Source organism: Oncorhynchus mykiss, chromosome 13 (genome assembly GCF_057628025.1).
Source record: "Oncorhynchus mykiss isolate SJ-2025 chromosome 13, ASM5762802v1, whole genome shotgun sequence".
NCBI lineage: Eukaryota > Metazoa > Chordata > Actinopteri > Salmoniformes > Salmonidae > Oncorhynchus > Oncorhynchus mykiss.
The window spans coordinates 40,090,940-40,618,592 of record NC_143034.1 but is presented as its reverse complement, the minus strand read 5'-3'; the positions used below and the strand labels follow the sequence as shown (position 1 = coordinate 40,618,592).

Here is a 527,653-nt window from a genome sequence, read left to right as displayed (position 1 = left end):
GAGCGTTGGACTAGTAACCGGAAGGTTGCGAGTTCAAACCCCCGAGCTGACAAGGTCCAAATCTGTCATTCTGCCCCTGAACAGGCAGTTAACCCACTGTTCCCAGGCCGTCATTGAAAATAAGAATTTGTTCTTAACTGACTTGCCTGGTTAAATAAAGGTAAAATAAAATAAAAATAATTCCAAAAAGTGATCAAATTCAACATATACTCACAGACTCCAGCCTTGACTTTCTCTGCCTCTCAGAGACATGGCTCCATAAACACTCTCCATATGCTGCTTTGATTGTGCCTGGCTACAATGTTTTCAGGAGAGACAGGATGGAAGGAAGAGGAGGGGGTGTGATGATGTACATTAAAGAACATATCCGATGTAAACAAATTGAGTGGTCATGTGATAATGAACTAGAATGTATCGGCCTGAACGTTACACTGTCTCCCCAAATGTATTTTACCCTCATTGGAATGTATAGGCCACCTTCCACCAAAAGTGTGTTTTTTGATCAGTTTAATACCATGCTTAGGGAATGTGATTTTGGGAAAGAGGTCATCTTAATAGGAGATTTTAACATTAATTATGAAGACAAGTGTTGTAGGAAAACCCTCAAACGGATCACTAATACCTTTGACCTTACACAGCTAGTTAAAGGGCCAACCAGGGTGACTTGTTGCTCTAAAACACAGATTGATTTGGTGTTCAGTAATAAACCAGAGAGAGTGACTAAATCATTCAATATGGTTACTGGGCTGTCTGATCATAATCTGACACTTATAGCCAGAAAGCTGTCTAAGAGCAGGTTTAACCTCTCTACTGTTAGAAAGCCGGATCAACTCAGAATACCTAAGAGTGAATTCAATTATTTTGAAAAAGCAATTAAGGGAATAAACTGGAATGATCTCTTGTCCTATACAGACGTGGAAGCTGATAGTCAGGTTTTTCTATCCACAATCCAGACTACAATAAATGGCTTCCTAAAGAAAATCAAATCCAAACCTGGCCAAAAGAGCACTCTTCCTTGGCTAAATGGAGAAATCTGGAAATTGATGAAAGAACGAGATTAATAGCCCTAAAATCTAAATTAGAGCATGACAGAGGTAGGTTTACCATGTTGAGAAATAAGGTGATGAAAGAAATCAGACAGGCCAAGGCAAACTTTTTTATTAACATAATTGGTGAAGCAAAGGGAAATTCTAAATTGATATGGGAGAATCTAAAAAAGTTAACAGGGAAAGACCATAGTAACACTGCAAAAAGACTAGAAATCATGGTGAATAACAATCTAACACAGGAAGCAGTCGAAATAGCAATATCCTTCAATTCCTACTTTGACTCTGTCAGGGTACTGACACAGAACCCCTCCACTTGTTTCTTGGGCTCAGTGCTAGTGAATGACACTCAACCTGTCTTCATCATAAGGGAGGTTTCTGAGTCAAAGGTGAACAAGGTGATTAGCTCACTAAAGAACTCTAAAGCCAAAGATGTGTTTGGGATGGACTCTACCTTTCTTAAAAACTACAAAGAGTCACTCATTGGCCCCATTACTAAGGTCACCAACACATCTATTGGTCTCAGTGTGTTTCCAAGGGTATGGAAGTCGGCCATAATAACGGCCATCTTTAAATCAGGCGACCCTGCTGACGTGAGTAACTACAGGCCCATTAGTATACTACCTGTGGTGTCAAAGGTTGTTGAAAAGTGTGTAGCAGAACAACTGATTGCCCACCTCAACAACAGCCCCTTCACATTACACTCCATGCAGTTTGGCTTCAGAGCGAAACACTCCACAGAAACGGCCAACTGCTTTTTTCTGGAAAATGTGAAGTCCAAGATGGACAAAGGGGGTGCTGTTGGGGCTGTGTTTCTGGACCTAAGGAAGGCTTTTGATACTGTTAACCATGAGATTCTCATCACAAAATTGTCCAAGTTCAACTTTTCCCCTGATGCCTTGAGATGGATGAAATCATACCTTGAAGGCAGAACTCAGTGTGTCAGAGTGAGCAATGAGCTGTCGCCCACTCGTAGCTATGATGTGGGCGTGCCCCAAGGGTCAATACTGGGGCCCCTCCTGTTCAGCCTGTACATTAATGATCTGCCTTCTGTCTGTACTGGGTCTGAAGTTCAAATGTATGCAGATGATACAGTGATATATGTGCATGCAAAGAGCAAACAACAAGCTGCACAAGAACTCACTACTGTAATGGTCCAGGTTACAAAGTGGCTCAGTGACTCGTGTTTGCATCTCAATGTGAAAAAAACTGTTTGCATGTTCTTCACAAAGAGGGCAACAGATGCTACTGAGCCAGATGTCTATGTGTCAGGGGAGAAGTTCCAGGTGGTATCCGATTTTAAGTACCTTGGCATCATACTTGATTCCAACCTCTCTTTTAAAAAGCATGTGAAAAAGGTCATTCAAATAACCAAATTCAACCTAGCTAATTTCCGATTTATACGAAATTGTTTGACTACAGAGGTAGCAAAACTGTACTTCAAATCTATGATACTCCCCCACTTAACATACTGCTTGACTAGTTGGACCCAAGCTTGCTGTACAACATTAAAACCTATTCAGTCTGTCTACAAACAGGCTCTCAAAGTGCTTGATAGGAAGCCCAATAGCCATCATCATTGTCACATCCTTAGAAAGCATGAGCTCTTGAGTTGGGAAAATCTTGTGCAATACACCGACACATGTCTTGTATTCAAGATCCTTAATGGCCTGGCTCCCCCTCCACTCAATATTTTTGTTAAACAGAAAACCCAGACATATGGCAGCAGATCCACAAGGTCTGCCATGAGAGGTGACTGTATAGTTCCCCTAAGGAAAAGCACCTTTAGTAAATCTGCATTCTCTGTGAGAGCTTCCCATGTCTGGAATACACTGCCATCAGACACATAACTGCACCACATATCACAATTTCATAAAATGCTTGAAGACATGGCTAAAGGTAAATCAGATTTGTGAACATGGTCCCTAGCTGTGTGTTGCCGCTTTCCATGTTGTCTGTTGTCTGTAGCTTGTGAGGTGTGGAAACACTTTGTTACTTTTATGAATTTTGTCTTGCTGCTTTTTGTTTTATGTTGCTCTGTCTGTATGCTATGTCTTGCTTGTCCTATGTTGCTATGTCTTGCTTGTTCTATGTTGCTATTGTCTATATTGTAATTGTTTTTAATAACCTGCCCAGGGACTGCGGTTGAAAATTAGCCGGCTGGCTAAAACCGGCACTTTTACTGAAACGTTGATTAATGTGCACTGTCCCTGTAAAAATAAAAATAAACTCAAACTCAACTCATACATCTTATACACACTCTACAGACACAGTCTACTTTACAATAGTTCTTTCTTGTTTGTTCTTAGTCCTTCCTCTACTTCTGATGTCCATCCAGTTTGATTTCTATTTGTAACTATGCTATTTCACAAAGCTCCGAACCTATATACATTCTACAGATCCCGTATGCCCTACATTGTTATTAGTCCCACCCTTCAGCTCCACTCACCCCCTCCCATCCTTCTCTCAACATCATCCATTTCGGATTTCTACTTGCCATATATTTTTCAACTGTGCTGTGATGCTTCACAAAATAATTGAACCTTCCTATTCTCATAGCTTCTACAGATTGTAAATAAAAAATAAACATTTTTGCTAAAATAATTATTATATTATTGATTGATTGACTATGGCTTTTCAAATTACCCAGTATTGCTATCTGTAGTGTTAGTTCTAGGCAAATGTTGCAATTCTTCAGCCATTCCTGGACCTGTGACCAAAAATGAGCTACATATGGACAATACCAAAATAAATGATCTAATGACTGCCTCCTCACAGCAGAATCTGCAGAGCTGGGAAGATTGTATCCCTCATATATATGACATTCTATTAGTTGCAAGAATTTTGTATAGTAATTTATATTGAAAAATTCGAAGTTTTGAATCCGGTGTTGTTTTGCGTATCAATTTATAAACCATGTGCCATTGAATGGGTACATCGAAAATCTCTTCCCAACTATTTTGCAATTTATATGGCACAGCTGTCAGTTTTTTGGTCCTTAAATGAAATTGGTATATGTTTTTATTTATCACACTTTTCTTTAACCATTTATGTTCTTTAATAAAGGGCCGACATACAAGTTCCTTACTTTTTCCCCCTTCTACTTGCCTCTTCCATTTTTGTGGTAATGCTGCAATTAATTGGTTGTAATTTTGGGTAGAGCAGACATTTCCATATGTCTGTGTTAGCTGCATGTGTGACATAACTCCACCAGTCCTATTTATGATATCATTCACTAAATGTATACCTTTTTTTAATAATTTCTTTGATAAATACCGTTTTTTTTTAATCAATTAGTATATTTGAATTTAACCGCAATATTTGTCGTACTATTTGTTCCGTCCTTTCAGGTGGATTAAACTGAACTTGCAACCAACCTTCTAAGGCTTGTTTAAAAAATACAGATATTTTGGAGATTATTTCCTTTTCAAACAAAAGAAAGTGAGCAGGTGTAATCTGAATAAAAGGGAAAAGGCCCTTCCTGAATATAGGATGAGACATTCGTATCAATTGACTAGAGAACCAGTTTGGATTTAAGTATAACTTTTGTATGACTGATGCCTTTAGTGAGAGGTCTAATGCTTTAATATTTAATAATTTCTGCCCACCGAATTCATATTCATTATATAAATATGCCCTTTTAATTTTATCTGGTTTTCCATTCCAAATAAAATTGAATATTTTTTGTTCATATAATTTAAAAAGCAGGTCACTAGGTGTAAGCAAAACCATACGCAAATAGGTAAACTGTGATATGACTAAAGAGTTAATCAGGGTGATTTTTTCCACAAATAGACAGGTATTTTCCTTTCCATGGTAGCAAGATCTTATCTATTTTTGCTAACTTTCTATAAAAATGTATTGGAGTGAGATCATTTCTTTCCTTTGGGATTTGTATACCGAGTATGTCTACATCTCCGTCAGACCATTTAATTGGTAAACTACATGGTAATGTAAAATGTGAATTTTTTTAGTGATCCAATACGTAATATGGTACATTTATCATAATTTGGTTTTAATCCAGAGAGGATAGCAAAAGTATCTAGATCTTCTAAGAGGCCGTGGAGAGACTCCAATTGTGGTTTTAAAAGAAAACATGAATCATCAGCGTACAATGACACCTTCGTTTTAAGGCCACGAATTTCTAATCCCTTAATATTATCGTTTGATCTAATCTTTGCAGCTAACATTTCGATGGCAATAATAAATAGATATGCCGATAGTGGACAACCTTGTTTTACTCCTCTAGATATTTTAAAACTTTCTGAGATGTAGCCATTATTTACTATTTTACACCTAGGGTTACTATACATAACTTTAACCCATTTTATAAGAGATTCCCCAAAATTGAAATATTCTAGGCATTTATATATAAACTCCAGTCGTACTGTATCAAAAGCCTTTTGAAAAGCTATGAAAACCAGGCCTGGTGTCCCCGATATTTCATAGTGTTCTATTGTTTCCAGTACTTGTCTTATATTATCTCCAATGTATCGTCCATGTAAAAACCCTGTCTGATTAGGATGAATAATATCTGACAATACTTTTTTGATTCTATGTGCCAAGCATTTTGCTAGGATTTTTGCATCACAACACTGAAGAGGTCTCCAATTTTTTAAATGGACTGGATCTTTATATATACCACTTGGGTCCTGTTTCAGTAATAATGATATCAGACCTTCTTGTTGCGTGTCTGATAATCTACCTTTTATATAGGAGTGGTTAAAAAAAGCCAACAATGGTCCTTTGAGTATACCAAAAGAAGTTTTGTATACTTCCACTGGTATGCCATCCAGCCCTGGAGTTTTCCCATCCTTAAAGGCCCCAATTGCCTCAAGCAGTTCCTCCTCTGTAATTTGGCCTTCACATTAGTCTTTCTGTACAGATATTAATTTTACATTATTATTAGGAAAAAAATCGATACAATTAGTTTCAGTTAGTGGAGATGGAGGAGACTGAAATGAGAACATATTCTTAAAGTACTTTACTTCCTCTTTCAAAATATCATTTGGTGAATCATGCGTGACTCCATCATTTGTAACAAGTTTTAATACATTTGTTTTGGTAGCATTTCTATATTGAAGATTGAAAACGAATTTGGTGCATTTTTCCTCATATTCCATCCAGTTCGCTTTATTTTTATAATATATTACACTAGATCTTTCTTGAATAAGTTCCTCCATTTCTTTTTGTTTCTCCTCTAACTTATTCTGTGCCTCTATAGTACCGTTTTTATTGCTATCTAACTGTACTGTTAGTCCTTCAATTCCCTTTGTTAATATGGACTCTTTTGATCTAAATTGCTTTTGTTTTATAGATGAGTACTGAATTGCATTGCCTCTAAAGGCACATTTAAAAGTGTCCCATACAGTAAGGGGATCTGCTGTACCTATGTTATGTCTGAAAAAGTCAGTTATAAATTATTCTATCCTAGTTCTAAACAATTTATAATCTAGTAGGCTTTGATTAAATTTCCAATATCCTCTCCCACGTGGAAATTCCGTAAGAGTAATATATATGCCAATTATGTGATGATCCGACCGCATTCTGTCCCCTATCAACACTTTTAAACTTTTGGTGACAGAGAGAATGGTATAAGAAAGTAGTCAAGGTGACTAGCTTGATTAAGCCTCCGCCATGTATATCTCACTAGGTCAGGGTATTGAAGTCTCCATATATCCACTAATTCCACTATATCCATGACATTCATGATTTCCTTAAATGCCTGAGGGTGATAGTTTGTAGTGTGATTTCCTTTCCGGTCCATAGAGGTATTTAAGACCGTATTAAAATCTCCCACCATAATAATAGAGTCTAGTGTTGCTTGTAGAGTTGATAGATTCTTATATACAGTGCCTTGCGAAAGTATTCGGCCCTCTTGAACTTTGCGACCTTTTGCCACATTTCAGGCTTCAAACATAAAGATATAAAACTGTATTTTTCTGTGAAGAATCAACAACAAGTGGGACACAATCATGAAGTTGAACGACATTTATTGGATATTAACTTTTTTAACAAATCAAAAACTGAAAAATTGGGCGTGCAAAATTAACTCTTTTGTGGTTATTATGAGAAGGACAACATCTAATGTTAGCTTCAACTTGGCTTTCCATACAAATCCTTTGATTAAAAAAGGAAGCTGGTTTTAAGTCACTTTCTCATTATAAAAACAGCAATGGTGAGATGAATGTTACAACTAGCATTATTATGTGTGCCGGCGTCGGCCACAGAGACTACAGAAAAAAACAGCACGTAGAAATCCAAACTGTACAAAAATGCAACATTTTCAAAGATTTTACTGAGTTACAGTTCTTATAAGGAAATCAGTCAATTGAAATGAATGAATTAGGACCTAATCCATGGATTTCACATGACTGGGAATATTTTAGTCAGGCAAGGTGTCGCTTATTTCCCCCAGTGTATTTATCCCTGTGTTTCCTGTCTCTCTGTGCCAGTTCGTCTGGTATGTTTCACGAAAAGAGAAGGAAAAAACACAATGAGAGTGAATTGTGGGAACAGCAATCAGGTAAACTTGTGTTCTCTCCTCTCCAAGTTTTATGTCAGCAAATAACAGTAACGTTAAGTTGATGTGCTAGCTTGCAGTGCTCTCTCTCTAGTCTGTCTTGTCTTGCTAACCTAGCTGGGCAGTGCATCTCTTGGTCTGTCTGTGTCTTGCTTGCTTGCCAGCCACTTCCATGGCTGTGTTCTGTGACTTTCTGCCTGACAAAAGTGAGAGTGAAATACAACTATTTATTACGTTTGATAAACGCCAAAGGGCAAACTGTGTTTATAAACTGCAGCTCGGAAAAGATGACCGCGTCGCGCGTGAACATGCGTTCATGTGTGCATGCACGAAATGAAACTCATGCTTTCCAGCAGCAACCTCTGTGGAGACCAATCCAGACCATATATGGGCGTGATAGCATTCCTCATAGGCACACATAATTTAAAACAAGACAATGATTATCTAGTCTCTCGGTCAATGATCTAGTCTCTCAGAAGTGAAATGGGGAAGTGAAATGATCAATTTCCCTACCTCCAACATGGACAACCCAGCTCCGCACTCTACTGCAGAACTTAAAATCCAGCTCCAGAGAAAGATACTACTTTGTTCCTGCATGTCTCCACGCTTAGTGAGTATTGGCGCATCAAGCGCATTCCTAGAGTACTGAGAATACAGAAGGAGCCTACAATAGGGAAAAACTACAAAACTTTCGTTCAGAAATGGGGTTAAATCCAAAACAAATGTTATTTAGATGTAATACTATTAATTGTTGAACATGTGTCGAAGGAAGTAAAAGAAGTTGAAGTTAAGATCAGTGAACATGAGGTTATAATGGAGATTCTAGGCCCAAATTTCACAGCCATAGATGACTCAATCAATCAGTCAAATACAGAGACTTCCTACAAGCAACAAAGATCAAGAAATATCAACGAGACACAGAGGACGACCAGCTCAACCAGGTGTACGCATGGGAAGGCCCAAGGACTGGAGCACCGAGAGTCCGGGGGACGCAGATACAGCAGCTGGAGGACATGGAAACCTACACACAGAGACATCCACTGAGAGCTATTTCCCAACAGACAGCAACGCCAGCTACCATCGCAGACAGACAGTTTTTTTTGTCCGAAAGCAGCACAACAAGGCTCTACGAAAGAAAATAAAAGAGACAAGCGGTCAAAGAGGGGACCAGGAACACAGGCCGTGGACACGGAGCTACAGTAGGAAGTGGTATTTCATGAACCTCTCCAAAAAAGAGCTCACTGACGTGCAAGTCTCAGTCTTATCTAAGGGCCTCTCCTTTGTACCAACATGTACAGACAAACTATTTGATACTATTGCAAGATTAAATATGAGCACGTGTTTTCTCAAACACTGTTTGGGGCCTAGAAACCCAACAAAGAACTGGTACCCATTTTAAGTCCAAAAGCAAATTATGTCCTATAGTTAACATCTCCTCGATTAATACCTATTGTAGGTTAGTCGAACAAGAAGCCATGCCAGTATATACAAGAAAAACAAATCACATTCAGAAGAACCTCACTAGGACAGAACAAAAGGCACTTAATGAACTAATGAAAGATTCATCTTTGGTTGTCAAACCTGCAGACAAGGGGGGTGCTGTGGTTGAGTTTAGACTATGAAAATTACAAAGAGGAGACTTAGAGACAACTCAGAAATGAACATTTCTATAGAAAACTGAGTGTTGATCCCACACATGTGTTCCAAAGAGATATAGGGAAACAGAAACTATATATATCTCAAAATATGAATATGAATACCTTTGCTGCAAATGTGCCAAAAGTCCTAATACTAACTAATACCCACCAAAAAACTTTATCCTAGAGTCGGCTGAATATGTTTGGACGTTTGATGATGAATACTACTAACATGGAACATCGATGGGCTCCACGTTCGCTCCGAGCTATGCTAACCTTTAGGTGGGTCTTTTTGAAGTACGTTTTGTTAATAATGAAAACGAAAATCAATTTTCGAATAAAGTTCTGAAGTGGTATCGATATGACGGTTTTATTTTTTGCATATCGGGAGAAACGTGAAAAGAGCTGACAGATTTAATGGCATTACTCAATGACATTTAACCCTAATCTCAAATGCACTATTACATGTGACGCTAAACGTGTTCATTATCTCTATGTGGATTGAGAAATCAAATGGAACCCTGTTTTCAACTCTGTATAGAAAAGAAACGGGCAGAAACATTATACTACAGGGGGCCAGCTTCCACCCTGTGCCGTTAAGTTAAAAAGAGGATTTCTAAGAAGCCAGTTTTTCAGACTGCGCCGTATATGCTCCTCCACAGAGGGCTATCTGTAAAAAGCAGCTGAGATGGACAATAGGTTTCTAAAAAAGAGGCTAATCTCCACAATGCACGGATGGCACTCTTAATTTGGCATTGGGGAAAACACGAGATGAACTACAACAAAAAAAAGACCCACTCAGAGCTAAAGAACACTCTGTAACGTTCACCACCACATACGGTATACTTTGAACTCGTGAAAAGTGTGAGATGCTGTCAAGAAACACTGGCATGTTTTATCATCGGACCCAGCTTTGCTAGCTGAATTTAAGAATCCACCACTTATGTATTGTGTATATAGGAGAGGTCGCAATTTACGCGATAAATTGATCCATGCCAAATGCCAGCCACAAAATAAAATCCACCAGGCTATTTTACGCCCTCTTCCGAATGGTAGCTGTAAATGCAGAGTTTACGCACAGTGCAACAATATGAAGTGTGAATATTTCTTCCACCCACATATAGGAAAACGGCTCCAAATTAATGACATTATTACGTGCTCCACCACCCATGTTATCTATATTATTAAATGCCCATGTGGGCTGTGCTAAAACCTCTTGTTCTCTTGTTCTCTCAAACAGAATCAGTGAACACAAAAGTTCAACTAGGAGAAACGACAGGGATTATCCAGTCGCAGTACATTTTAATGACCTACAACATTACATTTCTACTTTTTTAGATTTTGTGGCATAGAGAAAGTTAATATATCAGACAGTGGAGGTGATGTAAATAACTCTGAGCAAAAGAGAATGTTTATGGATTTTCATCCTCCAGACATTATTTCTTGAAGGTCTTAATGATGAAATGCCTATGTGTATTATGTTGTAAATGTGAATTTAAATTATGCCCCTGTTTCAGATTACTCTGACATTTTTCTTGCGGTGTACCCAATGATGAATGAAAAATTGCTTGGTAGGTCGACGTCCCCCATTGTGGTTTTACAGACCTGTTTAATATGTTTATGTACACACTTTATTCGAATATTTATGAAATGCATATTGTTATATTTGGTAACATTTATTTGTTTTTCTTCGACTCCAACCCCATTCGATGCGTGGAATGGATGTGGGTGGGACTATGCCTACATAACGGTGCTCATTTAAAACACTGAAGAAAGCCGTGAGGCCGATACGTAGTAAAGTTTATTAAAGGTCAGTGATACTATCAAGAGCAGTGTGCTGGTTTCTTATTTTTTCTCACTTCCCCTGTGAGAACCATGAGCAGGGGCTGATTTGGCTATACCTTACTATATATTTTACAGGAATTTTTTTACAATGTGGGAGAAGTCCAATCAGTGAATGCTCAACTAGACTGAAACAGTTTATGTGGGCTTCCATAGCCAACCTTACACAGATGTAGGATCTTAATTTGAGCCAGTTTGCTACAGCAGGAAAATAATCCTGGAGCAACAGGAAATGTGAATTATTATGTATAGTTAGTTAACTTTTTTGTTGGGGTTGATACATTTTCCATAAGGTAAAATCAAGTCTGAAATTTCTAAGTGGAAATTGCAAACTTCAGAAGCCTTTTTAAACCTCAAATACAGTACATGTTTTACATGTACATGTAGCAAACTGGCATTACAGGAAAGTTCTTCTGCAACAGGGTGATCAAATTAAAATCCTACAACGCCTTTTAGCCTCAGTGTCTGTAAGTGGCTAGGTTCAGGCTGGATTAAATGAATTTAATAGGACCCACAATCTGTCCCTGGATTCCACTGCTATTGTACAGACAACAAGGGCTCCGGTTGCATTATATCTCTTATTAGCATTATGAGTGAAATGGGAAGACTGACTCTGGACCAGGTGTTATGGTTAGACTCACGCATAGGTTGTCTTGCTATCTCAAAATGCATCAACATTGATGTGGGCAAAGTTCATTTTAATTCATATTCCACTATGGGGTAAAAAAAATAACATAGATATTACGCACCTACACCCTCTGTACCTCTGCTCTATACAAACTGGAACAGACTGTGTATGGCAACAAAAAAAAGAAAATAACTCACACGCATACACCACATCTGCTATTCAACCCCACTCAACCCAGTGTCCACCCTCTGTCCCATACACACACATGCACACACGCAAATGTCTAAGAAAGCTCCAGAGTTATTGTGACGGTAAAAGGAAGTATACCAATGTGCTGCCTGTCAGATAAACTTTGCTCTGTGTGGTTCGGTGAAGGACACTGCAGTGATTGGGGTAATAACCACAACCATAAACAACACAAAGGACCAACACAGTACATGTTTCTCTAGCTTTGTTCCTGCATCTCTACCTTTCTCATACTCTTTAACTGACCTGATGCACACCATACGGCAGACACACGCACACATGTCATGTGCACGCGCACACACACACACAGGGAATGAAGAGGTTCTTACCAATCAAGCGAGACGACATGGTGTGGAAGGCCTGCTCCCCTATCTTAGCAAGGGTGCTGAAGTAAGCCTCACTGGTTACAGAGAGGGCTAAACACACACACACACACACACAGAAACAAGCAGGCAATTGAATTGCATATCCAGCTGATATGATTCACTTAGCTGACAATCCCAGAGTTAGACTCATGCCAGTAAAAGCACAACGAACACATTCATCTGAAAGCAGACAATTTGCAGAAAGGTTGTTTAATATGCATCAACAGATTAATCTATAATTCATTCAAATAGCTGGGTCCATCACATATACATGTTCCATATCTCATTGCTTTGGAGTGGAAAATGACTGGTGCAGACAGAACAATAAATGGACAGACATATTTACATTCAGCAGCTCAACCAATAGAAACATGTGTAGGTTATATTATGGCCTACAGGTCCATGGTAATAAATATTCCCAGGTGATATGGCAGCACTTTACGAGGGAAACCTTATGAACTCTGACAAAATGAAAATAAATTTGCATTTATTTCCAGGAGGGGCACGGCCAAGGATCTCTCATTGATGGGATTTAATAGAAACGATGTGGAAGCATCGTATAGATCTGAGAAGGACCTCTAGTAGAAATCAGAGTCATATACTGTATGACTCTGCTGAGAATGACTCTTTTGTCACATTTACTCTATTTTATTGGAACACTTCATCGTATTCAAATGCATGCCACAAAGGTCATCTGTTTCACTTCCTTTCTTTCTCATGCTCACCTTGGAAAGCCTGCATGTAGCTGTTTCCCAAAGACACTAGCTTCTGTAGACTTGGGTTGAACTGATCCATCAGGCTCTGTTAACACGCACACGCACACGCACACGCACACACACACACACACACACACACACAGTGAGACATTGAAAGGCGTGGTGCTTATCTTGGACAGTTAGCTGTATAGATACACCCTGTTCATAAGTCATATTGTATTTATTCATAGAATACAGTACTGCTCACAAGTATAGTGCACCAAATTGAACAGTATATACATACAAACAACAAATGTGCATTGCAAGTTAGGCCTTCAGTTGAAGTTTATATCTAGGGCCATGCTAAAATTGCCAAGAGTTCAAACCAATCTCACTCACCACATATATGCCCAAAGTAGAGCGATGCAACTGGTCGATGTTTTGTCCAGACATTCGGACGCTCAAAGTATTCCCACTTGCTGAAATGTTTAATCTATTTATTTATACGTTATGAAACATAAGGCGACAGTCCCGAAAGTCCGATCTGTATCAGCGTGGATGTTCTAATTCACAGGAAACTGGGCGAGGAGCACAACAGATCGTGTGAGGAATTGACACTGGAGCTCAGAGGACTATTGTAAATTATTAATCAAGTCAAAGCTATAAACAACTCAACAACATAGAACGCGCAGCGACTAGTGACCTGGCGGGAAAAATACATCTAATTAAGCTTTACAAAGATAGTAGTGTAGATAGTAGTAGAAGATAGTAGTGTAAGTAAGGACCTTAAAAGGCCATTTTCATTGTCTCCAGCACAATACCAGTGTCTACATGAAAATGGTGCATTTCTACATTTTGTAGAAAAATATATAAAGTTCTACCCGATGACATCATCAAAAGTTAAACAGTTTAAAGATAGTCATTGTCAAACACTATGGGTTTCGGGTGATGTGGGGAGCAAGAAAATACCCGTCCCTCTGGCTAGATACTAGTTGCAGGTTTAGAAAATACGTTTTTCCTACTTTTAATCCTACCCTGTGATGTCACAGAGAAGCATTTCTTTACCTTTTTAACCACAGATTATAGAAACACGCCATTTTCAAATATGTAGACACTGGTATGATGCTAGTCACAAGTATGGTCACTAATGAATATTAGGTTAAAAAATAAAAATAATGATAATAAAATCACAACATAGGTTTCTTTGAATCAGAGCGAAAATAATTAGCAACAAAAAAAGAAAAAACAGTTAAAGGTTAACTGCAGTGTTCCTCACCTGGCTTACTGTAAAACATCACTGCAGTGTTTCTCACCTGGCTTACTGTAAAAAGCAAAACAAAAGAGATTGTACTGTACTTCTAGATTTCCCTCAACTCTGTCTTGTGGATTTGGCCGCAGGTTCTCATCCACATCACAATGGATGTTTTCATTAGCCAAACATCCTGGGAAGAATTTTCGGGCGAACCCAGGCCTGACACTGGTCTGCCGTGATGTCATTGCATGTGTCATCCATGGCATGGAGAAGGGTGGCTTGTTCGTGAGGGCGCCTATCATATACCTTCCACCTCCATGTGGAGAAAAATCCCTCAATCGGGTTAAGGAAAGGAGAGTTTGGGGGTAAGTACAGGGTGTTAAATTGTGGATGGGCCTGAAACCATGCTTGCACCATTTGAGCATGGTGGAACCTGACATTATCCCACACAATGACATAGGTCATGCCATCAGCTCTACAGACCTGATTTAGCTCATCAAGAAAGGTTACATTCGAACAGCGAATCATGTGGCTGCCTGCAACTCAATATACAGTGTATATAGAGTAGAGAGCTTTAGATGTTGTTTGACCAAACATTAGAATGGGCAAGATGTGTAATCTAAGCAACTTTGACCGTGGTATGATTGTTGATGCCACACATGGTGATCCCAGCATCTCAGAAACAGCTGCCCTCCTGGGATTTTTACGCACTACAGTCTCTAGAGTTTACAGAGAATGGTGCAATAAACAAAACACATTCAGTGAGAGGCAGTTCTGTGGGCAAAAACACCTTGTTAATGAAAGAGGTCAGAGGAGAATGTCCAGACTCATTCAAGCTAAAAGAAAGGCCACAAATGCTCAAATAACAGCTGTTTAAAACAGTGGTGTGCAGAAGGGCATTTCTTAACGTACAACACCGTGAATAATTCAGGCTGTTGTGGAGACAAAAGGGGGTCCTACCCAGTACTAGATAGGTGTACCTAATAAAGTGTGTACAGAGTGTACAGTAATGTCAAATCTGAAAACATGGTCTGGAAAAGTAGTACATGGGACCATAGAGACAGTGATAAAGAATGATGATGAAATATTACATCCATAGATAATGTAGTCCAATTGGTTCATGTTCCACTGTAATTGGTGTCAATGGATCTCGTTATCCTGAAACTTTCATGATCTGAAAATGGAATATTGTTCATCAGTTTCCACAAAACTATGCATTAAGAGTAATGCAACAGTTACTTATCATTTTGAGCAGTTGTATCAATTGATAGTTAGATCATTGTAATGAAATGAGTAGACAGTCATTTAAGATGTAATCTGTGAATTGCATTTTGAAATGGTAATACTTTGATATTATGTTGCGTCATTTTGAACAGGTGATTTTAGTTCAGTGAACAAATTACAGTGCCTTGCGAAAGTATTCGGCCCCCTTGAACTTTGCGACCTTTTGCCACATTTCAGGCCTCAAACATAAAGATATAAAACTGTATTTTTTTGTGAAGAATCAACAACAAGTGGGACACAATCATGAAGTGGAACGATATTTATTGGATATTTCAAACTTTTTTAACAAATCAAAAACTGAAAAATTGGGCGTGCAAAATGATTCAGCCCCTTTACTTTCAGTGCAGCAAACTCTCTCCAGAAGTTCAGTGAGGATCTCTGAATGATCCAATGTTGACCTAAATGACTAATGATGATAAATACAATCCACCTGTGTGTAATCAAGTCTCCGTATAAATGCACCTGCACTGTGATAGTCTCAGAGGTCCGTTAAAAGCGCAGAGAGCATCATGAAGAACAAGGAACACACCAGGCAGGTCCGAGATACTGTTGTGAAGAAGTTTAAAGCTGGATTTGGATACAAAAAGATTTCCCAAGCTTTAAACATCCCAAGGAGCACTGTGCAAGCGATAATATTGAAATGGAAGGAGTATCAGACCACTGCAAATCTACCAAGACCTGGCCGTCCCTCTAAACTTTCAGCTCATACAAGGAGAAGACTGATCAGAGATGCAGCCAAGAGGCCCATTGTCACGAGTCCGACCGAGGGTGTTTCCCTTTCCCGGGCAGGTGGCGCTCGGCGGTCGTCGTCACCGGCCTATTAGCTGCCACTGATTGTTTTTCCTTCCCCTCCTTGTATGTTGAGTGGTAGCACCTGTGGATGTTTAATTAGTTTGTCTTTATTAGACAGCCGGCCCGCCTGGTTGTTGTGCGGGATTATTTCTATGTAACTTTCGGCTCTGTGGTATAGGCACGTGTTAGTGTCCGGTCGGGATTGTTTCCCATTTGTACATTTTGATTCCCTGTGTTTTGGGAACGTAACTTTTTTGTGAGCACCCTGTGGTGCGTTGGTGCGATTAAAAGACACGCAGCATTGAACTCTCTGTCTCCTGCATATGACTCCACACCCACGACACCCGGAGCATTACACCCATGATCACTCTGGATGAACTGCAGAGATCTACAGCTGAGGTGGGAGACTCTGTCCATAGGACAACAATCAGTCGTATATTGCACAAATCTGGCCTTTATGGAAGAGTGACAAGAAGAAAGCCATTTCTTAAAGATATCCATAAAAAGTGTTGTTTAAAGTTTGCCACAAGCCACCTGGGAGACACACCAAACATGTGGAAGAAGGTGCTCTGGTCAGATGAAACCAAAATTGAACTTTTTGGCAACAATTTGTCAAGATTTGTCTTCCAACAAGACAAGGATCCAAAACAGAAAGCAAAATCTACAATGGAATGGTTCAAAAATAAACATATCCAGGTGTTAGAATGGCCAAGTCAAAGTCCAGACCTGAATCCGATCGAGAATCTGTGGAAAGAACTGAAAACTGCTGTTCACAAATGCTCTCCATCCAACCTCACTGAGCTCAAGCTGTTTTGCAAGGAGGAATGGGAAAAAATTTGTCTCTCGATGTGCAAAACTGATAGACATACCCCAAGCGACTTACAGCTGTAATCGCAGCAAAAGGTGGCGCTACAAAGTATTAACTTAAGGGGGCTGAATAATTTTGCACGCCCAATTTTTCAGTTTTTGATTTGTTAAAAAAGTTTGAAATATCCAATAAATGTCGTTCCACTTCATGATTGTGTCCCACTTGTTGTTGATTCTTCACAAAAAAATACAGTTTTATATCTTTATGTTTGAAGCCTGAAATGTGGCAAAAGGTCGCAAAGTTCAAGGGGGCCGAATACTTTCGCAAGGCACTGTATCTTAGCTTTATGTGTATTGTATCCAAGCAATTGGAAAAAAGTGTTAGAGTTTTGAAAAATTTGCATTTTGATCATTGGTTGTGAGTTTTGTGTCTAGAGTTTTGAAAAATTACATCAAGGTTCCGAAATTAGTGCCAAAGTGATTGTAAAAAACTGTAATCAAATGCCAAAGTTAACCGGAATGATTCAATTAGTGATTTTTATAACATTCATAATCTGATGAGCATGAGCTCATGTTCACACCCAGTATAGTGTGTGTGCGCATCGGTGTGTGTGTGTGTGTGCGCGCGTGTGTGAGCTATCCCAGCATGAGGGTTCAGATGTATTACTGGGGGAACTATAGGGGCCTTGACCCAATCAAAGAGAGAGACCAAAAGAGAACAATTTAGCAGATGTTCCTGTGACCTCAAACACATACAACTCTCAGGTATGTGAGCTGAAGCAGTGAACTAGTCAATAATAAATAACCTTCCCATCTCCCCACAGACTACTATTAATAACCTTTCTGTTCACGTACAATAGATTCATACCGAGGCGCGGGATAGTAGCTAGAACTATAGTTCCCAATTTCCAACTATGAATAGGATTCATGATTACAATATGTTTGAAGAATCATTGTAGTTCCTATTTATATACAGGTAACTGCCAAAATGTATTGTAAACGTGATGATAGTCTCGTCTATATAGGTATTGGTTGAAGCTCACTGTTAAATTCAAACCTCCCAATCATCATATCTAAGCCAATATGACACCAATCTCAAATCAACTCGTTCTGGTCCGTCCATCCGTTACCTAGAACCACATGGCAGATTTTTTTTTTTAAGTGTCATTAGCAATTGAGTTTTAAGAGTATTTTCTTGTGGCTACCTACCTCAATCTAGAAGTCGGATTAAACGAGACAAACAGGTCGCCTTTATCAGCCAGGCAGCCAGCCATGATAAGAAGTGGCTGAGGACAAACCTAGGCTACTATAGATAGCTAGCTATATGTTGGTATTCAATTTGAGGTTAATCAATAAATGCATGCAGATAATTGTCCAACATGAAAAATGGGTTGGTTGTTATTAGTGAGCTGAATGTGGTTTTGTTTTGATTAGCTAATGTTAGGTAGGTAGCTAGCCAGCAGCTGTAACTTTAGCTAACTAGCTAATGTAACTTTATACCACAGAATAAGTTACCAGTCAGATGAGAACTAATGTTGGCTAGCTAGCTAACCAACAAGAGAGGAAAGCTACCTAGATATATTTTGACAGGGAAGTTTTTTTTTTACATACAGTTGATGTCGGAAGTTTACATACACCATAGCCAAATACATTTAAACTCAGTTTTTCACAATATCCGACATTTAATCATAGTGCAAATTCCCTGTCTTAGATCAGTTAGGATCAGCACTTTATTTTAAGAATGTGAAATGTCAGAATAATAGTAGAGAGAATTATTTATTTCAGCTTTTATTTCTTTCATCACGTGGGTCAGAAGTTTACATACACTCAATTAGTATTTGGTAGCATTGCCTTTAAATTGTTTAACTTGGGTCAAACTTTTTGGGTAGCATTCCTCAAGCTTCCCACAATAAGTTGGGTGAATTTTGTCCCATTCCTCCTGACAGAGCTGGTGTAATTGAGTCAGGTTTGTAGGCCTCCTTGCTCGCACACGCTTTTTCAGTTCTGCCCACAAATTGTCTATAGGATTGATGGCCACTCCAATACCTTGACTTTGTTGTCCTTAAGCCATTTTGCCACAACTTTGGAAGCATGTTTGGAGTCATTGTCCATTTGGAAGACCCATTTGTGACCAAACTTGAACTTCCTGACTGATGTCTTGAGATGTTGCTTCAATATATATATATATTGCTTCAATAATATATATAATATTACATGTCCACCAGATTTCAACTTATTACATAACAGCTGCTAGCTAGCTTGCTCATTTAACGTTAGCTAACGTTAGACCTTTGCACTGATTCAGTACGCTCCCTCTTCTCAATGCAATTGTATTCCTGTCATTGTAATCCAAATTTACACTGACTGATCAATACTTTTCAGTGTGTTCCCAAAAAGGCGACCTTGCCACACATGCACCCAGTTAAAACTGGCTAGTGTAACCGAATCTGAACGCAGTTAAAAGAAAATGCCATGCTTGCTAACTTGGTATATTACCTAACTGAAATTATTCAGTTTTCAACACATCAACTGTTTTAAACTATTTATTTCTAAGCAAGCAAGATAAATACATGTTCAATCAGTACTGAGTGAATGAACAACAAAAACATTGTGCAGGAAAGCTTCCAGGCCGGATGAGGGAAACGACCTCTTTCTTCCTTGAGAGTCTGAGAGCTAGTCTCTTCTCCGTTCTAGCAAGACGGACGCAGTAGTACATATCACCCCACTCACTGCCACTTGCCTGCCACTCCACGAACCCAAAGACTCTTTTAAGAGCCACCTAATAAATGCAAATAAACACTGTGTGTCAAACTTATACACTAAAGAGAATGGTCAAACTGTGTCCTCCGAGAGGAGGACCCAGAATCTTCAGTTCAGTAACCATTACACCAGGAACCTTGTTATAAACACATCAGCTTGACACTCTATTTATATGGACAGTCTGGCCTATTTAACTAGACATTCTGATGATGACAGGAGTTATCAATATTGCTCTTGATGATCCACAGCATTATGCAGGCTTTTCTGATCAAGATCAGTGCTACCACATCTGATTCTACTACTCATCTGTTCATCAAGACCTCAGCTGTTCATCGAGACCGTGAATAGTAGAATCAGGTGTGGTAGAACTGGGCTTGACCAAAAAAGCCTACATAAACCTGTAGCTTGTCAAGAGACATTGTGGCCATCCCTGAAATGTATTTACAAAGTTGACTATATCTGAAGCATCTACATTTGGTGGTAAATTTGATATTTAGTTATAACTCACTTTTGTTTACAGGCAGTTTACTACTAGGCCTTTCTTCAGTAAACTATTATGTACATTTTCATGTAAATAGTTCATGGGTACTGAGGTTGATCGATTGTCTTAAAATCTAAGTAACATGATAAAAAAATCCCCATCAAAATCTGTTAGTTTAATGTAAAGTCCATTATCCCTCTGAAGAGTATGAAATAGTCTGTTTGAGAAGGTTTGAATCCATCGCAACCTGCCTACATATACAGTAGTTTTAAGTACAATACCAATATAGCTACTGTAGTAGGTCATAGCTGTGTCCTGGAAAACCTTGGTAGAGCATGGGTGGAATAGGTATTATGGTGCTCATGTAAACTTCCTTTATTTTTTGGCTTCAGACCAATGCCTATTCTCACTTAAATCATAGTTGTTTTGTTTTTAATATATAGGTAACTGCCAGAAACACTTGACTAAATGAGGGATACAAAGTATATTGAAAGAAGGTGCTTCCACACAGGTGTGGTTCCTGAGTTAATGAAGCAATTAACATCCCATCATGCTTAGGGTCATATAAAAATGCCCAATTGGGTGTGGGGGGGCTAGATAAGGGGGAGGACAGAAAGAAAGATGTTGGTGGGAAAGGGGGAGAGAGAGAATGATGCAGAAAAATTAATCCATGCTTTTGTCACTTTTAGGCTAGACTACTGCAATGCTCTACTTTCCGGCTACCCGGATAAAGCACTAGATAAACTTCAGTTAGTGCTAAATACGGCTGCTAGAATCCTGACTAGAACCCAAAAATGTGATCATATTACTCCAGTGCTAGCCTCCCTACACTTGCTTCCTGTAAAGGCCAGGGGTGATTTCAAGGTTCTACTGCTAACCTACAAAGCATTACATGGGCTTGCTCCTACCTATCTTTCCGATTTGGTCCTGCCGTACATACCTACACGTACGCTACGGTCACAAGACGCAGGCCTCCTAATTGTTCCTAGAATTTCTAAGCAAACAGCTGAAGCAGTGTTTTCTCCTATAGAGCTCCATTTTTATGGAATGGTCTGCCTACCCATGTGAGAGACTCAACTTTTAAGTCTTTACTGAAGACTCATCTCTTCAGTAGGTCCTATGATTGAGTGTAGTCTGGCCATGGAATGTGAAGGTGAACGGAAAGGCTCTGGAGCAATGAACAGCCCTTGCTGTCTCTGCCTGGCCGGTTCCCCTCTCTCCACTGGGATTCTCTGCCTCTAACCCTATTACAGGGGCTGAGTCACTGGCTTACTGGTGCTCTTCCATGCCGTCCCTAGGAGGGGTGTGTCACTTGAGTGGGTTGAGTCACTGACGTGGTCTTCCTGTCTGGGTTGGCGCCCCCCTTGGGTTGTGCCGTGGCGGAGATCTTTGTGGGCTATACTCAGCCTTGTCTCAGGATGGTAAGTTGGTGGTTGAAGATATCCCTCTAGTGGTGTGGGGGCTGTGCTTTGGCAAAGTTGGTGGGGTTATATCCTGTCTGTTTGGCCCTGTCCGGGGGTATCATCGGATGGTGCCACAGTGTCTCCTGGCCCCTCCTGTCTCAGCCTCCAGTATTTATGCTGCAGTAGTTTAAGTGTCGGGGGGCTAGGGTCAGTCTGTTTTATCTGGAGTATTTCTCCTGTCTTATCCGGTGTCCTGTGTGAATTTAAATATGGTCTCTCTAATTCTCTTTCTCTCTTTATTTCTTTCTTTCTTTCTTTCTCTCTCTCTCTAAGGACCTGAGCTCTAGGACCATGCCTCAGGACTACCTGGCATGATGACTCCTTGCTGTCCCCAGTCCACCTGGCTGTACTGCTGCTCCAGTTTCAACTGTTCTGCCTTCGGCTATGGAACCCTGACCTGTTCACCATACGTGCTACCTGTCCCAGACCTGCTGTTTTCAACTCTCTAGAGACAGCAGGAGCGGTAGAGATACTCTCAATGATCGGCTATGAAAAGCCAACTGACATTTACTCCTGAGATGCTGACCTGTTGCACCCTCGACAACTACTGTGATTATTATTATTTGACCATGCTGGTCATTTATGAAAATTTGAACATCTTGTCCATGTTCTGTTATAATCTCCACCCGGCACAGCCAGAAGAGGACTAGCCACCATGCTTCTACACCTGCATTGCTTGCTGTTTGGTGTTTTAGGCTGGGTTTCTGTACAGGACTTTGAGATATCAGCTTATGTATATATACTGGCTATATAAATACATTTGATTGATTGATGAGAGAAAGAGAGCTGGAGAGAGTGAAAGAAACAAAAGAAGGGAAAGAGAACAAGAAAGAGAGGGAGAGAGCTGAGACATAGAGAGAACAGAAAACGGGGGAGAAAGAGAAAGTGAGAGGTGAGATAGAGAAGGCCCTTGAGCTCTCATGAAACTAGTGGTGCAGTAATCATGGTCTGTCTGTCTAATGGCTATTTGTACACTAGGTGGCACCATAAAACCACCATGACTGGAATTTTAAACAGCTGCACTCTCCATAGAGATACAGTGCCTTGCGAAAGTATTCGGCCCCCTTGAACTTTGCGACCTTTTGCCACATTTCAGGCTTCAAACATAAAGATATAAAACTGTATTTTTTTGTGAAGAATCAACAACAAGTGAGACACAATCATGAAGTGGGACGACATTTATTGGATATTTCAAACTTTTTTAACAAATCAAAAACTGAAAAATTGGGCGTGCAAAATTATTCAGCCCCCTTAAGTTAATACTTTGTAGCGCCACCTTTTGCTGCGATTACAGCTGTAAGTCGCTTGGGGTATGTCTCTATCAGTTTTGCACATCGAGAGACTGAATTTTTTTCCCATTCCTCCTTGCAAAACAGCTCGAGCTCAGTGAGGTTGGATGGAGAGCATTTGTGAACAGCAGTTTTCAGTTCTTTCCACAGATTCTCGATTGGTTTCAGGTCTGGACTTTGACTTGGCCATTCTAACACCTGGATATTTATTATTGAACCATATTTATTTTTGAACCATTCCATTGTAGATTTTGCTTTATGTTTTGGATCATTGTCTTGTTGGAAGACAAATCTCCGTCCCAGTCTCAGGTCTTTTGCAGACTCCATCAGGTTTTCTTTCAGAATGGTCCTGTATTTGGCTCCATCCATCTTCCCATCAATTTTAACCATCTTCGCTGTCCCTGCTGAAGAAAAGCAGGCCCAAACCATGATGCTGCCACCACCATGTTTGACAGTGGGGATGGTGTGTTCAGCTGTGTTGCTTTTACGCCAAACATAACGTTTTGCATTGTTGCCAAAAAGTTCAATTTTGGTTTCATCTGACCAGAGCACCTTCTTCCACATGTTTGGTGTGTCTCCCAGGTGGCTTGTGGCAAACTTTAAACAACACTTTTTATGGATATCTTTAAGAAATGGCTTTCTTCTTGCCACTCTTCCATAAAGGCCAGATTTGTGCAATATACGACTGATTGTTGTCCTATGGACAGAGTCTCCCACCTCAGCTGTAGATCTCTGCAGTTCATCCAGAGTGATCATGGGCCTCTTGGCTGCATCTCTAATCAGCCTTCTCCTTGTATGAGCTGAAAGTTTAGAGGGACGTCCAGGTCTTGGTAGATTTGCAGTGGTCTGATACTCCTTCCATTTAAATATTATCGCTTGCACAGTGCTCCTTGGGATGTTTAAAGCTTGGGAAATCTTTTTGTATCCAAATCCGGCTTTAAACTTCTTCACAACAGTATCCCGGACCTTCCTGGTGTGTTCCTTGTTCTTCATGATGCTCTCTGCGCTTTTAACGGCCCTCTGAGACTATCACAGTGCAGGTGCATTTATACGGAGACTTGATTACACACAGGTGGATTGTATTTATCATCATTAGTCATTTAGGTCAACATTGGATCATTCAGAGATCCTCACTGAACTTCTGGAGAGAGTTTGCTGCACTGAAAGTAAAGGGGCTGAATAATTTTGCACGCCCAATTTTTCAGTTTTTGATTTGTTAAAAAAGTTTGAAATATCCAATAAATGTCGTTCCACTTCATGATTGTGTCCCACTTGTTGTTGATTCTTCACAAAAAAATACAGTTTTATATCTTTATGTTTGAAGCCTGAAATGTGGCAAAAGGTCGCAAAGTTCAAGGGGGCCGAATAAATTCGCAAGGCACTGTACATCATTGACTTTCACATTCAGCAGCAGCGGTGTAGCATACCCTATACTAAAACCCTTTACAGTTTGAATGGAACCCTGAAGGCTGCCTACAGATGTAGGCCTATACAACAATTATGCATGTAATCACTTATGGAAAAAACACATGTGAACACGTGATCTCGTGTGAAGCAACATGTGATAACATGAAACTACACAAGACAACATGATCTCATGTTAAAGAAATGTGACAACTTGGGGATGCAACACTTCAACATGTGATACCATTGAACTGAAATCATATGTTTTTGGAAAACTTCACGTGATATTTCACGTATTTTTTTTGAAACATTTCACATGTGCCATTTTACATGTGAAATCAGGTGAATTGGGGTTTTTGGAATAATTTACATTTGTGAAATTTAAAATGTATTTATTTGTATTTTTAAGTGTTATATTTTCACACCAGATGGGTGCAGTGAAATGTGTTGTTTTAGGGTCAGTCATAGTTGTATAGCAACCCTGGAGCAAATTAGGATGGAGTGCCTTGCTCAAGGACACATCAACCGATGTTTCACCTTTTCCATTTGGGTGTTCAAACCAGCGACCTTTCAGTTATCAGCCCAACGATCTAACCGCTAGGAAATTTCACATGTGAAATCATGTGCAAGCAGGGGTTTTTGGAACACTTCACGTGAGATATTGAGGGGATTTGATTATCTGGCACGGGTTGCCCCGGTGGAAGGAGTTTGTACCAAGTAATTGTATTAGTTTTAGAACCGGGATGCCTCCCGGGGGAGAGACAGGTGCCCCGTTCCCTACACATTACCTATAATACCACTCTGCACTTTGCAAAATAGTGCCATCTGCACTCCTATTTTAGTCATCAGTTAATCTGACTATTCTCTCATCATTGATTTAATGTACCTATTTTAGCCATTTTAGTTTTTTCTGGGATTACTGTCAAATGTTGGTAGGGCATTTTCATCTATTTCAAATGTTACTCCTGAATCACTAGGATAAATATAATAATTTTTCTTGAGCGTATTTTTAACAAAGCTGAGATTTATTTTGAAGGCCAAAGTATAGGAATACAGGTGAAATCAGTCATTGACAGAGACATGGTGGCATAGCAGGAAGTTCGTAATGGCGAGTTCAAAACCCTGGTGAGGACATATTGAATAATAATAATTCTTGCACAAATAAACATACACAATGTAGTTGTTTGTTTTATAAGCAGTGGTAGAAAAAGTACCCAATTGTCATATTTGAGTAAAAGTAAAGATACCTTCAAAGAAAATGACTCAAGTAAAAGTGAAAGTCACCCAGTAAAACACTACTTGAGTAAAAGTCTAAAAGTATTTGGTTGTAAATATACTTAAGTATCACAAGTAAACGTAATTGCTAAATATATACTTAAGTATCAAAAGTAAAAGTACAACTGTGAATAATTTCAAATTCTTGATATTAAGCAAACCAGACGGACACATTTTCTAGTTTTTTATTTATTTACGGATAGCCAGGGGCACGCTCCAACTCTCAAACATAATTTACAAACTAAGCATGTGTTTAGTAAGTCTGCCAGATCAGAGGCAGTAGGGATAACCAGGGATGTTCTCTTGAAAAGTGAATTATACCATTTTCCTCTCCTGCTAAGCATTCAAAATGTAACGAGTACTTTTGGGTGTCAAGGAAAATGTATGGTGTAAAAAGTAGATTATTTTCTTTAGGAATTAAGTAAAAGTAAAAGTCATCAAAAATATTAATAGTAAAGTACAAATACCCCATAAAACGACTGAAGTAGTACTTTAAAGTATTTTTACTTAAGTACTTTACATCACTGACTAAATGTAAGTTGAAAACACTATGTGAAAAGCACTGTGTGTATCATAACGACACATTTTTGTCACGTGAAGTGTTCCAAAAACACATGAATTCACATGTGAAATGTCGCATGTGAAGTGTTCCAAAAGTACGTTTTCACATTCAAAATGTGACACATGAAGTGTTCCAAATACAAAATTTCACATGACTTTACATGTGAAATCAGGTGAATTTCAGTAAGGGATTGCATGCAGATTTATCCAAATCTAAATGGTGATGTGGTTTAATAAGTACTGCAATGTGATGCCACAGTTGTAGTCCTGTATTGTCATTACATGTATAACCTGTGGTGATCCAATGAACCCTATGAACTCTCCTGGACTGGATTCAGGCACGCTATGTAGTTGTTTTATGGATAAAACTGTAACCTAAAATACTTCATATTTGAGCTCTATTAATGGAAATTATTAATTGGAAAAGATACATGCCCTGTTACTGTTGGGTTGTCATCCATTGAATTTATCTCCCTTTCTGTCTCTTTTTATTATGAATTCCCCTTCAACCTTGGTCTCTGAGAGAGTGCCAACACAAGTCTATTGTACTATTCTTCTATTAAGCGAACCCAGAGCCTAGTGTTGGCACACTTCGAGTCTAGGCATTTTTCCTCTCTCTAAAACATATGTTAGAGCATATACCCTATTCCCTTGCCTCGCAGAGGAAAAGCTTTCCATAAACATACCTAGGCTGTCTACTCTTCTTTCACTCCAATCTCCTTTTGCAGTCATTTATGTGTGAGCAGCCAGTGAGAGAGAGTGTGCACACACAAACACACCACTCTGCACGTATGTGCTGTGTTTAGATGAGATTACCTTTGCTAACATGACCCGGTCGTGCTAGGAATGATCTCATGGTTATCCGGGTACGCTAATCGTATCTTGCCGGGACGGCATGGGGCGCCGCACAAAAAATAAATAAAATGCTAAATAAATAAATACAAAAAAATAAAAAACAGTACTAGTGCAATTAGTTGTGTAATTTATTTTGTGTGTTTCTTGTTTTGAAGTGCAATAGTGTAATAATCAGGCTCTCTTCTTTATAAGTGTGTTATTTATTCTATGGCTGTATTTGTGTGATACAGGATGTGCAATGTAGTTTTATTTGTGTGTTTTTTGTTAGCAATAGTGTAATAATTTGATTATCTTTTTTATTTGTATTTATATACTACAATTTGGTTCTATTTGTCTTTGTTACTTCTTTTTTTATGAGTCTTATTTTTGTATAAATATTTATATAGTTTTAAATTATATGATTATTTATTTGTGTTGCTCCAAATGTCTGAATAAAAATGACTGCTATAGTGCAGAATGGCGCTTTTTGGGTGGGTGGATGGGGGGGGGGGGGGGGGTCGCCCAGGGAGCCATACAAACTAGAACCGCCACTGCTTACAACACTTCCACCATCAGTATTCCTGTCTCCCGGGAACGTTGGATTTGACTAATGTGGGCGCGCACTAGAATATGTGCTATGTGCCCGCGCATCATCCCTGATGAGAACCCGCTGTACGAGCTTTATGATACCCTAGGCTACTACAGTTCCACGAGTTGGACTGTTTTGTTATTTAGGTTATGCATTCATCGACATAAATACATAACATCAAGCGATAACAGCATATGAAAAGCATCTCGATCTAAATGTGATGCGAGACACCGTCTCATATTATTCGCACCATCTCCCGTTCCCGCCTCTTGATATTGACTTGCATACTGTTTCGCGCTCTCTCTCTCTCTCTGGTTGTCCTGGTGATAACGAGATAGAGGAGCCTTACAACACTGAATCCAAGAGACAGAGGGATGAGATAGAAACGGTTGGAGCGTGTATCTGCATTCATTATAGCCTAATTATTAAATTATGTGGGACATATCCTATATATTGACTAAAAGCCTAGCAAAGCCATAAAATGTGTATTTCATGATATGTTCATGGATTGTTTGACCTGCCAAAAAAATGTTTTACTCAGGCTGCGCTATTTCAGTGTTGTTGAACTAGATAGACACGTTTTTTTCTCATAATTATTGATTTCTTACGCCGCCAACCTGAAGTTCATCGTTATCATCTTGGCCGCCGGGATGGTGGCCTTCGTCGGAGCAGTCATCTGCATCATCGCCGCGGTCCATACCGGCACCGCTGCCGAATCTACCCAGCAGCCTGTGGCAGACAACCAGTCGCAATCTCCATACGCTGGAGTGCAGCAGACTTTACCCGGGGGCTCGGTGGCGCGAGCGGGTCGCCTGGGCGCTATCCATGGTTCTGAAAGGCAGAACGGAGAAGCGCCCACCTTCTTCCACGTCGCCAGCGGCTTTGATGCCGTCGGTGGAACTAGGCAGGTTAGTCAACTTATCTGCACCCCAGTCCCCGCCGGAGAATGCAACCCCAAAAACTTTCAGCAACAAGCCGAAGACCCGTCGCTGTACGCCGGAGAAGACTGGGGATACCTCCGCACCACGGCAGAGGAACTACAACAGACAGTGCTCAAACAGAAGGACCAGATTATCACCGACCAGCGGACCATTAGGGATCTGTCAGGCAAGCTTTCGGAGTGTGAGAGCGGAATAGTGGGGCGTAGAGGCGCGGGGCTCTGGGGAGGTAAAAGGGTAGATGAGGTCCGGCTCGTGGTCCGGGACCGTGCTCTGTCGTCGACTGTGGCACAGCTGCTCACCGCTCAGGCTGTGGACGAGCTGGAACAGGCTATCGTTCAGATGAAAGACCGCATAGAGAAACTGGAGGTAAGGAGAATGGGAGAAACGTGTGTCATGTCTGTTGGTGTTGAATTCCACTATCACATATCTTTATTTTAAACGAACTTGTTATTGTATCGTTAAATAAATAGGCTAATTCTGCCGCTCTTGTATTCACTCAATCTGAATTTCTACTCACGTCTCTGACCGCAGTGTGTCGGTGTGGGTGTGGCTGCGTGGTTTTACTGTTTAATTGAGACCATTTCCAGTTGATAGAAATCAGGGACAGTATTAGATTAGGTGAGATGACCGCCTACAAGTAACTGCCAAAATAAAGGAAACACCCACATCAAGCCACCACAAGCTGCCAGAACAGCGAGTCTTGGCATAGATTCTACAAGTGACTGGAACTCTATTGGGCGGATGTGACACCATGCTTCCACAATAAATTCTATAATTTGGTGTTTTGTTGATGGAAAACACTGTCACAGGCGTTGCTCCAGAATCTCCCATAAGTGTTCCAATGGGTTGAGATCTGGTGACACACACACACACGCACACACACTTGCACACACTTGCACACACACACTTGCACACACACACACACACACACACACACACACTTTAAACATCCTATGCTCCTTTGAGACCCCATCTTTCAAAGTCACTGAGATCTATTTTTGTAGCCATGGTTAAAATAAAGGTTATTGCTATCTGGGATCCTTGGGACATCCCTACCCTAAACCCTAACCTTAATCCCTATCCTTACCGTAAACCCTAACTTTAACCATAACCCTTACCTAACCCTGTATTTAACCCTGACCAAAACCATTTTGAATGTCAACTTCAATGTGTTAAAGTCGAAGTCCCAAGGACCCCGGATAGCAAGGACTCCCAAATAATGGGCAACTGTGAATTTTTATACATGACCCTAAGCATGGGATGTTAATTGCTTCATTAACTCAGGAACCACACCTGCATTCAATGTACTTTATATCCCTCGTTTACTCGAGTGTTTCCTTTATTTTGGCAGTTACCTGTATATCAACATCTGACTTATTGTCCATGAAAATTGATTAGCTGCATTATATTGAAATTGATTAGATACATTATATTCGACTTGGCTATAGCTTATTAGAGTTCAACTCAATTTTGAGGAACCAATCAGTTACTTCACCAAAATCTATTTACATATTTTGGTATCACTTGTTGCTGTTGCATCATTACAATGTCTTCTCAACACTGCTTCACAACTCAAGTTACATTTAGCCAATTTGATGAATGGAAACCCCAAAACTAGAATGTTGTAGGATAATTGGTTAGGCCTAGTCTACAGATACATGAGGATTTGTTATTCCAGGCACCTCTGCTTCCCAACATAACTTGCCCAGGGGGGGAGAAGAGGGGGGATGGAGGAGGGAGGGGAGAGTAGAGTAACACAAAGCGGCTTTATAGCTGCCTGCCAAGCAACATGTGATGTACAACCCCATTTCTTCTGGAGAAAATATAATAAATTATTCATCCGACCAGTTACCTATATTTGTTGAGAGCAGAGACCATCATATTCTTTTTTCAGCTTCTGCCTAGCACACTACTATTATACTATATCAGTGGTGTACCTCTGTATCTGTGGTCCTACCGTCTTTGGTCACTGAACCCCCAGTCATGGTGCAACTGATCATTAGGCCTATAGTCTTAACAAATGTACCCCATGTGGAAAGGTGAGGTACCCCTAAGGGTACTAGTACCTCATGTTGAGAACCACTGCTCTATATGTAACAGCATGAGCCTCACTGTAAATAATATGTTGCGTTGTCTGTGTGTCTATTTGACTGCACTTCGCTTTGCTGCAGTTGTAGTGTTTTTCCTTGGCTGACTATTGACTGAGAGGGCCTTCAATTACTTGTTTTCCTGGCACTATTTCTGCATTTCTCTGCACATAATTGATTGTCCATAATAAAAAATAATAACAAATCCGGAGATTAGAGTGCTTATCTAACACAAAGGCCCCCATTAATCACAGCACATTAAAAAGTGTGAGTGCAGCTCTAAAAATTGAACTGGCTTCCAGTGTTGCATTCGAGACCACTTAATTAAAAGCGAGACCGATTCAAGACCAAGACCGGAGCAAATCAGGTCAGAGTCAAAACCAAGATCGGAGGGGGGGTGAGACCAAGTCAAGACTGAGACCGGGAGGGAGACAAGGGGTCAGAGACCGAGTCAAGACCGAGACCAGAAAAATTAGAGTCCAACTCAAGACCATGATTGTAATTAAAAAATTGCCACCATAATAAGAGTTCAAATGTCCAGTATTTCTGTGTTCATATTTCAGAAGAACATACAGTATGGATTTCTTAGACATTCAGAATGGTGAGAAAAACATGCATACGGAGGGCAAATAGAGCCACTCTACAAATGATTACTAACCCAAACACAGTGGGGAACAATGAGGGCCTTCTACACCTTCAGAGAAGGGCAAAGGATTTATAAAATAATAATAACAATAATAATTACAATTATATTACTCTTTTCAATTATGTTCTGATTTATAATCGCTTCAGTTTTTGTTGGAAAGGAAAGGGTTAACACAAATCCAATCAGGATTTTTCTTTGGTCATTTCTGGGGCTAGCTAAGTCAGCCATTGGCTAGGCCAACATAAGCTAGATAGAAGGCATCTGCCATTCAACTGTGTTAGAGAAACATTTTGGAGTGACAGTGGAATCAACCAATCACATTTTGAATTGTAATCGGTGGGATCATTTGAACAAAAAGCATTCTCTTCTTCTCAAAGGCCAATGGGTCACTGCGCAATAGCAAGCAATAGTTTTCACATGGTCTAGCTAGCTATCCTTTGTTGTAGACTAATTTGCATCAGCTGCAGCAGGTGTTATCAAAGAGGACGTAGTTGCAAATTTGTTAGCTTCTCCCTTTTCAAGAATAACTTTCAACAAGAAGTTAACCTTTTACTGCAGTGGGCTCAATCGGGGTCACATAGAGTGATTCTTGGTACTTGAACAAATCTACTTTGAAACAAAAACAACACACATGGTTATGGGATTAAAAAAAGACACCTGTACCATGTCAGATATAGAGTTAAAATGTATAAAAATATATGTGCAATACCCACTGGAAAAAAAGTGGGTATACGGTGTATACCTGCATATAGTGTCACACCCTGATCTGTTTCACCTATCCTTGTGATTGTCTCCACCCCCTCCAAGTGTCGCTTATTGTATTTATCCCTGTGTTTCCTGTCTCTCTGTGCCAGTTTGTCTTGTAGGTTTCCAAGTCAACCAGCGGTTTTCCTGTTCCCCTGCTTTTTGCATTCTCCTTTTTATAGTCCTCCTGGTTTTGACCCTTGCCTGTTTCTGGACTTTGTACCCACCTGCCTGACGATTCTGCCTGCCTTGACCACAAGCCTGTCTGCCACTCTGTACCTGCTGGACTCTGACCTGGTTTTGACCTTTTTTGCCTGTCCACTACCATTCTCTTGCCTACCCCTTTGGATTAAAAAACATTGTAGGACTCCAACCATCTGACCCCTGTGTCTGCATTTGGGTCTCGCCATGTGCCTTGATATATAGTTTCCACCTCACCACTGGCCCTTTGTGTTTTACAAAAAGTGCGCTCTCGTACATGAGTGCGCTGGTATTTCCGTTGCTGTCCTTTCAGAATCATAAACCTGTCACACACTGAAGGCCAAGGTCCAATAGGTTCGCCACTGCCCAAACATGTCTATAATAGATATAAAGACTGTTCAGGTTTGAATGTTTCAAGACAGGAGTGTATATATTTGGCCTGGCTAAGCGGTTTTATGTACCTATTGAATGGAAACTTATAATTCCACGTTTTTTACTCCGCTGGTCTCGGGAAGAAATTACGAGTCCTCACTGTCCTCACCGAGACCAGACAGAGACACTCAAAATGTACTACACCACTGCTGGCTTCCTTTGTCTTTGTATTTCAGTGTCTGCTCTTCCCTCCCTCCCACACTCCCTCCCATGAAGTCAGATATCGGACCGCTGGCGTTCCCTCACAACCACACAGATGCAGCAACTGCGATGACTTCAAGAGGTGGTGGTGGTGGGCTCTCTGAGGCCCCTGATGGTTGGGGTGAGGCAGGGCCAGGGGGACAAGCAGGGGATGGACCAAAGCAGTGGCCACGGGTGGAGGATCTGGAAGGAGAGCTTGAGAGGAAGCTGGAACTCCTGGAGAAGGAGAGGAAGGCCCTGCGAAAGGAATCCCAAAGACACAGGCAGGAGATCGACCAGGAGATGAACTCCCTACACCACCGCATCGCTGGCCTGGAGGAGGGTGAGAGGAGGGGCAGAGGGTTAGGTGTAAGAGAAGATCAATGGTTATGAGTGATAGTCATACCTGAATGATATTCATTTATATGGTGGGGGAGGTTAAGAGTCGGGGACATGAAACCATAACTGATGTACCAGAAAGGTAACTTATTATCAATCTATGAAAACGACATCAACACATTATGATACAGAATAAGAAAAAAGTACATAACAAGAAAGAAAATCCAAGTGGATATATCACAGAAGAGAGATGAGATATCCTGGGGGCAGGAAATAAGTCAAATGTGTAATGTAGCCATTGTATAAACCCCCAAATACACTACAAAGTCCTAATAAGACAAGTCTATTCAACATCCCTACCTACCAAATTACTTCATTACTCAAACACTCTCTCTATCCCTCTCTATTTCTCCACCCATACCTCCTTACCCCAGGACTTTCAGAGTATACTTATCCCGAGGGCTACAAGCTGTCCTTCCCAGCGCGTACCAACTATATGTACGCAGTGGTGCAGCACCCCATCCCTGAGCTGCGTGCCTTTACCGTGTGCCTCTGGCTGAGACCCACCGAGGGGGGCATCGGCACCCCCTTCTCCTATGCTGTAGTGGAGCAGCCAAACGAGCTAGTTCTGCTGCAGGGCATGCACACCCCTGTGGAGCTGCTCATTAACGACAAGGTAATGGAGGAAACAGAGCAGAAATAGTTTAGGGCACACTGAGTTAGACACAGCACAATTTAAGATGGAGCTATAACAGTACCTGAGAGTTTACTGTCGTATGATTTCTGCGACCAAAATGGCACCCTATTCCCTATGTACTGCACTACCTTTGACCAGAGCCCTGGTCAAAACTAGTGTGCTACATAGGGAATAGGATGCCATTTGGGACAAAAACAAAGCATCGTTTAGGCTAGAGCTGGGAGTGTAGTGTAGATCAGCATGAGGCCATTATGGTAATACATTGCCTGGAAGGCATAGAGAGCTACCTAGCTGGCTGTGCCCTTGAGGAAGGGCAGTCCGTGCCTTTGAAAAAGTAATACTGCAGTCCTCAAATGTTACTGTAATAAAAGAGCTGGATTAATATATTCCAGGGGGAAATTTGTTTAATGTCTCCATACAGTGTGTTAAGCAGCAAGATATCAACACTTAAAAAGTACAATATTTTATTTCATATAATATTGAGTTTTAGTGTAGGATATTCTTTACAACACATGGTTTAGGGTCAGTACTGAGAACCACTTCGTCGTATGATTGATTGTCCATTGAATTGTTTGCTATTGCCATCTTTTTTTTTGTTCTTTTTTTAAAAATGTTACCCCTTTTTCTCCCCAATTTCGTGGTATCCAATTGTTGTAGTAGCTACTATCTTGTCTCATTGCTACAACTCCCGTACGGGCTCGGGAGAGACGAAGGCTGAATGTCATGCGTCCTCCGATACACAACCCAACCAGCCGTACTGCTTCTTAACACAGCGCGCATCCAACCCGGAAGCCAGCCGCACCAATGTGTCGGAGGCTACACCGTGCACCTGGCAACCTTGGCTAGCGCGCACTGCGCCCGGCCCGCCATAGGAGTCGCTGGTGCGCGATGAGACAAGGAGATCCCTACCGACCAATCCCTCCCTAACCCGGACGACGCTAGGCCAATTGTGTGTCGCCCCACGGACCTCCCGGTCGCGGCCGGTTACGACAGATCCTGGGCGCGAACCCAGGGCCTCTGATGGCACAGCTGGCGCTGCAGTACAGCGCCCTTAACCACTGCGCCACCCGGGAGGCCTGTTGCCATCTTAAATACTCAATTTGCAGTCTAATATAGTCTGCAGTATCACATTACCTGTTCTAAAGCACTAACACTCACACTAACCCAAACTGTTGTCCTCCCACCCCTAGGTGGCGCAGTTACCTCTAAATCTGTCTCGGGGCAGCTGGCACCACATCTGTGTAAGCTGGAGCCAGAGAGGTGGTGCGTGGCAGGCCTACCAGGGGGGCAAGCTGAGAGGAGAGGGGCAGGGCCTGGCAGCCTGGCACCACATCAGGCCTGGGGGAGTCCTCATCCTGGGGCAGGAACAGGTAAGACCTGGAGGGGTTGGTATTTTGGTGAGGAGTGGCAGGTTGAAGAGACCGCAACGGCATAGACCTATAGGGGGTTGTTGTTTTTAAAGGAGAGCATATTTTATTGTTCATTGAGATATAGACACAGGGATGAAATGAGAAGGGGCAGGTGAGAGGAACATGCAAAGTTGAAGTGGGGGACTTGAGCATCAAACCCCAGTCTCTCAGGGCAATGCCAAGTCCGGAGTTACCACTAGACCAAACTCTGACACATCCCTTCCTCTTTTCACCCCTTTCACTCCTCCACCTCCTTCTGCCTGTAGGACACTCTGGGCGGGCGTTTTGACTCGTCCCAGGCCATGGTGGGGGAGTTATCCCAGTGGAACATATGGGAGCAGGTCCTGACCCCCAGCGAGGTGTCCAGCCTGGCCCACTGCAGCCAGCACAGCCCCCAGCCAAAGGGTAATGTGGCCCCCTGGACCAACCGGGAAGTAGAGGTGTTCGGAGGAGCCACCAAGGTGCCCATGGAGCCCTGCGCTGCCAAACGCACCAACACCCCACTGTGAGGGGAAGGGTGATATAGGATCCAGGGACCTTATTTACAAAGCGTCTCAGAGTAGGACAAGTGATTGGGGAAAAATCAATACAGTTACATATCGCAATATTCTTTTGAACAATATTACAGTGATACTTTTTGTTGTTGTTGCTAGGTAGTGTTAGCTAGCAGTAGTCAGCTATGCCTGCGCCAGAAGGCTGGTATTTTGTTGCTCTTCATTTTCTTTTAAAATAGTGAGCCAACATGTTTTCAATCCTTTTATTTCCATGACTGATCTTAACTCATTTTCTCATGCTCTCTCGTCTCTCTTCAACAGACATATAGAGAGCAATCTCTTTGGAACATCAAATTGCAATAAAATCGCAGTATCGAATCGCAATACATAAAGAATTGTGAGAATCAGTATTGTCACCTACCTGTAAGTATCATGATAATATTCGTGAGATCCCTGGCAATTTCCCAGCCGTACTGTACGTGTCATATTATACAGCTGTGTTGAAGTAGGGCAAAACATTGTGGAGGTAACATATTTCTATCTGAACAACTAGTTTGTAGAACAGCAGGAATGCCTAACTGACAGTAGATTAAGGAATCATGTCAGCTCTATTCATCACATTTCTATCTGCAATGTTCGGTATATTGTACATTGTGAATTTGTGAAGTGAATTTATGGGTGAAGCTTGGGTGAAAGGGAGTAAGGGAATGGGGAAATGAGGCGCGTGTTTAGAAGTGGGAGTGACACTGGTTTTGTAACTACTCATAAAGACTTTATTTATCCCTCAAGGGTTAATTTTGTTTTGTTTTGCATGTTTTATTTTTCTATGTTTTACATCTATTGTTGATTAGGTTTATTTAGAGCTACAGGACACAGAGTGGGTCGGCTAGGCATACATACTTTTGCATTTCAACTGCTGCTTTGGACTTGGTCTATGGCCAAGCACTAGGTCCGAGGAGCCAATGTTGTTTTCTCAATAGGAGCAAACAATTGGGTATCTATAGCTTTCTCTATCATCTGACTTGTGTCTAACCGAAGGGGATAACTCAAGTGTAAATTATGATTTTATATAACATTTTATATGCAGACATTAAGAACACACAATCGTGTCTGTCCAGCGTTGATTTTTTAAATAACTTTTTGTATCAACTTGTTTGAAAACAGCATTCTTACTGTATCTCTTTTCATATTCCTTCTCGTTAACATTTTTATAAATAGTCTATCTTAGTAATACAGCATGTCTAATCATTCCCTATGACTAATAAGAACTACAGAAACAGAGGTATGAACTAATCTCTTTGGCACTAATTCAAATTCAGTAACTGTATCCAGTAATGTCAATGTACGGCTTGAATTGATCCAGAAAATGTGTCTTAGACTTGGGCAGTGCTGTTACCCAAGCTCATTGAATAACTGTGTTGCACAATATGGTATAGCACAAAGTTTGATACTTGCTAGAACACCAGAATAAGTATTGGTACCAAGTTGTACTGTCATGTATAAACTGTGTTATATAATGCTTTTATATTCAATGTAAACAGTGATATGAATAACAATGGGTTTAAATGCATGTCATTATACTGCAGACGTGTATTCATTTTACATATCAATGCACATTCATATATAATTCAATGTATGAAAGCCCTCTTCATCTTCTACACTTTGCCATCCAGTGACGTGAGGTCTGAGGCCGGGTAGGCATATTCTATTGAGGCTCATAAAGCTACGGTGTTACGTGTTTATCGGTATGACGCGATCACAAAGATAACCATCAAACAGCAGCAACCATTAGACTCGCATTCACAGGCCGTAATTGCTTGTGCCTCACTCAGACGACTTTCAGCACCACAGACAGCGACCCAAATGCAAGTGAGTCGGTCTACTTGTAAACAGCGCTACACACACAACATCAAATCAAATGTTATTTGTCACATGCGCCGAATACAACAGGTGAGTGATATGCTTACTTACAAGCCCTTAATCCACAATGCAGTTTTAAGAAAAAATAAGTGTTAAGTAAAAATAGATAAATAAAAGTAACAAATAATTAGAACAGCAATAAAATAACAATAGCGAGAGTATGTACAGGGGGTACCGGTGGTTCTCAATCAGAGGCAGGTGTTTAGCGTTGTCTCTGATTGGGAACCATATTTAGGCAGCCATATTCTTTGAGTGTTTGGTGGGTGATTCTGTAACGGTTCTCTTGTGGTGAAGGCGAGTCGGACCAAAATGCAGCATGTAGATTGCGATCCATGTTTATTCAACAAACGAAACACGAATCTAAATACAAACACTACAAAACAATAAACGTAACGAAAACCGAAACAGCCTATACTAGTGTAAACTAACACAGAATAAGGACATCAAGACACTAAGGACAATCACCCACCAAACACTCAAAGAATATGGCTGCCTAAATATGGTTCCCAATCAGAGACAACGCTAAACACCTGCCTCTGATTGAGAACCACTCCAGACAGCCATAGACTTTGCTAGATACCCCACTAAGCTACAATCCCAATACCAACACCAAAACCCCAAGACAAAACACACCACAATACAAAAACCCCATGCCACACCCTGGCCTGACCCAATACATGAAGATAAACACAAAATACTTCGACCAGGGCGTGACACTCTCATTCTGAACGTTATTGACTTTGTAAATCTGCACGTACCCTAACTTAAGTGATGAATCAGCGATATACAAATTGGCTTTATTATTTATTTACTAACTAACTAAACAATCACACGGAAATACATAAACACACACACACAGTATAGGTTATTGATTACTAACATAATGCAATGACAACAGTCCATATTTTTATCTTATTTTTATTTCACCTTTATTTAACCCTTGTAGGCCAGTTGAGAACAAGTTCTCATTTACAACTGCGACCTGGCCAAGATAAAGCGAAGCAGTGCGACAAAAAACAACAACACAGTCAATAACACAATATAAAAATCTATATACAGTGATTATATAGTCCCTAGTGGACTAACCTGATATGACGGATTGATAAACAATGGAAAGGGGGGTTGTGTAAGGAGAGGGAGAGACAAATTCTCATACATACATTTGGAAACTACGCTCACCGTAGTCAGAATATTTAGCACCCTAACAACCGCTCATTCGGATTAGAAATGCAACATATCTTTACACGTTGATGTCTTTCTCTGTCGTCTCTCTGTAGTTTGATGTAAGTCTCTGGTTGTCCACCATAGGTCACAATGTCCTTAGCTGTATGCTTCTTTGTTCTGGAGTGTTATTAGAATGGATCCTTCAGGTGTACCACGCGGTGGTGAAAGGGATCTATTCCTCCCTCCCGTCTTTGGTCAATTGCCCTAGACTACTTCACATACCAGCTGCAGACTGTGAATGTTTGGTCTGGTCTTCACCTTCTTCACTCTTCGAGAGTTTCAGAGGGTCTTACCATTTTCTGGTCTTGTAGTTTCAACCATTTCAACGTGTGGACCACGTCCTCACGTTCTCTGGTCTGTATTTAAATTCTCAGCGAGTCCTTTTAAGCACTCTGGCCTTGGAGGGTGTTCCGTCCTGTTGACACAATATATGTGCTCACGTGGACGGGGTTACTGACTGGGCTCAAGTTTATATGAAAGTCAATATCTCATTCAGAAGGCTAAAATCAAATTTCTATCTTCACAAAAGTATTTTATACTTAAAAAGTATTCTTATATCTAATAATGTATTGTATGCAACATTTAGATGCAAACCTGATAACTAGGACATATACACGTTCAGAGTTACAGTTATCTTGTTATACCATCCTTAATGACATCACAAAATAATAAATTATATGACATGATTACTGTTTGGATCCCCACCAACAATTCCAAACGTTTCGATTTCAAAACAAATGTTCCAATGTCCAATCTTTTGCTGTTAGAATTTTTAGCCAAGAGTCTCTCTACCCACAGCACATTCCTTTTTTCAGTACTGCAGGGCAAGAGAGAGAAAGTTTACGACCGGCGTTAAGTCATAAAACCGGCCCAACTCCCCTTCCTCTCTGGTGGGAGAGGGGTCTGGCTATCTGTCAACCCTGTGCCGAGCTGATCTGGCAGCTTTGAGCCTCACCAAGGACAGAGAGTCATGACAATAGGCAGGGGCGAGCTCTGACTATCCTCTTGCAAAGCTCTCTACCTGCCTTCATCCGTTAGCTGGCAGTATAAGGTAGAAACACGAATGTGCAAGTCATGTCAATTCCTTTCATTGAGTTTGAATTTGAAGGGCGGGAGAAAGGTACATGGCGAGGCTGCCTTTCCCCTCGCCTCCTTGTGCAATTTGTACCAGATCACTGCAAATTTGGGAAGTAGTAGTACTAGTTCAGACATCTATTTTATCATGCAGAAAAAAATGAAGTTGACAATGAATGTTGATAAAAAAGTATATTATTTATTTTTCATTAGTTATTTTATCATAGATTTTCACACTGCCTACCCTTCCTACCCTAACCGCACGTCACTGTCGCTTTCCCTGGTTATGACTAAGTGGCAAGTTCCTGTCTGGGTATCTTTACCCATATTAAAGAAATGTCCATTTATTTCTCTACTGTAGTTATTATTCCAACATCATTCTGCAGTGTGATCAGTGTTTTGCCTGCCTCTGGTCTGTTCGGCTCATGTCTGCACTTCTATGGTCTCTGTGATATTGTGGCAAACTGTACAGCTTAGAAAATGAATAAACAAGATATTTTCTCTATTAACCAAACAATGTCTTATAGTCGATGTTGGGAAAATTACTCTTTGTATTACCTGTATTTTTTTAACAGGTTTTTACTGTATGTTTAGGCAAATTTGGCATCTCTATCTTTTTCCTCTTCTTTCCTGTCAGAGTTGGTATACTCTGTGTGTTCATGTCCTTGTCTTCACTGGTTTTGAAATGCACAGCCCGAAAAGCTCAAATGGCCAAAAGGTTAAGTCTGTTTCAAATGTGAGTTATGTGTATTTCCTTCCTTTTCCTTTTTGTGTCAATGAATAACCTACTACATCTCGCTTTCAAAATGATTGATTCTAATATCAGCCTTAGATGGTGGCTATAACATATGAATAGGAAATTATATTAATTGATGTTCACTGTGCATGTTCTACATGTGATTGCATATATTTGGACTTTGCGTGTTGATGTGTTTGTGTGTTGCATAGGTAGAGCTTTAGGTATTACTGTAGCAGTAGAGCTCATACATACTTGCTTGCACAGGCTAGATACGTGTGGTTTAAGCATATCTAGTAAGTAGACTTTTACTGTATGGTGAGAGAGGTGCTTGGGCGTGCATGCTTTTGCACACCTGTGAGCAAATAAATTGGCAGGATTAAGTGTGTGTAAGTGAGAGCGAGAAAGAAATAAAGCTCATGGCTATTTGGACAAACAATGGGATTATACATACTGTGCAGATTAACAGTGTGTGTGGGACAAGGACGGTTCCTGCTAGGCTACTTAGTGACCACCCTGTTACTCACTGACACACAAACCCTCGCGGTCACATCCTGTGCTGTCCAGGACACACGCCACAGGTTCAATTTAAAACCCCACTGCTCCAAACACACTGAATTGTAAACACACACACCACACACACACACACAGACACGCAAACACACACACACACACACATTCAGCATCAGTGTGAAGCCTTTTGTTCAAGCCCCAGGTGCTTGAATAGGGCAGGGTCAATGGAAACCTGCGTACTGGATATGGAAAAACACAACACAGGATTATAGAAAGATATATAGCTTTTACTATAAAGAATCAATGTATACATTTATGAATATGGATGTAGTCTGGTAAATGCAATAAGTACCAGGCAGGACCAAAATACAACCGTGTAAACACTAAATAGTCTCCAAGTCCAAACAGCCACTAGACAAAAGTTGTACTGAGAATACTTACAAATGCTATTTCACAAACAACGAGACTGGAGAAATGATAATCGTTGTGACATTGGAAATGTTGATTGAGACTAGTTGCTCGGGGGGACTCTGGCAGGCAGAAAGAAATGCATCACCATTCTTCTTTGTGTGGTTTTCCGGCAGATTAGAGGCTGTGTTGCGTATTCGTGCCTTTCGCAGGTCGGAATGCGGATTGCACATTTTGGTCACCCCCCCCCCCCCCCCCCCCCCCCCCCCCCAAAAAAAAGGAAAAAGGGAAAGGGACAACTTAAATTGCACCACCCTCTAGCTCTGCACCTATACACTATACCAAAAACCCACCACCCCATTCCACTACTTTGGCAGTTGGCCTGGGAGGATGGAACCCCTTCTCTCAAAACTTCCTGTAGATCTTCTGCACTCATCTCTCACACCCAAATGTTTCTCTGCTGCTGCAACTAAGACATCTATCTTCTGTGATTTCCGCTTCATCAGTGCAGTGCAGTTGATCACCATGGCTATAAATGCAAGAAATCCAACCCTACTATAATTCATCCTCTCTGGCTCTCTCTCTTCAGGCCTACTCACTCAGGGGCTACCAGTCATCTCACTCGCCCTTGGGCTATCCTCTACTCTCTTCACTGCCTCAGCATAGGAAACTTTCTGCCCCACTCAAGCTCTAACAATCTCAACCTGTCTCTCTCTCACAGGGCACTTCGGATCCATATCTGCATGGGGACCCCCACAGTTGACACGCAGTGCTTTCTCTATCCCAACTGTATACTCCCTCCCTGAATATGTTCTCCTGCCCATTTCTCACATCGTCGGATCTCCACGCTGCTGCAACATGTCCGAATCCTTGGCACCTAAAGCACTATAGCGGGTTCGGAACATAGGCCCTCACAGAATAGCAAATATAACCTAACCTGACCTTATCAGATAGAAACTCTCATAGCTCAAAAAGACAGACAGGGTATTCTTAGTCTCACCATTGTCACTGGGTCTAAATCTCACTAAATGGCAGGTGTCACAAACACTAGGAATATTCCTTTTCATTTGATCCACCTCAACACTCAAGGCTACCACACTGATCACCTCTTTTAGCAGCCCCCTGCTCCGGAGTCCAAAGCAGGCCACAGGTTGAGCCCCTAGCTGTGTGACTCAAAGCGCCGCTTCCTCTGGGAGGCGGATACACAAAAAATCGAAACATTCACAGATGTAGCCATTTCCAGTTTGTCCTTTACCCAGCACGACACAACATATGGTTTGGCCAAAAAGCAGGAAACGGAATCCACTCATTCCAAAAGTCTCACTCCTACTTGCCCAAAATCATCTCTGGTAAGATTCTCAGGGCAAACATTGGAAGTCTCTACCACACCTGTTGCTGCGGGTAGACCCACTACATCCTGAACTGGTTCAACTTCAGAGCGCTCACCACTGCCGACTGACTCCATTTCGAGATCATCAAGGTTCTCAAGAGACCCTGAAGACCTGTCATACCACTAGCCACCTAGCAATTTTATGAAGATGGCTTTAGCTAGCCCAGATAGGTTCCCAATCTCCCAACCTCATAACTAGCTACCAAGAAAACATTTTTAGGCTATCAATCAAGTTAGAGTAGCTTGCTTGTCTAACTATCTTAGCTGGCATGCCTCATGCCTGCTAACAAGGTTAGTAGACTTTAGAGAAGTAAGCAATCACTTAATCTACTGAATAAGACATTTCTTTCAATATTTTACCAATATTTTGACAGAGATGCAGGAAAGCATATTTTGTTTCTTGAAATAAATAACCACCAGTCAGGAGGATACAGACACCTCAAAAGGTATGCTCAAAAAAAAAAAAAAAAAGAGTTTGATGTTTTGGACATTTTTTTAAGTCTATTGAAAAAGTTTGGTTACTAGATAGCTAGCTACCTTTGGAGTTTGGATCTCGCCACGCTGTTGGCCTCAGTTGCTGGGACAGCTACTATCTGTCCAGTTATCCTGCTGACCAAGGCCAGGTCTGAGGAGCTGCTTGGTGTAGCAGCTAGCCTAGTTGCTAGCTAGTTGCCGATCAAGCTAGCTGGTTTTTCTAGAGGGCTTGAACGCAGCCCGCAACGCAGTTAGCCATTGTGGCTAGAAGCGTGGTTTATCCCGCGCTTATGGCTGTCTTGATCCCTGCTGTTTGTTGTTGTTGTTTCCAATCTTCCCTGTGACCTGCCCTGTCTGGAACTGCGAGGAGTAACAGCGTAACCTAAAATAAGGTTATTTTAAACAAACAAAAATAGCTTCATGTGCTGTGTCCAAATACTGGTGGAGTCAACTAATAAAAGAATGGACGACCTGACCAGAGAGGTTCAGGACCTGAAGAACAGTTTGCAGTTCTCCTAGGGACAGTTCGATGAGTTTAAACAGGAGAACGGCAAGATGACAGCAAAGTCATTGAGAGAGAGGACATCAGTTCTATATGTGAATCCATGATAACAATGACGGAGAAATCTGATTATCTCGAGAGACAATCATCAAGGCGGAACAACATGGTTGTGGATGGAATTGCAGAATCTCCACATGAAACCTGGACGGAGTCTGAGGATAAAGTGAGGAAAATGATATCGGAAAAACTGAAGATGGAAAACAGGAAGGTTGAGGTGGAGTGCACCCACAGGACTGGAATCCCCACCACAGGCCCAGGTGACATACCCATGCCAATAGTGGTCAAGTTCCTGAGGTTCAAGGACAAGGTATCTGTTATGTAAAGTGCCAAGAACTTGAGAGGAACATAAATCTTCACCAACAAGGACTTTCACCAACAAGGACTATCCTGAAGCTGTGTGCCAGAAGAGGAATGAACCTGCCTGCCTGTCCAACATCACTACTCTGGACGGCTCTGACTTAGAATATGTGGACAACTACAAATACCTTTGGGGTCTGGTTAGACTGTAAACTCTCATTCCAGGCTCACATCAAACATCTCCAATCCAAAGTTAAATCTAGAATTGGCTTCCTATTTCGCAACAAAGCATCCTTCACTCATGCTGCCAAACATACCCTTGTAAAACTGACCATCCTACCAATCCTCGACTTCGGCCATGTCATTTACAAAATAGCCTCCAATAACCTACTCAATAAATTGGATGCAGTCTATCACAGTGCCATCCGTTTTGTCACCAAAGCCCCATATACTACCCACCACTGCGACCTGTACGCTCTCGTTGGCTGGCCCTCGCTTCATACTCGTCGCCAAACGCACTGGCTCCAGGTCATCTACAAGACCCTGCTAGATAAAGTCCCCACTTATCTCAGCTCGCTGGTCACCATAGCAGCACCTACCTGTAGCACGCGCTCCAGCAGGTATATCTCTCTGGTCACCCCCAAAACCAATTCTTACTTTGGCCGCCTCTCCTTCCAGTTCTCTGCTGCCAATGACTGGAACGAACTACAAAAATCTCTGAAACTGGAAACACTTATCTCTCCTAGATACTGGAGACTGAGACAGGTGTTGGTTCGGTGGACACTGTGGCCCTGTCTGATGATACCCCCGGACAGGGCCAACCAGGCAGGATATAACCCCACCCACTTTGCCAAAGCACAGCCCCCACACCACTAGAGGGATACCAACAGACCACCAACTTACTACCCTGTGACAAGGCTGACTATAGCCCACGAAGATCTCCTCCTCCGCACGAGCCCGAGGGGGTGCAAAACTGGACAGGAAGTTCATGTCTGTGACTCAACCCACTCAAGTGACGCACCCCTCCTAAAGACGGCATGGAAGAGCACTAATAAGCCAGTGACTCATCCCCTGTAATAGGGTCAGAGGCAGAGAATCCCAGTAGAGAGAGGGGAGCTGGCCAGGCAGAGACAGAAGGGCGGTTCGTCGCTCCAGTGCCTTGTCGTTCACCTTCACACCCCTGGGCCAGACTACACTCAATCATAGGACCTACTGAAGGGATGAGTCTTCAGTCATTTCTTAAAGGTCGAGACCGAGTCTGCGTCTCTCACATGGATAAGCAGGCCATTCCATAAAAATGGAGCTCTATAGGAGAAAGCCTCCAGTTGTTTGCTTAGAAATTCTAGGGACAATAAGGAGGCTTGCGTCTTGTGACCGTAGCGTATGTGTAGGTATGTACGGCAAGACCAAATCGGAGAGATAGGTAGGAGCAAGCCCATGTAATGCCTGTAGGTTAGCAGTAAAACCTTGACATCGTCCCTAGCCTTAACAGGAAGCCAATGTGGAGAGGCTAGCACTGGAGTAATATCATCACATTTTTTTTTTAGCATGGATAAGCTTGTCTGCATCATTTTTGGATAAAAGGTTTCTGATTTTTGCAATGTTACGAAGACGGAATGACAGGCTCATTATCCCCCCTCCCTCCCAAAGCCTGGAAGGGATGAGCAAGCCAAGCCTATGGGTTCGTAGCTTCAACCCCACAGAACACGCACACATACTTACACACATCAACTGATTAATAGATTGCTGAATGGTTTTTTTTTTCTCTTGACAAGTGCTAAATAATATGTATGAAATGCCTGATAGTGTATGTGATGTAAACAGAGAGGTCTATTTTCTTGGAGACCTGAACATTGACTGGTTTTCATCAAGCTGTCCGCTCAAGAGGAAGCTTCTCACTGTAACCAGTCGCCATTGGCGTCGGCTAATGACGTGGATGTTGATTAACAGGAGTTGGGTTAATTAAATGCGGAAGACACATTTCAGTTGAACACATTCAGCTGTACAACTGACTAGGTATCCCCCTTTCCCTTTCCCTAATGGTGATCCTAATAAATAAATAAAATAAATAATGATTATTGCTCTAGATTGCAGAAAAAGCTGTTTCAGGTGTTGGAGAAAAAAAAAACTCTGGACCATCCCTCAGCCATACTCACATACTCGTGCCCCCTCAGACGTTTGGCTGCCATAGAAGAGAGGCACATCCACCCTGTTACAGTAGGACTGTACAAGACCAATAAAATGTTTTGGACATTAACTAGTGTTTTCAATGTTGGCTAGAGACTACAGCGAATACATTTAGTTATGGATTTCATGGATTCGATCACTTTTGATTTCCGGAAGACATACCCTCACGTGCTCGTTCCTCTATGGAATGAAAGAGAAACACTGGGCAAGTTTGATTGGTAAGGTGAAAGCAACCGACTGTAGACGAAAGTCGAGGAGTGAAGTCGGGGGAGGTTCATCTGCAACAGCTGATAGTCGGATACTGATGTGGTTTTCCAACAGCAAAGCTCAGTGCAACAAGTTAATGTGCCATTGTTTATAATAACCATTTCTCCAACCCCCATATCACAAACTGAAAATATATAGACTACCGTTTCTAAGTTTGGGGTCACTTAGAAATGTCCTTGTTTTTGAAAAAAAAGCTATTTTTTTGTCCATTAAAATAATGTCAAATTGATCAGAAATAAAGTGTAGACATGGTTAATGTTGTAAATGACTATTGTAGCTGGAAATGACAGATTTTTTTATGAAATATCTATGGTTACCCGTTATCAGCAACCATCACTCCTGTTTTCCAATGGCACGTTGTGTTAGCTGATCCAAGTTTATAATTTTAAAAGACTAATTGATCATTAGAAAACCCTTTTGCAATTATTTTAGCACAGCTTCAAACTGTTGTTCTGATTAAAGAAGAAATAAAACTGGCCTTCTATAGACTAGTATCTGGAGCATCAGCATTTGTGGATTCAATTACAGGGCTCAAAATGGCCAGAAACAAATTACTTTCTTCTCAAACTCATTCTATTCTTGTTCTGAGAAATGAAGGCTATTCCATGAAAGAAATTGCCAAGAAACTGAAGATCTCGTACAACGCTGTGTACCACTCCCTTCACAGGACAGCGCAAACTGTCTCTAACCAGATTAGAAAGAGGAGTGGGAGGCCCCGGTGAACAACTGAGCAAGAGGACAAGTACATTAGAGTGTCTAGTTTGAGAAACAGACACCTCACAAGTCCTCAACTGGCAGCTTCATTAAATAGTACCTGGAAAACACCAGTCTCAACGTCAACGGTGAGGAGGCGACTCCGGGATGCTGGCCTTCTAGGCAGTTCCTCTGTCTAGTGTCTGTGTTATTTTGCCCATCTTAATCTTTTCTTTTTTATTGCAACTCTGCCTAGAAGGCCAGCATCAAAAATGTGCACATTGTACTGTTTCTGATGACAGAAACCCAAATATCACATTCATTTGTACATAATCCACTGCATACATGAATTGTGGCAAAGTTGGTTTCTGTTTCAGTCACATCTTTGGTCACGTTCGTGTGGGTCAAACAAAAACACCCTAATGATTGGTTGACAATAGAGCCTCCCACAATGCAGATGAAGGCTGCAGGATGAAGTTGCTGTTGATGAAGTGATTTTTGTAAAGTTCATGCAATCGACATGTAGGTGCAAGTCGGAAAACTATTATAACCCCATAATGCAACGATGGTCACCGACTTGACAAGCGTGGTCTGCTCAAACACAACCACTTTTTCCACGCCATTTCAATACAGCTACGACCGGAAGTGACTTTTTCATAGCAGGTTAGGAGAATTTATGCAGCAGGTCAGGATAATTTATTTAACAGAGTAGGGTAATTAGGTTAAGGTTAGGAAAAGGGTTAGGGTTAGCGAAAATGTTCTCCTAACCTGCTACGAAAATCACTTTTAGTCATAGCTGTCTTGAAGTGTCGTAGGTGTACATGGGGAATGAAAGGGGGAATTAAAGGAGGGTTGGGGTTCTGTTGACAAGGCTGAGGTTAGGCCATTGTTAGTGGGTCAACACACAGATGGCAAATGCGAGTTGTGGGGAGGTAGAGACTGTGAAGCATGTCCTGTTGCAGGCGGTATGCTGAGGTTAGGATCACATCACAACTCACATATATATATATATGTGAGTTGGGTTTAAATGAGAGGCAGAGCAAAAATATCAAGGAAGCTGTCGTTTCTCTATTCCATCGGCCTGCTACGGGTGTGAGGCTATTAAATATTTAAATGTGTAATTCGCACTCCGACCTGAGTAAGGTAGCAATAGGCAAGACAGAGTCTCGTCTGCCAGAAACGCACAAGAAGAAGAAGGAGAGTCTGGCACGAAAGAAGCGGTTGCTATGGCCGACATGTTTCCATATCAACAATAAATGGACCTAGCTTGTCGTGGTAAACTAGCCAGAGGTAAGTAGCCAGCTATTTAGCCAACTTGCTATCCATAACCAAGTAGAATTCAAAGAAGAAAGTCTCATAACGGCGTGCAATGTTTGCAACTCTTTTCATTAACTTGCAGCGTTGGTTGCATTGCAACTAAGAGAACGTTAGTGAGGAGGCAAGGCAACAACCTACACAAGCCACAAGACAACTAGCTACAGTACAGTAACTAGCTAATGTTACTGTAGGCAGATGCCTAGTTAGGTAGCAGCTACCTGTCAAAGTCATACCTAACGTTACACGTATACAGACTAACGTTACTAGCTAGCTAACGTTAGCTAGTCAACTCTGTGGGTAACCTTTCACCCATTTTTGATAATTGCCTAAATATGCATGACAATGTCATTCATGCATGTCACTTTCCTGGCCATAGTGACCAACCCTGCAGTCACTACATTCATTGCTTGTTTTGTCATGGGTAGAAGTAAACTAATACGAAGTGAGCAGGACTAGGAGGGTCTCTTTAGTTCAGCCTCCTTTGCTCATGCCTACTGTAGTACTTGACAAACATTGTGGCAACATGTAGCTAACATTTTAACCTGCCAAATAAATACTAAGGCCATCCTTCCATTCAAATGTGAGTGAGTTTTCTCTCCAGAAGGAGAAGGGAATGGCAGAGACAACAGAGAGCAAGAAGGAGGAGGCCGATTACAAGAGGCTGCACAGCTTCCCACTCATCAGGGTGAGACAGATCGTTTCGCTGCTGTGACACATATGTGGTTCACAAGTAGAGGCTGTGTGACCGTCGGTTTCGTGGAGTAAATGGTGAGTGTTGTAATGTATTGTTCTGATTTCTTCACAGCACACAGACATGCCAGAAGAGATGAGAGTGGAAACGATGGAACTGTGTGTCACAGCCTGTGAGAAGTTTGCCACCAATAATGAGGTCTGTCCGTCTGTCTATACACTGTGCGAAGTGCAGCTTGATTAGTACAGCACACTCACTATTGCTTTAATCCAAACAGTCACTTTTTAAAACCAGGCCTGTATGTAATCCACCCTCTCAGCCAGTCTGGCATTGTGTCAGCCTGCCTCACCACTCATTCCAGCAAACCTGTGTGTCCATCTGGACTAGAACACTGGTTCTCTCTCTCTTCCTCCGTCTCTCTCTCCTTCTTTCCCTCTCTCCTCCTCCCCTCTGTATTTTACCCCCTCCATCACTTCCTCTCCTCTCTCAAAGGCCCAATTCCAAATGGATCCCTCATCCCTATCAATGGATAAGTATTCAGTTTCAGCCATATTGCTGACTTCTATCCTTTACTCTCAAATCCACAAGGTGGTGTTGACAAGGGCTTATGGATAGGAGCCAGGGATTTGGTTTGGTTTCTGTATCTTCTCTAACCTCTCTCTCTTTCCATTTCAGAATGCTGCGAAGATGATCAAAGAGTCGATGGATAAAAAGTTTGGCAGCTCGTGGCACGTGGTGATTGGTGAGGGCTTTGGCTTCGAGGTGACACACGAGGTCAAGAACCTGCTCTACATGTTCTTTGGAGGCAGCCTGGCCGTGTGTGTGTGGAAGTGTGCTTAGCACACACACACAAACACACAGGCACACACACACCCCTCCCACCCAGTCTGTCTCTACCTAACGAGTGTGTATATATTTATATACACATCCTGGATGATTGGTGAATCTCTGAGCTTTGCAGTATTTTTCTTTGTTATTTACTGATTGTGTGTGTGTGTGTGTGTGTGTGTGTGCACCTGCCTGCCTGCCTGTGATGTCTCATACATCATTGATTGATTAGGCTGAGTCATAATTGATATATTGTATTCAATATCAGCATGTCACACTCTTGCCTTGTGTGTGCCCGAACATTATGAAAATGACCAAGTTTTATCTGTATACAAATGTGATCATTTCTACAGAGCAGTGAGTTCACTGCATGAAGGAGTCTGCTGTCTCCTACTATCCTACTGATGGAATTCAGTGGGGCTGAAACACTTGCACTCTCTTTCCCTATTACTTTCTGCTCTACTTCTTTAACTCGAGGCGGTGTGTGTGTGTTCTCATCAACATCTCCTCATGCTCACCTTTTGAAAAAAATGCATCCAGCTCTGTCTTTCCTCCATTCCGCTTGTACGTTGGCACACTGTCGTCGCGGTGGGCTGCCATGCCATCTGCTGAAAAACATCCTTACACACAGAAACACACACTCTCTCAGTCTCTCTCATTGCTCTCAATTCACACGGTCTCTGTTTCTCCAATCCTCTCTATAGAGGATTTTTTTATCTCCTTCTATAGTAGTATACCTTTAGTCTTCACCTTTCAGACATGAGTCCCATAAGTCACCCTTGTCTGTGTCTCTACTCCTCCTATAACTGATAAGATATCACAGGGACTTTTATATCCTCTCAATGTACATTAAATACTTGAATTTGAATGTGAAGATGGAATCTGATTTTGTAAATGATCATCATGGGCTTTTTATGAAAGAGCTTATTGTTGAAATAATAGTTATTTTCTGTCACGCCAATGTTATAAGATAGTCATGGATAGGTGTCGTTGTTGTTCTGAATTTGTATCACAACTGATGATATTACATGAGCTCTTCTGACTCCCTAGGCCTAGGCCTTGCATTTCAATGGATATCAACTAGGCATACCATCTCAATGCCACATAGAATCCTTTATGTTGTCAACTGTGGATGCAACCAGGTACCATAACACCGATGCATTGTATTGCTGTTTTCACTTCAACACTGTGTGTTTGCATACATTCATAAATTCATTGCACATGAAATTATTTCTGAAAGTGATAAAAATGTTTTAGTTTTTTCAAATCTTCCGATTGTGGGTGTTGTTTGTTGAAAGTATGTGGACCGGGGATTTATATATACAGGATGTCCCTAGTGTCTATTCACTATGAAGCAAACGGGATGAAATGGGGAGGGACCTACCTGAATTTGTCCAGTAAGAAACGCTTATTTTGGTTTTTCCGTTGCAAAACATTTGGCTATGGAGGTGTTGGAAAGACCAAAACCCTTCAGAGTTCCCTTTTAATTAGCCACCATGCTAACACTATAACCAAGGGCAACCCGCCCTTTAAAACGCGGCAACCAACAGAGCAACCACCTGCCCTTTGATGTAATAGTTTCAGATTAGAGAAGGCAATTTACTGCTAGGCCCTTGGTGGTCCTTCTTATCTATAGGCCAAGTTCTGAAGTAAATAGTTATATATAGCAAGGCACTTAACCCTTATTGCTCATGTAAGTCCTTCTGGATAAGAGCATCTGCTAAATGACTAAAATGTAAATATAAAGTGCAGGTTGTGTGTGAGCACAGCACTGACCCTGAAATTTGAGTTTCTATGGATGTGAGTGAACCTACGTGCGTCCTATCACCTAGACTAGAGAACAAATGACATACTGCTCCATATTCCGTCTCACACTGTTATTGGGTGCAAGCAGTAAGAGTGGTTTTAAATCTTAGTTCTCTTTTCCTCTTCTAAATCATCCTAGATTCCCAGAACCCTCTAGTCTCTCTCGCTCTCTCTCCCCGAGTCATCTGTTTCCCTCATGTCTTCCTTTTTATTTGTTGCTCTCTCTGCCTTCGTCTCATTTCTCCCTCTGTCTTGTCTATTCAGCTGGACCAAAATTATATTGTTTTTCTTTCTCTCTTTCCCGTTCAGGTCTTCATTCTGCCTCTGCTTTCTCTAATTTGCTCCCTTGCCTCTCTCCATCTCTAACCCCCCACATGAAAAAATACTATAGTATACTATGGTATAAATATTACAGTATTCACTGTAGTGTTTTTGCAAACATTACTGTAGTATTTACTACATAGTTTTTTTTTCTTGAGATAATACTGTTGTGTTTACTATAGTATTCTCTAGTTTACTACAAAATTCTATAGTAAGTACTACACATCGAGGGATAATATTGTTTTTAATATATTATTTTAAAGTATATTACAATTTACTACACTGAACAAAAATATATTAACTCAACATGTAAAGTGTTGGTCCCATGTTTCACTAGCTGAAATAAAAAATCCCAGACATTTTCCATATGCACAAATTTCTCTCAAATTTGGTGCACAAATTTGTTTATATCCCTATTCGTGAAAATGTCTCCTTTGCCAAGATAATCCATCCATCTGACAGGTGGCATATCAAGAAGCTGATTAAACAGCATGCTCATTACACAGCTGCACCTTGTGCTGGGGACAATAAAAGGCCACTCTAAAATGTGCAGTTTTGTCACACAACACAATGCCACAGATGTCTCAAGTTTTACAGTTGGCACGTTGACCGCAGGAATGTCCACCAGAGCTGTCGCCGTTTTAGAGAATTTGGCAGTACGTCCAACCGGCCTATCACGTGTAACCACACCTATCCAGGACCTGAGGAGTATTTCTGTCTGTAATAAAGCCCTTTTGTGAGGAAAAACTCACTCTGATTGGTTGGGCCTGAATCCCCGGTGGGTGCACTACTGCCCAGTCATTTGACGGCCTAATGAATTTATTTCAATTGACTGATTTTCTTATATGAACTGTAACTCGGTAAAATATTTGAATTTGTTGCATGTTGCATTCATATTTTTGTTCAGTATATATAATTCTATAGTAAGTACTGTAGTATTCTATAAAAAACTAGTATTTTTTATTGTGGGGGCCTCCCCCTCCTATTTTCCCTCTACTTCCTCCATCCTCTCTCACCAACACTCACAGTCAGACACACTGACTTACACACACTCTCTCTTCCTCTATAGCCAGTGACAGATTGTCCCAGTGGGAGACAGGGAGGATTAGCACTAGCCCACAAGCTGATGCCTTGGAACAGGGAGAGGGGATGGATTGATGGAGAAAAAGAGTTAGGGAGTTAAAGAAAAAAGGCATTATGAGAATGGGATAAGGATAAGGATGACAGTCCTTTTGGAATGCCGGGATGCAAGATTACACAGGGATTATTTAACTGTGTGTGTGGCTATGTGTGTGGAATCTCTGGATCAGTCTTAACATGACACATTAACACATGTTACCAGCACTATGTTTTGGTATTCCACGTGTCCCCTCTTGCTGTTCATTTCCCATGCATGATATTTCCCCTCACTCCATCTCTTTTTTTCTTACGTTCTCTTAATTTCTCCCTCTCCTCCCACTCTTTTTCTTCTCACTCTCTCTCTCTCTCTCTCTCTCTCTCTCTCTCTCTCTCGAAATGAAATATTAATTGGTAGCCAGGGAGTAACTGAACCACCAGCGCAACCCACAGTGACTCTGCCATCAAAGAGCTCTACCCTCATCTCTCAGGATTTGATTTGATTTGATTTGATCTCTCTGCTGGCCACGCCATCACTTCACCCACCATCTGTAACAAGAAACACTCTCCCTCTCGTCCTCTCTCTGTCTCAACACTGTATAAGTAAGTCTGCCACGGCAGTGAGGTGCAACACATTAGTCGACTGGGTCAACGTTGTTCTTGTACCTTTCTTTTTTTTTGGTTTGAAGTAACAGACAATTATGGTGAGAATTCTGGGTAGTTTCCAAGCAACCTACATTAACTGCTTTGAGGGAAACAGGACGGACTTTGAAGCTTTGGTCTGTCTGTCTGAGGAATAAACTGTCCCCATCAGGAAATAATCAGGGAAGGAATTAAAGGGATAGAGGTAGATGAGGAATGCATTTATCAGCAGGTAAGAGAGCTGGAGGGAGGGTAAAAGGAAAGGGGGAGCATGGGAATTGAGGAGAGATAGATGAAGCTGAGAGAAGAGAGGAGGAGGATAGAAGGAGTACAAATATTTGATCTGGTCTGTGCTCATGGGTGCTTTGTGAAGTAATACTACTACAGTATGTTACTACAACACTCTACAAACATGTGAAGCTGAGTGTGTGTGTGCGTGCGTGTGTGTGTGCTCGCATCTGTGTGGGTGTGCGTGCGTGTGTCTGTTTCTGGAGGAAGGGCCCTGGTGGTCAAAAGTAGTGCACTATATAAGGAATAGGGTGCCATTTGGCATGCAAGCTCAGTAGACGGAGGGCTGGGGCTGTAGACTAATGAGGCTGAAAATAGAGAATGAGAACCAGTCAATAGAGAATGAGAGCCAGTGGGTGACGACCCGTCAAGAGTGTGTGTGTCTGTATCGGTGTGTGTGTGCCTTGTGTAATAAATCCCATCTACAATTCAATCCAATTACGCATTACAATATGTATTTCTATTGAAAGTATCTGGTGTTCTAAAAAACGAATCCTAAAATAAAGGGGTAATATGAATGTCCCCTCCTCACTGTAACGTCCATCCCGGTCACTCTAACCTGGCTCCTACCTCTGTTCTGTTTGAACTAGCGTGACCACACAGATAACAGAATCACTATCAGCTGTCTGTCAGGGAGAGAAAGGGAGAAAAAAATTGACAAAATGAAAATGTACTACAAGTGTATTTTTGCCCTGTCACATTTATTGAGGATCCAGAGAGAGTGAGGGGAAGAGAGAGTCTCACAACTTCTTGGCACATTGTGAAAAAACAAAGTAAGTAATGCATTAGCCATCCTACTGCTGCTTCATACTGGGAATGTTGGAGCGGTGGGCCTTCAATAATATATTGATTCTCTTTAGCGGTGCTTGATTCTCAGGGTAGCTAACTGGAATCACATTGTGTCTGTGCTTTGATGAGGAGAGGAGATAGATTTGTGTTAAGGAATACTGGCTGGCTGTTTCTGGCTGGCTGTCTGGTGGCTGGCTGTCTTTTCTGTCTGTCTGTCCGCCTGCTTGCCCGGTTATGACTCTGTCACATTTCCCTTTGTTTCCTTTATGCCTGTTAATCTGTTGTGACTCTTGACTCAACAACTGCCTTCTTCAGAGTTTTGAATATTATAAAGCAGATTATATTTGGAGGTAATGTGAATTGAAGTTTTCACTCTCTCCCAGCATGGCGAGGCAGGGCGTGGGTCGTCTCTCTCATTCCGTCTGTTTGGTATTGACATGTCTGTCCCTGGCTCTCCACCTCATCCTGGCCCTCTTCTGTCTCTCCGTCCTCCAAACATCCTGCGTTATCCCCCCCCCCTCCTCCTGTTCCTCCTCTTTGTCTTTTCCTGGAACTGTTCCCCATGGAAAACAGGGGAGATCTCCCTCCCTTTCCTCACAAAGCAGCTCACACAAATTACCAGTAAGTCGCATGAATGGAGACTTTACCAAAATGGCCGCCCACATAGACCACAACGTGGAGGCCTCATTCAACATTGTCAATGAGAAGGAGAAGGACAAAAAGCTGATTCAAACCAAAATGGCCACCAAAGTGAGCCAATGGATCAGCAGTCGCTCCAAGCTGGAGGCCCTCTTCAGCCACCCGCTGTACAACCTGCCACGCAAACATCTGCTGGAAGACGATTGGCTGCTGAAGTTGAAGCCAAAGAACAAGGGAGGGGACAGTGAGGAGGAAGATGAGGAGGAGGACAGTGACAAAAGCAGTGAAGATAGTGAGTGGTGAGTGAGAGAAAGAGGAGTGGAAGACCACTGATAACAACAAAGTCGAAAAATTAAAGAGGAAAGAAAATGCTTTCTAGATAACAACAAAGTATATCATTCTGTCATAGCATATTACTTTTCTCATACATTTGTGATACCCATTGCTTAATTGGCCTGTTTCCCCTACCATCTTCCCCTGCTCTTTCCATATAGGCAGAGTGACAGCGAGGAGGATGGCTATGACCGAGCTAATTGGACTAGAAGTGCGGACACCCACCCTGCCTGGCTGAGGTACCACCTTGGGATCTCTCGCTGGGAGCTGTATGACAGGAATGACCCTAGCGTTGCCGAGGTGACTCAACAGATGGCCACACAACGCATCCTCAGCGCAGGTGAGAGGGTTGAGCTGGGGTATGGACATGTAGCTAAGATTAGGAATAAGACTACGGTTAGGGTTGAGCCAGGGTGTGGACATGGTGAAGCTAAGGTTAAGGTTAGGGTTTGGGTTTTGGCTAGGGTTAATGTTGAGCTGGGGAGTGGACAGGAAGCTAGGGTTAGGGTTGTGGTGGTTGAGGCTAGCGTTAGCGCAATGACTGGAAGGATACTAGCAGGCTAGTTAGCATTAGCTCACAAAATTACCTAGAACTTCCTTCATATTGGACATAGAGATTTAAAAATGGTATACAGGAGTTCACTTGACTCTGAGGAAGTACATAAAGGATTGTGTATTCATTACCAAAATCCCTTTAATTTATACAGCTTTTTTGAGTAAACTAAGCCACAAATATTGTAATTCAAACATGACTGTCTGCAGTACAACAGCCTGTGGCACCACTGTAGCTTGTTTTTAAACAAACTAAAGTACTGTAGCTATTCCAAGTCAGTTGGGCTAAATGCATGAGCCTTAAAATGGGGATGGTACTGTATTATCTTTCAACCCCAAGGGGAAGCCCAAACTCCACAAACAAGATGATGACTGTCTTACTAAGTGGAGTTGAGATCAACTCTGTATCAATCAGCATGAACTGGACATGGAGTAAACTACACTGAACAAAAATATAAACGCAACAATTTCAAAGATTTTACTGAGTTACAGTTCTAATAAGGAAATCAGTCAATTTAAATAAATACATTTGGCCCTAATCTATGGATATCACATGACTGAGGCGTGGATCAGAAAACCAGTCAGTATCAAATCAAATCAAATGTTATTTGTCACATGCGCCGATTACAACAGGTGTTCACCTTACAGTGAACCGGTTAGTCGAGGTAATTGAGGTAATATGTACATGTAGGTAGAGTTAAAGTGACTATGCATAGATAATAAACAGAGAGTAGCAGCAGCGTAAAAGAAGGGTCTGAGTAGCCCTTTGATTAGTATCTGGTGTGACCACCCTTTGCCACATGCAGCGTGACACATCTCCTTCGGATAGAGTTAATCGGTATCTTGATTGTGGCTTGTGAAATGTTGTCCAACTCCTCTTCAATGGCTGTGCGAAATTGCTGGATATTGGCAGGAACTGGAATACACTGTCGTACACTTCGATCCAAAGCATCCCAAACATGCTTAATTGTGAGAATACAGTCCATGGAAGAACTGTGACATTTTCAGCTACCAGGAATTGTGTACAGATCCTTCCGACATGGGGCCGTACATTATCATGCTGACCCATGAGGTGATGGCAGCGGATGAATGGCACGACAATGGACCTCAGGATCTCGTCACGGTATCTCGTGCATTCGAATTGCTATCAATAAAATGCAATTGTTCTTGTTGTCCATAGCTTATGCCTGCTGATACCATAACCCCACCGTCACCACAGGGCACTCTGTTCACAACGTTGACATCAGCAAACCGCTCACCCACACGACGCCATATACGCTGCCATCTGCCCGGTACAGTTGAAACCAGGATTCCTCTGAAGTACACACTTCTCCAGCGTGCCAGTGGCCATCAAAGGTCAGCATTTGCCCAATTAAGTTGGTTACGAATTCGAACTGCGGTCAGGTCAAGACCCTGGTGAGGCCGACAAGCACGCTTTCCTGAGACGGTTTCTGACCATTTGTGCAGAAATTCTTCAGTTGTGCACAGTTTCTTCAGATGTCCGGGTGGTCCCAGACGATTCTGAAGGTGAAGAAGCCAGATGTGGAGGTCCTGGGCTGGTGTGGTTACACATGGTCTGCGGTTGTGAGGCCAGTTGAACGTACTGCCAAATTCTCTAAAACGACATTGGAGTTGGCTTATGGTAGAGAAATTAACATAAAATGATCTAGCAACAGCTCTGTTGGACATTCCTGCAGTCAGCATGCCAATTGCATGCTTCCTCAAAACTTGAGACAACTGTGGCATTGTGTTGTGTGACAAAACTGCACATTTTAGAGTGGCCATTTATTGTCCCCAGCACAAGGTGCAGCTGTGTAATGATCATGCTGTTTAATCAGCTTCTTGATATGCCACACCTTTTAGGTGGATGGATTATCTTGGAAAAGGAGAAATGCTCACTTGTGCATAACATTTGAGAGAATAAGCATTTTGTGCATATGGAACATTTCTGGGATCTTTTATTTCAGCTCATGAAACATGGGACCAACACTTTACATGTTGCGTTTATATTTTTGTTCAATATATGCTATTCCTGAATTATACAGACCACTAGCCATAACCCTAACCATAGCTTCATGTCCACACCCCGGCTCAACTCTAAGCCTAGCCATAACCCCAATCCTAACCCTAGCTTTGTGTCCACGGGCCCATTCAACCCACACATACACACGAGACACAAAAGAGTTGGCATTACAGTGAATGAAGAGATTACCCTGGGAGGCTGTAAAACATTGTCTGATGGCCCTCAAATCCTGTCTGTTGTGGGACTGTTCAGAAGCCTTGGTTGGGATCCATTTGTTTATCTATCACATGCAAACAGGGAAGTAGCAGTACTCTAAAAAATACTTGGTTGTTTGGTTGACCATGCTGGGTTGCAAGCGTTGGGTCACTTAGGTTGTTTTCTTTAAAAAGAAACGCTGGATTATTGGTGCCGGGTGATGGGTTATTGGTGCTGGGTTATCGAAATATGACTCAGTGGGTGAGCTCAGAAGACTAGAGGACTGGCTTAGCAGGGGCGTGGCTTTTAGATAGTTATTTTTAGCCACCCGTGAAAGTAAATGTCATTCCGGTTCATCTGCTTTGTTGTTATTTCATGTTAAGGTTGAACACTGCCACATTAATCAATGTTTCCCAAGACCCTATGGATATTTCAATGTTGGGATATGTAGATAATAATGTTATGAGTTTTATGTTATAATATATCATGTGCAAAAAAAAGAAATTTGCAGTGTACAAACATGATGAACAGGAAATACATTTGCTATTACAGGTGGCCAAAAATAATTGTCTGAAACCCATGTCTCTAATAGGCCATGCCTCCTGAAAATAACAAATGGAGCTGTTAATTCATCCCAACTAATGGTTAAAAAAACTGATGGTAAAATAAACCCATGTTTGTATAATCCATATTAACGCGACCCAACTGGCTGGGTCAAACTAACCCAGTGTGTGTTCTGTCCAATATTTACCCAGCGCTGGTTTTCCAAAGAAGCCAAATAGGGTTGTTTTTAACCCAGTATTTTTTTGTGTGCCAAGCTACTGTGTATGGGTTTGAGCGTGTGGGGAAGGGGAAGGGGGAGTGGGAGTTTTGTGTGTGTGAGTGAGTGAGTATCATAATTAAACACACAATCTAAAGAAACAAACAAAAAGAAACAAACAAAAGCCAAAAGCAATTCTTAAACACTAACCAATCAACCATAGTGTCACACCCTGACCATAGTTTGCTTTGTATATTTCTATGTTTTGGTTGGTCAGGGTGTGATCTGAGTGGGCATTCTATGTTGGATGTCTTGTTTGTCTATTTCTATGTCTGGCCTGATATGGTTCTCAATCAGAGGCAGGTGTTAGTCATTGTCTCTGATTGGGAACCATATTTAGGTAGCCTGGGTTTCACTGTGTGTTTGTGGGTGATTGTTCCTGTCTCTGTGTTTGCACCAGATAGGACTGTTTAGGTTTTCACATTCCATTGTTTTGTAGTTTATTCATGTAGAGTTTTCTTCATTAAACAAACATGAATCATCACCACGCTGCGTTTTGGTCCGCCTCTACTTCACCTGAAGAAAACCGTTACGCATAGACTGTGAGGATAAAATCTAAAACCACTGAAAGCAATTATAAGTCTTTAAACTGCAAAATACACAAAGTGATTACACCAAACTAGAACATCAGCAAATGGATGACAGTAAAGAAACAGTCAGAGTAGAAACGTGAAAGCCAGATAATCGAAATCTCCAGCTCCTCTGATCTTTTGTTCTGAGGTCAGTCAATATAATCCTGCACTGATCATAAAAAAATCCCACTCACACATCCATGCATATAAACACACACAAACATATGCTCACACACAAACACACGCATACACACACTCTCAACACTGTACTGTGTTGAGCATAAAAGATTACGCAATAATCAGCTTGTGTGTGGGCTGGCCCATAGCCACGTTTCATATACTCCTCCTCATCTTCCTCTTCTTCTCACTCCTCCTCTCTAAAGTCCCTAGATTCTAGAACCACCACTAAATGATACCAGACAGTTTTTGATGTTCAGCCACATTCTGTACTTTATGTAATGAGGACGCCCTGTGGAGAACAGGGGTAACTGCATTTATGTCAAATCCACTAGAAATACTGTACTATTACCAAAAGAACACCATCAGTGCAGTCAATGACAGGTACCTACCTAATGGTGTATTTCCTTTGAATGTTGTGGAGACCCTGTGACTTTCATGTGTTTTAATGTACGGTAAGTGATATGTCTCTGTGTTCTGAGGGTCTGCATGCTGGTGTGTGATTATCATGGTGACGTTGTAGCGTTGTCTGTTATGTGTGTTTCAGTACAGAAGAGTGGGGGTACCCAGCTCAAGCTGATCATGTCATTCCCCAACTATGGACAGGCCCTCCTCAAACCCATGAGGTGAGAATCCACGATACGACGTATGATCTTTATTTACTTGACCTTTATTTGACCAGGTTAGTCTCATTGAGATTAAACATCTATTTAGCAAAAGAGGCCTGGCCGAAAAAAAGCAGCACACAAATTGTCAACATTTACAACGTAAAACACAAAGCACTACAGTTTAAAAACATCAGCTAATACATTTAACAGGCACATTGGAGTGTTTGAACCTAGGGGTCAAAATATTGACCGCCCCTTCAAATAATTTTCCACCATCGTTTTTACCCTAGCTTTAAAATAATTGAAGGAGAGGAACTCCTGTAGTTTCAAGTCATTTTGTAGCTCATTCCAAGTAGAGAGGGCAGAGTATTGGAACACTTTTTTTTACCTAGCTCTCCTCTCACCTAGCTGTCCTGTGAGCATAGGCGATAATTTTCATTAATCTGATGGACAATGTAGGTACACAGGTAAACTGGGAGCAGTCTTAGCATGGCCTTATAAATAAAAACGTACCAATGACTTCGCCTCTGAAGAGCTAAGGAAGGCCAGCCCACTCTCATATAGAGGGTACAGTCCGTGTAGCTCAGTTGGTAGAGCATGGTGCTTGCAACGCCAGGATTGTGGGTTTGATTCCCACGGCGGACTAGTTTGACAATGTATGCGCTCACTACTGAATGTTGCTCTGGATAAGATACAACTAAAACATTTGCAGGGACGAGGGAAGGCTTTGGAGTTTGTAACAAACCTCAGCAGTGCACAGTGTCCAGCATATGTAATGATGCCACAGGGGCAAACATGTACAAGTTATCACCATAGTCGATTACAGGCAAGAAAGACAAGACAAGTATTTTTTTCTCACTTTTTAAAGAAAAACACGACTTATTTTGAAAATAAAACTCCAATTTGAGCCTGAGCTTTTTCACAAGACCCTAGATGTGGGGTTTAGATGTGAACCACTCATCTAACAAGAAACTCAAGTAAGTTGATACCCTTTTCTATTTGCTCGTCCTGCATAGTGACTATGCATGGAAGAGTCTAAAAGGCTCTGCATGGTCAATCCGACATCTGCAGTGGCCATACAGCATTTACTGCGACACGGCCTCTGCAGAAGTCAGGGTATTTCTACTTCTTGCGCTTCGTTAAGCAGAGCAGAGCTCTTGTCAAGGAAGTAAGTTTGTGTTTATACTGGACCTTCCCGCCCCACCTACCGTCAACCAATCATGTCAATGCAGAGTAATATATAGCCCTCCGCATTGTTCAAATTTGGGCACCATGCGGCGATGCAGTACAGAGCTCAATTTGACCTCGGCATGCCTCTGGAGGGTCCGCAATTGCGGAACCTCCGACCACATTTTCAGATCAAGCATAAATTAGCTTTAATGGTTTCATCTTAGATTTCTTGAAAACCATGAACTTTGTCTTATCAGCATTTAAGAGCAACCTCAGCTGACAGAGCTGAGCCTAGACAATAGTAAAAGGCACATTGCAGTTCATCAAAGAACAAAATGATATACAATACGGCTTACAATACGATATACTACCTTATGATATACAATGTGATATGATACTATACAATACAACACAACAATACAACTTTATTGTATCAGTCACATAACACTCTTACTCTTTCACAGTAATCTTATTTTGGAGGTGAGAAAAATCACATTGTTCTGTGTGTGTTTTATGCAGGCAGGAGAGAGATGCAGAGACAGACTTCAACCTGTTCTACTTCTCTGACTTTGAGAGACACAATGCAGAGATTGCTGCCTTCCACCTAGACAGGTGAAAACAATAAAAAATGGACCTCCCATCTGAGATTAATCTGTGTGTCAAAAGAAAGAGGAGAAAATAACGTCTAAATCACTACCACTGATTTATATCTCTCTTTATCTGTGTGTGTGTGTCGTCTCTCAGGGTGCTAGGTTTCTGTAGAATCCCTCCAGTGGTAGGTAGACTCATCAACATAACCACAGAGATCAGAGCTATCACCACAGACCACAAACTATCCAGAACCTTCTTCACCTCTCCTGGTGTGTGGCGGTTGGTCCAATCAGCTTTCATAATCAAATCTAACTCTCCTGGTGTGTCCAATCAGCACAGATAGCAACCAAATGTCCCTCCTTCTCTGTTATTAAGCTTGTGTGTGTATAGTGGCTTGCACTATGTGCTAGTCCAGAGTTTCCCAAACGGTTGGTTGGGTTGCACTGGTGGGCTACAGTTTACTTTTCTGTGTCGTTCTGGGTTTATGACTGGTCACAAGAAAAAGTTCTAAATGCTTTTAGATGGGTTATGACCCCAAATGTTTGGCAACAACTGTCCACTGTAGGCCTACTACTTGCATTTAGTCAGTTAACTGTACTATTCACCCAACCCATTGTGTCTCTCTCTCTCCTTCCGCCTCCCCCAGTGGGTAATTTGTGTTTCCACGGTCAGTGTGAATACTACTGCTCCACAGAGAACCCAGTGTGTGGTCGACCCCAGGTCTTGGAGGTGTCCCTGGCCTCCATGCTGCCTGACCTCTCCCTGGCCCCCAGACGCTCCTGGAGGTCCCCTTGGAGGCGCTCCTACAGCCGCACCAAACTGGCACCGTGGGTAGTGGGTACCGAAATGGGCCCCTTGCCTGGGGGTCTCTAACTATGGGAGGGGTTGTGAAGAAACCAAGTGAAGTGTATATCTGTATTAGTGGTTATATACTGTACAGTAGATGGCAAACTGATGGGTTGGAGGTATAATTCAACGTTTGGATTGCATTGATAGAATTCAACTGATCAATGCAATGTAATAATGTGTAGTAGTATCATATTGTCCCCCACTGGCAATAAACCCGTGCATTTGACTAAAGCATACACGTGTTCGAGTCCATACCTCACATGCAGCTGCTACTGTTTCAGATGGGAGAAGAACCCAGATTACTGTGACACGGTGAAACAGACTCCTCCATACAACCAAGGCACCAGACTAGTGGATCTAATTGACATGGTCATTCTGGACTTCCTCATGAGTCAGTAAGCACACTGAACGACACAGATTCTACTACTATTACTACTTCAGTAATTCCAATATTCTTGAAATCAGTAACAATTCAACACACTACCTTGATTTTTCTCTTCTTTTGTTTTTTATCGAGTCACTGAAGCAATACATTCCATGTATTGCTCCATAAGAATGACTAAATGTTCTGAACATTTCCCCACACGACCATATTAGGAATGTGCCAAGGTTTAAGTCCACTGATAATGTGGAACAGATTTTGAATAGACAGAAAGCAATAAACTATTGTTTTGCTTTAATTCCTACTAAGGCAATATGGACAGACATCACTACGAGACTTTTGAGAAGTTTGGGAATGACACTTTCCTGCTGCACCTAGACAACGGGAGGGCGTGAGTACCATACCTTCCATCAATACCTTATAATGTGATACATACTGTATGTTCAGTGGCGATTTTAACTTTAAAATATTGGATGTATCAAAAAAGCTAATATGCATCGAAACCACTACAGACACAAACGTTCAGTTATGATCAGTTTACTTCCCATAGTCAAATTCAGCATGGGTCTACAATATTACATTATTAAAGTATTGGAACGCAGCCAAAACACCATTCTGAGTGTGTCTGCCTGCCTTTTACCAAGACGCTCCCTTTTAGAATAAAGCAACAAGTTACTCCCTCACTTCATCCATTGCATAGTTACAGTTCCATGAGTATAACAGTGGCATCAAACATTAACAAGCCGCGTCGTAGAGCTACCTCAAAACAGATGTTAGCCACTGCTTCTATTCACCACCAACCACAGTTGAATCTTCTTTTCCAGCTTGCTTTCTTTTTAACGGGTGGGCTTATTTCAAAGTTTAGTGGCTGATGAGCACCGAAATGTTTTATCTCTACATTTTCTACATAGCTTGAAAATGATTTGCTAGGAGATAGTCAACATGATAACTTTTCAGCTGGCTAGAAGATAAACAATGAAGTTGACACACATCAGTCCAATCACTGGAGAAAAGATGTAGACTTATCTGTGACAAATGACCTTGAGACTTCTTGGACAGGCACTGCCAATTGAACTCTATGGCAGCACCCAATGGGAAGAAGCTGCCTGGTCGTCAGTGAGCTCTCCCAGTAGGTGCTGGGGTGTTGTAAGTGACATCACCCTGAGCCAATCACGCGCAACCAGAGAAGATCAACAACGCCTACGCTCTGTGCCCCTCCGCCACAGAAGGCACATGAGCAAGGCTGAAACAGCTGCATTCTGGATCTGCCTTACTCAAAGAATATTGACCAAAACAATGATATGACATGGAGGAGTCGAGTATGCTGTAATATTAACTCAAGCAGTTATTTTGTTTACATTGTTTGCTAACTGATACGATATAATGTTGTCACACAAATTAATGCCAGAATTACATACAAAACAGGGCCATCTGCTGGACAGTGGTTGGGCTGTGCCTCACTTGCCATGAATGATGCGTCACCAGTGCAAATTTTGTTTTGCACTGGCAAGTTTATACATACCGATATAACAGTTGTGTAATATTGTGGAAACTATGTTATTTTTAGGTTTGGGCGTCATTCTGTTGATGAACCCTCCATATTGGTGCCCTTACGACAGTGTTGCAGGTAAAACTATCAGCTTGTATAAAGATCAGGTGCAAGTGCAGCAGAAAAAAAGTGCAAGAGGAGACTCATCTCTCCCCCTCTCTTCCTTCTCATTCTCTCTCTCACTTTCCTCCTCCTCTCTCTCTCTCTCCTTGTCTTCCTTCTCTCTCTCTTTCTCTCCTCTCTCTCTCCCCTTGTCCTCCTCTCTGTCTTTTTCTTCTCTCTCTCCCAAATCTCTTTCTCTGTCTCAGAATCCGTCGCTCAACTCTCATGCGTCTGCGTCTCCTGTCCCTCCCGGGCTTCCGTCTGAGTGATGTCATGAGGGAGTCTCTGTCCCAGGATCCCCTGGAGAGTGTGGCCCCCCTCCTCTCTGTACAACACCTCTCAGTGCTGGACCGTCGTCTGAAAACCATCCTGAAGGCTGTACACACCTGTCTGGAGCACCATGATGACGTTATCCATGATGACCTACAGGGATATGATGTTAACTTATACCGGCACTAGACAATAATTAAGACTGAACATCCATTTACAAAACCATCAATGCAATATGTCTATCATTGGATTCAGCTGTGGTTGATGATGAGATTATTCTATTATCAATCAATAAGTTAATTATGTGTATACATTCATGGCACATTTTAACTGTGTGTGTTGCCTAATGAAAACAAAAATTATAAAGTGTTTTAGCATTACACGGGTGGAGTAGTGTTACTGGAGTTTTCAGACAGCAAGGCCATTTGATCACAACAATGCCAGCACTCAGTAGAAAGAGAATGCAGTATATCAGGAAGTTATGGTGACAGAACTCACAACTTTTCGGAGTAGTCAGCCTGTAAGCTGGGACAGGAGGAAGCAGTTGCTTCACTGAGGCTGTACTAGTGGGACGTGTCCTCCTATTGTACAGATCCGTTTATCGGTTTACGTTCCCCAGGGGAGCTGGTCACTTGATCTCATGTCTGGTGGCGGCTCGTTTACAGACATCACAGAACCCAAACTTCAGTGGAGGGATGGCGTCTCTGTCTTCAGAACTGCTCCTTCTAAAAGACTGAGGAGGCGGGACCTGGTCGATCTCTATGTCTGCTGTCACCTTGAGGAGACTGGCGAGGTTAATCTCTTTGAATAATAGTAGTGGTTAGCACAGTAGAGAACGCTATAGCCACGGGGTTGAGATGAGCCTATCTGAACATCCTGCTTATTACTACCAGATACTAATTTCAGAATCTCCTAAAAGAGCCAGAAGATAGCGCTTTAATGTTTCCTTACAACAAAATCCTACTTTCTGTGAACAATTTGAAACTGAATTGAATTCATTTATAATGATCATCAAAAAATTATGTTGATGATCCTTGCATTTGAGGTTTTATTAAAAAACAATGCAACTGCATTTTCATCTGGGGAGAATAAATCACAATTAAAGAAGGTATCAGAGTTGTTAAACAGGTTCATGTAAATAATCAACTATGTTGGCTTAGGCTTACAGCACTTCCAAGGATGTTTCATGATGATTTTTACCATTGTGTCAATCATGTTATATACCTAAGCTATTGTAACAAGGATTATTCCATAGGACTACTAGGATTTCATGGCAACGGCTGTTAGAGCTCACTTTGCAACGTATGAGCCCTGGTTAGAGTCCCTGCTGCAGCTTTCACATGTCTAATTATGTGATCTAGTGGTGCGAAGCATTCTGTTTTTCAACATTGTGTTGGGTGTAATTACATTGATATATCTAGTGAACAATGGATATGCAACAATGGGTGTGACGGATAGAAGTCATCACTATAGGTGTGATGAAGCCTTTACATCAAAGTTACCTGAAGCTGGATGGAAAATGCTAAGCCCTGACCAGTTATTCAGAAGAAATTCAAAACAAACACATTCTACACATGTACAAACTACCTGTTTAAAGTGTTATTACAACCATGGTGTTCTTTTGTTACTGAAGCTTATATATCAAATATCCTGACAATGATCCACATCATATTTGTAGACAAGTAATGTTAGTGTGTTATGCAGCAAAACACAACTATCCTTTTTTTAGGATGCAAACCAGTAATATGAATCACTGTTGATCCATCCTGTTCTGATCTAATGAGATGGATGTAGGATTTCCTAGGGCCTAGAATCAAGGCATTTCCCAGTCAAGAAGGACGAAGCCAGGCCCAACTTCGTTCTCATTGGCGAAGACTGAACTCAAGTTAGGGGTTATACAGTACCAGTCAAAAGTTTGGACACACCTACTCATTCAAGGGTTTTTCTTTATTTTTACTATTTTCTACATTGTATAATAATAGTGAGGACATCAAAACTATGAAATAACACAAATGGAATCATGTAGTAACCAAAAAAGTGTTAAACAAATCAAAATAAATTGTACATTTGAGATTCTTCAAAGTAGCCACGCTTTGCCTTGATGACAGCTTTGCACATTCTTGGCATTCTCTCCACCAGCGTCATGGGATTATCACCTGGAATGCATTTCAATTAACAGTTGTGCCTTGTTAAAAGTTAATGTGGATTTTCTTTCCTTCTTAATGCATTTGAGCATTAAGTCCATATTATGCTAAGAGAATCAACAGTACATCATTACTTTAAGACATGGTCAGTCAATATGGAAAAATTTCAAGAACTTCGAAAGTTTCTTCAAGTGCAGTCGCAAATATCATCAGGCACTATGATGAAACTGGCTCTTATGAGGATCGCCACAGGAAAGGAAGAGCCAGAGTTACCTCTGCTGCAGAGGATACATTCATTAGATTTACCAGCCTCAGAAATTACAGCCCAAATAAATGCTTCACAGAGTTCCAGTAACAGACACATCTCAACATCAACTGCTCAGAGGAGACTGCGTGACTCAGGCCTTCATGCTCAAATTGCTGCAAAGGACACCAATAACACGAAGAGACTTGCTTGGGCCAAGAAACACAAGCAAGGAACATTAGACGGGTGGAAATCTGTCCTTTGGTCTGATGAGTCCAAATTTGAGAAACAGAGTAGGTGAAAGGATGATCTCCGCATGTGTGGTTCCCACCATGGTGCATGGCGGAGGAGGTGTGATGGTGTGGGGGTGCTTTAATGGTGACACTGTCATTGATTTATTTATAATTCAAGGCACACTTAACCAGACCTTGAACAGCATTCTGCAGCAATACGCCATCCCATCTGGTTTGTGCTTAGTGGGACTATCATTTGTTTTTCAACAGGACAATGACCCAGATCACACCTCCAGGCTGTGTAAGGCTATTTGACCAAGAAGGAGAGTGATGGAGTACTGCATCAGATTACCTGGCCTCCACAATCACCTGATTGAGATGGTTTGGGATGAGTTGGACTGCAGAGTGAAGGAACAGTGCTCAGCATATGTGGGAACTCCTTCAAGACTGTTGGAAAAGCATTCCAGGTGAAGCTGTTTGAGAGAATGCCAAGAGTGTGCAAAGCTGTCATCAAGGCAAAGTGTGGCTACTTTGGAGAATCTGAAACACTTTCTACTACATGATCCCATATGTGTTATTTCATAGTTCTGATGTCTTCAATCCAGTAAAAATAAAGAAATCCCTTTAATGAGTATGTGTCCAGACTTTTAACTGGTACTGTATATATAATATATATATGTACATATTTCCTTTATCAAATTTGTGTAACTGTTTTTTATTTAAATTTAATTTTTTGCTTTATTTTGGGCTCCCCACAGGCCTGGGCCCAGGGGCATCAGTCCCGGTAAGACCCTGCATTTGTCCAGCCCTGAGCATCAAATCCAGAGGTTATAAATTCTAATCCCAGGTGAGGTCATATTTTAGCTGAACATTGTACCACTTACTTTAAAGCCCCCATAACTTTTCATTACTTTACTTATAATGGTTGGGCATGGTTTGATCTGATGTGAAGTTAATGTGATAAAATGTAAAGCAACATGTTATTACATGAAACTACACGTGTGAAAATGTGATTACATGTGAAGTATTCAACAAACAAAAAAACGTTTCCACATGTGCAATTCTACGGTAACTGAATTACATTATTGACTCCGTGTTTTAAACTTTACATTGTATGCCAAACAAAAAACATTGATTTAAATGTTTAACAAATCATACAAGTCTATTCACAAATATTACATTAAAACATTTAGTGGAAGAACAGTGCAGATGCTAACTTTGGTAACAGAATTATGGTAAAATCTCCCTCAGGTTTTTATGCGACCACGTTTATGCGACCAGAGTTCCTCTGTTCAGTGTCTGTGTTATTTTGCCATCTTAATCTTTTCTTTCATCGGCCAGTCTAAGATATGGCTTTTTCTTTGCAACTCTGCCTAGAAGGCCAGCATCCCGGAGTCATCTCTTCACTGTTGACGTTGAGGCTGGCGTTTTGCAGGTACCTGTTTCTCAAACTAGACACTCTAATGTACTTGTCCTCTTGCTCAGTTGTTCACCGGGGCCTCCCACTCCTCTTTCTATTCTGGTTAGGGCCAGTTTGCGCTGTTCTGTGAAGGGAGTAGTACACAGCTTTGTACGAGATTTTCAGTTTCTTGGCAATTTCTCGCATGGTATAGCCTTAATTTCTCAGAACAAGAATAGACTGACGAGTTTCAGAAGAAAGTACTTTGTTTCTGGCCATTTTGAGCCTGTAATCGAACACACAAATGCTGATGCTCCAGATACTCAACTAGTCTAAAGCAGGCCAGTTTTATTGCTTCTTTAATCAGAACAACAGTTTACAGCTGTGCTAACATAATTGCAAAAGGGTTTTCTAATGATCAATTAGCCTTTAAAAATTATAAACTTGGATTAGCTAACACAACGTGCCATTGGAACACAGGAGTGATGGTTGCTGATAATGGGCCTCTGTAAGGCTATGTAGATATTCCATAAAAATCTGCCATTTCCAGCTACAATAGTCATTTACAACAATAACAATGTCTACACTGTATTTCTCATCAATTTGACATTATTTTAATGGACAGAAAATGTGCTTTTCTTTCAAAAACAAGGACATTTCTAAGTGACCCCAAAATTTGAACGGTAGTGTTAATAGTTTTAAATGTTAGGATTATGTATTTGTGTTGTTCCAAATGTCTGAATAAAAAATACAGTAAGTGCAGAATAGTGATTTGGGGAGGGGGGGGGGCTGAAGGGGGGTTCACCCAGGCAGCTATACAAGCTAGAACCTGTCTCGGCTGTTGAAGGATGAGGACCAAGGTGCAGCGTGGTGAGCGTGTGACTGGTCAGGCCCCGTGTTATGGGGTGATGTGCACTGTGTCTCGGCCGAGCATTCACAGGCTGGTGTGCTCGGTGCCAGCGTACCGCATTTCCCGGGTGGAAGTGGGCATCCAGCCAGAATGGGTGGTGCCAGCACTGTGCTCGAGACCGCCAGTGCGCCTCCACGGCCCAGTGTATCCGGTGCCTCGGTCAAGGAAGAGGCCTCTTGTATGTCTCCCCAGCCTGGTGAGTCCTGTGCATGCTCCCAGAGCCAGGTCTCCTGTGTGTCTCTCCAGCCTGGTGAGTCCTGTGCCTGCACCCAGCCCGGAGCCTCCAGAGACGGCCTCCAGCCCGGAGCCATCAGAGACGGCCTCCAGCCCGGAGCGAGGGTTCCCAGTCCGGGGCCCGCAGCGAGGGTGCCCAGTCCAGGGTCGGCGGCGAGGGTCCCCGCACCAGAGGTGCCACCAAAGTGGGGTGAGCCAGCGGTGGAGCGGGGTCTGCGTTCCGCATTTTCTATTTCCATGTGTTGGCCGGGTATGGTTCTCAATCAGGGACAGCTGTCTATCGCTGTCTCTGATTGGGAACCATACTTAGGTACTCTTTTTCCCACCTGTGTTTGTGGGAAGTTGACTTTGTTTAGGGCACATAGCCTTTGAGCTTCACGGTTTGTTTTGTATTGTTTATTGTTTTGTCGGCTAATTTTTAAATAAAGTAAAATGTACACTCATCACGCTGCACCTTGGTCCTCATCCTTCAACAGCCATGACAGAACCGCCACTGACTGCAAGCATTGCAAAACAATCACTAGCCAGCTATTCAGTGGAGTGGTTGTGTGGTCCCAAATCTGGGATTAAGGGTCTCTTTTTCAAGTTTAAAGGAATAAACATTCAACATTGGCCATGCTGTCAATCAAGCAAGATTTGTGCCGCACTCAAAACAACTGGAAACTCGGAGCTGGGAAATCTCAGACTTCAGTGTGTTCAAGACGACTGGGACATTTCCTGTCACAACTTGCAGACGACTGGGACATTTCCTTTCACAACTTGCAGACTTGTTTTCGAGTTGCTGTGCGTTTTGTTGCCAACCTATTTTGCTACCTGACAACTTTACTTTTTAATTACCGTTTATATTTTTGTTTTTTTTCCTCAACTTTTTTACTCCGGACGCTTTATCTGGACACGGTTCGTCAGGACCTCCAACAGCCGAAGCTAAGTAGTAACATTAACATGATGCCTTCTAATTGCAGTCGCTGTACTCATAATATACAGGAGAACGATCGCCTTACGGAGAGGATAGCTGTGCTACAAGCCCAGCTACAGACGCAATCGTTAGGCAAGGGTAATTTCAGTGTAGGAAAGGATGAAACAGCGTCTGTGCCACCAGTAAGTACAGATAGTAGTATAAATCCCCTGGCACAGTCCCCGCAGCCGGACAACTTTCACACGGTTTCTGGAAGGAAATGCTGTAGGAACGCTCAACCGGTGTCGCTCATTCAGCCGACAGAAACTTTCAACCGGTTTTCTCCATTAAGCAGCGAGTCGGAGTCAGAGGCCGAGTCTTCTCTGGTCTCTACTCCTCCCGTTACGGGGTCTGAGACGCCGAAGCTTCTCACCATTAGCTCTGACAAATTGAAAACTCTAGTCATTGGCGACTCCATTACCCGCAGTATTAGACTTAAAACGAATCATCCAGCGATCATACACTGTTTACTAGGGGGCAGGGCTACCGACGTTAAGGCTAATCTGAAGATGGTGCTGGCTAAAGCTAAAACTGGCGAGTGTAGAGAGTATAGAGATATTGTTATCCACGTCGGCACCAACGATGTTAGGATGAAACAGTCAGAGATCACCAAGCACAACATAGCTTCTGCGTGTAAATCAGCTAGAAAGATGTGTCGGCATCGAGTAATTGTCTCTGGCCCACTCCCAGTTAGGGGGAGTGATGAGCTCTACAGCAGAGTCTCACAACTCAATCGCTGGTTGAAAACTGTTTTTTGCCCCTCCCAAAAGATAGAATTTGTAGATAATTGGCCCTCTTTCTGGGACTCACCCACAAACAGGACCAAGCCTGACCTGCTGAGGAGTGACGGACTCCATCCTAGCTGGAGGGGTGCTCTCATCTTATCTACCAACATAGACAGGGCTCTAACTCCTCTAGCTCCACAATGAAATAGGGTGCAGGCCAGGCAGCCTGCCAGCATAGTGGAGTCTGCCACTAGCACAGTCAGTGTAGTCAGCTCAGCTATCACCATTGAGACCGTGTCTGTGCCTCGACCTAGGTTGGGCAAAACTAAACATGGTGGTGTTCGCCTTAGCAATCTCACTAGGATAAAGACCACCTCCATTCCTGTCATTATTGAAAGAGATTGTGATATCTCACATCTCAAAATAGGGCTACTTAATGTTAGATCCCTTACTTCAAAGGCAATTATAGTCAATGAACTAATCACTGATCATAATCTTGATGTGATTGGCCTGACTGAAACATGGCTTAAGCCTGATGAATTTACTGTGTTAAATGAGGCCTCACCTCCTGGCTACACTAGTGACCATATCCCCCGTGCATCCCGCAAAGGCGGAGGTGTTGCTAACATTTACGATAGCAAATTTCAATTTACAAAAAAAAGAATATGGAATAAATGTTGTGGATCTTAATGTTTTTCCTCATAATCCTGGACTATCGGACCACCATTTTATTACGTTTGTAATTGCAACAAATAATCTGCTCAGACCCCAACCAAGGACCATCAAAAGTCGTGCTATAAATTCACAGACAACACAAAGATTCCTTGATGCCCTTCCAGATTCCCTCTGTCTACCCAAGGACGCCAGAGGACATAAATCAGTTAACCACTTAACTGAGGAACTCAATTTAACCTTGCGCAATACCCTAGATGCAGTTGCACCCCTAAAAACATTTCTCATAAGAAACTAGCTCCCTGGTACACAGAAAATACCCGAGCTCTGAAGCAAGCTTCCAGAAAATTGGAACGGAAGTGGCGCCACACCAAACTGGAAGTCTTCCGACTAGCTTGGAAAGACAGTACCGTGCAGTACCGAAGAGCCCTTACTGCTGCTCGATCATCCTATTTTTCTAACTTAATTGAGGAAAATAAGAACAATCCGAAATTCCTTTTTGATACTGTCGCAAAGCTAACTAAAAAGCAGCATTCCCCAAGAGAGGATGACTTTCACTTTAGCAGTGATAAATTCATGAACCTCTTTGAGGAAAATATTATGATTGTTAGAAAGCAAATTACGGACTCCTCTTTAAATCTGCGTATTCCTTCAAAGCTCGGTTGTCCTGAGTCTGCACAACTCTGCCAGGACCTAGGCTCAAGAGAGACGCTCAAGTGTTTTAGTACTATATCTCTTGACACAATGAAAATAATCATGGCCTCTAAACCTTCAAGCTGCATACTGGACCCTATTCCAACTAAACTACTGAAAGAGCTGCTTCCTGTGCTTGGCCCTCCTATGTTGAACATAATAAACTGCTCTCTATCCACCGGATGTGTACCAAACTCACTAAAAGTGGCAGTAATAAAGCCTCTCTGAACCTTGACCCAGAAAATATTAAAAACTATCGGCCTATATCGAATCTTCCATTCCTCTCAAAAATTTTAGAAAAGGCTGTTGCGCAGCAACTCACTGCCTTCCTGAAGACAAACAATGCATACGAAATGCTTCAGTCTGGTTTTAGACCCCATCATAGCACTGAGACGGCACTTGTGAAGGTGGTAAATTACATTTTAATGGCATCGGACCGAGGCTCTGCATCTGTCCTCGTGCTCCTAGACCTTAGTGCTGCTTTTGATACCATCGATCACCACATTCTTTTGGAGAGATTGGAAACCCAAATAGGTCTACACAGACAAGTTCTGGCCTGGTTTAGATCTTATCTGTCGGAAAGATATCAGTTTGTCTCTGTGAATGGTTTGTCCTCTGACAAATCAACTGTAAATTTCGGTGTTCCTCAAGGTTCCGTTTTAGGACCATTATTGTTTTCACTATATATTTTACCTCTTGGGGATGTTATTCGAAAACATAATGTTAACTTTCACTGCTATGCGGATGACACACAGCTGTACATTTCAATGAAACATGGTGAAGCCCCAAAATTGCCCTTGCTAGAAGCATGTGTTTCAGACATAAGGAAGTGGATGGCTGCAAACTTTCTACTTTTAAACTCGGACAAAACAGAGATGCTTGTTCTAGGTCCCAAGAAACAAAGAGATCTTCTGTTGAATCTGACAATTAATCTTAATGGTTTTACAGTCGTCTCAAATAAAACTGTGAAGGACCTCGGCGTTACTCTGGACCCTGATCTCTTTTTTGAAGAACATATCAAGACCATTTCAAGGACAGCTTTTTTCCATCTACGTAACATTGCAAAAATCAGAAACTTTCTGTCCAAAAATGATGCAGAAAAATGTATCCATGCTTTTGTCACTTCTAGGCTAGACTACTGCAATGCTCTACTTTCCGGCTACCCGGATAAAGCACTAAATAAACTTCAGTTAGTGCTAAATACGGCTGCTAGAATCCTGACTAGAACCAAAAAATTTGATCATATTACTCCAGTGCTAGCCTCCCTACACTGGCTTCTTGTCAAAGCAAGGGCTGATTTCAAGGTTTTACTGCTAACCTACAAAGCATTACATGGGCTTGCTCCTACCTATCTCTCTGATTTGGTCCTGCCGTACATACCTACACGTACACTACGGTCACAAGACGCAGGCCTCCTAATTGTCCCTAGAATTTCTAAGCAAACAGCTGGAGGCAGGGCTTTCCCCTATAGAGCTCCATTTTTATGGAACGGTCTGCCTACCCATGTCAGAGACGCAAACTCGGTCTCAACCTTTAAGTCTTTACTGAAGACTCATCTCTTCAGTGGGTCATATGATTGAGTGTAGTCTGGCCCAGGAGTGGGAAGGTGAACGGAAAGGCTCTGGAGCAACGAACCGCTCTTGTTGTCTCTGCCTGGCCGGTTCCCCTCTTTCCACTGGGATTCTCTGCCTCTAACCCTATTACAGGGGCTGAGTCACTGGCTTACTGGGGCTCTCTCATGCCGTCCCTGGAAGGGGTGCATCACCTGAGTGGGTTGATTCACTGATGTGGTCATCCTGTCTGGGTTGGCGCCCCCCCTTGGGTTGTGCCATGGCAGAGATCTTTGTGGGCTATACTCAGCCTTTTCTCAGGATGGTAAGTTGATGGTTGAAGATATCCCTCTAGTGGTGTGGGGGCTGTGCTTTGGCAAAGTGGGTGCGGTTACATCCTTCCTGTTTGGCCCTGTCCGGGGGTGTCCTCGGATGGGGCCACAGTGTCTCCTGACCCCTCCTTTCTCAGCCTCCAGTATTTATGCTGCAGTAGTTTGTCGGGGGGCTGGGGTCAGTTTGTTATGTCTGGAGTACTTCTCCTGTCCTAATCGGTGTCCTGTGTGAATCTAAGTGTGCATTCTCTAATTCTCTCCTTCTCTCTTTCTTTCTCTCTCTCGGAGGACCTGAGCCCTAGGACCACGCCCCAGGACTACCTGACATGATGACTCCTTGCTGTCCCGTCCACCTGACCGTGCTGCTGCTCCAGTTTCAACTGTTCTGCCTTATTATTATTCGACCATGCTGGTAATTTATGAACATTTGAACATCTTGGCCATGTTCTGTTATAATCTCCACCCGGCACAGCCAGAAGAGGACTGGCCACCCCACATAGCCTGGTTCCTCTCGAGGTTTCTTCCTAGGTTTTGGCTTTGCTAGGGAGTTTTTCCTAGCCAACGTGCTTCTACACCTGCATTGCTTGCTGTTTGGGGTTTTAGGCTGGGTTTCTGTACAGCACTTTGAGATATCAGCTGATGTACGAAGGGCTATATAAATAAATTTGATTTGATTTGATTTGATATTGGGGACTTGTAAAAAAATGAGCTCAGACTGGGAAAATTGTTTTGAACAGTCATCCAACTGGGAATTCCATGTTGGGAACTCGGGAGTTCCCAGTTGTTTTGAAAGCACCATAAATCCAGAGAATGATAGATTTTGATTAAAAGTTTGATGGCAAAATTTGCCCACAAGGAGGACCGCCGCACCACTTTCAAGTGAGCACAGCACAACAACTGTGAGTCCAAAAATATGTATTGTATTCTGCTACATAAATGACTTAATACGCCAGGAAGAAATGTATACTGTAGCTAAGAAAGTAATACTAAGTGTATGTTGTGTACTAACAAATAGTTACAGTATATCAACTACTCGGTCTTAAACAAAATTATGGTTTGTCTCTTATCTGCAAATCATTCAATTATGTAATAGTTTGTACATCTCAATTGTTATATTGCTTACGGTATATAGGTCTCTGTTAGAGGAATTTAACTCCTATATGTTCATTAACCAATTCAATTAAAACACTGTCCGTTTCTAAGAATTTGTAAGATACTTATTTGCATAAAATGGACAGAGGCCAGTCTCAAAATTAATCAGCGTTTATTTCCCGAGAGCTCTGGTCATAATATCATGTACATTTTTTTGTATACCTCACATTTCATCATAAATTTCGTCCAAAACGTTCAGTAATAGACCCAAGTGATTCCAGTTGAAATTGTGAGGGTTGTCTTGTTTGTGCAATGCGCTGCTTGTGTGTTGGTATATTGTCATCAAAAGTGGATTCTCGTGATTGTATTTTCCTTCCTTTTTAGACCACATACAGTGAATTCGGAAATTATTCAGAGCCTTCACTTTTTACACATTTTGTTACGTTACAGCCTTATTCTAAAATGTATTAAATAAAACATGTTGCTCATCAATCTACAGACAGTGCCCCATAATGACAAAGTGAAAACATCTTTTTAGATATACCGTATTTACATAAGAATTCAGACCCTTTTCTATGAGACTCAAAATTTAGCTCAAGTGCATTCTGTTTCCATTGATACTTTTTTAGATTCTTCTACAACTTGATTGGACATGATTTGGAAAGGCACACACCTGTCTATATAAGGTCCCACAGTTGACAGTGCATGTCAGAGCAAAAACTAAGCCATGAGGTCGAAGGAATTGTCCGTATAGCTTCGAGACAGGATTGTTTCGAGGCACAGATCTGGGGAAGGGTATCAAAACATTTCTGCAGCTTTGAAGCTCCCCAAGAACACATTGTCCTTCATCATTCTTAAATAGAATAATTTTGGAACCATCAAGAGTTTTCCTAGAGCTGGCCGCCTGGCCAAACTGAGCAATTGGGGGAGAATTGCCTTGGTTAGGGAGGTGACCAAGAACGAGATGGTCACTCTGACAGAGCTCCAGAGCTCCTCCGTGGAGATGTGAGAACCTTCCAGAAGGACAACCATCTCTGCAGCACTCCACCAATCAGGCCTTTATGGTAGAGTGGCCAGACGGAAGCCACATGACAGTCCACTTGGAGTTTGCCAAAAGGCACCTAAAGGACTCTCAGGCCATGAGAAACAAGATTTTCTGGTGTAATGAAACCATGATTGAACACTTTGTTCTGAATGCCAAGCATCACGTCTGGAGGAAAGCAGGCACCACTCATCACCTGGCCAATACAGCCCTACGGTGAAGCATGGTGGTGGCAGCATCATGCTGTGGGGATGATTTTCAAGGGCAGGAACTGGGAGATTAGTCAGGATCAAGAGAAAGATGAACAGAGCACAGTACAGAGAGATCCTTGAAGAAAACCTGCTCCAGAGCGCTCAGGACTTCAGACTGAGGCAAAGGTTCACCTTCCAACAGGAAAACAACCCTCAGCACACAGCCAAGACCACACAGGAGTGGCTTCGGGACAAGTCTCTGAATGTCCTTGAGTGGCCCAGCCAGAGCTTGGACTTGAACCAGATCTACAACAACCAACTTGACAAAGCTTGTACAATCTAGATGTGCAAATATCTTAGAGACTTACCCAGAAAGACTCACAGCTGTAATCGCTGCCAAAGGTGACTCTAACATGTATTGAGTCAGGGGTGTGAATACTTATGTAAATGAGATATTTCTGTATTTAATTTACAATCATTTTGCAAACATAAAAAAAAAAACATGTATTCACTTTGTCATTGTGTGTTGATGGGTGAGAAAGGTGGAATAAGGGGTAGGATTACTTTTTGAAGCCAATGTATACTTTAACTGTCTGTTACTGTACATGCAATATGCTTTGTGAACTTCGCTGGACAGAGTTTGCTATCTGGTTTTGTAATAAAACAAATGTGTGGTTGAATTCACTGGCTTCCCTGGTGATTTTACCCACGCACTGCTACTGCTAAAACTAAACTGAAACTAAATAACATAAATTGAAATAGTAATGTTTTTATCAAACAGAACATTTATAGAAACTCTAAAAGCAAACTGAAACTTAACTGAATTTCAAAGAAAAATAAAAAAAATGAATAGAATTAAAAACTAATAACTAACATAACCTTGGAAAAGAGAGAAAGAGAGGCAGAGACAGGAGGAGAGGAAGAAAGGGGAGAAGAGGATAAGGGGACAATAGGAAGAAAGATGAGGAGAGGAAGAGAGACAAAGAGAAGAAGAGGAAGAGAGAGGAGGAGAGGAAGGGAGGGGTGCAGGAATAGACATGAAGAGCTTATATGATATCTCAGCATTTATATACACTCCACTTTTACTAAGCTCTTTTCTGTTTGTCATGCTTATCTAATGCCCATTCACCAATAATTCAACATTCACTATTATTTCACCTACTTCTTCTTTCACCTACTTCCTACTTCTTCTTTAATTCAGGATGTCTCCCCACAGAGGAGCAACGTCTTTGGTTAAATTAAATTACTTTATTATACCACACCATGAAGATGATTGCCTCTACAGCAGGGAACAAAAGAAATGTATACACTTCCATGCTATGTAACATGAAATAGAAACTTATACACCCTTTCATGGAAGTGTATGAGTTTCTTGTATAGCCTGTGTTCTATAGGCAAACAACTTCAAGCCCATGATGGGAAGTTATGCTAATACAGAAGGAACTAAATGTCGCTCAAGTTATTCAAGTAAACAGACAATACAGCAACCACAATGGGGAGAGTTCAAAGTCTAATGAGTGGCAGACACACACCTATTATGCATGACAGTCCCAAGTAAATGATTATCTGGAAGTCCCAGGTAGAGTATAAACTTTACATAAGGCTCATCAACACACCACTGACCAGCCGTATCACCTCTTACTGTACTACAAACAGCCTTCTCTCCTCTGTGAAAGATGTCCAGCTCTGTAACAACCACCACTAACGGGGTGGTGGTCATCACCCATGTACACCCCATTGGCAACGGGATGGGGGTCGCTTCTGCCCCTCACTGTTTGGGACAGACGGTTTCCTCAGTGCTGGGAAGTTTCCGGGCAGGGCAACCAAAAGCGCTGGGGGTAAGAATTTCTGTTGTACATCATTTGAAAATTAATTTGAAGTTTAAAAAAAAAGACAATTTTAGTTGAAGGTACTGGAAGAAAATAAAAATTAATTTCCTGCTTTGTACTTTGTTTTTCTCTCACAGACCATACAGATCATGGTTGGTTTGATGATGCTGTTGACAGGAATCGTGATGGCTACAGGACCACAAGTAGACAATATTGGAGTAATCAGCGGAATATTTGTCTGGGGATCTATCATTGTGAGTGAGCTGTTCTGTCTAACAATCCTACCTTACATTTCCTGTCTCTCTTGATGCAAACAAAACATCCTAATAATTGAATAATGTCACAATTTGAAAATAAATGCATTAAAAACAAATGTCAAAATATTTTTAAAAAAATGTATGGTAATGCTTTATAACGAATTACTTAACTAATGACTTTTATCGCTGTATATGTATTTGGCTAGGCCTATGCCATTTATACACTCCGTTTGTATTGACTTCTATGGAAGTAATTAAACTTGAATTTGAACTTTGGTCATACTGTACACTACTTTTGTAGTGTACTGTGTAGAGAATAGGGTGCCATTTGGGACGCACCCTTGTATAACAACTTCCTTGTTCCTTCTCAGTATGTCATTGCAGGCTCTCTAACTGTTGCTGCTGACAACAATTTGAACACATGTCTGGTCAGTATCAACAATTTTTTTCCCTCAATAAAGTTCAGGCTTTTGATTTATAAAGTTCCACTCTATTTCAAAACAGAATCTACTTTATATATAGGCCCTCATTTTTCCGTTCAACCTGCTTGTTTTCCTCCCACAAACACAAGCAGTGGGGTGGGCACTGGCGATTCAACAACTGCAGATTGCACCTTTAATAGACATGTAATAATGATTGTCAACACACTGTATTCTATATTGTATTTCATTCTTCACAACCAATCATTCATCCCCATGTCCTCTTTCTGCTCTCTGTCCCTTAGGTAAAAGGCTCCCTTGGAATGAATGTTGTCGCCACGGTTATTGCTCTTACTGGCACCATTCTGCATTCTTTGGACAGTGCTGGGATCTTCTTTTACAACTACTACTGTGACTATCCAGACTATCCTTCATACTACCCTCCATCCTTTGTCTGCCAACAATATTGGGTATATACCAAATGCTTATTCCTTTGGTCAGGAGATATTTGTAAATCGGTAAAGGGGGATTTATCATCTATAATTGTATTGCTAGACATACTGTTGAATGTTTTTTATTTGTTTAAATTATACACCATCTGTAGCATTTGTGACATCTCCAACATGCAAGCAATAGTGAATTAGATGCTATTGAGTTAATTTATACTTCTTGTTAGCCCACGCTGAAACAGGAGTCAAAGTTTAATTGTACATAATTGCTCCAAAATGGCAGGGTAGTCTAGTCATCTGCTGTTTCCTGTTCCTCTCTGTCTATAGATCAGGTCACAGGGAATTTCAGGTGTTTTGCTTGTTTTCTCCATGCTGGAGTTCATAGTGTCCATCTGTGTCTCGTCATTCGCCTGCAGAGCTGTCTGCCAGTGCTGCCGTTCCAACCCTGAGGTGAGTCTATGGACATAGATTTCTGTCAAAATGCGGTACAAGATTTAAACCGAAATCTAGCTCCGAATACAGTTGTGGTCCCGAAATTATCGACACCCTTGATAAAAAAAGGGGCAAAAATGACTGTATAAAATAAATCATTCAATACTGAGCTACATTGTATGCAACCAAAATGTATACTAATACAATTGCTTAGAGAAAGAGATTTTGCTTAACAAGTGGGGTTTTTTTTCAAAAGGTATGGGTCAAAATGAATGACACCCCTGTTTTCAATACCTCACTGTGCAAGGATAACAGCACTTACACTATTTCTAAAATGTTTTATGATTTGGAGACCACACTATGAGGGATCTTAGACCATTCCTCTGTACAGAATCCTTCCAGATCATTGATATCCTTTGTCTGCGCTTATGGTATGGGGTTCTCTAAATAGCTCTATGTTCATGTCATCTGACCAAATCACAGTGTCCAATCCAAGTGCCAATGTTGTTTAGTAAACTCCAGGCATTGGTTGGGTGACATGAAAATAGCTTTGGCCACGCACACCAGTCTGGCACCGAAATGAGAATGCACAGAAAATAACCCCATATCTACCATAAAATATGGTGGTGGGTCTTTGATGTTATGGGGTTAATGTTCTTTCACTGGTCCTGGGCCCCTTGTTAAGGTCAATGGCATCATGAACTTTAGCCAGTGTAGGAGCCAATTTGGGTGCATCTTATATTATGGTATTATTTGGGCAATTACACTCCCGACCACTAGGGGACAATAGAACCAATGGTGTGTATAACCCCTGGTTGACTGACAGGGGGCACTGTATTGAAGCCACCGAGCACAGCCATCTTGGCAGTGTGCGGACGTGGGAGAGCTCACGGTTCTCACTTTTGTTATGACCATTTGCTGCCAACACAGCGGCCGTGAGCTCAAACCTAGGAAGGATTTCTGATTCATGGGAGCAACTCTCTCTTTTCCCAGCATGAATGAAAGATGTACAGTACCAGTTTGAGATGTTTTTCAGAATCATTGAAGAGAAAAGTATGGTCCATCCCATTGAGTATTTCACCACAACCTCACATGCCATGTCTTTAAATATGCATATAGATGGATTAAAAGTAAACTTACATTGTAAAACTTCTGGCTACCAACTTTCTAACTCCATCTATAATTTTTGGACTTTATAGCACTCCCAGAAGACATGAATTATTGAGTCATTGCTAGTTGTACACTTAAGTCCTGAACAGTCATTCTTAAAATTACTTTTTATCTCATGGTAACTGCCAGGAAGTTTGAAAATACAGGCTGAGTGAGAGGGAGCTTATATTCTTGAGCTCGCCTTGACTGACAGCTCTTTGAAACTCCTATGTCAAGTAAATTGGATTCAGTGAGCAGTTTTGCAGTAAAATAATCTCAAGCAAAGCAACTCAAAGCAACTCAAACAACATTGAAATTGCATCAAAGATAACATTGTTTTTATGCGTCTTCCGTTTAGCATGTCTCTTGTGATGCGGTTTACAGCAGCATTGGTGGATGTGTTGATTAGTTATGTTCCAACACTCCCTTCGTCTTGTGTCAATATCAGTTCATCTTAAATCTTCATCTAAAAGTTGTATATTTTTATTACCTATCATACATGTGAATCCTTTTCTGAGTCAAATAAGATTCCCTCAACATTTCTTTGATGTCCAAAAGATTTCAGATAGAAATTTAGTGTATTGAACTTTTCAATTGCATGTATTTGAAAACGTCTACATTAGTCAGTCTAAAATTGCTTTTTAATTCTGTAATGGAAATCATTTTATTTCCTATGCCTTTAGTTTTCCATGGGGCCAATTTATCAGTGAACTCTGAAAAGCTATCCAAGGATTGTTCCATAGGGTTGTGTTTTTAGGGAGTGATATTGGTTCTTTTAGTATGCATTTCATTTTCTTCAATATTGTTAGTGTTCTTAACTATAAAATTGTTAATGTTCTTCTTTATCCTTCGAAAATAGACTTGTGAAAAGATTCTGATGATTAGCATGCACAACTTCAATATGTGCCCATTGTTCTTCTTTAGTGCACTTAACAATATGTTGCAAGTAAAAGCCTTGTGTGGCGAGTTGATACAATTCCAAGTCTGGAAGGTTAAAACAACCCTCAGACTTTGGAAGATGTCAAACTTTCCTTTTTATTCTATGAGTTTTATTTACCCATAAATTCTGTCATGGTAAGTATACTTTTTTAAAGAATGTCTTCGGTGGGGTAATTGGTATTACCGAGAATAAATATAAAAACAAAGAAATTGTTATTTGGCCACAAACTCAACATTTTGCAATGTCTATCTCAGTCTCCGGGATTTAAAATCCATTGAAAACATGTGGGTTGAATTGAATAGGGCAGTCCATAAATGCAGACTAAGGATCTCGAAGGATCTGGAAGGATTCTGTTTGAAGGAGTTGTCTTTGTGAGATAATGTCTAGATGCTTTTTATAGTGGAGATCAAGTTTATAAATTGCTTGGCTGGGCTGATGAGACAGTGGATTGCACAGTCAGATGGAACAGAGTAAATAGGCATTTTAACAGCATAGATTTAGCCAGTGGTAACTTGTGGAATAGACAAGTTGGAATGCAATTTTAACCAATCACCATTCAAGATTAGACCCACCCGTTGTATAATTCACAATAGCAGCACTTACAGTTGACCAGGGCAGAAATTTGACTAACTGACTTCTTGGTTCTTGGAAAGGTGGCATCCTGACCGTGCCACGTTGAAAGTCACTGAGCTCTTCAGTAAGGCCAGTCTACTGCCAATGTTTGTTTATGGAGATTGCATGACCGTGTGCTCGATTTTATACACCTGTCAGCAACAGGTGTGTCTGAAATAGCTGAATCAACTCATTTGAATGGGTGTCCACATACTTGTGTCTATATAGTGTTTATTCTGCAACTGTAAGAGCGCTGAGCAGTCATGACACCTGTATATTTGATCAGCAATTTATATAAACGGACTTCAAATGTACATGTCTGTCTTTTAGCAAGTGTTCGTCATTGGGAATCAAATACCGGTACCTCATGGCTGCATGACTCCAAGCAACGCACCTTTCCCTCCTCAGAACAACTACGAGGTAAGACATATTTGGAGGTTGATTTGCAGGGTTCCATATAAAATAGGCTGCTCATTATCTTATAATTAAAATTTAGAATATCTCAACAGTGTCCTAGTTACTCTGGAGTAATTAAAAAAAACTTCTACTGCAAAAACTTCAATTCAAAATGTGCAATCAAAACATTGGTCACTGTATAAAATTCTGTGGGGCTGTACATGCGAACATTCAAAAAATGTTAGTTTAAGCATCGGCCAAATAAAATCATTGACGTAGTTGCACGTGATCAAAGGCTACATGTGAGCTGTTCCCGTCACATAACCTGGTACATTTAGCTCTATGCTAAACTCACCAGGTGGTCGTGATTATATCCAGTTGAAATTCCATATAAGCTAATTAAAATCGTTGACGTAGTTAGAAGCGATAGAACCAATGGTGTGTTTAACCCCCGTATTCAATCCACCGGGCAAAGCCATCTTGACACTCCTGCTCCAATGTAAAAAATTATTTTGGAAGCTAAAGAAATGCATTTATTAATGTCAACATTCGTTTTTGACACGTTTATTATATTAGACACCTTAATGCATACTTTCAAATATTATATTATGTGAGCTAAAAATAAACATTTGTAAATATATAAAAATTTTCATTAAAGTATTTTTTTAGAGTAATGTTACTGTCCCCCCTACAACAACATGTGTAATTTTGTCCTTGAAACATTTAATTGAAATACTGTATAATTCCATTCATTCGTATTGAGGACTGCTCCTAATGGAGAGTGCCAATACCGCTGATCGGTGGTGTGAAAGCTCTGTGGCCAATACAATGCACCAGCAATCCAAGGTTTATATACATCATTGTATAGAACACTTTTCCAACACCTTAACAGTCAAATGGCACCATCTGCTAATCAAAGCTACTAAAAAGCACACATTTTCAACTGAACGATTAATCCTGGGGATTTTTGTCATTTGCGACTTTATCATTTTTACCTAACCTTAGCTCATGAGAATCCAAGCCCATACAGCCATAGGTTTCTAATTTGAACAATTGACCACAGCATGGCCAACAGGTTAAACTTTCCAGATACCCTGTCTAACCGTTAATAATCACTAGCATGCAATACGGTTTTGGAAACCTCTGAAATTCTATTTTCATATCACCCCAAAATTATTTTACAAATACAAAAGACACACTTACTCTGCGCCGCTTTAACACAGATTCCTACTGAGGTGTTGCACTTCCTGCGCTAATGGAAACTCAGAAGGAAACAAAGAAACGCGTTGGTTCAAAGCTTCAGGGTAAACTCCAAGGCATTTTTTACTCAAATATTTATAGTAAGTTGAACTCAAAAGTCATTATTCATTAAAGTCATTAAAGTCATTATTATTAAAATATTGATGTGGTACTGACTTAAAACTAAATGAGAAGTAATACCAACTCAATTTTTTAAGTTATAACTTTTTCCCCAGCATGCTCCACTGCAGGTAGATTTTTGGGGAATTGTGTTAAATAGCAGTTTTTTTCTTCTAATTTATCTAGGCAAGTCAGTTAAGAACCAATTCTTATTTACAATGACTGCCTAGGAACAGGGGTTAACTGCCTTGTTCAGGGGTAGAACGACAGATTGTTTAAGCTGTCAACTCAGGGATTCGATCTAATAACGTTTGTGTTACTGGCCCAACGCTCTAACCACTAGGCTACCTGCCGCACCAATGCATGTACATTTAGTGATTAATTGATTCAACTTATGATACACAAAGATAAATAACATACATTTTTCGAAACTAATCGAATCATTTAGTTAGATTTTTTTGCTCCCATTACTGAAATGGTTGTTCTAGTTTATTAAATGGCTTAGGTTGACTCCTCACACTGTTCCTAACCCTGGTAGTCATTATGAATTCAGGTTGGGGGTGAATCAAACGTTAAGCTGCTGGATAGCATAACTCTGGCTGGATTCTATTAAGAATTACACAGTCAGTCAGCATAATGTGACTAGCAGGTAGGGTTGCAAAATGTCCCAGTTTTTCCAGAAATCTCGGTTGTAAGATTCCTGGAAATCCTTCAACCAGGATCTGGGAATTTTGTTAAAGTTACTGTAATTTTTCAACCTTACTTGCAGGCCTGATGTGGCCTTTAAGCCATTTGTTTCAGGACACTGAAATAGGGTAAAGCTTGGCCTCAAAATAAGGCCTTATGAGATTTATAATGTGTTTTCATTCAGTTTAATTATAATGATAACATTTGCGTAGGAACTCACTTGGTGAAGGGTTACCAGGACACATACTCAGAGCATGCGCTGACCGGCTGGCAAGTGTCTTGAATGACATTTTCAAACTCTCCCTGACCCAGTATGTAATACATACATGTTCCAAGCAGACCACCATAGTCCCTGTGCCCAAGAAGGCCACGCTAACCTGTCTAAATTACATTCATATATGTAGCCATGAAATGCATTGAAAGGCTGGTCAAGGCTCACATCAACACCATTATCCCAGACACCCTGGACCCACTTCAATTCGCATACCGCCCCAACATATACCCAGATGACGTAATCTCTTTTGGACTCCACACTGCCCTCTCCCACCTGGACAAGAGGAACACCTATAGTACCAGTCAAAGGTTTGGACACACCTACTCATTCAAGGATTTTTCATAATTTTTACTATTTTCTACATAGTGAAGACATCAAACTATGAAATAGCACACATGGAATCATGTAGTAACCAAAAAAGTGTTTAAAAAATCCAAATACATTTCAGATTCTTTGAATTAGCCACCCCTTGCCTTGTTGACAGCTTTGCACACTCTTGGCATTCTCTCAGCCAGCTTCACCTGGAAAGCTTTTCCAACAGTCTTGAAGGACTTCCCAGATATTCTAAGCACTTGTTGGCTGCTTTTCTTTCCCTCTGCGGTACAACTCATCCCAAATCATCTCAATTGGGTTGAGGTCGGGTGGTCTAGATGCCAGGTCATCTGATGCAGCACTCCATCACTCTCCTTCTTGGTTAAATAGCCCTTACACAGCTGTGTGTTTTGGGTCCATTGTCCTGTTGAAAAACAAATGATAGTCCCACTAAGCACAAACCAGATGGAATGGCGTATCGCTGCACAATGCTGTGTTAGCCATCCTTTTTAAGTGTGCCTTGAATTACAAATAAATCACAGGCCGTGTAACCAGCAAAGCACCCCCACACCATCCCACCTTCTCCTCTATGCTTCATGGTGGGAACCGCACATGCGGAATTCATCCATTCATCTACTCTGTGTTTCATAAAGACGAGAACCAAAAATCTCAAAAGTCTAATGTCCATTGCTCTTATTTCTTGGCCCAAGCAAGTCCCTTATTATAATTGATGTCCTTTAGTAGGGGTTTCTTTGCAGCAATTCAACCATAAAGACCTGATTCACGCAGTCTCCTCTGAACAGTTGATGTTGAGATGTGTCAGTTACTTGAACTCTGTGAAGCATTTATTTGGGCTGCAATTTCTCCTTGGGAAATGTCAGAATAATAGCAGAGAATGATTTATTTCTGCTTTTATTTATTTCATCATTCCCAGTTGGTCAGAAGTTTACATACACTCCATTAGTATTTGGTAGCATTGCCTTTAAATTTACTTGGGTCAAACGTTTTGGGTAGCCTTCCACAAGCTTCCCACAATAAGTTGGGTGAATTTAGGCCCATTCCTCCTGACAGAGCTGGTGTAACTGAGTCAGGTTTGTAGGCCTCTAGCTCGCACACGCTTTTTCAGTTCTGCCCACAGATTTTCTATGGGATTGAGGTCAGGGCTTTGTGATGGCCACTCCAAAACCTTGGCTTTGTTGTCCTTAAGCCATTTTGCCACAACTTTGGGGTCATTGTCCATTTGGAAGACCCATTTGCGACCAAACTGATGTCTTGAGATGTTGCTTCAATATATCCACATCATTTTCCTTCCTCATGATGACACCTATTTTGTGAAGTGCACCAGTCCCACTTGCAGCAAAGCACCCCACAACATGATGCTGCCCCCCCCGTGCATCACGGTTGGGATGGTGTTCTTCAGCTTGCAAGCTTCCCCCATTTTCCTCCAAACTTAACGATGGTCATTATAGCCAAACAGTTCTATTTTTGTTTCATCAGACCAGAGGACATTTCTCCAAAAAGTACGATCTTTGTCCGAATGTGCAGTTGCAAACCGTAGTCTGGCTTTTTTATGACGGTTTTGGAGCTGTTTAAAGGCACAGTCAACTTAGTGTATGTAAACTTCTGACCCACTGGAATTGTGATACAGTTAATTAATTATAAGTGAAATAATCTGTTTAAACAATTGTTGGAAAAATTACTTGTGTCATGCACAAAGTAGATGTGCTAACCAACTTGCCAAAACTATAGTTTGTTAACAAGAAATTTGTGGAGTGTTTGAAAAACGGGTTTTAATGACTCCAACCTAAGTGTATGTAAACTTCCAACTTCAACTGTACATACCTCTCCACATTGATCTGTTACTGGTACTCCCTGTATTTAGCTCCATTATTGTGTATTTGTTGTATTTTTTATGTAATTTTTAAACTCTGCACTATTGGGAGGGGCTCGTAAGCAAGCATTTCAAGGGGTACAGTTGTATTCCGTGCATATGTCGTGGAGAATCGTTTAAAAATACACTGCTCAAAAAAATAAAGGGAACACTAAAATAACACATCCTAGTTCTGAATGAATGATATATTCTTATTAAATACTTTCTTCTTTACATAGTTGAATGTGCTGACAACAAAATTACACAAAATGTATCAATGGAAATCAAATTTATCAACCCATGGAGGTCTGGATTTGGAGTCACACTCAAAATTAAAGTGGAAAACCACACTACAGGCTAATCCAACTTTGATGTCCTTAAAACAAGTCAAAATGAGGCTCAGTAGTGTGTGGCCTCCACGTGCCTGTATGACCTCCCTACAACGCCTGGGCATGCTCCTGATGAGGTGGCGGATGGTCTCCTGAGGGATCTCCTCCCAGACCTGGACTAAAGCATCCGCCAACTCCTGGACAGTCTGTGGTGCAACGTGGCATTGGTGGATGGAGCGAGACATGATGTCCCAGATGTGCTCAATTGGATTCAGGTCTGGGGAACGGGCGGGCCAGTCCATAGCATCAATGCCTTCCTCTTGCAGGAACTGCTGACACCCTCCAGCCACATGAGGTCTAGCATTGTCTTGCATTAGGAGGAACCCAGGGCCAATCGCACCAGCATATGGTCTCACAAGGGGTCTGAGGATCTCATCTCGGTACCTAATGGCAGTCAGGCTACCTCTGGCGAGCACATGGAGGGCTGTGCGGCCCCCCAAAGAAATGCCACCCCACACCATGACTGACAACATCCGCCAAACTGGAGGATGTTGCAGGGAGCAAAACGTTCTCCATGGCGTCTCCAGACTCTGTCACGTCTGTCACATGTGCTCAGTGTGAACCTGCTTTCATCTGTGAAGAGCACAGGGCGCCAGTGGCGAATTTGCCAATCTTGTTGTTCTCTGGCAAATGCCAAACGTCCTGCACGGTGTTGGGCTGTAAGCACAACCCCCACCTGTGGACGTCTGGCCCTCATACCACCCTCATGGAGTCTGTTTCTGACCGTTTGAGCAGACACATGCACATTTGTGGCCTGCTGGAGGTCATTTTGCAGGGCTCTGGCAGTGCTCCTCCTGCTCCTCCTTGCACAAAGGCGGAGGTAGCTGTCCTGCTGCTGCGTTTTTGCCCTCCTACGGCCTCCTCCACGTCTCCTGATGTACTGGCCTGTCTCCTGGTTACGCCTCCATGCTCTGGACACTACGCTGACAGACACAGCAAACCTTCTTGCCACAGCTCGCATTGATGTGCCATCCTGGATGAGCTGCACTACCTGAGCCACTTGTGTGGGTAGTAGACTGCGTCTCAGGCTACCACTAGAGTGAAAGCACCACCAGCATTCAAAAGTGACCAAAACATCAGCCAGGAAGCATAGGAACTGAGAAGTGGTCTGTGGTTACCACCTGCAGAACCACTCCTTTATTGGGGGTGTCTTGCTAATTGCCTATAATTTTCACCTGTTGTCTATTCCATTTGCACAACAGCATGTGAAATGTATTGTCAATCAGTGTTGCTTCCTAAGTGGACAGTTTGATTTCACAGAAGTGTGATTGACTTGGAGTTACATTGTGTTGTTTAAGTATTCCCTTTATTTTTTGGAGCAGTGTATAAACTTACAAGAACTTGTGAATTCAATACAGGCTTTTAATACAAACATATCAGAAGCCTAGATGGTCCGCGGAACACATACTTTCCCAGAGCACTGGCTCTGTATTTATACACACACAGCATATGAGTCCATTCCACATGTTAATGAAGTTACTTCCCTCAGGTCATCTGCCACCATTATCTCTCAGTCCAGGCTTCCTGCTTGTTCATGCCCAATAACACCTGTATCCACTCTTGATTAGATTACAATGGTGGCAGGACCCTCTCGTGTCCTAAAATTAATCATGTCTATCTTACCCTAAGCACTTATGGACTTTACCCTAAGCACTGATGTCCTTTACCCTAAGCACTTATGTTTGTTCCTCTCTATCTAATCTGTATAATGGTATCCTGCTCTTTTCATAATATATCATGTATTTAAGTGTCACCTCCTCCTCCTTGCCCTAAGCCCTTATGCACTTTAAGGCACGTACGGCTTCGGTTATTACACTTACAGTGCCTTGCGAAAGTATTCGGCCCCCTTGAACTTTGCGACCTTTTGCCACATTTCAGGCTTCAAACATAAAGATATAAAACTGTATTTTTTTGTGAAGAATCAACAACAAGTGGGACATAATCATGAAGTGGAACGACATTTATTGGATATTTCAAACTTTTTTAACAAATCAAAAACTGAAAAATTGGGCGTGCAAAATTATTCCGCCCCTTTACTTTCAGTGCAGCAAACTCTCTCTAGAAGTTCAGTGAGGATCTCTGAATGATCCAATGTTGACCTAAATGACTAATGATGATAAATACAATCCACCTGTGTGTAATCAAGTCTCTGTATAAATGCACCTGCACTGTGATAGTCTCAGAGGTCCGTTAAAAGCGCAGAGAGAATCATGAAGAACAAGGAACACACCAGGCAGGTCCAAGATACTGTTGTGAAGAAGTTTAAAGCCGAATTTGGATACAAAAAGATTTCCCAAGCTTTAAACATCCCAAGGAGCACTGTGCAAGCGATAATATTGAAATGGAAGGAGTATCAGACCACTGCAAATCTACCAAGACCTGGCCGTCCCTCTAAACTTTCAGCTCATACAAGGAGAAGACTGATCAGAGATGCAGCCAAGAGGCCCATGATCACTCTGGATGAACTGCAGAGATCTACAGCTGAGGTGGGAGACTCTGTCCATAGGACAACAATCAGTCGTATATTGCACAAATCTGGCCTTTATGGAAGAGTGGCAAGAAGAAAGCCATTTCTTAAAGATATCCATAAAAAGTGTTGTTTAAAGTTTGCCACAAGCCACCTGGGAGACACACCAAACATGTGGAAGAAGGTGCTCTGGTCAGATGAAACCAAAATGGAACTTTTTGGCAACAATGCAAAACGTTATGTTTGGCGTAAAAGCAACACAGCTCATCACACTGAACACACCATCCCCACTGTCAAACATGGTGGTGGCAGCATCATGGTTTGGGCCTGCTTTTCTTCAGCAGGGACAGGGAAGATGGTTAAAATTGATGGGAAGATGGATGGAGCCATATACAGGACCATTCTGGAAGAAAACCTGATGGAGTCTGCAAAAGACCTGAGACTGGGACGGAGATTTGTCTTCCAACAAGACAATGATCCAAAACATAAAGCAAAATCTACAATGGAATGGTTCAAAAATAAACATATCCAGGTGTTAGAATGGCCAAGTCAAAGTCCAGACCTGAATCCGATCGAGAATCTGTGGAAAGAACTGAAAACTGCTGTTCACAAATGCTCTCCATCCAACCTCACTGAGCTCGAGCTGTTTTGCAAGGAGGAATGGGAAAAAATGTCAGTCTCTCGATGTGCAAAACTGATAGAGACATACCCCAAGCGACTTACAGCTGTAATCGCAGCAAAAGGTGGCGCTACAAAGTATTAACTTAAGGGGGCTGAATAATTTTGCACGCCCAATTTTTCAGTTTTTGATTTGTTAAAAAAGTTTGAAATATCCAATAAATGTCGTTCCACTTCATGATTGTGTCCCACTTGTTGTTGATTCTTCACAAAAAAATATAGTTTTATATCTTTATGTTTGAAGCCTGAAATGTGGCAAAAGGTCGCAAAGTTCAAGGGGGCCGAATACTTTCGCAAGGCACTGTATGTCTGTTTAATCTTTGGTTTCCTGTCCACTTTCTGTTTGTGGTCTAATGTACACCTTTGCTCTACAGTGTTATGTTTGTCCCTATATGTACCGTTTGCTCCCACAAATGTGACAAATAAAGCGTTCAACACCATAGTGCACTCCAAGCTCATTACTAAGCTCAGGTCCCTGGGACTGAACACCACCCAGGTGGTAAGGGTAGGGAACAACACATCCGCCATGCTTACACTCAACACGGGGGCCCCTCAGGGGTGTGTGCTTTGTCCCCTCCTGTACTCACTTTTCACCCATAACTGCATGGCCACGCATGACTCCAATACCATCATCAAGTTTGCTGACGACACAGCGGTGGAAGGCCTGATCACCGACAACAATGAAACAGCCTATAAGAAGAAGGTCAGTGACCTGGCAGTCACCTCTATACCAGGCGCTGCTAGAAGAAGTCCCTAAACATAATCCAGACTGCATCCCAAGTCATAAACTGTTTTCTCTGTAACTGCACGGCAAGTGGTTTGAATGCACCAAGTCTGGAACCAACAGGACCTTGAAGGGCATCAACTCCCAAGCCATAAGACTGCTAAATAGTTAGGCCAGTTAGCTTTTTGGTTATCTGCATTTTGCACAAACTCTTTTGACTCATCACATACGCTGCTGATATTGATTATTATCTATCGTGTTGCCAAGTCACTTCACCCCTACCTATATGCACATATCTACCTCAATTACCTCATAACCCTGCACATCAACTCTGTACTGGTACCCCTCACATTTAGCCATGTTATCGTTACTCATTGTGTATTTATTCCTAATTTTATAATTTTTCTCTCTGCATTGTTGGGAATGCCCCGTAAATAAGCATTTCACTGTTAGTCTACACTTAAAGGAAGCATGTAACAAAACAAATTTGATTTGATTCTGTCCCCCTAACTATAAAAATACAAATAAATAATATATAACTATATATATAACTATATATATATATATATATATATATATATATATATATAAAATATATCACTTAAACTAAATAAAAACAAACAATAAAGGTCTGAAAACGAACTGAAGCTGAACTGAATTAAAAATAAACATTAAAAAACTGATATAACTTAAAAACTATTTAATAACAAGGATGTGATTATCATGCAATATTGACACTACAGGCTCAACCTAGTAAGTAAATACTGAGCATGTGTGCTGTAGCTTTTTTGTTAACATCTCTCTATTGTAGAATTTCTATCATAGGTTGCAACCCAAATGGCATCTTAATCCCTATATAGTGCACTACTTTAGGGTGCAGGCTTTGGTCAAAGGTAGAGCACTAAGTATAGGGAATAGGGTGCTATTTGGGACATATCTGTCCTATTATGTACTGTGTTGTTTCTACAGACTGTGATCTACCCAAAGGGTCCCGAGGGAGACGATATGGGAACAGGGTTTCAACAGAAACCCCTGCCTCCACAAAACACTGCTTTCATCCCTTGAGAATTGGGCTTCTGTGAATACATTCCTCTTTTTCTTGTTAAAATTGTGTTTTCTAGGGCTATTTTTCTGATCCAAGCCAGGCAATGGTTGGCACCACATCACTGATCTGAATCATTTGACAGTTCAATATTGATATTGAAGTATAATGTTTAGGTTACTATATATATGGTTTATTTTTTTTAATTTTTTTTTACTTCTTGTTTTTGTAATTTATCTTTTTATTGATATAAGTTAATTAGAATGTATTATATAAAAGTATAGTACATTTATCAACTAACATCAGCCACTGCTACATTACATTATATGATATTGAGGCATCACTTTCTTTTAATAACATGCAAATACATATTTAACTTAATGTCTTCAAACAAGTCTTGACTTAAACATTAAAAAACTGACAGAAGAAAATGTGAGTTGGGAGTCACTTTTATCTTTCATACTACGTAATTAATGACATTCATATTTTGGGTCTGAAAACATCCTGATAAGGAGGGAGTGGTGCTTGGGTGTTTACATTGGGCATTGGCCTATATCCTTTCTATCTTGAGTATGTGCAACATTAAACATCATGAACAGTCAAAATCATGTGTTTTGTTAAATTTGATGATTTTTTTTAGAAAGAAACCCTATCAAAGTATGATGACCAAATGATTGTTGCTTCTACAGTGCCACATTTGTGGGTTTTAAAGCATGAACTGTTTGTTTCAAATCCTGCCACAACATCTCAATTGGGATTAGGTCTGGATTTTGACTAGGCCATTCCAAAACTTAAAATGTGTTGCTTTTTAACCATTTTCATGTACTTGATTGTGTGTTTAGGATCATTGTCTTGCTGCATGACCCAGCTGCGCTTCAGCTTCAGCTCACAGACAGATGGCCTGACATTCTCCTGTAGAACTCTCTGATACAGAGCAAAATTCATGGTTCTTTCTATTAAGGAAAGTTGTCCAGGTCCTGAGGCAGCAAAGCATCCTCAAGAAGAGCTTTTGGGAATGTTTTGTTCTTTTGTCATATAATCCTCCTTTTAGAATATGTATACTTACCTGGAGTGACGTTTTATTACACGCATACTTACCCAGAGTGGCCTTTAAACATGCATAGTTACCTAATTACTTACCTGAAAAACTTACCTGATATCCAAACCGATGTGTAGACGGTATGTTGCTGTTCGTGAGAGGACCTTTGTGTAATCCTCTCTGCCGCTCCTGTTGAACAAAGTAAACACCATCAACATCAACAATAACCACAGCCATTCATCCCAAACAACATCAGCAATAACCACAACCATTCATCCCACCGCTCAAAAATCACAAACCACCACTCCCCCCATAGTATTCTGAAGAACAAGTTTTCATTCCCTACTTTCTATTTTGAATAATGTTTTTTACCCCTAACCCAAGACCCCTTAGCCTAAACTAGATCCGTATCCTATTTCCAACACTTCCCTTTAAACTAGCGTTTCTCAAAGTCGGTCCTCGGTACCCCAAGGCATGCAAGTTTAGTTTTTTTGCCCTAACACTACACAGCTGATTCAAATGATCAAAGCTTGATGATTACTTGATTATTTGGGGTCCAGAGGACCGAGTTTGGGAACCCTGCCTTAAACCTAAACCCTTACCCTAAACTGGGTTTGTATGCTTTACCCAATCCCTCCTCCACTATTTTATATTTTTTTATTTACTTCTTTACATGTTTAATTCATTAAAAAGTTTGTTTTAATAAAATCAAGCTGAGAAAGAAAAAAATGTAACATCTTTCCTTTTGTACCTTGCCAAACCTGACTTTCACCTGACAGATACATGGAGAAGAGATATCCCTACCAGTCCCAAAGTTCGTTAGCGCACCACAAGAGGGATGCCAAATGGGAGATGTGTATATAAAAAATATATATCTTTGCTGCAATTTCAGTGTTGTTTGAGATGATTTCACTGCGATGCTGCTCACTGAATCAAGTCAAGTTGCTTGACATAGGCGTTTCAAAGAGTTGTCACTCAGCCTGCCTTTTCGGACCTTTGCTTTTTGGTTGAACCATTTGTGGTTTAGAAAGTGGGTGGGTTAGAAAGGAGTTGCGTGCAGTTGAATCAGTGAAGGTAACCTGCAGTGGACTTGTGATATTTGTGTGTGTTACTTCTGGCCAGAGGGAGAAGGCACTTTGTGTCACGCAACTTGGGTCAATATCTGTTTCTTGTTTTGCTCTTAGGAATAAGGCACCATTGAAAGGAGTGATTTCTGGGGTAGCGTTAAGTGTGAAGGTGGAACAATTTAAGTTCAAATTCCTGGTCTTTGTGATGCATCCCGTTTGGTGCGACGCAGACCAGGTGGGGAGCGTGGTGAAAAAGTCATTGTCAGTCCTTTTGAGTTTTGAGTCTCAAAGTCATGTTAGGATATATTAGTGATCCTGTTAGAGCTGTTGTGCAGAATCCACTGCACTGTTTCAGATGCAACAATTCTGTTCATGCTGCAGAAGTGTGTAAGTGGGAGATTGCGAGATGTGGGAAGTGTGCTGGAGGGCATGCGACAGAGGATTGTGTAGTTTCGGTGGATAAAGTTGTGTGTGTCAATTGTAGGGGTGCTCGTGATGCTGGGGATCGGAGGTGTCTGGTGCGAGAGAGGCAGATTAGTGCGGAGGATGGGTCAAGGGTGCTGGATCCTGAGAGGATCCCAGTGAATAGTAGATTTGTGCCAGTACAAAGGAATAGGGTAATGAGTGAGCTTCAGTAAGGTTGGCTTCTTAGCGTTCATAGCAAGGGTTATCAACTGTACCGCAGAAATGGAAAGTTAATCACAGAAAATGGATGTTGTGGTGGCAGCTGCAGAGAAGTATTTGGGCATATGAGATTTGACTTCAGAAAAGTTACAGGGTTTGCTGAGGGGTGGTGTCTCATCCTCCTAGGCTGTTGGCATAGGCAGAAACAGATATGGTCAAAGTAGTAGAATGGGGTAGTGGGTTTTTAATGAGTGTAGGTGACCATTGCAGAGAAGTACTTGGGTGTAGGGCTGTGGCGGTCACAATTTCGTCAGCTGGTGATTGTCAAGCAAATAACTGCAGGTCTCACAGCAATTGACCGTTAATTAACATAAACACATTTAGCATCTCCGAGCTTCCAGACATAGCCTACAAGCCACTGATGCAAACCTTCGGAACATCTACATTTTAAAAAGTCTAATCAATCCATGTAATGTAGCCTACAGCATCACAATATTTATTTTAGACAGCATCTGAGACAAAGAAAATGTAGTCTATTTCAAAAGAACGGAATAGCAAACTCTGAGTTGTCAGCATGATAGGTCCTGATCTGGCTATGCCATATGGCTGTGGGCTACACTAGTTCATTTAGCAGACAAGATTTGCTTAGAATTCCGCAAGATTATTTGATATTATTATATAGTATGAAGAACACAATTTAACAAAGCTGAATAAAATAGAAAATAAATTTTCTGCAAATTATTATAGGGAGTGAGCACATGCAGCTATTCTGTGTTGATAGGTTAACAAAGAAACAGGTACTCTTATTTGCTTCATTCAGAGTTATTTATGTAACTTTAGTTGTGATACAAACATTGGGTGATATATTTTTAATACATTCTAAGGCTGCATGATGCGACTCTAATGATGATTTGCATGAAAAAGTTGCATGAAAGGCATGAACTCTGCTTTATTTGCGCCATAGAGAGGCTTTTATTCTCTATTTTGGTTAGGCCAGGGTGTGACTAGGGTGGGCATTCTAGTTTCTTTTTTCTATGTTTTTCTGTTTCTATATTTTGGCCGGGTATGGTTCTCAATCAGGGACAGCTGTCTATCGTTGTCTCTGATTGGGAATCATACTTAGGTAGCCTTTTTCCCCTTTTGTTATTGTGGGTAGTTGACTTTGTTCGTGGCATTGTTGCCCAAGTCAAGCTTCACGGTCGTTTCCTTGTAAAAAAAAAAGAAAGGTACGCTCATCACGCTGCGCTTTGGTCCGGTCATTTCCACCCTGACGACAGCCGTGACAGAGTCTCTCATTCACAATTTGACAAGCACTTGATAATGCCTAAAATGTCACACCGGCATCCCCTTTGTGTGGTCGCACTGCCCCCTAAAAAAAAACATGCCTTTTGCAGCCAGTGGCCGTTGTGCCTATAGGCTGAATATAATAACTATAATTCCCTTCTTCCAGATGCATGCTGAATGCTCCGAAGCACCTCTCTCGGGTCTCACAGGCTACAAGTGAAAACAGGCACATCCGTGACCCTTGTGTTCTTTTCCGAAGATATTGTAAGAACTGTCCACATTTACTTTTCGTCAGCCAATAAGATGAGTAGGCCTAATGAACCTCAAATGCACTAGCCTATGTCAATCTACTATCCCCCATAATACAAAAGTTTACTTATTCTATTCTGTGCGAGGAAGAAATATTCCAAACATGGTCTGCTACAGTCGTGGGATGTGCTAGATCCCAAATTAATACAACCACTAGCATAAAAAAAATGTTTTTATGCAATGAGGCTTGACACAACAGATTAGCTTATAATGTTGATAAACTATTAGGCTATTTCTTTACATTATAAGGCAACAAAAGTGACCGCAAATTTGATTAATGCTTTTATTATGAAGGAGCATTTTATGGTGAAAATATCTTCCCCAGTGGCGATTTAAGCTCTTAAATCTTGGTGGGGCAAACACCAAAACTTTTCTTTAGATGCATGCCAGCAAAGCCACTACACAACACAACACTAAACAATACATTAATTGCATTGTAACGGTTACAAACGGTGCCCACAAATTGTTAGGGCCTACATAAAGCTGTCCCAACAGCATAACTTTCTTTTCAGCGCAATGGAGTGAATCTTTATGTCAGGGGTTCACCTAGGGGTCATGATAGGGGATGTACCAAATGTTTGATGTATTATAATAATTGATTATGCTTATGTTGTATTAATAGAACCCTCCCTCCTTACATTATAGGGTCCTAGACTACAGATTAACAATATATATATTAATTATAGAGGTTTACTATTATTCCACAGTTGTTTTCTAGTTTCTCTGCCTCTTTTAAAGAAATGGTCTGAGAAATGTGTGATTGAGACAGAACTGCAGGGGAGTGAAAGAGATAAGAGACTAGTCAGACATTCCACAATAAATCAACTTGGGGAGTGGACATTTACTGCTTAGCCCTTAGAAAACACTGGAACTATTGTATCTCTCTTGCAAGTTTGTATACACATGGGCTTTGTCTGATGAGTAGAAGGTAATAACGTATGCAGTGACATCACTAGGGCTGAACTTTGGGTTTAATAAAATAACTTGGGACCTTTTCTATTTTGCAGAACTTACTAGGAAACATGCGTGCTATGTTCCTGTTGTCATCTTCTGTCTGCAATTGCATTAATAAAGGTTTTTGAATGATTTAATTAAAGATATTGTCAAAATGCTAATTTCACCAATGATTAACAAGGAACAAACCCCAACACTTACCACTGCTACACCTGGCTATCAGCGGAGCCTTGTCTGGCAGCGAAACATTTCATTCAGCCTCATTTACTGCCTTTAAAAAACAAAGCTGATATGGCAGACTTGCTTAGATAAATGTGGTTTCAACTGACAATTGAGATGTACAAACTATGGCATAATGGGACAACGTCTGGATAAGAGGCCATCTGTAATTTCGTTTAAGACATTAATGAGCGAGCTAGGATGGATGTAGTCATTTGTTCAGCACTTTTGAAATGTACAGCTACAGAATTCAGAACATGGGCTGTTCTTACAGTGTTCGCCCTTCACACCAAGTCAGAACCGTGGATAAATAAAGGGTACATATAAGCAGACAATGAAGCTCTTACAATCTTCGATCATGTGTAAAACAGGCTACAGGCTATTTGCACCACCAAGTCAGAACAGTAGGAGGGGGAAAGGGACCAAATTATTAGGGTGAGGCACATGGGCAACTAACAGCTTAGTACACAAAATACACTTAGCATTACTTTCTTAGCTACAGTATACATATCTCCCTGGCATATTACATCATTTATGCAGCATCATACAAGACATTTTTGGACTCACGTTGTTGTACTGTGCTCACTTGAACATGAAGGGGGTGCCAAAGTTTAGCATCAAAGTTTAGCATCAAACTTTGTAGTCAAACTCTGGCCTTTTCTGGAGTTGTGGTGCTTTCAAGACAACTGGGAACTCAGAAAAAAACCAGATTCAATCATGATATCAATGATCTTCAGGTCGGAGCTCTAGAAAGAGGCCCGAGTTCCCGACTTGGAATTCCGAGTTGGATGACCTTTCAAAACATATTTTCCCAGTCGGAGCTCATTTGTTTCTGAGATCCCAGTTACCTTGAACACAGCAGAAGTCATGCTAGATTGACAGCATGGCTACTGTATTGAACCTTTTCTGGCCCATCATGTTGTCATGACATTGCCCTCTTTGAGTACAGCGAGCACCATCCCCCGCTCTCTGCTTCTACAACCAGACTGCTGTGGTCAGAGGTCGTAAATTCCTGAGAAGACCTCATGGACACACAGTTATAGAGAGTAGTTTTTCATGTAGACAAATGAAATCTTTCCACCTCACAGAACTTGAGGTACGAACAAATTTTATGTTCCAGAGAAAGTGTGAAAGATCGGTGAAGAATCCAGCTACGAACTGGTCCGTTTGGCACAACTTGGGAAGCTCAAGAGAGACGGTGTGGCCACATTATCATAACGCTGTTTATATAATAGCCTCAGATATAAGGTTTACATCTAATTGTTGTATAAGATGAATGAGTGAGTATGATACTGTTTGTATAATTGTGTAATATGATTTTGGACTGTTGAATGAAGAAAAATACAATTCTCTTTTGATTTGAACTAAATCAGAGGACCGCCACTGAGCCCAGTTAGGGTCAGACATCCTGAGACAGCCTTTTCTGCCATTCCGAATAAAACCCAACTTTGAGAAATTATCACCAGACCAGATGTTTTTCTCCATTAGAGGAGGACAAAGGTTGTAGACCATTGCTGAATCTTTTAACCATACCACGTGGTTAAACTCTTAGACTATTGATACCGACAGAATAAGAACAAGTCTTTGATATTGATTACTAGTCTGCAGCTAGGAATTCGGTATCATTGAACGCGAAGAACGACAACTGCCGAAACATCCATTCTATAACGAATGTCACTTTGAACTATCCCCTCTAACCAAGACAGAGAGAGAGAGGGAGAGAGACGGACAATTCTACAAAAGAAATACTTTTTACCAGCAATCAAGACGACACACTGAGCGTAAGTATATATATTGATTGCCATTGTTCCTGAATGAGTGAGCGTTCATGTGTAAGGTATTAGCATTTTAATTATTATAATTAACTCTGTAGGGACATCTTAGTCGACCCCCCATTGCCCCTTTGTCTAACAAGCCGCCATGCCGATTCAGCCCACTAGGGCACATTCTATCATTTCATGTAACCATATTTACTGTTTGTTTATGCATTTCTGTGAATTACTTAGTTAGTAATGAATAAATGATTTAAGACAATTGATGTATGGATGACTCATAGTGAAGACTGGATTCGTGCAGATAACCAACAATTTACGACATTTGGAATGAGACTAACGTGAGGTAAAATAAATAAACCATTAATCAGAAGACTATTGATCAGATATGAAAATATCTGAAAAGATATATCGGGAAATTATAACTTTGTAATCTGAATACTTTCCTTGGTGCCCCAACTTCCTAGTTAATTACAGTTACATGATTATTCAGTTTAATCAAGTAACTAATTACAGAGAATCTTTGATAAAAACGAAGTCTTCAGCTTGGCAAAGAGACCCTTAAACCCAGACTTGGACCACACACCCACTCCACTGAATAGCAGGCTAGTGATTGCTAACCACTGATTCCTTCCAAACCACTCATTGTTGAGTTTGCGATTTCCAAGTTGTTGTGTAATGTTTATGTCCAATGGACGATGATACGTTTTATCACTAATTTCTCTTCATAATTTGTCTTCATACGACAAGGAATGAGGGTGCGCTCTTTGTTATTTTCCTTTTCTATGGAACACCGTTCTTTCCGTCTGAAATATTATCGTTTATTTACATATTAGGGTACCTGAGGATTGATTAGAAACATTGTTTGACTTGATTGGATGAAGTTTACTGGTAGCTTTTTGAATTCCTTTGTATGCATGTTGAAGGAGTGGATTACTGAAATCAATGGCGCCAACTAAACAGACTTTTTGGATATAAAGGACTTTATCGAACAAAACGAACATTCCTTGTGTAGCTGGGACCCTTGGGATTTCAAACAGAGGAAGATCTTCAAAGGTAAGTGATTTATTTTATCGCCAATTGTGATTTTTGTGAAGCCTATGCTGGTTGAAAAAGTATTTTTATGTGGGGCGCTGTCCTCAGATAATCGCATGGTATGCTTGCACCATAAAACCTTTTTGAAATCTGACAAAGTGTTTGGATCAACAAGAAGTGAAGCTTTTAAATGATGTAAGACACTTGTATGTTCATGAATGTTTAATATTACGATTTTGTCATTTGAATTTGGCGCACTCCAATTTAAGCGGATGTTGTCGAATTTGATCCCGCTAGCGGGATCCGATCCCTAAGAGGATTTCCATAACAGACATGTGGGCTATAGGAAATGTGCTTAATGTTAGGAAAGTTGAGAAATATATATAGTATGCCTAGCCTAAGAAATCTGATGGGATCCTCCTCTTTTTAATAGAGGCCATAACTATGTTTTCTCATGCAATTGCATAACCTATTGAAATGCTGCGCAACATGAGCTCATGGGCTCTCATGAAGTGTTTGATTACATTTTTGATTACATTTGCATTGATGTCAGATGAGAGAGACAATAGAGTGCTGAGTACCAGGCAGTTAGCAAGGTTGGTAGACTACACATCAGCAGCATCAGAGCTTGGAGAAGACTAGTTACCGTGACTAAATGGTCATGTGGAATTTGACTGTCTTCATGACTTGTGACCACCGGTGTGGCGGTAATACGGTCACCATAACATCCCTACCTGGGTGTATGAGATTTTATTGCAGAAGAGTTAATGGCGTGGTGATTTATATTTTTATGAAATAGTGGTACTGTATATAGGTGTAGGGTTAGTTGGTGGTGCAATTTACTTCTATTTTTTTAGGAACAGGAATAATGAAGAGAATTTAATGTCGGTAGGCCATGACTGGCCTCACACTTTAGTACAGTAGGGGGTGGTGTATGCACCGATCCGCCATCCCAATCCCAAAGAAAAAGAAGAAGCCTGTCTTTTCAAACTTCCTGGTAGTTAGCCATGAGATAAAAAGTACTTTTCAGAATGACTGTTCAGGACCTTTAAGCCTGGAGCCGAGGCTAGTGCGATATTATAAAATAGTAGCATCAGCACCCCGCCCTGCCCCAGTGTGCGCTCCTTACTGCCCTGGCTTGGGACACACTCTTTTCACGCCACTTCGATACTGCTACGACCAGAAATGATTTTCTTAACTTCTTATGTCTGGGTGCAGTATTGAGTAGCTTGGTGCCCAGAGTAAACGGCCTGCTACTCAGTCCCAGTTGCTAATATATGCATATTATTAGCATACTCTGAAGTTTCTAAAACTGTTTGAATGATGTCTGTGAGTATAACAGAACTCATATGGCAGGCAAAAAGTTGAGAAAAAAATCCAACCAGGAAGTGGGAAATCTGAGGTTGGTCGATTTTCAACTCAGCCCCTATTGAAGATACAGTGGGATATTGGTCATGTTGCACTTCCTAGGGCTTCCACTAGATGTCAACAGTTTTTAGAAACTTGTTTGAGGCTTCTACTGTAAAGGAGGGACTCATAAGGTCTGTATGAGTCAGTGGTCTGGCAGAGTACCATGGGCTCGGGTTGCTCGTTCACGTAAGAGGTATCTCCTGTTCCATTGCATTTCTGAAGACAAAGGAATTCTCCAGTTGGAACATTATTGAAGATTTATGTTAAAAACATCCTAAAGATTGATTCTATACATCGTTTGACATGTTTCTACGGACTGTAACGGAACTTTTTGACATTTCGTCTGCTCCTAGTGAACGCGCTTTGACTTTGGATTTGTTTACAAAACGCGCTATCAAAAGTAGCTATTTGGACATAAATGATGGACATTTATTGTGGAACTGGGATTCCTGGGAGTGCATTCTGATGAAGATCATCAAAGGTAAGTTAATATTTATCATGTTATTTTTGACTTGTATTGACTGCACAATATGGCAGATATATTTTTGGCTGGTTTGGGCTCTGAGCGCCGTACTCAGATTATTGCATGATTTGCTTTTTCCGTAAAGCTGACACAGCGGTTGCATTAAGGAGAAGTTTATCTAAAATTCCATGTATAAAACTTGTATCTTTGATCAACGTTTATTATGAGTATTTCTGGAAATTGATGTGGCTCTCTGCAAAATCACCAGATGTTTTTGTAACTACTGAACATAACGCGTCAATGTATACTGAGATTTTTTTTATGTAAATATGAACTTTGCATAACAAAACATACATGTATTGTGTAACATGAAGTCCTATGAGTGTCATCTGATGAAGATCATCAAAGATTAGTGATTAATTTTATCTCTATTTCTGCTTTTTGTGACTCCTGTCTTTGGCTGGAAAAATGGTTGTGTTTTTCTGTGACTTTGCGGTGACCTAAACTTAGCGGTGACCTAAACTTAGCGGTGACATATATTCTCATAACCTGTCACGAAAAAGTCACTTAGGTATCTTGCCTTAGAAAGAGTGTTTTACTTTTTCAACACAATCTCACACTCAATTTGTGCAAATTTGTACTAAAGTATTTTAGCAGATTTTGTGCTTGTAGTGGAAATGTCCTGTATTTACCAAATCATGAGAGAATATCAGAATACTATTGTGTTACTGTATATGTATGAATTTTCTTTCTTGATCCTAGTACTGAATGTAATGTGTGTAAATATAATCAAGAATTAGAACAATGACTGTCTGTTCCTTGGTAGAAATTAATGAACTATATCTTCAGACTGGCTAGAATGCTTATCTACACAGGAAGACCTTGGCTCAGTCATAAATTATATTAAATTGGTAGGGAGACGATGTGGGAAGGCTTGAGATACTGCCTTTGTACCAGGGTGGGAGAAGAGACGGGACAGTTCGAAAACTAATGACATAATTTTCAGTTTATAACCTGTGGTAAACTGTAGCATGTTCAGTACTCTCGTGAATAAAATCTGCTGTTTGATTTTAAGACTGGGCTCTGTCCATTACTATAAAATAAGGGTCTTATAAATCCTTATCAATTGACAGTGTTTAATTTTAATTGGGTGTTAAAACAGAGTTTTAATACAGAGTTATTTAATTCCTGGCGGATCCTGGCTGAATGGCGGATCCTGGCTGAATGGCGGCTCTGGGGGATCCTGGCTGAATGGCGGCTCTGGCAGATCCTGGCTGAATGGTGGCTCTGGCGGATCCTGGCTGAATGGCGGCTCTGGAGGATCCTGGCTGAATGGCGGCTCTGGCGGATCCTGGCTGAATGGCGGCTCTGGCGGATCCTGGCTGAATGGCGGCTCTGGCAGATCCTGGCTGACTGGCGGCTCTTGCGGATCCTGGCTGACTGGCGGCACTGGTGGCTCCTGGCTGACTGGCGGCACTGGCGGCTCCTTGCAGACTGGCGGCACTGGCGGCTCCTTGCAGACTGGCGGCACTGGCGGCTCCTTGCAGACTGGCGGATCTGATGGCGCTGGGCAGACGGGTAGCTCAGGCGGCGCTGGGCAGACTGGAGACTCCGGCAGCGCTGGAGAGGAGGAAAGCTCTGGCAGCGCTGGATGGAGGAGCTCTGGCGCCTCTGGACTGAGGGGCGGAAGCTCTGGCAGTGCCGGACAGGCAGGAACACCTGTAGGGAGGAGACAGAGAGACAGCCTGGTGCGTGGGGCTGCCACCGGACCCACCAGGCTGGGGAGACCTCCAGGAGGCTTGGTGTTAGGAGGAGGCACCTGAAGGACCGGGCTGTGGGAGCACTGGAGCTCTGGTGCGCAGCCTTGGCACCACTCCCCCAGGCTGGATCACTGCTCTAGCCCGGACCCTCCAGAGTGCAGGCACAGGTTGAACCTGTGGGTAAGCACGGGAGATCTAGTGCCTACTACGCGCACCTCTCCCTTAGGCTCCATTCCCACATTTGCCCGGCACGAGCACCCTCCAACGCCCCGGAGACACAGTACGCAGACCCGGCGCAGGATACCCTGGACCAAAACTGCATACCGGCGACCAGACATGCTGAGCAGGCACCATACGCCTTGGCTCGATGCCCACACTCGCATGACACTTTCGGGGGGCTGCCCTATAGCGCACCGGGCTATGGGCACGTACTGGCGACACCTTGCGCTTAACCGCATAACACGGTGCCTGACCATTAACGCGCTGCTTATAATAAGCACGAGGAGTGAGCTCAGGTCTGCTACCTGGCTTAGCCCCACACCTCGTGTGCCCCGCCCAGCCTGTGCCCAGGGTCCCTCTCCGTTCAATATCTCCTCCCATGTCCAGGAGTCCTGTGATGCTGGCCGCTGTTGTTGCTGCTGCTGCTGTCGTCGCTGTCTTTTATCACGCCGCTTGGTCCTTGGTTGGTGGGTGATTCTGTCACGGGCGTCCTCCTCTTCATCTGAAGAGGAGAAGCGAGAAGGATCAGAGGACCAAAATGCGGCATGGTATGTGTTCATGATGAAATTTAATAAAGAAAACACTGAACACTGAAACACACTATATAAAACAATAAACAAATAACGACCTTGAAGCTAAATGAAAACTGTGATGACACAAGCAATCAACATAGACAATCACCCACCAACAAACAGTCAAACCCAGACTACCTAAGTATGATTCTCAATCAGAGACAACTAATGACACCTGCCTCTGATTGAGAACCATACTAGGCCGAAACATACAAATCCCCAAATCATAGAAAAACAAACATAGACTGCCCACCCCAACTCACGCCCTGACCATACTAAATAAATACAAAACAAAGGAAATAAAGGTCAGAACGTGACATGACCCCATGACAGAGAACAGATAACTGCAAATGGCCACCACTATAGTACTACAAGATACATTCTGATGAGAAGTAACTCACAAGCATATAATGAAAATAAAACATATTATCTATGTTACCCAACTATTCTGATTATTCCCCAACATGCTTTTCAATCTTTTTAAAGTTATTGGAGCAATGGTGTTCTTCACTGCCCTTTTGTGTCCCACATTTATTTATATCAGTAAACAAACGTGTTAACAACCCAATATTGTTAATCAACCAGTTTGTCTTCTAAATACTTATATTAGTTACCTTACATTTTGTTATTTTTTTTATTAATGCCAATGCTGTTTCTATGCATGTTTTCGCTTAATACTTTGGGATACTGGTGCTATGTCGGATTTTATGGGGGTTGCCATAATATTGGAATAAATAGCTGTGTTTGTCAGTATCATGGTATTGTTGTATCGATGAAGGCATTTGATTGGGGTATGGGGATACATTTTCATGATGGAAAATGAATCAGTAAATGTGGGGAAACAGAAGACTTGCAAAACAAATCTGTTTGGTTTAAATTCTCCTAGTGTAACTGCATGGTATTTACAACTATAATGAGTTTGGACTATGATCAATTAAGCCATACCAATTCAGTTAAACGGGTTAATGTCGAATAATTAATTATGTTGGCTTACACTTATGGCACTTCCAAGGATGTTTCATGATGATTATTACCGTTGTGTCAATCATGTTATATACTTATTAAGCTATTGTAACAAGCCTTATTCCAGCATTGTAGGTCTACTGCCTCTGCTCAGAGGCCTACTAGGATTTCATGGCAACGGCCGTTAGAGCTCACTTTGCCATGTATGAGCCCTGGTTAGAGTCCCTGTTGCAGCTTTCACTTTCTTCCACTACATTGGTGGCAGCATTGAGATCACATCCAGCTCACATATAGTTATGTGATCTAGTGGTGGGAAGCATTCGATTTTTCAACATTGTGTTGGGTGTAATTACATTGACATATATAGTGAACAATTGATAAGCAACAATGGGTGTGACGGATAGTAGTAATCACTACAGGTGTGATCAAGCCTTACATGAATCTGAATCTGAATGGAAATTGCTATGTATGCCCTGACCAGTTATTCAGAAGAAATTCCTCTGTGACTAGACATTTTCTAAGTTAACTTACCAGTGTAGACCCAAAACAAACACATTCTACACATGTACAAATGACCTGTTTAAAGTGTTATTACAACCATGGTGTTCTTTTGTTACTGAAGCGTATTTAAGTGATAATGGAGAGGTGATTGAAGTAATAATGCCAGTCGAGGGCCGGCAAACCATGCATATATATCCTCCAAACACCGGCTTTCGAGGGCATTATCACTTTTATACAACGGGTTTGTCAAGGCTCAGGAGAAGACCCAGATGCAGACAGTTTCAAAGTAACAAAGGTTTATTACAAAAACAGGGGGGAGGCAAACGTCAGGTCAAGGGCAGGCAGAAGTCAGTAATCCAGAGCAGAGTCCGAAAAGTACTGAATGGCAGGCGGGCTCAGGGCAGGCAGAGGTCAGTAATCCAGGTTGGAGTGACAAGGTACAGAACGGCAGGCAAGCTCAGAGTCATGGCAGTCAGAATGGTCAAAACTGGGAAAACAGGAACTAGAGAAAGACAGGAGCACGGGAAAAACGCTGGTAGGCTTGACAAAATAAAACGAACTGGCAACAGACAAAAAGAAAACACAGGTATAAATACCCTGGGGATAATGGGGAAGATGGGCGACACCTGGAGGGAGGTGGAGACAAGCACAAAGACAGGTGAAACAGATCAGGATGTGACAGGGTTACCAACATATTTAAATAATGATTGACATATTTTCATTAAAAAAGTTATTTTGATACATTTATTCGTACTATTTCATCCTTCCACAAGATATAGTCCCAACACAAATCTAGGGTTGCTACCCAAGCCGGCTGGTCGTCCGTTCTATCGGTTTGGTTGCCAGACCCAGTCCTTCAGTCTTTTTGTTCTGTATCTATGGACGCAACCCAGTCGTTCGTTCTAAATGGTTCATTGCTGTACTGGCTTGCAACTTTCTTATCCCTTGCTTGCTAGCTAGCCAACTACAGCTAACTTACAGTCACATGCAGCTAGAATTAGCAAAGTAGCTGCATTTGCATTTGTTTAAGCTGTTTTCTAGTGACATTTATTTGGATGCATCCATAACAATGAGCTAATGAGGCGTGATTTCGCATAGCATAGAAAATGGCATAGGACACTTGTTCAGAGGAGCTAGCCAACAACACAATCACTTCAAACTGAAGCTGGAAAGACTGCAAACTAGCTGCACTTCATTTCGTTTTTTTACCTTTTTTCAATTGACGTTTAATTTCTTTGTATATATCCATAAAAATTATGCCAGCTGATTCATGATTTTCACTGGCTGAGAAACGCTGCCTGTCTGTCTCGTCTCGACTCCCAACACGTTAATTACTATGGGACAGCTGGAGATTGAATTTGAATATTGAAACAATGTTGCAAATGTCGGAGAGACTGACAGAAATGTTTACACAAATCTCAGCTTTTGAAAACGAAATGTTAGTCTAAAGGAAATGTGAGAAAGTCTAGATGCTTTTATAGTGGAGATCAAGTGTATAAGTTGCTTGGCTGGGCTAATGAGAAGCGTGGATTGTGCAGTCAGATGGAACAGAGTAAATGGTCATTTCAACATCATAGATTTAGCCGGTGTTAACTTGTGGAATAGACACCGGCTGGAATACGGTTTTAACCAATCAGCATTCAGGATTAGACCCACCCATGGTATAAATATCAAATAACCTGACAATGATCCACATCATATGGGTAGACAAATAATGTTAGTGTGTTATGCAGAAAAACACAACTATCCTTTTTTAGGATGCAAACCAGTAATATGAATCACTGTTAATCCATCCTCTTCTGATTTGATCTAATGAGATCAGAATTGAGGCCTTTCCCTGTCATGAAGGACGAAGCTAGGCCCCTCTTGGATCTCTTTGGTGATGACTGAACTCAAGTTAGGGGTTATAGGTCAGACTCTCTTATACCCCTTTGCCCAACATGTTATACCCCTTTTAAATCTGAAATAACTTGCATCATTATTATAGGGCTGTGAAACCCATAGCCCAATGGCTTCAGACTGAACATTTCTCACTGGAATTTGCTGCTGACATTGAACATAGCTTAGGGTTAGGGTATTTACTTAATTTCAGACTCTCCTATGCCAATATTTCCAACATCTTATACCCCCACATGTTGTAAATAAACACTTTTTAAGGGGATATAACTTGTGTCATTATTATAGGGCTATGAAACCCACAGCCGAATGGCTTCAGACTGAGCATTTCTCACAATTTGTTTCCGGAGAGCAATTTCCAAATTATAACAGCTAGTGTCCATTTATTTACAGTAGTGTGTTGATTAATTATTGCTTTCTTCAGTGGAAATACATGTATAAAAATGCAAAATATAAGCATGTTAATCATTACTGAAACATGCAAACTACAAACATTTAACCAGTTAAAGATAATGAATACATGACCACAAGATACAAATATTTCATAAAAAAACAATTCATACAAAAGTCAAGAGTTGGCTATAACATGAGTACTAACAAAGTGTGTTTATATGTGTGTAAGTGTTTGTGTGCGGGTGTGTGTATAATAATTTCCCATCATAAAAATGGATCCCCATTCCCCAATAAAATACCTTCATCGATACCACAAAAACAATGACCTTTCTGTCTACAAGCGCACCAGTATCACAAAGTATTAAGCGAAAACAGGCATAGAAAACGGTACTGGGTGTAATAAAATAAAAAACATTGTAAGGCTACTATTATATTATAATTATTTCTGTGACAACCTGGTTGATTAACAATATTGGGTTGTTAATAACACGTTTTTATATAAATAATGTGGGACACACAAAAAAGGCAGTCTAGAACACCATTGCTCTAATAACTTTCATAAGATTGTTCTGAAGTTTGCCCCCCAAAAATGTATTTTCCTCGGAATGAAGTCGGGCAAAAAAATTATTTTCACACGAATTAAGCCACACAAAAAAACAAATAAAAATGCACCAAATCTGCTGAAATACTTTTAAAAACATATTTGCACGAATTGAGTGTGCGATTGTATTGCTCTGTTTGTGGGAGGGACGTCTGAAACCTGCCGACCCGCTCATTAGGTCTATGGCGGCAGATTGACAAGGGCGGCATTTTTTTTAAAGCTAAACTGACCAAGTTGTACCTCCAACAACACATAAAACCTTTACATAATTCTGCCCAAAAACAATGACAATTTCTCTCGACCAGTGGCATATGGGCTTTTCAGGTGAGCGCTGATGCCGCCCTGTGACAAGCAATGTTCACTTTGTCAAAGGCAGGGATGCAAAATATTTATCTTATCCATTCCCAGCCTGCATCTCCAGGGTGCTGATGGAGACGCAAAAAACGAATTTAACATAAATTGTGTAGCAGATATATGGTAGAATGAGTATGTGTCCTTTTCTGTAGTGTATGAAACTGCAATGAGATGGAAACTTTTTACATTAGGTTTCTTCGATCAAATAGCCTAACCAAAATGGCGCCCAATCAAATAAAAAATGCGCTGACATGTTAAAAAACAACATGTCCTAAAAACAGGACAGGTAAAAGTAAAATTGACCATATGGAATGGACCGTCAGGCTACTCACAACTGCTGTCCATTAGTTTCATCCCATGGGCTAAATTGTCATGCTCAGTGGTTTCAAGTTTGTATCCATATATTTTTTTCATTGAAAAAGGAAATACTTCTGCATTTCCCGCAGTGTCAACACATTGCAAATAGGCTCAGGATTAGTTGGGTAGCTGATATTCAGAGTTTAAATATCGCTTTCGACTAATAAAGCCAATGCAAAGGCCTGCTTTACAAACTGTGGGTCTACCATATCAATGGGCATTCATAAAATTCCATTGCTTGTGGACATGGTAGGCTACACCCCAGTGAGCACGGGCCAACGTCTTCTTGACGTCTTTTTTTGTTGTTTTTGTCCGGACCTGCAGTCTTTTTTGTGTGTGTTTTACAAATGATGAGCCTACCACATAGATGAGCATTCCTAAAATTCAATTTCAGGTGACACTATACCTCAGTAAGCACTGACCGACACTGATGCCTTTTGGATTACTTTTTTTGGTCTTGTCCAGTTGTCTTTTTTGGTGCCATCTGGACCAGCCTTGATTTGGCTCAAACGTAGACATATAAAAAATGATGTATTTTCAACTTTCATTCAGAACCCGAAAATGAACCACTAATGAAATGGCTATGGCCATGGCTACCAGGAATATGCATTGTGTCGTCCCCCTGCCAACCCCTCTTTTATGCTGCTGCTACTCTCTGTTGATCATCTATGCATAGTCACTTTAACTAATCCTACATGTACATATTACCTCAAATAGCCCGACTAACCAGTGCACCCTCACATTGACTCTGTACCGGTACCACCTGTATATAGCCTCGCTACTGTTCTTTTTTTTCTTTCTTTACTTATCTATTGTTTACCCGAATACCTATTTTTTACTTAAAAACTGCACTGTTGGTTAAGGGCTTGTAAGTAAGCAGTTATGCAGTATGGTCTGTCTTCGGCGCACGTGATAAATACATTTTGATTTGAACCTGATTTCAACATCTGGAAAATGCGTATTTTCACCTTTCATTGAGAACCTACAATGAACCTAACTTCGACATCTTGAAAATACGTATTGTAGACGTCTTTTTAACGTAATTTTGCTTACTGGGACTATTCTGATAAGGGGCGGCAATTTTGTGGTCTCGCCTATGGCGGCCGGGATCGGCCGGTCACATGAGCGTTTTCACTTTCCAAACGCCATTTGAAGTGGGTTTCAGTGCAGGCGGGAGATCTATTTTATCTTCGAAAATAACAATAGCAACATGCTGTAGGCCTACAACTGAAAACTTTTTGGATTACGTCCATCGTCCAAACTGGAATGTAGCCTATTTTCGTCTCGATTGCTTTTGCGCGTCTATCGTCTGAATGAATCATTTCACCCTGGGCCTGAAATTGAAACGTAAATAGCCTACAATCATACTTTCATTTATGAATCTATACGTGCAACCCAATTTTAACCTGTTCATTAATTATTAAACTGTTAATATATTCAGTGACCTGGTAAATATTGGATTTTTTTCAACAAAGAAAACTGAATTGAAGAGTTGAACTACAGTTGCGATCGGCGCCAATGGACCCGTTGGCTTTTCTGACAGATAAGCAGTTACTGCAGTTTTTACGCTGTAGTAGGACAGAGATGTCGTGCATGGTGCAACCACACACATTTCTTAACCAGCTTCGTGACCACCACCTCATTCCGGAGAACATGTACAAGGTGAGAGCAGTAGAGACCGCCAAATTTCGATAGACATAACTACAAAGGCTCAATTTAATCCCATCGGTCACAATACCGAAACAAACTTTTGTAGGTCCTACTTTACAGGCTTGAAATAAATTAAAACTGTACTTAACAAATAAGTCATATATTATACATTATTAAGGAAGTATGAAGTATGATTCAGAGAAGTTTCATTTAGATTTCTCAAAATGGTCACAAGACAAGGATAAATCTCCAAGGTTTAGACCTACTTTTACACCAGAAGTCTGTATTCAACAGTTTAAAAAAACAACTACATTGTTGAAATGTTTTCATATTTAGTTTCATGTTTAAAGGGTCTAGTTTACATTAACTCCCTAGTGGTTCAGAGGTCTAAAGGCATCACTACAGACACCCTGGTTCGATTCCAGGCTATATCACAACCGGCCGTGTTTGGGAGTCCCATAGGGCGGCACAATTGGCTCAGCCTCGTCCGGGTTTGGCCTGTGTAGGCAGTCATTGTAAATAAGAATGTGTTCTTAACTGACTTGCCTAGTTAGCCTATTTAAAAATAATAATAATTATGTGCCTTAATTTACTTTGAAGGGGTCATCATGAATTTGACAATAAATTATATACAGCTCGGTGGCAAGTAAAATGTTGTATTTAATATTAAAGTACACCTACTGTAATATAAATACAGTATCATAGCAAGTACTGTGTAATGACACAGTACAATACTGTAAAATGTACTGTATTAGGCCTATACTGTAAATGCTACCATCATCGAAAGGAATTAATGATTGGATGAATGAATTACATTTATTGAGGTGAGGGTTTGAATTTCATAGTATTTTACTGTAATTACAAGGGATTGGTGAAAGATTTTACCAAATACTTAGGAAGAGGTCATCATCTGATGGTGTCTGTGAAGGAAGAAAGTGGTAAGCAAGTTATTTCCAAAAAACAGATTTTCACCAAGTCAAATACATTTATTGTGTTAGAGGTATCATGATGCTTTTATCTGAACCAAAGTAGATCATTATAAGAGTGTTCTGTACATCAGTTGGAGTCTCTATAAGCTTCAATATGAGATCCTAAACCTAGCATAAAAGTGCATCCTTGTAGCTGTGTGGGCAATAGTCAAAATGTTTCCCATCGGGTAAGTTGAGCCAATGGCAAGTTGAGCAAATTGAAGTGTTTCTTCCCAGGTGTAATGCAAGGCATTATTGCTGGCATATGAGGCAACAATAGGGCCTAGCCTATGCTAAAAGTGTTTTAAAAAAAAGTGTTTGTTAGGTGTTAAACCTGTGTTAAAAGGTGATTCAAATTATTAAAAGACAAAAAGTGATTGCGAATTGTGTTTGGGAAATAAAGATTGACATGGTTTTAAAAAGGTAGTGGCAATATTTCATTCAGTAGATATTTTTAGGAGGCTTAATTTACCCTGTTCCGCAGCTCACCTCACCTCGTAAATTGTGCCAAGAGACCACTTTTTTGTGACTAGCTATGTTTTCAAAATTGTAATGATTTCCTGAATTCTGATTATTTCCCGGGGATACACAACATCCTGAAATATATGTAGATATCTTTGTTAGAAAGAACACTATATTTCCCTTGACGGAGTGGTGCTGAATGTAAAAAAATACTCAACTTACCCCACTCTCCCCTAAAGCATATGAATTAATATTTGGTGTTTTATAGTGTTACGTTTGATACCGGAGCTCCGAGGCATGTGCCGAAATCGCTAAGCAGCTACTTCGAAGTTGTGTGCTGATGTGTGTATCACTTTTTCACGGGTGCGTCATCAATGACGTCCGAAGCTTCATCTCGTCACATGCTTTTTCAGACCGCGTGTTACAAAAAATGAAATCCCACTGATTTCTCTGTGGTTCTGGTACCGTCTTTGATTCCAAGCTGCTTTCAAACATCGACCTGTACTAGACACGTACTTTCAAATATAGTTAGGATTTTGTACAAAAAGTTTCAGCTGCCTGGCAGCTTACCTGTTAGAGTAGAGAACATTCAGGGTTGTGAGGAATCCTATCATTCAGAGATGGAATCCTATTTTGAAAATGGTTTTATGTGAAACACTTTCTGCACTGTTCAAATATTGGTATTTATTTAGTATAGTATACGTTTCTGTCTTAAGCATCTTAAATAATGCCATAGATTCCGTTTTTGAAAAACAGTAAAGATGCGAAGCTGGTATTCCAACTGATAGGCTACTGAAGCCACAATTTACCGCCACGCCACAGAGTTCAGATGATAGCAGTGGATTAAAACAACGTCTCTCTGATAATCATACGCTGCTGTTTATTGTTAACCAGCAGATGTCACTAATGTGCATTGTGAACTGATAATGAAGATCCGTTTTTCGGCACATTTTGGTGAAAGCGCCAAAGCCTTCAGAAAGCATCGGTTTCCCATCACTAGTGTTTTATATCACTTGCAGTCCAAATTGGCAGCAACTTCAGGGCAAAGCAGACCAAAAGGACATGGCAAATGCCTTTTGCTCAACCATTTAAGGTTTAAGACTAGCTGCCACTCCAATCTGTCCCCTATACATAAATTGATGGGACACTATAACCACATACGAGTTAAATTGGTACAGCATTGTCAATCACGGATGCAATAAATATAGCCTCTTACAAGGTGCGCCTCAAAATATGTTGCATCCAGTGTTGCATCCATGATGCTCCCTGTAGTTATGGATATACTTGATTAAGATTATTTTACAGATGATTTTACCATTATCCATTAGCCTTTACATTTGTTTAAAGCAGTGATTTTGACTGTAAAATATTGGCCATGTATAGACCCATACACTGAATGAATGTAATAACTTATCAAATATGTATTGTCAATAGGTTTGTTTAGTGTAATTTACACAATGGTAGACCTTACGTAGGTATTGCTGAATAGTCACAAGTGTACCTCGTTTATCAGAGTATTGAACCTGGTTCATATGGGTATTTGTGCTGAGATATGTAGGTGTAGATCCAGTTTATATTAGTATTGGGACTAGTGTATAGACCCGGTTTGTAGGAGTACTGGAGCTGATGTGAAGGGCCGTAGCCAGGATCTGAGTTTTAGACATAAAAAAAAAAGGTTGAAGCTCATTTACTGCATTTCTATACAATTTAAAAACTCTAAAATTCTATTTGGAGAACAAGGTCTATACCCGTTGTATTCGGCGCATGTGACTAATACAATTTGGTTTGATTTGATTTGAAAACGATTGTAATCATTTCCCGGTTTGACCGCTAGAGGTTCCTTGAGGTTCTCCAGGGTTCATCGGTTCAACACTAATTCTAAGAGTGTACTATGTACACTAAGACCATTCACTCTCCTATTACTAGCTGGGTACAAAAAATATAAATAACACGTTATTGTGAATGTTATTGTAAAAGTGGACATTGGAGTTGATGATCACTGATTAGTAATATGTCCATGAATTCCTGTCTGTCACATGAACTGATTGGGATGGTAGTTGCTTCTAGAGAATCAAGTCTATCACTCTACTCCAGCCAAAATTTGTTAACCCCCACAAATTGGACCATGGTTTTGTATTTGACCCCTCCTGCAGAAGCTGATTTTGATTAGGAGTAAGGAGCTGAGGGAGAAGGGTGTGTACCGGGTGTTGGACTGGGTGGAGGCAGAGAGGCCCGACAGCATCAAGGTGTTCTGGAACTGTGTGTTCAGGGATCACCTCCTGCAGCAGTACCCCACGTTACGCCTGCTACGAAACCGCCTGCTGGACGGTCAGTTCTGGAGCCTTCACTCTTATTACTCTCTTATTATGGCCTTATTATGGCATTTGTATGGATAGGCTAATATCTATATATAATTCTAACTCCTAGTATAATATAAATGTAGTCTCAATGGTGGATACTTTGAAGTTGAGGTTCAAAGCCCTGTCTAATTTGTATTTCTAATAATTATTTATTTGGTTTACATGAATTAGGTTGCATGGTTTGCTCAATGTTGCCACCAATCCCTTGTAGGGTCATTCACATTCTATGAGAAACTGCCAGAGAAGGTGGAGAATGAAGAGGAGGAGGATAAGAAGAAGAAGAAGGCTTCAGCGGAAGGAGGAGAGGAGGAGGAGGAGGAGAAGACAGGAAGGAAAAAGAGGAAACAGAAAAAGAGAAGTGCGAGTGCGGAGGAGGAGCAGCCCAGCACATCCACCCAGTCCACCCCCAGTCAGAAGAGGAAAGTCCAGAGGCTCAAATACTGTGAGTCCCCGGCTTATGTTCCCTTGGGGAAAAGAGGAGGCCTTGAGTAGGAAAGTCTAAAGTACCTCTAACTTCAAACAGACATTTTCTTGAGTAAATATTGACTCTTGAATTCATAGGGTAGGAAGTAGGTTTATTGTTTTGGCGGGGTGAAATATATACATTTTTTTATTTCAAGTCAAATCTTAATGACTGTCCCCAATGTGTTCCCATGCAGGCTCACCTTTCAGGAAGGGGGAGAAAGCTGACATCTGGACCTGGCCAATCTACAAGAGCCATCTCCCAGTCACCTGTGGGGACAAAGAAGGCATGCTCAACAGGGACAAGCTGGCCAAAGGTAGGTCATAACAAGGACTTTATATGATGTGTTTGTGTGTAATGATGGATGTGGTTTGGCTGAATAACCTTGCCTGAGACCTTACAAGTGGCAATCTGCGGTTGCTACATACATTTTTGGACTTACACATTTATGATATGTGCCCATTGATTCTTGAAGAATACCCTCAAAACATGGTTAAAGCTATATTGTTAATAGCATGGATGGTCAGTCCTTGCCTGTTAACTCTATAGGTAACACAGTTAGAGCGTTGGACTAGTAACCAAAAGGTTGCAAGTTCAAATCCCCGAGCTGACAAGGTACAAATCTGTTGTTCTGCCCCTGAACAGGAAGTTAACCCACTGTTCCTAGGCTGTCATTGAAAATAAGAATTTGTTCTTAACTGACTTGCCTAGTTAAATAAAGGTAAAATAAAAATAAAAACCATGGTGAATGTGACTGTAGCCTACATCAAATGTTGCAATGGTAAAAAGTTGGATATCACATTGCCTACCACAGGAGGTTGGTGGCATCTTAATTGGGGAGAACGGGCTCATGGTAATGGCTGGAGTGGAATGATTGGAATGGTATTAAAAACATCAAACACATGGTTTCCATCTGTTTGATGCCATTCCATTCGCGCCGTTCAGCCATTATTATGAGCCGTCCTCCCCTCAACAGCATCCACTGTTGCCTACTCTAATATGTTGGCATGCATATTTTTTTTGAACCAATTCTGATGGTTGTTTAAAGCATGATTTTGACAATATTACCGTTATATCAACACACTCGTCACTCCCATTTAACAACTCTGAATCGCTTTGGCACACAAGGCATCAAGTCACTTGCAGATAATGTTGCATACAACGTTGTAAACAATGTTTGAAAGGTCTATCATTTTCATCGAACACAATCAAATTTAACATAAGCCGTAGATGCCATCAATTGCCCAATTTATAGGCATGCCCAATTTAAACAGATTTTTTTAACAAAGTGATGTTGGATAACTTAAAATTGACATGATGTGAATAAATAAATAATCAAAAGAAAAACTTGTTTATTTATTAGCCTAGTGTTTATAAGTATTTAGGCATATACTTGTGGAATTGGCCTCATGTGAAATCATTGTCAAATGCTCAAGAGATACTGTTACATGTACAGTAGGTCTAGATCATTTATGGATTGATCATATACAGCAGAAATATCAAAACATTATTTTAACAACTCCAAAGTAATTGCATGTGGCGCAGGAACCACTGATTCGCTGCATTTTTCTATTATCAAGACACCTGCTGGTAACTCTTAACTTGTTAGGACAGGTGTCCTAAAAATCTGTTGATTAGGTGTGACTTTTATGATTAAGGATAGCTTTTATTTTTTACCCTTCAGCACTTACAATAAATGTTCCACTCTGAGACCCTTTGTGAATACGGGCCCAGATCTAGTGCATAGCCTTTAGTGGGTTAACACAGTATTGTGATGTGCAGGAGACCCAGGTTTCAATCACTGTCAGGCACATGTGTACCACAGTCTATTTGACTTTGCATGGTTTTAATTTGTGGTGGTGTGTATGATGTCTGACTTCCTCATTGGATTGTCTCAGGGGAGAGGTGCATTGTGGTTCAGGGTTGCTGGTTGATGTCTGACTTCCTTATTGGTTTGGCTCAGGGGAGAAGTGCATTGTGGCCCAGGGTCGCTGGTTCACCCCAAGTGGCTTTGAGGAGTTTGGGGGGAAGAAGAGCCGCAAGAACTGGAAGTACAGTATCCGCTGTAGAGACACCACTCTGGAAAAACTGATCCAGGTACAGCATATATTTTGATCTAATTTATTTGACCATTTAAAAACACAATTCAACCAGACGTGATAACACAGGAAAGTTGAACAGCGTGGTCACTTTTCATACTCTAATCAGGCCTATGTCATTTGGACAATGTTGCCATACACTACACTCTGGGATATATATAGGTCTGTATCATATAGTCTGTATCATATACAATATCATATAGGGGAGACTGGGGTTGGTTGTCACACTTTTTACTCTTGTGTGTATTTCTCAGCACCAGTATATCTTACAAAACTATTTTCAATATTAGGAGAAACACAGAGGTCTTGGGTTGAAATGTGGACTGACCCTTTTTATCTTCATATCTAATTCCAACATGGAGTCACTGTAAGACCTTTAAACAGGTTAACATTCCCAAGGCCACAGGGTGCGTACTCAGAGCTTGCACTGACCAGCTGGCAAGTGTGTTCACTGACATTTTCAACCTCTCCCTGACCCAGTCTGTAATACCTACGTATCTTCAATCAGACCATCATAGTCCCTGTGCCCAAGAACGCCAAGGTAACCTGTCTAAATGACTATCGCCCAGTAGAACTCACATCTGTAGCCATGAAATGCTTTGAAAGGCTGGTCATGGATCACATCAACACCATCATCCCAGACACCCTGGACCCACTTCAATTCGCATACCGCCTCAACAGATCCACAGATGACGCAGTCTCAATCGCACTCCACACTGCCCTTTCCCACTTGGACAAAAGGAACACCTACTTGAGAATGCTGTTCATTGACTACAGCTCAGAGTTCGACACCATAGTACCCTCGAAGCTCATCACTAAGCTAGGTACCCTGGGACAGAACACCTCCCTCTGCAACTGGATCTTGGACTTCCTGATGGACGCGCCCAGGTGGTAAGGGTAGGCAACAACACATCTGCAACGCTGACCCTAAAGACCAGGGCACCTCAGGGGAGTGTGCTTAATCCCCTCCTGTACTCCCTGTTCACCTACGACTGCGTGACCAAGCACGACTCCAACACCGTCATTAAGTTTGCCGACAGCACAACGGTAGTAGGCCTGATCACCAACGTCGTTGAGATCAGAGACCTTGCAGTGTAGTGCTAGAACAACAATCTCTCCTTCAACGTCAGCAAGACAAAGGACACTCATCGTGGACTACTATAAATGGAAGGCCAAGCACACCCCCATTCACATCGACAGGGCTGTAGTGGAGCCGGTTCTGAGCTTCAAGTTCCTCGGTGTCCACACCACTAAGGATCTATCATGGTCCAAACACACCAACACAGTCATGAAGAGTGCACGACAATGCCTCTTCCCCCTGAGGAGGCTGAAAAATGTGGCATGTGCCCTCAGACTACCTGCATTGACCCTTTTTTTTGCAATACCACTCTTGCACTAATTCTATGCACACAACCTGGACCCACACATTCACACATACTTACACTGACTCCTTGACACACACATACAAACAACTTTTAATTGATTTTATCACATTTTTTCTCCCCAATTTCGTGATATCCAATTGGTAATTACAGTTTTGTCCCATCGCTGCAACTCCCGTACGGTCTCGGGAGAGGCAAAGGTCGAGAGCCACGCGTCCTCCGAAACACGACCCGCCAAGCCATACTGCTTCTTGACACACTGCTCGCTTAACCCGGAAGCCAGTCGCACCAATGTGTCGGAGGAAACACCGTACAGCTGGTGACCTGAAGTAAGCGTGCATGCGCCTGGCCACCACAGTCGCTAGAGCGCGATGGGACAAGGACATCCCAGCTGGCCAAACCTTCCCCTATCCCAGACGACGCTGGGCTAATTGTGTGTCGTCTCATGGGTCTCCTGGTTGAGGCTGGCTACAACACAGCCCAGGATTCAAACCCGGATCTGTAGTGACGCCTTCATAGAATGGTCTTTGATCGCCAATGACATTGTTGTGAATTGCAAAGCAGGCCGTTCATAAATTCTGAGCGTTATCATGTTCCTCAATTAATTCACGACACAGAGTGCACTCAGGACGCACAGAGCACATCCCGACCATAGCGTCGTCAAATCATACAAATGGCAGTCAAATGACCATCGTTGCTAAGCTTGCTAGATAACCTAATAATAAACGAATGTCAGAATATTTTGGCTAAGTCTTGTTGATGATTCGTTGATGACCAGATCAGCTCATGGATAACTATTTTGAAGAGTGCAAATAGTTTAAATATCAAGGTATCTTAATATCCATATCTACTCTCATATCATTTGTTGATCACACATTCTCTACCGAAGTTCTCATATGGGCAGTAAGTATGAGACAGCGCAGAGAAGAGGGGGACATGTTATAACGGTATTTTGACATGCTTAAGCGAGAGACGTGCTTTCAGAATGCAACCTATGTGTCACCAAATTAAGTTAAGAATTTTTCATGCGTGACAGGAGTCAGGATTTGGGGTTTCAGTGGGATAGGGACTGGATAGGAAAATAGCCTAGGCTTTAGGACAGGAGAAGATAACAATTCAGAGGCATGAGGGAAAAGGCTAACAGACTTCATGTCTGTGAATAGAGACGCATATGTAGTGAATTGTGCATAGACCTATCAAATTTATGACTTTCTGAAGAGTCACAATGACAGCTCAAGAGGCACACTTTCTTTTATAGGCTATACTGTAGGGGTTTCCTGTAGGGTTTATTAACTGCATTCGGGTCGCATGTGCAGACCGGCAGTGTCAATTATGCGTGTGCTCTGAATTCATGCCGACTTTGTGTGAAGTAAATACGCTAGGCTAAAGGCTGGCCTCAGCCGGATCGTCAGGCTTCCATGCCTCAGCCGGCTCACCAGGCTCTCACGCTCCTGCCGGTTCGTTGGGCTTCCACACCCCACCCGGCTTGCCCAGCGCCCATGTCTCGGCCGGTTCTCCCGGGTGGGGGGGGGGGGTACTGTAACGTCTGCTCCTGCTCTCCCCCCCTAGCGCTTGAGGGCGCCAGGCTACCCAACATCACGCGCTCCTATCATCCATTACGCACACCTGCCTTCCCTCGTCACGCGCATCAGCGATATTGAACTCACCTGGAGTCACTCATCACTTGTTATTACCTCTCCTATATTTGTCAGTTCCCCAGCTCTGGCTTCTGCATTGATTGTTTTTTGTCTTTGTTTTCTTTTATGCTGACGCTGTTCCTGTCTCATTCCATGTCCGTTATTTCTTAAATGTTTGACTCCCCTTACCTGCTTTGTCTCTCCAGCGTCATCCATGTGACAGAGAGGTTCAATGCTTTAATATTTAATCATTTCAGCCCCCAAATTCATATTCATTATATAAATAGGCATGTTTAATTTTGCCTTGCTTACCATTCCAAATAAAGTGGAATATTTTTTTGTTCATAGATTTTATTTGTAAAATCGTTCGGTGTAGGCAGGGCCATAAGTAAATCGATAAACTGGGATAACGACTAAATCATTTAAGATGCTAGTTCACGTAGCTTGACCTAGAGACTCAGAAATAGGTTTGAAATATAGCTCTCCCTTTCCTGTTTTCAACAAATGTACCTGTTCATGGATACTCCCATAATTAAAACATTTACGAAGAAATATCACACTTTTTTCCCCCTTGTACCTATACGAAACATAAATTCCCCTCACCTCAATGTTTTGTCATGCTGACATGAATTGGCCAGGTGAATGAGTTCTGTCGAAGAATTCACACATTTTAACTTAAACATTACACAGCGCCATTTAGATTGGTAGTAATTAGCACGGTGACAACCAACCCGTGAGACAACCACCCCCGGTCTCCCCTAATCTTACCACAGCATATCGGTTTATCATTACATATACCAGAAAATTGGGCCAGACGGAGCAACAAACTATAGCTATACATTATATCCTTTTTGTTTTTCTGTAAAGAAACTAACTACAGATATTTCACTGATATGTCATTCAACACTAAAAAGCAATGTCTGTCTCCCTTTCTCTACTCCCCCCCCCCATCACCATCCTACCCACCTCAGGAAGGCCATTTAACTTCACCAGACTTTAAAAGAAGAAAGAGTGCACAGGTATGAGACCAATCTTTCAATATACCACATCATCTGGATCAACAAATTTAATCAGACTATTTAGTTGTGCAAATGCCCTCAAATGCTTACTACATCCACATCATACTGTATATCTATATAACAGTTCACCCACATCATTCTATGTAAAAAAATGACTTTATAATAACTGAATAAAAAAATCGATCCTTGCCTTTATAAACCAAATATAATCCAGGTCCTCACAAATTAATAGAACGGTAACACATCATGGTAATTCGGTTTTTGTAAGTAGAGGCTTATACCATACTGGGCATGGAAAGATGTGGGACCATTGAAAATGCAAAGATAGTGCTGCGTCGTCATAGCATCTGAATGAATACATGTTGTTTATGAATGCAAGTCACCTTACCATATTAGATAAAGAAGAGTCTATTATGTGACTGAAATATGTACAACTGGTCTGTCTATTTTCTCCTTTCTAGGCCAAGAGAGCACTGTTTCCCTCCAACCAATCAGCAGGCTCAATAACAGGTATGTACACCAATCACAACTCAATGGAATCTTTCTGAATCCTTTAAACATGACTATCTGGTAAAGGGGATGATGTTTCTCTAACCATGTGTTTTTGTTGTGTCACAAACCGGCTCGAAGCCCGTAACAAAAAGGGAGACAACGTGGAGATAAAGAATAACAAAATATATTTATTAACTGAAGTAAAGTAAATACAATTAACAATGGTTTGTGTTTAGTCAGTAGTGTAAGTGAGTGGTCGCGTGTGTACATGTGATAATTAGGGGTGTTGAACGGTGCCAATGCAAACAAACCAAATCTGTCTGTGTCTGCATGGAGAGAGTCTCCCCAATGAATGTGGAAGAAGTCTATTTATCCTGGGACACACCCGGGCCCAGGTGTTTCCCATGTAGCTGACGACCCTCCCAACTCCGCCCACCGGCATCCTAATAAGGAAACAAGAACAAAGAGAGAATACGGCAGACAGAGTGGGAGGGTCGTCACAGTTGCTATAAGGTTTTTGACCCTAAACGTCTTTGTTTATCTTTACTTCAGGATCTGAGGAGGATGATGGTGAGGAGGAAGAAGAAGAAGCTGAGCAGGAAAGAGAGGAAGGAGAGAGAGGAGAGCAGGCAAATACTGCTGTAGGAGAGAGCAGTACAGGAGTCAGCCATGGTGTTGTGAAAAAGTGTGTCTTCAAAGTCACCTGTGGAGCCATCAATGGAATGCTACATAAGGATCGGTTTGCATCAGGTACATATTTTATTCTCTCAAGGTTTAATAAACATAAGAAAATCCTATAGCTATTGCCATGTCTCCAAACCTATTGGAGGTACTGGAGACACTTTTACATGTTGGCAACCCTCTTTCTCTGGCTGCACCTCAAATACCGCCCCCACTTAGTGCTTTTATCAAGCAGAAAACCCATTTCAGCTGATCCACAAGGCCATGAGAGGTGAGTGTGTAGTTCCCTTAAGGAAAAGCACATTCAGTCAAACGGCTTTCACTGTGAGAGCTTCCCATGTCTGGAACTCACTGCTTTCAGACACACAGAACTGTGCAACACACAACCTGTCTGTAGTTTGTGAGGTGTGTAGATATTGTTTGTTCATTTTCTGTCTTTTGTTTGGTTGCTTTTTGTGTCATTGCTCTGTCTGTCTGCGTTCTTAGTGTTAGTTGTCATATGTTGCTCTCTGCTCTGTATGTGCTCATTGTCTGTCTGTACTGCCCAATGACTACGGTTGAACATTTGCTGTCTAAAACTGGCACTTTTAATGAAAATGTCCCTGTAAAAATAAATGTAAATTACCAATTTTCGCTATTGTCGGTAATACACTACAGGTTCTTTTTCCATAGCCCTATGTCACTCTAGTCAGTTGTAGTGACCCATATTGGATTTATACTAGGGTTATAATAGGGTTTCATTTGAGTTTTTCCTTTTGTCCTTATCTTTTCTGTTGCCCCAGGGTCGTGTGGAAAGAGCATCCGTACGGAGCAGTGCTGGATGACCCCGATAAAGTTTGTGACGGAGGGGTCAGCTCTGGAAGATCCCTCCTGGAAGAAAGACATCCAGTGTGACGGGAAACCACTCAGCGTCCTCATCGAGGTACAGAGGGAAAGAGAACAGAGAGTGAGGAAGAGATATGAGAGAGAGAAGTGTGTTTGGCACTTACCAACCTACTGTACTAGGAATGGCTTAAGATAGTCTGGCAGGTCTTTAAGGACCTGTGATGAAAAGGTTTCCCTTCAAAAACATTTTTAGTACTACTACTGTCTTTGTTTGTTTCTAATTTTCAGAGTAAGCTCTTGCACATCCACTCTCTCCTGTGTAAGTGCAAGCTGTGCAGCTCCACGGTCAAAGACCGGGTAAGTTTCCCCCTCCACCCTCAGGAATATGGTGGCACCCACTTACCAATCACATTGGTTAAACAAATGCTTCAGTTGTAAAAATGAAATTCCAAGATGTTTCTTAACATTACTGTATAAGGAATGAATTAATGACATTTTCGTGTGAAATCATCAGTTGGCAACCCATCCCTTACAGGATTTATTTGACACATAACAAACATTTCAATGATTCAGTGATAATTCAGTGATAATTATTCTGGTGTTCTGCGAAGTGCACACCACATAAATAATGAAAAAATAAATCAGTACATAATAGTAGATAAGGTTATGCAAGCAATAATAATAACCCTCAATCAGTAAAAATGATAAAAACTAAAGAGAAATTCAACAAGGTATTTAAACCTGGTCTCGCACAAAGAAGATTCAAGTGTGAGACAGGCCTACAGACACACACGTGCACTTTGCTATATTGTCACAGCTCTCATCGTAATGAGGAGCTGACCAAAGACTCAGCATGGTAAGTGTTCATGATTCTTTATTAACCAAAACACTTGAACAAAGTGAAAAAAACGAAACAGTTCTGTAAGGTGCATAAACTATACAGAAAACAACTACCCACAAAACACAGGTGGGGAAAAAAGGCTGCCTAAGTATGATTCCCAATCAGAGACAACGATAGACAGCTGTCCCTGATTGTGAACGATACCCGGCCAAAACATAGAAATAAAGAAACTAGAATGCCCACCCTAGTCACACCCTGGCCTAACCAAAATAGAGAATAAAAGCCTCTATGGCCAGGGTGTGAGATTTATTTATTTATTATTTTATTCCAGTCTTTATAAAAAAAATTAACAAACAGAAATACACAATGGACAAAACATTTTAAGTTTCTCCTCATCGCTCAGCCACATATTTAAGGAAAGTGTAAATATCGTGGTACAAAGTGCAATAGATTTTTGTACAAATGTTTTCAGTCAGACTGCTGGAAAAGGTCTGACATTTCGGTTGCCCAGGCTCCTCCTGTGAAAAGATCCCATTGAAAAAATGTTCTGGCAATTGGCATATCCAACAGTCTATTCCAAAGTCTCACCATACATGCCTTCCATCTCACCTCATAGGGTTCCCAGCCAATGTCCCCAATTATTGCCAGTATAGGCACAAACTTGTGGACACTTAAAAAATATGTTCTGCTTTGAGATACCTCTTAGCAACTCACACTCTTGCTGAATAGTCCAGAACAGGACACACATGTCTGATAAAGTTTGGAATATGTGGCATAACCAATATCTTTGAGTGTTTTTGTTTTTCTTAAAGCTCTACATGCTGAGTCAGCCAGGGCAGATGTGCCGTATTGAAAGGTGGTCATACAGTATGTTCATCAAAATAAAGACCCAAATATTTATAATTTCTAGTAAACTCACCGCCACAACTGAAAAACGTATCTTAGTACTTGGATTTCTAAAATGCATTAAAAAAATCTAACAAATTAAAATCAGGATTCTCCATCTTTTGCACCAATTGACTGCACATAATAACATTTTCCGCAAGTCTTGTTCAGTTTCTGCCATCAAAATAATATAATCCGCATTTCAACATATCTTACTCCAGTATTTAACTATTTCATTTATTTGGCCAAATCATTAATAAACATAGCAAACAGAATCGGTGATAAGGAGTCTCCTTGTTTTACACACAAGGGTGTGGAAAACCAATCTGTACGAAATTCGTTAACACACAAACATGAAGTTGGTGCTTGATTGTTAACCAATCTCTTCTGTCTTGGCAGCACGATCAAGATAATGATGACGACTGCTTCATCTGTAGAAGCCAGGGCAGCTTGATATGCTGTGATAAGTGTCCTCGCTCCTTCCATCAGAGATGTCATCTTCCTAATGTGGATGACGCTATGCTGGGGTGAGAAGAGTAGTTGAGAGTTGATGAGAGAGAGAGTAGGAGAAATACATTTGATACAAGAGAGGTCTGTTCTGTGTAGGTAAACTTAGCTGTCAGCTAATTTGTGCACTATTGAAATGTGTGTTATCACAGGGATAATCGTACGTGGATGTGTACATTCTGTGTTCTGGGGGCCAGTCAGTTGTGGCGCTACCCCAAACAAATGACCTACCAGGAAGCCTTGACTTGCCGAATCTCTGACCACCTACTGGTGAGGAGCCTGTATTAATGACTGCTACAATTGGGCCAATTGCCTCCAACTTCCTTCAATCAATCAATTACTCAACCTATCTGTCTGTCCATTATAGGCATCACTATATACTTGACATGAAATAATTATTCAGAATGAAATGTAAACCATCTCTGACCAGTCACGTTTACTCTGACAGGAATGTCAGTACCTCCTGCTGTGTCTGTACAAAGCGGACGAGGACAACATCTTTGTGACAGATCCTTGCATCAATGTAAGTTTGCTTGGTTCTCTCTCTGTGTGTGTGCTTATCAAAGTTCACATATCTCCGTCTGTGTTTCATTGCCAGGTAAGAAACTACACCAGTGTGATAAAGACTCCGATGTGGCTGGGCAGGGTTGTGGAGAAGCTGCAGCAGAATCTCTACAAAACAATGCAACACTTTGTGTCTGACGTGATGTTTATCTTCACCAACTGTGCCACATTTAACAGGGTAAGACAGCATTACTGCAGTATCCAATGTGAAGACTCAGGGCTAACATTTTGAAAGAAAGTCTTGGAATTATGCTAGTCAACTTTACTTGTGCTAATGCATGAATAACACTTTAACAATGTGCCTTTGCTTAATCCATAACAAAGCTGCATTAGGCTAAATGATTTGTATTTATTGTATTTCTAGTTTGTTTATTATGTTTTCTATCCAAATGTGTCTTTTTTTTCTGAAGGATAATGCAGAGTTCCGTGAAATGGGCGAAAGATTGAAGGATCTATTTGAGAGAGAGTTCAAGAGTACATTCAGCATCCAACTTCAGCATCCAGCTGCATCCAACAGCCAGTAGAGCCTTCATCAAGTCTGTACTGTTATCTCTCTATGAGACAACAGGGAATATTCACCATGCCCTGGTCCTTCTATACAGCCTTCATACAGACTTGTACACCAAGTTGTACAGATCTTATTTTCCATGCATGTACATTATTTTCCATCTAGTCCTTTCTACCGTTCTACCAGTCAAAAATGGGTGAGATAATAATTGAAATAGAATGATGGTGATAACATTGCATTTCATACAGTAAATGTTGCTTTGCTAACTTTTCATGCAAAGCCTTACTTCCTTACCTTCCAGGTTTCATACTTCTGGTTAAGCCATACTAGATTTATGTCCAGGGATTCTGTCAAAAATAAACTAATGAATTTATAAAACATTGTACAACGTACTGTAGGTATACTTGTTTGACTTTGTGTAGCCTACCAGAATGTGGTTCTGTTGAGGAGAATATCAGACGGAGCAGCAGCGCTCTCTTCAGGGCAGTTTGGGCAGCACCACAATTGCCAGCAGCGAATCCCCTGCGCAGCAGCGTTGCGCAGACATGCTTGGTAAACGATGCAGACATTTCTCTTCGGGTTGTTGTAAAGCCACAGCTTCGAGAATGCGAATACTACAATAGTAGCTTATGTTGGGTTTGTAGGAACATTTCTTTATCTCTAATTGAAAGACAAAAACAGCCACATAGGCAGCCTATTTAGACATTGTTGAGCAATCCAATAGCCAATTAAGTGCGTAATGTCGTTGAATATCACTGAAACGTGAAGACTCGAGTCCTTTGACGAAGAAGACGAATCATCTCCGCTGCTTTCAGGCAAGGCGGGAGAAGGAAGACCATGCAGGCTATTCAACACAGCATGGGCGGCTGGCAACTAAAACGACCAGCAAACCCATTGTACTGTGTAAGTTGTTGGTACTGTATAATCAGTCAGACGTGGCATATTTTTCAGTCTTGTCTCACAGGAACTTTAACTTTAAAACTACTAGATAACTATTAGATAATAGGCAGAATCTACCGCAAACCCGGAGCAGAGTTGCTAGTCAAGGTGTTGGAGGCAAAAGGCAAAACTGGAAAAACATTCAAAAGTATTTGCACACTTTAGAAATGGTTAGAGTTGCGTCAATTCGAATGTCTATCACAGTAGAGACTGGGCGTGGTTTAAACTTGCTCAGCCTATTGCAGGCGCTCAGGCGGGTCCCCGCCTCTTGGCGCTTCTGTTGATAGATGTAAGTGTTGCTGTGAAGAACATCCAGGCTCTCATGCTCCATACCGTTATCTCGCACCTGGCTCCTGTTATCTATCAAAAGACCGCTTGTTCTGCAACCCCACGCTCTGAATGTGCCCTGTCTTCTGTATTTTTCCATCATGAGAAAGTCCCCTGGCCCTGACACTTTTAACAATGTTTCAAGTCAGCTATGTTGCATAACACATACATGCATCCACACAAGCCAACAGCAGATAATATTCAATCATATATATGGTAATGGGCTATAGTGCATAACACAGAAACCTCATAAAATACTATTATGATCTATAATGAAAGATAATAATTGTATTGAAATTATGAGCTATCACAAAATAAAATGCATCTTCCAGGCAAGGATCATAGGATTATTAAAACTATATTTTAGTCTGCACAATAAGCCCTTGTCTCGCAAATACATTGTGACAGTTGTTAGCTAGTTGGTTAGCTAGCTAGTGAATTTGAACCACATTGTCATAGTCAAAACACCTCATTACAAGACCCATTTATCTCAACATTCTCTTGCTCTCTCCATCTGTCTGTCTCATAAGATGATGGATGGCATGCTTGGTGAAACCATGGCACTGAAACCACCAGCAACCTACCCTAGTAACCAGCATGCAGAAACCCCTCCTTCCCCATGACAACCCCATCACCACCTGCATTATGAAGCTCACCCCAGTTCCCTCCTACCTCCCACTAAATTAGATTTAAAAAATAAATAAAAAATATTTAAAAAAAACACGTAATGGAACAGGGGACTGTGAAGCAACACAGACATTTGCACAGACACATGCATGCATGCACACACACACACACACACACACACACAAACATACACATGGATTTAGTACTGTAGATATGTAGAAGTGGTGGAGTGTAGGGGCCTGAGGGCACACAGTGTGTTGTGAAATCTGTGAATGTATTATTGTAATGTTTTAAAAATGGCATAAACTGCCTTAATTTTGCTGGACCCCAGGAAGAGTAATGGGGATCAATAATAAATACAAATACCCCACGCCAATTCCCTCCCCCCTCCCGCTCTACACCTTTGTCAGATCCCTCCCCCCACCCTGTCCGCTCCCCTCTCTCCACCCCCTTGGACACGCCCTCCTCCAGGATAGCCAATAACACAGACCCTCTACAGTTTAACCCTGCTCCGGTCGCACTGCCTCCCGTGACACCCACCATCGCTTCTCCTGCCTCACCTCCCAGGGCTCCTCCATTACCAACTTCCTAGACCAGCAGCAGAGGAGAGCACATCCGTGCTCCAGGATTTCCTGAGGAGACCGGGGGAGCAGGTGTGTCGTGGCTGGGCAGCGGCCCAGTAGTGGTGGCACTTGTCCCGAAAGTTGGGCACTAATGTGGTTTTCCAACAGCAAGGCTCAGATCACCATGGCAGTGCCATTGTTTAGAAAAAATATATATTTATATACTAAACAAAAATATAAACTATTTTACTGAGTTACAGTTCATATAATGAAATCAGCCAATTGAAATAAATAATGCCCTAATCTATGGATTTCACATGACTGGGAATACAGATATGCATCTTTTGGTCACAGATATCTTAAGAAAATATAGGGGTGTGTTTTTTGAAAACCAGTCAGTATCTGGTGTAACCACCATTTGCCTCATGCAGCGTGACAGTTGATCCGGCTGTTGATTGTTGTCCCAATGGCTGTGCAAAGTTGCTGGATATTGGAGCGAACTGGAACACGCTGTCGATCCAGAGCATCCCAAATATGCTCAATGGTTGACTAGTCTGGTGAGTATGCAGGCCGTGGAAGAACTGGGACATTTTCAAATTCCAGGAATTGTGTACAGATCCTTGCGAGATAGTGCCATGCATTATCTTGATGAAACAAGAAGTGATGGCAGCAGATGAATGGCACGACAATGGGCCAGGATCTCGTTACGGTACCTCTGTGATTCAAACTGCCATTGATAAAATGCAAATGTGTTCGTTGTCCCTAGCTTATGACTTTGCGTACCATAACTCCACCGCCACTATTGAGGTACTGTTCACAACGTTGACATCAGCAAACCGCTCGCCCACACGACGCCATACACGCTGTCTGCCATCTGTTTGGTACAGTTGAAACCGGGATTCATCCGTGAAGAGCACACTTCTCCAGCGTGCCAGTAGCCATCGAAGGTGAGCATTTGCCCACTGAAGTCAGTTACGACGCCGAAATGCAGTCAGGTCAAGGTTTTCAACAGTTTGCAGAAATTCTTTGGTTGTGCAAACCCACAGTTTCATCAGCTGTCCGGGTGGCTTGTATCAGACCATCCTGCGGGTGAAGAAGGGTCCTTGGCTGGCGTGGTTACACATGGTCTGTGGTTGTGAGGCCGGTTGGACGTACTACCAAATTCTCTAAAACGTCATTGGAGGCGGTTTATGGTAGAGAAATGAACATTCAATTCTCTGGCAACAGCTCTGGTGGACATTCCGGCAGTCAGCATGATGATTGCACGCTCCCTCAACTTGAGACATCTGTGGCATTGTGTTGTGTGACAAAATTGCACATGTTAAAGTGGCCTTTTTATTGTCCACAGCACAATTTGTTAAAGGTCTTTTAAATTTAACTAGGCAAGTCAGTTAAGAACAAATTCTTACTTACAATGACGGCCTACTCCGGACAACGCTGGGCCAATTGTGCGCCGTCCTATGGGACTTCCAATCACGGCTGGATGTGGATTCGAACCAGGTACTATAATGACTCCTCTTGCACTGAGATGCTGTGCCACTCTGGAGCCCAAAGTCCACCTGTGTAATAATCATGCTGTTTAATCAGCTTCTTGATATGCCACACCTTTCAGGTGGATGGATTATCTTGGCAAAGGACAAATGCTCACTAACAGGGATGTAAGCAAATTTGTGAACAAAATTTGAGAGAAATAAGCCTTTTGTGCATATGGAACATTTCTGGGATTTCTGCTCACGAAACATGGAGCCAACACTTTATATGTTGCGTTTATATTTTTGTTCAGTATATTATCACACACTCACAAACTGAAATCATATGTGTGTAGGTCTACATTGTACAATCAATCAGTGACAGAGAGCCTCAAATATCACATTCATGTCTTTGGTCTCAAAGACATGATCAAACAAAAACAACTTAATGATTGGTTGAAAATAGATCCTCCCACAATGCAGGCGATGGCTTTAGGATGAAGTTGGTCAAATGCAACTGCAGAAACTTGCAGTCAAAAATTCATGACCTTAGATCACATTTTGTAAAGTTCATGCAGGCGACATGTCTGGTTTTTACCCCAAGTCTGTTTTTTACCCCATAATGCAACACACTGAACGGTGATGACCAACGATGGTCACCGACTTCACAAAAATGATCTGCTCAAACTCGCACACTGACTGTACAGTTTAGGCCATTCAATAAAAAAGTATTGTTAATGAAAAGAAGCAATGGAAGAGGACACGGAGAGAGACTGATCGAAAACACAAGGAGGACATAGGAGGGGGACGTCAGAGGGCATTTGTAAGGGCCTTACTGGGAGCTTTTTCTCTCTCTCCTAAAGCATGGACAGCACTGGGATTGGAAGACAGAGGAGAAGGGGAGTCCAGTGGAAGCAGAGTCACTGCCAACAACAAGCTGTTCTTGACATAATATGGACCGGGTCTTTTACCAAATAGGTCAGTCTTCTGTATACCACCCCTACCTTGTCATAACACAACTCTTTGGCTCAAACACATTAAGGAAATACATTCCTGAAAGGAACTTTTAACAAGGCACACCTGTTAATTGAAATGCACTCTAGGTGACTACCTCATGAAGCTGGTTGAGAGAATGCCAAGAGTGTGCAATGCTGTCATCAAGGCAAATGGTGGCTTCTTTGAAGGAATCTAAAATATATTTTGATTTGTTTAACACTTGTTTTGGTTACTACATGATTCCATATGTGTTATTTCATAGTTTTGATGTCTTCACTATTATTCTACAATGTAGAAAATAGTAAAAATAAAGAAAACCCTTGAATGAATAGGTGTGTCCAAACTTTTGACTGGTACTATATATATATCCATTGATTCTTGAAAAATAAAACTTGTAAATGTCTCATGAGCTTAGTTCAAATGTACACTACCGTTCAAAAGTTTGAGGTCATTTAGAAATGTCCTTGTTTTTGAAAGAAAAGCACATTTTTTGTCCATTAAAATAACATCAAATTGATCAGAAATACAGTGTAGACATTGTTAATGTTGTAAATGACTATTGTAGCTGGAAACGGCTGATTTTTAATGGAATATCTACATAGGCGTAAAGAGGCCCGTTATCAGCAACCATCACTCCTGTGTTCCAATGGCACGTTGTTAGCTAATCCAAGTTTATAATTTTAAACAAAGACTTTTATTTTGAAACTTGTCAGTCTATGCTTGTTCTCAAAAATGAAGGCTATTCCATGTGAGAAATTGCCAAGAAACTGACGCTAATACCAAATTCAAATTAAAAATACTATAAATATTTAACTTTCATGAAATCACAAGTGCAATACATCAAAATAAAGCTTAACTTGTTGTTAATCCAGCCGCCGTGTCAGATTTCAAAAAGGCTTTACACCGAAAGCAAACCATGCTATTATCTGAGGACAGCGCTCAGCACACAAAACATTACAAACAGTTAGCAGCCAAGTAGATTAGTCACAAAAGTCAGAAATAGCAATACAATGAATCACTTACCTTTGATGATCTTCATATGGTTACACTCACAAGACTCTCAGTTACACAATAAATGTTTGTTTTGTTCAATAAAGTCCCTCTTTATATCCATAAACCTCAATTTTGTTGGCGCGTTTTGTTCAGCAATCCAATGGCTCAAATGTGGTCTCAAGAGGCAGATGAAAATTCCAAATAGTATCTGTAAAGTTTGTAGAAACATGTGAAACGATGTTTATAATCAATCCTCAGGTTGTTTTTAGCCTAAGAAATCGATAATATTTCAATTGGACAATAGTGTTGTCAATATAAAAGAAAACAACGAAAGGCGCGCTATCGGGATTGGGGACTTTCCACTGGCCTCTCATTGAAACTGCTCATTCTCCCTAATTTTTCAGAATAAAGGCCTGAAACAATGTCTAAAGACTGTTCACAGCTAGTGGAAGCCATAGGGAACAGAATTTGGGTCATATCCCTTTAAATGGTGGATAGGCTTTCAATGGAAAAACACCCATTTCAAAATAATAGCACTTCCTGGATGGATTTTCCTCAGGTTTTTGCCTGCCATTTCAGTTCTGTTATACTCACATACATTATTTTAACAATTTTGGAAACTTTAGAGTGTTTTCTATCCAAATCAATTATATGCATATCCTAGCTTCTGGGCCTGAGTAGCAGGCAGTTTACTTTGGGCACACTTTTCATCCAAAATTCCAAATGCTGCCCCCATCCCAAAAAAGTTCATAATTGTTTCATTATTTCTTACCACAACCGGGTAGAGCTTGGCGATATGGCCAAAATATTATATAATGGTATTTTAAAAAATAATTGGAACGATATGACAGTATTTGACGGTATTTTTAGTTTTTGAATAATAAAAGTTCTACATTTGCTTTATGAGTAGTGAGTGATCCTAGGGTGGCAACACATACATTCCAAGAGATTTTAATGAGTATTTTTCCATTCTGATTGTTTTATACTGTTCAATTCAAATTCAACCAAAATAAGTTTCAGCACTTTAATTATTTTTGCATTTCCTGCACTCAATTGCAGTGGTGGGAAAAGTACCCAATTGTCATACTTGAGTAAAAGTAAAGATACGTTAATAGAAAATGACTCAAGTAAAAGTGAAAGTAACCCAGTAAAATACTACTTGAGTAAAAGTCTAAAAGTATTTAGTTTTAAATATACTTAAGTATCAAAAGTAAATGTAATTGATCAAATGTACATAAATATCAAAAGTAAAAGTATAAATAATTCATTTTATTAAGCAAACCAGATGGCACCACTTTATTTAAACTCTCTCAAACATAATTTACAAACAAAGCATTTGTGTTGAGTGAGTCTTCCACATCAAAGGCAGTAGATGACCAGGAATGTTATCTTGTGTGTGAAGTGTGTGAATTGGACCATTTTCCTGTCCTGCCAAACATTCCACATGTAACAAGTACTTTTAGGTGAAGTAAAAAAGTACAGTATTTTCTTTAGGAATGTAGTGATGTAAAAGTTGTCCAAAAAATATAGTAAATTACAGATACCAAAAAAACAACTTAAGTAGTATTTGAAATTATTTTTACTTAAGTAGTACTTGAAAGTATTTTTACTTAAGTACTTTACACCACTGCTCAATTGAGATAATCCACGTAGGGCTGCACAATATGGGCAATTAATCTAGGACTTAATTTTAACCAAATGTTGCAGTTGCGATTTGACTTGCGAATTAGAGCAAAACTGTTGGAATCATGGAAATAGAATGACTATTCTAATGATTTAGTTAGAATATAATAGTGGGCACTTTGAATACAGTGTTGTTTGAGATGACAACAAATTAAAATGCCAGGGAGGAGTTATTGTGACAAGGTAGGAACTAAAGTGTTGATAAGTGTTTCCTATGGGACCCTATAAGCTTTGGCTACATTGCATATTTTCTCTTAGGTACTTCATGTAGCTAACACATTCTTCCTTTGCATATTCCTCTTTGATTTAGAAGATACTGTTGAACAAACAACATGCTGATTTAGCTAGCTACGTTTGCTCTTACTCAGTAAATTTATTAGCTAGCTAGCTATTTGCATTTGCGGCTAACAGTTAATGTTTCACAAGATTTAGGGCAACTTGCTAAGAAAAGACAAACTAGCTGTTTGCTGATGTAAGAAACACAAACTAATAGTGTCATTACAGAACTCTAGTGGATTCATATTAAGAAGAAAGGTGAAAACAACATTGTTGTCATCAACATTGTTGCATGTGCTGTATTGACCATGCAGACTGATCGCAAGTGGCGAAGTAAACTATAAAAATTGACATTACACATGGCGTATCACATTTAACAAACCAAACATTCAAAAACCGGTATAGAAGGTAAAGTAAAATCCCAAACCGGTCCCTGCATCAATACATGTAATGTCAATATATCATAAAATACGGTATACTGCCCAGCCCTACAATCGTGTTGCATTGACCTATGTTTTCAGTAACTGTTTCTGGAGCCTCCACCTAGTCAAAATACAAAAGTCAGTTGTTTAACTTGCTCATCAGCTCAGTGTTCCACATAATGTAAACAGGTTAAGGGTTTAGATGACCTTACCCTCAACTTGTTAAAAGAAAACAACCTTCAATCAATACTCATCATCCGTATCTACAGGGGGAAATGTAAGCTCCTCCTGAGTTGGCATCTAACTGTTTCACCATCAGGAGGAGTAGAAAACATGATAGCTGCTGAAATCTTTTCAGCCAGAGAGGCACAGATCGCCTTACAACATGTAAATAACATTTCAAAGGGAAGAGAGTGAGAACACGTTATAACAGTTTCACACTAACCTTGCTAAGAATGAGATTGGGGCAGGTTAGTCCAAGCTACAATCTAGTGTCTCTCCTCACATTTTTAGGGCACAGCTCTGCCTCTAGAAGCCTTGACTTTCCATATCATAATTATAATTATTGATATATTACCCAACCCAAATTTAGAATGACAGTTCTTAGTGCTTCACATTGGTTCAATCACTTTAATTAAAGACCCTCACTTTTCTCATCCCTTGTGGTAAGGACATATTGGTATCTCAATGCATTCTTAGTCTAAATTACTATACATTTTACAGTGTGCAGACCTCCACAATCAACCTGATACCCCAAATAATCAATTTTGGATAAGCTTAAATCAATTATGGGCACGGTTGACCACCCCCTTCACTGCACTCATTCTTCTTTTCCTGGCATTTCATGTTCTTCTTCAGATAGTGTTTCAGTTTGTCCTTTTAATGGCAGATGTTTAAAGTGAATGGCCCTTGATAATGTCTCTCATCTGTCCTTTACAGTAATTATGTCTTTATATATTTTCAGTACACCAACAGCATTTTTTATTTTTTTATTTCACCTTTATTTAACCAGGTAGGCAAGTTGAGAACAAGTTCTCGTTTATAATGGCGACCTGGCCAAGATAAAGCAAAGCAGTTCGACACATACAACGACACAGAGTTACACATGGAGTAAAACAAACATACAGTCAATAATACAGTATAAACAAGTCTATATACGATGTGAGCAAATGAGGTGAGATAAGGGAGGTAAAGGCAAAAAAAGACCATGGTGGCAAAGTAAATACAATATAGCAACTAAAACATTGGAATGGTAGATTTGCAGTGGAAGAATGTGCAAAGTAGAAATAAAAATAATGGGGTGCAAAGGAGCAAAATAAATAAATGATAAAATAAATACAGTAGGGAAAGAGGTAGTTGTTTGGGATAAATTATAGGTGGGCTATGTACAGGTGCAGTAATCTGTGAGCTGCTCTGACAGTTGGTGCTTAAAGCTAGAGAGGGAGATAAGTGTTTCCAGTTTCAGAGATTTTTGTAGATCGTTCCAGTCATTGGCAGCAGAGAACTGTAAGGAGAGGCGGCCAAAGAAAGAATTGGTTTTGGGGGTGACCAGAGAGATATACCTGCTGGAGCGCGTGCTACAGGTGGGTGATGCTATGGTGACCAGCGAGCTGAGATAAGGGGGGACTTTACCTAGCAGGGTCTTGTAGATGACATGGAGCCAGTGGGTTTGGCAATGAGTAGAAAGCGAGGGCCAGCCCACGAGAGCGTACAGGTCGCAATGGTGGGTAGTATATGGGGCTTTGGTGACAAAATGGATTGCACTGTGATAGACCGCATCCAATTTGTTGAGTAGGGTATTAGAGGCTATTTTGTAAATTACATCGCCGAAGTCGAGGATTGGTAGGATGGTCAGTTTTACAAGGGTGTGTTTGGCAGCATGAGTGAAGGATGCTTTGTTGCGAAATAGGAAGCCAATTCTAGATTTAACTTTGGATTGGAGATGTTTGATGTGGGTCTGGAAGGAGAGTTTACAGTCTAACCAGACACCTAGGTATTGTTGTCCATGTATTCTAAGTCAGAGCCGTCCAGAGTAGTGATGTTGGACAGGCAGGCAGGTGCAGGCAGCGATCGGTTGAAGAGCATGCATTTAGTTTTACTTGTACTTAAGAGCAATTGGAGGCCACGGAAGGAGAGTTGAATGGCATTGAAGCTTGCCTGGAGGGTTGTTAACACAGTGTCCAAAGAAGAGCATGAGAGAAGTTTGGACTGGATCTCTCTCCATGCATCTCCACACGCACTCTTGAGAGAAAAAGCATGAGAGAACAGGCAGTTGATAGCTTCGACTGCTGTGTACAGGTTGCTGGTTCAGACTCAGGTTTCACTGTAGAAGTGGTGAAGGACCATACTGAATGCTATTCTCTGCATCTTCAGCCAGTTAGAGGGGGTGATAAGGTTCACACTGTTCATCGGCCAAATTACCTTCCATGCATCTAAATACCAGCTTCAACAGGCCAGAACAACAGTTCAGTTTAGAATAACAACACACAGTTGAAACCATCCCCCCCAAAGTTGGCTTATACTCCCCTATCATCTTGGCGATCTCACTGTGGCGTTACAGGTCAGGGAGTCAGAGGGCTAATCCTTAGGGAGAAATCCCAATCTGGTGAGATTTGTTATTGAAGCAGGACAAAAACATAGAAACAAAACAAAACAGCAATACTATCACCTGAGGTGGGAAAAACTTTTAAATTAATTAACAATTAATTTGAAGTAACTGTCATCCATTACCTAAATCAATTTTTTCCTTTTTATGTGAAGAAAATGAATTTTGCATATTTTCCAAAGGGCCCCAGGGGGCAGGTAATTCCCCCTTTGGACACACATGAAGTGAAAAGTCAGGTCAGAGGTCAGTCAGCCCTATTAAGTGAGTGTTTGTTTTCCTGTACCTCAGACATTATTTAAAGATATTTCAAACATGTTGTGTATCAGGTTTCCATTGTGTTTTTCCAGTACATATCTTCTAATCAAGAGAATGTACATGTGTGAAACCAAAACTCTACAAACTATACATTTGTGTATATCATCACTTGAAACCTGTAGGTATACAGACTTGGCCAGGGACAGGTTGAAAATGTCAGTGAAGACACTTGGCATTTGGTCAGCACACGTCCTGGTAATCCATCTGACCCAGTGGCCTTGTGAATGTTGGCTTGTTTAACTGTCTTACTCACATCGGCTACGACGAGCGTGATCACACAGTCGTCCGGAACCGCTGGTGCTCTCATGCATGCTTCAATGTTGCTTGCCTCGAAGCGCGCATACAAGTCTTTGAGCTTGTCCGGTAGACTTGTGTCACTGGGGAGCTCGCTGCTGGGCTTCTCTTTGTAGTCCATAATAGAAGCCCTGCCATATCCAACGAGCATCAGAGCCGGTGTAGTAGGATTCAATCTTAGTCCTGTATTTATGCTTTGCCTGTTTGGTGGTTCGTTTGAGGGAAATAGCGGGATTTCTTATAAGCGTCCGGGTTAGAATCCCGCTCCTTGAAATCGGCAGCTCTACCCTTTAGCTCTGGGAGTTCCCTGTAATCCATGGCTTCTGGTTGGGGTATGTACGTATGGTCACTGTGGGGACCATGTCGTCGATGCACTTATTGATAATGATGGTGACTGATGTGGTATACTCCATCAGATGATTCCCGGAACATATTCCAAGTCTGTGCTAGCAAAACAATCCTGTAGCTTAGCATCTGTGTCATCTGACCACTTCCGTATTGAGCGAGTCACAGGTACTTCATGCTTTAGGTTTTGCTTGTAAGCAGGAATCAGGAGGATAGATTTATGGTCAAATTTGCCAAATGGAGGGCGAGGGAGAGCTTTGTACGTGTGTGGTGTGTGTGGAGTAAAGGTGGTCTAGAGTTTTTTTTCCCTCTTGTTGCACATGTAACATGTTGGTAGAAATTTGGTAAAACGGATGTAAATTTCCCTGCATTAATCCCCGGCCGCTAGGTGTGCCGCATCTGGATTAGCATTTTATTGTTTGCTTATGGCTTCATGCAGCTCGTTGACTGCGGTTTTAGTGCCAGCATCGGTTTGTGGTGGTATTTAGACAGCTACGAAAATAGAGATGCAAACTCTCTTGGTAAATAGTGTGGTCTACTGCTTATCATGACATACTCTACCTCGAGACTTCCTTAAAATTAGATTTTGCGCACCAGCTGTTATTGACAAATAGACACAGACCACCCTTGTCTTACCGGAGGCAGCTGTTCTGTCTTGCCGATGCACGGAAAGACCAGCCAACTGTATATTATCCAAGTCGTTGTTCAGCAACAACTCGGTGAAACATAAGATATTATATAGTTACAGTTTGAGCAAGTAACTTGATTTGATGGATGGTTATAGTGGATGGTTGAATAAATTAAGATTGAATACATAGATGGCTCAATTAAAGCAAGAATCCTTATTATATTAGAGGTCGACCGATTAATCGGAATGGCCGATTAATCAGGGCCAATTTCAAGTTTTCATAACAATCGGAAATCGTTATTTTTAGGCGCCAATTTTTTTATACCTTTTATTTAACTAGGCAAATCAATAAAGAACACATTCGTATTTTCAATGACGGCCTAGGAACGGTGGGTTAACTGCCTTGTTCAGATTTTCACCTTGTTGTCTTTAACGTTCTTATAAGTAGTCTTACTATCTTTTATTTCAATGCATCATAAGCCTAGATTCATTTGTTGATTTATCTATCATTGTTTGTATTTAAAGGGCAGCTGTTACGTGCTCCGATTGTCACTTTCTTTTGTAATGTCTTTGTTTTAAGTATGGTCAGGGGGCGTGAGTTGGGTGGGTTGTCTATGTTCTTTTTTCTATGATTTGGAATTTCTGTGTTTGGCCTGGTATGGTTCTCAATCAGAGGCAGCTGTCAATCGTTGTCCCTGATTGAGAACCATACTTAGGTAGCCTGGTTTCACTTTTGAGTTGTGGGTGCTTATTTCCTGTTTAGTGTTTTTGTATTTCACCTTCGGGATTGTTTGTTTGTTATTTATTGTTTTGTTCAGTGTTCTAGTACGTCATTAAAAGCTATGAACACTTACCACGCTGCGCATTGGTTCGATCTCTCCTACTCCTCCTCAGAGGAAGAAGACGAGCGTTACAGAATCACCCACCACCAAAGGACCAAGTAGCGTGGTAACGGGCAGCAGCAGCGATCTCAGGACTCCTGGACATGGGAGGAGATGCTGGACGGCAAGGGACCCTGGGCACAGGCTGGAGAGTATCGCCGCCCCAAGGCAGAGCTGGAGGCAGCGAAAGCCAAAAGGCGGTGGTATGAGGAGGCAGCACGGCAGCGCGGTTGGAAGCCCGAGAGGCAGCCCCAAAAATGTCTTGGGGGCGGCACACGGGGACTGTGGCGAAGTCAGGTAGGAGACCTGCGCCAACTCCCCGTGCTTACCGTGGAGAGAGAGGGACCGGGCAGGCACACAGTGAGGCGCACGGTGTCCCCGGTGCGCAGGCATAGCCCGGTGCGGTACATAGCAGCGCCTCGTATCGGCCGGGCTAGAGTGGGCATCGAGCCAGGTGCCATGAAGCCGGCTCAGCGCATCTGGTCTCCAGTGCGTCTCCTCGGGCCGGATGGCAACAGCCCTACGCATGGTGTCCCCGGTTCGCCAGCACAGCCCAGTGCGGGCTATTCCACCTCGTCGCACTGGCCTGGCTACGGGGAGCATTCAGCCAGGTAGGGTTGGGCAGGCTCGGTGCTCGAGACCTCCAGTGCGCCTTCACGGTCCGGTCTATCCAGTGCCACCTCCACGCACCAGCCCTCCGGTGGCAGCCCCCCGCACCAGGGTGTCTCTCCGTCTCCTCCCTACAGGTGCTCCCGCCTGTCCAGTGCTGCCAGAGTCTTCCTCCTGCCCAGCGCTGCCAGAGTCTCCCGTCTGTCCTGAGCTGCCAGAGTCTCCCGTCTGTCCTGAGCTGCCAGAGTCTCCCGTCTGTCCTGAGCTGCCAGAGTCTCCCGTCTGTCCTGAGCTGCCAGAGTCTCCCGTCTGTCCTGAGCCGCCGGAGTCTCACGTCTGTCCTGAGCCTCCGGGGCCGCCAGTCTGCCAGGAGCTGCCAGAGCCGCCAGTCTGCCAGGAGCCGCCAGTCTGCCAGGAGTCGTCAGCCAGCCAGGAGCCGCCGGTGCCGTCAGCCAGCCAGGAGCCGCCGGTGCCGTCAGCCAGCCAGGAGCCGCCGGAGCCGTCAGCCAGCCAGGAGCCGCCGGAGCCGTCAGTCAGCCAGGAGCCGCCAGAGCCGTCAGCCAGCCAGGAGCTGCCAGAGCCGTCAGTCAGCCAGGCGATGCCAGAATCGCCCTTCACTCCGGAGCTGCCGGAGTCTCACGCCTGTCCGGCGCTGCCCTAGCCTCCCGCTGCCCTAGCCTCCCGCTTGTCCGGCGCGGCCGGAGTCTCCCGTCCATTCGGGACCCGTGGCGTGGGTCCCCAGTCCAAGGTCGGCGGTGAGGGTCGCCGCTCTAAAGAGGCCACGGAGGCGGGCTAAGAGGCGCAAAAAAACTATGGTGGAGTGGGGTCCGCGTCCAGACACCCACCCAGACCCTCCCGTATAGGTTCAGGTTTTGCAGCCGGAGTCCGCACCTTTGGGGGGGGGGGGGGGGGGGGGGGGGGGGGGGGGTACTGTCACGTTTTGACCATAGTTCTGTTATTTTGGGTGGGCAGTCTATGTTTATTTTTCTATGTTGGTTTTTGTGGTCGACCTAGTATGGTTCTCAATCAGAGGCAGGTGTCGTTAGTTGTCTCAGATTGAGAATCATACTTAGGTAGCCTGGGTTTCACTTTTGGTTTGTGGGTGTTTGTTTCCGTGTGAGTGTTTTGGCCACACGGTACTGTTTCGGTTTTGTAAATTCACGTTGTTATTTTCTGCTTAGTGTTCTGAGTTGAACACTTACCACGCTGCGCTTTGGTCCTCACCTTCCACCGACGACAACCCTTACACACCAAGACTCTTCATAGAGCTGGTCGTTCGGCCAAACTGAACAATCAGGGGAGATGGGCCTTTGTCAGGGAGGTGACCAAGAACCCAATGGTCACTCTGACATAGTGGTGAAGCATGGTGGTGGCAGCATCATGCTGTGGGGATGTTTTTCAGCGGCAGGGACTGGGAGACTAGTCAGGATCGAGGGAAAGATGAACAGAGCAAAGTACAGATATCCTTGATGAAAACCTACTCCAGAGTACTTAAGGACCTCAGACTGGTGCAAAGGATCACCTTCCAACAGGACAACAACCCTAAGCACACAGCCAAGACAATGCAGGAGTGACTTCGGGACAAGTCTCTGAATGTCCTTGAGTGGCCCAGCCAATGCAAGGCTTGAACCTGATCGAACATCTCTAGAGAGTCCTGAAAATAGCTGTACAGCGACGGTCTCCATCGAAGAGGGGCAGCTCTCTGGGAACTGTGGGGGGCGGGGGGGATCTTGGATGGTTGGTGGCCTGGAGGTTGGGAGCTTGGGCCGGTGGCCAATTGGTCGCTGGTTTGGGCCCCCGATTTGACTTGGTGGAAGATCTGTCGACATGTCCTTGGGCGGGGCGCTTGACTCTGATTGCTCCTGTGGGTCACTCTGGATGGGAGTCTGCTAGATGACTGAATGTAATGTAAATGTTGAGCGGCTTCACTGCAGGTACAGTGCCTTGCGAAAGTATTCGGCCCCCTTGAACTTTGCGACCTTTTGCCACATTTCAGGCTTCAAACATAAAGATATAAAACTGTATTTTTTTGTGAAGAATCAACAACAAGTGGGACACAATCATGAAGTGGAACGACATTTATTGGATATTTCAAACTTTTTGAACAAATCAAAAACTGAAAAATTGGGCGTGCACAATTATTCAGCCCCCTTAAGTTAATACTTTGTAGCGCCACCTTTTGCTGCGATTACAGCTGTAAGTCGCTTGGGGTATGTCTCTATCAGTTTTGCACATCGAGAGACTGAAATGTTTTCCCATTCCTCCTTGCAAAACAGCTCGAGCTCAGTGAGGTTGGATGGAGAGCATTTGTGAACAGCAGTTTTCAGTTCTTTCCACAGATTCTCGATTGGATTCAGGTCTGGACTTTGACTTGGCCATTCTAACACCTGGATATGTTTATTTTTGAACCATTCCATTGTAGATTTTGCTTTATGTTTTGGATCATTGTCTTGTTGGAAGACAAATCTCCGTCCCAGTCTCAGGTCTTTTGCAGACTCCATCAGGTTTTCTTCCAGAATGGTCCTGTATTTGGCTCCATCCATCTTCCCATCAATTTTAACCATCTTCCCTGTCCCTGCTGAAGAAAAGCAGGCCCAAACCATGATGCTGCCACCACCATGTTTGACAGTGGGGATGGTGTGTTCAGGGTGATGAGCTGTGTTGCTTTTACGCCAAACATAACGTTTTGCATTGTTGCCAAAAAGTTCCATTTTGGTTTCATCTGACCAGAGCACCTTCTTCCACATGTTTGGTGTGTCTCCCAGGTGGCTTGTGGCAAACTTTAAACGACACTTTTTATGGATATCTTTAAGAAATGGCTTTCTTCTTTCTTGCCACTCTTCCATAAAGGCCAGATTTGTGCAATATACGACTGATTGTTGTCCTATGGACAGAGTCTCCCACTTCAGCTGTAGATCTCTGCAGTTCATCCAGAGTGATCATGGGCCTCTTGGCTGCATCTCTGATCAGTCTTTTCCTTGTATGAGCTGAAAGTTTAGAGGGACGGCCAGGTCTTGGTAGATTTGCAGTGGTCTGAAACTCCTTCCATTTCAATATTATCGCTTGCACAGTGCTCCTTGGGATGTTTAAAGCTTGGGAAATCTTTTTGTATCCAAATCCGGCTTTAAACTTCTTCACAACAGTATCTCGGACCTGCCTGGTGTGTTCCTTGTTCTTCATGATGCTCTCTGCGCTTTTGATGGACCTCTGAGACTATCACAGTGCAGGTGCATTTATACGGAGACTTGATTACACACAGGTGGATTGTATTTATCATCATTAGTCATTTAGGTCAACATTGGATCATTCAGAGATCCTCACTGAACTTCTGGAGAGAGTTTGCTGCACTGAAAGTAAAGGGGCTGAATAATTTTGCACGCCCAATTTTTCAGTTTTTGATTTGTTAAAAAAGTTTGAAATATCCAATAAATGTCGTTCCACTTCATGATTGTGTCCCACTTGTTGTTGATTCTTCACAAAAAAATACAGTTTTATATCTTTATGTTTGAAGCCTGGAATGTGTCAAAAGGTCGCAAAGTTCAAGGGGGCCGAATACTTTCGCAAGGCACTGTATGTATGATTGTATGTTTTAATATTTAAAAATTTATATATTATAAAAGATTAAAAATGTGTATTCCAATGTCTCACCATGCACGTCTTCCATCTCACCTCACAGGGTTCCCAGCCCGTGTTCCCAGTTATTGCCAGTATAGTTGCAAACTTGTGTTCACCTAAAAAATAACAGACTGCTGTGAGATACCTCTTAGCAACCCACACCCCTGCTGAATAGTCCAGAACAAAACACACATGTCTGATACAGTTGGGAATACATGGCATACTCAATATCTTTGAGTGTTATTGTTTTTTATAACTCCCCCAAGAGCTGTACTTGCTGAGTCGTCCAGGGCAGATGTGCCGTAATGAAAGGTAATATGTTCATCAAATTAATTATCCAAATATTTATAATTGCTAGTAAACTCAATCATTTCTTCACCAAAACAAAACTGAAAAACTCTTCTCTTAGTACTTGGTTTTCTAAAATGCATTCTTTGTGTTTTTTTCTGATTGATCAGGAGTCTCCATCTTTTGCACGACTGCATTTAATATCATGTTCTGCAGGTCTTGTTCAGTTTCTGCCATCAAAATAATATCATCACCATATAAGAGAGTACTTAGCATTTCTTCATCATATCTCACTCCAATATTAAAATGTTGAATTTATTTTGCCAAAGCATTAATAAACATAGCAAACACAGTTGGTGTTAAGGTGTCTCCTTGTTTTACACTCGAGGGTGTGGGAAACAAATCTGTACAATATTCGTTAACAAACAAACAGGCAGTTGTTGCTTGATTGTTAACCAATTCCTTCTCACCTTCCTCTCTTCTCTGTCTTGGCAGCACAATCAGGATGATGAGCCAGGGTAGCTTGATATGCTGTGATAAGTGTCCTCGCTCCTTCCATCCATCCTAATGTGGATGATTCTATGCTGGGGTGAGAAGGGTTGATAGAGAGAGTGAGAGAAAGAGATTGATAGAAGAGAGGTCTGTTTGTTCTGTGTAGGTACACTTAGCTGTCAGCTTAGTGTGTGTGTGTGTGTGTGTGTGTGTGTGTGTGTGTAATCACAGTGATAATCTTATGTGGATGTGTACATTCTTTGTACTGAGGGCCAGTCAGTCGTGGCGTTACCCCAGTCAAAAGACTTACCAGGTGGGTCTGATCTGCCGAATCTCTGACTACCTACTGGTGAGGAGCCCTGATGAATGAATGCTATCATTGGGCCAATTGCCTGCCGAACAATCAATCAATTCATCAACCAGTCTATCTATCTGTCCGTCCGTCCGTCTGATCGTACGTCCGTGTCTGTCTGTGTGTCCGTCCGTGTGTGTATCTGTGTGTGTGTCACATCTGTCTGTATGTTTCATTGCCGGTGAGAAACTACACCAGTGTGATTAAGGCCCCTACATGGCTGGACAGGGTTGTGGAGAAGCTGCAGCAGAATCTCTACCAAACAGTGCAACACTTTGTGTCTGACGTGTTGCTTATCTTCACCAACTGTGCCACATTTAACAGGGTAAGACTGCACTACTGCAATATCCAATGTGAAACCTCTGGGCTAAAATTTTGAAAAAAAAATGTTGGACATGCTAATCAACTTTACTTGTGCTAATGCATGAATAACACTAACACAGCTGCACAGGCTAAATGAGTTGTGTTAATTGCATTTCTAGCTTGTTTATTATGTCTTCTATACAACGGTGTCTCTTTTTTTTCTGAAGGATAATGCAGAGTTCCGTGAAATGGGCGAAGGATTGAAGGATCTAGTTGAGAGAGAGTTCAAGAGTACATTCAGCATCCAACGACATCCAATAGCCAGTAGAGCCTTCATCAAGTCTGTACTGTTATCTCACTATGAGACAACAGGGAATATTCACCATGCCCTGGTCTTTCTATACAGCATTCATACAGACGTGTACACCAAGTTGTACCCATCTTATTTTCCATGCATGTACATTATTCACTGTCATCTATCTAGTCATTTTATTCATTCCTTTCATTCATTCTAGCAGCCAAAATTGATGTGTGATAACCATTAAAATAGAATGATGGTGATAACATTGCATTTCATACAGTGAATGTCACTCTCCAAACTTATCATGTAAGTTGTTACCTTCCAGGCCTCTAGACGTCTTACTTCTGGTTAAGCCTTACTGGATTTATGTCCAGGGATTCTCCACAGAGTTGGATTCTCTGAGACCTCAGCTGTCCAGTGATGCTGAACCTCGGAGTTACCGCTGTCCACTCAGACTAGAGAGATTATGTTAACAAATTGTAAAAGAAAAATATATTTAAAAAAATGATGCTTAAACCCAGAAGTGTTCATATGATATTGCAGTGTCAAAAAAAAGCATTGTATTTGAATATATTTATTATATGAAATATTCTATCTATTTTTTTTTTTAAGACAAAACACATAGGATGTCACCAAAGATTTTCTAAAACATTGCACAACGTACTGTATGTAGGTCTACTTGTTTGACTGTGCATAGCCTACCAGAATGCTTATTGTGAAGAGAATATCATCAGACAGAGCAGCACCGCCCTCTTCAGGGCAGCCTGGGCATCGTCTGCGTTGCGTCTCTGCACTGTGCAGAGCCTGCGCACGCTAGTACACGTCACCATAATTGCCAGCAGCGAATCCCTGCCCAGAGCTGCGTAGCAGAGTTGCGCAGACCTGGCGAAAACTACGCAGCCATGGTGAAAACTACGCAGCCATTTCACTTCATCTTGTTGTAAAGCCACAGGTCCGAGAATGCAAATACTGCAATAGTGGCTGATGTTGGGTCTTCTTTATATCTAATTGAGAGACTAAAACGTTTTCCTTCGAATAAGCATTGAGAGAAACAACCAATATGTAGCATATTTAGACGGGGTCGAGCGATTCCATACTATAGCCAAGAAAGTGCGCTTGGTAGACGCGGTAATGTCTTTGAATATCACTGTGAAAAGTGAAGACTCCGAGTCCTTTGACGAAGAAGACGAATCATCTCCGCTGCTTTCAGGCAAAAGAGGCTCCGAGTCTGCAGCTCGTCACGATATTTCTCCGGGAGAAGGCGGTCCAATAGAAGACCATGCAGGGTATTCAACACAGCATGGGCGGCTGGCAATTAAAACGACCAGCAAACCCATAGTACTGTGTAAGTTGTTGGTACTGTATAATCAGACAGACGTGGCATATTTTTCTTGTCTCACAGGATATTTTACTTTAGAACTACTATTAGATAATAGGCGGAATCTACCGCACACCCGGAGCTGAATAGTGAACGTTCTGGACGCAAAATGCAAACCTGGAGAAACAGGAAAAAGTCTGCACACTTCAGAAACATTAGTGCAATCTATAATGAAATATCAGAATTGTATTGACATTATGAGCTATCGCAAACATATTTGCTCTTTGGCTGTTTTGCATGTGGCATCTGCGTCTTTCTTTCTGTACACTAGATCCTGTGAGTGCTGACTGTTTCTTTTCCTCTAACGTCACTTCTGCAGATGGTAAAACCATCTTAAAGATAGCTCCAGGTGAGTCCTATTTTCCCAATTAAAGATAGAGGGGAGTAAAATAAAGAGGGATCCTAAAATGAATCTAACTACCCCTTCCTATATTTCCTGGTCTAAGCACCTACTGTAGATGTACCATTTATCTGCAGCACCCAGAACCAAATATCTTGTGCATGCTGGCTAGCTGGTTGATAACATTAGTATGGTTAACTCTGTCATGAGAGGATTTACATTTTGGTAATTTAGCAGATCCTCTGGACTTACAGTACTTATTAAACATCCCTCCTTTCCTCCTCAGCCCCAGTCATGACCCTCCCGACCTCCTCCCCAGAGTTCTCCTCCCAGGCCATCGTGTACCTGATCGAAGCAGTGGGGTGCCGCTGGAGCCTGTACGGAACCCGGGAGCGTTCGCAGCTCTTCCAGAGCGTGCAGAAGGAGTTGGAGGAGCAGGGTCACTGTCTCCCTGTTGAGAAGATCCGCCGCAAGTGGAACAACTTGATTGTCAACTATAAGAGGGTCAAATACAGAGGCAGGGAGACCGGCCAGGCCAGAACCTCCTGGGAGTACTTTGAGGTACTTGTTTGTTTTATAATAATAGACTTGTGGTGTTTAGCAAGAACCAATGCTTGTGGCTCTATTGAAACTGTATTTAGTCTCCAAATGTTTATTGAAAACATGCATGCATTTGCACAGTAAGCACTTTTTATCTCTCAAATACATTGTGAAGAGAATATCATCAGACAGTGCTGCTAGCTAGCAAATTTGAGACATATTATCATAGACGTGGTATAAGTCAAAACGCCTTCAAACAAGAAATGCTATCAAGAACAAGATACAATTAACTGAAACAAGCCACCTATGATTCCCCACATGGCAGTTTCTTGTCATTGTTGCTAGCTGTCTGGCTGTTCAGGATCACAGCAACGCACAGCCTTCTACTCCTGCGTTGTTCACGCATCATTTTCATGACGTTCTCAGGCAGCCGTCTATTCATTTGGTTAAATGTTGTTATTGTGGTCATAGTGGTCTACTGGTGAATGCTCAACAATTCTAGTGACATTGTGGGTGTACTATGAAGGTAAGAAACAAGATTGTTATAAGCTGCCCAAGGGTGCTGACAAGACCCTCTTATCTCAACATTCCATCTCTCTTTGTGTGTCTCTCGCTCTCATAAGATGATGGATGCCATGCTTGGTGACACCATCGGTGCCGAGACCACTAGCAGCCCTACCCTAGTAACCAGCATCCCTAAGGTGAACGTCGCCACGGAAACCACCAAAACCGAGCAGAAGCCCCTTCTCCTTCCCCATGGCAACCTCATCACTGCCTGCACTCGGACACTCACCCTTGTCCCCTCCTCCCTCCCACTCCATACACCAGTTCCCTCCACCCTCCCTCTCTACACCTTTGTCAGATCCCCCCCCACCCCTGTCTGCTCCTCCCTCCCTCTACCCAACCCTTTGGACACACCCTCCCCCAGAATAGCTAATAACACAGACCCTGTACAGCCAAACCCCTCCCCTGCTCCGGTCGCACAGCCCCCTGCCTCCTGTCACTTCCCCTCCAACCTCAGCCGCGTGCACCTCCGCAGAAAGAAGCGTGGTTGCTTCTCCAGCTCTACCTCCAAGGGCTCCTCCATTACCTCCCCTCTGGTCCAGCAGCAGAAGCGAGGAGAAGGCACCTCCCTGCTGCAGGAGTTCCTGAGGAGGCAGGAAGGGCATGCTGAGGAGGAGCAGGTCTGTCGCAGCAGGGCAGAGGCCCAGGGGAGGAGGTATGAGAGGAGGGAGGTGTGCATGGCAGAGTCCCTGGGAAGGATGGCCACAGCTCTGGAGCTGCTCTCCTCCAAACAGGACACAGTCATTGCCCTGCTGCAGAGACTGGCCGAGAGGGACGGGAAGTGACAGTCATCGCCCTGCTGCAGGGTTGTCTCTAACTTCTATAGCGATAATTATGGATAAACCCTGCCTATTTTTGACTTTATCTTCTTAAAATTGGATTTTAAACCTAACATTAACCATACTACTAATATTATGCCTAACCTTAAATTAAGGACAAAAAGCTTATTTTTGTTTTCATTAATGTTTACTTTGTGGCTATATAATCTAGTGGAAACCCTTCTGCAGAGACTAGCTGACGTGACACTGTAATCGGCATACTGCATGACTGGCCGAGAGAGACTGGGAGGCTGACTCGGCATGCGACCGAAGTGGCAGTGTTTTTCGTTATATATTGCGCTACTTAGCAGTAAAACCCACCTGGTGTCCCAGGTCAAAATCGATCCCTGATTAGAGGGGAAGAATGAAAATTAGCAGTGGAACTTGGTTTCAGGTCCATATTTGAATTTGCCTAATGTAAGCAAAAGGGTTCGGATGCAGACTCGGATAATGTTAATTAAAATATATATGTGTGTGTGTGTGTATATATATATATTCACCTTCATTTAACCAGGTAGGCTAGTTGAGAACAAGTTCTCATTTGCAACTGCGGCCTGTCCAAGATGAAGCAAAGCAGTTCGACACATACAACAACACAGAGTTACACATGGAATAAACAAACATAGTCAATAATAAAGTAGGAAAATCATATACAGCATGTGCAAATGAGGTAGGATAAGAGCGGTAAAGGCAATAAATAGGCCATGGTGGCAAAGTAATTACAATATAGCAATTAAACACTGGAATGGTATGATGTGCAGATGATGAATGTGCAAGTTGAGACACGGGTGCAAAGGAGCAAGATAAATAAATACAGTATGGGGTTGAGGTAGATTGGATGCGCTATTTACAGATGAGCTATGTACAGGTGCGGTGATCTGTGAGCTGCTCTGACAGCTGGTGCTTAAAGCTAGTGAGGGAGGTAAGATTGATTGTTGTAGAATTTACAATGGAATAACAATTTTGATTAAATGGTTTATTAATTAATGATTGATCATGATAATCAAAGTAATTTACAATAACAGCATTTGGTTGCAGCATTTACTGTTGGAGAAACCGGTGTGGCGAGTGGAAACCACCATTTAAGGCCTACACAGATGGATAAGGATGGTGAAATAGTAGGTGAAACTTATACTCACTAGTCTGGCATCTAGTCCAACCAGTAACTCCCAAAACAGACACGGTCATCTCAACTGTTTGATTGTCAGGCAGCATGTTATGAGGCCGATTCAGACCGAGGCAGATGCAGACACTCTGATGGCAGGCTAACAACCTTAGAGAACAGCGCCTGTAGCAACAGTAAAGTGAATTGTTTGACAAAGAATATCTTAAATGAGAGCAATGTTTACTAAATGTGTGTTTGTAGTTTTCCCAGCTTGTAAAAATAATTTAGAAAACACATACTGTAAAGCCAAGGTGCATAAATCAAATAATTGAGAATGACACAAAAATATTGACTTATTTCCATTGTGGTTCTCTGACCTATAGATGCAACCAGTACCCCAGTGATGGAGAGGGATCTCCTTAGAAGAGGCACCTTCAGTGGTCCACATGAGACAGACTGAAGAAACTGATCCACGAATGAGGGGGTGGGATATCAGATAACCAGATACTGGTTTCACCTTTCGCTAAGAAAAACAGGAGGAGGGGGAAAGATGCTGGAGCATCATGGGATGTCTGAGGGCGTTTGTAGGGGCCTTATTGGTAGTGGTGGGTCTGGCCGCTCTCTTTCTCTCGCTGCAGAAAGCACATTTTGTAGTGAACTTTAATATTTAAAAACACAAAACAATATACCCTTTTCTGGAAAGGATCACATTTTAGAAGTTTAGAATTCAGAACACAGACAGATGTAGCAGCTAGCCTGGAGAATGAACAAGACTATGAAAACATGGTTTCCACTAGATAGCACAGTCACAATGTCAAAATTGGCTTTCATTAAAAAAAAATATGAAAACCTAAATGTGCTTTTTGGTCTTAATTCAAGGTTAGGGTTAGCCATAAAGTTAAGTGTTAGGCTTCCCGAGTGGCGCAGTGGTATAAGGCATTGCATCACAATGCTAGAGGCGTTACTACAGACCCTGGATCGATCCCGGGCTGTATCACAACTGGCCATGATCGGGAATCCCATAGGGCAACATAGAATTGGTCCAGGGGAGGGTTTGGCTGGGGTAGGCCATCATTGTAAATAAGCATTTGTTCTTAACTGACTTCCCTAGTTAAATACATTTTTTATAAACAAATAAAAAGTGTTATGTTTAAAATCACATTTTAAGAATCTTTATTTTAGAAATAGGCGAAGTTTATGACTGGTGTGGTAACTGTGACGACCGAAAAACATTGTGGGAGAAGCACCAAGCCAAAGATTTTAGAGAAAAGTAACTCCAAACCACAGGAGATTGGTGGCTGGTAGCGGAATTAATGGAATATGAATTGAGTGGTATCAAACACGTGGTTGCACGTGTTTGATGCCATTACATTTGCTCCATTACAGACATGAGCCTTCCTCCCCTCGTCAGCCTAGAATAACTAACACATTGTTCTATCTGCAGTACCGTTTCTTTGGACAGGCCTGAGATGCGTTCAGTTCCCTTGAACGTTTTCTACGTTGCGGAACGGTTTGTACTGAACGACACGTTTACCCACAACGTTCTTGAGCAGACTTTGAGGTACGTTTGGTGGGTGTGGCTTGAATTATTGAGTGTTTTTAAAGGACAGTGCGGACGGCGTTCCCCAACCAAATACAGTACAGTATGACACAAACCCATCCGCGTTCTTCACCTGATCATTCAGTCCAGCACCGTTTCCGTTCAATTGAGCGTTCCAGAACTTAAAACCATACTGAACGCAAACCTGCTGTTTCATTTGTTTGAATGACAAAAGGAAAAGCCAATCAAATGAACAAGCGGAATCACCTATTGCCCAATCACCTTATTGGGAAAGGGGACTCTATCTACCATTGGCTATACGAACGACCTGGATGTAAAACGAGCGAGAAGCGCATTCTGGGTTAACGTCTATGAGAAGCAATCACAAGAGTTCAGCTGCGTTGTTGTTTTCTGGAATGAACTGGGGGGAAAAAAAACTATATCTATTCCCTAACTATTGTGCATAGTGGACTGCAAGCAGAACTGTCAAGTTTACATTTGTATCTACCGCAATCAAAATGAGCACTGAAGCCTTTCGATTTGCTGAAGTTTTCTCGTACGAAAGCTTGGTGCATGCAATGGCAGGAGCAGCGGTAAGTAACTTTGTTCATGTGCATTGCCTTTTTTTAACAGTAGGTTATTGAAATACATGAAAACAAGGGGCAGTATTTTTTTTCTTTACATTGCTATCTGACAGGCCATTACTGCCAAACCGGCATCCCCTATAAATAAGGTTAGCCTGATATCAGCAAATGTTCACATTTGAAGACCCTACATTTGACAGTATAGGATTATATGTTTTTAGGGGAGTGTGACGGCAATGACCGTTTTCTTCCCACTTGACACTGCAAGACTACGGCTGCAAGGTAAGGCTAGCTACCTCTATATCTTTACGCCTTTGTGCAAAACTGAATAGAGGACATAAGATATCTCTGTGCAAGTCTCATGTCTATTCTTCTCTCTGTTCCTCCTTTTCTATAGTGGATGAGAAGAGGAAAGCAAGGTCCACTCCTGCCATTCTGTCAGAGATTGTCAAGGAAGAAGGGTTGTGAGTAAACAAGAGCTCTGTCTTTCCCTCGCTCTGCTTTCTCTCTGCTCTTTTAGCAGTTTTTATTTATTTGAACAGAATCACCCGAGGTTGTGTCTGTCCCCCTGCCTGTCCTCTGCAGGCTGGCGCCCTACAGGGGCTGGCTCCCAGTGATCTGCAGTCTCTGCTGTTCCAACTTCGTCTACTTCTACTGCTTCCACAGCCTGAGAGCCAGCTGGCTCCGGGGACACAAGTCAACTCCAAGCAGAGACCTGCTAATGGGCATTGCTGCAGGTAGGCCTACATAAGACCCAGACGCTGATATTAGCTAACTTACCAAGTTACCCCTTTACTCCACACACAGAGATGCATACAAAGCTCTTCCCCTGCCCTCCATTTAGCAAATCTGACAAATTATATTCTCCTGATTCCCACTTACAAGCAAAAACTAAAGCAGGAAGTACCAGTGACTCGCTCAATACGGAGATGGTCAGATGATGCGGATGCTACGCTACAGGACTGTTTTCCTAACACAGACTGGACTATGTTCCAGGATTCATCTAATGGCATTGATGAGTTTACCACCTCAGCCATCGGCTTCATCAATAAGTGCATCGACGACGTCGTCTCCACAGTGACCATACATACATATCCCAACCAGAAGCCATGGATTACAGGCAACAACTGCATCGAGCTAAAGGCTAGAGCTGCCGCTTTCAAGGAGCGAGACACTAATCCGGACGCATATAAGAAATCCCGCTATGCCCTCAGGCTAACCATCAAACAAGCAAAGCGTCAATACAGGATTAAGATTGAATCCTACTACTCTGACGCTCGTCGGATGTGGCATTGCTTGAAAACTATTACGGACTACAAAGGGAAAGCCAAACGCGAGCTGCCCAGTGACGTGAGCCTACCAAGCAAGCTAAATCCCTTTTATGCTCGTTTTGAGGCAAGCAACACTGAAGCATGCATGAGAGCACCAGCTGTTCTGGACGACTGTGTGATAATGCTCCCGGTAGCCGATGTGTGCAAGGCCTTTTAAACAGGTCAACATTCACAAAGTCCGTCTGGCCCGCGGCTACCAGGACATTTACTCAAAGCATACGTGGGCCTACTGGCAAGTGTCTTCACTGACATTTTCAACCTCTCCTCGACCGAGTCTGTAATATCTACATATTTCAAGCAGATCACCATAGAGTTCTTCGGCACAGGGACTATGGTGGTCTGATTGAAGATACGTAGGTTTTACAGACTGGGTCAGGGAGAGGTTGAAAATGTCAGTGAAGACACTTGCCAGCTGGTCAATGCATGCTCGGAGTACGCACCCTGTGGCCTTGGGAATGTTAACCCGTTTAAAGTGCTACGGGGCAGTAATCATTTAGGCATGTTAACTTCACTTCCTTTGGCACAGGGACTAAGGTAACCTGTCTAAATGACTATCGCCCCGTAGAACTCACATATGTAGCCATGAAGTGCTTTGAAATGCTGGTCATAGCTCACATCAACAATATCCTCCCGGATACCCTAGACCCACTCCAATTCGCATACCGCCCCTACAGATCCACAGATGACGCAGTCTCAATCGCACTCCACACGGCCCTTTCCAACCTGGACAAAAGAAACACCTATGTGAGAATGCTGTTCATTGACTACAGCTCAGTGTTCAACACCATAGTGCCCACAAAGCTTATCACTAAGCTAAGGACCCTGGGACTGAACACCTCCCTCTGCAACTGGATCCTGGACTTCCTGATGGGCCGTCCCCAGGTGGTAAGGGTAGGCAACAACACGTCTGCCACGCTGATCCGCAACACTGGGGCCCCTCAGGGGTGTGTACTTAGTGCCCTCCTGGTACCTGTTCACCCATGACTGCATGGCCAAACATGACTCCAACACCGTCATTAAGTTTGCTGACGACACAACAGTGGTAGACCTATTCACCGACAACGATGAGACAGCCTATAGGGAGGTGGTCAGAGACACTGCCAGGACAACAACCTCTCCCTCAATGTGAGCAAGACAAAGGAGCTGATCATGGGCTACAGGAAAAGGTGGGCCAAACAGGCCCCCACTAACATTGACGGGGCTGTAGTGGAGTGTCCACCAACAAATTATCATGGTCCAAATACAACAAGACAGTTGTGAAGAGGGCACGACAACACCTTTTCCCCCTCAGGAGACTGAAAAGATTTTCCATGGGTCCCGGATGATCAAAAAGTGATCCAACTGCACCATCGAGAGCATCCTGACCGGTTGCATCACCACCTGGTATGGCAACTGCTCGTCATCTGACCGCAAGGCGCTACAGAGGGTAGTGTACGGCCCAGTACATCACTGGGGCCAAGCTTCCTGCCATCCAGGACCTATATACTAGGTGTGTCAGAGCCCCAAAAATTGTCAGACTCCAGTCACCCAAGTCATAGACTGTTTTCTCTGCTACCGCACGGCAAGCAGTACCAGGGCGCCAAGTCTAGGGCCAAAAGGATCCTTAACAGCTTCTTCCCCCAAGCCATAAGACTGCTGAACAATTAATCAAATGGCCACCAGACTCTTTACATTGACACTGCTGCTAGAGTAACCTGTACCCCTGCACATTGACTCGGTACCGGTACCCCCTGTATATAGCCTTGTTATTGTTATTTTGTGTTACTTTTTATTTTTTACTTTAGTTTATTTGGTAAATATTATTCTTAACTTTTTTTTTTGAACTGCACCGTTGGTAAGTAAGCATTTCACTGTAAGGTCTACAATTGTTGTATTCGGCGCATGTGACAAAGTTTGATTTGATTAACACTTAGTGTCAATGAATGAGTCCAAGCTCTCTCTCGGTTTCTCTGTTTCTCTCTCTGTGTGTGCAGGTGTAGTGAACGTGCTTGTGACCACTCCGTTGTGGGTGGTCAACACACGACTCAAGCTTCAAGGAGCAAAGTTTCGCAATGCAGACATCCGTCCCACTAACTACTCAGGCATCATGGGTAAAGGCAGCAGCAGTATGCGTGTTGGAAACAGATAAAGTTGTAGATGTCATTCTTTCTTTCACTGAAGTATCGCGCACATACACATTCCCTCTGTCTTTCTTTCTCTTTTTATTTGAGACACACACATGAAAACACACATTGTACTACTGTTTTCCTAGTCTGGTTTCTTTGTCACTATGTCAGATTGTCTCTAGGTTAAACAGTATCCCTCTCTTCTCCTCTCAGATGCCTTTGTGCAGATCATTGAGGACGAAGGGGTGGGGGCCCTGTGGAACGGGACATTCCCCTCTCTCCTGCTGGTGCTCAACCCGGCTGTCCAGTTCATGATCTATGAGGGCCTGAAGAGGCAGCTGAGAAGCTTGGTTCACAGAGAGGTAATGGGAGGGGGGGATGTACTTCAGACTGGGCAGAATTATCAATTAGATTTAATTCTCATTGATGGGAAAAAGCCCTGTAGTCCTCCCTCACTAACAAAAAATGGTATAACTGAAAAGCAAAGTGGAATCATTAGTTTTATTTTTCTACCGGTACTTTTTATTACATTTTTTTTATTTAACCTTTATTTAACTAGGCAAGTCAGTTAAGAACACATTTTTATTTACAATGACGGCCTACCAGAAGGCAAAAGGCCTCCTGCGGGACAGAGGCAGGGATTCAAAATAAAATACAAATTTAGGACAAAACACACATCACGACAAGAGGGACACCACAACACTACATAAAGAGAGACCTAAGACAACAACATAGCATGGTAGCAACATAACAACAACATGGAAGCAACACAACATGGCAGCAGCACAACATGGTAGCAGGACAAAACATGTTACAAACATTGGGCACAGACAACAGCACAAAGGGCAAGAAGGCAGAGACAACAATACATCACGCGAAGCAGCCACAACTGTCAGTGAGTGTCCATGATTGAGTCTTTGAATGAAGAGATGGAGATAAAACGGTCCAGTTTGAGTGTTTTTTGCAGCTTGTTCCAGTCGCTAGCTGCAGCGAACTGAAAAGAGGAGCAACCCAGGGATGTGTATTTTGGGGTCCTTTTAACAGAATGTGACTGGCAGAACAGGTGTTGTATGTGGAGGATGAGGGCTGCAGTATCTCAGATAGCAGGGAGTGAGGCCTAAGAGGGTTTAATAAATAAGCATCAGTACACACTTTGATTGAAAATATTGATTTTAAAAAGTACAAATATTGACATTTATTAACAAACGTTTCCATTGTATTGGAAGTCATACCTCCAATATAAAAAAATACCCTGGTATTCTGTATTATCATATACCTGCCCAACCCTATTAAACTGGAACTAACTGATCCTGATACTGTTGTCTGTCCATTTTTCTAGCTGTTGTCTCTGGAGATATTTCTGATTGGTGCTGTAGCCAAAGCAGTGGCCACCACATTCACATATCCACTACAGACTGTACAGTCCATCCTGAGGGTAAGAACAGTATGTATGTGGGTGGGTGTGCGTGCGTGCGTGTGATTGTGAGAATGTTCCTCATGAAAAAGTATTACTGAGTCACTACTACCCAAGCTCTACACAAGCCTACTGGGTTTTACTAATTGAGATGTGTAGTAAACCAGTAGTGATGTAAGTAGTAATGAGTGATAAATTGTGACGTTTCAAGACTTGTGAACACTATATATTTTCTAGTTACTGTGCAACTACTGAGCTTTTGGGTATCTACTACTTAAAACCTACACATTCTACCACAATTCCTACAAGTTCACTATTTTAGTACATAATGCCTACACATTCAGTGTGTAGTGTTGTGTCAGTAATGATTTGCTCTTGATACCTTTTCATTTCCTACATTAAACCCTTTTGAATGACTATTGAAAACTGACACATTTACTACTGTTTGCCTATTCAAAATCACTAATGACATCTCCTTGTTTCACTCTGTGTCACTACTACACTAGTGCGCATGTTATTTCCTTGAGTTTAACTGTAGTTAATATCATAACAAGAAATAATACATTTATACAAATGTAATAGAAAAATTATTATATATTTACACTTTTAATCCTTTTAAAGCCTTATCTGTATTTAGAGTATAAAGACAAGTACAAGAAACAAACAATTATAAGCCATTATCAATCCACTGCTAACAGAAGTCACATAAGACAAACAAATAAATATTTGATAAGCAATATTAACCTTACCAACAATGGCCTCCAGTCTTCTGTCGAGGGCCTCCTTGGCAACAGGTCAAAGGAGGTAAGTATACCAATATGAACTTACTGTACATTTGCATACGAACACCTACTTATTAACTAGCATAACAAAAACGGGCTACATTTCAACGGTGCTAGCAAACACCTCAGCTACCAACATCAAGTAGTAAAAATCTCTACCTGATTACCACTAGAAACACTGTTTTCCTACTGACCACTACAAAACCATACTTGTGTATCTTGAGTAGTGTGTAAACTACACAATCCCTTCAAGTCTCTACATTGCCACTAATGCACAAATAGGTTTTGTGTAGTAATTCTGTAGTACTTTTTCATGAGGGTTGTCTGTCTATAATGTGATTGTGTATATGTTTGCCTGCCAGTGTGGATGTTGCGTTTTAGTGCTCTGCTCTGAACATTGGGTTATCCCAATGTTTAGTGTTAATTCCAGTGGAATAAGCTCTGGGTGCTAATTTCACTGCTCGTTGTCTGCATCTCGTTCTCAGTTTGGTCAACACAAGCAGCACACAGACAGATCACCATTGCTGAACAGCCTGAGAAGTGTGCTGTATCTGCTGATCAATAGAGTGAGGTTGGTCCACACACGCACACACCTGCCTACCTTATTTCAAAAGCACCATGACTGGTACCACACCCAGACTTAAAGTCAGTGGTTGTGTTCCAGATTGTCTTTATTGCCATCGTGCTGTGCATCTCCGAGGATTGCTATACCATATTAATGTGTTTCTTGAGATGTCAAACACTTCTCCAGGAGTTGTGAGAGCTGATCATCTATGCAGCACCATTGCAATTAAGACTACCTGGATCGCAGCCAATGCTTTCATCTCCTACATACAGTGGTGTAAAGTACTTAAGTAAAAATACTTTAAAGTTTTTTGGGGTATCTGTATTTTACTATTTTATATTTTTGGCAACTTTTACTTTACTACATTCCTAAAGAAAATAATGTACTTTTTACTCCATACATTTTCCCTGACACCCAAAGTACTCGTTACATTTTGACAAGAGAACATCCCTGGTCATCCCTACTGCCTCTGATCTGGCGAACTCACTAAACACATGCTTCATTTGTAAATTGTTGGGAGTTTGCCCCTGGCTATCTGTCAATAAAAATAAAAGTTGTGCTGTCTGGTTTGCTTAATATAAGGAAGTTTAAATGATTTATACTGTTACTTTAGACACTTGAGTACATTTTAGCAATTCTATTTACTTTTGATACTTAAGTATATTTAAAACCAAATACTTTTACTCAAGTAGTATTTTACTGGGTGACTTGAGTCATTTTCTATTAAGGTATGACTACTGAGTACTTTTTCTACCACTGCCTACATATTATATTTTTTGATGCTTTCCCCCACCCATAGGAAGTATGGCATGCTGGGCCTGTTCAAAGGCCTGGAAGCTAAACTCCTGCAGACCGTCCTGACCGCTGCCCTCATGTTCCTGCTCTACGAGAAGATAGCTAGCAGCACCTTCAGTGTCATGGGAGTGAAGAGGCCTGCTTCCAGCCACTAGCCTGTCTGTGACATCAGACATCTGATCCCATATTGTTGCCATATGTCTCCCCTTGGCCATAACCCCTCAATGTTGGCATGTATCTTTATCTTTTGGGTCGGTATAAGCAGTGTAGCTAGGGGTAAATCTTCCACCATATTTCTTCCACCTTACAGACATGCAAGCGTGAAATGGTTAGGGGCAAAGGGAGGGGAAGGAATCGAACTGAGACCAGCTGAGACTGTACCAGAGATATTAGAGAAAGGATGAAATGGGAGTCCCATTGGGCAATGAATGTAGGAATGTATAACGCTTCACCCAGTAGACTCACACGGTGCATTCTGGGCGATTCTGGGACAAGGAGAGCTCTCCTTCAAGGAGTGAATGGCAGTCAATTGGGCGCTAGCTCAATACCACAAAATGCACATGAATAACCCTTTTCATAACCTTAGCCTAATTATCCTAACCTGCTACGTAAATTCTCCTAACCTGCTATGAAAAACCAAATCTCACGTTAATTTTACAAAAGCTTGATCCCTTCTAGCCATGGCTCCTTGTCCCAGTTTTTTTGTCTATTTATTTTTCTAGAACTGCCAATTTTGTGGAAGTAGACACCACTTGTTCCTCAGACTCCTGTGGATCTCATTATTTTGTACTTTTCAATGTTCTAAGATTAATTTGTGGATTTAGTTAAGCAGCTATTTTGTGATGCATTGTTGCTCTTGTCAAATCACTGGGAAATGTTTTCATTCTGTCATTAATTGGCTCTGACAAACGTGTTGAATAATTAAGGGATGTATTTTAAATGAATTTTTGTCCAATATGATGGATGGATAATTCACCAACATTTCAGATTCTCAGAAAGGTTGATAAAAATAAAATCTTGCTGCTCAAATAAGTACATTTTAGCTTTTTTGACCATATGCTTTCATCTCCTTCAGCCATCTCTCTCTGAGAGAGAAGAGAGCCTGGGACCAGGTTAAATATGCATCAACAATTGTCGTTTCAAGATTGTCATTTAAAAAATATTTTTTTCCTCTGATTTGCGTACTTTTACTGATGTGGAGTGTTGTTTTAAAAAAAAGTTTTTTTTACAGTAAAATAATTTTGGACCAGTAGATGGGGTCACAGCCATATGTTATATGTTTAATCCCCCCCCCCCAAAAAAATCGAGTTAACGTCTATTTTTATCCACATGTATGCTATTGTAATCTGTTTTACGTCATACATATGCGTCGGCCGGAAGTTGAATTTCCATTGCCTCTTGTTTTTGTTCCCGGTTAGATACTGTTCAGCAGCTGGGTTAGGTAAGCTTTTTGTGTTCGAAATTGGCGAGATATTTGGTTAGTTTAAACAACTTTAATATCAATTCAAACGGTGTTTGGACAATTAACGCAGAGCCATGTCTAAACGCGCTTCTTTTCACACACAACTGTCCTCCATCATGGAAATACTGTCTAGAACCGCAATGGCTCATGTGTGTAAACTGGTTGACGACGAATACACTGGAATATCTTTAGAAAATGAGTCTCTCACTGAGAAATTGCATAATCTGGAAAGTGAACTGACAATTGTGAAAAGCACAGCTCCCAAGCTGGCTGGAAACTATCGCTCTGTTGGTGTTCAAACTGGTGAAACTATCACCAGAGTAGACAGAGGTATGTTGTGATCCTCTTATAATGCATCCGTGACGAGGGTGCATGCAGAATGGGGATATTATAGTCTTCATTCCTTTCCCTTTTAGTCTATACAGTGTCTTTACCCTATAGGGGACAATGTGTTTATGACACAATATGCCCAAGTGTCAATTCAGTTCTGCCTTCTCTTCCAGGGCTAAACGGATCCCCCACTATCGAAGGAATATTTGGGAAGGAATGGTGTCTTGATCTATGGAACCATGGGGATCCCAACAGCACAGAGAACAGTCCACAACACACTGCCAAAGTGAGTGAGGAGACAGGAGTTTTCCTTGCCTCGTCTGCTGTCCTTCATCTACACTGATATGAGAAAGCACTAGGCAGGATTGTGGAAACCAACAGAGGACTCAGGCTTACCAGAGGACATGCTGTCAGATGCCCAGCTCTTTGAAATGAGTGAATCCGAGGCTACCCTACATTATGGACACTTACTCTTACTGTCATATTTAGAAGTCTTTTTCCTTCAATGCATTTTATTATTTAGTGTCTGCATTTTTCAAGTGGCTCTAAAAATATTTATCTTATTCTCGTAGTCAACAGGGGTGCCTTCAGGCCAAGCTGATGTTAAAGAGGAGGATTTTGAGGTGGAAATCATAAACAGAGACCCACAGGAAAGACCAACAATAATTTTAGATGGTAAGTTGTTAGAGGTTTTAATCTGAGATTTTTGATTTGCCTGGCTGGTGTAGTGCTAAATCATATAGGTTTAACTCTATGCGTTTAAGCCAATGTGACTCTTATTTGGTCATCATGGAGGTTGGACATTGCTTTTCATGAATAGGTGGACAGGCAATCGAAACCACAACTCTTATTTGTATTACTTTTGTATTTTATCTGTTGCTTCAGGAGATGACGACTTAGTGGACAATGGAAGAGAAGGGCCCTCCAACGTGTATCCATCCTTTGATTCCTTCCGGCAGGACAGGCCAGAGAGACGGGATAAACAGGTACTGGAGATGTCTACTACGGATGTCTCCACAGGACACACTTTACGTTTCATATCCATTGACGGATTGGAGGAGGAATATGGCGAACATGTCTTTCCCATTGAGGACGATGAGACAAATGAGTTCCTACCAGACGATACCGAGCTGTTGCCCAATGAAGGACAAGATGAACACATCACAAAGCCAACGTATGCAAAGAAGTCTTTAGCAAAGTCAAAAAGCAAAGCTGGGAAGACTTTCAGTTACTTTAACAGGTTTAACTTGCACTCCCATAGTAAATCCGACACAAACAAGTTAAGTTGTGTGATTTGTAAGAAGACTTTCTTGCGGCAGAACCATCTGACGATGCATATGAAATCTCACAAGTCACTGTACTGCAGTGTGTGTAAGAACTATTATCCTGGGAAAACTCAGCTCAAAAAACACAAATGTGTTGCTCCCGATTATCTGGCCTCGAACACCTCAAAGTACTTTTGTCATTACTGCGGCAAGTCTTTCAGCTGTCCGTCAAGCCTGAGGATACACCACCTGGTGCACACTGGGGAGAGACCCCACACGTGCACTGTCTGCGGGAGAGGATTCACACAGAAGGGCAATCTGAAATGTCACATGCGCCTTCACACTGGTGAGAAACCGTTCAAATGCCTCACATGTGAAATTGGTTTTACCCAGAAAGTATACCTCACTCAGCACTTGGCCAAAGCTCACGGTCAAAAGGAAGAAAATAAGAAAAAGAAGACGCAAGTGCACAAATGTTCTAAGTGTCAGTTGTCTTTCGTCAATCAGCAACTGCTCCAAACACACATGGCTGTTCATAAAAATAAATGAAGTATTTTTGGTTGATTGCAATACTCTTGACTTAAAAGGACAATCTACAGTTGCTTCATCCATTTTTGAATCCATAACTTATTTATGCCTCCCTCATGAGCTTAGTTGAACTGTTGTACACCATCAGAACCCAAAATAAGCTTGTAAATAAACACTTTACATTTTAGTCATTTAGCAGACGCTCTTATCCAGAGCGACTAACAGGAGCAATTAGGGTTAAGTTCCTTGCTCAAGGGCACATCGACAGCTTTTTCATCTTATCAGCTCTGCGATTTGATCCAGTGACCTTTTGGTTACTGGCCCAACGCTCTCAGCCACTAGGCTACATGCCACTCTAAATAGCCTCAAAACATGGTTAAAACTATAATTTTGGTATGGATGGTCAGTCCTTGCATCCATAGCTCTATGAATGAGTGGTTAGCCTACATTTCTCAAGGCCCAGCACTCAGCTTTTTACTGAAACGGGTGGGGAGGCCTCTATCTGAACTGCTGATTACCCCTTTAAAGGATTGTGTGTCTGTTTAAACTGGAGAACCAAATACTGTCTAATGTACGTCATACTTCACAATATTGGCGCGACCTTAACCCAACGACCTTGTCAAGGGGTTCGGATCTGGATGCTGGACCTGGGAGTCCCCCCCCAAATACGCTACAATATGTTGTAGCCTTTAAGTGTATTTTTTATTACACTTAATTTGTCTGAATTAGCTAAAACACTAACAGGATGTTTTAGGCGATCTGGTATGATTTACCTACAAAAGATAAATTATGAAGTTTTATTTTACGTGGTGCATGAGTATTGCACTATTCATAAGTACTGTAATGTTCACTTACCACTGTTCTATATTTTAGGCTCAAGGATTGAACCTGCCAATGTTTGGTGCAAGATGGCAGTTGGTACTGTATCTGCATTGTCCTCTGTATACATTGGTACAATTGACATAAGATCTCATGAAATGTATGTTTTCAATTTCTGTTCCCAGCAGTGCATTTTGTACATAATGCTTCCATGATTGTGTCAGTTGTTTTTCTGGAATATTTATCTGCTGTAAACTTTCATAATTAAAGCAGCATTAAGGGTATAACTTCATCTTTGCCATGTTTACATTTTTATATGTAATGTGAACAAATAAGTAAATGTATTACTTTAATTTCATAATTCATGACAGAATTATTTGGCACACGTTTACATGATCGGTCTACCACACTGGCATTCTTCACAGTAGCACAAACTGGTATCAGGACAACCACTGTTCAAAAATGTCACTCAAATCTCATCTAACAGTGGGGCATAGTCTCTTGCCAATTGTGTGACAAGAAGGCAGTGTGTGTGCAATCCTACAGACGGCGCAGAGGGAAAACTTGAATGGAACAGTTCTCTGCCATGTAGTGAAGAGTAACAGCTGGGTAATGTTCATTAGGGCACACAGTAGCGCAACAGTTTAAAAACAAACTTGACCTACTGCAAACCACCATGATTACAATAAGGTTAAAGATGTTTCGGTTGCCAGTTTTCAAAACAAGGTTGAAATGTAAATTAAAAACAAATTGACTACTCCCTAATCCCTTAATTGAAACATTGGTGTGTGTTAAAACCGTGTTTATAGGTGTAGCTCTTCCCACAGTCGACACAGCTATAAGGCTTCTCCCCAGTGTGACTCCGGAGGTGGACGTTCAACGAACTCTTCTGAGAGAAACTCTTCCCACATTCTGTGCAACTGTAGGGTTTCTCTCCAGAGTGTGTACGCTGATGCAACTTCAGGTACGTCTTCTGAGCGAAGCGCTTCCCGCAAACTGTGCAGCCAAACGGTTTCTCTCCAGAGTGGCGTCTGATGTGGACTTTCAAGTAGCTTAAATAACCAAAGCTCTTCCCACAAAACAAACAGTCAAACTGCTGCTTCAGGTCTTTTCCAGTTCCCTGCTGGAGGCTTGGCCGGTTTCTTGGTGCGTATGTGTTGTGGGGAGGATAGTCCATGTACATTCCATCGGCTGTGTCAGGACCAGGCTCTGGTGTGTTGTCAACCAGACCAGCCAGAGTGGGGTCTTCCATGAGGCTCTCAACGGATGTGGGCTGCTCTGTGTCAGGCTGTACCTGATGGCTGCCTGCAGGGTATGTGTTCAAGTCCCCCTGGTATAGGTGAAGTTGACTGGCAACTGTTCTCTCTACTGCTGGAGCATCCTCCACTGCTACACTCCCTGTACAGTACAAATTAAAACAATCTCAACACCGGCATCACAGCTGTGAAACAATTCAATAAGTGAGTCACGACGGCAGTAAAATTCTATGTGACAGTCGAGTCATGGTAATCTCCTTAGTAGTACCCAACTCGCTAATTCATCAGGTCGCTAACGGCCTGGTACTCAGGGCACTACTTCACCTCCAACCACAGACAATGCAAACGCAATCAAAAAAATCACATCAAAACAGTATGTGCTTTTAAAACTGAGATTAATCAATTTGAAGAAAGAAGTTCAACAATAGGTTGAAACATTAGAAAACATGTTACTATCCTTGTTCCTGAACAGATTTCACTTGGTTTCCCAAATTAAGCACTGGGTAGCTGCAGGAACAGGGTTGGAGAGCCCTTGGCATAAAGAGTACGGGGGGGGGGGGTATCATCTGTGGCGCAGTGAAATTACTGGAGTAGCCTACCCAACATGAGTGAAAAACATACAGACGGTAAAGTTTCCTCCACTTTTCCAGTGCATATGGATGACATGTCTTTTTTTTTTTTATCTTGCCCATTTGATAAATGAGGATTTATAAATCTAAACTGATTTCCATAGCCGTAAAGACAAGATTAAATTGAGAAAAGTCTGATGGGTGAAAATATGATCACTTGATGAGAGAACAGCATGTGCAACCTGAGGCAAGAGCACAAGCAGCCCATATGTCTTAATTTCTAAGGCTTGTAATCGTTCACGACTAAAGTTGCCAAATAACTCTAAATCTAGCGTATATGACCTGTTTCAAATGATACATTTTACGCTCAACATAGCCACTTCATATGAGCAACATCCATTCTATTTTATTCAGGTAAATTCTATTTTATTCAGGTAAGTTCAATTATATTCTTCTTACTTTAAAATAATTTAAAATACTGGCACGCATCTTATAAGCATATCTTGTCTGCTAAATAAACAAGCCTATGGCGTGGTGCATAGCCAGATAACATACAGTAAGTAGTCCAACTCATTCTGTTCCTCTGAAATACATTTTCTTCATTTCATAATGTTTCTTTAGCTCTGCCTAAAAGAATGAATTTGTGATTTGTAGTCAATTGATTTATTCATTTTTTTTTTTAAATGGAGACTTTCCATAGGCACGCATCAGTGGCTTGTATGAGTGGAGCCTGGCGATTAACAGTCAATTACCGTGAGACCAGCAGTCGTTTGCATGACAATAACAGGCTGACAAAATGTAATGACCGCCACAGCCCTATTTCCTTAAAGTAGTCATAGTAGCATACCATGCTGACTTACAATTGCAACTTGCCCCCATCCGTCATGAAAGGATGTTGTTTATTTTACATATGAATGAGCTGTCAGAATTTCTCAATGATCACGACACACATACTTTTTCTGTTGCTTGCATGTCCCCTCTGCTGGTCCACTGGCTGATCCTCAAACAGCTCTTCTTTGATAAACACCAACTCGGGCTCATTGTCCACCAAGTCTATTGCCTACACAAGACAGGTGAGTGACCGTTATTAGACAACACATGGTTCTTTTTTTATTCCGACTGTAACAGAAGAACCTTTGGAACCTTTGTTGTGATCCAAGAGTATAACCCTTCCCAGTCCCAATTCGCTCCTTAACCCTTGGATCTGAATAGGTATAAACACCAGTGGGGGTGTGTGGCGCTCCCACCATATTGCTTGGTCTGTCACCTTACAGATCTGCAAACATTGTAGGACTAAGGTCAGGGGAAGGGAACAAAGTAGGACAGCCTGGCTAGCAGAGATGCACTATTCAAGGATATTAATACATCTGACCTGAGTGACGTCATCATCGCCCAAAATGACCGATCCAATTGTCTCTTTATCCTGAGGGATAGAGCCTCCATTTCTCCATAGGTCCATGCACCAGTCCTTACCAAAGACACCCTCTATGGCGGGGGCAGACTGCTTTTCTGAAAATGGAAACGTCTATCATGAATATAATGACCGTGGCTGAACCGGCATCAATTCATCTTCCCATTAAACAGCTCTGCAAGCGTTATAATGTCCAAATATGCAGGCAACTATCGTCATTTACTGCTGTTACGCCCGGTATGTACTTCCAAAAAAGGTTTAAATAAAAATTGACAAGCAACTGAAAAAAATAATGAAATATTGTTTTTTACCAGAAGAGGTACCTTTTGGTAGCTCTTCCAGTCAAAAACAATACATTGAAAACAATTCTGGTTGCTTATACATTTCTATTTAGACCTTTTTTGGATGGTCATATATGCTTGCAGATTTGTCTAATGGGAAGATGAATGGAAGCATTGTGGGCATAGAGAGGACATCTGTCATATCAAATCAAAATGTATTTGTCACTTGCTTCGTAAACAACAGGTGTAGACTAACAGTGAAATGCTTGCTTACGGTTCCTTGCCCAACAATGTCGTTAAATAAAAAATACATGTTTTAATAATAATAAAAACAGTGACATACGGAATAAATAAATACACAGTGAATAACTTGTCAAAATAACATGGCTATATACAGCGAATACCCGTACTGAGACAATGTGCAGGGGTACGAGGTAATTAAGGTAGCTATGTACATATAGGTAGGGGTAAAGTGACTAGGCAATGGGATAGATAAGACAGTGGCAGCGTATGTGGCGAGTGTGAAAGTGTGTGGGCTTATGTAGTGTGTGTATATTGGGGTGTCAGTGTGGGTATAGAGTCAGTACAAAAAAAGGGTCAATGTAGGTAGTCCGGGTAGCCATTTGATTTGCTATTTAGAAGTCTTGTTTAGTAGTCTTATGTCTTGGGGGTAGAAGCTGTTCAGGGTCCTGTTGGTTCCAGACTTGTGCACTGGAACTACTTGCCGTGCGGTAGCAGAAAACAGCCCATATTGCTTGGGGGGGGCTGGAGTCTGCAAATTTTTGGGTTCTTCCTCTGACACTGCGTAGAGGTCCTCGATGGCAGGGAGCTCGGCCTCGGTGATATACTGGGCCTTACGCGCCACCCTCTGTAGCGCTTTGCGGTCAGGTGCCTTGCAGTTGCCATTCCAATGCATTGATGCAGCCAGTCAAGATCCTCTTAATGGTGCAGCTGTAGAACTTTGAGGATCTGAGGGCCCATGACAAATCTTTTCAGCCTCCTGAGGGGGAAGAGGTGCTGTCATGCCCTCTTCCCAAATGTGTGGACCATGTTAATTCCTTAGTGATGTGGACACCAAGAAATTTGAAGCTCTCGACCCTCTACACTATTGCCCCATCGATGTGGATGGGGGCATACTCGCCCCTCTGTTCCTGTAGTCCACGATCAGCTCCTTTCTCTTGCTGGCGTTGAGGGAGAGGTTGTTGCTCTGGCACCACATTGCCAGGTCTCTGACTAAGCACACAACCCTGAGGGGCCCCGGGTTGATGGTCAGTGTGGCAGATGTGTTGTTGCCTACCCTCACCGCCTGGAGGGGGACAGCCCGTCAGGAAGTCCAAGATCCAGTTGATGAGGGAGGTGATCAGTCCCAGGGTCCTGAGCTTGGTGATGAACTTGGAGGGGACTATGATGTTGAATGCTGAGCTCTAGTCAATGAACAGCATTCTTACATAGGTATTCCATTTATCCAAATGGCTGAGGGCAGTGTGGAGTGCAATAGAGATTGCGTCATCTGTTTGAGCAATGGCCAGCCTTTCAAAGCATTTATATACATGCAACTGTTACAGAGTGATAGTAATTTAGGCAGGTTACGTTGGAATTCTTGGTCAAGGGGACTATGGTGGTCTGCTTGAAGCAAGTTAGTATTACAGACCAGGTCAGAGATGGGTTGAAAATGTCAGTGAAGACACTTGCCAGCTGCTCAGCACATGCTTTGAGTACACGTCCTGGTAATCCGTCTGGACTTTAAAGTCTCCCCTGGTTTAGATCTAACTAGTACATTAGTAGATGTAACTACTAATTAGTACATATTGATAATCAGATCGTCTGGCGTGGGAAGTTTGTTAAGACACCCACACTCATTATGAACGTTATAATGCATCGCTTGCGGTATGATTTTGGAAACATAAGGAACGCATCTTTCATATCGGCGAGAAATAATTTTCAAAAATCAAAAGGTTAAATTACTACACACCTTCACATTGTTAGGGTTCTGACAGTGCCAAATGTCCATGTTTACATCGCTTGATTACGGAAAACAGCTGGAAGACGTCTCCGAACACCTTGGTGTAAACGGAAGATGGACGCAACAAACATGTTGTCACCGAAAAATACTGTCGGCTGCAACGGTGTTAAAACAGTGCAGTAACGTTAACTGTACAATTTGAATTTGTTTCATGTTTTTGATGTGATATGAAAGTAGAGAGCTTTATGTTTCTAGAACTGTACCCGAAATTGAGAATTGAGTTTAGATGGAGTACGTGGCTGTTCGGCCGATGTCACATAAAAAGTTAACAAAAACCAACATAATGTACTGATTACATTACCCAAAGAATAGCCCGCAATTACACAGAACAATGTGTGCAGCTATTGCGGGCTATTCTTTGGGTGCTGAAATCACTAGGTGTATCTTTAAAGCCCGCCCACACTTGTCTAAATCGTAAATCATGGAATGTATTTTAATCGGTTACAGTTGCTAGCTAGCAACCTATCGTGGATTAAAGCTATCTAACGTTACAGTCTAAAAATGCTCACCTCGGTTCTCAGTTGCTTGATGCGTAAATATTTGTCCCGAGACCTGAACTCCATTCTGACAACGGCTGGCAATGACCCTTTTACGTTCGTGCAGTTTTACCGTCTTTAATTCAATCTCTAGCAGGTAACATTTCTTCTTTAATGCCTCGTTCTCGTTCATGTGTTGTTGGGATATTTCAGAACGGAGAACCGCCGAGCACTCATCGACAAGTTTACCGATTTCAACCACAGCAGCTTTGCTTAGCATTTCCATAATGGAAACTAACTGGGTCTGAAAACTTCCCCGATTTATCATCGTATTCATGGTTTTGTTTTTAAAAAGAAACTAAGTCCAACGCGTATGATAGGCTGGCTATATTAATAAAACTGAATAATAATAGACATTGATTGGGTGGCTAGCTAGCTCAAACAGACCAGAGATAATAGATACATTAGGAGATAGGAATCCCATTAGAAAAATAATGGATAACCTATAAAACGCATCACCAGCAGACTCTCGACCAATCGCGTTCAAGTTGTCACGCAGTTGCTAAACTAATCGTCACACAATCCCTTCTCAAAGTCGGGGTATGCCTATTTTCCTCGACAGTACGTAATGTCACGATGCAAAAGCTATACGATATTACAGAGAACACGTTAAATATCTTACATCTTGGAAAATATTTGTAATGTTGTACTTCTTGTTGACGAATATTGGGGTTTTGCGCTAGCGCCCAATTGACTCCCATTCACTAATTGAAAGAAAATATTATACTATATATATATATATATATATATATATATATATATATATAAACTATTATAATATATATATATATATATATATACACTCCTTGTCCCAGAATCACCCAGAATACACCGCGCGGCTCATTGACGACGCGCGAGCAACGTAGATAATGGACGTTAATAAGAATGCAATGGAGTTTCCTATCTTCTCAAAAGTATCTCTGAATAGACCTCTCGCTCATTAATCGAAACATTACCGCATTGAATTGTGGGATACTTTACCGTAAACCATTAAGTAAAGGTCACGATGACTTTTTTTTCACGGACACACTTCTGTTGAGCTTTATTTCATGGTTTACTGTCAAATATCCCATAATTCAATGCAGTAATGTTTAGAGCCAATTTAAAAAACTAGACACCTTGGCAGTTGGCTGTTACTTTCAGGTCTATATTTCAGCTCCAAACCCATTTGAAATGAGGAAAAATATGACAGACAGCAAAATAGAGACCTAGCAAATGTTGAAAAAGGGACACCTTTATTTTTCTGAAAAGCAAAAACTTCTATTCTATGAGGAAAACTTTTAATGACTGAAGTCCATCAAATCCACTGCAGAGGCTGGTTGGTTGGTACTAGTACTGATGGTCTATTTTACCATCTGTCCTCTTGAAAACTGGACTCACTGTAAACATGCATGCTGAACTCTGTATGTACACCCATGTGTTTCTTAAGGTTACAGTTTTTAGTAAATCCCTTCCCACATTTCACACAAACATAAGGTTTTTCTCCAGTGTGGGTGCGCTGGTGCATATCGAGAGTGCATTTTTGAATGAAGCTCTTGCCACAGTCGAGGCAGCGATATGGTTTTTCTCCAGTATGGGTGCGTTGGTGGGTATAAAGATGCCCTTTCTGTGCGTATCTCTTTCCACACAGCGTGCATCGGTACGGTTTCTCTCCAGTGTGACTTCGCTGGTGTATTTCCAGCTGACTGTAACACCTGAAGTTCTTGCCACATTGCATGCAGCCAAATCTTTTAGCTCCTGACGTTCTCAGGCTGTGGATCTTCATGTTTGACTTTGCCACACTGAAACTCTGAAAGGGCACATTTGTTATACCACCAGAGCTGTTTCCAGTTATGGAGTTTCTCTGTGCAGCAGGTGTGATCTGCTGTGCATCCTGGCTCTGTGAACATGCAGGCGGCATCCAATGTGTGTCCAGGTCCTCCAATTGCACTCTGGATGAGGGCGGAGTGCTGTGGTTCACTTGGCTCTCAGTAAGCATAGCGTGTTTGTCTGAGCCGTCTGGACAATGCACATCAAGACACCCAACATCTGTATCAAGTGATGTTGCTGCTCCTGTTTGACACAGGAAGGCATGTATACGTATATATTTTAGAACAGAATTAAACAGTTCAATCTTTATTCAGTTACACAAGACAAGCCAATGCTTCTGCATTTTGCCTATTGTAATTATTGCACTAGATTACCCAACCGTCTAGGTTACCCAACTGTTCAGCAATGCCAACACATGTCATTGTCCTCCCTGACAGTGTACTATTTGGCACCCAGGCCCTCGTGATTTAACCCATCAACACTCACCCTTTTCATTTATGAGTTCAGTCTTTGGCCCACTACCCCATATGTCCACCTCTGAAGGTTCCTCCTTGATCACAATCAATTTAGGCTGGTCTCTCACCGCTGTGGTAGGCTTTAGGGTAAATAACAATAGCTCAGCAAAAAATGGTAACTAGAAGGACATTACAGTAAGGCTACTTGACAGAAGGAATGACAGTTCATAACTTACCACTGTTTCCAAAACAAGAGCACTATCTTCAACCGGATGGATGACGTGCATCTCTTGGGGAGGACAAATGTTTTCCCAGGAACTCTCACTAAGCATACAAGAAAACAAATATATTAAATTCTGACAGATAAAAAGGGTTGGGTTCAATCAATAAATAAAGTATTTGATACAATTATTTTTACATCAGCATTTATCAAGAACTACTTTACAGTTACCCAGCCTAAACCCAAAGAGCAAGCAGAAGCCACAGGATTCAAGCAGCACAGGGTTTCATGCAGAATCATTCTAATATCTGTGATTTGTGGCCAGTATAATCCAGACCTGGGTTAAAAACTATAGCAAATTAGGCATGTGCACTTTGGGGACTAAACACAGCACACGTATTTGACCCAGATATATTCACATTCACACACAATTACATTACCTGCCCATAGAATATTGAATAAGAGTCAACTTTGCAAACCTTTTTTTGATTGCAGGTGTTTTGGGCTCAGACTGAGGTATTTCACAATAATCGTTCATTGAACCGTCTCTCACTCTTGTTGGTGTTTTCGTGCGTGTATCTGCGGTTGCGTGCTGCCTGTGCCCGCGGTCGATCCAAAGCAAATTCTCCATCAACTGCAGTTTCTCTGTAAGTGCTGCTATTTCATTCTGACCACGCGTTATTTCTAATTTTAAAACCTTTGATTCGATGTCGACCAGTTTGCTTATTTCTGAAACAGCTGTTTTTGATAACGCGTCCATGACCGAAACGAGCTGTGCTTGAAAACAAAAAGCTGTCGACATTTTGGCAAAAGTATATATACAACTAAAATATGCTGATAACTGTATATATTACTTTCAACGAGCTGTCAAATATTTAGTTTGTTAAATATAACAATGTGTGCCTCGAGTTCTTTGTACAAACATGCACACAACAAAGACACATGGTTCCATCTACAGGATCGGAGGGGAAATCGCAGCAAAGAGAAGTGGCAACTTTGTATCTAAAAATCATTTGGGAGAATAATTTTAGAACATTTTAATTTAACAACTACCATAACTATATCGAGTAAAGGGAGGTTAAATTATTATAAGTAGTTCATAAACTGTTAATTATCAGTTGGTTGATTTCCATCTAATATTGTATACGATCCAGATAATCAAAGACGATTATTAGTGTAGTAAAGACAGTTTTTAGGCTTAAATCCATATGCAGTGCACATAACACACATAGGATTTGAGGTAATCACATTTACTACAATTACCAGAATGCAACATAACAGGGCGGTTCTGGATATTTGATTGGCTAGTGGATGAATAGATCCAGGAAGTGCTGCGAGTGGCAAAATGTTCGCCGACCCCCAAAAAAATATAGTAATTCCACAAGATTAACTTTGAGTAAAATGTTGCTTTTCCACACGCTTTATTATGGCTAATAGTATGAATTTGATACCTGTCTGGAACTGGTGAGCTTCACCTACTCTCCAGATTGAGATGCAAGCTGTCAATGGCACTGCAAAGCTCTTTTACATGCGCCATAGTGGACACTATTACAACGTGCATCGGTGAGATTCTGCTAATAAATCAGACTGTTATACCAGTTTCTGGTTACACAGCCTGAAACTAAGCACTGCAAAAATGTGGAAAGTTTCTGTACAAGCCAGAATGTTTAATACAATTACATTTTAACTTAGGCTGATGTACAGGCAATGGAAAGCGTAGTCACATTCTGACTACAGTGAGATGTGAAGTTCCCCCGAAGAGTACTCACCACCATCATCATCATTATTATTATAGACCAGTCCAGTCTTGCCTTTTTTTTCTATATTTATTGGTAGCTGGCCCTCTTCTCTGGAATTGGGGAAATTCTGCAATATCATGGTGTATTTTAAAACAATGATGTGGATTGACAGTGACACTTCCTCCTTGCTGGTATAGTAAGTGCATCACTGATTATAAAATAAAATGTTTTCCGTTACCTCAACCTTCTTTGTTTTCCCTCTTCTATTCCAGTCAGGATGTCAGGCAGAAGAGTAGTGGTGTTCTCTTCAGCAGCAGAGCTTGGTCCAGCTCTGGCTCACATGGTAGCATCTCGGGCTGACAAGGTGTCCATGCTCAGCAAGGAGCTGCCTGCCCTGCCAGACCTGGACTGCAGCCACTGGCTAGTAGGTTTCTGTGATGACAGGCTTGTTCCCTTTGACGATGGAGAGAATACCTATGGACTGCACAAGGTAACAGAATCTCATAGTTTACTGGTCCTTGCCTCGGCAGCTGCATATATTAAAATCACAGAGTTTACTGTAAACCTGATATGTAGAAAATATAACAATTAATATACACTGAATGTACAAAATATTAGGAACATCTGCTCTTTCCATGATAGACTGACCAGGTGAAGGCTATGATCCCCAATTGATGTCAGTTGTTAAATCCACTTCAATCAGAGTAGATGAAGGGGAGGAGACAGGTTGAAAAAGGACAATTGAGACATGGATTGTGTGCAGTATGTGTGCCGTTCAGAGGGTGAATGGGCAAGACAAAATATTTAAGTGCTGTTGAACGGGGTATGGTACTAGATGCCAGGCGCACCAGTTCAAATGTGTGTCAAGAACTGCATGGTTTGTCACCCTCAACAGTTTCCTGTGTGTATCAAAAATGGTCCACCACCCAAAGGACATTCAGCCAACTTGACACATTTGAGTCAACATGGGCCAGCATCCCTGTGGAATGCTTTCTAAACCTTGTAGAGTCCATGCCCTGACAAATTGGGGCTGTTCTGAGGGAAAAGGGAGGTGTAAACTCAATGTTAGGAAGATGTTCCTAATATTTTGTACAGTTAATGCATGTGCATATTCTTATCTACAGCCTGATGTCTGTATTTTTCTGCGAGCACACATATTTAATTCAGGGGCAGGGCATTTACCTTTTTCTAGTTCTCATTCAAACTTAAGTAAGGAAAGTTCTTCTGCATCGATCAGGTTAAATAACTATTTATATTCAATCATGTTTTGTTTTTGTCAACAGAATCAGTTGTTCTCCAAAATCAACATCCCAGACAGTGGGGTCCTGGCGATTGACCCCTCTTTATCTGTACAGGATTATGCCCGCAAACTGAAGGAGGTACATATACACACACACAGTTCATTTATCACTTGTATGGTTATGAAACAAAGAAAAGTTATGACATGAACCATTGAGATATTATAATCTATTTTGGTATTAAAGGTAGACTCAGCGATATGACGTAGATGCAGAAAGTAAACAGCATAGTGGGTCAATGTCCGCAACAACTAAGAGTGTTGAATCGCAAGACTCAACTTCTCTGCTGATTTGGTGCCCTGTCTACCACGCTGTGAACAGTGTGAAGGGAACCCGTGTAGATACTTTGTGCGACTGTGTGAGAGCAAAGTGTTGCATCTCGTTCATCTCAATATCTCCAGTGCTGCTTGTGGCCTGAAGGAGGATATCTCTGTGTTTGATCTGTTGCTGCTGGACATGGGGCCTGATGGACACACCTGTTCCCTCTTCCCAGACCATCCCCCGCTGTAGGTGAGCACAGTCTACAGCCCAGTTTCAGGTCGTCTTTATTGCACTGTAGCCATGTTGACTCCCAGGTTGTCTTTTTTTGCAGTCGCGTTGCACTGTTTATCAAATCTCACAATGCCTGGAGAAGAGTTTAGCATTTTATATGATAAAGAAATCTTCTCAGACGACCTGGAACGCCACCTGTATCACTCATTAGGTTGTAATTCTGGTATCAAAGGAGCTAAAACGGATAACTATTTACACCAATGTTACTAATACGTCTTCTTTTTTTTATCCATATGGTCTTGTGAAGATCAGATCATGACATTACATCTGTTCTCAATGGGGGTTAAAAAATGTTAAAAAGGCGTTGCTTGGTCTGGGTGTAATTAAAGCTGTTAGGTACTATTCTCATCAGATAGTCTTTCATGAAGGAAGAACTGTCTTCTGTTATGGGAGATCAGAAAACCCTCAGCATACATGTCCCAAGCAGCTGCCCTCTCCCAGTTTCATGTTATCTGAACTGGAAATGAGCCATAACCACTCTACAGTTAGTTGAATACAAATAGTTATGTTTAGCACATGTAAGGGAAGACGTTCATGTCGACACAAACATAATGTATTGTAGTGCAAAGCCATGAATGCATGATTGCAAATGACTGTCATACTGACATATGGGGCTTTTAACCATGTTAGAAAATCTCACACCACTTCAAACACCCGTTGTTATAAATCCCCCTGGGAACCCACCCTTCAGTCTATCATAATTAGAACATATTTTAAAGACACTTATAGATAATATGCAGTAGGTTAAAATATGGATTCAGAGGTTTCGGGCTATAAATGAATGTATAGCCAGTATTTTGTGACATCTCAGTGTAAGGTTTTAAAAAATCTACTGGTTCTGACCAGTAGAGTGTTTATTTAATGTGTTTCGTCACACACATGGATACACCTGTCCTGCCATGCATGTGTTGTTTTAGTCACTCCACTGGCTATGTATGGACCGTTCTTGTATTTTGGGTTTACTCCTCTTTTAGGAAACCTAGAAAATTGTGGCCCCAATCTGTGACTCGCCCAAGCCCCCACCACAACGTGTGAGCATGACATTTCCCATGGTGAACTTAGCCCATTGTGTGGTCTTTGTGTCAACAGGGGGCAGCAAAGCACCAGTGCTAAAGGTACTGTATCCTATCCTCCATACATACTGGCATCCTCTCTGACTCAATAATATCTAACCCTGATCCTAACCTATTAAGCATCAAGAAATGTCACTATGAAGACTTGATTCAGGTTATTTGTATTTATGTTTACCTGTAATTTACTGTTAAAAAAAATATATATATCCCAAAAATAGATCTCACTGTAAAACAGTAATGGATTGAGAGCATTTCTGTGGTTGTTGATAACCCTACTACAAGTGAGCTTTTCCTTTCAAGTGCTGGAGGGTGGTGAAGGCCCGGCCCTACCTGCAGCCAGAGTGGTCCCGAGCAACAGTGAGCTGTTCTGGCTCACAGATGAACCAGCCACTGCTTCCTTGACACTCCAAATGGAGAGACCAGGCTCTGCAGCAAAACTCTAAAGACCAAAGAGAAGGACAAAAAGGAGCTCAGAAACTCAACACCCACAGAGAAAAATGTACAGGATATCACTGAACATTCCTGTTTCTATTTGACAGTGTTATGATTTAGGCATGAGATTAAACCCTTACCTACCAGGAAAATGGGATTTAAGTGAATTCATGAATGATTAAGAAAAACATTGGATTGTTTACACATCAGTTGTAGAACAGTGCTGAATGTATGTATAATGATGGGGAAACCATTTGAAGTAGTTGCTGGATGATTAATTTCAGAGGAAACGGTGTAATGTCATAATAATACAAATAGATTTACTGTTAAAGTTTCAGGGTTCTTTAGTGTGTACTATCTCATGGAATTGTATGGGATTCCAACAAGCTGCTTGAATGGTAGCCTCAGCCAGAAAGTGTTTACTTTGTTACTTTGTTACTAATCTGTTGACCGCAGTACTTTGAAGTCCGACTTTGCATTGGACTATCAGTGGGCGATAAAATGGATGACATGCACTTCTGTCTAGCCAAAACATTTATGATTTTGATGATAAACTGAAATGGCACATGCCCTTCTTGGCTAAAGGTTACAGTGATGAAAATAAGTGAATATTTGTACAGAATTATTATCAATATTAACATTACAAATCGATTAATAAAGGTTAAAAAAAATGAATTTGTTCAATTCCCAATAGTTTCCACATGTAAAAAGGATTATTCAACCTGTCATAAACTTGCTGTTACATTGTAACAACCACCGTTTAATTTAGGCCCATCCCCTTTAAACATTGAACGACATTCCCTTTAATCCTCTGGTTGAGTAGAGCCTGAGACTATTTGCAGCGTTGTCACTGAGGTGTTGCGTTTTTGTCGGTAGTGACATATTTTCCTGAAAGGGCTTCAAGTCAGTGAAATATTTGCTCTTTCTGCATAGTGTGCGTCTTTGTTAGTGTATAACTTGCTTTTTCTCCATTTGCTGTGCTTTGCGATGCACCGGTACATCTTCCTTCTGTCCATCGCCCTGACGTTACTGTTTTCCGGACCAGCTCAAGGATACTTCCCCGAAGAACGCTGGAGCCCCGAATCACCACTTCTTGCCCCTCGGGTCCTCATTGCCCTTGTCTGCCGCAACTCTGAACATTCTCTGCCTTATTTCCTTGGAACTATCGAACGTCTGAATTATCCCAAGGACCGCGTGGCAGTTTGGTAAGTTTCTCAGTTTAAATGTGAGGTATGGTCTCTGTTTTATGATGGTATTGCTGTGGCTAGCATGTTCGATAGCTAATGTTACTGTAATTTACAAGGGCAGGGTGTCATATTCCTCGTTACTGGTCAATTTAATTATTTTTTAGATGACAGTCAAAAGCAACTTTCCTAGCTCCAACCACATTGTACATATGCAACATCAGAATTACAGCTATCATCACAAAGGTTCCGGAAAGATGAATCCAGTCGAGGTGGGCGCGACTTTCATTGAGTCTTGCACTGCCTGGGAAAGTATTTAGGGGGAAAACGAGGTAGTCATTTTCCTGCAACGTCACCATATTCTCGAATTAATTACGTTGAGTGCCCTGCATGGTGCATAGTGTTCAATTGAATTGGTCATGTTTCGCATTTCTGTTGAGGTAGTAGCAGCTACTACTGTCCAGTGCCTACGTGGTAATAATTCACCCATTGGAAACACAGAAAGGATAGAGCCCCCTCCTTGTAACTAGCTGAGACCTGTCTATCCGTCTTCTACTGTATTTCTCCTCACCTTTGCCAAGTAGAGCATATACCCCCAGTCTGCAGACTATTCACTAGTCAGATTTATGAATGTGTCGCCCTAAGGGATAGGCAAGATACTGATCAGATAGTTAAGCTATTAAACTGAGATGATGACTACAGGAAATATAGCCACAGAAAATCTCTTGATTGTCCCCCATGATGAAAGCGGCGAGGGGACTGTGGATCTTTATATTTTAGCAGTCTAAATGAGTGGGTGGTGGGATGGAGGTCAATTGGAGTATTTCTTGGTATTAACCTCCGGGGTCAGATAAAATACTGTGTAGCCTATTGCTAAAAAGTGTATTGATGATGTTTTGAGGTAAATAAAATAAACACTAACTTGGAACCTCTACTATGGTTAGGCTACTACTGATATAGATATATTGTTAGTGAATGAGTTGTGTACAGGCCAATGTACCTGGACTGACTAGGGCGTGGGTGATGTTGATTTTCGCGACTGGTCGAGCACCCTCCATGTGGGTGGAGGGAGATGCGGTGCTGGACCACTTTGAGGAGTTCACCCGTCGTTTCCGGGCAGTCTTCGACCACCCGCCCGAGGGTAGAGCGGCAGGTGAACGTCTTTTCCACCTGCGTCAGGGTACGAGGAGCGCACAGGAGTTCGCTTTGGACTTTCGGACCCTGGCTGCCGGAGCGGGATGGAATGACAGGGCCCTGATTGACCAGTATCGTTGCAGTTTGCGCGAGGACGTCCATCTAGAGTTGGCCTGCAGGGACACCTCCCTCCCCTTCGACCAGCTGGTGGACCTGTCCATTCAGCTGGATAACCGGCTGGCTACCCGTGGACGTCCAGAGCGGGTCTGTCCGTTCCATCCCCCAGCAACACTGCTCCAATGCCCAAGGAGTTGGGAGGTGCTGCGCTCAGGGAGACCGGAGGAAGTTCCGTCTCGTGCACCATCTGTGGCCGCAAAGGTCACACTGCCGGTCGGTGCCGGGTTGGTTCCTCTGGTGGTCGAGGCAGCAGGCAGGGCATTCTGGCATCACCCCAGGTGAGAAGGCACGATTCTCACCCAGAGCCCTCTGTTGCACACATGTTTGTGTTTGTTACTTTTCCTGAGTTTTCCTCACATTCCCAGCATAAGGCGCTCGTCGATTCAGGCGCAGCTGGGAATTTTATAGCCAGATCATTTGCACATAGTTTATGGATCCCCATCGTTCCTGTGGCTATGCCCTTCTCAGTTCACGCTTTAGACAGTCGACCATTAGGGTCAGGGTTAATTAGGGAGGCCACCACTCCTCTGGGCATGGTGACACAGGGGGGGTCACACAGAGAGAATCAGTCTCTTTCTCATTGACTCTCCTGTGATTCCCGTGGTGCTAGGCCTACCCTGGTTAGCTTGTCATGACCCCACTGTTTCACGGCACCAGAGGGCTCTCACAGGGTGGTCGCGAGAGTGCTCGGGGAGGTGTTTAGGGGTTTCCGTAGGTGCTACTGTGGAAAGTCCAGACCAGGTCTCCACCGTGCGCATTCCCCCTGACTATGCCGATTTGGCTCTCGCCTTCTCCAAAAAGAAGGCGACTCAATTACCATCCCATAGACAGGGGGATTGTGCACTAAATCTCCTGGTAGACGCCGCACTTCCCAGGAGTCACGTGTTTCCCCTGTCGTCACAGGCGGAGACGGCGGCTATGGAAACATATGTCTCCGAATCCCTGTGTCGAGTACATTCGGTCCTCCACTTCACCCGCCTCCTCAAGTTTCTTTTTTGTGAAGAAGAAGGAGGGAGGTCTGCGCCCGTGTATTAACTACCGAGACCTAAATCAGATCACGGTGGGGTACCGTGGTGTCTACCTCTTATCGCCACGGTGATTGAGTCAATGCACGGGGCGCGCTTCTTCACCAAACTGGATCTCAGGAGTGCTTACAACCTGGTGCATATCCGGGAAGGAGACGAGTGGAAGACGGCGTTCAGTACGACCTCAGGGCATTATGAGTACCTCGTCATGCCGTACGGGTTGATGAATGCTCCATCAGTCTTCCAAGCCTTTGTAGACGAGATTTTCAGGGACCTGCACGGGCAGGGTGTATTGGTGTATATTGATGACATTCTGATTTACTCCGCTACACGCGTGTGTCCCTGGTGTGCAGGGTGCTTGGTCGACTGTTGGAGCATGACCTGTACGCCAAGGCTGAGAAATGCCTGTTCTTCCAACAGTCTGTCTCCTTCCTAGGGTACCGCATTTCCACCTCGGGTGGAGATGGAGAGTAACCGCATCTCAGCCGTGCGTAATTGGCCGACCCACCACGGTAAAGGAGGAGCAGTGGTTTCTAGGGTTTGCCAATTACTATCGGAGGTTTATCCGGGATTTTGGTCAGGCAGCGCGGCTCCCGGTACGTTTGCAGTGGTCGGCTGAGGTAGCCAGGGCTTTTGGTCACCTGAGGGCTCTGTTTACCTCGGCTCCCGTGCTGGCCCATCCGGATCCCTCTTTGGCGTTCATAGTGGAGGTGGATAGGAGCCGTGAGCTCTCAGCGCTCGGGTACGCCGCCGAGCAAAACTATGACGTGGGGGACCGGGAGCTGTTGGCTGTCGTCAAGGCTTGAAGGTGTGGAGACATTGGTTTGAGGGGGATAAACACCCTTTTCTCATCTGGACTGACCACCGCAATCTGGAGTACATCCGGGCGGCGGGGAGACTGAACCCTCGCCAGGCAAGGTGGGACATGTTTTTCACCCGTTTTGTGTTCACCCTTTCTTACAGACCAGGTTCCCAGAACGTGAAGGCAGACGCACTGTCCCGGCTGTATGACACAGAGGAGCAGCATTTTCACTTCTGGATGAATAGCGTGCCCAGAGTAAACTGCCTCCTACTCAGTCCCAGATGCTAATATATTAATATTTTTATTGGATAGAAAACACTCTGAAGTTTCTAAAACTGTTTGAATGATGTCTGTGAGTATAACAGAACTCATATGGCAGAAAAAACCTGAGAAAAAATCCAAACAGGAAGTGGGTAAATCGGGTTCAAAAACTACAAACCTCAATCGAATTCACATATGGGTTATGTTGCACTTCCTAAGGCTTCCACTAGATGTCAACCGTCTTTAGAACGTTGTTTCAGGCTTCGCCTGTGAAGGGGGGCCGGATGGGAGCTGTTTGACTAATGGGTCTGCCAGCAGCCTCGTTCTCAGTCACGCGCATTTCACATGAGAGATATCTCTCGTTCCATTGCTTTTCTACAGACAATGGAATTCTCCGGTTTGAACATTATTGAACATTTATGATAAAAACATCCTAAAGATTGATTCTATACTTAGTTTGACAAGTTTCTTTGACCTGGTATATAACTTTTTGAACTTTTCGTCCGACTGGACCTGAATGCGCTTTTGGATTTGTTTACCAAACGCCCTAACAAAATAAGCTATTTGGACATAAATGGACAAATTATGGACATTATCAAACAAAACAAACATTTATTGTGGAGCTGCGATTCCTGGGAGTGCATTCTGGTGAAGATCATCAAAGGTAAGTGAATATTTATAATGCTATTTATGACTAATGTTGACTGCGCAACATGGCAGATATTTATTTTGGCTGATTTGGGCTCTAAGCGCCATACTCAGATTATGCTTTTTACGTAAAGATTTTTTGAAATCTGACAGCGGTTGCATTAACCTCTTACAGCTCCCCCCCTACTTTGTGCAATTTCCGCCTGAAGACATACCCAAATCTAACAGCCTGTAGCTCAGGCACAGAAGCAAGGATATGCATATTCTTGGTACCATTTGAAAGAAAACATATTTACCTGGAATGTGTCGTCGAAAATGGAATGAGACGGAATTCACGACATAAGCGGTTCACAAAATGTTTCATGTTAGGCTATAAAAATTGATTTTATCAAACAAAAGATAATTCATTGTGTAACAATGAGCATTCGAATTGCAAACAGACAAAGATCATCAAAGGTAAACAATTTATTTTAATGCAGTTTGATTGTTACGCCTGTGCTGGTTAAAAAACATTTTTTTATGGGGCTCTATGCTCAGATAATCGCATCATATTCTTTCGCAGTAAATCCTTTTTAAATCTGACAACGCAGTTGGATTAGCAAGATTCTAGGCTTTCGATACATGTGAGACACTTGTATTTTCATGAATGTTTAATATGACTATTTATGTAGCGATCACCGTATGTTGTGGAATTTCAGCCCGCTTAGCGGGTTCCGTGCGCAGAGAGGTTAAGGAGAAGTGTATCTAAAGTTCCATGCATAAACACTTTAATTTTCATCAACATTTATAATGAGTATTTCTGTGAATTCATGTGGCTCTCTGCAATATGACTGCATGTTTTGGAACTACTGAACATAACACGCCAATGTAAAATAAGATTTTTGGATATGAATATGAACTTTACAGAACAAAACATACATGTATGGTGTAACATGAAGTCCTATGAGTGTCATCTGATGAAGATCATCAAAGGTTAGTGATTAATCTTATCTCTATTTGTGCTTTTTGTGACTCCTCTCTTTGGCTGGAAAAATGGCTGCGTTTTTCTGTGAGTTGGTGGTGACCTAACATAATCGTTTGTGGAGCTTTCGCTGTAAAGCATTTTTGAAATCAGACACTGTGGCTGGATTAATGAGAATTTTATCTTTTAAAATGGTGCCTTATACGTTTGAGAAATTTGATTTATGAGATTTCTGTTGATTTTGTATTTGGCGCCCTGCAATTTCATTGGCTGTTAGCGGAACCCCAGTCCTAGACAGGTTAACCAGGATGTGGGTAGGTTTCTGATGTCTTATTGCCAGGACCAGCCGGGGGAGTGGGCGGTGTTCGTGCCCCTGGTAGAGATGGCCCAGAACTCGCTCCGCCACTCCTCCACTAACCTCTTCCCCTTCAAGTGCGTACTGTGGTATCAGCCGGTTCTGGCTCCTTGGCATCAGAGTCAGACCGAGGCTACTGCGGTGGACGACTGGTTCCGGGTCGCGAGGAGGAGACATGGAACGCCGCCCATGTTCACCTTCAGCACGCCGTGCTGCGCCAGAAATCCAGCGCAGACCGTCACTGCAGTGAGGCCCCGGTGTTTGCACCGGGGTACCGGGCCTGGCTCTCGACCCAAAACCTGCTCCTCTGCCTGCCCTGCTGTAAGCTGGGTCCGCGGTTTGTGGGGCCATTTAAAGTCCTGAGGAGACTGAACGAGTTACAGGTTACAGCTTCTCACCGATTTACCGTATTAACCCCTCGTTTCATGTGTCTCTCCTCAGGCCGGTGGTGGCTGGCCAACTCCAGGAGTCTGAGGTGCGGGAGGTTCCTCCGCCCCGTCTGGACATCAAGGGGCCATTGACAGAAGTTTACATACACTAAGTTGACTATGCCTTTAAACAGCTTGGAAAATTCCAGAAAATTATGTCACAGCTTTAGAAGCTTCTGATAGGCTAATTGACATCATTTGAGTCAATTGGAGGTGTACCTGTGGATATATTTCAAGACCTACCTTCAAACTCAGTGCCTCTTTGCTTGACATCATAGAAAAAAACAAAAGAAAACAGCCAAGACCTCAGAAAAACAATTGTAGACCTCCACAAGTCTGGTTCATCCTTGGGAGCAATTTCCAAACGCCTGAAGGTAACACGTTCATCTGTACAAACAATAGCGCGCAAGTATTAACACCATGGGACCACGCAGCTGTCATCCGCTCAGGAAGGAGACGCATTTTGTCTCCTAGAGATGAACGTACTTTGGTGCGAAAAGTGCAAATCAATCCCAGAACAACAGCAAAGGACCTTGTGAAGATGCTGGAGGAAACGGATACAAAAGTATCTATATCCACAGTAAAACAATTCCTATATAACGACATAACCTGAAAGGCCACTCGGCAAGGAAAAAGCCACTGCTCCAAAATCGCCATAAAATAGCCAGACTATGGTTTGCAACAGCACATGGGGACAAAGATTGTACTTTTTGGAGAAATGTCCTCTGGTCTGATCAAACACAAATAGAACTGTTTGACCATAATGACCATTGTTATATTTGGGGGGGAAAGGGTGAGGCTTGCAAGCTGAAGAACACCATCCCAACCGTGAAGCACGGGGGTGGCAGCATCATGTTGTGGGAGTGCTTTGCTGCAGGAGGGACTGGTGCACTTCACAAAATAGATGGCTTCATGAGGCAGGAAAATTATGTGGATATATTGAAGCAACATCTCATGACATCAGTCAAGTTAAAGCTTGGTCGCAAATGGGTCTTCCAAATGGACAATGACCCCAAGCATACTTCCAAAGTTGTGGCAAAATGGCTTAAGGGCAACAAAGTCAAGGTATTGGAGTGGCCATCACACAGCCCTGACCTCAACCCTATAGAAAATTTGTGGGCAGAACTGAAAGGCGTGTGCAAGGAAGAAGGCTGACAAACCTGACTCTGTAACACCAGCTCTGTCAGTAGGAATGGGCCAAAATTCACCCAACTTACTGTGGGAAGCTTGTGAAAGGCTACCTGAAACATTTGACCCAAGTTAAACAATTTAAAAGCAATGCTACCAAATACTAATTGAGTGTATGTAAACTTCTGACCCACTGGGAATGAGATGAAAGAAATTAAAGCTGAAATAAATAATTCTCTCTATTATTCTGACATTTCACATTCTTAAAGTGGTGATACTAACTGACCTAACTGACTTTCCTAGTTAAAGGTAAAAATATATATATACAAAGAACTGGAAATTTTACTAGGATTAAATGTCAGGAATTGTGAAAAACTGAGTTTAAATGTATATGGCTAAGGGGTATGTAAACTTCCGACTTCAACTATATATGCCTCAGCTCCAATATGAAAGGCATAGGCCTATCTGGATCTACACAACCAATGACAGAATTACATTTTGTTGGCTACCCATGCATATGGTTTCTGGAGAGCAGAGGAGGAGCGGATTTCGACTGTACACGACTTGGAGAGGTCTTGGTTTGTGTAATCGGGAGTTTGTTGAGTATGTAAGTAAATCTTGGACAGCTAGAGTGAGGATACAGGAGTGAACAAACTTAGCAAGGACCTGCAGTGTTTTCACAGACCAGTGTGACATCAGCAATCCACTTAACACTGAGAAGATAGAACCTGCTTTGGCTGCCTGCTATTAGGACTGGAGAATTATAAGCTGTGCTGTCGGTGGCACTGTTGTGCCTAGAGGTTTAGGCTAGACCAGCACTCTGACTCTGTTGCCTGTTTGGAAACAACCCCTAGGCACTATTCTGCATGATTTGGAAAGGTTAATATGGGAAGTAGCTCCTCCCTTGGGCCCCATCTAGAAGCAGCCCCTAGCACCTAACCCCTAGGCACTGATCTGGAAGAATTTGACAGGAAGGCCTGCAGATTACACATGACGATAGTTAGCTCCTCGTTGCCCTATGCTTACAGAGTAGCCTACCTAGCCAATCCTCTCAGATCTACATGCCCAAAGGAGGTAGGGGATAGGGGTTGTCTCTTGACGGGGCCTAGGGCTCAGGAGCAGTGATAGGTGTTGTAACTAGAGAACGACCGATATTGTCACACTCTGATCTGGTTCACCTGTCCTTGTGATTGTCTCCAACTACTCCAGGTTTCACTTATTTTCTCTGGTGTATTTATCCCTGTCTCTCTGAGCCAGTTCGTCTTGTATGTTTTCAAGTCAACCAGCGTGTTTTCCGTACTCCTTTTCTATTCTCTTTTTGCGAGTCCTCACAGTTTTGACCCTTGCCAGTTTTCTGGACTCTATTCCCGCCTGCCTGCCCTGACCTGGAGCCTCTCTGCCCTTCGGGACCTCCTAGACTCTGAACTGGTTTTGACCTTTTGCCTTTACACAACCATTATTTTGCCTACTACTTTTTGGATTTAATAAACTTCAAAGACTCTTACCATCTGCCTCCTGTGTATGCATCTGGGTCTCGCCTTGTGCCCTTATAGATATGGATTTTTTTTACGGCCAATAACAATTTTTGGGGGTCAAGGAGTCCGATGGGCGATTATTTTAGGCTGATATTCAATATCATTACATTTGAACATTTTGATGACAAAATGACAGCAGTGTAAGACAGCAGTGTGTATTTGTTAATACATACATTTTAAAATCACACAATACATTTGACTTTGGTAAAAATAATCTAACTACATAATATTATTTTACTTGAATGGTAAATCTCTTGATAAACTTGGTAAATTAAGATGGCATAGACATACTCACAATGCAGGTGAATGCATATTCAATATGAGTGTCTGCATGCATTGACTTATTGAGCTTGTTTTGGCTTATCAGTGGAGTGTAGCTATGGTGCTACAGGTAACAAAATCCATTTGTCTTCCATTTGGGACTTATATTTAGCCTACAACTGATCCAAAATGGGCAGTATTTCTGTTGCATGTATTTGAAATACGTATTTTAAGTACTTTGGAATTGGAATTACACTGGGCTGAACTACACTCCAATGTATTTTCAAAATACAAAATAGTTTTCTATTAAAAATGTTTATAGTGGTTCACTATGTATGTATCAGAAGGCTGATACACTATGGTGTGATAACAGCGTCTGCTAAATTAACTAAATGTATATGTTTAAATGTTTGATGAGGGAAAAAGTACTTCATACAATTGTGATATGTTGTTGTCTCACCTGCATTCGGAAAGTATTGAGACCCCTTGACTTTGTCTTCTTACGTTACAGCGTTATTCTAAAATGGATTCAATACATTTTTTTCATCATCAATCTTCAAACAATACCCCATAATGACAAAACAAAAAAAGGTTTTTAAAAATGTATTTTTTTTTTTATTTTTTTTATTTTTTTTTATACATATGTCAGTACTTAAGTATTCAGACCCTTTGTTAAGACACGGAACTTCACTTGACTTTATGCAAACTGGAAACCATATATCCTGAGGCAGTATTTATTGTAGAGGGGCATTTTAACAAAGCAAATTTGAGGAAAAAGCTTCCTAAATTCAATCAGCATATCGACTGTAGCACTTGCGCTGGAAAAACACTCGACCATTGCTACTCCAACTTTCGGGATGCATACTAGGCCCTCCCCCGCCCTCCTTTCGGCAAATCTGACCACAACTCTATTTTGCTCCTCCCTTCCTATAGGCAGAAACTCAAACAGGAAGTACCCATGCTAAGGGACTATTCAACGCTGGTCTGACCAATCGGAATCCACGCTTCAAGATTGTTTTGATCACGCAGACTGGGATATATTCCGGGTAGCTTCGGAGAATAATATTGACGTGTACACCGAAACGGTTACTGATTTTATCAAGAAGTGTATAGGAGATGTTGTACCCACTGTGAATATTAAAACCTACACTAACCAGAAACCGTGGATAGATGGCAGCATTTGCCCTAAACTGAAGGGCAACTGAACCACCGCATTTAACCATGGCAAGGTGACTGGGAATATGGCAGAATACAAACAGAGTGGCCATTCCCTCCATAAGGCAATCAAACCATCAGTACAGAGAAAGTGGAGTCGCAATTCAACGGCTCAGACACGAGACGTATGTGGCAGGGTCTACAGACAATCACGGACTACAAAAGGAAAACCAGCTACGTCGCAGACACCGACGCCTTGCTCCCAGCTACCAAGGACTGTGGGCTCTCCTCCTCCGTGGCCGACATAAGACATTTAAGACGTGTTAACACTCGCAAGGCTCCCGGCCCAGACGGCATCCCTAGCCACATCCTCAGAGCATGTGCAAACCAGCTGGCTGGTGTGTTTACTGACATATTCAATCTCTCCCTTTCCCAGTCTGCTGTCCCCACATGCTTCAAGATGGCCACCATTGTCCCTGTACCCAAGAATGTAAAGGTAACAGAACTAAATGACTATCGCCTGGTAGCACTCACTTCTGTCATCATTGAGAGACTAGTCAAGGATCATATCACCTCCACCTTACCTGTCACCCTAGACCCACTCCAATTTGCTTTACTGCCCCAATAGGTCCATAGACGATGCAATCGGCATCACACTGCACACTGCCCTATCCCATCTGGACAAGAGGAATACCTATGTAAGAATGCTGTTAATTGACTATAGCTCAGCATTCAACACCATATTACCCTCCAAGCTCGAGGCCCTGGGTCTGAACCCTACCCTGTGCAATTGGGTCCTGGACTTCCTGACAGGCCGCCCCCAGGTAGTGAAGGTAGGAAACAACACCTCCACTTCGCAGATCCTCAACACTGGAGCTCCACAAGGGTGCATGCTCAGCCCCCTTCCTGTACTCCCTGTTCACCCATGACTGCGTGGCCATGCACGCCTCCAACACAATCATCAAGTTTGCAGATGACACAACAGTAGTAGGCTTTATTACCATCAACGTTGAGGGCCCTGGTAGTGTGGTGTCAGGAAAATAACCTCACTCAACGTCAACAAAACAAAGGAAATGATCGTGAACTTCAGGAAACAGCAGCGGGAGCACCCCCCAATCCACATCGACAGGACAGCAGTGGAGAAAGTGGAAAGTTAAGTTCCTCGGCGTACACATCACAGACAAACTGAAATGGTCCACTCACACAGAGAGCGTGGTGAAGAAGGCACAACAGCGCCTCTTCAATCTCAGGAGGCTGAAGAATTTTGGCTTGTCACATAAAACCCTCACAAGCTTTTATAGATGCATAATCGAGAGCATCCTGTCTGGCTGTGTCACAGTCTGGTATGGCAACTGCACCGATCACAACCCCAGGGCTCTCCAGAGGGTGGTGCGGTCTGCACAACTCATCCCCGGGGGCATACTACCTGTCCTCCAGGACACCTACAGCACCCGATGTCACAGGAAGGCCAAAAAGATCATCAAGGACAACAACCACCCAGGCCACTGCCTGTTCACCCAGTTATCATCCACAAGGCAAGGTAAGTACAGGTGCATCAAAGCTGGGACCAAGAGACAGAAGCTATTTTTCAATCTCAAGGCCATCAGACTGTTAAATAGTCATCACTAGCACAGAGATGCTGCAGCCTGCAAAAAGAGTTGAAATCATTGGCCACTTTAATAAATGGAACACTAATCACTATAAATAATGTAACTTTAATCATGTTTATATCTTGCATTACTCATCTCATATGTATATACTGTATTCTATACTATCTACTGTATCTTAGTCTATCCCGCTCAGACACTGCCCGTCCATATATTTTATATATTTTGAATTCCTTTACTTAGATTTGTCTGTATTAGGTATTTGTTGTGAAATTGTTAGATATTACTTGTTAGATATTGCTGCACTTTCGGAACTATAAGCACAAGCATTTCGCTACACTCGCAATAACATCTGCAAATTTGATTTGATTTATTTTAATGAGCTCTGCCCTGAAACAAGGCCAATAATAATACCTAGTGTGCTTTGCAGTTCATTTTGGCATGTTCTGTTGACATATACATTTTGGTAATTTAGCAGACACTCTTATCCAGACTGACTTGCTCAACTGATGTAGATGAACAACAACATATGATAGTCATAGCAAGAAAAACGTTTTTGTAACCGTTACTGAGAATGTTGTTGCTGTTCGGGCCAGCTACTTGCAAATGTATTTTTGTATTTAAATAAACAAAAATAATGTATTTTAATTCAATACATTATAAAATGCACTTTTTGTAGTTTATTTTGATACATTGATCTTTATGGTATTTTGTATCTTGTATGTTGTAATTGTATTTTGTATCCCTGCTACTGATCAACGTTTGCATAGAAGTATCACTCCAGCATGTCACACCTATATAGAAGGACATCATTATAGGCACTGCTCTTAGTTTGAGAATATAAAATAACATCTGTTCATTGCAAATGGGTCCATCGTAACATTATGATTTGTGATCACGGATGCTTATGAAACTAGTTTTCTTTTGTCATTTTCCATGACCGGGAATACTTTTTTTTTCAGCTGTCAGGAGCATCTCTAAACAACTCAGCTGGCAGGACAAAATTCCAAACAACTCAATCTGCTATTTCAGCTATGTGTTAACCTCTAGTGACACCCCATCCCGGATCCGGGAGCGTAATCATCGACTGACACTAATTAGCATGACGCAACAGACATAAATATTACTAGAAAATATTTCTATTCATGAAAACACAAGTGAAATATATTGAGACACAGCTTAGCCTTTTGTTAATCACCCTGTCATCTCAGATTTTCAAAATATGCTTTACAGCCAAAGCAAGACAAGCATTTGTGTAAGTTTATCGATAGCCTAACATAGCATTATGTCCAGCTAGCAGCAGGTAACTTGGTCATGAAAATCAGAAAAGCAATCAAATTAAATTGTTTTCCTTTGATGAGCTTCGGATGTTTTCACTCACGAGACTCCCAGTTAGATAGCCAATGTTCCTTTTTTCCAAAAATATTATTTTTGTAGGCGAAATAGCTCCATTTGTTCTTCACGTTTGGCTGAGAAATCGACTGGAAATTTCAGTCACGACAACGCCGAAAAATATTCCAAATTAGCTCCGTAATATCGACAGAAACATGGCAAACGTTGTTTATAATCAATCCTCAAGTTGTTTTTCAAATATCTATTCAATATATATATATTTGGTTTTTCAGTAGGACCGATTGGAAAAATGGCTACCTCTGTATTTTACATGAGAATCACTCGGAGAGCCATCAGGTGACCACTTACACAATGTTGCCGCTTACGGGTATTCTTCAACATAAAGGCGTAAAACTACGTCACAATGCTGTAGACACCTTGGGGAATACGTAGAAAAAGTAATCTGGTTGATAGCCCATTCACTGCTCAATAGGAACGCTTTGGAACACAGAGCTTTCAAAACATGAGGCACTTCCGGATTTCACCTGCAATATCAGTTCTGTTATAATCACAGACAATATTTTTACAGTTTTGGAAACTTTAGAGTGTTTTCTATCCTAAGCTGTCAATTATATGCATATTCTAGCATCTTGTCCAGACAAAATATCCCGTTTACTTTGGGAACGTTATTTTTCCAAAAATGAAAATACTGCCCCCTTAAGAAATAGGTGGGTTGTAACTTGATCCTACTGCTACGATTGGATAGAGCGAGGCTGTAACTCCGCTCCCTTTCACATCTTCTCATATCTCTCTCCATCGCTCATACTCTAGAATGGGGACACCCCTTAAAATTTGTGTATTCAGCGATTTCAGCCACACCCTTTGCTAACAGGTGTATAAAATTGAGCACACAGCTTTGCAATCTCCATAGGAAAACATTGGCATTAGAATGGCCCATACTGAGGAGCTCACTGACTTTCAATGTGGCATCATAGGATGCCACCTTTCCATCAAGTCAGTTCGACAAATTTCTGCCCTGCTAGAGATGCCCCACTCAACTGTAAGTGCTGTTATTGTGAAGTGTAAACGTCTAGGAGCAACAACAGCTCAGCCCGCGAAGTGGTAGCTCACAGAACAGGACCACCGAGTGCTGAAGCATGTAAAAATCAGTCCTCAGTTGTAATACTCACTACCGAGTTCCAAACTGCCTCTGGAAGCAATGTCAGTCAGCACAATAATTGTTCGTCGGGAGTTTCATGAAATGGATTTCCATGGCCGAGCAGCAGCACACAAGCCTAAGGTCACCATTCGCAGTGCCAAGCGTCTGCTGGACTGGTGTAAAGCTCGCCGCCATTGGACTCTGGAGCAGTGGAAACGGGTTCTCTGGAGTGATGAATCACACTTCACCATCTGGCAGTCCGACGGAGGAATCTGGATTTGGCCGGTGCCAAAAAAACGCTACCTGCCCGAATGCATAGTGCCAACTGTAAAGTTAGGTGGAAGAGGAATAATGGTCTGGGGCTGTTTTTCATGGTTCGGGCTAGGCCCCTTAGTTCCAGTGAAAGGAAATCGTAATGCTACAGCATACAATGACATTCTAGACGATTCTGTGCTTACAACTTTGTGGCAACAGTTTGGGGAAGGCCCTTTCCAGTTTCAGCATGACAATGCCACCGTGCACAAATCGAGGTCCATACAGACATGGTTTGTCGAGATCGGTGTGGAAGAACTTGACTGGCCTGCACAGAACCCTGACCTCAACCCCATCTAATACCTTTGGGATGAATTGGAACGCCGACTGTGAGCCAGGCCTAATCGCCCAACATCAGTGTCTGACGTCACTAATGCTCTTATAGCTTCCTGCTATAGCAGAAAAGGTGGGACCAACTCCATAATAATGCCCATGATTTTGGAATGAGATGTTCGACGAGCAGCTGTCCACATACTCGTGGTCATGTAGTGTATCACTTGGTGCTGTTTACTGCTACAACGAGAACTAGCTCAATGGCGATGACATTTGCTACCAAGCCATAAATGTGCATAATATCTTACAAGGAGAGCGAAGTTTTTCCTACCTATGAAACGATGATGCATGTCAATATACGGATACGATTGCGGCTGGTCAGATCAGCAAACCAGATGGCTCGTTGCCGAAAATGGTGCATGTAGCTAGCTAGCCACATTTTCTATTAGCTCCTATCTGATATCTTAGCACCATGTTTATCTAGCCAGCTAGAGAGCAATAGTAAAGACATATTTTTGTAGGCACTAACTCCGCCTTAGTTCATTGGACAAAGGGTATGAGAAAATAGCCGATAGACTAGAAAAGGCCTGCCTCCCAAATGGCGCAGAGGTCTAAGGCACTGCATCGCAGTGTTAGAGGCGTCACTACTGGAGGTCGACCGATTTAGGATTTTTCAATGCCGATACCGATTATTGGCGGACCAAAAAAAGCAGATACCGATTAAATCGGACAATTAAAAAATATATATATATTTGTAATAATGACAATTACAAAAAAATAAAAATAATGAAAGAAACACTTTTATTTTAACTTAATATAATACATCAATAAAATTAATTTAGCTCAAATAAATAATGAATCATGTTCAATTTGGTTTAAATAATGAAAAAAAAAAGTGTTGGAGAAGAAAGTAAAAGTGCAATATGTGCCATGTAAGAAAGCTAACGTTTAAGTTCCTTGCTCAGAACATGAGAACATATGAAAGCTGGTGGTTCCTTTTAACATGAGTCTTCAATATTCCCGGGTAAGAAGTTTTAGGTTGTAGTTATTATAGGAATTCTAGGACTATTTCTCTCTATACCATTTGCATTTAATTTACCTTTGACTATTGGATGATCTTATAGGCACTTTAGTATTGCCAGTGTAACAGTATAGCTTCCGTCCCTCTCCCCGCCCTTATCTGGGCTCGAACCAGGGACAGATCGACTACAGCCACCCTCGAAGCATCGTTACCCATCACTCCAAAGCCGCAGCTACAACTACTTCAACGTCTCAGAGCGAGTGATGTCACCGATTGAAACGCTATTAGCACGCACCCGCTAACTAGCTAGCCATTTCACATCGGTTACAGCAGCCTAATCTCGGGAGTTGAAAGGCTTGAAGTCATAAACAGCTCAATGCTTGAAGCACAGCAAAGAGCTCCTGGCAATTGCAGAAAAGTGCTGTTTGAATGAATGCTTACGAGCCTGCTGCTGCCTACCACCGCTCAATTAAATATCAAATCATAGACTTAATTATAACATAATAACACACAGAAATACGAGCCTTAGGTCATTAATATGGTCAAATCTTTTCAATGAAATACGGAACCGTTCTGTATTTCATCTAACGGGTGGCATTCCTATGTCTAAATATTGCTGTTACATTGCACAACCTTCAATGTTATGTCACAATTCTGGCAAATTAACTACGGTCTTTGTTAGGAAGAAATGGTCTTCACACTGTTCGCAACGAGATAGGCGACCCAAACTGCTGCATATACCCTGACTCTGCTTGCACGGAACGCAAGAGAAGTGACACAATTTCCCTAGTTAAAAGAAATTCATGTTAGCAGGCAATATTAACTAAATATGCAGGTTTAAAAATATATACTTGTGTATTGATTTTAAAGAAAGGCATTGATGTTTATGGTTAAGTACACATTGGTGTAATGACAGTGCTTTTTTTGCGAATGCGTTTCTTAAATCATCACCCGTCTGGCGAAGTAGGCTGTGATTCGATGAGAAATTAACAGGCACTGCATCAATTACATGCAACGCAGGACAAGCTAGATAAACTAGTAATATCATCAACCATGTGTAGTTAACTAGTGATTATGTTAAGATTGATTGTTTTTTATAAGTTAAGTTTATTGCTAGCTAGCAACTTACCTTGGCTTCTTGCTGCACTCGCGTAACAGGTAGTCAGCCTGCCACGCAGTCTCCTCGTGGAGTGCAATGTAATCGGCCACAATCGGTGTCCAAAAATGCCGTTTACCGATTTGTTATGAAAACTTGAAATCGGCCCTAATTATTCGCCCATTCCGATTAATCGGTTGACCTCTAGTCATCCTGGGCTGTGTCGCAGCCGGCCATGACTGGGAGACTCATGAGGCGGCACACAATTGGCCCAGTGTCGCCCGGTTTAGGGGAGGGTTTGGCTGGCTGGGATGTCCTTGTCAAATCGCGCTCTAGCGACTCCTTGTGGCGGCCGGGCGCATGCACGCTGACTTCGGTCGCCAGCTGTACAGTGTTTCCTCCGACACATTGGTGCGACTGGCTTCCGGGTTAAGCGAGCAGTGTGTCAAGAAGCAGTGCGGCTTGTCAGGGTCGTGTTTCAGAGGACGCATGGCTCTCGACCTTCGACTCTCCGAAGTCCATACGGGAGTTGCAGCGATGGGACAAGACTGTAACTGTCAATTGGATATCACAAAATTGGGGTGAAAAGTACAAAATAAAAACTGGAAAAGGCCAATATCGGCGGGTATATATCAGCTCGGCTGATTTATCAGTCGTTCTCTAGTTGTAACAGGATTCCCAGTTCCTATTCACATAGACCGAAAGATGTGGTTTTAGTTGGAACCTCAGCAGAATGGAATCAGGCACGCAAACTGTCAGTCTGGCACAAGAAGTCTCTCAAACACACACACAGTCCTTTTCAGTAGCTAATAACCATGACGTTTCACTTCTCCAGCATTTTTGCTTATTTAGTATATTTTCAGTTTTTTAGTAAACCGGCAAGGATGGGTGGTGGATATTAGAGCTGCTTTGGTATGGGTGTACGACATGCTTGTATGGCATTCAATGCTGGAGTCAGTATCCCACGGCTCCTGACAATAGGCCACAATGAAGTGAACACTGAAGTACTGTCACCTGAGCCCTGATATGATCTTTCACAGTCACTGTCTGTACTTTACTCAGATCTACTTCCAATGCCACTGCTCCTATAAACGTCTGTGTGTCTGTGTGCTTATGACCCCTTACACTGTTGACCAGAAAAGGAACAAATTAATCGTGCCTGTAATAATAATGTGCCTCTGTCTCTGTGTTGTGCAGGGTAGCGACGGACCACAATGTGGACAACACTACAGCCATCCTGCGTGACTGGCTCGTCAAGGTCCAAAAACTCTACCACTATGTGGAGTGGAGGCCGCAGGAGGAGCCCACGTGAGTTCCTCTCATGTTCACTTTATAAACTGTGTGTGTGAGAGGGAACACTTTACATTACATTTATAAATAATTTCTAGATGGTTAATATGTGATTTATAAACTACTAATTGACTGTCTACAAAATACGTATAAACACTTAGCATCCTCCTTCACAGACACCTTAATGTAAAGTGTTACGGAGAGGCACCTTAATGTAAAGTGTTACGGAGAGGCACCTTAATGTATTGTGTTACGGAGAGGCACCTTTTTAAAGTGCTACGGAGAGGCACCTTTTTAAAGTGTTACGGAGAGGCACCTTTTTAAAGTGTTACGGAGAGGCACCTTTTTAAAGTGTTACGGAGAGGCACCTTTTTAAAGTGTTACGGAGAGGCACCTTAATGTAAAGTGTTACGGAGAGGCACCTTAATGTAAAGTGTTACGGAGAGGCACCTTAATGTAAAGTGTTACGGAGAGGCACCTTGCTGTAAATTGTTCCCAGAGAGGATGTACTGAATGTCCTGTTTGTTTACGTTTGTCACTCAGAGAGTACCAGGATGCAGACAGCCCGAAGCAGTGGACCAACCTCCGCTACGCACACGTGATGAAGTTGCGGCAGGCAGCACTGGACTCCGCAAGAGAAATGTGGGCAGACTACTTCATGGTACTTCTTTCTCCAGTCTCCATGACGACCTCACCCTCTTTTACAGATAAACAGTGGGCATCCCAAACAGCACCCTATTCCCTACATAGTGTGTAGGGAATAGGGTACCATTTTGGACTCAGATTGGCCCTGGTCAAAAGCCGTACACTATGTAGGGAATAGGGTGCAATTTGGGATACAGTCAAGTCTTTCTCCATGACTACCCGCCCTGTTTTACAGAGACGCAGACTTCTCCTTACAATAACGCAATAAGAGAACTGCGAGAGTCATGCTTTCCTATCTCACGTCTGGTTTAGAGTAAACCAATTCATCTGGCTTGGTGTTACGATTTAACATTCTGGAACAAACCTTCCAGAATCTGAAATATGACAGCTTTGAGTTCTATTCTTGCACCCCTAAGCATGAACACATTGTCCAGGACTCGCAGGGGTGTACTTTTTATGATAGAGTGAAAACACAGATGAGGTCGTTTTGTTTTTGAAATGTGCCTTTTGTCTTCAGTAATGTTGTGCAATTAGAACTGGGTTAAAATAGAGCAGCTAAAGTTTATGAATGAAAACTAATACTATTTGAACCCAAGGCTGTGGCCTATGCTGCCTCATTCTAACACTGATTCTGGTGGCTGGACTTAGGCTGCCGCTACAATGACATCCATTGTTCAAAGTGTCACTAGAGAGGGTTGATGTTGCAGAGTGATTTTTAAAGCTTGAAGTGGTTAAAGTGTCTCCCTGTTCCCGCTCCCCCTTCCATCACACACACACACACACACACACACACACACACACACACACACACACACACTTCCACTCTCTCTTGTCTAGGTGGTGGACTGTGATAACCTATTGACCAATCCTAATGTACTGTGGAAGCTCATCAAGGAGAACAAGACCATCGTAGCTCCCATGTTAGAGTCCCGTGCAGCCTACTCCAACTTCTGGTGTGGCATGACCTCCCAGGTACGCTACTGTGTGTGTGTGTGTGTGTGTGTGTGTGTGTGTGTGTGTGTGTGTGTGTGTGTGTGTGTGTGTGTGTGTGTTTGCGCGTGCGGTCATGTCCTCCCAGATACTTTGCGTGCAATCATGCACTAAAGTGTTAGCACAATAACCTTGATTGAAACAGAAGTACTCATCGTATCCTCTACCTCCTCCAGGGTTATTATAAGCGCACCCCGGCCTACATCCCTATGAGAAAGCAGGTGCGTAAAGGATGCTTCGCAGTTCCCATGGTGCACTCCACCTTCCTGATTGACTTGAGGAAGGAGGCGTCACGCCAGTTGGCCTTCCACCCCCCTCACCCAGACTACAGCTGGGCCTTCGATGACATCATTGTCTTCGCCTTCTCCGCTCACATGGCAGGTACTGTTAATGTGTTCTCCCGCTTTTATCCTGTTTAGTAGCTTTCACATACAGCATGATAATGATTTGGTACACTTCATTGTGTCTGCCCTCTACGCTCTCATGGCAGGTAGGCCTACTGCTGTTATTCTGTTTTACATGGCAGGTACGCCTACTGCTGTTATTCTGTTCACATGGCAGCTAGGCCTACTGTTGTTATTTTGATCACATGTCAGGTAGGCCTACTGTTGTTATTTTGTTCACATGGCAGGTATGTCTAATGTGGTTATTCTGTTATCATGGCAGGTAGGCCTACTGTTATTCTGTTATCATGGCAGGTAGGCCTACTGTTATTTTGTTTACATGGCAGGTATGTCTAATGTGGTTATTCAGGATTGCTGCCTTTTTTAGATCTGAGTTTTCCACAACGGTAATGAATAAGATTATATGGACAGGGAGGACCTGATTCTAGATCAGCTCTCCGGGTCTCGAGGTGCTTTGTGAATAGGCTGAGGCTACGACTACATAGTTTTCATCCCTGCCCCACCCCTCAGGAAACGTATTTCTCAAATCTAAGGGGCGAATCACTGCGCATGTTTTTTTTGCAAAATTCCTGGGGGTTTAACAGACAGTGGTTAGTTCCCAGAGTCTGTTTTTTTCTAATTCCATTCGTGGACATAGGGTATGCTTTATGTAAGATATCTTAATACACTTTTGCATAAATAAGTGTCTAATTTTGAAGGTTGATATTTTGAGGTGTGACTCAAAGAACCTAATCTATAGTGAGACTTGCAGTGTGAATAGGCATAGAAACGTGTAAATGTTTGTAGTAACCTTGTCATTAATAACAAACTTCTCTTCTCCCTCTACACTCTCCGTCTTCCTCAGATGTGCAGATGTTCCTATGTAACAGAGAGACGTATGGGTATTTCCCCGTGCCACTGCGAGCCCACAACTCCCTGACAGATGAAGCAGACAGCTTCCTGCATTCCTTGTTGGAGGTCAATGGTGAGTCTTATGTCATATTGTCACAGGTCAAAAGGCTTTAATGTCCATACTAGCATCCGAATGGGCAAAACTGGTTAACATTACGTATTTTTGACATCTCACTGGGTTACCACTTAGGATGGATGCTCAATACATTGCTTCATTCTAAGTAGTAGGCCAGTGTGGATATCGGAACACAGCTGGAAGTTGGAGCTTTTCGTTTTTCTCTAACTAATGTTACTGGTTGGCATGTGAGTTCTTTATCATTCCTATCATTTTTCTCCTTTCTCACGTCAGTGCGGAACCCTCATGTGCTGCCTTCGGAGTACATCCCGGCCCCCGTAAAGATACAAGATAAGCTGGGCTTTGATGAGGTGGGATATGAGCCAGCTCAGAATATGTTTGCTGTTCCTTATTGACCCTGAGCCCCTATGCCCACAATGTCAAACTCTTTCTATGGAGGCTGAGTGTCTGCAGGTTTTCACTCCTCCCTTCTACTTGATTGCTCAATTAAGGTCACTGATTAGTTAGGAAATCCCCTCATGTCGTTGTCTAGGTCTTAATTGGACACAATTGAAATAAAAATACAAAAAACAGCAGACACTCTATGAGATGAGTTTGTCAGCCCTGCCCTAGGCACTCCTGAAGATGTGTAAGGATCTAATGGGTTTAAGCAATAAGGCAATTGCTTCACCATGTCTTCTGGTAGGCTCAGTTGAATTGTCACCACATTTCATACACCTATCCAATTGTTTCCACGTGTCTAAGGGTAGCTGTCGTTTTGGAATTTATCACTAGAATTCAAAATGTCTCTTGTACCCTTCAGCTCTAAATGTCTCCCTCTGTGGGTGTCATGTGGTATTGCATGTATTCTCACTACCGTACAGTAAGGCCAATGTATTGCGTGTGTGCAGGTGTTCATGATCAACTTAAAGAAACGGACCGACCGGCGGGATCGCATGCTGAGGACTCTGTACGAGCAAGAGATTGCCTGCAAGGTCATTCAAGCGGTAGACGGCAAGTAAGTTGACCTTTTTGAAGGCACTCTTCTCTCTGCCCGTCATATACTTCTTGTACCGATAAAGGTAGACTCAGTGATGGTACATCATCACACACAGCAGAAGTTGCCCCACTGTTTATGATGTCATATCGCTAAGTCTTCAAGCGCTCAAAATGACCGCGTTATCTCTCTCTCCATCTCTATTGTGTGTGTCTCTTTGTCTCTTTCTCCCTCACCCCCCTCTCTCCTGCCCCTCCCTCTCTCCTCCTCAGAGCAATGAACATCAGTGAGATCAATGCCCTGGGGATCCACATGCTACCAGGCTACAGTGACCCGTACCACGGTAGGCCCCTCACCAAGGGAGAGCTGGGCTGCTTCCTCTCACACTACAACATCTGGAAAGAGGTGAGCCCTGCAGCTGCAGGCCCGGGTAGAGTTCAGTAGGGAGAACATTTTTAGAAACTGTGTGAAACAGGGGGGGTAGTATCTGAACTTGTCCAATAAGAACACCGATTTTAATTATTTGTTTTAAATTTGGCTACAGTGTTCTCTCCGAATGAATACATTAGGGTTGGGCTCAATTCATCATACTATTGAGAATGCTCCAAATCAATTCTTGAACTGAATTTTTATTGAATTTGAATTGAAGTAGTAAACTGGATATAAAATTGCAATTCAAATTTGAATGAAAGGAAATAGAATTTAATTCAATGAAATTCAAATGCCTCTTCTATTCTACAGTACATCTTCCACATAAAACATCAAACATGCGGGATAAACTCTTAAAATTAATGGTCAAGGAAGTCAAAACCTGTATGCGAATAACATTGAAAAATAACATTGACCTGTATGTGAATAACCTATATTTCATGAATCACTGAAACTTTGTTCAATTTGGGGAAAATACAATATTTCACAAAGTATTAGTTTAACCATCATGTTGACCCTGAGGCTTTCAAAAAGAAGCCAAAGAAATAAAATGGTTTGTGGAAATATAATTGGCTATTCTAGTGATGTAGTCTTTGGTATCTGGAAGTGTGACCTGTCGGAATCAGTGAAACTCATGTTCTATGACTGACTGGTATTTCTTTGAATTAAATTATACTTCACTCAAATTCAACATCCTGTGGGGTGTGGCCTATTCAATTCAAATTTCAACTCATGAGTTGACTGGGAGCCAATTCTGAATTGAGCCCAACCCTGGAACACACCTCTGGCTGTCACTAAGGTATAGATGGTGTACAGAAGTTTATTTTTGCGTCCTCTGAATGTGAGGGTCACTGTTTTATCTCTGTGTGTGTGTACAGATCTCAGAGCGGGGTCTAAAGAGTTCCCTGGTGATCGAGGACGATCTGCGTTTCGAGGTCTTCTTCAAGCGACGCCTGATGAACCTGATGAGTGAAGTGGAGAGCCAGGGTCTAGACTGGGACCTGATGTAAGTGTTCCATAGACTGTACATCATCCACTATACACACGGGATATCCTCTATTCTAGGTCAGTGATTTTCAACCTCTGGTCCGTGGACAGGCATTGGTCCCTGGGATGTCGCTGGCCGATCTCTGACATATGATACAGTATTTGGTTAGTTCTTAAGTGTTAATTGTAATGTTAGCTGTCCTTTTTAAGAATTAAGCACCCCGTTCTAGCTTGCTGACTCTGCACTTACTGTCTACCCTTCCCATGTGGTGTAAACTTCAACTTTCTCTTCCCCAACTGTTCCTCCTCCCAGTTATATCGGCAGAAAGAGGATGCAGGTGGACCGCCCTGAGAAGTCCGTACCCGATATACACAACCTGGTGGAGGCCGACTACTCCTATTGGACGCTGGGCTATATGATGTCATTACAAGGAGCCCAGAAGCTGCTGAGGGCAGAGCCGTTGAAGAGGATATTACCCGTGGATGAGTTCCTCCCTGTCATGTTCAATAAACACCCTGTGTAAGTTTACCTCTTTCTGTTGCACCCTTTCTCTCTTTGTCTTTCTGTCGCCTGTCTCTCCGGGTAAATCTCAAAAGTATTTTCCTGGATTCCTTGAATCCTCTCTTCTCGCGTCCTTTTCAAAGTGTCTGCAGGAAACTAAGGGAGCATGAGAGGAGAAAGATATTCTCTTCTCGAAGCTCCTCTTCACAGTTTAAGGAGGCAGCGAGGAGAGAAGACAAAGGGAATCAAGGAAAAGACTTGAGATTCACCCATTCCTCTTTTCAATGTATCCCGTGACATCTTTATCTCCTCTCTCTTACCTCTCTCTCCAGCTTGGACTACATGGAGCACTTTGAGGAGCGGGACCTGAAGGCCTTCTCGGCCGAGCCCCTGCTAGTGTTCCCCACTCACTACACAGGAGACGCGGGCTACATCAGCGACACAGAGACCTCCGTGGTGTGGGACAACGAGAAGGTGCGTACGGACTGGGACCGGGCCCGCTCGGGGAAGACCCAGGAGCAGGCGGAGATCAGCAGCGAGGCCCAGAACTCTGACGTACTCCAGTCACCTCTGGACAGCACAGCCACACGGGATGAACTATGAGAGGAGAACGGGTGGAGAGGAAGGGGATTGGATTGGCGATGGAGAGAGATGCTGAAGACTAAGAACCATCATAAGTGATGGTTCTTAGGGGTTTTTTCCCCCGTTTCTTTGCATCATTGCAGCAACATGACATATAGTATACGTAGGCGCCTGTTTTTGTTTCCTTTTTTAACCAAAGATTACAAGTTAAAGGGATTAGTTGCATTATTTTTTTACTTTTTCATTTCAGAAATATGTTGGACTCACCTTTTTTTTTCTGCATTTACAAGACCCAAATACAGGGTGGGATCTGTATGTCAACAGTGATCTGGTTGGACTGTCTATTATATTTCAGTGATGTGATTGGCCTGTGAACTGGAACTTTGTTTCTGATTGGTCCCATTCCTCAAGTGCCTTATAGCCTAGTTCATCATGCCAAATCTCACAACTGACCCGAGACCTTGTCACCTCTAGAATGAATAATTCATTTATTAATTGTTAATCAATTAACGTGTGTGCATGTACTATAACAGTGAACTGTAGCAGTCTTTCTGAAAGGACTGGAAAAGACAAGCATCTGCATGCTTTTTGGAGATAGCTTTAAGAGGACCTTTTTCCATTTGTAAAACTATAGCTAGAACTAACATCTATTGCATCAATTAGAGATTTATGCTTGAAAGTTGTGTGTGCTGCTTCGCAAACAAGTCCCATAGTTTTACGAAAACCTCACCACGGAGCTCAAAGTCCTATCATATGACAAATGAGATTAATACCAAAACAGTAGTAATTAAAAAGCAACATCTCCCAAAAGGAATGACATGGCTACCCGCCCTCCCTATCAGACCCTAACCATTGAGCTACAGTAGTGCTCTTTATAGCTTTGGAGTACATCTCATTAAAAAACAACAGCTCCCAATGTTTATAACTATGGGTAGAATCCTAACTTCCACTTAAGTCAAATCTTCTTTATCTGTTAATTGACATCAATGCATCACTATAAGTAAAAAATGTATTTAAGTGGACGTTAGGATTCACCCCTATCCGCCTTCCCTGTCAGTCCATGGCCATTGAGTTACAGTAGAGCTGTTTATAGCAGTGGATTACTCCTTTCCCCCACTTGCCACCTCTGGTCTGTTTCCAGGCTACTGGCTTGTCGCCTTCACACAGAGGGTCACAGGCGGGAGAGACCGCAGTAGATGCCTCACACTTTTGTGGTCGAGGAGGAGCCATGTGATTCCTCCCAGCCACATCCAAACTTGGTCGGTCGGCCTGCGTCACCACCTCGCTCTCCTCGGAATTAAGGTGGAAAGCAGAAACACTTTGGACCGTGTAGTGTAGCAGTTAAATAGAAGCCTGTGTTTAACAGATAAGAGACAAAGCTTCAATGGATCGTCATGCTTTTCATATTTTAGTTATTTATTGCTGGCCTGTCGGAAGAAGTGTCCATCTAGAGCAGGGGTGGGCAACTCCAGTCCTCCGGGGCCTAATCGTTGTCACACTTTTTCCCCTTCCCAGCAAACACAGCTGATTAATCAAATTGCATTCTAAACTGTTTATTGGAGTCAGGTGTGTTAGCTGGGGGCAAACTGTGACACCAATCAGGACCTCGAGGACTGGAATTGCCTAGGGTATGGTTTCCAAAACTTGGCTCTGCCCCCGCCCGCCCCCCTAGGGTTTTTCCCTAGCACTAAACAGCACATTCAAATAATCAAAGCTTGATGATGAGTTGATTATTTGAATCAGCTGCAAAAAAACAAAACGTGCACCCACGGGGGTCCCCAGGACCGAGTTTGGAAAACCCTGGTCTAGGGCACATGTCAAATTCATTCCACGGAGGACCGAGTGTCTGTGGGTTTTCGCTCTTCCATTGTACTCGGTTGATGAATTAAGGTCCCTGATTAGTAAGGAACTCCCCTCACCTGGTTGTCTAGGTATTAATTGAAAGGATAAAAAAAAGAGCTTGACACTCCTGGTCTGGGGACCTCCCAAGGTGTTGGTTCTAGCTGTAGCCCTGCCTTCCAAGGCATTGGTTCTAGGAAAATACTTTTGAGATTTACCCGGGAGATATTAAGATTCAGTTGAGATTAACTCATAGTAGTCTAAGAGATTACATTGTCTGTCATAACAGTGTTTTTGTAACTTCTTACCAAATAATAAAATATTTTGTTAAAAAATATATAATTATGGTCTCATTTCCTCCAGATTGTCAAATTAGAGATTTCTAATTTGATATTGATATGTCATGACCAAATTGGCTAGATGTTGCACCACTGAAACCTTATCAAAGTTACTGTCTGTGATTATAGGGTTGTTGGGTGTCAAATTGCCATCCCCCTCATATTCTGTGCAATAATTTCAGAGTTCCTTTTTACATGTGCCATAACTCCTCAGTGAACAAACTAACAGAATTCAAAATAACTATGGGATCTCCATGCTTTCTACTTACCAACAAGTTACTAAAAATGGAATCCTACAGTCAGGGAACTCTAAATATTTTTTTTTTAAATCACTGCCTGCAAAATGGGAATAAGACATATCCGGCTAGGCCTACTCTGTTTCGTGTGTGCTCTTTAAACCTGCTATTTTGCTCCCAGTGTGATGGCCCTCGAAAATTTTACCTTGATAGGCATTGTGCCCCAAAGCTGTAATTTTCAAGTGGTTTATGAATCAAACATTCAAAAAAATGCCCTTGCGTGACGGTCACGCCGCCTGCTGTTATTTATATCCCTCAGAAAAATAATTAAAAACAGGGTTGAGTTGACGCCAATAATGTTGCGACATAGGAATGCGGTCGGACAAGATGCTTAGCGGAACAAGACTGTATGTAGGGACGGAAAACCCTAGTTGATAGACCTGAAAAGATTGTTCTATGACACAGTTTTACTTCTCAAAGGGATTGAGGAAATCAGTCGGCGGATATGAGACAACCGATAACGGCTGAGTGGACTCTGGGCCAGGCTATAGTGATGCTCAAAGGACACTGCCAATTCAAACGGACAATTACACACCTCTGTGGGAAATGGATAGATAAAAAAATAAATAATAATTGTTCTACATTGCATTAAATGTATAGCCTACCACATTTTGTGCTAGGCTATTGAATGCCTGATTGTTTTGTGTTGCGTGCCTACATGGAATCAGACAGCTAGAAATGTATTTGTTGGAGTTGAATATACACCTGCGCCAGCGGCGTGGGGTAAAACATACGCCTACTGAACAGGGAGAGAATGATTCTCATTTACCGGGAATGAACACCACATTTATCCCGTGTCAAAACGGTAGTGGTGTTCTTAGAATTAAATACTACGATGCTACATGGACAGTGTCAAGACTCCGCACAGTGGCGGAATGTCTGAGACAACTACGGCTGCTTTTTGAGGACTGTTGCGGTAAGTCAATGGAACATATTTACGACTTTCACACCTGTTTTGATTTTGTAGGTCTAATGATTTACAGACAAGACGAATAGGCCTATGACTATGCAGTTCTGTCATGTTATCTGAAGATTTTCGCGTTTGCCAAGGCATACCACACATAGCCAAATTCATTCTTGGACAAACAAAAGGACCAACCTTTGTTCATGTTCTAGTCGTAACTAGGAAACTCGGAAATGTCAGACTTGCTAACTTGTTGTAATTATACACATCCCGCGTTCAAAAAGCAAGTCCGAAATGTCAGTTTCCTTGTCCCAACTAGCACCTGAACGCGGCATAATGCACCGTTGGCTACACATCGTGACGTGTTTCATTACGCCGTACGTCATCTTCACGCAGTCTTGCCCAATGATCTGTGGATTGCTAATAGGCAAGATGACGTACGGCGTAATGAAACACGTCACGATGTGTAGCCAACGGTGCATTTAGGGCAATTCAGAAAGCGGATTGAGGACCTTATTACTGAAGAATGTGTTGTTTTTTTTATGGCTGTTTTTCTTTCTGCTTGCATTTTGTATTTATATTGATGTGTATTTTCAGTGATTTATGTAAATCAGGGCTCATCTGTAAAAGAGACCTTGACTCCCTGATAAAATAAAAGTGAAAAGGCCTATCCTTTTATTTCCCGCCAACTGACCTAGTCATGATTGCGGTAAAGTTCTGCCTATGGCTTCATTGTCTACATCAGATAGCGCTTTGGATTCCGCCTGCGAAGGGTAATGGGATAGATCTAAAGTAGTCAGTGGTGGAAAAAGTACCCAATTGTCATACTTGAGTAAAAGTCAAGATACCATAACAGAAAATGACTCAAGTGAAAGTCACCCAGTAAAATACTACTTGAGTAAAAGTCTAAAAGTATTTGGTTTTAAATATACTTAAGTATCAAAAGTACAATTTCAAATTGAGTTGAAAAAGTTGTCAACTATAAATAGTAAAGTACAGATACCGTAAAAAACGACTTAAGTAGTACTTTAAAGTATTTTTACTTAAGTACTTTACACCACTGAAAGTAGTCTGGCTACTTTTGCAATCAGTTGATGGGAGGACGGCTCATAGCCTAATAATGGCTGGAATTGAATTGTATCAAAGCTGTTTGATACCATTCCATTTACTCTCTTCCAGTGAATTATGAGCCGTCCTCCCCTCCACAGCCTCCACTGGCTGCTATAACATTAAAAAATATTACTTATGTGACATCGTCTGGTCAACCCCATTTCTGCCTCAAACCTGTCTGAATTAAGCCGTGAAGAACAGGGGTGGCAGCATCATGTTGTGGGGGTGCTTTGCTGCAGGAGGGACTGGTGCACTTCACAAAATAGGTTGCTTCATAAGGAAGGAAAATTATGTTATATTGAAAATTAAATTAAATTGAAGCAACATCTCATGACATCAGTCAGAAAGTTAAAGCTAGGTGGCAATGGGTCTTCCAAATGGACAATGACCCCAAGCATACTTCCAAAGTTGTGGCAAAATGGCTTAAGGACAACAAAGGACATCATCCTCTCTACTATTATTCTGACATTTTACATTCTTAAAATAAAGTGGTGATCCTAACTGACCTTAAACAGGGAATTTTTACTAGGATTAAGTGTCAGGAATTGTGAAAAACAGAGTTTAAATGTATTTGGCTAAGGTGTATGTAAACTTCCGACTTCAACTGTATATGGAGCCCTCCGCATTGGTAAAAAAATGTGGGTGGTGCACGGTGATGCAGTACAGAGCTCAATTTGGCCTCTGTATATCTCCGGAGGCTCCGCAAATGCGTCACACCATCATTGCACCTTCAACCACATTTTTGGATCAAGCATAAATTGGCTCTTAGTTTAGCAACCATACGACGCAGCATCACAACGTGAACACGATTGGTTGACAGTCTGCTGAGTCAGGTATCATACGTTCCTCCTTTGCAGTGCCCACTACATGCTATGCCCACTACGCGTCACTTACTATATGCCGTGGCCACTCTTGATGGGCATCAAATCAAATTTATTAGTCACATACACGTGTTTAGCAGATGTTATTGCCGGTGTATCGAAATGCTTGTGCTTCTAGTTCCGACAGTGCAGCAATATCTAAGAAGTAATATCTAACAATTTCACAACATATATCCTATACACACAAATCTAAGTAGAGGAATGGAATTAATAATATATAAATATATGGATGAGCAATGTCAGAGCGGCATAGACTAAGATACAGTTGAATAGTATAGAATACACTTGTTAAGGGAATTTTTATCAATGATGACTAATTATGTATACATTTCAATCAGGACTGACTAATCAAAATACTATTATGTTACTGTATATGTATGAATTTTCTTTTTAATCCTAGTACTGAATATAATGTGTGTAAATATAATCAAGAATTAGAACAATGACTGTCTGTACCATGGTAGAAATGAATGAACTTATAGCCAGACTGGCTAAAGACTTATCTACACAAGCTGGCCTTGGCTCGGTCATATATTATCTTAATAGGGAGAGACGATGTGAGAACCACACAGCCATTGTACTGGAGCGGAGATGACACGGGCTAGTACTAAAAGTGAATAAACGCTGCTGATTGACTTTAAGACTGGGCTCTGTCCATTTTATACAAATAGGAGTCATACAAATTCTTATGAATTGACAGAGTGTTTAATTTGAATTGGGTATTAAAACAGAGGAATTTAATTCCTGCAACAACATTTGAGATGAGTAATGCAAGATATGTAAACATTATTAAAGTGACTAGTGTTCCATTTATTAAAGTGGCCAATGAATGGCCTTGAGAAATAAGCTGTTTTTCAGTCTCTCGGCCCCAGCTTTGATGCACCTGTACTGACCTCGCCTTCTGGATGATAGCAAGTGAACAGTGGCTCGGGTGGTTGTTGTCCTTGATTATCTTTTTGGCATTTCTGTGACATCGGGTGCTGTAGGTGTCCTGGAGGGCAGGTAGTTTGCTCCCGGTGATGCATTATGCACCCCCCCCCCCCCCCCCCTCTGGAGAGCCCTGCGGGTGTGGGTGATGCAGTTTCCGTACCAAGTAGTGATACAGTCCAACGGGATGCTCTCCATTGTGCATCTGTAAAAGTTTGTGAGGGTTTTAGGTAACAAGCCACATTTATTTAGCCTCCTTCAATGTTTTTTTTTTGTCAGTTGGCATCCAACATTGCACCGCCACCTACTGTGCAGAAATGTGGGCCAAATATATAGTAGGTCAATGGCAGTGGGTGTGGCATGTAGTGGGCGCAGGATGTAGTGGGTGTGGCATGTAGTAACCACAGTCTGCATATTATGGAACGCCTTTACACTATTTGATGTATCAAATAACACTATTTGAGCTTCTACTTTTAAAAACCCACCTCTCCAGAAACAAGTCTCTTGCCGCTTGCTATAGATCACCTTCTGCCCCCAGTTGTGCCCTGGACACCATATGCGAATTGATTGCCCCCATCTTTCTTCAGAGCTCGTGCTGCTAGGTGACGTAAACTGGGACATGCTTAATTAACACCCCAGCCATCCTACAATCTAAGCTTGATGCTCTCACAAATGATCAATGAACCCACCAGGTACAACCCCAAATCTGTAAACACGGGCACCCTCATAGATATCATCCTAACCAACCTGCCCTCCAAATACACCTCTGCTGTCTTCAACCAGGATCTCAGCGATCACTGCCTCATTGCCTGCGTCCGTAATGGGTCTGCGGTCAAGCAACCACCCCTCATCACTGTCAAACTCTCCCTAAAACATTTCAGCGAGCAGGCCTTTCTAATAGACCTGGCCCGGGTATCCTGGAAAGATATTGACATCATTCCATCAGTAGAGGATGCCTGGTTGTTCTTTAAAAGTGCTTCCCTCCCCATATTAAATAAGCATGCTATATTCCAAAAATGTTGAACCAGGAACTGATATTGGACTTGGTTCACTCCAGACGTGACTGCCCTTGACCAGCACAAAAACATCCTGTGGCGTACTGCATTAGCATCGAATAGCCCCCGCAATGTGCAACTTTTCAGGGAAGTTAGGAACCAATATACAGAGGGAGTTAGGAAAGATAAGGCTAGCTTTTTCAAACATAAATTTGCATCCTGTAACACTAACTCCAAAAAGTTCTGGGACACTGTAAAGTCCATGGAGAATAAGAGCACCTCCTCCCAGCTGACCACTGCACTGAGGCTAGGAAACACTGTCACCACCGATAAATCTGCGATAATTGAGAATTTCAATAAGCATTTTTCTATGGCTGGCCATGCTTTCGACCTGGCTACCCCGACCCCGGTCAACAGCCCTGCACCCTTCACTGCAAATTGCCCGAGCCTCCCCCATTTCTCCTTCACCCAAATCCAGATAGCTGATATTCTGAAAGAGCTGCAAAATCTGGCCCCCTCCTCCTAAAATTATCTGCCGAAATTGTTGCAACCCCTATTACTAGCTTGTTCAATCTCTCTTTTCATATCGTGTGAGATCCCCAAAGATTGGCAAGCTGCCGCGGTCATCTCCCTCTTCAAAATGGAGACACTCTAGACACAAACTGCTACAGACCTATATCTATCCTACCCTGCCTTTCTAAGGTCTTCGAAAGCCACGTTTTAACAAACGGATCACCGACCATTTCGAATCCCACCGTACCTTCTCCGCTATGCAATCTGGTTTCCGAGCTGGTCACGGCTGCACCTCAGCCACGCTCAAGGTCCTTAACGACATCATAACCGCCATCGATAAGAGACAATACTGTGCAGCTGTATTCATCGACCTGGCCAAGGCTTTCGATTCTGTCAATCACCATATTCTTATCGGCAGACTAAACAGCCTTGGTTTCTCAAATGACTGCCTAGCCTGGTTCACCAACTATTTCTCTGACATAGTTCAGTGTGTCAAATCGGTGGGCCTGTAGTCCGGACCTCTGGCAGTCTCTATGGGGGTGCCACAAGGTTCAATCCTCAGGCCGACACTTTTCTCTGTATACACCAATGATGACGCTTTTGCTGCTGGTGATTCTCTGATCCACCTCTACGCAGACGACACCATTCTGTATACTTCTGGCCCTTCTTTGGACACTGTGTTAACTAACCTCCAGACAAGCTTCAATGCCATACAACTCTCCTTCCGTGGCCTCCAACTGCTCTTAAATGCAAGCAAAACTAAATGCATGCTCTTCAAGCGATCGCTGCCCACACCTACCCACCCGTCCAGCATCACTACTCTGGATGGTTCTGACTTAGAATATGTGGACAACTACAAATACCTAGGTGTCTGGTTAGACTGTAAACTCTCCTTCCAGACTCACATTAAGCATCTCCAATCCAAAATTAAATCTAGAATCGGCTTCCTATTTCGCAAGAAAGCATCCTTCACTCATGCTGCCAAACATACCCTAGTAAAACTGACTATCCTACCGATCCTCGACTTTGGCAATGTCATTTACAAAATAGCCTCCAATACCCTACTCAATAAATTGGATGTAGTCTATCACAATGCCATCGTTTTGTCACCAAAGCCCCATATACTACCCACCACTGTGACCTGTATGCTCTCGTTGGCTGGCCCTCGCTTCATATCCGTCGCCAAACCCACTGGCTCCAGGTCATCTATAAGTCGTTGCTAGGTAAAGCCCCGCCTTATCTCAGCTCACTGATCACCATAGCAGCACCCACCCGCAGCACACGCTCCAGCAGGTACAGTGCCTTGCGAAAGTATTCGGCCCCCTTGAACTTTGCGACCTTTTGCCACATTTCAGGCTTCAAACATAAAGATATAAAACTGTATTTTTTTGTGAAGAATCAACAACAAGTGGGACACAATCATGAAGTGGAACGACATTTATTGGATATTTCAAACTTTTTTAACAATTCAAAAACTGAAAAATTGTGCGTGCAAAATTATTCAGCCCCTTTACTTTCAGTGCAGCAAACTCTCTACAGAAGTTCAGTGAGGATCTCTGAATGATCCAATGTTGACCTAAATGACTAATGATGATAAATACAATCCACCTGTGTGTAATCAAGTCTCCGTATAAATGCACCTGCACTGTGATAGTCTCAGAGGTCCGTTAAAAGCGCAGAGAGCATCATGAAGAACAAGGAACACACCAGGCAGGTCCGAGATACTGTTGTGAAGAAGTTTAAAGCCAGATTTGGATACAAAAACATTTCCCAAGCTTTAAACATCCCAATGAGCACTGTGCCAGCGATAATATTGAAATGGAAGGAGTATCAGACCACTGCAAATCTACCAAGACCTGGCCGTCCCTCTAAACTTTCAGCTCATACAAGGAGAAGACTGATCAGAGATGCAGCCAAGAGGCCCATGATCACTCTGGATGAACTGCAGAGATCTACAGCTGAGGTGGGAGACTCTGTCCATAGGACAACAATCAGTCGTATATTGCACAAATCTGGCCTTTATGGAAGAGTGGCAAGAAGAAAGCCATTTCTTAAGATATCCATAAAAAGTGTTGTTTAAAGTTTGCCACAAGCCACCTGGGAGACACACCAAACATGTGGAAGAAGGTGCTCTGGTCAGATGAAACCAAAATTGAACTTTTTGGCAACAATGCAAAACGTTATGTTTGGCGTAAAAGCAACACAGCTGAACACACCATCCCCACTGTCAAACATGGTGGTGGCAGCATCATGGTTTGGGCCTGCTTTTCTTCAGCAGGGACAGGGAAGATGGTTAAAATTGATGGGAAGATGGATGGAGCCAAATACAAGACCATTCTGGAAGAAACCTGATGGAGTCTGCAAAAGACCTGAGACTGGGACGGAGATTTGTCTTCCAACAAGACAATGATCCAAAACATAAAGCAAAATCTACAATGTAATGGTTCAAAAATAAACATATCCAGGTGTTAGAATGGCCAAGTCAAAGTCCAGACCTGAATCCAATCGAGAATCTGTGGAAAGAACTGAAAACTGCTGTTCACAAATGCTCTCCATCCAACCTCACTGAGCTCGAGCTGTTTTGCAAGGAGGAATGGGAAAACATTTCAGTCTCTCTATGTGCAAAACTGATAGAGACATACCCCAAGCGACTTACAGCTGTAATCGCAGCAAAAGGTGGCGCTACAAAGTATTAACTTAAGGGGGCTGAATAATTTTGCACGCCAAATTTTTACGTTTTTGATTTGTTAAAAAAGTTTGAAATATCCAATAAATGTCGTTCCACTTCATGATTGTGTCCCACTTGTTGTTGATTCTTCACAAAAAATACAGTTTTATATCTTTATGTTTGAAGCCTGAAATGTGGCAAAAGGTCGCAAACTTCAAGGGGGCCGAATACTTTCGCAAGGCACTGTATATTTCACTGGTCACCCCCAAAGCCAATTCCTCCTTCGGCCACCTTTCCTTCCAGTTCTCTGCTGCCAATGACTGGAACAAACTGCAAAAATCACTGAAGCTGGAGACTCATATCTCCCTCACTAGCTTTAAGCACCAGCTGACAGAGCAGCTTACAGATCAATGCACCTGTACATAGCCAATCTGTAAATAGCCCATCCAACTACCTCAACACCATATTGTCATTTATTTTGCTCCTTTGCACCCCAGTACCGCTACTTGCACTCATCTTCTGCACATCCATCACCACAGTGTTTAATTTGCCATACTGTAATAATTTCGCTGCTATGACCTATTTATTGCCTCACCCCCCTTATCCTACCTCATTTGCACACACTGTATATAGACTTTCTCTATTGTATTATTGACTGTATGTTTGTTTATTCCATGTGTAACTCTGTGTTGTTGAATGTGTCGAACTGCTTTGCTTTATCTTGGCCAGGTCGCAGCTGTAAATGAGAACTTGTTCTCAACTAGCCTACCTGGATAAATAATGGTGAAATAAAATAAATAAATACAATTTGACACGTTAAATAAGCTTTTCATTTGACACGTCAAATAACACAGTTCTATTATAGAATGTTGTGTGTTCTGAATTTGCCCGTGCAAGCCAAGCGCCACCACTACTATCAGTAGCACTGTCAAAGCTGTACAAAAATGTCTGCAAACACCGGCCACGAACAATGTGTTTACAATACCGCGTTCGTAATAAAGCATCATTGGTTTGATCGCAACTTCTGGGGTAGCTAGCTTTAGCTTGGTAGCTAGCTAGCACCAATACAATCAGCCTGAAAACAACAACCAGTAGAAACTGCAGTCAAGTGTTCTTTCTATAGGATTGAAGTCAGGGCTTTGTGATGGCCACTCCAATACCTTGACTTTGTTGTCCTTAAGCCACTTTGCCACAACTTTGGAAGTATGCTTGGAGTCATTGTCCATTTGGAGACCCATTTGCAACCAAGCTTTAACATCCTGACTGATGTTGCTTCAATATATCCACATAATTTTCCTTCCTCATGATGCCATCTATTTTGTGAAGAGCACCAGTCCCTCCTGCAGCAAAGCACCTCCACAACATGATGCTGCCACCCCCGTGCTTCACTGTTGGGATGGTGTTCTTCGGCTTGCAAGCTTCCCCCTTTTTCCTCCAAACATAATGATAGTCGTTATGGCCAACAGTTCTGTTTCATCAGACCAGAGGACATTTTTCTAAAAAGTACGATATTTGTCCCCATCTGCAGTTGCAAACCATTGTCTGTTTTTTGCTGCTGTTCTGGGATTGATTTGTGCTTTTCGCACCAAATTATGTTCATCTCTAGGAGACAGAATGCACCTCCTTCCTGAGCGGTATGACGGCTGTGTGGTCCCATGGTGTTTATACTTGCCAACTATTGTTTGTACAGATGAAAGTGGTACCTTCAGGCATTTGGAAATTGCTCCCAATGATGAACCACACTTGTGGAGGTCTACAATTTTTTTTTTAGGTCTTGGCTGATTTCTTTTGTTTTTCCCATGATGCTTTGCTTGAGCAAAGATGCACTGAGTTTGAAGGTAGGTCTCGAAATATATCCACAGGTACACCTCCATTTGACTCAAATTATGTCAATTAGCCTCTCAGAAGCTTCTAAAGCCATGACAAAATATTCTGGAATTTTCCAAGCTGTTTAAAGGAACAGTCAACTTAGTGTATTGTTACTTCTGACCTACTGGAATTGTGCTACAGTGAAATAATCTGTCTGTAAACAATTTTTTGAAAAATGACTTGTGTCATGCACAAAGTAGTTTGCCAAAACTATAGTTTGCTAACAAGAAATTTGTGGAGTGGTTGACAACGAGTTTTAATGACTCCAACCTAAGTGTATGTTAACTTCCGACTTCAACGGTATATCTTCCAATGGTGCGACTGCTGTTGGCATTCAAAGATTATCCAACTTGAATAAACGCTTCGAGGTAAGGATGACAGTAGTGGTGTAATCTACGGCGATACAGATATCACTTATTATTGATATCTACATAGAGCATGGATGTGAATCACACTGCTGCTCTCTCATTTATCTTTTTGCACCTTACGGATTGTTGTTGTGGATGGCTGTTCACATATCTAAATGTGTATTTGAACCAAATAATGCTTGAATTCAAGAAGTTTAAGCTGCCTACCAATCATTTCAGGCTCCCTAGTCATGCGGCTGTCTAAGGCACTGCATCGCAGTGCTAGAGGCTTCACTACAGTCCCTGGTTCGATTCCAGGCTGTATCTTAACTGACCCTGATTGGAAGTCCCATAGGGCGGCGCACAATTGGCCCAGCGTCGTTAGGGTTTGGCCGGGGTAGGCCGTCATTATAAATAATACTTTTTCTTAAATGACTTGCCTAGTTAAATAAAGGTTAAAAAACATATTTTTGAAACCGGTGGACATGCATAGTGCAGATCCAAGCCTATGGAATAAAAGTGGGGCTTTCTCATTCATGCCGATATTAAAAAAAAAAAAATATCCATAGGCCTAATGGACACATGCTCAAACTTGCAAACTTTTGATTGACTTAAAGGGGCAATCTGTAGTTAAGACATCCCATTTTTGGACTCATAAATTATATATACAGTATCAGTCAAAAGTTTGGACCCACCTACTCATTCAAGGGTTTTTCTTTATTTTTTACTATTTTCTACATTGTAATATAATAGTGAAGACATAAAAACTATGAAATAATACATATGGAATCATGTACTAACCAAAAAAGTGTTTTAGATTCTTCAAATATTGCACTGAGATCCCATTCGGGAGCCTTCAATACACATAGTGGTATAATACACAATGCGTAACTGGTACAATAAATGTGGCTCAATTCTCACCGGTTTCAGAGTCCCGCAATAAGAGCTACAACACTAATGTTCTCTGCGTATCCCTGAGTAGACTGATACCCAATGTCATTGATCCACAATCCATAGGTACAGTGAAATAAGTATGCCCCCAATGCAATTCTGAAGTCTAATACATAGTGCGATTTCAGCAGATTTGTCAAATTAACAAATTATTGTATTTTGTTGAATTTATATAACATCATTAGAACTTCGTTTAGCATGATCTATTCAATTATGGCATAATTCCACTATTTGTATTCATTTGCATCACTGTCAATGACAGACTTTTATTTTGAAGGCTAATTGCAAATTACACTATTGTGGCTATTCCTTATTGTGGATATTTTCATACAGATGGGTTCGACCACCATAAATCAAATGATAACTTTCTTATAAATTAGGGTTATTTTAGATGACACTAGCTAACTATATCTACTGAAACAGAGGATGAAGTTTTGCTATGTTTTTGGGGAATAACATTGTTTGCAGTCATCAGCTAGCTAGCTTTTTTTTAATGACCAGCACTGTCCAGACAGAGCTAGTGGAGAGCAGAGGCTCTGGACAAAACTTTACCAGCATCCTAGAATATGCATCAATGAATCGTTGTGACATATGAAATACGAGTGATAGTGTAATCAATGCGTAATAAGTACGTAAAAAATGTGTTAAATTATTAAATTGTGTGCAGTCATATTCAGGTCCTGATTAATCAACAAGCATATTTAACACAAGGAATACCTATTTAAGAATGCTGTTCATTGACTACAGCTCAGCATTCAACACCGTAGTACCCTCCAAGCTCATCATCAAGCTGGAGGCCCTGGGCCTCAACCCCGCCCTGTACAATTGGGTCCTGGCCTTTCTTGATGGGCCACCTCAAGTGGTGAAGGTAGGAAACAACATCTCCACCTCACTGACCCTCAACACTGGGGCCCCACAAGGGTGCATGCTCAGCCCCCTCCTGTACTCCCTGTTCACCCATGCACACCTCCAACTCAATCATCAAGTTAGCAGACGACACAACAGTAGTGGGCTTGATTAGCAACAACGACGAGACAACCTACAGCAGAGCTGCCCAAACCTGTTCCTGGAGAGCTACCTTCCTGAAGGTTTTCGCTCCAACCCCAGTAGTAACTAACCTGATTCAGTTTATCAACCAGCTAATTATTCGAATCAGGTGCGCTAGATTAGAGTTGGAGCGAAAACCTTCAGGATGGTAGCTCTCCAGGAACAGGGTTGGCCAGGCCTGGCCTACAGGGAGGAGGTGAGGGCGCTTGGAGTGTGGTGTCAGGAAAACAACCTTTCACTCAACGTCAACAAAAAAAGGAGATGATCGTGGACTTCAGGAAACAGCAGAGGGAGCATCCCCTTATCCACATCGAAGGGACAGCAGTGGAGAAAGTGGAAAGTTTTAAGTTCCTCGCCGTACACCTCAACAACAAACTGAAATGTTTCACCCACACAGACAGTGTGGTGAAGAAGGCGCAACAGCACCTCTTCAACCTCAGCAGGCTGATTCAATGTAGCTTGTCACCCAAATCTCTGACTAACATTTACAGATCCACAATCGAGAGCATCCTGTCGGGCTGTGTCACAGTCTGGTACGGCAACTGCTCCGCCCTCAACCGAAAGGCTCTCCAGAGGGTGATGCAGTTTGCACAACGCATCACCGGGGGCAAACTACCTGCCCTCCAGAACACCTACAGCACCTGATGTCACAGGAAGGCAAAAAAAGATCATCAACCACCCGAGCCACTGCCTGTTCACCCCGCTATCATCCAGAAGGCGAGGTCAGTACAGGTGCATCAAAGCTGGGACCGAGAGGCTGAAAAACAGCTTCTATCTCAAGGCCATCAGACTGCTAAACAGCCATCACTAACTCAGAGAGGCTGCTGCCTACATGGAGACCCAATTACTGGACACTAATAAATGGATCACTAGTCACTTTAAATAAGGCCACTTGAATAATGTTTACATATCTTACATTACTCATATCATATGTATACTATTTGACATGTTAAATAGTGTTATTCATGTGACTACCGACCATGCCTCAAGGGGTCGCCATCCTACTTCCGATTCCAATGCAAGTTGCAGGGCATGCAGGCATACTGTCTGATATGCCAATTCAGTGGCGATTTTAGCATGTAAATCTTGTAAATCACTAAACCAACACTAAACCAATGGCAACACCTGCATTTTGGAGCTGCCTTACTCAACAAAGCAAAAAAGAGATCATGTTTGTATGCAGCTTTATTAACGCAATGATTTTATATATTTTTTTACATTGTTTGCAAACTGATATGGGACACATATTAATGCCAAAATAGCATGCAAAACAGACAAGAACAACAACAAATATATATATATATATAAACAATACAGTGCCTTCAGAAAGTATTCAGACACCTTTACTTTTTTTTGTTACGTTACAGACTTATTCTAAAATTGATTAAATAAAAACAAATCCTCAGAAATCTACACTCAATACCCCATAATGACAAAGCGAAAACAGTTTTTAGATTTTTTTGCAAATGTATTAAAAATAAATAAAAAACAGAAATACTTACATAAGTATTCAGACCCTTTTTTATGAGACGCAAAATTGAGCTCTGGTGCATCCTGTTTCCATTGATCTTCCTTGAAGTTTCTACAACTTGAATGGAGTCCATTTGTGGTAAATTCAATTGATTGAACATGATTTGGAAAGGCACACACCTGTCTATATAAGGTCCCACAGTTAACAGTCTATGTCTGAGCAAAAACCAAGCCATGAAGTTGAGGTAATTGTCCGTAGAGATCCGAGACAGGATTTTGTCAAGGCACAGATCTTGGGAAGGGAACCAAAACACTTCTGCAGCATTGAAGGTCCCCAAGAACACAGTGGCCTCCATCATTCTTAAATAGAATAAGTTTAGAATCACCAAGATTATTCCTAGAGCTGGCTGCCCGGTCAAACTGAGCAATTGGGGGGAGAAGGACCTTGGTCAGGGAGGTGACCAGAAACCCGATGGTCACTTTGAAAGAGCTCAATAGTTCCTCTGTGGAGATGGGAGAACCTTCCAGAAGACAACCATCTATGCAGCACTCCACTAATCAGGCCTTTATGGAATGGACGGAAGCCACTCCTCAGTGAAATGCACATGACAACCCACTTGGAGTTTGCCAAAAGGCACCTAAAGACTCTGACCATGAGAAACAAGATTCTCTGGTTTGGTGAAACTAAGATTGAACTCTTGGCTCTGAATGCCAAGTGTCACAGCTGGAGGAAACCTGGCACCATCCTTATGGTGAAGCATGGTGGTGACAGCATCATGTTTTGGTGGTGTTTTTCAGCGGCAGGGACTGGGAGACTAGTTACAATCGAGGCAGAGATGAATGGAGCAAAGTACAGAGAGATCCTTGATGACAACCTGCTTCAGAGCACTCAGGACCTCAGCCTGGGGCGAAGGTTCACCTTCCAACAAGACAACAACCCTAAGCACCCAGCCGAGACAACACAGGAGTGGCTTCAGGACAAGTCTCTGAATGTCCCTGAGTGGCCCAGCCAGAGCCCAGACTTGAACCCGATCGAACATCTCTGGAGAGACCTGAAAATAGCTGTGCAGCGACGCACCCCATCCAACCTGAGAGGATCTGCAGAGAAAAATGGGAGAAACTCCCCAAATACAGGTGTGCCAGGCTTGTAGCGTCATACCCAAGAAGACTCGAGGCTGTAATTGCTGCTCTGCCCCAAAGGCCCTGAATGACGGGTCACCACTGTGCCAATTGACTATAGAAACGTATATAGTGTTTTAGTTTACAAATTACCACACAAACACACACACAGACAATTTTAGTAAACATTTTTTTACATTTTACAGTGCGTAATCTCTCAATCTAAATATTTTATCTTTCTCTCTTTCCCTCCCACCTTCCCTCCCAGAGCTGGGTGGTCCTAACCAGCTACATGTGTCCATGGGGCTCCAGGCCCTACAGCAGTCTCTCCAGCCCCTGGCGGAATGCTACCCATCCATGGGTCGACCTCCAGTCAGCCACGCCCTCACCATGCTGCGTCGCTCCATCACAGGTCAGTCAGTCTCAGCACCCTAGAATCCATCTCCTGGACATTTTAATCTCACTATCATGGGTTGTGTAAGGTCACACTGTAGCAAAACGTTTGCCACAGAAAAAGGAAACCTTTGTTGTTATTGGGCATAGTTACAGTTAGTAAAGGTACAATTAGTATTCCCATTTCACTCAGTTTCAAAATGTTTACTGCCTACTATGACACTGGTGAGGACTATGATATTGCAATTTCAAGAGGTTGCCGTTGAGTTTGAATTGCAGAGATGTGCATAATATCATTCATCTTTCAACACCCATGAGAGAGATCATTTTAGAGGTCAAAGTTTGACCTCTGAACATCTGCACAACACAAACAGTATAACACAGAGGCAAGTGCACTAATACTTTCTGCAAACGCAGAATCACTTTTTCTCTCTTTTTCCTCCTGCACACTCTATGTTCAGTGTGACAATGTAGGTGTGACCTAGATTGTACAGAATCACACTTCCTCTTATCATGATGGTGAAACCGTATTGGCCAACCTCTCTCTGCACTAGAGGAAGATAACTCTGAGAGAGCAAGAAGAGAAGGGTCAAACCCTTGCACTTTACCAGACAGCAGCAGTGTTCTAGTCAAATGTTAGTGGGATTGAGTGCATCTAGAGGAAATCGAGCTCATTTCCTGCTCTGTAGCTGCTGTTTGTCTTGTGAACGAGTAGGCATTGCTAACGTTGATGGAATTGATAGATTGATTGATAGAAGGTTGATGGAACGTTGCTGGTGGTGCGAGGAACATTGATGGGGTTGCTGTGCTATATGGTAGTTTGGGGCTAGGTGCACTTTTGATATTTAGTCTGAAATAGAGATGGACAGGGAAGAAGAACCCCAAGTTAAAGAGAAGGAGCACTCCAAAACCCCAGGTGAGTAACAACAAGAGAAAACAGAAGATTGTTATCATGTGGGCCAGTTTCCAGTGCTCAGATTAAGCCTACTCCTGGACTAAAGCATGCTCAATGGAGAATAGTCTCCTTCTGGGTCTGGGAAACCATCCATTTAGGTAGAAAAGGAGGTGAGAAAATGTTTCAGGGAAGGTGTGTGTATGTGTTTGTTTTTGGTTTTGCTGTCCTTGTGGGGACCAGAAGTTCTCACAAGGATACTTCGGACAAGTTTCGCCGGTCTTCACAAGGAAAAAGACTATTTTAGGCTTGGGGGTTAGGGTTAGGTTAGGGGTTAGGGAAAATAGGATTTTGAATGGGGATCAATTGTTTGGTCCCCACAAGGATAATAAAACAAACGTGTGTGTGTGTGAGCGTGCATGTGTGGTTGCATGCTACATCCTCCCAGTCAGTGCAGGATCAGTGAACCTCCTGAACTCATCCTCCATTTTGCATATTGGTGTGTGCCATTCGTGAAACTTAAAAAAAAAAAACCATTAAAACCATTAAGTCAGGGACATCAGCCCTCATGATTTAAGAGAAAATGGTTGAAGGAAAACAAATGCTATTTGAACCCACTCTTCGAGCTCCCTCTAGAACTCTGACATGCACAGTAGGCTATAGGGCCCTGCTTTTTGTTAGACTAAGGGCTTGATTCAATCCATATCACAAAGTTCAGCACTATAGCTCGCTTAACATTTGAAGTTAATTTCTGATTGAGCTGACATATGCAGCGTTTACTGTGAATGCAGTCTCATTGGACACGCAGGAACATTGCTTTTACATTTAATTTGCGCTTTGGCAGAGCTTGGTTGTGTACAGTTCTACTATCTCGTACCTGTCTTCGACTGAACAGAACTCTGCTAAGGTGAAAAACAAGGACTTTGTGTCTTCTGAGCAAAACATGACACACATCACAAGCAGGATGTGGTTGACCTAAATGGAGACAGAGAGCGAAAGAGAGGGAGGAGAGATGTAGATTTTTTTTCATCTGTTAACACTGGGAGTTGAGTATTTTTGCATATTAACTGCCCTTAAAGTGATACACAGTCAGCTTCAACTGTAACAGATTCCTATAGGTTTTTAGCCTCATATGCAGTCTCAGCACATGATGCTAGCCCACAAACGTATGTTGAGAGAGACTACAGCATTAGGTTGTAGTTCACTCAGGGTTAATGTACCATCATTCAGTTTTGGGTGTCATCAACCTGTATTTTCCCCAGCCTATACTGTAAACTGTATACTGTAAATGCATAGCCTGGTTAAACCAGACTGAATACTGCACTCAGTACTGAGCACAGCATTCAGTCTGGCCTAACCAGGCTAGGAAATGAATAGAACCCCTTTTGTTGGAGTTGCATTTCTCTTTTTCTCAGATTAGTTGCAGTCCTTCCCATATTAGATGTTATATAAAAAGGAAATGTTCTTATCTGTCATTCACACAAAGGTTTTTATAACCATTCTGAGCCATCTCAGCAGTACTCAGTGTGTTATAATGGGTGACCAACAGTGGTATATGTTTTTCACCAGAGGCTGGAGAATTGAAAGACAACAGTGTTACAACAAATGCCTTTTACACAAACATACAATCACACATCTGAGGCCTCAATAACCACCACCACCACCACCAACCTTCAAATCCACAAACTTCTTTATTTCCTCACACATTGTTTTATGACTGGGTGTTTGTTGGCTGTTGGTTTACCCCTTTATTTGTTATTTCTAAAAATAGAAGATATTTTGTAAGCTTTTTTTTTTTTTACAGATAACTTTTTGGGGAGCTGCAAAAAAGCAATTTCAACTTGTGTGTTTTGTGTGTAATGTTTATTTTATGAAAAGAAAAGAGTGATAATTTGGCCTCTCTTGCTCATATGTTTGTCATCCATCTTTTACCCCAGAGGTGAAGGTCCCCAACAAATCAGAGACTAAGCGCTACAGTGAGATCTTCCGGGACTTCGATAATTTTGAACTCTCTTTGGTCAACTCGTAAGTCTTGACTTTTATATTCACTCATCATGTACACGTATTACCATTGTCACCCTCCACATTATAATCAGTCCATCATTCAGAACACCTTGACATGTTTTACATTTGAGTTATTTAGCTACATATTTAGTTACATATTTTTTATTTGTTGGGGGTGGGTTGTCTGCTACTAGTTGCCAGAGAGGAAGTGTACACCTACGTGGGATTGTAAACCGAGTATATTCTTCCGCTTACATCTGTGTACATGCAGTACCAGTCAAAATTATGGACCCACCTACTCATTTTTTTTATATATATATATATATATATATATATATATATATATATATATATTTATATATATAATATATATATATTTGACTATTTTCTACATTGTAGAATAATAGTGAAGACATCAAAACTATGAAATAACACATATTGAATCATGTAGTAACCAAAAAAGTGTTAAACAAATCAAAACATATTTTATATTTTAGATTCTTCAAAATAGCCACCCTTTGCCAGCTTAGCACACTTCTTGGAATTCTCTCAACCAGCTTCATGAGGTACTCACCTGGAATGCATTTCAGTTAACAGGTGTGCCTTGTTAGAAGTTAATTTGTGGAATTTCTTTCCTTCTCAATGCGTTTGAGCCAGTCAGCTGTGTTGTGACAAGGTAGGGGTGGTATACAGAAGGTAGCCCTATTTGGTAAAAGACCAAGTCCATATTGTGGCAAGAACAGCTCAAATAAGCAAAGAGAAATGACAGTCCATCACTATTTTAAGACATAAAGGTCAGTCAATGCGGAACATTTAAAGAACTTTGAAAGTTTCTTCAAGTGCAGTCGCAAAAACCATCAAGCGCTATGATGAAACTGGCTCTCATGAGGACCGGCACAGGAAAGGAAGACCCAGAGTTACCTCTGCTGCAGAGGATAAGTTCATTAGAGTTACCAGCCTCAGAAATTGCAGCCTATATAAATGCTTCACAGAGATCAAGTAACAGATACATCTCAGCATAAACTATTCAGAGGAGACTGAGTGAATCAGGCCTTCATGGTCGAATTTCTGCAAAGAAACCACGACTAAAGGACACCAATAAGAAGAGACTTGCTTGGGCCAAGAAACACAAGCAATGGACATTAGACCGGTGGAAAACTGTCCTTTGGTCTGATGAGTCCAGATTTTTTGAGACACAGAGTAGGTGAACAGATGATCTCCACAAGTGTGGTTCCCATCGTGAAGCATGGAGGTGTGGGGGTTCTTTGCTGGTGACACTGTCAGTGATTTGTTTAGAATTCAAGGCACACTTAACCAGCATGGCTACCACAGCATTCTGCAGTGATACACCATCCCATCTGGTTTGTGCTTAGTGGGGCTATCATTTGTCTTTCAACAGGAAAATGACCCAACACACATCCAGGCTGTGTAAGGTCTATTTGATCAAGAAGGAGAGTGATGGAGTGCTGCATCACATGACCTGGCCTCCACAATCACCTAACCTCAACCCAATTGAGATGGTTTGGGATGAGTTGGACCGCGGAGGGAAGGAAAAGCAGCCAACAAGTGCTCAGCATATGTTGAAACTCCTTCAAGACTGTTGGGAAAACATTCCAGGTGAAGCTGGTTGAGAGAATGACAAGTGTGCAAAACTGTCATCAATGCAAAGGGTGGCTACTTTGAAGAATATCAAATATCAAATATATTTTGATTTGTACAGCTACAAACTAATTATAAAGGCAGACTAACTAAACGGAGCACAGCGATATATACACACAAAATCTTTCCCTCAGTGTGCCCTTCTTACATCAGCTGATATCTCGAAGTACTGTACAGAAACCCAGCCTAAAACCCCAAACAGCAAGCAATGCAGGTGTAGAAGCACAGTGGCTAGGAAAAACTCCCTAGAAAGACCAAAACTTAGGAAGAAACCTAGAGAGGAACCAGGCTATGAGGGGTGGCCAGTTCTCTTCTGGCTGTGCCGGGTGGAGATTATAACAGAACATGGCCAAGATGTTAAAGTGTTCATAAATGACCAGCATGGTCAAATAATAATAATTACAGTAGTTGTCGAGGGTTTTTCATAGCCGATCATTGAGAGTATCTCTACCGCTCCTGTCGTCTCTAGAGAGTTGAAAACAGCAAGTCTGGGACAGGTAGCACGTCCGGTGAACAGGTCAGGGTTCCATAGAGCGAAAGAAAGAAAGAGAGAAAGAGAGAGAGAATTAGAGAGAGCATACTTAAATTCAGATTAGGGCCAAATTAATGTATTTAAATTGACTGATTTCTTTATATGCAACTCAGTAAAATTGTTGAAATTGTGGCATGCTGCATTTATATTTTTGTTAAGTATAGTAAGAATTTGCACATAAATAATAAGTGAAGCATCTAGGCATTACGAAGGCTTCACAAAGCCATTATAACATGTATCGGCCCTCTGATCCATCAGCACTGTAGAGGAAATGTTTCCAGACCCTGACTCCCAGTCGATTGCTGAGACCGTCTCTACGGAAACCACAGACAACACTGAGCTGGATCATCTGACGGTAGGGGAGCAGTACTATCAGTCAATCAAGCAACTAATCTAAATTATTTTGGAAAGCCATTTTTTACACCAGCAGTTGTCACAAAGTGCTTTACAGATACCCAGCCTAAAAACAAACGATCAATCAATCGTTACTATGTTCTCTCTGTCAGTCAATCACATTTTTTCTAGTCTGGTGCTCCATTGTGTTGATACCTTTGGTACCGTTTGTACTAGCCAACAGGGGAATCATTTGAACTTGGGTTCTGCTCATATTCTACTGATATGAAGTACAGTGTGTATCGTCTTGTCTCCAAATCCATTTCTCTGTGTAATGGTCTGTATTCTGCCCTGCAGTGTGAGGATGTCTACCCCCCAGATGGTGATGACAAAGATGGAGGTCTATCAGGTATGTTTGTAATGAAATCAAATTCATTTAAAAAGGCTTTTTTTTACATCAGCAGATGTCACAGTGTGCTTATACAGAACGTGGTGTGTTGTATGCATGTGTGTTTTTCATTTTTTTTAGTTAAATTCAAATCAGTTGTATTGGACTGACTCGAATTGACCCCAACCCTGGTGTGAGTAACAGAGGTGGTTTGTTGGTTCAGTGTGATGAGTAACTTTGCCAGAGACATGAATACTTGCTTTAGCTCCCACAGCTAAATCTTACTTAGGCTATAGCTCAGTGGGCTAAGAGCAGGGCTGGGCGATAAATCAATATCAGGAATTATCAACGTAATTACTTCCCTCAATAACGATAGAAAAACGTTTAGGCAATGTTTATTTCAAACAGACCTTTATTTGCCACTTGTTTGCAGGTATACCCATTTTATGTGTAATCAGTGGGTAATTCAGAGGGTTGGGGGGGTGTGGTTAAACCATGGGGGCATTTCAAATTAGGGATGTGTTAAACAATGGAAGTGTTAATGAATTTCCCTGTAAATAATCAGAGAACCATTCACACAGACCCGATACCTGTATTTTGGTTACAGGGTCTGTGAAAATGCAGGAATCATGGCTAGGTCTTTAGGTGGCTTTTATTTTTCCATGTTTTCTACCCCTATGCTTTTCAGATAAACAAAAAAGCTGGTATAAAAATGCAGGCATGGTAAATTAGTGGGGTTTTGGTCTTTATGTGAAAGGGATGCAAGAGTCCAAGCCATTCTCTTCTGGAAACACTGCCCGGTGACTGACACTAACAGACAGCCAATCCAGGTGGGATGTGATGAGTGGTGTGGGCGGGACTAGTGGGGTGACAGCCAGTCACGGTGGTTCATCTCCAACTATTCAACCTCTCTTGTTGAGGTGGCGCTAATTGCCTCTGTGTTAACGAGATTGGGAGACGACTGGAGAGGGTGGGGGGAGAGAGAGGATTAGAGCTGCAGACAGATGCTCGCTAGTTTACCCCTCAGACATATCCATCAAACAGGAGAGAGAGGGAGAGAGGAAGGGAGAAATGTGGGTGAGGGGGGAAAAACAGAGGGATATGAGAGGGATGGTAAAAAGAGAGGGGGAGAGATCCCTTATGGAAAAACGACATTAATTTCACGTGATCTTATGTGAAGTTAATATGACAACATGCGACAACATGTTAAAGAAACATGTGACAACACGTAAAAACATTTAAGCACAAGTGAGAACGTGAAATAAATGTGACAACATGGGGATGCCATGAAAATACACATGACAACATTTTAACGTTTTTTCACGTGATAGTGCAAATTAGATTTTTACTCACTCATTTCACGCATTCCACGTGAGAGTTAGGTTTTCACATGTGAAACTGCATATTCCACATGTGAGGTGAGAACACATTTTCTTCCTCACATGAACAGGTGGTGAATACATGTGAACATGTAGTTTCACGTGTGAACAACTGACTTCATGTGTCTTTTTTGGTTTTCACGTGAAAATGTCAGCTCAACATGTGAAAACAGTTAAGGGAAATAATGAAATGGTATAGGGGTTTTAAGTTATCTGACACGCTGATCAGCTAAAATAGTATAGTTAAAAAATAATTACGATAATATGATTACATTTGACATCAAATCAAATTTACGTACACATATTTAGCAGATGTTATTGCGGGTGTAACTTAATGCTTGTGTTCCTAGCGCCAACAGTGCAGTTGTATCTACCAATTCACAACAATACACACAAATCTAAAAGTCAAAGAATGGAATTAAGAAATATATAAGTATTAGGACAAGCAATGTCACTTAGTACTGACTTTTCAATATGACACCACCTGGGGTTTGAAGTACGCTTTCTGCTGCGCCACAAAACCTGTAGCATTCTCAGAAGTTCCATACACATGAATTAATTACCTATAATACGTCTCTGCACTTAAAAGACTGCCATCTGCACTGCTTTTGTTATATCCGTTAATCTGACTGTTCTCCCATCATTGATTTTATTTACTTAATTCTGCAATTTGAGGGTTTTCTGTATAGTTGTCTAATGTTGGTGAAGTGTATTATTCTGTTTCAATGTTACTCCTGAATCACTATGATAAATATATTTGTTTTTATTGGGTGTATTATACAAAGCTGAGATTTACTTTGAAGTCCAAAGTATAAGAATACAGGTGAAATCTGTCAATGACACAGACATGGTGGCGTAGCAGGAAGATTGGAATGCTGTGAACCAAGAGGTTCTGAGTTCAAATCGCACGTGAGGACATGTTGAATAATAATTACTGTATAAATAAACGTACACAATGTAATCATGTATGTCAAAGTGTGTAAGTTGAAAACACTGCAGCTAATTTTGTGATGTTCCGGCGACATCCTTACAACTCATTTTTGTCTGCAGGGCATCATGTGAAAATGTTAATCCACATGTGAAAGGTTATGTGATCATGTGAAATATCATCACATGTGAAGTGTTCCAAAACCACATGGTTTTAGATGTGACACTTCACATGTGACATTTTATTTTACATGTGCAAAACATCATGTGATTTTACACATGTGAAATCATGTGGTTTTTCCATAAAGGGATGGGAAGGGAAAGAGAGAAACAGACCGAAGGGAAGAGTGAGCACAGAGTGAGGATTGAAAACAGCATTGTTCAGCCTGAGAGACCAAAAAAACTACAAAGGAGACAGAAAGGAAGACTAGTGAGATAATGGGGAAATTAAACTACCATTGTAATTGTGCAAACATTGATGTCAGACATGCACCTACCCCAATACTCTGCTGCTGATGACTGGGATGAATACAGGAGCAGATTTCAGGAGCAGGACAAGACACCCTCTTTTGACTGATGACTGATATAATTTAGCAATAAGGCAGGAGAGGGTGTGGTATAAAGCCAAAATACCACGATTAGGGGCTGTTCTTCCCATGCTTTTTCAATGAACCATGAACAATTAATGAACATGCACCTGTTGGAACGGTCGTTAAGACACTAACAGCTTACAGACGGTAGGCAATTAAGGTCACAGTTATGAAAACTTAGGACACTAAAGAGGCCTTTCTACTGACTCTGAAAAATACCAAAAGAAAGATGCCCAGGGTCCCTGCTCAACTGTGTGAACATGCCTTAGGCATGCTGCAAGGAGGCATGAAGACTGCAGATGTGGCCAGGGAAATAAAGACGCCTAAGACCGCTACAGGGAGACAGGACGGACAGCTGATTGTCCTCGCAGTGGCAGACCACGTGTAACAACACCTGCATAGGATTTGTACATCCAAACATCACACCTGCGGGACAGGTACAGGATGGCAACAACAACTGCCTGAGTTACACCAGGAACGCACAATCCCTCCATCAGTGCTGACTGTCCGCAATAGGCTGAGAGAGGCTGGACTGAGGGCTTGTAGGCCTGTTGTAAGGCAAGTCCTCGCCAGACATCACCGGTAACAACGTCGCCTATGGGCACAAACCCACCGTCGCTGGACCAGACAGGAATGGCAAAAAGTGCTCTTCACTGACGAGTCGCGGTTTTGTCTCACCAGGGGTGATGGTCGGATTCACATTTATCGTTGATGGAATGAGCCAAGGCCTGTACTCTGGAGCGGGATCGATTTGGAGGTGGAAGCTCAGTCATCGGACTGAGCTTTTTGTCATTGCAGGCAATCTCAACGCTGTGCGTTACAGGGAAGACATCATCCTCCCTCATGTGGTACTGCAGGCTCATCCTGACATGACCCTCCAGCATGACAATGCCACCAGCCATACTGCTCGTTCTGTGTGTGATTTCCTGCAAGACATGAATGTCAGTGTTCTGCCATGGCCAGCGAAGAGCCCGGATCTCAATCCCATTGAGCACGCCTGGGACCTGTTGGATCGGAGGATGAGGGCTAAGGCCATTCCCCCCCCCCCCCCCCAGAAATGTCCGGGAACTTGCAGGTGTCTTGGTGGAAGAGTGGGGTAACATCTCACAGCAAGAACTGGCAAATCTGGGGCAGTCCATGAGGAGGAGATGCACTGCCATACTTAATGCAGCTGGTTACCACATCATATACTGACTGTTACTTTTGATTTTGACCCCCCCCCCCCCCCCTTGTTCAGGAACACATTATTCCATTCTGTTAGTCACATGTCTGTGGAACTTGTTCAGTTTGTCTTAGTTGTTAAATCTTGTTCATACAAATATTTACACATGGTAACTTTTCTGAAAATAAACACAGTTGGCAGTGGGATGTAGTTTCTTTTTTTGCTGAGTTTATATCTTCCCTATCATATGAACATCCTTTTCTGACTCAAATAAGATTCCCTAAAGGTTGCTCTGATGTCCAAAAGATGTGAAATCGTAATAGGTAACTTTTAAGTTGCATGTATTTGAAACTATCAAATACTATATTTTGGTCAGTTTGACATTTTCCCCACAAATGATTAAGGCTAGGATTGGGGGAGGGGAAGCTGATCCTAGATCTGCAGCTTGGAGAAACTTCACCCCGGAGCACCTCTTATTTATCATGTTACTAAGCATATAGCTAGCTATACCTTCCCTCTGAGTGCCCTCCTCCTCTCTCTTCATTCAGTTACATCTAATGCAGTTTTCTGCCCTCACCCTAACCCAATCCATTCTTCCCAATCCCAAATTCTCTCAGCTACCCCCCCCACCAGTTTGGAGATTATCTGTAATAAGCCAAATGGAGGGGCGAGGGGTGGGGCTGTGGATAGGAGCGAGCGGTGGGGGGTAGGGTGGTAGGGCTGATGAGTTGAGTGGACCATGGCGTGGCCTGCTTTCTGTAATGCCTGTTGTCAGTCCCGTCGGGTTGACATTGATTGATCCTTGCACTGTATATGTGCGCGTGTCAACTGTGTTGTTTAACTGTCTTAATAGGTGTCAAGGGCAAATAACAGCATGGACCAAGTTCTGAGCTTTTGTAACTAACTAGTTTTGGCACTTGTGTAACACAAGTTGACATTCTGACAGTCATATCAATATTCCTGAGAAACTGTAACTCCACTAACCTACAGCTGTGACGTTCTCTCAACTGAGACAGAGAGACAAAGGGAGAGGGAGAGATTGGGAGAGGGTGAGAAAGAGAGAGATGGGGAGGAAAGATCAAGTACAGGAAAAAACGCTGTAAGAAGGAGCACCAATAAACAGTTTGTACTGAGCTCTAACCAGTTCCTCACCCCATCCACCCTCTTAGTCCTCCTGACAGAGTCTGTCAGACACACACACACACACACACACACACACACACACACACACACACACACACACACACACACACACACACACCAGGAGGTAAAACCTGTTTGTGATCTAAAGCCTGTCACTCCACAATCTGGACCTGCCCTCTCTGGATAATCCATAGTCCCAGAAGCCAGCACAGGCAGAGCGAAGGGAAGGGGGACGGGCGCGCACACACACACACACAGGTGGCACTGGGACACTTATTGCTGAAGTGTGAAGGTGTGCCCACGAGAACGAGACGGGGAGCAAGAGAGAGAGCGAGATCAAGCCGAACAACACTCGCTCCAGAGTCTTAACCGTTTTTGTGGATTTTTTCTCAGACATGGAGTTACTTGTTTCAAGAGAGAAGCCTGTTCTATGCTCTGTAGGAGCATATTTTCTCTGCTCTCACTTTTGGAACTGAGAGGGACGTCTGACAACACACAGAGAGGACTTGGGCTCAGAATTGGAGAGTAGGACTACACATCTGTGTTGGAGAAGAAGTGAAACAGGAATTCGACTTGTCAGAAGACTGCAGTATTGCTAGATTTCTTTGCATGCAGCTCGACTGTGGACATGTGAAAGGACAGCGGTGCTGATAGTGAGGTTGCAAGAGAACTAGGGAGGGGAAGAAGAGGACCGAGACCGGGGGAAAGAGAGATTAGAAAGGAGAGGGAGGGAGGGAGGAAGGGAGCACATGACATGCATTGCAGGATTGTTGCACATCGCCATCCGCTCTCACTGTGTGTGTGTGTGTGTGTGAGAGAGAGAGAGAGAGAGAGAGAGAGAGAGAGAGAGAGAGAGAGAGAGAGAGAGAGAGAGAGAGAGAGAGAGAGAGAGAGAGAGAGAGAGAGAGAGAGAGAGAGAGAGAGAGAGAGAGAGAGAGAGAGAGAGAGAGAGAGAGCAGCTGACTGACTTCAGACTGCTGTCAGTCACACCAACACCCTGACTCCATAACAACCACAACACACCTGCTATGATGTTGCCACGGTAATCTTCTCAGACCGTCACATTTTCTCTCTCTCTCTGACTGAGGAGGGGAGCGGTAAAGAACAGGCGCTGGAGCGAGGGGGAGAGGAGAGAGGTAGAGCGGGGAGAGGAGTTATACCTAAAAAGACTGTTTGGAACACTCAGGCAAACCTTTTCTCTCTCTTTTCCTTTCTGTACTTCTGACTGCTGAAGCACTGTCTGTTCAGCTGCTTCCAGGCCTAATCTAGACTGGACAGGAGAATTTCCTTCTGACATTTAGATTTCCCACGTGATGACCTCTTGCTATGCATGCTTTGAGATTACCAGACCTCCACCGGTGTTGGTGTAGTAGTGACCACTTGTGCTGAGACAGAGACCCTGTGGACAACGGCAGCACTTGGACCTTGCGGACTCTGAGGACTAGCCCTGATGACCAGTCGTTTTCAGTCTCTCTTCTCCATAGAGTTTGTTTGGCTAAACCACAAACCTGCTGTGGAAACAGCTATGTTTCTGATGAACTTACGTATTTGAGAAATAGGAGAGACCCTTTTTTTGTCTCTTCTCTTTTATTCCTTTGTGGTCGTTTCTTGGATGACAAATTATTCGGATTACACAAAGCATACCTGTGAGCCCAGCTTTTTCCTTGGGAGTCAGGGGGGAGAGGGGTCTTGGATGCCCCGTGGGGGTCCAGACTGGCCAGTTGTGTGTGTTTTGGGGTTAGAAACCTCCTGACTGTGGGCTATCAGGGTGAGGTAGAGAAGATATGCAGTGATGCTGATGTACTCACTCTCAGCCCAGGAAGCAGACCTGGCCCTGTGTCGCTGTGAGGGAGGCGTGGAGCTGGCCCTGCAGTATGCCAAGATGTGGTGCCGCTACGCCAAGGACCTGCTGGCCTGGATGGAAAAGAGAATCAGCCTGGGTGAGTGGAGACGTGGGTGTTTCTGTGTCTGTCTGCCTGTCTGTCTGCCTGCTAGTCAGTCTGTCTGTCTGTCTCCTCATTCCTATTTGCAAATCTTACATTGACATAAACACATGATTTAATTAAAGCTAAGTGCACCTATCTCAAATGAGGGCATGGCCCATAGTGTGTCACTGCAATGTGGTACAGACTCATTCAACTACAACTACTATAACATATTCACAAACACATATATTTGTAAATATGGTCTTGTATGTTAACTATTTGCTTTACGTGTAAACAAATGAAATAGTTCACATACCAAATGTGAAGTACATACCATGTTTCTGGCATTCATAGACAGGTAGCCTTCTCAAGACGTAAGATAAACAAGAATAATTTTAGGACAACATGAAAGGCTCTGTTATAACTCTGTAACAAAAGTTGTTTTGCTGGTATGGAACTGCAGTAACTACAGCAACCAAAGCTCTTCTCCTAAGAAAGACTAGGAGTCAGTCACTCTATTCCTGGAAAAGACAGCCGAGTCTAAAGTAATAGGATAATAGACCTTGTGGTTGAACCCTGTGTGAAAGGATGAACAGTATCCTCCACAGTACCCTCTGGTGGTAGAACTTAGGTATTACAAGGACTGTTATAGGAACCGTTTGCATTTTGGGTGAGCAAAACTGGTTGAAAAGATATCAGAGAAAATAATTGTCAGTTAACCATTGCAGGGACAGTAAGATATCACGGACTGGTTCCATGAACCCTTAGGCTGAGAAACACTGTTAGGGTATTACGGAGCGGTATAACCTACCCCGAGAAACACTGTTAGGGTATTACGGAGCGGTATAACCTACCCCGAGAAACACTGTTAGGGTATTACGGCGCGGTAAACCTACCCTGAGAAACACTGTTAGGGTATTACGGAGCGGTGTAACCTACCCTGAGAAACACTGTTAGGGTATTACGGAGCGGTAAACCTACCCTGAAAAACACTGTAGGGTATTACGGAGCGGTGTAACTTACCCTGAGAAACACTGTTAGGGCATTACGGAGCGGTGAAACCTACCCTGAGAAACACTGTTAGGGTATTACGGAGCGGTGTAACCTACCCTGAGAAACACTGATAGGGTATTACGGAGCGGTATAACCTACCCTGAGGAACACTGTTAGGGTATTACGGAGCGGTAAACCTACCCTGAGAAACACTGTTAGGGTATTACGGAGCGGTATAACCTACCCCGAGAAACACTGTTAGGGTATTACGGAGCGGTATAACATACCCCGAGAAACACTGTTAGGGTATTACGGAGCGGTATAACCTACCCCGGGGAACACTGTTAGGATATTACGGAGAGGTATAACCTACCCTGAGAAACAATGTTAGGGTATTACGGAGCGGTATAACAGACCCTGAGAAACACTGTTAGGGTATTACGGAGCGGTGTAACCTGCCCTGAGAAACACATTTAGGGTATAAAGGAGCGGTATAACCTACCCTGAGAAACACTTAGGGTATTACAGAGCGGTATAACAGACCCTGAGAAACACTGTTAGGGTATTACGGAGCGGTAAACCTACCCTGAAAAACACTGTTAGGGTATTACGGAGCGGTATAACAGACCCTGAGAAACACTTTTAGGGTATTATGGAGCGGTATAACCTACCCTGAGAAACACTGTTAGGGTATTACGGAGCGGTAAACCTACCCTGAGAAACACTGTTAGGGTATTACGGAGCGGTATAACCTACCCCGAGAAACACTGTTAGGGTATTACGGAGCGGTATAACATACCCCGAGAAACACTGTTAGGGTATTACGGAGCGGTATAACCTACCCCGGGGAACACTGTTAGGATATTACGGAGAGGTATAACCTACCCTGAGAAACAATGTTAGGGTATTACGGAGCGGTATAACAGACCCTGAGAAACACTGTTAGGGTATTACGGAGCGGTGTAACCTGCCCTGAGAAACACATTTAGGGTATTACGGAGCGGTATAACCTACCCTGAGAAACACTTAGGGTATTACAGAGCGGTATAACAGACCCTGAGAAACACTGTTAGGGTATTACAGAGCGGTAAACCTACCCTGAAAAACACTGTTAGGGTATTACGGAGCGGTATAACAGACCCTGAGAAACACTTTTAGGGTATTATGGAGCGGTACAACCTACCCTGAGAAACACTGTTAGGGTATTACGGAGCGGTGTAACCTACCATGAGAAACACTGTTCGGGTATTACGGAGCGGTATAACCTACCCCGAGAAACACTGTTAGGGTATTACGGAGCGGTATAACATACCCCGAGAAACACTGTTAGGGTATTACGGAGCGGTATAACCTACCCCGGGGAACACTGTTAGGATATTACGGAGAGGTATAACCTACCCTGAGAAACAATGTTAGGGTATTACGGAGCGGTATAACAGACCCTGAGAAACACTGTTAGGGTATTACGGAGCGGTGTAACCTGCCCTGAGAAACACATTTAGGGTATAAAGGAGCGGTATAACCTACCCTGAGAAACACTTAGGGTATTACAGAGCGGTATAACAGACCCTGAGAAACACTGTTAGGGTATTACAGAGCGGTAAACCTACCCTGAAAAACACTGTTAGGGTATTACGGAGCGGTATAACAGACCCTGAGAAACACTTTTAGGGTATTATGGAGCGGTACAACCTACCCTGAGAAACACTGTTAGGGTATTACGGAGCGGTGTAACCTACCATGAGAAACACTGTTCGGGTATTACGGAGCGGTATAACAGACCCTGAGAAACACTGTTCGGGTATTACGGAGCGGTAAACCTACCCTGAGAAACACTGTTAGGGTATTACGGAGCGGTATAACAGACCCTGAGAAACACTGTTAGGGTATTACGGAGCGGTATAACCTACCCTGAGAAACACTGTTAGGGTATTACGGAGCGGTATAACCTAGCCTGAGAAACACTGTTAGGGTATTACGGAGCGGTATAACCTACCCTGAGAAAACACTGTTAGGGTATTACGGAGCGGTAAACCTACCCCGAGAAACACTGTTAGGGTATTACAGAGCGGTTTAACCTACCCCGGGAAACACTGTTAGGGTATTACGGAGCGGTATAACCTACCCTGAGAAACACTGTTAGGGTATTACGGAGCGGTATAACAGACCCTGAGAAACACTGTTAGGGTATTACGGAGCGGTATAACCTACCCTAAAAAACACTGTTAGGGTATAACGGAGCGGTATAACCTACCCCGAGAAACACTGTTAGGGTATTACGGAGCGGTATAACCTACCCCGGGGAACACTGTTAGGATATTACGGAGAGGTATAACCTACCCTGAGAAACAATGTTAGGGTATTACGGAGCGGTATAACAGACCCTGAGAAACACTGTTAGGGTATTACGGAGCGGTGTAACCTGCCCTGAGAAACACATTTAGGGTATAAAGGAGCGGTATAACCTACCCTGAGAAACACTTAGGGTATTACAGAGCGGTATAACAGACCCTGAGAAACACTGTTAGGGTATTACGGAGCGGTAAACCTACCCTGAAAAACACTGTTAGGGTATTACGGAGCGGTATAACAGACCCTGAGAAACACTTTTAGGGTATTATGGAGCGGTATAACCTACCCTGAGAAACACTGTTAGGGTATTACGGAGCGGTAAACCTACCCTGAGAAACACTGTTAGGGTATTACGGAGCGGTATAACCTACCCCGAGAAACACTGTTAGGGTATTACGGAGCGGTATAACATACCCCGAGAAACACTGTTAGGGTATTACGGAGCGGTATAACCTACCCCGGGGAACACTGTTAGGATATTACGGAGAGGTATAACCTACCCTGAGAAACAATGTTAGGGTATTACGGAGCGGTATAACAGACCCTGAGAAACACTGTTAGGGTATTACGGAGCGGTGTAACCTGCCCTGAGAAACACATTTAGGGTATTACGGAGCGGTATAACCTACCCTGAGAAACACTTAGGGTATTACAGAGCGGTATAACAGACCCTGAGAAACACTGTTAGGGTATTACAGAGCGGTAAACCTACCCTGAAAAACACTGTTAGGGTATTACGGAGCGGTATAACAGACCCTGAGAAACACTTTTAGGGTATTATGGAGCGGTACAACCTACCCTGAGAAACACTGTTAGGGTATTACGGAGCGGTGTAACCTACCATGAGAAACACTGTTCGGGTATTACGGAGCGGTATAACCTACCCCGAGAAACACTGTTAGGGTATTACGGAGCGGTATAACATACCCCGAGAAACACTGTTAGGGTATTATGGAGCGGTATAACCTACCCCGGGAAACACTGTTAGGATATTACGGAGAGGTATAACCTACCCTGAGAAACAATGTTAGGGTATTACGGAGCGGTATAACAGACCCTGAGAAACACTGTTAGGGTATTACGGAGCGGTGTAACCTGCCCTGAGAAACACATTTAGGGTATAAAGGAGCGGTATAACCTACCCTGAGAAACACTTAGGGTATTACAGAGCGGTATAACAGACCCTGAGAAACACTGTTAGGGTATTACAGAGCGGTAAACCTACCCTGAAAAACACTGTTAGGGTATTACGGAGCGGTATAACAGACCCTGAGAAACACTTTTAGGGTATTATGGAGCGGTACAACCTACCCTGAGAAACACTGTTAGGGTATTACGGAGCGGTGTAACCTACCATGAGAAACACTGTTCGGGTATTACGGAGCGGTATAACAGACCCTGAGAAACACTGTTCGGGTATTACGGAGCGGTAAACCTACCCTGAGAAACACTGTTAGGGTATTACGGAGCGGTATAACAGACCCTGAGAAACACTGTTAGGGTATTACGGAGCGGTATAACCTACCCTGAGAAACACTGTTAGGGTATTACGGAGCGGTATAACCTAGCCTGAGAAACACTGTTAGGGTATTACGGAGCGGTATAACCTACCCTGAGAAACACTGTTAGGGTATTACGGAGCGGTAAACCTACCCCGAGAAACACTGTTAGGTTATTACAGAGCGGTTTAACCTACCCCGGGAAACACTGTTAGGGTATTACGGAGCGGTATAACCTACCCTGAGAAACACTGTTAGGGTATTACGGAGCGGTATAACAGACCCTGAGAAACACTGTTAGGGTATTACGGAGCGGTATAACCTACCCTAAAAAACACTGTTAGGGTATAACGGAGCGGTATAACCTACCCTGAGAAACACTGTTAGGGTATTACAGAGCGGTATAACAGACCCTGAGAAACACTGTTAGGGTACTACGGAGCGGTATAACCTACCCTGAGAAACACTGTTAGGGTATTACGGAGCGGTATAACCTACCCTGAGAAACACTTTTAGGGTATTATGGAGCGGTACAACCTACCCTGAGAAACACTGTTAGGGTATTACGGAGCGGTGTAACCTACCATGAGAAACACTGTTCGGGTATTACGGAGCGGTATAACAGACCCTGAGAAACACTGTTCGGGTATTACGGAGCGGTAAACCTACCCTGAGAAACACTGTTAGGGTATTACGGAGCGGTATAACCTACCCTAAAAAACACTGTTAGGGTATAACGGAGCGGTATAACCTACCCCGAGAAACACTGTTAGGGTATTACGGAGCGGTATAACCTACCCCGGGGAACACTGTTAGGATATTACGGAGAGGTATAACCTACCCTGAGAAACAATGTTAGGGTATTACGGAGCGGTATAACAGACCCTGAGAAACACTGTTAGGGTATTACGGAGCGGTGTAACCTGCCCTGAGAAACACATTTAGGGTATAAAGGAGCGGTATAACCTACCCTGAGAAACACTTAGGGTATTACAGAGCGGTATAACAGACCCTGAGAAACACTGTTAGGGTATTACGGAGCGGTAAACCTACCCTGAAAAACACTGTTAGGGTATTACGGAGCGGTATAACAGACCCTGAGAAACACTTTTAGGGTATTATGGAGCGGTATAACCTACCCTGAGAAACACTGTTAGGGTATTACGGAGCGGTAAACCTACCCTGAGAAACACTGTTAGGGTATTACGGAGCGGTATAACCTACCCCGAGAAACACTGTTAGGGTATTACGGAGCGGTATAACATACCCCGAGAAACACTGTTAGGGTATTACGGAGCGGTATAACCTACCCCGGGGAACACTGTTAGGATATTACGGAGAGGTATAACCTACCCTGAGAAACAATGTTAGGGTATTATGGAGCGGTATAACAGACCCTGAGAAACACTGTTAGGGTATTACGGAGCGGTGTAACCTGCCCTGAGAAACACATTTAGGGTATTACGGAGCGGTATAACCTACCCTGAGAAACACTTAGGGTATTACAGAGCGGTATAACAGACCCTGAGAAACACTGTTAGGGTATTACAGAGCGGTAAACCTACCCTGAAAAACACTGTTAGGGTATTACGGAGCGGTATAACAGACCCTGAGAAACACTTTTAGGGTATTATGGAGCGGTACAACCTACCCTGAGAAACACTGTTAGGGTATTACGGAGCGGTGTAACCTACCATGAGAAACACTGTTCGGGTATTACGGAGCGGTATAACCTACCCCGAGAAACACTGTTAGGGTATTACGGAGCGGTATAACATACCCCGAGAAACACTGTTAGGGTATTACGGAGCGGTATAACCTACCCCGGGGAACACTGTTAGGATATTACGGAGAGGTATAACCTACCCTGAGAAACAATGTTAGGGTATTACGGAGCGGTATAACAGACCCTGAGAAACACTGTTAGGGTATTACGGAGCGGTGTAACCTGCCCTGAGAAACACATTTAGGGTATAAAGGAGCGGTATAACCTACCCTGAGAAACACTTAGGGTATTACAGAGCGGTATAACAGACCCTGAGAAACACTGTTAGGGTATTACAGAGCGGTAAACCTACCCTGAAAAACACTGTTAGGGTATTACGGAGCGGTATAACAGACCCTGAGAAACACTTTTAGGGTATTATGGAGCGGTACAACCTACCCTGAGAAACACTGTTAGGGTATTACGGAGCGGTGTAACCTACCATGAGAAACACTGTTCGGGTATTACGGAGCGGTATAACAGACCCTGAGAAACACTGTTCGGGTATTACGGAGCGGTAAACCTACCCTGAGAAACACTGTTAGGGTATTACGGAGCGGTATAACAGACCCTGAGAAACACTGTTAGGGTATTACGGAGCGGTATAACCTACCCTGAGAAACACTGTTAGGGTATTACGGAGCGGTATAACCTAGCCTGAGAAACACTGTTAGGGTATTACGGAGCGGTATAACCTACCCTGAGAAACACTGTTAGGGTATTACGGAGCGGTAAACCTACCCCGAGAAACACTGTTAGGGTATTACAGAGCGGTTTAACCTACCCCGGGAAACACTGTTAGGGTATTACGGAGCGGTATAACCTACCCTGAGAAACACTGTTAGGGTATTACGGAGCGGTATAACAGACCCTGAGAAACACTGTTAGGGTATTACGGAGCGGTATAACCTACCCTAAAAAACACTGTTAGGGTATAACGGAGCGGTATAACCTACCCTGAGAAACACTGTTAGGGTATTACAGAGCGGTATAACAGACCCTGAGAAACACTGTTAGGGTACTACGGAGCGGTATAACCTACCCTGAGAAACACTGTTAGGGTATTACGGAGCGGTATAACCTACCCTGAGAAACACTGTTCGGGTATTACGGAGCGGTAAACCTACCCTGAGAAACACTGTTAGGGTATTACGGAGCGGTAAACCTACTCAGAGATGATCGCAATAACAACAACAAAGTAGATCTATAGGGTTTTTAGCCAATGAGGATAACATGGAGTGGGCTAGCCACTCCTGTCATGGGAACCCCACAGAGACTACAGGGCAGATTAACCGGGCCACTGCAGGAGGATGGACAGCCTACTGTTCTGCTCTGTACTGTAGCCTTCTTTACAGTAATGTACTCTGCTATACCGTACTGTAAAATACAATACTGTAATATATGGTTACTGCACTGTTCTGTACTGTAGGAGGGCAAAGGGATCAGCTCACCAAGGTGCTGCCAAGCAGACCTGCGTTTGGATAGCTGTGTATAGGAAATGGGTAGAGGTCAGAGTGACAATGGAGGGGTAGTGGTCACCATAAAGGGAAAGGTCTGAGCCACTGTGGACACTTGAATGCAGTGGAGGCTGGTGGAAGGAAGGGCTCATTGGGCTGGAATGGGATAAATGGGCAGGTATCACACGCCAAACCTATAGAAACCACATGTTCCGTTCCATTTATTCCATTCCAGCCATTACAACGAGCTAATCCTCCTATAGCTCCTTCCACCAGCCTCCACTGGTTGAATGGTTGCAATGCTGACACCACAGCATCAATATTAATCTGCAGATTAGTGTACTTGAAGTAGGGCAGCACTTAGGCAGCCAAAGCAGAGCATTGATTTTGATATTTGGTGATGTAAGCTAACAATCTGAATAGACCTCTCCTCTCTATGAGGTCTGATTGCCTGATATGAGATCTAATATGTTACATTTTGGTTGTTATATCACCATTGAAAGACCTCAATTGAACATGCAACAGCTCCAAAAGTCATACTGATATTTGTCTGGATAAAAGCTTTTGATAAGACTGCCTGACAATATTGTAATGCTAATAAATCTTTTTTTACTAAAATCAATCACATAATCCATCATACTGACTTATTCTGGTCTGTTTACAGAGCAAGAGTTTGCCAAGAACATCATAAAGGCAGCAGAAACGGCTAAGTCCTGTGTGGCTCAGCAGGTATGGATGCTTTTGTTGTCTCGCGTGTGTATGGGGCTGTATAGGTTGTACATGTGATGATGTGTACAATATTGCATAGAAACGTATTAAATCCCTATCAGATTACTCTTCAGGTTTATTATTAGCTACCTTAGTGGAATACACTGAAAGTCGCTGTGCATAAAAGCATCTGCTAAATTACCAATAGAAAATGTTTTGCAGTGCCTTGACTTTTTGCACATTTTTTGTTACAGCATGAATTTAGAATTGATTAAATGTCTCTGGCCTACACACTATATCCCATAATGTCAAAGTGGAATTATGTTTTTAGAAATAATTCATTTAAAATGAAAAGCTGAAATATTTGAGTCAAGCCTAAAAACGTTCAGGAGTAAAAATGTGCTTAACAAGTCATATAATAAGTTGCATGGATTCACTCTGTGTGCAATAATAGTGTTTAACATGATTTTTGAATGACTACCTCATCTCTGTACCCCACACAATTATCTGTAAGGTCCCTCATTTGAGCAGTGAATTTCAACCAAGATTCAACCAGAAAGACCAGGGAGGTTTTCCAATGCCTCGCAAAGAAAGGCATCTATTGGTAGATGGGTAAAAAAAAACAGACATTGAATATCCCTTTGAGCACGGTGAAGTCATTAATTACACTTTGGATGGTGTAGCAATACACCCAGTCACTACAAAGATACAGTTGCCGGAGAGGAAGGAAACCACTCCGGGATTTCACCACTAAAACAGTTACAGAGTGTAATGGCTGTTATAGGACAAAACTGAGGATGGATCAACAACATTGTAGTTACTCAACAATTCTAACCTAATTGACAGAGTGAAAAAAAGGAAGCTTGTACAGAATACAAATATTACAAGACATGCATCCTGTATGCAACTAGGCACTAAAGTAATACTGCAAAAAAAGTGGCAAAGCAATTCACTTTATGTACTGAATACAAAGTGTTATGTTTGGGGCAAATCCAATACAACACATTACTGAGTACCACTCTCCATATTTTCGAGCAAAATGGAAGCTGCATTATATTATGGGTATGCTTATAATCGTTAAGGACTGGGGAGTTATTCAGGATAAAAAAGAAACAGAATGGAGCTAAGCACAGGCAAAATCCTAGAGGAAAACCTGGTTCAGTCTGCTTTCCACCAGACACTGGAAGATGAATTTACCTTTCAGCAGGACAATAACCTAAAACACAAGGCCAAATTTACACTGGAGTTGCTTACCAAGACAGTAAATGTTCCTGATATCTAATATCTCTAATATATCTGAAATATATCTATAAATAACGTATTGAAATTATATCTATGACCTGGTTCTTACTGTGCTGTTGTTACAGGACATGATGCCTCTGCAGTACATCTACACCATGGCCCTGGAGCACGATGTGAAGACCAGCCAATCTACTAAACAGACATCAGAACTGCTGCAGCAACGCTGCTACCAGGTACGGCAGGCAGGCAGGCAGGTACGGCAGGCAGGTACGGCAGGCAGGTACGGCAGGCAGGCGGGTACGGCAGGCAGGCAGGCAGGTACGGCAGGCAGGTACGGCAGGCAGGCAGGTACGGCAGGCAGGCAGGCAGGTACGGCAGGTAGGCAGGCAGGTACGGCAGGCAGGCAGGCAGGTACGGCAGGCAGGCAGGCAGGCACTCTGGCAGGCAGGCAGGCACTCTGGCTGGCAGGCAGGCAGGCAGGCGCAATGAGCAAGCCCAATGTGTCAAACATTCCTGTATGCAGAAAGAAGAAAGAAGAAGAAAATGTGGAATAATATGTTAAGTGATTTAGTATGATGTGGTTAATCCTACATCTTAATTCTGAAGGCCCTGGCATCCAAGAAGAATGAGATTGATAAGTGGCGCAGGGAGTTCAAGGAGCAGTGGTCCAGAGAACAGAGGAAGATGGTAAGTGCTGTTTTAGATGCTACTGTGTATGTGCACTCACGTGCCTGTGTGTTTTAACAGCTTATCCCATTGATCAGAACATTGCGTTAACTAACAACTTCTCTCATCGGTCAGAATGAGGCGGTGGCGGCTCTGAAAAAGGCTCGTCAGCAGTACCTGCAGCGCAGTGAGGACCTGGAGAAGACCAAGGCTGTGACGGCCAAGGCCGGGGACGAGCTCACAGCGGGACACAAGACCCTGGACAAGAGGAGGAAGTCACGTGACGACGCACAGTCAAAGGTGTGGTACAGCGGGTCCAACCGCCACATGGGGTTCACAGAAACATATCCCACTTTTTAGGTTTACATTTTTTTTTATGGGAAAATTATAATTGTTATTTTTTGTCATCATGTGACTCACTGTGCATATATCCCTCTTTCTCTCTCTCCCTCTCTCATTCATCCCCTACAACCAGGTGATGGAGGCAGAGATGCAGTACAGACAGTGTGTGTGTGAGGCCCAGGACCACCAGGACAAGCTGGAGAGCTTGAAGGAGAAAATCATAGTTCACACCCGCAAACTCATCTGCCAGGGGGACACTGTGCTCAAGGAGGTGGGTGTCCAAGCCTATTGGAGATCGAGATATCCCCTGTGCTGGATGCAACAAGTGGAGTGCATAATAGGGATAGTGATAGCATAAGAGTGGGCATAAGAGTAAATAGACTCAAGGCAAGCAGCCAGTAGCCGTTTCAAATAGTCTTTTAAGACTGCCAATCGCCCATACAACAACAACAAAAATATATTAAAATATGGCCCAGGTCTCCTTTTCTAAATAATATATTAATATATCTCATATAGCAGACCATTTTATCCAAAGCAACTTAGTCATGCGTGCATACATTTTACATACAGGTGGTAATTGGGATTTAACCGAATATGCTGCCGTTGCCATGCTCTACCAACTGAGCTACAGAGGTGTCTTGAGCTCAATGGGATTAATCATTTTCAAATAATCCCTCTTATCATGTACCTCTACCACCCCTAGGCCACAGTGAACATGTTCTACTTCCAGCGTCAGCAGACAGAGCCGGTTCCCCTGGGCTACCACAACCTGGAGTTGACCTGCAGGCCGTGTGAACCCGGGGAGCCCTACCTGCTCTACATCTTTAGGAAGAGAAGCCAAGAACAGCCCCTACAAACCTTCACCTTCCAGGAGTTTGTCCCTCAGAACAAAAGGTACGGACAGATGGTTGATTTGTCCTGTTCTTTATAGGCTACGACTCTAATGGATGATACTGTTTGTCCCATTAGTGCCTATTGTCTTGTATTTAGAGTTGCTGTCAAGATTTTATTTGTAAATGTTAATTGTGTGTCTGCTTGCCTGCGTGTGTGTGTCCGAATCTGTGTGTTGCTCCTCCAAGTGGCCGTCGTAAGACCAGCAACCCTAGCTCTCTACAGGACTCCTCCCTGCCTGAAGAAAGTCTGGTTAAACGTAAGGGCTACAGTGACAGTGAGAGCATCGGAGGCAGTCTGGAGTCTCTGTCCAGCCCAGGTAAGCCTGTGTGCTTCATTTTGCAGATTTCATTTAATCATGCTCAGAAGATTGACCAATCATCAAACATCAATGTCATATTTGGTAGTGGAGAGAAATAATGTATTCGCTACGAAGCTTACGGGAAACTCACCTTGTCCTGTTTGACTGGTCTCTCCTCCTTCTCTGTGTGTCTTACCCACATTGAACCCTGAACCCTGTAGCCCATGGCAACAGGAGGCTTCCTAAAGCCCCCTCCACAGGGACAATGTCATCAGACGACCTGGATGAGAGGGACATAGGCACCGTCCTGGAAGGAGGTGAATGTCAGCGTCATCACCTAACTCCCACAACAGACACCAACTAATGGCTCTCTATAAGTAAATTCTCCTGCTGAATTCTGAATCTACTCCTAACCCAGTGTTTCCCAAACTCGGTCCTCGGCACCCCCAAGGGTGCATATTTTGTTTTTTTGCCCTAGAACTACACAGCTGATTCAGATAACCAACCAACTCATCATCAAGCTTTGATTATTTTAATCAGCTATGTAGTGCTAGGACATCAAAAGAACGTGCACACCTTGGGGTCCCCAGGACCGAGTTTGGGAAACGCTGCCCTAACCCCTACACCCTAGCCACTCCTGTAGATCTGAGAGGATTAGATAATCATTGTGGCAATTGCTTCTTGTCTACTGATTGGCTAGGTGGAAATGTTTCCATATTCTTCCACAATCCTCTCAGGTCTACAGGAGTTGCTAGGGAGTAGGGTTTGTTTGGAACTAGGGGTAAATTTGGTGGGTAGTGTTTCCCACCATGACTGAGTCCTGTCCTGTGGTTCCTCGTAGATTGTGTGGACTCCACTCCAGAAGGGAACGGTACGGCGGGAAAGGTACGGACTACGTCCCGAGCCGCACTGACACACCGACTCAGGAAGATGAAGAGCAAGATGGTGAAGTGCAAACAGTGTGACAATTACATCGTTGTCAACGGCATCGAGTGTGAGGAGGTGAGAAAGAGGAGAAATAGAAGGAGAGAGGAATAACTGACAGACATTTAAGTGGCAGCCTCTTTAATGACAAATGTATAACATTATTGCCTGATTCACAGTCACACCATAGAGCCTGACCGATGCCAAGCTGAACTGAGCTGTACGCTATCCTCCATAGTGGCGCCAGCACAGTATGGTTCAGGTTGAACCAGGTATACAGTGGGGCAAAAAAAGTATTTAGTCAGCCACCAATTGTGCAAGTTCTCCCACTTAAAAAGATGAGAGGCCTGTAATTTTCATCATAGGTACACTCCACGCAAGATCTCACCCCGTGGGGTCAAAATTATCACAAGAACGGTGGGCAAAAATCCCAGAACCACATAGGGGGACCTAGTGAATGACCTGCAGAGAGCTGGGACCAAAGTAACAAAGCCTACCATCAGTAACACACTACGCTGCCAGGGACTCAAACCCTGCAGTGCCAGACGTGTCCCCCTGCTTAAGCCAGTACATGTCCAGGCCGTCTGAAGTTTGCTAGAGAGCATTTGGATGATCCAGAAGAAGATTGGGAGAATGTCCTCTGGTCAGATGAAACCAAAATATAACTTTTTGGTAAAAACTCAATTCGTCGTGTTTGGAGGACAAAGAATGCCGAGTTGCATCCAAAGAACACCATACCTTACTGTGAAGCATGGGGGTGGAATCATCATGCTTTGGGGCTGTTTTTCTGCAAAGGGACCAGGACGACAGATCTGGGGAAAGGAAAGAATGAATGGGGCCATGTATCGTGAGATTTTGAGTGAAAACCTTCTTCCATCAGCAAGGGCATTGAAGATGAAACGTGGCTGGGTCTTTCAGCATGACAATGATCCCAAACACACTGCCCGGGCAACGAAGGAGTGGCTTCGTAAGAAGCATTTCAAGGTCCTGGAGTGGCCTAGCCAGTCTCCAGATCTCAACCCCATAGAAAATCTTTGGAGGGAGTTGAAAGTCTGTGTTGCCCAGCAACAGCCCCAAAACATCACTGCTCTAGAGGAGATCTGCATGGAGGAATGGGCCAAAATACCAGCAACAGTGTGTGAAAACCTTGTGAAGACTTACAGAAAACGTTTGACCTCTGTCATTGCCAACAAAGGGTATATAACAAAGTATTGAGATAAACTTTTGTTATTGACCAAATACTTATTTTCCACCATAATTTGCAAGTAAATTCATTAAAAATCCTACAATGTGATTTTCTGGATTTTTTTTCTTCTCATTTTGTCTGTCATAGTTGAAGTGTACCTATGATGAAAATTACAGGCCTCTCTCATCTTTTTAAGTGGGTAGAACTTGCACAATTGGTGGCTGACTAAATACTTTTTTGCCCCACTGTATAGGGTGTGATTTGAGCTCCACCCTGTGGTTTGCTAATCCATGTCCTCTGTCCCGCCTGCCGTCTCTGTAGTGTGGCATGGCGGTTCACAGGAAGTGTCTGGAGGTGTTACAGCATGAGTGTGAGAACAGGAAGGGTGTTCTATTTGGGGTGGGTTTCTCCCTGTTGCCCCGGGACCGGCCTGACGAAGTGCCCTTCGTGGTCCAGCGCTGCACGGCCGAGATAGAGAGCAGGGCCCTCACTCTACAGGTACTGTATTAACCTGGATGTAATATGGCTTAGAATAAGTACTGAAGCAAACAGTAAAACTGTTTTGCAGAAGCGATAGTACAGTGCCCTTATCTCAATCCTTCTTATTTTCTCTTTCCCTCCCTCCCCCCATCCATCCATCCCTCCCACCCAGGGGGTGTATCGTATCAGTGGGTCGAAGCCTCGCATCCAGAAGCTGTGTCAGGTCTTCGAGACCCAAAAGGACCAGGTCGACCTCTCTGACCTTTCACCTCATGACATCACCTCAGTCCTCAAACACTTCTTCAAGGAGGTACTTCACTGTTTCCCAGACAACAAAGAACACTGATATTACAGACAATATACTGTAGAGCCAACGATACAGTTAATACAGACAATATACTGTAGAGCCAACAATATAGTTAATACAGACAATATACTGTAGAGCCAAAGATACAGTTAATACAGACAATATACTGTAGAGCCAACGATACAGTTAATACAGACAACATACTGTAGAGCCAACAATATAGTTAATACAGACAATATACTGTTGAGCCAACAATATAGTTAATACAGACAGTATACTGTAGAGCCAATGATATAGTTAATACAGACAGTATACTGTAGAGCCAACGATACAGTTAATACAGACAATATACTGTAGAGCCAACGATATAGTTAATACAGACAGTATACTGTAGCGCCAATGATACAGTTAATACAGACAGTATACTGTAGAGCCAATGGTATAGTTAATACAGACAGTATACTGTAGCGCCAATGATACAGTTAATACAGACAGTATACTGTAGAGCCAATGATACAGTTAATACAGACAATATAGTTCATACAGACAGTATACTGTAGAGCCAATGATACAGTTAATACAGACCGTATACTGTAGAGCCAATTATACAGTTAATACAGACAATATAGTTAATACAGACAGTATACTGTAGAGCCAATGATACAGTTAATACAGACAATATACTGTAGAGCCAATGATACAGTTAATACAGACAATATAGTTAATACAGACAGTATACTGTAGAGCCAATGATACAGTTAATACAGACAATATACTGTAGAGCCAATGATACAGTTAATACAGACAATATAGTTAATACAGACAGTATACTATAGAGCCAATGATATAGTTAATACAGACAGTATACTGTAGAGCCAATGATACAGTTAATACAGACAATATAGTTAATACAGACAGTATACTGTAGAGCCAATGATACAGTTAATACAGACAGTATACTGTAGCGCCAATGATACAGTTAATACAGACAGTATACTGTAGAGCCAATGGTATAGTTAATACAGACAGTATACTGTAGAGCCAATGATACAGTTAATACAGACAGTATACTGTAGAGCCAATGATACAGTTAATACAGACAATATAGTTAATACAGACAGTATACTGTAGAGCCAATGATACAGTTAATACAGACAGTATACTGTAGAGCCAATGATACAGTTAATACAGACAGTATACTGTAGAGCCAATGGTATAGTTAATACAGACAGTATACTGTAGAGCCAATGATACAGTTAATACAGACAGTATACTGTAGAGCCAATGATACAGTTAATACAGACAATATAGTTAATACAGACAGTATACTGTAGAGCCAATGATACAGTTAATACAGACAGTATACTGTAGAGCCAATGATACAGTTAATACAGACAGTATACTGTAGAGCCAATGGTATAGTTAATACAGACAGTATACTGTAGAGCCAATGATACAGTTAATACAGACAGTATACTGTAGAGCCAATGATACAGTTAATACAGACAATATAGTTAATACAGACAGTATACTGTAGAGCCAATGATACAGTTAATACAGACCGTATACTGTAGAGCCAATTATACAGTTAATACAGGCAATATAGTTAATACAGACAGTATACTGTAGAGCCAATGATACAGTTAATACAGACAGTATACTGTAGAGCCAATGATACAGTTAATACAGACAATATACTGTAGAGCCAATGATACAGTTAATACAGACAATATAGTTAATACAGACAGTATACTATAGAGCCAATGACATAGTTAATACAGACAGTATACTGTAGAGCCAATGATACAGTTAATACAGACAATATAGTTAATACAGACAGTATACTGTAGAGCCAATGATACAGTTAATACAGACAGTATACTGTAGAGCCAATTATACAGTTAATACAGACAATATAGTTAATACAGACAGTATACTGTAGAGCCAATGATACAGTTAATACAGACAATATACTGTAGAGCCAATGATACAGTTAATACAGACAATATAGTTAATACAGACAATATACTGTAGAGCCAACGACACAGTTAATAAAGACAATTAAGTGTCGAATGGACATACACTGTTATTTAAACTCTCACACAAAGCTCCCCTTCATGATTATGCCAGCCTATAAGTAAAATGGACATATCTTATCTCAGGATTTCCCTATTAGTGAACATCATGTGGTACAATTGTCAGTCGATGCATCAAAGCATTTATTATTATTATGTGTGAATAACAATCTATTGTCATTATTTATTAGAAATAAAACCATCTTCATCCTCAGCTTCCAGAGCCGCTGTTGACCTTTGACCTGTACAATGACTTCATCTGGGTGGGCAAGGAGATCCAGCGTCTCAGTGAGAGGGAGGCGACAGCAGAGACTCCTGGGATAGTGGAGGACCTCACATATAGCCTGAGAGACCTGCTGGGGAGACTGCCCCCATACCGCTACTACACGCTGCAGCATATGATGCGTCACCTCCACAGGTACTGTACTACGCTACTACACACTGCAGCATATGATGCGTCACCTCCACAGGTACTGTACTACGCTACTACACACTGCAGCATATGATGCGTCACCTCCACAGGTACTACGCTACTACACAGTGCAGCATATGATGCGTCACCTCCACAGGTACTACGCTACTACACACTGCAGCATATGATGCGTCACCTCCACAGGTACTACGCTACTACACACTGCAGCATATGCTGCGTCACCTCCACAGGTACTACGCTACTACACACTGCAGCATATGATGCGTCACCTCCACAGGTACTACGCTACTACACAGTGGTCCATGCTCCCACCCATTCAAGACATCTACTCAAAATGGTGCCTGAGGAATGCCTGCAGCATCATCAAGGACCCCACACACCACAGCCACGAGCCGTTCACTCCCTTACCGACAGGCAGACGGTATCGGAGCATGAGGTCTGATACCAACAGGTTCAGAGACAGTTTCTATCCACAAGCAATCAAACTACTGAACAGGACTGACCACCTGTTCTGACTCTCCACACCTTAGCACACATACACGCCCACGCAGACATACACACAAGCACACACACACGCACACAGTACATTCATGCTACACACGCAGACTCTTATCATGATGTGTCACCTACACAGATACTACTGCACACTGCAGCACATGATGCGTCACCTACACAGATACTACTGCACACTGCAGCACATGATGCGTCACCTACACAGATACTACTGCACACTGCAGCACATGATGTGTCACCTACACAGATACTACTGCACACTGCAGCACATGATGCGTCACCTACACAGATACTACTGCACACTGCAGCACATGATGCATCACCTACACAGATACTACTGCACACTGCAGCACAAGATGTGTCACCTACACAGATACTACTACGCACTGCAGCACATGATGTGTCACCTACACAGATACTACTGCACACTGCAGCACATGATGCGTCACCTACACAGATACTACTGCACACTGCAGCACATGATGTGTCACCTACACAGATACTACTGCACACTGCAGCACATGATGTGTCACCTACACAGATACTACTGCACACTGCAGCACATGATGTGTCACCTACACAGATACTACTGCACACTGCAGCACATGATGTGTCACCTACACAGATACTACTGCACACTGCAGCACATGATGTGTCACCTACACAGATACTACTGCACACTGCAGCACATGATGCATCACCTACACAGATACTACTGCACACTGCAGCACATGATGCATCACCTACACAGATACTACTGCACACTGCAGCACATGATGCGTCACCTACACAGATACTACTGCACACTGCAGCACATGATGTGTCACCTACACAGATACTACTGCACACTGCAGCACATGATGTGTCACCTACACAGATACTACTGCACACTGCAGCACATGATGCGTCACCTACACAGATACTACTGCACACTGCAGCACATGATGCATCACCTACACAGATACTACTGCACACTGCAGCACATGATGTGTCACCTACACAGATACTACTGCACATGTCACCTACACAGATACTACTACGCACTGCAGCACATGATGCGTCACCTACACAGATACTACTACGCACTGCAGCACATGATGCGTCACCTACACACTGCAGCAGATGTCACCTACACAGATACTACTGCACACTGCAGCACATGATGCATCACCTACACAGATACTACTGCACACTGCAGCACATGATGCGTCACCTACACAGATACTACTGCACACTGCAGCACATGATGCATCACCTACACAGATACTACTGCACACTGCAGCACATGATGCGTCACCTACACAGATACTACTGCACACTGCAGCACATGATGCGTCACCTACACAGATACTACTACGCACTGCAGCACATGATGCGTCACCTACACACTGCAGCAGATGTCACCTACACAGATACTACTACACACTGCAGCACATGTGTCACCTACACAGATACTACTGCACACTGCAGCACATGATGCGTCACCTACACAATTAGCAAACCTGGTTGTTGTGGAGATGGCTCAGTGAACCATGCTCATAGTGTTAGCTCCCCAAAGTTATTCCTCTGCTTCAGCTCACTGGGAAAACAGATTATTGTTGCGTGCAGCAGAACACATGGTCACATGGTCATAAGAGGGGTGCTGAGCCCTCCTCCAGATGGTATTTTTTGGACCATACTCTATCCTCTCACATTCTCTCTCTCTCTCTCTCTCTCCACAGAGTATCAGAGAACTACGAGGAGAACAAGATGTCTCCCAGTAACCTGGGCATCGTGTTTGGTCCGACCTTGCTGCGCCCGCTGGTGTCTGTAGACGTGTCCATGGTGGCCCTACTGGAGACCACCTACCAGTCCCTACTGGTGGAGTTCCTCATCACACACCACCAACACATCTTCGACGCTCCACCTCCTGCCCCCACCACCCCCCTCCCTGACACCCCTCCCCGGGCGACGTGTTCAGGCGGGGCCCAGAAGACTGTTGCAGGGGCTGACCCTGGCTCTCAGGACCCCCCCGCTGGAGGAGCCTTGTCCAGAGAACGCCCCCGCTCTCTAGAGGTAAGGGACACACTGAGGGTGGATACCATTGTGTCAGACAAGCTCAATCAGGTGCAGCTTAAGTATTTTTAATTCAAACATAACATTTGAACCCAGGTCTGGTTAACAGATGGGTTAACCCTGGGCTGATAGACAAATATATACTTTTAAAATACTTTTCATAGACCCCCTATACTGAAGTTCATTTAAATACTGATTTTCTCCAATGTTCTTCAAGGTTTTGAATAGGAGGGCAATGTTAACCTCAATCAAACACTTAATTTTGAATCTGAGGCCTCTTGATCACATGTCTGGCAGCTGTAGGTTTGTCAGCCAGTGATTGGTCCTCTAAGTCTAAGTAACATTGGGACGGCTCCTGATGCCCTACAGTCAGACCTGGGTTCAGATACTATTAGAAATGATTTCAAATACTTTCGCCAGGCTTCATTGACCTTGCCTGCCGCAATAGTACCAATATAATAGTCACAGCCCATCTGCCCACCCAGCCCATCTGACACTCCAGGAAGGAGTGCTCAAAGTATTTGACAGATTTCAAATAGTATTTGAACCCAAGTCTGCCTCTCAGCCAGGGTTCATGGAGTTCAGCCTCAGCCTGCTGCCTTGAGCTGCTTTCCTTCCTTTTGCTTCTGTTACCTGTCGTTGTCTCAAAGAGGTAATCTGGGATTCAAACAACAAGAAAGCGGTCACTCCAGTCACTTTTTTTGGTAAACAGCTGAGGGATGGGGCTGAAGAAATGTAACTAATAAGGCATGGCTATATAATTTATTCAAAGTCCCAAAACAGATGTACCAATCCCAGATTGCCAATTTAATGCTCCTGGCTCGCCATGCTGTGACTCTGCTGTTGCCAATCCGGAAGGGATTCCATGCTTTTTTTGTGAAGCTTAACACAGTGCAACATTGGTGTGTGTGTGTGTGTGTGTGTGTGTGTGTGTGTGTGTGTGTGTGTGTGTGTGTGTGTGTGTGTGTGTGTGTGTGCGTGTGTGCGTGTGCGTGTGTGCGTGTGCGTGTGTGCGCGCGCGCTACCTCTGACTGGACCAGATCTATCCTGGCTGGATTTCAATACTGGTCAATGGCTTCCTCTGTGAAATATAATTGATTGTCAAATTCTACCTGTTCTTCCTCCTCTATTGTACAATTACTTTGTTTCCTTTCTCCTCTCCTTCATTACCACTGATAGACCAAAGGACTGGATACTGTGGAAACTGTAGGTTTCATGGGTAGGAAAGAACATGAGAAGAGGAAGCAAGTTAAAGCTATTGAGACACAGCCCTAGCATTGGTGTTCTTGGCCACTAAATACACAACACTGACCACTGGTAAATACTGGGAGGTGTGGGGGTGGAAGAGAAGGTTAGTGCCCTGCCCTCTACATGATAATTTAGAGTTGTTTAGGGACACAAGGAATTTATCAAATGTTTTGCCTGAAAAATAGAACTAGGAGAACCAGTGACCAGGCAACTTGATTTTATTCAATAAGAATAAAAATCCCTGTTTAATGAATAGGCTACTCAACATCCACAATTTACCTGCCAATATCTCTTTAATCCACTGGGGTTCACTTTCTAGACCTAGAGCTATAGCATGTATCTCGCTACAGCATTCCATTCCCAACACTTCCTACCCTAAATATCTGGTATCTATTCCTCAAAACTTAGAGTTTGTGTCATTTCAACAGACTCGCACAATCAAGAGAGACTTGAGTGAGGGTTATATATCTGACAAGTCGTCGTCCAATGAGGCAGTGGACCAGCTCAGCCCTGAAGCCAATGAGAGAGCAGGTAGGTAGGATGTACTTTAGTATCAGAGGAATGATTGGATTAATGGGCATTGTTGGTAAACAAGTGGGCTAGAGGACTTTGCTGTTCTTACCTGATCTGTCATTTCTTTACATAACCTTTCTCTGCTACCATCAGATATTTTGTCTGCTCGCTGCTCACTGTTTTTGTCATGTTATAGCGCCCTCTGCTGGCTTGACTGTAGGCATTTTCTGCTTTCTTTTGCCAAAATTCAACAGCCTCTCAAAAGCAAGGCTATACTCACACATGTTATGATAGAAAGAGACAGAGTATTTACTTTGCCAAGCTAAAAGTGAAATACAGTGGTTAATCTGTGTTTCTCTGGTTTGCCTTATTGTCGCCTCTCCTCCCCTCTCTCCTCCCCTTTGCTTCCCCAGTCGTGGCTGTGAGGGGGGCATCAGCAGAGGCTGCTGCTCTGGGTGATCTGGTGTGGAGTCCAGAACCAGGGGACTCTCCCTCTGTGGGGACCCAGCCACAGAGCCACTTCAGTAGGCCGCCTGTCAAATACCAGCGCCAGCCCACCCCGGGTCTCCGCCGCTCCGCGGGTACTACCAGGGCTGGGCTGCTCGGGGAAGAGGAGGATGAAGAAGAGGAGGATGAAGAGGAGGAGAGGAGGAGAAACCAGTCGAGGAGCGAAGACAGCAGTCGTAGCCCCTCCCCTGACCCTGGTAGCCAGAGAAGGAGAAGCCTTCGATTGGAGCTCCACCCCGAGACCACTGCCTACCACCTGCTCAGCCAGGCTGGAGGCCACGCACCAGAGAACCAGACAGAAAGAGAGAAGACACGCCCATATGAGGTTCCACAGGGCAGACTGCGGGCGGCGACAGTGGTAGTAGAACCCTCAATAGTTGCAACAGCAGTAGCGACACCGAGCACCGGTGCTCAGGAGGCGTGGCTTAGGAGTCGGTTAGCCACATTGTCTCAGCTGAACGTGAACCAGTCCAATAACAGTCAGGGGTGGTTGGGTGAGAGGCGGAGACAGGGCGGAGAGGAGGGTCTGAGTGGCCCGGGCCAGAGGATCCTGTCAGGACTGAAGCTCAGACGCAGCCCCTCAGGACTGCAGCAACACTTTGTCTGAGGAAGGATGAAACTTTAAACCATAGAATTGGAACCACATTCGAGAATGGACATTCCTCATTCAAATCAACGTTTCGTGACTGGCAGGATTCTATTTCTATGGTTAAACCCCTAGAAGGGATGAATTGTACTGTGTAACTTCAAATGTTTTTTTACAAATACAGTGAAAATTTACATCCGCTCATGATTACTCCAGAATACTCATAAATACAGAACATACATGATTACTCCAGAATACTCATAAATACAGAACAGTACCAGTCAAAAGTTTGGACACACCTACTCATTCAAGGGTTTTTCTTTATTTTTTACTATTTTTTACATTGTAGAATAATAGTGAAGACATCAAAACTATGAAATAACACATATGGAATCATGTAGTAACCCAAAAAAGTGTTGAACAAAATATATTTTATATTTTTCAAAGTAGCCACCCTTTGCCTTGATGACAGCTTTGCACACGCTTGGCATTCTCTCAACCAGCTTCATGAGGTCACCTGGAATGCATTTCAATTAACAGGTGTGCCTTGTTAAAAGTTAATTTGTGGAATTTCTTTCCTTCTTATTGCGTTTGAGCCAATCGTGTTGTGACAAGGTAGTGGTGGTATGCAGAAGATAGGCCTATTTGGTAAAAGACAAAGTCCATATTATTACACCTCAAATAAGCAAAAATAAACAACAGTCCATCATTACTTTAAGACAGGAAGGTCAGTCAACCCGGAAATTTTCAAGAATTTTTTATGTTCCTTCAAGTGCAGTCACATAAACAATGTGGACCGACACAGGAAAGGAAGACCCAGAGTTACCTCTGCTGCAGAGGATAAGTTCATTAGAGTTAACTGCACCTCTGTTTGCAGCCCAAATAAATGTTTCACAGAGTTCAAGTAACAGACACATCCCAACATCAACTGTTCAGAAGAGACTGCGTGAATCAGGCCTTCATGGTCGAATTGCTGCAAAGAAACCACTACTAAAGGACACCAATAATAAGAAGAGACTCGCTTGGGCCAAGAAACACAAGTAATGGACATTAGACAGGTGGAAATCTGTCCTTTGGTCTGATGAGTCCAAATTTTAGATTTTTTTGTTCCAACCACAGTGTCTTTGTAAGAAGCAGAGTAGGTGAACAGATGTTCTCTGCATGTGTGGTTCCCACCATGAAGCATGGAGGAGGAGGTGTGATGGTGCTTTGCTGGTGACACTGTCAGTGATTTATTTAAAAATCAAGGCACACTTTTCTTTTACCCCATTTTCTCCCTAATTTTGTGGTATCCAATTGGTAGTCTTGTTTTGGTAGTCTTGTTTCATCGCTGCAACTCCCGTACGGACTCGGGAGAGACGACGATAGAGAGCCGTGCATCCTCCGAAACACAACTCAACCAAGCCGCACTGCTTCTTGACACAATGCCCACTTAACCCGGAAGCTAGCCGCACCAATATGTCGGAGGAAACACTGTGCACCTGGCGACCATGTCAGCGTGCCCGCCACAGGAGTCGCTACTGCACGATGGGACAAGGACATCACTGCCGGCCAAACCCTCCCCTAAGCCGGACGACGCTGGCCCAATTGTGCGCCGCCCCATGGGTCTCCCGGTTCGCGGAATTCAAGGCACACTTTTTTTTTTAAAACACATAAGCAGCATGGCTACCACAGCATTCTGCAGCGATACGCCATCCCATCTGGTTTGCGCTTACTGGTACTATTATTTTTTGGGGGGGTTTGGTTGAGTTGGACCATAGAATGAAGGAAAAGCAGACAACAAGTGCTCAGCATATGTGGGAACTCCTTCGACTGTTGGAAAAGCATTCCTCATGAAGCTGGTTGAGAGAATACCAAGAGTGTGCAAAGCTGTCATCAAGGCAAAGGGTGGCTACTTTGAAGATTCTCAGATATAAAATATATTTAGATTTGTTTAACACTTTTTTGGTTACTACATGATTCCATATGTGTAATTTCATAGTTTTGATGACTTCACTATTATTCTACAAAATGAAGAAAAACCCTTGAATGAGTAGGTGTGTCCACACTTTTGACTGGTACTGTAACTCATCACAGTGATGCACATAAATGAAAAGCTCATCAAAGGGCCTACTCGCACACTGTCCATACGCACTGTTTATATACAGGGCCAAATCTTGACTTTACATAATTAAGGCCTATACTGTCTGTATAATTTGCATCAAAACATGTACTGTAATGATAATCAACAGAACGACTTCCGTGAAAATTCCAGTCGTGCACACTGTCTTCAACAGAAACCAAACTGAACCAAGCGGGGCGGGACCTACCTGAATATATCCAATAGAAACTCTGGTAGCACTTCATAATAACTCCACGTAATAAAGAATTTGTAATGGATTAGTAAATAGATTATTCATAATTTATTCATAATTACTCCATTCATAAGAGGTTTAATATAGGTCATTTAAACCATTTAATAATCATTAGTTACGTCTTTTTGCATGGCCTCGTCTAAAGTGTGTGCTATTTACACTTTATAGGTACTTTAGAAATGTTTTGAGTGACCCGTGTAACTTTTCACAAGAAGACGGACATGCCATTGGTAGACAGTCCAGCTGTACCTGATGCTCCTTAAGGTCTGAAAATAGCCTAGAATATATGGTAAAAGAACAAGGACACAACACAGGATGTTTAAAGGTGCAATGCAGACGTTTTTATCTCAATGTCAAATAATTTCTGGGTAACCTTAAAATGGTCAAAAAGAAACAAAAAATTGCTTCTTAGCAAAGGGAAATTTCTCAATAAATAATTTTGCTAGGACTGTCTAGGAGTGGTCTGGGTGGGAGGGGAAACCTAAAAAACGACAGTAGCTGTTATTGACAGAGAGGTTTAGAACTCTTTCTTAATGGTCTATAAACTCATTTACCGCCAGGCAGGCCAAAACTTCGTCCCACCAAAACAGGCAAAAAAAAATTAAGTAGAATGGCATTATCATAATTTTCACATTATTATTTCAACCTCATATTGTGGAAATATATATGAAACACAGGAAATTCTAGTGTTTGACTGCGCTGGGCCAGTTGCACTTAGCCATCCCGGATCCGGGATCGTGAATACAGCCTCAAGCTCATTACCATAACGCAACGTTAACTATTCATGAAAATCGCAAATGAAATGAAATAAATATGCTAGCTCTCAAGCTTAGCCTTTTGTTAACAACACTGTCATCTCAGATTTTCAAAATATGCTTCTCAACCATAGGAAAACAATCATTTGTGTAACAGTAGCTAGCTAGCGTAGCATTTAGCGTTAGCATTAGCGTTAGCATTCAGCAGGCAACATTTTTCACAAAAAACAGAAAAGCATTCAAATAAAATCATTTACCTTTGAAGAACTTCAGATGTTTTCAATGAGGAGACTCTGTTAGATAGCAAATGTTCAGTTTTTCCTGAAAGATTATTTGTTTAGGAGAAATCGCTCCGTTTGGTGCGTCACGTTTGGCTACCAAAAAAAAACAAAATTCCAGTCATCAAAACGCCAAACTTTTTTCCAAATTAACTCCATAATATCGACTGAAACAGGGCAAACGTTGTTTAGAACCAATCCTCAAGGTGTTTTTCACATATCTCTTCGATTATATATCGTTCGTGGAAGTGTGCTTTCTGTCCTGAATCCCAGAAAATGCCCACAACTGAAGATTACGCACCAATTTAGACAAAGGACACCGGGCGGACCCCTGGAAAATGTAGTCTCTTATGGCCAATCTTCCAATGATATGCCTACAAATACGTCACAATGCTGCAGACATCTTGAAGAAACGACAGAAAGCGCAGGCTCGTTCCTGGTGCATTCACAGCCATATAAGGAGACATTGGAAAACAGAGCTTCAGAAATTCTGCTCATTTCCTGTTTGAAGTTTCATCTTGGTTTCGCCTGTAGCATGAGTTCTGTGGCACTCACAGATAATATCTTTGCAGTTTTGGAAACGTTAGACTGTTTTCTTTCCAAAGCTGTCAATTATCTGCATAGTCGAGCATCTTTTCGTGACAAAATATTGCGCTTAAAACGGGCACGTTTTTTTATCTAATAATGAAATAGCGTCCCCATAGATTTTAAGGAAATATATCAATATATTCACGAAAACTGTTGTAAAACAACTGTTGCAAGAACATGAGGAAGAGTTGTAATGTAGAGGTCTGCACCAGACTGATTTATTCATCCCGCTCCTGCCTGCACCCCACCCTCACCCGCAGCTTTCCACTGCTGGCTTTCTCTCTGACTCCCACCCGCTACTGCAAGAACTGATCCCGAACCCAACTGCAGTCCCGCAATGTTCTTTTAGGCTTATGTGAAGCAGCTCACGCCACCCTGTCTCCCACGGGAATGCAGCCCTCTATTGTAATGTGAATGTTTTGCTAATGTTGTCAACCTTGGTTGTTCTCTCTATTCCTCCATTACTACCGATAGGCCTATGTGATTGAGGTAGATATGTTCCATGTATGATTTGCAGATATAAATGCTACATCTATAACTTTAAAATGCTTCCAGTGCTTCAGTCCTTTAACCACAGACTATTTTCACACGGCTTCGTTTGGCGGCACTTTTACTGGCCTTTAAAGGTAGTAACTCTTTAAACATAATGGGATAATTCAGCGAAGTTATGAATTCAGATACTTGTTTCCCTACCTCGCACGCAGTCTATAGACTGCTCTAAGACGTGACTGCAATCCACACTTTGGTTTTGGTAGAAATATCACTGCCAAGAAATGCTAACGTTCGCATTTTCAGACAATTAAAAAAAAAAAATACTCAGCATAGAGTGAGTCTGAAGTCACACATCACACTATTACAACAGTGTGACTGTTTTGGAATAAAATGTTCAAGATATTTAAACATTGTCTGTATTGTGTGCTTATTGTTTAACCGTTGGTATGTTCTAGGGAACTTTTTGAAACCTTCAGTCCTAGGAGGTACTTCTAGAATGTCTACCGATGAATGACATGTCCATCTTTTTGTGAGAAATTACACTGGTCACTCAAAGCATTTATAAAGTATAAATAGCCCACACTTTAGATCAGGCCTTGCAAAAATACTTAACTAATGATTAGAAAATGGTTTATACAGACCTAAAAAAACGGCCTCTCACTGTCAACTGCGTTTATTTTCAGCAAACTTCAGCAAATGTGTAAATATTTGTATGAACGTAACAAGATTCAACATAAACTGAACAAGTTCCACAGCCATGTGACTAACAGAAATTGAATAATGTGTCCCTGAACAAAGGGGGGGTCAAAATCAAAAGCAACAGTCAGTATATGGTGTGGCCACCAGCTGCATTAAGTACTGCAGTGAATCTCCTCATGGACTGCACCAGATTTGACCGTTCTTGCTTTGAGATGTTACCTCACTCTTCTACCAAGGCACCTGCAAGTTCCCGGACATTTCTGGGGGGAATGGCCTTAGCTCTCACCCTCCGATCAAACAGGTCCCAGACGTACTCAATGGGATTGAGATCCGGGCTCTTCGCTGGACATGGCAGAACAATGACATTCCTGTCTTGCAGGAAATCACTCACAGAAGGAGCAGTATGGCTGGTGGCATTGTCATGCTGGAGGGTCATGTCAGGATGAGCCTGCAGGAAGGATACTACATGAGGGAGGACGATGTCTCGTTTGATTGCCTGCAATGACAACAAGCTCAGTCCGATGATGCTGTGACACACCGCCCCAGACCATGACGGACCCTCCACCTCCAACTCGATCCCACTCCAGAGTACAGGCTTCGGTGTAAGGCTCATTCCTTCAACGATAAACGTGAATGCGACCATCACCCCTGGTGAGACAAAACCGCGACTCGTCAGTGAAGAGCACTTATTGCCAGTCCTGTCTGGTCCAGCGACGATGGGTTTGTGCCCATAGGCGACGTTGTTGCCGGTGATGTCTGGTGAGGACCTGCCTTACAACAGGCCTACAAGCCCTCAGTCCAGCCTCTCTCAGCCTATTGCGGACAGTCTGAGCACTGATGGAGAGATTGTGCGTCCCTGGTGTAACTCGGGCAGTTGTTGTTGTCATCCTGTACCTGTCCCGCAGGTGTGATGTTCGGATGTACCGAATGTACTGTGCAGGTGTTGTTACACGTGGTCTGCCACTGCGAGGACGATCAGCTGTCCGTCTTGTCTCCCTGTAGTGCTGTCTTTTTTCTTTTGGTGCTTTTCAGAGTCCGTAGAAAGGCCTTTTTAGTGTCCTAAGTTTTCATAACTGTGACCTTAATTGCCTACCGTCTGTAAACTGTTAGTGTCTTAACAACCGTTCCACAGGTACATGTTCATTAATTGTTTATGGTTCATTGAACAAGCATGGGAAACAGTTGTTTAAACCCTTTACAATGAAGATCTATGAAGTTATTTGGATTTTTATGAATTATCTTTGAAAGACAGGGTCCTGAAAAAGGGGCGTTTATTTTTCTGCTGAGTTTATATTAAACATTTTATGAATGAGTAATGATGAATAAACTATTTACTGATACATTATAAATGCTTTATTACATGGAGTTATTATAAAGTGATACCGAAACTTGTTTTCATTGTGAAACGATTTGCTATGGTGTGCACTAATGAATACACACTGTATCTCTAACAAGCCAAGATTGGGCTGGCAACCAACAGCCAGCTCTGGTGAAGAAGTGACTCCAGAACCTAAATATAGCAGGAGAATCACTGTAATAACCCCTTTAAAGAGAAGTCCATGTGCCTCCGCCCCAAATGGCACTCTATCCCCAATAGTACATTACTGTTGACCAGCGCCCTATGTAAGGATTCGGAATAGGGTTCCATTTGGGACACAGATACATCCTTATAATGAGGAAGCACTCTCTCTTTCTGGAGTCCAACCCTGGCATAGTTACAGACTGCAGACAGACTACTCTCTCAAGGTTTTTATTTTTTTTTGGGGGGGGGGGGGGGGTTGTTTTCAGTCTCTCTCTCTCCAGTTAAACTTGGACCAGACAAATATGTGATTTTTTTAGTTAGTTAGTTTTTAGTTAGTTAAGTTAATCTGGACTGCTCTGAAATATTTGTAACTCGGGACTGCTAAGGAAAATATTTCGATAGAGTTTGAGAGTTGTGCATAGCACACACAAATATATAGGCTTAGATAGTCTGTCCTCTTACGGTCATAGGGCTGGTCAATAAATCTCTGTCTATACCCTCATCCTCTTTATGAATTCTGAAAAAAGTTGATCCCCCTCCTGCTCTGACACGTGTTTCGTGCACTGTTTGTTATTCCCTTAAAAACGTGAATGCCAGGCTTCTACTGTAAACAAACGGTTGATACATGTGGGATTTTTCTGTGTTTTATAGGCAGCTCATTGGAATGCTGTAAGATTTCTATTAATAAACAAATATAAAGATGCACTTTTACATTGAGCTTCCCTTTTATAATATATTCCATATTAACTTCTAACTACAACTATTTCCAACATTTGGATCAATTTTATATGAATTCCAGTCAGATGAATTCCTGTATGGACTTCGTACAAAAGCATTCCATAGAATTCCTGCTGTGATTCACTTTATCATCATGTAAGAAGAGTAGGATGCCACACGGTGGCAGTAGAATTCACTGCATGAAAAGTTATATATATATATATATATATATATATATATATATATATATATATTTTATTTTTTATTTTATTTTTTATTTTTATTTTTATTTTACAAAAGGGGCCAAACGTTAAATCAACCACTTATTGTTTCTAGCAAGTAGGAAAACATTTGTTTCTAATTGTTTAGTTAGGTGTATGTTTTGTCTCATCAAACCCTTTCTCTTTACACATGTAGGTTGGTCATACCACGTATAGGGCCTAGTCCAGCGTTTCCCAAACTCGGTCCTCGGGACCCCAAGGGCACGTTTAATTTTTTTCCTTAACACTACACAGCTGATTCAAATTATCAAAGCTTGAAGATTAGCTGATTATTTGAATTAGCTGTGTAGTGCTAGGGGCAAAAACCAAAACGTGCGCCACTTTTGATTGAACCTTTATAGCCCTAACAATCCAAATATTTCGATGTCATCTCAACAGTTGAGAATATGGGTATAGCCAAGCGTAGGATACGTTGTGAAATAACAAAATCTCATAAAAGTAATTCGCTGTAATAGTTCCTATAATGCAGCAGCACTATTTCAAAAGAGTATGTATGAACTACGCATTGATGGTCAATGGATAATTTTTTTCTACAGTGAATTTTATTGAAAGTAATTTTATTGTCATTGTTAATGCATGATGGTTTTGTTAAAACAATGCAATTATCCAAAAAAAGAACAGCATTGATCACCGGATGGTGATTCCATATTATCCATTTTACCATTACAGCACGTTATCACTACGTCAATACACCCCCCTCACCTTAAGAACCGTCGCCGTTTCTCCTGCTCCTCCTCCTCTCAGTCGTTTTATGCCCACCGAACTCCGGGCGCAGAGTCCGCTTTAGAGCGACGGGGAGAAAAGAGAGCACAATAGAATAGTTTGCCTTAACATAACATGCTATTTTGCTGCTATTCGCCTTCTGGAGTTTGAAATAGGACTATACGACGCGTGCACATTCACGGAACGAATAGTCTTATGATATTTTAATGCTACCGATAGAGGTTTCGGAAGGAGTGTGTTTCACCTCAAGGTATGTGCGTCTGCCGCCAACATCCAGAACGCGTCGACAGGTTGTCGGTGCATTGCCAACCTCAAATCGCAGATATGTTGCAAATATGTGTTTGGCATTTTTCAGCACATTTAACCAGGCCACCCCCTTTTCTTCCTTGGAAATAGGAGCGATCCTACATCGGTTTCTCGATGTTATTATTTCAGAGGCTGATGGGAATCAGGTTTGACTTTTATCCAAGTGTAGGCTATGTATTGCATATTGCCTGGAACCTAATCTGCTATTTGACTAGCCTAGTTCATTTCATATGTGTAGGCCTATCCACTTTAACATAGCATACTTTTAAATACCCAAATAGTTTGTAATATTTGACTTTAATATTTTGTTGAATAATAAGGTTGTCGAGATACATGTTCTGTCTTATTATAGGCTTGAGGTCCATAATGGTAAACCTTTAGTCCTTATCGATATTTTGAAATTATTATAGCCTATCTCCGGGGTTTTCAGAGCTCTCATCAGGAACCCCGAGACCCCAGCCAGTTCCAAAATGTAAACTATACAAAGTTTTGGAACGGGCTGGTGTCTCGGGGTTCCCGATGAGAGCTCTGAGCTAGCACACCTGATTCACCTGACCTCCAGACGTTGTGGAACGTTGATGGGTATGAAAAGTACTGGCCTATCTCATTTCTACCTGTATGATATTGATGATGATGGAGTCTCGCTCTTCATCGAGTTTGATACAGAGTATATAATTTGATAATAGCCACAACCTCGGTTGTAAGCCAATAGTCATAGACTGTTTTCTCTGCTACCGCACGGCAAGCGGTACCGGAGCGCCAAGTCTAGGACCAAAAGGCTCCTTTAACAGCTTCTACACCCCAAGCCATGAGACTGCTGAACAATTAATCAAATGGCCACCGGACTATTACATTGACCCCCCCCCCATTTGTTTTGTACACTGCTGCTACTCGCTGTGTATTATCTATGCATAGTCACTTCACCCCTACCTACATGTACAAATTAACTCAACTAACCTGCACTGTTGGTTAAGGGCTTGTAAGTAAGCATTTCACGGTAAGGTCTACACTTGGAATTCGGCGCATGTGACAAATAAAGTTAGATTTTATTTGATTTGAAAAGTCAATGTATGCATGTCTTTCCAATGAGTTGTAGAAATGTGGGGTGGTATTAGCCCATAAAGAAATAGACTATTTATCCAGTAGTAGCCTACACGTTTATAAACAGTAGCCTACACGTTTATATCAACATGTTGTGGATAATATAGGCTACAGGGTGACACAAATTGAAAAAGGCAGTGGTAGCCTAGTTATGTGAATATAATGGGGGAAATATAAGGGAAAATATGAAATCAAATGTAGATTAGCCTTATTGTGAACGTGTGATGATGATGCAGTAATAACATAGCTCAAAGAAAGTTGACGGCATTACCAGCAAATGCGGTGCATATAGGTGATCTTTCATTGTTAGTGCTATCTGCGATCCATGGGACATCCCTACCCTAAACCCTAATCTTAAACCCAACCCTTACCCTAACCTTAACCATAACCCTTACCTGACCCTAACCTTAACCTACAACTTCCGAGCACATTCCCCAGACTTTGGTGTTCACAGAACATATTGTTCTTCACCTATAAAGTTTCTCAATGTTAACCAATGTGTAAAGCTTTGATATCCCTATCACCACACAGGGCCTAAAGATGTATATAGGCCTGTGCTTTTTATTTAGAGGGGGGACGACTAAACCAGGTGCCCCTTCAGTTTTGTCCTGTATATTATCGGTATAACATAAAGCTTACATGATAGTAGTTTAAGGATATACAGTTCTGGTCAACAGTATTTGTCTGCATTACACAGCTATGAATAATAGACATGAAATTGCAATCAGTTATGTGCTCTTAGAAATAGGCGAATAGAGACGCGCGCTCTTTGGCAAGCAAGGCAACAACAAGGCTCAAATTCTATGATAATACAGTGTCCATTATAGCAGTTAGTCGAAAACAAGAATATTCCATATTTGTTTTTCAAGTGATTTTATTGGTTTATGTGGTTTTCTAATAGTATGTTATAGCCTATCTTGTAATCACTGTTGTGATCATTTGGAATAATAATACATTGAAATACATATTTTTGAAGTTAGTGGATACAGTTCTGTAGTCTATGCACATTAATAGGCCTAAATTATTTGATTTAGTAGGCTATTTTATACAAGGCCTAATAATTATTTCGATTTGTAATGACGGTGTAAATGAAATTTTAGCCTATGTATTCATATAGCCTAAATCAATAATGATTCACATTTCTTGATGATTTTTCAGGTTTTATTTTTTTAAATTACTTTTATTTTTATTCGAAGCAGTGACACCCTAATTCCTCCAATGAGAGCAAAGGTATCTTGAAAGTCTTCATCAGTTCAGTTCATAAACATGTAAGCTTCATATTCGACTAAGAATTGTTATATTTTAACCCAATAATTGAGAATGTATAATTTAAAGCCTAGATCAATTTAAAAACCAAATAATGTATTTAAATTAAATCGTTCATTCAGAACAATTAGTTCCTTTCGAAATGTAGGGTATCGGCTGGAATTAGATTTAGGCGTTCTTAATTATAAATATTCATTAAAAAAAACAAATTTAAAGTCACTTTGATTTAGAATACTGTCAAATAATAGATAAACATGTTCACGCTATGTTGCAATAGGCCTATTGAACATAGTGCATTATTGAAATGTCACGATTTATGTAGATTAAGTTTGTGTTCATGGAATAGGTCTGAGAAGTCCATTACTAAGTGTCGGGTTTGAGAAATTCTATAGCCTACCACACCATTAACACCGTTAGTAATTATATTATCATATTATTATTATTATTCTATTAACAGTTATTAGCGTATTATTATTCATATTGGTATTATTATTCAAAGTATATTAATAAATCCCCATGCTTTAGTTGGAATTTTGAATTCATAAATTTCTATGAATCGTATTCGACAAAATTATCTTTATTTATTTTAAATATCCGGTATTGCATTTTCCCTCTCCAACAACGGACTGGGATGGATTTGGGCCGTTTCTGGGTTTGTGTAGCGGTGTGGCGTCAGCAGGTCACGGGGTTTAATCCCGACCTGTTTTGGTCAATATTAGGGCAAAACCAGATATCCGGTTCGACCCCCAATCTGACTTCGGGTATCATATATGCAAATAAATAAACATGAATAGGACCACACATCACCTTCGGCTCCAACGTTAAATCTCAGTGTGTCAGGTGTTTAAAACTCTGTTGAGTAGACCGAATTGAGTAACCTATTAAGCCTAGCACATTTATTTTTATTTCCTATGCATTTATCCATTCCGAGGCAATACTTGTATACGATTTTATTCCTGTTGCAAAATGTGCGCATTGCAGGTCGACTGTTTATGTAATTAATTCATACATTTGAATATTAAATATGTTTTCAAGAGGACACCGAAATATAATATCCACGATCATGTTTAGGCCTTAGCCTACGTGTCTTTCATTGACTTTTGATGCGTTTTATTTTCCCCTTACAGTATATCCTCTTTCTCCCTTTTCGGCGACGACAATCTGCCCTCAATTTTTTCCTTCTACACACTTGTTGACTGTAGGCTTGTATTTAGAGGGTAACTGTCATTTTTTCTCTCTTCTCCTTCTCGTCCAGCGAACACGACGAAGGAAGGAGGGACGGGATGAAAACAGAGGAGACCCAATCATGTCTTCAGCAGCCTCCAGCCTCCACGCCATTCGGTGAGGAGTGAAATGGGACTGACATCTTGGGCCTGACTGGCACATAATTATTTTAACATTATAGTCCAAAAATGAAATGAATATCCATTGAAATGTCAAAGGTTATAGTGACAGAACGTTTTAAATTCTGAACTTTATGTTATAAATGTGATAAATATATGAGAAATATGTAATATATTTGATATGTGATACATTTGTATTGCTATTTTTGTCATCAAATAATTATGGACCTTGCCGGGAAGTAATATCGAATTAACCAAAAAAAATCAAGTTCTGCTTGACATTTACAGATTTGACCACACACACACACACACACACACACACACACACACTATACCCTCCAATGACGTGGACTTCGATTAAGGCAGCCTCCGTATCTCTCTGATTCAGATGGTTAGGGTTCAATGCGGGAGACATATTTAGGTTGAATGCATTCAGTTGTGCAACTGACTAGGTATCCCCTTTGCCCTGTGTCCCCCTCTCCCCTCAGGTTCAGAACATATGGGCGGAGGGGGCGAGGTGTGCGCGGGGTGTGAGTCGCCCATTGCGGATCGCTTCCTACTGCGTGTCAACGAGCGCTCGTGGCACGAGACCTGCGTCAAGTGTGCGGTGTGTCTGAGCGCGCTTAGTGGGACATGCTACTGCAGAGACCGTCTGCTGTACTGCAAGCATGACTACGAAAAGTAAGAGAACGTCAATACTACTAAAATCCCAAAAGACACACAAACGTTAGAGTTTGCGTTGTCTTAATCAATGTATTTTGTCACCTAGTCCTTGTGCCACCCTGAATCAGGTGTGCTGGTTTCGGGATAGAGCAAACTTGTGAAATGGCTCAGGGGCTTATAGGAACTGGTATATATGGAATATATGACAGAACATATGGAAAACGTGTCAAACTCATTCCATGGAGGGCCCAGTGTCTGCGAATTTCTATTTCTATTAAAAAAATAAAACCTGCAGACACTAGTACCTGAATGTTTTAGTGGGTATATACATGACACGCTTGATTGCTATTAGTGTGGCAGTAAGCTAGCTCCACTTTCCTCTCTGATAAATGTGACTTGGTGTGGAGTTTCGATCAGTCTGGGGGGTCTGTTGGTCAGTCTATGTGTGGGTGTGTGTGCATGCATGTGTTCAACGTGTGTGTATGCATGTGTGTGGTCGTGGGTGTGTTTGTTTGTTGGTGGTGTGTGTGAGATCCCCAGGGATGGATGGCTGAAGGACGTAGCAAGCAGGTCGTTATCATTCTTGTGAAAAGTGTCAGACGACGTCCAGGCGCACAGACTCTCCCACTGTAGCAGACATCTGGATGAGAGAGGGGGCGTTGGAGGAAAGGAGAGAGAAGGGAGGGAGGGAGGGAGAGACAGACAGAGGGATAGGTGAAGGGGGATATATATAGTGGAGAGGGTAGTAGAGAAGTTTTCAGTTACTGCTTATTTGTAAATGCTTAGCATGTAAATAATAGACAACTAAGATTAGTGTGTTTCGTTCCGGGGTAATTTGGGTGAGGTGTTAGTAGGGGGGATTGGAGTGCGACAGATATTAAATGGTATTGAGGTAATGAGTTCACTGTCTCAGTCCCTCTAAAAGTGTCTGCTACTACAGTGCCTTCAGTAAGTAATCATACTCCATTACTTTTCCCACATTTTGTTGTGTTACAAGGTGGGATTAAAATGGATTTAATTGTCAACGATCTACACAAAATACTCTGTAATGTCAAAGCGGAAGAACAATTTATAATATTTGTAAAACATTAATGAAAAAAAAACACTAATATATCTTGATTACATAAGTATTCAACCCCCTGAGTCAATACATGTTAGAATCACCTTTGGTGGTGATTACAGCTATGAGTCTTTCTGGGTAAGTCTCTTTGCACACCTGTATTGTACAATACTTGCACATTATTATTTTTGAAATTCTTCAAGCTCTATCAAATTGGTTGTTGATCATTGCTGGACAGCCAAGTGTTGTCATAGATTTTCAAGACAATTTTAAGTAAAAATTGTAACTATGCTACTCTGGAGCATTCAATGTCTTCTTTGTAAGCAACTCCAGTGTATATTTGGCATTGTGTTTTAGGTTATTGTCATGTTGAAAGGTGCATTTATATCGTGGTGTCTGTTGGAAAGCAGAGTGAACCAGGTTTTCCTCTAAGACTTAGCCTCTGCTTAGCTCTATTCCGTTTCTTTTTATCTTAAAAAACTCCCTAATCCTTGCCGATGACGAGCATACCCATAACATGATGCAGCCACCACCATGCTTGAAAACGTGAAGAGTGGTACTCAGTGATGTGTTGTGTTGTATTTTCCCCAAACATAACGCTTTGTATTCAGGACATAAGACACATTTCTTTCCACATTTTTTGTAGTATTACTTTAGTGTTCTGTTGCAAACAGGATGCATGTTTTAGAATATTTTTTATTCTTCCTTCTTTTGACTCTGTCAATTAGGTTAGTATTGTGGAGTAACTACAACATTGTTGATCCGTCCTCAGTTTTCACCTGTCACAGCCATTATACTCTGTTTTAAAGTTACCATTAGCCTCATGGTGAAATCCTTCAGCGGTTTCCTTTCTCTCCGGCAACTGAGTTATGAAGGACGCCTGTATCTTTGTAGTGACTGGGTGTATACTATCCAAAGTGTAGTTAATAACTTCACAATGCTCAAAGGGATATTCAATGTCTGCTTTAAAAAAAAATCACCTACCAATAGGTGCCCTTCTTTGTGTGGCATTGGAAAACCTCACTGGTCTTTGTGGTTGAATCTGTGTTTGAAATTCAATGCTTGGCTGATGAACTTTACAGATAATTATGTGTGTGGTACAGAGATGAGGTAGTCATCCAAAAATCATGTTAAACACTATTATTGCACACAGAGTGAGTCCATGCAACTTATTTTGTGACTTGTTCAGCACAAAGGGGTTGAATACTTAGACTAAAGACAGTTCAGCTTTACATTTTTTATTAATTTGTAGAAATGGATAAAAACATAATTCCCTTTGACATTATGGAGTATTGTGTGTAGACCAAGGACACAAAATCTCAATTTAATACATTTTAAATTCAGACTGTAACACAACAAAATGTCAAGGGGTGTGAATACTTTGACATATACAGTTTAGCTGTTACCCATGAGTTCAGGTGTCTAAGAAAATCTTGCTTATCGCATTCGATATTGGTACATACATATAATTATTGAAAGTATAGAATGGGTGACCATGTTGTATTGTCTAACCTAGATCAAAGACTTAACCTATACAGAGTAGACTTGCTCCCATGTTGTAAGTAGGCTATAGAATGAGTGCCCCATCTTGAGTCTCTCATATAGAGATAGATTTGAGTCTCTGCTCAAAAAAATAAAGGGAACACTAAAATAACACATCCTAGATCTGAATGAATTAAATATTCTTATTAAATACTTTTTTCTTTACATAGTTGAATGTGCTGACAACAAAATCACACAAAAATGATCAATGGAAATCAAATTTATCAACCCATGGAGTTCTGGATTTGGAGTCACACTCAAAATTAAAGTGGAAAACCACACTACAGGCTGATCTTTGATGTAATGTCCTTAAAACAAGTGAACATGAGGCTCAGTAGTGTGTGTGGCCTCCACGTGCCTGTATGACCTCCCTACAACGCCTGGGCATGCTCCTGATGAGGTGGCGGATGGTCTCCTGAGGGATCTTCTCCCAGACCTGGACTAAAGCATCCGCCAACTCCTGGACAGTCTGTGGTGCAACGTGGCGTTGGTGGATGGAGCGAGACATGATGTCCCAGATGTGCTCAATTGGATTCAGGTCTGGGGAACGGGCAGAACTGCCTTCCTCTTGCAGGAACTGCTGACACACTCCAGCCACATGAGGTCTAGCATTGTCTTGCATTAGGAGGAACCCAGGGCCAACCGCACCAGCATAGGGTCTCACAAGGGGTCTGAGGATCTCATCTTGGTACCTAATGGCAGTCAGGCTACCTCTGGCGAGCACATGGGGGGCTGTGCGGCCCCCCAAAGAAATGCCACCCCACACCATGACTGACCCACTGCCAAACCGGTCATGCTGGAGGATGTTGCAGGCAGCAGAACGTTCTCCACGGCGTCTCCAGACTCTCTCACGTCTGTCACATGTGCTCAGTGTGAACCTGCTTTCATCTGTGAAGAGCACAGGGCGCCAGTGGCGAATTTGCCAATCTTGGTGTTCTCTGGCAAATGCCAAACGTCCTGCACGGTGTTGGGCTGTAAGCACAACCCCCACCTGTGGACGTCGGGCCATCATACCACCCTCATGGAGTCTGTTTCTGACCGTTTGAGCAGACACATGCACATTTGTGGCCTGCTGGAGGTCATTTTGCAGGGCTCTGGCAGTGCTCCTCCTGCTCCTCCTTGCACAAAGGCGGAGGTAGCGGTTCTGCTGCTGGGTTGTTGCCCTCCTACGGCCTCCTCCACGTCTCCTGATGTACTGGCCTGTCTCCTGGTAGCGCCTCCATGCTCTTGACACTACGCTGACAGGCACAGCAATCCTTCTTGCCACAGCTCGCATTGATGTGCCATCCTGGATGAGCTGCACTACCTGAGCCACTTGTGTGGGTTGTAGACTCTGTCTCATGCTACCACTAGAGTGAAAGCACCGCCAGCATTCAAAAGTGACCAAAACATCAGCCAGGAAGCATAGGAACTGAGAAGTGGTCTGTGGTCCCCACCTGCAGAACCACTCCTTTATTCGGGGTGTCTTGCTAATTGCCTATAATTTCCACCTGTTGTCTATTCCATTTGCACAACAGCATGTGAAATTTATTGTCAATCAGTGTTGCTTCCTAAGTGGACAGTTTGATTTCACAGAAGTGTGATTGACTTGGAGTTACATTGTGTTGTTCCCTTTATTTTTTTGAGCAGTGTGTGTGTGTGTGTGTGTGTGTGTGTGTGTGTGTGTGTGTGTGTGTATACAGTGGGAAGACCAAGTATTTGATACACTGCCGATTTTGCAGGTTTTCCTACTTACAAAGCATGTAAAGGTCTGTAATTTGTATCATAGGTACATTTCAACTGTGAGAGACGGAATCGAAACAGAAATCCTGAAAATCACATTGTATGGTTTTTAATTAATTAATTAGAATTTTATTGCATGACATAAGTATTTGATACATCAGAAAAGCAGAACTTAATATTTGGTACAGAAACCTTTGTTTGCAATTACAGAGATCATACGTTTCCTGTAGTTCTGTAGGTTTGCACACACTGCAGCAGGGATTTTGGCCCACTCCTCCATACAGACCTTCTCCAGATCCTTCAGGTTTCGGGGCTGTCGCTGGGCAATACGGACTTTCAGCTCCCTCCAAAGATTTTCTATTGGGTTCAGGTCTGGAGACTGGCTAGGCCACTCCAGGACCTTGAGATGCTTCTTACGGAGCCACTCCTTAGTTGCCCTGGCTGTGTGTTTTGGGTCGTTGTCATGCTGGAAGACCCAGCCACGACCCATCTTCAATGCTCTTACTGAGGGAAGGAGGTTGTTGACCAAGATCTCGTGATACATGGCCCCATCCATCCTCCCCTCAATACGGTGCAGTCGTCCTGTCCCCTTTGCAGAAAAGTATCCCCAAAAAATGTTTCCACCTCCATGCTTCATGGTTGGGATGGTGTTCTTGGGGTTGTACTCATCCTTCTTCTTCCTTCAAACACAGCGAGTGGAGTTTAGACCAAAAAGCTCTATTTTTGTCTCATCAGACCACATGACCTTCTCCCATTCCTCCTCTGGATCATCCAGATGGTCATTGGCAAACTTCAGATGGGCCTGGACATGCGCTGGCTTGAGCAGGGGGACCTTGCGTGCGCTGCAGTATTTTAATCCATGACGGCGTAGTGTGTTACTAATGGTTTTCTTTGAGACTGTGGTCCCAGCTCTCTTCAGGTCATTGACCAGGTCCTGCCGTGTAGTTCTGGGCTGATCCCTCACCTTCCTCATGATCATTGATGCCCCACGAGGTGAGATCTTGCATGGAGCCCCAGACCGAGGGTGATTGACCGTCATCTTGAACTTCTTCCATTTTCTAATAATTGCGGCAACAGTTGTTGACTTCTCACCAAGCTGCTTGCCTATTGTCCTGTAGCTCATCGCAGCCTTGTGCAGGTCTAAAATGTTATCCCTGAGGTCCTTACACAGCTCTCTAGTCTTGGCCATTGTGGAGAGGTTGGAGTCTGTTTGATTGAGTGTGTGGACAGGTGTCTTTTATACAGGTAACGAGTTCAAACAGGTGCAGTTAATACAGGTAATGAGTGGAGAAAAGGAAGGCTTCTTAAAGAAAAACTTACAGGTCTGTGTGAGCCGGAATTCTTACTGGTTGGTAGGTGATCAAATACTTATGTTGTGCAATAAAATGCTAATTAATTACTTATAAATCATGCAATGTGATTTTCTGGATTTTTGTTTTAGATTCCGTCTCTCACAGTTGAAGTGTACCTATGATAAAAATTACAGACCTCTACATGCTTTGTAAGTAGGAAAACCTGCAAAATCGGCAGTGTATCAAATACGTGTTCTCCCCACTGTATGTGTTGAGTCTCTCTCTATATAGTGTGCACAGTTGAAGTCAGAAGTTTACATACACCTTACCCAAATACATTTAAACTCAGTTTTTCACAATTCCTGACATTTAATCCTGGTAAAAATTCCCTGTCTTAGGTCAGTTAGGATTTTGGCCCATTCCTCCTGACAGAGCTGGTGTAACTGAGTCAGGTTAGTAGGCCTCCTTGCTCGCAAATGCTTTTTCAGTTCTGCCCACACATTTTCTATAGGGTTGAGGTCAGGGCTTTGTGATGGCCACTCCAATACCTTGACTTTGTTGTCCTTAAGCCATTTTGCCACAACTTTGGGGTCATTGTCCATTTGGAAGACCCATTTGCGACCAAGCTTTAACTTCCTGACTGATCTCTTGAGATGCTGCTTCAATACATCCACATAATTTTCCTGCCTCATGATGTCATCTATTTTGTGATGTGCACCAGTCCCTTCTGCAGCAAAGCACCCCCACAACATGATGCTGCCACCCCCGTGCTTCACGGTTGGGATAGTGTTCTTCGGCTTGCAAGCCTCCCCATTTTCCCTCTAAACATAACAATGGTCATTATGGCCAAACAGTTCCATTTTTGTTTCATCGGACCAGAGGACATTTCTCCAAGAAGTACGATCTTTGTCCCCATCTGCAGTTGCAAACCATAGTCTGGCTTTTTTATGGCAGTTTTGGAGAAGTGGCTTCTTCTATTTAGTCAGCCACCAATTGTGCAAGTTCTCCCACTTAAAAAGATGAGGCCTGTAATTTTCATCATAGGTACACTTCAACTATGACAGACAAAATGAGAAAAAAAAAAATCCAGAAAACCACATTGTAGGATTTTTTATGAATGTATTTGCAAATTATGGTGGAAAATAAGTATATGGTCACCTACAAACAAGCAAGATTTCTGGCTCTCACAGACCTGTAACTTCTTCTTTAAGAGGCTCCTCTGTCCTCCACTCGTTACCTGTATTAATGGCACCTGTTTGAACTTGTTATCAGTATAAAAGACACCTGTCCACAACCTCAAACAGTCACACTCCAAACTCCACTATGGCCAAGACCAAAGAGCTGTCAAAGGACACCAGAAACAAAATTGTAGACCTGCACCAGGCTGGGAAGACTGAATCTGCAATAGGTAAGCAGCAAGATCTCACCCCGTGGGGTCAAAATGATCACAAGAACGGTGAGCAAAAATCCCAGAACCACACGGGGGGGCCTAGTGAATGACCTGCAGAGAGCTGCGACCAAAGTAACAAAGCCTACCATCAGTAACACACTACGCCTCCAGGGACTCAAATCCTGCAGTGCCAGACGTGTCCCCCTGCTTAAGCCAGTACATGTCCAGGCCCATCTGAAGTTTGCTAGAGAGCATTTGGATGATCCAGAAGAAGATTGGGAGAATGTCATATGGTCAGATGAAACCAAAATATAACTTTTTGGTAAAAACTCAACTCGTCATGTTTGAAGGACAAAGAATGCTGAGTTGCATCCAAAGAACACCATACCCATACCTACTGTGAAGCATGGGGGTGGAAACATCATGCTTTGGGGCTGTTTTTCTGCAAAGGGACCAGGTTGACTGATCCGTGTAAAGGAAAGAATGAATGGGGCCATGTATCGTGAGATTTTGAGTGAAAACCTCCTTCCATCAGCAAGGGCATTGAAGATGAAACGTGGCTGGGTCTTTCAGCATGACAATGATCCCAAACACACCGCCCGGGCAACGAAGGAGTGGCTTCGTAAGAAGCATTTCAAGGTCCTGGAGTGGCCTAGCCAGTCTCCAGATCTCAACCCCATAGAAAATCTTTGGAGGGAGTTGAAAGTCCGTGTTGCCCAGCAACAGCCCCAAAACATCACTGCTCTAGAGGAGATCTGCATGGAGAAATGGGCCAAAATACCAGCAACAGTGTGTGAAAACCTTGTGAAAACTTACAGAAAACGTTTGACCTCTGTCATTGCCAACAAAGGGTATATAACAAAGTATTGAGAAACTTTTGTTATTGACCAAATACTTATTTTCCACCATAATTTGCAAATAAATTCATTAAAAATCCTACAATGTGATTTTCAGATTTTTTTTCCCTTCATTTTGTCTGTCATAGTTGAAGTGTACATATGATGAAAATTACAGGCCTCTCTCATCTTTTTAAGTTGGAGAATTTGCACAATTGGTGGCTGACTAAATACTTTTTTGCCCCACTGTATATAGTGTACATATTATGAGTCTCTCTCTTTCTATATAGTGTGTGTACTGTGTATGTCTGTCTCTGTGAGAGACTTGGCACACGTCTTTACTTATGACCTTCAGAAGATCAGTAACAATGTTTCCTTGTGTTCCCTGCAGTCATTCCATCAGCACCACACACACACACACACACTGTATGATAATTTGAAGTGAGTGAGTGTCTGTGTTTAAGAATTTACTAGAAATAGTGGAAAGCTTAATATTGGAGGGAGGTATCTTTTTTTGCTGTAACCCTTTGCGGTCTGGAGTTGTGTGTGTGTGTGTGCTTAGGTGTAGATTCAACCAGTTTATACAAATGTGACTGGGTGCATCCAATGGCAATGTCCGCGATAGGTATAACACGGGGAGCCGCTTGCTGATTTGACAATTCCAACGCAGTTCCACCTCCGACATCGTCTAAATAAAACAATAATTATGCTATGCAGTTGTCGGTTATCGCGGGCTAAAGTGGATCTGATTGAATCGAGTACTTACTGTATCATTCCCAAAGCACTCTCATAGTGACCTTGTAATGGCCGACTGGTTCTCTTGAACCCAGATCTCCCAGTGTTAGTCCTAAGACTGTGTTAGCCCACTGAGCTAAGCCTAGGTATTAGCTTGTGGAGCTAATCAGGATTTCAATTGTGAATTTGGAGGTGGGGGATTATTGTTGTAGTTGGATTTAGGGTTAGGGTTGAACCGGGATGTGGTCTTGAAGCCAGAGTAAGTGTAGTGGTTGAAGCTAGGGTAAGGGTAGTGGTTGAAGCTAGAGTAAGGGTAGTGGTTGAAGTTAGGGTTATGGTTGAACCGGGATGTGGACTTGAAGCTAGAGTAAGGGTAGTGGTTGAAGCTAGAGTAAGGGTAGTGGTTGAAGCTAGAGTAAGGGTAGTGGTTGAAGCTAGAGTAAGGGTAGTGGTTGAAGCTAGGGTAAGGGTAGTGGTTGAAGCTAGGGTAAGGGTAGTGGTTGAAGCTAGGGTAAGGGTAGTGGTTGAAGCTAGGGTAAGGGTAGTGGTTGAAGCTAGGGTAAGGGTAGTGGTTGAAGCTAGGGTAAGGGTAGTGGTTGAAGCTAGGGTTACTCATTACATGAGGAGCATGGTTCCACTCTGCTGAGCCCTGCTGTTTGCCTCCTCCCGCTACAGTATCTCCGTCTAGCCATTGTTTTCAAATATTTTCATATTAGTCCTTTTTCTTAGGCGAGAGTTGTGTGTGTGTTTTTATTACACACAATTTCCAAGACAGGCAAAGAGACACAGACCGCTGCCCATACAGACTCTCCAGTATCCCCCAATCACACTCTGATGCACACTTCCCACAGAGCAACAGAGAGCAGAGTCTTCGGGCTGACCTAGGTCTCAGACCAATAAAGGCCCTGCGCCCCGCGGGCGACTAGAGCCTGGAGGAGCCTGGAGCCCAGGTTCGATATCAGTCTAAAGTGGGGGGCTCTGAGGCCTATCTACACCCCCCGCTCACCAGGCACACACATATGGGTTGGATATCAACATGTAGAACACTACAGTGAATATCACTGTATCACAATAGGTGGTGGTATTGTTGGTAAAAACACCATTGATGTTTTTAGTAGTAGAGACAGTGGAGAGAGACAGGAAATGAAAGTTAGAGGTTTGTGTGGAAAGTACGGCGGGACTGGGATTCGATTCCACACTCACTCAGGCATCTACACACAAGGTGGTAGCGCAGGTAACTGCTAGACCCAACACTCTGGCCCCTCAATGCTGGCTCTAATAGATCACTATGTGGGGTGGGAGACATGGAGACCCTGTCTGGAGAGGGGAGACTCCCACAGTCACACGGGAGCGGAGACCAAGAGTCACAGCCAAGACCAACGTTCACTGACCAAACAATCTCTCAAACTGCCAGGCCAGGAGCCCACCTTCTCATCTTACATGGTTATATGTGGAATCACTGTTGTCCTATGCTGGGATTGAGAACAGAGAAATCATGTCTTCCACACAGATACAGTATCTATCCCACCCATCCCCCTTATCCTCCTCCCTATCTTGCTCCTCCTCTCGCCATTACCTCGTTCATCACTGTCTGGTTTGTAATAATATTTCTCGATTCCAAACCTCATTTCCCTCTCGTTGAGATTGATAGCAGTGATGACACCAATCAGTTTATCTCTCTGTTTATCCCTCGTTTTCTCTTAATCGTCTCTCCGCTCAGCGCCTCTTTGTGTCTCAGGATGGGAGGAGAGGGAGGGTGGGATGGAGGGAGGGGGTTGATTGGACACAGCGCTAATTACCAAATGTACTCAGCCACTCCAGTGATGGCAAGCCTAAGAGAATAACTATATACTCACAGTACCAGTATATAGTTATATTCTGTATATACTGTATAACTGTGCTAGGAGATGGATAATTAGTTAGTATGCACAGTGGAGGGAATGGGTTAAATCAAGACATTCTACCCCATACTGCTAAAACATATACTGCTAAAACATATATGCCAAAACCCACAAAGCGGATTGATCAACACAACTGCAGCAAGCCTACTGTGCAATGGAGTACATAGTCTGAACCGAAGCATAACCTATTGCAGCCAATGATATCCACTCTGAAGAATACTCACTTTTTTTGTAGAATTGTTAGGAATTCATCCCATGTGTTTGCACTCACTATAGTTCAGTCTGAGGGGTTGTAGGAGTGCGTTAGGGATATATTGTTGGTCTTGGCTCATACATGGTTGTCCACAGGGGGTATGGGCAGGCAGACAGACAGACAGACACAGACAACTTTAGTACTCTATATCCATACTGAGGAGTAGTATTGTGGTTTTTAACACAATGTCTTGTCTCCATCTGAAATTACACTAAATGGCATTAAAGTATTTCACTATAGTGCACTATATAGGGAATAGGTTACCATTCTGGTCAAAAGTAGTGCCTCTATATAAGTAAAATTGTGCTATTTCAGACACACTCCTTCTCTTCCACCAGACACACAGTAAGGGTTCTTACGTCACCTCCCAGCTCAGGTCAACAGGTGATGAAAGAGGTGTGAAAGAGAGAAGAGGTATGAAGAGAAAATAGATGGAGAAACAGAACCTTACAGTGATACATTTATATCAAGGCATGCATTGTGCCAAAACAATACAGAGAGAAAGGACATAAAGAGAACAGAGATGTGACTGAAAATGAGGAGAAGTTGGAGAAAGTTGATAAATTGCAGATGGGGAGTGAGAATGGGATAAAAGCAAGCGAGAGCAAAAGAGAGAGATTTAGGAGAAGAAGACAGAAGAGGAGGAAGGTGAGGTGTGAGCCGAGGTGTGTCTGTATCACCCCCCAGTAATATTGCCACAGTTTTTGCATAATGCCCGATGAGTCCCCCATCATCTGGCCTCCCCCACAACAATTTCATTACAGACAGCTAATAAATGTTTCATGGAAGAACAAGCTGCTCGCCTCGACGTTATTAAATCTGAGATAATAAAAGAAGAAGAGCGAGAGAAAAAAAGAAAAATGAAAAGATGGGGGTGGACCTGAGAGAGGGAGGGAGAGAGACAGAGAGAGGCAGAGAGAGCGGTGTCAACATTCTCAAATCGGGGGGCTGTATCTCCTGTTTCTGGGGCAACGAGTCTCCTCCCCTCCCCAGTCTTCCTCCCCCTGCATCCCGCTCCACCAGAGAGAGACAGGAAATGAGAAACCGCCAGACAGGATATTGCGTTCTGGTGGCCTGGGGATTAGCTTTTATCTAAAAACACACACACACACACACACACACACACACACACACACACACACACAGACACAGACAGAGAATCATCCATGTCCTCACACATATCACATTCCTCTCACACTCTCCCAAGCATCAAGCACAGTGTTCTGCACAGTTTTCAGTCATTACTCTTTGCAGGTATATTACATTTTTTCATGTTATGCCATATCTGAACTGTCATTAAAGGGTAGTCTTTCAGTCGAGATCAGAGTATGGAATATCTAAAGTATTATTGTGAACAGTGTAAATAGTTACACTGAGAAAAGCTAGGAGTCTATGGATGGAGAGACTGGTCTGCTAGTCATTAGTAATAGACCTTGATATTGTATTTTATACTAATCAGAGAGTCATTCATACTGTATACCTCAAAATGTTTGGAAATCAAATAAGACTGTCTGATGCACGTTGTCTATAACTACACATAGGCTTTGAATGAAATGCCTTCCATCTGCATATGTGTGTGTGATTGCAAGTTGTTTCTGTTTGTATATCACTGTTCTGTGATGTACCGTGTCTGTGACCCATACACTCAAAAGAATGCTGTGTTAATAACAACCCAATTTGGATTATTTGGTAACCCAACGCTAGCTAAATATTGGACAGAACACACGCTGGGTTATTTTGACCCAGACAGGTGGGTTGTGTGAATAACCCAACAAGTTGAGTTGTTGGGATTATGCAAACATGGGTTAATTTAACCATCAATTGTGTAGTTTTTACTCTCATGCTGACTTGACCTAGCAGCTAGGTCTGTTTTTAATATAATCCTTAAATCATTTTCAGCTAGGTTTTATTGGCCACCTGTTATTTTGTTTTTGCATTTGACACATTCTTTTATAATGTGAAGATAATTTATTACATTCTGTATTATAAACTGGGTGGTTCGAGCCCTGAGTGCTGATTGGCTGACAGCCGTGGTATGTTTAAGAAATAAAGCCCAAGGCAGTGTGGTATATGATCAATATACCACGGCTAAGGGCTGTCAGCCAATCAGCATTCATGGCTCAAACCAACCAGTTTATAAAAGACTGTGTACGACGGGTATGACAGAAGTTATTTTTACTGCTCTAGGTACGTTGGTAACCAGGTTACAATAGCATTAAGGTACCTCGGGGGCAGTGGTGTAAAGTACTTAAGTAAAAGTACTTTAAAGTACTACTTAAGTAGTTTTTTTGTGTATCTTTACTTAGCTTTTTATATTTTTGACAACTTTTACTCCACTACATTCCTTTAAAAAATGATGTACTTTTTACTCCATACATTTTCCCTGACACCCAAAAGTACTTGTTACATGATGAATGCTTAGCAGAACAGGTAAATGGTCCAATTCAGGCACTTATCAAGAGAACACGTGGTTATCCCTACTGCCTCTGATCTGGCAGACTCACTAAATATAAATGCATTGTTTTAAAATTATTTCTGAGTATTGGAGTGTACCCCTGACTATCTGTACATTTTAAAAACATGAAAATGGTGCCATCTGCTTTGCTTAATATAAGGAATTTGAAATTATTTATACTTTTACTTATACTTAAGTATATTTTAGCAATAACATGTACTTTTGATACTTAAGTATATTTAGAACCAAATACTTTACTGGGTGACTTTTACTTGGGTAACTTTATATTAAGGTATCTCTACTTTTACTCAAGTATGACAATTGGGTACTTTTTACACCACTGCTCGGGGGTTTGTGATATATGGCCAATATACACTACATTACCAAAAGTATGTGTGCTCGTCGAACAGCTCATTCCAAAATCATGGGCATTAATATGGAGTTGGTCCCCTCATTTGCTGCTATAACAGACTCTTCTGGGAAGGCTTTCCACTAGATGTTGGAACATTGCTGCAGGGACTTGCTTCCATTCAGCCACGAGCATTAGTGAGGTCGGGCACTGATGTTGGGCGATTAGGCCTGGCTCGCAGTCGGCGTTCCAATTCATCCCAAAGGTATTAGATGGGTTTGAGGTCAGGGCTCTGTGCGGGCCAATCAAGTTCTTCCACACCAATCTTGACAAACCATTTCTGTATGGACCTTGCTTTGTGCACGGGGGCATTGTCATGCTGAAACAGGAAAGTGCTTTCCCCAAACTGTTGCCACAAAGTTGGAAGCACAGAATCGTCTAGAATGTCATTGTATGCTGTAGCATTAAGATTTCCCTCCACTGGAACTAAGGGGCCTAGCCCGAACCATGAAAAACATCCCCAGATCATTATTCCTCCTCCACCAAACTTTACACTTGACACTATGCATTCGGAATCAGGAGCATTCTCTCCCAGATTCGTTCGTCTGACTGCCAGATGGTGAAGTGTGATTCATCACTCCAGAGAATACATTTCCACTGCTCCAATAGAGTTCAATAGCGGCGAGCTTTACACCACTCCAGCCAACGCTTGATATTGCGCATGGTGATCTTAGGCTTGTGTGAGGCTGCTCGGCCATGGAAACCCATTTCATAAAGCTCCCGACGAACAGTTCTTCCGGAGGCAGTTTGAAACTCGGTAGTGAGTGTTGCAAATGAGGAAAGACAATTTTTGCACGCTATGTGCTTCAGCACTCAGCGGTCCGTTCTGTGAGCTTATGTGGCTTACCACGTCACGGCTGAGCCATTGTTGCTCCTATACGTTTACACTTCCCACCAATAACAGCACTTACAGTTGACTGGGGCAGCTCTAGTAGGGCAGAAATTCGATGAACTGAGTTGTTGGAAAGGTGGCATCCTATGACGGTGCCATGTTAAAAGTCACTGAGCTCTTCAGTAAGGCCATTCTACTGTCAATGTTTGTCTATGGAGATTGCTTGGCTTGTGTGCTCGATTTTATACACCTGTCAGCAACGCGTGTGGCTGAAATAGCCAAACTAATTTGAAGGGGTGTCCACACACTTTTGTTCCACGGCTAAGAGCTGTGTCCAGGCATTCCGCGTTGCGTCGTGTGTAAGAACAACCCTTAGCTGTGGTATATTGGCCATATACCACACACCACCTCGGGCCTCATTGCTTAATTATAATAAGGTATACCACCTTATTGTATCGCAACAGTGGGATTTATATACGCTTTTAGGGAAACTCATACACTTATGTAAGCTTTATGGATCTAAACGTGTCTGTAACATAACTATACAACAGAACAGATTAACAGGAATTACGTTTACTCTCATGGGTGGCTAAAAATAACTATCTGAAAGCAACAACCATTCTAAACTAGGCCTCCAGTCTAATGATCTGACCTGCTGGATCAATAACCCAGCACAAGTGACCCAGCAGTTTTTAAAGAAAACAACCCAACCAAGTGACCAAACACCTGCAACCCAGCAGTTGGGTCAACCAAACAACCAAGCATTTTTTTTGTGTATGTGTCTGTTTTTGTATGCGGGCATCTTAGTGTGTGTGTGTGAGTCACGAGCGTGTGTGTGTGTGTGGTGGCGGCGGGGGGAGCTGTATCGTGGGGAATGCTGGGAAATTTTAATAACACAGAAGCAGTGCAGGGAGATTTAATAAAAGGAGATGATGTGATTACTGAACCCTGGCTCTGAGCCATCCTGCTTCACAGTGCAATATCCGCTCACACACACACTTGAACGTGCACACACACATGCACGTGGACACACACAATCACACACACATGCTCACACACCAAAATAAAATTATACTAAAGCTATACTAAGATTGTAACATCCAGATTCACTGTAAAGATACCATACCCACAACATCACCCAAGCTTACATTTCCAATATGCTAAAACAAACATTCACTGATAGCTGACAATACAAAACCCAATAGACATTTTCACTAATCCATTCACATGGATGGACACATACCGAACATGCATGCTTACGCACATAGGAGCAAGCAGCTCCACATACACATCAACATACAACTAACACATGCATAACATAGTCTTTGCTGAGATCTGAGGACTTGCATTCGCTTCCCAAGCTAATGTCTCAACAGTCGTAACCCACGGGGGTTCGAACCCAGTCAATTGGTGCCGTGAATTGGGTAGGTCAAAGTGCCAAGCAGGGTAAAATCTAACTCCGTTTGCTTACGAATGCTTGTGATAATTTCGGAGACACCTATATAGGCTTTATAAAGGGTTTATGAAGGCTTCATTATGTTTTGTCTAAAGTGGGACCATTCATCTTGATAGCAGCCATGAGCCATTTCTCTCCCTGGGTTATTGGGGATGTGTCCCAAATGGCACCGTATTCCTTATATAGTGCACTACTTTTGACCAGAGCCCTTTGGGCCTTGGTCAAAAGTAGTGCACTATAAAGGGAATATGGTGCCATTCGGGACAGAGGTGGGTGGGTCTATTGTGAATTACACTTCTATTAGGGGGATTAGACTGATCTACTTAGAGACCTCCCTCAGTGACCATTGCCTTCAGTTTCCAAGTTTATTAAATTCTACAATATGTGGCACTATGAAATGGGATTAATAACCAAAAATCAGGACTTAAACACTGCAGAGGAATTGTGGTCTGGTGACCGTTGTCCCATGTCGCCTTTATGTTGAGTCAATTCTGGCAGTATAAAATGGATTTAAAAAACAAACTGGGATTTAAAGGGGAAATCTGCAGTTCAAATAACAAAGCCGGCACCCTGCCAATGATTTTGTAAATGGCTGAAGGATGGAGAAATGTAACTACTCTCAAATGTATACAGAGCTATTGATGCAAGGACTGACCATCCATGAGATCAAATGTATAGTTTTAACCAATATTCTGAGGCTATCCCGTGTCTGTTTACAATTACTTTGTTTACAAACAAAGCAGTAAAACAATCTTATATTTTGGGTAAGGATAACAATTGAACTAAGCTCATGAGGCATAAGTTATTTTCTTCAATAATTAATGTGTATTTGTTGTGAATGTTAAAGTAAAAAAATAGCAGATTTCCCCTTTAAAATAAAAAATTCTGGTTTGCCATTTTCGGGGCTGTTGGATGAGATATTTTACTTACAATTGCTGTAGGCAATGAGGCAATTAAGAGGAGGCACTTGAAATAACTTTGTGTGTTGTAGACAGAGACAGCTCGGTATAATGGAGTGTGAAGTGAATTGATAGTCGTGGTGGTGGTGTTGCCTGGATTAGTGTTGAAGTGGTACTCCTCGATCGGTGTGTGTGCGTGCGTCTGTGTGTGTGTGTGTGTGAGTATGCGCATGCGTGTGTGTAAGTGTGTTTGGCAAGTGAGTATGTTTGGTTAAGTAAGTATGTGTGACGGTGGTGGGCTGTGATTGGGGTAATTTTCGGGAGTGTTAGCTAGTTTGGCAGACAGATGGATTGAGAGAGATTATCCGTGGCAGCTGTGGTTCGGACAGGACAAGATCACAGATTAGGAGCTCTAATGTGCCGACCTGGCTCACTCTCCTCACCTCTTCCCCTTTCCGCCCTTCAGATTTGGGGTACTGACACCTTCCTCTCACCCAGTCAGGGAGCCTTAACACTTCTCTCCTTCCCTCTATCTCTCTGTCCCTAGTCATCCTGTCACTTTCTCATCTCATCCAGTCATCCCTTGCTCAACAGAAACATTTTTCTCTCTATGGTCTCTCTCTTTCTATGAGCTAAGTCTCTGCACAGCAGACCTATTGTTTGCAGTCTTGTTTAATGACCCAGGATTTCCTGTGTCAATATGTCATCATATGATTAGGCGTGTGCAGGTGTGTGTTTTAAATATGCTTCGATATTGTAGAAATGTATATGGAAGTACTCACCGTATATTGATGAGTAACCTTGGTTTCCTGTAAATATATGTGAGAGTTTGTGGGTTGGGTTAGGCTAGAGAGACCGATAAAGAATGAGGAAAGAGTGTGTGTGTGTGTGTGTGTGTGTGTGTGTGTGTGTGTGTGTGCGTGTTTTGGTGTGTAAAAGAGAGAGGAGAGCGAGAGAGATTAACCCCATGCTATGGCCAATCCCTGGTTATGAGTTTACAGCGTCTGTCTGGGCATCGCACTGTTTAAACAACAATCTAATTAATCCTGTCTTTATTAGTTTCACTGAACTGTGGAGGGAGGGAGCGAAGGAGAATGGAGGGGGGGGGGGGGGATTGGGAATCCTGTCAGAAAATACTGGAGAGCGATAGAAGAAGGGGGGATAGAGGGATAAAACAACTGGAATTCAAGAGGAATTTAAAAGCAGGAGTTTGGGGGCCTTTAAATTGAATTGATATGTTGATGAGAAGAGAATGAAGAGTGGGAGAAAATGAAAGGGGTGGGACACACGAGAGTAGTGGTGAATGAACAAAAAGAAAGTAGACCACGAAGCACGTGAATGAGTGTGTGAACTGTTAAAAAAACTGTCCAAGCACGATACATGTACACATGTTCTCTTTTAAATCCTACTAATTGTGAATAGTAGGTAATGATGGGCTGTACCAGCTCGTTCAATAGATTGATGTAAAGAATTCGTAAAAAAACTAGAATCCATCAACACTTTAGTGCAGGCTCCCTACATGTCAGTTGACTACTGCCCCCAAGTGTCATCAGTGAAGAACGACATTCTAAAGCATTACCATGTAGATGTTAGCTATGTTACATGTTCAAGCTTTAAGTTATGGGAAATGCTGATGTGACATTTAATTAGATACCGTACACAGGTTTGATTGAGAATCTTCACAGGTGCAAATGAGGTCTACTCTTTCAGGCAATCTGTCTCTGCCTTTGGGTGCGTTCCATGTTGTCTTTAATTCAGTCGCTCGGCACATCTCAGAGGACTGCTAATATCATGTTAGTGAGAAATTACAACAACTCCTGCAAGCGATGTGAGACCTGATCATCTGCAGCCCAACTACAAAAGAGACGGTTTGGAAGGACACCTCAAATGAGGCCTTAAAATCTCTGTGCTGCTGTGTGGTCAAGACGGTGTCTTCTGCACATCTCAGAATATTACTTGATCATATTCCTACTGTGATTCTAGAGACATTAAACATCTTCAAGACTGCAATAAAGACAACTTATCTATTACACACTGGAACGCATCCTTTCTCCCCTCTGTCCCTATAGGCTGTTTGTCAGGAAGTGCAGTGCGTGCCTGCAGGTGATTGGGCGCTCAGAGCTGATCATGCGTGTGCTGGGGCAGGTGTACCACCTGGGCTGTTTCAGCTGCTGTGAATGTGAGCGCCGGCTGCAGCGCGGAGACGAGTTTGTCCTGAAGGAGGGACAGTTGCTCTGCAGGGGAGACTACGAGAAGGAGAGGGAGATGCTGGCTGCCATCAGCCCCACACCCACTGAGTCAGGTAACAGGAAAAGACAGGGCAACCAACAAATCAATCAATCAACCAATACAATCACTGGATGGCACTTTATGGTACAGAAAGTGCAGGAGATTACATAATTACACAGTGATAACCTAATGACTTGTTTTTTAACTGGGATTCACTACTAGGCACCATTTGATACCAGTTTGTCTGTCAATTGAAGATCCTATTGTCTCTCTCCACACCCCTCAGTGAAGAGTGAGGATGAGGATGGTGGGGGCGGTTCTATAGGGGGGAAGGGCGGCGAAGGGAAGGACCACAAACGGTCAAAGCGACCACGCACCATCTTGACCACACAGCAGCGCAGAGCTTTCAAGGCCTCCTTCGAGGTGTCCTCCAAACCTTGCAGAAAGGTAAGCAGACCAGGCGTAACACGGTTTATTTATTTTGTTCCTTCTCTCTTTCACTTTTCTGTCTCTCTTTTTTTCTCTCACACACGGACACACGGACACACAGACATATACACACACTGTCCCATTTAGTGTCATGGCTTAATTTATCTTATCTTCAGGTGAGAGAGACACTGGCAGCTGAGACCGGGTTGACGGTTCGAGTCGTGCAGGTGTGGTTCCAAAACCAGAGAGCAAAGGTGAGATATTTGACCTGTCCTGAATCGCCACTCCCCCCGCCCATGACACTAATATAACACTTATCATGAATCTAACGGCGCAATTGCTCTGAAACCGCATGCTAACATTTATTTTAAAGGCTAAAGCACAGTTAAGGATAGTTCACCCAAATAACAATGCAATTTTGGTGAACTATCCTTCTAATGAACGACAGAGCAATAGCGCCATTGGGTCCATTATCAGTGTGCCAGTGTGTGTTGGTCCTGTGCGTTGCAGATGAAGAAGATAGCGCGCAGGCAGCAGCAACAGCAGCAGCAGCAGGAACAGGAGCAGCTGGGAGGGTCCAGGAGAGGGCCGACCAGGGGGGGGAGACAGAGCAACGATGACAGTGAGGGTAAGAGAGGGGAGAACAGAGCAGGGGTTTCCCAAAAGCCTTGTAGCTAACTGGTACTTAACTCGGTAGATATAGAAGTGCATAATTTGACAATTTTTGGTCATTCATGCACAGGAAGATTAGTCTTTCGCTACAAAAGTAACAATTAAACAGAGTAGCTTGCCAAAGTAGCTACGTTTCAGGAAACTCACCTCAAGGCAGGTGAAACAATGTCTCTGGAGGTAAAGGGGCAGGACAAGAGGAAGAGATGCAGGGATTGATTCATGTTCTGTCTCTCTCTTCCCAGACGGTTCTAGTGGTCACGGATTGGACGGTCTGTTGTCGTACCCTTCGTTGCCACGACAGCAGCTACTGGCTCTGGACCCCAACATCTACGGAGGAGAGCCCTTCCGCCATGGCCTCACACCCCCTCAGCTGGGCTCTGAACATCTCCACTCCTACGGTGAGAGAGAGGGAGAGAAACATAAAAAGAGAGCGAGATGGACAGATGGACCAAACAGACAGACACACTAACTCTATTTCTCCCTTTAGATTCAGAGACTGTGTTCCACGATCTGGACAGCGACGGGAGCCTCAGTCACCTCGGCGACTGTCTCCTGGCAGTGGCGGACAGTGGGCTCCTGGCGGGGCGGGTGGGAAACCCCATCGACCGCCTCTACTCCATGCAGAACTCCTACTTCACATCCTGACCCCTCACCCTTGATCCCTGACTCACTCCACTAATCAACACTCAGAGAAGCAGCTAATGGCCAGTTATCCTACTAGACCCAGAAGGTCATCACACCAACCATGCTTGAGCTGGGTCCATATCCATGACCAGGCTTATTGTACATGACCAAGTAAAAGCATAATAGGAAACACCTGGTCATGTTCTGTAGGGAGGAAACCTTAGGAGTGAAATAGGGATGTACTACCTCGACTTATCCACTAAGAACACGTTTTTCCATACCAAACACGACCCAGGTAGCCATTTAATGTCTCAACTATGACGTAGGGCGTGAACTAAATCTGGCTTGCCCGTTACTTACTTAAACTGCATACTGTGTACTAATCATATTACATACTATTTAGAACATTGTGTTTAGTACAAACGTATGCAGTAAGCAACAATTATCAAAACACTACTCATCCATACTGAGAAGGCATCATCGAATGCGCAATCGCTTTTGTCCCCTCATCTGATTATCAGTTGTTGTCGAACACGCGGGTGTGAAAAGACGATTATAGTGCCTAGCGAATTCTACTAGATGGAAAGCCAAAATGAGTATGACATCCGGGCATTTAAAGTTCACTAGCTCTTCAAGATTTCACATACTATAAAACTTTTTTTCACATACTCAAACGTCCTACTATTTAGGACGCAAGTATGGGTATTCGAACACGGCCACTCTCTTTTGCTTGATCCCAACGTCCTACCTGTAGCAGACAGATGTGAAATCCTATGACATCATACTTTATCTGATACTCTCTCATTTGTTTCATATAAGGGAGGGGAGGATTGCCCAGGAAAGCTTAAATCAAGAGCAGTTAAAGTATTTTGAAGAGAAGAAATACTATTTGAATCCAGGTCTGTCAGGTCTGTGTGTTTGTGAGTCAGAAACCTATGTTACTTACTTATTAGGTTGCTAATGAATGGGGAATGTTTCATTCATTTAGCTCATGATCTGACCTGCTTATGGTGTCCACATGGTTAGGGAGTCTTCTTGGCAGCTGGGTTTAGGAGCAGAGTGAAGACACATACCAGAGAGGTTACAGCAGGCTAGGGGCAGAGCCGCCACCAGAACATGATTCAACCCAAAAACCGTTGTATTGGAGATGGCCACTGGTTCATAGCACGAATGGAGTCAATTCAGCCAAATCAGAAAGTTAATGGAAGTTGAGCCTAAATTAATGACTGGAATAAAGGTACAGGTAGATCTGGAGGAACAGCTTTCATTATAGGTTGAGATGAGTTGAAGGATACAGAGTGGCACGCTCGATTTGTATGTGAATGAGTGAAGTATGTGGGTTAGGTAACTTAGGTCTAGAGTTTGCGCTCAGGTTAGTGTGTTAGAATTTTTAGCAATGTTATAACAGGAAATTATTTACACATCACTCTAACCCCTGATTAGTTCACATTAGTCAACATAGCGAAAGGAGATATTTAGACTATAGATACAATCAGGGTCCTATAGAGTAGGCTAACAGGGTCCGATAGAGCAGCGCTTCTCAATCTTGGTCCTGGTGGGGACCCAAAGGGGTGCACATTGAAAAGAGAGTGAAAGAAAAAAGAAGCAATGTTATGCCTGGTCTGCTTACCTTTCTGCATGGTTTGGAGGACACCTCGAAGGAGGCCTTGAAAGCTCTGCGCTGCTGTGTGGTCAAGATGGTGCGTTGTCAGGTGCAAAAGGAAAAAAACAAAAATGTGCACCCCTTTGGGTCCCCAGGACCAGGATTGAGAAACACCACTACAGAGTAGGCTGACAGGGTCATTTGGAGAACCTTATAAAGGAAACAGGGTTGTGTAAAGGAAAGTGTAACGCTTTCATGTAGCTCTGGTTCAGGGGTTTATGTGGGGCTTGCTTGGGAATGCTCAGCATCAGCAAGCCGTATGTGATAACATGGACCAGAGCTAGCCTTCATGTAATTATTTCTTTGATACTGTGAAGTATTCACTAATAAAGGTGCAGGAGTTTGTCCTTGGCTGGAAAAACTCTAGGCCCTAACTAAAATGTAGAAGTTGAATACTAATTGGTGTGTAACACTTAAGTAAAAAGTATGATTAGGCCCAGGAGTCTTTCCTGGTCAGGTCATGTGGTCAGGAAAACTACTGGCCCTAGCTACGATAAACAAGTATGTATTCCAATGTAAAATAATTGTGTTAATATTATTGTTGTTACAATGAATAATACAGTACTACTATAGGTATAATCACTGTAATTATTTATCTTTGATCGAAAACACACCTTACAATAGACGTTGTTCAATATTTTGTACTCTTATGGTTAAGTATTTATGTTGTAGCATGAGCTGTGTGCCACACTTTCAAAATGTAAATAATTATTACTATGAACATAGCACTAATGATAGTATTTTCCTATAGCATATACCCACACTGGGACCATCTTGTGGAGTCCGCTTCCTGTATGATTTCTCATAATTGACCGATGATATATATTTTTTACAGTATAGTATTTACGTGGATATAATTTATTGTGGGATACATTTCTCTGGAAGGTATGAGAAATTCTTATTCTTAGATTGTCTGAAAGAAATTGTTCCAAGTTTTTGTTCTGTGACCTATTCCAGTGTATGTGCTTTTTGCGTGTAATGTCGCCTTTCTTCAATATAACCTGTCAATTCAGAGTCAGACTAAATATGCCTACATTATTCTGAGTATGTGTAAGATGCTGATGATGCAAGGCTTCTTCTGCTACAATGAGTGCACAAAACATTATGAACACCGGCTCTTTCCATGACACAGACTGAAGAGGTGAATCCAGTTGAACTATGATCCCTTATTGATGTCTCTTGTTAAAATGAAGAGGAGACGGGTTAAAGAATGATTTTTAAGCCTTGAGACATGGATTGTGTAGATGTGCCATTCAGAGGGTGAATGGGCAAGACCAAATATTTAAATGCCTTCGAACGGGGTATGGTAGTAGGTGCCAGACGTGCTGGTTTGTGTCAAGAACTGCAACACTGTTGGGTTTTTCATGCTCAAGTTTCCCGTGTGTATCAACAATGGTCCACCATCCAAAGGACATCCAGCCAACTTGACAACTGTGGGAAGCATCTCTGTGGAACGCTTTCGACACCTTTTTAGAGTCCATGCCCTGACGAATTGAGGGCAAAAGGGGGAGGTGCAACTCAATATTAGGAAGGTGTTCTTAATGTTTTGTCACTCAGTGGTATGATAGAGAGCTATAATGTAATTGTAGAAAAGAGCCTCTGCATGTTGTTTGTGTCAAAGTGTTGACCTTTTTGAAGACGGACAATTCTAAGGAAGAAACTCTCCACTTGATTGCGTCTACCTCAGCCTTTAATAATTGAAGCAGAAAAGGTGGCCTGTTCCGGTTAGTAGTCAAAGGGCACATAACTCAACATCCTCCCCCTCGTCTGTCTCTCTATGGTCAAACAGATTATAACTCCACAGCCTCCACCTTCTCCATTTTCCTGGTCTCTGTTCCCTCCGGCCAGTGGAAAGCCTCTTGTTTCATCCACCTTTCCTTAGCTCCTTCAAATTCAAACTTTCCAGCCACCTTCCCCTCCTTCCTGTGCTCCCTCCTTTCACTCAACAAGTGAGTAGCCAAGGAGAGATGTGTGGGAGAGATATCATACATTCCACGGTTGAATATTCTACCATGACTTATTCCAACCTGAAGAAAATGAGCGTGGGAGCGAGAAAGGGGCACCATAACATCAGAGTATGTATCCAAACTGGATGAGTAATAGGACTGAAATATAGGAGTTTAATGATAAACTTCCCCCAAAATAACATTTACAAGAGACCACTACACCACAAACCAGGGATACTTGGATAACACGCAGTTGTGCACAGATGTGAGGTTGCAAAGCTAACTCCTTTACACACATTCATTATCAATATAAATTGTAGAGGAAAAGAGAACCATTTATGCTGCTATCCGAGGTTACTACAGTGTTATAAATATGTATTACACACAACCTGCTGCACAGTGAATATTTTCACATATAGAAAAGAGGACACCTCTGAATCCCATTGTCAGAGAGCTGTAGCATCGAATAGTTATTAAATAACTTCAAGAAATAACCTGTCTTGAATCTTAACGGTCTCAGGCAGAAATCAGTCCCAGTAACTTGTAAATGTCTAACATTCCGAGTTCTCTTGACAAATCCTAAAGTAGCCATGGACAAGAGTCCACTTTATTAATGTACAAAGTCAGGATGTTATGTTATCAATATGACTTGGGCAGTGATTTATCCATGATTGATAGAGCAGTCCGGCGTTAGTATTGCAGGAAGGAGATATCTTCTCTGAGAGGGATGGATGATGGTCACTGCTGGGTCCTAAGAGGGCTGAGGAACCGGGTTCACTGCTGAAAGAGGAGATCTATTCACTTCTTCAACTACTACACCAAGTATTCAAAAAGGTAATCTCTCAGAAACAGAATACCTAAACAAATGACAAAATGACACAAGATGTTTGTTCTGGGATAACCGAGATTAACAAATACATTATGGTGTACGGACACTGGACAGGTTACACTATGTAGTAAGATAGTGCTTTAATGTTTACCTTTGGGGGTACTTGAAGACCGAATATGAAAGACACTGATGTAAAGCACTCTCTTAAGGCCAAGGAGTACCAGTCTAAAGTTAGAATAATCACAAGAAAAGTGAGGGCTGTGAACGAGCCGGAAACTGATCTACAATCAGTGAACACTCACCCACTCCGGCAAGGTCCACTGTCTCGGCACAGCCGAGGAAGCGTGCCACGTGTGCTGAACAAGAGGTAGGTGAGTTCTGGTTCTCTAGTAAGCAGCGTTCAAACTCTGTGAACTCTTTTGAACAGTCTGTCCGGATCTTCTGGATCACAGGGCTGCAGAAACATTGATCAAGAAGATCTTGAAGAAAACTTAAACACATTTTCACATCAACAGTTCTTTACAGTAACCCAACCTAGACCCTCGAAGAACAAGCAGCAGCACAGTGGAAGGGATAGGGCCTGGGCCTAGAAGGAGAACCTGTGCAAAGCCTGTGGTCTAGCGTTAACGCTCCTGGCTAGTCACACATACTGTTCCCCACTGGAGACCAGGGTTCATTCCCCACGTCCACCTTACTGTTCTCCTACTTGCCTGTTTTTCCCCCGTTTAACTGTCAAAATAGGAGTAAACCTAGAGAGGAACCAGAGGGGGCCCACTTTGCTCTGTATCGGGTTTACATATGACCATCTCGGCCAGTCAGTTATAGCCTGGGTACTACCAGTCTGTTTGCTGCTATCATTCTACTCCTTAACATGCAAAACAATGACACAGAGTACAAGGAGTTGAAAGTTAGGTTATGGATTTTAGGCTATTTAGCTAAGACAGTTATACATGCGCAACTGATAGTCAGGGACAACGGCTTATTCCTTACTGTGAAGAGGTACACTGTGCCACCTTCATCTTTAGGTCTTGACAGTGCTGTTGCCATGTTGACGGGTGAGCGGCCACACACTGCCCATAGCTCTCCATCTCCTTATGGCAATACTTGGTGGTGATATCCATGGCAACCTGCCTGAAGGATGACACAGACATGCAGAACAGTTTCTGTGATATGCATAGACAATTACAGTGATGTCCAATCATGGACTGTGTGTCCTCTTCTGTGACAATGACAATTGTGGAAGGAATGAAAAACAAAATTGCCCACTAAGCCTTTGTTTATTGTAAAAAAAGAATTGTCGGAGTAGAGGTCCTTGTGCATTTCAGGTAAAATAACAACTCAGGTAAAATAGCTAAATAGGACAAATAAATTAGCTTGCGGCTCTACGTCTTACAGGAACGCGCTCACCGGGCAAGCACACGCACTGTCATGGATGCAAGGTCCGATCCCTTCTGAAAACAGTGTAATGAAACAGGCAGGGAGCAGGTCTCGAACCCTCGACCTTCTAGCCCAAGGTCCGGTGCGCTATCGACTGTGCCGCAGAGTCGATTTCCGCGCGTATAAACTCAGGGTCGTTACAATATATATAAAAACAAATAATAAATATACAAAAATTATATATATATATATATATATATTTTTTTTAAAAATATATAAACACAAAAAAAAAAATGATTTAGACTGCCACCAATTGTGCAAGTTCTCCCACTTAAAAAGATGAGAAAGGCCTGTACACTTCAACTATGACAGACAAAATGAGAGAAAAAAAATTGCATTGTAGGATTTTTAATGAATTTATTAGCAAATTATGGTGGAAAACTAGTATTTGGTCAATAACAAAAGTTTCTCAATACTCTGTTATATACCCTTTGTTGGCAATGACAGAGGTCAAACGTTTTCTGTAAGTCTTCACAAGGTTTTCACACACTGTTGCTGGTATTTTGGCCCATTCCTCCATGCAGATCTCCTCTAGAGCAGTGATGTTTTGGGGCTGTTGCTGGGCAACACGGACTTTCAACTCCCTCCAAAGATTTTCTATGGTGTTGAGATCTGGAGACTGGCTAGGCCACTCCAGGACCTTGAAATGCTTCTTAAGAAGCCATTCCTTCGTTGCCCGGGCGGTGTGTTTGGGATCATTGTCATGCTGAAAGACCCAGCCACGTTTCATCTTCAATGCCCTTGCTGATGGAAGGAGGTTTTCACTCAAAATCTCATGATACATGGCCCCATTCATTCTTTCCTTTACACGGATCAGTCGTCCTGGTCCCTTTGCAGAAAAACAGCCCCAAAGCATGATGTTTCCACCCCCATGCTTCACAGTAGGTATGGTGTTCTTTGGATGCAACTCAGCATTCTTTGTCCTCCAAACACAACGAGTTGAGTTTTTACCAAAAAGTTATATTTTGGTTTCATCTGACCATATGACATTCTCCCAACCTTCTTCTGGATCATCCAAATGCTCATGTACTGGCTTAAGCAGGGAGACACGTCTGGCACTGCAGGATTTGAGTCCCTGGCGGCGTAGTGTTACTGATGGTAGGCTTTGTTACTTTGGTCCCAGCTCTCTGCAGGCCATTCACTAGGCCCCCCCGTGTGGTTCTGGGATTTTTGCTCACCGTTCTTGTGATCATTTTGACCCCACGGGGTGAGATCTTGCGTGGAGCCCCAGATCGAGGGAGATTATCAGTGGTCTTGTATGTCTTCCATTTCCTAATAATTGCCTACAGGAAGTCTACAGGAATTGTTAGCATGCTAGCTGTTTTTTTATCACGACTAGGGAAGTAGATAAGTGGCTTCATTGCCAAAATCTCGAACTATCCCTTTAATATGGAGGAAAATACAATCATTGGAGCTAATTACATAATCTTCCTATATAGAACATTTTTAAGCAAGCCATCTAAGAAGTGGTCATTTTCGGGATGGAAAAGAGGTTTCAGTGTCAACTTAAATTACCAAACCAAGACAGAAAGCACGCAGAAAAAATATTGAACTATATATATATAGTTATCTACTTCCCCAGTCATGTGATCAAAAACAGCTAGCATGCTAACGATTCCTGTAGACTTCCAGTCATTGCGCTAAAGCTAGTTAGCATTGGCTCGTGAAACTACCTCTAACTTCCTTCACATTGGACGCAGACATAAAAAAAAAAAATAATGGTATCCACGATGGCATTCTGTACTATATTGAATAAAACAACTGGCCTGGCCTCTACTGTACTGTTCAAACTTGTGAAACGTAGCATAGACGTCTATGATTGGTTCAGGTCCGCACCTATCAAATATGTACTTGTTTTGCGGCGGAGCTCATTAACTTAATACCCAGCATGCTTTGCAAGTGTTTATTTTTTACATTTACAATTTGGTTATTCAGCAGATGCCATTACACAGAGCGACTTAGTGCATGCAACAAAGGTAGATAAAAAAACAACATGACAGTCATAGCAACAACAAAAAAATTAGAACATTAATGAGAAAGTTATTGTAGCTGACGTGGTCTGTTCATTTATTCTTTAGTTGCGACTACTTTGAACATCTTTATTAACAGTTTTTAAGCTTTTTAAAAAGCTAACACAAGTGCGTGTGACAGATAGGAGCAATAATAAACATTCTCTTGCAATCTTCAATTGGATCCTCTTTCCTAACCCGTTACGAAAAGTCAGATTTGAAGATAATTTGACAAACTGTATGGATCCCTTCCAGCCGTGACCATGCAGAAGAGCATTTTTGGGGGGGGGAGTACATACTGGCCGTAATGGTAGTAAACTAAGATTCTCATCGAAACTCCATATTTGGTAATCACCGAACGTATCTTGACATTATAATTGTAGTTTGAATTTGAGCTATCTGGACGTTAATGTCTCGAACGCATAGATAGATACTGGTCAAGTCACAACTGTATTTTATTGGTGTAAATGAGTACAGTTTACAAAGTAGATTTACTCAAATAGATAGCTATGAAACTGAATTAAATGCATAACGTTAAGACACTTACATGTTTGTGGTGGAGGTAGTTTGAAGGCTTGTTTAAAAAGAAAGTAAAAAGAGAATCAAGGTTATAAAATGTGTTCACAGCCATACACAGAATATCTACCGCATACACCCTCCTCTATTTCGACTGGTCGAAACACGTTGCATACTGCCATTGTTCTATACCATTGGTCCTGGGTTGTTGTCAATTCCAGATTTGACATCGATTTCTTAAAGGAGAAACAACCGATTGTCCTGTGCTATTTCAACCTGTATTTTGTTAACCCCTGCTTTTAAAATGCTCATTTTAATATGCACTCGATTGAGGATATTTGATGTCAAACAAATGTGTTCAAATCGGCAGGAAGTAACCATACGAGAGCAAAAATGGCACGTTTCCTTACGTGGTTGCGTACACGGAAGCAGCTGTGAGAATGAGCCGATTCAGAAACTGGACCTGACACCGGACTAAAACAACTGGATTGTGTGAAACTGCCTTGCCACCGACACTAATAGCTAGGTGGAGGATAGAGGGTGCCCGGAGAGAGAGGGTCAAAAACGAACGCGACTAAGAAACGGGAATATGGTTGGGGAGGACGGAAATAAGGGGCCGGGGAACCAGCAAAAGCCCCCCTCAATGAACAGCCAGCATGACAGCGCCGAGACTGACGACGAGAATGTTAGCTCAGTGTCGCTGTACCGGCGCAGGCCCCGGATATTCCACGGCACGGTTCTACCTTTTTTAGCCGTGCTGTACCCTGGCTGGTTGTACGTGTGGCTCGGAGTGTACGGTACTTCCGAGTACCCAGAAGCCGGCCTACTTGCTCTCGCCGCCATCGGGATCGCGCACGTCCTCACAGCGCTCTCCGGTTATTGGTCCGTGCACGCGCACTGTTGGCTCACCTGCTCCAAGGTAAAGTGGATGGATCATCTGCAGTTGTTTTGGAATTAGGTGTTGGAGATTGAACTAACACTGCCCAACATAACTGGTGATCACTCTAGTTAGCATTATTTTATGCTCTACACAATGACATTTTGAAATGATGTGTAATAGAGTTGTGCCCTTGTCCAGAAAGTTTTGACCTGATTATAAGGCTGTGTCTGTCAGAGTATGTGAATTGCTCACATGCTGTGAATCGATGTGTATAAACAGGAGCCAGACCCACACAAGGCCACCTTGGCTAAGGTTATACCCACCCCCAACAACGGTTCTGCTGAGCTGGTACAACTGCATAGAGACAGGGTGAGTTTGCCTTGTTCCCCTGGCCTACACCTTGTTTACTTAACCCATGGTTGTGTTCAATGGGGAGAAAACGTTTGTAACTGTTGCAAAACGTTTTGCTGTGGTGTGCTGTGCTGAACATGACCCAGGTACACTGGTTGAAACTTGTGGGCAATGCATGGTGTCAGAATGGTCCTCTTAACATCTCTATGCTAGTCAGTTATACTGCTTTTTGGATGGCACATTTTTGTGTGTGTGTGTTTTAACTCATGTACACGCTTGCTCTCTTTCTATATCTCTCTCTCTCTCCTGCTCTCTCCTCAGGATGACAACGGTGAGGGAATCCTTTCGTTTGAGTTCCAGAAGATCTGCTACATCTTCGACAGCAAGGAGAGGAAGTGTTTCCTCCCCGTGTCGTTCCCCGTCAGACAGCCAATGGGCTTCTTCCAGGCCTGGCGAGGCTACCAGGAGGAGACAGACCTGCATTCCGCCGAGAAGCGCTATGGGACCAACCGCGCTGAGATGGTGGTGCCGGACTTCCTGGAACTCTTCAGGGAGAGAGCCACCGCTCCCTTCTTCGTCTTCCAGGTGTGTGTGAGCGTGCTTGCGTATTTGCGTGTTGTTTTGTCCAGTAATATGACACGTAGTAAAATCACTCAAGTCTCTTTCACTTTCTATATTGATCTCTTTAAGGGCATATGGGATAGTATTGACTCAATAATAATACCCTTTCAGTACTATCGTGCTAACCTGAACCGTACTGCACAAGCTCAGATATTTTCTTTTCACATGATCCTTTCCACTATGGTGGATGCCGATGCGTCAACCAGGCCAGCAAAGTACCGCTCAACAGGTGTACAGATGGACGCTCGCTCTCTCTCTCCTCTCCTCAGGTGTTCTGTGTTGGTCTGTGGTGTCTGGATGAGTACTGGTACTACAGCGTGTTCACTCTCTTCATGCTGGTAGCCTTCGAAGCCTCTCTGGTACAACAGCAAATGAGGAACATGTCTGAGATACGACGCATGGGGAACAAACCCTACATGATCCAGGTGAACTACAGTATCTTTATCGGAAATTATCATGTCGTTTGATATTTGATGATATGATGCATGCACAGGTGCCTGTTCTTCTTGCTCAAGTGCAGATCAACAAGTTCTCACCAGAGCCTTGTTATTCTAGAGTTGTAGAACGAAGGCCCTGACTTCCATTATATACTAGCATCAGACTCATTTACCCAGGGGTTCCTAAGCTTTTTTGGGCTGAGACCCCATTTCGGGAAACTTTTTTTGTATGATGTAATGATGTAATCAACAGCCAATATTTACTTTTTATTTGGGTCTATGGCAAATATGTCTGGCAGTACTTCAATCTGAGAGAAGTATGGTTTGAAGTGATTGAAATGCATCAGAAGATCATCAGCCAATAATTGTGTATGATCTCTGTAGAAAAGAACACCATCATTGCTTTCAATTATGATAATCTTTTCCCCCAGAATATCCCCCCCAGTCTGATTTGGTGGCTGGTTCTGTCCACTCGGTTCTAACGAGTCATGCTTTTCTGCGTGGTAGAGGGAAATAGAAGACACATACTTGTTCCTGAGAGTCTTAGCTTGCAGGTCATAATAGCGTATAGCCCATATCGTTCACAAGTTAGAGCCACAATTGGGGGAAAGGGGGATACCGAGTCAGTTGTAAAATTGAATGCATTCAACTGAAATGTGTCTTCTGCATTTAACCCAACCCCTCTGAATCAGAGAGGTGTGCGGGGCTGCCTAAAATCGACATCCACGTCATTGGCGGCCGGGGAACAGTGGGTTAACTGCCTTGATCAGGGGCAGAACGACAGATTTTTACCATGTCAGCTCGGGGATTCAATCCAGCAACCTTTCAGTTATAGCCTTTCGGTTACTGGCCCAACACTCCTACCCGCCAGGCTACCTGCCGCCCATGTAGGAGTCTTTCGATCCCTAGTTTGGGAAATGCTGAATTAACCAAATTATCGATTTGATCTGGATTCATATTGATCTGTCCGTCTCGTGTTCAGTAGGGCACACCGTGTAAAATGTTTTGAAACGGAAACGAACGTATTTGTGTGTTCTTATTATTGAACAAGTGTAGCTAGTAAAACCCTGTTTTACTCTGTGTCAAAACATTTTCTCCCTACTGAACAGGCCCCTGATATTTACACGTTTGTGCCCATGATTCCCAACAGGTTTACCGCAACAGGAAGTGGAGGCCTGTGTCCAGTGATGAACTAGTCCCCGGGGACATCGTCTCAATAGGTAAGGTTCCATTGCTTGAAAGGCAGCCACGATTCTTCCTTTATTTAAAGGGGGAGATCAAGCTGATCCTAATTGCTATAGACCTATTTCTATTTTGCCCTGTATATCAAAAGTGTTGGAAAAACTTGTCAATAATTAACTGACTGGCTTTCTTGATGTCTAGTATTCTCTCGGGTATGCAATCTGGTTTCCTCTCAGGTTATAGATGTGTCACTGCAACCTTAAAGGTCCTCAATGATGTCACCATTGCCCTTGATTCTAAGCAATGTTGTGCTGCTTTTTCTATTGACTTGGCCAAAGCTTTTGATACAGTAGACCATTCCATTCTTGTGGGCCGGCTAAGGAGTATTGGTGTCTCTGAGGTAGGGATGGGCGATATGGCCTAAAAGTAATATCTCTATTTTTTTTTTAGAGGTGTGGACGATTCACGATATATATCTCAATTTCTTGTTTTTCTCTAAACAAATTAAAAAAGGCCAAGACATAATTCTTAACTGAATTTTCTTTATTAAAATAAAAAATATACAAGTCCTCAAGGCCTATTTGTGCAAAACAAATGAACAACACAAATGAACAACACACACCCACACTTCTATTCTATTGTTTAGGAATGTTTGACCACTAGCTGTTTGAATATGTCATTTATATAATCATTTTGATTGAAATGTATTAATTTAGTTAATTTGTTGTTATAATTAAAACAGCCTGTGGTTATTTCCTATTCGATTGGCAGAATGACACCACTACTAACACATTAGCCTACAGCTGGCCTGAACATAACTTTTTTGAATGCACTTTAATTATCCAATGTCACACTTACCAATGGCGAGGTGATGCCTGTGCCCAAAGTACTGCAGGCGGGTCCAGTTGTTCAATCGCAATGCTTTTATCATGTTGCTCCTGCTGTCAGTTGTCATGCACACCTGCCGGTCTTCGCTCATCTTCCACGATGCCAGAGAGTCTTTGAGACTTCACCCGTATGTCTTTTTAGCAGACGTTTTCGGAATCGGGTGACTGGAATCGGCATTGCGTAGTCTCACGCAGTCCTTCCATTCCACCGCATGTTTCAGTTGCAGGTGATGGAAGGGGTTGGTTGTACTGCTGCTTTTCGTAGCAATTGTCTTTCGACACATTTTGCACAGGACATTCGTTTGCTGAACATCAGACCTCTTGAACCCGAACCACTTCCATATTACTGAATAAACATTGCTGCCCTATTTGGTGATGATTTCATCCTCATGAGAGGCTAAACTCACATCCTCACTTTCCATTTTGGTGGAACGCTTACCGCCGCTACACTTCTCTGGCGTGGTTACAATTTGTTGTAACGTGTTGTCACGCAATTTGGACATGATTCGTCATTGGGTTGACAGAGAAAAGACAGTGAGATGCTGCATTTGTAAAACATTATAACAGAACTTTGATTCTTGCGATACAGGCATTTTCCATATCGTGCTGAATATATTGAAAAAACTCTATATATTGCCCAGCCCTACTCTGAGTGGTATTTGGCCTGGTTTGCTAACTACCTCTCTCAAAGAATGCAGTGTACAATGTCAGAACATTTGCTGTCTCAGCTACTGCCTGTCACCAAGGGTGTACCCCAAGGCTCGATCCTAGGCCCCACGCTTTTCTCAATTTACATCAACAAAATAGCTCAGGCAGTAGGAAGCTCTCTTATCCATTTTATATGCAGATGATACAGTTCTATTCAGCTGGCCCCTCCTCAGATTTTGTGTTAAATGCTCCACATCAAGCTTTCTGTGCCCTTAACCCTGTTCTGAACACCTCCAAAACAATGGTCATATGGTTTGGTAAGAAGAATGCCCCTCTCTCTGTGTTGTTACTACATCTGAGGGTTTAGAGCTTGAGGTAGTTACCTCATACAAGTACTTGGGAGTATGGCTAAACAGTACACTGTCCTTCTCTCAGCACATATCAAAGCGGCAGGCTAAAGTTAAATCTAGACTTGGTTTCCTCTATCGTAATTGCTCCTCTTTCACCCCAGCTGCCAAAATAACCCCGATTCAGATGACCATCCTACCCATGCTAGATTACGGAGTTTATAGATCGTAATTTATAGATCGGCAGGTAAGGTTGCTGTCGAGCGGCTAGATGTTCTTTACCATTCAGCCACCAGATTTGCTACCAATGCTCCTTATAGGACACATCACTGCGCTCTATACTCTTCTGTAAACTGGGCATCTCTGTATAGCCGTCGCAACCCACTGGTTGATGCTTATTTATAAAACCCTCTTAAGCCTCACTCCCTCCTATCTGAGATATCTACTGCAGCCCTCATCCTCCACATACAACACCCATTCTGCCAGTCACATTCTGTTAAAGGTCCCCAAAGCACACACATCCCTGGGTCTCTCGTCGTTTCTGTTCGCTGCAGCTAGCATCTGGAATGAGCTGCAACAAACACTTAAACTGGACAGTTTCATCTCTTCATTCAAAGACTCAATCATGGACACTCTTAATAATGACAGTTGCGGCTGCTTTGCGTGATGTATTTTTGTCTCTACCTTCTCGCCCTTTGTGCTGTTGTCTGTGCCCAATGATGTTTGTACGATGTTTTGTGCTGCTGCCATGTTGTTGTCATGTTGTGTTGCTACTATGTTGTGTTGTCATGTGCTGCTGCCATGCTATGTTGTCATCTTAGGTCTCTCTTTATGTAGTGTTGTGTTGTCTCTCTTGTCGTGATGTGTGTTTTGTCCTGTATTTAATTTATTTTTATTTTTAATCCCAGCCCCCGTCCCCGCAGGAGGCCTTTTGGTAGGCCGTCATTGTAAATAAGAATTTGTTCTTAACTGACTTGCCTAGTTAAAGGTTGTGTGTGTGTGTGTGTGTGTGTGTGTATATATATGTGTATATACAGTGCCTTGCGAAAGTATTCGGCCGCCTTGAACTTTGCGACCTTTTGCCACATTTCAGGCTTCAAACATAAAGATATAAAACTGTATTTTTTTGTGAAGAATCAACAACAAGTGGGACACAATCATGAAGTGGAACGACATTTATTGGATATTTCAAACTTTTTTAACAAATCAAAAACTGAAAAATTGGGCGTGCAAAATTATTCAGCCCCTTTACTTTCAGTGCAGCAAACTCACTCCAGAAGTTCAGTGAGGATCTCTGAATGATCCAATGTTGACCTAAATGACTAATGATGATATATACAATCCACCTGTGTGTAATCAAGTCTCCGTATAAATGCACCTGCACTGTGATAGTCTCAGAGGTCCGTTAAAAGCGCAGAGAGCATCATGAAGAACAAGGAACACACCAGGCAGGTCCGAGATACTGTTGTGAAGAAGTTTAAAGCCGGATTTGGATACAAAAATATTTCCCAAGCTTTAAACATCCCAAGGAACACTGTGCAAGCGATAATATTGAAATGGAAGGAGTATCAGACCACTGCAAATCTACCAAGACCTGGCCGTCCCTCTAAACTTTCAGCTCATACAAGGAGAAGACTGATCAGAGATGCAGCCATGAGGCCCATGATCACTCTGGATGAACTGCAGAGATCTACAGCTGAGGTGGGAGACTGTCCATAGGACAACAATCAGTCGTATATTGCACAAATCTGGCCTTTATGGAAGAGTGGCAAGAAGAAAGACATTTCTTAAAGATATCCATAAAAAGTGTCGTTTAAAGTTTGCCACAAGCCACCTGGGAGACACACCAAACATGTGGAAGAAGGTGCTCTGGTCAGATGAAACCAAAATTGAACTTTTTGGCAACAATGCAAAACCTTATGTTTGGCGTAAAAGCAACACAGCTCATCACACTGAACACACCATCCCCACTGTCAAACATGGTGGTGGCAGCATCATGATTTGGGCCTGCTTTTCTTCAGCAGGGACAGGGAAGATGGTTAAAATTGATGGGAAGATGGATGGAGCCAAATACAGGACCATTCTGGAAGAAAACCTGATGGAGTCTGCAAAAGACCTGAGACTGGGACGGAGATTTGTCTTCCAACAAGACAATGATCCAAAACATAAAGCAAAATCTACAATGTAATGGTTCAAAAATAAACATATCCAGGTGTTAGAATGGCCAAGTCAAAGTCCAGACCTGAATCCAATCGAGAATCTGTGGAAAGAACTGAAAACTGCTGTTCACAAATGCTCTCCATCCAACCTCACTGAGCTCGAGCTGTTTTGCAAGGAGGAATGGGAAAACATTTCAGTCTCTCGATGTGCAAAACTGATAGAGACGTACCCCAAGCAACTTACAGCTGTAATCGCAGCAAAAGGTGGCGCTACAAAGTATTAACTTAAGGGGGCTTAATCATTTTGCACGCCCAATTTTTCAGTTTTTGATTTGTTAAAAAAGTTTGAAATATCCAATAAATGTCGTTCCACTTCATGATTGTGTCCCACTTGTTGTTGATTCTTCACAAAAAAATACAGTTTTATATCTTTATGTTTGAAGCCTGAAATGTGGCAAAAGGTCGCAAAGTTCAAGGGGGCCGAATACTTTCGCAAGGCACTGTATACTTAGTGTTTAATATGATTAAAACAGTTACAGCTGTTCAAAGTGTGAGGAAAGGTCCGTGTGTGTGTGTGTGTGTGTGTGTGTGTGTGTGTGTGTGTGTGTGTGTGTGTGTGTGTGTGTGTGTGTGTGTGTGTGTGTGTGTGTGTGTGTGTGTGTGTGTGTGTGTGTGTGTGTGTGTGTGTGTGTGTGTGTGTGTGTGTGTGTGTGTGTGTATATATGTTTTCTTTTAAAGTCTGTTAACCTTTCCCTTTCCAGTGTATTTCCTCCATCTAGAACCTGGCTCTTTCTCAAATCATCTTTCCTTAATTTCACACATCTTATGTCCTCGCCTCCTTATTAAAATGCATTGGAGAAAAAGGGGAGGAGAGGGACCTTGGACTTTGTCCTCGAATACTGTGGAGAAGGATGCGAGTAGATGAGATGTGAGGAATCGTGGAGAGACTAATTGAGATCGAGCCCCAGCCAGTTTGACACAGTGTGAGCATGACTTTGTCTTCCCCCCAGGATGCTCACACCAGGACAATTTAGTTCCGTATCTCCTCTGGAATAGCCTTCATTTCTCAGAACAAGAACAGACTGATGAGTTTTGGAAGAAATATCTTTGTTTCTGGCCATTTTGAGCCTGTAAATGAACCCACAAATGCTGATGCTCCAGATTCCATAAAAAATCTGCCGTTTCCAGCTACAAAAGTCATTTACAACATTAACAATGTCTACACTGTATTTCTGATCAATTTGGTTATTTTAATGGACATAAAAAAAAATTCTTTAAAAGACAAGGACATTTTCTAAGTGACCCCAAACTTTTGAACAGTAGTGTATATATATATATATATATTTTTTTTATATATATATATATATATATATATATATATATATATATATATATATATATATATATATATATATATATATATATATATATATATTTTACCCCTTTTTCTCCCCAATTTTGTGATATCCATTTGATAGTTACAGTCTTGTCCCATTGCTGCAACTGCCCTACGGATATGGGAGAGGCGAAGGTCGAGAGCCATGCGTCCTCCAAAAACATGACCCTGCCAAGCCACACTGCTTCTTGACACACTGCTCGCTTAACCTGGAAGCCAGCCGCACCAATGTGTCGGAGGAAACACCATCCAACTGGCGACCGAAGTCAGCTTGCAGGTGCCCGGCCCACCCCAAGGAGTCTCTATTGCGCGATGGGATAATGAAATCCCGGCCGGCCAAACTCTCCCCTAACTCGAACCTGGGCCAATTGTGTGCCACCTCATGGGTCTCCCGGGCACGGCCGGCTGTGATCGAACCCGGGTCTGTAGTGATGCCCCAAGCACTGCGATGCATTGCCTTAGCCCACTGCGCCACTCGGGAGGCCCCAACAATGCCGAGTTAAAGATAAGATACAAAATTGTAAAATATAAATGATGACGAGGAAGAAATACACAGCGAATAACGAGAAAAATAACATGGCTATCTATATATAGGGAGTAGAAAGTAAAATGTATATATACAGGGAGTGTGAGTATCCAGTTGATGTGCAGGGGTACTAGGTAATTGAGGTAGCCATGTACTGTACATATACAGTGCATTTGGAATGTATTCAGACCTGAACTCAATTTCGAGTCTCATAGCAAAGGGTCTGAATAGTTATGTAAATAAGCTATTTCTGTAGTAAACCTTGTAAAACTCACGGACGATTAGTAAAGCTTAAACCAAGTTCATTCAACGGCATAAGACAAAGACATGGTTCCACCAGTGGTAGTATTAATACCCCAACCACTTAATACTACCACTCGTCCTTTTCTCAAAATATGACATCGTTGTTGCTAGGCAGGAAAGTATGTGATGCAGGCTATAAACTGTTCATTCTCCCTTAATGTGACCTGATCTGACCTCTGCCCCCTTCCACTAAACCACATCTCTCCATCCTTATAAGTGCCTGCCACGTGATTGCACTTCCTTTACTCAATACATTTCAAGCTTACAGGTAACCATTATTCACAGGTATTCACTTCTGGTGTGGAAACTATTTTCAATATTTCAATAGGATACCTGATAATTAAGAATACTTCAAGTTTGTAGTCAGAACTCATCAGTGGTGTTGATGAGGATTTTTATTAGTACATTTTAGAAGAAGTCTAATGTAACAAAATGTGGAAAAGGGTATGGGGTCTGAATACTTTCCGAATGCATTGTAGGTAGGGGTAAAGTGACTAGGCAACAAGATAGATAATAGACAGTAGTAGTAGCAGCAGCATACACTAGTAGCAGCAGCATACACTACCGGTCAAAAGTTTTAGAACACCTACTCATTCAAGGGTTTTTCTTTATTTTTACTATTTTCTACAGTGTAGAATAACAGTGAAGACATCAAAAAAATGAAATAACACAAATGGAATCATCTAGTAACACAAAGTGTTAAACAAATATATTTGAGATTCTTCAAATAGCCACCCTTTGCCTTGATTACAGCTTTGCACACTCTTGGTATTCTCTCAACCAGCTTCATGAGGTAGTCACCTGGAATGCATTTCAATTAACAGGTATGCCTTGTTAATTTGTGGAATTTCTTAATGCTTTTGAGCCAATCAGTTGTGTTGTGACAAGGTAGGAGTGGTATACAGTGAGGGGGAAAAAGTATTTGATCCCCTGCTGATTTTGTATGTTTGCCCACTGACAAAGAAATGATCAGTCTATAATTTTAATGGTATGTTTATTTCAACAGTGAGAGACAGAATAACAACAAAAATATCCAGAAAAACGTGTGTCAAAATTTTTATAAATTGATTAGCATTTTAATGAGGAAAATATGTATTTGACCCCCTCTCAATCAGAAAGATTTCTGGCTCCCAGGTGTCTTTCATACAGGTAACGAGCTGAGATTAGGAGCACACTCTTAAAGGGAGTGCTCCTAATCTCAGTTTCTTACTTGTATAAAAGACACCTGTCCACAGAAGCAATCAATCAATCAGATTCCAAACTCTCCACCGTGGCCAAGACCAAAGAGCTCTCCAAGATGTCAGGGATAAGATTGTAGCTCTACACAAGGCTGGAATGGGCTACAAGACCATTGCCAAGCATCTTGGTGAGAAGGTGACAACAGTTGGTGCGATTATTCGCAAATGGAAGAAACACAAAAGAACTGTCAATCTCCCTCGGCCTGGGGCTTCATGCAAAATCTCACCTAGTGGAGTTGCAATGATCATGAGAACGGTGAGGAATCAGCCCAGAACGACACAGGATCTCAAGGCAGCTGGGACCATAGTCACCAAGAAAATAATTGGTAACACACTACGCCGTGAAGGACTGAAATCCTGCAGCGCCCGCAAGGTCCCCCTGCTCAGGAAAGCACATATACATGCCCGTCTGAAGTTTGCCAATGAACATCTGAATGATTCCGAGGACAACTGGGTGAAAGTGTTGTGGTCAGATGAGACCAAAATGGAGTTCTTTGCATCAACTCAACTTGCTGTGTTTGGAGGAGGAGGAATGCTGCCTATGACCCCAAGAAACCATCCCCACCGTCAAACATGGAGGTGGAAACATTATACTTTGTGCGTGTTTTTCTGCTAAGGGGACAGGACAACTTCACCGTATCAAAGGGACGATGGACGGGGCCATGTACCGTCAAATCTTAGGTGAAAACCTCCATCCCTCAGCCAGGGTATTGAAAATGGGTCGCGGATGGGTATTCCAGCATGACAATGACCCAAAACACACGGCCAAGGCAACAAAGGAGTGGCTCAAGAAAAAGCACAAGCATATTAAGGTCCAGGAGTGGCCTAGCCAGTCTCCAGACCTTAATCCCATAGAAAATCTGTGGAGGGAGCTGAAGGTTCGAGTTGCCAAATGTCAGCCTCGAAACCGTAATGACTTGGAGAAGATCTGCAAAGAGGAGTGGGACAAAATCCCTCCTGAGATGTGTGCAGACCTGGTGGCCAACTACAAGAAACATCTGACCTCTGTGATTGCCAACAAGGGTTTTGCCACCAAGTACTAAGTCATGTTTTGCAGAGGGGTCAAATACTTATTTCCCTCATTAAAATGCAAATCAATTTATAACATTTTTGACATGCGTTTTTCAGGATTTTTTTGTTGATATTCTGTCTCTCACTGTTCAAATAAACCTACCAATAAAATAACAGACTGATTATTTCTTTGTCAGTGGGCAAACGTACAAAATCAGCAGGGGATCAAATACTTTTTTCCCTCACCTCACTGTACAGAAGATAGCCCTATACCGCCGCAGGGAAGGAAGACCCATAGTTACCTCTGCTGCAGAGGATAAGTTCATTAGAGTTACCAGCCTCAGAAATGCAGCCCAAGTAAATGCTTCAGAGTTCAAGTAACAGACATATCTCAACATCAATTCTTCAGAGGAGACTGTGAATCAGGCCTTCATGGTCGAATTGCTTCAAAGAAACCACCACTGAAGGACACCAATAAGAAAAAGAGACTTGCTTGGGCCAAGAAACACGAGCAATGAATATTAGACTGGTGGAAATTTGTCCTTTGGTCTGGAGTCCAAATTGGAGATTTTTGGTTTCAACCCCCGTGTCTTTGTGATACGCGGTGTGGGTGAACGGATGATCTCCGCTTGTGTATTTCCCACCGTAAAGCATGGAGGAGGAGGTGTGGGGGTGCTTTGCTGGTGACACTGTCATTGATTTATTTAGAATTCAAGGCACCCTTAACCAGCATGGATACCACCGCATTCTGCAGCTATACACCATACCATCTGATTTGCGCTTAGTGGGACTATCATTTGTTTTTCAACAAGACAATGACCCAACACACCTCTAGGCTGTGTCTATTTTACCAAAAAGGAGAGTGATGGAGTGCTGCATGAGATGACCTGGCCTCCACAATCCCCTTACCTCAACCCAATTGAGATGGTTTGGGATGAGTCGGACCGCAGTGAAGGAAAAGCAGCTAACAAGTGCTCAGCATATGTGGGAACTCCAAGACTGTTGGAAAAGCATTCCAGGTGAAGCTGGTTGAGAGAATGCCAAGAGTGTGCAAAGCTGTCATCAATGCAAAGGGTGGCTATTTGAAGAATCTCAAAAACAAATCAAAATATATTTTATATAACACTTTTTTTGGTTACTACATGATTCCATATGTGTTATTTCATAGTTTTGACGTCTTCACTATTGTTCTACAATGTAGAAAATAGTCAAAATAAAGAAAAACCCTCGAATAAGTAAGTGTTCTTCAACTTTTGACCGGTAGTGTATGTGGTGAGTTTGAAAGTGTGTGTAATGTGTGTTTGGGCATATGTTGTGTTGGTGTAAGTATGTGTGAGTGTGTGGGTAGAGTCCAGTGTATGTGCATTGTCAGTGCAAAAAAGGGTCAATGCAGGTAGTCCGGGTAGCCATTTTGAATAGCTATTTAGCAGTCTTTTTTTAGAAGTCTTATGGTTTGAGAGTAGAAGCTTTTCAGGGCCCTGTTGGTTATAGACTGTGCGGTAGTAGAGAGAACAGTCTATGGCTTGATTCTTTGACAGTTTTGGGCCTTCCTCTGACACCGCTTGGTATAGAGGTCCTGGATGGCAGGGAGCCCGGCCCCAGTTATGTAATGGGGCATATGCACTACCTCTAGCGCCTTGCTGTCTGATGCCAAGCAGTTGCAATACCAAGCAGTGATGCAGCCAGTCAAGATGCTCTCGATGGTTTAGCTGTATAACTTTGTATTTATTTTGTATTTTATTTTATAAAACATTTTTTTTACCCCGTTTTCTCCCCAATTTCATGGTCTCAAATTGTTTAATAGCTACTATCTTATCTCATCGCTACAACTCCAGTACGGGCTCGGGAGAGACAAAGGTTGAAAGTCATGCGTCCTCCGATACACAACCCAACCAAGCCGCACTGCTTCTGAACACAGCGCGCATCCAACCCGGAAGCCAGCCGCACCAATGTGTCGGGGGAAACACTGTGCACCTGGCAACCTTGGTTAGCGCGCACTGCGCCCGGCCCGCGTCAGGAGTCGCTGGTGCGCGATGATTTGGCCCATGCCAAATCTTTTCAGCTCCTGAGGGGGAGGAGACGTTGTTGTGCCCTCTTCATGACTGTGTTGGTGTGTTTGGACCATGGTATATATATCCTTAGTGATGTGGACACCGAGGAACTCTCAACCCGCTCTACTACAGCCCTGTCGATGTGAACGGGTGTGTGCTTGGTCCTCCGTTTCCTGTAGTCCACGATCAGCTCCTTTTGTCTTACTGACTTTGAGGGAGAACTTGTTGTCCTGGCACCACACTGCCAGGTCTCTGACCTCCTCTCTATAGGCTGTCTCATCGTCGTCGGTGATAAGGCATACCACCGTCGTGTCGTCTGGAAAACTTAATGTGTAAACAGTCAGTACATGAGGGGACTAAGCATGCACCCCTGAGGGGCCCCCATGTTGAGGGTCAGCATGGCTGATGTGTTGTCGCCTACCCTCACCACCTGGCGGCGGCCCGTCAGGAAGTCCAGGATCCAGTTGCAGAGGGAGGTGTTCAGTCCCAGGGACTTTAGCTTAGTGATGAGCTTTGAGGATACCATGGTGCTGAGCTGTAGTCAATGAACAGCATTCTCACGTTGGTTTGACACAGTATATATCTGTCTTTCTCTTCACCCCAGGCCGCTCTCCCCAGAAGAACTTGGTTCCATGTGACGTGCTGCTGCTGAGAGGGCGCTGCATCGTGAACGAGGCCATGCTGACGGGAGAGTCAGTTCCTCAGATGAAGGTCAGACATACGGGAAGCCTGTCCAATACTAGATAACAACCATGTAAAACAATGCAGTCTATCTGGACAATATACAGTGCCTCCGGAAAGTATTCAGACTTTTTCCACATTTTGTTGCGTTACACAGCCTTATTCTAAAATTGATGTAAATTGTTTTTTTCCTCATCAATCTACACACAATACCCCATATTGACAATGCAAAAACAGGCTTTTAGAAATTTTAGCAAATGTATTAAAAATACAATAAATATCACATTTACATAAGTATTCAGACCCATTACTCAGTACTTCAAATATTCTTGGGTATGATGCTACATGCTTGGCACACCTGTATTTGGGGAGTTTATCCCATTCTTCTTTGCTGATCCTCTCAAGCTCAGGTTGAATAAGCTCAGGTTGAATAGCATTGCTGCACAGCTATTTTCAGGTCTCTCCAGAGATGTTCGATTGGGTTCAAGTCCAGGCTCTTGCTGGGCCACTCAACGACATTCAGGGACTTGTCTCGAAGCCACTCCTGCATTGTCTTGGCAGTGTGCTAAGGGTTGTTGTCCTGTTGGATGGTGAACCTTCGCCCCAGTCTGAGGTCTTGAGTGCTCCAGAGCGCTCTTCGTCAAGGATCTCTCTGTATTTTGCTCTGTTCATCTTTACCTCGATCCTGACTGGTCTCCCAGTCCCTGCTGCTGAAAAACATCCCCACAGCATGATGCTGCCACCACCATGCTTCACCGTAGGGATGGTGCCAGGTTTCCTCCAGACGTGACATTTGGCATTCAGGCCGAAGAGTTCAATCTTCGTTTCATCAGACCAGAGAATCTTGTTTCTCATGGTCTGAGAGTCTTAAGGTGCCTTTTAGCATACTCCAAGCATGCTGTCAAGTGCCTTTTACTGAGGAGTGGCTTCTGTCTGGTCACTCTACCATAAAGGCCTGATTGGTGGAGTGCTACATAGATGGTTGTCCTTCTGGAAGGTTCTCTCATCTCCACAGAGGAACTTTAGAGCTCTGTCAGTGACCATCTGGTTCTTGGCCACCTCCCTGACTAAGGCCCTTCTCCCCCGATTGCTCAGTTTGGCTGGCCGGCCAGCTCTTGGAAGAGTCCTGGTGGTTCCAAACTTCTTCTATTTAAGAATGATGGAGGCCACTGTGTTCTTGGGGACCTTCAATGCTGCAGAAATGTTTTGGTACCCTTCCCTAGATCTGTGCCTCGACACAATCAGAGCTCTACGGACAATTCCTTCGACCTCATAGCTTGGTTTTTGCTCTGACATGCACTGTCAGTTTTGGGACCTTATATAGACAGGTGTGTGCCTTTCCAAATCATGTCCAAGCAATTGAATTTGGTGGACTCCAATCAAGTTGTACAAACTTCTCAAGGATGATCACTGTAGATTGTCAAAACAATGGGAATGTTACTATATATCATTCATAAAGACTTCATAAGCATAGAATATCAAAGATGCTCCACAAATCATTTAGCAAAATCATATGCTTTCTAAATCATAGGCTCTATTTATCCTTTAAAATACGTTTTTAATTTGATGTTCCACCATGTTGTGTGTTTAGGAGCCGGTGGAGGATCTGGACCCAGAGAGGGTATTGGACCTCCAGGGTGATGCCCGCCTCCACATAATCTCTGGTGGGACTAAGGTGGTGCAGCACAGCCCCCCGCTCCGTGCCACTGTAGGACTCAAACGTCAGTTCCTACCTACTGTTTAGTATATTATTCACTTATAAGGCAGAAATGTCCTGAATTTTTTGCACTTTGAGATTAACAGTTCTAATTATAAAGCACTTTAAATCTATATTTAGTTATCCCTTATCAATATAAAAACAAATCTATATTTTAGATCAGTTATGTTTCAACTGTCATCTCCCTCAGCCTCAGAATAGATGGATTGAATCTGCCCTGCTCTTGTCTCACTAAGAGCAAATTATAATAGTTTGTTTTTCTTCTTTTTCATTTTTCTGCAGCTGTGGACAATGGCTGTGTGGCTTATGTGTTGAGAACCGGATTCTATACCTCTCAGGTGAGGGGCTGCTGCCCTTGACTACCGAACTTGTCCAATAAGAACCACTTGTTTTCATTTTCTGTTGCAAAATGTTTTGCTACGGTGTTCAGTAATGAATACAACCCTGGTGTTGTTAACCACGCCTGTCTACAGGGTAAACTGCTGAGGACCATCTTGTTTGGAGTGAAGAGGGTGACAGCCAACAACTTGGAAACATTCATCTTCATCCTCTTCCTCCTGGTGTTTGCCATTGCTGCTGCTGGCTATGTGTGGGTGGAAGGTGAGGGATGCAGTGAAAAACGCAACGAAATCAATCAATTAAATGTGTTTTATAAAGCCCTTTTTACTTCAACAGTTGTCACAAAGTTCTTCACAGATACCCATTCTAAAACCCCATGGAACAAGCAATGCAGAGGCAATGCAAAGTACAGTTGGTCCTACTTAGAGCATTTCTCCATTATACAGTTGTTTATATCTTGGCGGTAGTTTATTAGCCAAGAGACAATTTAAGGAGATAATATTTTATTCAATTAACATTTTTACTGAACATTGACAGTCTTGCCGAAGGGCCCTATTCACAAAAAAACAAAAACATGACCTATTAAACACAAATTCCTCCTTTATAAAATGTTATAAAACAAGTTGTTGAAATAGGCCCTGAGGTCAGGAGAGAGCTGCAGGTTTTTCCTGATTACATGCAGTATAACTGTATTTTTTCTTATTATTAATAATAATAACAATATATGCCATTTAGCAGATGCTTTTATCCAAAGCAACTTACAGGCATGTGTGCAAACATACTGCATAGCTTTCTCTGTGTGAGTAACTATTACGAAAAACTCAGCAAAAAAAGAAAAGTCCCTTTTTCAGGACCCTGTCTTTCAAAGATAATTCATAAAAATTCAAATAACTTACCAGATCTTCATTGTAAAGGGTTTAAACAACTGTTTCCCATGCTTGTTCATTGAACCAGAAACAATTAATGAACATGCACCTGTGGAACAGTCGTTAAGACATTAACAGTTTACAGACGGTAGGCAATTAAGGTCACAGTTATGAAAACTTAGGACACTAAAGAGGCCTTTCTACGGACTCTGAAAAGCACCAAAAGAAAAAAGACAGCACTACAGGGAGACAAGACGGACAGCTGATCGTCCTCGCAGTGACAGATACCCAGGGTCCCTGCTCATCTGCGTGAACGTGCCTTAGTCATGCTGCAAGGAGACATGAGGACTGCAGATGTGACCAGGGCAATAAATTGCAATGTCAGTACTGTGAGACGCCTAAGACCGCGCTACAGGGAGATAGGACGGACAGCTGATCGTCCTCGCCGTGGCAGACCACGTTTAACAACACTTGCAAAGGATCGGTACATCCGAACATCATACCTGCGGGACAGGTACAGGATGGCAACAACAACTGCCCGAGTTACACAAGGAACGTACAATCCCTCCATCAGTGCTCAGACTGTCTACAATAGGCTGAGAGAGGCTGGACTGCGGGCTTGTAGGCCTGTTGTAAGGCAGGTCCTCACCAGACATCACCGGCAACAACGTTGCCTATGGGCACAAACCTACTGTCGCTGGACCAGACAGGACTGGCAAAAAGTGCTCTTCACTGATGATTTTGTCTCACCAGGGGTGATGGTCGCATTCGCGTTTATCGTCGACGGAATGAGCATAACACCGAGGCCTGTACTCTAGAGCTGGATCGATTTGGAGGTGGAGGGTCCGTCATAGTCTGGGGGCGGTGTGTCACAGTATTATCGGACTGAGCTTGTTGTCATTGCAGGCAATCTCAACGTTGTACGTTACAGGGAAGACATCCTCCTCTCTCATGTGGTACTGCAGGCTCATCCTGACATGACCCTCCAGCATGACAATGCCACCAGCCATACTGCTCGTTCTGTGCGTGATTTCCTGCAAGACATGAATGTCAGTGTTCTGCCATGGCCAGCGAAGAGCCCGGATATCAATCCCATTGAGCACATCTGGGACCTGTTGGATCGGAGGGTGAGGGCTAAGGCCATTCCCCCCAGAAATGTCCAGGGACTTGCAGGTACCTTGGTGGAAGTGTGGGGTAACATCTCACAGCAAGAACTGGCAAATCTGGTACAGTCCATGAGGAGGAGATGCACTGCCGTACTTAATGCAGCTGGTGGCCACACCAGATACTGACTGTTGCTTTTGATTTTGAATACCCCTTTGTTTAAGAACACATAATTCCATTTATGTTAGTCACATGTCTGTGGAACTTGATCAGTTTGTCTCAGTTGTTGAATCTTATGTTCATACAAATATTTACACATGTTAAGTTTACTGAAAATAAACGCAGTAGACAGTGAGAGGACGTTTCTTTTTTTTGCTGAGTTTAGTTGTGTAACTGTCTCTGTGTGCTCTCCCCTGCAGGAACTAAGGACCCTAGCAGGAACCGGTATAAGTTGTTCCTGGAGTGTACTCTCATCCTGACCTCTGTGGTTCCACCTGAGCTCCCTATAGAATTGTCTCTTGCAGTCAACACATCCCTCATCGCTCTGGCCAAGCTCTGTGAGTCAGCAGTGTGTGTGTGGTGGGCGGGGTGGTATGTGGATGTATGTGTTGTGAAAGTGGTTCTGAAACTGGCATAGTAATGTTTGTAGTACTTAATGATGCCAGTCCACCTCGCTGTTCTGCTATTTGACTCACCCCTTTCTTTCTTCTCCCTTGCTTAGATGTGTTCTGCACTGAGCCCTTCAGGATCCCATTTGCAGGCAAGGTGGAGGTGTGCTGCTTTGACAAGACGGGCACCTTGACCAGCGACCATCTGGTTGTGCGGGGGGTCGCAGGACTCAGGTACACTCTCTTTTTTTAGATTTCTTTGTTGCTAATTTTTCCAAAGTCTGACTGGACCTGATGATATTAAGACGTTTTAAAGGCTTCATAATGGCATCATAATGCATTGTAACGGTCTGGGTTAAGTAAAGTGTCTACCAATGCCCTTATGCACTGGTGTCATACTGTGAGTATTGTCATATTGAGGAGTGACATTTAAAGAGAAACTGACACGTTTTTAGCATTAATTAATCATATTAAAATCTTTGGAAGTATATGAAGTACGTTTTTACATTTGTTTGTAAACCTTTTCTAAACTCCTCCAGAAAAGGGAAAGAAGTGATGCCTGTGTCAGAGGTCCCAGTGGAAACGCATCGGGTGGTTGCTACTTGTCACTCACTGGTTACCCTTGACGACGGACAGCTGGTAGGCGACCCCCTGGAGAAGGCCATGCTCACTGCTGCTGACTGGACCCTCACTAAAGGTGTGTGTGTGTGTGTGTGTGTGTGTGTGTGTGTGTGTGTGTGTGTGTGTGTGTGTGTGTGTGTGTGTGTGTGTGTGTGTGTGTGTGTGTGTGTGTGTGTGTGTGTGTGTGTGTGTGTGTGTGTGTGTGTGTGTGTGTGTGTGTGTGTGTGTGTGTGTGTGTGTGTGTGTGTGTGTGTGTGTGTGCGTGCGCACGTGTGTACCTCAGGATTTCTGCTCTGTCTCCTCTTTGTACACCAGAAGTGAGAGTGTGTGTGTGTCTCCATATGTTTGCATCATCTCTACCCTTCTGTCCCTCTTTCTCTGTGTGGTGTAGATGAAAAGGTGTTTGCTCGCGGTATAAAGACCCCAGGCCTGAAGATCCACCTGCGGTTCCACTTTGCCAGTGCTTTGAAGAGGATGTCCGTCCTCGCCTCCTATGAGAAGCTGGGCTCCACTGACCTCTGCTTTGTCTCCACTGTCAAAGGAGCTCCAGAGACACTCAGGGACATGGTAAAAATCATTGTTTTAAATAGAATACTAACATTTTAAATGTATAATTGAATATACAGTTGAAGTCAGAAGTTTACATACACCTTACCCAAATATATTTAAACTCAGTTTTTCACAATTCTTGACATTTAATCCTAGTAAAAATTCCCTGTTTTAGGTCAGTTAGGATCACCACTTTATTTTAAGAATGTGAAATGTAAGAATAATAATAGAGAGGATGATTTATTTTATCACATTCCCAGTGGGTCAGAAGTTTACATTCACTCAATTAGTATTTGGTAGCATTGCCTTTAAATTGTTTAACTTGGGTCAAACGTTTCAGGTAGCCTTCCACAAGCTTCCCGCAATAAGTTGGGAGAATTTTGGCCCATTCCTCCCGACATAGCTGATGTAACTGAGTCAGGTTTTTAGGCCTTCTTGCTCACACACGCTTTTTCAGTTCTGCCCACAAATGTTCTATAGGATTTAGGTCAGGGCTTTGTGATGGCCACTCTAATACCTTGACTTTGTTGTCCTTAAGTCATTTTGCCACAACTTTGGAATATAGGTCGACCGATTATGATTTTTCAACACCAATTATTGGAGGACCAAAAAAGCCAATACCGATTAATCGGACAATTTTTATTTTTAATTTACATTTTTTGTAATAATGACAATTACAGCAATACTGAATGAACACTTATTTGAACTTAATATAATATATCAATAAAATCTAAATCAAATCAAATAAATAATGAAACATGTTCAATTTGGTTTAAATAATGCAAAATCAAAGTGTTGGAGAAGAAAGTAAAAGTGCAATATGTGCCATGTAAGAAAGCTAACGTTTAAATTCCTTGCTCCTAACATGAGAACATATGAAAGCTGGTGGTTCCTTTTTGAGTCTTCAATATTCCCAGGTAAGAAGTTTTAGGTTGTAGTTATTATAGGAATTGTAGGACTATTTCTCTCTATACGATTTGTATTTCATTAACCTTTAACTATTGGATGTTCTTATAGGCACTTTAGTATTGCCAGTGTAACAGTATAGCTTCCGTTCCTCTCCTCGCCCCTACCTAGGCTCGAACCAGGAACACATCGACAACAGCCACCCTCAAAGCAGCGTTACCCATGCAGAGCAAGGGGAACAACTACTCCAACTCTCAGAGCGAGTGACGTTTGAAACGCTATGAGCGCACACCCCGCTAACTAGCTAGCCATTTCACATCGGTTACACCAGCCTCATCTCGGGAGTTGATAGGCATAAACAGCGCAATGCTTGAAGCACAGCGAAGAGCTGCTGTCAAAACGCACGAAAGTGCTGTTTGAATGAATGTTTACGAGCCTGCTGGTGCCTACCACCGCTCAGTCAGACTGCTCTATCAAATCATAGACTTAATTATAACATAATAACACACAGAACTACGAGCCCTAGGTCATTAATATGATGGAATCCGGAAACTATCATCTCGAAAACAATACTTTTATTCTTTCAGTGAAATACGGAACCGTTCCGTATTTTATCTAACGGGTGGCATCCATAAGTCTAAATATTCCTGTTACATTGCACAATCTTGTGCAATGTTATAATTACGTAAAATTCTGGCAAATTAGTTCGCAACGAGCCAGGCGCCCCAAACTGTTGCATATACCCTGACTGCGTGCAATGAACGCAAGAGAATTTACACAATTTCACCTGGTTAATATTGCCTGCTAACCTGGACTTCTTTTAGCTAAATATGCAGGTTTAAAAATATATACTTCTGTGTTTTGATTTCAAGAAAGCCATTGATGTTTATGGTTAGTTACAGTCTTGCAACGATTGTGCTTTTTTTTGCAAATGCGCTTTTGTTAAATCATCCCCCGTTTGGCGAAGTTGGCTGTCTTTGTTAGAAAGAAATAGTCTTCACACAGTTTGCAATGAGCTAGGTGGCCCAAACTACTGCATATACCCTGACTCTGTTGCAAGAGAAGTGACACCATTTTTCCTAGTTAAAATATATTCATGTTAGCAGGCAATATTAACTAAATTTTGCAAGTATAAAAATATATACTTGTTTATTGATTTTAAGAAAAGCATTGATGTTTATGGTTAGGTACACACACAGTCCTTTTTCGCGAATGCCACCACATTGATTATATGCAACGCAGGACACGCTGGATAAACTAGTAATATCATCAACCATGTGTAGTTAACTAGTGATTATGATTGATTGATTGTTTTTTATAAGATAAGTTTAATGCTAGCTAGCAACTTACCTTGGCTTTTTACTGCATTCGCGTAACAGGCAGGCTCCTCGTGGAGTGCAATATAATCAGGTGGTTAGAGCGTTGGACAAGTTAACCGTAAGGTTGCAAGATTGAATCCCTGAGCTGACAAGGTAAAAATCTGTAGTTCTGCCCATGAACAAGGCAGTTAACCCACCGTTCCTAGGACGTCATTGAAAATAAGAATGCGTTCTTAACTTCTTATGGCTGAGATCCCTTTACCGGGAGCGATATAACAACATCCAGTGAAAGTACAGGGCGCCATATTCAAAAGAACAGAAATCTCATAATTAAAATTCCTCAAATATACATGTATTTTATATCGTTTTCAAGGTAGTCTTGTTGTTAATCCCACCACAGTGTCCGATTTCAAATAGGATTTACGGGGAAAGCACCACAAACTATTATGTTAGGTCACCAACAACTCACTAAAATACACAGCCAATTTTACCAGCCAAAGAGAGAGAGAAAAAGCACAAATGGAGATAAAATTAATCACTAACCTTTGATAATCTTCATCAGATGACACTCATAGGACTTTATGTTACACAATACATGCATGTTTTGTTTGATAAAGTTCAAATTTATATCAGAAAATCTAAGTTTACGTTGGCGCGTTAGATTCACTAGTTACAAAGAAATCCAGTGATTTTGCATAGCCACATCATTGAACAGAAATACTCATCATAAATGTAGATGATAATACAAGTTATACACATGGAATTATAGGTATACCTCTCCTTAATGCAACCGCTGTGTCAGATTTCAAAATAACTTTATGGAAAAAGAAACCCATGCAACAATCTGAGACGGCACTCAGAAGTAAAAACACCACAGCTGCAAAGATGGCGTCAACATAAACAAGAAATGACATGATAAATATTCCCTTATCTTTGATGATCTACATCAGAAAGCACTCCAGGAATCCCAGGTCCACAATAAATGTTTGTTTTGTTCGAAAATGTCAGTTATTTATGTCCAAATAGCTTCTTTTGTTAGCGCGTTTGGTATACATATCCAAATGCTAATTCTGCAATGGAACGCAAGTGACTACCACGAGGAATAAACATGATCAGAAAATAGCTAATTTCTATTGATGGTTGACATCTAGTGGAACCCCTAGGCAGTGCAACATCATTCATATCTCAAGGCGATTTCATTGGGGACTCTGAATACATACAAAGCTCAGATTTCTGACTTCCTGTTTTGATTTCAACTCAGGATTTTGCCTGCTATATGAGTTCTGTTATACTCACAGACAACATTCAAAGTTTTAGAAACTTTAGAGTGTTTTCTATCCAATACTAATAATAATGCATATATTAGAAACTGAGACTGAGGAGCAGGCCGTTTACTTTAGGCACCTTAATTCAGCCAAACTACTCAATACTGCCCCCCAGCCATAAAAAGTTAACTGACTTGCCGAGTTAAATAAAGGTGTGTACATTTTTACAAATTTCCGATTGTTATGAAAACTTGAAATCGGTCCTAATTGTCCATTCCGATTAATCGGTCGACCTCTACTTTGGAAGTATGCTTGGAGTCATTGTCCATTTGGAAGACCCATTTGGGACCAAGCTTTAACTTATTTTCTATTTTGTGAAGTGCACCAGTCCCTCCTGCACCAAAGCATCCCCACAACACGTGTTTCACGGTTGGGATGATGTTCTTCGTCTTGCATGCCTCCCTTATTTTTCCTCCAAACATAACGATGATCATTATGGGCAAACAGTTCCATTTTTGTTTCATCAGGCCAGAGGACATTTCTCCAAAAAAGTACGGTCTTTGTCCACATGTGCAGTTGCAAACCGTAGTCTGGCTTTTTTATGGCGGTTTTGGACAGTGGCTTCTTCCTTGCTGAGCGGCCTTTCAGGCAATGTTGATATAGGACTCGTTTTACTGTGGATATAGATACTTTTGTACCTGTTTCCTCCAGCATCTTCACAAGGTCCTTTGCTGTTGTTCTGCGATTGATTTGCACTTTTCGCACCAAAGTACGTTCATCTCTAGGAGACAGAACGAGTCTCCTTCCTGAGAGGTATGATGGCTGCGTTTGTTTGTACAGATGAACGTGGTACCTACAGGCATTTGGAAATTGCTCCCAAGGATGAACCAGACTTGTGGAGGTCTACAATTTTTTTTCTGTGGTCTTGGCTGATTTCTTTTGATTTTCCCATGATGTCAAGCAAAGAGGCACTGAGTTTGAAGGCAGGCCTTGAAATACATCCACAGATACACCTCCAGTTGACTCAAATTATGTCAAGTAGCCTATCAGAAGCTTCTAAAGCCATGACATAATTTTCTGGAATTTTCCAAGCTGTGTAAAGGAACAGTCAACTTAGTGTATGTAAACTTCTGACCCACTGGAATTGTGATGCAGTGAAATAATCTGTCTGTAAACAATTGTTGGGAAAAGTTACTTGTGTCATGCACACAGTAGATGTCCTAACCGACTTGCTAAAACTATAGTTTGTTAACAAGAAATTTGTGTAGTGTTTGAAAAAATGAGTTTTAATGACTCCAACCTAAGTGTATGTACATTTCCTGACTTCAACTGTATCTTTATGGTCAATATAATACATGTCTACTGTACTACACTTCACATACAAGTACATCATCTCAGTGTTGAGTAGATACGTCACTGCTGCAGTTACAACCTGCTTATTACACTTTCTTTGTGTCATTATCATTATTCTATCTGTTTGTTTCTATAGTTCTCAGAGTGCCCAGCCAGCTATGATCAGGTGCACAGTGAGATGTCCCGAGAAGGGGCCAGGGTTCTGGCCTTGGGATACAGAGAGATCGGACACCTCAGCCACCAACAGGTAACTCTACCTGTCCTGTTTAATTCACCTACCTGTCCTGTCCTATCTAACTCAGGGTTTCTCAAACTTTTTGCGGCTGGGGACCCCTTTTGTGATAGCAAATTCATCAGGGACCCCCTCATACACCTCCGCTGTCTTCAACCAGGATCAAAGCGATCACTGCCTCATTGCCTGTATCCGCTACGAATCCGCAGTCAAACGACCACCCCTCATCACTGTCAAACGCTCCCTAAAACACTTCTGTGAGCAGGCCTTTCTAATCGACCTGGCCCGGGTATCCTGGAAGGATATTGACCTCATCCCGTCAGTTGAGGATGCCTGGTCATTCTTTAAAAGTAACTTCCTCACCATTTTAGATAAGCATGCTCCGTTCAAAAAATGCAGAACTAAGAACAGATATAGCCCTTGGTTCACTCCAGACCTGACTGCCCTCGACCAGCACAAAAACATCCTGTGGCGGACTGCAATAGCATCGAATAGTCCCCTCAATATGCAACTGTTCAGGGAAGTCAGGAACCATTACACGCAGTCAGTCAGGAAAGCAAAGGCCAGCTTCTTCAGGCAGAAATTTGCATCCTGTAGCTCTAACTCCAAAAAGTTCTGGGACACTGTGAAGTCCATGGAGAACAAGAGCACCTCCTCCCAGCTGCCCACTGCACTGAGGCTAGGTAACACGGTCACCACCGATAAATCCATGATTATCGAAAACTTCAACAAGCATTTCTCAACGGCTGGCCATGCCTTCCTCCTGGCTACTCCAACCTCGGCCAACAGCTCCGCCCCCCCCCCCTCCTTTACCCAAATCCAGATAGCAGATGTTCTGAAAGAACCTGGACCCGTACAAATCAGCTGGGCTTGACAATCTGGACCCTCTATTTCTGAAACTATCCGCCGCCATTGTCGCAACCCCTATTCCCAGCCTGTTCAACCTCTCTTTCATATCGTCTGAGATCCCAAAGGATTGGAATGCTGCTGCAGTCATCCCCCTCTTCAAAGGGGGAGACACCCTGGACCCGAACTGTTACAGAGCTATATCCATCCTGCCCTGCCTATCTAAGGTCTTCGAAAGCCAAGTCAACAAACGGGTCGCTGACCATCTCGAATCCCACCGTACCTTCTCCGCTGTGCAATCTGGTTTCCGAGCCGGTCACGGGTGCACCTCAGCCACGCTCAAGGTACTAAACGATATCATAACCGCCATCGATAAAAGACAGGACTGTGCAGCCGTCTTCATCGACCTTGCCAAGGCTTTCGACTCTGTCAATCACCATATTCTTATCGGCAGACTCAGTAGCCTCGGTTTTTCTGATGACTGCCTTGCCTGGTTCACCAACTACTTTGCAGACAGAGTTCAGTGTGTCAAATCGGAGGGCATGCTGTCCGGTCCTCTGGCAGTGTCTATGGGGGTGCCACAGGGTTAAATTCTCGGGCCGACTCTTTTCTCTGTATATATCAATGATGTTGCTCTTGCTGCTGGCAATTCCCTGATCCACCTCTACGCAGACGACACCATTCTGTATACTTCTGGCCCGTCCTTGGACACTGTGCTATCTAACCTCCAAACGAGCGTCAACGCCATACAACACTCCTTCCGTGGCCTCCAACTGCTCTTAAACGCTAGTAAAACCAAATGCATGCTTTTCAACCGTTCTCTGCCTGCACCCGCACGCCCGACTAGCATCACCACCTTGGATGGTTCCGACCTAGAATATGTGGACATCTATAAGTACCTAGGTGTCTGGCTAGACTGTAAACTCTCCTTCCAGACTCATATCAAACATCTCCAATCTAAAATCAAATCTAGAGTCGGCTTTCTATTCCGCAACAAAGCCTCCTTCACTCACGCCGCCAAACATACCCTAGTAAAACTGACTATCCTACCGATCCTCGACTTCGGCGATGTCATCTACAAAATAGCTTCCAACACTCTACTCAGCAAACTGGATGCAGTTTATCACAGTGCCATCTGTTTTGTTACTAAAGCACCTTATACCACCCACCACTGCAACCTGTATGCTCTAGTCGGCTGGCCCTCGCTACATATTCGTTGCCAGACCCACTGGCTCCAGGTCATCTACAAGTCCATGCTAGGTAAAGCTCTGCCTTATCTCAGTTCACTGGTCACGATGGCAACACCCATCCGTAGCATGCGCTCCAGCAGGTGTATCTCACTGCTCATCCCTAAAGCCAACACCTCATTTGGCCGCCTTTCGTTACAGTTCTCTGCTACCTGTGACTGGAACGAATTACAAAAATCGCTGAAGTTGGAGACTTTTATCTCCCTCACCAATTTCAAACATCTGCTATCTGAGCAGCTAACCGATCGCTGCAGCTGTACACAGTCTATCGGTAAATAGCCCACCCAATTTACCTACCTCATCCCCATACTGTTTTTATTTATTTACTTTTCTTCTCTTTTGCACACCAATATCTCTACCTGTACATGACCATCTGATCATTTATCACTCCAGTGTTAATCTGCAAAATTGTAATTATTCGCCTACCTCCTCATGCCTTTTGCACACAATGTATATAGACTCTCTTTTTTTTCTACTGTGTTATTGACTTGTTAATTGTTTACTCCATGTGTAACTCTGTGTTGTCTGTTCACACTGCTATGCTTTATCTTGGCCAGATCGCAGTTGCAAATGAGAACTTGTTCTCAACTAGCCTACCTGGTTAAATAAAGGTGAAATAAAAATAATAAAAATAATCAGAACACAACTCACGTGAGATAAAAAAATGCATACAATGAGTTTTACTATGACTTCAGTATTACTTGGCTGGACGAACCAAATCTTGGGCCCTGAAAGACCTGCCTCTTAGCATCGGAGAGAAAACTTTCGTTTTCAAGTACATTTCCTGCAATTCTACACATTTTGTCATGTGGCAGAGATAATTGTTGTTGTTGCAGCTTTAAAGCTAATATCCTGCAACGCTACATATTTTTCCATGGGGCAGAGAGGAAAACGTAGCAATTTTAAGGATTAAATGACAGTGCACTTGTGTAAAAATACATTTGGGGGAATAAAATAAGTATTGAGTGAGAAATGGATAATTGGTGGAGTACTGAGGATACCAATATCCCTGTTAGCCTCTCAGGCCCATGTTGCCCATGTTTAAGAACAAATTGTAGATGAATAATATTACATTGTATTGTATTGCACTCTCCATACTTATTCCACGGATCCCTTCGTCAAAAATTGTTACATTTTGTTGTTGTTGTTAGTAATATTTTTTTCATAAAATAAACGTTTATTAGGTACACCACCCTGTTCACGAAAATAGATTGTTATATAAAGCAGGGAGACGGGCTTCGAGGTGTTTAGTTACTGTTTGATTGAACGTTGGAATGGGCAAAACGAGTGACCTAAACGACTTTAAGCGTGGTCTGATCGGCGGTGCCAAGTGCGCCGGATCCATTATCTCAGTCACGACCGCCCTCCTGGCCTTTTCATGCACGACAGTGTATATGGTTTACCGAGAATGGTGCGACAAACAAAAAACATCCAATTAGCGGTAGTCCTGTGGTCGAAACGAGCTCGATCATGAGAGTGGTTGAAGGAGAATCGCAATTATCTTGCAAACTATCAGGCGGGCCACAAACAGGCAAATAACGGCGCAGTGCAACAGTGGTGTGTAGAACGGCATCTCAGGACGCACAACTCGTTAATCCTTGTCACGGATGGGCTGTTGCTGCAGATGACCACCCAGATGACCACTTCTATCAACTAAAAATAAGAGGCAGTCTTCTACGGATGTGGATTTCTGGATCTCTCCAACTCTATTCGCAAATAAATTTTGATATCCATAACTGTCTCTCTGGATTGCTCCCAACACAGTTTGACTGTTGTTGCAGGAATTACATTCCTCTGTTTTAATACCCAATTAAAATCAAACACTCTGTCAATTCATAAGGATATGTATGACCCTTATTAGTATAAAAATGGACAGAGCCCAGTCTTAAAGTCAAACAGCAGCCTTTATTCACGAGAGTACTGCTCCTTACACATTTTACCACAGGTTATAAACTTAAAATGACGTCATTAGTTTCAGTACCAACCCGTGCCATCTCCGTTCTAGTACAAAGGCTGTATGGTTCTCACATCGTCTCCCCCTATTAAGTTGATATACAGTGCCTTGCGAAAGTATTCGGCCCCCTTGAACTTTGCGACCTTGTGCCACATTTCAGGCTTCAAACATAAAGATATAAAACTGTATTTTTTTGTGAAGAATCAACAACAAGTGGGACACAATCATGAAGTGGAACGACATTTATTGGATATTTCAAACTTTTTTAACAAATCAAAAACTGAAAAATTGGGCGTGCAAAATTATTCAGCCCCTTTACTTTCAGTGCAGCAAACTCTCTCCAGAAGTTCAGTGAGGATCTCTGAATGATCCAATGTTGACCTAAATGACTAATGATGATAAATACAATCCACCTGTGTGTAATCAAGTCTCCGTATAAATGCACCTGCACTGTGATAGTCTCAGAGGTCCGTTAAAAGCGCAGAGAGCATCATGAAGAACAAGGAACACACCAGGCAGGTCCGAGATACTGTTGTGAAGAAGTTTAAAGCCTGATTTGGATACAAAAATATTTCCCAAGCTTTAAACATCCCAAGGAGCACTGTGCAAGCGATAATATTGAAATGGAAGGAATATCAGACCACTGCAAATCTACCAAGACCTGGCCGTCCCTCTAAACTTTCAGCTCATACAAGGAGAAAACTGATCAGAGATGCAGCCAAGAGGCCCATGATCACTCTGGATGAACTGCAGAGATCTACAGCTGAGGTGGGAGACTCTGTCCATAGGACAACAATCAGTCGTATATTGCACAAATCTGGCCTTTATGGAAGAGTGGCAAGAAGAAAGCCATTTCTTAAAGATATCCATAAAAAGTGTTGTTTAAAGTTTGCCACAAGCCACCTGGGAGACACACCAAACATGTGGAAGAAGGTGCTCTGGTCAGATGAAACCAAAATTGAACTTTTTGGCAACAATGCAAACGTTATGTTTGGAGTAAAAGCAACAGAGCTGAACACACCATCCCCACTGTCAAACATGGTGGTGGCAGCATCATGGTTTGGGCCTGCTTTTCTTCAGCAGGGACAGGGAAGATGGTTAAAATTGATGGGAAGATGGATGGAGCCAAATACAGGACCATTCTGGAAGAAAACCTGATGGAGTCTGCAAAAGACCTGAGACTGGGACGGAGATTTGTCTTCCAACAAGACAATGATCCAAAACATAAAGCAAAATCTACAATGGAATGGTTCAAAAATAAACATATCCAGGTGTTAGAATGGCCAAGTCAAAGTCCAGACCTGAAACCAATCGAGAATCTGTGGAAAGAACTGAAAACTGCTGTTCACAAATGCTCTCCATCCAACCTCACTGAGCTCGAGCTGTTTTGCAAGGAGGAATGGGAAAAAATGTCAGTCTCTCGATGTGCAAAACTGATAGAGACATACCCCAAGCGACTTACAGCTGTAATCGCAGCAAAAGGTGGTGCTACAAAGTATTAACTTAAGGGGGCTGAATAATTTTGCACGCCCAATTTTTCAGTTTTTGATTTGTTAAAAAAGTTTGAAATATCCATTAAATGTCGTTCCACTTCATGATTGTGTCCCACTTGTTGTTAATTCTTCACAAAAAAATACAGTTTTCTATCTTTATGTTTGAAGCCTGAAATGTGGCAAAAGGTCACAAAGTTCAAGGGGGCCGAATACTTTCGCAAGGCACTGTATGACTAAGCTTAGGACAGCTGGTGTAGATAAGCCTTCTAGCCAGTTTGGCTATAAGTTCATTCATTTCTACCATGGTACAGACAGTCATTGTTCTAATTCTTGATTATATTTGCACACATTATATTCAGTACTAAGATTAAAAAGATAATTCATACATATACAGTAACATAATAGTATTCTCATTAGTACACATACAGTAACATAATAGTATTCTGATTAGTCAGCCCTGATTGAAATGTATACATAATTAGTCATCATTGATAAAAATTCCCTTAACACTGTCCATTAGATGGAGCCATTGTTCAATTTCTATTCGACTGTGCTTTTCAACGTACTTTCGAAGTCGTGCTGCATAGACAGCACCACAGATTTCAGCTTTTACTGGTTCTCCCTTTTGGTCCAATGGTGTGAGCTTTGGTGTGAGCTCAACCAGTCTGACTTTGATGCCTTGCTGGGTCTCCCATCTTAAGTACACTACGGCTCCATAGCTCTTGTCACTTCCCCAAGGTTTTCCAATCCAGTTGACTGGTGTGAGGCTTCTGTGAAAGGTGATTTGGCCAACACATGTGTATTCCTCAAATAATTGGATGGTTTCTTCCCTCAAATTTTCAGACAAAGCTTCCTGAAACGCCTTTCTGACAAGAATGGCGCCCTTTTGTTTGGCAGGTGTGGCGAGGCCTATTGGGTCATACAGGCTAGTTACCTCGCTCAGCAGTTCTCTTCTAGTCAGTGGGTTTGGAGTTTTCCCTCTAGCCTCTTCATCAAGGAGATTTTGGCCGACTCTCATTTTCTTTTTCCTCTTTGAGAAATTGATTGAAGTCATGAGGTACAGTTTATCTTCCTCAACATGGTATCCAACTCCAAGGGCTTTATTGTCTCCTTCCCTCATTTGGTTTGGGAGAATGAGTGCTGTGCTTGACTGCGCTCCTTGTTCTGCTGGTACGATCTCCTGCCTCCCACTTTGATCTGACCGGACCCAGGGCTTGAGGAAGAAGCCGCTTGCCTTCAGGATCTCTTCAACCCTTTTGGTGTTCTGGTCCAGCTTTTACAAGTCATTATGGGGAGTCAGGATGTCATCGACATAGGTATCCTCTTCAAGGATCCTACGTTCCTCCTCCAGGTGAGCAAACATGGGCAATTTGGCTGTCTCTCTCATAGCCAATTGCGCAATGCACCCTGCTGGTCGATCGCCAATGTTGACTCTGGTGATCGCATACTCTTCAATCTCTTCCTCCTCAGTGTCTCTCCATAGAAATCTGTGGCGGTGCATCTCCAGGTCTTCCAACCACACAGAATTGTACATTTTCTTAATGTTGCCGAGGGCAGCATGGACGCCTCTCCTGAACCTGAGTAGTACTGCTCGGATGGGATTGAGGACATCAGGCCCTTTCAGCAGAAGGTCATTCATGCTGACCCCTCTAACCTTCTGGCTGCTGTTCCATACCAGTCGCACAGTTGTTGTGACAGAGTGCGGGTTTGGCGCCACCAAGTGGCTGACATACCATACTGGCCCCTTCCAGCTGGCAATGAGCTCTTTGGTGAGTTTCTTTGCTGCTCTTCTCTCCACCACTTCATGGACTTGAGCTGTGTATGCTATTCTCCACGCTGGCTCTTTTTTGAGTTGCTTTTCTGTTCTCAAGAAGGTGGCTTCCACCCCACTCCTGTTGTCAGGAAGGGAACTTGGATCTTGAATCCTGGGGTATTTTGTGTCCCAGTGGGGTTCATCGCTGTGAGCATCTGCTTTGATGTAGTTGAGGCCTTTCCTTATGATCTCCAGCTCTCTTTCCTCACTCAGAGTCATTTCCTTGCCTCCTGGTTGACAGTTGCCGCACCGGCATCCTCCACACTTTGGGTCGCAAGCTGCTCCAATGCTGTCCCATTTCCACCAATGCAAGAACTCTCTGCGAGCAACTGTGCCTTTGGTTTCAGCTGTGAGCAGCTTAGCTATCTATTGATACTTGACAGCGGTTGCTCTCATGGATCGAGCAAAGTGTGTTTCAGACCTGTGTGCGGCTATATCCACTTCTTCAAACAGATCTGGATGTGCTCCACCAACAGTCTTTCCTAGCGGGCCTTCCCACAAGACAAGGTCTCCAATCACCTTCACTCTTTGCGGAGCAAGTCTTCCTTCGCGGTGGCTTATCAGTAGCTCAATACTCTCCGGTCTACTCAGATCTCCTAGATTGACTTCTGGGAAGAACTTCTTGAGTTGCTCAGGTTTGATGACTCTGTGGATGTTGGCAATTTCATTCAAACCATAGCACATAAGCTCATGAGCTCTTTCCATGCCTATGGGCGTTTTGACCCTCACTCTGAGGAGATATCTTCTGGTTCTAATCTTCATGGCCATTCCTCCGACTCCATGAACGACTAAAGTGATGTTTTCATTTCGAAGATTTAATCTTCTGGCAGCTCTGTGAGTGATGTAGTTTGTGTCCGATGCCACGTCGATCAGGGTTCCAATTTTTTTTGTCCTGCATTGTTAGTTACCTTGAGCAGCATTAGAATAACTGCCAATTCTTCTACTGCACTTGACTCAGTCACTCCCAGCTGATTCTTTTCGACACAGTTTGTTTTCGCAGTGATGTTGGTGAATGCTTTCTTGAATTTCTCTGTCATCTCTGGGGAGAGCTTAGATACAAATTCCTCCTGCTCCTCTGTACGTGTATACCTTCTCACATTGGATTGTCTTCTGTCTGAGTCACTCCTCTTGAAATCTCCCTTCAGACAAAGAAAGAAATGATGGTCTTTCTTACAGTCTCTTTTCTTGCACAGGTAAGTGTCTTGCATTCATCATCTTCTCCATGACAGACCAAGCACCTCTTGCAGGCCCCCATCTTTTCTACAGCATCCAACTTTTCCACAGGCTTCAGTTCTTTGAAACGCTTGCAAAATAAGATCTTTTCTCTATGCTTTTCATCTCCACAGACAACACAGCCGCCTTTCCTTGTGGAACGTGTGGACGCATATTTTCTTTCCACACAAGCATATTTCTTTTCTGGCTTTTCACTCACTCCCAGCTGCTCTAATTTTTCAAGAATTTCCTCCTGTGTTTTCAGGAATTTAAGAAGGTTCTCAAAGTGATTGTCCGGCGTGACATTATTCCTCGGGTTAACCATGAAGACAAGCCAATCTCGCTTGATGTTGTCAGGTAACTTGCTTTCTATGGATTTGATCACTAGAGGGTTGTTGATGGCTCCTGTGCCTCCAAGCTCTGTGAGATCATCCAGTGCCTTCTCTATAGTTTGGATCATGTCGATAACTTTCCTTGACTGATTTACTCTTAAAGCAGGATTTTTCTCCAGATCCTCAATTATCTCCAAGGCAATTGTAGACTTGTTTTCATACCTGTTCTCAAGCACCCTGAACATGTCCTCAGCAGTATTGTAAATAGACAAACGGAGGTCTCTGCACATTATCTCATCTATACTGTCAAGGAGTTGGATCTTCTTTACTTCGACTGAGCCTGTTGGTTCCCCCTGGTTCTGTAGACTCTCCCAGTCTCTCCTCCATCGATGGAAATTCCTTTTATACCCACTGAACCTGGGTAAACAGGTTGGTTTTATTCTCAATGTTGGCTGTGGAGCTGGCGCTTTGAGAAATCCTGCCCTCCTTTCTTCAGGGTTGTTTCTGAATGCTTTCAGATCTTTTACTCTGGCCTCCAGCCATTCTTTTTCTGCTACTGGAATCCACATCTCCCACTCTGCTAGGCTTGTGATTGCATCTTGGACTTGTGCCTTCGCACCATCCCACCGTAGCTCGAAGCCATCTCTATTTACAGTAATAACAGGTATTCGAGCAACTCCATCACAGGCGGTCTCAGCTTCTTTGATTGCAGACTTCACCTCGTCCTCCCCGTATCTAGGCCATAGGTTGGACTGGATCATCCCCCTGACCTCATCCAATCGTACTTCGCATTCTTGGAATGTCTTCTCAAGTTCAGTCTGCTGCTGCTTGCTCAGGTCAGCTTCTTCACCCTCATCGGTTTCAGCTTCAATGTCTGCCAGAAGTCCAGCCCTGTATTCATAATTTGTCTCACTGACCTTCCTTGCCTCCGACGTGAGCTTCTTGAACTCCTCTCGCAGTTCGCTCTTAGTCATGTGTTTTGCACCTCTGCTAAGGAAGTTTGCTTGCTTGGTAAAAGCACTCTTAGCCAAAGTTCTTTCTTGCTTCAGCTCCTTCACCGTTTTCTTGCAAAAGAAGATCTTTTCAGTGTCTCTCCAAAGAAATCTCTGGCTTCCAGCCGTTCTTTTGACAGAGTCAGGATTTGGTGTAAGCAGCATGAATCTATGGCCCCATTCTGCCTAGTGTCAACGGTACAGGCTGGTGGCATGGTGTAATGGTGTGCGGAATTTTTTCCTGGCACACGTTAGGGCCCTTGATACTAATTGATCAACATTTCCATTCCCCGAAGAATTTGGGCTGATCTGGAGGCGAAGGGGGGGTCTGACTCGGTACTAGATGGGTGTACCTAATTAACTGCCCTGTCCTGTCTAACTCACCGGTCTTGCCCTGTCCCCTCTAACTCACCTATCTCACCTACTTGTCCTGTCTAACTAACCTACTTGTCCTGTTTAACTCACCTATCGGTCCTGCCCTGCTCTGTGTGAGGGGATGAGTTTCCCGAAAGCCTCATAGTTAACATGGCACGCTATTTCAATACTCTCAACAACCCAGCTGCTCAGCCAAAAGAGGGGGTGGGGTAGTTCTGGGTCTTCGAGATAAATAAAGTACCACGTTAGCTACAAGGCTTTCGTAAACCTCAGCCAAGCGGTTAGTTGAGGGTGTCTCTCTTTTACAGAAGTGGTTGGTTGTTTGTGTGACTTGCTTTGCTTTGTGGCTGTATGTACAGGTGCGGGAGGTGACTCGTGATGCTCTGGAGTGTGACCTGCAGTTTGCCGGCTTCATGGTCGTCTCGTGTCCCCTGAAGACCGACAGCAAGACTGTCATTAAAGAGATCCAGGAGGCATCGCATCATGTGAGCAGGCTGTCTCAAAATACACACGCACGCTCACACACAATGATACAGATTACAATTATTACAATAATATCAGGCACATCCATGCACGCAGTCACTCAGTCACACGCACACACACACAAACTACACATACACATAACCCTCCTCTCCTCTGTCTCTCCCTCAGGTGGTGATGATAACAGGCGACAACCCTCTAACAGCGTGCCATGTGGCCAGAGAGCTCCACTTCATCCAGAAGGAACACACACTTGTACTGCAGGCCAGACCCAACCAGGGTATGCACACTAAGAGCCAATTTATGCTTGATCTGAAAACTGTCCTGTCGGTTTTCACTCCAACCCTAATCTAGTGCACCTGATTCTAATAGCTGGTTGATAAGCTGAATCAGGTTAGTTACAACTGGGGTAGCACAGAAAACAGACAGGATGGTAGCTCTCCGAACATGGTTGGAGGGCTCTGTACTAGACTAATCTACAGACTAATGCACTGATGATATAACCATGTGATTGTTGTAATGAAGGGATCTATAGTGCACAGTGCATGTGTTGTAGACCTGGGTCAAATGCATATATATTATACTTGAGCTGCACTTGATCTACTTCGCCCCAGTGCAATGAAATAATATGCAAACCAAATCAAGCGCACCTTAAGTACTTGAGACTATTTGACATAATATGTATGTTTTTAACCCAGGTGTAGTGTGTCGCTTTTTTAAGAATGCACTATAATATGGTAACTTGTGCCGTTGTTCCTTCCAGGTGAATGGCAGTGGGAGTCTATAGACGGCAGTGTGTGTGTTCCGCTTCCCCCGCCATCCGTCCCCTCGTTGGTTCATCAGTATGATCTGTGTGTGACGGGGGAGGGGCTAACCAGACTGACCAGTGACACCCGGTTGCTCCACGCCCTCCTGCCACATGTCCGGGTGTTCGCACGGGTCAGCCCTAAACAGAAGGTCAGTCTTCTTGCCTCCATGTAGACGTTAGCTAAGTCAGAAATGGCACCCTACTATTTTTCTAGTGCACTACTTTTGACCAGGGCCCATAGGGCTCTAGTCAAAAGTAATGCACTATACAGTATAGGGATTAAATAGGCTTACATTTTGGACACTACCACTGAATTCTATTTTTGTGTCAATAAAGCTTTGTTCGATTTGATTACCCTTCAATTCCAATTGTTCTTATTTTACTCCATTTTTGTTGATGTAATGAATTTATTAGATTATAAAAGATAGACTACATATATTCTTGAGTGTACAAAACATTATGAACACAGGCTCTTTTCCAGGTGAATCCAGCTGAAAGCTATGATCCCTTATTGGGGAGTGTAGATGAAGGGGAGGAGACAGGCTAAATAAGATTTTTTTTTATTTTTTTTTTATTTATTTTTTAGACAATTGAGACATGGATTGTGTATGTGTGCCATTCAGAGGGTGAACGGGCATGACACAATATTTAAGTGCCTTTGAACGGGGTATGTTAGTAGGTGCCAGACGCACTGGTTTGTGGTTTTTCATGCTCAGCAGTTTCCTGTGTGTATCAAGAATGGGGGGGTGCAACTCAATATTAGGAAAGTGTTTTTCGAGTTTTGTACACTCGGTGTACAACCAACACACTCAAGAACTGGCGGTACATTTTGAGGCTAGTTTTGTGCTAACTGTGTGTATTCTTATTGTGTTGCAGGAGTTTGTAATCACTAGTCTTAAAGGATTGGGCTATACAACATTAATGTGCGGAGACGGGACCAATGACGTCGGAGCACTCAAACACTCTCATATCGGTGAGGTCACTCGACATGTCAAAGTTGCTGAATATTGTGCACAGCGTTAACGGACACACCTGTCTTAGACCATGATATCTTCAATTCAACATTTATTGTCTCAGTAGGAAAATTTATACCATCCTCTTATCAAAAACAATGTCGCTATATGTGAGTCATTTTGTGACCATTCTCTCTCTCTCTCTCTCCCCTCCCTCCCTCTCCCTCCCTCCCCCTACCCTCTCTCCTTCCCTCACCCTTTCCCCCCGACAGGTGTGGCTCTGTTGGCCAACGCTCCAGAGCGTATGCCTGAGAGGAGGAAGAGGGGCAGAGAGAAGGAGACCCCAGCAGCCGACTCAGGGGTCAAACTGACCTCCAGGGCAGCCAGGCAAAGGGTCATGGCCCAGAGAGAGGAGCAGCTAGCCGCACAGAAGGTGGTGTGTGTGTGTTGGGGGAGGGAGGGAGGGAGAGGTGATTGTGCGTGTTGTAAACCATTTGGTGTTAATTCTGTTGTAGGAGAGGATTAGTCAAGTCTTAAGGGAGCTGGAAGAAGATCAGATACAAGTAGTGAAACTGGGAGATGCCTCCATTGCTGCCCCCTTCACCTCCAAATTATCCTCCATACAGTGCAGTGAGGAACATACATACACATAATCAATACACATTTTATTTTTTTTATAAAATGTGTGTTTTTGTTTACACCCACACTGTATACAAACACAAATTAACACTCACTCACTCACTCACTCACTGTCTCTCTCCCTCACACACTGTCTCCCTCTTTGTCATCTCCTCCTGCCTAGTCTGCCACGTGATAAAGCAGGGCCGCTGTACGCTGGTGACCACACTACAGATGTTTAAGATCCTGGCGCTGAACGCCCTGGTGCTGGCCTACAGCCAGTCTGTCCTCTACCTGGAGGGGGTCAAGTTCAGTGACTTCCAGGCCACCCTACAGGGCCTGCTATTGGCTGGCTGCTTTCTCTTCATATCCAGGTCAAAGGTGAAAGGTCACATGGCGGGAAAAACACTGTAGTGCTTTCTCTTGATAGTTTTTCCTCCTTCAGTTCCTTTTGTCCTCTCCTCCCTGCCTCCTCAAAACGTCAGAGGGAAGCGTTTGTTTTCCTTGAGTCCTTTCATCAGTTCCCGACAGACATTTTTTAGGAGGAAAGGACATAAGGAATCGAGGAAATAGTATTGCGAAAGAACCTGTGACATCCATGTAATGCATGTACTGAAGTTGTGATTGGTAGGAAACCATACTGTGGGGCAAAAAAGTATTTAGTCAGCCACCAATAGTGCAAGTTCTCCCACTTAAAGATGAGAGAGGCCTGTAATTTTCATCATAGGTACACTTCAACTATGACAGACAAAAGGAGAAAAAAATTCCAGGAAATCACATTGTAGGATTTTTTATGAATTTATTTGCAAATTATGGTGGAAAATAAGTATTTGGTCAATAACAAAAGTTTATCTCAATACTTTGTTATATACCCTTTGTTGGCAATGACAGAGGTCAAACATTTTCTGTAAGTCTTCACAACGTTTTCACACACTGTTGCTGGTATTTTGGCCCATTCCTCCATGCAGATCTCCTCTAGAGCAGTGATGTCTGGGCAACACGGACTTTCAACTCCCTCCAAAGATTTTCTATGGGGTTGAGATCTGGAGACTGGCTAGGCCACTCCAGGACCTTGAAATGCTTCTTACGAAGCCACTCCTTCGTTGCCCGGGCGGTGTGTTTGGGATCATTGTCATGCTGAAAGACCCAGCCACGTTTCATCTTCAATGCCCTTGCTGATGGAAGGAGGTTTTCACTCAAAATCTCACGAATACATGGCCCAATTCATTCTTTCCTTTACACGGATCAGTTGTCCTGGTCCCTTTGCAGAAAAACAGCCCCAATGCATGATGTTTCCACCCCCATGCTTCACAGTAGGTATGGTGTTCTTTGGATGCAACTCAGCAATCTTTGTCCTCCAAACACGACGAGTTGAGTTTTTACCAAAAAGTTATATTTTGGTTTCATCTGACCATATGACATTCTCCCAATCTTCTTCTAGATCATCCAAATGCTCTCTAACAAACTTCAGCTGGGCCTGGACATGTACTGGCTTAAGCAGGGGGACACGTCTGGCACTGCAGGATTTGAGTCCCTGGCAGCGTAGTGTGTTACTGATGGTAGGCTTTGTTACTTTGGTCCCAGCTCTCTGTAGGTCATTCACTAGGTCCCCCTGTGTGGTTCTGGGATTTTTGCTCACCATTCTCGTGATCATTTTGACCCCACGGGGTGAGATCTTGCGTGGAGCCCCAGATTGAGGGAGATGATCAGTGGTCTTGTATGTCTTCCATTTCCTACTATTTGCACCCACAGTTGATTTCTTCAAACCAAGCTGCTTACCTATTGCAGATTCAGTCTTCCCAGCCTGGTGCAGGTCTACAATTTTGTTTCTGGTGTCCTTTGACAACTCTTTGGTCTTGGCCATTGTGGGGTTTGGAGTGTGACTGTTTGAGGTTGTGGACAGGTGTCTTTTATACTGATAACAAGTTCAAACAGGTGCCATTAATACGAGTGGAGGACAGAGGAGCCTCTTAAAGAAGAAGTAACAGGTCTGTGAGAGCCAGAACTCTTGGTTGTTTGTAGGTGACCAAATACTTATTTTTATTGTAAATAAATTCATAAAAAATCCTACAATGTGATTTTCTGGATTTTTTTTCTTCTAATTTTGTCTGTCATAGTTGAAGTGTACCTATAATGAAAATTACAGGCCTCATCTTTTTAAGTGGGAGAACTTGCCCAATTGGTGGCTGACTAAATACTTTTTTGCCCCACTGTATTATTATGTAGCCCTAGTGCTAACAGGTGTAGTTTCAAGTTAAGCCTTTAATTCAACTTAGGGGGTTTTCACATTAAATTTGGTGCCCTGGTCCGTTTTCCTGGAGAGTGTGAGAATTCTACAAAATAACTTTTGCTTTCACAAGATCTGAAAATACCCATTTCAGGGTGCGATTAGCAAGACGCACATTCTACATTATGTTAGCGAGCTAGCTTGTTTACAACGGGCAAAAATTTCCATGCGACTCCTGATACTCTGGTCCTGCATCTTGGACCCGCTACAAACGCAGGTCCAGGATTTGTTTTAGCCAGGATTAATTTGTGTTTCACACGTGCTTTATAGTGCGGCTCAGGGCACCAAACGCTCCAGGAAATGGATCATACAGGGGAGATGTGAAAGCGCCCTTTTAAGTTTTCATCCTATTTTCTCTTGTCCCGTCCAGCCCCTGAAGACTCTGTCTAAAGAGCGGCCCTTACCTAACATCTTCAACCTGTACACTGTTCTGACAGTACTGCTGCAGTTTGCTGTTCACTTCTGTAGTCTGGTATACCTGTACAAAGGAGCGCAGAGCAGAAGTCCTCCAAGGTACACATACATGCATACACACATGCAAACACACATTCTCTATCACACACACACACTATAGATACCTACAGACTTGTTGACACTGTATTTGCACCCACATTGTACTAACTGGACATGTTCACCTTACAGTTATTGACATTGTCTTGTTTCCAACCTGTCCAAGTATCCCCTCTCATAATCCTCTGTCTGTTGTCCTTTATCTTTTAGGGCGGAGCGGTTTGCGGACCTGTACAAAGAGTTTGAGCCCAATCTCATCAACAGCACAGTGTACATAATGTCTATGGCCATGCAGATGGCTACCTTTGCCATTAACTACAAGGTACTGCTCTTCCTCCTCCGTGTCTTAGGTTTAATGTAGCCTTCATGATCCCTTATAAGGCCTTTCTTTGCATATAAAATATTTTTGAGGCTTCTATGTAGGGCTTATGAAGGCTTCATTAAGCGATACCTAATAAAAAATGTGCCCCATTTTATGCAGTACTTATCCTAGCCATCATTGAATAACACATGTATTCCACTAATACTATGTGTTTTTCTAGGGCCATCCTTTCATGGAGTCTCTGAGTGAGAACAGACCGCTGCTATGGAGTATCGCCCTTTCAGGTCTGGCAATCGTGGGCCTTCTCTCAGGATCCTCGCCTGAATTCAACGAGCAGTTTTCTCTTGTAGATATACCAACAGAGGTCAGCATATATTATACAGATATTGGATCTTAATTTGATCACATAAATGTCCTGCTCATTAGGAAATTCAAATGAGCTTCGTGATTTATAGTAGTTATGTTTCTGAAAAGCAGCAGTTTTCTTTCTCCTTGCGGGAGCAGTCGAGTTTTTCAGACCAGTGGGGCTATATTTGTTCATATTCTGTAGGCTAACCATTAGCCTATCTATTGTCACATAATGAAAGGTGTGAAAACCGATAATAGGCTACTGTTTGTTTCACAGTCTATTGTTACTTGCTAGGTCTGTGCATTTTCTATTAATCAATTTAGCATACCTTGTATTATTTATAATTATGTTTTATGTTGGATGTGCGCTCACAATCTAATTGTTATTTGTCCGATTTATTATTTCTTAAAGGTATTTTTTAAAGAGTGGGGCAATCCCACTACTTTCGTAATTGTTTTGCTTTTATTGAAGAGGCAGTGGGATGGATTTGAACCAATGCCGACACAGGCATATATGTCCCGGGGTCAGCGGCTGTAGACGCTGGACCACACAGGCACTGAGGCCACCAATAATTGATTTTGCCTATTGCTTGCCTTGAACATATATTAAAACAATTGATAAAAAAAAGGATTTTCCCTAATGAAAAATACATATACCCCCTACAAATATGTAAATGTTTTATAATCCACATAAGAATTCACACGAGATGCGCTGTAGCCTGCATAGAGCCTGCATAGGCTACTTGAACTGGCACACAGTGGACCTGCAGGCTAAGGTACACTGTAGGTACTCTATTGCATTGTACATAAACACCGCTTCCAGCTGCCCCCTGGCGGTGATTCTAAATATTTCTTCAAACATTCAAACATAATCAAACACTTGATTATTTTCCTTCTGCAATGAAACGGGTCAAATTAGGATCCAACACTGTACTTTCACACACATTTTGTGTGATTGCTTTATAACTTGTTATAAGCTTGTATGATCCTTTTTATAATGAAGTAACTGAGTTAATGTAAGTTCTCCATTTAACTGCTTTTTAGTCTAGGACTAGACTTAATCTGTGTCGGAAACCGGCGCAAAAGGATGTATAAATTATTATTATGTATGTGTTTTTTCCCCTGCAGTTCAAGCTAGTCATTGCCCGCGTCCTGGTGGTTGACTTTGTCGCTGCCCTGCTGGTCGACCGCGTTCTGCAGTTCCTGCTGGGCAAAGGAACCCCGAGGCTGCCTTCCTGAATCGCCATGCCAACAGCTGCCTTGATCAACCCTCTGCCCTCAGCAACCAATCTGTAAAGGGAAAGGATTGAGGAGACTTGTGGAGGGAGGAAAAGATTAAAGGCTGATGTGATGCACAAGACAGCTGAGGAGATGGACTAGGCATGTCAGGCAGACGCGCAGTACTGTACCCCTACCACACCCCTAAATGTTATCCCATCTCTCTGCTTTGTCCCTCTGTTCCCCCTCTTCACTAATGTATTTAAAATGATATTTCTTCTATGCTAGAGACAAACTTGGGCTCAAATGCTATTTGCTTTCTTTCAAATACTTTGAGCATTTTGGTTGATCCTGCCAGGAGCTCCAGATAAGCAGGGTTTGCACTTTTGGGACTGTTCCGTTGCGCCAGGCAAGCTGAAACAAGTGCAGCTAAAGTATTTGAAAGAAAATAAATACTATTGGATTCCCAGGTCTAGTTAGACTCCCCCTCTTGCCTTCCCGTTCCCCCTCTCCATCCCTCCCTCTATCACCGAAGGCCAAGAAGACAGCAGTATTGTGCAGTATTGTGTGGCGTTTGAGATTATGTGCCGGCCCATGTGAAATGCACACACACACACACACAACAGGGCGTTCTCCAAGAGAATTGCGAAGTGTTTGATTTTTTTACATTTTGTTTTTTCTTCATTTTGTAAAAAGATAAAAAAACTCTTACAGACTTATAAAATACCAAAAAATTCAAGTGGTGCTGTTTGTGTCAAGTGCTACTTTGTCATGTTCCATTTACCTATGCAGTGCACTGCCTACTATACCTACATAGGGATTGAACATATATTTTTTTAATTGATGAGTGAGCTGCATACATTTTAACTGGAAGTTAAGTTGAGAGGCCACAAGAAAAGCCTGATTTATGTTTGAGAGGACTTTAAGTCCCGTGTGGCTCGCTTGGTAGAGCATGGCACAACCCAGGGTTGTGGGTTCTATTCCCATGGGGGACCAGTATGAAAAATATATGCACTCACTACTGTAAGTCGCTCTGGATAAAAGTGTCTGCTAAATGACTAAAATGTAAAAATGTCTGGTGCACTCTTGCTTGCTACACTGGCATTCTATTGGGACAGATTCAAATCTAGTTGATTTTAGTGATGAGATTACTACACTGACAACAGAGGTGGGATGATGTCATGATGACTGTGGTACAGGCCACCCATAGACCAAAAATATAAACATAAAGTGTTGGTTTCATGAGCTGAAATAAAAGATCCCCGAAATGTTGCACAAAAAGCTTATTTCTCAAAAATGTTGTGCAAAAATGTGATAATGATGACACACAGCTGTATATTTCAATGAAACATGGTGAAGCCCCAAAAGCATGTGTTTCAGACATAAGGAAGTGGATGGCTGCAAACTTTCTACTTTTAAACTCGGCCAAAACAGAGATGCTTGTGCTAGGTCCCAAGAAACAAAGAGGTCTTCTGTTGAATCTGACAATGAATCTTAATGGTTGTACAGTCGTCTCAAATAAAACTGTGAAGGACCTTGGCGTTACTCTGGACCCTGATCTCTCTTTTGAAGAACATATCAAGACTGTTTCGAGGACAGCTTTTTCCCATCTACGTAACATTGCAAAAATCAGAAACTTTCTGTCCAAAAATTATGCAGAAAAATTTATCCATGCTTTGGTCACTTCTAGGTTAGACTACTGCAATGCTCTACTTTCCGGCTACCAGGTAAAGCACTAAATAAACTTCAGTTAGTGCTAAATACGGCTGCTAGAATTCTGACTAGAACCAAAAAATGTGATCATATTACTCCAGTGCTAGCCTCCCTACACTGGCTTCCTGTCAAGGCAAGGGCTGATTTCAAGGTTTTACTGCTAACCTACAAAGCATTACATGGGCTTGCTCCTACCTATCTCTCTGATTTGGTCCTGCCGTACATACCTACACGTACGCTACGGTCACAAGACGCAGGCCTCCTAATTGTCCCTAGAATTTCTAAGCAAACAGCTGGAGGCAGGGCTTTCTCCTATAGAGCTCCATTTTTATGGAATGGTCTGCCTACCCATGTGAGAGACGCAAACTCGGTCTCAACCTTTAAGTCTTTACTGGAGACTTATCTCTTCAGTGGGTCATATGATTGAGTGTAGTCTGGCCCAGGAGTGTGAAGGTGAACGGAAAGGCTCTGGAGCAACGAACCACCCTTGCTGTCTCTGCCTGGCCGGTTCCCCTCTTTCCACTGGGATTCTCTGCCTCTAACCCTATTACAGTCACTGGCTAACTAGGGCTCTTTCATACCGTCCCTAGGAGGGGTGCGTCACTTGAGTGGGTTGAGTCACTGATGTGATTTTCTTGTCTGGGTTGGTGCCCCCCCTTTGGGTTGTGCCGTGGCGGAGATCTTTGTGGGATATACTCGGCTTGTCTCAGGATGGTAATTTGGTGGTTGAAGATATCCCTCTAGTGGTGTGGGGGCTGTGCTTTGGCAAAGTGGGTGGAGTTATATCCTTCCTGTTTGGCCCTGTCCGTGGGTGTCATCGGATGGGGCCACAGTGTCTCCTGACCCCTCCTGTCTCAGCCTCCAGTATTTATGCTGCAGTAGTTTATGTGTCGGGGGGCTAGTGTCAGTTTGTTATATCTGGAGTACTTCTCCTGTCCTATCCGGTGTCCTCTGTGAATTTTAGTATGCTCTCTCTAATTCTCTCTCTCTCTCTTTCTTTCTCTCTCTCGGAGGACCTGAGCCCTAGGACCATGCCTCAGGACTACCTGACATGATGACTCCTTGCTGTCCCCAGTCCACCTGGCCGTGCTGCTACTCCAGTTTCAACTGTTCTGCCTGTGATTATTATTATCTGACCATGCTGGTCATTTATGAACATTTGAACATCTTGGCCATGTTCTGTTATAATCTCCACCCGGCACAGCCAGAAGAGGACTGGCCACCCCACATAGCCTGGTTCCTCTCTAGGTTTCTTCCTAGGTTTTGGCCTTTCTAGGGAGTTTTTCCTAGCCACCGTGCTTCTACACCTGCATTGCTTGCTGTTTGGGGTTTTAGGCTGGGTTTCTGTACAGCACTTTGAGATATCAGCTGATGTACGAAGGGCTATATAAATACATTTGATTTGATAATCATCCCTGTTAGTGAGCATTTCTCACAAAATGATCCATCCACCTGACGGGTGTGGCATAGCAAGAAGCTCATTAAACAGTATGATCATTACACAGCACCTTGTGCTGGGAACAATAAAAGGCCACTTTAAAAAGTGCAATTTTGTCACACAACACAACACCACAGATGTCTCATGTTTTGAGGGAGTATGCAGTTGGCATGGTGACTGCAGGAATATCCACCACTGTTGCCAAATAATTTAATGTTAATTTCTCTCCATAAGCCGCCTCCGTCGTTTTATAGAATTTAGCAGTACGTCCAACTGGCCTCGCAGACCACGTATGGCGTTGTGTGGGCGAGTGGATTGCTGATGTCACCGATGTAAACAGAGGGCCCCATGTTGGCGGTCGGGTTATGGTATGGACAGGCATGCTATGGACAATGAACACAATTGTATTTTATCTATGGCAATTTTAATGTACAGAGATACCGTGACGAGATCCTGAAGCCCATTCTGAGGCAACATTATTTTTTAAAGATATCAAATCACATTTTATTGGTCGCATACACATATTTAGCAGATGTTATTGTGGGTGTAGCGAAATGCTTGTCTGCAAAGTTGCTTAGGAGCTAGAAGCAGAGCTTCCATGTCTGTCAGTGCCATCTTACTTTAAAACATTTTTTGGTGAACAACAGATCTGTGTTCCCAGTCATGTGAAATCCATAAATTAGGGCCTAATGAATATATTTCAATTGACTTATATGAACCGTAACTTATTAAAATCTTGTTGCGTTTATATTTTTTGTTCAGTATTATAACGGTGCCACCTCCGTTTCCATTTGGTGCCAAACCGTGCTAAAAACTATGGCTTGTTTCAAAAGCTGAATTATGGTAACACTTTGGTTGTTATCTTGAGAGGAGTAGAGCGCAACTCGTCCCCAACCCCCCAAACTCTGCTTAAGGGACGATTCATGCAGAGAAATGGTAACTGGAGCCTAAGTAGTGCAAAGATGCTCCTAGTGGGCCACGTCGCTCAACACTACATTTCCCGAAATGCATATCTGTAAATGGGAGGGGACGATTTTGTTTGTAGCGGGTAGATTTTTAAAATAAATATGGCGGATATTCGTTCTGGAATGCAGTCGGAAAGGTTTGTATCTTTTTAAAATGTATTTTAAGTTCATAACGTTACTGAAAGTTTTCCCGAAGTTCACTGCTTTGCTGTGAAGAATTGGGTGGAATTAGCGCGCTATCTCAGAGGATCGTATTGTGTTTTACATCAAAGTAGGAGCTTGCTAACGTTAACTTCCGACCTCACTGCCCGGGTAACGTTAGCTACTAGCTAACACCCCCTATTTTAAAGTAGTCTTAGTGGTAGGCACGTCTATAGACAGCAAACTAGCCATTTCAACAAACTATGCTCATGTGGTTATGTTAATCTTTCTCTCTTTTTCATTGATGTTATCAGCAGCTGCGACAGCTCTGCTGAACACCAGAAGGTAAGACAATCAACAGCTGATTGTTTGTGGTGTAGGCGGTTTTGGTTGCACATAAGGGCCAATATACATACTATAAATTCACTAAAATGGTAGCTAGCTGATGAAGTTAGCATAGCACTGACGATAACACACAAATGACCTAAAAGCCCACTTAGTTGATCAAGGTCCACGAGGAAGAAAAGCCTCAGCAGGGACTCAAAATAGTTTGCCCTGGGAGTCCAAGCCCAGCAGCTCTTCACCCCAAATCTCCCTGCAGACACACTCCTGCCTCCACCACCAACATACAGGTGTCAGAAACAAGAGGCACAGATGGAGCAGTGTTCTGGAGAAGAGCGGCATGTAAGGGAATAGTATGGAAGGGATCCTGAGGGGGATGTTCTAACAGAGGGTCGGTCGTTGAGCCCCAGCAGCACGCGAAAGAATTCCTGGAGGTTGACCAGGGACCGACGTTCTCTCCCTCCCCAACACCTCCCAGAGTGAGGCCCAAAACCTGTATTTTTCAATATCGACAACATTGGTTGTGGTGTCTGGGATGAGTGACACTAGAGTATTGTTTACGTCTTCTTGAGCCGTAAAACATATACTCTTTCCAAGCTATGGCTAGAGTCGGCCACCTATCCCAGGTTGACCCTTAAACAATGAATGACAGTATGGGAAGGAGGCACAATTGGGGCTAAGTGATTTACAAAATGCTCTCTTGTAACCTGTAAATGCTAAGCTTCTGTCTAAATGCCTCCTATCCAGCTATATGCAGGTCAATCAGCCAATCCCTACCAGAGGAGGAGAGGCAAGAGAAACTGATAGAGGCTTCTATGGAGGTATGTTTAAGTGATTGCAATTCGCTAGTGTCTGTTTTGAAAGTCAGGCTAACTTCAACCTGGAGGTTATTTCAATGTCTAGGATCCTGGCTGACAATTTAGCTGACTTTGTGTCCCATCTCTCTCCTCTTTGTCTCCAGCTGGCAGTCAAGAAGTTACAAGACTCACTGAGCACGACACCCAAAGGCAGTTTAGTCACTTCAGACACAAGGTTGGTAGGATCCTCGTAAGTATCAAATAAGTAGTGGTTTTGGATTGTAACATCCAGCAAAAAAAACATCCAATGTTTACTTCTGCCCCCTACTGGTTCGGTGCTGTGTTTTGAATAGAGCTTTAGTTGTGCCTTGCAGTAGGTATACAGTGTATTCAGACTAGAGGTCGACGGATTATGGTTTTTCAAAGCCGATACCGATTATTGGAGGACCAAAAAAGCCTTTTTTTTTTGTTGTAATAATGACAATTACAACAATGCTGAATGAACACTTATTTTAGCTTAATATAATACATCAATAAAATCAATTTAGCCTAAAATAATGGAACAAGTTCAATTTGGTTTAAAAAATGCAAAAACAAAGTGTTGGAGAAGAAAGTAAAAGTGCAATATGTGCCATGTAAGAAAGCTAATGTTTCAGTTCCTTGCTCAGAACATATGAAAGCTCCTTTTAAAAAAAGTTCCTTTTAACATGAGTCTTCAATATTCCCGGGTAAGAAGTTTTAGGTTGTAGTTATTATGGGACTATTTCCCTCTATCATTTGTATTTCATTAACCTTTGATTATTGGATGTTCTTATAGGCACTAGTATTGCCAGGGTAACAGTATAGCTTCCGTCCCTCTCCTCGCTCGAACCAGGAACACAACGACAACAGCCACCTTCGAAGCAGCGTTATCCATGCAGAGCAAGGGAACAACCACTCCAAGTCTCAGAGCGAGTGACGTTTGTCCCCGCTAACTAGCTAGCCATTTCACATTGGTTACACCAGCCTCATCTTTTTTAAATTTGATTTATTTCACCTTTATTTAACCAGGTAGGCAAGTTGAGAACAAGTTATTTTCCAATTGCAACCTGGCCAAGATAAAGCAAAGCAGTTTGAAACCAACAACAGTTACACATGGAGTAAAACAAACAGTAGAAAAGGTCTATATACAATGTGAGGTGAGATAAGGGAGGTAAAGGCAAAGGCCGTGGTGGCGAAGTAAATACAATATAGCAAGTATAACACTGGAATGGTTGATTGCAAAGTAGAGAAATAATGGGGTGCAAAGGAGCTAAATAAATACAGTAGGGAAAGAGGTAGTTGTTTGGGCTAAATTATAGATGGGCTATGTACAGGTGCAGTAATCTGTGAGCTGCTCTGACAGCTGGTGCTTAAAGCTAGTGAGGGAGAAGTGTTTTCAGTTTCAGAGATTTTTGTAGTTCGTTCCAGTCATTGGCAGCAGAGAACTGGAAGGAGAGGCGGCCAAAGGAAGAATTGGTTTTGGGGGTGACCAGAGATATACCTGCTGGAGCGCGCGTGCTACAGGTAGGTGCTGCTATGGTGACCAGCAAGCTAAGGGGGGACTTTACCTAGCAGGGTCTTGTAGATGACCTGGAGCCAGTGGGTTTGGCGACGAGTAGAAAGCGAGGGCCAGCCAACGAGAGCGTACGGGTCGCAGTGGTAGGTAGTGGATATGGGGCTTTGGTGACAAAACTGATGGCACTGTGATAGACTGCATCCGATTTATTGAGTAGGGTATTGGAGGCTATTTTGTAAATGACATTGCCGAAGTCAAGGATTGGTAGGATGGTCTGTTTTACAAGGGTATGTTTGGCAGCATGAGTGAATGATGCTTTTGTTGCGAAATAGGAAGCCAATTCTAGATGCAACTTTGGATTGGCCATGTTTGATGTGAGTCTGGAAGGAGAGTTTACAGTCCAACCAGATACCTAGGTAGTTGTCCACATATTCTAAGTCAGAGCCGTCCAGAGTAGTGATGTTGGGCAGGTGCAGGCAGCGATCGGTTGAAGAGCATGCATTTAGTTTTACTTGTATTTACGAGCAATTGGAGGCCACGGAAGTAGAGTTGTATGGCATTGAAGCTCCCCTGGAGGGTTGTTAAGTGTCCAAAGGGCCAGAAGTTTACAGAATGGTGTCGTCTGCGTATAGGTGGATCAGAGACTCACCAGCAGCAAGACCGACGACATTGCTGTAAACAGAAGAGTTGGTCCAAGAATTGAACCCTGTGGCACCCCCATAGACTGCCAGAGGCACAGTATTGTTTCTTATCGATGGAGGTTAAGATATCGTTTAGGACCTTGAGCGTGGCTGAGGTGCACCCATGACCAGCTCTGAAACCAGATTGCGTAGCAGAGAAGGTATGGTGGGATTCGAAATGGTCGGTAATCTGTTTGACTTGGCTTTCAAAGACCTTAGAAAGGCAGGGTGGGATAGATAATAGGTCTGTAGAAGTTTGGGTCAAGAGTGTCCCCCCCCCCCTCTTTGAAGAGGGGGATGACCGCAGCTGCTTTCCTTTTTCTTTGGGAATCTCAGACGAGACAAAAGAGATTGTCTAGGCCGGCTGATTTGTAGGGGTCCAGATTTTGCAGCTCTTTCTGAACATCAGCTGACTGGATTTGGGAGAAGGGGAAATGGGTAAGGTTTGGGCGAGTTGCTGTGGGGGGGGTACAGTGCTGTTGATCGGGGTAGGGGTAGCCAGGTGGAAAGTATAGCCAGCTGTAGAAAAATGCTTATTGAAATTCTCAATTATAGTGGTGGTGACAGGAAACACTATCTTCAGTGCAGTGGGCAGCTGGGAGGAAGTGTTCTTATTCTCCATGGACTTCAGTGTCCCATGACTTTTTTGAGTTGGTGTTGCAGGAAGCACATTTCTGCTTGATAATGCTAGCCTTGGCTTTTCTAACTGCCTGTGTATTGGTTTCTAGCTTCCCTGAAAATGTGCATATCACGGGGGCTGTTCGGCGCTAATGCAGAACGCCATAGGATGTTTGTGTTGGTTAAGGGCAGTCAGGTCTGGAGAGGACCGAGGGCTATATCTGTTCCTGGTTCGAAATGTCTTGAATGGGGCATGCTTATTTAAGATGGTGAGGAAGGCAGGCGGTAACGGTGAGAGACTTGTTTTTAGAATTGGATATTTAAAAGTAGAAGTTCAAATTGTTTGCGTACAGACCTGGATAGCGGGACAGAGCTCTGCAGGATATCTTTGCAGTAGATTGCAACACCACCCCCTTTGGCTGTTCTATCTTGTCTGAAAATGTTGTAGTTTGGGATGAAAATGTCAGAATTTTTGGTGGTCTTCCTAAGCCAGGATTCAGACACGGCTAGAACATCCGGGTTGGCAGTGTGCTAAAGCAGTAAATAAAACAAATTTAGGTAGGAAGGCTAATGTTAACATGCATGAAACCAAGGCTATTATGGTTACAGAAGTCATCAAAAGAGAGCGCCTGGGGAATAGGAGTGGAACTAGGCACTGCAGGGCCTGGATTCACCTCTACATCACCAGAGGAGGAGTAGGATAAGGGTACGACTAAACTCTCGGAGTTGATAGGCTTGAAGTCATAAACAGCGCAATGCTTGACGTACAACGAAAAGCTGCTGGCAAAACGCACTAAAGTGCTGTTTGAATGAATGCTTTCAAGCCTGCTTCTGCCTAACACTGCTCAGTCAGATGCTTGTATGCTCAGTCAGATTATATGCAATGCAGGACACGCTAGATAAACTAGTAATATCATCAACCATGTGTAGTTAACTAGTGATTATTGATTTTGTTTTTTTATTAGAACTTTAATGTTAGCTAGCAACCTACCTTGGCTTACTGCTTTTGTGTAACAGGCAGTCTCCTTGTGGAGTGCAACAAGGCAGGTGGCTATTGCGTTGGACTAGTTAACTGTAAGGTTGCAAGAATGGCTCCCCCGAGCTGACATTGCCCGAGCTGACAAGGTGAAAGTTAACCCACCGTTCCTAGGCCGTCATTGAAAAGAATGTGTTAACTGACTTGCCTAGTTAATTAAATATTTAAAAAGGTGTAAAAAAAAATACAGATTTCCGATTTTTATGAGAACTTGAAATCGGCCCTGATTAATCGGTCGACCTCGAATTCAGGCCCTTCCATTTTTCGACATTTTGTTAAGTTACAAACTTATTCTAAAATGTATTAAATATATTTTTTAAATAATACATCTACACACAATACCCCATAATGACAAAGTGAAACCAGGCCTAGATTTTTTTTTTCGCAAATTTGCATAAGTATTCAGACCCTTTCCCGTGAGACTCAAAATTGAGCTCAGGTGCATCCTGTTTCCATAGATCATTCTTGAAATGGTTAACTTTATTGGAGTCCACCTGTGGTAAATTCAATTGATTGGACATGATTTGGAAAGGCACACCCCTGTTTATATAAGATCCCACTGTTGACGGTGCCTGTCAGAGCAAAAACCAAGCCATGAGGTTGAAGAATTGTCCGTAGAGCTCTGAGACATGATTGTGTTGAGGCACAGATCTGGGGAAGGGTACCAAAAATTGTATGCAACATTGAATGTCCCCAATAACACAGCCTCCATTCTTAAATGGAAGAAGTTTGGAACCACCAGGACTCTTCCTAGGGCTGGCCGGCCGGCCAAACTGAGCAATTGTGGGAGAAGGGCCTTAGTCAGGGAGGTGACCAAGAACCCGATGGTCACTCTGACAGAGCTCCAGAGTTCCCCTGTGGAGATGGGAGAACCTTCCATAAGGACAACCATCTCTGCAATACTCCACCAATCAGGCCTTTATGGTAGTGGAAGCCACTCATCAGTAAAAGGTACATGACAGCCCGCTTGGATTTTGCCAAAAGGCACCTAAGGACTCTGAGAGCATGAGACCAGATTCTCTGGTCCGATGAAACCAAGACTAAACACCTGGCACCATCCCTATGAAGCGTGGTGATGGCAGCTTCGTGATGTGATGTTTTTCAGCCGCAAGGACAGGGAGCCTAGTCAGGATCGAGGGGAATAATGAACAGAGCAAAGTACGGAGAGATCCTTGATGAAAACCTGCTCCAGAGTGCTCAAGACCTCCGACTGGGGTGAAGGTTCACCTTCCCATAGGACCCTAAGCACACAGCCAGGGCAAGTCTCGGAATGTTCTTGAGTGGCCCAGACTTGAACCCAATAATAGCACCTCTGGAGATGTAAATAGCTATGCAGCGACACTCGCCATCCAGCCTGCCAGAGCTTGAGAGGATCTGCAGAGAAGAATGGGAGAAACTCTCCAAATACAGGTGTGCCAAGCTTGTAGCGTCATACCCAAGAAGACAAGGCTCTAATCGCTGCCAAATGTGCTTCAACAAAGTACTGAGTAAAGGGTCTGAATACTTTGTAAATGTGTTTTTTATTTTTTTGCAAACAATTCTACAAACTTGTTTTTGCTCTGTGTATAGATAGCTTGGGGGGACAATTTAACTAATTTTAAAAGGATGTAACTGAAGAAGTTAAGGTCTGAATACTTTCCGAATTCACTAAGTGTTGTCTAATAATAATATTTTCTTCCCTGTTTCAGTGGAGGCTGTACAGAAGGAGTGGTGTTGCCTGGCCAAAGATCTACGCAATGAGCCGCAGTGTCAGCAACCTCCCACTAGCACAGCCAGGTAATGCTGTCTCGTCACAGCCCTCAACCTCATTTTGTTCCTTGACTTAACGTCCTTAAACATACTTACCTTTTTCCTGAGCAGTCTATTTTACTATTATGTATTTCCAGCACTGATTTTTATTTTTTCCCCTGATCCTTTAACATGAGAAGGGTCCGGGACGATCCGAGTATCATGATACTAGCCCGTATTATGGCAAGGAAACGCAAAACCGATTTTTAACTTCTGTTGAAAACAAGCAGCGTCATGTCATCCAGAGTCGTCGTCGTCGTGTCCCCCCCCCCCCCCCCCCCCCCCAAGCTATAGCACGCAATATTTTACAAACGGCAGGTTTTTAAAGGAAGGCTTCTTGTTTTTGGCATGGAAAAAATATTGCGATACTAGTATCGGCACAGCCCAAGAGAAAAAGGGCTGTCATTCTTCTGTATTGTCCTTTTATTTCTAGTTCAGCCCTTTCTGTATTCATTCAGTCATCTGTTATGGCTCCCTTTTGACTCTTTCTCACTAGTGACACTGAAATGCAGAACACCATGGAGCTGGCCAGGAAGGCTATACACGGGTAACTGACTTCCTCATCACTGTGTGTGAGTGCCTGTAATTAATAAATATTGTCTGGAATATTTCAATTTTGGAGAATCTCTTTTTATAAAATGGTTTAAAGTTATGTTGAAATGTTAGCTGTTAAGCTAAATTTTAACAATAATATTAAGGGGCTAGTAATCCAGGGCTTGAAAACAAAGGTCATGTTTCCTTTTAAATCCACAATTTGGATCCCTCCACAGCCTCATAGATACTTAAAAAAAAAAAAAAAAACTAGATCCTCTATCTAAAATAACCCTAATTTATAAGACTAATGTTGGTTGGAAACACCTAGCCACAGTAAGGATTTGCCACAATAGTGGACTTTGCTGTTAGCCTTCAAAATAAAAGTGTCATTGACAGTGATGCAAATTAATACAAGCAGTATAATTATGCCATAATTGAATGCATCATGCTAAACGAGATTGTAATGTTTTATATAAAATCAACAAACTAATTGTTAATTTGAAATCACAATGCAGGAATCCAAGATGGTGTTGCAGTCTTTGTCTTGTATGTATGTAATATATATATATATATATTTCCTAAACTTCTAAATACTCTCCTGCAACTCACCTCACCCGATGTGGTGTGGATCTGTTTTTTTTGTTAAAGTATTTCTATTTACCTCCGAACTGGAATAACTCAACTGAAGCTAGCCAGCTATTAGTCATCTAACCACTGCTAGCGGTCATCAGCTAACCTTTAGCTCGGAAAGCTCTCGTCAGTTCGTACAATGCGTTTCAAACCAGAGCATACTGGACCTATTTTTCTCTCCATATCCCCGGATTCCTACCTCAAACTCTGAACCGATTCATCGCAGCTAGCTAACCGCAACCTGGGTTGACTACTCCTGGCTAACCTTTCTGTCCCGGCGCAAGCACCAACTATCCTGGAGCCTACCCATGCTTAACCCATCTCCTGGGCTACTCCTGAAGCCCACTCCTCGGCTACAATATCTGGACCCCTTCTACTGCCGGTACGGGGCACGGAACCCTGCCGATCCTTCATGGCTGGAATACCGACATAATCTGCTCGAGGACCCCAACAGGCCCCTCAGGTGCGATGTCCCCTGAAGGCCCATTCTGCTAACCGCGACCTGCAAGCTATCTAGAGCATATTGGATTGTTAGCTGATCCATCGGCCAGTTTCTTGGACCACTATACCCATTTCTCCAATTGGACTTGAACCCCTCTGGTACTTGGAAACCTACTAATTCCAAGACTGGTCTATCGACGACACAGCTCGAGGAGGCAAAAACAGACCCCACCCCATAGCTCGCTAGCCCCGGCCTGCTGTCTGAATCGCCGTGTCCCCTGCCGGCCCAACCACTCACTGGACCCATACGATCACTTAGGTACGCATGCCTCGCCCTAATATCAATATCCCTTGTCCATTACTGTCCTGGTTAGTGATTACTGTCTTATTTCACTGTAGAGCCTCACTATGCCTTAACCAACCATGTTGTTCCACCTCCCACATATGCGTTGACATCACCTGGTTTAAACGTCTCTGGAGACTCTCATCGTTACTCAATGCCTAGGTTTACCTCCAATGTACTCTTCCTATGATAGCTTTGTCTGTACATTATGCCTTGAATCTATGCTATTGTGCCCAGAAACCTGCTCCCTTTACTCTCTGTTCCGAACGTGCTAGACGGCCGGTTCTTATAGCCTTTAGCCGTACCCTTCTCCTACTTCTCCTCTTCCTCTGGTGATGTGGAGGTTAATCCAGGACCTGCAGTGCCTAGCTCCACTCCTACTCCCCAGGTGCTCTCAATTGTTGACTTCTGTAACCGTAAAAGCCTTGGTTTCATGCATGTTAACATTAGAAGCCTAATCCCTAAGTTTGCTTTATTCACTGCTTTAGCACATTCTGCCAACCCGGATATCTTAGCCATGTCTGAATCCTGACTAAGGAAAACCACCAACAACCCTGAAATTTCTATCCCTAACTAACATTTTCCGACAAACTGCCAATGGGGGCGGTGTTGCAATCTACTGCAGCGAGAGCCTGCAGAGTTCTGTCTTACTATCAGGTCTGTACCAAAACAATTTGAGCTTCTACTTCTAAAAATTCACCTTTTCAGAAAAAAGTCTCACCGTTGCCGCTTGCTATAGACCACCCTCTGCCCCCAGCTGTGCCCTGGACACCATATGTGAATTGATTGCCCCCATCTCTTCTGAGCTCGTGCTGCTAGGTGACCTAAACTGGGACATGCCATCCTACATTCTAAGCTTGATGCCCTCAATCTCACACACATTATCAATGAACCTACCAGGTACAACCCCAAATCTGTAAACATGGGCACCCTCATAGATATCATCCTAACTCGCCCTCCAAATACACCTCTGCTGTTTTCAACCAGGATCTCAGAGATCACTGCCTCATTGCCTTCATCCTTAATGGGTCTGCAGTCAAACAACCACCCCTCATCACTGTCACATCACTCTCCCTAAAACACTTCAGCGAGCAGGCGTTTCTAATCGACCTGGCCGGGGTATCCTGGAATGACATTGACCTCATCCCGTCAGAGGATGCATGGTTATTCTTTAAAAGTGCCTTCCTCACCATCTTAAATAAGCATGCTCCATTCAAAAAATGTACGCCCAAACGGCTTTCCATGTAATGTTGTAAAGCTAATAGCAATGACACTATTACTGTAACTCCGGTAGGGCGACATCTAAAAAAATTGCACACTTGGTAACGTTAGTGTGTACCTGTGCTCGACCAGTCGCGAAAGCCAACATCATCCACGACAGAATGTTTTCTTGTAATGGGCAATGAATTCCATTTTCTTGGTGTTAATGAGTTTTGTCTTTGAGTTGTCTCGCTGACATGTTCTTACTCTTTCAAATAACTGCTCGACTTGTTGACTGCTCGATCCACACAGCAGACATTGTGGGCTAGGTTAGGAATGATGTGTAGCCTTTACATTTTATGTACAGTCATTACCGACTGTCCCTATGTTATATAGGTATGCACGTCAGCTTTGACATTGGTTTTGCACATCGGCATTAAACTACATATCTGGCCAATACAGATGTTGGCATTTTAGCTAATATCGGCCGATTTCTGTTATGTTCACCGATTTTTATATTGTGCATCCCTATATAACACATGTAACCAAAAAAGTGTTAAAATAACCATCCTTTGCCTTGACAGCTTTGCATTCTCTCAACCTGGAATGCGTTTCAATTAACAGGTGTGCCTTGTTAAATGTTAATTTGTGTCATTTCTTTCCTTAATGCATTTGAACATTATCAGTTGTGACAAGGTAGGGGTGGTATACAGAAGATCGCCCTATTTGGTACAAGACAATGTCCATATTATGGCAAGAACAGCTCAAATAAGCAAAGAGAAACGACAGTTTTAGACATGGTCAGTCAATCCGGAAAAAAATCTAACTTTGAAAGTTTCTTCAAGTACAGTCGCAAACCCTATCAAGCGCTATGATGAAGCTGGCTCTCATGAGGACTGCTGCAGGAAAGGAAGACCCAGTGTTACCTATGCTGCAGAGGATGCGTTCATTAGTTACCAGCCTCAGAAATTGCAGCCCAAATAAATGCTTTGCAGAATTAAGTAACAGACACATATCAACTAACTTCAGAGGAGACTGCGTGAATCAGGCCTTCATGGTTGAATTGCTGCATAGAAACTACTACTAAAAGACACCAATAAGAAGAAACTTGCTTGGACCAAGAAACACACGCAATGAACATTGGACAGGTGGACATCAGTCCAAATTTGAGATTTTTGGTTCCAACCGCCGTGTCTTTGTGACGCGGAGTAGGTGAACGGATGATCTATGCATGTGTGGGTCCCACCATGAAGCATGGAGGAGGTGGCGTGGGGGTGCTTTGTTGGTGACACTGTCAGTGATTATTATTTTTTTATTTTTTAACATTTATTTATAATTCAAGGCACGCTTAACCAGCATGGCTACCTCTGCATTCTGCAGCAGTACTCCATCCCATCTGGTTTGTGCTTAGTGGGACTATAATTTGTTTTTCGACAGGACAATGACCCAACACACCTCCAGGCTGTGTAAGGGCTATTTGACCAAGAAGAAGAGTGATGGAGTGCTGCATCAGATGACCTGGCCTCCACAATCACCGACCTTAACAGAATTGAGATGGTTTAGGATTAGTTGAACCACAGAGGGGAGGATAAGTAACCTAGCAAGTGCTCAGCATGTGTGCAAAGTCCTTCAAGACTGTTGGAAAAGCATTCCAGGTGAAGCTGGATGAGAGGATGCCAAGAGTGTGCAAAGCTGTCAATGCAAAGGGCGGCTACTTTGAAGAATGTAAATGTATTTTGATTTCATGTGTTATTTCATAGTTTTGATGTCTTCACTGTTATTCTACAATGTAAAAAGTATGTGTATATACTAGAGGTCGACCGATTAATCGGAATGGCCGATTTCAAGTTTTCATAACAATCTGTATTTTTGGACACCGATTTTTGCCTAAATACATATATTTATTTTTCTACTCCATTTAACTAGGCAAGTCAGTTAAGCACACATTCTTATTTTCAATGACTGCCTAGGAACTTTGGGTTAACGACAGATTTTCGCCTTGTCAGCTCGGGGGATCCAATCTTGCAACCTTACAGTTAACTAGTCCTTGTGCAATCCTCAAGGAGAATGCCTGTTACGCGAATGCAGTAAGCCAATGTAAGTTGCTAGCTAGCATTGAACTTATTTTGTCAAATCACTCATCACTAGTTCACTACACATGGTTGATATTACTAGATATTATCTAGCGTGTCCTGCACGCTCTGACTGAGCATACAAGTATCTGACTGAGCGGTGGTAGGCAGAAGCAGGCGCGTAAACATTCATTCAAACAGGACTTTCGTGATTATTTAAACCAAATTGAACTTGTTTCATTATTAATTTGAGGCAAAATTGATTCGATGTATATTAAGTTAAAATAAGTTCATTCAGTATTGTTGTAATTGTCATTATTACAAATAAACACAAATTGGCAGATTTGTATTTTTTTATAAATCTGCTTTTTTTCCCCTCCAATAATCAGTATCGGCACTGAAATCATAATCGGTAGACCTCTATTTTGTATGTATGTCTACATATGAATATCCATATGATTGGAATTTGTGCAGACAATTTCATTGATGGAAGCTACCATCTATCTGTAATATTAAAGCTGATCTTCCCCCCCAATGATTGTTCATTGTTCAGAATGGCATGACGATACTAGAGTTGGTTACGGCCCATTTTAGGACCGTGGTTTTTGCCTAGTGTAAATGTGTTGGTACATCTCATCTTTCCCTTTGCAGGCAATTTGAGCAGTGCCTGGAGAATGGGGTGATGTTAGACCCTAGCTGCCTGGCCCAGTCCTCACAGAGCCAGCTCATCCAGAACAAACCTGATTACCACAGCGTGCTCCGCAGACAGCGGTCTGTACTGTCCACTTTGGAACTGGTGGTAATACGGACAAACTTGTATTATTCGACTTGGGGATGGTTTCTTGAACACAGTTTAGTCCTAGACTAAAAACAAGCTCAATGGAGAATCTCTGTCGTAATAGTTTTGTTGTCCAGTATTTGGCCAGGAAAAAGGCCTTTGGGAGTTTTTTAAATTTAATTTCTATTGAGCAAATCTTAACTTGCATTTAAGTCAGATTTCCACTTAGTCATGCATTGATGGCATTTTTTATTTATTTCACCTTTATTTAAACGGGTAGACCAGATGAGAACAAGTTCTCATTTACAACTGCGACCTGGCCCAGATGACGCAAAGCAGTGCGACAGTTACACATGGATAAACAAACGTACAGTCAATACAATAGAAAAGTGTAGTAAGATTAGGGAGGTAAGGCAATAAATATGCCATAGTGGTGAAATAATTACAATTTAGCAATCAAACACTAGAGTGAGATGTGCAGAAGATGAATGTGCAAGTAGAGATACTGGGGTGCAAAAAGTAATATAGGGATGAGGTAGTTGGGTGGTCTACTTAACAGATGCGCTGTGTACAGGTGTAATGATCAGTAAGTTGCTCTGACAACTAAAGTTGAAGGACTACAATGATCGACTACGAGTAATTACACATTTGACTGAAGTGGAAGTTAGAATTCACCCCTCAGTGTTCCATGTCCCATGCTCAAAGTAAGATGGTAGCTGCAGTGCACACATTATAGTTCCAATGCAATAAAAACATTTGACTACTGTGTGAAGTGTCCACACTTGCCTTTAGGGTAGAGCGATTATTTTATTCTCCATCTTTATCACACCCTTGTGTGTTAATGAATCTAACATATGTCCATTAACAGCCCGAGATGGGGTTAGGCGTTATACTGTATTTTACTAAATACTGGTATTGATGCAGACGAGTTTGGGTCTTTAGTTTACCTTTGTATACCAGTATTTTTAATGTTTGATTTGTTTAAATGTTACTCCACTCTGTGTGTAATGTCAGTTTTTATAGTTTACTCTGTTTGATATTTGAGTCTTGTCTCCTTCCACACACAGCCAGCCAATTGTCACTCAAGGAGACTTGTTTTTGCTCTTCCACTAGTCAAGTTAAAATACTAGCCGTTCATTCGCAGTGACAGTCTACATGGTCAACGCTTCAGATGCAACAAGATGTTGACAACTATGCTGCTTTCCACTTTGCTTTATGTAAATCCACAAACATTCTACAATTACACTTTTAGTTTGTGTCTTAGTGTCTGCAAACGGTTTGACTTTTTTTGTTTTGATTTGTGCCTCAAATTGTTAGCTGCAAATAGCTACTTAGCTGGCAAGCTAGCCTGATACCAAAGATTTTTACAACTAAACCAAGATGGACCAAAGCCTGTTTCCAATGGGAACAATTGAGTCATAGTGGGCAGAGCCAAGCACGACCTAGCGCGATCCTATTGGCGTGTTCTAACATGCATTTGCATATTTCCGTTAGGGAACGCCTACTCAAGTGTGCGTGTGCAATAACTCAATTCCCCTTTGCACTCCTTCTTAAAAAAAATATATATATATATATTTTTTTTTACTTTTGCAAAGGGTAGTCCGCTCTGTTCATAACTGATTTAATAGTTTTGGGAACAGAACTGTATTGAGATCAAATGTTCAGTTGATGAGAAATTGTAGAATGTCAGCCAAAATCCATCTTCTCCCCCTGCTGGCCAGTGGGCTTCCAGTGAGTGGAAACGCCAAGCGGATACTTCATATTTATATGTCCGGTGAAATATCTATCTGTGCTGATACCAGTGTGTTTGTACAATGGCATATTCTAAATCTGAGAGGAATTAGGCAACGCCTGGGCTCCCGAGAGGCGCCACTGTATCTCAGTGCTTGAGGCGTCACTACAGACACCCTGGTTCAATTCCAGGCTGTATCACAACTAGCCGTGATTGGGAGTCCCATAAGGTGGCGCACAATTGCTCCAGCGTCGTCCGGATTTGGTTGGTGTAGGCCGTCATTGTAAATAAGAATTTGTTCTTAACTGACTTGCCAAGTTAAATAAAATTCCAAATGTATAACACATTAATATTTTAGCTACATCAAGTAAGAGTGCATGAAACGTAACCTCTAATTAGGATCCACTGGAAAACAGTGACCAACATTTGGTTCATACCCTGTCACCTTGCTTTTTGATTCCTTGTCATGTCAAACACTTCGAAGTGCCCAGTCACTATATTCAATATTTTTGTTGAACTTTGATTTGTTTTATATTGTTCAACCAGAATGGAGAAAGGCCCATTAAAACACTTAGAATTCATGTTGCCACGCTAGTCATGCACATCTAGAAATTGTATTTATTTTTTTAATACAAAAAAGTATTGACATTTTGGCCATATTGCCCAGCCCGAGAGTTTATTTGCCTCAACCACGGTAATGCCCTGGCTTTTGTTGTAGATGAGTGTTTATCGAAGGCCGTTTTTTTTTATTACTGTTGAAGTTGTGAAACGCTTATCACCCTCTTAAAATGTGAGTTGCACGTAATAAAAAAAAAAAAAAACATCTGTTCCTCCATAGATGGACACCCAGTGTAAGATGGTCAGGGAGCTGCAGTCCAGACAGGAACAGGCTCAGTTACTGGTGAATGAGACAAGCAGCAGATTGGGTAAGGGCATGTCTCGATGGATGGATGGCTGTAGTGGTTCTCAGGGTAGTGTTCAGTAGGGCAGAACCTTTGCAACAGAAAATTTAAATCTGTTTCAATTTAGGTAGTACCTTCCCCTTCTGTTTCAAAACGTTTTCTCCCTGCTGAACACTTCTTGACTTAAAGGTCTTTAAATCATCACTGTTTTATTTAATGAAAAATAACTATTTTGATCATTTTATTCCCTGAGCCTCGTTTGGCTGTTTTGAAATGTTCAGTCTGATCTTGTGGGTGTTATGAAGCAAATTTTAAGATATTTGCATACACATCCCTGATAGGATGGTCTAGAGGTTTGATCCAGCAACCTTCTGGTTACTAGTCCAACACTCTAACCACTAGGCTACCTGCAGCCTAGTGAGTTTATTCTCTTTGTTGTGTTTATTAAATGTACACACTTAATACATGATCACAAATACATCTGCTCCCATCAGCGGCTGATGTGGGATTCCAGTATCTCTCCTCTGAACCAGTCAGAGATCTACTGGCAGGACCCGTATCAACCAACACATCATCCACCGTATAATTCTAGTACCTCTGTTTTAGGGTTATCGCAATACAGTATCATGGTACAACCAAACTAGATTTTTCATGGCAAAAAAAGATGACTAAGCAAACCGAATTCTGGCTTTGTACAAGCAGGACAAGGCACACCTTTAATAGCACAGACTCTATTGTGACCTTTGGTTTCATCCAGGTTCACTCAATGAATGAGCTATGAGAAAGATCAGTCTGGCTTTTTCTGTATTTATGTAATGTCTTAACTCTACCCATGGCTCCCTAATTTAGCTGTTCTCTGTGGTGGCTTGTGGTTGTTTGTAAATAAGTCTCTGGTATCTTTCTTCACGGGATGAATGTGGATTATTTCAGCAAACTTTCTATCTGTTCTATTCCACCACTATACTATTTGGGTCCTCCCAAATGGCACCCCATTCCTTATATAGTGCCCTACTTTTGTCCAGAGTGCTATGGGTCCTGACGGATACCGGTCTCCCTACGAAACGTATGCTGTTGGCCACCAGAGGGCGATCTCATCCTTTATTTAAAAAGCTAATGAATATTCACCTACAGTAAAAGATGTAGAGAAAAATATGAACTTGCAGTGGACGAATTTTGGGGGTTTGTTTTGTAAGATACCTGCTTTCCTTAATTTTCCTGTACATCCTTGTTTATGCAAAAAAAATATATTTATTATTAAACAGTAATTATCAGAATTTGTCTTGCATTTTCTGACCATTGAATCAGTTTTAAGACCAGGTCCAATCCTGTATTTGTTTTTAACCCTTCATAAACAAGGAAATGTGAAACCATTATTCCATCCCAACTCCTTTGAAACATCTCTTGGTTTCAGTGTGTAACAAGGGGAAGAATTCTCTGTACACACAACTTGATAGTTCTCTCAACACACCCTTGTATAATACTTTACTCCCTGACCCTTTCTTATCCCTCAATCTTTTCTGTTTTGTCCAGAGATTCAGTCCTCTTTTCTCTCCTCCAGCACTGCTGTCTTCTGTCCCTTCTCCTGTCCATCAGGGAGCAGGCCCCTCCCCCACCTCATCTTGACTCCATCCCTTTCTTTTCACCGGGTCACTGGCGCAGAACGAAGGCCTGACATTATGCCTGGTGTGTCATAACCCCCCCCCCCCCCCTTTTTTTTCTCAATCGCTCACTATCACATCTTCAGTTCTCACCATCTTTCATGTTATAAGGTTGAGCCTTCCTCTTACCAGGAGAAACATGATGAACAACTGAATGTGGCCCCAACGAGGAATATTTCCTCAGAAGTTTAACAGTCAATAGGGTTACACTTGCATGAACAAGATGTCTGTTTTTTTTTAAGAAATTGTGTAAAAGGAATCGGACAGGTTCAAGTTCTGACCACCAAATACTGACTCAAATCACCATGATATTTCATCTTATTTATTGCTGTATTACAAACATACGTATTTTCTGTGGGTTGTTCTTGCAGTGGGGGGGGGTGCATAGTAAGAATGAAAGGATAGAGGAGTGGGAGAAAAGTGAGGTTGTGACCGTGAGTGCTGGGGAATCACGGAGGGAGGGTGGTGCACGGCAAGAGATTGATTCTTATTTAGATTAAAATAAGGCTGGGTGCTTGTGGGATGAGAGAGGGCTTCTCCTGCTTACAAATTGAAAGTAGTCAAGACACACATTCATGCACTGGAGAAAACAACATTCACAGCAGGGATATAAATAGAAAAATAACCGAACTAGATACAAAATATGGATTACTTTATTTATTGATCATGTATAGTTTATTTAGATATTTTGACATCACTGCTTAACATTACTCTTACAATATAGAGTTAGCAAATGGACCAAAAATGTATTCAAATAAACAGGGTTAAACGTGATGGTTTCTTGTGACCATAACAGGCCTGGGCCTACTTCTGATGTGTAAATGCCTGTTGGTGCTGTAAAAATGATTTTTCTCCCTGTTAGGCCAGGTCTTTGTAAAAATCTACCCCCTCTCCCTTCTCTAACTTCAGATTGATTAGGCATAGACTGTAGAAGATGGATGCGCCGAGCATCAGCATAATCCACAGCCAGTTTTGTCCTGTGCACTCCCCTTCGTGGTGTATACACCCATCATTCCAGCACAGCAGTCAGCCTTCCCTCCATGTCTATTCAGTCTCCCAATTCATCTAGTGGAGCTGCTCTCTCATCTGAGTGATAAATGACAGCAAAAACGTCCGCGTTTGTGTAAAAAAATAAAAAATGAAGACGCTTGTATTCAATCTGTGCTGTCCATATTTCTCACACTAAAAGAGGAAGTTTCATTCATTGAATGTTTCTGAACACAGCCTGTTTAATAGTGGCCTATTTGATGGTGTGATTTGTTCCAATTTGACACATTTGTTGTAGATTAATAATGAGATGCTTCAATATGGGTCCCAGTACTGTATGATTGTCATTGATTTGGTCAATGGGTTGAGCGTGGTGGTAATTCAATCGATTGACATTTCAGGGTTGAGGTGATCTTGACAGTAAAGCAAGCTTGCACTACTAATTACAATTGTCTCAGACTGTCCAATAAGTACACTTATTCAAACTCATCCCCTTGATCTGTCCCCTGCAAATGTAGTGTATCACCTGTGCCACTGAGGTCAAGACCTCTTGGCAGTATACTATTGTAGCAGAAGTGCTTCCTTGAAGTCCTTTGACATAAATAGGAACCATGCCTGTAACCTGAATGCCTAATTGCCAGCCTTAGCTCAGTGGGCTAACACTGTTCAGTGTCATACAGATGACATGGGTCATCTGCATGTCAGGGAAGTGGTTCAAAACAAAAGTCTAAAATAGCCGACTGAAGTTTTTCATGTCGCCCTGGATTAGTTTATATGAAACAGGAAAATATTTCAATAAAATGGACGGTAAATATCTCATCAATAAGATCTGACAGCCTAGGTGCGGTGACGCAGTTGCATGATGAATTGAACGCGCGATATTGTATAGTCAGTTTGCTGTGGCTTCGTAAGCAGAAGGGAGGAAATGACAACCTTTGTCCTGAAAAAATAAAAGGATCAGAGAAAACACACACTCTACTGCAACCGAGAGTGTAATGGCATTCAACTTGCCGTGGCTGACCGGTGGAAAATGCCATTATAACTTTCAGCAAACACTTTCTTTTTTTTTCCTCAAACGTGGTTTTTATGTGGGAGGAGAGTGACTGTCCCACTGAGGACCCGTGAAAATACACCGGTGATCATCCTGTTAGCTAACTATTTAGCATGCCAGTGTCGTTGCCTTAACTAGTATTGCCCACTTGCTAAATTTGTTTGGAATTGATCAATAATTTGCGATGATGTGATTCTATTTTAGCACACATCAACTTAGCTATGTTTTGAGCTTCAGCATTGTGGTCCCACTTAATAAATAATATATATATATATATTATTTTTAAACTTAGCTAGCGTTATTTACTTGCGACAGCATAGTTATCTAAATGAACCCACATGTTGCCTGTTATTTGCATAGCTAGTGTTATCAAATTATAATCAGTTATTTTCTTTACCGATGCCATACGAGTTTGTTTTCTGCACAAGAAGTGTCTAGCTAACTGGCTACTTAGCCAGCTAATTTGGTCATTAGCTACACCAGCTAGCGCGAGCTGGTATGTGAACGACGCACACTGGTCCTCGCGCAGCTTTTTCCCTGTCTGGGTAAACAATACTTTTTTTTTTTTTTGATAAGCCCCTTCTGAACCACCGCGAGTGTGATTTATTGATGTATGCATCTAGCTAGCAAGGTGTTGCCACATTTTGTTTTGTCTTTATTTTTTGCATTATTTTGAATGCATATTTTATTTGCCGGACATAACGATTTTCTTGTATTAGCGCAAGGCGCTGTCTGCCAGCTCCCTACTTAGGTGCATGTGTCCGTTGCTTTTTCCCCCCCCCTGTATATTTCTTAGGGCTACACAGCTAGCTTGACAGTTGCTTAGCTAGCAGCATTTATTCGCTATAGCAGCTTGCCCCGGTTGACATCGGCGAGTAGCACAAATCGTTTATGAATGTGGAACTGCTTTGGAATTCTTTTTTTTAGGTTAACTAACGTTAGCTGGCTGTAATTAATTACTATCAGCCAGTGGCGTATGATTTGTGCTGGGGGTTTCATTGTTAGCTAGCTATCTGGCTAACTGTGTGAATTCGATTGTGAGGAAAGGACCTACGTTTTTTTAAGTAGCTATGGATGATCAAACGCGAATGCTGGCGGGTCTCACCGGACTCGGCGGGTTATCACAAGGCGACGTTGGCGACCCAGACTCGGTTAGGAAACAGCTCGGTCAACCTCAACAAGACATTGGGGATATTCTACAACAGATCATGGCCATCACAGACGAAAGCCTGGACGAGGCGCAGGCCAGGTAAGAAACGAGCTGCGAGGGAAATTTGGAGCGAAGATGAGACGATATGTTTTCGTCGTGTTCTGTTGCTCGCTTGTTGCCTGGTACAGTACAATGATGGACATTTTTTTGATGTGATGCACGCTGCTTTATTCAGTCACTTGTGGTTTGTCAACAGAATATTTAATTTCTGACTAATAATTTAATGGAGGGCTACACGAATAAAGAAAGCAGGCTCCTCACACACAGAATATTTATATAGCCTAGCCCATTGGTGCCAAACATACGGCCCAGGTGCCATATCCGGCCCACGAGGGGTCCAATCATGCATGCGTTGAGTAAAATCGTTTTAATTTGTGTGGAGGAAAACAGTCAAAATAATTTAAATTACTAAAACAAAATCTTAACTGTATAAATGATAATGGAGCTACACTCATACAGTTTGACTGTATTTAGGTCATTTATGAACATTTGAACATCTTGACCATGTTTTGTTATAATCTCCACCCGGCACAGCCAGAAGAGGACTGGCCACCCCACATAGCCTGGTTCCTCTCTAGGTTTCTTCCTAGGTTTTGGCCTTTCTAGGGAGTTTTTCCTAGCCACCGTGCTTCTTCACCTGCATTGCTTGCTGTTTGGGGTTTTAGGCTGGGTTTCTGTACAGCACTTTGAGATATCAGCTGATGTACGAAGGGCTATATAAAATAAATTTGATTGATTTGATTGATTGACTGTGTCGAGCTCTCAAAAAAATAAATAATAATAATAATAATAATAATTAAAGCTAAACAGAGCATCAAATTCCGATTTTTGAAGGCAAGGAAATATAACATTTTCAGTGCAGCTCTCCGTACCTCGTTGAAGACAGAATGCGGCCCTGGGACAAAATTAGTTTGACACCCCTGGTTTAGCACATTCATAGATGCTAACCACCTTTAACGCCTAGTGACAATGGTGTCTTCTGGCTAGTGGAGTTGCGTTAGGTGCCCCACGCATAAGCTAAACGGTAACATGCATCGCTTGTGTTACAGTTTTGGAAACATAATGATTAGCAGTTTTCATAGCAGCAAGAAATCATTTTCAAAAAACAAAAGGTTAAATTACCGCTCACTTTTTTTACTGTGCTTTAGGGTTCCCACGTGGCCATATTTCAAAGTTAAAGCGCTTGTTTTACGGAAGACAGTTGACTACCTGTGCTAATTGGCAGCGTATCCAAACACCTGTGTGTAAACAGAAGACTGACGCCACACAAACGTGTTGTCACTGAAAAATACTTTCGGCTGCAACTGTTACAACCGGTTAAATCAGTATACAGCAAGTGTAAATTTAGCATTTGTGAAAAATGTTTTGATGTGATATGAAAGACTGCTTTATGTTTCTCGAAACGTACCGCAATTGAGAATCTATTCACGTTTAGATGGAGTATTTGGTTGTTTTTGGCTGGCAGAGCCAAGGTCTTTTGGACTAAAGAGTTAACGTTAGGCTCCTATTTTACAGCTCAAGATTAGAACATCTCTCATTGCATTGTGGTTTTCACACATCGTGGCATCTTTGCCTGATTTCATGTTTTGATTTACAGTTACTGTTGAAGTCGGTACTTTACATATGCCTTAGCCAAATACATTTAAACCCAGTTTTTCACTATTCCTGACATTTAATCCTAGTAAATATTCCCTGTTTTTGGTCAATTAGGATCACCACTTTAATTTAAGAATGTGAAATGTCAGAATAATAGAGAATGATTTATTTCATGTGTTTATTTCTACACATTCCCAGTGGGTCAGAAGTTTACATTCACTCAATTAGTATTTGGTAGCATTGCCTTTAAATTGTTTAACTTGGGTCAAATGTTTCGGTTAGCCTTCCAGAAGCTTCCCACAATAAGTTTTGGGGAATTTTGGCCCATTTCTCCTGACAGAGATGGTGTAACTGAGTCAGGTTTTAGGCCTACTTGCTAACACAGGCTTTTTCAGTTCTGCCCACACATTTTCTATAGGATTGAAGTCATGGCTTTGATGGCTACTCCAATACCTTGACTTTGTTGTCCTTAAGTCATTTTGCCACAACTTTGGAAGTATGCTTGAGGTCATTGTCCATTTGGAAGACCCATTTGCGACCAAGCTTTAACTTCCTGACTGATGTCTTGAGATGTTGCTTCAATATAATATAGTCCCTCCTGCAGCAAAGCACCCCCACAACATGATGCTGCCACCCCTGTGCTTCACAATTGGGATGGTGTTCTTTGGCTTGCAAGCCTCCCCCTTTTTCCTCCAAACATAACATTGGTCATTATGGCCAAATCGTTCCATTTTTGTTTCATCAGACCAGAGGACATTTCTCCAAAAAGTAAGATCTTCGTCCCCATGTGCAGTTGCAAACCATAGTCTGGCTTTTTTACAGCGTTTTTGGAGCAGTGGCTTCTTCCTTGCTGAGCGGCCTTTCAGGTTATGTCGATATAGGACTCGTTTTACTGTGGATATAGATACTTTTGTACCTGTTTCCTCCAGCATTTTCACAAGGTCCTTTGCTGCTCTTCTGGGATTGATTTGCACTTCTCGCACCAAGTACGTTCATCTCTAGGAGACAGGACAGGTCTCCTTTCTGAGCGGTATGACGGCTGTGTGGTCCCATGGTGTTTATACTTGCGTACTATTGTTTTGACAGATGAACGTGGTACCTTCAGGCATTTGGAAATTGCTCCCAAGGATGAATCAGACTTGTGGGGTCTAAAAAAATGTTTTTTTCATCTGAGATTTTGGCTGATTTCTTTTGTTTTTTCCCATGATGTCAAGCAACAAGGCACTGAGTTTGAAAGTAGGCCTTAAATACATCCACAGGTACACCTCCAATAGGCTAATTGACATAATTTGAGTCAATCAGAAGTTTCTAAAGCCATGACATCATTTTCTGAAATTGTCTAAGTTGTTTAAAGGCACGGTCAACTTAGTGTTTGTAAACTTCTGACCCACTGGAATTGTGATACAGTGAAATAATCCCTCTAAACAATTGTTGTAAAAATGACTTGTGTCATGCACAAAGTGGATGTCTTGACCGACTTGCCAAAACTGTAGTTTGTTAACAAGAAATGTGTGGAGTGTTTGAAAAACGAGTTTTAATGACTCCAACCCCAGTGTACTTCTGACTTCAACTATGCAAATAGCACGTCTGATTTAGCTCCTAGGTAGTTGGAAAGCCAGGGCAATCAGTGTTACCCGGGTTATGTAAAATGTAACATTCATATCTATGATACCTTGTTGGTTCACCTCGATCTCTTGAAGAGTGGGCATGACTACATGAAAGCTGAAGTTTTCCCCAATGTGTTAAGTTTAAACACGTTTTTGGCTGTCGTCAAATGACCATGCCATGTGACAGTGCGTGTAGTATAAATACATTTTCAGTTCACACTTTTAAAGACACATTTCAACTTGTTTAACTCTGCTAAGGGTTAGTATTTAATCTTGACAGATTGTACTATCTACGATTGTTCAACCTACATCCTAATGAAGGTGTGTCAGACCACCATTTTTTAAAATAAAAAGTGGATGAAGGTTGTGAAGTTACTTTTCCTCTTTCAATTACATTAGCATTCATTTAGTGGTTTTTTTTATATATATATTTTTAAATTATTTTGGGTTACATCACTGAACACATGCAAGCGCAATCAAACCATTTGTTCCCATCACAGGCCTGCCAAATTGTTAGCCCTGCTAGATAAATGGTGTGTTAGTGCTATCCGGGATCCCATAAGTCTTACCGAACCTTAACTCTTACCTTAGCCATTGTAAATGTTAACATCCATGTGGTAAGGACGTCCCAAAGAACCCAGATAGCAAGGACCATTTAGGAATGCGTCCCAAATGGCAACGTATTACCTATATAGTGCACCATTTTTTTTTTTTTGCATATTGCACTATATAGGGTGCACATTTGGACACATAAATACACTTGATTAATCTCCAACATTGTCATTAGCATAGATAATCAGGTTGCCTTTAATTGAGCCGTCGCTGTCGTTGATCTTTTGAAATTCAAATGGTCGTTAGTTAAAATGTTAGAGGGACTTCACTTGTGTGGGCTTGTAAAAGTTATTTCTATTGCCAGATCTGATATGACACATCAACATGACTATGGAAATATAATAGCATGGTGTATTTATAGGACATGTTAATCAGTCACTTGTTTTGACAGAGCAATCATTCATATTTTAGGTCTTTCACTTCACTTGTTAATGCATGCATAATATATGTTTGCATATCATGACTCTTGGTGTGTGCATGACAATAAGCAAATTGCCCATATTCATATGCCATGTGACTTTGAGGAGCTGTAGGTTAGCTGAATTCAGGGGGGGGTTCAGAATTGTGAACAAAAGATTGGGCTGTCCCAATACGAGACCAGTGTGTGTGATGTCATTTGCTAGTGATTTTCCACCACACATTTGACCACCTGGTTCTCTTAATTAATTCACTCCCTCCCGTCCTCGTGGTGTGCATCCTTTTCATTTTGCAAGGGGTGCAATCAATTCTCCTAAAACGTGTACGGGAGTGCAGCTGTCCGAAAATCTAGTTTCTATTAATGAGATGGGGGTGCTGGACGCTACACCCACAGCTTATGATGATTCTGATGAACTCAAGGATATTACCTTTTACTGTTAAGGGTATAACTTTGAAGACGTAACTAACTGGAATACGTGTTCAAGAAAAAAATTAGGCCCAAAATAATGTTTGTGTGTACAATGTTGAAGACCTTTCTTTTTTTTTTTCTCCCCCCAATGTCTATGGTGTGTGCATGATGTGGTTGTGAGTTTTTGGATGTCTGTGCTATAGATTTATACTCTGTCTGAGAGATGTTCAGAGTTAAGCAGTTAGTTCATTTTTTTTATTTATTATTTTTACTTGCCTAGCATTTTTCGGCGCATGATTAGGTAGGCCTAGCTTTTTTTTTTTTTTGAGTCTGGGATTGGATTAGTCCATCGAGTAGAGGTCGACCGACTGATTAATCGTAATGGCCTATTAATTAGGGCCTATTTCAAGTTCTCATAACAATCGGTATTTTTGGGGGACGATTTTTTTATACATTTTTTTTATTTAAAAAAATATATTTTTATTTAACTTGGCAAGTCAGTTAAGAACACGTTCTTATTTTCAGTGACGGCCTAGGAACGGTGGGTTAACTGCCTTGTTCAGGGGCAGAATGACAGATTTTCACCTTGTCAGCTCCAATCTTGCAACCTTACAGTTAACAAGTCCAACGCAATAACGACCTGCCTCTCTCTCTCGTTTCACTCCACAAGGAGACTGCCTGTTACTCGAATGCAGTAAGCCAAGGTAAGTTGCTAGCTAGCATTAAACTTCTCTTATAAAAAAACAATCAATCATAATCACTAGTTAACTACACATGGTTGATGATGTTACTAGATATTATCTAGCGTGTCCTGCGTTGCATATAATCTGACTGAGCATACAAGTATCTGACTGAGTGGTGGTAGGCAGAAGCAGGCGCTTAAACATTCAAACAGCACTTTCGTGCGTTTTGCCAGCAGCTCTTTGTTGTGCGTCAAGCATTGCGCTGTTTATGACTTCAAGCCTCTCAACTCCCGAGATGAGGCTCGTGTAACCGAAGTGAAATGGCTAGCTAGTTAGCGCGCGCTAATCGTTGTTGTGTTGCTGGTTCGAGCCCAGGGAGGAGCGAGGAGAGGGACGGAAGCTATACTGTTACACTGGCAATACTAAAGTGCCTATAAGAACATTCAATAGTCAAAGGTTAATGAAATACAAATGGTATAGAGGGAAATAGTTCTATAATTCCTATAATAACTACAACCTAAAACTTCTTACCCGGGAATATTGAAGACTCATGTTAAAAGGAACCACCAGCTTTCATATGTTCTCATGTTCTGAGCAAGGAACTGAAATGTTAGCTTTCTTACATGGCACATATTGCACTTTTACTTTCTTCTCCAACACTTTGTTTTTGCATTATTTAAACCAAATTGAACATGTTTCATTATTTATGAGGCTAAATTGATTTTATTGATATATTATATTAAGTTAAAATAAGTGTTAATTCAGTATTGTTGTAATTGTCATTATTACAAATAAATACATTTTAAAAATCGGCCGATTAATCGGTATCGGCTATTTTATCCTCCAATAATCGGCATCGGCGTTGAAAAATCATCATCGGTCGACCTCTAATCAAGAGGATACTTATAATTCCCACCCCCTACCAGACTACAGCATGCCAATCCATATCAGGGCATCTCTGGTACTAATTAAAGAGTTGCACCACACCACCACTACTCTGACATGGATAGCATTTTTGGAACAATTAAACATAGGCAACATTTTTCTGAGAAGGAATTCAGTGACTCCGTCAAGAAGGCTCTTAATGTTTGCCCTAGGATAGACCGAGCATGCGTCTCTGGCACTCCTAAAGGAGTTCTACCACTACTCCTACTCCTGTTGTTTACATGTCTCCGGCCTTCTCATCTGAGGATGGAGTCAGAAACTCTTAGGCAGCAGCTAAAGCCTATTCTGAGGTGTAAGGTTGTCACGATACCAGTATCAGACTGAATGAACTCTTGGGTCCTTTTAAGAAAAATCTACTGCATGTAAAATATTGTGTGCTATAGCTTGGGAAATAAACATGATTATGGGTGACAACGTAAGGCTATTTGTTTTCAGCATTAGGACTGTTTTCTTTAGAAAATGTAGTCCGCTTCATGTTTTTTGTTTTTGCCATGATACTGCTGAGTATCGTGACAACCCTAATTAGTTGTATATGCAGGTCTGAAGACCTGAGATGTTCTAGATCAGTGAAATTACTCACTAGTAGTTTCTCTCAGCAGAGGTAGGCTAGATTGATTCGTTTTTTATTTGAAAGTTTAACAAAATACAAACACAGTATACATTTGAAAACGTGCCAGGGATGAAAGTTAATTACGTATTTCAATACAGCAGCAAGATGGAGAAAGTCAACTGTTTTTGACTTGGACATGATATAGCCCATCATGGATTAGCCCTAGTCCATGATTTTAGATGGTCTGATAAAGGCCTATTCAATCCTATGATTTAAATTTTAGCCTTTGATTTTGGACTAATTGCTCTCCTATCACTCAAACTTTAGACGAGAGGGCCAAAGAGGTGACCTCCACTTTTTTTTTTTGTGTATCTCTGCACACGCAGACACACGCCATCAAATGTAGCCTGCCTAGGCCACCTGTGGGGCCCCTTGCATGCATGCATACATACATACATAGTCCCCCTCCCCGGGTCAGTATAAGAGCTGTCTGGGCTGGGTGGCAGGAGAGAACAGATGAGATGGCTGGACAGCACAGTGCCCTGCTGGTGCACTATGTACCGGGTCTGACCCAGTGTGGTAGGATGGCTGTTTTTCTATCTGGGGTGGCATCGGAGATAACAAATGAGGAGGAGACGACGACGACAACAACAGTGCCATACTAGTGCACTACCACTCAACCTGTCCTGCCCGCCCCTCACCCTCTCCCCCTATTACCCCATATCCAGATGCTGGCCAGAGGAGTCGCCGGCGCACTGGGGCAGATCGGATGACCCCGCAGAGGGAGGGGGAGCTGGGGGGGGCACGGCAGGGGGTGGCCTGCCACTCAACTTCCAGCACAGGTCAGTAGTGTACAGGACCCACAGGACTGACCGCATGCCCCATGAGAGCACGAGCACCACACCGGCTCCTGCTCATACCCCCCCTGACCCCCATCTCCCTCCATGGCCCCCCTCCCACTCAAATCCTCTCACTTGCAAAATAAAAAATGTTGCTCAGTGAGACAAACCTGTGTAATTAAAGGTTAAATAAAAATATAGAATTAAGACTGACACACAGGTGGACACAATTATGCACTCGCTCGAACAAGTAATGTAACGAGCAATTCCCTCGTTATCGGCAGACACATCAATATACACTTCTTCTCGGCGTATAAATACTCACGCATTTCCCCATATGATATAGCCGAGGTTAGGCCTCCTACATGGTAGGGTGTTGAGGTTAGGCGTTGCCTACTCATTCATATGTTGTATCATGGTTGTTTCCTTCTCTCTCTGATGCCTGTGTCGGGAATGTTTCAAAACAGCTCATCAGTTGAACACCTTTTTACCTTTGTCATGCTCCCCTTTTGGGTAGTATTATTTTGACCTGTATTTTTTGGTCAACTTATTTTATCCATCAAATCCATGACTGTATGTTTTAGCTGTTGCATATTTCAGCACGTGATTCCCCAATGTATTTCATGAGTTTGAGTATGAGATGTTTTGTGGTTTTATAAATAGGCATAGATGCAAAAAAAAAAAAAATCATAAAGGTTCCCTTCAGTTGAGGATCACAGCTCTAGGGAGTTATCATGACACTCTGGAAGGGCTCAATATTAAGCTCTTCACTGACGCTGCACAGATCAGAGCAATGAGGAATATGTGAGTCATGTTTCTGTGTGTGTGTTGTGTCAGGGATTTTCAAACTTTAATGTCAAGGCCTCCTAAATATTATGAGCCCCTGGGCAAGGACCCCCTACTAAAATTGAATTTTCAAGAGCTGCCATTTAAATTCCAGAGCCGCATGCAGCTTTGCAATCTTTGCGATGACTACCAGTGGTAAACCTGCAATCCTACACATTTTGCAATGAGGTTGAGAGAGAATTTAGCCGTTTTAAAGCAAATTTCCTGCTATTCTAAACATTTTGCCATGGCTTATGCCGTGTTCATATGCTATCCAAGCAGTATTGGGTACCTAACTAAGTTTTGTTTGGGTGCCCGCCGCTGGAAATAATAATCATTTGGATGGGTACCCTTGGAGGTTGGGGCCCCAGGGCACATGCCCTGCGTGCTCGTTAGTAATAAGGCCCTGGTCTACCAGTGATGGCGCCTGGCCCATTTTTAGTTTGTGTTTGCATAATTTAATTTTCTAATTGAGAGTTTATAATATAATTAAAAGTCAAGTGTCGCTGAGTGGGTGTTCAGCAGAGTATGCTTTCACCCAAAAATTACTGTGTGTATAAAAATAACATGGCTTTGGCGGTAACTTAATAACAGTGCTTATGGGGGACCAAGATATTAAGCTCAATGTGAAACTGAGTGTGTGATAATATAACTACTTTTTTCTTTTTTTAAATGAGCTTTTATAAGTCCATTAATACAGAACCTTGCACTACTAGATCAATGCAGGATGGACGAACCTCATCGACTCTAATTTAGCTCGCTTTTCCATGGCGCGGCATATGCTATGAAATGACTAGGACAAGCAGGCATATATTCTAATCTTACCTCCAACTCCCTCTCTTCCTCGCTCTCTTTCTTCTCCCTCTCTCGCTCTCTCTCCTTTCTTGCCGGCAGGAAACACGCCCTGAACTGTCACAGAATGAAGCCTGCCCTCTTCAGCGTTCTGTGTGAGATCAAAGAGAAGACCGGTGAGTCTCCACTTTTTGTTCTCAACTATCATCCCAGTCTGCCTGAATCTCAGTTCTACTAAAATGTGCACTCAATAGGAATTGTTTTATAACTTAAACCCACATTTCTGTGAAAATAATACAATTTTATTGTCAGTTACCTTACTTCTCTCCACACATTTCAAAGCATTGGATTGGTGTAAGCATGAGCTGGGGAGTTTCCACAATCTCTTATGCCAGTGCTTTCCTTTTTAAATCGATGAAGGGAAGTGCAGAACTTGAACGAGCACTCGTTCACTGGGTCCATTAGGCCCTGGTCAAAATAAGTGCTCTATATAGGGAAGAAGGTGCCATTTGGGTTGCGGACCAGAACTCTACACCAATATTTTCAGGTTGTTTCAGACATATAGGCCTTATGGGTGCTTCTATTGGTTTGTTAATGGAAACCTTGGCACCTGGTTCATTACCTATTGATACCTCCGAACACTATTGACTGGATATTGATTTCATTGGTTGATTTGGTAACTAAGATTTGAAAGGAAAGTAGGTGGTTGTTTTTGTTATGCTGAGCTGATCTTAACCTGCTGGAAGCAAACGAGCTAATATCATCAATTTGAACTACATGTTCTGTGTCTGAGCAATTTCAAAGGGCAGGGATAGAATCTGCGACAGTATGCTATATATACAAAAGTATTTGGAAATCCCTTTGAATTAGTGGATTCGGCTATTTCAGCCACACCTGTTGTTTACAGGTGTATACAGTTGAGCACATAGCCATGCAATCTCCATAGACAAACATTGGCAGTAGAATGGCCTTCCTGAAGATCTTAGTGGCTTTCAATATGGCACCGTCATAGGATGCCACCTTTCCAACAAGTCAGTTAGTCACATTTCTGTCCCGGTCAACTGTAAGTGCTGTTATTGTGAAGTGGAAATGTCTCGTAGCAACAACTGCTCAGTTGCTTCGTGGTAGGCCTCACAAATCTCAGAGTGGGACCACTGAAGCGCATAGCGTGTAAAAAATCATTTGTCCTTGGTTGCAACACTCGAGATCCAAACTGCCTCTGGAAGCAACGTCAGTACAAGAACAGTTCATTGGGAGGTTCATGAAATGGGTTTTCAAGTCCGAGCAGCCGCACACAAGCCTAAGATCACCATGCGCAATGCCAAGAGTCGGGCTGAGTGGTGTAACCACCGTTGGACTCTGGAGCAGTGGAGACGCGTTTGATGAATTGATGAATTTCGCTTCACAATCTGGCAGTCCGACAGACAAATCTGGTTTTGGCAGATGCCAGAAGAACACTAACTACCCAATGCATAGTGCTAATGATAAAGTTTGGTGGAGAAATAATGGTCTGGGGCTTTTTTCTATTTTTTTTTTCGTGTTAGGCCCTTTAGTTCCAGTAAAGGAGAATCTTAACGCCACAGCATACAATTACATTCTAGACGATACTGTGCTTCCAACTTTATGGCAACAGTTCAGGGAAGGCCCTTTCCTGTTTTAGTATAACAATGCCCCCTTTCACAAAGCGAGGTCCATACAGAAATGGTTTGTTGATCGGCGTGGTAGAACTTGACTGGCTTGCACAGAGCCCTGACCTCAACCCGATCGAACACCTTTGAGATGAATTGGAATTCTGATTGCGAGCCAGGACCATTTGCCCAACATCAGTCCCTGACCTCCCTATTGCTCTTGTGGCTGAATGGAAGCCAGTCCCCGCAGCAATGTTCGAACATCTAGTGGAATGCCTTCCCGGAAGAGTGGATGCTGTTAAAGCAGCAAAGGAGGGGACCAACTCCATATTAATGCCCATGATTTTGGAATGAGATGTTTGATGAGCAGGTGTCCACATACTTTTGGTCACGTAGTGCAGCTTTTCCAGACCAGCCATGGCTCTCATTAAAAAGTTCTTAGTTCCTATCTTATTAGCTATTCTAGTCAGCTAGCGCTCTCTGGTATGGTTCAAAGGAGGAGGCCGGCTCAGGAGTGGAGGGATGGATGGATGGCAGATTGATGGTTATGGTGGCTAGCGTGGGAGGAGAGAGGCTGGGCTTTAGAGCTACCTGCCCTCCTCCTTTCTCCACTCTTACCTCTCCTTTTCATGGATTCTCTCTTTTCCCTGCCTTAATTACTTCCCCATCCTCCTCTACTCTCCCCTTCTCTTGCCCTCTCTCCTCTCCCCTTTATATCGCTCTCCTTTTGTAATACAGTTAGAAAGTGCTGCTGCACTGCTGCCTGTTATGGCAACCTGTCAGCAGTGCATTATTGCTCTCTCCTCATAGGAACAGAGTAGGCTGGAAGGGGTAGGATAGCCTGTTGCCCAGGCAACCCGCGGCTTTGTTTACCCTGATGCCTTTGATTTTTCACATAAGCTTTCTGGTGGACAGAGGCCTGAAAATGTGTGGCTGGATGGAATGGAGGCATAGAGCACCAATGGTTATAGGTTAAATCAGTTTGGTTTGGATGTCACCTTTAGCTTTGCCATGGTTATTACTTGAAATACACTAAACAAAATATATAAACGCAACATGCAACTATTTCAAAGATTTTACTGAGTTACTGTTCATATAAGGAAAACAGTCGATATTAAATGAATGCATTTGACCCTAATCTATGGATTTCTTATGACTGGGAATACAGATAAGCATCTGTTGGTCACCGATACCTTTTTTTAAAGTAGGGGTGGGGATAATAAGTCAGTATCTGGTGTGACCTCCATTTGCCTCATGCAGTGTGACACATCTCCTTCTAATAGAGTTGATCAGGCTGTTGATTGTGGCCTTTGGAATGTTGTCCCACTCTTCAATGGCTGTGTGAAGTTGCTGTATATTGGCGGGAACTGGAACGCACTGTCGCACACATCGATCCAGAGCATCCCACACATGCTCAATGGGTGACATGCCTGGTGAGTATGTAGGCAATGGAAGAACTGGGACATTTTTAGCTTCCAGGAATTGTGTACAGATCCTTGCGACATGGGGCAGTGCATTATCATGCTGAAACATGAGGTGATGGCAGCGGAGGAATGGCACAATAATTGACCTTAGGATCTCGTCACAGTATCTTTGTGCATTCAAATTGCCATCAATAAAATATTTGTTCATTGTCCATAGCCTGCCCATACCATAGCCCCACCGCCACCATGGGGCACTCTGTTCACAACGTTGACATCAGCAAACCGCTCGCCCACCCAACGCCTTACACGCTGTCTGCCTTCTGCCTGGTACAGTTGCAACTGGGCTTCAACCCTGAAGAGTACACTTCTCCAGTGTGCCAGTGACCATCGAAGGTGAGCATTTGCCCACTGAAGTTGGTTACAACGCAGAACTGCAGTCAGGTCAAGACCTTGGCGCTTTGAGCTTCTCTGAGACGATTTCTGACAGTTTGTTGTGCAAACCCGCAGTTTCATCAGCTGTCTGGATGGCTCATCTTAGACGATCCTGCAGGTGAAGAAGCCGTATGTGGAGATCCTTGACTGGTGTGCTTACACGTGGTCTGCGCTTGTGAGGCCGGTTGGACGTACTGCCAAATTCTCTAAAATGACATTTGAGGCGGCTAATGGTAGAAAAATGAACATTAAATTCTCTGGTGGACATTCCTGCAGTCAGCATGCCAATTGCACGCGCCCTCATATGTGGGTTGCGTGACGACTAGAGGTCGACCGATTTATGATTTTTCAACGTCGATACCGGTTTTAATAGGCCAGTTTTTGTATGTGTGTGTAATAATGACAATTACAACAATACTGAATGAACACTTTTTTAACTTTTAATATAATACATAAATAAAAATCTATTTAGTCTCAAATAAATAATTAAACATGTTCAATTTGGTTTAAATAATGCAAAAACAGTGAAGAAAGTGAAAATGCAATATGTGCAGTAAAAAAGCTAACGTTTCAGTTCCTTGCTCAGAACATGAGAACATATGAAAGCTTGTGGTTCAATATTCCCAGTTCTTCAATATTCCCAGTTAGGTTTTAGGTTGTAGTTTTATAAAATGATTCATAGGACTATTTCGCCCTATACCATTTGTATTTCATATACCTTTGACTATTGGATGGTCTTATAGGCACTATAGTATTACCTGTCTAATCTCGGGAGTTGATAGGCTTGAAGTCATAATAATAAGTCGCCGTATTCAAGCATTGCGAAGAGCTGCTGGAAAGTGCTGTTTGAATTAGTGCTTACGAGCCTGCTGCTGCCTACCACCGCTCAGACTATACTATCAAATCAGACTTAATTATAATATAATCAACACATAGAAATACGAGCCTTGGGTCATTAATATGGTCAAACTATAATTTCGAAAACAAAACTTTTATTCTTTCAGTGAAATACGAAAATACGTTCTGTATTTTATCAAATGGGTGTCATCCATAAGTCTAAATATTGCTGTTACATTGCACAACCTTCAATATTATGTACAATCTGGCAAATGATTTACGTGTTTTGCTAGGAAGAAATGGTTACACAGTTCGCAACGAGCTAGGCGGCCCTAATGTTGCATATACCCTGACTCTGCTTGCATAGAACGCAAGAGAAGTGACACAATTTCCCTAGTTAATATTGCCTGCAAACATACATTTCTTTTAACTAAATATGCAGGTTTAACTTCTTCGGGCTAGGTGGCAGTATTTGGGAGTTTGGATGAATGAGGTGCCCAAAGTAAACTGCCTGTTACTCAGGCCCAGACGCTAGGATATGCATATAATTGGACATATTGGATAGAAAACACTCTAAAGTTTCCAAAACTGTTAAAATAATGTCTGAGTATAACAGAACTGATATATGGCAGGCGAAAACCCGAAGACAATCATCCAGTTTTTTTTTCCCCCCTCCAGCCCACCTCTAATTACAATGGATGGGAATATAGAAAGAAGTCCTCCCAGATTGCAGTTTGCCCTTCCACTAGATGTCAACCGTCTTTAGAAAGAGTTTCAGGCTCGTTTTTTTTTTTTAAATGAGCTAGAATTTGTAGTTTTTCTAAGTGGCTCCCATTTTGGCTGTAGTGTGCGTTCCGGTGAGTTATTTATCTCCGGTGTTCTGTCTTAAATTGTATCGTAATATTTACTTAATATGGTACATGACGATTGAGTAGGAATGTTGTTTGACTTGTTTAGAAGTTTATTGGTAACTTACGGGATTCATTTGTATGCATTTTGAACGAGGGGAAACCGTTGGATTACTGAGTCAAGCGCACCATTGAAATGTACTTTTTGGGGGATATGAAGAAGGGCTTTATCGAACAAAATGACCATTTGTTATGTAGCTGGGACCCTTGTGATTGCAACCAGATGAAGATATTCAAAGGTAATTTATTGTATTGCTATTTCTGACTTTCGTGACGCATCTGCTTGGTTGGAAAATGTATGTAATGATTTTGTGTGCAGGGCGCTCTCCTCAGATAATCGCATGGTGTGCTTTCGCCGTAAAGCCTTTTTGAAATCTGACAACGCGGCTGGAGTAACAAGAAGTTAAGCTTTTAAATGATGTATGACACTTATATTTTCATGACTGTTTAATAATACGATTTCTGTCATTTGTATTTGGCGCTCTGCAATTTCACCAGATGTTGGCCAGGTAGGACGGTAGCGTCCCAATGATCCGTAGTGATGATGTTAAGATTTTTATTTATAAGGTAAGTTTAATGCTAGCTAGCAACTTACCTTGACTCCTTGCTGCACTCGCGTAACAGGTGGTCAGCCTGCCACGAAGTCTCCTCATGGAGTGCAATGTCATCGTCCATAATCGGCATCCAAAAATGCAGATTACCGATTGTTACGAACTTGAAATCGGCCCTAATTAATTAGCCGTGCCGATTAATCGGTCGACCTCTAGTGACAACTGCACATTTTAGACTGGCCTTTTGTCCCCAGTACACGTTTGCACCTGTGTAATTATGCTGTTAAATGGGCTTCTTGATATGCCACACCAGACAGGTGGATGGATTATCTTGGCAAAGGAGAAATGCTCACTAACAGGGATGTAAAGAAATTTGTGCATAAAATTGGAGAGAAATTAGCTTTTTGTGCAAAAGGAAAATGTCCGGGATGTTTTAGTTTAGCTCTTTAAACATGGGACCAACACTTAACATGTTGCGTTTTTATATCTTTGTTCAGTGTACTTGCATCCATGCAAAACAGCTTGTTAAAGAGTTACAATACCTGTGGTTGTATGTAGGCCTATGCTATTGTCAAGAATCTCAGCCACTGCTCCAGTCTGCCGGCTATTTTGTATTTAGTGGCCCTCTTCCTACCAGCTCTGTATAGGCCTACCTGATCTGCCATTTCCCTGTTCCCTTCTTCTCCACAAGACACCCTGCAGGCTCCATTATGTGTCTCTGGAATAGTAGAAGAAGGCATCCCTTCCTCCTGCTCTCTGTATCCCTTGCTCTCTCTCAATTCAAACATATGTTTACATTGCCAAAGCAAGGGAAATTAACAATCAGAAATTAACAGTAAGCATGATACTCACAAAAGTTTAAGGATAGACAATGCAGATGTGCAAATAGTTGAAGTAGGAAGAGAATCAATAAATATAGGTTGTATTTACAATGGTGTTTGTGCTGCACTGGTTGCCCTTTTCTTGTGGCAACAGGTCACACCTTGCTGCTGTGGTTGTACACTGGTATTTCACCTAATAGCTATGGGAGTTTATCATGATATGAATTTGTTTTCCAATTTTTGGTGTGTAATCTGAGGGAAATATGTGTCTCTGGTCATACATTTGGCAGGAAGTTAGGAAGTGCAGCTCGGCTTCTACCATATTTTGTGGGCAGAGGGCACATAGCCTGTCTTCCCTCGAGAGGTCTACTTATAGCGGCCTCTCTTGATAGCAAGTGCATGCTCACTGAGCCTGTACATAGTCAAAGCTTTCCTTAATTTTGGGTCAGTCACATTGTCAGGTATTCTGCTATGAAAGTAGAAAATACGTTAATTTATAGACATCAGTTTGGGCAAAATCAAAGCTGTTCCAGACTGAACAAAATCTGAACCACACATGGTCTCTGACTGGTTTGGACTGGACCAAAAACCAATGTCCGTGGATGTATAAATCAACGCCAGTTCGGACTGCACCAATAAAAATGCCCAAAGGGTGTTGGGCTGTGCTTACTGAGGTGTAGCCTACACTGTTGCCTGAAGGGCATTCATGAAAATCAACATCTTATGTGGGAAGCCTACCATTTGTAAAACACAAAAAAAAGAACATCTGGACAAGACCAAAAAAAGGTCAAAAGTCGTTGGCTCGTATTTACTGGGGTGTAGCGTACCATTTCGGCCAGCAGTGGAATTTTATGAATGCCCATCCATGTGGTAGGCCCACCATTTGTAAAACAGTCAGTTGCATTGGCTTTATTAGTCCTGATTCCTGTGACAAATGGATTTGTCTATTTAAGTTCTGAATATCAGCTACACAAATTTATCATGAGCCTATTTGCAATGTCTTTACACAGTGGGAAATGCAGATTTTTCTTTTTTGCTATGATCAGCTTGTCAAAAATGGACACATACAAACTTGAAACTACAAATCATGACAATGGAGTGAAACTCCTGGAAAACACTATATTGTACATTTTACTTTAACCCTGACCTGTTTTTAAGGATATGTTGTTAACATGACGGTGCATTTTTTTGTTGATAGGGCGCCGTTTGGCTATTTGATCGGAGAAACCTGCATGATGTAAAAAGTGTCCGTCATACATTTTATCTCCAGCCTCTAGGCTACAGAAAAGGCCACATACTCTTTCTACCGTATTCTATATCTGCAATATGATTTATGCTAGATCATTATTTTTGTACTTCTTACCCCATTTTCTCCCCAATTTTGTGATATTTAATTGGTAATTAGTCTTGAAACGCCATACAGCTGTTGACTGAAGTCAAAGTGCACGCGCCAGGCCGCCGAAAGGAGTCGCTAGAGCGCAATGGGACAAGGACTTCCCAGCCAGCCAAATCCTCCCCTAACCCGGATGACGCTGGGCCAATTGTGCACCGCCTAATGGTTCTCCCGGTCACTGCCGGCTGCGACACGGCCCGGGATTGAACCCGGATCTGTATTGACGCCTCAAGCACTGCGATGCAGTTCCTTAGACCGCTGCACTACTCGGTAGGCCCTTAGATGTATTTTCTTTTTTTCTGGAATGTTGTTGGAGCGCCGCAGTGATGTCTCTCCAACAGCACCATGGAAAGGTGCGCTGGGAATAGACAAGTAAAATATTTTGCACCCCTGTGTATCATCAACGCTCACCTTAACCAGCAGCATAAGGGCTTCTGAGAGAGATGTCAATGTTTTGGGGCAGAATTATGTGAGGTTTTATGTGTTGTTGGAGGTGTGTCATGTCTCCCTCGTCAATCTGCCACCATTGGCGGGCACTTAATGAGCGGGCTGACCGTGCTTGTAGACAAGCACCATGTGACTGGGTACTACCGTAAGTTTCAAGATAAAAAATGTATGAAATTAACACACTCTTTATCACCTAACGTATAGCACAAGTTGACTGCAATTTTTTACTTAGTAGCTACAAAAAAAAGTCAAGTAAATCGTGTTAACGTTATTAAAAAATACCATCAGGCTGTAGATGAAGGAGAGGAAACTGGTTAACTTAAGGATCAGAATTATATCAACGAGACAGTTGTTAATCATGCAGCTCGTTATGTCAAGATCGCAGATTTTAGAGAAACAAATGTCGGTACCTATGTCTTATATCGGCTGAAAGCTTAAGTTCTTGTTAATATAACTGCACTGTCCAATTTACAGTAGATATTACCGCTAAAAAATGCCATGCTATTGTTTGAGAGCTCCTAACAACAAAACACTTTTTTTCCACTGCTATAGGTTTGATAAATTCACTTCTGAATGTGAAATGTGTACTTAAATTAGGGCAAGATTTCAGAATGTATCATCCAAAGGGTCCCATAACATGAACATTGTCGTTTTGTTAGATAAAATCCTTTTTCATACCCTAAAAAGGTCCATATAGCATGCGCGATTGATTTTGTATTTCCACCCGTTCAATTAGCAAAAAAAGGAATCTGTGAAAATCTCACCCTAAACGTTGTTTCAACAAGTCAAATCACATTTGTATCTATTCCTCAGAGATCCAAGAAGATAAGACTTCACTATTTCATTAGGGGTGTAGTATATCCTATAGGACGACATATTTGGTCAGAGAGTGACGCCTTCATGGCACGCCGATGACGCGTCAGCCATCACTTGAACGACTATCTTTGTCAAATGAGCAATCGGGGGCAAACAAAGCTAGCTAGATAGCCAATGAGCTGGGATTTACAGGAAACCATGTATATGTCGTAAAATGTAACTACTAATCTTGTACGACAGCATGCCTTTTCATTTTGGACGAAAACTGGTTTTGCAATGGCTACTAATACTTGGAAAGCTAAATCAAAGTCCAAGTATACATATTTGATGATATACTTGCAGAAAATGGAATATGAATGTGTCTCCTTCACGATTAGCCCAAATGTACCTGGGGAAGTCTTGTAGTTCACTCATACTTCCAAGTTTATCCATCTGAAACGTTGCACGTACACTACTGCCATCTTGTGGACACGATTGGAATTACAACCAGAGTGATGGCTAGAATGATGACCTTTCTCTTGCATTTCAACGATGGTGGTAGAAAATTATTTTTTTAAACGGGTATTTATCTTTATTTTCTACTACCAGCTCTTGTGTGTTATTCTCCTACATTCAATTCACATTTGCACCAACTTCAAAGTGTTTCCTTTCAAATGGTACCAAGAATATGCATATCCTTGCTTTAGGGCCTGAACTACAGGCAGTTGGATTTGGGCAAAAATTGGAAAAGGGGGGCTATCCCTATAAAGTTTAAAGAAGCCTTGTGTAAGCCCTATTTCCAAATATCCCGGTATACGGTATGCCACCAAAGCCTAAATTACATTGAGCTGATTTCTGACCTGTTCTTTCTTTTTCCTTAGCATGTTACTTTACTGTTTGTTTCAATATAGTGAAGGCGTAGCCTCTCTCTCCTGCAGCCTATGGAAGGCCCCAATCAGTAGTCCTCTAGTATCTCTACTAGATTTTCTGCAGTCTTCACACACACACACACACACACACTGAACAGCAGGGATAAAAGCAAAGTCCGTGCTCTGGTCTACTCCTGCTGCTTCGGTCTTGTCCTCTACCCCTCCTTCTCTCGCTTCGCCTAGCTCCTATTCTTGAAAGGGAAGACTTGCTCTGAACTCCGGGCTTTGATATGGTAATAATGGAGGAGGGGAGGTGAATTCCTCTGAGTGCTGCAGTTGGGTAGATTGTTTTCATTGTTAAGGAAATGTTCTGCTCAAAATACCAGGACCCCCTCTCCCCCTTCACTTCTCCACCAGTCTCTTGTTCTTTATTCTTATTTTTCTATTTTCTTCTCTCTCTATCCCTCTTTCTCTCACGTTAAACATTACCTTCATACGTGTGAACATTTCATTTTGTTAAAATCTTTTGAAGACTCACTCTGACACATATTAAAAGCCATCGGAAGGGAGAGACAGGAATTGATCAAAGTTGAAGAGAATTCCTTTGCTTCCATTCTGGGTTGACGGCTTGTTCTGTTCCTTCTCTCTCTCTTGGGCATTGGCAGTGAAAATAGCTGCTGGGGAAAGTTTTGTCAAAGGCCACTGCTATTACTTTTTAATGTTAGTTTGCTTGCGTGCTCTCTTGCCTTTTCTGCAGCTAAGTTCTCTCTCGACATGACACTACACATTTCTTTAATTCCTCCACCCTCTCTCTGCACTGTTGTTTTTCCTGGTTAATATGCCATTTAGCCGAGGCTTTCATCCAAAGCGACATGCATGCATGTGTACATTTTTACGTATGGGTCAGCTGGAAACAAACCCACGTCCCTTGGCGTTGCATGCGCCATGCTCTACTGAATAAGCCAGCGTAGAGGTTTGACTGAACCAGTGTTGTAGAATGTTTTCAAGATCTAAGCCGTAAAAACTAATGGCGGAACATGACTAACTCAAGCACGTCTATTTATTGAAATATTTCTGCCGAGGTGCAAGCCAGGGTTTTGAAATCGACTTCAAGCCACTTAAGCAACAGCCCATGTTGTTTTTTAGGCTCCAGATGAAGTTGTTTTTCTTTTCTTTTGGTGGTTGATTGAAAAAAGCAATAAGCTGTCATTTTTTCCTGAAGTGAGCCTAGTTGTCTAGTACTAGACAATTTAAAATCGATAATATAATGTATGCGGTTTAGCAGCTGCTTTTTATATAAAGCGACTTAATAATGTGTGCAAACGTTGGCTTGAATTGAATCCACAATCCTGGCGTTGCAAGCGCCATGCCCTACCAACCGAACCATAAAGGACAACACCGTTAAATATTGAATGTCTCCGACCATAGACATCCTTGACTGTTCTAGATCAGTGTTTGTCAACCTCCAGTCTGGATCGCTACTGTTACCTAAGATGATGCTGATCGCTGCTTGAGCTAGTTCAGACACTTATTTAGGCGGCTTTCAAAAAAAGCTTTCGGCTTTTTTAGGCCTAGATTTATTGTAAAATGTTCTCCAAGGAGCAAAAGCCCTATCTTGCCCGGTTAAGTACAGAAAATGTTGAGAAACTTGTCTATGGCTGTGTCCGACCAGACTAGTCATCAGCCCTGCCGTCCAGTGAATCACAGGACTAATTAAGCCCTTTTAATTATTATTATTATTTTTCAAAGAGCTTCATTTGAACCTAGCTGTAAAACTTAATGAGTTGTTGGAGAAAACTCAGACTTTTAATGCGTTTTTTACGAGGTTGAAGCTTTAGGTGTCTGTTGGCTGAAGAGCAGGCCGAGCCCAAGGTTTGGGTAAAGGGAAATTCATATATGCCTTGCACAGTATGCCACTTGGGACAAAAGAGAAACGCAATATTTACAACACATTAGGACAACTGGGTTGAAGCTTGTTAACTGAATGTAGAACAGAGAATTGTTCTCAACTTGGTTTGTAAATGAAACCCTTTACAACTTGAACAAAGCAGGCTGACTACTAGTGCTGCACGGTATACTGAAACTTCTGTACTTTTTCTATACTAGAAAATTAAATATGGTTTGCTACTAGAATTTGGTACTTTTGGTTCCTCTGTCAAATGGCTCATGTCATATACGGAATGAGAGGATCGAGACGGTCTAGTAATTTTTCTGAATCTTCTCAAGGGGGTTGTAGTAAACTAGCCAGGCTACTTGCGCATGCAGTTGACACAGCGCAAGCCACTTTTGAAAAGCGAGAGGAGAGAGAAAATACTGACGGCATGGCTTCTTATAACAAACATTGGACCTCCACGCCCGCAACTTGACAAAGTTCGCTTCTGGAGCTAGTTCTGGGAATACTTTGCTTTCAGAGCAGATGAGGGCCAGCCCATCAAAACAACTATGTGGAAGGAGTTACAAAGCAGTACAGTGCAAGGGAGGTTTTGTTGCGACAAAACGACAAACTATTTTACACATGACATCTGCATTGTAATGTTATTCTACTAGCAACAACATTTGATTAAGGTTTGAGTGACAGTGACCATGTTTTTATGTGAGGTAAGGTCGTAACGTAAAAAATTAATCACAACAGCTCTGATGGAAACGGGAAGTTTCGGTACATTTTTCTAAATGTCGACAGATCATGTTTGTTCGACGTGTCTGTACAATTAATTGTGCGAGGGGACGGTGGAAACTCCTTTTATGCACCAATACTGAAATAATAACCATATTGAAGTAAACTTGGAATCACGTGATCTGGTGTGTTGTCCTCCCATGTCGACTTGGGAAAACACAGTTTATTAGGCTACAAGATTAAATAAATTATGAACTTCAGAGTGGTGAAAGTGCACAGTGGTGTGTATGGCCATGATGCTCTTTCCAATAAATATCCAGGCTCTTATTCTGGTGACATAATGATTTCACGTTTGGCTGCCGTTTTGTCAGATAAATAACGTTCTTCGTCTTATCAATAATATTCTCATGTAGACTAGCCTACCTGCGCAGTATCTGCAAGCTTTTGGCTAGAGCACACGTGCTCCGACCAGAATAGGCTATTTAACGCAACAGTTTTTGTAACAACTATTGGTGGAGTTGGAAATGCAATGGAAACACATTGAATGTTAGCTTTTCATTCGGTAAATGAAAACTTGAGCGAAATAATACATTTTGTGTGCATGTCATCAAGCACAGATTTGTATCCATAAGTCTGTTTGGTGGAAACACCGCTGGTGGGAAAATATGCATATTTCCTTTATGCTGATTCTAGAATATTGTCATATCTGTTGCCAATTGGATGGAAACCTAGTTGGTGACATGAACATAGTGTATTCAGCATGACATTCATGTGAGCATTATACTATGATTACAACCCAAAAGTTTTGGGAAATGCACTCATAACTTATCTATAATAGCAATATATTAAGACTACTTTGCGTTTGTCTGGGCTTGCTAGCAGTAGCCACTAGCCAGCCAGCATCCCATGGGAGTTGAAATGCACTCTGGAAATCGTAGCATGCTGTGTAAAATCCATTGTATTTCTAGGGTGCGTGTGTAGACTATTGCAATATAGACACTTAAGAAACGAGCTAAAGTGTTTTTATGTTTTGGAACTAAACTATTAATTTAATACAATAATAAGCTGTAATGAATCAGGTCTAATGTAATTTTACCTAATAGTATGGCCATAGATGAGCAAATTAACCCTGCTATATGTATCAAATTAAAAAGTTAAAACGGTTTTAGATGTAAGACTATTTTGTATGCGCTGTGTCTCACAGTTTTAAATATATTCTGTTATTTAATAGGGTGTTTTTATTTTTTTGAAATAAATGTAATATAGAAGATATTCTATTTGTTCTACCAGTTATCAACATATTCAAATTTATTTATATAGCCCTTCGTACATCAGCTGATATCTCAAAGTGCTGTACAGAAACCCAGCCTAAAACCCCAAACAGCAAGCAATGCAGGTGTAGAAGCACGGTGGCTAGGAAAAACTCCCTAGAAAGGCCAAAACCTAGGAAGAAACCTAGAGAGGAACCAGGCTGTGGGGTGGCCAGTCCTCTTCTGGCTGTGCCGGGTGGAGATTATAACAGAACATGGCCGAGATGTTCAAATGTTCATAAATGACCAGCATGGTCAAATAATAATAATCACAGGCAGAACAGTTGAAACTGGAGCAGCAGCACGGCCAGGTGGACTGGGGACAGCAAGGAGTCATCATGTCAGGTAGTCCTGAGGCATGGTCCTAGGACTCAGGTCCTCAGAGAGAGAAAGAGAGAATTAGAGAGAGCATACTTAAATTCACACAGGACACCGGATAGGACAGGAGAAGTACTCCAGATATAACAAACTGACCCTAGCCCCCCGACACAAACTACTGCAGCATAAATACTGGAGGCTGAGACAGGAGGGGTCAGGAGACACTGTGGCCCCATCCGATGACACCCACGGACAGGGCCAAACAGGATATAACCCCACCCACTTTGCCAAAGCACAGCCCCCACACCACTAGAGGGATATCTTCAACCACCAACTTACCATCCTGAGACAAGCCGTGTATATCCCACAAAGATCTCCGCCACGGCACAACCCAACCCAGACAGGAAGATCACATCAGTGACTCAACCCACTCAAGTGACGCACTCCTCCCAGGGACGGCATGAAAGAGCACCAGCAAGCCAGTGACTCAGCCCCTGTAATGGGGTTAGAGGCAGAGAATCCCAGTGGAAAGAGGGGAACCGGCCAGGCAGAGACAGCAAGGGCGGTTCGTTGCTCCAGAGCCTTTCCGTTCACCTTCACACTCCTGGGCCAGACTACACTCAATCATATGACCCACTGAAGAGATAAGTCTCCAGTAAAGACTTAAAGGTTGAGACCGAGTTTGCGTCTCTCACATGGGTAGGCAGACCATGCCATAAAAATGGAGCTCTATAGGAGAAAGCCCTGCCTCCAGCTGTTTGCTTAGAAATTCTAGGGACAATTAGGAGCCCTGCGTCTTGTGACCGTAGCGTACGTGTAGGTATGTACGGCAGGACCAAGTCAGAGAGATGGGTAGGAGCAAGCCCATGTAATGCTTTGTAGGTTAGCAGTAAAACCTTGAAATCAGCCCTTGCCTTGACAGGAAGCCAGTGTAGAGAGGCTAGCACTGGAGTAATATGATACAATTTTTAGGTTCAATGTTTTCAAAAATAAAGCCCAGTGGTTATTCTGTGACTAAGCTAATACATATTATTTTTGCCATGGTATCGTTTCGGTATTGAGTATCGTGATACTTAACCTGGTATCAACGTTCTGCTAACATTCTGCTATCGTGAAATTGTGATGCACCGATATTACATTTTTGGCCGATACGATATCCAATATTTTCCTTGCCAAAAAAAACAATACCGATATTTCAAATTTTAGCAGCCTATTTTAAGCATTCTCGTACAGTTAAAAAGTTAGACCGCTGCGTCCATGTGTGTTTTAAGGCACTGCATCTCAGTGCAAGAGGCGTCACTACAGTCCCTGGTTCGAATCCGGGCTGTTTTACATTCTGCCGTGATTGGGAGTCCCATAGGGCGGCGCACAATTGGCCCAGCTTCGTCCGGGTTTGGCCGGTGTAGGCCGTCATTGTAAATAAGAATTTGTTCTTAACTGACTTGTCTAGTTAAGTAAAAGGTTACACACACCACACTGACCCAAAAAATATTTTGTTGGCATTTAAAGTGGCTAGTGAAAAATGTATTACATAAAGATGGCAAGATGCAGTAGATGGTATAGAGTACAGTATATACATATGGGAAGGGTAATGTATAGGGGTCGACCGATTATGATTTTTCAACGCCGATACCGATTATTGGAGGATCAAAAAAGCCGATACCGATTAATCTGCCAATTTTTATATATATATATAATTTATTATTTTTATTATTTGTAATAATGACAATTACAACAATACTGAATGAACACTTATTTTAACTTAATATAATACATCAATAAAATCAATTTATCCTCAAATAATGAAACATGTTCAATTTGGTTTAAATAATGCAAAAACAAAGTGTTGGAGAAGAAAGTAAAAGTGCAATATGTGCCATGTAAGAAAGCTAACGTTTCAGTTCCTTGCTCAGAACATGAGAGCATATGGAAGCTGGTGGTTCCTTTTAACATGAGTCTTCAATATTCCCAGGTAAGAAGTTTTAGGTTGTAGTTATTATAGGACTATTTCACTCTATACCATTTGTATTTCATATACCTTTGACTATTGGCTGATCTTATAGGCACTTTAGTATTGCCAGAGTAACAGTATAGCTTCTGTCCCTCTCCTCGCTCCTACCTGGGCTCGAACCAGCAACACATCGACAACAGCCACCCTCGAAGCAGCGCTACCCATGCAGAGCAAGGGGAACAACCAAGTCTCAGAGCGAGTGATGTTTGAAATGCTTTTAGTGCGCATCCTGCTAACTAGCTAGCCATTTCACATTGGTTACACAAGCCTAATCTCAGAAGTTGATAGGCTTGAAGTCATAACAGCGCAATGCTTGAAGCATTGTGTAGAGCTGCTGTCAAACTCACGAAAGTGCTGTTTGAATGAATTCTGACGAGCCTGCTGGTGCCTACCACCCCCCCAGTCAGACTACTCTATCAAATCATATAACCTAGTTATAACATAACACACAGAAATACGAGCCTTAGGTCATTAATATGGTCGAATCCGGAAACTATCATCTCAAAAACAAGATGTTTATTCTTTCAGTGAAATACGGAACCGTTCTGTATTTTATCTAACGGGTGGCATCCATAAGTCAATATTACTGTTACATTGCACAACCTTCAATGTTATGTCATAATTACGTAAAATTCGGGCAAATTAGGCGGGCCAAACTGTTGCATATACCCTGACTCGGCGTGCAATGAACGCAAGAGAAGTGACACAATTTCACCTGGTTAATATTGCCTGCTAACCTGGATTTATTTTAGCTATATATGCAGGTTTAAAAATATATACTTGTGTATTGATTTTAAGAAAGGCATTGATGTTTATGGTTAGGTACTCATTGGCGCAAGGACAGTCCTTTTTCGCGAATACGCACCGCATCGATTGTATGCAACGCAGGACACGCTAGATAAACTAGTAATATCATCAACCATGTGTACTTAACTAGTGATTATGATTGATTGTTTTTTATAAGAGAAGTTTAATGCTAGCTAGCAACTTACCATGGCTTACTGCATTTGCGTAACAGGCAATCTCCTCGTGGAGTGCAATGTAATCAGGTGATTAGAGTGTTGGACTAGTTAACTGTAAGGTCGCAAGATTGAATCCCCGAGCTGGCAAGGTAAAAATCTGTCGTTCTGCCCCTGAACAAGGTAGTTAACCCACCGTTCCTAGGACGTCATTGAAATTAAGAATGTGTTCTTAACTGACTAGCCTAGTTAAATAAAGGTGTAAAAAAATATATTTTTTTTTAATCGGCCAAATCTGTGTCCAAAAATACAGATTTCCGATTGTTCTGAAAAATTGAAATCGGCCCTAATTAATCGGTCGACCTCTAGTAATGTAGCGTATGTAAACATTATATTAAGTGGCTAGTGCTAAAAAAAAAAAAAATACATACATTTTTCCAATATTAAAGTGGCTGGAGTTGAGTCAGTATGTTGGCAGCAGCCACTCAATGTTAGCAGTGGCTGTTTAACAGTCTGATGGCCTTGAGATAGAAGCTGTTTTTCAGTCTCTCGGTCCCTGCTTTGATGCACCTGTACTGACCTCGCCTTCTGGATGATAGCGGGGTGAACAGGCAGTGGCTTGGGTGGTTGTTGTCCTTGATGATCTTTATGGACTTCCTGTGACATCGGGTGGTGTCGGTGTTCCGGAGGGCAGGTAGTTTTCCCCCGGTGATGCGTTGTGCAGACTTCACTACCCCCTGGAGAGCCTTACGGTTGTGGGTGGAGCAGTTGCCGTACCAGGCGGTGATACAGCCCGACAGGATACTCACGATTGTGCATCTGTAAAAGTTTTAGTACTTTTGGTGACAAGACTAATTTCTTCAGTCTCCTGAGGTTGAAGAGGCGCTGCTGTGCCTTCTTCACCACACTGTCTGTGTGGGTGGACCAATTCAGTTTGTCCGTGATGTGTAGGCTGAGGAACTTATCTTACTACCCTCTCCACTACTGTCCTGTCGATGTGGATAGGGGGGGTGCTCCCTCTGCTGTTTCGATCATCTCCTTTGTTTTGTTGACGTTGAGTGTGGACCATTCTTGATACACACAGGAAACTGTTGACCTTTTGAGTTGTCTCACTGAAATTTTCTTACTCTCTCAAATGACTTGTTTACTGCTTGATCCACACAGCAGACATTGTGGGCTAGGTTAGGAATGCTGTGTTGCATGTGTAGCGCAATTTTCAGTGGCGTCATTACGCCACGTTATATAGGTATGCAACGTCAGCTTTGACATCGGTTTTGCACATCGGCGTTAAACTAGACATCGGCCAAAACCGCATTTTTAGCTGATATCGTCTGATACTGATAGTCCATCCCGAGTGACAGTGACATCTAAATAGACAAATGGGGATAACCCAGTCAGATACTTGTATACACAGCTCCTTGACTTCGTACGAAGGACAATTTTATTTTATTGCATTTACGTTCACGCTGGTATATAAGTCGCACCCACACACACACTAGATTTCATTCTGTTTGTCTCTGTCACTCAATCTGTTTGTTCCGTCACGGAATGAAGAGAATGAAAGAGAGAGGGGTGGGGGAGAGAAGGAGCGATATAGAGATTGATGAGGCAGTAAGAGCAGTAGTAATTACTGTGTCCGTTCCCCCATGCCAGATTGGCAGACGGCTAATATCACACAGACCCCTGGACCTGACAGACACCCAATATCCCCCCAGCCCCCAATACAAGCCCCCTCACCGGGGAGGGAAGATCAACCCCAGGCTTGGTTGGGCCCAATGGTAGTTGGGCTGACTGATCTGTGGTGTGGTTAACCCCCTTGTTTTATTCCTCCAGGAATTAAAGGCTCTCATCTCGATGCTGTTGTGACTCAAAAGACACTGTCTCCAAAATGGGCCCTGGTCAAAAATTGTGTACAATATAGGTAATAGGGTGCTATTTGGGATATAGTCAACTTGTCACTGCAGTTGCTTTACAATGAGCATGGAGCTGCTTCACGGACACAGTCAGCCTATTAAATCAAACGGGAAACAGATTTGTGAAGGCTTTGGATTGGACCCCACTGCTGTCGTTTGTTAAAGGCCCAGTGCAGTCAAAAACGGGATTTCCTGTGTTTTTATATACACTGAGTGTACCAAATGTTAGGCACACCTTCTTAATATTTAGTTGCAACCCCCACTCTTGCCCTCAGTACAGCCTCAATTTGTCGGGGCATGGACTCTACATCTACAAAGTGTCAGTAGCGTTCCACAGGGACGCTGGCCCATGTTGACTCCAATGCTTCCCGTAGTTGTCAAGTTGGCTGGATGTCCTTTGGGTGGTGGACCGTTCTTGATACACACAGGAAACTGTTGAGCATGAAAAACCCAGCAGCGTTGCAGTTCTTGACCCAAACTGCTGCGCCTGGCACTTACTACCATACCCAGTTCAAGGCACTTACGCTTTGAGCACACCAACAGCGTCATTGCACAAAATAGTATGCAGCATCATCTGGATATGTATGCAACAATTGTTCAACATTCACCTTCTGCTACCATTTCTGTCAAGCCGTCTACGCATACAGTTTGACGCATACGTCCAATAAATCCAACGTATGCACCGAACGCACTGCAACGCAATGCATCAACGCAAACGCAGCGTTTCATTGGAAATTAATGTAATTGTGCTGTACCAAAATGCTGTGACGCTGTCTGTAATTGAAGCTTTACATTTGTGTTGCCCATTCACCCTCTGAATGGCACACAATCCATGTCTCAATTGTCTCTAGGCTTAAACATCCTTTTACCTGTCTCCTCTCCTTCATCTACTCTGAAGTGGATTTAAAAAGTGACATCTGGGATCATATCTTTCACCTGGCAAGTCAACCTTTTTTGGGGGGTGTCACCTAGGGCTGCGTATCGGCCAGGACCTGGCCTGATCAGCGTTGATCAGTCAAAATGAAGTAAGGACTCTTATCAAATTATACCGGAGAGGATTGGCGCGTTGTCCCTTTAATAACACATTATAGGCCTCCGAGCCAGAACAATCTCAACTGCTGTTGAATAAATGAATAGTCAGACACATCCAACCTTCTTTTTAAAGACTACTTTTATTCATTTACTAGCAAGCAATGACAATGTGTAAAAGAAAGTCCACACATCCCCCCCCAATTCTTTTTTTTTACTGCAGTGCCATAGCCTATAGCACTTTACAAACCCACGCAAGACCATTATTATCTAGTCTCTCAGTCAAGGTTTAGTTACAACTCTGGACTAATGCAAGATGGACATATTATTATTGATTTATTTATTGAATTGTTGATTAGCTGGGCATACTGAGCAATATGGATGCACATCTCTCAATAAATAATAACCAAGTATTCAGCCAAGCCATAGTATAAATAGTATTTTATATTTTTAAATGTATAAAAGGAAATCTGTGGGATCCAGGTTGAAATGGGCCTGATGCAGCTGATAACATTTTTAATAGTATTATCTACAGGTGCTATGCTTACGTTTCAGTAGAGGAGATGCTGGATCATCAGCCAGTACAAGTACACTTAGTTGATCCACATCCAGCCTCAACCAGTACCAACACAGACCCAGTACAGCCAGCTTCAGAAAGTACCAACACAGACCCAGTACTGGCAGCGTCAGCAAGTACCAACACAGATCCAGTACTGGCAGCGTCAGCAAGTACCAACACAGACCCAGTACTGGCAGCGTCAGCAAGTACCAACACAGACCCAGTACTGGCAGCGTCAGCAAGTACCAACACAGACCCAGTACTGGCAGCGTCAGCAAGTACCAACACAGACCCAGTACTGGCAGCGTCAGCAAGTACCAACACAGACCCAGTACTGGCAGCGTCAGCAAGTACCAACACAGACCCAGTACTGGCAGCGTCAGCAAGTACCAACACAGACCCAGTACTGGCAGCGTCAGCAAGTACCAACACAGACCCAGTACTGGCAGCGTCAGCAAGTACCAACACAGGCCCAGTACTGGCAGCGTCAGCAAGTACCAACACAGGCCCAGTACTGGCAGCGTCAGCAAGTACCAACACAGGCCCAGTACTGGCAGCGCCAGCAAGTACCAACACAGGCCCAGTACTGGCAGCGCCAGCAAGTACCAACACAGGCCCAGTACTGGCAGCGTCAGCAAGTACCAACACAGGCCCAGTACTGGCAGCGTCAGCAAGTACCAACACAGGCCCAGTACTGGCAGCGCCAGCAAGTACCAACACAGGCCCAGTACTGGCAGCGTCAGCAAGTACCAACACAGGCCCAGTACTGGCAGCGTCAGCAAGTACCAACACAGGCCCAGTACTGGCAGCGTCAGCAAGTACCAACACAGGCCCAGTACTGGCAGCGTCAGCAAGTACCAACACAGACCCAGTACTGGCAGCGCCAGCAAGTACCAACACAGGCCCAGTACTGGCAGCGCCAGCAAGTACCAACACAGACCCAGTACTGGCAGCGTCAGCAAGTACCAACACAGGCCCAGTACTGGCAGCGCCAGCAAGTACCAACACAGACCCAAATAGAATAGTTGCTGCTCCACCAAATTACCCAGCAGATTGGCCCCCAGTCTTAACATACTTTATAAGGACTGAGTTAGTGCGCAGAGGTCCATTTTTAAACCAGGCCTGTATTTTTCTTACCCTAAAGACAAGTCTAGAAGAGATCCAGTACCCATTCAGGCTTATTACAGAGACCGCTGTCAAATGGGGAAAAGATTACCAGGAGCTGACTTTCATACCCAATCAAAAACAACGCTGTGTTTTTGTTATAAGCTCTTCTACAGAAGACCACAAAATAATAAAGGAATGCATGAATGACTGGTCAATTGATCTGCGCTTAAGTTGGGGACAGACTCTTGACCAGATACAAGTTACAATTTTGGAGGCTGAAAGAAAGTGATGGCGGGATATCCTTACACGTTTTAATAAGAATCACCCAGTCTCTTGCTGAAAGAAACGATGGCGGGATATCCTTACACGTTTTAATAAGAATCACCCAGTCTCTTGCTAAAAGAAACGATGGCGGGATATCCTTACACGTTTTAATAAGAATCACCCAGTCTCTTGCTGAAAGAAATCTAGCAATCGGGTTCATCAGACAAACTCTTTCAACCAGATAATGGTAACTTCCTAAAAGAGGTTGAATTACTGGCAAAATTTGACCCCCGTTATGGAACATCTCAGCAAAATGAAAGATTGAGACACCTGCTCATTACCTTGGGAAGAGCACACACAATGAGCTGATACAGATTGTGAGTGACAAGATTCTGGAAGCAATAGTGACTCGAGACTCAAAGTACTTTTCCATGTATCTTGGACTGTACACCTGACATAAGTCACCAGGAGTAAATGTCCATTATTCTGAGAAGCGTGGCTTTGAAGGGAAAGCCAGAGATCAAGGCGCACTTCCTCGGCTTTGCGAATGTTGAGGTTACAGCAGGCTTGAATCTGTGCACTGTCATCTTAGATAAGCTGAGCAAGCTGAAGATTCCATTTGAAGACTGCAGAGGGCAAGCTTATGATAATGGGGCCAACATGAAGGGCAAGCACCAAGGAGTACAAGCCAGACTGCTCAAAAAAAATCCCAAAGCTGGGTTTGTCTCACGTGGAGCACATACAGGTTTTTGGGGCATTTGCAAAATCAAATTTATTTATATAGCCCTTCGTACATCAGCTGATATTTCTGTACAGAAACCCAGCCTAAAACCCCAAACAGCAAGCAATGCAGGTGTAGAAGCACGGTGGCTAGGAAAAACTTCCTAGAAAGGCCAAAACCTAGGAAGAAACCTAGAGAGGAACCAGGCTATGTGGGGTGGCCAGTCCTCTTCTGGCTGTGCCGGGTGGAGAGTATAACAGAACATGGCCAAGATGTTCAAATGTTCATAAATGACCAGCATGGTCAAATAATAATAATAATAAGGCAGAACAGTTGAAACTGGAGCAGCAGCACGGCCAGGTGGACTGGGGACAGCAAGGAGTCATCATGTCAGGTAGTCCTGAGGCATGGTCCTGGGGCTCAGGTCCTCCGAGAGAGAGAAAGAGAGAATTAGAGAGAGCACGCTTAAATTCACACAGGACACCGAATAGGACAGGAGAAATATTCCAGATATAACAAACTGACCCTAGCCCCCCGACACAAACTACTGCAGCATAAATACTGGAGGCTGAGACAGGAGGGGTCAGGAGACACTGGCCCCATCCGAGGACACCCCCGGACAGGGCCAAACAGGAAGGATATAACCCCACCCACTTTGCCAAAGCACAGCCCCCACACCACTAGAGGGATATCTTCAACCACCAACTTACCATCCTGAGACAAGGCAGAGTACAGCCCACAGATCTCCGCCACGGCACAACCCAAGGGGGGGGCGCCAACCCAGACAGGATGACCACATCAGTGAATCAACCCACTCAGGTGACGCACCCCCTCCAGGGAAGGTATGAGAGAGCCCCAGTAAGCCAGTGACTCAGCCCCTGTAACAGGGTTAGAGGCAGAGAATCCCAGTGGAAAGAGGGGAACCAGCCAGGCAGAGACAGCAAGGGCGGTTCGTTGCTCCAGAGCCTTTCCGTTCACCTTCCCACTCCTGGGCCAGACTACACTCAATCATATGACCCCCTGAAGAGATGAGTCTTCAGTAAAGGACTTAAAGGTTGAGACCGAGTTTGCGTCTCTGACATGGGTAGGCAGACCGTTCCATAAAAATGGAGCTCTATAGGAGAAAGCCCTGCCTCCAGCTGTTTGTAGGTAGGTAGGTATGTACAGCAGGACCAAATCAGAGAGATGGGTAGGAGCAAGCCCATGTAATGCTTTGTAGGTTAGCAGTAAAACCTTGAAATCAGCCCTTGCTTTGACAGGACGCCAGTGTAGGGAGGCTAGTACTGGAGTAATATGATCACATTTTTTGGTTCTAGTCAGGATACTAGCAGCCGTATTTAGCACTAACTGAAGTTTATTTAGTGCTTTATCCGGGTAGCTGGAAAGTAGAGCATTGCAGTAGTCTAACCTAGAAGTGACAAAAGCATGGATTAATTTTTCTGCATAATTTTTGGACAGAAAGTTTCTGATTTTTGCAATGTTACCTAGATGGAAAAAAGCAGTCCTTGAAATGATCTTGATATGTTCTTCAAAAGAGAGATCAGGGTCCAGAGTAACGCCGAGGTCCTTCAGTTTTATTTGAGACGACTGTACAACCATTAAGATTAATTGTCAGATTCAACAGAAGATCTCTTTGTTTCTTGGGACCTAGAACAAGCATCTCTGTTTTGTCTGAGTTTAAAAGTAGAAAGTTTGCAGCCATCCACTTCCTTATGTCTGAAAAGCTCTTCACCTTCTTTTCAGCTGGTGCACAAAGATGGAGGGTTTTCAAGAAACATGTGAACATAACTGTGAAGACATGGAGTGACACAAGATGGGAGAGTAGGTGTGAGATACTGACAATGGCAAACAAGGTGAACAGACTCCTAAATGCAGTTGGATATCGCAGAGAATTTAATCACAAATGCAAAGGCCTCCCTCACTACATACCGGGAAACTGGATTCTCGGCCCAGACAACAAAAAGCATTTGTGAAGAAATGAATGTGGAGGCCGTTCTGAAAGAGACAAGACTGAGAAACAGCAAGGGACATTTCAGCTATGAGGCTCCTGATGAACCAGTGACTGATGCACTGAAAAACCTTGAAGTCAACTACTTCAACATTTTAGTCGACTCATTGTAGTGACATCCATGGATGTCTGAAACACTCAAGATATTTGAAACACTCAAGCAAATATGGAGTGCTGCTGAACTTCAGCACTGCCTCTCAGATGTCCAGTGAATCTTTAAAGGCTCTCTGCATGGAAGTTTAAAACTCTCTAGCATTCAGAGATGACTGTGACATCAGTGGAATGGATCTGGCACATAAGATTCAGATAAGATGACTGCCTTTTGTGCTGCTTTCCTTTCTCTGTGGGGAAAAACCTGGAGGAATTCTATCCGAACCTTTGGATAGCCCTAAGAGTTGCAGTCATCCTACCAGTAACAGTAGCATTGGCAGTGAGCTCATCAAAAGCTACCTGAGGTCTTCCATGTCACAGGAAGGTTGTGTCACAGAGTGGTCTGGCCATCATGAGTATAAATCGTAGGGAAACATGTCCTATGATGATGACATTGATGATTTTGCCTCAAAGTGCAGAAGAGGAATATTTTGATGGTAAGATTTTAATTCAAATGTTTACACACTTCGTAACATTTTAAGATTGTATGGCAGAAATGCGGTTTGTGTAAATGACTGCTTAACTGTGACCTACTTTCTCAATTTCTTCCAGACAGTCCAGATAGACTGGTACCCATGCTGATCAATCAAATGTATTTTATAAAGCCCTTATTACATCAGCTGATGCTGAAAATGCCTAGGCTGTAGAGGGAATCTAAGTTAATCACATAGCTGTATGGGTTTTATTTTACTATTTTGAGACTTATAGCTGCAGCCATACCCTACATACATTGTATAGCCAAAGCTAATTGTATAATATTGTGAGGACTGGACTTATTACCAGGCAGCAGAGCCAAAGCTCAGTGTTATATTTTTACATCTTATATCTTCTACAATTTCTTGATGTTAAGTGAATATTTTCTTAAGATTCTATAGAAAATATTCAGTTCTGTTCTGCATAGGTCTACTTATTCTTAGACTGAGAGATGGAGCAAACTGTTTTAAAGGAGGGAGGATTGTAGTGGGAGCACTGGGGTGTCAGGTGTGACTGTGGCAATGGCAAATGGTTTACATGGGTCAAGTAGGAGGACCCCATAGCAGAATTTTGCTTAGGGCCCCAGAGAGGTCAGGATCGGCTCTGAGCAAGGTTGGTGTTACATTCACTCTCCATACTCCCATGCTGCCAGTGCCAGCCCATAGCCAAATGTTTAGCTAGCTAGCTAGCTAGCTAGCTAGCTAGCTAGCTAGCTAGCTAAAGTTAGCATATTCCATAGCTAGCACAACATAGCTAGCTAAGGACACTGCACTAACTCGGCAGCTAACACAAGCAGCTGTTACATGGAAACTAGCTAATCCATTGTCATTTAATTATGTTAACACTAAATACTTCCTCCAAACTAGCTAGTGTTGTGTGCATTGCGTCTGTGCACTTAGCAAGCTACCATTCCATAGCCTAATTGCATGAGAGGTGTGACTAGCATGTCTGTGGATGTATGGAGAAAATGGCCACTTTTTTGGGGGGGGTTGTGCTCTTGGATTGGCCCAAAGTTAACTTGTTGGCCACTGAGCATTACGCTTCTGCAAGTAGAATCAGTAGGTTTGTTGCTACTGGTTCAGCATGCAGCAGATACCACTATTGTTCTTGCAAAAACAAAAAAGTACCTATTGGCAGTGAGATTCTGTGTTTCATTCTTTAAAGGCCCTCTCCTCAATTTGAAACGAGAGCCTCGTCACTTGGTTTGCTATAAAGCTGAGTGATACCGCTGGAGAAATTTAGGCCTACCTACTCTCAAATTCATAGATGCAAGGGATGACAGTGTATGATCTATCCTACATCGGAAGCCATGCCTGTGTTCCAGTGATCTTAGCCAATACGCCTCAGCTTGTTTCTCCTCTCCCTCTCTCCCGGTCAGTGTAAAAGCCCTCCCTCTCTCCCGGCTTGTTGTAAAAGCAGTCACTGTCAGTCCTCTTAATTAAAGACATGTAAATGTGGCCTCCCCTGGATTGCATTATTGGTGGCAGTGGCAGGCAGTTGGAGTGTCAGAGCTCCCAGTGCCCTAATCCCCACTAATTGAAGGATTAATTACAAATGATGGGAGGGAGCCTTCTAGCTTGGTTCCAGATATGTTGGTGCTGTCTTGCAGACAATGACCATAAGAGCTGGCAAGATGACACACAAACAGATCTGGGTCCAGAATAAGCGCTTGTAGGACTCCTCCACACCAACCGGAGTCCCAGAGAGAGTATGTTTTTGTATATTTTACACACACACACCATGACTGTGTCCAAAATGCCCCCCCGTGCCTTTTAAAGTGCATTACTTTTTAACAGACATGTAAAAAAAAAAAATAATAATAATAAATAAATAAAATGGGCATAGTAACTTGATTTAATAGACCACACACTGGTATATGTTGTGGCTTGCACCTTCCTTATGTGTGTGTGAGACTGCCCAGGATTAGGTAGTGGCTTATTGGCAGTATTAGGACTTCTTCTCCTGGTTAACATGTGGAGCTGCTGTGTTGTTCTCCGGAGAGGGAGTTTAGATTGGTGACACCTTGGATTTAGGCGTTGGATACAGCCTGTTGGTTAATCTACTCTAATCTGGCAGTCTCCCACAAAGGTGTAAACACAACACTCATACAATAATACACATAAACAAAACTCGGTCTGCAGCAGGGATCATCAACTAGATTCAGCCACGGGCGGATGGTCAGGAGGCCGGAACATAATTACCGCAAATTCATCGCAAGAAGTCCAAAACGATATAATTGGACTAAACACAATTTCAAACCTTGTTTAACATTTTGTATAGAATCACTTGTCTCTTTCTTATGCATGGGAGTACTTTTGGAACAGATTTCCTCAATTAAAATCACTTGGAGCTGATTTCCTGGTGTTTTACAGTCTTCTGTCCAACAATTCATCAAATTATTTTTTGCATAGACCACTTGGAGGGACAAATAAAACCACTTGGGGAAACCTGCTCTACAGGCTGTATAGGGTAGCGTAGTGGTTAGAGCGTTGGGCTAGTAACCGAAAGGTTGCAAGTTCAATTCCCCGAGCTGACAAAGTACAAATCTGTCGTTCTGCCCCTGAACAAGCAGTTAACCCACTGTTCCTAGGCCGTCATTGAAAATTATGTTCTTAACTGACTTGCCTAGTTAAACAAAGGTAAAATAAATAGTTTGTTTTAAGCAGGCTGTTTGTGAGTAGCTTAACTAATTAGAGTACATTGTAGTACCTACTTACCAGTTCCATAGATCTGTGCTATAATACTATTTTAATATAATCACTGTGTTTGATTAGAGTGAGTGCTAGTGTAATCAGACAACCACCATCCAGCTCTCTCCCCGGTAACATCTGACTGTCATGGTACTCGTTGGTTTGTTATAAATGGCCGCTGCTCCTCTGATCTATTGCTTAATTGGCACCTCATTTGCATTACGCTGCAAATTAACAACCTCTCAAATGAGAGTTCATTTTTCAAAGTCTTTAGGAGCTCCTTCAGAGGCGACTAACGAGCACGGGAAAGCAGGCAGCTGGGCTGATGAAACAGAAGAGGGGGAAGGAGGGGGAAGATGAGGTGCCTACATGTACATATCACCTCGACTAACCTGTACACCCCCCCCCCCCCCCCCCCCCCGCACTCCTTTTTATATAGCCTTGTTTTATTGTAACTTTTCTATTAAAATATTTTACTTACTTATTAACCAACAACGCTGTGTTATTTATATATATACATACATACATACATACATACATACATACATACATACCTACATACAGTGGGGAGAACAAGTACAACATTTTGCAGGTTTTCCTACTTACAAAGCATGTAGAGGTCTGTAATTTTTATCATAGGTACACTTCAACTGAGAGACAGCATCTAAAACAAAAATCCAGAAAATCACATATGATTTTTAAGTAATTCATTTGCATTTTATTGCATGACATAAGTATTTGATCACCTACCAACCACTAAGAATTCCAGCTCTCACAGACCTGTTAGTTTTTCTTTAAGAAGTCCTCCTGTTCTCCACTCATTACCTGTATTAACTGCACCTGTTTGAACTCGTTACCTGTATAAAAGACACCTGTCCACACACTCAATCAAACAGACTCCAACCTCTCCACAATGGCCAAGACTAGAGAGCTGTGTAAGGACATCAGGGTAAAATTGTATACTGTGTGTATATATATATATATATATATATATATAAAAATGTAAGGGCCTGTAAGTAAGAATTTCACGGTAAGGTTGTGTTAGGCGCATGTGACATAACATTTTATTTGAGGGAGAGGGATGGAATGGAGAAGGAAGGATGGAGACAGACGGGGAAAGGGAGAGATGTCGTGTTGTACGGTATACTGAATCGTCATACCTTTTTGATATTAGAACATGAAAAACGGTTCGGTACTAGAATTTGTTACTTTCGGTACTTCTACTTGTGTTCTACGTTGTATAGTGATTGAGAGGATCAAGTCTCTTATCAGCGCAACCGATGTCTCCTTATAGCTCGAGCTTCCTGCTTCTTGTCTGCTCCACTTACTCATTCGCTGGAGTCTGGGCTGCATCATGTTAGCTCCCCACTCATGCTGCACAGAAGTTAACACACTTGAATAATGCGACACAGCATGTAGAAATGTTGAAACTGTTAATTACTGTTTGCAAAACTGTCCATATTGGCTAGAACACATTCCAATGCAAGAAGATACCGGTAGCTTCCAGCTTTGTAGGCTAACTTTCCTTTCTAGCTTACTGCTGAAGCTAACATCAATTCACTACCCTATTACTTTTTGTGCTAAAATACAATCATTTGTCACCAAAAACTTTAATTCACTTAATCGTCTCTCCATCATGTCCAACGCTACTTTCCCCCATCGCCTGTCATGTCTCTTTTTCACGACCTCAACTGACTGTGTGCATTGTCATGAATGACATCATTACTGGGTTTAAAGAGACAGCGCAAACTTATATAAAAGAAGAGATTGCTACTTCTATGCAAATGTTGTTGATCAGTACAATAAAATAAGTCCCAAATGGAAGGCAAACCAATTTTTCATCTACAGCTACATGAAATCAGGTAAAACAAGCTCAATAACTCAATGCATTCACCTGTTTTGTGAATAGGCCTCCTAGCCTACATCTTGATTTACCCAGTATATCAATAGAGATTTACTATTCAAATAAATGGTTACCATTTATATAGTTAGATTGGTAAAAAACTTCAAAGTAGTTGTATAATGTATTCATAAATACATATTTGGCTGTATTTGACATTTTGACATCAACTTTTAAAATGTTATGAGATTGAACTCAAATGATGCTCAACGATTGAACAGAGTACATTTCTGTCTTTATCAAGTGCCATTCTGTGATTTTGGCTAATAAGCTTTTTTGGGGGGTTTGGTATCGTCAAAATTCTGATATGACAAAACTAGGAGAGGGAGTAAAGACTGGGTTAGTTAAGGATGGATAGAGGGACAACGGCCACTTTAAGGGATACATCTACCCTCTGCCTAAACTCTGAGGGCTCCTGAGTGGCGCAGCAGTCTAAGGCACTGCATCTCAGTGTTAGAGGCGTCACGACAGGCCCTGGTTCGATTCCAGGCTGTATCACAACCGGCCGTGATTGGGAGTCTCATAGGGCGGCGCACAATTGGCCCAGCATCGTCCGGTGTAGGCAATCATTGTAAATAAGAATTTGTTCTTCACTTCACTTGCCTAGTTAAATAAAGGTTAAAAAATAAATAATACATTTTAAAAATCCTAAATACCGCTCACCCCTCTCCATCTCATACCTGCTGCTCCTCTACCATCCACTCGTCTAGTGGATACTTATTATGGAGAATGTGTTGGATGCTATAGGTTCATATAGAGCACCTGAGAACATGGTGTGTGTTGAGCCATATAGGCCTAGATCTGAAGCCTTTTGTCCCTGATTTGCTCTGGTCTCCATAGTTGTCATCTCTAGTTAATGAAGGGTTGATTTAATGCTTAATGGTGTTCGGTGTGTGTTTGCCCAGGGTGGGACATCTTCCATTCACACTCCTCATCACACTGTGTTGACATTGACTGCTCACCACTCCCTCACTCAGGAAGGAAGCACACTGACCGTTTGTTTGTTTTTTTGTGTGTGTGTACCTGGGTGTGTGCCACACGGTTTCAGTAAGGAGGACCAATGCAACCACAGACACTGCTTAAAGCAGGACCTGACGCATCCTTCCTCACTACTGCCCCTCTCCAAAAAGTACCACTCAAAACGTTTGGTGGAATGAATCATTTTTAAATGTTTTATTTAACTAGGCAAGTCCGTTAAGAACACATTCTTATATACAATGACGGCCTACTCCGGCCAAACCCAGAAGACGCTGGGCCAATTCTGCGCCGCCCTATGGGACTCCCAATCACGGCCGGTTGTGATACAGATTCGAACCAGGGTGTCTGTACTGACGCCTCCAGCACTTAGACCGCTGCGCCACTCGGGAGCCCGAGAATGTAGTCCAAATGTACACCCTGTGTACTTTAAGATGTTACGATGCCCTCAGCTCCCTACTTATGAACCGCTAGCCTCACCTTTTGTACAGCATGTTTGCCAGTGGACGTAACCGACTGGGTTTCAAGACTGTGTTAGCCTGTTGAGCTAAAGCCTTGCTTCAGGTCTCAGGCAAGGTTCGTTGTCATCTGAGCATGCTTCACCACCTCTGTTACACCAGGGATATGTTATTATTTGTGTTAGGAGGAGGGAAAATGGAAGAGGATACCCCTGGAGTAGGAATACTACTGCAGACAGCACTCAGATGACTCCCGCTGTAGCATAGGGATCCTAATTCAACCTGTGGGTTCAGTAACAGTCTTCAATTTCCTCCCGGGGCCCAGAGTCACTTTTACACTCCTTCCTTCCTGATGCCACAGAACGCTCACTAGGTTGCTTTCATCATAACATTTCAAATGACGAGTACTCATAGAATTCTATGGGTGTCATAGAACTGAGTTGAAAATATTTAAAATGTTTTATATATATATGTGATATTTTTATCATATTTTCTACCTCGTCTTAGACTGGGAAGTTTGCTCATAGTGAATTTATTTCACAAAGTTTACTGCACATCCTTTCACTTGGTACTGGCGGCGAATTCGCCTGAATGTCAAGCCTCGACTCGTATGTAGTTTTTTTTTTCTTGTGTAAAGGTTACATGTAGCTTTTAACTTTCTTTCTGTTCAACCATTCTTTTCCTCTGGATTTATTTATGGCCAGTTATGGAATAAGTAAGAGCATTTCCATTCTTATCATTCTGCTGTTCCCTCTTGCCACTTTTTTTTTTTCTTCTTTTTTCTGCCTCTCTCTCTGCTTTTATGTCTGCTCCTGTGACTTCCTTGTTTTTCCAATTCTCCTTGGTTCTCCTTCTAGGCTACCCTTTCTCCTTACCTTTTTTCTTTTTCCCTTCTCCCCCTCTCCCTGGTTTTCTCCCTCAGCGAAAGGCTGAGAATACTCAAAGGAGCTGATGCAATTAAAATGCTAATCCTGTCTGTCTACAGGGAGGAGAGGAGGAGGAGAGGTGGGGGCTGACAGCATGAGGGATTGCAGCTCACATGGAGAACTCGACTGAAATGGAGAACAGAGGGAGGCGCTGGGAGAGAGGAGAAAGGGGGATACAAGAGAGTGTGTGTGGGGGGGGGGGGGGTCGTCAGAGTGAAAAGGGGATGCAGGACAGAGCGAGAGAAGACAGAAGTGTGTGTGTGCGCCATGAGCTGAGGGATGGATGATGGCCTGAATGTGTTCGGGGTACATGCATCTCCCCCTAATTTACTGAAGACACTGCTGCTCTGTTAGGGTGGCCTTCAACCTCACCCTGCCACACATGTAGCCCGAGAGCCAGGGCTTCTCAACTCTGACCCATCGAGGTCAGCTGCTTTTCTGTTCTACCTGATCATTAATTACACACCTGGTGTCCCTGGTCTAAATCACTCCCTGAATAGAGAGGAGCAATTAAAAACCATGTAAAAAAAAAAAACAATATTTAAAAAATGCAGTGGAACTGGCTTTGAACTCCCGAGTTGAGTTTGAGGGGCTTAGAGAGTGGGTGTGTACCTACCTACCTGCGCTACCTACTAGGTCTACTACGCACAATTGTGTTCTAGCCTGTGTGCAGAAACCAGGTGTGTCTACGACACAGCATAGCGATTTTGGCTGTGAGGCAGAAATGAGCTTCGGTATTATGTATGCAGTGGAAACCCCAGCTGGAGAGCCTGAATATTTCATAGTATGGCTGTAGCTCTCCTCTATTTCTCGCCTTGTGCCTCTTCTCTTCTCCCTGCCAGTTTCTCAATGCCACACAACCTGCCTAACCCTAGGGTGCTATTGTGTGGTTTTTACTATAGAATTGTATTGTGGCCGCACACACCAGCTCCTTATTGCTTTATTGGAAAATGCATTACGACTGCTCAGTACTGAGTGCGTCGGCCCTAATAGTTTTGTGTGTGTGATTGTCAGAAATCACAGCTTAATAATTGTAGTAATTAGTGGAATTTGAGGTCATTAGGGGCTACAGCTGGGGGCTATAATAATGCCGGGTGGGAGGGTGTGTCTCAGCAGAGAGGTTGGGGGCCGGATGGAGGGGAAAGACCCGGAGAGGCATGATTGACCCTTTGGGCTGTAGGTCAGTTGGCTACTCCTTCTATGATCACTGCATCCATGTATAACACTACCTGACCAAAAGCACATTTATTTGATTAAGTGTGTTTTGCCTGGAGTGCTAGATGGGTGGGGTTTGTACCTTTGGGACTATTCCATTGGCGTTGTTGGTCTACACAAGCTCAGTCAAGCGCAGCTAAAATATTTGGTAGGTAATAAATACTATTTCAAGTTTTTCGAGCCAATGTCTGATGAATATTCTGAGCCTCTAGTGTATTGCACTGGCTGCTGCCTCTGCTGGATCGGGAAATGGTTAGTCTGGAACAGTGTCTGGGACCGGACAGCTCACACTGACTTCTACACACACACACTCTGGAAGCTACAAACTTACTGGAGAGCACAGATGCACAACACACACAGGATAGCAGGATAGGCTAATCCTCTAACACTATTAAAGCAATCTACTCAGACCAGCACACACCAAACTTTAGAAAACGTAGGAAGTGGTTGCATAGTTTGCATACACATCTTAAAAGCACTTTCTCTCTAACTAGCCTATAAGTACTAAAGTACAGCTTTGTTAGTGGAGAGGGAGAGAAAAGGAGGGAGAGAGGGGTGGGCCAATCGGGGTCATTCGCTCAGTCCGCTGGGTCTGCTACATTCCTGAGCCATGAGAGGGGGAGCAACAGAGAGAAGGAATGTGTCTCGGAGAGAACCGAGAGAAAGCGGATCTAGATGGTGAAAACAACAGGCAAGAGGGAACAAGAAAAAGGAGGGCAACAGCAGGGGAGGAAAAAAGTTTATAGAAAAGGAGGGAAAGTTGGATAGAAGTTAAGAGAAGAGAGCATTGTTTAGGCGATGTGAAGACTGATGGGGGAGAGAGTGGGCAGAATTGTTAGGATGCACTTTAAAGTAGTACACTAAAAGAAGGGATACTGACTTTATTGTGCAAACATCCTTACCTCAAGTGTTCAGTAACTACATGTTAAAGCCACAATCCAGAGTTTGTGTTGTAGTCCAACAGCAACCCTGCCACTTGGTTGTGTATCATTTTCAAGAATCAATTGGTAGGCCTATATCATTAACATTGAACTGCAGGAAATATCCCAGAGGATGCATTTACTGTTCAGCATAACTCTCTCCCGTGGCTGTGGTAACCCAGAGAGAACAAATCTGGTAGAAATAGAATTGTCCTGTTTTTCCTCTGTTCCAGAACTGTAAGCTGTGCAGAACAAGGCATTTACAGCTGCTAGTAATGGCTTTAACAAAAATACTTTATTATTCCATGCAAGAGGGAAATGTCTCCAGCTGTACCCAACCCCGTCGACATACACACACGTTTATATACTGAACAAAAATATAAAAGCGATATGCAACAATTTCACGGATTTACAGTTCATATAAGGAAATCAGGCAATTGAAATGAATTCATTAGGCCGTAATCTATGGATTTCACATGAATGGGCAGGGGCGCAGCCATGGATGGGCCTGGGAGGGCAGAGGGTGTCCGGGTGGCTGGTCTCAGATCATCCTGCGGGTGAAGAAGACGCATGTGGAGATCCTGGGCTGGCGTTGTTTCACGTGTTGTGAGGCCAGTTGGGCGTACTGCCAAATTTTCTTAAACAACGGCTGCGGCTTATAATAGAGAAATGAACATTACATGTCAGCAGCTCTGGTGGACATTCCTGCAGTCAACATGCCAATTGCACGCTCCCTCAACTTGAGACATCTGTGTTGTGTGACACAACTGCACATTTTTAGTGTGTAATTACCATGCTCTTTAATCAACTTCTTGATATGCCACACCTGTCAGGTGGATGGATTATCTTGACGAAGGAGGAATGCTCACAAACGGGAATGTAAAGACATTTGTGCACACAAAAGATCCAGAAATGTCCCATATGCACAAAAAGCTTATTTCTCAATTATTTCAGCTCATGAAACATGAGGCCAACACTTTTACATATTTTTGTTCAGAATATATTCCTGTACTGTTAGCAGCAGAACAGTAAATTGGACAGAACAGGCTCAGAAAGCTACTGGTCTTGGCTTTTAGTACAGGAGTGCTACAGGCCCCTTATACCACCTTCACTCTACTGAGCCAAACCAAGCCAAGATGCTTGCCTGGGTCGTTTGCACATTGACCATAGTTGCTTACATTGCCCTTTCAAGCAACTATGGTCAATGTGCAAACGACCCAGGCAAGCATCTTGGCTTGGTTTGGCTCAGTAGAGTGAAGGTGGTATAAGGGGCCTGTAGCACTCCTGTACTAAAAGCCAAGACCAGTAGCTTTCTGAGCCTGCATGATGGTGTTAAAACAAAGGCTGTGAGTCAGAAGTTTGTGTATAGGAGTCTGTGTGCATTGAGAGCAGTGTGTACGCGTGTTTTTGCACCTGAGTGTACTGTGTGCCTCCGTGTGTGTGTCTATCAGTAAGAGAGAGAGAGAGAGATGAGTGCATGGCTGGGGGCTGACAGAGGTCCTGGGTTTAATACAGTGGAATAGCGCAGCGGCTGAAAGCTGTACTTATGGCCAGCCGAGCTTGTAGTGACAGCACATGCACTCCCATTACTCCGCCCATGTCTCACATTGCTGCTGCCTGCCTGCCTCTCTCTGCTCTGTACTGGCAGCTTGCCACTAACTGAGGCGCCACACTGCCACCTGGTGTTAGAATACGGTACTGCTACTTTAGAACCCTATCCCCTTTATAGTGCACTGCTTTTAGGGTGCCATTTGTGACTAATAGCTAAGTGACGAGAGAATTGGCAGGGTTGTTTGTACAGCTTTTACTGACCGTTTTACTACCATATTGCCTATACCTATCCAACTTCCTCAGATCTACTTTAAGTTAAGTGTAAGGGGCGGCAGGGTAGCCTAGTGGTTAGAGCGTTGGACTAGTAACCGGAAGGCTGCAAGTTCAAATCCCAGAGCTGACATGGTACAAATCTGTCATTCTGCCCCACTAGGCCGTCATTGAAAATAAGAATTTGTTAAGTTCTTAACTGACTTGCCTAGTTAAATAAAGTTTTTTTTTAAAAGAAGGGAAAAGGGGGGGTTGAATCTGAATGAGCCTGACGTTGCAGTTGAGACAACCCTTTTTATCCTTAATGCCTGATTGATTTGATATATTGAATTTCTTCTTTTTTTTCGCCTCAAGTGCTGAGTATCCGAGGCATTCAGGATGAGGACCCCCCAGACCCCCAGATCATGCGCCTGGACAACATGCTGCTGGCTGAGGGCGTGTCTGGCCCGGAGAAGGGCGGGGGCTCGGCTGCAGCAGCTGCGGCCGCAGCAGCAGCAGGAGGGTCACCCGGTGCCGACGGCGGCATCGAACACTCAGACTACAGAGCCAAGCTGGCACAGATCAGACAGATCTACCACTCTGAGCTGGAGAAATATGAACAGGTAGGAGAGAGGGAGAGACTCATTTACACAGATTTCCCAATCTAAGCTGGAGAAATAGGAACAGCACACACATTTCGCTCTCCTTCAAAGATTGGTTTGTTCCTGAGAATTTGTATTATTTTGTATAACTGAATTTAAGTTTCAAATTTGTTTTGAAAGTCCCATCTCTCCCTCCTCCTCCTCCGCCCTACACCCCAGGCGTGCAGTGAGTTCACCAACCACGTGATGAACCTGCTGAGGGAGCAGAGTCGCACGCGGCCCATCTCTCCCAAGGAGATCGAGCGCATGGTGGCCATCATCCACCGCAAGTTCAGCTCCATCCAGATGCAGCTCAAACAGAGCACTTGTGAGGCCGTTATGATTCTACGCTCCAGATTCCTCGACGCCAGGTCTGTGTGTGCTTTTCAAGAGTTTTGCAGTAATTTAATTTGTAATCTGCAGCGCGTTTTAAAATTGTTCCGAGATTATGAATATTGTCTGACTGACTTTGTGTGTGTGTGTGTCGTATCGATGTCTCTGTCAGGCGTAAGAGGCGTAACTTCAACAAGCAGGCTACAGAGGTGCTGAACGAGTACTTCTACTCCCACCTGTCCAATCCCTACCCTAGTGAGGAGGCCAAAGAAGAGCTGGCCAAGAAGTGTGCCATCACAGTCTCACAGGTACCGTACCGCACCACACGCTTCTGCTGCCAGTGGACTTATCAGTACTGAAACCAGCTTTTCCCATTCTAGTGTATAGATGGGGGCCGGTTCCCCTGCCTAAAATAATTTGGCTTTATTTGGTTTCAATTGAAAGTGTCAGGTGACTGAAAATGTACTGAAACAGAGATGGACTACCTGACATTTTCCAGTAAGAACGCTTGTTTTCGTTTTCCGTTGGGAAACCTTTTGCTACGGTGTGCACTGATGAATACAACCCTGGAAAGAAATCTAAGGGAAACACTGACTAATACACTGGTCTATCCGTCTCCCCGTCAGGTTTCTAATTGGTTCGGCAACAAGAGAATACGGTACAAGAAGAACATTGGTAAGTTCCAGGAGGAAGCGAACCTCTACGCAGTTAAAACAGCGGTGGATGCTGCCAGCGTGTCGGCGCAGGCTAGCCAGGCTAACTCTCCGGCGACGCCCAACTCAGGTACCGTGTGCCCCTTCCAACCACCCCTGACCCCCACCCCTCCATCCATATCTCAATCACCCTGCCTCCTCACACCAATCAGCTGATGTTCATGCTATTACACACACACAGTGTAGTTCATACACACTGGCAGAAGTGTAGAACCACATACACGGAACGAGGACTCTCTCTGTCTGGCTCGCTCTCTGTCTGGCTGTATGCCTCTGTCTGGCTCTCCATCAGACTTTTCTACTGCTCTTCTGCTTGTTTGTTGTCTGCGTTGCTGTGATGTTATTGCACTCACAGGTTTTCTATAGAGGAGAGATTATTTACACTATCTTACTTTGAGCCAGATTGATAATCTCCTTGTTAAAAGTTGCTTTATTGTTGTAGAAAGTGGTCATTTTCAGGGTTAAATGTATCTTGACTCAGCAGCATCTTTGATGTAGTAGGAAATGACCATCATCCCCCATCTGATCATAAATCCAATTCCAATCACTAACCAATGTGTTTTTTTTCTTTTCTGAATGGTCTCTGTTCAATTTCACCACTTCCTCTTTCGATGTCATCATTTTAACATTATTTATTTAGCCTACTACTACTGCAAACTGTCTTTATGTAGGGGCCAGCACACCTTTACATTAGTGTACAGTATACACACACACACACACGAGTGTACAGTATATACACACACGCAAGCACACGCAAGCACACACACACACCCTTATGTACCAGCTACCCCTATTTGCTCAGGAAGCAGACAGGAGCAGGTAGGTGATGTACCATTTCAGTCATTGTGAGCCGTGCTGTATGCCTGCCTCATGGAAATAGAATCTATTATCTGGATTCTATTTCTATGGTCTGCCTCTACCGCAGTAAGATTACAGCTCGCTGGTGGACTGTCGAGTGTTAGGACTCAAGACTTGCCAACTGATTATGTCTGACTTCCACTTTATGATGCTCACTTGTTACAGTGTAACTAAAACGTTGACCTGATTTTTTTAATCTAATAAGACATATTTGTGTTGTCTTGATTTTGGTCCGTTTCAAACAAGAAAGTTGCAGTTGGCCTATAGTTTGGCCATTTTCATATTCTCCTGCGCTCGTCTCATACTTAATTCACAGCAATGTGAGGAAGTTGGGAATTGAGGATCCGTCTGTACATGTATTGGATCATCTTGACACCCAGAAGGCTGTGTCATGAGGGACTAATTCACTGCTCAACCCATTCTAAATACTCTGACTGTGGTCCACGATCCTCATGTTTTCAATACTAGCAAACAGTGTCCTTTAACTTCCTGGTTGAACTCTGATCTCTGACCCCTGGCACAATGCGGTGCCTGATTTGGCTGACACGGCCGCACAGAGGTGTCTGACTGACAGAGCCACACTGAGATGCCTGATTAGCTGACACAGCGTGTGTTGCCTGCAGGGTCGTCGGGGTCATACAGCTTGTCTCATGCAGGCGACGCTGCAGCTGCTGCCTACCTCGGCCTGCACCCCTCAAACCTCAACGGGGCTGGGGAGGCCGTCCTCAACATCGCCCCCTCTCTGCAGCCCCAGGTAGGCACTGAGGACCTCTAGGAAAGCCTGCCTCAATACCACAACTCCCTCCAACCCAGTCCCTATAGGGTTGCACAATTCCTGTAATGTTCCCAAAATGTCCTGGTTTTCCTGAAATCATGGTTGGATGATTTCTGGAATCAGGAGTGAATTGTGAAGGCAATCCTGGAATTTGTTCAAACAAGATTTCTGGAAGATGAAAAAAACAGGGCATTTTGGGGAGGTTTCCAGGATTTTGCCACCCCAAAACCAGTGACCCAAAAAATCCTGGAACAGCAGCTCCTCCTAGCACCTACTAGCTATGATGACCCCAACCTCCCTCTCCTCACCCCTGCCCTAGCATCACCCCTGATTCTTTAACACCCAACCCAAGACCTCCTGTCCCTGGTCCACTTAGTAGAGAAACACACCTCGTGGTGCATTTTGAACAACCTCCCGTCTCTCTCCAGCCCCCTCCACATAACCTTGTTTCAGTTAAGCCTTTGGTGTGCCTACCTTACCATTCTCCCCCAGTTATTTATCCATCCATTTCATCGCTCTATGTCCACATTTGCTTCTCCAAATGGCACCCTATTCCCTATGTAGTGCACTACTTTTGAGAGAGATGGTGCCGTTTTGGACGCATGCAGCCCATTGCTATCTCTCTCCATCCTGTCACCACAGAAGCCTGAGGCCCCCTCTACTCCCCCATTACTCTGCCGTTGTTGTTGCCCTCCACCTCGTCACTGTTCTGTTTGTAAACCTGTGGAAGTGCGCTGTTGTTGTTGAAGAGGATCCACAGATTTCTGCTGTAAACAGCCTGACGGTCAGTGTCAGAGAGGCTGAGGGAAAATCCTTTCCTTGAGTCGTCGTGTCCGCTGCTCCCCTCGCATCCTTCTCAAAACCCATTGGAGGAGAATGTCAGAGGGGAGAGACCGCTGGCCTTCTCATCCCAGAGAGAGGTTTTGATAAGGAGGCGAGGAGAGAGGACAAATGCAATTTTGAGATTCTCCCTGGCTAACCGGACGGTAGGCAGCGTTTTGTGACTGCAGAGAGGCAGAAAGTGAGGGTTGTACAGACAAGTGATTAGAGGTTAGCTAGTAGGGAACCAGAAGTCCGAACCAAGAGCCATGCTGTTTTTGCGTTGACAGATACAGCAGAGGTTTGTGGAAGCTTTAAAGTTCCTTTCATGACCACCTGTGTTTGTGTGACACTATCCCCTGATTGATCCGCAAGTACGTTTATGTGCGTGCCAGACCTGGGTTCAAATGTTATCTTCCAAACATGCACAAAGTATTTGAAAGGAAACAAATTATTTTTGAACCCATGTCGTGTGTGTGTGGGGGTGTTTTTCTATGCTTGTGGGGACCTAAAATTCCCCCCAAGGATAGTAAAACAAGGAAAGTGTGTGTGTGTGCATGCATCTCGCCTGATGGCGCCTGTCTTGTCTCCCTCCAGGTGGATACCCTGCACCGTGCTACACACCTGACGGCAGGCTATGAGGAGCTGACCACTAGCTCACTCTACATCCCACGCCGCCTCGACGTGAGTCAAATCTCCCTAATTGTCTTTCTTTTTGTATCCCTTTAATTTAGACCGAAAGAAATGCATGCCTATCAACCAGGTATTTGTAGTCCAGGCAAATGTATTTGCAGTGTTTTACAAGTGGATTTTACTAGGGTCACAACACACCTGTATTAACAGGTGAAACAAAACTGTCTTTGTTTTTCTATCCTGGTTCTTTACTTCTAGCCTAGCAACAGCTGGCAGGACAACACCCAACCCCCCTCCGTCACCTCTCCACCAGGCCCCCCTGGCAGCGTTCACTCTGACACCTCCAACTGAGACACACCCCCCTTTTCTTCCACCCCTCCATCCTGCCCGCCTCTCCACTCGGTCCGGACTGGGCAACTCATGCCAGGCGCTGTACACACCCTTCTGTGGACCGTTAAGATGGACAAGTGAACAGAAGACATTTACCTTCCTTCCATCCTACAGAAATTCTGGAGGCTCCTTTGTCTTCATGATGAATTTTAGGGGAGGAGACTGACTGGCGCCTGATCATGACATCATAACCCCTCGCCGCCTCCAGGACCTTTGGGGAACTACTAACCCAACCAACCTGGCTGTGTAGGGCAGATGATGATCACTGATGACTGTACGTTACCTGTGTATATGTTCATGTCAACTCCAGTGTTCACAGCCTGTCCATTACCTGTCCCCTGTGAGGTTCTGGTGTTGATGCATGTGATAGTGGTCACACACACACTAACGCCAGGCGCTGTGGCGAAAGGGATCACAAAACGAGCTCTGCTCACCTTGCTTGTACCAAAGTGATGTCCTCTCTCCTTCCCCCAACCTGATAATTGTCACCCTCCTTCTATTCCTCTGAGAACCAACTAGTAACACAGGCACCTTCCATCTTTTAGTATTGCTGATGCTTTCAGTTTGGGGGGAATATTTTTAAGTGAGTGCTTTATAGGTCAGATATGCACACACCACCCACCTTTTACAACCCCTCATATGGAACATGGACACAGATCTGTCAAGCACAAACTTTTGCACCTTTTTCCAGGTGCTTCTACCCGGTGACAGTAGTTCTGGGGAGTTGAGCATACAGTAGGCTTGAGGACAGGACTGAAGATGAAGGGAGTGGCGAAATTAATGATCCTCTTTAGTCCTCCAGAGGTCGTTTCTATTGCGTCCCCCTTCGCTTAGTCATCAAAAGCTATAGACTCTTTGTAGATGTTATTTTCCTCTGTCTGTCAACTACTTTTAGATTGTAGCTCCCCCCCCCCCCCCCCCCGCCTAACGTTGTTTCACAAAGAAATGCACCAGCCACCAAATAAACACATTTTGTTGATAGAACCTAAATGTGGTGTTGGGACGGTGAAATGGATGACATGAAATACGTTTTGGGGCAGAGATAGCTATGTCATTGGGGGGGGGGGGATGTGACATGATTTTTTTTTTTTTATATTTGTGACAGTCTTCCAATGCATGTAGGCTTTTTTTAGGTGTTCAGTGATGGGTCTCATTTTAAATATTCAAGTTATTTAGCTTCTTCACTTTTGTTTTCTCAAAGACACAGACCAAAAAGGAGTAGATGTGTTATGCTGTATGTACAGAGTTCTCAGATGTCTCAGTCGGGAAGGCTTAATAAATACGGCCCAGCCTTATGGGGTAAGGCTGGGCTGTATTCATTAGGAACAAAACTGGCTGAAACGGGGAGCGACTTACCTGAATTTGTCCAACAAGAAATGCTTGTTTTCGTTTGCCGTTGCTATACATTTTTGCTACGGTGCAAAATATTTAGCTTACGGTGTACACTAATGAATAGGACCCTGGGTTTATACTCCACCAAACGGTCTCTGGATCAGAACATTCCTGGGGTGTGCAACATGCACCGAAGTGCGTGAAGTCACAAAGAGGTTATGGAGTACATCTAGTGTAGATTCAGCCTTTACATTTATTTTTTTTATCAGTTCTTCTTTGGTGTATTTAACAACTGTGGCCTCACCACTAGCAGGGTATTGTTCATTAGGGCCAAAACCTTTTAAAACCGAGTGATATGGGGAGATGCTACTGCCTGAACTTAGCCAAAAGGGATACGTTTTTTTGGTCGCAAACCGTTTTGCTACGTCGTGCCCTACTGAACAGGACTCTGGTGGAAGTCCCCAGTCCAGACAGGGCTTGAAAAGTAGCATCTACTCATAATAATCTGTTTAGCTCACAGGCCACACTAGAACTTTGCATCGTACCAAAAATACCAGTTATCAATAATGTAATTATGATGATTATATTTCACACCAAAAAGTTGGTGAATAAAAAGTCTCCCATTTTGGTAGAGGGAATTGTATTTGTACTTTTTTTAATGGTTTTGTCAGGCCTCGTGGCATTTGAGTTTGGGGTAATATGGGGGGGGGGGGGGCTGTTATGTCCGTCACACCAGTGCTAAAGAATTGGTTGTATTGGTGCCGTGGAGACCGAGCATCGTTGCCGCAGAGAGCCAGAGCATTGTTGCCTTCCATGGGAAGGCATGTTTTCTCCCTTGACTCCATCTCAGAATCCGCTGGTAAAAATAGGTCCTATTGGTAAGCCCTATGATTTGGCCAATCAGCAAGGGCTTTAACTGTTCTTAATAACTTTTACCAAAAAGGCAGCGCTGGTTTTATGATAAACAAGGTAGTCTTTAGAGTCAAATCAGAGTTTCTCTGATTTTAATTTCCTTTGTAGTTTAAATTCAGCTTTTTTTTATTTTCTTTTTACAATCATACATCACTTGTTAAGAGTACCGGGCATTTTGATAAAGAAAGGACAAACTATATATTAAACATATATACGGACATTTTCAATGTAAAATTGGAGTTTTGTTAAATACAGACATCGTTACAGAGAGCTCTTATATTGTATTACCCAAATTAGTGTCCTTGTTTACTGTTATATTATAAACATTTCATATGGCTTATTATAACTTACAAATAATGCTGCCACTACTACACCAAATTAGTTCCCTCTTCCTGTCTTTTTCTACCAGTCGTAAATGGATGTCACTGTACAGATTGTGGAATGTTTGTTTTTATCTTTTTATAAACCCAATGCTTTATTTTTGCTTTTCTTTTTGGGAGAATTGCCTGGTTGTTTGGTCATTAACATTCTCCTGAGGTTGGGATCGAGTTATTATTTTTTTTTTATGATTATTTGCATATTTTAATTTGGGATAAATGTTCGTTGAGGTTGCAGTGTGGGGGTTATGGGTATTGTAGTTTGGTGCTGTGTAAATTCCAATTGGAACTTGAGAATTTGTGAAACCGCATTTTAGCAATAACTCCTGAATTAATGCTAGAGCCATTGTTGGCCATCTTGAATGCATTTAAATCAGCCCTTACCTCAACAGCTGGGGGAAAAACGTCCTTCACACACATTTTAGAAATCCCTCGATTTCCCTTATCCATTTAATTTCAGCCATTTAGTCAGGATTGACCCCATTGATATGGCTACCTATAATTGGTGAATTTGAGTTCTCCCAGTATTTTGTAGCAACAGTACAGTTCAATGCAAAAATAGAGCTTCACAGGTTGAGCCAATACTGAGTCAACCTACTGTAGGATTCTACCACAGAATATTCTACCATTCTAATTCTTTGATTCTACCTGCGGCCATAGAATTCCACAGCACCAAATCAAACGATAAAAGGTTTAATGTAATGTGTCATTTTTTGTTTTATTAGTATCTTTGTATATTTCTCCCTCTTCTTCGTCCCACTGTATTTTAAATACCACCTTGTCTCTCTACCTCTCTCTCAGTTTCTCTTGTATATAAAACCCCACTGTTTCAAGACCTGTGAGTCTGTATGAACTCCTTTTATACCTCAACTTTAGAATTGTTCTAGAACGAGTATTAAGAATGACAAGTTGTAGTGCTCCTTATTAGAAGAAAAAAACTAATAAAATATTTGTGCTTTTCATTATTTGGGGTTGGTTAAGTGTTTTTATTTTTATCACTACATATGCTCTTGTGACATTTACAAATAAAATAATGACACCATTTAATGGTATTTTACCTAATCACAGTATTCTGGCAATGTGTGTATTCAACACTCAAATTAAGCACAAAGTATAATTAATCCTGGACACAGCACTTAGCTGTGGTACATTGGCCACATCACAAACCCCCGAGGTGCCTTATTGCAATTAGAAACTGGTTACCAACGTAATTAGAGCAGTAAAAATAAATGTTTTGTCAGCATTCAGGGCTTGTACCACCCAGTTTATAATAGCCTGTAAACACCTGCAGGAGGACTTGATTTGAAACCTGATAAGTGGTCCTCTAGCTAAGTTGGTAAAGGTGGAGCATGGCACTTGCAATGCCAGGATTGTGGGTTCGATTCACGGGACCAGTCGTACTCTAAATGTATGCATGCGTAATCGAATATCACAGTTTCAACTATAGTTTCCTTTGAAGTAAATGTTGAAACAGTGATATTCAGTTTAAATTCCAGGCTTCCCAATATCCCCATGCTAGTATTTTTAAAGCATCTCATGGCTCTTTTTTTATAATGTATCACAGAATTGAACTGTGGCATATGGACGTAGTCTTTCCCTAGACAGTTAGAATTTTTCGGAGTATCCCAGTGTTAATGTAACACATCTAGATAAACAAAACATACTGTGCACGTACAAACAAGCATCCCAAAATATACACATGAAAGTATGGTGTCATAAATAACCATATTTTCCAGTGCCCTCCTGTTTCTTCAACCCCACTAAGGACTTTATTCAATCTGTATCGTGGAAGTTCAGTGTAACAGTGTGATAAATGTAAAGGCAATGTTGCGGGTATGTCAATCGTAAATTACCTTTTAAATTTCTATTGTGCAATCTGAAACGCTTTAGCGACATTGAATAGAGCCCTAAATTCATGAGTGGCTGTTGATCTCATGTCCATGATGTCTATAGGACTCCTGATTCTTCAGGCTGAAGAGGCTTGTCACCACTCTCTTTATCAGCTGGAGGGCAGTAAAAGTTGGCTTTCTCCTCTGATTTTTACTTCACAACCATTGGGAGCAGTGGGAGCAGACACACAATATCAATTGTATAGTACCCTATGCATTCAGGAAGTATTCATACCCCCCCCAAGTCAATACTTTGTAGAAGCACCTTTGGCGGCAATTGCAGCTTTGAGTCGACTTGGGTATATCTATCAGCTTTGCACATCTGGATTGGGGATTTTCTCTCATTCTTCCTTGCAAGTTTTCTTGAACAAAATTATAGATGCAACAATTTCAAAGATTTTACTGAGTTACAGTTCATATAACGAAATCAGTCAAAATACATGAATTAGGCCCTAATCTATGGATTTCATATGACAGGAAATACAGATATGCATCTGTTGGTCACAGAAAACCCGTCAGTATCTGGTGTGATCACCATTTGTCTTATGCAGTGCCACATCTCCTTCACATAAGATTTGATCGGGTTGTTGATTGTGGCTTGCGGAATGTTGTCCCACTTCTCTTCAATGGTGTGTGAAGTTGCTGGATATTGTGGGAACTGGAACATGCTGTCATACACATTGATCCAGAGCACCCCAAACATGCTCTATGGGTGACATGTCTGTTGAGTATGCAGGCCATGGAAGAACTGGGATATTTTTAGCTTCCAAGAATTGTGTACAGATCCTTGTGACATGGGGCCGTGCTTTATCATGCTGAAACATGAGCTGATGGCCTCAATCTCATCACGGTGCATTCAAATTGCCATCGTTAAAATATGATTGTGTTTGTTGTCCGGAGCTTATGCCTGCCTGCCCATACCCCCACCGCCACCACTGGGGCACTCTGTTTACAGCTTTGACATCTGTGGTTGGACGTACTGCGAAATTCTCTAAAACGACATGGTAGAGAAATGAACATCTGGCAACAGCTCTGGTGGACATTCCTGCAGTCATGCCAATTCCTGCAGTCATGCCTACTCCCTCAAAATATTAGGCATCTGTGGCATTGTGTTGTGTGACAAAATTGCTAATTTTAGTGGCCCCAGCACAAGGTGCACCTGTATTATGATCATGCTTCTTGACATGCCACATCTGTCAGGTGGATCGATTATCTTGGCAAAGAGAAATGCTCACTAACAGGGATGTTAGTGATAGAACTGCAATCTACTGTCTTACTATCCAGGTCTGCACCCAAACAATGAGCTTCTACTTTTAAAAATCCACCTTTCCAGAAACAAGTCTCTCACCTTTGCCGCTTGCTACAGACCACCTTCTGCCCCCAGCTGTGCCCTGGACACCATATGTGAATTGATTGCCCCCCCCCCCCATCTATCTTCAGAGCTTGTGCTGATAGGTGACCTAAACTGAGACATGCTTAACACCCCGGCCATCCTACAATATTTGCTTGAAGTCCTCAATCTCACACAAATTATCATCCATCCAAGATGGCGTAGCAGTGAAGACGTGTTTTGTTCGTGTCTCGTATACTTTTGTATTTTTGTATGTATATTTCAATTTTATTTTCAATCTCTTTTCGATTTTTAATTTGATTATACCTTCCGGTAACCTGCCTCACCCAACGTGATATGGTATCGCTATTATTTTAAATTTTAGAACACATTCAAGAACCTCCAGAAGCTAACCAGCTAATTAGCTATTCAGTCATTGTTAGCCACTGCTAGCGGCTTTTACCTTCTGCACAGATACCAGCCCTGTTCTTAGCCCTGTTCACGTCTGGCACTGCAGGATTTGAGTCCCTGGCGGCGTAGTGTGTTACTGATGGTAGGCTTTGTTACTTTGGTCCCAGCTCTCTGCAGGTAATTCACTAGGCCCCCCCGTGTGGTTCTGGGATTTTTGCTCACCGTTCTTGTGATCATTTTGACCCCACGGGGTGAGATCTTGCGTGGAGCCCCAGATCGAGGGAGATTATCAGTGGTTTGTATGTCTTCCATTTCCTAATAATTGCTCCCACAGTTGATTTCTTCAAACCAAGCTGCTTACCTATTGCAGATTCAGTCTTCCCAGCCTGGTGCAGGTCTACAATTTTGTTTCTGGTGTCCTTTGACAGCTCTTTAGTCTTGGCCATAGTGGAGTTTGGAGTGTGACTGTTTGAGGTTGTGGACAGGCGTCTTTTATACTGATAACAAGTTCAAACAGGTGCCATTAATACAGGTAACGAGTGGAGAACAGAGGAGCCTCCTAAAGAAGAAGTTACAGGTCTGTGAGAGCCAGAAATCTTGCTTGTTTGTAGGTGACCAAATACTTATTTTCCTCCATAATTTGCAAATAAATTAATTTAAAATCCTACTGTGATTTTCTGGATTTTTTTTCCTAATTTTGTCTGTCATAGTTGAAGTGTACCTATGATGAAAATTACAGGCCTCTCATCTTTTTAAGTGGGAGAACTTGCACAATTGGTGGCTGACTAAATACTTTTTTGCCCCACTGTATATAGACTTTTTTTTTCTTTTTTTCTACTGTGTTATTGACTTCTTTATTGTTTACTCCATGTGTAACTCTGTGTTGTTGTCTGTTCACACTGCTATGCTTTATCTTGGCCAGGTCGCAGTTGTAAATGAGAAATTGTTCTCAACTAGCCTACCTGGTAAAATAAAGGTGAAATAAAAAAAATTAACCTACCAGGTACAACCCCAAATCCGTAAACACGGGCACCCTCATAGATATCATCCTAACCAACCTGCCCTCCAAATACACCTCTGCTGTCTTCAACCAGGATCTCAGCGATCACTGCCTGTGTCCGTAATGAGTCTGCGGTCAAACGACCACCGTCAAATGCTCCAGGCAGGCTTTTCTAATCGACCTGGCCCGGGTATCCTGCAAGGATATTGACCTCATTCCGTCAGTAGAGGATGCCTGGTTATTCTTTAAAAGTGCCTTCCTCACCATTTTAAATAAGTATGTCCCATTAAAAGAATGTAGAACCAGGAACAGATATAGCCCTTGGTTCAATCCAGACCTGACTGCCCTTAACCAGCACAAAAACATCCTGTGGTGTACTGCATTAGCATCGAATAACCCCTGCAAAATGCAACTTTTCAGGAAAGTTCGGAAAGCAAAGGCTACATTTTTTTTCAAAACAGAAATTTGCATCCTGTAGCACAAACTCCAAAAAGTTCTGGGACACTGTAAAGTCCATGGAGAATAAGAGCACCTCCTCCCAGCTGCCCACTGCACTGAGGCTAGGAAACACTGTCACCACCGATAAATCCACGATAATTGAGAATTTCAATAAGCATTTCTCTAAGGCTGGCCATGCTTTCCACCTGGCTTCCCCTACCCCGGTTAACAGCCCTGCACCCCACACAGCAACTTGCCCAAGCTCCCCCATTTCTCCTTCACCCAAATCCAGATAGCTGATGTTCTGAAAGAGCTGCAAAATCTGGACCCCTACAAATCAGCCGGGCTAGAAAATCTGGACCCCCTCTTTCTAAACTGATTCACCGAAATTGTTGCAATCCCTATTACAACCTCTTTCGTATCATCTGTGATCCCCAAAGATTGGAAAGCTGTCATCCCCCTCTTCAAAGGGGGAGACACTAGACCCAAACTGCAAAAAACCTATATCTATCCTACCCTGCCTTTCTAAGGTCTTCGAAAGCCAAGTTAACAAACAAACGTGTCGTTCTGCCCCTGAACAAGGATGTTAACCCACTGTTCCTAGGCCGTCATTGTAAATAAGACTTTGTTCTTAACTGACTTGCCTAGTTAAAAAAGTTTTTTAAAAGGACTTTTACATTCTTGTTCTGAAGCAATTCCAGTGTTGCTTTGGCTGTATGTTTGGGGTCATAGTGTTGGAATGTGAATCTTCAACCCAGTCTAAGGTCGTTTGCACTCTGAAGCAGGTTCTCATCAAGCATTTGCCTGTATTTGGCTCCATTGTACCCTCCAGCCAGCCTACCAGTCTTCCAGTCCCTACTGCTTCAAAGCATCCCTATCGCATGATGCTGCCACCAACATGCTTCACGGTAGGGATGGTGTTAGACAGGTGATGCGCTTTGCATTCAGGCCAATGAGTTCAATTTGTCTCATCTGACCAAATCACCTTTTACCTCATGATCTCAGTAATTCACGTGCCTTTTTTGCAAACTCCTGGCGTGCTGTTATGGGCCTTGTTCTCAAGAGTGGCTTCCATCTGGCCACACCCAAAAATCCCAGATAGGTGAAGTGCTGTTGAGAGTGGTCATTGGGTTGATGGTCACCTCCCTAACTAAGGTCTTACTTGCCCGGTTGCTCAGATGACCAGGCGGAGTCTGGGTAGTTCCATATTTTGGGCCTTTTCAAATGATGGAGATCACTGTGCTCTTGGAAACTTTCAACACTAAAACTTGTTTTAATACCCTTCCCCAGATAGAATTGCGATGAAGCTTATCTTTGAGATCTACGGAGTTCCTTGGACATCATGGTATAATTTATGCTCTGAAATCCACTGTCAGCTGTGGGACCTCATTTTATGTGCATTTGGAAAGTATTCAGACCCCTTGACTTTTTCCACATTTTGTTACGTTACAGCCTTAATCTAAAATGGATTCAATAAAAAAAATAGTCGATAATGAAAGTTTAGAAATGTTTGCAAATTTATTACAAATAAAAAACTGATGTTATATTTACATTATTATTCAGCCCTCTGGAGTTTTTGCCTTGTCATTATTGGGTATTGTGTGTAGATTGAGGGGAAAAAACTATTTAATCCACTTTAGAATAAGGCTTTAAAGAAATAAAATGTGGAAAAAGTCAAGAGGTCTTAATACTTTCCAAATGCACTGTAGACAGACAGGTGTGTTTCTTTCTAAATCATGTATAAACAATTGAATTGGCGATAGGTGGATTCCAATCAAGTTGTAGTGGCATCTCAAACAGGACCAAAGGAAATTGGATGCACCTGAGCTCAATTTGTCATGGCAAAGGGATGTGAATATTTACAGTACCAATCAAAAGTTTGGACACACCTACTCATTCAATGTTTTAAAAAAATAAATATTTTACTATTTTCTACATTGTAGAATAATCATTTAAACATCAAAACTATGAAATAACACATAGAATCATGTAGTAACCAAAAACGTGTTATACAAATCAAAATATATTTTATATTTGCGATTCTTCAACGTAGCTTTGCACACTCTTAGCATTCTCTCAACCAGCTTCATGAGGAATGCTTTTCCAACAGTCTTGAAGGAGTTCCCATACATGCTGAGCACTTGTTGGCTGCTATTCCGTCACTCTGCGGTCCAACTCATCCCAAACCTTCTCAATTAGGTTGAGGTCGGGTGATTGTGGAGGCCAGGTCATCTGATGCAGCACTTCCATCACTCTCCTTCTTGGTCAAATAGCCCTGGAGGTATGTTGGGTCATTGTCCTGTTGAAAAATAAATGATAATTCCACTAAGTGCAAACCAGGTGGAATGGCGTATCGCTGCAGAATGCTGTGTTAACCATGCTGTTAAGTGTGCCTTGAATTCTAAATAAATCACTGACAGTGTCACCAGCAAAGCACCCCCACCTCCATGCTTCACAGTGGGAACCACACAATGCGGAGATAATCCGTTCACCTACTCTGCGTCTCACATGGCGATTGGAACCAAAAATCTCAAATTTGGACTCATCAGACCAAAGGACAGTTTTCCACCCGCCTAATGTCCATTGTTCGTGTTTCTTGGCCCAAGTAAGTCTCTTCTTCTTATTGGTGTCCTTTAGTAGTGGTTTCTTTGCAGCAATTCGACCATGTAGTCCTGATTCACGCAGTTTCCTCTGAACAGTTTATGTTGAGGTGTGTCTGTTACTTGAACTCTGTGAAGCATTTATTTCGGTTGCAATCTGATGTGCAGTTAACTCTAATGAATTTATCATCTGCAGCAGAGATAACACTGGGTCTTTCTTTCCTGTGGCGTTCCTCATTAGAGCCAGTTTCATCAAGTGCAGTAGCAAAAACCTTAAGTTCTTGACATTTTCCGAATTGACTGACCTTCATGTCTTAAAGTAATGATATGAATGACTGTCATTTCTCTTTGCATATTTGAGCTGTTCTTGCCATAATATGGACTTGGTCTTTTACCAAATAGGGCTATCATCTGTATACCACCCCTACCTTGTCACAACAACTGATTGGCTCAAACGCATTAAACAAGAAAATCCACAAAATGCATTCCAGGTGACTACCTCGAAGCTGGTTGAGAGAATGTGAGAGAGAGAGTGTGCAAAGATGTCATCAAGGCAAAGGGTGGCTACTTTGAAGAATCTCAAATCTAAAATATATTTAACACTTTTTTTGTTACTACATGATTCCATATGTGCTATTTCTAGGGGTGAAACGGTGCGTGTATTTGTATTGGGTACAGGGTCCACCGTGCACGGGTTCGGTACGCACTGCGAAACGAACAATACATTAATCATATTGTAGCGACCCGCACAGACAGCTGTGTGTTGTGTTAGGCTAGTAGGTGGTTGGGTTGTACTTACCAGTACCCAGTGTTCGCGGGGTCCGACATGCCAATCAACCTGCTATCTGCCAATCACGGGAATGCCTGGAATGTTCTGATGCCGGGCATCCTGGCGGAGTGGCGTGGAGGGGGGTTGGGCAGGGGGATGGAGCATTGGAAGTTAAGACCAGGTTTAGACTTTGTTCTCTCTCTTACCTCTGGGCTTCACAAGAGAAGGTCACAATTGCCTTGTGGGTCACAACAACTGGAGAATTCTATACTCCTGTTCATTTACCAATTAAATTATGTTACCCTCAGTCTGTTATATCAGGATTTGTAAGATACTGATAGAAACAAAAACAGACAGAGGCCCAGTCTACCAAAGTTAAATGTTTATTCACGGGAACGTTCTGACGTGTACAGTACAGGACCTTCAATTTATAGCGACACACATACTTCCACACCAACCAGCAAATCCGCCCGCCAATAGAGCCTAGGGGAGTACGTGAGAATAGTGTCTTCCTACCCTCCCCTAAGATAGGGAGAGACCTGGGACTGGGAAGTTCTCAGTGTCCCAGCCAAGGTCTCCCCAGATCTGGCTCAGACAGATAGTCTGTTCTCAAAACACTAGACACATTGTTCCCAAACGTTGATTCTGACTAAAACCACACACAGTATTATAATATAATCATCGAATGAGTCTAACACTTACACACATTATAATAATCTAATGATTTAAATTGTATGAAATTAATCACATGGTATCAGACCTATGGTTTCAGGACTGTAACATTCTAATCATTTATTAAAACACATTTCCTTATCAGTTATCTTTCATTTATTTGGCGTGGACTACGGCCAAACAGTAGCCTGTGTAAAGTTGGGTTAATAAACCATCAATTTGTAAACTCAATCCTCTGTCTGGACAATTGTTCCTTTATGATCTAGTCAGGTCATTACAATATATTACAGCTAGGGCAAAAAATAAATGTATCTATCATCGTAAAAAAAATATTGCATTAACGTGGGAAAATAAAAGTAAAAAGTTGTTTCGTCTTGCAACTCCGCTCATTAGTTATTTAACTCCTACGAGAACACAGCTAAGAGAACGTCGTAAGCAGCAATTAGCTTATGGGGGAATTAGCAGTTAACTAAATGCAAAGGAGCACCATGGTAAGCATTGGTGAGCCAGAACTAGAAGACGCCCCAGTATCATTCAGGTCTGCCGTCTGGGAACATTTCGGTTTCCCTGTAAAACTATAACGGGGATTGCCAACGAGTGGTGATTAAAACTTCCACAACATGTAGGCTCGGAGCATTGCCGATAGCCTATTCGAGTGGCAATACGAGTTACATGACTACTCATTTGCGCCGACATCACCCTAAAGTGCCAATCGGTAGGACTTGGCGAGATAAATAAAACGGCAAACACTTCTACCCACAGCCTTCAGGCAAAAATATGCGGCTGACTCCGGTAGGGAGAAATCAACGCAGCAATAGCAAAATTCATAGCGGCAGATATGAGACCCTTCTCTGTGGTAGAGAATGCGAGGTTCAGAAACATGTTTAAGCCGCGCTTCACGATTCCTTCCCGTACACAATTTTTCCCGGACATTAATACCTGCCTTATAGAGAGCTACCTTACGGCAGAGTGGGAGATAACAAGTCATGTCCTTCAAACACGTCTCGGTGAGAGTAGTCACACCAGTGTAAACTTGGGGGAAGAACTAAGGGAAGTTAGTTGCAGTGTGGAAGTTGGAGAGGGATAACGTAACGATTCCTGTGACCACTGACAACGCTAGAAATATTGTAAATGCAGTTGCACTAGCTGGATTGGGGCCACATATAGGATGCTTTGCTCACGTTATTAATCTAGTATCTCAAAAAGCAATGTCAGTGAATTCAATCTCTCGACTCCTAGCAAAAGATCAGGAAGGTGGTATCCTTCTTTCATAAAAGCACAACTGCTGCACATGTTTTCAAGACAAAACAAGACATGCTGGAGCTGCCAAACCAATCCAAGATGTCCCAATTAGATGGAATTCAAGCCATGACATGGTTGAGAGAAAACACCGCAACTTTCTGCTCAAGGTTTCTACACCGACTGATCAAGCTGTGAGGAAGAACGTCAAAGATATTGTGACTTTGTCTGAAAATGACAGTCTTAACTAGCAGAGGAAGTTATCAAAGTGTGCAAACATCTCAAAACAGTCACAACACTGATATGCACTGTGTACATTCCATCCGTTTCCATGGCCCTGCCTACGAAAACAATGATCCTGAAATCAATGGTGGCATCTGATGAAGATGAATCAGCAGTAAGGGATGTTAAGACTGCTATCAGAGTTAATCTGGAGCCTAGATATGCTGGCCCTGGTGTCCAAGACTTCTTGCACAAGAGCACCTCTTTGGACCCCTGCTGCACCTGGATGCTGCTGCTCGTCTGAGAGTCTACAATGAACTCACAGCAGAGATTGTGACCAATATACAACAGGTATTGTATTTATTTTGTTTATGTGACATTTATTAATTCGTGATTTAACAATTAATTATAAAGTAATAATTGTAATTGTCATAATAGTGTCTGATATATACACTGCTCCAAAAAATAAAGGGAACACTAAAATAACACATCCTAGATTCTTATTAAATACTTTTTTCTTTACATAGTTGAATGTGCTGACAACAAAATCACACAAAAATGATCAATGGAAATCAAATTTATCAACCCATGGAGGTCTGGATTTGGAGTCACACTCAAAATTAAAGTGGAAAACCACACTACAGGCTGATCCAACTTTGATGTAATGTCTATAAAACAAGTCAAAATGAGGCTCAGTAGTGTGTGGCCTCCACGTGCCTGTATGACCTCCCTACAATGCCTGGGCATGCTCGTGATGAGGTGGCGGATGGTCTCCTGAGGGATCTCCTCCCAGACCTGGACTAAAGCATCCGTCAACTCCTGGACAGTCTATGGTGCAACTTGGTTGGTGGATGGAGTGAGACATGATGTCCCAGATGTGCTCAATTGGATTCAGGTCTGGGGAACGGGCGGGCCAGTCCATAGCATCAATGCCTTCCTCTTGCAGGAACTGCTGACACACTCCAGCCACATGAGGTCTAGCATTGTCTTGCATTAGGAGGAACCCAGGGCCAACCGCACCAGCATATGGTCTCACAAGGGGTCTGAGGATCTCATCAGTCAGGTAGCAGTCAGGCTACCTCTGGCGAGCACATGAAGGGCTGTGCGGCCCCCCACAAAGAAATGCCACCCCACACCATGACTGACCCACCGCCAAACCGGTCATGCTGGAGGATGTTGCAGGCAGCAGAATGTTCTCCACGGCGTCTCCAGACTGTCACGTCTGTCACATGTGCTCAGTGTGAACCTGCTTTCATCTGTGAAGAGCACAGGGCGCCAGTGGCGAATTTGCCAATCTTGGTGTTCTCTGGCAAATGCCAAATGTCCTGCACGGTGTTGGGCTGTAAGCACAACCCCCACCTGTGGACGTCGGGCCCTTACCACCCTCATGGAGTCTGTTTCTGACTGTTTGAGCAGACACATGCACATTTGTGGCCTGCTGGAGGTCATTTTGCAGGGCTCTGGCAGTGCTCCTCCTTGCACAAAGGCGGAGGTAGCGGTCCTGCTGCTGGGTTGTTGCCCTCCTACGGCCTCCTCCACATCTCCTGATGTACTGGCCTGTCTCCTGGTAGCGCCTCCATGCTCTGGACACTACGCTGGCAGACACAGCAAATGTCCATGGACTTCCAGTGTCGGTCGGTGATCAGTGGGTGAGGATGGTGTTTACAGTAAATGGAAAGAGAACGGGCTCGTGGGTAGGTGTCAGTAAGAGCAGAGAGAGGTGACATTAATGGTGAAGGTGCATAACGATGGAGGAATTCAGATATGAGGTCATCGTTTGAGCACTATCCCCAGAGTTTTTAAACTACAGTGTGCGACATGGTTTAAATTTGCCTATACAAATCAGCACAATCTACTTGCAGCTAGAATTGGGATCATGTATACTGTGCTAATGCCGATACAGAAAATTAGTAACGGAGAGCACTGTACAATACTGTGAACTTAGCAAAATAGGTGTTTCTGGTAAGTACATGGGGGCCGCCATCTATATGCACCCTTGCCATTGGAGAGAGAGCGAGAGCGAAAGAGGCAGGTGGGGAGATAGGAGGGCTTGTCCAGACTTTTCACTCTTGCTTTGTCCACCAGACAACAGAAAGAAAACAGTTATCAGCTGAACATAAGAGTATGCCAGTGGAATGGAGGATAGTAGCAGGTTACCCAACTGTGATTTGTGACTACTATGATTTCCTATTATAGCCAATTCAATTGCAGAACTTCCGTTACCGATTTTTGGCAAATTTTGTTACCGATTTGGTAATAATAAGACCCCTTTTCCATCTGACAATAAATCAATGCCTTTGCTTATTTCAACATTTTTTGAAAAATGTATACATACCTTAATAAAAAAATAAGACTCTTAGCTTTCATTTAACAGCCAATTTGATATGCTCCTATAAACTTTTACATGGAAATTACCACACACATCGTATGGATCTGTTAAAATCTGCTACAGTAACAGGCAACTTTTTTATTTAAAAGATTCTTTCACTCTGATTCGAAAGTTAAGGGCCAAATATTTCAAATAATAAATAAATATTTCAAAAACTATTTTGAAAGCGATGATTATGGAAGTTTCTAAACGTTAAAACACAGCGTCGTAATTGTAGTTCACACGGACCCATCCGTGGGCAACGCTAACCACTGAAAACCCCTACACAGAGCTAGGCAGTAGGCACTACTATACTAGACCCCTTGTGCCAGATGTGATACAGACTTACTGACAGTAGTTGCCTCCACTGATTATACCCCCTTAGGCCTATTATGGGATGGTTTCTGCCACAAAAAGGCATGTCTAAACCAGCAGAGTGCGGGTTGAGTGTGTGAACTCAACCTGGTCTCAGAGCATTTTGTATTTTTCCGGATGTTAATCCAAAACACTCCTTTTAGTAAGACGTTACATTTGGTATGGTTACATAAGACAGATGGTTTCTTAAGTCAAAAACAAAAGCAGGGTGGTTGGTCAGGGTGGATGGGTATAACGCAAATGTCTAGCAATCCAAAGGTTGAGAGTTCGAATCTCATCACGGACAACTTTATCATTTTAGCAACTTTAACTACTTACTACTTAGCATGTTAGCTAACCCTTCACCTAACATTTACCCTAACTCCAAAACTTATCCATAACCCATAGCCTAGCTAACAATAGCGAGCTAGCCAATGTTAGCCACCTAATCACCTACCTAGAATTTGTAACATATTGTACGTTACCAAATTCATAACATATATGAACTGTAATTTGTAACTAATCGTACGAAATGGGTGATGGGCATCCATAAATTAATTCATACCATAAGAAATGTAACATACTAAAAATGGAGTACTCAGAATTAAATACAGAATAATACGAAGTGCTCTGACACTAGGTTGCTGAACTGTACTATAATCATTTGTGTGCTAATAAGCAAACAACTATCTGATCGCGCCGCGCACTGTTGCAAAATAACAATTTGACAGATATCCAGTTTTAGAACATTGTGCAAGACCAAGACACCAAACCTCATTATTGTTAAACTTGACATTTTCTTGAACATACAAAAAAGATCTACGTGACATTGTTTTATTCCCTCTGTTAAATCAGGCGTAAAAAAAAGGTACAAGGTACAGTAAAAAAAAAAAAAGACTGAAGGTACAGTGGAACTAGAACAATATCAGAAAGGTTGACGGAATGAGCCTAGGACAATGTAGAAGTTTCATCTTAATTTTAGTTGTTTTAACTCATGACAAAACAAGTGCTGACTTTTCCTGAATAAATACTGGGGTTAAACGTAGGCTAATTGTCATATCTGACTGACTACACACAATTTGATCAGCGGTGGACCTGACGTGAGTTTAATTGAATTAGCGAAACCCACATTACACAACCAATAATAATCATGCGTAGGCCCATAATAAAACATTCGGTTGCTTACCGCTGTTTTAGAACAAAGTTTATCCAAAGTTTCCCTCCACTATAACCCCAAATGTAACTTATATTTGGAACACTTCCAACAGGTAAATGTACATTTTCAACCCAAGAGGCCAGGATTCCTGTCAATAAGCACTGTTTTGACTGCTCATACAGTTTTGCTTCGGTACTGCAGATTAACTGACGCCCGGCCCAGATAGACAATTTCCATACACCGCCACCTAGACAAGTCACATTCCAAGTAAGACATCACCTACAGCCAGAGTTATTAAAGCTGCAATATGTACGTTTTGGGGCGCCTGACCAAATGTACATTGAAATGTGAGTTATAGATCTGTCACTCGTTGAAAGCAAGTCTAAAAAGCGCCAGATCTGTACTATGTGCGTTATTTATATGCTTCCCATTAGGGTTCATGTTCGAGTCTTTCACTTTCGATTTTGTACACCGGCTTCAAAAACCTATACAATAAATGTTAGTTATTGAAAATATATTTCACAGCGGTTTAGATGGTACAATGATTCTATACACTGCTTGTTTTATCACAAACTGAAATTAGGAGAACTATTAGAATTTTTGCAACCAGAGCAGAGCGATTTCTGCATGTTGCACCTTTGAAATGTTATATTCATCCAGTCTTTAAAATAAAATGTTTTTTTACTAACAACAAATCAATACAGGTAGTACATGGGGGAACACAGGTATACATAAATAATATACAAATGACAATTGGGATACAATATCACATTACACAAGGACCTTAAGGGACATGCATACACTTACAATTCTAACAGCTTTTTTTGTTAGAGTATTTAAATGTCTTAAAATCTAGTTACATTTTTTTTGTAAGGTAAGAAAATGTGGTGTTTTGTTTGTAAATCTTACATTTGTGAATATGAAATTTGGCCAAAAGAAGAATGAAATTAATTACATGACATTTTTTTCAATTGATTTCTATCGTAGGTAAAGAATCCAAGCAGTATCTCTCCACAATAGTGTAAAATCTTCATAAATGTGTTCAATTATAAATCTACTGATGTCTTGCCAGATCTTGCGTGGAGCCCCAGATCAAGGGAGATTATCAGTTGTTTGTATGTCTTCCATTTCCTAATAATTGCTCCCACAGTTGATTTCTTCAAACCAAGCTGCTTACCTGTTGCAGATTCAGTCTTCCCAGCCTGGTGCAGGTCTACAATTGAGTTTCTGGTGTCCTTTGACAGCTCTTTGGTCTTGGCCATAGTGGAGTTTGGAGTGTGACTGTTTGAGGTTGTGGACAGGTGTCTTTTATACTGATAACAAGTTCAAACAGGTGCCATTAATACAGGTAACGAGTGGAGGACAGAGGAGCCTCTCAAAGAAGAAGTTACAGGTCTGTGAGAGCCAGATATCTTGCTTGTTTGTAGGTGACCAAATACTTATTTTCCACCATAATTTGCAAAGAAATTCATAAAAAATCATACAATGTGATTTTCTGGAGAAAAAAAATTCTCATTTTGTCTGTCATAGTTGAAGTGTACCTATGATGAAAATTACAGGCCTCTCTCATCTTTTTAAGTGGGAGAACTTGCACAATTTGTGGCTGACTAAATAATTTTTTGCCCCACTATATGTGGCAACATCCAACATTTTTCCAACAGATATTATCAATAAAACCGTTCCAATAAGGCATGACATACAACATCCTGCTGAAACAAAGTTCGTATCGCTCTGTTGTTGAATGGACCAAAAGAGAAACACATCTCTCCTACTGATGACTCAACAGGGTTAATGGAAGGTAGGCTCTGAGGGTCAGGTCTTGACAAGTCCTGAATAATAAAGCAACACCTGAGGGAATGGCATCTAAAACAACTGCAAAATCTTTAGGTGTTACAGGGACCTTGTAAAGTGATAAGAAGTCCTTGTAACTAAGTAAGAAACCCTCTGCATTTACAAGTTGGCTCACCAATAGGATAACATTTTGGAACCAATATTCTAAAAACAAAGAGGTATTTTTATACAATATCTCTTGATTATTCCATATATAATATATGTGTGGAGAAAAATTATGTTTATAAATTAAGGACCATGACAAGAACCTGCCGATGAAAAGCAGAGTTTCACTGGAACTTTGTCAATATTATAATTGCAAAACAACATGAGGTTAAGGCCACAAAAAGTAGAGAAGACACAAGGAATCAAATTCCACATAGTGGGCATTCTTAGGAATTGTTTTATCCAATTGATCTTAAAAATATTATTTAAGGTAGTCCAGAAAGTCCAGAAATTTCAGCCCACCATAATCATAAGTGTTGATTACAACAAATCTCCAAATGTAATTGTTACGATTTCTCCACAGAAAGTTCAAAAGCATCTGGTCCATCTCCTTGCTTATTTTACCGTCAAGATATAAAGAGAGAGACATATTTTAGCCTAGAGATACCTTCAGCCTTGGTTATTAGGACCTTTCCTTTAAAATATGTTTTTTTTTAACAATAGGGTTAAAATGTATTAAGCCTCTAGACTTCTGATCCTTAGTAATGGTTATGCCTAATTATGTACAGCTGTTTACATACACTTAGGTTGGAGTCATTAAAGCTCATTTTTCAACCACTCCACAAATTTCTTGTTAACAAACTATAGTTTTGGCAAGTCGGTTAGGAAATCTACTTTGTGCTTGACACAAGTCATTTTTCCAACAATTGTTTACAGACAGATGATTTCACAATTCCAGTGGGTCAGAAGTTTACATACACTAAGTTGACTGTGCCTTTTGGGATAGGGGGCAGCATTTTCACTTTTGGATGAATAGCGTGCCCAGAGTGAACTGACTCCTACTCTGTCCCAGATGCTAATATATGCATATTATTATTAGTATTGGATAGAAAACACTGAAGTTTCTAAAAATGTTTGAATGATGTCTGTGAGTATAACATAACTCATATGGCAGGTGAGAACCCATATGGCAGGTGAAAACCTGAGAAAAATCCAACCAGGAAGTGGGACATCTGAGGTTTGTAGTTTTTCAAAGCTTGGCCTACCGAATACACAAAGTTGCACTTCCTACGGCTTCCACTAGATGTCAACCATCTTTTGAAACTTGAATGAGGATCAACTATAAAGGAGGGGCTCATGAGACCTCTTTGAGTCAGTGGTCTGGCGGAGAGCCTTGGTCTCATGACGTGCGCTCCCGACAGAGTTAGCTGGTGATCCAGTGGTTTTCTGAAGAAAAAGGAATTCTCCGGTTGGATCATTATTGACGTTTTATGTTAAAAACATCCTAAAGATTGATTCTATACATTGTTTGACATGTTTCTAAAGGACTGTAACGGAACTTTTCAAGTTTTTGTCTGGATGAAGTGCCTGCGCCTCATGAAGATGGATAACTGGGCTGAACACGCTAACAACAAGTGGCTATTTGGACATAAATGATGGAACTTTAGGGAACAAATCAGTAATTTATTGTCGAACTGGGATTCCTGGGAATGCCTTCTGATGAAGATAATCAAAGGTAAGTGAATATTTATGGTGTTGTTTCTAACTTTGTTGATTCCAAAATGGCGGATATTCCTTTGGCTGTTTTGGGTTCTGAGCGCCGTTCTCAGATTATGCTTTTTCCATAAAGTTTTTTTGAAATCTAACACAGCGTTTGCATTAAGGGGAAGTCTATCTTTAATTCTGTGTATAACACTTGTATCTTTTATCAATGTTTATTATGAGTATTTCTGCAAAATCACCGGATGTTTTGGAATCAAAACATTACTGCATGTAAGGGGCCAATGTAAACAGAGATTTTTGGATATAAATATGCACATTATCGAACAAAACATACATGTATTGTGTAATATGTCATATGAGTGTCATCTGATGAAGATCATCAAAGGTTAGTGATTCATTTTATCTATATTTCTGATTTTTGTGACTCCTATCTTTGTCTGGAAAAATGGCTGTGTTTTTTCAACTTGTGACCTAACATATTCATATGTTGTGCTTTAGCTGTAAAGCATTTTTTAAATCAGACACGATGGGTAGATTAACAAGATGTTTATCTTTCATTTGCTGTATTGGACTTGTTAATGTGTGAAAGTTACATATTTCTAAAAAATTGTTTTGAATTTCACGTGCTGCCTTTTCAGTGGAATGTTGTGCACTAGAAAGGTTAAACAGCTTGGAAAATTCCAGAAAATGATGTCATGTCTTTAGAAGCTTCTGATAAATGATGTCAATTAGCCTGAGTCAATTGGAGGTGTACCTGTGGATGTATTTCAAGGCCTACCTTCAAACTCAGTGCCTCTTTGCTTGACATCATGGGAAAATCTAAAGAAATCAGCCAAGACCTCAGAAAAATAATTGTAGACCTCCACAAGTCTGGTTCATCCTTGGGAGCAATTTCCAAATGCCTGAAGGTACCACGTTCATCTGTACAAACAATAATACGCAAGTATAAACACCATGGGGCCACGCCGCAGTCATACCACTCAGGAAGGAGACGCGTTCTGTCTCCAAGAGATGAACGTACTTTGGTGCGAAAAGGGCAAATCAATCCCAGAACACCAGCAAAGGACCTTGTGAAGATGTTGGAGGAAAAGGGTACAAAAGTATCTATATCCACAATAAAACAAGTCCAATATCGACATAACCTGAAAGGCCACTCAGCAAGGAAGAAGCCACTGCTCCAAAACCGCCATAAAAAAGCCAAACTACGGTTGGCAACTGCACATGGGAACAAAGATCGTACTTTTTTGGTGAAATGTCCTCAGGTCTGATGAAACAGAAATAGAACTGTTTGGCCATAATGACAATTATGTTTGGAGGAAAAATTGGGAGGCTGCAAGCCAAAGAACACCGTCCCAACCTTGAAGAACAGGGGCGGCAGCATCATGTGGGGTGCCTTGCTGCAGGAGGGACTGGTGCACATCGCAAAATAGATGGCTTACTGAGACATAAAAATTATGTGGATATAGTGAAGCAACATCAAGATATCAGTCAGGAAGTTAAAGCTTGGTCACAAATGGGTCTTCCAAATGGACAATGACCCCAAGCATACTTCCAAAGTTGTGGCAAAATGGCTTAAGGACAACAAAGTCAAGGTATTGGAGTGGCCATCACAAAGCCCTGACCTCAATCCTATAGAACATTTGTGGGCAGAACTGAAAAAGCGTGTGCGAGCAAGGAGGCCTACAAACTTGGCTCCATTACACCAGCTCTGTCCGGAGGAATGGGTCAAAATTCACCCAACTTATTGTGGGAAGCTGTGGAAGGCTACCCGAAACGTTTGACCCAAGTTGGACATGAGCCTTCACAACAACCGTTGGAAAAAAGTGGCTAAAGGAATGAACACAGCAACATAAAAATTGATCAAAATACATACATCTTCAGTTCCACAGGCTAGACCTCCTCCACCTCCACCACTAGAGTAATGCCAAGGGGCCCAGGATTTCATTCTACCTCAATCACAGGGATTTCAAAGGGCCCAGGATTTCCTTCTACCTCAACCACAGGGATGCCAAGGGGCCCAGGATTTCCTTCTACCTCAACAACAGGGTTGTCAAAGGGTATTTCCTTTCCTCTACCACCACCACCACATGGATGCCAAGGGCCCCAGGATTTCTTCCCTTCACCACAGGGATGCCAAGGGACCCAGAATTTCTTCCCTATTCCTCCACCACAGGGATGTCCAATATGGAGTAAAGCAATTATGCTTTAGCGAGCTCACATTTCAGAGAGAGAGAGAAAGCGAGTGAGAGACAGAGAAAGATTTGTTTTAGGTGTGAAGCTCTCTTCCAGTTTCCAATTACTTACAGCTAGTCATATCTGTGAAATGATTTAAACACCGATTTCCATTTGTGACAGGTGCTATGATGAGCACCTGTCCATTCCTTTACTTAGATCTGTGTGTTTGTCATGGAATTGTGAGATTACTTGTTTGATATTGCTGAACTGTCGGAACTAGAAGCACAAGCATTTCGTTACACTCGCAATAACATCCACTAACCATGTGTATGTGACCAATACAATTTGATTTGTTATTTTACTACTGCTCTTCAATTATTTGTTACTATTTATTTATTTTTAGGTATTTTTCTTAACTGCATTGATGGTTAAGGGCTTGTAAGTAAGCATTTCACTGGAAGGTCTACCTACACCTGTTGTGTTAGGCGCATGTGACAAATACAATTTGATATCTTGGTTATCCAGGTGAGAAAACTACCCATGTTAGGCCTGGAACATCAGCCTCTGAGCTGGCTCAAATGATCAGAACCCTCTCCCTGATCCGTGTGCCTGAGGGTAAGTGCCCTTTTGGACAATAAATATTCACTCTACTCTCGTAAAACAAGCCGATTGGGCTGGTGAGGAAAATAAAGGGTCCACTATTGTCCATTCTAAATCCAGTCATCAGGCTTCCAACCATGCTTTTTCTTTGTTCCTCTAGCTAATGGAACAACAGTGCATTCGGAAAGTATTCAGACCACTTGACTTTGCCACATTTTGTTACGTTATGTCCTTATCGGGGCGGCAGGTAGCCTAGTGGTTAGAGCGTTGGACCAGTAACCGAAAAGTTGCTAGATTGAATCCCCGAGCTGACAAGATAAAAATATGTTGTTCTGCCCCTGAAGAAGGCAGTTAACCCACTGTACCTAGGCCGTCATTATAAATAAGAATTTGTTCTTAACTGACTTGCCTAGTAAAAGGTTAAATAAAATAAAATTGTAAAATGGATTCAATTATGTTTTTCTCAACAATCTACCACAATACCCTATAATGACAAAGCAAATCAGGTTTTTATACATTTTTGCAAATTATATCACATTTCCATAAGTATTCAGACTCTTTACTCAGTACTTTGTTGAATCACCTTTGGCAGTGATTACAGCCTCAAGTCATCTTGGGTATGACAAATACAAGCACCTGTATTTGGGGAGTTTCTCCCATTATTCTCTGCAGATCCTCTCAGGCTCTGTCAGGTTGGATGGGGACCGTTGCTGCACAGCTATTTTCAGGTCTCTCCAGAGATGTTCGATCAAGTTCAAGTCCGGGCTCTGGCTAGGACTCTCAAGGACATTCAGAGACTTGTCCTAAAGCCACTCCTAATTTTGTCTTTGCTGTGTGCTTAGGGTCGTTGTCCTGCTGGAAGCTGAACCTTCGGTCCAGTCTGAAGTCTGTAACGTAACAATCTCTGCTGGCATCACAATCACATCTTTCTTGTGAAATTCACAGCTTGTTTCTAGCCTAAAGCATCAATTCACCATAATATTAGGAACACCTTCTTAATATTGAGTTTCACCCCCTTAATAACCTCAGAACAGACTAAATTCATCGAGGCATGGACTCTACAAGGTGTCGAAAGCGTTCCACAGGGATGCTGGCTCATGTTGACTCCAATGCTTCCCATGGTGATGTCAAATTGGCTGGATGTCCTTTGGGTGGTGGACCATTCTTGATACACATGGGAAACTGTTGAGCATGAAAAACCCAGCAGCGTTGCAGTTCTTGACATACTCAAACCAGTGCGCCTGGAACCTACTTCCATAAAGGCACAAATATTTTGTCTTACCCATTTACCCACGTGTCTATGCATAGATAATAAACAGAGGATAGCAGCAGCGTAAACAAGGGTGGGGGCTATGCAAATAGTCTGGGTAGCCATTTGAGTAGCTGTTCAGGGAGTCTTATGGCTTGTTGAAGCCCTTTGGACCTAGACTTGGTGCTCCGGTACTGCTTGCCGTGTGGTAGCAGAGAGAACAGTTTATGACTAGGGTGGCTGGAGTCTGACAATTTTTAGAGCCTTCCTCTGACAATGCCTGGTATAGAGGTCCTGGATGGCAGGAAGCTTGGTCCCAGTGATGTACTGGGCTGTACGCACTACCCTCTGTCGTGCCTTGCGGTCGGAGGCGGTTGCAATACCAGGCAGTGATGCAACCATGCTCTCGATTGTGCAGCTGTAGAACTTTGAGGACCCATGCCAAATCTTTTCAGTCTCCTGAGGGGGAATAGGTTTTGTCGTGCCCTCTTCACGACTGTCTTGGTGTGCTTGGACCATGATAGTTTGTTGGTGATGTGGACACCAAGGAACTTGAAGCTCTCAACCTGCTCAACTACAGCCCTGTCGATGAGAATGAGGGCGTGCTCGGTCTTCCTTTTCCTGTAGTCCACAATCATCTCCTTTGTCTTGATCACGCTGAGGGAGAGGTTGTTGTCCTGGCACCACACCACCAGATCTCTGACCTCCTCCCTATAGGCTGTCTCGTCGTTGTCGGTGATCAGGCCTACCACTGTTGTGTCATCAGCAAACTTAATGATGGTGTTGGAGTCTTGCCTGTCCATGCAGTCATGAGTGAACAGGGAGTACAGGAGGGGACTGAGCATGCACCCCAGTCTGTGCTAGCAAAACAGTCCTGTAGCTTAGCATCTGCTTCATCTGACCACTTTTTTTATTGACCGAGTCACTGGTGCTTCCTGCTTTAGTTTTTGCTTGTAAGCAAGAATCAGGAGGATAGAATTATGGTCAGATTTGCCAAATGGAGGGCGAGGGAGAGCTTTGTATGTGTCTCTGTGTGTGGAGTAAAGGTGGTCTAGAGTTTTTTTTCCCTCTGGTTGCCCATTTAACATGCTGGTAGAAATGAGGTAAAACAGAGTTAAGTTTGCCTGCATTAAAGTCCCCGGCCACTAGGAGCGCTGCCTCTTGATGAGCGTTTTCCTGTTTGCTTATGGCCATAAACAGGTAGTTAGTGCCAGCATCGGTTTGTGGTGCTAGACAGCTACAAAGAATATAGATAAAAACTCTCTTGGTAAATAGTGTTGTCAACAGCTTATCATCAGATACTCTACCTCAGCCGAGCAAAACCTTGATAGTGCACCAGCTGTTGTTTACAAATATACATAGATCACCACACCTTGTCTTACCAGAGGCTACGGTTCTATCCTGCCGATAGTTTATAAACTGCCAGCTGTATGTTATTCATGTCGTTGTTCAGCCACGACTCGGTGAAACATAAGATATGGCAGTTTTTCAAGTCACATTGGTAGGATATACGTGCTTGTAGTTAATTTATTTTATTAGCCAATGATTGTACGTTGGCTAAGGAAAATTACTCACTCGCCGTTGTCTCCTCACAAGACACCCCGACCTTCGTCCTCTATCTCTGTCTCTTTCTCCTGCAAATTACGGGGATGAGGGCCTTGTCGGGTGTCTGGACTAAATCCCTCTCGTCCGACTCGTTAAAGAAAAAAATAGTCTTTTAAAACGAGGTGAGTCATCGCTGTCTTGATTTCTAGAAGCTCTTTTCGGTCATTAGAGACAGTGGAAGAAACTTTATGTACAAAATAAGTTACAAATGACGCAAAAAAACACAATTGCACAATTGGTTGTGAGACTAAAACGGCAGCCATTCTCTCCGGCGCCATTCTTTGTCCTCACAGCATGATGCTGCCACCATGCTTCACTGTACAGTGGTGCCAGGTTTCCTCCAGATGTGACGCTTGGCATTCATGCCAAAGAGTTCAGTCTTGGTTTCATCAGACCTGAGAATATTTTCTTATGGTCAGAGTCTTTATGTGTGTTTTGGCATACTCCAAGCGGGCTGTCAAAAGACTTTTACTGAAGAGTGGCTTCCGTCTGGCCACTTTACCATAAAGGCCTGATTGATGGAGTGCTGCAGAGATGGTTGTCCTTCTGGAAGGTTCTCCCAACTTCACAGAGGAACTCTGGAGCTCTGTCAGAGTGACCAAGGCCCTTTCCCCCCAATTACTCTAGGAAGATTCTTGGTGGTTACAACCTCATCCATTTTAAAAATGATGGAGTCCGTGGTGTTCTTTGGGACCTTAAAACATTTGTGCAGCATTGAATACGCTTCCCCAGATCTGTGCCTTGACACAATCCTGTCTCCGAGCTCTTCGAACAATTTCTTCGAACCTCATGGCTTGGATTTTGCTCTGACATGCACTCTCAACTGTTGGACCTTGTATAGACAGGTATGTGCCTTTCCAAATCATGTCCAATCAATTGAATTTACCACAGGTGGACTCCAATCAAATAGTAAAAACATCAGGGATGATCAATGGAAACAAGATGCACCGGGGCTCAATTTCAAGTCTCATAGCAAAGGGTCTGAATACTTACGTAAATAAATTATTTCTGTTTTATTTTTCCGTAACAAAATGTGCAGAGTTAAGGGGTCTGAGTACTTTCTGAATGCATAAAAAAATGATTAACACCCTTGACTTTTTCCACATTTTGTTTTTGAATTTAAAATGTATTAAATTGAGATTGTGTCACTGGCCTACACACAATACCCCATAATGTCAAAGTGGAATTATGTTTTTAGAATTAAAAACAAAAAGCTGAAATATCTTTAGTCAAAAAGTATTCAACCACTTTCTGATAGTAAGCCTAAATAAGTTCAGGAGTAAAATGTTGCTTAACCAGTCACATAAATTGCATGGACTCAGTGTGTGCGAGTGTTTAACATGATTTTTTTAATGACTACCTCATCTCTGTACCCCACACATACAATTATCATCATTGAATTTGAAACCGATTCAACCACAAAGACCAGGGAGGTTTTCCAAAGCCTCGCAAAGAAGGCCACCTATTGGTAGATGGGTGAAAAAAAGCAGACATTGAATATCCCTTTGGGAATGGTGAAGTTATTACACTTCAGACAGGTATCACTACAAAGATACAGCCATCTTTCCTAACTCAGTTGCCGAAGAAGAAGGAAACCACTCAGAAATTTCACCATGAGGCCAATGGTGACTTTAATGGCTGTGATAGAAAACTGAGAATGGATCACCATTGTAGTTACTCCACAATACTAACCTAAATGACAGGGTGAAAAGGAGGAAGCCTGTACAGAATAAAAAATATTCCAAAACATGCATCCTGTTTGCAACAAGGCACTGAAGTAAAATACTGCAAAAAATGTGTCAAAGCATTAAAAAAAATGTCCTGGTATTTATACTTTCTGAAGGCACTGTACATGCTACAAATGGGAAGCTTCACTATTCCTCCAATCTCTAACTCTCAAAATTTCATATCCCTAAAGACAGCATGGGCTAGTTTTACAGATAGATTGCACCAGTACTGTACTACATTGTGCTCTAGTCCATAAATAGTCCATTCCCAACATCACAGAACCAAATGTAGGACTTCACTAAGGAAACCAGTCCAGAGCCCTTATTACCATAATCCAATGTAATAAAAAAAGACCAACATTTTGTTTATTTTTTATTTTCTATAAAAGAGATGAGTTTACTCCATGATCATAACAGATTTAATCATTGACCGACAGACCACTCGCATACCAAACAATAAATCAAGGAAAATGTTACACAAAACCCCCCCAAAAACAAGACCAAAAATGTAACACAAAATAAAATACCTGAATAAAGCAAACTCTCTGCTGAGCACATTCTGAAGAATCCATATCTATGGCACATAACTTCCATCAGTTACCATGGGGATAAAATTAAGGAATTAATAAAAGGCTTTAAGGAATGAAAAAGTATTTGACTTTTTCATAACTTGTCTAACAAAACAAAATTATATGTAGGCTATTCATTATGGTGGAATTCATCAAAATGACTGACTTTAGCCAAGAAACTCGTTCTCTTGTAGCATTTTGTATATTAATCTTCATCCCCGTTTAAAATGCTTTTCTACAAAGGGACACATGCGTCCCTGCGCCACATACTAAAATCATACATACACACTCATCCACACAAACATTCTGACACACAAATGCTAAAGTGGCGCGGCACAGAGACATGTCTACTTAAAAGTGTACTGATTGAAAATTATAAAGTAGTTGAGTCAAGTGTACACTCATACCACAGAAGTCCAGCTAAAACTAGATTTAAACCTGAATATCGTTAATTGGGTCAAATATAAAATGCTGACTTTTACTTTTTACACAAGCTTATCCCAAATCTCCCTCCCCATCAAATATTACACCTCCCCCTCCGTATCCACCCCAAGTGTAATATATGCCAACTAGAATCCTAGAACAATACAGGCACTGGAGAATTACACCATAAGAGAAAATGCAGAGGACCGGGTCAGAGGTCAACTCGTCGTGACCCTCGACCTGTGACGCCAACAGAATTAGAACTCACATGTATCCACTAGAATCGAACAAGAAAAATGACAGAAATCAGAGCTGTTTTTGTAGGGTTTTCTAGAACATATGTCGTCAAATTTTATGCAATTTCCTTATTTCTCAAATTTGTACAGCTAAAAGTTTCCCTCTGATTAATTGTAGTCATAATATTAACAGCAAGACTCACGCACAGACTAGCCAGGAGGTGGAGCTCTCTTTTAGTCTCTGCATTAGTAAAGTCTGGAGGGTGGAGGTACATCCCAAACGGCCCCCTATTTCCTATATAGTACACTACAGTACCCTGTTCAAAAGTAATGCTGCATCCTGGCTGCATTATGGAGCTACATCGATGAGTAGTGTCTCATCTGTTCTTATAAGAGCCCAATAAAGTTGCTGTTAGAACTAATTATGTTTTGAGGTTTGCCTCTTATCCCATTCCTTGTCCCCAAATGACAAAGTAGAGTGGCGGGCTCACTACCAGATTAGAACCCTTTGGATATGTTCTAATAACCATACCAGCACACCACTCATATTGCATGACCAATACATTGCTGTTTTTTTATATATTTTTTAAAAGTAGTATGCTAGTGTGGATAAAGTAACATTTTCATTTTAACTACGCAAATTCCAGGACAATATACGAGCAAGGAACAGGGAGGAATCAACGCAGTTTATAAATCAAACAGTTCAGTAATAGTTATTGGATTCTCTGGTTCAATAGTTTGTGAATCAGCTACAAAGAGGAAAATGCCATTAATTAATGACTACTTTCCTAGCTGTCTCTAAGAGCAATAATACACAATAAGGTGTTACAGTGATGGTGAACTCGGGAGTCAAACCAACCAAGACATAGCTCTAGAAGCAGCTGGACTCTGACTTCCTCCCAAATGGGAGCCTATTCTCTTGTTTAGTGCACTACTAAACTAGTGCACTATGTAGGGAATCAGGTGCCATTTGGGACTGAGCCTCTGCCTCTAGTACTGATCAGAATGTTTTGCTCCAGCTTCAGATGAGGAAGAAAACATGAAATATGACAACTTCAAATGGTTCTTTAATTAATTAACACTTGATGGAATAATGCATATATTAGGTTTTATCCTCTTAAAAAAACTACCTAAATGCTTTGTTTGAAGAGGGGTGAAGAGGACAAGGGGGAAAAAATCTATTTATATATTAAGAAAAAAAAACACTTTATTTGAACAAAGAAGCATAAAAAAAAAAAAGGAGAAGTGGGAGGAGTTCAGCATTAAAAAGGTAATGGTGGTTTGGCATAGACGGTGGGGGAAGTGTGTTGGGGAGGGAGGGGTAAAAACAAAAAAAATATATAAAAAACAAACAAATAAACAGTAATCATAGAATAAGAAAATACCTCTTTACAGTAGATCCTACATAATGAAAAAAGAAATCCGCTTTCTCCCTCCCTCTGCCGGCGGACTGTCCCATACTTTGCTGTTACTGATTTGTTCGTATGCCCAGGCAAGGGAGAGATAGGCCTATGTACTGTCTGTGTGTGTGTGTGGACAATGGACAGGAGTGAGGCAGAAGGCAAAGCTGTACTGTCAGAAGTTAAATTCCCTCCCCCTCTATACACACATGTCCCCACCATTTCCTTTCATGTGTTCTTTCTATAACAAAACGAAAAGCAGATCACATAAAAATACTTATTCTGCCTCTCCTCTTATCAGAAAGACGTCTGTCTTGGCAGTCTATATGAGCGCCTCGGTCTCGGTCTGTACATACGCATCAGTACTTTGTTTCTCAGAGCATGTCACCGTTACTGTGTTTTCTGTTATCATCTTTAACTTCCTGTTTACAACATTGTTCTCCTTTGCTCTGTCCCATGTGAAAGTATCAAACAGGTGTGACATTACATGACCACCAGGAGTCCTTTCCCTCATGTCTTGTTGCCAGGGGCAACAACAAGGGTCAAATCTCCAGAGAAACGACACCAAACGTGGTTGAAAATATCCTGTTTATGTTGCTCCTTCAATGTGGCATCTTACTTCCAAAGAGGCTGCATAGCAGAGCAGGTAACAGCCCAGTAGCATCTCGCCAGTCTGGACCAGTCCAGCTGAAGATCACCCTCTCTGCTCTGCGGGGGGATTGTTTAATTCACGTCCTGTATCTTGGTTCATTTACCCCCCCCACCATCTGTGATGTCATACAGAAGATTCCATTTCATAAGAAATTTTCCATTCCATAATCATTATTCCATTATGTGTTCTTTTTGCAGTTAAGTTTCTGGGGGTTCTCTCGTCATCAGAACAAGTTCTCCTCAAAGATAGCCATCAGGTCGCTTTGGAAATTCATGTCAATGGTTGCCGCCATCTGTAGATAGGAGAGGAGAGATTGAGGTGTCAGAAGAGCTGAGAGATTGAACATTGATCATAACATAAACTCTGACATTGCTTGTGCTTCTCCCCTCCTGTCAATTCCCAAAAAGAAAAGCATGGATGTGTAAAATATATATATATATATATGTATTATATATTATTTATATATATATTATATATATATATTATATATATATATATATATATATATATATTATATATATATATATATATATATATATATATTATATATATATATATATATATATATTATATATTATATATAATATATAATATATATATATATATATATATATTATATATATATATATATATATATATAATATATAATATATATATATATATATAATATATATATATATAATATGGAAACAAGTGCTGAAACCAAATTGTTTCCATATTTAAAAAGACTATTGCATGTCCTTGTCCTATCTCATGTATTGCATTTTGTAAAACATACATACATATATATATATATATATATATATATATATATATATATATATATATATATATATATATATATATATATATATATATATATATATAATATATATAAATATATAATATATAATATATATATATATATATATATATATATATATATATATATATATATATATATAATATATATATATAATATATAATATATATATATAATATAGAAAAGTTTGGTGTTTTCTCAAAATTACCAGACAAATCACTTTTTGTATATATAATGTTTTATAATATATAATATATATATATAATATATATAAATATATAATATATAATATATATATATATATATTATATATATATATATATATATATATATATATATATATATATATATATATATATATATATATATATGTTTTACAAAATGCAATACATGAGATAGGACAAGGACATGCAATAGTCTTTTTAAATATGGAAACAATTTGGTTTCAGCACTTGTTTCCATGAATGATCAAAACTTTTTTTTCGTGGCTCTCTCGTCTATCTACAGCAGATATATGGTGAGCAATGTTTGGACCATGGAATCGCAATAATAAGTATTGTGATAACATATCGTGAGGACCCTGGCACTTCCCAGCCCTACCAAATATATAGGAAACTTGTCTCACCGCTTCTCTCCTCCTCCTCTCCTGCTCGCGGCGTCGCGCTAGCTCCCTCTGCTGGTCCTGGGCTGAGGGCTGGGGCGGCGTGGGGGCCTGTGGGGGCTGGGGGAGGGCAGCGGGCTGGGCCTGGGGGGCTGGTGCCTGGGGTTGGGGGGCCTGGATGTGTTGCTGCTGCTCCAGACGTCTGCTTCGAGGCTCCTCATGAACTCTCCTCGACTGCTGCTGAGGCTCCAGGATATCCTCATCATCCCTGTCACGACCACTGAGAGAGAGAGAGAGTCAGAGGAGTGAGTTTCCCCAAAGGCTTTATAGCAAACGCTCTCTTGACGACCAAGACTTACTCATAGAAAAGCAAAGTGCTTCAATTTGACATATTTTGTTCATTCATAGAGAGAAAAGGAATGAGAATTGAGAGAAAAGGAATGAGTTTCGTAAAGCTTGGTAGCTAACATGGTATGTTCTTTCTGTCGACAATCCCGCAAGATTCAGAACAGCAAAGTGAAACTTCATTTGACAAATTTAGCTTGCTCACACACACACACACAGAAAATGTATTGTCAAACATCGATGTTGAAATACACAGAGAAACATTGAATGCAGGGTTGAAAAACTTTGGGGTTGATCCTCACCGTAGTTTCTCCTGCTCCCGGCGCAGTTTGTCCCTCTCAGCCTGCTCTGCTTGGGCCTTAAGAGCCTTTTCTCTCTCCTCTTTCTCCCGGGCGGCCCGGCGGAACTGCTCGAAGCTGTCGCTAGACGACTTCACTGCAGACAAGGGCGCTGACGTGGGCTTCTGGGCCAGGCTGGCCCACGAACCCATGTTCTTCAGTTTCACATCCTGACCGATGGAAAGATAGACGGAGAGTGAGACAGACACAGATAGACAGATGAGCGCGAGGGAGGGGATTGAGGAAGAGCAGATACGTTAGTATTTGATCATGACTGAACAACGGGTCGACTTATCACATAGCCACTCATTTCAATTGTTTGGCTATGACGGTATTCTCATTATAAGAGATAATATACAGAGTATACCAAACATTAGGAACAGCTTGATACACACGGGAAACTGTTGAGCTTGACAAAAAACGGTGCCATGAGCAACTTACATGATCAATTAGGGTTAAGTACCTTGCTCAAGGGGATGACGGCAGATTTTCACCGAGTCAGCTCTGGGAATCGAACCAGTGACCTTTCGGATACTGGCCCAACGCTCCATATGTTTATAATAAGGTGTATGTGTGTATGGCAACGTGCTGCTTGGTCTTCCACCCACCTGTACCTTTTTGGGTGCGACGGGCGTTTTGGGCTCCTGTTTGAACTTGTCCTTGTCTGGCAGGGAGGAGGAGGAGGGAGGACCGCTGGGCTCTGAGGAACGGATGACCGGCCGAGAGCTGTCCATCGACTTTACATCTGATGCACATAAACACATACAAGGAATACAGAACATGGTCAAAAAAAGAAACACATATGCACTCATTTGCTGTGCACCACACACAACCACGTTTATTCTTACGTGTTTGTCTGCAGATGAACACTATTCCCAAATATTGTTCTTCCATACACAGTACACCCCCCATATAAAATCACATACACTAGGGCTGGGCAATATGGCCAAGGTATTTGACATGATTTTATGTTTTTGAATCATATAAGTTCTACATTTGCTTTATGAGTAGTGCATGACCCTAGGGTGGCAACATATATTCTAAGTGTTTATATTCTAACATATATTCTAAGTGTTTTTAATGTGGCTTTCTCCATTCTGATTGTTTTGTACTGTTTAAATCCAACTTTTTCCGAGTGCATTTCCTGCTCTCATTTGAGATCATCAATATCTATATCAAAACACTTTGAACGGTTGTAATCATGGAAATATGATTATTATAATTCTATAGTTAGAATATAATAGTAGGCACTTTGAATACAGTGTTTGACATGATAACGAATGAAAATGCAAAAGAGTTATTTGTGACAGAGTAGAAACCAAAGTGTTGGTCAGTGTTTTCCAGGGGACCCTATAATCTTTGGCTACATTAAATGTTTACTATTACTTTTACCTTTGTGGATTTATATTAATAAGCAAAGTGGAAAGGAGCTTCGTTGTCATTCGACATCTTGTTGTATCTGCTGCATTGACTATGCAGTCTCATGGTCGAAGCATTAACTGCGCTACTTGATTGACAGGGGGCAGGGCTTGGTGAGAGAGTGAGAGCAACGACTCAAGTAGCGGAGTAAACTATAAAAGAGGACGTTACACACGGCGGAGTGGCGTATCACATTTAACATACCAAACATTGAAATGCCATTAAAGAAGTTAAAGTAAAAACCCAAACCGGTCAGTGGATAAATACCGGTATATAGTAAAATACAGTATAACACCCAGCCCTAACACACCCACACAGTTTTGTTTTGCTATCGTTGTGGGGACCAAATAATTGATTCCTATCCTATTTTCCCTAACCCTAAATCTAACCATAATACTAACCCTAAACCCCAAAATATATTTTTTCCCTTGTGTCAGCAAGGGTCCCCACAGGTGTACTCACTCTGCTGTGTGTGACCTGGTAGAGAGGGCTTGCTGTGGCAATCTAGGTGTTTGTGAGGGTCTTGTCTCATGGCTGGGCTGAAAGGCTCTCCTCCTCTCATCACTGGAGAGGGAGGCAACTTCTCTTCTTTCAAGCCTACCAGGGCCGGGGGCGCACGCTGCTCCTTCAACACACAGCACAAAGCCGGACTGGGTTAAAGGCACATTCTGGAAGATGTTCTGCTGTTCAATGGTCGTTTCGATGAATGATATTCACCCATTAAAAAACATTCACCCATTAAAAAAGACTTAAGATTGTGGCTTAAATGCTTGCTGTCCCTTCAACAAGCACATAGAAATAGGTTAACGCGTACATTCCCCACACAGAGGCTCTATCGAACTTCACAAGGCACAACCAGACAAGACCAGGGATTCAAATAGTATTTGTTTTCATTTAAATATGTTCAACTTTTGATTGAGCCGGCCTGGAGCGCACTTTTTTTTAGGACTAGTCTATTAACTCCATTGTGCCAGGCAAGCTCAAACAATCCAGTGAAGCTATAGTACTTGAGAGAAAACAAATATTATTTGAATGCACGTTTTCTAAACAGATCCAGATGCAGACTGACAGAAATAGAGACCGACACACACACAATACTCACTTTCTTGGGCTGCAGGTTGTGTGGCGGAGACTGGTGTGTTATGGGGGGATACTGGGGGAGGTGGGGGGAATGCATCATGATTGGGGAGGGGTTCTCCCTTAGGTGCCCTGTAGGCAGAACAGGGCATGATTAGAAACACTATTTAGTCGGATTCAAATCCTACAGCAGTGTCCTAACATACCGAAACACACAACGTTCTAAATTGTCTCTTTTGCAGTCACGCTGTATAGATTGCTATGTTACAATAATGTAGTTCCTGAGACAAAACACACTTCCAGGTTTTGTGAGAGCTGAGGTCTTCCAATAAATTGATCAACCAACCAATTTAATCACTCAATCAACACTTGAGTCTCACCGCTGTTGTATGGATCAGCCTTGATCTGTCGAGGGGAGAGGTGTTGCTGGATGATATGCTGTGCTTTGGCGGAGGACTGCATGGAACCCTTGTGTTGCCCTGCAGCGGCGTGCCTGTCTGACTGACCCGTCTGCTGCGCCCCAGGCCCCTGGGAGGGGTAACCCATCTGTGCATGCTGCTGCAGGTGGCGGGCTACCTGGTGCGGGGGTAGGATCTGCTGGGGCTGGCGCGAGGGGGGGGTGGGTTTGGACTGGGGCTGGGGAAGCTGGACTGAGAGCTGGGGTGGCTGAAGAGAGGGTTGGGAGGGCTGGACCTAGGATAGGAGGATAGGATCAATTTAATGTCCCAGAGGGCAAATTTGACTAAGACACACAGTGACTCTGTATAAGAAATAAACAATGTACATTACACACTCAACGTACACAATACAAATATTGGGATATTGGGATTGAGAACAATGCAGCAAAGGCAGCAGCAGAATAGATGAGGAAACAGCCCTTGCCTTAACCTCTCTGGGATATGTGGGACGGTAGCGTCCCACTTGGCCAAAAGCCAGAGAAAATGCAGAGCTCCAAACTCAAATAAATTCCTAATTCCTAAAACTTTCATGAAATCACACATGTAAGATACCAAATTAAAGCTACACGTGTTGTGAATACAGCCAACATGTCAGATTTCAAAAAGCCTTTTCAGGGAAAGCAAACGATGCTATTATCTGAGGATAGCACCTCCATAAACAAAAGTGAGAAAACATTTCAACCCTGTAGGCGCGACACGAAACGCAGAAATAAAAATATAAATCATGCCTTACCTTTGACGAGCTTCTTCTGTTGGCACTCCAATATGTCCCATAAACATCACAAATGGTCCTTTTGTTCGATTAATTCCGTCCATATATACCCAATATGTCAATTTATTTGGCGCGTTTGATCCAGAAAAACATTGGTTCCAACTTGTGACTACAAAATATTCAAAAGTTACCTGTAAACTTTGCCAAAACATTTCAAACTACTTTTGTAATACAACTTTGTATTTTTTCAATACACAAAGGAATAACCTCAACCAATTTCTAAAGACTGGTGACATCCAGTGGAAGCGGTAGGAACTGCAAGCAAGTCCCTTAGAAATTTGGATTCCCAATGAAACCTCATTGAAAATAAGGTGACCTCCCCAAAAAATCTGAAAGGTTTGTCCGCGGGGTTTCGCCTGTTACACAAGTTCTGTTTTACTCACATACATGATTCAAACAGTTTTAGAAACTTCAGAGTGTTTTCTATCCAAATCTACTAATAATATGCATATCTTATCTCCTGGGGATGAGTAGCAGGCAGTTGAATTTGGTCATGCTTTTCATCCAAAATTCCAAATGCTGCCCCCTATCCTAGAGGTTAAGCCCTACATTTTTTTCCCGGGGGGCCAGTGGGTCGCTGGTTCGGGTCCGTGTTTTAACTTGGTGGGAGATCTGTTGACGTGCCCTTGGGCGGGGGTCCTTGACCCCTCCTGTGGGTCGCTCTGGACGGGAGACGGTTAGATGAGCGGCAGCGTAGTCTAGTGGTTAGAGCGTTGCAAGTTCAACCGGAAGGTTGCAAGTTCAAACCCCCGAGCTGACAAGGTACAAATCTGTCGTTCTGCCCTTGAACAGGCAGTTAACCCACTGTTCCTAGGCCGTCATTGAAAATAAGAATTTGTTCTTAACTGACTTGCCTAGTTAAATAAAGGTCAAATAAATAAATAAAAAATGACTGAATGTAATGTAAAGGTTGAATGGCGTCACTGCGGGCAGATTGTATTTAAAAAAATATTTTTAAAAACAATTCCAGACAGAATAACCTACTGTTTTTTGACGAACTCCAAGGTCTTCTTGCGAATCGACATCCCTGTGTTTTGAGAGAAATGTCTGTTTGACAGGTGTTGCTCACGGATTGAGGAAGAAAACAATAACTGATTCGATCAATTGAACGAAGTGCTGCGCATAGCCTATATACGAAGGGCCTAAATGTATCAACGTTCACAGTGAATGCTTTTGTTCATATGTTTTGTAGGAATGGATTGAATATTGCCAAATGCATCAGTAAACAAATAATTTGCCTATTTAATGTAATGTAACCCTTTCCGTTAATAGACTGCAAAGCAGCATACAACTGACCTAAACCTTTGGAAAGGATAAGTTCACTTTCGCACCCAAGTGCACTGTTTAGCTCACATCTGAAGGCTGAAGGCTGCATTTAGGACATCTTGCAGTAAAAAATTATTACGGGGCAGTTTGGAAAAAAGTAATCCCGCCCGAATCGTCCTCTGGAATAACGGACATTCTGGAGTAACAATTACATAACCAATATCGTCTAGTAATACAAGTCCCGTGCCAATAGGGCTTAGCCTAATGTTTAAGAAAATTGAGGAGATAGCAAACCAACTTAATTAGGTCTATAAATCAATAGCCTAACTGTTAAATGTGCCTGGCTTTATAAAATCATCCATATATACACAATACCAGTCCAAAATTTAGACACACCTACTCATTCAAGTGTTTTTCTTAATTTTTCGCTTGACATCCAAACTATGAAATAACACATATGGAATCATGTAGTAACCAGAAAAGTGTTAATCAAATAAAAATATATTTCATTTTTGAGATTCTTCAAAGTAACCACCCTTTGCCTTGATGACAACTTTGCACACTATTGTGGACAAATTTGTGGAATTTATTTATTTAATTATTCTTAATGCGTTTGCACTAATCAGTGACATGGTAGGGGTGGTATACAGAAGGTAGCCCTATTTAGTAAAATACCAAGTCCATATTACGGCAAGAATAGCTTAAATAAGCAAAGAAAAACGACAGTCCATCACTACTTTAAGACATGAAGGTCAGTCAATCCAGAAAAAATATCAAGAACTTTCAAAGTTTCTTCAAGTGCAGTTGCAAAAACCAAGCGCTATGATGAAACTGACTACCACAGGAAAGGAAGACCCAGAGTTACCTCTGCTGCAGAGGATAAGTTCATTAGAGTAACTGCACTTGAGATTGCAGCCCAAATACATGCTTCAGAGTTCAAGTAAGAGACACATCTCAACATCAACTGTTCAGAGTGCGTGAATCTGGCCCTCATGGTCAAATTCCTGCAAAGAAACCACTACTAAAGGACACCAATAATGTTTCTTGAGCCAAGAAAGCCGAGCAATGGACATTCGACCAGTGGAAATCTGTCCTTTGGTCCAAATTTGAGATTTTTGGTTCCAACCACCATCTTTGAGAGACGCAGAGTAGGTTACCGGATGATCTCTGCATGTGTGGTTCCCACCATGAAGCATAGAGGAGGTGGGACGGTGTGGGGGTGCTTTGCTGGTGACAGTGTCTGTGATTTATTTAGAATAAGGCACACTTAACCAGCATGGCTACCACAGCATTCTGCAGCAATAAGCCATGCCACCTGGTTTGCTCTTAGTGTGACTATCATTTGTTTTTCAACAGGACAATGACCCAACAACCTCCAGGCTGTGTAAGGGCTGTTTGACCAAGAAGGAGAGTGATGGAGTGCTGCATCAGATGACATGGCCTCCACAATCACTCAATTGATGGTTTGGGATGAGTTGAACCGCAGAATGAGGAAACAGCAGCCAACAAGTGCTCAGCATTTGTGTGAACTCCTTCAAGACTGTTGGAAAAGCATCCCAGGTGAAGCTGATTGAGAGAATACCAAGATTGTGCAAAGCTGTCATCAAGGCAAAGCGTAGCTACTTTGAAGAATCTAAAATATATTTTGATTTGTTTAACACTTTTTTGGTTACTATATGATTCCATGTGATATTTCATAGTTTTGATGATTTAACTATTATTCTACAATGTAGAAAATAGTAAAAATAAAGAAAAACCCTTGAATGAATAGGTGTGTCTAAACTTTTGACTGGTACTGCATCTAAATAAATAAGGCAGATCTTGCTTCTGTTGAGTGTTTAATAGCCTACTGATTCCAAGAGCACCAAGTCTCATGAAATGGCAAAATGTCTGATAAAAGCCAAATGTGTGAAATTGCTTTTTTAATGTTTGCTATAATAAAGGCTTTATAATTTTCTTGAGTTAGAACAGACTGGTATTACTTATTATTTAGTGTTTACGCAGAAAAATACAATTTTTATCTAACACAGCACCTGTTTGTCATGGATAATACAGTGGGGCAAAAAAGTATTTAGTCAGCCACCAATTGTGCAAGTTCTCCCACTTAAAAAGATGAGAGGCCTGTAATTTTCATCATAGGTACTTCACCTATGACAGACAAAATGAGAAAAATCACATTGTAGGATTTTTACTGAATTTATTTGCAAATTAAGGTGGAAAATAAGTATTTGGTCAATAACAAAAGTTTCTCAATACTTTGTTATATACCCTTTGTTGGCAATGACAGAGGTCAAACGTTTTCTGTAAGTCTTCACAAGGTTTTCACACACTGTTGCTGGTATTTTGGCCCATTCCTCCATGCAGATCTCCTCTAGAGCAGTGATGTTTTGGGGCTGTTGCTGGGCAACACGGACTTTCAACTCCCTCCAAAGATTTTCTATGGGGTTGAGATCTGGAGACTGGCTAGGCCACTCCAGGACCTTGAAATGCTTCTTACGAAGCCACTCCTTCATTGCCCGGGCGGTGTGTTTGGGATCATTGTCATGCTGAAAGACCCAGCTACGTTTCATCTTCAATGCCCTTGCTGATGGAAGGAGGTTTTCACTCAAAATCTCACGATACATGGCCCCCATTCATTCTTTCCTTTACACGGATCAGTCGTCCTGGTCCCTTTGCAGAAAAACAGCCCCAAAGCATGATGTTTCCACCCCCATGCTTCACAGTAGGTATGGTGTTCTTTGGATGCAACTCAGCATTCTTTGTCCTCCAAACACGACGAGTTGAGTTTTTACCAAAAAGTTATATTTTGGTTTCATCTGACCATATGACATTCTCCCAATCTTCTTCTAGATCATCTAAATGCTCTCTAGGAAACTTCAGACGGGACTGGACATGTACTGGCTTAAGCAGGGGGACACGCCTGGCACTGCAGGATTTGAGTCCCTGGCGTAGTGTGTTACTGATGGTAGGCTTTGTTACTTTGGTCTCAGCTCTCTGCAGGTAATTCACTAGGTCCCCCCGTGTGGTTCTGGGATTTTTGCTCACCGCTCTTGTGATCATTTTGACCCCACGGGGTGAGATCTTGCGTGGAGCCCCAGATCGAGGGAGATTATCAGTGGTCTTGTATGTCTTCCATTTCCTAATAATTGCTCCCACAGTTGATTTCTTCAAACCAAGCTGCTTACCTATTGCAGATTCAGTCTTCCCAGCCTGGTGCAGGTCTACAATTTTGTTTCTGGTGTCCTTTGACAGCTCTTTGGTCTTGGCCATAGTGGAGTTTGGAGTGTGACTGTTTGAGGTTGTGGACAGGTGTCTTTTTTACTGATAACAAGTTCAAACAGGTGCCAGAAATCTTGCTTGTTTGTAGGTGACCAAATACTTATTTTCCACCATAACTTGCAAATAAATTCATAAAAAATCCTACAATGTGATTTTCTGGATTTTTTTCTCTCATTTTGTCTGTCATAGTTGAAGTGTACCTATGATGAACATTACAGGCCTCTCTCATCTTTTTAAGTGGGAGAACTTGCACAATTGGTGGCTGACTAAATACTTTTTTGCCCCACTGTATGTGGGTAGTTCTCGCTCCTATACCCTCCTTTTTCTTTATCTCCTTCTCCTTATTATTACAATTATTATAATCATAAGTAATGTCGTTATCCTTAGAAGGCTTTGTAGAGTAGCCTTGTACAACCACAATCGAGCTTTAGGACTAAGAGCGTGTCCTGTTCAGTCTTAATACGGTAAATTACTTAGGCCTATATTGTAATATATAGTCTAATCAATCATTTATTCGTTCATGCCTTCACACGAGACATTCATGCTTTGAAATTAAATCAAGCAGTTTTGTTTTAAAATTAAATAAAGGGAGCTTTGGATAACTAACCTAAACAAGAAATAAACCGCAATTCACAAATGCATGCAACTGTTTTTAGCCTGCTGTAATAAAGGCTTTATAATATTATTCGTTAGAATAGAGTCTCTGGCACAGTTAGTGTTTATTTTTAAGTTTATTTTTCACGTCATCCGCATCCATTTTGCTGTCGATATTACTGCGTTTATTTTATTTTAACCAATTAATTGATGTGATTATGATAGGCTATAGGTCAGGCCCTATTGGTCACATACAGTGCCTTGCGAAAGTATTCGGCCCCCTTGAACTTTGCGACCTTTTGCCACATTTCAGGCTTCAAACATAAAGATATAAAACTGTATTTTTTTGGGAAGAATCAACAACAAGTGGGACACAATCATGAAGTGGAACGACATTTATTGGATATTTCAAACTATTTTAACAAATCAAAAACTGAAAAATTGGACGTACAAAATTATTCAGCCCCCTTAAGTTAATACTTTGTAGCGCCACCTTTTGCTGCGATTACAGCTGTAAGTCGCTTGGGGTATGTCTCTATCAGTTTTGCACATCGAGAGACTGACATTTTTTCCCATTCCTCCTTGCAAAACAGCTCGAGCTCAGTGAGGTTGGATGGAGAGCATTTGTGAACAGCAGTTTTCAGTTCTTTCCACAGATTCTCGATTGGATTCAGGTCTGGACTTTGACTTGGCCATTCTAACACCTGGATATGTTTATTTTTGAACCATTCCATTGTAGATTTTGCTTTATGTTTTGGATCATTGTCTTGTTGGAAGACAAATCTTCGTCCCAGTCTCAGGTCTTTTGCAGACTCCATCAGGTTTTCTTCCAGAATGGTCCTGTATTTGGCTCCATCCATCGTCCCATCAATTTTAACCATCTTCCCTGTCCCTGCTGAAGAAAAGCAGGCCCAAACCATGATGCTGCCACCACCATGTTTGACAGTGGGGATGGTGTGTTCAGCTGTGTTGCTTTTACGCCAAACATAACGTTTTGCATTGTTGCCAAAAAGTTCAATTTTGGTTTCATCTGACCAGAGCATCTTCTTCCACATGTTTGGTGTGTCTCCCAGGTGGCATGTGGCAAACTTTAAACAACACTTTTTATGGATATCTTTAAGAAATGGCTTTCTTCTTGCCACTCTTCCATAAAGGCCAGATTTGTGCAATATACGACTGATTGTTGTCCTATGGACAAAGTCTCCCACCTCAGCTGTAGATCTCTGCAGTTCATCCAGAGTGATCATGGGCCTCTTGGCTGCATCTCTGATCAGTCTTCTCCTTGTATGAGCTGAAAGTTTAGAGGGACGGCCTGGTCTAGGTAAATTTGCAGTGGTCTGATACTCCTTCCATTTCAATTTTATTACTTGCACAGTGCTCCTTGGGATGTTTAAAGCTTGGGAAATCTTTTTGTATCCAAATCCGGCTTTAAACTTCTTCACAACAGTATCTCGGACCTGCCTGGTGTGTTCCTTGTTCTTCATGATGCTCTCTGCGCTTTTAACGGACCTCTGAGACTATCACAGTGCAGGTGCATTTATACGGAGACTTGATTACACACAGGTGGATTGGATTTATCATCATTAGTCATTTAGGTCAACATTGGATCATTCAGAGATCCTCACTGAACTTCTGGAGAGAGTTTGCTGCACTGAAAGTAAAGGGGCTGAATAATTTTGCACGCCCAATTTTTCAGTTTTTGATTTGTCAAAAAAGTTTGAAACATCCAATAAATGTTGTTCTACTTCATGATTGTTTCCCACTTGTTGATTCTTCACAAAAAAATACAGTTTTATATCTTTATGTTTGAAGCCTGAAATGTGGCAAAAAGTCGCAAAGTTCAAGGGGGCCGAATACTTTCGCAAGGCACTGTACATGCGATGCTTACATGTGTCACGTAAAGAGAGAGCAAGGGTTGAGGGAATAGGGTAAGTTTTCTCTAAACCAATTTGGGATTTTGGTAACAGAACTTCTGTCAGAAACAAGTAAGAAACTATATGGCTGTAATGATGTTGCAGATAAACACTTGCTGTGCTGTCTTTCTCTGCAGTAGGGAGGAGAGCAAGACAATGTGCGACAGTCATCTATATTCATCCAACCGTGTGTATCAGACAAGCTCAGTGCGTACGTAGTTGATTTTATTTAAACACATAGGTTGTGTCTGCCCATATATGGAAAAGTAAGTTTAAACATTTCAACAAATGGATTGGTCGAAAGAACCATTCAGTCGACCAATATAATTTTTTAGTCGGGGACAGCCCTAAAATATATTACACACTCAACGTATACACAATACAGACCTGTACAGACTGCAGGAGGGGAGCCTGGTTCTGTTGTTGTTGGCGAATCTGGAGAGACTGCATGATCTGCTGGGGATTGTGTGGTTGTTGGCCAGGTCTTCCCTGGCTCTGTCCCTGCTGGAGCTGTTGCAGGTAGAGATGCACCTGGCTGAGGGGTAAGGGCGGAATCACCTCCTCATCGTCCTCCAGGAGCATCTGGGGGGGCAGGGAGGACATCAGGCCCTGAGGGGTGAGGGTGGGGGGGGAAAGGGGCCGCTGCTGCAGGGACTGGGGGGGGGTGGGATGGAGAATGTGGGGCTGGAGGTGGTGCTGGGGTGGAGGGGCTTGTGGCTGGAGCTGTTGTTGTTGTTGTAGTAGTAGGGTTGGCTGGGTCGCTGGTTGCTGCTGCTGCGGGGGTTTGGGAGGTAGAGCTGCTGCCCTGTGGCTGGGTCGAGATGGCTGCTGGGGCAAGGCGTTGTGCAAAGCTACATGTGAAGAGGAGGAAGGGAAATAATGAGAAAAGGTGGTTAGGAGAGTCATGATGGAAACATCACGATGAAAAAAGTCAAAGGACTGCCTAGTTAATCTAATCATAGGTCAACAAATTCTTAGAATAAACTTTTAGGAAGCCTTCGGATAACCCAAGACCAGCTTATTGCAGAACTGGGTTCAAATAGTGTTCTGTCAAATACCTATCTTGCGTTCGATCGCTCCTGCCCAGTGCACCAGATGGGTGGGTTTGGCAAATTATAGACTTTTCCATTGGTCCCATTACGCCAGGCAAGCTCAAATCAACCATAGTATTGGTATTAGAAAAAAATACGAAAGACTATCTGACCTCAGGCAGGTCTGGCTTGAAGAGGCCGGGACTTACCTGGGTTAGGGTTGGGAGGGTTGGCGTGGATGGGGTGCTGGTTGAGAAAGGGGTGCGTCTCCGGGGACACCGGCCCCGCTGCCGAGTGAACGTTGAGGTGGGGGGGCAAGGCAGGCGACGAGGAGTGGTGGTGCTGGGACAGGTGCATGAGTGGCTGCTGGCCGAAGTGGGGCAGCAAATCAAACGTGTTCTCCAGCAACTGAGAGGACTCCAACGCCGTGACCGTTACCTAGGAATTAAACACACGCACGCACCATTATACAATGAACTTCACTGCTGCACTTTTTCAAATGCTTTTTTAGTCATTTGTAAAGTCCCACTGTACAGTCCCCATCCAATCAAATCGTATTGGTCGCATACACATATTTAGCAGATGTTATTGCGTGTGTAGAGAAGTGCCCCACTACATGTTTTCTATATCGTCTTACTGCTGTTTTTAAGTCCTGTAATAAGCTTTTATGAAAACAGACAATAACATTCTATCATGTCGTATCTTTAAAACCACATATGAAATAAACATTCAAGCTTTGTGTTTTTATCCTGGATAATGGATCATGTATGCAATGTTAAGTATCTTAAATAAATCCTTGTGTATTTTCCTACTAGCACTGACTTTTCTGAGGGAACATGTACTTCCGACTGTGATATGTGGTTATTTAAATGACCAAAATGTTAAATATGTCTCCGGCTGGGGCAGCCTACTACTTTTAGTTCTCATAAATTCAATCAATCAATCTTACCGGGGGAGGGGCCATGTAGGTGACGGGGGAGGGGTTATGGTGCTGTTGTTGCTTCAGGTGGATGCTGGGCTGCAGGACAGGACCCTGGGGGTGAGGGTGGCCCTGGGGGTGAGGGTGGCCCTGGGGGTGAGGGTGGCCCTGGGGGTGAGGGTGGCCCTGGGGGTGAGGGTGGCCCTGGGGGTGAGGGATGCCATGGGGGAGGGGCCCAGCTCCAGACATGGTATGGTGGAGATGGGGCTTCTTCCCTTCGTTGGTCCCGTGGCCTTTCTTCTGTTTCTGTTTAGGAGGGATTCCTGACAAGAGAAGGCAGAGAGGAGATCCTGACTACTGAATTAAGCTTTCGTCTATCAATTCTGAATACGTGACAAAAATCTGTTGTTGACCACAGCCACAATGTGAGATTGTTAAATATTCAAGTATTGACCATGATATATGCATGAGGTAAATAATATGGGGCACATGCGAAATACCTCAATGTTACGCTTCAAACCAAAGAAGATAATAAAGGCTTAAAAACAACATTTGAGGAGTGAAATGAGAAGGGCTTAATGCGTGTCCCTACCCTTCTCCTCATCACTGTCTGAGGAGCTGGAGTCGCTGCTGTCGGTGTCAGAGGAGGAGCTGGCCTTGATCTTGGCGGCAGTCATGGCCTCCATGGTCTTCTCTGCCACTATAGGAGAGAGCGGCACATGACTCGACATCTTCTCAAGACACCCTAACATGTTAGGTCAACATAAAACTACATTGCTAAGACAAAGTTAAAGGAAACCGCTTGGCAAAATGAAAAAGTGACCTAGGCGCTAAAGGAAAGCTGTGGAAAAGTTATCAATACCTCGTTATTCATGTTTTGTAACCGTAATTTCGGGATTGATTTGAATGAATTACGCAACATCATTACATTTCAAATTATTTGTAGGAGGTTAGGGAGTTTTTGTTTGGCCACAGGGGGAGGCAAAGATACGCATGTTGAGACTCACCAGGAACCTTCTTCTTGTTCTTGCGGAGGCACGACGACACGTATCTCTCCAGCTCTCTCAGCGTGGACGGCTTGAGCGTCTCAAAGTCTATCTCGATCTCATCGGGGTTGGAGTTCTTCAGCGAGGGCTCTCTGGACTGGATGATGTGGACCACACGACCCAGCTTGTCGCCGGGCAGCTTGTTGATGTCCAGACTCAGCTGCCTCTTCTCCTCATACGACATGGGCCTACCCTTCTCCCCGGGGGCTCCAGCTGCAGCCGGGTCGTCCTCCAGGCCCTCCCCCAAGCCCGACACGGGCTGCAGAGCTGGGGGCTGCAGCGCTGCCTGAGGGCCCAGGGCTGCAGAGTGGTTGTTCTTCACCGCACCTCCCTCCTTCTTACTGCAAGATCAGAGCAGAATATATAAACTATCAGTACAATTTCAACTGGAAGAGAATAACCTTTGTCTCTATTCCAATGTCCAAACAAGCATACTACTTAGAATGAAGTAGGTTCCTGGTAACTGAGCTAAACGACTACCACCCCGCCCCGTAGCACTCACTTCCGTCATCATGAAGTGCTTTGAGAGACTAGTCAAGGACCATGTCACCTCCACCCTACCTGACACCCACTACAATTTGCTTACCGCCCCAATAGGTCCACAGACGACGCAATCGCAACCACACTGCCCTATCTGTCCCATCTGGACAAGAGGAATACCTGTGTGCGAATGCTGTTCATCGACTACAGCTCAGCATTTAACACCATAGTACCCTCCAAACCCTGGGTCTCGACCCCGCCCTGTGCAACTGGGTACTGGACTTCCTGACGGGCCGCCCCCAGGTGGTGAGGGTAGGTAACAACATCTTCACCCCGCTGATCCTCAACACTGGGGCCCCACAAGGGTGCGTTCTGAGCCCTCTCCTGTACTCCTTGTTCACCCACGACTGCGTGGCCATGCACGCCTCCAACTCAATTAGAGGTCGACCGATTAAATCGGAATGGCCGATTAATTAGGGCCGATTTCAAGTTTTCATAACAATCGGAAATTGGTATTTTTGGGCACCAATTTTTTTATATATTTTTATACACCTTTATTTAACTAGGCAAGTCAGTTAAGAACACATTCTTATTTTCAATGACGGCCCAGGAACGGTGGGTTAACTGCCTTGTTCAGGGGCAGAACGACAAGATTTTCACCTTGTCAGCTCGGGGGATCCAATCTTGCAACCTTACATTTAACTAGTCCAACGCAATAATGACCTGCCTCTCTCTCGTTGCACTCCACAAGGAGACTGCCTGTTAAGCGAATGCAGTAAGCCAAGGTAAGTTGCTAGCTAGCATTAAACTTATCTTGTAAAAAACAATCAATCAATCAATCATAATCACTGGTTAACTACACATGGTTGATGATATTACTAGATATTTTCTATCGTGTCCTGCGTTGAATATAATCTGACTGAGCATACAAGCATACAAGTATCTAAGTATCTGACTGAGTGGCGGTAGGCAGAAGCATTCATTCAAACAGCAATTTTGTGTGTTTTGCCAGCAGCTCTTCATTGTGCGTCAAGCATTGCGCTGTTTATGACTTCAAGCCTATCAACTCCCAAGATGAGGCTGGTGTAACCGAAGTGAAATGCCTAGCTAGTTAGTGCGCGCTAATAGAGTTTCAAACATTACTCGCTCTAAGCCTTCTAGTAGTTGTTCCCCTTGCTCTGCATTCCCCTTGCTCTGCATGGGTAACACTGCTTCGAGGGTGGCTGTTGTCGTTGTGTTGCTGGTTCAACCCCACAGAGGAGCAAGGAGAGGGACAGAAGCTATACTGTTACACTGGCAATACTGAAGTGCCTATAAGATCATCCAATAATCAAAGGTTAATGAAATACAAATGGTATAGAGGGAAATAGTCCTATAATTCCTATAATAACTACAACCTAAAACTTCTTACCTGGGAATATTGAAGACTCATGTTAAAAGGAACAACCAGCTTTCATATGTTCTCATGTTCTGAGCAAGGATCTGAAACGTTAGCTTTCATAGCACATATTGAACTGGGTTCTTTTACTTTCTTCTCCAACACTGTGTATGTGACAAATAAAATTAGATTTGAAGTGTGAATTCTAAATAGTATGCTAGAAGATGGGCATTGTAATGTAGCCACTGTAACGTAACATCTCTGTGAATGAAATGCAGAAAGAGCAGAGGGAGTATACAAATCATGTTACAACACTTGCCGTGGAAATGAGACAGAAGCTTATAAATGGCTTAGAGGATTAACAACGAAACAGCTTCAGTACTTTTATAATGTGCCAATAAAATCCATGCGCTCAGCAAATTATGTGTCCCCTTGAAAATGTCACAGGTCCTGACTTCTGTAAACATTTTTTATTTTACCTTTATTTACCTAAGTAAGTCGGTTAATAACAAATTCTTATTTTCAATGACTGCCAACGAACAGTGGGTTAACTGCCTTGTTCAGGGGCAGAACGACAGATTTTTACCTTGTCAGCTTGGGGATTCGATCTTGCAACCTTTCGGTTACTAGTCCAACGGTCTAACCACTAGGCTACCTGCCGCCCCAATGCCACACCTAAGACAGAAATTCCCATAGCTGTGTATTGTACTGATGGAGAACCAGGTCAGTGCAGTACAGATGGGTTTATGACAAACCAGGATCACTGAGTTAACCAGGTAACTTTATTAAACAACCGGAAATAACTCGTGATTTTCTGTTTAATTAAAATAGCTGCATTTAAATATTCTTTCCACCATTTTTTTTATCAATTTGCCCATTTCAAGCTCCTCTTAAAAAAAATATTCAGGCAAGTTAGCTGGCTAACTCCTTGGTCCTGCTTTGTAGCATACCCCTCTTCTCAGCTTGGCTCAGTAGTGTGAAAAAGCTATTATTGTTCCAACCTGGGTTTCTTGGTCTTCTTGGGCAGGAGCTCCTTGTTGTTGTTGCTGCTGTTGTTGTTCTTGGTCTTCTTGGGGAACTGAATGGCCGGCTCCGGGATCTCCTCCACCGCTCCTTTCCTTTTGTGCTTGTCTTTCTTCTTCTCCTTCTCTTTTCTCTTTGGTTTGCTGGCCTGTGGCTGCGAGAGGGCCGCCAGCTGCTCGTGGACAGCTTTGAGCTGTAACAGACAGACAGGAAACCAACGGTCAAAAAACAATGGATAGTCATTGACTGGACATCACCAAATATTCCAGGGGTCAGAAAAGACACAGCACCCTTCATCCATCTTCAGGGATTCAATTAGATTTTAAACAACTTTATTTATCCATCAAATGTATCACAAATGGATGTTATTAGTGCCAAAAGAGTTGAAAGAATGTATGATGAATAGAGATGTCACCAGAGAGGCTGGAATCCCTCAATCAGGGGGAAAAATCCAATCCTATTTGCATTCCATGTTGTTGTTTCGGTCTTTCCTCACCTGTTCTTGTAGCTCGGCCAGTCTCTGGGCTCTCTCCTCCTCCAAGTCGTTTGTGGAGGATTCCGACTCAGAAGACGAATCACTGGAGCTGTCCGAGGAGGAAGCGGGGTGTTTGACCGAGGCAGGACCTAGGATGGAAGATGCAGGGTTTAGGATGGGCGGCGGCTGGGCCTTGATGATGGGGGCGGAGGACTGGAGCAGCACGGGGGCAGGAGCCGAAGCCAACATCTCCTCGGGCTCATCTGGCATCTTGGCGAAGCGCATCTCAAACACGTCCTGTTGGAGAGAGAGAGGGAGGGAGAGGACATACTCAGAGTCTGGATAGAGAACAGAACTGGGTGGTGCTCAATCGGGCACACCGTAGCAAAACTAGTTGCAATGGAAAAGCAAACATCGGCGTTCTGATTTTGGAAAAGTTCAGGAACCTATGAATTTCACTCGGTTTCAAAACATATTCTCCCTATTGAACAACCCAGATTTCAAAGACATCTGCTGCACCAGTAAAACACAGAAAATAGTTTGGCATACAGGTACATGAAAAAGTTACAAACAGGTACATGAAAAGGCCTAAGCTCATGTGGGCATTTGTTATAAAATAGATTTTTGTGACTTACGTGACACACGTGAACGTTGTCATTTATATATTTACTATACATCTTTATCTCATCAGACTTGATGAGATAAACTTAAGTTCCTTCTGGAAAATGTAAGTAATTAAATATAATTATGAGGGTATTATTTACCGTGTTACAAGTGTATTACCTGTAGTCTGCGTGCCATAGCCACCACCTCGTGGTCGGGTGGGTTGTACTTGTAGCAGTTAGAGAACATTAACCGAACGTCGGCAGCAAACTCCTGGGCGTCTCTGTACTGCCTGTTGTCCAGCTTCAACTACAAACACATCACAACATGTCAACAAAACCACGTCACAATGTTGGAATCCTTTTAGAGGACAAGGACATCCCTTAGAGAGCTAGACTTCTTCAGGCTTTCCTGCCAACCCTAATCCAACATAGGGCTCTGGTCGAAAGTACTGCACTATGGGCCCTGGTCAAAAGCAGTGTACTATATATCGGGAAAAGGGTGCAATTTGGGACACACCCATAATTGTGTTCCATTCAAACCCACCTTGACAGTGGCAAGGTCCATGGGGTGTTTGATGATGTCGTGGTAGTCGTGCAGCCCCAGCATGTCCACGTTTACTGGCTTGTAGAAGGGCCAGGCGTAGGCCGCGTGCTTCTTATGTAACATGTCTCGGACCAAGCTGGAGCAGTACCGTAGCTGCTCCTGCTGCTTGGGGCTATGAGCCCCTAACCCTGGTCCTCCGGGTCCCCCTAGACCGAGACCTATCCCAAGGCCCAGGTGGTGCTGGGAGTCTGGAGCCTCCTTCTTGATTAGCTTGGTGGGCCTGGCGCTTTCACGTCGCGGCAGCGTCTTCCCCGACTTGGACTCGGCTGGAGAAGACTCACTCAGCTGGTCGTTGGCCGTGGGGGTGGTCGTGTCTGCTTTCCTCTTCTGGCTCTTTCTCTGCTAGAAGGGGGTATAGAGAAATTAGGGGCACAGGGAGAGGGACAGAAAGGGGAAGGAGAAGAGGCAGAGTATGAGAGGAGAATGTGATTGTTTTAGATCAGATGCAAGGTAATAAACAGTGTACTTTTGTCAAAAGCATTCTGAACAGCGATTGATTGAGCTTCCTTGGTGCAATGGAACCAATGGAGTAGCCCTAAAAGTGCAAACCATGTCCATTTGGCACTCCAGAGAAGTTCAATTAAAAGCTCAAAGTATTTGAAGGAATGCAAATACTATTTGAATCAAATACTATTTGAAGCGTCGTTCATTATGCATCAAAATGAAGAAGAAAAAAACCAGACAAACAGGGAGGGACCACCTCGAAACTCTCATTCATTCTCATTTTCCATTTTGCTCTATTATAAACACAACCCAGTTCTGCAAGCAATATACCCCGCACCCTCCCTGTGCATGCCAAACCCTCCATCTGACTCACTTTGGCCATGGGCACGGGGTTCTGCAGTATGGGGGCAGTGCTCTGGATGGAGGTGGGGGGCAGAGTGGTCTGGGTGGGTGGAGGAGGCACGGAGGTCATAATCGGGAGCTTAGGAGGGGCCTGGAGAGGCAGGTCCGACGGGCCCAGTGAGTAGGGGGCCCCCAGCTGTGGCGCATGGGCATGGGTGTGGACAGGTAGCGTTGGGGGCACGCGGGAGGGCAGGGCCTGCATGAGGGGCTGAGGAGGTAGAGATGGTGGCCCCTGGTCCTGGGTCTGTTGCTGCACTGGTGGTCCTCTGGTCTGAGGGCCTGGGGAGTGGCTGGAGAAGCCCCGTGTCTGGGGGGTGGTGGACGGAGAATCCATAGTCGGGCCTGGCTTCAAGTTCAGACCTGGGAGGGTGTGAGACACACAGAGAGACAGAACAATGTGTGAATGAAATTGAATAAGTAGAACTACAAGAAATCTAAGATGTTAATTAAATGATATCCAGCTCAGGGCTCCAACTATGCATTTGGTTTTCTAACTTGCTAGATAAGTGGCTAGATGTCAAGATCAAGCTTCTTGGTTACAGTAGATATTCAATCCCCTCCTGGAGAAAGATCTAGGGCCCTATAAAATCCGCAATACGTAGAATGTGGACGAAAATCACGGAATCCAGACATTAAAACGGAATTCAACAAAATTCTAAAATGCATTGAACTTAGTAGGGAATCAACTAAATGTATTGAAAACGTAGCAATTAATCCAAGTTTACCATAAGACATGAACAGAATGCATCATTGATTTGCATTTCCTGCAACTTTCTGAAGAAACTTTGTGCAGCCGTTAGCATGATGCTAATGAAAAGTCTTCTGGTAGATGGAAAGGCTTCCACAAAAACATTCTCAATTAAACATTAACTACAAAGTAGCCTATGCTGACCTGGCAGAATGGTATCATTATTATTTGCATCAATCCAGTGGGTATTTGTTTAGCGAACTCTATCATTACATGCCAAAACAACACAGCTAAATAACAGCCTTTTGCTGGTGTGCACTGTAATTAAAGGGGTAAGTACACCCCAAAATGTTACTTTCTCAAATGTTTCCCCAGACCTCAAGTGGCCTCTTCATGTGGTTAAAAAAATAAATAATTATACTTCATATTCATCATCTCCAGCACCACCCCAAAATAAACATGTGAAAATCGTGCATTTCTATGTTTTGCAGTAAAGAGGCAGAGGAACATAAGTGTTTCCAATTACATTGTTGTTGCCTCGTGTGATTTCAACCTATTATGAGTAGGCATTGCATACTAATTGTCTACTAATGTAATTGGAAACACTTCTCTTCTTCTATCCCTGTTGCCTAAAGTGTTGAGCGTAAAAACTCAATTTTTAAATTGCGCCCCTTGTGTGCACTTACGGTAACACCGTATACACGGTATGGTACAAAAAAGGTATGACGGTATAAAAACGTGGATACCGCCAAACCCTAAATTGAATTAACTTAAATGTATTTTGGTGCCAATTGGCAACCCATCCCAGGATTAATTGACACAAACATACACGATGATGATACACAGTGATAATTATTCCTTTTATTTAGTATGAAAAGTGGAGGTTACACACTCGAAACATGAAACCCCCCCAAAAAGTCACAAGATATGACAAAAGACAACCTGAAACCTACTGTGCAAAGTTCCAGCAAAGTTCCAGCAACTATGGTGGACGCATAACCTGGCCAGCACAGTTCAGTAGGGTATTGGAAACCCCAGGCCAGGAGTGTGTATGCGTTTCAGTGTGTGCCTGTGTGTTTGTGTGCAGTACCCTACCTCCTTCCCGTCGGCCCCGGCCTCGTCCCTTGCCGGTCATGACAGCAATCTCTGTCTCGTCCTGGGGCATCTCAGTAATCTTCTGGAGAAACATCTTCTCCAGCTGCTCAGCCATTAACACTATATCATCTCCAGGCTTCAGTCATGGGGAGACAGACACTCCATGTTAATACAGTACCAGAAACCAAAGCCTATACATACCTAAGACCTAGACGTACACAGATCTAGCACTACCTAGGACCTAGACATACATTTATCTAGCACTACCTAAAAAAAGGCATCCATTCTAAAACAGTGTCCATTCTAAAAGTTAGCCAAACTAAATATACGTCTCTGATACTAACTATATGGGGTGTGGTGGTCATAAAATGAACCACCTGATTCAAATTGTCAGGGTTAGTGGTTCCAAGCCCTTTCTATAGATTCTATTTCTATGGTGGTGGTTGACAACAGATAAAGTGCATTACTGCATCGTTACCTTGTTGTAAATGTAGCAGTTGGTGAACATGGTGTTGAAATCTTGAATACATTCTTGGGCGTTCCAGTAGTAGCTGTTCTCAAGTCGCTTCTTGATTGTTCCCATATCCATAGGAACTTTAATAATCTTGTAGTAGTCCTGAAAAACATTTTTTTTTTTTTAAGTACAATTCAATTAAAACAAGACAGTCGCAGTCAGACAGAGGAATCTGCCAAGTGTGCATGTTGGGTGCTTGGGTAGCACAGCCACACATAGAAACACTATTAGAATCAATAATCAACTCAATACTTCATGTAAAAAAAAAAAAGCTTTTTGGGGTGCAGAGTTGTAAGGGTGTGACTTAGAAAAGGGAAAACTATCACTCACTGGAAATAGTATAGACTGTTCTCTCTGCTACCGCAAAGAAAGAGGTACCAGTGCACAAAGTCTGGAACCAACAGGACCCTTAACAGCTTCTACCCCAAGCCATAACACAACTAAACAAGACCGCTAAATAGCTAATCAAATGGCTACTCAGACAACCTGCATTTACCCTTTTTTGCACCAACTGGCATGCACCGACTATGGACATACACTGGACTACCCAGACATAACACAAACAGCATGCATACTGACGCCACACACGCACACGCTACTGTCTATTATCTATCCTGTTGCACAGTCACTTCACTCCTACCTACACTCTGGCCTGTTTACTAGGAATACCACCCCATTCATAAAATTGGTTCGCTCCTGCAGACAGTGAGTCACGTGGCCGTGGCTTGCTACATAAATCACGCAGACAGGCATCCAGTTACTGTTTGATTGAATGTTAGAATGGTCAAAACGAGTGACCTAAGCAACTTGGAGCGTGGCATGATCATCGGTGCCAGGCGCGCCAGTTCCAGAAACCTTAGAAACAGCCGGCCTCCTGGGCTTTTCAAGCATGACAGTGTCTAGGGTTCACAGAGAATACTGCGACAAAAAAATATATATAATAATCCAGTCAGCGGCAGTCCTGGGTGCGAAAACAGCTCGTTGACGAGAGGTCATAGGACAATGGCAAGAATCGTGCAAGCTAACAGGCGGGATACAAACAGGTAATTAACAGCACAGCACAACAGTGGTGGGCAGAACAGCATCTCAGAACGCACAATTCATTGGATGGGCTGTTGCAGCAGACAACCACACAGTGTTCCACTCCTATCAGCTAAATACAGGAAGTAGCGGCTCCAATGGGCACGCAATCACCAACACTGAACAACCGAAGTGGAAAAACATTGTCTGGTCTGACGAATACCGGTTCCTATTGCGTCATGCTGATTGCAGAGTCAGAATCTAATGTAAGCAGCATGAATCCATTGCCCCAATGCAGCATGATGTCAACGGTACAGGCTGGTGGCGGTGGTGTAATATTTTGCTGGCACACGTTAGACCCCTCGATACTAATTGAGCAACGATTGAATAATTCAAGCTGTTCTGGAGGTAAACAGGGGTCCGAGTCGGTACTAGATGGTGTCCCTAATAAACTGGTCAATCAATGTATATGTACATCGCAACCTTAATTACCTTGTACATCAACTTGGTACTGGTACTCCCTGTATATAGCAATGTTACTTGGACTCATTGTTTCTCATTATCCATTGTGTATTTATTCCTCGTGTCACTACCCCCCCACAAAAAAACATTGTTCTTTATCTTAACTCTGTTAGAAAAGGTCCCGTAACATTAAAATAGTTGGAAAAGGACCGCTAACTTCTTTGGGGTAGGGGGCAGTATTGGAAATTTTGGATGAAAAGCGTGCCCATATTAAGCTGCCTGCTACTCAGCCATAAAAGCTAGAATATGCATATAATTAGTAGATTTGGATAGTTTTAGAAACTTCAGTGTTTTCTGTTTGAATGATGTCTGTGAGTATAACAGAACTCATATGGCAGGCAAAAACCTGAGAAAAAATCTGAGGTGGGAAGTGGGAAATCTGAGGTTTGTCGTTTTTGAACTCAGCCCCTATCGAATACACAGTGGGATATTGGTCATTTTGCACTTCCTACGGCTTCCACTAGATGTCAACAGTCTTTAGAAACTTGTTTGATGCTTCTACTCTAAAGGAGGGGCTCGTTAGAGCTCTTTGAGTGAGTGGTCTGGCAGAGTGCCACAGGCTCAGTCTCGCGCGCTCACGTGAAAGGTAGCTACGTTCCACTTCATTTCTGAAGACAAAGGAATTGTCCGGTTGGAACATTATTGAAGATTTATGTTAAAAACATCCTAAAGATTTATTTTATACATCGTTTGATGTGTTTCTACTAACTGTAACAAAGCTTTTTTGACTTTTCATCTGAAACTAGTGAACGCGCTTTATAAATGTGGATTACTGGACTGAACGCGCTAACAAAAGGAGCTATTTTGACATAAATGGACATTATCGAACAAAACAAACATTTATTGTGGAACTGGGATTCCTGGGAGTGCAAAGGTATGCTATAATGCTATTCTGACTAATGTTGACTTCACAACATGGCAGACATATGTATGGACTCTGAGCGCTCTACTCAGATGATAGCATGGTGTGCTCTTTCAGTTAATTTTTTTTATTTTTTATTTATTTTTTTTATCTGACACAGCAGTTGCAGTAACCTCTTGAAACTAGGGGGCACTATTTTCATTTTTGGAAAAATGACATTCCCAAAGTAAAACGGGCTATTTTGTCAGGACAAGATGCTAGAATATGCATATAATTGACAGCTTAGGATAGAAAACACTCTAAAGTTTCCAAAACTGTAAAAATATTGTCTGTGAGTATAACAGACGTGATATTGCTGGCAAAAGCCTGAGAAAAATCCAATCAGGAAGGGACTCTTATTTAGAAAGCTCTGCGTTCCTATGCGTCCCTATTGAGCAGTGAATGGGATATCAACCAGATTCCCTTTTCTATGGCTTCCCTAATGTGTCTAGTGTCACAATACATAGTTTCAGGCTTTTATTTTGAAAAATTAGCCTGAACGACAACATTGCGTCAGTGGTCAGCTGGTGGCTCTCAGAGTGATTTGTGCGTAATAGACAAATGCGGCCACCGTTTCTCTCTTTCCTACTAAGAAGCCACCTGTCCCGGTTGATATATTATCAAATAGAATTTGAAAAACACCTTGAGGATTGATTACAAAACACGTTTGCCATGTTTCTGTCGATATTATGGATCTAATTTGGAATATTTTTCAGCGTTGCTGTGATCGCAGTTCCCGGTGGATTTCTCAACCAAACGTGAAGTACAAACGGAGGTATTTCGGCTATATAAATAATCTTTATGGGACAAAATTAACATTTGCTGTCTAACTGGGAGTCTCGTGAGTGAAAACATCCGAAGCTCATCAAAGGTAAACCATGTCATTTGATTGCTTTTCTGATTTTCGTGACCAAGTTGCTTACTACTTGCTGGACATAATGCTATGCTAGGCTATTGATAAACGTACACAAATGCTTGTCTTGCTTTGGCTGTAAAGCATAATTTCAAAATCTGAGATGACAGGATGATTAACAAAAGGCTAAGCTGTGTTTCACTATATTTCACTTGGGATTTCATGAATATGAATATTTTCTAGTAATATTTTTTGTCCGCTGCGTTATGCTAATTAGTGTCAGTTGATGACAATTCTCCTGGATCCGGGAGGGGTAGTTCTAAGGAGAAGTGGATCTAAAATTTCATGCATAACACTTGTATCTTTTATCAATGTTTATTATGAGTATTTCTGTAAAATTGATGTGGCTCTCTGCAAAATCACCGGATGTTTTGGAACTACTGAACGCCAATGTAAACTCAGATTTTTGGATATAAATATGAACTTTACTGAACAAAACATACATGCATTGTGTAACATGAAGTCCTATGAGTGTCATCTGATGAAGATCAAAGGTTAGTGATTACTTTTATTTATATTTCTGCTTTTTGTGACTCCTCTCTTTGGTTGGAAAATGGATGAATGCTTTCTGTGACTAGTTGCTGACGTAACATAATGATATGTTGTGCATTCGCCGAAAAGCGTTTTTGAAATCGGACACGGTGGTTGGATTAACGAGAAGTTTATCTATAGAATGGTGTGAAATACTTCTATGTTTGAGGAATTGTAAGTATGGGATTTCTGTTGTTTTGAATTTGGCGCCCTGCAGTTTCACTGGCTGTTGAGAGGTGGGACGCTCACGTCCCGAACGGTCCCAGAGAGGTTAAGAAAGCATTTCACTGTTGGTCTACAACTGATTTGTTAAATAGAAATGCAATTAATTTGCCTGATGATTCATCCTGAAATTAATTCCACTGCATACATTTATTTAGTCTGAAACTGCCACCCCCAAAAATTTGTGCTGACGTCAAAATGAGGGGCGTTGTACAACACAAATTCATCAACGTCACTAACCAATCAGAGTATCAAAGCCAATAACGGCTCTGGCCCAACCCTTCTGTATCTGGGACCAATCAGAACGGTCATTTTATAAAATACCAGGGAGAAAAGCAAACCCAGACTCATGGTGGGGAAGAAACACTAGTCGTTTGGTCAGAGCAATGTGGATGGGTAGTCAGGATAGGTCTAAAGCAGGCTACACTCCAATCCAAACCGGCTCTGAAGAATATTTAGTGAATTCAACTTTTAAATTAAACAAACTTTCAAAGACTAATTTTCAGGTCGTACGTTTCTCCTTTTCTAGTCCATATAGTGAGACACCACAGCCAGCCAGGCAGAAACACAACACTCACCGGCAGGTTGAGTTTGACAGCATCGACGGGTGCCTGGAAGGGCCAGGAGAAGTGGTGCTTCCACAGGGTCTTCAGCACCACCTTCAGCAGGTACTGCAACTGGTTGGTCTGCCGCTTGGGCTGCGATGAGTTGATGTACTCCGGGGGCGGCGGGTTAAACTCTGGCACGGTTGGAACGTAGGTGGATGGCTGGGGCTGAACCCCCTGGCTGCTACTACTGCTGCCCGACGAAGACATCTGCACTGTGGTTGCGTCCAGGCCGTCCCCCATTCTTGCAGAGGTGACTGGGGGCGCGGGCACAGGGGCTGGAGCAGGGGTAAGGGTTGGGGTAGGGGCGGCGGAGGCCGCGGGACACCAGTTGTTTAGTCTCGACGGCGGCGCGGACGACTCCACTGAGAGAGCACCGATGATTCCATTGCACTCCTCACTAGGCTCTCTAGGAGAAGAGGGTGGGGTGGGACAGACAGAAAGAGACAGTCATTAGCATCTCTGTCAGACATACATTGGGGCAAAAAAGTATTTAGTCAGCCACCAATTGTGCAAGTTCTCCCACTTAAGAAGATGAGAGGCCTGTAATTCTCATCATAGGTACACTTCAACTATGACAGACAAAATGAGAAAATGTTTTCCAGAAAATCACATTGTAGGACTTTTAATGAATTTATTTGCAAATTATGTTGGAAAATAAGTATTTGGTCAATAACAACATTTTCTCAATACTTTGTTATATACCCTTTGTTGGCAATGACAGAGGTCAAACATTTTCTGTAAGTCTTCACAAGGTTCACACACTGTTGCTGGTATTTTGGCCCATTCCTCCATGCAGATCTCCTCCTAGAGCAGTGATGTTTTGGGGCTGTTGCTGGGCAACACGGACTTTCAACTCCCTCCAAAGATTTTCTATGGGGTTGAGATCTGGAGACTGGCTAGGCCACTCCAGGATCTTGAAATGCTTCTTACGAAGCCACTCCTTCGTTGCCCGGGCGGTGTGTTTGGGATCATTGTCATGCTGAAAGACCCAGCCACGTTTCATCTTCAATGCCCTTGCTGATGGAAGGAGGTTTTCACTCAAAATCTCACGATACATGGCCCCATTCATTCTTTCCTTTACACGGATCAGTCGTCCTGGTCCCTTTGCAGAAAAACAGCCCCAAAGCATGATGTTTCCACCCCCATGCTTCACAGTAGGTATGGTGTTCTTTGGATGCAACTCAGCATTCTTTGTCCTCCAAACACGACGAGTTGAGTTTTTACCAAAAAGTTATATTTTGGTTTCATCTGACCATATGACATTCTCCCAATCTTCTTCTGGATCATCCAAATGCTCTTTAGCAAATTTCAGACGGGCCTGGACATGTACTGGCTTAAGCAGGGGGACACGTCTGGCACTGCAGGATGAGTCCCTGGCGGCGTAGTGTGTTACTGATGGTAGGCTTTGTTACTTTGGTCCCAGCTCTCTGCAGGTAATTCACAAGGTCCCCCCGTGTGGTTCTGGGATTTTTGCTCACCGTTCTTGTGATCATTTTGACCCCACGGGGTGAGATCTTGCGTGGAGCCCAGATCGAGGGAGATTATCAGTGGTCTTGTATGTCTTCCATTTCCTAATAATTGCTCCCACAGTTGATTTCTTCAAACCAAGCTGCTTACCTATTGCAGATTCAGTCTTCCCAGCCTGGTGGAGGTCTACAATTTTGTTTCTGGTGTCCTTTGACAGCTCTTTGGTCTTGGCCATAGTGGAGTTTGGAGTGTGACTGTTTGAGGTTGTGGACAGGTGTTTTTTATACTGATAACAAGTTCAAACAGGTGCCATTAATACAGGTAACGAGTGGAAGACAGAGGAGCCTCTTAAAGAAGAAGTTACAGGTCTGTGAGAGCCAGAAATCTTGCTTGTTTGTAGGTGACCAAATACTTATTTTCCACCATAATTTGCAAATAAATTCATTAAAAAACCTACAATGTGATTTTCTGGATTTTACCCCCTCATTTTGTCTGTCATAGTTGAAGTCTACCTATGATGAAAATTACAGGCCTCATCTTTTTAAGTGGGAGAACTTGCCCAATTGGTGGCTGACTAAATACTTTTTTGCCCCACTGTATAGGGTTGCAAAGCTCCCTCTAAATTACCAGTTACCGGAATCTTCAGTCATTTTGGTAAGTAACAGGTAATCTATGGCAACTTTGGTCATTTATACTTAAATAACTTTTTCATATATTGTATACATGTTTCTATATGTGCCCATATTGTCCATGAGCTTCTAGTGGATAGACTGTCAGGTTCAAGAGAAAATAGCTCTTCCAACTGTCTTTTTTTCACAACTGCCATCAGTTTGGTCCTAAAACATGTACAACAAAGACAAAATAAAATAAAAGGTGTGCAAAAAAAGAACACTGAAACCCACAATGGTATTCAATAAATTAATGGTTTATATATTTAGGATTATGTTATACAGCTTTAAAAAAAAAAGATTTGATTTTTGTAAAAAAGTAATAATATTTATATATTTTAAAGACGTGATAAAGCCACAGAGGGACAGAGATAATTACAGACAGCTGTGATTACCTGGAGTACCCAAAAAAAGCAATAAATGTAATGATAAAATTGCATATATTCCTTAAAAGTTAACAAAATGAATGGTAGTTTACTGGTAAACTTTGAATGTTTCCAGTAATATACCCTCCCCTTTGCAACTCTGTGGGTGACTCTGTGGGTGACTCTGTGGGTGACTCTGTGGGTGACTCTGTGGGTGACTCTGTGGGTGACTCTGTGGGTGACTCTGTGGGTGACTCTGTGGGTGACTCTGTGGGTGACTCTGTGGGTGACTCTGTGGGTGACTCTGTGGGTGACTCTGTGGGTGACTCGGCTACAGCTGCTAAACACCGAAAGGCATGGGATGTAACGATTCACCAATATGTATCGGTCCACGATTCAAAATGTTTAAGATACAAATGGCCGGTTCACGTTGTATTACATTTTCTACCTTCTCAAAATCGAATCTCTTGTAACAACTGATGAGTCCTCTCCTTCAGTTTCGAACTGCATGTAAGTGCGTTAACAGCCATTGATCCAACATATGTAATTTGCTAGGTAGGCTACTGTTATCTATACTCTGTTGAAAATTGTTTCACCTTAATAAAAAAGTAAACTACCGGAGAAATGTCATCAGGCTAATAGCCTACCGCCTTAAGGGGGCTTACAATATATTTAATTTGCAGTCACTTTAACTCAATTAACCGGTGCCCCCACACATTGACTCTGTACCGGTACGCCCTGTATATAGTCTCGCTTTGTTATTTTACTGCTGCTCTTCAATTATTTGTTATTTATTTTTTTTAGGTATTTTTCTTAACTGCATTGTTGGTTAAGGGCTTGTAAGTAAGCATTTCACTGTAAGGTTGTATTTAGCGCATGTGACAAATAACATTTGATATGATTTTGATCGTTCAGGTTCACTGTCAGCAATAGTTTAGGTAGTTTTGCTTTAAACAGTCAGTCTATATGGCCATTATTAGATAGAGTAAAGTTGATCATTTCACAACGAGGACATCACTTTTGCGAGAGCCCTGCATGGCCGAAGACAGAGAACACCACTGCTTAAACTTCGAAAAATTCAAAACCATTAGATTATGAGATACAGAAATCTAAAGTTGTCCTAGTGCAGTCAGTAAGTATTTTGAACCCTTCTCTTTTTCCACATTTTGTTACGTTACAGCCTTGTACTAAAATGGATTCAAATTTAAAAATCCTCTTGTCTACACACAATCCCCAATAATGACGAAGCAAAAACAGTTTATACATTGTTAAAAAATTTATTTAAAAAAACGGAAATATCTTATTTACATAAGTATTCAAAATTGAGCTCAGGTGCATCCTGTTTCCATTGATCATCCTTGAGATGTTTCAACAACTGTAGTACATTCAATTGATTGGCCATGATTTGGAAAGGTAATGTAAGGTGCCACAGTTGACAGTGCATGTCAGAGAAAAAACCAATCCATGAGGTCGAAGGAATTGTCCGTAGACCACCGAGACAGGATTGTGTCGAGGCACAGATCTGGGTAAGGGTACCAAAACATTTCTACAGCATTGAAGGTCCCCAAGAACACAGTGGCCTCCATCACTCTTAAATAAAATAAGTTTGGAACCAGCAAGACTCTGGCTGCTGTGCCAAACTGAGCTATCGGGGTAGAAAGTCCTTGGTCATGCAGGTGACCAAGAACCCAATGGTCACTCTGACAGAGCTCCAGATTTCCTCTGGGGAGATGGTTGTCCTTATGGAAAGTTATCCCATCTCTGCAGCACTCCACAAATCAGGCATTTATGGTAGAGTGGCCAGATGGAAGCCACTCTTCAATAAAAGGCACATGACAGCCTGCTTGGAGTTTGCCAAAAGGCACCTAAAGGACTCAGACCATGAAAAACAAGTTTCTCTGGTCTGATGAAACCAAGATTGAACTCTTTGGCCTGAATGCCAAGCGTTACGCCTGGAGGAAACCTGTGCAGCATCACTCCCCATCCAACCTGACAGAGCTTGAGAGGATCTGCAGAGAAGAATGGGAGAAACTCCCCAAAAACAGGTGTGCCAAGCTTATAGAGTCATACCAAAGAAGACTCAAGGCTGTAATCGCTGCCAACGGTGCTTCAACAAAGTACTGAGTACTCATGTAAATGTGATATTTCATTATACATTTTTTTGGCAAACATTTCTAAAAACCTGTTTTTGCTTTGTCATTATGGGATATTATGTGTAGATTGAGGAGGGTGATTTAAAAAAAATCAATTTTAGAATAAGGCTGTAGCGCAACAAAATGTTGAATAAGTCAAGGGGTCAGAATACTGTTAATTAGTGGGTGATTGCAGAACCAGTGGGGTGGCAAAAAACATAGTAGGTTACATTGCCCCCCCCCAATCTGATATAGATTAGGGGGGGCAATAGATACTAGATAGTCTCCCTTACGGCTCAGCTCAGGTGCTTACATAGTGCATACACCACAGATATTCACACACACAAATGTCAGCTCAGAGGCCCAGCTCATGAGCTCCATCAGCAGCAGATTTTTCTTTAGAATGGAAAATGTATGCATTTATGCAACAAATGTTAGTTAAATTCGGTACAGTCCATCAGTCCAGTTTGCGGGTAGAGTACTGTACTTTCCTAAATGTTTTGGGATTTCCCCATTCTACTCAGCGTATGACATTTTAACCACAACAAGACAACACAGATATAACAAAAACCTGGCTTTCCATGGGAACACAACAGTTAGAGCAAATTAAAGTAAGACAACTGAGATCGTCGCCTATGATTCAAAAAAGTAAACTATTTCATCTAACATATCCAGGAAATGCATAATTTATATGTTGATGGTAACCTGTCAAAAATAGGACCCAGAATTATCAGGTGTATTTTTGCCTCTTCAGAGAACTTGCAGAATCTTTGACCATATTGATCTATTATTCACAACATGAGCAAGTGCGAACTAAAAAAAAAACACTTAGCTAGATTGCTAACTCTAACTATGATAGTGTTTCTATATAGCCATGTAGGCTACTTGATTAATCTAATCAGTAAATGTAGGCTACTCCAAAAACTTTCCAGTGCTAGGCCTAGGCTACTTGATAGGCTTATTCACTGCGAATGGCGTGCTCTGCGGGCACATCAAAACCATAGGCTACCACACCCTACTCCGGTTGTAAAATGGTGCCATGAACGCAATATTAAAAGGGGAGAACTAAATTATATACTCACAGAAAGATATGACACCTCACTATAACTAATACAGTAGTTGCTGTGAAAACTGTATTTTTCTCCGCAATTGCATTTTGCGCAACGGTCATATGGTTGTGCTTCTCACGATGCATCTCCCCCTTCTCCGTGAGCAGCGGGGGAAGGGGTGTGAGTGGCTCGCTCATACAGCAGCCGACAGCGAAACAAGAACAGGCAGACACTTTCATGGCAGGAATTAACATAATGCACAGGCCATTACTGTTGAACAAATAATGGTTTTAGAACAATCTACAAGAACGTTGGGAAACTAAAATCACATAAAATTACAAAACGTATGCTAAATGCGTCAGTAAGAAGGCAATGTGTGTCTAATTTTCGGTTTATCATCCCAGCGCTACCATCATGCCCCAAAACCTACCCACAAAAAAATCCTGCGTCGTCATCATCATCATCATGATCCCACATTCAATTACCGCACCTAAACTAGATGTGGTCTGTGAGTTGGTGCATTGCAGGAAGATCAACCATCCCTGTTCTGAGCTCTGACCTTACAAGTTTCAGGGTTCTCCCCAAAGAATGCAAGAGAGGCGTTGCTCCACTTTGTGTAAAAAAAAAAAAAAAAATTTTGCTCTGGATTGAAAAAAATGGCAGTTACAAGGTGTACAAAAACGCAAAAATCTCTTGAGTCCAAAAGGGGGACACAGGCCTTCGGTCCTCCCCCCAGCCCTTCATAAAACTCAAAAAATAAAAAGGCTGTCAGGGTTAATTCCATTTAAATTCCTGTCAATTCAAGGTCTATACTGAAACTATACTAGTTCCAATTCTGGTTTACTTAAAGGACTAGAACTGAAATTGACCCCAACCCTGTGTGTGTGTGTGTGTGAGAGAGATCAGAGATGGGTTAGTGGTTAGCCATCACTGGGGTTTTGGCAGGGCTTGTGTGTGTTGCTGTAATGGTTTATGCAGGTCCCTGGTAAGAAACAGACTATCCCATTCCTTGGAAATCTCTGGTCTCTGGAGTGTTTCAGGATGTGGGAGGTTGTTTCAGGATGTGGGAGGTTGTTTGTGTGTGTGTGTGTGTGTGTGTGTGTGTGTGTGTGTGTGTGTGTGTGTGTGTGTGTGTGTGGTACATTTGGCATCATCTGGCTGCTGGTGGAACCCAGTGTTCCCATGCCTCATCTTGCCTCTACCCTTCCTGTCCTTGCCCCTCCCAGGCTACTACGTCACAAGGCCAGTGTGTTGGAGACAGAGTACAAAGACACAGCAAAGTGGAGCAACGTGCCATACCATAAATTATTGATCATGAGGGGTTTTAGTTTAGAACTCTGGCCAGTTGCACACACCAGTGTGTGGACCTCACTTGAACTAACCACATTCCTGATGAGTCACCTTTCTGAGAAGTTAGCAGTTAACCAAGCACATGATCACTGCCAAGGCCTCCCTTGAGGAAACACACCCACACACTGACTGACCTCTGTATGGGATGACAACAGGAAAGAGGAATTTTAACTTGTCTGCTACTTGACTTCCCACTCGGGTCAAAGCACCACCCAAAACATTTAATTGAACGTTTCTTATAACAGAGTACAAACTTCCTGAATATAATGCTAGACATGTTACAGGACAGAGCTGCTGCTGATGACCGAATAGCAGCCTGCATTAAGAGACAAAGATCCACATAACTCCCTTGCGGAAAGCAGATTGGGACAGTGGTGGCTTTGGTACCATGCAACTTTAAAGGAGGGAGAAGCTGGGGCTCCTCTGGCAATACATTTGGGTGGTACAGACAGTGTGTGTTGTACAGTGTGTGTGCTCAACTGAGGTGGAGGTACAAAAGAGGTTGACCGGGACAGACAATAGGACCAAGCAGCAGTAGCAGCAGACATAAGAAAGAAACTGATAGGCCCCTCCGCAAAGAACAGGGTCGTTCGTGTTCATTGGGGCACGCAGAAAACATTTTAAAATCTCCTCATTGGACATAATGGACAAATCCAGGACAGTTCCCTCCCTGTTATAAACAGAAGAACACCACCCAGCTCCTAGACACAGGAGGACAGATATTGGGGAGGTGTCTGTGGCAAGTACAGACTGACAGGTCAGGGACAGACAGGAGGGCTCCCTCTACAGGGACAGAGTGTAGCAATGTGTTCGTTAGGTAGCTAGCCACAACAACAGGCTGGGCCGGGATGGAGATGGAGTGTTTTCTGGGACTAGGAATCTGCCGACGTATACCAGCACACACAAACATAACCACCAGATGGTTCACAACAGCCAGGCAACAACAATCAGGGAATCCAGGGACACACACACAGTACAAAGTACACAATTTATCCCCACTGTGTGCTATTGCTCCACTATTGGGTCTAGTCTAGTGTGATTACTTAAACCCTCAACTAACTGCTGACTGAACCTATTTGACCAGATAAGATGCAGAGCAAACACGATTAGCTCAGGCAAAGATGCCACACAAGTCCTGTTGGTTTTCACCAGGTTTTACTGCAGTTTCCCATGTTTGAAGAGATGTTTATTTAGCCCCCCCCCTCCCCTTTACACATATGTTGCATCCCAAATGGCACCCTATTCCTTATGTATTGCACTACTTATGACCAGTTCAAAAGTAGCGCACTATAGGGAATAGGGTGCCATTTGAGACGTGTTCCCTAATTAGGTCTACTTGGGTCCATTCTCACCTTCCTACTTCACATAAGTGACAGCAAAACGTTTGGTTTCAATTGGCAACAGGAAACTTTTCAGACTGGTAGTCCAACAGACAATTGACATGTACATGTCAAAAATACTAATCTCACCAGGAATAGAAGTGGCTAATCGAGAAGCTGACAAAGCCGCTGACCAATGCTTGATGGCTGACCAATGCTTGATGGCCGACCAATGCTTGATGGCCAAAACACATCCATTGTGATTAAACTGTTTGGTCACTGGGGGGGGCTCAGTCTTGGTGCATTACACGACCACACTTCAAAAGAAAACAGCATAAATACATAAATCGCTCTGATTCTTTCCTGTTGCGGTCCAAAGGGCAACAACACCAGGGCCCGTATTCACAAAAAGTCTCAGGAGTCGGAGCGCTGCTGTGCTGATCTAGGATCAGTTTTCGATTATATGGATGGGGGGGACCTTATCCGAGATCAGCACTGTCTCCTACTCTGATGTACTTTGTAAATATGACTCAGCAGATGCAGATTCCAACAAGAGTTGTGACTTCTTGCCTACCGATGTGCGTGTCTTACCACATACCCCCTACCGCTCTGGGCTCTGGAACAACAGTTGACCTGGACATAGATCACCACAGACTGCCGAGGAATGTTGGGAGAGAGGGGAGGAGGCGGCTCTGGTTATCAAGGGGCCTAGTCGTAGCCAGGAAATCAGGATCTATCAGTGACTATCACTTGAAAAGGGAAATCTTGTCCTAAACGGCACCCTATTCCCTATATAGTGCACTACTTTTTGACTAGCGTCATAGGGAATAGGGTGCCATTTGAGGGACACACACCTCATGTCAGGTTACAAAATAGATGTACTGTATCTACTAGGCTAATCTATTCCATCTAGAAAGTAAATAATCATTCACGTTTTCCTCCCGAGTGGCGCAGCGATCTAAGGCACTGCATCTCAGTGCTCGCGGCGTCACTACAGAGACAAGTGTTCAAATCCAGGCTGTATCACAACCGGCCGTGATTGGGAGTCTCATAGGGCGGCACACAATTGGCCCAGCGTCGTCCAGGTTTGGCCGGTTTAGGTCGTCATTGTAAATAAGAATTTGTTCTAAACTGATTTGCCTAGTTAAATAAAAGGTCAAATAAAACATTTAAACACCTGGGGAGGGGAGGTAGCTGCAGCCAGTAGGAAAGTAGGCCAGAGGATCCCACTCTACACAACAGTGCAGTAAGAGACATGCAGCTACAGGTAGGTCCCAAATGGCAAAAAAAAAAGTGGACTACATGTGCCTAGAGAAGTGGCCACAAAGAAAGTTGATGTTTTAAACTGCAAAACACATTTTTACATAGTTATTCCACAAAAATTCCTTATGTGAATTCACAACGCAGCGGTGCTGCTGCCAGCATTGGTTTGGGTCTTATGTTTCAGATGGTTAAGCATTGCACCTGTACAGCAGTCGGCAGTCAAAAGTACTCATCATTCTGGAATTTCATATTTGGACACAAACTGTAGTTAGTTATTTATGCCACAAAAATCTGAAACATTGGATAAATAAACTATTGGTTTGATGATGTTGAGGGAAATACACAGCCTACAGACTAATGGGTCTAGCCTATTTCATTTTAACTCTTTCCGTCTAAAGTATGTTGTGCGTCAGACAGTGGAGTGAACCGTCACATCTTCACCCAGTCCGTAATGGGCACAGCATGCTTTCGGTCAGCCTGGCCAGGATTTAGGCTACGTCTTTGTCCCAAATAACGCCCCATTCCCTACATCAGGGATCGTCAACTAGATTCAGCCGGGGGACCATTTTTGTATTGAGCGGATGGTTAAGGGTCCAGAACATAATTACAAATAATTTGTATACTGCAAATTGACCACAAGAAGCCCAAACATATGTAATATTTGACTAAAACAATTATTTCAAACCTTGTTAATTGCTGAATTAAAATCAATTGGAGGTGATTTCCTGGTGTTTTTATTTCCAACAATGAAAATGCAACAACAATATTTGGAAACTTGGGGGGCCAAATTAAAACCACTCGCAGACCACCAGTTGGGGAATCCTGCCTTATATATGGAACTACTGTGGACCAGGGAGGCAGTGCCATTTGGGAGGCAAACTGCCTCACCTCTCACGTCAGCTCTCACCTACATGCATGCAGGCTCATGCACGCATCTGGCATGCCATTCATGGAACCTAAACCCACTTTTTTGAGGGAGCCAATCTGAGTCAGAAGCATGCGTAATGTCTGACTGTTCAAAGTCCTCCTTCTCTCTACTGGCTGTGTGTGCTGTGGGGCTCTGTAGAGGCAAGCAGGCTTCCTCTGAGTGACTCAACACCACACACACGCATGCGCACACACGTGGGTTGGGCAATATTTGGGGAGACCTATTGGAATAGGTCTGATATGCTACTCCAAATATTGCAGATATCTGATATTATCATTGTGCATTGTTGATGACAAAAATAATTCCACTGTGCTTATTTATGATAGTATAGTTGCCTTCTCATTAAAAAAATACACGTATGACAAAAAAAGAGGCTTTATTCATTTAGACTTCATATTGATACACACTGATAAAACTGCACAGTTTTGATTTGTCAAGTTCAAATATCACCAATACTCAATATTATCATATAGTATATCAGCCAACCCTAACACACGCACTGCTGCTGGTGACAAGCCTACATTAACCAGGTTGGGTGTGTGTGGTCGAAGTCACAGAACACTGTGGTGAAACACTCATCTCTGACTTTGCATCTAGGTGCACCAAACACACAGGGTGGTGCTCAACAGGACAAAAAGTTTCAATACACAAAATAATCTGTTAAAAGTGGACAAAAAGCCAGGACAAAGGGGTGAGGAGAACACACACCAAGACTGGAGAGAAGAGAGTGATAACACTCACATACGATTCACTGAGTCACTTTGTAAACAAAACACAGAGAACTGGAGATAAAGGAACCCCCTTGCTATCTTTCTCCTCCCTCCCTTCCTCACAGGCTGAACTCACAGGGCCGATTCATTCACCAAGGCATTTCCAGGAATCAGGATACATTACCCCCAGAAAATAGCCCTGCTGCCACAAATACAACCCACTCTCTCTGTAACCCCCCCACACCTATCACCCTTCAGGAGAGTTACTGGCAGAATGGTGGCAAACAATGCAATCCTCCGAAACCAATGATTTCCACAGGCTTTCAACTAATAGGCTACTTCAGAGAAAATGACACATTGATAGGTCATATTTGATGTCCACAAACAAAGACCTCTCTCTGTAAACTGGAGATTTCCCTTTCAGTTCCACATTTTAGATTAGGTGGCCTTAATAGAGTACAAATGTAAGTTGTAGGCTTAGTTTATGTACACTGAATAAAATTTAAAAAAACGCAACCTATGAAGTGTTGGTCCCATGTTTCATGAGCTGAAATTAAAAGATCCTAGAAATGTTGCATACGCACATAAAGCTTATTTCTCTCAGATTTTTTGCACAAATTTGCTTACATCCCTGTTAGCATTTTTACTCTGCCAAGATAAGATAATCTATCCACTTGATAGGGGTGGCATATCAAGAAGCTGATTAAACAGCATGATCATTACAGAGGTGCACCTTGTGCTGGGAACAATAAAAGGTAACTAAAAGGTTTAGTTTTGTCACAACACAATGCCACAAATGTCAAATGTTGAGGGAGCGTGCAATTGGCATGCTGACTGCAGGAATGTCCACCAGAGCTGTTGCCAGATAATTTAATGTTCATTTCTCTTACGGTAGAGAATTTGTTAGCACGTCCAACCGGCCTCACAACCGCAGACTACTTGTATGGCGTTGGGTTGGCAACCAGTTTGCTGATGTCAACGTTGTGAACAGAGTGCCCCATGGTAGCAGTGGAGTTATAAGCAGGTATAAGCTAAGGACAACAATGACCAACAGATGCATGTGTGTTCCCAGTTACGTGAAATCCATAAGTTTAGGGCCCAATGAATGTATTTAAATTGACTGATTTCCTCTTATCAACTGTAGCTCAGTAAAATCTTGAATGGGAAACACGAGGGAATATATATATATATATATATTTTTTTTTTTAAATCTCTATCTGCCAAACGTTACCTTTTCACAGAGACAGAAGAATAATGTGCAATTTTTTCCAAGAGCGCATCCAGAGTCTGAAAATCCAGCAGATCGTTAGACTTAGCATGCATCTTGTAATCCATCTAGAAGCTTCCCTCAACACAAAGCAAAAAAAGAAAACAGGAGAAGTTTGGCTCCCTTTCTCTCCTTTTCCCACAAACACAGGAAGAGAGAAATGGGTTCTTTTCAAGGTTCCAATATAAATCAGTTTCACAAAATCCATAAACAATAATCCACACACGATTAATCCATAGATCCAGGTTTAAGTGAGGGGTATTCCTTGAAAAAAAACACAAAAAACAGAAAAGGGCCAGGGAGCGGGGTAAGATTGAGCCTGTTGAGGCCTGGCTGGAGCCGGCTGGCTGAGTTAGCTGTGTGTGCCGGTCTCCTTCGCTCGACCCCCTCCCCCTCTCAGCAGCAATACAACGGCCCAGTAGCCACAGGCTCCTCGCCCCATTGTGTGTCCACCCCGGGCCTCCCCCCTCACAAGCAGTAAGAGTGCGAAAGGAAGGAGAGGGCTCCGGTAAAAAAAAAAAATATCCAGGAGAGCTTGCTTCTTTCCTTTCTCTCGTAGCTCTTCTCTCTCTCAAACACACACACACAGCAAGCGGCGTGCTGTGGTTATTCAACACCGAAAATGGCTCGGCTGTTTCGCTTCCTCATTGAGCGCTAGTCTCAGCCCACAGCTTGTTACCCCTCCCTCTCCCTCCACCCCTCCCTTTTCTTTTCCCCCATCAATAGCTTGAGGTCCCTCCCTCTCTCTCTCCCTCCCTCCACACCTTTGGCACACCACCCTTCTTCCCTCCCTCCTTCCATAACACCCTGCCCCTCCCCCACTTGCTGTTCTCCTTTCGGGCTGATCTTGTGAACCAAAGCCTGCTTACCCCCACCAAACCAAGGGCTACCTTATCTATTGCTCTCGCTCCTTCCCCCTACATCCCTCCCTCCCTCACCACCACACTGCTGCTGCACGCGCACACTCACGCAGCACGTCTAGACTAGGCCAAAACAAAAGCATCCACGCCGGCCAGGCTTTTGTCAATGCAGAGAGAGAAAGAAAAGAAACAACGAAAGGGAGAGAGAGATATGTAAGACAGTGCTATCAGAAGGGGAGGATCGAGCTATCCATTCCTTCTTCACAAGGCCAGCGGGACTGCTAAATTGCAAATAACACATTTTAGGATGGTAAACATTCAGAGTAAACTTAAGCGAGATAAAGTATGTAGCATAAGAACACAGTGTAAACCGTGGCAAAATGTGTAGAATTGCAACAAATTAGCTTTACAACAACCAACATTTTGTCTCCGCGGCCAATAGGAAGGCCTATAAAAACATTGGTCAAAGACGGCGCAGTTGGCTGAAATAAATCCTGCTTGAAACAGTGGATATTCATCTCCCACAAACTGATATCAACTCAGACACGGGGGAGAAATTTGGCACGAGACAGGCTGTTCAAACATACTGCCCAACAATATACTGTGGAATAATAGAATTCCCACACAAGTTAACAGAAAGGCATCCCTTGCTTTACGAACATAATAAAACACTTGTCAGCAAGTAGTCATTTCATTCAAGGCTGTGTGCGTTTGCGGGAGAGAGTGTGACACACACAGCTACAGCGTTCCCCAGAAGACAATTAATAATCCCCCCCCCCCCCCCCCCGTAAATCAGCCAGCCATCTGTCTCCAGAAACAGTGATTCACCTCATCATGACCCATTAAAATGACACCAACTACTGTCTTACCAAATAACATGATGACAAGAGACCACGTCACATACAACTGGAGAGAGAAAGCAAGAGAGAAAATTAAGGGAGGGCATGACAGAAAGAGTGACAGAGCAGAAGTAAAGGGAGAGATCACCCATGTCCAGAGAGATAGATTGCAGGAGAGAGAGAGAGAATGAAGCCTGCTGTGCTGTAATTAAGACCGGGTGTCTGAGGGTACAGTAGTACCAGGGTTTCAGTTATGAAAATGTGGCACCAGACACTTGACCAGCAACATTTTAATTTACAGGACATTTGAGAAATTTACCGGACCCAGTAGCCCGATTAGGGTGTCCACCCTAATCAGAATGACAGAAATCACATTTAGATTATGGTGATTCATCTTAACAGAACATTCAAGTCGAGGATGCAAGGATGTGTGTCCTTTCCTTGCACCTTGAAGATGTTAGAATAACTGACCACATTTACTTTTCCTCTCCTTTCCAACAAGACTTGTAAGGAACAGAAAAATCACTAGCCTATGCATTGGCAAAGCCTGAGTTGTTTGGTGAAGCAAATTTTCCCCATAAAAATGCATCTTTATAATAAAGCATTCCATGAATCATCACATTTGCAGACTGATGTAAGATAGCCTACTATTAATAATGTGATGAGTAGATTAGATTACCGGGTAGATTACTGGGTAGCCAGGTGCTGACACTGACCAACAGATCAGTAAAAATGACGTTGTCCATGTAATAGGCCTACGAGAAGGGGAGACAAACTGTGGCACTGACCCAACAATGAGAGTGAAGATGTGCTGTGCGCACTCATGCACTCCGCTGGCCTACTGTTGTTCGCTCAATTAAGTTTTTTTGATGTGTCCTTTTTTTTAGTTTAGTGTATTTTCTTTACAACAATAGCCGTTTGCTTTCCAAACTATGTTATCCCGCAATTTAATTTGGAAATATTGCCATATGCCTGGCTGGGCCTATACTTTTCACTGACAGGTGCAACTCAATAATATATTTGCAGCACCAATTGCGTGCACTGCCTTTCCTTCCGATAGTAAGCAATGTGACTGTAGGCAGGCTAGGGGAAGCTAATGATCCTCTGTGGCCAAATCATGTTTTATTAGCCTATTATGAATAATTGTATTTATTTTGGTATAGACAAGAGTATGTCAACTATGTAAAGTTTTCTACTATGGTGGATAGTAGGTTGACATATTCTATTGGTCAGCTTGTCGAGAAAGAAATAGCCTAAACAGACTCTGGGACGGTAGATCCCAAATTCATACAACCAGTTGGTCTAAGCTTCATAAAAATTAAAAAGCAAATCATATTTTTTTTTCTTCTTTTCTCTGACATGTGGCCTGTGCCAATTGTATTTATCGTCTTTTTCATTATTTTTAAATGGGCAAAAGCCGGTTATTAACAGCTAACGAAAACCCTGAGTAGTAGACTGAGCTCAACCAACTGAACGACACCTTTACCTCATGGCTCTGATGCACAGATCAAGGCTCTGTTCAGGGGGGTGCAACGTCACAGAACAAATGTTCAGGTAGAAATGTATTGTGTGGAACAGATATCGGTGTCTGTCAGACCATTTGTTCACTGTTCAATTGACCTAAATCACGTGATTAATGTGTGTTATGCAAGAGCAAGCGAGAGAGAGAAAGAGAGAGTTTGGGAAAGAGAGAGCGAGAGGCAAAGAAAGAGATGGAAAGCGAGATAGGGAGAGAAAGAGAGCACGGTTACATGCACACAATAATACGATTGTGGAGAATCAAATTCAAATATTAATTCAATTAAAACATTTACATGCTTTGCAAGAAGAACAATCTCTCTAATAATCCTGTTTATATGACATCTGAAATCAGGCTACCTGATGGGACTTGTGATCAAAGCAGAAAATCAGCAACCCAATTGTTGTTTTACCACAGTTAGTGACCATTTCATTTTTGCAAATACTAATTTGATTCTGAATTTGGACATATAAAGCTTGCGCTACCGGTGTTGGCACATGCACAGATCAATCAAGTGCACTAAACACACACACTTTAAAGGGGCAGTGCAGTTTTAAAAAAACATGGTTTTTGTTTTTTTATTTCTACATCGAGGTTGAAATAACAGTCTGAAATTGTGAAAATTATGATATGCCATTTTGTGTAAGATGCTTGGAGGAAAAAAAAAGCTTGGAATTTCAGGCTTTTCGTGTGGGATGGAACTTTTGTTCCACATCATTACATCACAATGTGATCGGATTATAATAGACCAATGACTGTTCTTCTGAGTAAGGGGATGGGCTCTAGACCATCCTATCAGCCAATCAGGGCTGTGTGTGTGTGTGTGTGTGTATATATATCTTCATATTTGTTTCTTAACACCTACACAATTAGACTGCGCATTTCAATGGTCAAAGGAGAATCGGGTAGCGCTGGGCGATACATCAAATTAATTCAAATGTATGTTTAGCGTGATATTCCAAATGCCTGGATCGCAAGAATCAAGCTCGAGATGTATTTTTGGTCACATCTCCACCTGTGCCATGTGCTTCTCAATCTGAGAAATAAGGTAGGCCACTTGATTTCAACATCTGAACCAAGTGGACAGGCTAGTATGCTGTTCAAACAGTTGAGGACGGACAGAAGGGTGTGTTCATAACAATTCAACTGTTCTACCTTGTCAGTTAGCAAATAGATCCAAGTTGGCTAAACTTGAAATAGAAAGATTAGCTGGTTGCTCACTAGCACGTGGGTTTGTGCTTGAGAGATTGATTTTGAGACCTGTGTTAATGTTCTATAATGCCTGCAGTGCTACAACAAGTTAGCCATTATTAGTGAATGTGCATTATGCATGGTTCTGCTTAACTTTATAACAAAATGGGCATTTTCATTACTTGAAAAAGACTTGAAAGTCAGATCAGTGATTATTGCATTTTAAAAAAGCAGGTTGAACTTTTTATAAAATAATGAAGCTATTATGGTTGCGGGTGGCTTAGATTTAGCCTAGGCTACACAAAGTGGTAGACAAACACACGCAGACACAGACAGGGGCATTCCTGTGCTTTTGCCACTTCAGCAAGTTGAAGGAAAATATGTATCACTGACGCATTTCGTTCATGTCTTATGACAATCTTTGGCAAATGAATGGATTTTCTAATCAATTCAATACATTTAGTTGATTTTCCCACTAAGTTCATTCAATTTTGCTGAGCACTGATTTCTATAATGTTGTCTAGCCTTGATCAGTGAGAGATGTGTCAGATCTGATTTCACACATACAGCCAGTGTAGGGGTGTCTCAAATGGCACCCTATATAGTGTACTACTTTGACCAGGGCCCATAGAGTTCTGGTCAAAAGTAGTGCACTACACAAAGATTATGGTAACATAGGGCTCTGGACAAAAGTATACACCGGTCCAAAGTAATGCACTTTAGAGATTAGGGTGCCATTTCAAACACCCCCTAGGACACCTTCTGTACTACAGACACTGTCTTCCTAGCAGCACAGCACGCCCCACCCCCTCCTCCCAGACTATCCACGTGCCATACACACCCCTACCCAGGGACAATACAGCAGCTGCCAGAGTGACAAAGCTCCAGATTCATAGAGGCTGGGGCTACGTCCCAAATGGCACCCTATTGCTTTGGACCTGGGCAAAAGCTGTGCCTTCGGAAAGTATTCAGACTCCTTGACTTTTTCCATATTTTGTTAAGTTACAGCCTTATTCTAAAAAATGTATTAAATAAATAAAAAATCCTCAGCAATCTACAAACAATACCCCAGATGGTCACTGCTCAATTATGTGCGCACCACACAAACAGACACACAGGACTAATGTTGATATCGCCCTACCTTACTGAGCACTTACTGCAACATTCAGTCATGGATGGGAGAGGGGAGGAGGGGGCTGCCTGGGTCTGGCTTCCTGCATTATTAGGGAGGATGGGATGGGGGGGGTTGGGTTAGAAGGCAGGAGAGGCAGAGACAGCGGAGGCACACACACTCGGGCACACACACACACACAATTCAAATGTTATTTGTCAGATGTGTCGAATACAACGGTAGACTTTACAGTGAAATGCTTGCTATGAGCACTTATCAACAATGCAGAGCAAAAATTATTTAAAAAGTCACACAAGAAGAATTAAACACCATCTCTCGCACACAGAGGAGATGAGTGGGCCAGGAGGAGGAAGTGCCTTCAGACTTCAGAGGCCATTAATCATGTGGGCAACAGAGCAGCCAAAACCAACAGGGACCCCAGTCGAGGAGAGAGAAGGGACAGCCAGCCAATCTGCTGGCTCTGGGTGTGTGTGTTTTTACATGCAACAACAATCAGTGGTTTTATTGGACAAATGCAGTTATTAGCCTAGTGCCTCCCTGTTTCACTTCAATTTGAAACGCTTTCTCCCTGAACACGATCCAGTACACATTACACACACGGCCAGGGAAGCTATACTTTTCCCTCAGTCAGTTCCAGAGGAAAATATACTAGTACGCTAGATGATAAACTTACATGTGTATCTCTGCGTGGAGGTCCTTAATCGAGAGTGCATTTCCTCTCCGGCCTCATTCAGCAAAGAGGTGCCACGTGGCCCGGCCCGTCACCTGATCCAGAGAAGAGTCCCCTTAGGCACACTGCTGATGAGGAAAAGGGGAGTACACCTGGGAAAAGGACAGAGAGGACAGTCCATGAGAACACGAGCGAGAGAGAGGGAAGCAAACTCTCAAACATGACACACGCACAAAGACCCTAGGGTCTAGACCAGTGGTTCTTAACCTTGTTGGAGGTACTGAACCCCACCAGTTTCATATGCGCATTCACCGAACCCTTCTTAATTGGAAATTTTCAAATTCAAATCATAGGTATATATTTTACTGGTGCACAAAATGAACCGTGCATCAACATCACTGTGTTCAAAGAACAAAATCATCAAAACATGATTTTCACACAAAAACAAAAACATAATAATGAATATTTACTGCAAATTAGTGTGACTTCTGCTGTTGCCTTTCAGAGACCAGTTCAGAAATGCGCTGCTTCACCTTGGCAAGTGCCACTCTCATGTCATTTTCGCAACAAAGTCTGTTCCTTTTCTTCGTTTTTATGTCCAGCATCCTCGAAAAGGATTGCTCGCAAAGATATGTTGTAACAAACGGTATGAAAATCTCCAGAGCTTTCTTAGCAATAACAGGGTACGTTACCATTTGTTGACACCAAAATGTTGAAAGCGTTGTTGTTCTGAAGAGTTGCTGTTGAACCTGGCTCTGCTGAATTTCATCGAGGTATTCATCATTGACATCTGTTGTCTCAACACTAAACGTGAACGGCTGTCTCACCCATGCTGGATATGACTCTCTTGTAGGGAAGTATCCGTTGAGAGACTTTGCAAGCCCATCTAAGTGCGTGGCAATTGCTTGCTTCAGTTCCGCGGGTACAGAAATGTCTCCGATTCCAGATACATCTTCGATCTTACTTACACAGTCGTCCAGCAGGGGAAAGTTTGCGAAGTTATCGTTCTCTGTTCATCATTTCCATAACTGTAGCTTTTTTTGAAAAGCCTTCAGGTTTTCCTCCGCTTCGATGATGTTGACTCCACCACCCTGCATCTTTTAATTGAGATGATTGAGAGCTGCGAAGATATCAGCCATGTACGCTAAAATGAGAATGAACTCAGAATTTTTGAAGCAATCTGCATGACAATGTTGGTGCTCTTGCAAAAACAGGGCTAATTCCACACGCACGGCAAAAACACGATTCAGCACCTGTCCCCGGGATAACCACCAAACGTTAGAATGGTACAGAAGTACCTCGAATTCAGAGCCCATTTCTTTACACAGCTCACTGAAGATGCGGTGCCTCAGAGCACTAGTTCGCACATAGTTCACGCATTCCACTACAATTTTTAATACTTCTGCCAGTTTTGTAGGCAAGGTTTTTGTTGCCTACGCATGCCTGTGCAGAATACAATGCGTAACAATGATGTGTGGTGCATCGGCTTTCACTAGCGCACCAAAACCAGACTTTCTTCCCAGCATGACTGGAGCTCCGTCCGAACAAACTGCAGAAACCATATCCCATGAAAGTTTGTTGTCTTTGAAGAAGTCATCCACAAGTTTCTTCACATCGGCTGCCTTAGTTGTTGTTGTAAGAGGCTTACAAAAGAAAAAAAAATCTTCCTTTATCACGGCGTCTTTCACATGGAGCACGAATACAGCAAGCTGGCTTAGATTGGAAACGTCTGTGGTCTCGTCGAGTTGAAGGCTGAATTTTGCCGGGCTTGAAATCAGATCTGCAACTACTTGAGCCAAGATGTCTTTGCTCATGTCCTCTATTCTGTCGCTGATGGTGTCATTTGAAAGAGGAATTGGGGATAACTTAACTTCAGCCTCTTTTCCCAGCATGATATTCTCCATCTTCAACACAGCTGGTTTTCTGAGTGTTTCACCAATGGTGTGTGGTTTGCCCTGCTTTGCGATCAGGTAAGCAACTTCGTACGATGCTGTGAGGATCGGTTTGTTGATGGGTACAAAGCTGAGAACAGGCAGAGTAGCCTTTTCATCGAATCTGGCTCTCTTCACCTTGAATTCAGCGAGCGTTGTGTTCTTGTATTTTCCATCTCCATGCAGCTTAAGGAAGTGTTCTCTTAGTTTTGCCGGTGCTAGATTAGAATTGCTCAACTTGGCATTGCAAATCATGCAGTTAGGACGCTGACTCCCATCACGTTCCGTTATACATGTGAATCCATATTGTACATATTCGTCTGACCACTTTCTTTTTTTGCTCGACATAGTAAATATGAAGGAATTAAAATATTAAGACAGAAATCACAAGACGTACCATCACAAGTCGACTACTGAGCGCACCAAATTCCCTGCAGCACAGATAGGCCAAGCGATGTAGCGTGATCACCTGCAGCCAATGATGGCCAAGCGGGGCGTGTCATCACGAATCATATGAGTTGGATGTGTGTCTTGACCTCCGCCGAACCCCTGAGACTGACTCACCGAACCCCTGGGGTACAATCGAACCCAGGTTAAGAACCACTGGTCTAGACAAATCTGGGTCGCATTCAGGAAGGTGCAACGTACATGGCAGATAGAAATGTCACCACTAGAGCTGACATGATTCACCCGCTACAGGTAAGAGGCATGTGTGTTACTCTAATATATAATATTTACGCCTACATCTGATTCTCAACGAACCTAAAAGTTGTTTCATGCTGAACGCAGCCCAGTGCTACATTCTCTGGTCCTGGCATTGGCACACATGATGCAATCAGACTGCTGTTTTTAGGAAAGGTGTGAAAGGGGGAGTCATGCAATCTCCATAGAGAAACATTGGCAAAGAGCTCAGTGACTTTCAACGTGGCACAAGTCAGTTCAACAAATTTCTGCCCTGCTAGAGCTGCTTTTAGTCAACTGTAAGTGCTGTTATTGTGAAGTGGAAACGCCTAGGAGCAACAACGGCTCAGCCATGAAATGGTAGGCCACACAAGCTCACAGAACAGTACTGCAGAGTGCAAAAATAAATAAATAAATATATAACAGCACTTACAGTTGACTAAAAGCACCCGAGAGCAACACTCACTTCCGAGTTCCAAACTGCCTCTGGAAGCAACGTAAGCACAAGAACTGTTCGTCGGGAGCTTCATGAGATGAGTTTCCATGATCGAGCAGACGCACACAAGCCTAAGACCACCATGCCCAATGCCAAGCATTGGCTGGAGTGGTATAAAGCTCGCCATCATTAGACTCTGGAGCAGTGGAAATGCGTTCTCTGGAGTGATGAGAACGCTACCTGTCCAAATGCATTGTGCCAACTGTAAAATTTGTCAGAGGAGGATTAATGGTCTGGAGCTGTTTTTCATGTTTCGGGCTAGGCCTGTTAGTTCCAGTGAAGGGAAATCTTAACGCTACAGAATACAATGATGGTCTAGACGATTCTTTGCTTCCAACTTTGTGGAAGGCTCTTTTCTGTTTCAGCATGACAATGCCCCCAAGCACAAAGCGAAGTCCATACAAAAATGGTTTGTCGAGATTGGTGTGGAAGAACTTGACTGGCATCCACATAGCCCTGACCTCAACCCCATCGAACACCTTTGAGATGAATTGGACCACCAACTGAGAGCCAGACCTAATCGCCCAACCTCACTAACGCTTGTGGCTGAATGGAAGCAAGTCCCCGCAGCAATATCTAGAGGAAAGCCTTCCCAGAAGAGTGGAAGCTGTTATAGCAGCAAAGGGGTGGACCAACTTCATAATAATGTTCATGATTTTGGAATGAGATGTTCGACAAGCAGGTGTCCACATACTTTTGGTCATGTAGTGTATGCCGGACACAGCTCTACTGAAAGGCTTTTATGGAATGGCATACAAGGGAGGCATGATGAGTCAACAATGTTCCAGGAGCTGCTTTCAGACAATTTCATCAGGGAGACGGAAAGAAAATCCATACGAGCTGTTTAATATTAGACGACTAGTATAGTTTCACCATAACATGGTAATAATCAAGACTGTAAATCATTATTGATTAATGAATCATGATTAAAACAGGACGAGGTTAAAATTAAGTGATTTTGTTTATCCTCCACTCCATTCGCTCCCCTCCATTGAGGTTTTTCCACAACTAGGCCAAGGATGGAGTTACCATGGTTACTTAACCACAGAGAGTACCCGCAGATTTTCTCAAGGAGGGCAAGTAAGATCGAGGGCAATTCCACAGTAACAGAATGATACTGGACTATTTTTAATATGTTCACAGAACATTTTACTAAAACAAATTTACTTGAATAGTGCAGATGCAATGTTCGGTAACAGAATTCTGTTTTTTGCTATTTGTGCTGGCATTCTGTGACCAAAATTTGCATCTGTACCGTTCAAGTAAACGTATGAAATCTTCTGTGGAAATTGTTAAAAGTGTTTATTGTGCATAGAGTTGTATGTTTGTTTAACTTTGCAATCATTGCTTTTTTTTGTTTGGCATGCATTTTAAGAGACAAATCTGAGTCTCAGCATCATTCTGTCACTGTGGAATTGCCCTATAGCTTACATGGCCTCAATGACAATCTGAACAGCATATAGACAGATGTAGCCAAGAAATTATCCATCCCCCACCTTAGGCCTCAAAATCAATATCCTCACTAGGGATGGACGCAACTCAATTCAAGAGTTGTATTCGATTACTATTAAATGGTGTGAATGTTTAAATGTTAAAACTTTTTAAAAGAAATTGGGATCCTTAACGGCAAGAAAAATCCCAAAGTGAAAACGTTGATGCAGAAAGTAAACAGCCCAGTGGTTCAATTTCTGCAACAACTAAGAGTGTTGAAGCGCGAGGTTCAACTTCCGAGCTCTTTGGTTGCCCTGGCTACCAAACCTGCGCATATACTGTGTTTGAGCAAAGTGTTGCATCTCACTCATCTCAATATCCTAGCCAATTCATTGATGCTAGGCCCTGGTTTATTGAAGGTTTGAGACATTGCAAGCCAAGAAATTATGAAATACAGCATTCCATTGCGAGATACAGTTTTTGATTGCCGATACACAGGCCTAGTGCACGGTTTTGACTGTCGACCTGGTGGTCAACCTGCTTATACTGTGCCCCTCTCCCCGTCCCTCTGTAGCTAGCTATGAAAGATGCGAGTGTCTGTGTTCTCGGAAGTAGGGCAACTAATCACTCCTCCGTTCCAAAAATACTACATCGTAGGAGTCGATTCATCAATTATTTGAGTCAACTACCCACTATTAAGCCATCATTGTTAACAGTTGGAAAATGGCAGCAAAAGACAAGCGACAGCAGCAAAGTCCTGTATGGCAAGCAGTTAAATGAGAAAGAAATACAGTAATGGCAGTACAGGTGCAATGTTTAATCTTATGAAAGGGATGCACTGTGGGACCCAAACCATTGCCAGCTGCAGCAAAGCTGCATTGTGAATTCACGTGGAACTTTATGCATTTTATAGTTTTAGTGCTAACCTGTTTAAAAAATAGCAGTTTAAAAAATTATTATTTTTCATCCTGAATTAATATAGCCCTAACTTTCTCGCTCTACTAATATTGTGAATATTTAACATGCATTTTTCTGGAAATAGTGGAGTCGTCACACATTTAACTTGATCAAAGGGTTTAGCCAAATTCTCCTGTTCTTCTTCTAAACTCAACACCCCTCCTGTTTACAGCACATTTTATTGGATGCTCCCTAACTATTTCCACTGCCCTTTGACACAAATCCAGATGCATTTGGTACCAGTGTAGATAGATACGGATGGACATAAACACACTAACCTAAAAGCTTCATAAAAGCAATTCAACTTAACCAATAACGTTAATGGTAAATGCAATTGATTGTCAGAAAAGCAATGCAACAGAGAAAAAGAGGTGACAGCCCCCGAGGGGTCCTGGTACATAGAGTAGGAAAAATACCATTAAGTGAAGTGTGTGTACTTAAGGATACAAATACAAGGCCTGGGCAACATCAATACGTGAAATGCTTGTTCTAACCCTAATCAGAGGATACTAACGGTATGCCAAAGTCGAGAGTAACCAGTCAAAACGAAAGTACAGCGTCGACAGCAGCAGCGAAATTGTCACGGAAAACAAGGCTACGATACTGTACTTGAAATACACCAACAATGTTCACTCTATGGATGAGATTTTAGACAAACAAAATATGACAATTCGGCTTGTTTCCTTACATCTGTTCTATAAACCACCAACGTTTTTCCACTTCTCTTCAGACCTCCTGGGACAACACAAAATGGCGACTGCAAGCAAGCAGCTTCAAGTCCCTATTCAAAATCCCAAACGCCTTTTCAAATGTTTTGTTACTATATTACTCTAGTGGCAACTGCATAAGTGCAGATGTCACGGTTTCGCCAAACCGAGCAAGAGAACACGCTTAAAACGAAGTCTCGTTAGATATACAAAGAGTCCAGTCCGAAGCAGCTAACGTTAGCTAGCAAGCTAAGTTAACATTACAGTGGTGGATCCTTGGCGTAGTTACGAAATATTACCTACTTCAAATCCAGTTGAGGGAACGACAATGGCGTTGTATGAACAGTCACTTGTCATTGTCAGGCCAGATATGTGAGAAGTAAACACGTTCATCCTCGTTAAATTTGGAAAGTGACCATTTGTTAAAAATCCAGCTAGTTAGCGACCTACTGAACTGAAAATCATGTGTTTCTTGCGTATCTTCTCTTCTAGAATGTAAGCTAACTACGTAACAATTTTTGTACCAGTATTCCCAAAAGGTTAGGTAGTCTCGCGCATACCATCCAACACAGCAAGCTGAGCTCATACGAAAGCAACTTTAGTTGTCTTACTTGCTAGCTAATCAACTAGATGTCAATACTGTTGTTGTTAGCTGGCCAACAACTAGCCAAGTCAACGACCTGTGGAAAGGTACTTATCTAATACTAGTGATGATAGGTAGCTAGTTGATACAGTTAGCTTAGCTAACGTTACTGTAATCTTGTGTTAAGAGAGGCCCGTGGAAATCCAAATGAAGTAGGTTGTGATGTAATCAAGACAATACTAGGGCATAACGTTAACACTGAAGGGTTCGTTTTTTGTTAGCTTAGTCAGAGATATTAGAAAGGGATATCTTAGTTAGCTTGTTTAATTCCCGTGTCTCAGTAGCAGGCCTTTACAGACCGCTCGCTCCCTGTAGGCGCACGCTACGTCGACCTCAAACGACGAAGTCCTTAGATTTGTGCTCAACAGGAGCTTCGTGTGAAATACATTACTTTATAAAGGCGTGCATTCACACGGTGTGAAAAAAAAAAAAACGAATACGTTTTACCTCGTTTATTCGGTTGTCAAGGTGCGCGGGATCTTTCTTTCCCAGGATCCAGAACAAACACCTCTCGTCGTCGGTGACGTCATGCGCAGACAGAACGTGAAGTACGTAACGCCGCGTACACGCACAGGTTGCATTAGTACATTGCTATACCGTACATTTTAGTCTTCACAATCACATGCGCTGCATCACAACAAAAATGATCACGCTACACATTATCAGCTTCTTCATTGGTTTATCTACTTCAGTTCATTATACCACATGGCAAAGCAACGCACAAGCGTTTACCCAAAAGGCTCGAACTTTCATTTACATGGGCACCTGCTCTCACCTGGGGCCAAAGCCAGGCCACTGCTTCTTTTGAGCTTGCATTTACATAACACTAGCCAACTGTGAACTTTAATATAAGCTGTTTTGATTATGCAAAGGTGTTAATTATTTAATCTATCGTAATACCCGTAAAGGAATTCTGGGATACTAGTAGATGTAAAACTTTTCAAATCCTGCAACACAAACTCAAAAAAGTTCTGGGACACTGTAAAGTCCATGGAGAATAAGAACACCTCCTCCCAGCTGCCCACTGCACCGAGGATAGGAAACACTGTCACCACCGATAAATCCACTATAATTGAGAATTTCAAAAAGCATTTTTCTACGGCTGGCCATGCTTTCCACCTGGCTACCCCTACCCCGGTCAACAGCACTGCGCCCCCCACAGCAACTCGCAACCAAGCCTTCCCCATTTCTCCTTCTCCCAAATCCAGTCAGCTGATGTTCTGAATGAGCTGCAAAATCTGGACCCCTACAAATCAGCCGGGCTAGACAATCTGGACCCTTTCTTTCTAAAATTATCTGCCGAAATTGTTGCAACCCCTATTTACTAGCCTGTTCAACCTCTCTTTCGTGTCGTCTGAGATTCCCAAAGATTGGAAAGCAGCTGCGGTCATCCCCCTCTTCAAACTGGGACACTTGACCCAAACTGCTACAGACCTATATCTATCCTACCCTGCCTTTCTAAGGTCTTCGAAAGCCAAGTCAACAAACAGATTACCGACCATTTCGAATCCCACCATACCTTCTCCGCTATGCAATCTGGTTTCAGAGCTGGTCATGGGTGCACCTCAGCCACGCTCAAGGTCCTAAATGATATCTTAACCGCCATCGATAAGAAACAATACTGTGCAGCAGTATTCATTGACCTGGCCAAGGCTTTCGACTCTGTCAATCACCACATCCTCATCGGCAGACTCGACAGCCTTGGTTTCTCAAATGATTGCCTCGCCTGGTTCACCAACTATTTCTCTGATAGAGTTCAGTGTGTCAAATCGGAGGGCCTGTTGTCCGGGCCTCTGGCAGTTTCTATGGGGGTGCCACAGGGTTCAATTCTTGGACCGACTCTCTTCTCTGTATACATCAATGATGTCGCTCTTGCTGCTGGTGAGTCTCTGATCCACCTCTATGCAGATGACACAATTCTGTATACTTCTGGCCCTTCTTTGGACTCCAGACGAGCTCCAATGCCTACAACTCTCCTTCCATGGGCTCCAATTGCTCTTAAATACAAGTAAAACTAAATGCATGCTCTTCAACCGATCGCTGCCTGCACCTGCCCGCCCGTCCAACATCACTACTCTGGACGGTTCTGACTTAGAATATGTGGACAACTACAAATACCTAGGTGTCTGGTTAGACTGTAAACTCTCCTTCCAGACACACATCAAACATCTCTAATCCAAAGTTAAATCTAGAATTGGCTTCCTATTTCGCAACAAAGCCTCCTTCACTCATGCTGCCAAACATACCCTCGTAAAACTGACCATCCTACAGATCCTCGACTTAGGCGACGTCATTTACAAAATAGCCTCCAATACCCTACTCAATAAATTGGATGCAGTCTATCACAGTGCCATCCGTTTTGTCACCAAAGCCCCATATTTTTTATTTAATTTTTTTTATTTCACCTTTATTTAACCAGGTAGGCAAGTTGAGAACAAGTTCTCATTTACAATTGCGACCTGGCCAAGATAAAGCAAAGCAGTTCGACACATACAACGACACAGAGTTACACATGGAGTAAAACAAACATACAGTCAATAATACAGTATAAACAAGTCTATATACGATGTGAGCAAATGAGGTGAGATAAGGGAGGTAAAGGCAAAAAGGCCATGGTGGCAAAGTAAATACAATATAGCAAGTAAAACACTGGAATGGTAGATTTGCAATGGGAGAATGTTCAAAGTAGAAATAAAAATAATGGGGTGCAAAGGAGCAAAATAAATAAATAAATAAAATACAGTAGGGAAAGAGGTAGTTGTTTGGGCTAAATTATAGGTGGGCTATGTACAGGTGCAGTAATCTGTGAGCTGCTCTGACAGTTGGTGCTTAAAGCTAGTGAGGGAGATAAGTGTTTCCAGTTTCAGAGATTTTTGTAGTTCGTTCCAGTCATTGGCAGCAGAGAACTGGAAGGAGAGGCGGCCAAAGAAATAATTGGTTTTGGGGGTGACTAGAGAGATATACCTGCTGGAGCGTGTGCTACAGGTGGGAGATGCAATGGTGACCAGCGAGCTGAGATAAGGGGGGACTTTACCTAGCAGGGTCTTGTAGATGACATGGAGCCAGTGGGTTTGGCGACGAGTATGAAGCGAGGGCCAGCCAACGAGAGCGTACAGGTCGCAATGGTGGGTAGTATATGGGGCTTTGGTGACAAAACGGATTGCACTGTGATAGACTGCATCCAATTTGTTGAGTAGGGTATTGGAGGCTATTTTGTAAATGACATCGCCAAAGTCGAGGATTGGTAGGATGGTCAGTTTTACAAGGGTATGTTTGGCAGCATGAGTGAAGGATGCTTTGTTGCGAAATAGGAAGCCAATTCTAGATTTAACTTTGGATTGGAGATGTTTGATATGGGTCTGGAAGGAGAGTTTACAGTCTAACCAGACACCTAAGTATTTGTAGTTGTCCACGTATTCTAAGTCAGAGCTGTCCAGAGTAGTAATGTTGGACAGGCGGGTAGGTACAGGTAGCGATCGGTTGAAGAGCATGCATTTAGTTTTACTTGTATTTAAGAGCAATTGGAGGCCACGGAAGGAGAGTTGTATGGCATTGAAGCTTGCCTGGAGGGTTGTTAACACAGTGTCCAAAGAAGGGCCAGAAGTATACAGAATGGTGTCGTCTGCGTAGAGGTGGATCAGAGACTCACCAGCAGCAAGAGCGACCTCATTGATGTATACAGAGAAGAGAGTCGGTCCAAGAATTGAACCCTGTGGCACCCCCATAGAGACTCCCAGAGGTCCGGACAGCAGACCCTCCGATTTGACACACTGAACTCTATCAGAGAAGTAGTTGGTGAACCAGGCGAGGCAATCATTTGAGAAACCAAGGCTGTCGAGTCTGCCGATGAGGATGTGGTGATTGACAGAGTCGAAAGCCTTGGCCAGATCAATGAATACGGCTGCACAGTAATGTTTCTTATCGATGGCGGTTAAGATATCATTTAGGACCTTGAGCGTGGCTGAGGTGCACCCATGACCAGCTCTGAAACCAGATTGCATAGCAGAGAAGGTATGGTGAGATTCGAAATGGTCGGTAATCTGTTTGTTGACTTGGCTTTCGAAGACCTTAGAAAGGCATGGTAGGATAGATATAGGTCTGTAGCAGTTTGGGTCAAGAGTGTCACCCCCTTTGAAGAGGGGGATGACCGCAGCTGCTTTCCAATCTTTGGGAATCTCAGACGACACGAAAGAGAGGTTGAACAGGCTAGTAATAGGGGTGGCAACAATTTTGGCAGATCATTTTAGAAAGAAAGGGTCCAGATTGTCTAGCCCGGCTGATTTGTAGGGGTCCAGATTTTGCAGCTCATTCAGAACATCAGCTGAGCAGATTTTGGAGAAGGAGAAATGGGGAAGGCTTGGGCGAGTTGTTGTGGGGGGTGCAGTGCTGTTGACCGGGGTAGGAGTAGCCAGGTGGAAAGCATGGCCAGCCGTAGAAAAATGCTTATTGAAATTCTCAACTATGGTGGATTTATCAGTGGTGACAGTGTTTCCTATCTTCAGTGCAGTGGGCAGCTGGGAGGAGGTGTTCTTATTCTCCATGGACTTTACAGTGTCCCAGAACTTTTTTGAGTTAGTGTTGCAGGAAGCAAATTTCTGCTTGAAAAGCTAGCCTTGGCTTTTCTAACTGCCTGTGTATAATGGTTTCTAGCTTCCCTGAACAGCTGCATATCACGGGGGCTGTTCGATGCTAATGCAGAACGCCATAGGATGTTTTTGTGTTGGTTAAGGGCAGTCAGGTCTGGGGAGAACCAAGGGCTATATCTGTTCCTGGTTCTAAATTTCTTGAATGGGGCATGTTTATTTAAGATGGTTAGGAAGGCATTTAAAAAAAAGATCCAGGCATCCTCTACTGACGGGATGAGATCAATATCCTTCCAGGATACCCCGGCCAGGTCGATTAGAAAGGCCTGCTCGCTGAAGTGTTTCAGGGAGCGTTTTACAGTGACTAGTGGAGGTCGTTTGACCGCTGACCCATTACGGATGGAGGCAGTGATCGCTGAGATCTTGGTTGAAAACAGCAGAGGTGTATTTAGAGGGCAAGTTGGTTAGGATGATATCTATGAGGGTGCCCGTGTTTAAGGCTTTGGGGAGGTACCTGGTAGGTTCATTGATAATTTGTGTGAGGTTGAGGGCATCAAGTTTAGATTGTAGGATGGCTGGGGTGTTAAGCATGTTCTAGTTTAGGTCGCCTAGCAGCACAAGCTCTGAAGATAGATGGGGGGCAATCAGTTCACATATGGTGTCCAGAGCACAGCTGGGGGCAGAGGGTGGTCTATAGCAGGCGACAACGGTGAGAGACTTGTTTTTAGAGAGGTGGATTTTTAAAAGTAGAAGTTCAAATTGTTTGGGTACAGACCTGGATAGTAGGACAGAACTCTGCAGGCTATCTTTGCAGTAGATTGCAACACCGCCCCCTTTGGCAGTTCTATCTTGTCTGAAAATGTTGTAGTTTGGAATTAAAATGTCTGAATTTTTGGTGGTCTTCCTAAGCCAGGATTCAGACACAGCTAGAACATCCGGGTTGGCAGAGTGTGCTAAAGCAGTGAATAGAACAAACTTAGGGAGGAGGCTTCTAATGTTAACATGCATGAAACCAAGGCTATTACGGTTACAGAAGTCGTCAAAAGAGAGCGCCTGGGGAATAGGAGTGGAGCTAGGCACTGCAGGGCCTGGATTCACCTCTACATCGCCAGAGGAACAGAGTAGGAGTAGAATAAGGGTGCGGCTAAAAGCAATAAGAATTGGTCGTTTAGAACGTCTGGAACAGAGAGTAAAAGGAGGTTTCTGGGGGCGATAAAATAGCATCAAGGTATAATGTACAGACAAAGGTAAGGTAGGATGTGAATACAGTGGAGGTAAACCTAGGTATTGAGTGATGAAGAGAGAGATATTTTCTCTAGAAACATCATTGAAACCAGGAGATGTCATTGCATGTGTGGGTGGTGGAACTAATAGGTTGGATAAGGTATAATGAGCAGGACTAGAGGCTCTACAGTGAAATAAGCCAATAAACACTAACCAGAACAGCAATGGACAAGGCATATTGACATTAAGGAGAGGCATGCTCAGTCGAGTGATCAAAAGGGTCCAGTGAGTGGAGAGGTTGGTTGGGGGTCACGGCGATTTAGACAGCTAAATCGGTAGCAAGCTAGCATAGGAGCAAGCTAGCATAGAATGGAGGTCTGTTATTAGCCAACTCTTGCGTTCCGTCAGTAGATTAGTGGGTTTCCGTGTGGTAGAGGGGATTAATCCAAATCACACAACAACAACAAAAATAAAAACAATAGATATAGTCATAGAGGCCCAAGAAGAAAAATAAATAAATAAATTAAAATAAAATAAAAATTGTCCGATTGTCTATTCAGATAGCAGCCGATAAGATAGCCAATGGCTAGCAGGCCGCAGATGGGCGCCCAGGCAACGTTGCGCCGGAGGAGCCAGCCGGACAATTCCCTCGGGTAGACAACGTCGGCAGTCCAACTGTGAAGGCCCGGTGGGGCTCCGCGTAGGCAGCAAAACGGGTCCGGATAGGTGACTGCAGCCCAGGAGTGATTGATGGAACTCTTCAGCTGGCTAGCTCCGGAACAATTGATGTTAGCTCCGGAATCAACGAAAGACGATAGTCACACGGATAGCAGCTAGCTAGCTGTGAGATCCAGGTATGGATGTCCAGAGCCAGCGGCCGAAATCCGGTATGTTCCGTTCCGAGCCGTGCTGCGCTGCACCGCGCCGTACAAAACTGGCGATAGATTCTCGAGCCAAAGGACAGCCGATGACCACAAACCGTGGTTAGCTGAGTACTAACGATTAGCCAGTAAATAAGCTAACTAGCTTCTGAATACTATAATACTATAATATACTACCCACCACTGCGACCTGTACGCTCTCGTTGGCTGGCCCTCGCTTCATACTCGTCGCCAAACCCACTGGCTCCAGGTCATCTACAAGACCCTGCTAGGTAAAGTTCCCCCTTATCTTACCTCGCTGGTCACCATAGCAGCACCCACCTGTAGCACGTGCTCCAGCAGGTATATCTCTCTGGTCACCCCCAAAACCAATTCTTACTTTGGCCGCCTCTCCTTCCAGTTCTCTGCTGCCTATGACTGGAACGAACTGCAAAAATCTCTGAAACTGGAAACACTTATCCCCCTCACTACTAGCTTTAAGCACCAGCTGTCAGAGCAGCTCACAGATTACTGCACCTGTACATAGCCCATCTATAATTTAGCCCAAACTCTCCCCCTACTGTATTTCTTTATTTTGCTCCTTTGCACCCCCATTATATCTATCTCTACTTTGCACATTCATCCACTGCAAATCTACCATTCCAGTGTTTATTTTATTTATTTTTTAATTGCTATATTGTATTTACTTCACCACCATGGCCTTTTTTGCCTACCTCCCTTATCTCACCTCATTTGCTCACATTGTATATAGACTTATTTTTCTACTGTATTATTGACTGTATGTTTGTTTTACTCCATGTGTAACTCTGTGTTGTTGTATCTGTCGAACTGCTTTGCTTTATCTTGGCCAGGTCGCAATTGTAAATGAGAACTTGTTCTCAACTTGCCTACCTGGTTAAATAAAGGTGAAAAAAAACCAACAAAAAAACTGAGCTGTCAAGAAGTAGAGGAATGGACTAATTGGGCAACCTTGCCTCACTCCTCTGTTGACTTCAAATGTAGGTGGTGTGGTTTTACAGAGCTATTACTTCCATTGTAAAGAGTTCTTATTGATTTAATAAAGACATTTCCAAATGTAAAAAAAAAAAAAAAAAGTGGGGGGGGGTATTAAAAATAAACCTATGGCTTACAGTATCAAAGGCGGTACCAAGGACCGCGAATAGCGCTGACCGTAAAGAAATGGGACTCTAGTCACTGATTGGATATTTTATGAAAAGACGAAACCCTAAAACCAGGAAGTACAGTGTAAAGGTTGGGTCAGCAACAGCGTAAACATGGGGGGTGAAGATAGAGGTGTTTCGTGTGAGTAAAATATGTTTGTTCGTTCAATCATAATGACGTGATAAATAGCATACACGAGGGTACAATGTTTCTTTTGTAAAGGATCTTAACTGCAACAAGAAAATAGACTGCATGCGAAATGCTCTGTATTGTGGTAGATCGTTACAGTACATTCGCTAGCTATTCAAGTGGTCACGTAACATCGTCCTCGACAACACTGATATTATTTTAGGGGACACACTCTTTTCACGCCACTTCGATAGTGATTTTTCGTAGCAGTTTAGGAGAGCATATTCGCTAACCCTTTTCCTAACTTTAACCTCAGTCGCCTAACCTGCTACGTTAATTATCTTAAGTTAACCTGCTACGAAAAAGTAGGGATGTCAAACGTTCAGGCTGCTACACAGACACTAGACAATAGGCTCTAGTTTTGAGCGCTGATTGACATGCATGTCATTCTTCAGTAGGTTGAGTGGGCAACATACTATCATCTTAAATTAACATTGTTAGCCTACACCTGTTTACGAAGCATGTGACAAGTAAATTATTTTGCCATATTAAATTATTGTATATTGTGCTAATTTCCCTAACGTGGATAGTTTGTTACTACTTTACACAAGCTTGCATTTTCAACCCACAAAATGTTGTGTAATTACATATCCTTCTTGTCTCAGATTGGTGATGTTAGTTTAAAAGTTTATAGTCATCAGGATGATATAAAATTGATTTCTTTAAAGGTGCAATATGCAGAAGTCAAGCCTCCATTTCCTGGTTGCTAAAATTATTTCATTTGACAAAACAATGTATAGTGTAGAGAATCATTGTATCATCTAAACTGCTGTGAAATCTTTTCAATAACCAAAAATATTGTATTTTAGGCTGTTTGACGCTGGTGTACAAAATCTTATGTAAAATTTGCAAAAACGAAACTTAAGAACCGGAAGCATAGATAACGTGCAAATAGAGCATATCTACCGCATCTTATACCTGTGTTCAATGAGAATGATTGAGATATATATATATATATATATATTAATTTGGTAGGGTTGTGCAAAATGTTAATATTGCAGCTTTAACAGATCAGATCAGTATTTTTGGTTTTGTACCTGTGATTTTGTTACACACACTTTTGCACGGAAAATTCGGCATGGTCTCTATAAAAGTTGCGTGCCTCAAACCAATACATCGATTTGACAGTCAAACTATTACTTAAATATCAGCCAACCGTTGTCACTGTTTATATCCTATGCCACGTCTTGATTCGTATAAGTTAACAGGAAAAAGTGGTCTGTTCCCTTTTCCGTGATGGCAGCCTCCTGAAATCAACATCCAACACTCCAAAATATAGATATAAGCCTACAAGTTCTCATCTAACCAACCATGTATAGGTTATTCCAAGTGTCTGTGTGCCGTTTGAATAGTGTTAGTTTAAACAGCGCTACACCCTAAAAGTTTGCCCCATGTTCTATTTATTTCAGCTCGATATTGATGGACGTGATTAACAAAAAATTTATTAATTTAGACTTACCACGTTGGCCACCCACTTGACTCTAAATGCAACACTTCAAAATGTAGCTAGCTGTTTTCTACAAATGATCCTTTAACCAGCAGGGCGGTAACCAGGGTTTGAGTTTTATTCGGTGTATTTGAAAGTTGAAACGTATTTACTGAATTTCTATACAATTAAAACACATTTTAAAAATGCTATTTGGAGAACAGCAAAAACAAGGAAAAATGACCCCAGCAACCACATTGGCTGCAGTAGGTTCATTCACTTTATTCAATCTACAAACACATAGCCTAATAGCTATACAATTGTAATGTTATACCCCGGAATGATTCAAACTGACATCATTGACGAAACGAAAACGTATTACTTTTTTTATTTTTATTTTTTAGAACTGTATTGTTTGCATTTTAATCTTGGCCTATAGCAAATATAGGCCATGTGTTTCAATATGAACATATCCACATCTTTTTTTTGTTTTAACTTGTTTGATAAGATTAGTAAAAAAAAATTCAGGGGACTCCCAATGGCACCTAGTCCCCAGGTTTGGGAACCACAGTACTAACCTCTATCTCTGCTTGCTTCCCCTCTCTTTCTCTGTCTCCTCTGCTCCCTCCTGCATGCATTTCAGCCCACCTCAGCCTCACCACTGAGCGTCAGTAGCCTACTCTCTGTAAAGCAAAGTTATTATTAGAATTTTGTAGCATATTTTTTGCTCCTTCCTCAGTAGGCTCCGTTTAACGTTAGCTTAGAAGTCTTCCGGCTGCTAGCCACCTTAGTGACTGAGATATATATCTATCTATCTATCTATCTATCTATCTATCTATCTATCTATCTATCTATCTATATATCTATATATATATATATATATATATATATATACACACTGCTCAAAAAAATAAAGGGAACACTTAAACAACACAATGTAACTCCAAGTCAATCACACTTCTGTGAAATCAAACTGTCCACTTAGGAAGCAACACTGATTGACAATACATTTTACATGCTGTTGTGCAAATGGAATAGACAACAGGTGGAAATTATAGGCAATTAGCAAGACACCCTCAATAAAGGAGTGGTTCTGCAGCTGGAGACCACAGACCACTTCTCAGTTCCTATGCTTCCTGGCTGATGTTTTGGTCACTTTTGAATGCTGGCGGTGCTTTCACTCTAGTGGTAGCATGAGACGGAGTCTACAACCCACACAAGTGGCTCAGGTAGTGCAGCTCATCCAGGATGGCACATCAATGCGAGCTGTGGCAAGAAGGTTTGCTGTGTCTGTCAGCGTAGTGTCCAGAGCATGGAGGCGCTACCAGGAGACAGGCCAGTACATCAGGAGATGTGGAGGAGGCCGTAGGAGGGCAACAACCCAGCAGCAGGACCGCTACCTCTGCCTTTGTGCAAGGAGGAGCAGGAGGAGCACTGCCAGAGCCCTGCAAAATGACCTCCAGCAGGCCACAAATGTGCATGTGTCTGCTCAAACGGTCAGAAACAGACTCCATGAGGGTGGTATGAGGGCCCGACGTCCACAGGTGGGGGTTGTGCTTACAGCCCAACACCGTGCAGGACGTTTGGCATTTGCCAGAGAACACCAAGGTTGGCAAATTCGCCACTGGCGCCCTGTGCTCTTCACAGATGAAAGCAGGTTCACACTGAGCACATGTGACAGTCTGGAGACGCCGTGGAGAACATTCTGCTGCCTGCAACATTCTCCAGCATGACCGGTTTGGCGGTGGGTCATGATGGTAGTGACTTGGTCAGTCATGGTGTGGGGTGGCATTTCTTTGGGGGGCCGCACAGCCCTCCATGTGCTCGCCAGAGGTAGCCTGCCTGCCAATAGGTACCGAGATGAGATCCTCAGACCTTTTGTGAGACCATATGCTGGGGTGGTTGGCCCTGGGTTCCTCCTAATGCAAGAAAATGCTAGACCTCATGTGGCTGGAGTGTGTCAGCAGTTCCTGCAAGAGGAAGGCATTGATGCTATGGACTGGCCCGCCCGTTCCCCAGACCTGAATCCAATTGAGCACATCTGGGACATCATGTCTCGCTCCATCCACCAATGCCACAGACTGTCCAGGAGTTGGCGGATGCTTTAGTCCAGGTCTGGGAGGAGATCCCTCAGGAGACCATCCGCCGCCTCATCAGGAGCATGCCCAGGTGTTGTAGGGAGGTCATACAGGCACGTGGAGGCCACACACACTACTGAGCCTAATTTTGACTTGTTTTTAAGGACATTACATCAACGTTGGATCAGCCTGTAGTGTGGTTTTCCACTTTAATTTTGAGTGTGACTCCAAATCCAGACCTCCATGGGTTGATAAATTTGATTTCCATTGATAATTTTTGTTTGATTTTGTTGTCAGCACATTCTACTATGTAAAGAAAAAAGTATTTAATAATAATATTTCATTAATTCAGATCTAGGATGTGTTATTTTAGTGTTCCCTTTATTTTTTTGTGCAGTGTATATATAATCAAAGTGACTATTTACCAGTTTTGCACTCATTCTCAGTATGTTTTTGTTTCTTTTGGGGAATGTATTTTGTCCGGCATCTTGTAAACACTGTCAGCGGCATCTCAAGTTGTCTACTTGAGCTTACTGCGTGTTGGGGTAGTTTGCTTCACGCCTCTATCACACCGATAGCGTTATTGCGCAAAATGGTCCGCAGCATCATCTGGATATGTGTGCAACAAAAGTTCAACATTCACCTTCTGCTACCATTTCTGTCAAGCCGTCTATGCATACATTTTGATGCGTACGTTCTTACATCTTATGCACCACACAGAATGCACTGCAACTGCTTCTCCAACGCGAACACAGCGTTCGATTGGAAATTAATGTACTTCTGGTGTGCCAAAATGCATTGACGCTATCAGTGTGATCGAAGCGTCAGGCCATTGGCCTGTGCCGCGAGAGGGCGGAGTTAGCCATTTCAGAGAGTTGTGAATGTGCTGCTTAAAGGCAAATCTGGGGGACACATCCGAACATAATGAACAAACCACTATTCATGATTCCACTCATTTGCAAAGAGGCAGGCACGATTAGAACTCAGTCAGATCAACATAAGCATTCTGAGCTTTGATTAACGCTCTGACTGATATTTAGATAGTGACCCTTATATATTTTGTACACAATAAAGAAAATAATTTATTTCAAATTTAGAAAAACAATCCACATACCTGTGTCCTCCATATATACACTGAACAAAAATGTAAACGCAACATCCAACAATTTCAAAGATTTTACAGAGTTACAGTTAATATAAGGAAATCTGTCGATTGACACATTCATTAGGCCCAAATCTATGGATTTCACATGACTGCTAATACAGATATGGAACTGTTGGTCACAGATACATATAAAATAAAGGTAGGGGTGTGGATAAGAACCAGTCAGTATCTGTTGTGAACACTATTTGCCTCATGCAGCACGACATCGCCTTCTTATAGACTTGATCAGGCTGTTGATTGTGAAACACGCCATCATACATGTTGATCCAGAGCATCCTAAACAGGCTCAATGGGTGACATGTCTGAGTATGCACACTGTTCACATTGTTGACATCAGCAAATTGCTCGCCCACGTGAAGCCATACATGCTATCTTCCCAGTTCAGTTGAAACCGGGATATATCCATGAAGTGCACACTTCTCCAGCATGCAAGTGGCCATCGAAGGTGAGCATTTGCAGCAGGAAGTTGAGTGCCGTCTGGTAGCCGTGACTGCGGTAGATGGAACTGCATTAACCCCCTGAAGTTGAACGCCGAACTGCGGTCAGGGCAAGAATATGGTGATGACGAAGAGCATGCAGATGAGCTTCCCTGAGATGGGTTTTGACAGTTTGTGCAGAAATTCTTCAGTTGTGCCAACCCACAGTTTCATCTGCTGTCTCGGTGTCTGGACTCAGAGGATCCTGCAGGTGAAGAAGCCGGATGTGGAGGTCCTGGACTGGCATGGTTACACGTGGTCTGTGTTTTGTGAAGCCGGTTAGTACACCCAGTAAAATAATACAAATATTTGGGGGTGGGAGCTCCTACTGGGGAAAAATCGCTTTGAAGCAGCATACAACTCGGAATTCCAAGATGGAATCAATGGCATCTTTCTAGAGTTCCGACTTGAAGATCACTGACGTCATTTTTTCCCCGAGGTCCCAGTTGTCTTGAAAGCACCAACTGCCTGATTGTTGACTGATGACATTCGTGCTCACTGATACACAAATCAATGTTGTTATCTATTATATTGACTCATGTAACATGTCTGACAAAGAGATGGTAGTGACTTGAAATAGTTGTTTATTGTGTCTGCATTTTTTTGTAATCAGATGATGCTGTATCTGTCTTTCCCTGTGACCATGTTCTGGATCTCCAACCAAGCAGAGTATTTTGAAGAATATATTGTGAAGAGGAAGGTTAGTGTGGTCTTATCTTGATTGATTGGTTGATTTGATTCATTTTATTTTATTTAATGATTAAAAGTACATAGAACTAAGGTTGCTTCAGCCGGAGACAACAGTTGCTACATGCATAACAATTGTTGAGGCTAATACATAATAAAGTCCAAAGGGTTATTAGGCTCTGGTTCATTCTTTCAGTACTTTAAACTTTGTTTAGGCTACACATTATTATATTGTCTGAAAATGTCTGAAAATGTTGACAGTACTCTCTGACAAACTAAAGCAAATTCTGACATTTTGTGTATGACCATGTCATAAGTAGTTTTTATCTGATGTTCATTAATGTTAAACTTTACTTTCCTCTTTCATGGTGATCTTTTCTACAACCTTCAGAGGGAGATTTTCCCACCTGATGAGAAGATGCATGTGAGTGTGTGAATAATGTCATGTTATCATGCCAACATATCAAATCACATTTTATTTGTTACATGTGCCGGATACAACCAGTGTAGACCTTACAGTGAAATGCTTTACAAGCCCTTAAAACTTCTTAGGGATCAAATCCCGTTAACGGGATTGATTTGACAACAGCCAGTGAAATGGCAGTGCGCCAAATTCAAACAACAGAAATCTCATAATTAAAATTCCCCAAGCATACAATTGTTATACACCATTTTAAAGATAAACTTCTTGTTAATCCAACCACAGTGTCCCGATTTCAAAAAGGCTTTATGGTGAAAGCATACCATGCGATTATGTTAGGTCAGTGCCTAGTCACAAAAAACATACAACCATTTTCCAGCCGAAGAGAGTCACAAAAAGCAGAAATAGAGAAGAGTTATCTCTAACCTTTGGCCATCTTCATCAGATGGCACTCATAGGACTTCATGTTACACAATACATGTATGTTTTGTTCGATAAAGTTCAAATTTCTATCCATAAATCTTAGTTTACATTGGCGCGTTATGTTGAGTAATGTTTTGCCTCAAACATCCGGTGAATTTGCAGAGAGCCACATCAATTTACAGAAATACTCATCATAAACTTTGATGAAAGATACAAGTGTTATACATAGGATTAAAGATACACTTCTCCTTAAAGCAACCGCTGTGTCAGATTTCAAAAAAGCTTTACGGCAAAAGCATACCATGCAATAATCCGAGTACAGCGCTCACCCACCAAAACAAGCCATACAGATATCTGCCAAGTTGTGGAGTCAACAAAAGTCAGAAATAGCGTTATAAATATTCACTTACCTTTGATGATCTTCATCGGAATGCACTCCCAGGAATCCCAGTTCCACAATAAATGTTCGATAAAGTACATCTTTATGTCCAAATACCTCCTTTTTTGTTCGCACGTTTAGTTCACTAATCCAAATGCACAAAGCGCAGGCACTAAGTCCAGACAAAGTCAAAGTTCCATTAAAGTTCGTAGAAACATCTCAAACAATGTATATAATCAATCTTTAGGATGTTTTTTTTAATCATAAATCTTCAATAATATTCCAACTGGACAATTCCGTTGTCATTAGAACGGAAAGGGAACGGAGCTCACGGCCACGCACGATAAACAACTGATGGCTTTCGCTGAGCCACTTACTCCGAATGCTTTTATTCTCTCCCCTTTCACAATAGAAGCCTGAAACAACTTTCTAAAGACTGTTGACAACTAGTGGAAGCCTTGGGAAGTGCAATCTGACCCCATTTACACTGGATATTGGATAGGCAATCACTTGAAAACCAACAAGCCTCAGATTTCCCACTTCCTGGTTGGATTTTTCTCAGGTTTTTCACCTGCCATATGAATTCTGTTATACTCAGACCTCATTCAAACAGTTTTAGAAACTTCAGTGTTTTCTATCCATATCTATTAATATGCATATCCTAGCTTCTGGGCCTGAGTAGTAGGCAGTTTACTCTGGGCACGCTTTTCATCCGGACGTGAAAATACTGCCCCCTAGCCCAAAGAGGTTGTTTAACCAACAATGCAGTTTAAAAAATACCCCCCAAGAATAAGAAATAAAAGTAACACATTTTCTCTTAAGTTGGGAACAATGAAGTATGACGAATATCAATGCCTACTAATAGTGATACTTTTGGAGGGTAAAGATTTGAGATTAAAGGAATATCCCACTCCCAAAACAATTGAACATAATATTTTGAGTAGAATATCCCTTTATCTTGTTATGGCTGCAATCCCCCTATCAGGATAAGTGTCATCAACAACCTCTGAATAGCATAGCGCTACATACAACAAATATTACTATAAATATTTATATTAATGAAATCACAAGTGCAATATAGGAAAACACAGTTTAGCCTTTTGTTAATCCACCTGTCGTGTCAGATTTTTTGCGCGATAAAACATTAAGTACACTTAGCATCAGGTAGCTCGGTCACGAAAATCAGAAAAGCAATCAAATTAATCGTTTACCTTTGATCTCCGGATGTTTTCACTCACGAGACTCCCAGTTACACAACAAATGTTCCGTTTGTTCTATAAAGATGATTTTTATATCCAAAATACCTCCGTTTGTTTGTCACATTATGTTCAGAAATGCACAGGAAAGAGCGGTCACAACAACGCAGACAAATTCCAAATAGTTTCCATAATGTCCACAGAAACATGTCAAACGTTTTTTATAATCGATCGATAATATATCAACCGCAAATGTCTTTCACAGTAGGAGAGGGGAAAACAATGGCTGTCCAAATTCTGTTGCGCACTTGACGCGATGTTATCGTTCTGGCTAATTTTTCAAAATAAAAGCCTGAAATGTCTGAAGACTGACAACTTGAGGAAGCGATAGGAAAAGGAATCTGGTTCATATCCCTTTAAATCCAGCAAAGGAAGGCTATGGAACATGGAGTTTTCAAAATAGAAGCCACTTCCTGTTTTGATTTTTCTTAGGGTTTCGCCTGCAATATCAGTTCTGTTATACTCACAGACAATATTTTGACAGTTTTGGAAACTTTAGAGTGTTTTCTATCCAATACTAATAATAATATGCATATATTAGCAACTGAGACTGAAGAGCTGGCCGTTTTACAATGGGCACCTTTTCATCCAAGCTACTCAATACTGCCCCTGCAGCCGTATGAAGTTAAGAACTGTTTTGATGGTGGGGTATCGAAGGACAGACAGAGTATGTTGTATTTGTTATCAATGTCTCTGTCCTCATAATTGAAAATCTATCAATAAAGTTTAAAATGAACGGTTTTGATTGACAGTGGTTGATTATGACTGAACGATCTGTGTTACAGAGGAAAGAGCTGGAAGACTTCAAAGAGCGGATGCGAGACTGGAAGGAGCGGCGGCTACTGAAACGGATGGCCTTTGATGAGGCTGAGAAGGAGTGAGAAGGACAGTTCAGAGAGACAATCAGAGTAGGACGATGCCCAATCAGAAGCCTTGTTGTTCCACAGGAGGGGGAGCAGTCTCACTGTCAGGCCTGTGGACTGGAACATGTGTAAAGCCCTGAAAGAAATTGATTAAAAACAATCCCCTGGCCCTGATGAACTAGACCCCCGCCTCCACCTAGCCACAGACATCATTGCTCCCCCTTAACATGTATTTTTAACCTTAAGCTTGATGTTAAGGAAATCCCCAAGTTATGGAAATCTGCTTTTGTACTGCCTCTTTTGAAAGGTGGAGATCCCCCGCTACTTGACAACTATCGACCCATATCAAAATTGTCTGTACTGCCAAAGGTACTGGAGTCCTTAGTTAGTAGGCAGCTTAAGACCTACTTCCAAGAAAACATCTTAAATGGAATGCAATCAGGTTTTAGGTCTGGCCACAGCACTGTTTCAGTAACATTGAAGATTTTAAATGACATCCACTGTGCTCTTGATAAGAAGTTACATTATGTGTCTGTTTTTATTGATTTGTCGAAGGCTTTTGACACCGTGGACCATGCTGTGTTAGTGCAAAGATTAAAATGTTGTGGAATTACTGGTCATGCTCTAGATTGGTTTATAAATTACCTATCAAATCGTACACAATGTGTAATGGCGGATGGTTGTAAATCCATAGAGGTGTGCTCAGGTGTTCCTCAAGGTTCTATTTTGGGCCCACAGTTGTTCATTTTGTATATCAACAACATCGGGGATCTTATTGAAACAGCGGATGTTAATTGTTAAGCAGATGATACTGTTCTTTATTCAAGTGGTGGTAGTTTCTTTAGCTTTTGAAAATGCCCAAAGAGCATTTAACATCATACAACAGAATCTGTATGATTTAAAGCTGATTCTAAATTCGGTTAAAACAAAATGCATGGTATTTTCAAATGCCAGGCATGTTACAAATCATGTCATTGCTACATTGGCTGGACATACTATAGAGCAAGTTGGTGTACAACTATTTGGGTGTGTGGGTTGATGATAAGCTGAGCTTCAACTGTGCATGTAGAGAACTTGATAAGGAAGCTCAAGCTGAAAATGTTATTTTATTACCAGCATAAGGCTTGTTTTTCTTTTAAAATGTGATGATCTAGTTTTGTTGGTGGAGTTTAAACACTTGTTCGATGTATATATCATAGAAGAGTGTAATTGTTTTTAGGCCAGCCGTTTTTAGTCAAGATGTTTGTGTTTTTAATGTAATATGTAATTGTTGTACTGTATGTGTGTTTATAGTTTTGTTTAATGTAGTGTTTAAGTTGTTTTGTCTGAAAAGTTGTTCCCCTTGCTGCTATTGGACCATGTCTCTTGGAAAAGAGATATTATCTCAATGAGAAAAAACCTGTATAAATAAAAAGGTAAAATTTAAAAATGTTCCCTGTCACAAAAGGCACCCTATTACCTATTTAGTATACTACGTTGACCATGGCCCATAGGGCTATGGTAAAACTTAGTGCACTTTATAGGAAAAAGGGTGCCATTTGGGGTTGGAGGATTTTGGATGTCGTGGAGCATGTAGGCTATACTATACAGCCTTTGGGAGGTTGTGCTGGAGGGGGACCTTAAAGTTACCCCTTTGAACTGAAAAGCTTTTTATGAAATGCTTTATTTCACTGCAGTAAACCACGACTTGACTGTTGATGATCTGCTCTGTGATGGTAAACCTTGTGTGTGTGTGATTGTCTCAAGATGTGTGAATGAAATATGAGGACAGAATCATATGGCTTGGAATGTTATTTATAATGTTTTATTTAGAATGTGTCTTTTGTAAATGTATGTTTCAACTCTGTCCTTTTAATTAAAGTTTAAATATCTCTTTGTTGAACCTCTTCAGCTTGTTTTGTGATGACTTACTTTGGAATATGACCATTCTGGTCTAGAAACAGTATGATGTCACAAAGCCCCTGTGTTGTGATTTGTGACATGTCATTTTATTGCTGAGTCGTGTTCAGTTGGGAGAAAATGTTTTGAATCTGTAAACTCTCCTCGATTCCTCATGTCCTCTTGCCTCCTGAAAACATCAGAGGGAAGCAAGGACAGACAGCATTAGAGGCGAACATCCAAGATTTGAAGAACGACTTAAAATTCAACCAAAGTTACAGAAATACTATTATCAAGTTGTGTGTGTAACCCGCAGACTGGAAGTCCAGCACCACTCAGTCCAATGGGGGAAGATGTTTGAGTGACAAAACAGCTTGTCTGGAGTCCTGGATGACTGCATGTATAGACTGTCAGTTCGAAAGGTTAGCTAACTTATCATAAATAAGAGGCTTTGCCTTAAAACTGTATATTTGTCCCAAATGGCACCATATTCCCTATATAGTGCACGACATGGGGAATAGGGTACCATTTAGGATAAAGATATGACAATTGTTGCTCAGTGGAGTAAAATGAGATAAAATCCCCCATCTAAACTCAGCAAAAAAAAGAAATGTCCTTTTTTCAAGACCCTGTCTTAAAAAAGATCATTCATAAAAATCCAAGTAACTTCACAGATCTTCATTGTAAAGGGTTTAAACTGTTTCCCATGCTTGTTCAATGAACCATAAACAATTCCTGAACATCCACCTGTGGAACGGTCGTTAAGACACTAACAGCTTACAGACGGTAGGCAATTAAGGTCGCAGTTATGAAAACTTAGGACACTAAAGAGGCCTTTCTACTGACTGAAAAACACCAAAAGAAAGATGCCCAGTGTCCCTGCTCATCTGCGTGAACGTGCCTTAGGCATGTTGCAAGGAGGACTGCAGATGTGGCCAGGGCAATAAATTGCAATGTCCGTCCTGTGAGATGCCTAAGACAGCGCTACAGGGAGACAGGACGGACAGCTGATTGTCCTCGCAGTGGCAGACCACGTGTAACAACACCTGCACAGGATCGGTACATTTGAACATCACACCTGCGGGACAGGTACAGGATGGCAACAACAACTGCCTGAGTTACACCAGGAACGCACAATCCCTCCATCAGTGCTCAGACTGTCTGCAATAGGCCGAGAAAGGCTGGACTGAGGGTTTGTAGGCCTGTTGTAAGGCAGGTCCTCACCAGACATCACCGGCAACAACGTCGCCTATGGGCACAAACCCAGTGTCTTCGTCCTCGGCTCTGTCTCCCTCTCCAGTGGCCTCTACCTCGTGTTCGGATCCTCGGAGCTCCCAGCCATGTGACTGCCTGAGAGATCGGCCCATTCAACAACACCAGCTGTCATCAAAGGCAGGTCTATGGTGAGAAACTCGGGCCCCAAGGCAAAAAAATGGCCAATAATTTCAGGTCCAGTACCATCGTTGGGCCGCGGGTGTGAAAGATTCAGCGGACTGCTGGCATTACACATCTTGCTAAAAGACTTGCTAGAGTCACTTTTATTGATAGCTTCTGGAAACAGAAGATACTCTATAGGAATGACAGAGTCCATCCAAATCATCTTGGCTCCTGTCCACGCATTCAAGGCTGCGTTGAAACAATTATTAGTAGATGTTTTTTATTTTTTTTATTTAACTAGGCAAATCAGTTAAGAACAAATTCTTATTTACAATGATGGCCTAGGAACAGTGAGTTAACTGCCTTGTTCAG

At 42.4% G+C, this 527,653-nt stretch overlaps 20 protein-coding genes, 1 long non-coding RNA gene, 1 other non-coding gene and 1 pseudogene across 74 annotated transcripts; 18 read left to right on the top strand and 5 right to left on the bottom strand.

The window, feature by feature from the left end:
- Window positions 1-27,942: 27,942 nt before the first annotated feature.
- LOC110485142 (neuronal pentraxin-2-like) lies at window positions 27,943-37,523 on the top strand. The gene is made up of 5 exons (XM_021556211.3): window positions 27,943-29,080; window positions 33,041-33,347; window positions 33,778-34,019; window positions 35,231-35,410; window positions 35,716-37,523. The coding sequence occupies exons 1-5, from the start codon at window positions 28,424-28,426 to the stop codon at window positions 35,956-35,958; spliced, it is 1,629 nt and encodes a 542-aa protein (XP_021411886.3). The 5' UTR covers window positions 27,943-28,423; the 3' UTR covers window positions 35,959-37,523.
- A 10,978-nt stretch (window positions 37,524-48,501) lies between these two features.
- On the top strand, window positions 48,502-51,791 carry LOC110486118 (dynein axonemal light chain 4). 2 transcript variants are annotated; one of them, XM_021557487.3, is made up of 4 exons: window positions 48,502-48,978; window positions 49,607-49,690; window positions 49,811-49,894; window positions 50,372-51,791. In XM_021557487.3, exons 2-4 carry the CDS (start codon window positions 49,619-49,621, stop codon window positions 50,534-50,536), a joined length of 321 nt encoding a protein of 106 aa, XP_021413162.1. In that variant the 5' UTR covers window positions 48,502-48,978; window positions 49,607-49,618; the 3' UTR covers window positions 50,537-51,791. The 2 variants fall into 2 exon arrangements, with proteins under 2 accessions (XP_021413162.1, XP_021413161.1); XM_021557486.3 differs by having other exon boundaries at window positions 48,864-48,978; window positions 49,591-49,690.
- A 3,565-nt stretch (window positions 51,792-55,356) lies between these two features.
- LOC110486117 (extracellular serine/threonine protein kinase FAM20C-like) lies at window positions 55,357-66,700 on the top strand. Of its 6 annotated transcripts, none has more exons than XR_016485890.1 (11): window positions 55,357-55,470; window positions 55,870-56,424; window positions 56,620-56,798; window positions 61,345-61,423; window positions 63,095-63,187; window positions 63,320-63,435; window positions 63,813-63,993; window positions 64,297-64,410; window positions 64,707-64,788; window positions 65,965-66,024; window positions 66,255-66,700. XR_016485890.1 is itself a non-coding variant. In XM_021557485.3 (11 exons), the coding sequence occupies exons 2-11, from the start codon at window positions 55,871-55,873 to the stop codon at window positions 66,505-66,507; spliced, it is 1,707 nt and encodes a 568-aa protein (XP_021413160.2). In that variant the 5' UTR covers window positions 55,357-55,470; window position 55,870; the 3' UTR covers window positions 66,508-66,700. The 6 variants fall into 6 exon arrangements, 4 of the variants coding, with proteins under 4 accessions (XP_021413160.2, XP_090052315.1, XP_090052316.1 ...); XR_016485888.1 differs by having other exon boundaries at window positions 63,320-63,486; XM_021557485.3 differs by having other exon boundaries at window positions 64,297-64,406.
- trnaa-ugc (transfer RNA alanine (anticodon UGC)) lies at window positions 61,978-62,050 on the top strand. Its single transcript has one exon. It is a non-coding gene; the product is annotated as a tRNA-Ala (tRNA).
- Window positions 66,701-78,821: 12,121 nt separating the features above from the next.
- Window positions 78,822-95,624, top strand: LOC110486116 (membrane-spanning 4-domains subfamily A member 4A). The gene is made up of 7 exons (XM_021557483.3): window positions 78,822-80,572; window positions 80,701-80,817; window positions 81,192-81,248; window positions 81,545-81,709; window positions 82,016-82,138; window positions 85,152-85,241; window positions 94,947-95,624. Exons 1-7 carry the CDS (start codon window positions 80,411-80,413, stop codon window positions 95,040-95,042), a joined length of 810 nt encoding a protein of 269 aa, XP_021413158.2. The 5' UTR covers window positions 78,822-80,410; the 3' UTR covers window positions 95,043-95,624.
- Window positions 95,625-113,871: 18,247 nt separating this feature from the next.
- LOC110486115 (uncharacterized) lies at window positions 113,872-149,485 on the top strand. Its single transcript, XM_021557482.3, has 16 exons — window positions 113,872-114,473; window positions 118,045-118,219; window positions 118,463-118,693; window positions 118,911-119,030; window positions 120,678-120,811; window positions 124,804-124,851; window positions 125,313-125,361; window positions 125,896-126,093; window positions 126,807-126,946; window positions 127,138-127,206; window positions 128,975-129,102; window positions 129,235-129,352; window positions 129,531-129,605; window positions 129,681-129,824; window positions 130,057-130,182; window positions 149,404-149,485. The coding sequence occupies exons 1-15, from the start codon at window positions 114,330-114,332 to the stop codon at window positions 130,168-130,170; spliced, it is 1,887 nt and encodes a 628-aa protein (XP_021413157.3). The 5' UTR covers window positions 113,872-114,329; the 3' UTR covers window positions 130,171-130,182; window positions 149,404-149,485.
- LOC110486114 (uncharacterized) lies at window positions 145,123-150,722 on the bottom strand. The gene is made up of 5 exons (XR_002468036.3): window positions 150,180-150,722; window positions 149,796-149,932; window positions 148,500-148,613; window positions 147,775-147,857; window positions 145,123-146,023 (listed from the first exon to the last, which is right to left on the bottom strand). It is a non-coding gene; the product is annotated as an uncharacterized LOC110486114 (long non-coding RNA).
- On the top strand, window positions 150,273-155,077 carry LOC110486112 (uncharacterized). Of its 5 annotated transcripts, none has more exons than XM_021557480.3 (6): window positions 150,273-150,822; window positions 151,175-151,204; window positions 151,482-151,756; window positions 152,359-154,039; window positions 154,156-154,235; window positions 154,606-155,077. In XM_021557480.3, exons 1-4 carry the CDS (start codon window positions 150,609-150,611, stop codon window positions 153,082-153,084), a joined length of 1,245 nt encoding a protein of 414 aa, XP_021413155.3. In that variant the 5' UTR covers window positions 150,273-150,608; the 3' UTR covers window positions 153,085-154,039; window positions 154,156-154,235; window positions 154,606-155,077. The 5 variants fall into 5 exon arrangements, with proteins under 5 accessions (XP_021413155.3, XP_090052305.1, XP_021413154.3 ...); XM_090196179.1 differs by having other exon boundaries at window positions 150,293-150,822; window positions 152,359-152,436; XM_021557479.3 differs by having other exon boundaries at window positions 150,293-150,822; window positions 151,127-151,204.
- A 369-nt stretch (window positions 155,078-155,446) lies between these two features.
- On the top strand, window positions 155,447-164,370 carry slc25a17 (solute carrier family 25 member 17). The gene is made up of 9 exons (XM_021557478.3): window positions 155,447-156,355; window positions 156,568-156,628; window positions 156,744-156,810; window positions 156,932-157,083; window positions 159,651-159,767; window positions 159,996-160,144; window positions 161,122-161,217; window positions 162,464-162,549; window positions 163,343-164,370. Exons 1-9 carry the CDS (start codon window positions 156,281-156,283, stop codon window positions 163,491-163,493), a joined length of 954 nt encoding a protein of 317 aa, XP_021413153.1. The 5' UTR covers window positions 155,447-156,280; the 3' UTR covers window positions 163,494-164,370.
- Window positions 164,371-164,608: 238 nt separating this feature from the next.
- Window positions 164,609-168,034, top strand: LOC118936291 (uncharacterized). 2 transcript variants are annotated; one of them, XM_036940761.2, is made up of 4 exons: window positions 164,609-164,779; window positions 165,304-165,416; window positions 165,703-165,805; window positions 166,016-168,034. In XM_036940761.2, exons 1-4 carry the CDS (start codon window positions 164,668-164,670, stop codon window positions 166,942-166,944), a joined length of 1,257 nt encoding a protein of 418 aa, XP_036796656.1. In that variant the 5' UTR covers window positions 164,609-164,667; the 3' UTR covers window positions 166,945-168,034. The 2 variants fall into 2 exon arrangements, with proteins under 2 accessions (XP_036796656.1, XP_036796655.1); XM_036940760.2 differs by having other exon boundaries at window positions 164,701-165,130.
- A 40-nt stretch (window positions 168,035-168,074) lies between these two features.
- On the bottom strand, window positions 168,075-174,221 carry LOC110486110 (uncharacterized). 2 transcript variants are annotated; one of them, XM_021557474.3, is made up of 4 exons: window positions 173,792-174,221; window positions 170,940-171,076; window positions 170,522-170,627; window positions 168,075-169,140 (listed from the first exon to the last, which is right to left on the bottom strand). In XM_021557474.3, exons 1-4 carry the CDS (start codon window positions 174,093-174,095, stop codon window positions 168,512-168,514), a joined length of 1,176 nt encoding a protein of 391 aa, XP_021413149.1. In that variant the 5' UTR covers window positions 174,096-174,221; the 3' UTR covers window positions 168,075-168,511. The 2 variants fall into 2 exon arrangements, with proteins under 2 accessions (XP_021413149.1, XP_021413150.1); XM_021557475.3 differs by lacking the exon at window positions 173,792-174,221 and adding an exon at window positions 173,232-173,355.
- Window positions 174,222-175,031: 810 nt separating this feature from the next.
- LOC110486108 (uncharacterized) lies at window positions 175,032-177,256 on the bottom strand. The gene is made up of 4 exons (XM_021557469.3): window positions 176,782-177,256; window positions 176,319-176,406; window positions 176,114-176,222; window positions 175,032-175,870 (listed from the first exon to the last, which is right to left on the bottom strand). Exons 1-4 carry the CDS (start codon window positions 177,102-177,104, stop codon window positions 175,167-175,169), a joined length of 1,224 nt encoding a protein of 407 aa, XP_021413144.1. The 5' UTR covers window positions 177,105-177,256; the 3' UTR covers window positions 175,032-175,166.
- Window positions 177,257-177,604: 348 nt separating this feature from the next.
- Window positions 177,605-179,880, top strand: LOC110486109 (6-phosphogluconolactonase). The gene is made up of 4 exons (XM_090196180.1): window positions 177,605-177,865; window positions 178,314-178,531; window positions 179,325-179,420; window positions 179,741-179,880. The coding sequence occupies exons 1-4, from the start codon at window positions 177,808-177,810 to the stop codon at window positions 179,777-179,779; spliced, it is 411 nt and encodes a 136-aa protein (XP_090052306.1). The 5' UTR covers window positions 177,605-177,807; the 3' UTR covers window positions 179,780-179,880.
- On the top strand, window positions 179,796-181,536 carry LOC149978883 (6-phosphogluconolactonase-like; annotated as a pseudogene). Its single transcript, XR_016485887.1, has 3 exons — window positions 179,796-179,849; window positions 180,866-181,011; window positions 181,251-181,536. The product of XR_016485887.1 is annotated as a 6-phosphogluconolactonase-like (transcript).
- A 646-nt stretch (window positions 181,537-182,182) lies between these two features.
- On the top strand, window positions 182,183-210,128 carry LOC110486107 (procollagen galactosyltransferase 1). Its single transcript, XM_036940759.2, has 12 exons — window positions 182,183-182,601; window positions 200,448-200,558; window positions 201,084-201,201; window positions 202,023-202,157; window positions 202,352-202,556; window positions 203,424-203,543; window positions 203,820-203,896; window positions 204,437-204,543; window positions 204,795-204,927; window positions 205,830-205,957; window positions 206,252-206,458; window positions 206,773-210,128. The coding sequence occupies exons 1-12, from the start codon at window positions 182,384-182,386 to the stop codon at window positions 207,041-207,043; spliced, it is 1,830 nt and encodes a 609-aa protein (XP_036796654.2). The 5' UTR covers window positions 182,183-182,383; the 3' UTR covers window positions 207,044-210,128.
- LOC110486106 (GEM-interacting protein) lies at window positions 209,797-268,059 on the top strand. Of its 4 annotated transcripts, XM_090196172.1 has the most exons (21): window positions 209,797-210,411; window positions 224,565-224,708; window positions 227,519-227,606; window positions 230,035-230,131; window positions 230,467-230,518; window positions 237,513-237,638; window positions 246,354-246,418; window positions 247,765-247,872; window positions 248,246-248,326; window positions 248,441-248,605; window positions 248,781-248,918; window positions 249,351-249,541; window positions 249,727-249,857; window positions 250,061-250,156; window positions 250,681-250,841; window positions 252,271-252,447; window positions 252,602-252,739; window positions 255,027-255,229; window positions 257,479-257,812; window positions 259,489-259,591; window positions 259,987-263,045. In XM_090196172.1, the coding sequence occupies exons 1-21, from the start codon at window positions 210,174-210,176 to the stop codon at window positions 260,685-260,687; spliced, it is 3,537 nt and encodes a 1,178-aa protein (XP_090052298.1). In that variant the 5' UTR covers window positions 209,797-210,173; the 3' UTR covers window positions 260,688-263,045. The 4 variants fall into 4 exon arrangements, with proteins under 4 accessions (XP_090052298.1, XP_090052299.1, XP_021413141.3 ...); XM_090196173.1 differs by lacking the exon at window positions 259,489-259,591 and having other exon boundaries at window positions 210,093-210,411; window positions 259,987-268,059; XM_021557466.3 differs by lacking the exons at window positions 209,797-210,411; window positions 224,565-224,708 and adding an exon at window positions 225,188-225,605.
- A 1,035-nt stretch (window positions 268,060-269,094) lies between these two features.
- Window positions 269,095-297,178, top strand: LOC110486105 (LIM homeobox transcription factor 1-alpha-like). The gene is made up of 9 exons (XM_021557464.3): window positions 269,095-269,325; window positions 273,004-273,089; window positions 273,580-273,772; window positions 292,606-292,838; window positions 293,052-293,212; window positions 293,371-293,448; window positions 293,705-293,822; window positions 294,109-294,264; window positions 294,354-297,178. The coding sequence occupies exons 1-9, from the start codon at window positions 269,282-269,284 to the stop codon at window positions 294,509-294,511; spliced, it is 1,227 nt and encodes a 408-aa protein (XP_021413139.1). The 5' UTR covers window positions 269,095-269,281; the 3' UTR covers window positions 294,512-297,178.
- Window positions 297,179-297,825: 647 nt separating this feature from the next.
- Window positions 297,826-303,752, bottom strand: LOC110486104 (coiled-coil-helix-coiled-coil-helix domain-containing protein 5). 8 transcript variants are annotated; one of them, XM_090196181.1, is made up of 5 exons: window positions 303,634-303,746; window positions 302,922-302,948; window positions 299,919-300,059; window positions 299,231-299,382; window positions 297,826-298,879 (listed from the first exon to the last, which is right to left on the bottom strand). In XM_090196181.1, coding segments are annotated over exons 2-5 (324 nt in total). In that variant the 5' UTR covers window positions 302,924-302,948; window positions 303,634-303,746; the 3' UTR covers window positions 297,826-298,850. The 8 variants fall into 8 exon arrangements, with proteins under 8 accessions (XP_090052307.1, XP_021413137.1, XP_090052309.1 ...); XM_021557462.3 differs by having other exon boundaries at window positions 303,301-303,719; XM_090196183.1 differs by having other exon boundaries at window positions 297,826-298,876; window positions 303,634-303,718.
- On the top strand, window positions 303,303-347,576 carry LOC110486103 (endoplasmic reticulum transmembrane helix translocase). The gene is made up of 25 exons (XM_021557455.3): window positions 303,303-303,809; window positions 304,050-304,139; window positions 304,443-304,706; window positions 305,012-305,167; window positions 306,330-306,399; window positions 317,532-317,638; window positions 319,200-319,329; window positions 319,608-319,663; window positions 319,799-319,925; window positions 322,054-322,191; window positions 322,356-322,476; window positions 322,782-322,939; window positions 323,255-323,430; window positions 328,392-328,502; window positions 339,111-339,236; window positions 339,403-339,511; window positions 339,995-340,188; window positions 340,916-341,012; window positions 341,265-341,425; window positions 341,508-341,622; window positions 341,795-341,991; window positions 344,268-344,410; window positions 344,618-344,729; window positions 344,950-345,093; window positions 346,206-347,576. Exons 1-25 carry the CDS (start codon window positions 303,480-303,482, stop codon window positions 346,314-346,316), a joined length of 3,543 nt encoding a protein of 1,180 aa, XP_021413130.3. The 5' UTR covers window positions 303,303-303,479; the 3' UTR covers window positions 346,317-347,576.
- A 3,021-nt stretch (window positions 347,577-350,597) lies between these two features.
- Window positions 350,598-367,256, top strand: LOC149978882 (uncharacterized). The gene is made up of 7 exons (XM_090196185.1): window positions 350,598-350,682; window positions 350,867-350,897; window positions 351,642-351,715; window positions 351,856-351,926; window positions 357,251-357,338; window positions 357,847-357,897; window positions 363,222-367,256. The coding sequence occupies exons 3-7, from the start codon at window positions 351,646-351,648 to the stop codon at window positions 363,251-363,253; spliced, it is 312 nt and encodes a 103-aa protein (XP_090052311.1). The 5' UTR covers window positions 350,598-350,682; window positions 350,867-350,897; window positions 351,642-351,645; the 3' UTR covers window positions 363,254-367,256.
- Window positions 367,257-370,082: 2,826 nt separating this feature from the next.
- On the top strand, window positions 370,083-425,337 carry LOC110486102 (pre-B-cell leukemia transcription factor 1). Of its 8 annotated transcripts, none has more exons than XM_036940753.2 (10): window positions 370,160-370,927; window positions 378,436-378,549; window positions 380,266-380,339; window positions 416,965-417,212; window positions 417,411-417,601; window positions 417,736-417,871; window positions 418,190-418,238; window positions 419,758-419,888; window positions 421,326-421,412; window positions 421,620-425,337. In XM_036940753.2, the coding sequence occupies exons 1-10, from the start codon at window positions 370,749-370,751 to the stop codon at window positions 421,710-421,712; spliced, it is 1,302 nt and encodes a 433-aa protein (XP_036796648.1). In that variant the 5' UTR covers window positions 370,160-370,748; the 3' UTR covers window positions 421,713-425,337. The 8 variants fall into 8 exon arrangements, with proteins under 8 accessions (XP_090052301.1, XP_036796649.1, XP_090052303.1 ...); XM_036940752.2 differs by having other exon boundaries at window positions 418,190-418,346; XM_090196175.1 differs by lacking the exon at window positions 378,436-378,549 and having other exon boundaries at window positions 370,083-370,927.
- Window positions 425,338-450,034: 24,697 nt separating this feature from the next.
- LOC110485141 (bromodomain-containing protein 4) lies at window positions 450,035-507,368 on the bottom strand. Of its 21 annotated transcripts, none has more exons than XM_036940745.2 (23): window positions 507,262-507,359; window positions 499,972-500,120; window positions 499,308-499,380; window positions 481,210-481,645; window positions 476,487-476,624; window positions 476,009-476,144; window positions 474,197-474,585; window positions 473,320-473,721; window positions 472,954-473,082; window positions 472,192-472,467; window positions 471,674-471,888; window positions 468,776-469,155; window positions 468,361-468,468; window positions 467,799-468,091; window positions 467,059-467,287; window positions 466,206-466,669; window positions 457,917-458,229; window positions 457,562-457,668; window positions 456,922-457,084; window positions 455,649-455,785; window positions 455,005-455,210; window positions 454,382-454,637; window positions 450,035-453,246 (listed from the first exon to the last, which is right to left on the bottom strand). In XM_036940745.2, the coding sequence occupies exons 3-23, from the start codon at window positions 499,337-499,339 to the stop codon at window positions 453,178-453,180; spliced, it is 4,878 nt and encodes a 1,625-aa protein (XP_036796640.2). In that variant the 5' UTR covers window positions 499,340-499,380; window positions 499,972-500,120; window positions 507,262-507,359; the 3' UTR covers window positions 450,035-453,177. The 21 variants fall into 21 exon arrangements, with proteins under 21 accessions (XP_036796640.2, XP_090052289.1, XP_036796643.2 ...); XM_090196163.1 differs by having other exon boundaries at window positions 473,320-473,718; XM_036940748.2 differs by having other exon boundaries at window positions 499,324-499,380; window positions 507,262-507,354.
- LOC110485140 (protein PET100 homolog, mitochondrial) lies at window positions 506,718-525,912 on the top strand. 3 transcript variants are annotated; one of them, XM_090196187.1, is made up of 5 exons: window positions 514,737-514,804; window positions 520,166-520,275; window positions 520,611-520,697; window positions 521,076-521,108; window positions 523,949-525,912. In XM_090196187.1, exons 2-5 carry the CDS (start codon window positions 520,222-520,224, stop codon window positions 524,042-524,044), a joined length of 270 nt encoding a protein of 89 aa, XP_090052313.1. In that variant the 5' UTR covers window positions 514,737-514,804; window positions 520,166-520,221; the 3' UTR covers window positions 524,045-525,912. The 3 variants fall into 3 exon arrangements, with proteins under 3 accessions (XP_090052312.1, XP_021411884.2, XP_090052313.1); XM_090196186.1 differs by lacking the exons at window positions 514,737-514,804; window positions 520,166-520,275 and adding an exon at window positions 506,718-506,861; XM_021556209.3 differs by lacking the exon at window positions 520,166-520,275 and having other exon boundaries at window positions 514,710-514,804.
- Window positions 525,913-527,653: the final 1,741 nt, after the last annotated feature.

What these genes read in the sequence shown, in the direction of transcription:
- LOC110486102 (XM_036940752.2), top strand. Translation starts at nt 370,749, where the DNA reads ATGGATGATCAAACGCGAATGCTGGCGGGTCTCACCGGACTCGGCGGG. An exon ending in TCCGGCGACGCCCAACTCAG is followed by an intron (nt 418,347 to 419,757) that starts GTACCGTGTGCC and finishes TGTTGCCTGCAG; the next exon opens with GGTCGTCGGGGTCATACAGC. An exon ending in CCCCCTCTCTGCAGCCCCAG is followed by an intron (nt 419,889 to 421,325) that starts GTAGGCACTGAG and finishes GTCTCCCTCCAG; the next exon opens with GTGGATACCCTGCACCGTGC.
- LOC110486108 (XM_021557469.3), bottom strand. Translation starts at nt 177,104, where the DNA reads ATGTCGACAGCTTTTTGTTTTCAAGCACAGCTCGTTTCGGTCATGGAC. An exon ending in ACACCTGCAATCAAAAAAAG is followed by an intron (nt 176,407 to 176,781) that starts GTTTGCAAAGTT and finishes TTGTATGCTTAG; the next exon opens with TGAGAGTTCCTGGGAAAACA. An exon ending in CTCTTGTTTTGGAAACAGTG is followed by an intron (nt 176,223 to 176,318) that starts GTAAGTTATGAA and finishes TTTACCCTAAAG; the next exon opens with CCTACCACAGCGGTGAGAGA.
- LOC110486104 (XM_021557457.3), bottom strand. Translation starts at nt 303,120, where the DNA reads ATGTCAAATCTGGAATTGACAACAACCCAGGACCAATG. An exon ending in ACAACAACCCAGGACCAATG is followed by an intron (nt 302,949 to 303,082) that starts GTATAGAACAAT and finishes TTTTTAAACAAG; the next exon opens with CCTTCAAACTACCTCCACCA. An exon ending in GCACAGTGTACCTCTTCACA is followed by an intron (nt 299,383 to 299,918) that starts GTAAGGAATAAG and finishes ATGTTTCTGCAG; the next exon opens with CCCTGTGATCCAGAAGATCC.
- LOC110486106 (XM_090196172.1), top strand. Translation starts at nt 210,174, where the DNA reads ATGTATTTGTTGGAGTTGAATATACACCTGCGCCAGCGGCGTGGGGTA. An exon ending in GAACTCTCTTTGGTCAACTC is followed by an intron (nt 227,607 to 230,034) that starts GTAAGTCTTGAC and finishes CTGATCCATCAG; the next exon opens with CACTGTAGAGGAAATGTTTC. An exon ending in TCAAACACTTCTTCAAGGAG is followed by an intron (nt 252,740 to 255,026) that starts GTACTTCACTGT and finishes CTTCATCCTCAG; the next exon opens with CTTCCAGAGCCGCTGTTGAC.
- LOC110485140 (XM_090196186.1), top strand. Translation starts at nt 506,802, where the DNA reads ATGTCAATACTGTTGTTGTTAGCTGGCCAACAACTAGCCAAGTCAACG. An exon ending in AGTCAACGACCTGTGGAAAG is followed by an intron (nt 506,862 to 520,610) that starts GTACTTATCTAA and finishes TTTTGTAATCAG; the next exon opens with ATGATGCTGTATCTGTCTTT. An exon ending in AATATATTGTGAAGAGGAAG is followed by an intron (nt 520,698 to 521,075) that starts GTTAGTGTGGTC and finishes TACAACCTTCAG; the next exon opens with AGGGAGATTTTCCCACCTGA.
- LOC149978882 (XM_090196185.1), top strand. Translation starts at nt 351,646, where the DNA reads ATGCAGGTCAATCAGCCAATCCCTACCAGAGGAGGAGAGGCAAGAGAA. An exon ending in TGATAGAGGCTTCTATGGAG is followed by an intron (nt 351,716 to 351,855) that starts GTATGTTTAAGT and finishes CTTTGTCTCCAG; the next exon opens with CTGGCAGTCAAGAAGTTACA. An exon ending in CCTCCCACTAGCACAGCCAG is followed by an intron (nt 357,339 to 357,846) that starts GTAATGCTGTCT and finishes CTTTCTCACTAG; the next exon opens with TGACACTGAAATGCAGAACA.
- LOC110486112 (XM_021557479.3), top strand. Translation starts at nt 150,609, where the DNA reads ATGTCTTTGAATATCACTGTGAAAAGTGAAGACTCCGAGTCCTTTGAC. An exon ending in CATCTTAAAGATAGCTCCAG is followed by an intron (nt 151,205 to 151,481) that starts GTGAGTCCTATT and finishes TTTCCTCCTCAG; the next exon opens with CCCCAGTCATGACCCTCCCG. An exon ending in CCTCCTGGGAGTACTTTGAG is followed by an intron (nt 151,757 to 152,358) that starts GTACTTGTTTGT and finishes CGCTCTCATAAG; the next exon opens with ATGATGGATGCCATGCTTGG.
- LOC110486103 (XM_021557455.3), top strand. Translation starts at nt 303,480, where the DNA reads ATGGTTGGGGAGGACGGAAATAAGGGGCCGGGGAACCAGCAAAAGCCC. An exon ending in ACAAACCCTACATGATCCAG is followed by an intron (nt 305,168 to 306,329) that starts GTGAACTACAGT and finishes GATTCCCAACAG; the next exon opens with GTTTACCGCAACAGGAAGTG. An exon ending in ACTCAAACACTCTCATATCG is followed by an intron (nt 341,013 to 341,264) that starts GTGAGGTCACTC and finishes TCCCCCCGACAG; the next exon opens with GTGTGGCTCTGTTGGCCAAC.
- LOC110485141 (XM_036940741.2), bottom strand. Translation starts at nt 493,825, where the DNA reads ATGGATTACAAGATGCATGCTAAGTCTAACGATCTGCTGGATTTTCAG. An exon ending in CTGTCAAACTCAACCTGCCG is followed by an intron (nt 476,625 to 481,209) that starts GTGAGTGTTGTG and finishes AATGTTTTTCAG; the next exon opens with GACTACTACAAGATTATTAA. An exon ending in CCGGGGCCGACGGGAAGGAG is followed by an intron (nt 474,586 to 476,008) that starts GTAGGGTACTGC and finishes ACACCCTCCCAG; the next exon opens with GTCTGAACTTGAAGCCAGGC.
- LOC110486118 (XM_021557487.3), top strand. Translation starts at nt 49,619, where the DNA reads ATGGCAGAGACAACAGAGAGCAAGAAGGAGGAGGCCGATTACAAGAGG. An exon ending in ACAGCTTCCCACTCATCAGG is followed by an intron (nt 49,691 to 49,810) that starts GTGAGACAGATC and finishes ATTTCTTCACAG; the next exon opens with CACACAGACATGCCAGAAGA. An exon ending in AGTTTGCCACCAATAATGAG is followed by an intron (nt 49,895 to 50,371) that starts GTCTGTCCGTCT and finishes TTTCCATTTCAG; the next exon opens with AATGCTGCGAAGATGATCAA.
- LOC110485142 (XM_021556211.3), top strand. Translation starts at nt 28,424, where the DNA reads ATGGTGGCCTTCGTCGGAGCAGTCATCTGCATCATCGCCGCGGTCCAT. An exon ending in AGCTGCTCATTAACGACAAG is followed by an intron (nt 34,020 to 35,230) that starts GTAATGGAGGAA and finishes TCCCACCCCTAG; the next exon opens with GTGGCGCAGTTACCTCTAAA. An exon ending in TCATCCTGGGGCAGGAACAG is followed by an intron (nt 35,411 to 35,715) that starts GTAAGACCTGGA and finishes TTCTGCCTGTAG; the next exon opens with GACACTCTGGGCGGGCGTTT.
- LOC110486115 (XM_021557482.3), top strand. Translation starts at nt 114,330, where the DNA reads ATGGACCCGTTGGCTTTTCTGACAGATAAGCAGTTACTGCAGTTTTTA. An exon ending in ATCAGCAGGCTCAATAACAG is followed by an intron (nt 125,362 to 125,895) that starts GTATGTACACCA and finishes TCTTTACTTCAG; the next exon opens with GATCTGAGGAGGATGATGGT. An exon ending in GCTCCACGGTCAAAGACCGG is followed by an intron (nt 127,207 to 128,974) that starts GTAAGTTTCCCC and finishes CTGTCTTGGCAG; the next exon opens with CACGATCAAGATAATGATGA.
- LOC110486107 (XM_036940759.2), top strand. Translation starts at nt 182,384, where the DNA reads ATGCACCGGTACATCTTCCTTCTGTCCATCGCCCTGACGTTACTGTTT. An exon ending in CTTCTCCGCTCACATGGCAG is followed by an intron (nt 202,557 to 203,423) that starts GTACTGTTAATG and finishes CGTCTTCCTCAG; the next exon opens with ATGTGCAGATGTTCCTATGT. An exon ending in ACTACAACATCTGGAAAGAG is followed by an intron (nt 204,928 to 205,829) that starts GTGAGCCCTGCA and finishes GTGTGTGTACAG; the next exon opens with ATCTCAGAGCGGGGTCTAAA.
- LOC110486110 (XM_021557474.3), bottom strand. Translation starts at nt 174,095, where the DNA reads ATGAATACGATGATAAATCGGGGAAGTTTTCAGACCCAGTTAGTTTCC. An exon ending in TCAAGCAACTGAGAACCGAG is followed by an intron (nt 171,077 to 173,791) that starts GTGAGCATTTTT and finishes TTCCATTTTCAG; the next exon opens with AAAAGCAGTCTGCCCCCGCC. An exon ending in GCGATGATGACGTCACTCAG is followed by an intron (nt 170,628 to 170,939) that starts GTCAGATGTATT and finishes TGTCTTGTGTAG; the next exon opens with GCAATAGACTTGGTGGACAA.
- LOC110486117 (XM_090196189.1), top strand. Translation starts at nt 55,871, where the DNA reads ATGGCGAGGCAGGGCGTGGGTCGTCTCTCTCATTCCGTCTGTTTGGTA. An exon ending in AGCAGTGAAGATAGTGAGTG is followed by an intron (nt 56,425 to 56,619) that starts GTGAGTGAGAGA and finishes CTTTCCATATAG; the next exon opens with GCAGAGTGACAGCGAGGAGG. An exon ending in ACAACGCATCCTCAGCGCAG is followed by an intron (nt 56,799 to 61,344) that starts GTGAGAGGGTTG and finishes TGTGTGTTTCAG; the next exon opens with TACAGAAGAGTGGGGGTACC.
- LOC110486116 (XM_021557483.3), top strand. Translation starts at nt 80,411, where the DNA reads ATGTCCAGCTCTGTAACAACCACCACTAACGGGGTGGTGGTCATCACC. An exon ending in ACAATTTGAACACATGTCTG is followed by an intron (nt 81,249 to 81,544) that starts GTCAGTATCAAC and finishes TCTGTCCCTTAG; the next exon opens with GTAAAAGGCTCCCTTGGAAT. An exon ending in TTGTCTGCCAACAATATTGG is followed by an intron (nt 81,710 to 82,015) that starts GTATATACCAAA and finishes CTCTGTCTATAG; the next exon opens with ATCAGGTCACAGGGAATTTC.
- LOC110486105 (XM_021557464.3), top strand. Translation starts at nt 269,282, where the DNA reads ATGCTACCGATAGAGGTTTCGGAAGGAGTGTGTTTCACCTCAAG. An exon ending in CCTCCAAACCTTGCAGAAAG is followed by an intron (nt 293,213 to 293,370) that starts GTAAGCAGACCA and finishes TCTTATCTTCAG; the next exon opens with GTGAGAGAGACACTGGCAGC. An exon ending in GAGCAACGATGACAGTGAGG is followed by an intron (nt 293,823 to 294,108) that starts GTAAGAGAGGGG and finishes CTCTCTTCCCAG; the next exon opens with ACGGTTCTAGTGGTCACGGA.
- LOC110486109 (XM_090196180.1), top strand. Translation starts at nt 177,808, where the DNA reads ATGGCACTGCAAAGCTCTTTTACATGCGCCATAGTGGACACTATTACA. An exon ending in CACTATTACAACGTGCATCG is followed by an intron (nt 177,866 to 178,313) that starts GTGAGATTCTGC and finishes CTTCTATTCCAG; the next exon opens with TCAGGATGTCAGGCAGAAGA. An exon ending in ATACCTATGGACTGCACAAG is followed by an intron (nt 178,532 to 179,324) that starts GTAACAGAATCT and finishes TTTTGTCAACAG; the next exon opens with AATCAGTTGTTCTCCAAAAT.
- LOC118936291 (XM_036940760.2), top strand. Translation starts at nt 164,875, where the DNA reads ATGTCTAAACGCGCTTCTTTTCACACACAACTGTCCTCCATCATGGAA. An exon ending in TATCACCAGAGTAGACAGAG is followed by an intron (nt 165,131 to 165,303) that starts GTATGTTGTGAT and finishes CTTCTCTTCCAG; the next exon opens with GGCTAAACGGATCCCCCACT. An exon ending in ACCAACAATAATTTTAGATG is followed by an intron (nt 165,806 to 166,015) that starts GTAAGTTGTTAG and finishes CTGTTGCTTCAG; the next exon opens with GAGATGACGACTTAGTGGAC.
- slc25a17 (XM_021557478.3), top strand. Translation starts at nt 156,281, where the DNA reads ATGAGCACTGAAGCCTTTCGATTTGCTGAAGTTTTCTCGTACGAAAGC. An exon ending in ATGCAATGGCAGGAGCAGCG is followed by an intron (nt 156,356 to 156,567) that starts GTAAGTAACTTT and finishes ATATGTTTTTAG; the next exon opens with GGGAGTGTGACGGCAATGAC. An exon ending in ATTGTCAAGGAAGAAGGGTT is followed by an intron (nt 156,811 to 156,931) that starts GTGAGTAAACAA and finishes TGTCCTCTGCAG; the next exon opens with GCTGGCGCCCTACAGGGGCT.